The sequence below is a fragment of the Mesocricetus auratus genome, unplaced genomic scaffold (assembly GCF_017639785.1).
Source record: "Mesocricetus auratus isolate SY011 unplaced genomic scaffold, BCM_Maur_2.0 Super-Scaffold_100008, whole genome shotgun sequence".
In the NCBI taxonomy this organism is placed as follows: Eukaryota; Metazoa; Chordata; class Mammalia; order Rodentia; family Cricetidae; genus Mesocricetus; species Mesocricetus auratus.
The window spans coordinates 47,550,000-48,126,715 of record NW_024429192.1 but is presented as its reverse complement, the minus strand read 5'-3'; the positions used below and the strand labels follow the sequence as shown (position 1 = coordinate 48,126,715).

General features: G+C 41.8%; 9 protein-coding genes and 1 non-coding gene across 30 annotated transcripts; 4 read left to right on the top strand and 6 right to left on the bottom strand.

Moving 5' to 3' along the window:
* Positions 1–58,704: 58,704 nt before the first annotated feature.
* On the top strand, positions 58,705–115,444 carry Drd3 (dopamine receptor D3). Its single transcript, XM_021229872.2, has 8 exons — positions 58,705–59,126; positions 66,602–66,905; positions 85,443–85,555; positions 98,538–98,680; positions 107,775–107,971; positions 109,004–109,081; positions 111,707–112,052; positions 113,361–115,444. Exons 1-8 carry the CDS (start codon positions 59,065–59,067, stop codon positions 113,555–113,557), a joined length of 1,440 nt encoding a protein of 479 aa, XP_021085531.2. The 5' UTR covers positions 58,705–59,064; the 3' UTR covers positions 113,558–115,444.
* Positions 115,445–151,090: 35,646 nt separating this feature from the next.
* Qtrt2 (queuine tRNA-ribosyltransferase accessory subunit 2) lies at positions 151,091–177,219 on the bottom strand. Of its 4 annotated transcripts, XM_005074743.4 has the most exons (11): positions 177,085–177,219; positions 176,839–176,977; positions 166,964–167,184; positions 166,042–166,097; positions 163,640–163,716; positions 162,968–163,180; positions 159,111–159,310; positions 156,342–156,493; positions 154,755–154,872; positions 152,782–153,052; positions 151,091–151,879 (listed from the first exon to the last, which is right to left on the bottom strand). In XM_005074743.4, the coding sequence occupies exons 3-10, from the start codon at positions 167,161–167,163 to the stop codon at positions 152,821–152,823; spliced, it is 1,248 nt and encodes a 415-aa protein (XP_005074800.1). In that variant the 5' UTR covers positions 167,164–167,184; positions 176,839–176,977; positions 177,085–177,219; the 3' UTR covers positions 151,091–151,879; positions 152,782–152,820. The 4 variants fall into 4 exon arrangements, with proteins under 4 accessions (XP_005074800.1, XP_021085547.1, XP_012972357.1 ...); XM_021229888.2 differs by having other exon boundaries at positions 151,091–153,052; XM_013116903.3 differs by having other exon boundaries at positions 151,091–153,052; positions 176,851–176,977.
* LOC121142085 lies at positions 173,248–173,380 on the bottom strand. The gene has a single exon (XR_005879098.1). It is a non-coding gene; the product is annotated as a small nucleolar RNA SNORA84 (small nucleolar RNA).
* Ccdc191 (coiled-coil domain containing 191) lies at positions 176,956–251,978 on the top strand. 2 transcript variants are annotated; one of them, XM_040750798.1, is made up of 17 exons: positions 176,956–177,008; positions 179,937–179,975; positions 186,903–187,044; positions 198,566–198,703; positions 200,157–200,335; positions 201,683–201,906; positions 206,549–206,699; positions 218,531–218,721; positions 226,454–226,703; positions 230,983–231,443; positions 232,152–232,255; positions 234,290–234,372; positions 235,051–235,152; positions 244,619–244,762; positions 247,233–247,385; positions 248,036–248,181; positions 251,545–251,978. In XM_040750798.1, exons 3-17 carry the CDS (start codon positions 186,906–186,908, stop codon positions 251,711–251,713), a joined length of 2,634 nt encoding a protein of 877 aa, XP_040606732.1. In that variant the 5' UTR covers positions 176,956–177,008; positions 179,937–179,975; positions 186,903–186,905; the 3' UTR covers positions 251,714–251,978. The 2 variants fall into 2 exon arrangements, with proteins under 2 accessions (XP_040606732.1, XP_012972307.2); XM_013116853.3 differs by lacking the exon at positions 176,956–177,008 and adding an exon at positions 177,212–177,551.
* Positions 251,979–253,311: 1,333 nt separating this feature from the next.
* On the bottom strand, positions 253,312–269,046 carry Zdhhc23 (zinc finger DHHC-type palmitoyltransferase 23). 5 transcript variants are annotated; one of them, XM_040750799.1, is made up of 5 exons: positions 268,937–269,046; positions 267,944–268,114; positions 262,036–262,746; positions 260,028–260,195; positions 253,312–258,188 (listed from the first exon to the last, which is right to left on the bottom strand). In XM_040750799.1, exons 2-5 carry the CDS (start codon positions 268,084–268,086, stop codon positions 257,921–257,923), a joined length of 1,290 nt encoding a protein of 429 aa, XP_040606733.1. In that variant the 5' UTR covers positions 268,087–268,114; positions 268,937–269,046; the 3' UTR covers positions 253,312–257,920. The 5 variants fall into 5 exon arrangements, with proteins under 5 accessions (XP_040606733.1, XP_040606734.1, XP_021085548.1 ...); XM_040750800.1 differs by lacking the exon at positions 268,937–269,046 and adding an exon at positions 268,493–268,773 and having other exon boundaries at positions 260,028–260,084; XM_021229889.2 differs by lacking the exon at positions 268,937–269,046 and adding an exon at positions 268,493–268,772 and having other exon boundaries at positions 260,028–260,186.
* A 316-nt stretch (positions 269,047–269,362) lies between these two features.
* On the bottom strand, positions 269,363–345,847 carry Gramd1c (GRAM domain containing 1C). Of its 7 annotated transcripts, none has more exons than XM_040750794.1 (18): positions 345,537–345,847; positions 338,812–338,961; positions 325,673–325,757; positions 314,628–314,731; positions 313,948–314,043; positions 312,370–312,450; positions 299,418–299,536; positions 294,899–295,031; positions 292,211–292,373; positions 284,322–284,459; positions 280,188–280,306; positions 278,991–279,133; positions 277,952–278,055; positions 276,414–276,590; positions 275,074–275,131; positions 272,473–272,583; positions 272,076–272,181; positions 269,363–271,234 (listed from the first exon to the last, which is right to left on the bottom strand). In XM_040750794.1, the coding sequence occupies exons 1-18, from the start codon at positions 345,621–345,623 to the stop codon at positions 271,154–271,156; spliced, it is 2,055 nt and encodes a 684-aa protein (XP_040606728.1). In that variant the 5' UTR covers positions 345,624–345,847; the 3' UTR covers positions 269,363–271,153. The 7 variants fall into 7 exon arrangements, with proteins under 7 accessions (XP_040606728.1, XP_005074804.1, XP_040606729.1 ...); XM_005074747.4 differs by lacking the exon at positions 345,537–345,847 and adding an exon at positions 344,494–344,596; XM_040750795.1 differs by lacking the exon at positions 345,537–345,847 and adding an exon at positions 344,220–344,442.
* A 10,856-nt stretch (positions 345,848–356,703) lies between these two features.
* On the bottom strand, positions 356,704–402,669 carry Atp6v1a (ATPase H+ transporting V1 subunit A). 2 transcript variants are annotated; one of them, XM_013116898.3, is made up of 15 exons: positions 402,432–402,669; positions 384,081–384,175; positions 381,800–381,928; positions 378,595–378,809; positions 378,228–378,365; positions 376,231–376,382; positions 374,028–374,190; positions 373,261–373,369; positions 368,647–368,769; positions 368,450–368,564; positions 366,936–366,999; positions 365,602–365,805; positions 361,571–361,665; positions 359,746–359,917; positions 356,704–358,941 (listed from the first exon to the last, which is right to left on the bottom strand). In XM_013116898.3, the coding sequence occupies exons 2-15, from the start codon at positions 384,160–384,162 to the stop codon at positions 358,849–358,851; spliced, it is 1,854 nt and encodes a 617-aa protein (XP_012972352.1). In that variant the 5' UTR covers positions 384,163–384,175; positions 402,432–402,669; the 3' UTR covers positions 356,704–358,848. The 2 variants fall into 2 exon arrangements, with proteins under 2 accessions (XP_012972352.1, XP_012972351.1); XM_013116897.3 differs by lacking the exon at positions 402,432–402,669 and adding an exon at positions 384,854–384,915.
* A 596-nt stretch (positions 402,670–403,265) lies between these two features.
* On the top strand, positions 403,266–423,150 carry Naa50 (N-alpha-acetyltransferase 50, NatE catalytic subunit). Of its 2 annotated transcripts, none has more exons than XM_013116854.3 (5): positions 403,266–403,569; positions 416,782–416,915; positions 417,673–417,792; positions 418,378–418,444; positions 420,208–423,150. In XM_013116854.3, exons 1-5 carry the CDS (start codon positions 403,562–403,564, stop codon positions 420,383–420,385), a joined length of 507 nt encoding a protein of 168 aa, XP_012972308.1. In that variant the 5' UTR covers positions 403,266–403,561; the 3' UTR covers positions 420,386–423,150. The 2 variants fall into 2 exon arrangements, with proteins under 2 accessions (XP_012972308.1, XP_005074806.1); XM_005074749.4 differs by having other exon boundaries at positions 403,267–403,569; positions 416,779–416,915.
* Positions 423,151–430,569: 7,419 nt separating this feature from the next.
* Usf3 (upstream transcription factor family member 3) lies at positions 430,570–477,739 on the top strand. Of its 2 annotated transcripts, XM_040750793.1 has the most exons (8): positions 430,570–430,818; positions 451,588–451,705; positions 452,264–452,342; positions 453,133–453,197; positions 454,732–454,760; positions 457,812–457,894; positions 467,106–467,202; positions 469,937–477,739. In XM_040750793.1, exons 4-8 carry the CDS (start codon positions 453,151–453,153, stop codon positions 476,356–476,358), a joined length of 6,678 nt encoding a protein of 2,225 aa, XP_040606727.1. In that variant the 5' UTR covers positions 430,570–430,818; positions 451,588–451,705; positions 452,264–452,342; positions 453,133–453,150; the 3' UTR covers positions 476,359–477,739. The 2 variants fall into 2 exon arrangements, with proteins under 2 accessions (XP_040606727.1, XP_040606726.1); XM_040750792.1 differs by lacking the exon at positions 452,264–452,342.
* A 14,096-nt stretch (positions 477,740–491,835) lies between these two features.
* On the bottom strand, positions 491,836–575,104 carry Sidt1 (SID1 transmembrane family member 1). 4 transcript variants are annotated; one of them, XM_040750790.1, is made up of 26 exons: positions 574,286–575,104; positions 548,903–549,024; positions 547,735–547,905; positions 540,004–540,049; positions 536,893–536,994; positions 536,233–536,316; positions 534,205–534,292; positions 532,197–532,268; positions 531,532–531,625; positions 523,237–523,280; positions 517,646–517,717; positions 515,855–516,000; positions 515,084–515,157; positions 513,756–513,822; positions 511,694–511,767; positions 510,632–510,782; positions 510,365–510,482; positions 508,294–508,430; positions 506,899–507,007; positions 503,583–503,597; positions 502,317–502,393; positions 499,839–499,885; positions 495,901–496,006; positions 495,707–495,817; positions 494,486–494,599; positions 491,836–493,323 (listed from the first exon to the last, which is right to left on the bottom strand). In XM_040750790.1, the coding sequence occupies exons 1-26, from the start codon at positions 574,505–574,507 to the stop codon at positions 493,261–493,263; spliced, it is 2,526 nt and encodes an 841-aa protein (XP_040606724.1). In that variant the 5' UTR covers positions 574,508–575,104; the 3' UTR covers positions 491,836–493,260. The 4 variants fall into 4 exon arrangements, with proteins under 4 accessions (XP_040606724.1, XP_005074807.1, XP_040606725.1 ...); XM_005074750.4 differs by having other exon boundaries at positions 510,659–510,782; positions 574,286–575,102; XM_040750791.1 differs by lacking the exon at positions 503,583–503,597.
* Positions 575,105–576,716: the final 1,612 nt, after the last annotated feature.

The window sequence follows — 576,716 nt, the reverse complement described above, 5'->3', positions numbered from 1 at the left end:
AAAGCATGGATAAGAAATATGGGTAAACATAAATATACGAGTTATCCAGTAAAAAGCCTGAGCTATTGGCTGAGCATTTATAATTAATATAAGCCTCAGTGTGCTTATTTAGGAGCTGCTGGTGGGACAGAAGCTTCCACCTACAATGTGGAGTCCCAATGCAATGGGCTGGGGACAGATGAAGACATGCTTAAGTGTTCAGAAGAACAGGTTTCCGTCACGGATACTCTCTGAGTGTAACTCAAAGGCCATGGAGAAGACAAATATGGGAGACATGGGGAAAAGTTCAGCAAGATCCACCAGCTTCACACTGGCCTCAGGCCTGTGGGTAGAAGTCAGGACTGTGGAGAAGCCCTTTGTGAAAAGGCAGACTGTTTGCACCTGCACTCAGGGTTCTAAGGGGAAATCCCCGTGAATATGCCATGGCAGGGGGGTTGTCTAAAATACAGGCCACTTCGGATAGCCCAGAGAAGAGCCAACCATGCTACAAATGCAGGAAGACCTTCAGCTACCTCTTTGCTCTGCCCTGACAGTGCGCCCCAGGGTACAGGAAAGCCGTATGAATATCAGGAATGTGGGAAAGGCTTTGCCATAGCTGTTCGCTCACTCAACACAGAGCCCTGCTGGACATCAGCCCTTTATTTTTTTCCCAGATCCCTCTCCCACCCCTCCTCTCTTGTCCCTCCACCAGCCCCCTACCCAATCCCCACATCATTCCCCAGGGAGGGTGAGGCCCTCCTTGGGGGGGGGACCTCTGAAGTCTGTCATTTCATCCAGGGCAGGACCTAGGCCCTTCCCCATGTGTCCAGACTGAGAGAGCATCCCTCTATTTGGAATGGGATCCCAAAGATCATTCATAGACCATGGTAAACATTGATCTATTAACCAAGGCCCCTGTGATTTCTGTGGCCTCCTCACTGAGACTACATTCATGGAGTCTGGATCAGTCCCCTGTTGGCCTCTCAGCCATCAATCTGGGATTCATGAGCTCCCCCTTATCCGGTCAGCTGTCTTTGTGGGTTTCACCAACATGGTCTTGACCCCTTTGCTTATCACTCCTCCATCTCTGTCACTAGGTTCCAGGAGTTCAGTTCAGTGTTTAGCTGTGGGTATCTGTCTCTGCTTCCATCAGTCGCTGGATAAAGGTTCTAGGATGGCATATAGGGTAGTCATCAACTCTATCATCTAGGAGGGGCTATTAATGTAGTCTTTCCACTATTGCTTAGTTTGCCAGTTGGTGTTATCCTTGTAGATCTCTGGAGATCTCACTAGTGTCAGCTCTCTTCTCAAGCCTATAATGACTCGATCTATTATGGTATCTCTCATCCTGCTCTCCTTTATTCTTACCTCGACTCAACCTTCCTGATCCCCCATGTCTTCTTCTGCCATCCTCTTATCCCCCTCTCTTTTTCTTGGTTCCCTCTCCTCTCCCCTGATGTTCCTAATCTGCTCAGGAGATCTTGCCTCATTCCACTTCTCTGGGGTATCATGCATCTCTCTTGGGAACCTTCTTGTTTCCCAGACTCACTGGCACTGGGATTGTAGGCTGTCACTCCCCTGATCCATATCTAAAATCCATATATGAGTGAGTACATACCATGTTTGTCTTTTTTGTGTCTGGGTTACCTCACTCAGGATGGTTTCTTATAGTGTCATCCATTTGCCTGCAAATTTCAAGATTCCATTGTTTTTCTACTCTGAGTAGTGCTCCATTGTGTAAATGTACCACATTTTCTCTATCCACTCTTCAGTTGCGGGGCATATAGGTTGTTTCCAGGATCTAGCTATTACATATAATGCTGCTATGAACATAGTGGAACAGGCATCCTTGTTGTATGAATGGGCATCTTTTGGGTATATGCCTAAGAGCAGAATTGCTGAGTGTTGTGGTGGATTCAGTCCCATTTTCCTGAGGAATCTCCATACTGATTTCCATAGTGGCTGTACTAGTTGGCACTCCCACCAGCAGTGGAGGAGTGTTCCCCTTTCTCCACATCCTCTCCAGCACTGTCATTGGTGTTTTTGATTTTCACCATTCTGACAGGAGTAAGATGATATCTCAGAGTTGTTTTGATTTGCATTTCCCTAATGGCTAGACATCAGCCCTTTAAAACTGGTCCAAGACTTCACTTTTGCCTGCCATAATAGTATTTCTATACTTAATGGGGGGAAACAAAAGTGACATGGGAAATCCTAGGGAACCCTCCTTTGGCAGATAAGGACAACTAAAAAGGGCATTAGAATGCAAGCACAGTGCCAAGTTAAATGATGTGGTTTCCAAGGAGCCAAGAGGCCACACACACGCACACACTTTATTGCAATATGTAAGATCATGAAAGGATCCAACGGTAAGGGGGAAAACATTTTTCATTCCATAGTTTCGAACACTCAGCACTCTCATTTTCTCTCGACTCTGAAGTCCTTGTTGTCTTCTGACTCATTTTCTCAGGACAGTGAAAGCGATGGTGCAGCCAGGCTTGTGGCCGTCCCAGGTGAGCACTGAGTCTCACTTTGTGCTCTCAGCTTCTTCCGTCTCCGTCAACAGATTCTCCAAGCCCAAATGACCAGAATCCTAAGTGAGATAAGGCTAAAGAGAAGTTTGCAAACAAAATGATAGAATACAGCGCTCATTAAACACCGAGGGAAACCATTTTTATACAAATACAATTTTGAAGATGTAAAATATATACATTCTTTGACATGCTAATTAAATCTTTAGAAATATATCTAGCATAGATTTCTAAAGCTATGTAAAGCCATGTGTAAAAGAAAACCGTCATGTCTGTGCTTACATATAAGACATTGAAAACTGGTTAAGTGTTCATCAGTAAAAGTACAGTACAATATACCTATGACATACTGCACGGTACACCGATTCTGTGTGTACAGCTATTAAAATACCTCCCAGATACAGTGTAAGGTAAAATAATAAATAAACTCATTTGGAAGGATGCCCATGAGGCTATTCATGGGGGTGGGGTGGGAGCAGAAAAGACCAGAGTCTAGGAAACATATAAGTATGTATGTGTGTATGTATACATACTTTATGCAGTCACTGTTGTTTGTTGTTTAAATAAATAGCATGTATCAGCCGGGCATTGGTGGCGCACGCCTTTAATCCCAGCACTCGGGAGGCAGAGACAGGCGGATCACTGTGAGTTCGAGACCAGCCTGGTCTACCGAGTGAGTTCCACGACAGGCTCCAAAACAATACAGAGAAACCCTGTCTCGAAAAACCAAAAAAAAAGAAAAAAAAAAGGAAAAAAATAGCATGTATCATTTTTGAGATAAAAGTTTTAAATATTTTCACAAGACTCTGACTTAGAATAAAAATGATTTCTCCATTTACTAACCATGAATTTTAATGAATTTTTGTTAAGTCATAGTCTTATTATGCCCTAAAGAATTAACTAAGACCATACCTGTGGTGCATACCCTTAATTCCAGCACTCAGGGGGCAGAAGCAGGCGGATGTCTGTGAGTTTAAGGTCAGCCTGGTCTACACAGAAAGTTCCAGGACAGGCTTCTGCAAAGAAACTCTGTCATGAAAAACAAAAACAAAAACAAAAACAAAAGCAAACAAACAAAAAAGAATTAACTAAGACCAAAGTCCAGAGCTCCTCAGTCAAAGACAATAAACGATGTAGTTTAAAAATAATGAGCCAACACATATAAAGAACAACACTTGTCAAAAAAAATGAGAGTTTGGCATAGAAACTCATTTCCTTTCAAATATTAATTTATGACTGACCTTGGCAGGTGGTTATGACTGGCTTAGGTGTCAAGTTTCTGTCTTCTCAGATTTCAAGGAAAGTACTGAGTTCCCTCTGTTAGTGTGGGTGCATTTGTGCTCACTTATACAGTTTCTGGCTCTGAATGAATGCGATCTTGTAATACCAGCTCTGTTTCCTGACTTTGTGACACATGTTAGCATTCCAAAAGCATATATTTTTCCAATATAATATTCATGTTAAGTCATCAGACCTACTTCCTTGAAGAAAACAAGTCTCATATCAACAGATCATATCTTACATTTCTGTGTTTGCCTGTGTTCTCCCTCACACATGATGAGTATTTATCAATGTCATTTCACGGGGAATCACAGACTGTCAGAAATAGTTCCCCTAATTATAGATAAAGGAGTGGGGTTTTCACAAACAAATACATAAAACACTGGCAAATGCATTGGGTAAGAGTCATACCATACCGAACGAGTTACTCCACGGAAGAAGTATTTATTTGTGAGATTTGCTTTCTTATTTAGCAAAACAAGTTGGCAACTGCGTGATGACACAAGTGTATTCTGCCTATTGGGGATCATTTCCAAAAAATGAAGTGTGAGAAGCAATGAGACAACCACTGGAGAGGAGATCACGCTTGGCTCCATTGGAAGATCTCCTTCCCGTAAGAGTCACTGATCTTTGTACCTGAGCCGTGTAAGTGTCAACTAAGCATGTTTCACCACTCTGGGAAAGATGACTACAAGAACGTTGGTATTTCCTGTGGTTAAGATCTGCCTGCAACATTAAAAAGGAAAGTGGCCACCCTAAGAATTAAGTAAAATGATTCTACATCTGAAGGTGGTGGTAGGTGATGGGTGTGTCCTGTTGGTTTAGGAGCCTATGACAATCATTCAAGAAAGTCATCACTTGGGAGCTCCAAGTTAGAGGGAAGGGTCCTCACCATGGTTCTGCAATCATCAGGGGTTGTCACAGAGGCACTGGAGAAGAAGAATACCCAAGGAATATTTCAAGGCATAATTCACCACCCATACAGGTGATAGTGGTGAAAAGTTAGTTTCCCATGGCCTGAACTGGCCAAACTTCTCCCTCTAGTTATGCCATTACAAGGGAACCAAGTCACGTTGGGGAATGACCTAGGTTCTTAACCCATTCTATGAAAGGTGTGGGGACTATCAGAGGACGACATTGAGTTTTATGGTAGTGAGACACAAAGTTCTACTGAAGAACAGCCAGCACTCTCAACAGCTGAGCCAGCTCTCCAGCCCACAGCTATGCTCGTTTCTAACAAATGAACTTTTAAAAGATCTACTATTTATTTAGCTAGTTAATTATTATTTATTATGTGTGTGGGTGTTTCTGCCTGCACACATGTCTGCGTACCACGTGTGCCTGGTACCTACAAAGGCCAAAAGAGGGTGTCGGATCCCTTAGAACTGGAGTTACAGACAGCTGTTAGCCACCATGTGGGAGCTGGGATTCAAACGTGGATCTTCTGGAAGAGTGACCAGTGCTCTCTCCAGCTCCCTCTGAACTTTTCACAGTTCTGTTTCTGTTTCTTGGTTCTTCCTCATTTATTTTGTGATTTCTTTTTTTCATGTTGAGCTGTTAATTGGAATGATACTCTGGAAATTCTTGGAGGCCTGGAATCAGTGAGCCTGCCTTCAGGGAGAATTGGTACCTGCTTTAACCAAGCACCTGGAGGCCATACCCAACATAGAATAATTTAAATGATTTCTCAGTTCATATTAGTCATGGGAACACTAGCCTTCATTCCAGTGAGAGCAACTCCTTCTCATAAAGTTCTCAGGAGAAATGTATCTTCTGCAGCATCCCACGAGTAAGACAGACACTTGTATTTACTGGGATCTCTTTTGGGGGTCACCTTTCCTCTTTCTCTGATTTCTACCAAATAGGATCACCTACTTTAGGCAAACCAGGCACTTCCCACCTTACTCAGAATTTTTGAATTTTTGATCATCTTCTCCTGTCTGAATAAGGCTTTCTCATCAATTTTTGGCCTTTAAGAATTTTTCTTTCTTGACAACAAAACTATACAGTTTTAATTATTTTCTAATCTCACTTTCTCTTTATTTCTTTGTACCGGAAAGGTTTTTTTTTTAAAATTAGCTAGCATTTATATTGCCAGAAGTAGAATCTCTGTTTTTTTTTAAACTTGTATCATTTCCTTTACTGCCTGAAGTAAACCAAGCACTAAATTTTTAGCACACAAATACACACAAAGAAAAAGAAACAACTTCTTTTGTGTAAAGTATCAATTCTCCTTTAAACATCAAAAATAAGAAAAAGCTCTGTTGTGATAATCATTTCTTTCTTCCTTTCTCTTCATTCTTTCCTTCCCCTCCCTTCCTTCTTCCTTCCCTCCTTCCTCCTCCCTCCTAACCCTCTCTTTCTTTCTTCCTTCCTTCCTTCCTTCCATCCTCTCTTTCTTTCATTGTTTGCAAGACAGGGTTTCTCTGTCTATCACTAGCTGTCCTGGAACTTGCTCTGTAGACATTCTGGCCTCAATCTTACAGAGAGGCACTTGCCTCTGGTTTGATAGATGTGGGATTAAAGGCGTGTGCCACCACGCCCTGGTCAATATAATGGAAAGCTGGGGAGATATTTCAACTTAAATTTACTTTATTCTACATTGTTGAGATTGGTAACAACTTTGAGTCCAATTAGCCATGGATTGCCATTTGAAAAGCTCTCACAGTGTCACCTTACCACATGTGTCATAAACCACAGTTGGTCTACATGAAAACTTGATCAGAGACTCCCATTCAACTGAATTCGTGATGTGATAAAGAAATAGAGCATGAGGTGTAAGGGTCATTGCAAGGGAGGGTGGCCCCAGACACCAAATTTTCAGCACACCTGGAGGGGTGGGAGTAGAATGCAAACAGTAGGCAGCAGCAAGCAGGTTTGTTTGTTTGTTTTTGTTTTTGTTTTATAGGGGTGGGCTTTTAAGGGGACAGGAGATGTCTGTGCTAGGGTGAGCTGGTAAATCCTAAATGGACAAGTTAGCCAGATAATGAGTTTTGATTGTAGGACCTTTGTGTTTAGTCTCAGGAATGAGCCAGGGGCCAAATAAGAGAATAAACCTTGGGGATAGCTTTAGAAATATAATCTAATGGTTTTTAGCAAGGGGAAGGAGGGTAAAGGCAAAACCTGTGGGCGCCATGTTTATCATGCTGATGCCTGCTAGAGAACCCTTGAACTGGATTGTGCTAAAATTCTACACAGGGGAGGGGGCACTGCTTCTCTTAGCCTCAATCTCCTTATCTGTAGGAACAACACATGACCTATACAGACATTCTGAGGGCTTATAGGAGGAGTGTCCAGTTGTAGTTTTTGGCTTCTTGCTATCACCCTCCCTGAGAAATATTCCCAAATGAAAAATATCCAAGTTAGGTCTCGAGAGACAATTCGGGGACAGAGGACCTAAGTTCACTTCCCAGCATCCACAGCAAGCAATCCACAAGTGCCTGAAACTCCAGCTTCTGGAGATCTGACACTCTCTTCTGACTTTCTCAGGAACCTGCAGCATGTGTGGTATACACTCACACAGCCACACATACACATAAGTAAAATCAATATTAAAAAGCAAACCTGTCTCTATAAAGTTGTATTTGTCAGGTATTTTGTTATAGCTGTGAGACAAGTAGTGCATACAGATTGTCATCTAGAAGCTGTGACTAGTGACACGAGGCTCTATGTTGATGGCTTTGTGTTTATTACCTCATTGAATTCTTAAGGAAGCCTAACAAATCAGACGCTATTGTGCCCCTGTTTTCTAGATGGCTCCTCTGTGGAAGGGACAGGTGAGGCAGCTTGCCTTAGCTAACACTCCTCATCATTTGCAAACCACGCTCAAACTCCTTCGGTCTTTGCCATGGGTAATAATGTAAATGCAACCATATTGTGGTACAAATTTTGCTTTTAAAAACAATTCCAATCACTTTGATTTTCTCACACTAGGATGTAAGTTGGAAAGATAAATACAAAAAAAGAAACCAGAAAAGCAATGTAAAAGTGAGTGTAGAGCTTGGCGTGACAAGAACATAGAGAAAAGAATAGGACTTCCTTCCCACGTCACCTCCCTCGGAGTCTCAGCCTGGCCAGCTCTCTTTACCACCAACACCACCTTGTGTCTAAATTTTTTAAATCATTTATCTCACTCCACTACTGCAGCACAGCCCCTAACTTGTCTCCCTGAATTACTACCGTGCACCCCCACCCCCCACCCCCGCCCACCATCTAAGCCTCAATCCTTGAGGGAGACATAAAGCGTGGGCTATTCTAAACTGCCAACATTTTTAAAGCACTCATCCCTTTATATCTTACCTCGCTGCCACAAATCCTTTTCAGTGGCCCCCTCTTCCACTTATGAGAAAGGCGGAAGTCCACATGGGGCCCACAAGACTCTTCCTGTCCAGCCCCCACCTGCCTCTCCAGCTGTGCCGTGGCTTGTGTACACCCTGTGGTCTCTGCCTGCCCTGTCTTCACTCATCTCTGCCTAAGGGACTCCATCACCCTTTTCCTTTGTTCTTGAGACAGGCTTGTCTCATACTGTAGTCCTCCTGCCTCAATCTCCCTAGGGCTGGGATTACAGTCCCATGCCACCATGGCTGGTGATGTCTCACTATCTTGCAGTCTGTGGTCATCACGATAGCTATGTAAATCATATGAGGCCCTGCTACAGCACAAGGGTTCAGTAGACATGGCCAAGTGAATAAAATAGCAAATGCAGCACACCTAACACCAGGTCTGTTGACTTCCAGTTTTAGTTCACTATTCTCTTGAATAACAAAGATGGAGTTAGGTTATGGGCTGGGGCACATTTGTCTCCCTAGGACCTGGCATACAGGAGGTACTCCAGGGTTCTAGAATTTCTGAACAAACATATTTATTCATGTTTCTTGCTAAAAATCCAGAGCTCCTCTGACTAAATCTCAAGACAATCATCAAAACACTGCTATACTGGGAGACAGAGGCAAGCTGATTTCTGTGAGTTCGAGGCCAGCCTGGTCTACAGAACGAGTTCCAGGACAGACTCAAAAGCTACACAGAGAATCTCTGTCTTGAAAACAACAACAACAACAAAAACCAAACCTAATACAGGGGGAGCAAGAACTGCCCAGTGTCTACTGCTTAGGCAACTAATACATCACACTCACACAAAAACTTCATGATCTCATACTTTCTCTGGATAACACTAACATTCTCTACAGGGAAATTATTGCATAACCTCTCAAAGCCCTTCCCCTAGTGACATTTATTATCTGAGCTTTAAAATTGAATATATCCCAATGATGTCTACTAAATTAAATGATTTTTGAAATCCTAAGTAAAAATCATTGGAGCATATCAAACTCATCTTTGACAGCATCTTTTCTTGAAGATTGGTGTTCCCAGATCTGCAGTTATACCCGTCTTCCTGCTCATAGCAAACAACAAATAAATGAATAGCACATGGTGTCAGAAAAACAATTCTGAACACCTGTGTGCCTGTTTGTTTCTGGCATTCCATTCAACTTCTAGCTATAAATGAATTATCCCAGTCAAAACTGTTTCCCTCCTCAGTTGCCCAATGGTACACTATACTCTGCCATCATAACACCTTGGACATTTTTCTGTGTATTGAAAGAACAATGTCTGCTCAGTGGTTTATAATTTGACAATTGCTTCCATGTATTCCGTGCATTTAAGTCACCCGGGTCTCACTGTACCCTGTCTTCAGCAGGGCCAACATTAGTGAGAAACAAGAGACCCACAACTCAGAAACCTGAAATGTTGGCCTACACAGGTGGCTAGAGGATAGAGAGCTGGGGTCACGTTCCGGCTCTCTGATCAAAGCCCATGCATTTCCCACAGCTACTTTGTGAAATGAGCATTAAGGACGGTGGCTCCTCCTGGAGTCCCTGATGTTTTAAAGCACTGAACAAAAGGAAGCAAGTTTAGCTTTGTTTAACTTAGTGACTCATCTATTAACAGTCTCCTGAATCAAACTTCCCAAAGTGCCAGTTGAGAAGGGGCTGTGCCTCATATTTGAAGACTGATTCATTGAGTTAAAAACCATTGCTTTTGTTTTGTCTTGTCACTACTCTTTAGATGCCAGTTTGTAACAAAAGGGTATGGATGCTGATAGGAGAGCATTGGGGTGGGGGGTATCTGGGAGGAATAGAGGGAGGGAAAATCAGAATACACTGTATGCAAAAATACTGTCAGCAAAAGAAAAATAGAAAAACAAAACACCAGAACTCTCAGTGAGACAAGACAAGGTCCTGCATGGATAGCTAGTTACTCTCACTAAAACTGGTTGCTTCCCACATGCCAGGCTCAAAGCTCTTGGATTCAAATTTACACTACAGTGATGTTATAAATATTCACCACATTATGACAAACTGTAAGTCAACTACAGCGTTTTCTGAGAAGACTACATTTCTGACCACACAGACCAGAGATGTTAAGGCCGTAATCAAATAAATCACGCAGATTCTCAGCCTCCTGTGTAGAGCTGCCAATCCGAGGTCTCACCTTGAGGAGAGGACACAACATCGTGAGGTGCCAGGACCTAGTCTGCCTAGTCCAAGCCTTGCACATCGCAGGCCTAACAGGCTGCCACCACTGCTGTTAAATTCTTACCCTCACTAAGATCTGAGGACTTGCTGATCAACTATATATGTCAAACCTAAAAGAGGGAACTTAGTATAGCTAGGATAAATAAGTGGGGTAGGATGCGTATGAATAAAGTGTCAGAAAGCACCAACAAGAAGATAATTTGTATGAAGAGCTCTAGAAAGACATTTCAGAGCATTCTGTAAGGGAACTGGGTTGTTCAAATTGCCGTGGAATGAGCCAATCAGAAAAGCGACACAAAAGTGATGTACACAGGACAACGTGAGCTGGCCCGGAGAGAGGCACACGTATCTCAGCTGTCAGGTACTAGCATCAGATGTAAGATCTTCCCTGTAAGCTTGGAGGACAAGGACAGAGGGCAGAAGGGAGGTGGAGGGGAAATTGGTAGGAGGCTTTGCAGGCTGTAATGACTGCAGCCAGACTGTGAATCATCAGGAATGGTGTCAGTGCGAGCCTGTCTGCACCTGAACTCTCTGAGCTGTATGTGAGCTCCAGAGGCAAACTGGCACAGAGCAATCTCACCATGCAAGAGGGAGGGCAGCTGCCAGATGTGCAACACCCATTATGATTGGCTGTTTTTCAGCGTGTTGTCCTTACATGGCCGCCAGGTGACCACTGTCAGTTACTTGAGGCCTCTTCTGCTACATTAAACAGTCAAGTCAAAGGGTCTAAACATGCTGAGAACTGAATTGGCCACTGGGACTTTCAGCTACGTCAGGTTGCCCGGCCTGTGATTTATTTGAAAAAAGAATCATAAACGGACCATGAGTCATTTTCAGCAACCACAGCTTCAGAGCCAAACAGTAAATTCTGAGAAACCAATTTCCACTGTGGGCAGAGCCCAGCTCCTAGTGTCTGATCGGCTGGCAAGCATCAGAATAGAGAGAGCTGATGAGACAGCAGCAGGTGCAGCCGGGTCACAGTTAGTCAGAGGCTTGCAGACCCCGGGGGAGGGGGGAAAGAAGGGCTGCTTGGGCCCCTCCCTTACAGTGCAGAGGAATCAAGATGGATGCACTGCTCCACACTTGCACTCCAGTTCCAGAAAATCAGGCAGGATCAAGGAAAAGACTGCTAAACCACATGAGTGGCAGGCACCAAAATAAAGGGCTATGATCCATGAACAAAAGAGAGTCCCCGGTCAGCTCCTCTTCAGGGTGTTCCTGCCTCCATTGAGTCTTTTTCTTTTAACCTCATAAGAAGACAGGAAAGCACAGGACACATCTACCTGTGTCCTTAAGCTTGGTCTACTCATCACAGTGGCCAGCACTTCGTAAGCCCTAGACACACCCTTTACAACAAGGTCCTATCTGACCATGCCTGTCCCCAGAAATATCACCCACTATATTAGTATTGCTATATTACAAAAGAGAACCCCACAGCACATAGAGGTGAAGTCACCCATCCATGCCAATGCCTACTGCGCAGGCATGGGGCAAGCGTGGACACCAACTGTTCCAGCTCCAGAAGTCACATGCGTTGGCCTCTGCCTGTGTTGCTTTCTAGGCAGAAGTGAAATTTGATCCTTAAAGCAATAGAGGCTCTTTATATGAAATTTGGAAAATAAAAGCAAGGCATTAAAAAAATAAAATCACCTAAAATCACATTTCTTCATTTGGGGGAATGTCTTCAAAGTATGGTGGTTTGAGTGAAAATGGCCCCATAGACTCATATATTTAAGTTCTCAGTTGGTGGAACTGTTTGGGAGGGATTAGGAGGTATGGTCTTGTGGGAGAAGGTAAGTCATCCGACAGTCAACTTTCAAAGAGCCACACCATTCCTGGTGTGTGTGTGTGTGTGTGTGTGTGTGTGTGTGTGTGTGTGTGTGTGTATTTGTGTGTGTGTGTGCGTGTGTGTGCATTTGCCTTGTGGATCAAGATGTGAGCATTCAACTCTCATCTATTCTTTTGCTCCACCATTATGAACTCTACCCCTCGAAACCATAAGCCAAATTAAACACTTTCTTTTTATAAGATGCCTTAAGATGCCTTGGTCATGGTGTTTTATCACAGCAATAAAAAAGTAACTAAGAGATAAAGTATAAAGAAACAAGTGGAAATCCCTTCTTGTTTTTAACCTTCACTCTCAAAGGCATACACTGCCTTCCCAGATATTTTTGCTTACATAAATAAAATGTAGGCATATTCTTGCCTATACACAAATAGAACAATACATTATAAAACATGATTATTGTTACCTCTCTTTTTATCACTTAATATTCAAAACTTTTAAAAATGGTTGTAGGTAATCTAAGGTCTGCTAAATCATAATTTACTCAACCTTTACCATAGTAAAAATCTTATCCATATGTCTATATGTACCCATGTTAGCACCTTTTTAAGATGCCACAAGTAGCTCGGAGAACATGCTCATAATTTTCATCTTCCTAATTGAAAAAGACCCAGGGTCTCTTGTCACTGTTGCTAATAAAAACTGGGTACACTGATTATGGATCTACTATCCACATCTTATTTATACATAATGCTCTACCAAACTGAGCAGTAACAGTAATGTAAGCAGAGCTCCTTACCTACATTTCAAACCACTTCTCCCTTCCCAGCTGGACACAGGTCCTCGCCTGTTCTAAGAAGGCACATCTTCGTAAAGGCCTTTCTGGGATTCACCTGTCACATACTTTCTCTCCCATGGGCATACCACTTCCCATTGGGTATCTCTTTTATACGTGACTCTTTTTTTTTTTTTTTGAGACAGAGTTTCTCTGTATAGTCAGAACTATCTCTTGAGACCAGGCTGGCCTCAAACTCACAGATATCCACCTGCCTCTGCCTCCCGAGTGCTGGGATTAAAGGCATGCGCCACCACTGCCTGGCTGTATATGTGACTCTTGTGCTATTTTCTGAAAATGTGCTTTTTCAACACTTGCACTTTTCTAGAACATCTCAAATCCCAACTCTTGACTCTCATCACACAAATCCCCCACCACTACTGCCAGTGGATGCGCTATCTGCTTAGCTGGCCCTGCACCTCTGTTCCATTGCTTGGGACTCTGAAGACTCTGTGTTCCCCTTGTCAGCCAAGATGAGGAAATAACATTGTTTTTTCCTCAAGAAGAATGACTTCCAAAGTGAGCCTCAGAGAAAAACACACCTTTGCTGCTTAAACTCCAGCTTTTTCCAGAGTAATACCTCCCCTCCATGGGAAGACTTCCCCTTAACCAGTGCACACTGTGCCCTATCAGCTGGATGTCCACTTCCTGGGCAAGAGATGGTGGCTTTGTCTCTCATCCTCTGGTGTCAACATGCCTTTGACCTTTATCTTACTGGCACTGTCACATACTAATGTTCTCCAGGCCTGAGGGGTAGTTTTAGAGAACATCAAGCACAAGGAGACTTTGGCATCGGAGAGCTTGGAGCTCCAATCCTGATTCTTTCTCCTGTTGGCTTTGTGGTTTTAAATAAAAAAAAGCCCTTTGACCTCTCGTACTTCATATTCCTCAACTATAAAATGAAACTATAGGGGGAAATACTGTCACAGGACTGTTGACGGCACCTGGTGTGTAGTGTCTGGCTCACAAAGACATAATAATTACAGCGATTCTTAAAGTCACTCTCCAGCCCGTGTCTCAGATGAGATGTTATTGGAAATGTCATATACAGTCCTAAGGCTGCTTCAAATTGGAGAATTCTATCAAGTTTCTATCATGAGTTTTGGAAGGGACTGACTCCTAAGTCTCATTAGCTTTAGAATAAATCTCCTCTGCAGGCGTGACTCCTGACGAGCTGGGACACTGATGCAGGGTTGGAGGTGATGTGACTAATATAGCTGCTTCAGAGAGGGTCACATTCCTGGGGATAGCCTGGGTCTGCAGTCTCTAAACACTTGTGTAGTCCTGGGATCACTCTACCAGCCTCTTCTAGCCTCAACTAGGGAGAGAAAGGTGACCCAGAGGAAGGGGACCAGCTTGCATGAAGGCGTCTTTGAACAGAGGTGTGTTTTCACTGAGGTCATGCAGGACACCTTATCACACTGAAGTCCTCATCCTCTGGGTGATAGGAAAAGTATGCATCCTTTCAGATCATCACAGTACCTGTGAGGTAGGCTAACAGTAGCAGTCAGTGGGCAGAGGACAGAGGTGGGAGACTCTGCACTCTGTACCGCATGGGAGTCCTCCAGACATGCCAATAGTGTCCCTTCCCAGAACCTCCAGAGGACTTGGACTTCAACACTGCTTCAGCATCATTTCCCACCTTGGTGAGCTGGGCTGGAGTGTGGAGTGAGCCAGCAAGACTCTTGACCCCTTGGATCAGACGCATCTGCTCACTGCACGCCTCCTTGCCCGGGCCCCGTTTCTTCCTCACCTGGCTTCCAGGACAGACGGGGTGGAAGGCAAATTGAAATGACCTGGTTTATAAAAAGCTTTGATTTCCAGCCCCAGTGTGGACACCTTGAGCCCCAGAACCTTGTATCTTCCCAGAAAAATACGTTTCCCTACCACCATGATCAGGTAATGCTTTTGATTTTGTTCCAAGCCTTCACCTTGTTGCAGGGCTTAGAGTGGACCCCCAAAGGAGAATCTTCCAATTCAAAACAATAGTGAGTCCTGCTGTGTGCTAAGAATTGTACATATGTTTTCTTAATACTGAGTAGCATAAAGCAAATTTAACCTTATTCTAAAAATGAAAAGAAAAATTCAACACCATAGATGCCAACCCAGACCCTAGGAACTGGCAGGTGAGTCTTAGAAGAGTATGGCTGAAGCTGTGTCCAGGGTCCACTGCATTCCCAGAATTCCCCGGGTATCTCAGCTCTCTTAGGCTAGGGAAGAGAAAGCTGTCATGTTCAGGAGTCTGCAGCCCACAGAGGGGAGATTTATCTCTCACAGGTCTCCTGCCATTAACGGAGATAAATCCGGGCATTGTCATTACTTTAATGGCCTCTGTGACTTAGAGGAGCTAAAAAGGAAGTCAACGAATGTCAAATGCCTTGAAAACTCTATTCACCATGAAGTCACCTTCTAAGGCATTCTCATCAAACAATAGTGACCATTTTTACTCCAGACAGCACTCTCCGTGGTTAATACCATCACTAGGTGACTCTATTCTGAGTCCCCAGAAACTGTTTCTCATAGTTGTCAGAGGGATATCAGCTATGAACAAAGCTCCAAGCAGCCCTCTTCTGATTAGAAACTCACCCCACTTCCCTCTCTTCTCTCGGCGTTCTCTGCCCTCTACATGGTTAGTGGCACAGTCTTGGCTGTGGGCCTGCTCCCTCACCCTCCCTTCATGGTCAAGGCAGCATCTTCCCAGTACCACGCTGTACCTTTCCTTCCTTAGGAAGCCCCTCAGCACCTGCCAAGGGCTTCCCCATCCCTTCTGCCAACCCAGATAACTGGTGAAAGCTTCAGTTATACAGACACGTCTATACTCATACCGGACTGGGTATTGTGATAGACTCACATCAGACGTTATGTCATTGAACTCAGAGAACAAATCTCTGAAAGGAGTGTAGTGATAATCTCAGCTTCATGTTTGGGGAAAAATGAGGCATAGGAAGGTTAAATAATTTTCCCAGAGTCATATAATTAGCAAATGGAAAAACTTGCACTGTTCATATCTTAACTTCCTCCCCTAGAACATTGGGCATGAGTTGGGCTTCATCACTTCTATGTCATTCCCCTGCCCACTCCCAACCACAGTCATCTAGCGACCTCTCCTCCTCACCGACAACTACCTGAAGACGCTGGCTTAGCTGTCCTCACAGCCCTTAGTATCTTCAACATCCACCTAGACTTCATGGGGTTGAACTCCAGGGGCCATTGACCACTTACAATACTACATGGATGATGGATCCAGAGATACATGGGTGCCACAGACAGATGCTCCTCCCAGAGTGCTTACTAGGTCCCACCACCTGAGACCACCTGCTCTCCTCTGGTGAACTTAATTCTTCTCCTCCTCTCCTGGTCATGCTAAGCCCATCCCCTGTCCAGCTACAAGTGCGCATACAACAATGCTTCACCATCGCCCTCCTGCTACTGCCTCCGCCCTGCTCTCCCAGTTCCTACAACACTTAGACCACACCAGGACCTGCTAACACTCTTCCTGGCACCGTTTCGTTTACCCCTCTCCCCCACCTCCCGTATCTGGTTTGGATCCCAGGGCCATGGTGAGTTAGTTACTGCACGTGCCATCAGCTGCTTCAACCTTCACTCCCTTTATCCTTTTCAGCTGACAAAACCCTGAACCTCATTAGAGCCGGCACTCCTCTTCTCCACCAGAGCATTGAAGCGGGACAAAAGAATACAACCCACAGGGTAGTCTCGTTTTAGAGTCGTTGTCAGATATATCAAAGCAGCCCTAGGTGCTTCCCAGAGGCCTTCTGCTTCTCCCAGCTCAATATGCGCCCAGAATGGTTCCCACCTTCCTCCCTTCTCAAACCTTCACTATGTTCCTTTCAGGGTGATTCTGAGCACATAGCTCTGCTTCCTCCAATCCCAGGAAAATGGGGTGATGGCAATTTCCCATCTCACCGTCACAATTCCTCATCCTTCTGCATTCTGCACTATCTATTTTGTATCCACCCAGTCTTTGGAAATACCCATCCCCTCACACAACCAAAGGGCACTGCTCTAGCATTGAATCCATATACAGTCACAATGCTGTTTCCCCAACTACAACCACAAACAGCAGTGGTAGAAGTTTCCTTGAATATTACATATAAATTGAATGACTGTAGTTGTCTTCCATTCATGGCAGTGTGTTAATACTCTACAGAGTGCCATGCATTTACTTCTTGATTTATATGTGTATGCCTGCTCCCAAATCCTCAGCACCTAGGAGAGTATTTGGTTCCCGGTGGGCACTGTTTATAAACATATATGGTATGAATAGCTAAGTTCTGGATTTGAGTCCTTGCAAGGTGACATTAATGTCTCTTTACTGGGGACATTAATCAGCAGGATAGAGGAGGGGGCATTCTCTTCACCAGAGCTGAGAATTTGAAGGTTTGGGGGATTCACCTAGTGAGACCAGAGCCAGAAAAACAAAAGCTATTCATTATTAGTTTACTTTTTTCTCACCACACACACCTAATGTGCAGAGATGGGGGAAGGGGGTGCTGAGAAACCCAGGTTACAAGTCTGTGTTACTGCAAGAGCTGAAAAGCACTCCTGTCCCTTACAGGATGCAATTTAACCTGACATGTGGCTTCATCACAGGTCACAGTGAGCTTCTTTGAAGTCCTTTCTTTTTCACCCACTAAATTCTACCCCAAGTGCTACGTGCTCGTGCCACTTGCTGCCCCTTGCCTGAAGCCGCCCCTACGCCAGTGTACTTGTTCCCATCCGTGCATCATGGGTAAGTCTCTGTCTTCGCGCACGGATGAAACGCACTGCTCAATGAACAAACACTCTGCATGGTAAGTCTCTGTCTTAGCGCAGGGATGAAACCCTGCTCAATGAACAAACACTGGCACAGCCATCATCACACTGCTTCCGAAGCAGAACTGAATGGAGCCCACTGCTCACTGATCTATTGAAAGAGCACCAGACTTCTCAGCCCCGTGCTCTCAAGGAAAAGCAAAAACCTAACCTTACATTCATTTTTTTTTCCTTCATTTACCTAGTCTATCATGCCAAGACTTGCATGAGAAAAACCCCACTTTTTTCTGACCCCTGGAGTGATCAACTGATGGCTTCGAGCAGGGAATGTGATTGCCCTGTCTCAGGCTGTCTCTCTGTTTCGCCAATCACAAAATGATTCAGCCCCCTTTTAAAAGCCAGCTGCGGCCATTGACTCAGTGACCTCCAGGGGTGGAGAATTCAGTATGAAAAATAATAATGATAACAGAAGTTATGGAAGCTATTTTGCTTTGGTGCTCAACCTTTGGGGGCTGTGGGAAATAAAGCAAGCTGGTCAGAACCAAGGAGCTAGTGGTACACATTCCCCTCACCGGAAAGAAAGAGTAATTCCCACACCAGCAGCGACTTCCCTGTCTGGCTTCTTCCTCCCTGCTGATCCCCATCAGCAAGAGCGCACTCACGCGAGATGAGCGGCTGGGAAACTTATCGAGTGTGTCCTTCCTGCCTCCAACCTCGTCGCCAGTCATCCCTATTGTCACCAGGCTCCTGTTCATTTGCTCCCCTGCTCACACTAATCTAAAAGATGATCAAAGAGAAAGGTTTACTGACTCACCCCTGCCTGGCCCGGCATAGTGATTGGTCAAGAATGTGTGTTCCATATTACTAGATTCTCATGTATTCTTCTCACCAGCTTGCTAGCTCTCTCTCTCTCTCTCTCTCTCTCTCTCTCTCTCTCTCTCTCTCTCTCTCTCTCTCCCTCCCTCCCTCCCTCCCTCCCTCCCTCCCTCCCTCCCTCTCTCTCTCTCTCTCTCTCTCTCTCTCTCTCTCTCTCTCTCTCTCCTCTCCTTCTCTCATTTTTTTTTCAAAAAAAATAAATAAATGAGTTCTGGGTTGGCTGAAGATTCGGCATCTGTGACTGCTCTTCAGATGGTCCCTGCTGAAACTGAGGCTGGCTCTCTAGGGAGTAGCATGAAATGCTGGTTTTCAAAACCTGAGCAGCGTGTAAATGGCAGCTAAAAAGGAAATGCAGATTGGTGCTGAGTGTTAATTGTCTCTTCCTCTCTTCTTCACACACTTCAGAGACCCGTGTGGTGGCAGCAAAGCAGGCCTGCCCCCTCGTGGGATGGGCTTTTTTCTTTCAAGCTGGACTGAGAGAATAACACCTAGAGTCCAAGTCAAAACATGGAATTTTTCTTTCTTTTTTTTCCTATTTTTTTTCAAGTTCTCGTCTGATGAAAGTCAGGGAGGTGGCACCGAATTGTAATGAAAGTAAGAGTCTGCCGAGAATGAGTCGATGAGATGTGACACAGAAAGGGGAAGCAGGATGTCTTTGTTTTGAAATGACAGGCGATAAGCTATGGGGTGCCTGGTGAGATTTTAGTCCATAACTAGGTAGCAACCTGTCAAATGCAAGCCCCTTAAATGCATCACAAGAATTCTCACATGAGATGATTTCAATTCTAGCTCTGCGTGTGTGTGTGTGTGTGTGTGTGTGTGTGTGCTCCTTAAATGGTGCAGGCACACACACACATAGAGCAAAATATAATTGAATACCAAAAAGCATTGCCATGCCCTGTTGAGGGTCCAGCTGTAATCACACAGGTACGAAAAGCTCAAATTCTTCCTGTCACCTTCCACGCCTAAGTGGTGACAAGGTCGGGCTTGGGAACACAGCCCAGCTATTTATTTACATCCCTGAAGTTTCTTGTTCTTTCTCCCAAGATGTTAATCAAGCAGAATCTTGATTGACTGTCACTTCTCTTTATGCTTTTTGTCTAGATGAAATGGGGTGGTTTGAATTGTGCTGTTTTTCATAAGAAGGTGCAGGAAAAAGCAACTGGGAAAACTGGCTGTGCCTGCCTTGGCATACAAAAACAGAATCTGGACTCTTGTTTTAAAAATCATCAATTCCCTGTGCCCCACCTGAGCCGTCATTCCCTGTTCCCGCTGACGCCTTCTCCCTTTTTCTACATACATTTATGAGAAGACCATCACCTCTGCTGTCACTGGAGTGACAATTCCATTCTATCTTGCCAGTTGGGGACAAAAAATAAGTGATCACAAATGAGAACAAGTCATTGTCTGCATTCATGATTTCCTTTGTGATGGGAAGGTGAGTGGGCCTCATTCTTTCAGTTAGCTGCTGTGGCCAGGAGGGATAGGGTGGATGTTCTCCAAAGAACTGACTTCCTATTGCTGTTGCCTCCCCCATCACCCCCCAGTTTCTCTCAGCATCTTTTCTTAACACAGAGAGGGAGCATTCAGTCTGTAATGGAAAATGCTTAACCCAGATCGTGCAGCAACAAAACGGATTCGTTGGGACTGTGTATAAAAAATAGAGTGTCTCAAGGAACTTCCAGAAAGGCAACTGGGGAAGAAGGTGGGTGGGGTAGACCATCCTAGCCCTTTCCACCTCTGAAATAGGTTCAGATGGGGGTCAGAGCAGAATTGCCTATAGACTCTGAGTCCAATTATCCAGACACCCCTGGATGATAGTTCCATTCTCAAATCTATTCCTTCCCTCAGGGAGGAGGCCCACATGCAAGTCTTCTTGGCAGAATCACCATAGAGTAGTGGTGACTAATAAATGAGAGCTGTGGTAGGAACTTCTGAAGGGGTTGCTGATGCTGAGTAACGGACTTCAGCGCCCAATTGTCTTTCCTGCCTGTGCACAGGGGAGATGCTTGGACCTCCTCTCCCCAGAACTAGCACATGATGAAGCTGATGTCTTATCCTGTGTCAACATCAGCTTGATCCCAGTGTGGCTGCGTGCAAGCCTCAGGCAAGGTCTCAGAACTGTTTAAATGTCACTTGCTAGCCACTGAAAGTAGAAGGGAGCTGATGTCACAGACACTGCTTCTGTTCAGTGACATCAGTTGGCAGAGCCTTCCATAAGCTCATATGAACACTGGATCCATGCTGACTAGGACAACTGTTAGTTTGGATTTGAAATGTTCCCCCTCATATGATGAAGGCATGGTCTCAGTCAGTGGTGCTATTGGGAGGCAGTAAAACTTTGGAGGCAAGAGAAAATGGGTCATGTGGTTCATGCCTTGCTTCCTCCTACTCCCTGAGAGTTGAGTAGTTTGCTGTACCATGCCGTCTCTACCATGATGTTCTGCTTCACCTCAGACCCAAGCCAGGTGATGGTAGACTGAATCTTCTAAATACAGGAATCAAAATAAACCCTCCCTCCTTAAAGTGGTTTTTTTCCCCCTCAGGTGTCTTGACACAGTGACACAGTTTTTCCTATCATAGCAAATTTAGGTATGTGGGGAATGAGAGATGGAGACATGGCTCAATGATTAATTGCTCAGAAAGTGTTTTCTGCTCTTCCAGAGGATTCAGTGTGGTTTCCAGTGCCCAGTGGTTCACAACCTCCCATAACTCCAGCTCCTGGAGAATCCAATGCCCTCTTCTAGCTTCTGAGGGAACCTGTATGTGTATGGCACACACACACACACACACGCACACACACACACACGCATAGGTACATGTATACATACACACATACATACATACACACATACATAATTAAATGCACACATACATACAAAAGAAATATATATTTTTTAAATTAGACAGTAACTGCTGCTCATATAACCTCATCCACAGGCAACCCAGAAAGAGCCATGGGAAACTAGATTTACAAAGCTATAAGGCTTGAGGTCAGAGCAGAAGTCTCCTGGTAGAATTGGAGACAAGAGGACACTAACTGAGATGGGTCATGAAATGACAGAAATATTTCTAGAGCAATAGAAATCATCTTGATCAAATGTGGGTTGTGTAAGTGTCTACATTTTGTCAAAACTCATCACGTTATACACATACTGTCTATACACATCACTGTATATAAATTATGCTTTCATTTTTTTGTAATAAGATGGTATTTCTCTTGCAGGACGTCTTGAGAGGGCATATCCAGCATTAATCTCTACCAACCCATATTCCTGATGCTAGGTGAAAAAAGACAGTTCCCAAAGTTCATTTCTAGTATCCCTGCATCCCCACTATGTGAGGAAGCAGATTACACCAAAATCTGCATTGGAAATCCTACCTGTTACTCTCCCAACCTTCAGAAAATCCCTACCTACCAAGCTTAGACCTTCAGAAAAGCTCTACTTACCAGACCCAGACCTTCAGAAAAATCCCTGGCCTCTATGAGACCTTTCTTTCTTGATGAAGTAGGGGCTAATGAGCCCTGTATACCCTAAAAGTTCACTGCAGGAAACAAAAAAAAGTTTTTATGAACTGAAAAGAGTCACAGGAATGTAGCTTCCACAGCATCTCAAAATGAATATAACTGTTTAGACACATGCCTGAAACGGATGAGCTCCTTGGTGTAGTGTTAAAACTCTAATTGGAAAAATCTGCTATGAGAATATCCATAAACAAGTTATTACTAAATAACCATAAGCAATGGTATGAATTTTACTCTACGGGACACAGGTACGAAATAATACTGTGTTTCTTTAATTATATAATCTATTCTAAGCCTCCCCTGGTCTGAAAGTTTGGGCTCTCTTATCAATTTGGGTTTATACTGATCAACTCTTAAGTGCAGCATTACCATCTCATAACCTCTTATTTGTCATGGATGAATCATGTTCTATGCAGCTACAAAACCTGTCTTCCCTCCTTTCAGCCCCACAACTTGCAAAGATGATGAAGACAATGGTGTATTTTTGCATGTGTGTGTGGCACAGTCACTGCTGCCATATATGTTCATATATACCTAAATAAGTGTTTTTATGCAACTACTCTGTATACGTAGGTGTTAGACATTTCGTGGCTATGAAAACAAACCTAAGGAAAAATATCTTGAGGAAAGAAAGAAAACTTTTAAGTTTCTTAGGGAAAGATCACTTTTCTTACAGTATCAGATGGTTCACCCAAATGAGAACATGTTTTCTCATGGATAAGAGGGCCTTCACAAACACAGGTGTGTGCTTTATTAATTTTCTGGGCATTTGTAAATAAAATGGATTTGAAAATCAAAATTAATAAAGACTAACATATGATATTTGGATATATTAAATGCAATGCGTAAACATTCCAGCAACATCTCCAGCCCCTAAAGATTCTCACTCATAAATTACAACTCCACCAAATGAAGGGAGTAGACTTAATGGATGTAGCTCATTTCAAAGGCCTCCTGTGATAAGAAGAAAAACATTCTCCTGAATTGGGAACAATCAAATACTCTTGGGCTAAGGGAGACGACAAACATCAAAATCATGACATGAACCACTCTTAAAGTAACTTGAATTGAGAACTATCTTCAGTGCTGAAACAGTGCCCACCTGGAAGAAGTATAGCAGCCCATTGTTTAAAAGACAAACCAAGATCAATAGATAGGTGGAAAAATGGAAAACAAAATTACGGAATATATTTCCCAAATGAAAAAAAGGAGGTATTTCCAACCTAATTGCCCTATAGAAGAATGGATTCTTTTCCAGTATGGCAGAAATTCTTCAGTACCTGAGAGACTGGCTGTGACAAGACAATGTAAATATTGGACTAGGAGTCTTCTACATTCAGTGCTAATTGCTCATCATTCTGACATCAAAGAATATATTAATTTGGCAGAATCTCCTCTTGGTATTATCAGGTATAAATAAGAGTAAATTATTCTGACTCAGAAAAACAACTCCACAGAGGAGCTCATCATGGGCCTGCAGAGAGACAGACTCTAGTGAATGGCCAAGAGGTCCACCCTCAGAACATAACCTTGAGAGGCTGTGGCTTCCTAGGCCCAAGGTGATCTACTGTCAATATACAAAGGTCCAGTCTAGTTATCTGAAGATCAACAAGAGGAGACTCTTGATACCAGAAAATGTCCATTCCTGATCTGAGATTCCAAACTCTTTTTTTAATTTTTTTAATTTAAATTAAAAACAATCTTATTTTACATATCAATCCTAGTTCCCTCTCCCTCTCATCCTCCCATGCCTCCCATCCCCTTTCTGCTCTCCAGGGAGGGTGACACCTTCCATGGGGGATCACCAAAGTCTGTCACATCATTTGGGGCAGGGGCTAGGCCCTCCCCGTGTGTCTAGGCTAAGAGAGTATCCCTCTATGGGGAATGGGCTCCCAAAGTTCATTCTTACACTAGGGATAAATACTGTTCCATTACCAGAGGCCCCATAGACTGCACAGGCATCCTAACTGACACCCACGTTCAGGGGGCCTAGTTCTGTCCTAGGCTGGTTTCCAAGCTGTCAGTCTGGGGTCCATGAGCTCCCCCTTGTTCAGGTCAGCTGTTTCTGTGGGTTTCTCCAGCCTGGTCCTGACCCCTTAGCTCATCATTCCTCCCCTGAGATTCCAAATTCTTACAACCAAGAGTAGGGAGGCTAATATGAAACCCAAGAAGTAGTTTGCTAATTACTTTAGGTACCATTTCCCTTTAACAATCTATAAAACTTACCAACACTTTATGTAGGAACATGCACACTCGCAGAAATATAGAATTTCATGCTTATAGGTGTAAGGGTTTCTTTTGAACCCCCATAATCAACTCAAGAACTATTTGTTATAACAGTAGACACTGTCACCACCTGCCCAATCAATTTTGATAAATGAACATTGTTATTTAAATCCAGAAAATTCTAAAGAAGGAAGAAGTAATAAACTGTCTCTAAATACTGTTTTTTTACCTAATGGAAAAGCAAGATAAAGCAATATACAGAGATTCTTTAGTAAAAAATTATAATCATGGAGATGTTGATTATTCCTTCCCCCTAACCTAGCTCTCTTTTTGAGATGGTCTGTGTCTAATGCTCTCAAACAGGTCCAGTGAAAACACTTGCTCCACTATTGTTTCTTTAAATGTCTTTGTCTTACATCCAACCTATTCAATGTTATTATCAAAGGAGAGGTAAATGTGGACTATTAGCTGCCTAGTTTTTCACATTAAATTCCCCCTAAAACTTCGGAGCTTAAATCAGTAGACATTTAATACCTCAGTTCGCCTGTGCAGCATATTTTGTGAGATCGTTCTGTCACATAATCACTCACAAAGCACTGTCATGGTGCTGTCCAAGGCTGTGGTCTTATCTGCAGGCTCAAGTGAGAGAAGAACCATGGCTAAACGCTTCAGAGAGTTGTTGGCACAATTCTGTTTGCCACAGTCCTCTGGATGAAGCCCTCACTTTCTGACTGTTAGCCTTGGCTTTCTTCAGTCATTTGCCACATGGGTTCCCTCTATCACATAGCTCCCAGCATGGAATCTAGCATCCCTAAGAGCAGCATAGCAAGAGAGTGAAAGACAGCAAACAAGAAAGAAGTTACAGCTTTTCACAGCCTAATCTCAGGAGCATTGCATCTTCTTTGCGGTAGCCTATTTATTATAGACAAGTCTCTGTCACTCTGCTTAGAGGGAGAGGATGACATAATAGGAGGAGTCACCATGAGGAGCCATTCTAGAAACTGCCTACCATACATTTCATGTTTTAGTATATATCCAAAATAACTGAGACAGAGTCAAAAAGATACAAGTCAGTGTTTACAGCTGCATTATCTACAATAGCCAATGATGGAAATGTCAACAGAAAAATGGATAAGTAAATGTGCATACATATACATACAACAGAATATTATTTAACAATAGAGAGGAATGCAGTTGTGATATAGGCTACATTATGAATAAATCTTTAGACACACTAAGTATAATAAGGCAGACACAAAAGAATAAATATTGCATTATTCTCCTTATATGAAATATCTAGAATAGGCAAATTTAGAGACAGTACATTAGCATTTACTGTTAACTTTGAAATAGGAAAATGAAGAATTGCTGCTGAGAGTGGGAGGCTGGCTTGGTCAGTCAACTGCCTACCATGCAAGCATGAAGAGATGAGTTTGAATCCCTAACACCCATGCTATAGAGACCACATGTTGTCATGCACATCTATCCTCCTGGTGCAGGGGACAGAGCAGAGGAGCAGGGACAGGCAGATCCCTAGAGTTCACTGACCAGACAGTCACCCATCAGTGAGTGTAGAGTTCAGTGAGAGATTTATTAAACAATAAAGTGGAGACCAATCAAGGAAGATACTTGACGATGACTCTGGTTCCCACATGCTCCTGCACGCACCATGTACTTGCATTTGTACACATGTGCATGCACAAAAATATTGTCCCATTGAAAAGGATCAATGTTTAATGGATACAGAATTTCTGTACGAGATGATGAAAGTGTTTTGGAAAAAGCCATAGCCACCTCCAGCCTAGTGAGTGTAATCAGTGCCACTGTATTATATGCTTAAGATGTTTTACATGACACATTTTATGCTTCTCCACAATTTCTAAAAGATAATGAATACAGTAGGTGCTTGACAATTAGCAGAAATGAGCACGTGGCTATCAGCAGATTCACACGGGTGATAGTTTGTTTGCTTTGGACTACAGCTTTTCCATCTGGGATGATAAAACATTGTCCATGAGAGGAAAAAGATCAAATTTGCCTCACTATCAGCTCCTTTCTTGGTTGCTATCCTGGGGCATCACATTTCCCACAAATTATTCAAGCAAGTAGTCTACGGCCATAGGCTCAGTGCCAATCATCTAAAAGGGAGCTAGGGGAAATACTACTGCACTTCCTGTGACAGTTTGGGAGACATGTTTGGGATCATGAGTATAGCACACAAAATCCTCTTTCCATCTCAAGTCCCTCCAAGACTCAAAGCAATGTCACAAAGATTTCTGAAATCCTTCATCTGTCCACCTATCATGGCGCATCTCCTGGCGTAACCACAGTTAAAGACTCAGATGTTGCTGAGCTTTGGACCCTGCTTTGCTCGTTGTTGAGAGGGTGATCATGGCATGCTAGTCAACCTCCTATGCTTCAGTTCCTTCTTGGTAAAATTAGGTAAACAGTGTGTGCTTGCAGGACCTTTTAAGTTATAACAACATAACACAGGGAAAGGATTTCAAAAGCAACCTGGCACATACAAAGGTATGCAGTAAGCGGTAGCTGGTGCCATTTTAACACACTGTCACTTTTCTGCCAAAGCTTAGGAACACAGTAGACCTGGGTCTGGAACGTTAACCGAAGCAAGAATTGTTGCACGACATCTGATTTCTCCATTCAGATGTTTAGATACTCTCTAGGAGGATGCCACTACACCATGAGAAGCACTTAACTCCGTTCAGCTGATGAAGTGAGGGAGCAGTAGGAAGGTATGAGCTGGGCAGTAGTCATACCTGGAGCCATTGTCAGATATAAAAATTTCTAAAGTAATCAAAATCTTCCACATGGCCTCTTACATGCAGTTCACTTTATTCTGATGAGTGGTTTGGAAATGCAAAATGATGGTGTTAACATTTTAAAATATAACTTACTACATCCTGAGTATGACTAATTATGAAGACCAGTACTATTCGAAACCTGAAACCTCTTTGGAAGGAAAAAACTCATATTCATACTGCTAATGACTATTTGGTACTGAGGCAAAAAAGCAAAGGAACACCTGTTTGAATGTTCTTACTGTGTGACACTGGGCAAATATTACGGGAGTTACCAATCACTTTCTGTATAGATTTAAAGCCCTATAGCAAGATGGAACTCATCTCTAGTACCATTAACTGGGTCAAAACCTGGAGGACAACCTATTATTCTGCTAAATGGACGGAGTCATGACTGCCCCCTAAGCTTCTATCTCTATACCCATGTTACCACCTCCCTCAGCTTTCATCAGAGATGCTTCTTATTGCAAACATTGATTAATACAATCACAGGTGGTCAATGTGTAGAGAAAGAGACATCCAAGTCACATCCTCTATCCCCCAAGGCTCGGGGACCATTGAGGAAGAAAGAGTCTAAGAGCCAAGAGGTAGTGAACAACAGCAATGATACAGTGTTTGCTAGGGCTGTGACTTCATGCCCAAGACCTGCACACAGTCAAGTCAGTCCAAATCCCAGCACGGGTGGGTGAGACATTCATGAAGTCTCACCCCTGGGTAAAGAGCTATTGACAAGTGATGGCTGCCGGGGTGAAAGAGAGTTGGTTTTCTTCAAGGATGTGACACTGAGAGGCTACTCATGCTTCAGTAGGTGGCCCTATTCCCAGGTAATTAGGCAACACCAAAGAAACTCAGTGAGCTTGAAAAGAAAGAAAGCACCTGAAGTTGAAAGGGAAAGGGGTAGTGGTGGGGAAATAGGGAAGGAACTTAAAGGGAGGGGATGGGGAGTGACCAAAGCACATTATGTTCATGTTCGTCAACTAATAAAAAGGTTTTAAAATATCTAAGAACTTATTCATACCTCCTCTCAATAAAATCCTCTAAATTAAACAATTAGAAAACATTTACTATAACTCTTCAATTCTTATTCTTCAGAATGCTAAATGTACCACTACATTCTACAAAGAAAACTCTCATTTGATTCATTTATGCAATGAATTCAATAAATATTTGTTTATGCAGCCTATCTTTACTATCTACCACATGCCAAGGGGATATCAATACTGTTTTATCCCACTAGTCCTCATAGTAAGATGAGAAATAATGCAAAACATTATATGAATGGCCACCGGTCTTCCACATGAATGATCCCAGTGACAGAACCCAGTATTAGAAAACTTTAATTGTTGCAAAGTTGTTTCATAGACTGAGATAACTATAGGCAAGGCTTGTTTCCAATATAACATCTGGCACAGGCTGCCCTGCCAGGCAAAAATCAGGGACACTGCCAAGGTAACCCCATTTCAAATACAGAAAAGAAACTTTTTGGCACAGAGATGAAATTCCCTGTGGATTGCACTCCTGTCTTTAGTTGCTTTTCCACTCCCTCAAGACCCCCCATTTACAATATAAATAATTTTTCAAGTTACACTTAATTTTTGACTGAAGGATGTAGAAATGGAGTATCCCAGCCTGTAAAGAATCCAGTCCCACTGTTCTACACCAAGCTAATAATAGTCCAATATAAGGATGAGTAAGCTGAAGAAAATCCCCAGAAGCTTACCTTTCTACAGCTCAAATTCTGATGATACACACACTCAGTCTGAGGCAGGAAGATGAGGAGTTTAAGGCAAGCCTTGGCTACATAGAAACATCTAAGCCAGCCTGGATTACAATAGCAATAACAATTAAAATTAATGACAAAGTAATGTCTAACGCGACTGATAGACTCATGGATGACAGTGATGAGCTTTGCACAAAGTGTGAACAGTAAACTCTACAGAGGTGTTGAAGAATAAACCAAAATAGGCAGATTCTGAAATAGGAATGAGTACCTGGGGTGTCTCTCTTACCTTTATATTATTTTGAAGCTAGCTGCAGTTAATAAGTGCTCAGAACAACCAGACTTCCAATAGAAAACTATATGGACCATTTGGTCAGAACAGAGGAAAACAGCAGTCACTGGAAAATTGAGAATTGAATCCAAGATATCGATCTAGTAGAAAGAAAAATCTTTAATGGAGAACCACCCCCCAAAATAAATTCGTATTTCTTGCATCATTGTCAAGATAGAACATCATACCTGTGAAAGCAAAAATAATTTTTAAAAAGCAATATAAAGGGAGGAAATTTTTCACAGGGAATTAAAATAAGCGAAGCAATTGTGGAAAGAAGTGAAAACAATCACAAAACGAGCAAGTTACGGAGCACATACTGTAAGAAACTGAAGGACAAGAGTGACAACACCAAATGCAGAAAGATGTGCGGAGTGGACAGCATGAGCCGGTGAAGAGGAAGTCTCTTCTGAGGACAGGGCGTCTAAGAGCAGGAAGGCAGAGGAGCTGGAACGCATTTCTCTGTCCCCTTCACACGAAACAACTTACGAAGCAAAACAAAACCTGTCTTGGGGATGGAGAGGTGGTTCAGCAATTAAGGTTCAAGCTTCTCTTTCAGAGTTCCTCGGTTCAATTCCCAGCACATACATGACAGTTTACAACTCTCTGTAATTCCAGTCCTGGGAAACCTGACTCCCTCTTCTGGCCTCTGAGGACACTGCACACACCTGGTGCACAGAGATAAATACAGGCAAACGCTCATACACATTTAATGAAAATTAAAAAGGAAAAACAAAACAATTGTGTCTACTCTTTCAAACATGTAACTTTAGCCAAAAAGATGTTAATCAAAATAATTTGTACATAAAATCTAATTTTCTTTATAAAATTTTGGTCTTGGAGAAGAAGCAGGAAGGAAAGGCTACATTTTTTTACCCAGCACAAAGACTGTCAGCATTTCTCCTTTTCTCTTTAAATAAAGCTATGAGGTAGGTATTTGAATCTGGTAAGAGAAACTAAAGAAAAGGAAACATAAGCCAAACTGCAGAAAGCTATATTTTAGAAATGCAAGCTATTCTGCTCCAAATTTTTTTGAGGCTCGAAAGAAGGTTCAAGAAAATGTTAATAAGTTTAAGTGATTATGTGAGAGTTTTTCAACTTATGCGGCTTAATGAGCAAAAGTTTACATTTGCAAGAAGGAACACTTCATCAACTGTCTGCAACAGTCAGAAGACAACAGTGGGGAGGGAAAGCACCCCCAAGCGTTCTTCTACTTTGTAAGAAAACACAAAGCTGGGAACTCTGGAGGAAATAAGTAAGGTACACCTATGAGATGAAACACTTTTTTCTTTTATGAAATGACGTAATAATTTCAAAGGCGAAAACAAAACTGCAGAGAGCACGCGAGCGTGTTTAAGTCTGGTGATTGTGACACCATTAAGGGAAGAAAATGTGAATCCGAAGTGTCAGTCGCCCCTCTTCATCTTCCCCAGACACCTGAAGCTTTGGTTCATTATTTTAGAAATAGCTGTTCTCTGTCACACCAGTTGCTCGGCTCCTACGGCGTAATTTACTTCATTTGTGGAACAAGGATTTCTCTGTTCACTTTTAGCTTTCTCTCAGAGTTTCTAATTGTATTTCTTTGTTGTTGCTACTGCTATTAGTTTTCATCAATCGATTATTTTTTACCTTCTTCTCACCAGCAATATACTGTGTTTCCAGGTATTAACGATCAACTCAAAACATGTGGATGGGAGACAAGCCCATGGAAAGATGTTCAACTTTCATTATTAGAGGAAGGCAAGTGAAAACCACAAGATAGCACTGGTAGCCATTAGCAGGACTAAAATAAAAAGTACTGGCTGCACAAGCGGCAGCCATGTGACAATGTGACAAGACACAGGGAGAACTGGGAGGACCGGGGTGCTTCATATACCGTGAGCATGACAACCAGCACAGCTATATTGTGCTGCTTCAGCCTGTCACATGACCCAGCCCTTTCTCTACTGCCCACAATGAAGGACATGCATAGCCAAATGAAGACGACTATGGCTATATGCATAACTGCTTTGCTTATGAGCACCAAACACTAGAAATGGACAGTGAGCTCTTACCCAGTGTCAAAAAAGAAATGAACTACAATTCAAGTACATTAAATACTGAAAGCCATTTTAATTTATACAATTAATGCATGCTAGTAGGAATGAAGATTTAAAAAATGAACTATTTATATAAACAACATATTCATGTCCAAGTGTGAGTGCGCATGAGCCCATGCCACCCGCCCCCCATACACACAGTAACTAAGTCGGTGTGGTAGCACACAACTATAATTCCAGCAGTTGGGAGGTAAGGACAAGAGGACAGAGGTTCAAGGCCAGCTTTAGCTATCCACTACATAGTGAGTTTGAGCTCAGTTCAGGCTACACGAAACACTGTCTCAAAAAACAAATTAAAAAAATAAGCTGAGGAAAAGCCAAAAAATACAGAATAAAGCATTTCATTTCAATAAAGTTCTTATTGGTGCAAGGTAATCTGTAGCAGCAAAAAGGAGACTAGTGGTTGCCTGGATACTAAAGGCGGTTGTTGGAAGGGATTTCCAGTGGGTACAAGGAGGCTTTGGGGGATGAGGCCAACTTGACTGGAGTGATGCTTTCAAATGTAATAAACTTATATTGAAAGTTATCAGACTGCATATTTTAAACACATGAAGCCTGTTGTGTCATCTCCATGTTTCAAAATAATCTAGGAAGCAGGTGGTAGAGTAGTTATGGATTGCTAGAATGGTCTACGATGTAACATGAGGTATGGTTTGCATCATGGCCACTGCCTTAGTCCTACATACAGCTATGAGCCCCTCTGACATAGCTTTTCTTGTTCAGAACGGGCTCTAGTACAACAGTCAGAAGAAGGTGGGACAGCCAGCGGTTCAGGGGGAATGTCCCTTACTTTGCTCACTTTTGCTTAGGGCTCCGAAGCTGTGTGGTTCCTTCCTTGGTTTTAATCAAACTGCTAAATCTTTCAGCTCAGGCTCTAATCACCCATTCCCTCCGAAGTCTTTCTCCCACAAGCATTCTTAAGCAAAAATCTCCCCAATTTCTACTTATGTGAATTGGTGTTTTCTACACAAGTGAGATATTTTATAATCTTAACTCTTTTGTGGTACGATACTATAAATGCTTTCAGCTTCACCTTTTTCTATTCTAATTGTACTATCCAATATTTTTGTCTATTAGCTATCCCTCCTGTAAATTAACTTGAAACCTGGAAATAAACCTACCTATATTTTCAATCACAGCATCAACACTTTCAAAAGTCGCTGTCTTATTGTCTTTTTTACTATGTGAATAATAAAGGCTGCCTTGGAATTTAGCGTCTTTGCTTACTTAACTCATTCGGGAATAATTGGAATGTTGACAAAATCATATACATTTTGTTGTCTGTGTGATTGCAAACATTTACCATTTTCTCATTTTGACACTCATGCTTTTGCGAGGGCGCATCAGCATCCTTGGATGTGGTGGCACATCAGCACTGCACATGCTCAGCATCTCTTAATTAGACCAGGGATGAGCACACGCAACTTTCATGTTACAGAGACTTCTGAAGGTATCTCCCAATTACTGCAAATAAGACAAAAATAAATAAAAAATGACACACAGAAAACAACATTCTCCCCCTTGAAATTTAGGCACTTGGTCTGCAGGAGAGGTTGTATTGGGGTTTAGTAGCAGTTTTATAAGCTTGTCCAGAGGCAGCCCCTCCCCCCTGGCTCACCCACCTCTTCTCCATTTCTCTCTGTTTCCCAGAAGGCCTCAAGCTCTTAACAAGCCTCTGGCTCAGCCTCAAGTGGTTCCGTTAGAGAGAAAACCACTGAGGAGTAGATTAGAGCTGATTGGAGATACCTGCCTGCAGGAATTACCTAAGAATGAGCAGACAAGCTTTCCAGTCTTGGGAAAGTTGTCCTGCTTTCAGTGTGGCTGGTGACAGGAAATGGAACTGGCTGGGAATGTGAGTGGTAAATGATGAACCTAAAAGGAGATTTTTGTTTTACTTAAGAGATTAAAATAAAAACCTTCACTTCAAGATGTCTGTCGTTCGTGTGACAGGAGGCAATGGTGGGAAACAGCTAGTGAGATGGGAATGTGTACTTACTTTGCCTTCAAAGTAACAGAAGCAAGCAAGCTCATCACATGGAAAGCGGATGAGGGGACGGAGGAGGCGTTGTGAGATCACTGGTATTTAGAGACGCAGAGGAAAGAAAGGAGAATGAACCTACGTGCAGAGATGCTGTGTAGCCGTGCCTTCTGAGACAGCTGGGTGGGGAAAGTGCCAGCCAATGGGAACAAGATCAAGCTGACTCTGAAACATGGTTTTGGAGGACCGTGAAGACCCTGCTGACTGTGTGCTCTTAGCAGATCCATGGTGTACTAGCCTCAACTCATGCGTAGGTCACAAGACAACTGATGGGAGTTGCTTTCTCCTTTCACCATGTGGGTTCTGGGTCAAATTCATACTGTCAGGCTTGGCAAAAATCACCTGTATCTACTGAGCCGTCTGACTGGTCCACTTTGACCATATATCATGAACTGAAAATTAGAAATTTTGCCCAACAAAAATGAATTTACTAATAGAATGGAGTTTTTAAAGTTATCCCTGACTGAAATATACAGTAGCAAAAGAATAGGGCACAAGGAAGTCTCAGCAAACTATAAAAATGTCACTAGAATCTTCCACACATACAAGCTATATGTATGAGCTCGGTCACACTAAAATTTCAATAAATGGAATTAATATAGTTAATAATGTAAGTATATAATACATAATTATAATATGTATTGTGATAATGTAACATGGACAGACACAGCAGAGATACACTCAGCTCACCAACTCGCTCCCTTCTCACTCCAGAAGGTCTGTTACTGCCCACTGTTGGGAATCTAGCGCAGCACTTTTCCAAACCATGTCCTGGTTGCTTAGTTGTTAGTTGTTTTTAAAAACATGGAGAGAAAGAAGGTGCATGAGTCTGAAATTTAAATATTAACTCCAACAGATATCAAAGTGCCCAAAACGTTCATGAGTACTTTGCTTTCACTTTTCTGTGTTTATCTTATTCTGGACAAGCTCAGTCTTGGCAAAAATCACCATCATCAAAGTTTGCTTATCAGCACCTATTGCTAAGCCATACTTAGAACACTATTGTGGTGAGGAGTATAAGGTTGAGAGAGACATCAGTAAGAACAGAGGAAATGACTGGAAGTCCGTGCACACCAGCAATGGCTGTCTGGGCGAGACAGAGCAAGTAAGCAGAAGAAAGCCAGTGAATTCCAAATGCAGGAGAAAGTGGGTGCTACAAAACCTATCTATAAGACGTGTGACCCTCGGGAGGCAGAGGCAGGCGGATCTCTGTGAGTTCGAGGCCAGCCTGGTCTACAAAGTGAGTTCCAGGACAGCCTCCAAAGCTACAGAGAAACCCTGTCTCGAAGTCCCAGAAGACTGTCTCACTGGGAGTACTTGAGCATACATGAGACCACAAAGCCAGCCTCCACAGTGATGTACTTCATCCAGCAAGACTACGCCTATTCCAACAAAGCCTATCTCCTAATAATGCCACTCCCTTTGGAGGGCCATTTTCTTTCAACCACCACACCAACCAAACAACAACAAAAAAGTCATTTGTGTGAGGTAAGGGCTTGTGAGCCACTGAAGGAAAAATCTAACAACCAGAGAAAACAAGGTTGGAAAAAGTGGATTTGCAGAAACCTAGAGACATAAATATACAGAAATATTCAGAATAAAACAAACAAAAACAGGTATCATCAAAATATTGGGACACTGATTTCATAAAGGGATAATGTATAAAATAGAAATTTCACCCATAACCTGTGACAACATGTTTAGGACACTATCTAGTCCAGGGCACCAATTCTTTGTCTATCATAAGCAACCCAGAAAAGCAACTCAGTACAGCTCAGACTTGCAGGAAAGTGGGTTGTTATTTCTACAGCAACCCAGGGAGCTGAACAATAATTTATAGAATATCACCCTCAAATGACCAGGACATTAATGATGACATTCTCCCTAACTGCTGTCCCCTCTTACTGCAGGCCAAATATGCCCCTGCCAAGAAAAAACACAGATCTCATCTCAAAGGGCATAAGACAAGTTTAATCTTAAGCCTCATGAGCAATGGTAATCTGGAAACACAGATTCACATTGCTCCCAAAAGCATGTGGTAAGGTGGAAACAACTTTCTGAAGTTTTGTAGTTAAAGAATGAAAAAAAAAAAAACAATGAATGGAGACGTTTCCAAAGTGCACCGGTGGAAGCCCAAGGTAGGTGGTTCACAGAGAGGTCTCAGATATTATTTGAGGACACTCTTAGCATTTAGATAGTGCAAGTTAGTGGTCTGTCACTACATCCCAAAAGGGTTACTGTTAAGTCATGAGGATGTTAAGTCAGACACAGAAGTGGGTAATTTTTAACTATTATGGAAGTTAAAAATAGCTCAAGATAATTTGACTCTAGATCTAGAACATTCCAACCCTCAGTTAGTCTATTAGAATTTTTTAACATAGATATGGCCTTTTGTTGTTGTTGTTGTTGTTGTTCCTGGATACCAATCCATTCACCCTTATTCAAATGCTTAACAAAATATTCTGCTTGTAATTAGTGTCCATACAGGTTCCCCACCCACCAGTCTTCATCAGGGGGCCCACAATACTTCCCCTGTCCCTACCATACATGTTCCTTCTCCTGTGTGCCTTTGAATCTCTCAAAACCATAGTGGAGGTGCCTGGCTCCCGGGCACCAGCAAGCTCAGGAGAAATAGCCTTGCTTTTCCTGCTTGCCTGTCCTCCGTTTATTTCCACAGAAAGCCTTACTTTTATTTGCAGACTCAATGCTCTCCTAAAGCTTGCTGGAGCATTTCAGAGAAGCCAGCACACACTTGATAACTGAGTCCAATTCTGGCACTGTTTTGACAAGTTGCTTTCCCTCCTGCCCACGACCAATCCATCAGCAAATCCTATCAACTCTCTATCCACCTCATAACTCAAATGTATGTTCTCTCCATCTCCAGCATCACCACTGGATGCCAAGCAGGCCCCTGGCTTCTCCATCACTGTCTAGGCTTCTTCTCTTGCTCTCACTCTGACTGATTCTCACTCAGCAGAAGGATCAGTGTGTGAAAGACATCAGCTCCTAGGGGCTTCCATCTCCCTTAGAATAAAAGACAAACTCCTGCGTCATCTGGCACCACTGCCCTCCTGTCTCACTTGTCCCCCTCTGCTGTCTGCCGCCATACTGGACAACACTAGCCTTCTCAAACACGGCAGTGCTGTGCCCCTCCTCAGGGCGTCTGCTACAGCTGTTCCCTCCCCGGCAAGTGCTCTGCCCCCTGGATTCTGTGGGCGAGGCTGACTGCTTCTTACTTTTCCACTATGAGCTTACCCATCACCTCTTCCAAGTATTGAAGAAAGCACCCGGTCCACCACAGTCACTCATTTACCATACCCACCACCCAGTCCCGGCCCCCTGGGGAAGGCTCACCATTACATGGAACTTCCTTGGCAGCTGGTGGTATTCATCTCCCTGTGCAAGAGCAAGGGCCTTTCTGTTGCTTATGTGTAAGACAGTCCTAGCATAAAACCAACCCTCAAGAAACATGTGCTGGATGAACCAAAAGACCAACCGTCTAATACGTAGGACTCTGATGAGTGGAACCCTTTTCTCTTAAGCATTCTCCTGTAAACCTAATTTCCAGGCACCAGGAGGTCTACCAAGTCTTCCTTTCCCACTCAGATGGCAACCTTTCCTTCTTCAGTCCACACAGCTCTAAGCATGTGAAGGATCATTTGGAATTGATAAAAGCATCTGCCCTTGGGACCTTCCTCACATTGGTTACCTAGATCTGTCAGGTTCTTCTCTCAATGTGCACAGACATGGTCTGCCCATACCAACACTACTTTGTGCCTTCTGTAAAACAAGGCAGTGAAGTGGGAACTCAGTCACTAATTTTGGAGTAAAATCTTAAATGTGTATCATGGAAAATTAGGGTGACATATTGCTAAGTTGAGCAGGACAGAGCCAACAATAATACGAGCCTAAGAAGCACAGCTCAGAACACTTCATCAGATGCACACGGCTTTCCTACTGGTTTCAACTGCCCCTGCTCCCCATTGGCCATGCATTGGTCTGCACTGTACACAATCTACCAGCCTCTTTTCTCACTAGGGGCACCCTGTGCACTAAAGGCAATAACTGTATAGGGTGGGGAGATTCTCTATGGGTAGGTTTAGATGCCCCGTGGGCAGCCAGCCAGCAACTGCAGCTTGAGTGGCATTTTTTAACACTTGGCAGAGTGTAGTTCCTGTACCACCCCAGCACTCAAACACCAGTGTGCCCAGTTGGTGAAGGCTTCTTGCTACTTTATTGAAATTATATGGCTGAAAACTCATACAGTACTCGCTCCCCTAGTGTTTGGTTTGAGATAATGGCTATTTCTAAAGTCTGCAGAAGAGCTAAAATTATGTTTTTATGAGTGAATTTTCAAAAAGGATCAGTAACTCCACAGGTTACTACGGCTTTTTCCCCATCTGCTGTGACAGCAGGTGTGATTTCACAAGCCCACTCCCATCAATCACTCTCTCCAACCTGTCTCTGGTGCCTGACAAGGTGTTTATGGGCATTGCATGGAAACCATCACTAGATCTTGCGAACAAACAAGGCTGCCTTTCAACAACACTCTGAAGAAAGGATTCCATGGAAACGCAGGTGCAGGTTCAGGTGAGTGAGTGGTTTAACCTTCCAGCTTCACCTTTTCCCAGGAAGGCACAAACTCCAAGCTCCTCTACAGAAGCATGCCAGTTATGACACAGGTGACAGCCTCCTGGTAGCAACCAGTAGACAGGTTCAACCACAATAGATAGAGCACACTGGTTGAAAACTGTTCCCATAAAAAATTGCTTTCCATAAAAAATGTGATGGCTAAGCACAGGCAAAATGCGGCCACTAGTTTCTAATATTTTCATGTTTACAAATTAGTATCTGAGCCTCGGGCCCAAGCAGTGATTCCTTCCAAAAGATCTTAGAATCCATCAAATTGGGGGCAGTTGCAGTTGGAAACAATCCTGAAGTTTATTTATTCTAACTTCATCATTTTCAAGTAAGGAAACTGAGGCCAGGAAGACTGGTAAACTAAGCATCGGGATACTGCAGCTGTAAGTCAGAGTGGCAGTCACAACCGTCCAACAGTAATGACTTTCCAGCTGCCTGTCATGGTTTCTCCATGTGATGGAAGCTCGAGCTATTAAGGTAGTTTTACACAAATATCCTCCATAAGGGCTTGTAGCAGTGATATTAATAATAATAAAGTTTCAAACAACAGAAGCTAGATCAAAATGCTACATCAAATTCAATGAGAATTCAGACACTAAAAATGTTATTGGTGATGTAAAAGGGGGTACAATCTGTTCGTGGTTCTTTTATACCACAAAGAGTGACTGTATAATAAAGGTTTTACCTATAAAAAAGGGGGTACATGCAGACAAATACTAAGAAGGAGCTGTAAGATAAAATTGTGGTGGCATAGTTGTTGTTATTCTTCTAGAATCATTTTGATACGACTCCATGACTCTGAGTGTTCTAAATGCTTTTAATTAATAACACTAATAGGGGTTTCTTTCAAACTCAGTTATTACCTCTACCAGGAAGGGGAAAACTTTTTCCTATTCTGGTTTCTACTCCTTTCCTATATAAGTTAGAAGGCTGTGTTGGTCCTTAGGTTGCAGTGTTCCGGTTCCCTTTGCTGGGAATATATAATACAGATTTGGCGTATGAAATATAAAGAGAATTTGCTGAAGGGATTGTTGGAAAAGTTTTTCTTGATCTTAAAAGCTGATCTCTTTCTCAATCTTTGAATGCTGCCCCAGATTATGAAAAGCTAGACCTACTGCAGCCTTTGTGACCATGAGGCAAGTCAGACGGAAGTCATATGCTGAGGTTCAAAGAACAGAAAAAGAAAACATTCCCAAACAAATCAGAGGGGGATCATCCACTTACAGGCCTCTTGTGTGAGATAATCTGAATCATTGCTCCTTGCCTTCAATTCCGTTAAAAGGGGGATTTTTCTAAGCAGGATATCTAACCAAGACTCAGAGACCATCAAGGAAGAGGGGCCCGAAATATTGTAGGAGGCAGAGGTGGTAGATGACTACAGTGAAATAGTATTTTCCAGATACAACATGTGAACTCACAGTGATTGTGACAACATGCACAAGACCTTCACAAGTCGAAGTCAGACAATATCGAGCATGGAGAAAGAGGGTCGAGTCTGACCCCTAGCTGAGGACCTGTTGGCAATTGGTACCTGCTGGAAAGGGGAGAGTCAGTTCTCTTTGAAGATGTGGCCACACTCCAGCGGTTGGCTCCATACACGGGAGTACACAGGCAGCAGAAACTGGACTTGTTGAGTTATTAAAAAAAAAAAGACAAAGACATGAGGTTGAAGGACATGAGAGGTAGGGGTGGCCCTGAGAGAAGTTAAGGGAGAGGAAAGGGTAAGTATTGTCAAGACATTGTATAAAATTCTCAAAGAAATATTAAAAATATTTTAAAGTAGAGGGTTTTCTTTTATTTGCAAAAGTCCCAGACAAAATCGTAACTCGATGTTGTCTTACATTTTGGAGGGCACTATTGGATCCTTTTATGGGGAGGAAAGATGGGGAAGCCCCAAATGTGCTATTTCTATCTTCTCTTAAAGACCCAGGTAGCAGAGCTATGTGGAGTTCTGTAGTGGCATCTCATCAGGGTGAATTTAAGTCCCCAGAAAAAAGACACATTGTGCTACACTGTCAGATTAGAACTACAGTGATTAGGACTGGCGAGATGGGCAAAAGCACTTGCCTGTAAGTCTGCTGACCTGAGTTCCACCCTAAGAACTCACTCAGGGGAAAGAAAATCAGTTCCCACGGGTTGTCCTCCACACATGTGCTCACACAGATACCGAATAATTGAATGTTAAGAATAAATAAGTAAATAAATAAAAAGAACTTCAATGATTGCAGCAAGATTGGAATGTTGAAGGTCCGGGGCTAATCACATATTACTTTGGGTTATCTTGACCACTTGGGTATCCATTGTCCTTCTCTGAGTATCACCTAACATCTGTGACTATGAAGTAAATCCTTTGGAATGCATGGACAGATAACCCTAGCTTCCACCAACCTGAAAGCCAAAAATGCCATCAGATAGTATCTGAGGCTGTAACATAGTTTTCCTCACTTGTCTATAACCTGCCTACCTAAGGTACCCAACAAAGTATCTGAAAAATGTGTTACTATTTGATGTTATTTGATCTCTTACTATAATAAGGTCATGAAATTGTTGCCTCTTTAGAAGACAGCATTTGTGGTGGCATGAATCTATGTGTCCAATGCCATTGGCACTCATATTTGACTACAATATAAACCACCTCTTTTTGTCTTTGAGGGGAGAGCTGGGTTTTGGCATGGTTAAGGAATATGATGAAGATGCATGTGAGACATGTATTCTGTTGACTGAGCAGTCAATGGGGGCCTAGCAAGGGTTCTAACATGGCCTATCCTGATCAACATTAGCACCCAATAGGACATCTTTAAAATAGGAGTAGGCCAGGAATGATGGTGCACACCTTTCATCCCAGTACTTGGGAGGCAGAGGTAAAGGGATCTCTGTGAATTCCAGCAAAGCCAGACTAAATAGAAAGACCCTACCTCAAACAAAAACCAGACGTAGGAGTTGGAACCAGTCTGAGAGCAGAAATAGATCTTCTCTTATGATAGCATGGTAGTGGCATGCACCTTTAATACCGGCACTCAGAAAACAGAGGGGGGTAGATATCTGTGGGTTCAAGGTCATCCAAGGCTATATAACAGGAATAAAGAAAACAGGTAGGAAGGTGAAGAAATGGACATTTCCAAGAAGAGTGATGCCATTCAAATAAAATTCAATTTTTCTAAGTTCCTCCCAAATTTTAGTGACAACAAATTCCCTTCTTTGGATAATCCTATTTGTCCTTTATCAAACCAACTGTTTGTTTCAACCCATCATTTTGCTTTAGATGTGTCCATATTTCTGTCATAGTAGTGTGGTGGGACATCAAGACATTATTGCAAAGGGACTGCAGACTGGCCAAAGTCTGCACTGACGTCAAGATTATTGTCATTAGCATATAAAGTGCTCTAAGTCCCATCTCCTGGGAAAACTGAACTTTTGAGCATTAGAAAATGTAACCCCTGGAGAATGGGTTATAGATATACTTTACACATGCTGAGAATCTTGAAAAACCAAATGGGAAGATAAAACAGCTCTTTGTGCTCTCGGGCAGGGATCAAACCATTATGACAGTACTTACCCAAGACAGGCCTGGTGTGTGAACACGCTAATCCCAACTACGACAAAAGTAATAACAGTCAATTTTCAACCTTAAAGAACATTTCCTCCCCGGAAAGCCTAAAGTGCTTTCAATCTGTTTACTTGCAAACTAAACATATATTACCATATATATTTAGCCATTTGGAAAAAAAAAAGAACAAACCCACACACACGTAATACCACCTATTTGATTGTGGGATGTTGTCAGCTATGAAAAAAATTTATGTGGACTGGGTCTGTGACTAAGTAATAGAATACTTTCCTGGCACATACAAGACCCTGGGGTTCTATCCCAGCACCAGAAAAGTAGGGGAGGGAGGGAGGAAATATTTTACCATTCTTTATTCTTCTTAGTACTCACCTGGGATGGGTAGCTTTGACTGTCAACAGTACTGGATCAGGAAATGTCTAAGGCAATAGGAAACATCCACATGATTTTGTCTGTGAGGACTTCACAGAACGGATTGACTGAGGGGGGCTGCACATGTAATCCTAGACTAAGTAATAGGAGAAAGAAGAAAGCCAGCTGAGGACTCCTGTTCTCCTTTCCCTTTTCTCTGCTCCCTGATCTGTTGAGATGTGAGGCAACAGCCTCCTGCTCCCACTACCCCTCACAGAGCCCAGACGTACGTACTGCCATGTTTTAACTGTATACTGTGAACCAAAGTAAGCCTCCCCCACTTAAGTGGCCTGTGACAGTTGTGCGACAACAAGAAGAAACAATTAGTCCAGATACTTCTCTACTTTCCCACAGTACAACAATTGAAACATAGACACCTGAGCCCCAGACCCTTTCTTTCCAAGCCAAGAGCACTCCTGTCCCAACACCACTCCTCTGTCTCTCCCATGGCCCCCACTGCCCCACCGCTACCACAGCTTTTTGGTTATCAGAGGGTATTGATGGAAAACAGTGGACAATGGGCATGGGACATCACTGTCTAAGCAGATGGTATTCTGACCACTCAGTGTTTCTACTTATCATCATGGGGCCAACAAGGGGCACATAAAGCAAACCCACATGGTTTGCCAGTACTCGGAAGCCCGAGGCAGAAAGACTACCAGTCTGAGGCCCACATGGGCTGTATATCTGCTTCAAGCCTTTGTTGCCCATCCCCCCTTGTTGCAAGCTCTGCTCTCCCAAGCCTAAGTGACTTCTAGGGGATTGAAATGTGCAGAGTCCTTTTTGAAACAACCTCCATCCATTCTTTTGGGAGGCAGACATTCAGAAACAACTATGTATGTGGAGAAATTCCTAGTTAGCTTTAACTGTCAACTTGACCCAGCCTAGCATCACCCGAGAAGGGCGTCTCAACTGAAGGATTGATTACCCAGGTCACTGTCGGCTGTATCATTCCAGGACTATTTATGCATGTATAAGAAAGCTACCTGCATGCGGGGGTGAGTAAGCCAGCAAACAGCATTCATCCATGGTTTTGGCTTGAGCATCTGCCCTGACTCCCATCAATGATGACCCGCGACCTGCAAAGGGAAATAAGTCCTTTTCTCCTCTTAAATTGCTTTTGGTCAGAGTGCATCATCACAGCAACAGAAATGAAACTAGAAAAATAGCTGAGGCCAGTCTCAAGTTTGAAAGACCTGAGAAGCCTGAAATGTGTGCTATGATCTAATCCTGACACACAGAGAATCCAACTATTATTATCTTAAAGTAATAGCATCCACTTGCAGGGCCTCTGGTGTGCAGCCTGCCTGGTTTTCCAGTTATTCAGGAAAACGTAACTTTCCCTTTCCTTCTTTGTAGATATTTTTCTTTGTGATACTGGCTAAAGCTTTAGTATGCTTTCCTTCACAATCCACTTTCTCGATCTTTCTCTGAACCTCCCATCTTCCACCAAGCCACTACTCTCTGTCCCACCAAGCCATGACACGCAGTTTCTCCAGGCCCCTATTGCTGAACCTCCATGCTCTATGGGACCTGCCCCGCCCATCTCCCACCCCTGGTGTCTACCAAGAGTTTTAGCTTGCCTGCACTGCTGCTTTTCTCTCAAACTTGAATCAAATTTTCCTTGAACTTCAAAAACCAATTTTTTATTTTAAATGATACTAATGAATAGCAACACTAGTGAAAACAGACAATGTAAAGAAAGAAGAAATTCTGTCTGGTTTCCAGATTTATCACAGCATTAAATTCACATTTCTGATATGAAGTTAATAGAAATTTTGAACATAAACATCTAAGCTTTAAATAAATGCCAAGTAAGATGAACTCAAAGGCACAAACAAGATGTTATGATCAAACTGGGTTGGAGTAGTTTATATTTGAATGTTTCTATTTGTCTGTTTGCTTGACTGCTTGTTTAGATAGTCTTGATATGCTGCCATAGAACTTACCACATGGACCATGTTGATCTAGAACTTACTACATAGACTATGTTGACCTAGAACTTACTATATACATCATGCTGACCTTGAACTTATAGGGGATCCTCCCACCTTTTGAGTGCTGGGATTGCATTCAGGCACCACCACACCTAACCAAATATTTATCTGTCTAAGAAAAATATGAAATAATTTTCCCCTTTCAGTTGACACATAATTATAAGATTTGTGGGATATAGTGTAATGATCTGTCACACTATAATTAGCATTTCCATCTCCTTATGCATTTATCATTTTTTAGTGTTTGGAGCCTTCAAATTCCTCTGTTTTAGTTCTTAATAGAATAAAGTGTTGGTGACCATTGCTGTCTTACTGTGCTATATATAGAACACTCATCTAGCTGAATTTCCGTATTTGGGCTGTGTCCAAATTCTCAGTCTTTCCTAGATCCTAGTGGTCACTACTCTACTCTCACCTTTGAGATCAACTTCTGAAGATTTCCCACAAGAGTGAGAATAGTCAGTGTTTGCTTTTCTGTTCCCGCTTATTCACTTAACAGAAAGTCTTCACTTTGGTCAAATCCATTCTGCTATAAGTGATGAGATTTGTACTTTTTTATTCCTACTATTTAATTGTGTCTATATACTACATTTTCCATTCATGTGTTTGCCAATGGACAACTTGGTTGATTGTAAATCTTAGGTATTGTGAAAATGACTGCCATAAACAAAAGAGTCCTTTGTTATGCTGACTTCATTTGGGAGCTTATATACCAAGCAGTTAGTTAGCTGCATCATGTGGTATTTTAATGTTCAGTTTATTGAGAATCTTCATTTTCCATAAAAGATGCACTAAATTACATTCCCACAAAAAAGTGTGTATGTGTTCTTCGTCCTCCACACCCTTCCTGCCATTTATGATCATACCAATATGATGAGGGGAAGATGATGGCTTATATGGCTCCAATTGGCATTTCCCCGACGGCTAGTGATACGTGGTACATTTTTAAAGCATGCATTGGTCATCGTATATCTTCTTTTTTTTTTTTTTTTTGGTTTTACGAGACAGGGTTTCTCTGTATTGTTTTGGAGGCTGTCGGTCCAGCCTGGCCTCTCACTCACAGAGATCTGCCTGCCTCTGCCTCCCGAGTGCTGGGATTACCACCACCCGGCCTTATATCTTCTTTTAAAAAGTGTCTTCTCAGATAATTTGTTTTCCGTATTTGTATTATTTACTGTGCTTTCTATCCTTCAAATTCTTTATATATTCTGGATATGAATCCTTTATCAAATAAGCAATATGCAAATTTTCCCCTATACTTTACATTGCCATTTTTTATTGTTGTCTTTGATCTGTAGAAATCTCTTAGTTTCTTATATACTGCCTCTTGTCTATTTTTGTTCTTGTTATCTATGCATATATATATGCATATATAATCCCTATGCTAACCTCTTAAAATGCTTTCTCTTGATTTTCTCCTAGGAGTTTCTTTTGTTTTGTTGTATATTACAGATTTGGGTGTGTTGTGTTTCCCATTTTCATTTGCTTTAAGAGTTTTTGAATTTACTTTTTTTTTCCACTTACCTACTGTTCGCTCAAAAATATAATATTTAGTTTCCACTTGTATAATTAGTTTGTACTTCGTTTTTTGCTGTGTATTTTTTACTTAAATTAGAAACAAGCTTGCTTCACATGTCCATTCTAGCTCTCTCTCCCTCCCCTCCTCTCCCGCGCCCCCAACCAGCCCCCCCAGCCCCCCTCCCAATCCCCCCTCCGATCCCCAGGGAGGGTGAGACCCTCCATGGGGGATCTCCAGAGTCTGTTATTTCATCCAAGGCAGGGCCTAGGACCTATAATTTCTAAAGTTCCTTTTGTTGGTTTATAGTCTTCATTGTAGCTATTGAAATTATATCAAATGATTGATTGCAGTCTTTTCTTAATTGGTTTTGACTTGTTTTATGCTCTAACATAGGGTCCTCATCTTGATATAGCCTGGATTCTCCTTAGGAGAAAGCCTCAATGAATTATTTGAGTCAGGTTGGCCTATAGGCTTGTCTGTAGGGGACTGTCTTAATTAAATCAATTAACATGGAAATAACAGCCTATTGTAGGTGACCCTCTTTCCTAGGCAGGGGTGGGGGGGGGGGGCTGAACTTTAGAAGAAGGGAGAAATGGAGCTGATTACAAACAATAAGCAAGCAAACCAAATGTGAATGTGTCTGTTTCCTTCTGCCCTTGATTGTGAATGGGATACGACTATCTTTTTAAGTTTCTCCCACTGTGATTTCTTTGCTGTGATGCATGGTAACCCAAAAGTTTTGCCTGCACATTTGTCTTTTCAGGGGCATCAGATCCCCTGGAACTGGAGTTACACACAGTTGTGAGCTGCCATGTGGGTTTTGACCTGGGTCTGTAAAAAAGCAGCCAGTGCTCTTAACCACTGAGCCATCTCTCCAGCCTGTCACCCAGAATTTTGAGTTGAAATAAACTCCTTTCTCCCCAAGTGGGTTTTTGTCAGGGTGTTTTATCACAGCAACAGAAGTGAAGCTAGAATATGCTCCATATGCCAAGGAGGAAAATGTATACTCTGCAGTGACTGGGCAAAATGTTCGGGAAACGTCTGTTGAGTCCATTTGTTCTGCAGTGCGGCTTCACTCTCAGTCTCTGCACTCATGTTTTGTCTAGATGATCTGTCCAGTGATGAAAACAGATGCTGAAACCCTCAACCAGGATTCTGTTGAAATATTTCTCTCCCCTAAGATCTAATAGTGTGCGACTTACATAACTGGGCACTCCAGGATTAGGTTCACACATGCTTAGAGTTGGTGTATTCTGATGTTGAATTGATCCATTAATCATTACGTAGTGACTTTATTTGTCTCTTTTTCCAGCTTTTTCCTTAAAGGTGTTTTAGCTGATGCAAGCATAGCTAGTGCTGCTCAACTTTACTCTCTATCTGTATGGGCTATCTTTTCTCAGTCCCTGCTCTCTCTCTCTCTCTCTCTCTCTCTCTCTCTCTCTCTCTCTCTCTCTCTCTCTCTCTCTCTCTTTCTCTGTGTGTGTGTGTGTGTGTGTCTGCATATGTCTGTAAAGTGACTTTCAGCTTTTATAGCTTTCTTTTACTGAATGTAAAATATATATATATATATGTGTGTGTGTGTGTATATATATAATCAGTTTACCTTTCTCTTTCTGAAAGACATGGAATTTAAGCATTTACTTTCTTAATGGTGTGGCACAAGTCTAAGAGGACTTTTTAAAAAATCGGACAGAATTGTAGCCAAGCCTAGACTTAAAGTTCGGAAATTCATCTGCTGCATGAATTCTGCTGTGTCAGCTCCCAGTTTTCTCTGACTTTCTCAGTTTCTCTGAGTTTCTCAGTTCAGCATTTCTGCTTGGTTCTTCATTTTTGTCGACCTCTTTGTTGAATTTCTTGTTCAGATTGTATTGGTCAAGGTTTTCCAGAAATACATAACCACTAATTGTGAAAGTGAGTTATTGGGTTGGCTAACACAGTTGGAAGCTGGGTAGTTTGATAATGACTGGTTATATGTAGGAGAGGCAGAGAAACCAGGAGCTGTTCAGCCTAAGAACCTGGAATCCTCAGGACAAGGAGAACTGATGGTGCAGTCTTAAGATGAAACTGAAGACCTGGAAACTCCCTGAAGAATTACTACTGTGAAATCTGTCTAGGACGGCTAACAGTGATGAAATCTGATGTTCCTAGGTCATCCTAGACACACTTGCTCAGGAAGAACACAGCTTTCTCTTCTACTTTTATGCCATCTGGGTGCCCAGTTTATCAATAGTGATGTTGACATCCAGGTCCTCAGGGGTACCTCAGCTGCTATCCCAGATGACAGTCCTCTCAGGAAATGTGTTCACAGACATGCTTTGCCAATGACTCTAAGCATCTTTCAAAGATCCAATCAAGTTGACAATTACGACTAATCAATTTTCTTCTGTATTCTCTTATACCTTCTGTGTTTTCTCAAAACCGTTAGTTGGAATTATTTTTAGTCATTTCATTAATTTTCTTCTCTGTGTGTTCTATTGGTAGAGAAAAATTGTGTTCTAAAGGTGACATAACACCTTTACATTGTGCTTCTACTACCCCTTTGTTGACAGCCATACTTACAGCAGATATTATGCCTCTACTAACTTCATAGCATAGCTTTGATGATGTTTCTTAGCGTGTTGGTTTGGTAGGCTATCTGGGCTTTGGTTTCAGTTGGATGCAGTAGTGTGTCTCCACCTGGTTTTTGAAGCTGTAATTGATGGTTTTGAGTGAAGAGTCTATGGAAAGAAAGGCAACAAATCCACCAACATGCAAGCCATGTGGGACTCAAGTCTACAACACACCAAGTAGGAGCAGGTAGGTTACCTGTTGTGTCTGAGGGATGCACAGGTAAGTTGTGGGGACGTCGTGAGCCTGATTAACTCATAAAAGACTGTACAATTGAGTCCCAGAGCTGACAGTGGACTGGTAAGGTTACCCAGATGATTCCTGGAGGCCTAGGTAGGCCACAGCTCTCAGTATAAGCCATTGAACTTTTTATTATGGCCATAAAAATGTAGGTGAGAACACCCAGGTGGTTTCCTGGGAACTTGAAGCGCTGCAGCTCTCAAGAAAGGTTTCCTAGATGCCTTAAAGAGGTCAAGGGTGGGTGTCAGAGATGCCCTTTTGCTTCCTAGGGACCACTGATGGATCTATTCTTGAACTGCCTGGCTGACTCTTGAACTGGGAGTATACAGGGCTCATGGGGACAGTCACTCGATATCACATAATCCCTGCCAGGCAGATTTTATCTAAGGATAGGTTGGGGTCCTTCTTTGTCTGTCACAGTTCCTCAAACCAAACTCGAGAACTGAGAGAGTCACAGACTTCCCTGAAAACAATGCTTTCTGGGTACATGACTTCCTACATATGCCTTTTCTGATGTGTAAAGCCATTCTTGGTTCAGTGTTGATATTAACTAGAAAGATGAGACAGTTTATACTATATAAACAATTCCCTTCTTGACACGGCCATCGTTAATCCCTGTGCTACACATCTCTACTATCTCCCCTGTGCTCCAGCACTGAGCCCCAAACACTGGAATGAAGAAGTAGTTGTTTTGTTTCTGTTTGAATATCTTTTGTTGAGAAGAAAGTCACCAGGCCCTCTGATCAGTCATATGCAGTCAAATTTCAAAGATGAAGAGAGAAACCCTAACATGGCAAGTGACTTGGCATATACAAGGGACCCTCTGTATGACTGACAGCAAACGTTTTGTCAGAAACTTAGGACATGAAAGACAATAGGCCAATACATTCATGGTACAAAAAAGAAGAGAACCCTGGGTCTGCCAAAACTCTCCACCAAAAGTGAAGGAGTTAAAACATTAAAAGATAAACAAAAGTCTCAGGAGTTTATTACCATTAGACCAAGCATGCAAGTAATTACTGACAGTGATGTCCTGCATGGTACAGTGAACAGGCTCCACACAATAACCAGAATCTGTATACAGAAATAAAAAACCTTAATTAATGTGACTATAAGGGCAATTATAAAAGCTTGTATCAGTGAAATAAGTTTATTATACCCTTTTGTCTCTATGATTTAGGAAACTGATTCATCTATGTTTTGGGACATACATGTAAAGATGTAATTTAATAATGTCAACAACTAGAAAGGACAGGGTCGGAGCTATAAAGGAAGAGTGTTTGTGAGTTATTCAAGCTAGTCTGCTGAGAACTGAAATTAGAGTTATGTAACTTGGGGATGTTAAATGTAATCCCCATGGTAACTGCAAAGAAAATAGCTGAAGATATACACAAAGGGAAACGAGAAAAAGTTTAAACATTTAACTATATAAATCAACTAAACGCCAAAGGAAGATAGAAATATATAAATGAGGGATTAAAAGACATGGCTTTTAAAGATAGAAAACACATAGCAAAAATGACAGAAGTAAGACTTTCCTTATCAGTAATTACTTTAAATGCAAACGGATTAAACGGTTCAATCATAAGACAGCAGTTAACAGGCTGGTTTTAAAAAATAATCCAACTATATGCCATCTACAAAAGACTCATTTTAGACCCAAAGAAACAAATAGGTTAAAAGTGAAATGATGAAAAAATATTTCATATAAATAAAAGCCCAATGAAAGCAAGGCTAACTATAGGAATATCAGATAAAATAAACTTTAGTAATCTTTACAGGAGACAAGGGACATTTTATATTAATAAAAGGAAAATATAAAAATTATAAATACTCATAAACCCAAATGTCTCTTTGGCCATCTGTTAACAATCAAAATACATGAAATAGAAGCTGGAAGATTTGAAAAAAACGCATAGGTAGTTGTACATTTAGTTGGGAACTTCAATATCCCACACTTAGGAGTAAATAGACTACCCAAGTCGAATGCAGGTAAGGAAGGTATTTATTGTAATGAGCCAACTAGATTCAAGAGACAGAGACAATATTCCCTTTGGTCACAATGGGGTAGTTACCAGTCATTAGTGAAGTAAAACTGGAAAATTTACAAATATACATATATACACATATATATTACAAATATGTATACTCAGCTAACAAATAAAAAAGTCACAAGAGAAATTGGAAAATATTTCAAGGCAAATGAAAATGGAAAAACAATAGTGGGAGCCATGCTATGGGAGAAAATTATAGTTATAAGCGCTTATGTTTTAAAAAAAACTAGAAAGGCTCCAAATCAATAAGCTAACTTTACAATGTAAGGAACTTATAAAAATTAGATTTATTTTACTTTATGTGTATGAATGATTCGCCTGTACATGTGTATGTGTACCACACATGTCTAGCATCCTCCAAGGTCAGGAGAGGGTGCCGAATCCTCTAGAACTGGAACTACAAACAGCAATTAGTTGTGACAGGTGCTGGGATTCAAATTCGAATCTTCCCCAAGAATAAGTGTTCTTAACCACTGAGCCATTTCTGAAGCCCCACATAAGAAAAATTAAAGGACCAAATTAAATCAAAAGCCAGCAGTAGAATGAAATAATAAACATCAAATCACATATAAATAAAGTACAGATCTGTTTTAAAGTTGAGAAAAAATAAAGTACAGAATTGTTTTAAAGTTGAAAAGACTAAGAAATGGGCAATTTTTATTTAATGCATGTAACTTCAGTTTTACAGGATGAGAAGAGGTAGATTAGTGATATTTGTGCATTATAAATTTATTTAATGCCACTAAGCTGTGCATTTAAAATGATTAACATAATGGATTTTATGTTATGTGTATAGTAGCACAATAAAATGTTTTAAATAAAAAGAAATTGTTGTTCAGTGCCTACAGGCAGATCTATTTTACAAGCTTGTTCCTTGTATGGTTGCTTCATCACGTATAATGAATAGAAGGTTATTTTGTTAGAATGCGAATTCTGCATTCAGTAAGTTTGGAATAGAGATCAATATTCCCTGTTACTTACAACTTCCAAAGTGGCAGGCGTTGGTGGTGCACGGGAGGCAGAAGCAGGCAGATCTCTCTGAGTTCGAGGCCTGCCTGGTCTACAGAGCGAGTTCCAGGACAGCCTCCAAAACAATACAGAGAAACCCTGTCTCAAAAAACCAAAACAAAACAAAGAAAACTTCCATAGTGAAGCTGATCTTGTTGGTCCTGGTTCATGGCCCATGTTTTGAATAACGAAGTTTTATAAAATGAATGAAGGGCAAACAGTCGTCATCTAAGATAAAAGCCATACACCCCAAAAAAGTAGCTGGCAGTTGCCTCAAAATAAGACAAGATGCGTTAGAGTCTGAAATGGGTTCTCAGTGCTGAATGTCTCAAGTTCTATAAATAGTGGGTCTCAAGTTACCTGCTATCTATTCCTCCATAACAAAATTATTTGCTTAAAACAACATCAAATACTTGCTCATGAACTTGAAATGTGGGCAAAGATTTACAGGGGTACCACACCTCTGCTCTGCACCACACCAGTTTGGCCCAGTCCAACTGGGAACCAAAACAACCACTTTTAAAAAAATGCTTTATTCACAATTTTTCATTTAAGCTATGAGCTCAGTCAGGATTATGAGACAACAGCCGTAGGTCCTCTCCACACAGCCTTCCAGAGTCACTTCAGCTCTCCTGTGTCGTAGTGGCTGAGTTCCAAAAACATGCGTCTAAGGAAAACACATAAAAAACACATGATGTTTTTATGACCTGGGCTTGGATATCACACAGCATCACTCCGGCCATGTTTTAGAAGTGGATAAGATTATAGAAGAAGCCTGGATTTTCCTCTTTGTGGCAGGGTAAAAGTCTGGAAGAACATAATGGGTGAGGTCATCTTTGGAAAACATGATCAACTATGTATCTCTCTCTCAGAGGCCCCAAATTCAGGTCCCAGCACTTACATTGGGCAAGTCTCAGCTACCAGTAACTCTAACTCCAGTGGATCTGCTGCCGCTGGCCTCCAGGGACACCTGTACTCACAGGCACGTGAAAGAAATATCTTAGAAATATACACAATTTAACCAGTGAGATTGCTTAGTGGGCAGTGCACTTAATTAACAAGCATGACAACCCGAGTTCCACATGTGGAACCCATGTAAAGGTGGAAAAAGACAGCTGACCTCACAGTGTTGTATCTGATCTCCGCACATGCTCCATGTCACATGGTCACACGTATGCATCGCACACATACTTTCCCTCTCTTGCACATTCGATCACACGCAAGTAATAATTTTAATTATAGGAAAAAATTTCTCTAATTCTGGATTGTCCTCATTTCCATTTCTGTGAGTTTTGGGGAAGAAGAGAGAATAGAAATTTAGGGAATTAAATCAAAATACAGTAGACATTAAGAGAATATTGGGAGAGTCATAGATTACAAATGGAAATCAAGGGGAACAGGTTGAGAAACTATAACAGAAATTTATGGCATAAGTGAGATTTAAATACATAGGAAGTTAGATGTTACTATAAGGACAAATGCCATCCATTCATTTCCTACTGCTCCTACTATTTCCTGCTCTGTTTAAGGGTAAGGGGATATGAAGCAGCTTGACTAATCCTTCTGCTATTCAATGCCATTTTCTCACAGAAAAAAAAAACAGGACTGACACTCACCCTGGACAATAACAAATGAGATGGGTTAGTTTTCTTCCAAAAACTGGAAGTATATAATATTTACAGTCAGCCGGGCGATGGTGGTGCAGGCCTCTAATCTCAGCACTGGTGAGGCAGAGACAGGCAGATCTCTGTGAGTTTGAGACCAGCCTGGTTTACAAGAGTCAGTTCCAGGACAGCCTCCAAAGCCACAGAGAAACCCTGTCTCGAAAAACCAAAAAAAATTTTTTTACAGTCACAGTGAATTCCAGAGTAAGACACAGAGTTTTCTTAGACAGCTCCTGTCTTAGGGGTTTTATTCCTGTGAAGAGACACCATGACCATGGCAACTCTTCTTAATTAGGGCTAGCTTACAGTCCAGAGGTTTAGTCCATTGTCATCATGGTGGATGGCAACGGAGGCATGCAGGCAGACGTGGTGCTGGAGAAGGAGCTGAGAGTGCTACATTTAGATCTGCAGGCAGCAGAAGCAACTGTGTGTCACACTGAGCATAGCTTGAGCAAGAGACCTCAATGAAAGACTCCACAGTGACACACTTCCTCCAACAAGGCCGCAACTCTTGATAGTATCTTCCCGTGGGGAGCATTTTCTTTCAAACCATCACAGTTCCTACCTCAATGCCTCGTCACAGAGGACAGGAGAGCTGAAGTTGGGGGGAAGTCATTGTACTGCCTGGATCCATACCTTCTTTGGCCAATTTGTCTTCTTGAAACTTCTGAGGCCAGGCATGGTAGCACATACCTATATAATACCAGCATATGGGAGGTATAGGCTGGAGTACTTTCTTGTCAGACCATGTCTCAAAAAAGCAAAGCAAACCAAATCAAACAGTACAGACTGGATGGGATCTTGTGGTGATTTCACTGAAAAACAAATAGGTAGTGCTTCAGACTAGGTCTATGCTCTTCCACTTAAAGTCATTGTGATGATCAAGTCATATTTACATTGAGAAATGTCACTTACAATGAGATGTAGATATATAATGAGATAATGAGATACGTGATGCCCCGTGTTCATATAGGATCCTTACACTGACCCTGCTACACTGTCCTGGTGAGTTCTGTGATGGTTTAAAGACCATGAGAAAGTCATGTTGGACTAATGGTTGGTGCCCAGGGCAGCTCTTGCTGGACTGTGACCCTAGAGTAGCATTTCAAAGACCCAAAGGGTATTTCATCCTCAGCCTTCCCCTATTTCCTTTGAACAACACCCCTGCTATGTCCTCACTCTGCTTTTGAACTCTCAGCTTCCAAAGTTAACGATAAAGCTCCCATTTGCCAGTCCATGAGATTGTTGTAGTCACGCAATTTTGAAGGTTTCCTGGAAGAAAGATGAGAGAAATGAGCTTAGTTTTCCCTGATCTCTGCCCAGGCATATCTGTTCTGTGGGCGTCTGGAGATCTTCCCAGAAAGAAGATCTCAAAGTCCTCAATGCCAGTCATGAGTAAGAGTTTCATTGAAAGAGAGAAAGGGGGGGGGAGAGGAGAGAGAAACCTCTCCAATGCTCCAATGCAGTGATAGGAATGAGAAGTACCAAGTTGGTTAACACTGGCGATTGTTTATCTCTACCCTCACTGAAGACCTGAGAGAAAGAAGAGCCATCTCATTTACTTCCTTTCCCTTGAAATTCCTGCACCAATTCCTCTCATTCCCCCCAAGGACTCAGTACTGCTATTGGGAATCAGCTGCCTGAGATTGAGCTGCCTGCCTAGGACTACAACCTTGGGCATGTCAGGTAATTCCCCTGCCTTGTGCATCTTATAGAATAGATTGAGAATATTTTATCCCTCTTTATCTTCCATTCAACTTTACCAAGGACAGTCACTATGAAAGTGCTAAGGAAATTCCCTCCCAGTGAGGTTAGTCTGTGTTTTCAATAAAGGTGTCAAAATGAGACCTTTCCTTCTACATTCATAAATCATCAGGGCAACACAATTATTAGGCAAAATGTATACAAATGTAAAAAATAAACATAGGTACCTGAGTGACCTTTGGGGGTGGGGGACAAGCAGTGAGACAGTGTTTCTCTAGCCTTGACTCTCCTGGAAATCATTATGTAGCCCAAGCTGGCCCCAAACTCAGGCAATCCTCCTACATCAGCTTCCTAAGGGATAACACTATAGATGGGAGATACCATGCATGACTTATTTTTCTAGCTCCTGTGATAGGATACCTGAAATAAAGAAAAAAGGAAAAAAAACTCCCTTGGGCTCATGGTTCAGGAGACACAGTTCATTATTCTTGTTGGGAATGATGGTGGGAGCTGCCACTGGCTGGAGCAGCAGAAACCGGAATCAGCTGGCTACAGCCTGTCAGCAGTCAGAAAGGACAGAGAACTCTGGGAAGAACCAGGCATAAGCAGGAGCTCCTAAGTCCCGCCCCTACTAACCTACCACCCTGACTAACCTACTTCTTCAAACAAAGCCTTCCTCTAAAAGCCTCATAGTCTCCCAAAACATTGCCACGAGCAGGGACTAGTGTTGAAACACACAAGCCTAGGGGGATCATTTCACATCCAAACCATAAAAACAGGACACTGGAAGGCAAGCCTATAAAGGCAAAAAATGAACAATATGAGACTCTGGATTCTTGAAATATCTCTGCTTCTCTTGTGTACTATCCTCTTAAACCCTGGTTCTGTACATCAGACAGGACAAGTTTGTGCCCTATCTGGTCTCCTGTCCCTTAACTTAAAGGAAAAAGAACCTGAAGGTCCACAGTTGACAGTTGCAGTCTCAGGGCATGCACTATCTAGGTGTGGTATTTCAGTAATATTATGAGCATCCTTGCATACACCAGCTAACTCTCCAAACCTCTTGTATGTTTGCTACAGTCATTGTAGCAAAACTCGGTGGACTAGATGGCTTAAACAAGAGGAACTTATTTTCTCACAGTTTGGAGGCTTGAAAATCCAGACCGATGTGTCATTGGGCTTGGTTCATCCTGAGGTTCTTTTCCTTGGCTTCCAGTCAGCCACCATATCTGTGTTTCATTCACTCTTTCCTCCATGCACTCTTGCTGTCACATCAGTCCTACTCACATAGAGCTTACACTGAAGACCTAATTTTAATTTAGTGAATAATTTGGAAAAACCTTATGCTCAAATCTAGCGGCATTCCAAGGTTAGGGCTTTAACACAAATGCAGATGGCACAAATTAGCTTACAATGGAATCTGTAAACTCAAGTGGAGGATATAGACAAGAACATCACTTAGACAATATTTTCTAAACAAGCCATCATACAAAGATCATATCATCAATATTGTTACTTTTATGTTGCTATAATAAAACACCACAACCAAAAGATGCTTATGGAAGAGTTTATTTATGGTCCCAAAGAGGTAAGAGTCCATCATGGCAGAGAAAAACAGAAGCAAGAGGCAGGCATAGCAGCAGAAGAAGAAGATGAGAAATTATATATCAAACACAAGCAGAAAGTAGAACTGGCCCTGGTGGGTCCAGACAGCAATTTTACAGACAGCTCTCAGCAAATAGTATATGTGGTTGCCACTGAGAGAAAGCCATAGTGATTTCTGATGGCTACCCTTTGGTCTTAATTAGAGTTGCTGTGAGGAAACACCATGATGAAAAGCAAATTGGGGAGGAAAAGGTTACTTTGGCTCACTCTTCCAGGAAGTCAGGACAAGGCAAGTTACTGGCTAACTCAACCTGATTTCTTATAGAACTCAGGACCAACACCCAGAAATGGCACCATGCACAATGGTCTGGGCTCTCCCCTATCAATCACTGTGGAAACCTACAGAATTGATTCCATTTCATTTTGATTTAAGGTCAGAGAGTCTGAGTCTCTAATTACTCCTGTGAGGTCAAACAACAGTATGTGTGGCCTAAGGTGTGGCTACTGTGTGTCTTACCTGGACAACAGGAGGTCGGCCTAAGATGTGAATGCAACAGGACTCTGCATGTCCTGGCAAAACAATGGAATACTTAACTCAGGATAAGGTTACTTGATGTTTTGGATATTGAGAAGGTAAATATGCTTTCTTGTTCTTTGTATCTTGGTAAAGAAGTCTTTTACCTTCTCCCCTTCTTTTGATGGAGGTAGAAAAAGACTTTGAACAATAAACATGGGTGCTTCAGTACTCACCGAATGTCCTTTTACTCTATTTCCTGTCTCTTGTCTAATTCTTCCCTCAATCCACACTTCTCCTTCTAAGCAGGACAGACTAGCCTGCAGGACTGGACAGAGCCCCGCCCCCTCACCCTCTGATCATGGGTTACTAGAAATTACTAATTAAGAAAATGCCCTACAGGCTTGCCTACAGATCAGTCTTAGGGAGGCACTTCCTTTAATGAGGTTTACTCCTCTCAGATAACTTTAGCTTGTATCAAGTTGACATAAAACTACCCAGCACAGCAAGTGAATTTGCAAGTCAAGCATGAGCTCTCAAAATCTGTCTCCAGTAACATAATTCCAGCATCAAAGCCAAACCCCTAAGTCTCCCCCAAACAGCTCCACCAGCTGGAGCCCAACTGTCCAAATATCCAAGCCTATTGAGGACATTCCCCTCTCAAAGCAGCACAATTATTATTACAGCCATTGTAACCACTTTTCTTCTGAAATATTGTCACTCATCTCAGGAAACTAAGTTTTTCATCTATAGTAAAATCTTACCATAGTAGGTTAGAGAATTAAGATGATTAAATCCATTTGCTAGCTAAGTGACCTTCATAAATTGTGTTATTTTTGTATGCCTTGATTTTTTTCAGTCTTTAATGAGGCAGGGGAAAATAATGTCTACTATGTAAGGTTGCTGAAAGGATTAAGAGAAGCAGTGAGGGCTGGAGAGATGGCTCAGCTATTAAAGGCTAGGCTCACAACCAAAAATATAAAAGAAGCAGTGAATTAATAGTACATGCTCAATAAATGATGGTTATTGCCCCGAATGGTGTTTAGATTTGTGGCTCCATCTCTCTTAGGCAGTAGAGGTCTCCATCATATCCAATGGGGACTCATTTCTGTATGAAAGTAGTCACTCAGTTCAGCTTCCAAACTCCATGGCAGAGAAACTAATCAAAGAATCACAACCCTGTCTGAAGGTAGAAAAGTCTGGAAATAAGAGACTAGGAAGTAGTTAGGCTCCCATGACAAAGAGTTACTTGAAGAGGTGGACATTAATGAAGAGTATCTAAGGTCTAGTACTGATGTCCACTCACACTACCCTTAGTTGTATCTCAATTAGCTCATATGTCTAGAGTTTAAAAATTAATGGTAAGAAAATAGGAAGGAAAAAAACATATGCCATGGACAAGCAGAAAGAATGAATTGACAAGTGTTTGTAAACTTCTGTGGAAACAAGAAACCCTGCTAAATAAACATTTAATATTGCTCACAATATTAGCTGGCTTCTTCATCGTGAGCTGTATCAGTGCCTCAGTGTTTCTCCTACTGCAATACATTCCCTTTAACCTCCTTTTCCCAGACAGCACACACTTCCAAATTTAATTATTCTGTCAATTGTGTTTTAAAGTGTACTGATTTCCATTAACTGCTTGTGGTATCCATTTGTTGATCTTTTCCTTCTGAACCATATCTTCACACCCACCAAAAGCTGGAAAGGCAGTTAACGCTTTTGAGGACAGTGAGTTAGTCAAGAGAAATCAACGCATAAAGGTAAAGGCAGTGGTAACACCGGGTTTAAAAAGAGCACTGAGGGAGAAATACACGTACTGAAAAGTACAGTACTGAAGCAGGTCGAGCCACGGAGGGGAGAGAGGCAAGCAGGGTGGAAATCCAGCTTGCAACACTTCCATCTCTCTCAGCACCAAGGACAGAGCTTCTGAGCCGCTAACCCAAACAACGTTCAGTGGGGTCCCTCCCAGAGGCTCTAGGGAACACGGGTGCCTTGGCAAAGCAGCTATGAAACAAGCAGTGAGATCTGATAGGAAAGCTGCAAGAGTAGTTCACAAGTAATTTCCACCTCAGAGGCAAAACCAGGTGATTTTCTTTCTGTATGGAAATGATTCCATAGTTTCTGTGTCCTGGGAAAGGCAAAGTTTGCTTTGCTTCCGTGTGTCTGCCATCAGTAAATGGCTTCAGGAACTGAGGTGCTAAACTCTACGGTCTCCAGACACCAGAAGAAATTTTCAGGGTAAGTGGATTTTTCTTTTCATTCCTAATTTAGTGGAAGATTATTTGATTAGCTTGGAATGCTTTGGTTCTCTAAGAACATGCATTAAATCTCCGAGCTACTCTGGGTTTAAAACATAGAACCCCGAGGAAGCTGTGTTCATTTCATTAAGGGGTTGGAGCTGCTCTTTTTTTACCCCAGCCCCCAAGTCCAACTGTGTCCTGATGGGCTCTAGAATCTATATCAAAGCATACATAAAAGACAGAAAATAAAAACCAGTAATTATTCCTGGGAGTTGTAGGGAGGTTGACTGTATTCCTCTTAAGGGTTTTACCTAATTGTCAGAGTCTGGTATTTTAAACTCCCCATTTCATCACCTCAGTAATGCAGGGCCGAGGGTTTAGAGCAACTCCGTTTTCAATCTATTTAAAGTCAAGCTGCTCCCAAGTCAGAATCCAATTATCACAACAGAGATATGTAGTTCTTGAAAGGATGACTGTGTGTGTTTTCTCCAGTGATGGTATATGACTCGGAAGAAGTCATTGTTTAACTGTGGGACTTCCATTGCTTACCGTGGCTTATTGGGTCAATAGAGTTTGTGTAATTAGGCACTTGTGCCACTTAATGCATCTAGTTTAATCTAATACCATCTCGATGCATGCACTAACAGTAATGTAGCAATAGCAAAATGAAACTCAGATGCTAAACACATTCTGCATGCCTGTTTGTACTTTACAGGTAAAGTCCTTTGCTTACTAATACTACAAGGTCAACTCTCTGCCCTTAGGCAAGAATGAAAGACAGACATTTGACCTGGCCTTGAGATCTTGTAGCACCCAAAAGGAGAGATAATGTGAAATTCCTACTCAGACACTTGTTTATTTATAATTGGGTATATAATTATGGCTAATGGTGGACAAGTGTATTGAGTAAAGTAAATATAACATCCTACCAGAAGTCTCCTTATAATCAAACAATCAATATGTCAAACATCAAATAGAGTCTACCCAGTATAAGATTTAATTTCTAATGCACTAAGGTTTGCTATCCATTAATAGTGACTTGGTCTACTGTATTTCCCCATTTTATCTCTGGTTAGGATCACAAAATCATCTGTTTTGGAAGATTGTCAAAGAAAGTAAGCATGCTTTATTGGTCAGGTTCAATGAGAAAAAAAAAGAACTGTATTATGCTAGCTTATGGATCTCAGTAAAACCAACCATGGCTTTTCCTCTGTCTATGTATCAACAATGTAAATATATCCAAATCTTTAAATATGCTATATACTTCAATGCACTTGTGAATCTTCATTATGAAATGAATTAGAGAGCAATTTGCAAGAATAAAGCACCATAGAAATGCTAAAGACTACCTCTAATAATAATGACAATATAACTCCCACCGGCTCTGTGAGCAGTGCACACCTGCATTGACTTTAAAAAGCTGGGTAAGGAGACGTGCACAAGCTACTCTGAACATACAAGATCTTCACATTATCTCCACTTCAGGTTTGTCTGCTTCACCTCCATCATGGAGGACTTCGGGACAGAAGTTCTGGGCTCAGGAACTTGGGTTGAATCAATTTCACCTTTCACTGGTTTATGGTCTCATTTAGAAATTAATCTTGCTGTGACCCAATCTCTTCATCTAAAGAATGGGGAAGATAATAACACCTACTTTATTCTTCATATTGTCTGGGAATTTCAATACGATAAGGCTTATAAGTATTAGCTGTTAAAAGTATTAATTTTATCAGGCAACTGGAAAGTCTGAGTTGAAGCAAAGGCTAGAAAAACTGGACACTGGAGCTCAGCATGTTTGTTAGTGAAAAGACAACAGATGTCTGGGACCTCGAATGTGAAAGCTGATATGTCATGGAAGTCACTGATTCATTCTGGCTCAGGGAAACTCCACCTCAACCTAGGAATGACTCCCAGCATCGATTTCTACCATATAGACATACTAAGTAGGTTGTGAGTTTTCAACTTGAGAAGCCCCAATCAGAGGTTGGCTCACACCATACACTGTGCAATCGTTGGCAGGGAGAAGGAATACAAACAAGAATTCATTTTCTCCTGGTTGAGGAGAAATGAACCTCTTCAATGTGTATATGCTTATGTCCTTTCCTCGGTGCCTGGGTTTTAAAGATTTTTGGTCCATGGTCATTCTGCCCCATTGTTGTTGGCCTCTAGTGAGAGTGTCACAGCGGAGAGGATGTGACAGAACAGATTGTTCATTCCATGGAGATCAGACAGAGAGTCACACTGTATGATCTTGAGAAAGTTGCTGAACCTTTCTGTGTCTCTGTTACAATACTTAAAGGGAAAATGCCCATATCTTCCCTCAAGAGATACTGTAAACATTAACAAATGTCACATGGGAAGTATTAGTGTCTGCCTCGCACAAGAAATATCCCAGAAGTCCTTGTCTTTGGAAGGAGGCTAAATACTCAAAGTATTTGGTTTTGTTATGTTTGGGGTTTTATTAATTCATTGTCTTTAAGGAAAAGGAGCAAATAGTTTAATCATGTAAATTTTTTAAGTATTTCTTTTAATTTTGAGATTATAATATAAACTCATCATTTCCTACTTCCTTTTACTTCCTCTAACCCCTCTGACATTTCTCTCCCTTCTCCCTTTACTTTCTTTTTCTCTCCAAAATTCACAGCCTCTCTTTTCAATAATTATTGCTATATGCATCTGTGTACATGTATATATAGCCTGCTCAGTCTGCATAATGTTATTTGCATGAGTGATTTCAGGGCCGACCATTTGGTATTGGATAAACAATTGGTGTGTTCTTCCCTGGGGAAGACTATTTCTCCAGCTCTCAGCATTCGTTGGTTGCCTAGCGCTCCTTGTGTAGTGCTGAGGCCTTGTGGGCTTTCCCCCCATCCTCTTTGGCATGCCTATTGTAGTCCTCTCTCAGCTCATGTCAAACAGTCATGTTGGTGAGACTTTGTGTGTGAGACCTTGTCCAGGAGCCCTGAGGAACTGAACATGGGCAAAGCAGGATATACGTCCCAGATAAAGAGAGCTTATCCATTCTGTTCTTCTGGCTTTTAAACTACATCGCACAAACATCCTAAAAAGGCTAGAACATACCAAAAAGACCAGGATGAATCCATACTTTATATGAAATTCAATCTTCTTAAAATTCATAAGCAATGTTGTATGTAGTGTATCTTAAGAGACAGAGGCTAACAGTAATCTTCTAGCCTTTGTCCTCCCCCCCACCCCCATGGTATTTGTAATATATGAGCACATGTGTGGTACGTGGTACAGAAATCAAAAGATGTCAGATGTCCTACTCTGTCATACTCTGCCTTACTCCCTTGAGTCTCTTCATTGAATCTGGAGCCACATTGGCTGACAGCCATATACAGATTTCTAACTGAGTGTTAGAGATTTGAACTGAGACCCTCAAGCCAGCCCAGCAAATGCTCTTCCCCACTAAGTCAACTTCTCAGCCTCCCTTCCTTACTTTCTCACCTTCCATATACTCTTAACTCCTACCATTCTCCGTCGCAGTCACGAGTAATCTCCTAGTCAACAAGTCCATCAGGTGACTGGCAGCTTATTTCTTTCCTTTGCCTTCTCACACCTTCTGGTTAACATTAAAAGCTGCACACTAGGTCTCACACTGGAGCAACACTTTTCCAGTGGGAGAGTATTTTGCTCCTTCCCCCATTTGAGACTGAGCAGCATCCAGTCTTTGGCTATTACAACTAGTAGCTAGATCAAGGACACTGTTAACCATCAACAATGCATAAGACTTCCTGCAAAACAAAGAATTATCTGCCCAGTTGTACAAAGTGCCAAGGCTTTAAGCATATAATTGCATTTGGTCTTCACAATAACCCTATGAAGTAGGCATGATTTATCCTCAGTCTGCTGATGAAACAACTGGTCTATCATGAATTATTTGGAGAGTGATTATTAAGTTAATAAATTCTTCAGACTCCCAGCTTCATCCTAAGATGAGTTTACTATCTGTTAGCACATCTATCAGAAGGATAAAGAGGGGAAAAATGACCCAGCTCAGAGTTGTATAAGAAATCCTCCTTTAAAAGGAAAAAAACTCAAAAAGGGGAAAGAAGTGGAAATAATTAGCCAAGAGGCAGGGAGCTATGTAGTATATCTCCCTCATCTCTGCTTCCTTTTAACTTTCATACCCAGAAGTCTGGAACAACCATGTCTACCCACCTGCTGCTAGGAAGAATCTCAGACCGGAAGTAGTGCAATGTGAAAGTACAAACCAGAAATCCATGTAGTTGTGCTTCCGACACCAGGTCCAGAACTGGCTTTGGGAAGTGAGGACCGCCCTTCTTACAATCAGCCCTTGACATTCCCTGTTCCCATGTTAAGTGGCTGTCAACTCTCTGGGCCAAGCACAAAGCCTGGAAACATGGTGACAGGAATCCCATGGTTTACTGCTTCCCTTATCGCTTGACAGGTGAGGGAAGTGAGGGTTTCATTAAGCTGCTGCAGACTCCAGAGAAAGAGGAGATGCTGGCCCCTCCTTGACGGTGGCCCAGCTGTGAAAGGCAAGGTATTATGGGCCTGAGTCTGCCTCCGAAGGAGAATATCCTTGACAAACCAAAAGCGCTGTGTTTTTCCAAAAGCTCTTGGCAGCAGCCATGCTATCTCCAGGGTAGCTGCCACCCTTCTCCTAATAATGAGGAAATTATAATTATTACCAAGAATTATTATTATGTGTTAAAAAATATATTGACTGCAAACAATGTGCTGGGGTAAAGAACACTTTAAAGTAATTCTCTGAATGCATTCCAAGTTGGTCACCCTTTTCTAATATTTGTTCATTTTAATACTTGTTTCAGACAGAAATGTTTCAAATGAGGTGTAAGATGATAGCCATGATTAAGCTAACCGTTTCATTCTAGCGGAGCTGTAAGTGGCAAGATTAAGAGTAAACCCTGACCACCACCAGCTTCTGCTCCCACTAAACTCCCACCTCTCGACCATGCAGGAAATTAAGACTTCAGCTGACAGATTTCGGGGGCACACAGCATTCAGGCTGGCACAAGGCCAGAGTGGCCCTAGAGACTGAAGTAGGAAACCCTTTTACCTGGGTTTCAGGGTCACAGTCACAGACTCCAGCCCCCTTTCTAGCATGTGACCCTGGTGCACTGATATCCTCAGCACACAGGCCTTTTCTTTGGGTGTGAGGTCTCTCATGCACGTGAACATGAAAATAATGGCTTTGAGAACCCAGAGTCGTTTCTGTAGGTCTGGTCCCTACAAACTGGTATAATTGGTGAAGCTAATGAACTCAGGTGTCTTTGTCACTCTGAACCCAAACTTTCTTCATACATACATACATACATACATACATACATACATACATATTAAGCAAAGTCTCACTATGTAACTCTGGCTGTCCTGGAACTCACTGTGTTGATCAAGCTGGCCTCAAACTCACAGGGATCCACCTGCTTCTGCCTCCTGAGTGCTGGGATTAAAGGCGTGCGCCACTGCTTCTGACTCGACCCTGTATGATTTGAGGGCTTATTTTCCCCAGTGGGATGGTACCAAGGTAATTGCTATAGCTTCCAATGATAAAAGGGAAAACCAAAAGAATTAGAAGACTATAGAAAGCATAGGACTTACACTATGTTCCTCATGTCTTTGGGGTTGATCTCCCTGCTTGGAAAGCAAGGACATTGATCTGGATTAAGACAGATTGAAAACCACTCATTATTGGCCCATGGATATTGGTAGGTACTAGTGGGCTTTATAGAGATTAAACATTTTCAGATGGTAACTAAAGTTTTAAGATTAGGAGCTTTCAAATAAAATTCTACATGTGGATTTCCCATAAAAAACACTGTACTACGCTCAAGCACTCAATATTTTCTTCTATAATCTAGTCTCTGAAATCCATCATTCCCTGTGTAAAATATGTGAGAGAATGGGATATTGAAGGAAGTTACAAGAGACTAATAGAGATGGGGAGGGGGATATGTATCTGTAGAGATTGGAGGAGGGAAAACGGGAAGTGAGAACTGGGGAGATGACTTGGTGGGTAGGAGCATTTGCTGCACAGGCATTAGAACCAGAGTTCAGATTCCAGCATCCACATAAAGCTGGCTGTGGCCAGATGCACTGTGAGGGGCAGAGATGAAAGGGTCTCTGAGCTTCTGCCTGTATGCCTGGCTTCATGTTCAGAGAGAAACTCTATCTCAAAGGAATAAGGTGAAGAGAAATGGAGCAGGAGATTCAATACTGTCCTTTGGCCCCCACATTCACACATAGGAACATGCACTCACACATACACACATTCAAACATCACATGCTACACTACACTCACCTACACACACACACACACACACACACACACACACACACACACACATTTTTATTAAAAGTTTGAAAAGAAGGGGAACTAAGATGAACAGACTGATAAGAAAAAAAAGTCAACACAGTACTTGCTTAGTATCTGAGGTATATAAGGCCTGGCTTCCAAAGTCTAACACACAAAACAGTTCTTTTATAAGCCAGTAATTGTGGTTCGTGCCTGTGATCTCAGCATTTGGGAGTCTAAGGCAGTAGAATCACCTTAGTTTGAAGCCAGCCTAGACAATGTTCCAAGCTATTCCGGCTACAGATGGAGACCCTACTCAAAAACAAATAATAAATTAAAAAAAAAAGTTCTGTTCTTTTTTGTGGGGGGGGGGATGGACTCAAACCCAGGGCTGTGATTTGTGTACATTGCCTCTGAGCTATAATCCTGCCTTGGGAATTATTTCCAATGCCTGCAGTGAAAATCTTAGGAAACAGGCTCTATCATTCCACATTTTATAGAAGAGAAAACAGAAGCTCAGAGAGAATAGCATGTCTCTGGTCCTAGCGGAATGGCCAGGAGAATTCTCACATGCGGCAGCTTCATGCTACACAGTGCAAATATGGTTCTTTTAGTCACACACACAAACTCTCAAAGCTCACCTCCCTCTACTCGATTAGACTCCAGCTGTGCTGGCCTTCCTACCACTCACCCCACACCCCAGCCTCCCAAGGCACCCCTGCTCCTTCTGCTTGGACCATACTCTACCAAGTGTCTATGTTGGTTGCTTCTTTATCTCTGCCTGCTTTGACTTCATTGCTAATATATCCATGAAGGCTTCCTGATGATGCCAGTTAGAAATCATTTTCAAATGCTCACCCACAGACGCACTATCCTCAACCACTCCCCAACTCCCATTTCCGATTTACTTTTCTCCAAAATGCATATTATCACTGAACAGGAATTATCATGATTATTATATCCACCCCCCCGGCCGCCATAGACACTTCATAAGGGAGGAAATGTTTATCTGTTTTGTTCCTAGCTGTAGCTCTAGTTCTTACAGCACTGTCTGATATTATGTAGGAAATGTTCCACAAATATTTGTAGACACAGAAATGTTAAACTGTATCTGCATATCCCAGCCTCAAAAGAAACTCATTTGACCCACGTTGTTTTCTGTCTTTCCCTAGAAACATTTTGGTGTCACATTCCTCTGTCTGGGCTATGGCACCTCTGAGCCAGATAAGCAACCACATCAACTCCACCTGTGGGGCAGAGAATATCACAGGTGCCAACCGGGCCCGTCCACATGCCTACTATGCCCTGTCCTACTGTGCACTCATCTTAGCTATCATCTTTGGCAATGCTCTGGTATGTGCAGCTGTGCTGAGGGAGCGTGCCCTACAGACCACCACCAACTACCTGGTGGTGAGCCTGGCTGTTGCAGACCTGCTGGTGGCCACGTTGGTGATGCCTTGGGTAGTGTACCTGGAGGTAAGTGGGCTCATGGTACGCACTGCTCTGCAGTGGGAAAAGATTCGGAATACCCCTTGTAGTGCTCAGGGGACTAGGGAGGGAAGGAAAACCTGCTGGCATTCTCCCTTTAGTGAGACAGCTGATACCTGAGGAAGCTCACGGGAACCAGAGGCCTGGGAATGTTTCTATGCCTGTGGCTCTGGGGCTGGACTTCAGTGATGGGACCATTTCTAAAATTACGGTCTGTACCAGCCATGTGCTAGTGATGGAGGGGCATTCTGAGCATCTTCAGTCAGGCTCAATGTATCTGTGATGAGGGAGTATGGGGCAAGGGGGAGAAAAATTCTAGTGAAAGAGAGAAATGGTAGAATGATCAGTAAATAGAGCAGTCCTCCCTCCCTTCTCCCTCCCTCCCTCTCTCCCTCCATCCTTCCCTCCATCCCTCTCTCTCTCTCCTCCCCTCCCTCCCTCCCTCCCTCCCTCCCTCCCTCTATCTCTCCCTCCCTGTTTCAGCTGCCCTTCATCTTGGTTCTTTACTCCTGGCTGATGGCTCTCCCTAGATTCTGCTACCAAAGTATCAGGCTAAACCTTCAAATTTAAATTCCCCATGCGTACATTAATAGTAAAAGCCCTCACCACTCAGAAAATGCAGCACAAACTCTAGAGAATTAATTCTGGGAGGAGCATTTCTTAAATTTGGAAGTATTTTCATTTAAAGGTGAAAATAGAGTTAGAAGGTGATCAAGACAAAACATCCATTTGCTAACAAGGAAATCAGGGTGCCTACATCTGTTCAAGAAACACGCACCCTTACCAGGAAAACATGCAATTATTAAAGAGATGTTTTAAACGCCTTAATATGCTATTAATATTTCTCCTCTGCACTGAGTGTCACTCTAAAGAGATATCCAATGAAGGATCAAAATGATGCTATGATTAAGAGAAATTAAGATTCATCAAATTAATATTTCAGTTAATATTAATAGTGAAGGTGACAGTTAATTAAGTATGACATATCACGGGAGAGTAAAAGCCTTGAACACAGACTGCCTATGCTAGTACCCGTATTAAAGAGTGACTGGGTACTAAAATTAGACTCATAAGTACAAGTGGGGGGCACATGAGAAAGTAAATGAATTGGTATAGAAGGAACAGAAAGGAAAGAAAAACAAGCAGCCTGATTGAGATAGTTCTAAAGGAGGAAATATGTATTTCTTCCTCCCAGTTAGGATAATCTTAAATAGTGAGAGATCTTATCATTATCTTGACTTTTCTGTCATTCCAATTATGCCAAGTCATCCTTCAAATCAAGGCAACGTCTTGCTCTTCTCCTGGAATCACGCTGCTTACTGTAAAGGGGATGAACTATTTATTATTTGATAGCAAATGATAATGAAAAAGGAGCTCAAAACACATACTGTTTCTGTCCAAAAAATGATACCCTTCCCATGCCACAACCCAGTGACTCCTAGTAGCAGCCATACCCTGCTAATCATTACAGTTCAGGGTCTTTTTGGCCCTCTTACAAAATGATTACCAGAAAGAAATGGAGGCAAAGAAATATCACTCCAATAAATCCTTCCATTTATCTATAAAAAATTAAGCATTTGATATCTATAGTAAAGTTGACCAAAGAGAGGGACTCTTGGGATGGCTGTTTGTGATTACTTCTAGAAATCTGTTTGTACCAAAATGGAAATTTTCTGTACAATCTTGTTTACAAAATAGACACTGTGACTTTTTTGCACTGGAAAGCCATCACAATTCCCTCATAATTACAGCTGTCAATATTAGTGATGTCCCCAAATGTTTGAACACAAGAGAGCAACCAGGTTTGTAGAAAACCATGAGACACTTGGCCAAAGCCCTTACAGCCTCTCTGGAGTGGTATCTATGGGTTGTCTCCCATGAAAAGTGTCTGTGGTGGAGCTCTTAGCCCCAACCTCCTTCCCAAAAAATAAACAACAAAAAGCACCAGCAGACTATGTGGGGTAGTTTTCAAAAAGCCAGAACATGGTTGATGAAATCTACATTCAACTAAATACATGGAGGAGCAGAGGCATGTCCCCCATAGAGAAATGGGTTGGCTCTGGAAGCCACTTTTTGTCTTACAAAATTACCTCAAGGTTCTAGTGACTAGAGTCTAGCCAATGCAATACAATACCTCAGAGAAGTTCTCCAATAGCCAAGGATCTGTCTTGCTGAAGCACAAGGTAAGACTAAAGGCAGCCATTATTCGATTATGATGATTGTGTCTCAGGAAAAACCAACTGCTGTGCTTATTAATGAGGCATGAAGATGGTACAATTATCCTTCACACCTAAGAGGAAAGGGTGTGGTGTGGACCAAAGATGCTGCTGTTGGTTTAAGAGCTAATGGGTTTAAAAGCCCTCAGAGGACAGGACACACATGAGAAGGAAACTATCCGAGAGACAGAAGACTCACAAAGCCCATAGTCTGACTTGAGTATGCTCATCTTTTCTGAAGAAAAATTGACCAACTTTCCCATAGTAGCATGTGTGAGTTAGAGGGGATGTTGGTGTTGGAAATATCAGAAAGCTTGACTTGCTGTGATTTAAACAAAAGGGGTTATTTTTGTCACATGCCGGAATTCCAGAGGAAGGTAGCTGTTGCTGTTACTTAGCTGCCCTGTGGTGTCATCGCGGTCTATGCTCTTTGATCTGTCCTTTTGGCTGTTTTGGCAAGCTACCCAGTTCTTTATACTATGACAGAGCAGCTGGAGAAGCCTCAAGCATCATGTCAGTGTCCAAACGCAAGACAGATGGGAACGGTGTCAGAAATGGGGTTGGGGAGTTCTGAATCAGCTCAGCTTGAATCATCTCCCCAAGGGTTTCAGTCTAGCTGGCCAGAACTGAGTCATGAGCTGGACAAGGCCAGAAAAGAAAAGGATGAAACTGAAGTTTTGTTTTTCAAAAATACACAGAGGGTGAAGAGTAGCTATGAAGAGAAGGGCGATAAGTTATTATCTAACACGTCCTCTGCTAGAATTCACTAGAATGAGTGTCATTCCAATACAGGGTCACTTTATGAGAATGACTCAGAACAGAGCATCCGAAAGACATGAAATTACATGAATTAAATGGGGACAGCAACACTTTTTATGCTGGGCTGACATTAGTCTCAATTGTCATCACCTAAGAGGTTGCCTTGGTAGCTAAAAAGCATGATCTATAAGTACATCCATCCAGAAATTTTTAGTTATAAGTCAAAGAAAACTCAACCACACTCAGCTTAAATTGTAAGCACAATGAATTGGCTCCCATTTTAAACAGTCCTGTGGCAGTGCGGGCTGCGGACATACTTTGACAAGGGCTCTAAACTCTAACTCTGTTTCTCTGCCGTTCCTTCTGTTCTGCCTTCGTCCATACAGACTGCATGCACAGGCAGTAAGTCTAAGCCTCACATGTGCACGCCATACCATCCACACAAGGAGGAAATTATTCCCCAGGAATTCTGGGAATATCAAGGGTGATCAGTTGGACTTTCCCCGAACTGATCACCAGTCAGAACTAGTTTAACGTTGTTTAAAACTGTGTCCCTTCCAAGGAACACATCAGTGTTCAGAGCTCTTATGGGTTCCCGGTGGAATCCAGGGATGGCTGTAAAGATACACCATCAATGTGAAGCACAATCAGCCATCAGGAATGGCATCTTCCTCAGGAGCCCTCGGGAGGTGCCTAACAGGAAGCTCATGGGGGCCAGTTACAGAACTACCTCAGTGTTCTCTGCCCTCTGTCCTTGTAGAGATGTTCAGGACAAAAAAAGGATGTGGGTGACCTTACAAGTTGTATTTCAGAGGGTCCCTAGCTTAGCTGTTTCTTTAATTCAGTTTTCACATTTTCTGGAACACTTGTTTCTATGAAGTGCTGTGGCATTCTATCTCAGATTAGCTTTCCAGTTTCTAATTTCCTGCTCTACAGCCCAGCAGTCTGGAGCTCTCTCTTCAAGCACAAACATCTTCCTTGGTTCTACTTGGTTAAGCACTTTTTGTGAGACTCAAGGCAGTTACATAAGGATGGAGAGGGAAAGAAAGAATGCAGGAGAGTCTTTGAAATACAAACAGTCCCCACTACTGATGCTCTGACATAATTTTGTCATCTTTATGATGGCATGAAAGTAATGCAAGTTCATTAGAAAGCACACTTCAAATTTTGAATTCCGATCTTCTCCCAAGCTAGCTTTCCGTAGCACAATATCCCCAAGTGTCCCAAGAAGCATCAAGAATCACAGCTTCCATTCAGTCCCATGACCCCAAGGGGAAACTATTAACTGCAGTGGCCCTGTGCTGCTAAGCTGTGCTTAACATTTTCAACTTACAACACTTTCTGCTAGGTTTATTGAGGATTAAATCTCAGTTTGGGCAGGAGAAAAGATTCAAGGAATAAGAACTGTAGACAAGCAGGAAAAGTGACCCACTCCTCTGAGGAGTTACAGATAGTTAATGATTACAGGGGGTGAGACATTTTCTTTGGTGGTATAGCCATTGGGAAAGTATCCATGTGCCTATAAATAACCCCTATCCACACTCTTATAAGTAAATTTAATAAGCTCATTGAGTCAAACACACATGACATTAAAGAAATATAGAAAAGCAACACAGAAGAGGGTGGGTTCAAGGAGGGACACAACACAGGAAAAAATAGCCTGACAGAAAATAGGACCAGGTAGGAAAGGAGTCTTTGGACCATGAAATGACATCAATTATTAAAAATAAAGCTTTCAAAGACTAGTTGAACCTCAGTTCAAAAATAAATGATAACAATTTAATACCTCCCACTGGAAAACAAAAATTGGGGATTCTCATGAACTCTGGATTTGGTAAAAAATGATAGACTGTTAGAGCTGGAGGAGTTAGGAGATTACCATCCTCTCTGATGTGTAATGGAAGCACAAGAAATTCCTGACCATATATGAGTGACAGGCAGGCCTTGGCGCCTCCATTCTAAACATACTTCTCCATGATGCTACATGTCTTAGCTCTGAGCTGAGGTTTGGCTCCAAGCTAAACCTTTATTACAGGGGAAGTTTCATGTCAATGAAATTCACTGTTGGGCTGAATCCAGCTCTGCCATGCAGGCATTTCCAGGAGGTCTCCACAAATCTGTAGTCACTGTAATAAAACTCTGTCCCCAGTCCCACCAACCCTAAGTGACTTATACAACCACTTGCCATCTTCCCAACCAACATCTGAAAATGAGTAATTGTTAATTTTCCATATCACAGATGGGAATATTCAAAGATGTGAAAAGTCCTCATTTATAACCCTATTTTGCCCCCACAGCAAATCCACTTTTTAAAAAAATAGTGAGACTGAAGAAATGGCCCAGAGATTAATAACTCTTCCAGAGGACCTGAGCTTGGTTCCCAGCACCCCCATTTGGGAGGCTCACAATCACCTGTAACTCCAGTTCCAGGATGATGCCCTCTTCTGACCCCTGCAGAAACTGACTTATTCTAAGGCACACACACACACACACACACACACACACACACACACACACACACACACAGAAAGAGAGAGACAGAGACAGAGAGACAGAGATACACAGAGAGGGGGGGGACACACACAGAGACACAAACACATACACACCTTAATTTTTAAAGATTATAAATATGACAGTGGAAAAAAGTGAAGAGGATAAGTAGAGAAGTAATTTTACTTTTGCTTTCTGGCTATTTCTTCCAAACAATTAAAAACATATCCCTCTAAAATAGGCATTCTCAAGTGAAGCCCATAACCCACTGTCTTACGTTTCCTTGTATTCCAAAAGAAATTTAAAAGCAAGGATCAGTGCAGGGAAGTGGATTTATTTACAATCTGGCCAAGCCACTGGCAAAAATAACCTGATTTCTTTCCAGTGTCTGTGACAGTCTTACAATTTACACAAATCCATGAGAAAAAAAAAACCAGAAGATACAGATTTAGCAGTAAGACAGGTTAATTGGTCCTTTCCTGACAGAGGGGGACTGAGTCCCAGGCTGCCTGCATTGTCTCCAGTCTCAGCGGGCTGCCACCACTCAGTGTGAGCTCCTGCTATATATTATATCTGCTGTGTTATTACAACACTCCCCCCATTTCTTTCTCCGTCCATTCCTCACTCTTCAAGGAGATGTTATGGCATCTATTATTGACTGTACAGATATCCGAAATATTGCTGAAACAGCCCTGTGCTGGAAGAGCAGTAATGAGTTCAATACTTGTAGAAATGCAGTCAGTGTCAGGTCACCTCCACGCGGCCCTTCATCACCTCTCGCCGTTAGTTCTTTTGGAAAAGCTGTTGTATGTGGTCCCGGTCTTTGGTGGTCTCTTCATTGCCCAGGCTAGTTTTGCCTCTGGTCTTATACCGTTTTGATCTTGACAATTTCTTCCTGGCTCTGCACAGTTTTGGAAAACACCACAGCTTAAAGGTCCCTTTGCCAGGATGGGATCCATTCCTTGACTAGCCAGAGATTAATCTACGTCAGAAACTCAGAGGTGATGTGGCAGGCAACATTCAGTGTCAAAGACCCTTTTCTTGGCCAAATTCAAGCCACAGAGAGCTTGTGAAAGCAGGGCTTTTAGAGCAAGTTTACTTGTGTTGTTTTCTTAAACTTTGAAAATGCTAAGTCTAGATGGAAAGACTCCTGTTCATTATGCACTCAGCAGAGTTATCTGCAAGTCCATTAAAGTCTCTCCTGTGACAGATTGTGGTGCGGAAGCTTGGCCTCCTGTGGTGCCTGTCCAACACACTGGCTTTGTAATGGCAAGAAGTGAGCTTTTGCCAGGCTTGGCAACACTTGCCTTTAGTCCTAGCACGGAGGAAGCAGAGGCAGGCAGGTCTCTAAGTTCTAGGCCAAAGTGTGAGTCCAGGACAGCCAGGGCTACAAAGAGAAACCCTGTCTTGAAAACCCAAAAAGAAAAAAGGGAGCTTTTGACTCTCCTTGTGTAGAGAAATATCAACGGACCACAGCTTTGAAATAGAAATTCAAAACAAAACAGAACAAGGCTTAATGATTTACAGAATACAAGTTCTATCTGTAATACACTGAGGTTGGTTTCTGGTCTTCCTTTCTGCCAACTGACGTCTTCATATGTTTTCATAGTTCCTGCATGAAGCCTTTCTGATCCCATTCTCCACCTGCTCTGCCTCAACTCTGTAACTAGACAGGAGCAGAACTTCACAGACCCCATAAAGGGTATGTAATTAACAAGTAACAATTTGAGATCTGATGACATCAGCTTAATAGGGCATTTTCAGGCTTTACATTCTAGAAAAATTGGATCATAGACATAAAAGGAAATCTATTTACACAGAATTTCAAGCTTCTGAAGCAAATTAGGATCTTTATAAATTTTTTAGGCATCTTACAAGTTTTGGAAATGATATCAATGACTATATGTAGATTGATTATCTGGTGCATAAGTGCATCTCACATACATGGCAGCCATATTGATCCAGAGCTGTAAAATAGACATCATAGAAGGTCCCAAATGAATGCAAAACTTAAATGAGTGTTAATTCTGTTAATCCGACACAATGAACAGGGAATGGAATAACAAAATCTGCATTTTTCAAGATCCCTTTAGTAAAATTTACTAAACATAGGATATTTTAGGGAAATCCAGTTGTTTCAGATATAAAGAACTAGAGAATTTTGTAGAGAACCATTCTGATATTGCTAACCAAGTTACACACAGTTTATTATATTCTTGAAAGGCCTCTAGCAACTGTGAAAAACTTTGTGTAGTTCATCTATGTTGCTGTGTACTAATGCAATTCTTAGCTTTTTATTAGACAATGATATTTCAGAAATCAGAAAGCATGTGTGTGCCATCTGCATTCTTTAAATCATGTGGTTTTACTTTTTAAGATATTTGGCTTGGGATGAGGAAAAAAACAACAACATAAAATTGGGCACTTTTTTCTAAGGATTGAACCCTGAACCCCTGAATCCTAGGCAAGAATCTACCACTGAACTACATTCCTAGCCCCAAATTGAGTTTAAGGAGTCTGATATTGTCTCAAACCACTTAATTGTGAAGTACTTTAGAATGTTAGTTCATGTCTAGAGTTCATATGTGGTTTTCTTGATAGCTTTCTAAATGTTGGTTATCTATATGTGTTAACAGGTGTATATGTTCATATCTGTATTCCAGACGTACCAAGGATGCCATTTGTAGCACAAGCATTGTATATTCACAAAAGGCACAATGTAATTGGGGTGTATGCAACCTAAGATGTTTTTGCTCCCCAGTCTTTTTGATGAATGCTCTTCAAAAACAGGGATTCTTTTGTCATACACAGAATTATGTGTGTTTGTATGCAAACACATCTAAAAACATAAAAAGAATACATTTCTAATGGTATTCCTATCATGTTGCAGCTATTAGAGACTCATTTACACAGCATTACATTATAGGTAACAACTGTAATAGCTATACATTTGTCATAAGAACATTTTTGCTATTTATAACATAAAAATTGAGTCCTATCATGAAATAAACATAGAGACTAAATCTATTATTGCTTTTGGTAAGCAATACCAGCTTTATCTTAACAATCTTATAGTGTACATAACTATCAAATTAGGTTTTAAAATATTTAATCTCATAACATTATTTATAACAAACTGCATTATATTATTAGTGCTGAGTATCAGCCTATCACGGCAACAACAAAACCAGCCCATCTCCACATTGACTACAGAAAGACAGGAAAGGAGACATTGAATAGAATCAGTTAACACTGAATTACCACGAGACTTTTCTTCAGTAACCACACCTTAGATTCAACTTCTCGTTACCTGGCCTTGAGGGTCAGGAGTAACCACACCTCAGACCAGGTCTGTTTTTATTTAGATAAGACACCCAAGGCCAAAGTCAAACATCCTACTGTGGCCACGCCTTTGACCTTTAGGTCTTACGACTTGCTGAGGACAGTTTTGAACTCTCTGCCCTTGAGCCAAGATGGAGTGCAGCCATCTCTTGGCAATTCAGAATTAACTGAATCTGCCCTCCTGATTCTATTCTGTGTCTCCCTTCCTTCCTTTACAGTCTATAGCTAGCCTTTCTATAGTCCACACTCCCCCTCTCAAGTACGAACCTCAGGCTGCTCCAACTGCAGCCCCGCAAACACAGCTTCCAACAAATGGCTCAGCAACGTGAGGCAATACAGATGGCAGCGGCACATATGCATATTTTATGTGCAGAAAGATCCAGAAACCATGCAAAAGTGTTTCCACGCTTAGGGTTAGTCCTTCAGTTTTCATACCTTATCCCTGATATTCATGTTTTAAGATTGCCTAGCAAACCTCAGTTTAGAAATTTCTCTGAGCGTTTCACAAAATCGTGTCTTAACAAGAATCACTCTCTAAATGCAAGGTATTAGTAAGCTCTGTGCCCAGTATGAGGTGAGCACACAATGACTTTGCCTGTTATGTTCAGAGTCGTAGAAAAGCTTCTCTGGAAACTGTCGCTGTTCCTAGGGAGTGGCATCTTTGGTTGCCCCATCATGAAAAGCAAATTTAACAGAAAGATCTGTGAGAAATACATCCACCCATGATTTTACATATACTTCAGCCTTACCAAAATCTTACATTTAACAAGTTTTCATTTAAAAGTATCCTTAGAAAAAGAAGTTCATAGCAATAAAAGAATGAAAGTTTGTGTTTTGTTTTTAATGTACCTCATTTAATGTACTCAGGCTTAGTCACCTCGATTTATCAAGAAAACTTCGAGAAGCAATTGTATTTAGATATTTTACATGTTGACTCCCAAATGTATTTAAAACCATGCATTTTTATTAATATACAACGCCATTTTATGCTCTCTTGCCTTCTGTTTCTCTGACTCCTCAGGGGAAAAAAACAAATATAAAATTTAGTTTTTTAAGAATCTCTTTTGGAAGAAAATTCTTATCAAAATCTCCATAGTCGCTACTTAACAAAACTTTCATCTTAAGGTTTAATGAATGCAATTTTTTATAAACATAAACCATACTTTAAATATCTTTACCGTCCCTCTGAAGAATTTAGAAGACTAGATGTCTCTTTTCCCCTTTAATTGGAAATAGATTTTTCTGACTACAGTTTCCCCTCCCTCTACTCCTCCCAGTTTCTTTCCACCTACCTCCCTTGCCATCCAGATTTGCTCCCTTTCTGTCCCTCACTAAAGAATAAAAGGGAATAATAATATGAAACAAAAACCAACGCATCATAATAGGACAAAACAAGCCAACAGAAGAAGGGAGCCCAAGGAAAGGCCCAGGAAGCAGATATAGACTCAAGGAAATAATTCGCATACTTGAGGAACCCATAAAAACACTAAACTAGCCGGGCGGTGGTGGCGCACGCTTTTAATCCCAGCACTTGGGAGGCAGAGGCAGGCGGATCTCTGTGAGTTCGAGGCCAGGCTGGACCGACAGCCTCCAAAACAATACAGAGAAACCCTGTCTCGTAAAACCAAAAAACAAAAACAAAAACAAAAAACAAAAAACAAAAAAACACTAAACTAGAAGCCATATATATACTCAAAGGACCTGTAGGGTTTAAAACAAAAAGAGTATCTATATTAAAATAAAAATTAAAGTTAAGATAGAATTAAAAAGTAAAAAAAGCCCTGAAACGACATTGTGACCTAGAGTTTTCTCTAATCAGCTATAATTCTATCTAATATACCTCAAGAAATATGCTTTGGTCTCATTTCAAGCTCTTTGGCAAACCTTTGAGATGTAACTTCAGAAATTCATTTCTGTGGCTCCATCAAGAATCCCAGCTTGATCTTAACAGAGAACTTTGAAAAAAGCTGAGGCCACTGCCAGAGGAGCTATAGCGCATTCCCAGGGCCACTGGCACCCCAAAGACAGCAGAAGATGTAGCTCACTAGTGAAGAGCTTGCCTGGCATGTGCAAGGTCTTGGGTTCAATCCCCACTACACACACACAAAAAAAAGACACGAAGAGTATCTTACAAGGCAAAGACAAGACTGCAAGCATTTATCAGGAACTCCCCAAATCACAAAACCAATCAGGGTACTAGGCAAACTCAAAGCCCCATCCCTTTACCCAACCACCAATATACATGAATAGGTAGCCAATGCCTACACCAATGGGAAAGAGGAGAAAGATCCCAACAGCAGAAAGTCCTCCACACTCCAACTGTGTGGGGGTGAGCAGCGGGTTTTCTTCCCATACGGCTGAACCCAAAACTGTTACCAGATATTCAAGTCCACACGGCACCACTGTCGATTCCCTCTGTTACAAAGGAAATTTGATAACAGAAATTGTTAAAGGGAGATGGATTGATTTACAGTTTGGCCAAACCAGGGACAGAAGAAACCAAATATCTCTCTGCCACGTCTGTGACAGTTTTACATTTCCCAGCAAAGGATGAGCTAAAATTGAGAAGACACACAGATTTAGCCACGATGTGTTTTAATTGGTGCTTTTCTAGCAAAAGGGTGACTGAGCCTCACATTGAACCCCTGGTCCCACAGCATGGACAGTCTGTTAAATTTTTTAATAAGTTGTGTGTGCTGCTACCTGGAGATTGCATCAACATCAATGAAAATAAAATTACTTATTTTCATTAAGTGGATGTTGAGCATCGTTCCTTCATTTATGAATTTTGGCAACAACCTTAGCAAAAGTCCTACTGTCACCAGTAGGAATCACAGATATTTACATTTTGAAATTGCATCATGGTTGCCGCAGACATCTTGAAATACTAAGTGGTAGCATCTGTAATCCCAGGTACCTTTTACTCTGTGCATTTAAAAACATTCTGAGAAAGAGAACATGAACCCAAAGAGATGCCTGGAATAAAAAATTCCTAAAGCACCAGGTATGGTGGTTTATGCCTTTAATTCCAGTATTGGGAAGCAGAGGGTAGTAGATCTGTGTTCAAACCCAGCCTGGTGGTCTACATACTGAGTTCCAGAACAGCCAAGATTATATAGTAGGATCCTGTCTCAAAAGACCAATCAACCTAGCTAGAGGTAGAATAGTCATGACTATTTTTCATTAAGTGTATTAGGATATTGACTTCTTCATTTTTTAAGGGAAAAAAAAACACAAGAGTTACAACAGACCTAACTTGAAACCTTGTACAACATCAAAAACTTATGCTACTAAGTAATAGCAGTAAACTCTCTTTGTGAGGCACATAGCTCTAATTTGGATCTGAGTATATAAGAAATTGAACTGATTTTCACAATCAGTAAATGAGGGATCCTATGATGTGTTTATTGTTTATTGCACCCTGAACTATGACTTCAAAAGAAAATGAGGGTTTTTTCTCTCATACAAAATTGGTAAAACTATTTTTTGCCATTTTTCCAGTATTCATTAAATAGTCTTAGCCTAGAGTGACAGTGCAAGCCTTTAATCCCAGCGCTCAAGGAACTTAGGCAGGCTACCTCGTGGGTTCAAGGCCAGCCTGATCTAAGTAGTTCCAGGCCTGCCAGGGATACAGTGTCAAGTGTTTGGTCAATTGGAACACTTCAAAACCAAAACTGTTTTCTTCACCTACTGGCCTTAGTTCTTAAAATCCTAAGTATTTGTTTCCTTCTTTAGCATTCCAGATGGCCATTAGACAAATACATCTACTTGTATTAAAAAAAATCAAAATCAAAAACCAAACAACAGTATATACCAAAAACATAAATCTCAGAGAACTTAGTTGTTCTCATGTGATGGGCACATGAGACTCCCAGGATCTTGTACCCTGGAACAAGTTGGACCAGGGACACATGAGTAGTGATAGAAATAGAGATTTTTTTTGTTGTTGTTGAGAAAAAGAAAAATACTCCCCAGAGTGGGAGTGGGCCAACGGACAAGGAAAAGTCTGAGGTACAAAGGCCCTGGGCCAAGGAGAGTCTCTGTGTTACACATGCACAATCCCCAGCTTCTCTGGCAAGGCTTTTAAAATGGTCACTGTCCGTTATGTGTAGAATGCAGTTGGAGTCTTCCATTTGTCTCTGGAACTTCCCATCCTCAGAGCTTTGGTTCCCAGACTATTTTTGAAGAAATGAATGATGATATCTATTTTCTGTAACTTCTATGCTAATAAGAGGTGTAATCCTTGCCAGTGGGAGACCACAAAGCTCTCTTCCAGTTCTCTACATTGGTTGGAGAGGAGGCTTTCGAGTTTTTGTTGTAGGAGTTGGCTTGAATCACTGTATCATAATGAGTTAAGTTTGAAACTGTCATATCTTAAGAGACACAAATTTTCCTGGCTTAAAAAAAATGCAAGAATCTGGGCTAGAAACAAACAACAAAGAGAATAGTGGGACCTTGTTTGAAAAAACAAACAAACAAAAAGGATGCTTAAAGAAAACTGAGGACATGACTCTGTAGTTCAGTATCTTGTCTAGAGTTCATAAGGACCTGGGCTCATTTCCCAACACCCCCAAACATGAATAAACCATGGTATACACCTGTAATCCCAGCACTAGGGAAGGTGAGGCAGGAATCTGTGATATTCTGTCCCAAAAACTAGTGTGTATAGAGCCCCACTTTCAGGACAACTATTTCTGAAGATAATATTATGCCTCCCAGACCAATCCTTCGGATCCTCCCAGGCTGTTAAAATCACTTAAGAGACTCATTATTTGGAGTGGGGCCTGTGAGTCATTAGCTTAACAGGAGCCTTAGGTGATTTGGGCACTGCCACTTATAATCAGTAAGTTTGGGAAATGCTGCCTTACACTGTGTCTGCTGGAAATCAATAGCCAACTTCAGAACCTGAAGACGCGATCTTGCTTCCCCACCCTCTGTATGCCACAGGGAATTAGCTATGTTCATTAGCAAGTGAGAGTAACACCACCTGGCTGCCTATAATTCAGAAGTGAGTTATTCATCAGAATTTAGGTGAAAAAAAATCTCTAAAGAGCCCTAAATCAATCAGATTTTTAAAAATTCTGCTTTAATTTCAAAAATGACTTCGCCTTTTATGATCTCTCAGCACTTTGTATTTATCTCTCTGTCAACATTTACCACATTGCATTCATTATTTTCTTAGGATCTCTGGTTTAGGTCCTCAACTCCTCCACACCCATCCACACATTACACTCCCAACTTATATAGGCACTATCTTCAAAGACCCTGGGGGACACAACCAGGTTAAGTTCATTTCAACACACCCCTCCATGCCACCTATCAAGCCTGTAAGCTGTCAATAAACCAGTGGCCTCCTGGGTACATGGGTAGACAAAGCTAAGCCTCTTCCCTCTAATGCTGGTAGGATAGAATTGAACTGTGTGCTTCTTGGAAGTGCTGTGCCAAAGTGAGCGTCTTTGAGGACAAGAATAGTCACTGTTGCCAGGAAGAGGTTAAAAGTCTAGCTCTTTTAGCTAGCTGTGTGTTCTAAAGTAAATACCCGCCCAAGTCTCCATTTACCTATGAACTGGGCATAGTTACCTGAGTTGTTCTGAAATGATGTGAGTTGCTTACTTATCATGGTTTTAGCACTATTGATTTTCATCCTTTACTGTTATTTACGTGGTGTGGGCGACTGTAGTATAAACATTCACATGTGAGATATATATATATATACATATGTATATATATATATTGTGTGTGTGTGTGTGTGTGTGTGTGTGTGTGTGTGTGTGTCCTACAGCTACAGGCTTATTTTAATGAGTGAGCTCCCAGAAAAGTTAAGTGATGGCATCTTAGTGGGAATCACTTCAATCAGCTAATCAGGTTGTTTTCTTCTTGGCATTTGGCTGAGATCAAGGAGAAAATGGGGTTTCTGATGGCAGGTTCTGGAAAAGGGAAACAGAAAGACAGAATGGGAGCCTCACTCCAAAGGGAAGCAGCTTGTGAGTTCAACAAGAAGCACTGTGTCCTTCCACCCAGGTCCCCATCGGCAGCCATCACCCCACCCCACCCTGGTGTCTTTTCCACTGCTATTTTGCAACCCTGGGATGGGGCAGTCAGAAAGGTGCCCATTCCCCAGACAAAAGCCTCACCTGCTTTTCCTTTTTCTTTGGAAAGCACTTCATTCCTGCCCATGAGCTGCTCCTCTCTATGTGATTCTCTAGTCTATAGCAACTCTGCATGTCTGCACCCAATGTCCCATCTGCCTCTCCCAACCGTGTGACCTTTGACAGTGGGCTTGACCTCCCTAAGACTGCTTCCTGTGTAATGAAGTTATTAATAGTTCCATCAATGCAAAAATAACAACTTGGCTTTAAAGAAAATAATAAAAATCCTTTATTCTGAGGCAAATATGAGTGACCTTGTCCCCAGAACTTGGATTTGATTTGTGCTGTAGAAAGAGTGGCATGAACTTCTATAGCCAGAGAAGAGAGAAAGTCAAAAACAATATGTGGGAGAAATAACTTTGATTGGGACATGAGCCAGGTGAGCTATGAAGGAGGAAGACCTCTTCTATAGTTTCAGATGTGAAGTTAGAACATTTTTGTCTCTAGGGTTTGTGGACACTGGATGTCTGCTGACTTTAGCAACACATTCCAAGAGGTTTATCCAATAGTCTTGAGAATTTTCAGCCAAGAGACAATGGTTAAAAGTAAAAGCAAGGGAACTGGGGTTGGGGGGCTCAGCAGTTAAGATCACTGGCTGTTCTTCCAACAGATCCAGGTTCAGTTCTTAGCACCCAGAAGGTGGCCCACAACCATCTGTAACTCAGTCCCAGAGGATCCAATGCCCTCTTCTGGCCTCCGTGAGCATCACACACATGCAGTGTACATATGTACAAGCAGGCAAACACTCAGACACATGAAATAAATATGTTTTTAAAGAAATAAATGGGTATTTTCCTACATGCACCTGTGACATTCCGCCTCTCAATAATCCCAGTTTTCTACTTCACTAAAGTCAAACAACAGAGTAGAGGCCAAAGAGCTTGAGGGACCTTTTAGACAGGGCTTGGGCAGGTACCTTCGGCTTCACGGTCTTCCCCAGGGGATTATAATCAGCACTAGAAGGCTGCTTTGCAGGACACCAGGCACTTAGCAAGCATTCAATAAATGGCTTTTAGTATGTCAGAGACCACTCAATCTTGACAGAGGTATTTGCATGCCTAACCCCTGCTCTAGGAGCCCCAGAGCAGCAGTGAGCAAGTAAATATCTCTGCCATTATCGAGTTGGTTAAGTAACAGTGATTTAATCTCCTATCAAATTATACACTCCTCAAAAAGCTATAATAGTACATACAGTAAAAAAAAAAAAAAAACGAAATCAGCTTTCAAAAATCTGAACTTTCAAAGTTGTAGAAGGTAAGTGGATAAGTGATACATGTAGGAGAAATTTTCAGTAAGTGTTAGTTTGTATTAACTGTACTAGGCACTCATACTGATCTCTAGTTAGTGTATTCAAGAATGCCTTGTATAGGCATGGTGAAATGGCTCATCAGTAAAGGTGTTTGCTGCATAAGCCTGGCAACTCACGTTCAATCCCTGGAACCCACATAAAAGTGAAAGGTGAGAAACTGACTCCACTAAGTTTTTGTCTGACTTGTACACTCATGCCTTGGCATGCATGCCAATCTACATCATGAACACATACACATAATGATAGCAATAATAAAAATAATAAATAATGCCTTCTCTCTCCAGTTTCACATAAGTCTTCAAGGATATACCCTGCAGTATGTTTTGCAAAATCTTTTAACAAACATTCTATGCCTTTCTTTTGTGAGCTAGCACAGCTTCCCAAGTGCTTGTTGGGTAAATACATGAGTGAAAAAATGAGTGAATGAACCTCAGAAAGCACTCAGGTTGAGTGAAGTCTTAACTATCCTCTCCTTTAAACTTCCTACAACACACAGACACACATACTCACTCACTTAGTTATACGAAGGGGAAAAAAAGTAGGTTTTCCCCAAGTCAAAACTCCAGTTGCATGGTAGACATATGCTGAATTAAATTAGGAACACAAAATTCAGTTGGGAGGTGGGTAGTTTTTGTACCATTCAATTGTCTTATGTAATCAAAATCATCTTTCACTCCTGCCTCTCTTGCATCACTATGTGATGACTTTGTTGATCAAAATCTATAAACTCCCCCTCTAAGAAGATTTCCGTTCTCAGCATCCCTATAAATTCATGTTAGGCCTTTATTTATACAGAGCCAAGTGGTCTAACTAAAAGAAAGTAAACCCAGAACCAAGTGAACAAATATGATTACTTCACTTGTTTTAACTTTTCATGGTTGCTTTTAAACAAAGCATTTTTGGACAGCGCTTCTCAAAATAGCCTGAAGATGACCAAATATAGAGATTAAATGGGAGGCTGAGAGGAAAATAAACTCCAGAAGTTATTGGGGAAGGAGGATGGACCCTTCAGGTCTTACTTTACTGGCATGACAGAGAAGTATCAAAAGGATCTCAGATGAGGGCCAGACAGAGGACAGCACCTCCTTTACTCAGTCACCAACATCTGTTGGAGCTATTTGTTCCCATCCCTTCTCTTACATAACCATCAAGCCTGCTCAGAAGAGACATCAAAAATGTACCAACAGCCAGTGGCACAAACTCTCACTGAGGGCCATGATCCTCCAGAATGGCAACCCACACACCTCAGAGCCTAAAAGTGGCAATGTATGGACATTCAAAACATAGCATTGTCCCTGATAAATCTTGCTTATTTAACTAGGATATATGAACATGCAAAAATAAAATAGAAATATGTTCCCATATGAATTGATTAGCCTTAATCCTCATGCTCTCTGTGTTAGTCTTAGGAGCTATGGAGGTTGACTCCACGTGCACAGGCAGCAGGTCACAGAGAACCTCACCTAGTTGAGGGCCATTCCTGCTCGCCCCTGATCCTCACCTTCTCCCACTTCCTAGTAGTTGGGACACAGGGTTGTGGATCAAAGGCAGTCACACTGATTAGTCTTGTTCTCATAGGTGTCTTACTATGTTTCCAAATTTTACACCCTAAAGTCACAGAGATTTTTGTTTTGGAGTCATGTTTTATGCAAAATGTGTTCTTAGCTTATTTCCTGAGCACATGGTGGGCTCTCTACTGGGCAGAGAGCTTCAGAGAGGCAGTTTTGGCACAAGGCACATATTGGGCAGCTACCCAAACTCTTTTACTAACAGCTGTGCGTCTATGGGCTAAGATGTATCTATGCACATACCACTTAACTACAAGGAGCACCCCTGAGATTGAACCTCAAGTTTGACTGCCAAAACCTTGGTACAACTGGGGTGTGCTTATTTTAAGATGAATGTCCATGAGCTCAGATCCGGGGACTCTGAGTCACTGGGTCTATGGGGTATTCGGAAATTTACATCTTTAATGAAAAGCCCACTGTGAGCCACTCTGAGAATCCCTGCACTAATTAATCTTGATGATCTCTCCTAGCAATAGCACTCTACTATTTTGTCCCTTCCTTAGCAATCAATCCCAGACATCCTGGCACACCCTTTTTGCCTGTCAGTCCTCTGGTACTGATGGTACCCACCGTGAGGAGCCAGGAAGGTGCATTGGCTCTATGATTTGCAGCTAAGGAAGGCAAGAGACTTGATTGGGTTATTGTTCCTTCCTGGGGGAAACACTAACATCCTTCTTGTCTCTAATGCCCAGGTGACAGGTGGAGTCTGGAATTTCAGCCGCATTTGCTGTGATGTTTTTGTCACCCTGGATGTCATGATGTGTACAGCCAGCATCCTGAACCTCTGTGCCATCAGCATAGACAGGTAGGGCTGTAGTCCCCTTCCAAGCTTAGGAGATAGGTGGTCCTAAAGGGGTACATAAGATATTCACTTGAGACATTGGGATCACTTCCAAGGGAACTTTCCACTGCCACTTTTCCTTCCTTGTTTTTTCTTTTAAAATAAGGTTTGCACATGAGGGGGAAAAACTTGTGACCAGAAATAATTGCTCTATAAGGTTTATTAGGCTTTTCTCCCTTCTAGCCAACTTACTCCCATCCCCCAGGATCTTGGGTTTGCTTCCCCGTTGTCCTTTAGGGCTTTTGTGACTCCTAATTGGAAGGAAAGGAAAGAGAAGAAAGAAAGACATAAAGCGGGTTGTTGAGTTGGTAGGAAATGCTATAGTCGGTTCCATTGCTCATGAAGGCTGGGGAGGTCTCACAGAGAGACAGAGCAGATTGAGATTTTTGGCCAATGTTTCCAAGTTCTTGTTACTTTTAGAGAAAGAATTCAGAAGAAACAAAGGAAGGACTAGGGAGGAAGTTTTATTTCAGGGCAAAAGTACACAATCAAGAGGGAGAGTCGCACTTGCTATATTGTATAATTAATGCACATAATAAGAGGCGGGGGGAAGGGTGTGGATTTCTCAAGAGAATCATGCTTCCTAGGGTCTAGGATAGCATCTTATGGGAAAACTCTAGTGGGGCAAATATTATTGAGTCAAAGTGGGGAGCCAGAATTTGTTCCAAATTGGTTTTTCCCCTTTTCTGTTCTTATGTAGGGTTTTGGGATATGTTGTGGTATCAGATACATGATGGGAACTAGAAACTTTGCAGGGTTAACGATAAAGCAAAGTGAAGCCATCTTGGTCGGTCATGTTGGTCTCAGTCGGCTATGTAGTATCTTGTTCTACATTGTTGGCAGGTTCCTATGTGTACACACACACACACACACACACACACACACACACACACACACGCACGCACGCACGCATGCACACACACCATATCTTCTACATTTTTCTTTGGTCACTGGAATGGATTTCTGCAATCCTGGCTTTGTTCTGCATGTGTCCCCCTATGCCACACCACTCTAAAGAGTTCCTGAACTCACTGCCCTTGTTTGTCCTCTTGTTTTATCCTCTTCTTACTCTCTCTTCCCACCTCAGTTTTAGGCTTGCAGCAAGACATCCTGAGCTGAGGTGGTGTCCCTGCAGATGTCACAGAAGGCAGGGAATTACAAAGAGGTGAAAAGGAAAATTCAGTTCAGCTTAACTTCACCAAATTGGATCAAACATCTAGAGAATCTGATGCCAGGCAGTTTACTGGAAGCATATTTAAACACAACACAATTCAGAAAAAAAAAAAGTTTCCTAGTGTAGCACAATCCCCAGTGCACAAGGAAGCATAATTACATCAAAACTCAACTCAAGGCACATGCCATTTCTTCCAAGATGAGTTCTAGAAATAGGCTACCTGTACTAGATTAAGGGCCTAGAGAAGAGTTTAGCCTAGTCTCAGTCATACAGATAGAATAGACGTAATTTGGGCTATTAGCGACCTCTTGTTCTGGTTGTTGGAGCTTGGGGGAGACCCTGGCTATACACATAATAATAGGGCCATTTAGATGCTGTCTATCGAGAATTTGCCATGTTAAGCTAAACACATTAATTCATTTCTTCTTAACAACTCCAAGGTGCTACTATTACCTTCACTTCCTCATACCCAGATAATCTGTTACAGTCCCCCAGATAGAATGAGACCATGTCAGAGTTTGAATTGATGTGACCCCAAATGAACCACCTGAAGTTTAGTTGTAAACCTCACCAACTTTCCAACTGTAGCCCTCTTTCCTCTCTGAATTCTAAACAGCAAAACATCTTCACTAAGAAGCTGTCACTGGAGCTATCTCTGTTCTTAAATCTTGGATTTTCTTTGACCTGTAGCTCTTCCAACTACCACCCTCAACCAATAGACACTTACTAACTCTGTTCTCGTGGTTTGTTTTCGGTTTGCCTCTAGTCTTCCTTTCTTGTTACCCTTGCTTCCTTGAGGTTCCAGGGGCCTCTCACTCATCTTCCACATCTATCTGCCAAGCCCTTCAAAGCCTCTGAAAAACTCCCTAGAAGCATAGCTCCAATTTCACTGCCCAGCTCAAAACCTCCCCGTGTCTCCTTAGTCTATACAAGGATTAGACACAGCCACATTCACTCTCAAGTAATCTGCCTTGACTTTTCTCATTTTTATTTTTTCAAATTTATTTTTATGTGATTATGGCTTTGCCTGCAGCTGTATCTGTGTGCCATGTTCACAAAGTGTCCCAGGAAGCCAGAAAAGGACATTAAATTGTAGCTGTGGTTTCTTGTCCTACCAGGTCCCGCTGCCCTGCTCCATCCCCAAATGAACACACAGATTCTATAATAATTATAAAACTGTTGGACGATGGATAGGACTTCTTATTGGCTAGCTCTATCTTAATTATCAACCCATTTCTATTAACCTAAGTATTTCCATGTGGTCTTTTCTTACTGGAGAAGGGTCCGGACCTGTCACTCCTTCCTCTGCTACATGGCATTTCTTCTTTCCACGCCTCTCTGCCTACCTTCCCCAGAATTCTCCTCATCTCCTAGCCCCTCACCATCTTCCTGCCTCTATTGGCTATTGGCCAAACAGTACTTTTTTCATCAACCAATAAGAAAAATATGTATACAGAAGGGCATCCCCCATCATCAAATACCCTTGGGACTGGGATTACAAATTTCTGCGAGCCACTATGTGGGCACTGTGAATTGAACACTGGTTCTCTGGAAGTGTAACTAACACTCTTAACATCCAAATCATCCCTCCAGCCCTTGTTTTCTTTTTTTTACTAATTTGTGTTTATTCTCAGAATTTTCACACATGTATAAAACATATCTTAATCTCATCTACCCCTCACTCCCACGCACAATTCCTCCAGGGACTGCCTCTCACATCTTCCCAACTTCATGTTATTCTTTTATAATTAATTATTTTAACACACTGAGTTCAGTTAGTGCTACCCACATGCCCATGAGCATGACATAATCCACTGCGGCATGGAGAACCTACCAGTGGTCACATTCCTAAAGCAGAATTACTTTCCCACCTCAATTGCCAATAAGAATGGGGCCTCAGAAGGTCCTTCTCCCTCCATGCTGGAATAACTGACTTGATCATATGCAGATCTCATGGAGGTAAGTGATTCTGCTGTTAGTCCCTGTGTGCATCAACCACACAGGTCCAGAGGAAAGCATTTTCCGGCACTGCTCCAGCTCTTACAATCCTCCTGCCTCCTCTTCAGTGTTCTCGGAGCCTTGGGGTAGGAATGGGGTTTGATACAGATGTCTCATCCACAGATGAGCACTCATAGTTATTCATTTTCAGCACTTTACTCAGAAATGGGTCTCTGCATTAGCCACTATTTCTCTGACCAAGGTTGGAAGCAGCACTGATCTGTGGATGAAACATACATCTTTAGAAGGTAGTTTGACAACATGACCATTTAGAAAAACAATATTAAGGCAGGCTTAATGGTATATACCTTTAATCCCAGCACTCAGAGGCAGAAGCAAGCAGATCTCTATGAGTTTGAGGCTACCCTGTTTTACATAGTGAAGATACCTATTTGTGGAAGGAACATTGGCTACCTGAAGCCAGAGACCATTGAGTTCTGCTTAGTATTCTTAATTCAAGCTGTGTAATAGGCATGGCAGGGAAAACCAGAGGTCATAAGGACCTAGGCCTAATAGACGTGTTGAGACTGGGCTGCTAAAGGCAATAGTACAGCAAACCCACTATTTGTATAGTCTCTACAGCATGAACTAAATGTCCAGAAATTATGTGACAGACTTGGTGTTAGAGCTAAAAATATAAAACACCTAACCCTTTTTAAACAGTTCTATGGACAAAGAACTCATAGTATACAATTAATTACTGAAATGACAGACTATGGACACCCCCATGGAGGGCCTCACCCTCCCTGGGGGAATGAGGGGATAACGGGGGGGGGATGGGGGGAGGGCACGGGAGGAGGGGAGGGAAAGGGAGAGGGACCTCGTACTGACTTGTGAAGCAACCTTGTTTCTTATCTAAATTTAAAATGGAAAAAAATATTAATAAAAAGAAAAAGAAAAAAAATTACAAAAAAAAAGAAATAAGTAAACAAAGTTTACAGTGAATTCAGGAATATAAATTATAATTATTTTGTTATAACAGTTATTTTAATATTATTATAATACTCATCATCTTTGTTCTTGCATTTACATATTTCATATTTTTATATTTTATTATACTATTTACTATAATAAATATAAACAATTGATGTGAAAAAAAAAGATTCCCTCTTTCTAGACACATCTAAATTTGTGTCAAGCTGACAAAACCAGCCAGCACACCTACATAGAGATAATAATATTTCTTTTTTATAGTGCTATTTCAAATAAGAATGCTAAAGTAATAACAAATTATGCTTGAAACCAAAGCATGTAAGACCTTTGAGATTAAGCTTATTCCCTCCCCATGTATAACTGAGGCTCTATTGGATTAGTTACTTCTCTTGTTGCTATGGCGAAACGCCAGGCAAGGACAACTTAAGGAAGGGTTTGTTTTGGTTCACAGTCTGCAGTACAGTCTATCATGTCAGAGAAGGCACTGCAGGAGGAGCATGCGATGTCTAGTCACATTGCTCACACAATTAGGAAGTAAAAAGGGGTGAATGCTGGCCCCCAGCTGATTTCCCCTTGTTTCCCCTTTCATCCAGTTCAGTGCTCACCCTCTGGGAGGAGGGGGAGGTTGTCATGGGGCTAGTGCAGCCCAAATTCAAGGAAAGTCTTCCCTCTTCAGTTAAACATCTCTGGAAACACCTTCTCAGATGTGCCCAAGGGTGAGTCTCCTACAGGACTCTCAAACCATATAAGATGACTATTGTTTTATTGAGGGTTTCTATTGCTGTGAAGAGACACCATGACCATAGCAACTCTTATAAAGGAAAGCATTTAACTGGGACAGGCTTACAGTTCAGAGCTTTAGTGCATTATCCTTATGGTGGAAAGCATGGAGATATGCAGGTCGATATGGCTCTGGAGAGGTAACTGAGAATTTTATATCCTGATCAGCAGGAATAGCTGCAGGCTGCGGAGTGGAGCTGAATCACCTACTACCATTGACAACATGAAGACATGTATACAGAGTTCTAGAGAGTCTTGAACAGCGTCTCCCTTCTTTTCCAGCTCTGACCCTCCTTTCTGTCCCCATGAGTGTACGCCTATCTGTTCAACACACCCATTCACACATAAAGGCTGGTGAGTGTCCTGTATGTTCACACACACACACACACATACACAGAGAGAGAGAGAGAGAGACAGAGACAGAGACAGAGACAGAGAGAAGTGAGGCCAAGAAGCTTGGGCCTTATAGAAGGGGGTGTGAGAACAGGATGCAGCTAGTGCTTCCTTGGTCTGAGTTGGCCAGAAGAGAGCGTCTTTTTTGCAGTTTGCCACCAGACAGGCCCACTATTCTCTTATTTGCAGAAAGGCACCATTTTGCTGGCTACAGCCATATTAACACACACTTCACCTTTCACCACTTAAAGCCCAACCAATAAGAATAAACTTTGAATAATTTGCCTCTTATAAGGAAGCTCCCAGAATGCATAGCGCTCCCTTAAAAGCTGAAAGGAGATCTGTGCTTCCAATCTCAATGGGGCAGGGGCTTACATTTCATAATGGACTGTCCTCAGCAAACCTCAAAACAGAGCTCCCCACCCCCATTCTAGGAATGAAAACTGGGCTTCAGAAAAGCTGTCCCCATTCTCCTTCCCAGCAGTGTGCAATACACAGCATTAAAATCTGTTCATGTGATGCCAGATAGCTGGTCAATTCATTAGAAATGCGGTTATTCACACAGACCTTTGGGCTTCACACAATGCCAGTCATCAGCCTGACAAACTTGACCAAATGGATTCAGTACTTTTTGGTCATGAAGCCCTGGTCCGTAATAGCGGGGTGGTAAGAGATAGGAAAAGAAAAGGAAATGATAAAAGGGATTTTGAAAGCAAGTAATAAATACTATTGTCATTAGATTCTTAGGCTTGGCTCCGGATGCTTGGATTAAAGCCTTTTTCCTTTTTAAAAACCAGAGTGGAGAGTCCTCAGATCACAAGCCCCCATCCCACGGCTCCTGCGTCTTCGCAGCAGGTCCGTCCCCTCCCACTGTATCCTGGGTCAGTGCTAACTCAAGGAGGCCGCTGAGAACGTGTCAGAAAAGGAGGACACAACCAAAGCGGTGAAAATTAGAGTCCTCGGAGAGGAGCCCCGGAATAATGCAACCAAATTCATTCACCAGAGAGTTCTTTAAGTGGCTCTCAAATGGCACCCATCACACAAGCTAGCCTCCGCGCCTTTGCTGCGAGCACAATAGGTACCAGATGAGTCACAGGCACCTTGGATTTTTAGTTTGCATCTAAATAAGCACTTTATATTTGCAAAGGGCTTTCCAGTCATTTGCAAAAAGCTTTCTCCTTCAACAACTCCACCAGGGGAGTCCACGGAACTAAAGATTTATTGAGCCCCCTGTCTGACCAAATAAAAGGTGGTGAAAAGCAGCCCTAGTAGCTCCGGGCTCATTAAACCCAGGCGGGGAGTTGGAGTCAGACCCTCCCACCCAGGCCAAGCGCCCCTTTCCTCCCGCGTCACTGTGAGTACACTGTTCTCATCAGCCCCACCTGCACCCCTACTTGAAGACGGCGATAGCCTTTAGGGGGACAGCCGTGATATTAAGAGCTCGATGAACAATCATCCATATGACAAAGAATCATAAGGTGTTCCATGTGTGCAGAAGGTCCTGCTCCCCTCATCACAAGTCCCAAACTAGACACTGCTCCCCCAACTGCCTCAGAGTACTCTACGCCTAAAAAAATAGGCCCCCTTGTTGACAAGAGTTAGGAAAGGGCACCTAGGAAGGGAACTTAGGTCGCATGAGCAGTCCACTTTTGGAGGTATAATTTCCTATGTTCTCAATGCCCTGGTTATCCTAATCTTCCCAGGTCTAGAGGCAACAAAAAACAAAACTAGCTACTGTTTCTAACAGTCCAGCAAAGTAGGCACATTGTCTCTCATTACACATGTGTGTGAACATGGGCACAACCATGCACATGCGTGTACACACACACACACACACACACACACACACACACACACACACACAGAGGCTAGAACAGCAAGCCTGCTATCAGGTGATAGATTAATGAAAACAATTCCCAGCACCTCTTCCCAGCACTGGCAATGGAACACACAGCTTGGAACATGCTGCCTTGCACTCTGCCACACAGGGGCACCTCCAGTCTTTGGTTCTTTAAAACATGGTTATGATACCTAGCAAAGGCTACCCTCAAGTTTGGGATTCTCCTGCCTCCACCTTCACCCCCTGAATGATGACATTACAGGCTCGTGTCACCAACCCTGCCGGTTAAATTTCTCCCACAGCAAACTGCCTTGAAGCCTTCTCTGGGCCCCTAGCAAACTGCCACGTTCAGTATCTAAGCAACTTTAGGCCAGTCAGTCACCCTTGCTTGGTTCCCTGATCTGTTTGATGGAGACATCAGCAAACTACCTCAGCACTTCAGCAGTGGCCCTCACAAGAAAGTGCTCGACACTTGTCTGATGGAGAAACAAATTTCCTATGCCCTGCCTGAGAATCAGGAGAAAGAGAATGACAATCTTAAAACCTAAAACCACACAGACATGAACAATCATGGGTCTCTTAGGCTAGCATAATAATGATGGCAATAACAATAAGAGCAGTAAGAATAGCCTTTCGAATTATAAATTGTACTAAAACAAAACAACAGCAAAAAACCTTCGCAAATGTAATCTCATTCAACAGCTGTGAGCAGTCCAGTTGGGCAGGTTAACCCTCCTGTATGATGCAAAAATTGAAGCAGACAGCTCAGGCCACGGCCCACTGTCAAGCTGCAGAGCTGGGGACAGAGCGCCTCAGGGCTTACCACAGTGTGTGTACACTGTCTGCAGTTGGGTCAGCTGAGTGTTCCACAGGAGAAAGGGCCCAGAAAGGTAGACGCTGAAACAAAGGAGGGACTGTGACAGGGCATACCCAGAGGGAGGTGGCCCTGGTCAGGCTTCTTTCTCCATCTAAGCCAGGCCATGCCTTTCCCAGGGCTTTGGCCTCCGCTTGCCTGCCTGCGGTTAGCCTTCAAGAATAGCTCTGAGAGAAAACCAGAGGCTAAACAGTCTCCCTGGGTGGGAACACGGGGTCCTCGCGGGGCTCCAGGAATGCAGGGGAGCGGTTTTCCCGCTCTGCCTCCCCACAGAGCCTGGAGAGCCCCCAGGTGAGCCGTGAACTTCTCACCCCGGCAGAGCTGACGAAATTCTTGCTGCATTTTGGTGCCCTCCAATGGTGGATTCGGGAACAACCTCAAGCTCTTAGCCACCCACCTAGGACATGCTGGGGGGCCTCATTTATTCTAGCGGCTTAATCGTTTTGAAAGAAGGGAAAGGGTGTAATGTGACAGTGGAAGACTGTAATCTTGTCTCTCATTTCTTACCCAAGTGAACGAGAAGCTTTGACAGAATTCTCCCTAATGCAGAGTCGTCTAGTAAGATACATTAGATGTTAAAAATACACGTTTCTGGGTTGCACTTTAGAAGTACCTCAGCGAAACCACTAGGGGCATAGCCTGGGAGTGTGCATTTTAACAGCACACCCTCCCCCAATACATGCTCCCCCAAACCCTCCACATTTTCCACACCCCATACACTGACAATTAGTAGAATCAAGCTACTTGAGGGAATCCACACTGGTCTCCATGTACGAACCACTGGACCATTGTGACTTTCATACCCCAAACACTTGCTTCCTTACAGGACTAGGAGAGCTACGTGTGCCTCAAGAGGGAATGAGGGCCTTGGTAAAAACACTGGCCCAGGAGATATGGGATCTGGCTGGTCAAGGACCGCTCCATTGCAAAATTTTGAGTCCATCCTGACTTCTCTGACCCTATGGTCCCTCTCTTATAAGCAGAAAATAAGTACCCAGACTGAGAGGCCTGAAGGACCACCAGGGAAATGTGCTGTGTTCCTGCACAGACCACGCAGAGCTCAAGAGAGGGTTTGTAATGTGTGCTCCAGAAGAGAGGACTATGACCGCCATCGCCTCCCTTGAGATTGATAGGGACTTTAAACAGGACTTTACTAAATCAAGAGCTCTCTTTCTACCTCTTCAGAAGAAAGCTACCTTTGTCACTGATACGATATGGACCAAAGTCAGCATTAGCTTTCATATCAAAACTCACAGTACTCTCTAGACTGTTCTGTCAGGAACACAAATGTTAACTCTCAAACGCCAGCTGTGTAAGAGGCAGAGCTGGAACACAGGAGATGGACACACACAGGAGGAACAGGGACCATTGCCTAGCCCCTTCTCACCCAGCATGCATCTCACTATTCCTTAGTCCAAGCTTTGAGATGCACAAGACAGATTGAGGAGACCCCTGCCCTAAATCTGGCATCAGTGCTCCCAGGAAACTGAAAAAACAAAAATTGTTGTCTACGTTGAGACCCATATCTAAAATCCCATGAGCCTGGCTAGGATTAAATCATTCTTTTAAGAGGAAGGAACCTTCTCAGGACCACTGAGACAGACAATAGCTTCTTATTTGTTTTGTGCATGGGTCTACGGGGAATACTGAGATATAAGATGTTCTGAGCCATTCAGTAACTTAAACCAAGTGGCCATCTCAGACAAGCTCAATGAGGAATCAAGACACCTACACTCGGGATGCCAATGCCATTGGTCGGCATAGGTGCACTATAAATTCAAAGTTACAGGTGTCTAGCTGGGGAGGCACAGAGAGGTTCCTCAAGATGTTAGGAAGGCAAGACTGAATTCTCAGAGAGGAGGAAGGATAATGGACTAGACAAAGACTGTGAGAAAGTATCCACCATCAGGCCAATTTGGCTGGAGCCATGAGTTCATGCCAAGAGCCAACAGAAAATTGTGTTCATGAAGGAAGTCAAGCTCACACTGAAGAAAATCGGTTTAGCCTGTGTATACAAAAGGAGCCAGTGACAGTCTATTCGTTTTCTGCTGTGGCAGAACAAATTATCACAAGTTTAGAAATACGAACCACAACCACAACCCTGCACACACAGTCAAGGGTTACAAGACAGAGCCCAAGTTGTGGGCAGGGCTGTGAATTGTCCTCCAAGCATGTTCAGGCTGTAAGTAGGACTCAGTTTCTTACAACTATAGCAGTGTAGTTCTTACTATATTGTGGGAGGTCAGTCAGGGCCTTTTACTATTCCCTGCCAAAGAACCAACTAGGACAGTTTGATCCTCCAGGCAAGATAATTTCTCGTGCTTTGAAGCTCTTTGAGTTCAGGAACAAGTCAGTCCCTATTAAGGTTCACCTGATTAGGTCAGGGTCTCCCAAAACTATTTCCCTTTTTATTAGCAGTCTAATCATGAAGGAATGTTATGTTATTCCCACAGGTCTATCCCATATGCAATAGGTGGGGATTAGATGTGACAGAAATCCTGGGAGTTCTTCTGTCTTAGCATTTTTAGCTATGGAGGTAGGGAAGACATCATGAAATTGGGGTAAGCAACTTGGTGGCAGAAGACCACCTAGATAGCAGATCATAGAAGGGCTTGGGCTAAGCAGAGAAATGATCACAGTGTTTGGTTTATGGCATCTATTGCTTTTCTGCCTAGAACAGCTGAGTCCCTCTGATACCATGCACTTGGGCGGGTTTCCCCTGACTTAACCTCTTCAACATTCTCCATCACATCATCCAACACATCTCTTTAACAGTCTTTTTCATTTTATGTCAACATGTTTGTTTGCATTTGTGTTGTTCACCCCCTTCTCTGAACTCTAAGCTCAATGAGGATAGAGTCAGTGTCACCTTCATGGGTCTCCATCCAGAATGGGGCCTGACAGGCTGTGTATTATATATAGTACACAGCAGGGGCTGTATAAACACTGAATGAAAAGTGAAATGGGCAGTAAGCAAGTGACATGGAAAGGTCAAAGACCAGTCAAAAGGTCAGGGTGTTGTGTCTGGACTTTTTTTTTTCTTCTTCCTTTTTTTTTCATTTAAGTTAGAAACAAGCTTGCTTCACATGTCAATCCCTCTCCCTCCCCTCCTCACCTATCCTCCCCACCAGGGCTCCAATTCCCCCACCCAATCTCCACTCTGATCCCCAGGGAGGGTGAGGCCCTCCATGGAGGATATCCAGAGTCTGCCATTTCATCCAGGGCAGGGCCTAGGCCTTCCCCCAAGAGTCCAGGCTGAGAGAGCATCCCTCATAGTGGGCTGGGCAACCAAAGTTCTTGAAGAGAGCAAAAACTAGAACTAGATGAAAGGATGTGGGAAGCCAGGGTTTGTTTTGAACATCTTGACTTTGTCTAGGGAAGTCCAAAAAGCAATGGAAATGTGTGTAAGTAGTGACCAAAGAAAACACACTAGCCAATCAAAATAAGGGACAGACTTTGACGGTGTGGCATGGTCAGTCTTCATTATCAATTTGATTGGATTGGGAGCTACCTGTGAGATTAGTAATCACTCTGCTGGGTGTATCTGTGGGTGTATTCTGTGATGATCAGATCTTAAAGGAGCTGGCATGGTCAGTGGTGCAATCTACTGGTGGACTAAAAATATAAATTGACTATTGAAAGGTCATGGAACTGTGGAAGGTGTAGCCTACTCGGAGGAAGTAGGTCATTAGAAAAATGCCTTTGGGGGTATATGTTGGCCCTGGCTCCTGATGGTTCTCCACTCTGTTTGCTGACTGCTTGAGATGAACCGTCTCTTCTTCCACACACTCTTACCACTGTAGAGTTCAGCCTCACTGAACTACCAAAGTAAGGAGCCAACCAACCTCTAAAACTGTGAGCCTTCCTCCCTTTAAGTTGTTTCTCTCAGATGTTTGTCATGGTCATGAAAAAGACTAACATACCACGTGCTTGAAAACTGGATTCCAAAGTAAGCTTCCATTGGATATTAGCTCTGTTTTCCAATCCTCTCTTAGTTGGAATGCTTATCACTCTATGAGTAGATTGTATACTCACAGACAAGCAGGGAGTAAGCAACTCACTTGGGCACAGTACTGTTATCTGGAAAACTGTGGGAGAACATGAAGGCACACAGACCCACATTTAGTGTCTTCAGAGTGCAGGGCGGTTATGAGTTGTGCTGGTCATCAGGGAGAAGCCCACCCACAACTCAGTGCTGCTCTGTTAACTCTTCAGTCTTTGTCCTTTTTTCTGTAAATCCTCAAATGAGTTCTTCATCTCTCTTAGCCTTTCTGCTTTCACTGAAACAATATTTTTCCTTCCTTAAAATATTTTTATGTAAACTTTGACAATTGCATACATGTATGTGTTGTCTCTTGATCATACCCACCCTCAACTCATGCCTCCCACACATCAACACATCCTTTCATGTCTCTCTCCCCCTTTCCTCTCTCCTTTCTTTGTAACTCACTGGAGTATTCTATTTATCTAATCTAATCTATCTATCTATCTGTCAATCATCTATTTATCTATCTCTATCTACCTTATCTCTCTATCTTTTTATCTATCTGTCATCTGTCTCTCTATATGTATCTATCTGTCCTCTCCTGTCCCCTTTCCTGTCTCCCCTCTCCCTGCTTTGTAACTCATTGAACCCCGTGCTTCCTGATAATGTTGACACATTTGTTGGCTTGACCTTATGCAGGTCTGTCTGTGCAGGTAACCATAGCTTCAGTAAATTAATGAATGTCATGTCCACGTCATGTCCACATGGCAGCATTCCAGGGCACTCCTCCCCACCATCCAGCTCTTACTTACATTGTTTCTGCTCCTTCTACTGGCGTCAAACACTTTCCTTAACTCTCTTCAACTAAGTAAGGTTCCTCTTGTCAGATGCTTCAATGAATCATCCTCTGGTAACCTCTTTCAGCTGGTGCTCCCATCATGCCTCACACACGTCCTTACTCCGTCTCAGGTACACAGCAGTGGTCATGCCAGTCCAGTATCAGCATGGCACCGGACAGAGCTCCTGTCGGCGTGTGACACTCATGATTACAGCCGTGTGGGTGCTGGCCTTTGCTGTATCCTGCCCTCTTCTTTTTGGCTTCAACACAACAGGTAAAACTATTGGTTTTGCTTCCTGAACTCATGAGGGCCACACCTGAGTGACTGTGAATGGTAGCCCCCACCCCCAGTGTCTCCATCCCTATTCAAGTGAGTGATCAAGTGAGCACGCTGTAGACCGCAAGGTGTTGGCCTTTGTCAGGTATAAAGCAAGTGTACAGCAAAGCCTCACCAGTTATTGTCACGAACATCTAGTTTGACCCAGCTCATGATAAATCTACTTCATTCCTATTTTGAAAGAAATGTCACTGCTCAATGGAAGATATGTAATATAAATGTAAATAAAACACAATTATGTTAATAATTCAAGTAGGATTTGCTAATGAAAAGATAACTATTTGGAACCAATCTACAATGCAAAGTAACAATCACAAAAGCCTGGAATAAGTTATTTATTTCTAACTTTTTCTCCAATAAGAATCATTTCTGACATTTGAGAACAAGTTCTGAATACATATTTTTATTTTTAATATGCAAAATTGTGGCTATGAAGTTGGCAGATGGCTCATCTCCTGAATGGGCAGATGGACAGACCAATGGGTGGATGGACGAATGGATGGATGGATGGATATACAGATGATAATATCTGAGTCTGTGATGATTTGGATTTTTAACCATAAGACATCAATCCACATTTGCACCTCCCATGTTCTTTCTTTTGGGTTCAGGAAATCCATTGTTAAACAAAAACTATTGAAAATGTATTATGATAGAGAAGAGAAGAAAGAATGGTATAATTTAATCTTAAAAATAAAAAATATTTTAAAAGAAAACATATGAGAGGAAAGGGAAGAGGAAATTTTTGTAATTATGATCTCAAAATGAAAGAAATAATTTTTAAAAATTTAAAAGAGGATGTGTTATGAATGAGCACGCTTGCTAAGAAAAAAAAATAACCTGAATGAGTAGTGTTCTGTAATCATATAGAATTCTTATTTTGTCCATCTGGATTGGCTTATTCAGTTCCTACTAGATTCCAGACTTGTAAATTCCTGATCTATATGTACTTACTAGTCACAAAGCCATATGTTTATATACATGCAAATATTGTTGAGACATTGTTATATGTAAATCCTGGAAAATTCCAACGTATTAACAATCTTCCAGGCATCGTGTCATGGACAACGATTTTATAGTTAGAGCACACTGAGGAAGGTAGACAGCGATCTAGAATGAGAAAGCTCTAGATGAGCTCCAGCTGTCCTGTTTACCAGCAGCGCTTCCTTGAACAGCTACTGGACTCTTCTGAGCTCAGCTTCCTCACTGATGAATTTAAGACAGTAATATGGTGGTGCATAAAGGAACAACTTCAGACGTATGTTAAGTCCACATATCTAGTTACAAAGTTTTCAGTATTTAATTTTTATAAATGGCCCCCTACACTAAAAAAGTTCAATGATTTCATCTCTGAAGCTACATGTTCCATGTGAGCTCTATAATATGTGGCATAATAATATATGTATCCTTCTTATTACTGTTTAGGGTTATAACAAAACTATATGTATCATTATATATGGTGTAGGGAATTTTTTAAAAGCAAATTTTAGAGCAATGAAATAATTCAAATGAACAAAATAAGAAATATAGACTTGATTACTTTTAATAAATAATTTTTTAATTTTATGTACAGGAGTGTTTTGCCTGCATGAATGTCTGGTCTTTGAACCATGTATGTGACTGATTCCCACAAAAGCTAGAAGAGGGCACAGGACACTCTGGAACTTGGGTTAAAGACCGTTATGAGCATCATGTAGACCATGGGAAAGGAATCTCTGGAAGAGCTGAACCATCTCTCCAGCCCACAAAGCATATACATTAACTCTAAGCTCTTAGCCTCCATATAATGTAACTCCTTTATAAAGGCCTCAAATTGAGATAACATGAATAGATGTGTCAAGCACATACTATCTTCTCAGGGTCAGTCTTGTTTCTCTGATACATCGAAACTTAAGAAACCAAGTTATCAACAAATGTTTTCCTGGTTAACGCAGAATGTTCATAACATTTGGTCCGTGTGGTAGTTTGAATGTAATTGGCCCCCTAAATCTCAAGAGGAAGTGGTATTACTAGGAGGTGTGGCTTTATTGAAGTAGGTGTGGCTTGTCAGAGGAAGTGTGTCACTGTGGGGGCAGGCTTTGAGGTCTCTTTAGCTTAAGCTTTGCTCAGTGTGACCTTCAGACCACTTCAGGTTGCCTGGAAGATGAAGACTGTCTGCTACTTCTCCAGCACATGTCTCTCTGCATGCTACCACGTCCCTCCCACCATGATGATAATGGACTGAACCTATGAACTGTAATCGAGCCACCTCAATTAAATCTTTTCCTTATAAGAGTTGCCCGGGTCATGGTGTCTCTTCACAGCAATAGAAACCCTAACTACGACAGTCTGTTACCATCTTATTCTTCATTACCTATTCCTTTTGTTTTGTTTATTTGTTTGCTTTTTGTTTTGTTTCTAACTGAGTGACACTTTATACCCAAGAGGACATGTACACATACACACCACAAAGTATTGCCCATTTAAATAGATACGGGCAAGATGCAAAAGTAAAATATCTTTTGTGGCCAGTGTTAAATGTGCCCTATGGCCTAGTCAGATAGCTAAGGTGACACATTGTTTCTGTACATGGGACTCTCATATGGGAACTGTGTGTCCCTGGAGGACTCTCATATGGGAACTGTGTACCACTGCTTGACCAAGGCACTGCTTATCTGCTTGTCTCCAGCACATGTCACCATTTGCTGCGACAAGTGTAGTTCCCTGGACTGAGCCTGGTTCCCCTACATATTCTGAGATGCTGGTGGAGTAGGTCCTACTCCCTCTCACAGGCACACACACATCCTGAGAACAGCTGAAATCATCTCCAGATCTGACAGTAGACAGAGTTCTCAGCTAATGTCAACATTGCAAGTAAAGAATGATGAGCTAATTGCAGCATGTTGGCACCAGTGACATCATTATTGTTCTGGAAACAAAGCCCAGGAAAATCGTCTCAGGATTTTCAAATCGAGAATCAAAAGAAGACTGTGGCCTAGCATGGTGTAGTATAAGACCCTACTGCTTCTCTCAGAGTCTCTCTCTTACTTTGTGTTTTATGTTTTTATGTGCCTGAAGGTTAGTTTGTTTTACATTTGGAGGTCATTTTGTTTGTCTTTCTTTTTGAGACAGCAGCTCATCAAGTTGCTCAGGAAGGCCTTGAATTTATAATTCATCTGCCTTAGCCTCCCGAGTAGCTGAGATTATATGCTTCTGCCACCAATCCAGGCTTTCTCTTATGTTTAAGTTTCTTAGCAACACTGTACTAAACCCTCCAATTGTTCTCATATTGTAGCAAATGTGTGGTCCATTATAAGGACCCAGTAGGTATTAGCTGGTGTCATTGTCATGATTATGTGACAGAAAGTTTTCTGTGCCTTAAACTGCAGCTAAACATCTGCTCCTAGGGAGATATAAAGAGTGATGCTTCTCTGGGTGGTCACAGGGAAACCCAGCTGTCCCTTCCTACAACACAGTTCAGGGAATTCATGAGCAGAGCTCAGGCATAAAAAATCCTGCCTTGGTCTCTGACACAGTCTGACCCTCTTGATGTACTTTCATTATCCTGATAGATATGGCCTGCCTTGGTCAGTGTTCTATTGCTGTAAAGAGACACCATGACCATGGCAGCTATTACAAAAGAAAGCATTTAATTGGGGCTGGCTTACAATTTCAGCCATTTAGTCCATTATCTTAATGGCAGGAAGTACAGCACCAGACAGGTGCGGTGCTGGAGAAGTAGCTGAGAGCTACACCCTGATCTACAGCAAGAGAGTGGGACACTGGGCCTCCCATGGGCTTTGAAACCTCAAAACCTATCCCCTAGGAACACACTTCCTCCAACAAGGCTGCACCTCCTAATCTTCTCAAGTAGTACCACTTCCGGGTGACCAAGGACTCAAATAAGAGCCTATGATGGTCAATCTTACACAAACCACCACAGGTCCCCTCCAACTCCCCCACTGGCAAGTTCATTCAAAAGCCCAATACAAACAACTCTACCAGTTTGTTGATACTCCTCTGACCAGTAGGGGTGGAAAGGGCCTCAGGTGTTGTCACTTGCACCTGATTTGGAGCAAGCTTGACTTTAATAAATGTAACAAGGCCTTTTCTTTTAAGGCGATGGCCTGCCACTTGTAGTTCTGAACTAGAGACCACAGACGCAAGCTAAACTTCAGCCAATTTGCACTCCGAGTGGCTTGTTTTCTTTGAAAAGGGGTAGCAGGAGGCAGGATCTTGGGTGGGAGAGAGTTCCAGAGCTGCAGGGCCTGGCTGACAGGTATTGCCCTAGCTCCACCAGAGACACAGAAGTTCAGTCAACCATCAAATCAACAGCCCCTAACGATGCGGAGGAAGGTTGTACGTTCAAACAAAAGGGCAACCTGAAAGATCTCCGAACGAGCTCGAGTCCTTTCATTTCACAGATAAGAGAAACAGTATTTGAATTTCTGTCAAATCAGATACCCATTGTGTGATTTTAAAAAGAGAGTTCTAGAATGAATAAGCAATAGTTGGTGATCAGATTTAAGAATTCTTCTGGGTAAGGGACTTAAAGTTAAGAAAATCCTATCAGTTGGCTTGATTTTCATTTAGTAAAAAAAAAGAAAATTGTTATTTATTTTATTTTAGTGATAGAAATGTCACCTAGCTCTCAGAACACTGGAGACAGGAGAAACGTGGCTGCTCAAAAGTTGAAAAGAATAAAAGCACACTGTTTGAAAGATAGTGATTCATCCTAAAATCAGATTCATCAGCATCTGTCTTTGGAACTGAAGTGAGGTCAAGTTCTTCAGCAAGTCTAAAGTTCATCAGTCTTTCACGTCAACCTTCTCTCGACCTTGCCGTTCACATCACTACGGAGCTCAAGTTCTCAGCCTAGCTCACAGAAACCTCCAAGGCCCTCCTTGTTACAGCTATTGTTGCCTCTTCTTTTTTCTGTGTGTGTGTGTGTGTGTGTGTGTGTGTGGTGTGTGTGTGTGTGTGTGTGGTATGTGTGTAGGTGGTGTGTATGTGTGTTATGTATGAAGTGTGTATAGTATATTGAATATGTGTGGGGAACGTGTATGTATGTGTGTGGTGTGTGTGTGGTATGTGTGATGTGTGTATGGTGTGGTGTGTGTGTGTGTGTGGTATGTGTGTAGGTGGTGTATATGTGTGTTATGTATGAAGTGTGTATAGTATATTGTATATGTGTGGGGAACGTGTATGTATGTGTGTGGTGTGTGTGTGGTATGTGTGATGTGTGTATGGTGTGGTGTGTGTGTGGTATGTGTGTAGGTGGTGTGTATGTGTGTTATGTATGAAGTGTGTATAGTATATTGTATATGTGTGGGGAACGCGTATGTATGTGTGTGGTGTGTGTGTGGTATGTGTGATGTGTGTATGGTGTGGTGTGTGTGTGTGTGGTATGTGTGTAGGTGGTGTGTATGTGTGTTATGTATGAAGTGTGTATAGTATATTGTATATGTGTGGGGAACGTGTATGTATGTGTGTGGTGTGTGTGTGGTATGTGTGATGTGTGTATGGTGTGGGGTGTGTGTGTGTGTGGTATGTGTGTAGGTGGTGTGTATGTGTGTTATGTATGAAGTGTGTATAGTATATTGTATATGTGTGGGGAATGTGTATGTATGTGTGTGGTGTGTGTGTGGTATATGTGATGTGTGTATGGTGTGGGGTGTGTGTGTGTGTGTTTTGCACATGTATATAAATGGCAGAAGTTTAATTCAGGGTCTTACTGTGTTGCTTTTTGAGATGGGATCTGTCATTAAATCTGGAATTTACTTATTAAGCTAGACTGGTTGGACAGTAAACCTTAGGAATTCTTCTGTCTCTGCCCCCCCCACCTGCACCCAAGTATGGGGTAACGGCCATACCTGTCTTTGTGCGTGCATGCTGGGGATCCAAATTCGCATCCTTGTGCTTGTACAGCAAGCACTTTATGCACTTGTGCCCTCGCTAGTGTCTTATTGCCCAGCATAGGAACTCTGAACCTAGCGTGTCCTCCATCTAACTCAGTAAGTAGATGTCTTTGCCCCACCCCTTTTCTTTCTGTTTCTAGAAAGTGATATGAGAGACTCCCCATGCCTATCTGGCCTTCCACCAGCCAGTGGGTGCTTATGTGCCTAGATAAAATGCTCCTTTGTACATTTTCCTCATTTGTTTTCATCATTCATATATTCATTCAGTAACTACCGTGCTCCCACACAGTGCCGATTCAGATCAGACAAAGGCACTGTGTCTCCTGAAGAAGCCTCAGCAGCCCAAACCACCTCTTGAGGACTCAACAGAGAAGCATTTAAGACTGCTGTTACATGAGGCCTCCCATTGCCCTGATGACTAGATGCCCACCCACAGCGCTCATCAGCCTCTAACTCCAGTGTCTCCCCACTGGCTGTACAGACCTGAGACCACATAACACGGTGGGAAGGACTCTGGAAATATTGGTTTGAGTGTGGACAGCAGCTGTTTTCAGAGGAGGAAGTGGGAAGGGATGACAAAGCAAGTCCAGCGATTGTAAATGAAGCCATCATGGTCAATGACCCTAAATAGCTGCTGGCTTCAACTTCATTCCCTCTTCCCTTCATACACACAGTTGTGATGTTTTTAATGGAAAAATAAATGCTTGCACATGATAAAACATTCATAAGGTATAATGAGATACACACAGACTTCTATCTATGTCAGTCTGCCTCCTACCCTGGATTGCCAGAGCCCCCATCCCTCCTCTGCAGCAAACACTAATATTCCTGAAAGACATTGCTTGGAACAAGTACATCTATGTGTGTGTGTGCGTGCGTGCATGTGTGTGTGTGTGTGTGTGTGTGTGCGTGTGTGACAGAAAAACATACTATACCTACTTTTGACTCTGTTATTTTCAAGAATAGTTCATTTATGGACGTTAACAAGGAGGACAGAGAAAGGGAGAGACAGTGTGCACAGGAACAACGAGGAACACTCAGCTCACCAAGGCAGGCGGCATGGAGCTAACTCTTGGGAAAACAAGTCCTCTGGCCCTGCTTACTAACACACGCTGAGACTCCTCCTCACCACAGGTGGCACTGAGATCTGGGCCAGCCAGTGACAGCAGGCGAGCTGACTTCAATGGCAGGGCTGATCACGACTTCATGGCTCCCTAGAGACGGAGAAGGCCCACCAGCTGCCACCCCATGCCTGCCCCCAACCTCATTGTCCCCAGAACAGAAGATGTTAGTTTAGTGATCACTACCCAGGGATGCTGGTGCAATGTCTGGTGAGATGGCATTCATTTCACCCCATCTCCCATGAGAGGATTTGGGAGCAGCCTGTAAGGATTGTGGGCCATGCTGTTACTGAAATACCTCCCTGGGTCCTGGACACACTCTCTCCTTTCATTTTGGTTCTTAACTTTCTCTCTTCCTTTCCCCCACAAATATTGTTCTCTGTGAGTCTTTCTCCAACCTTTTATTTCAATGGATACTTCCCATTACCTCTCAGAAGAGGTAAACAACAATGGCATAACAAACCAAAATAAGACACTAATCACAGCAATCATTTATCCTCACTATTACTCACAGCTAGTATGCAGGAAATATTTGTATCCCTTTGTGCACAATGAAACTAAAGCTGGGTGCCTCAGCAGGTCCATGTGCCACACCCAGGGCTGGGTGTCCTCAACCCATTTTAGAAGACCAGGAAGCAAAACTAGAGCACCCAGTGGCCCCTGCCCCCTCTGCCATCAAACATCTCAGGCCACATCTCCCAAGGCCAGATTTGGACCTGAGTTGCCACTCTTCTTTGAAGACTGGGCAGGTGTGCCAAGAGCTGTTGCTGATAATGTGGGGTGAGACACGGAGGTGCCCTGTCCTGGGAGCAGAAGGAGGTGGAAAGTGGAAACTACCAAAGGAAGATTGGTTTGGGGTCAGACTGGATAGAGAAAAGTACCTTTCAGACTGTGTTGCCTTGGGCCACTTAGTAAACCTTTCTGAATTCAGCCCGCATATCTAAGGATAGCGACAGCAGTGTCCCCTCCCACTATGATTGGGTAAGATCATATATATGAAGCCTTTGGCCTGTTATCTAGCAGATGTTAACTTGCTTCCTTTCTCCATCCCAAGATGGAGTGAGTCTCTGTCCTCATTCTGGGTACTGGATGAATCTCCACATCTAGTGAAGAAGGTAAACTCACAGTGCTTCCCAAAGAGAATTGAAGTAGCACTCTGGGCCATAAGTTAGGGACAAGAACTCTTTATTTTTTTAAACATTTATTTTTATGTTTATGTGTGTGTGTGAGTGCTAGCATGTGTGTATCTGCATAGTGTGTGTCTGTTACCCACAGAGGTCAGAGAGAAAAGTGTTGTACTCCCTGGAACTGGGGTTACAGGTGGCTGAGAGCTGCCGTATGGGTGCTGGAAAATGAACCTGAGTCCCTTGCAAAAGCAGCAAATGCTCCTAACCACAGAGCCATCTCTACAGCTCAGGGGCTAGAGACTCTTTTGAGTTGGCAGTCTCGTTCCCAGCTCTTTCCATCCTTTCCAGTGCAGGGATTCCCCAATTGCTGTCTTCTATTCCATCACCACCCACCCCACACCCTGGATCCAAGAGAAGCCTTTCCCTTTCACTGCATTCAGCCATCTATTCACGCCTCCACATCAACAGCCTCTTTCCTAGGTGTGTCATCCTCCAAGAAGCCTCTGCTCTCCTGTTGTGTGGTCCTCCTTAGCCTCCCAGGCTACATTCCTGTGGGTTACAAATGACCATTTGCATGGAAGAGATCATCTGTCTAGCTAGACTCTTTGCTCCTTCAAGGGCAGACACTGTCTTATTCATCTTCACAGCTTCCGCCCAGATCAGTGTCTGGAATATAATCATTGCTGAATTTTCTTTTGAAACCAACTCTGTGAAGTGCAAAGAGGAATTAGCTTTCTGCCTCCAGAGCACTGACAACATGGGAGCCTGAAGCCATGTGTTCCTTTCCCCACCACCGTGTCATGTCATGTGAACTCATGCTCAGAGCTCCACACTGAGGATGGACACTTGGATGATGGTGTTACCTTCTCCCCTCTCTCACCCACAGGGGACCCCAGCATCTGCTCCATCTCCAACCCTGATTTTGTCATCTACTCTTCAGTGGTGTCCTTCTACGTTCCCTTCGGAGTGACTGTCCTGGTCTACGCCAGGATCTACATGGTGCTGAGACAAAGGAGACGGAAACGGATCCTCACTCGACAGAACAGTCAGTGTGTTAGCATCAGACCTGGATTCCCGCAGCAGGTAAGCAAGTGCCTGGCAGGAGCTAGAGGAAGACACGCCAGCCCCAGTCTCCAGACACATGTCTATCAGCGTAGATGATGCCAGTATCGACACCTAGGAGACAGACTTCACATCACTTTCTACTCAGCTGGCATTGTCTGTGCTTTATGGGTAGGAAATCCAAATTGAGAATATACTGGGTCTTCCTAGATCTCACCTTACTTAGTAAGCTGATAGCATGCTTTCTAGATGGTTCTACTTCTCTTCAGAGCCTTCCACCAGCAGCAGTTCAGACATCCCATGAGGTTTGATTTTCTTGAACTGGCATGAGGGCAGGGTAGCATTTCACTGTACCGCACCATGCACTGCTTTCCCACAGTTCATCCACTGACCCCCATCTTCCTGATCTGTCCCTGTGTCAAGGCACTGACGAGCTGGTGGCTCTTTCTGGGCTCTACAAAGTATTTTGGAACCTCAGCACTGATCTTTAAGTCCACTGAGCTTCAGATTTTGCTCACACTACTGCCCAGCATATGGTGGCTTCCCTGCCATGAGTACCAATCACATCCAACCAAGTTACATAAGGACCTTTATATCAAACAGCCACTGTCTTCATGGAGCTTGGAATCTGAACATGAAAATAAACTTCACCTCCACTCAAAAAGCAATGCAAAACCCAAAACTGACTAAGATGTTTGCCAAATGTGAAGGCAATGGAATGCCCAAATACAAACTGCCATAGACATTAAGAAAATGACCAATGCGCTCAAGACAGGGTTTCCTGAGGAGAGAAAGAACTGAGTTTTTAAGTCCTAAAGACAGAACCAGTTCAGGTGTCTAGCCCAATCTCTGGTGACCTGTGTCACCAGACTCACAAAGTCCTAAGACTCGCATAGGAAAAGATGATTGGTCCCCGTGAAATGGCAGACTGTGACCTGAGGTTTAAGATAGAAATATAGTGCCTTCCAAGTACTGTCATGCTACATAATTACATATGGTTCAGTTTTGTAGAGATTATCCCATAACTGATTGTTTCTCCTTCAAATACCCCAGTCTTCCTGTCTGCGGCTGCATCCCATTCGGCAGTTTTCAATAAGGGCCAGGTTTCTGTCAGATGCCACGGGACAAATGGTAAGGAGGCTATGTCTTGAATCAAGGGAAAAGAGTGAGAGATCTTTCTCTAAGATGTTGTTTTGTCTTGATTTCATTCCTACCACAACACGGGATTCCTTACTGATCCCACACATGCATTTATAATATATGCCAAGATTCCAGAGTCTACGTGACTGAAGTCTAGGAACAGGTTTTATCTGATGACATTCAGAAATCTTGGGATTAGTGGGATAGATCCAATGACTGGAGTCAATGACTTTCGGGTATGGGGTAAGGATGCCACCCAGAGCTTCCCACAGTACAGGGAATAGGATATCAATGAAATGGATGCATAGGAAGAGCCAGAGAAAGAAAGGTTTCAAGTGTCCTGTTTGTTACTGACTGTGTACAAAACCATGGCAATTTCATGGTCTCCCTAAGCCTTGCCTTTCCAATTCAAGACAGCCCTTGGCGTGGCTCACTAGCACAGTGTAGAAAAGAGCCTAAAGACGTCAAACACAAGACCATGGCTCCCCTTCCCAAACTCACATTAGAAATTAAGCTTCAAAAACTGGTAATGATGAAGAGTTGAGCCTTGTCCAGTCTCTCTAAAAGTAATTAACAACTCTGCACACAGGCCTGATGTAGCAATTAGAGACTCTTGCTGTAAATGAGAACAGAAAGATAAGCAGTTTAAAGTCAACACAACAGATCCATGGTCTGAGCGGATGCCAAGGCTGAAGGAGAAGTGTTGACTTCACAGGAAGTCATTGGAGAGCCATGAGGCTGCCTTGCCAGGAGTGTGGAGAATTAGGTTCTGTCCTACCATCTGGGAATAGAAGTCTCTCTGCCAGCCAGCCAGCCATGGAGGAATCAGTGTTTCCTACATCAGCTGTGGATGTAGGGCTAAGGATTTACAGAGCTAACAGAAAATCACAGACACCAGCATGGAATCTCAGAAGAGTCACTTTCTCCCTGTAGGACATGGAAGCAGGATGTTCTTCAGTTCCATAGGCACTCCCAAGAACTAATCCCCAACCCCAACTAGAACCCCAACAAGTAACTTTCAGAAGTAACACTAGAAGTTGAATATTGTGATCTTCAGATAACAGATGCCAACTTAATCATCAATATTGTCTTGATATAGATTGGCATAACATAACATATTAATTAGGAAATTAATTAAGAAATCACATCAAAACAAAAGCCAAAAGTTCTAAAATCTCCAACCCAAAGATTCATATATGAATCTCCTGTTGTCTGAGCTTGGTTCAGGTACCAAAGCTTCTAGTTTACCTGAAGAGACAGGAGAGAGGAAGGGTAAAGAAGGAATAGCTGACTTTTTTGACTTTGGTGGTAGGGATTACAGAACCCTACTTCCTACTCAATATTGACACAAGTATCTAAATCTTTCAAATATGGAAAATTCAGTTGGGCAGTGGTGGCACATGCCTTTAATCCCAGCACTCGGGAGGCAGAGGCAGGAGGATCTCTGTGAGTTCAAGGCCAGCCTGGTCTACAAAGCTACACAGAAAAACCATGTCTCGAAAAACAAAACAACAACAACAACAACAAAAATCAAATATGGAAAGTTCAAATGTCAAACACATACATATTAACTCCCTTCCCCAGGCAAAAAATACCAGAAAAAAATCATCACATTCTATTTTCCTAGTTTTTTTTTCCCATCTTACAGTTGAAGCTTAGAGACAGTTCATTAACTTCCTAAAGGATAACATCTACTAAGAAAAATTATGATGCAAATATTAGTTTTCTTTCTTTTCCCCCCTTTTAAACATTGATATTTAAAATTTCAAAAACAAAAGTGTGGTACATACCTATAACCCAGGTATTTGGGAGGTGGAGGCAGGAAAAACTTTATGGCAAATTCAAGGCCAGCCTGGGCTATATGACACCCAATCTTAAAGTGAAATTAAATACAAATTTTTAAATGAAAAGACAAAACAAATTCAGAGTCACCATCAGCTAGCATCATCAGTTATCAAATTTGTGACCAATCTTATTTCATCTATGCTCCAAACTACAAATACACACATACCCTTAAGAGTCAAATTCCTGGGCTGGAGAGATAGCTCACTGACTGTTCTTTCAGAGGACCCTGGTTCAATTCCCAGCACCCACATAGCAGTTCACAACTGTCTCTAACTCCAGTTCCAGGAGATCTGACACCCTCACACAGAGTAACACCAGTGCACATAAAATAAATGGATACGTAAATAAGTAGATAATTGGATAAATAAATCTTAGAGGAAAAGCAAGGATCAAATCCCGAGTATCTAAGGTCCATACCTTTACATCTCATATGTGTTTGTTACTGTAATGTGTGCGTTTAAGAACTCAAAGCATTTATCTTGCAGGGTTTCCCACATTCCCTATTTTGCTGATTACATCCCAGTGATGGCACTTAATATGTTAATTGCTATAACCTGGTCTTTCTAGCTCAGAAAGGGCAGACTGCAATGCTAGGGTGCCTTCCTCATGGTTTGCTATGACGATGGAATGTTCTATGGGGTGGCTGCTTTTCAGTTGTAAAGTCAGAAGTGGATTTCATTTCCATTACTTCTCATGGTCCCACCATGCCCCCTGCAGGTTGTACACAAGGAGGCTTTCCTCCTTTTTCTTTTCATTATCTTTCCATTTCAGGAGCACATAGAAGACAAAAACTATCCCCAGAAATGCCAGGACCCTCTTTTGTCACACCTGCAGCCCCTATCTCCTGGCCAGACACATGGGGAGCTGAAGCGCTACTACAGCATCTGCCAAGACACTGCCTTGAGGCACCCGAGCTTCCAAGGAGGAGGAGGAGGGATGAGTCGAGTGGAGAGGACTCGGAACTCCTTGAGCCCCACCATGGCACCCAAGCTCAGCTTAGAGGTTCGAAAACTCAGCAATGGCAGGTTATCCACATCCCTAAAGCTGGGGCCCCTGCAACCTAGGGGAGTGCCACTTCGAGAGAAGAAGGCCACCCAGATGGTGGCCATTGTGCTTGGTAAGTGTGAATCTAATCCAGGTTGGGTTAGACGGTTAGTTGGAGCTAGAGCTGGGTGCTGCAGTAGGGGTCATCATAGACGCATTTAAACAACATTGGAAATTCAATTATACAATCTATAATGAAACTGAGAAGGATTCTGTATGACTATTAACTTGTACGAAAACTCAAAAGACCTAAATGAAATTTATGAAGCCACTTAATTTGGGTTATCATATAGAATGATGATTTATAAAATCGAGTAATAATGAGTCAACAAAAGTATCTGGCACACACTGGGTATTCAATAAATATTTACTTATTTAAAATATAAGTGAGAAGAGCCAGGCATTGGTGGCGCACACCTTTAATCCCAGCATTCATGAGGCAGAGGCAGGTGGATCTCTGTGAGTTCGAGGCCAGCCTGGTCTACAGAGCAAGTTCCAGGACAGCCTCCAAAACAATACAGAGAAACCCTGTTAAGAGAAGCTTTTTCTTTGCTAGCCGCTTTGGTTTATCCCCTGCCAGCCGCCTGGGCTCTGCCGCATTGTAGTCCCCAAATAAACACACAGGAGGCTATATTCATTATGAAGCTATTGGCCTTGCTTGTTTCTTACTGGCTAGCTCTGACTTAAGTAATTACCCCATAATTGTTAATCTAAGTATGTCTCTTACCGGAGAATAGTTCCGGCTTCTACCCCATGGCGTTACATCTCGAACTCTCTTGTGTTTCTCCTTCCCAGAATCCTCCTGGACTCCTAGTCCCACCCATCTAGATTCCTATTGGCCAACAGTGCTTTATTAACAAATGTACAGGACTTCCCCCATCAAAACCCTGTCTCGAGAAAACCTGTGTGTGTGTGTGTGTATGTGTGTGTGTGTGTGTGTGTGTGTGTGTGTGTGTGTGTGTGTGTGAAAAATAAGACAAAACTCTAAACTCTAACATCTAATTAATTAAAATTTGGTAAGTCAGAGATGCCACATAGCATTAATGAAAGAAAAGGTAAATCAATGAGGGGAAAGCAAGCGAAGCAAACAGAAAGTAAATGGCATGTAAAACCCCCAGCGTGGAGCCAGGCGTGGTGGCGCACGCCTTAAATCCCAGCACTCGGGAGGCAGAGGCAGGCGGATCTCTGTGAGTTCGAGGCCAGGCTGGTCCGACAGCCTCCAAAACAAAACCCTGTCTCGTAAAACAAAAACAAAAACAAAAAACCTCCCAGTGTGATGCCCAGAACAGCGATGGCCTACTCAGATGGCTAACATTGTTTTCATGTGTAAGGAAAGTGATGAGCAGACTCCTTACCCATTCCCTCTTTCTTTGTAACCCAGGAGCCTTCATTGTCTGCTGGCTGCCCTTCTTCCTGACCCATGTTCTTAATACTCACTGCCAGGCATGCCATGTGTCCCCAGAGCTTTACAGAGCCACAACATGGCTAGGCTATGTCAACAGTGCCCTTAACCCTGTGATCTACACCACCTTCAACGTGGAGTTCCGCAAAGCCTTTCTCAAGATCCTGTCCTGCTGAAGAGGAGAAGAGGCCACACCCCTCTACCCACTTCAAGATGCCGGGCAGTTTGGACTCCTGCGCACCAGGGTCTGCGCGGAATGCCTACACTTTGCTCTGGCACGAGTGGTGTGAAGATTCGTGAGGCAGGACAAACAGCCCTGGCTAGGAATAACCAACTGTTTACTCCACAATAGAATGGTCTACCTCCCCAGCTTACATCTGACTTCATTCTGCCAGTCTTCAAGTTGCTAAGTGCTAGGCAATAACTCAGAAGTTGACCAAAAAAAAAATCGTTCAGGACACACACACAGAATTGTCATTGGAGACTGGAGACATGATGCACTGGAGTGAAAGAAAAATGAACAGGTCTTGGAAGTCTCACTCTGCCAGGGGTCCTGGAAATCACAGCCAGGAAGCCGTCTTGTAGACAGTCGTTTCTCTTCTTTCAGACCTGTAATTAACTGTCAGCGCAGTTAACCTTGAGCATCCATGGGGCCGTTTGTTCATTTTCCTTCATTCTATCCCGAACCACGAAAGGCAAGGCCAATGTTTATACCTTTCTGTAGGATGGAACCGGCTGCATTTGGTGAGGATCTGCTCAGCCCAGAGCAGACACTGTCCCACATTGGGACTTGGGTTTTGTTTCGACCCTTAGTGCCCTTACATGTTAGCTCTGGCTAGCGGGGGTCCTTAGCTTTACTCCCGACTTACTAAGACAATGTTAGTGTCTTGATTTCCAGAATCATTCAAGACAACACAGTTAAGTGAAGAAGATTAAGCCAGTTTCCTCTGCAGTGCCATGGCTGAACTTCGTGCTTAGAAAGTGCCTCCATATGCTATCATTAGAAGGTTTTCCTAGCCAGGAACTTCCATCTGCTTAACCAAGGCCCAAAACTTTCAGACATTGATATCCACCAAGTGTTTGGAAAGTGCCAGGCGCCTCTCAGGTTCTGAATGGGGAACAGTGACTGAGGTAGGGCTGTCCTCAAAGACTTTTGTCTCCCCTTGCCGTTATGTCTGCCCACATGGGTGGTAGACTTGCCTCGACTTGCAAAAGGCCTCAGAACTGAGGGTACTGGGGGAGGGCCAGTTCATCACATGATAATCTTTATAAAAGCCTCGTCAGATCCTAAACATCACCATTGCAATGACTGGGTTCAGAGCAAAACAAACACTGGGCGTGGTGACTAAAGAGAGAAAAAAAACCATCAGAAATAATCCGTAAATGTCATTCAAAATTGCATTTAGAAGGAGCTACAGCATATACATCATTTACCTCCTCACCTACAGAAGCTATTTTTTTTTATTGATTTCAGAATCAAGATCAAATTTATGGATAATTTATGAAATGCTGTCAGCTTGAACTTCAATAAATTTACCTTTAAGAGCATTAGTATATAGCATGACAGGTAGTAGTTGGCACGCTGCTAAAATGTTAAAGGAGTCCAAGAACTTCACAAAGAACCCAAGGCCTCACCTGCCCCATCCTTATCCGTCTGACCCTGAGTTAGTTGTCTGATAGTCCTGAATGGTTTGGTTCCAGCACTTAAAGGTGTTATTATCTGTAATAGTTGGTATTGTAACACAGTGTGAAAACCCAAATCCTCTCCGCCCACTTCAACTTAGTGCTATAGGTTTTTATTACAAGCAAGCTGAGTCAGTCCTGGACAACTAAATCCACAAAAGTAAAAGTTTATGATTTCTAGATTTCCCCATTTAAAAAAACAAATAAAAACAGATGAGCCTGTGGGGTAAAATATTATAGAATTCTGTGTGAAAACAACCAGAATCTGGGGGCAGAAACACGAACACTATACCAATCCCTTTGTGAAGAAGAATGACAGCAAATATTTTTTATTCTGTTTCATTTTATTTTATGCATGTATGTATGTGTACCACATGCGTGCCTGGTGTCCACAGAGGTCAGAAAATGTCCTTGGATCACCTGGAACTGGAGTTGCTGTGTTGGAATTAGGAACTAAACCTAGGTCCTCTGGAAGAGGGGCAGGTGCTCTCAAGCCCTGAGCCATCCCTCCAGCCCCTCTGTATCTTTTCTTGGTATCAAGTAACCAACCTTTATGATAACTAGACGGAGACACTGAGACAGAGGGAGGTTAGACACTTGCCTGCAGGTCAAACACTGTCAGTAAGTATCAGGGGATTTGAATGTACTTGCATCTGGTTCCCACGCTGGTACATGGCTTCCTGCCAAAGAGGAGAGGTGGTGAAGATCCTAAGATGAATCTAATGCTACCCCACCAACCATCCACCATCTCCAAATAACTTTCCTACATTTTTAAATGATGTCTCAACTCTGACAGTTTTGTCCATGAAGCCATCTCAAAACTGAATTTGGCACTACTAAATGAATCCTATTTTTTATGGACAACAAGCAGCAAGCACTGTGCACATAAACTGTGTCCCGAGTAGACTATAAGCCCCCGGTGGGGCAGAGAGCACTTACCCAAGTATCTAAACTTCCTAGAATCCAGCCTAAGATACTGGCCTCACTCTCCTGCCATGTTCAAGTCTCAAGCAGTAACAAGAAATCCAGTCTCTAGAGAGTGATTGGTTCTTCATTTTCCTTCACTTACATAAAAGAGAACTAAGCCTCAGAACTGTGCCTGCCCCCCCCAGTTAGTTAATGAGAGCCTATTTTACCAAATCCCAGCTCCTTGTTCTTTCCATTTTGCCACATCCCCCAAGCACTTGTAAAAACTCTCAGCACCATATATATATATATATATATATATATATATATATATATATATATAATGTTAAGTTATACTGTCACTTCTCCGATTAAACTGTAAAGCTTCTATTGGCTCCACAGTGTCTACTAGTCTGTACGTATCTACTTCCCAAACTTTTTGATCTGGTCAGGAAGAACTTCCAAAAGAAATCCCAACTATGTCTCCAAAGTCCTCACTGTATCTTCTTCATCCTGAGACCCTCATGTCACCCTTTCCTTCCTCCCCGGTTCCCACCATAAGCCAACACCTTCAGTCTTAGGCTCATCGTTTTCATTGCCAGCATGACCACAAGTCTCAGAAGAAATGTTGGCCTGAAAAAAGCAGGGCATAGTTCTTGAGGAAGCCTCTTCCAGAACCCAAAGAAATATGAAACTTTTGCCACACTGTTTGAGTAAAACTGCAAATAGTACAGAAATCTTAATATCTTCCAATCGACATTCAACTCGGGGCCATAAACAAGCATGCCCCTCTTCAAGAGCATCAGCCTTTAATACATCATTACACATTTTCTTAAATCAACCACTTATTCAATAAATATGTTTATCATGCATGAAGCACTGTTCTGAGCACCAAGAAGCACTGTCCAGGAAGACATAGTCATTGCCCCACCCGCCCCAAGAAGCCTACAGTCTAGTAAGGAGGTAATTCATTACACAGTGCTTACCTGCTTGGTGTCTATTTTAAAAACACAGGATTAGGTGTTTAGTAGCTCCAAATTCAGTTTTGAGATGACTTTCTGAACAAAAACAATCAGAGTTGACATTTTAAATATTTTAAAATTTCGAAAAGCTATTCAGAAAGAATAGTCCCCCCAAACCCTAAAAATCAGAACAAGCAAAGATCATGGAATCAATCAAATAATTATGTTTGACTATAGAAATGACACTGTAAGGACAGGTTGTTTCCATCCATCATCTCTCAAGATCTCTCTTGTAGCTGTGGACTGGGTGGTAGCCGAGCTGATGGTAACACTTGTCACATAATACATCTAGAACTTGGCACCTAGACCCCCATGTGTGCTACATGCACAGCGGAGTGCCCACCACTGGTTTATGTACTTGTTCTCTCTGTGCTACCCAAGGTTTCAACAAATACAGGTCTTAGTCTGAATTCCTTTTATCTTCACTCTGAAAAAGAGGGAATGCCTAGGTAAATGGACTTGATATCGGAAATGGTTATCATTAGGCATCTCAGAGACTTTGGATCAGAAATCAAAGGAGGTCAGTCAAAGAGATTTGTTTTTGTGAATGCCGGGGTCAGAAACACACAGGGAGAAAGGTTAAGAGTGTCATTTACAAATAGTTATTTTCTGGAGATCCTGGCCCCCAGGTCTGTGCTCTTCATTTGGTATCTGCTGACATTAGGTGACTGGAAAGGCTTAATTTGAATCAATACACAGGGAGCAGAGAAGAGATGACAGGCAATTAACTTGATTCCTCCATTCTACCTAATTGTCTACTCATCGGCTGAGGAAGCAAGTGAGTTGCCATGACTACCTCCTGACACAAAGACTCAGTGCAGGTGATGCCATTGTCAGCTCATCTCTGTGGCACATGTTGGCAGAGGCAGAACCTGAGAGTCCTGGCCACGCTCAAGACCTGGGACCACTGGTTTACTCAGCCCTCACCTCAATTAATCATCTGTCTCTACCATTGTGCAACGAGTTCCTGCTTTGTGTGGAGGTTCCTGGGAGGAGAAGCTGCAGACTTCTAAGGATGTCTGTGCCCTCAGGTGGAAGCAAGGACGAGGCCATACTGGCTGTAACCCTCTTACGGGCAGCACAGTGTTCAGACACAAGTCAGGGGCTGAAGTTCTAGTGCTAACGTGGACATGTGGCTTTAGGCAAGTGATTTAACCTCTCAGCTTCCCTTTACTCATGGGAAAAGTGAAGAGCTAATGTCCTTGTCTTTTTAGGAGACCATCTGAAGATTAGATAAAATCAACAGTTTGTAGTTCGCTTTGTGTATTCCTGTTGCTATAGCAAAAGACTGCAGACTGGATTATTTACAAATGATAGAAATTTACTTTCTCACAGTACTTAAGGTTGGAATATCTGAGATCAAGGCACCAGCAAATTTGTTGTCTAGGTGAGCTCAATATCTGTGTCTAAGATAGTGTCTTATTTCACCTTCCTAATGGGACAAATGCTATATCCTTACACGGCAAAGGTGCGGTGGGAGGGAGGGCCACTCTAGTTCTCTCCGGCCCTTTTGTAAGATGTTAATTCCATTTGTAGGGACAGAATCTTGGCCTAGTTACCTTTTAAAGACATTACTACTACTGCATTAGTAATTACATCTCAGCTTGGATTTTTCAGGAAACATAAATGGTCCAACCATAGCAGAAGGGCTTCACTAACTGTAAAGCCCTAACAAATGCTAAACAAACAAACAAACAAATAAATAAATGAATAAATAAATAAATAAATAAATGAGGTCATTGTCACCCTTGGTTTTGTTCTTACTGTTGACTCCTTGACTGTCATCCTACTGACTGGTCTCCTATCCAGATCCTCTTCTTCCTTAAGTTATTTGGCATAAACTTTCCAACCTCACCTGACCACCACCACACAAGCTGATTTTTCTTTTCTTTGTAGTCTAACTGCTGGACAAATGTGTATCACCTAACAGAGCTCCTCTCCTGCTCAGACAGCCACCTGCTCAAACAGGCTGTGACCTAACACCCAAGTTGATAATGTCAGGAACTTACTTGCTGAGGTCTGCCTTGTGTCCCTGCTCCTCTCCTAATCATCAGATGAGGAGCAGACACATCTAACCTCAAAACTGCCTGACTTTATCCCTCACGATACCCAATTGTGTTAACACATCTTCTCAGTCCATCTCTTCTGGCCTGGCAGAAGAGCCCTGGTTATGGAACACTGACATTCAGGGCTGCTGTAACAAGGGATCTACATGCTGGGTGATTTACAACAATAAGAACTGAATTCACTCCTGGATCAGAATTTCAAAGTCAAGGCATTTATAGGGTTGTTCTTTCTCTGAGGACTCCAGGGAAAAATCCTCCTTCACTTCTTCCTAGTCTTTAGTGGTTACTGGCAACCCCTTCAACTTGTTCCTTAGCTTTTGGCAACATAACTTTGGTTTCCATCAGCAATTTCTTGTAGCATTGTGTCTGGGGCTAAATTTTCCTTTTGTGAATCATTGGATTAGGGCTGCCTTCACCCAATATGACCTTATCTTAACTTGATTACATCTGCAAAGACTCTATTCCAAATCAAATCATTTATAGGTCCCAGAGTTTAGACTTTAGCTTTGGGGTGTGTGTAATACCATTCAACCCATAAACTGAGATGAGAGTGGTCAGGAAAGAAGATTTGGAATGTGGATAAATTTGAGTATAGGTATGGAAGTCCTATCGTCCATAATATACCAGGTCAGATTTCATCCCTGGTACAAAATCCCTTCATGGTCTGGGTCAACTCTGTAAATTCCCTGGAGTTCCAATTTATGTTTAGTAAAGGTGCCTCGTCTGAATTCCTAAGGCTATGTTAATACAAGCTAGAGCTATTTGTAGCAGGATATAAATTATCTGCTGAGACCTTAAAACTTGTAAACATGCTTATTAATAAAAGTCAGAGCTAATTCAAAATCAACCATTTGCTTCTCTGTGTCTTAAAAGGGGGGGGATTGAACAGCAAACTCATTGTAGGTGGGGACAATACATGAAAATATCCTGTATATATCCTGTGCCATATCATGTCATTCTAGACAGGCTGAAAGTGGTGGAGGGTATTTTTCTTTTCCCTAAGAAACTCTGACAACACTGAGTCTTGCATTGCAGTTGAGCAGATTCCATAGGTCTCCACATTAAGACCCTTAAAATCTTATAATTTATCACAATTAATCATGAGATTTGAGCATTGAAGAGACCTGGATCCCAGTTCTTAGTGTACTTAGTGTAGGACTCCTGGCTTGCACATTTCTGATCTGTTGTCATCCATCTATATTAAAAGCTGGCTCATTATTTCCCAAGACATAGGATAAGAGGCCCTTTAAAAAATTCCTGCCGGGGCAAATGGATGCAATTGGAAGAAACCATCCTGAGTGAGGTAACCCACTCACAGAAAGACAAACATGGTATGTACTCACTCATACATGGATTTTAGGCATAGAGCAAAAGATTACCAGCCTACAATCCACACCACCAGAGAAGCTAGGAAACAATGAGGACCCTGGAGAAGGGGAAAGGGACAAGATCTCCTGAGCAAATTGGGAGCATGGGGGGAAGGGAGAGGGAGTTAGGAGAAAGAGAAGGGGAGAAGAGGAGAGGGGAGAAAGAAATGAGGGACCAGGAAGATTGGGTCTGGGGAAGAATAAAGGAGAGCAAAAAAAGAAGGAGCCATTGTAGGCTTAAAGAGAAATATGGCACTAGGGAAATGTTCATAGATCCACAAGGATGATCACAATTAAGAATCTAAGCAATAGTGGAGAGGCTATCCTAAGTGCCCTTTCCCTATAATGAGATCAAGGACTACTTTTTATGCCAACCTAGTACCTTCATCCAATAGCTGATGGAAGCAGAGGCAGAAACCCACAGCTAAGCCCTGAGCCAAGGGATACTCTCAGCCTAGACACATGGGGGAGGGCCTAGGCCCTGTCCCAAATGATGTGACAGACTTTGATGATCCCTTTTTATGGAGCAGAAGAGGGATGGGATGGGGGTTGAGGCGGGACATGGGAGAATGGGAGGAAGAGGGAACTAGGATTCATATATAAAATAAGATTGTTTCTAATTTAAATTTTAAAAATGCCAGGTCTGGAGAGATGGCTCAGCAGATAAGAGCACTTGGAAGAGTTTGACACTCAGCATCCACACAGAGGCTCATTGCCATCTGCAACTCTAATTCCCGGGGATCTGACACCCTCCTTTGACTTCCACAGGCATCAGGCATGCAAGTTGTTCACAGACTTATATGCAGGCAAAGCATCCAAACACATACAATCAAATTATTCTGTTTTTTAATTTGTAAAAACAAAAAATGCTGTATCATTCAGCCAAAATCTGCCTCCTTTTAAAACCAGTCTTTAGGTTCCGTCTTCCATATGTGAGATTAAGACAGTCCTCAAAGTTTCAAGTCCTCTGTCTCTAGTTCAAGAAGCATTCTCTTGCACTACCTATCTTGGTTGATTTCCTCTGAATATAGCCATTGTATTAGTTTCTCTTGAACTATAAGACCTCAACAGGTTATGATCCTTTAAATGTTGTCGAATCAGTTCAGAGTGCCATAGATTCATTATTTCCCATTATAGGAATATTCAATTTTTAATGACCCAACTCAAATTGCATTGACTTTGTAGGGCTCATATTGAAATTCTAAAAAGGAAATTTGCATAGAGATTGGAGATGTTTAATGGGTATGTCTTAGGGATCAACACATACAAGAGGGATGGAGGAAGCAGGAGGAAGCTCAGAGTATGAGAAGAATCCCACAGAGCTACGAAGTACGTAGACCAATTTGATCCTAGCCAATTACTGGATGAGAACTATCTCTAGGGAGGAGGCATGATTTAGGCAAAGGCTCTCTTCAGTTGAAAGCTTTTATTCCATTCTTAACAACTAGAGGAAAAAATCCCCAAATGAGATCTAGGAAGCGCATTCTAGCATCTACTACAATCTACCCTTTGTGGCACTGTTCTTCTACTTTCTCATGTAACAGATTCTAGAAACAGCAACATCAGGAATCTAGTAGGTGTCTCTTCCTATGGGAGGTTAGTAGGATGGTCTATAATCCCTAGATATTCTCAAAGTAATTTTCATCTTTTCAATGCAAAGAAATAAACTATATGGTTCATGATACAATATAGATGAACACATTACACTAACGCAAGAAGTCAGACACACAAATCACATCTATTGTGATTTTATTTTCATGAAATATTCAGAAGAGATAAACTCACAGACATAAAAGAAAATTGTTTATTTCCAAGAATAGAAAAAAAGGAGAATGGTAGCTAACTGCTTGATAGGTGACAGGTTTTCTCCTATGACAACAAAACTAGAACCGCATAGAGGGAGTAATTGCACGGGTATTGTAAGTTACTAAATTATTCACTTTAAAATGACTAAGTTTATATCAATTAAAAATGCTTCCCTTTTATTTAAATTAGAAACAATCTTATTTTATATATCAATCCCAGTTCCCTCTCCCTCCCATTCTCCCATGCACCCCATGACCCCCATCCCATCCTTCTTCTGCTCCATAGAAAGGGTGAGGCATTCCATGGGGGATCATCAAAGTCTGTCACATGATTTGGGGCAGGGCTTAGGCCCTCCCCCATGTGTCTAGGCTGAGAGAGTATACCTCTATGGGGAATGGGCTCCCAGTATCCATTCTTACACTAGGTATAAATGCTGTTCCATTACCAAGAGCCCCATAGACTGCACTGACACCTACGTGCAGGGACCTGGTTCTGTCCTATGCTGGTGTCCCAGTTGTCAGTCTGGGATTCATGAGCTCCCCCTTGTTCAGGTCAGCTGTTTCTGTGGGTTAACCCAGCAAGTTCTTGACCCCTTTGCTCATCACTCCTCTACAACTAGATTACAGGAGTTTGACTCAGTGCTTAGCTGTGAGTCTCTGCTTCTGTTTCCATCAGCTACTGGATGAAGACTCTAGGATGGCATATAAGGTAGTCATCACCTTCATTATAGGGGAAGGGCATTTAAGATAGACTCTCACCTATTGCTTATATTCTTAGTTGGGGTCATCCCAGTATATCTGTGGACATTTCCCTAGTGCCGAATTTCTCTTTAAACCTATAATGTCTCCCTCTATTAAGGTATCTCTTTTCTTGCTCTCTTCTATTATTCCCCTGACTCAAACTTCCTGGTCCCTCATGTCTTCCTCCTCCCTCCTCTTCTCCCCTTCTCTTTCTCCTAACTCCCTCTCCCCTCCTCACATACTCCCAATTTACTCAGGAGATCTTGTTCCTTTCCCCTTCTCTGGGGGAACATGTATGTCTCTCTTAGAGTCCTCCTTGTTTCCTAGTTTCTCTTGTGGTGTGGCTTGTAGGCTGGTAATCCTTTGTTCTATGTCTAATATCCATATATGAGTGAGTACATACCCTGTTTGTCTTTCTGTGACTGGGTTACCTCACTCAGGATGGTTTCTTCTAGTTCCATCCATTTGCCTGGGAATCTCAAGATTTCATTGTTTTTCTCCACTGAATACTACTCCATTGTGTAAATGTACCACATTTTCTCTATCCAGTCTTCAGTTGAAGGGGATCTAGGTTACTTCCAGGTTCTGGCTATTACAAATAATGCTGCTATGAACATAGTGGAACAGATGTCGTTGTTGCATGAATTCACATCATTTTGTGTATATGCTTAAGAGTGAAATTGCTGGGTCTTGAGGTAGACTGATTCCAAATTTCCTGAGGAACCTCCATACTGATTTCCAAAGGAGCTATACATGTTTGCACTCCCACCAGCAGTGGAGGAGTGTTCCCCTTTCTCTACATACTCTCCAGCATAAACTGTCATTGCTGTTTTTTATTTTAGTCATTCTAACAAGAACAGATGGTATCCCAGAGTTGTTTTGATTCTCATTTCCCTGATAACTAAGGATATTGAGCACTTTCTTAAGTGTCTTTCAGTCGTTTTGGATTTCTCTATTGAAAATTCTCTATTTAGCTCTGTATCCCACTTTTTAATTGGATTATTTGGTCTTTTGGTGGCTAGTTTCTTGAGCTTTTTGTATATTTTGGAAGTCAGCCTTGTGTCAGATGTGGGGTTGGTGAAGATCTTTTCCCTTCTGTGGGCTGCCATTTTGTTTTATTGACTGTATCCTTTGCCTTACAAAAGCTTCTCAGTTTCAAGAGGTCCCATTTTTTAATTGTCAATCTCAGATTTTTTGGTACTGGTGTTATCTTCAGGAAGCTGTTTCCTGCACCAATTCATTCAAGGGTACCTCCCACTTTCTCTTCTAAGAGGTTCAGTGTGACTGGATTTATGTTGAGGTCTTTGATCCATCTGGACTTAAGTTTTGTGCATGGTGATAGATAAGGATCTATCTGCAGTCTTCTACACACCAGCATCCAGTTATACCAGCACCATTTGTTGAAGATGCTTTCTTTTTCCATTGTATAATTTTAGTTTCTTTGTCAAAAATCAGGTATTCATAGGTGTGTAGGTTAAAATCAGGGTTTTCAATTCAACTCCATTGTTCTACCTGTCTACTTTTCTGCCAATACCAAGCTGTTTTCAGTACTGAAGCTCTATAATAGAGCTTGAAGTCAGGGATGGGGATGCCTCCAGAAGTTCCTTTATTTTACAGGGTTGTTTTGGCTATCCTGGGTCTTTTGTTTTTCCATACAAAGTTGAATATTATTCTTTCAAGGTCTGTGACGAATTGTGTTTGGATTTTGATGGGGATTGCATTGAATCTATAGATTGCTTTTGGCAAGATTGCCATTTTTACTATGTTGATCCCACCTATCCAAGAGCATAGGGGATCTTTCCATTTTTTGGTATCTTCTTTAATTTCTTTCTTTAAAGACTCAAAATTCTTGCCATACAGGTCTTTCACTTGTTTGGTTAGCGTTATCCCAACATATTTTATGTTGTTTGTGGCTATTGAAAAGGGTGACATTTCTCTGATGTCTTTCTCAGCACATTTTTCATCTGTATATAGTATGGCTACTGATTTTTTTTTAGTTAATCTTGTATCCTGTCACTTTGCTGAAGGTGTTTATCAGCTGTAGAAGTTCCCTGGTAGAGTTTTTCAGGTCACTTATATAAACTATCATATCACCTGAAAATAGTGAAAATTTGACTTCTTTCTTTCCAATTTGTATCCCCTTAATCTCCTTTTGTTGTCTTATTGCTCTAGCTAGAACTTCAAGTACAATATGAAGAGATATGAAAAGAGTGGACAGCCTTGTCTTGTTCCTGGTTTTAGAGGAATTGTGTTGAGTTTCTCTCCGTTTAGTTTGATGTTGGCTGCTGTTTTGCTGTATATTGCTTTTTAACAGGAACATATCAATTAAACCTTTTAATTATGAAAAATTAACCAATAAGAAAGGATGGGGACCTTTACCATGTTATATCCTCAGATTGGAAGACGCATTATGTTAAGATGACAATTTTCTCCAAGTTGATATGTATACTTATGCAATGTCTCTCAAAATTCCAGGAGACTTTTTCTTCCTTTAAAAAAAATCTCATGAGCAGATTGTAAATTTATATAGAAATGCAAAAACCCCAGACTAGCCAAAACACATTTTAAAAAGAAGAAATGTCCAGAATAGGTAAATTCATAAAGACGGAACGAAATCAATCATTTCCCAAAACGGGGAGGGGTGAGGGTTAAATAATTCTCACTCCCTGAATTACTGTATGTTATTAGCCAGACTGGTGGTACATGCCTGGAATTCCAGCACTCTGAAGTCCAAGGCGGAGATTGTGAGTTTGAGGACAGTACAGACTAACAAGACCGTTTCTCAAAAACCTGAAGGCTGAGGATATATGCTATGTGAACACAGAATGCTCTTCTAGTGAGCACAAGGCCCTGGGTTCAATCCGGACACTATTAAAAACAAAATAAAAAATCAAGCAGTATAGTATTTGCACACAGACTGAAAAAAAGTGAAAATCCAAAATCCTCATATATATATATATATATATATATATATATATATATATATATACACATATATACATATACATAGTCAATTGATTTCAACAAAGACAACTGTAAAAGTGTGTTTTAAATAAATGGCATTGAGATAACTCGATGACAAGATAAACTTACACTAAGTGGAAGAAGCAAAATGCAAGAATGCACAGGTGCTAGATATGGCAGAAAAAACTTGGAATCCCAGCACTTAGGACACTGAGACAGAAGACCATGTGTTTGAGAACAGCATGGACTATATAATAAACTCAAGCCTAGCCTCAGCTACATAGCAAGACCTTGTCACAGAACAACAAAAATAAAAAGGAAAAAGGAAACACAAGAGCTGGGGATATAGTTCAGTGTTAGAGTGCTTGCCTGCTGAGCACAAGGCAATGACGTTCATCTCTAGCAGAAGCTGGTGGGTGAGTTACACTATCCTATTTGTATGGCGTGTACCAAAACCAAAAATCTATACAGACAAACAACACAGCAGTAGTTGACTTGGGTATGAAGTAGAAACTGAATGAACAATTAATGACTATAGAGGAATATACTAGAAACTCAGTTGTGTCTTCTCAAAATTCATGTTAAGCTGTAACCAACAATCTAGCCATACCTGAATGTAGGACCCATAGGGACATAATTAGGGATAAGTTAGATCATAATAATGAGGTTCTGACATGATGATATAGTGTCCTTTAAAAAAGAGATGCTTTTGAGGTCAAGAAGTGAGTAGAAGGGTCAAGTTCCCTGCAGGAAGCCCCTGAGACACTGACACATAAAGTTGACAGTATAAAGCTTAAGTTGTAATGGAAATTGGAGGATTTTAGAGATGCTAAAAATCACATGACATTTGCTGAAGAAAACTATAGGTACTGAGAGAAGCCAGTCTAGGTAAAAGGTCATGTATGCTACAGGTAGGAGAGTCATAGAAGAAGGGATACCCAAGTATATTGGATCCTACTTCCCTGGATGCTAGACATGGAGACACAGCATCTGGTATTTGCTCTTGGAGGTTTCAGTCTTGCTTTGGTCCAATTTCCCTCCATTTTAGAATGCTTGCTTCATTTGTATACCATTGTATATTGGAATTGTGTAAGGTCCTTTTTTATGGCACTGGGACTCACAGAAGTGTGCCTTGTTGGGGCTGGAGAGATAGCCTCAGCTGTTAAAGACACTGTTGTTCTTACAAAGGACCTGGATTGGACTCTCAACACCCATATGCTGAGCTCACAACCAACCATAACTTCTCTTCCAAGGGATCTGATGTTCTCTTCTGACCTCCATGGATACCAGGCACATATGCGGCACACTTATATACCAGCAGGCAAAACATACATCCCCATTTAAAAAACAAAATCTTTTAGATTTGCCTTAGATTTTAGAAGAGACTGAATTTTGGGCTTTTAGGTGTTGCTGAGACCGTTGGATGCTGAAACTCCTCAAGTTGGATAAATGCATGTGTTATGGGATGGTTGCCATCTTTGGTAACCAGAAGTAGTAAACTGCTACCGTTTGAAATTTAGATGTCCTCCACCAGCCCACGCTGTGAATGCCCGTTCACCAGCTGGCAGTGCTAGTTTAGAAGGCTGTGGGATTTTTAGGATGCAGGCCTATTTGCAGTAGGTGGACACTAGGGCCAGGCCTTTGAAGGTTATCGCCTCCCATCTGGTGCCAGCCCTCTCTTTCTCCGTGGTCAATTGTAACGGGGGACACCTGTGCCACAGGATTCCATCAGCATAAACTCCTCCACACTTTCTCCACTAAGACGTTCTGAAATCATGAGCTACAATAAATCGTTCCTCATTTGCATCTGCAAGCTGTGTGAGTTACAGTAAGACAAGAGTGACTAAGAGGGTGTCACTTCAATCCCGCTGCCACTTCCTTTAAAAACTGAATGCGCTGAGCCCTTGTGTCCCTGCCCTCTGGCTACTGCCTCAGAGACTTGGTTTTCAACTTTCCCAGGATCCTCAGTGAGCTGAGCTGAGTTCCTTCACGCCCACAAGAAATCTCCTTGTACCAAGTGGCTGAAAAGATTAAGTGGAATCATCAAAGCTGTGAGCAGAGGGACAAATAGGAAAGTTTTAGGTCACTGTGTCCCACCATCTTGCTCTTTTCTGTGTCTGCCCTTCACCACCTTCGTTTCGAATATGGTCTGGTAACACCCAAGCTTCTATCTCTGATGACCAGATTCTAAAGATTTCTATGCGTGTTCCAACTGCGTTCATATCAAAGTATGCCTTCTACACACATACATTCTCTCTAAGAGAAATACCATCTCCTCTGTTTTGTTAAAACCATCTTTTGCACCTTGGAGTATTCATAAGCAAAATAAACAGATGAAAATGTACAAACTCTTACAGTCTGTTGACACTGCACTATTTACTCAAAATATGAGTCACTCCATGTTTGTGCCTCTCTTTTTCCCTAAGTGAAGCGTCTGTTCATAAGGCCCCTGATTTTACTCTCCTTCATTCCTTTCTTGAAGGTGCATGATAGATTTTTGTGTTGAAGGTTATCTATACCCCCTCCCCTTTTGTCCCTGTCGCTTTCAAAGCCTGTGCTCTGCAGAGAACTCTCTGTGCTACCACCTCCTACTTTATGAATGTTCTGCTTCATCACTAGGATTACTTCCTATTATATTACAACCAGGGCTTTATTGTTTAAATCTCCCACCTCTCCCAACTCATATTCTTTTCTAAAAGTCTCACATCACAGAGTCACACCTGTGGTAAATACTCCTTTGAAGTGAAAAGTTAATTTGTAATGCAAATAATTACTTCTTTAGTTATCTCATTTTCAAGTGGGTATTTTCACATAGCAAATTTTCATAAAGATAAATTGGGGGCAAATGATTTCACACTTTTTCCTTCTCTGTCACTCCGTCCTTCTCCCTCCCATCTCCTTGCTGTCCTTCCTTCTCTTCTCTGGTTGTCTCCAGCCTCTCCTGGGGCTGGTGAAAACCCCTGACTTTCCCTCCCAGGTTCTGCTTTTCTCTTAAGAAACTCTCTGCTCAGCCGGACATTGGTGGCACATGCCTTTAATCCCAACACTTGGGAGGCAGAGGTAGGTGAATCTCTATGAATTCGAGGCCAACCTGGTCTACAGAGTGAGTACCAGGACAGCAGGACAGCCTCCAAAACAATACAGAGAAACCCTGTCTCGAAAAACCAAAAAGAAGAAGAAAGAAAGAAAGAAAGAAAGAAAGAAGGAAAGAAAGAAGGAAAAAAACTCTCTGCTCATGTGTCTTAGGGTTTCTATTGCTGCAATGAAACACCATAACCAAAAGGCAAGTAGGAGAGGAAAGGGTTTATTTGGCTTACACATCCATATCACTGTTCATCATTAAAGAAAGTTGGGGCAGGACAGGACCCGGGAGGCAAAGACCATGGAGGGGTGCTGCTTACTAGCTTTCTCCCTATGGTTTGCTCAGCCTGCTTTCTTATAGAACCCAAGACCAGGGATGGTACAACCCACGATGGATTGGGGCCTCCCCCATCAAATTAATTAAGAAAATTCCCTACAACCGCATCTTATGGAAACATTTCTTAATTGAGGTTCCCTCCTCTCAGATGACTTTAGCTTATGTCAAGCAGACATGAAACTGTCCAGCACACCATGTATTGGAGTAAATCTTTGTTGTACAAGAAAACCTCACTCAAACCCATCTGTTTCCAGGGAAATCCCTGAGCAGAGCCAGGTGAAGAAGGTTCTTTTTCATGGGATTTTCTGTGTCTGAGACCATGATTGCTTGCAACTTCCCTTTGCTGACTGTTCTGTGTCTGTTAACTTCAATTAAAGTCTTCCTTCAGCAGTAAGTGGATGTCTTCATACCCTGGTCTCTCTGCAGGAGTAAATGAGGACAGTAATTTCTCTTCCATTGTATAGTCATTGGGGGGAAATGTGGAATATAATGTAGACTGCAAAGTATGACTCACATATAAAAGAATATATCCTCCTTATATTTAATCATAGGCCTGTTTGCTGGAAATATCAAGGGCAGAACTTTTGAGCATGGAACTTGGCAGACATTGAAGGTACTTAGAGAAGACAATGGGTTAGGAACATTGGGTCTTTTCAATCAAGAATTACCCTATTCTGCCCACATGGAAGTGAGGGTGCTTCAGAAGATGACAGTGCTATTGTGCACCGAGCTGAACTATTACTCGTTTGAAAATATGATAAGGAGGAAGCTACTTGGAAGATTGGGGTAGAAAAGAGTGAGAGCAAGAGCATGTCTTGCTTAGAATTATCAGGAGAAGGTGAAGGGAGCAAGCGGATACCCTGTTCTCATGCCGAGTAATGTTCTACACTAAGTTCTACACACAGAAGTGGGGAGAAGCTTTTTCAGATGAGAATAAATTAACATATCCTCAGAAACAGGACCGACGAGGTGGAAGGTATCAATACTTCCTCACTAATGTGAGAGAGGATTCAGGAAAAACACTTGAAAGAATATTTTCAAACAAATGAACAGAAGTTTAGACAGTTACTCCACCCCACCCATATTTTCATTCTCTGTATCTCCCTATCAACTCTGCCATAGAAAACATGTCTTAACTTCTCTCGTTAAAACAGCCTAGCTGGGTGGTGGTGACACACGCTTTTAATTCCAGCACTCTGGAGGCAGATGCAGGCGGATCTCTGTGAGTTCGAGGCCAGCCTGGTCTACACGGTGAGTTCCAGGACAGCCAGAGTTGCTACATAGAGAAACCATGTCTCAAAAAGGGGGGGAGGATGTTGGAATATAGTGTGTTCTGGTAAGTTTCAGTGAAACAAACTAGAATTACCTGGGAATAGGGCTCAAGTGGGGAATTCCATTAAGTTGGCCTGTAGGCGTCTCTGTGGGGCATTTTCTTGATTGATGTGGAAGGGGGCAGCCCAGTATGGGCTGTGTCACCCTGAGAAAGTGATCCTGGCTTGCACAAGAAAGTTCCTGCCTTGAGTTCCTGTCTAGGCTTCCTTCAACGATGGACTGTATATAACCTGCAAGTCAAATAACCCCTATTCTCCTCAAGTGACTTTTGGTTGTGGTGTTTATCACAGCAAACAGTACATTGTGGGAACTTTCAAATTGTGCCACTCTGTTCTTGATGCAGCTATGACCTCAACCTAACTCCTAAGGAAGAGGTAACAACTAGGCAAGGAAAGCTGACACCCAGCTGGCAGAAATGCTGATTTCTGCAAGCCTGAGTGTGACCTATGTGATTTAAAAAAAAATTGGCCTTTCTTGGCGATTTCTTTCACCTTGAAAACATTAGCTATATCAAAAACTCAAAATATTTTATAAAAATAACATAACTGTATAACAGCTTTATTGAACAATGGTATTTTCTCATGCTCATTTCAAATCATGTACAAGAGCGAATTATATATATAAGAAATCCTCTTTGTGTCATTTTCCTCCTCTGTGCCCAGAAGGAATCAGTAGCTAGCATTCAGTGTTTACCACTTTCCTATACAATGCTTTGTTATATATATCCACTCCTATACAGCACTGGATTACACGCTTTCAAAATGTGCATTAAACACTACTTTCTAATACTTCCTTTCCTACAGAAATTGATGCTTGTAGATTTAGTTCATTCATTTGTTGTAATTGCTGTGTAAACATATCATTCTCCTGCTGATAATCATTTACTTTGTTCTCAAATCTTTATTGCTTTAAAAAGGCACAGCAGTGAATACTTCTGTACATATATCCTTGAGCATGTCTACTAAATTTCCTCTTGAAAGTAAACCTACAAGAGAAATTACTGGTAGTGACATTTGCACATCTTCCTCTGTAGTAAATATCATCAAATTGTTTTTCCAAAACAGTTATATGCATTTATTTTCCCATCCCTAGTTTATGGACGTTCCTTCTTATGTGCATTTTCAATTCCTCTGAGCTATTAACTACTGACAGCTGGCCCCCAGCTTACACCATTTCTAGTTATGATTTCCCAGCTTCGCAGTGGTGCAAAAGTGGTATGCCTTCAGTAGGAGTCATACTTTGCATTTTGGTCTTTACCTGGCATAGCACTATGCAATATACAGCACAACACTCTCTTGAGGTGCTGGTAGCAGCAGGAAGCCATGAATCTAGGATCCATACCACTTAGAGGATAAGCAATCAGTGTTCTATAGTGTCTGTGTTGCTAAGTCATGATGGTTGCTGTATGGAATGTATTTTCAGCCTACAGTTTTCATCTTAACAGTGGATTGATTGGAATATAAGCCTCATAGTAAGATGAGGAATAGCAGTATTAAATTTGCTGGTCTAATGGGTATTATTTGTTCCTCAACTCTTTATAACTTTATATCCATTGTTGTATCAGGATCTTTTCCAATTGTCTATTTCTTGAATGCAAAAATAGGATTGATTTAATATTGATCTTGTATCTAGCAGCATTGAAGTCCTCTAATGAAGTATGCCTGTGACTGCTAGATTCCCTTAGATTTCCCAAATATGTTCACTGAAATAAGATTCATTTTGGAAATTCTTCCTTATGATTCTAATTTCTATTCTTTTTTTCGTCTTATTGCATTGTCTAGGATGTTCAATAGATGATAGTATGAAATAGCAATGTAGATCAATAAAAATTCATCATGAGAGGAGGGTTTGGTGGAGGGAAGGGAAGGGAGAAAGGATGTAATTATATTATAACCTCAAAAAGAGAAAAAAATCATCATTAGTTTTTTTATGATTTTTAGTAGATACATCCTCTCAGCAATTTAGAGTATTACCTTCTATCCACAGATACTATGAGCTTTATTTTTGTTTATTTTTATGAGTTAAAAACCACCACACATTCTCCTGTCTCAACACATCCCCTTACATATCAGCATGGCTGGTTTCTTCACTTCCTTTCCCACCTTTATTCAAATGTTTTATACAACATGGACGAGTTTTATATATAAAACAGTAGCTTTCTCTGCCTAAAACATATTCTGCGAATTCCTTTTCCTTAAGTGAATAATTATAATACTGTACGAATGTTTATCACATGTGCCCTTTTGTGAATCTAAACTGGTCACTTTCACTTTTTATTTGGTTATGTATATTATCCAATATGAAATCATTTTGTATTCTTGAAGCAACTATTTTAATCTTGACTGGTAATAAAGAGGGAGGGATGGGGGAGAGAGGGAGGAAGAAGACTCCCTTGGAAAAAAAACTAAATATCTACTTCTCTCAGCTCTAGGACCCCATCTGGTGCATGCTCCTGCAGGCCTGTGCGGGCTGCCTCGGGCTCTGTGAGTTCACATGTTCACGGGTCCTGATATGTTTAGGTTTTGTTTCTCTGGTGTTCTCCATCCCTTCTGGCTCTTACACTCTTTCTGCCTTCTCTTATGCAGAGTTCCCTGAGCCATGAGTGGAGGGATTTGATGGAGGATTGAGGTCTAAGTGGCCTGAGGTCTCTTACTCTTTGCATATTGTCTGGCTATGGGTCTCTGTATTTGTTCCCATCTGCTGCAGGAGGAAGCTTCTCTGATGATGACAGAGCAAGGCACCGACCAATGAGTACAGCAGAATATCATCAGAAGTAATTTTATTGCCACAATCCTTTTGCTGGGCAGTAGTATTTATTTTTTGTTTTTCCCTAGGTCCCTTGGCTATTTAGTCTCAAGTTCTTAGTCACCCAAGCACAGTTAGGTATAGACTCCATCTCATGGAATGATCCATAAGTCAAATCAGATAACAATTGATTACTCCCTCAAGATTTGTGTCACCATTACATTAGCATACCTTGCAGGCAGGGCACCATTGCAGGTTTATAGCTGGGTAGATATTTGTTTCTCCTCTGGTAGGGCGCAGAGTACCTTTCAGCACCAAGAACACTAGCTAGGAGGAGTAAAGGCTCTATGCAGGTGCCTGCTTGACTTCTTTACATTCAATGAGTTGTGTAGATGTTGTCTTCAGCAATAGGGCCTTGCCGTCAGTTTGTGGAGAACAACTTATAGCCTTTGCAATTGCCTGGGTGCTTTGAAGATTCCCATGGGACCCCTTTGGCCAACAACTCAATTGAATGTAACCCATTCCTGGTCCTGAAGCCTCGTGTGGTGTTGGGAGATGTCCAGTTGGGGCTCTACATCCCCACCCTTTTATTTGGTGATTTCATTTAAATCACCTTCATATATGTATATAATCAGGAAATGTCTACTGTGTTAGGTTTCCATATGACCCCAAAAATGGCCCTTAATTTTAGCCATCCCTCCCTCTCTATATTCCCTCCCTCACCCTCTCTCCCCTCTCCATCGCCATTTGATCATCCCACTCCAGCCCCTCCCCATCCATCAATCCATAACTATCTATTTTATTTCCCTTTCCTGTTCCTCCTCCCTAGTTCTGTATACCTAACCACTGTCGTTCTACAGATCATAGCTTACTTATCTTTGATTTAACAGCTAATATCCCCATATAAGCAAATGCCATATTTATCTTTCCAGGTCTAGGTTACCTCACTCAGGATGAACTTTTTCTAGATCCATCCATTTACCTGCTGATTTTATGATTTCATTTCTTAATGAGTAGTATTATACTGTATAAAAGTTATCACTTTTTTATCCACTCACTAGGAAACACTAGTTTGTTTTCAGTTTCTGGCTATTATGAAAATAGTGGCAATGAGTATGGTTAAGTACATGTCTCTGTAGTAGGATGAAGAGTCCTTTGTGTATATGCCTGAGTGATGCAACCAATCTTGAGGTCGATCGATCGATTCCCATCTTCCTAGAAACTGCCATACTGGTTTCCATAGTGGCTCTATGAATTTACACTCCCACTAACAATGGATGGGTGCTCCCTTATTCACACCCTCACCAGCATGAGCTGTCATTCGTTTTGCTGATCTCGTCCATTCTGACTGGTATAAGATGAAATCTCAAAGTAGTTTGACTTGCATTTCCCTGATGGCAAAGGATATTGAACATTTCTTTGTTTCTCAGCCATTTGAGTTTCCTTTGTTGAGACTTCTCTGTTTAGATCTGTACCTCATTTTTAATTGGGTATTTTCTAATATCTAATTGTTTTTTAATTCTTTATATATTTTGGGTATTAGCCCTCTCTTGTATATGTAGTTGGTAAAAATATTTTCTCATTCTGTGGTCAGTTACTTTGTCTAAATGATGGTGTCCTTTGCCATGCAGAAGCATTCCAATTTCATGAAGTCCCATTTGTTAATTGTTGATCTTCTAGTACCCATGCTAATGGTGTTCTGGTCAAAAAGCCTTCACCTGTGCCAACAAGTCCGAGGCTATTTCCCACTTTCTCTTCTACCAAGTTTAGCGTATCTGGTCTTATGTTGAGGTCTTTGATGCTTTTGGAGATGAATTTTGTAAACGGTGGTAAGTATGACATATTTGGATTCTTTTACATGAAGCCATCCAGTTTGACTAGCATCATCAATTAAAGATGCTGTCCTTTTTCCAGTATGCAGTCTCACTTCTTTATGAAGAACCAGGTGTCCATAGGTGTGTGGATTTATGGTTGGATCTTCAGTTTGATTCCATTGATCAACCTGTCTGTTTTTGTGCCAATACTATGCTGTTTTGGTTACTATAGTTCTGTAGTATAATTTGAAATCAGGGATGGTGATACCTCCTGTAGTTCTTTGATTGTTCAGGACTGTTTAGATATCCTGGTTTTGTGTGTGTGTGCTTTCATATGAAGCTGAAAATTGTCCTTTCAAGATTTGTGAAGAATTGTGCTGGAATTTTGATGGAGACTGCATTGAATCTGTAGAATGCTTTTGGTTGGGATAGCCATTTTTACTAAATTAATCCTATTGAGCAGGGGAGATCTTTCTGTCTTCTGATATCTTCTTCAGTTTCTTTATTCAGTGTCTTAAAGGTTTGTTTTTTTTTTAATCATACAAGTCGTTCATTTGCTTGGTTAGAGTTAACACAAGATGTTTTTGTATTTTTTGAGACTATTGTGAAAATCACAGCTGACATCAATTTGCCTGGTACAGAGGTGGTTGAATCCATAAATTGGTAAACATCCTCAAGTGTTAATTCTAACAATTAGAGACTGAAAATGGGCTAGTATGAATGTAAGAGTCTCTTAGGGCCAGTCTCTTGTGTTTGAGGTGGGGTTGGGGACTAACTTAGAAGCTTCTTACAGTACAGAACCAGGAAAATCTTACCATATTCAAAAAGGGTTCTCCATTGCAAAGAAAGACTACTTCATGCTTCATATTGGGGAAGAACTGTTATCCAGATCCAGTTTAATATTTCTCTTCTGTCTGATCTCGGAGCAAGTGAGGGTAAGAAAGAAGCCAAGAAATACTTGGGAAGGTTATGATTCAGAAACAATCACACTGAAAGGCTAAGGTTCAACAATAATGCGTTAGAACCCCTACACACACACACACACACACACACACACACACACACACACACACACACACTGAAACACCAAGTTAACAGAGCTGCAGTATTAAAACTATTGTGGGTTATAGTAGAAAGATGTAGACTCCACTCAAAAGGAAAATTTTAAGAAAATCCCAAACACTGCTAGCACTGCAGGAATTTGAAGACTCCAACAGCTAGGCTAGGGCTCAACTACCAGATTAGGATACAATTTCACAATAAACACATGATGCATCATGTCCAACTCTCAGCAAATGTCATAAAGCACACTAAAATGCAAGGAAAAAGAAACAGTCTAAAGTGACAAAGCAAAGAGAACATAGGTCCTGGAAAAAGTGCACAATATCCAAGAATGGATGAATTGTGTAATAAGAGACGCAGAATGAAAGGAAATACTGGAAATAAAAAACAGAAATGAAGAATGCCTTTGTGATGGGTTTACTAGTGGGCTGAACATAGCCAGGGAAAGAATTATGGAGGTTGAAGATGTCAGTTAAAGCACCCAAACTGTAATAAAAAGAGAAAAGGAAGCCTTAGAGAAAAAATGGAGGGTATGGGAAGATAGCTCAGTGGTTAAGAGTGCTTACGGCTCTTGCAGAGGTCGCTGGTTCAGTTCTGAGCACCAACATAGTGGCTCATAACCTCTATAACTCTAGTTCCAGGTGACAAGACATCCTCTTCTGGCCTCCATGGGCACTAGGCAGGCACACGGAGCATACACATATATACAAACACTCATACATAAAATAAAAGAAAGTAGAACAGAATAGCTACAAAGTATAGGACAAAAAATGTGTTTTAAAAAAGCTGTAGCTGGGCGGTAGAGGTGCACACCTTTAATCCCAGCACTCGGGAGGCAGACGCAGGCGGATCTCTGTGAGTTCGAGGCCGGGTTGGTCTGACAGCCTCCAAAACAATACAGAGAAACCCTGTCTCATTAAAAAAAACAAAAACAAAAAATAAAATAAAATAAAAAAGCTGTAACTGTGACTAGAAGACAGAAGGAAAAGAGAAAATGGAGAGAAATATTTGGCATAATAATAACCAAGATTTTTCCAAAGCAATGATAGCAACTGAACCAGAGACCCAGGAAGTTCAAAGAACACCAAGCATCCTATTTATCTGTATCTAGATATTAATTCTATGAATATACATATATAAAATACCAAAAATACCATATAGGCATATCATTCAAACTGAAGAAAATCAAAGAAATAGGAAAGGGGTGAGGGAAACCCTCCATAGAGAGGACAAAGATATATATGAATTACATCAAACTTCCCTTGAGGAGCCACACAAACAAGAAGAAAAAAGTGAACTATTTAAATACTGAAGTAAATACCACTCACCCTTATCTGAATTAAATATTCATGATAATAAGCAACCCTTAAAAATCAGAAGCAAAATGAAATGAATGAGTCTTGTGAATAGAGTTGATGGCTTAATCACACAGCAAGAAATCATTTCAAGTGATATTAAAAACACAGTAATTTCCACATCATCTCTGAGATGTGCACATCTCCCCCCAAAAATTGAAGGATTATAAAGAACCTCCAAACTGTTATGAGATATTGCACCATTACTCACAAAATTAGCTTTGTTATTGGAACACTACTGCATATGTCTTTGTGTACGGGAGAAACAAAATAAGCAATGATGTTGATGTCATTAGGAAGAAAGGCTTTCAGTTTAAAATAAGATACAAATGTGAAACTTAAAAAGTCATTAAAAAAAAAAAACCTTGCTTCTAAACCCTATTTTGAACTTACAATGTATTTTCTTTTTTCAGGATGTGTAAATTTTTTGTCCTGTTCACTAAAAAGAAAAAAAGAAAGGAAAAGGGAAAATCTGTAGGCAACAACAGTAAATACAGTAACAAACACTCTTAGAACCAAGCATACCATCTCTAGAAGACAGTTCGCAATTTTTTTTTTAAAAATGAGAATTTCTTAGGAAAATGGTTGGTTCTGGATTGGAGACAGAGATATAAAATATGACCCTGGAACACAGTATTCTAGAAAGAAAACAACAACAACAACCATTGGGATTATATCAAAGGACTCAGAAGTCGGCAATGGGATCCACCATAGAACAATGTTGACAATATGAAGATCACAAAGTTTAACTAGAATGGTTTTTAAATGACAAGTAAGGGAGCTGGAGAGATGGCTCAACCATTGTTAAGAGTATTTTCTGCTCTTGCAGAAGACCCAAGTTCAGTTCCGGTTGCCCACCACATTAAGCAGCTTATAATGGAGAGTAATTCCAGCTCAGGGGAATTTGATGGCCTCCATAGGTACTGCACTTACGCCCACTCCACCCCTCCCCAGATATACTTTAAAATTAAAATGAATCCCCTTAAAATGTCAAACAGCTTAAAATACTTAAAAATGCAATGTACAAACTCGGTTACTTCTAGAGGATGCTAAGGAACCAATTTATTCCTTGGTAAACTGGTAAATATAAAAATCAAGTATCCATCCTGTACAAGCTGAACCTCAGTAAACAAATATCATTGACAAGAGAATGTCTTTTTTTCCTTCAGAAATATCCCAACTAAAGAATTCAGAAGGAAGAACATGCTGTCACCCAGGAGACCCATCAGAGTCATTGCAAACTAGTGTGACAGAGGACTATAGACAGTGGCTTGAACATTCCTTTTTCACACTTCTGAAAGTTAGGAGAGCCAAGATGAAGGTCTGCAAACTCAGTGTCTGATGAGCGCACTCTCTCCGTTTTGCAGAGAGGCACTGCATTCGTGACTTCTCCCCTTATTAACTTATGCACATGAATGCTTTGCCTGCATGCATGTATGTGCGCCACATCCATGGCTGGTGCCCAAAAAGATCAGAAGAGAGCATTAGATCGCCTGGAACTACAGTTATAAATGATGTGAGCCATCAAGCGGGTGCTGGGAACTGAAGCAGAGTCTCCCAGGGGCAACAAGTGCTCTTCACTGCTGAGCCTTTTCTCCAGCCCCCCCCCTACATCTCTTCTTGCTAAGATAAAACACTCAACAAACACAAGTTTCTTAAAAAAGAAACTTTTCTTTTTAGGAAGGAAGGGTTTCTTTGGACTCAAATTCAAAAGCACAGTCCATTGTGGTAAGGAAATTATTGCAGCAGGAACTAATGACAGCTGGAGATGTTACATCCAAAGCAAGGAAGTAGCTAGAGACAAATGTTGTACTTCGCTCCCTTTCTCTTTTACATTCAGCGAAGGGTCCTGGACCATGAGATGGTGCTGTGTACATTTAGGGTAATCTTTTTGCCTCAATTAACCCTATCTAGAAACTATCTCAGACACCTAGGGAGACACTTGTTTCCATGGTGACAATAGCACCTATCAAGTTGACAATTAAGATTAAATGTTGCAGCTACCTTCTTGCTAGACCCTCCTAAGACAGGGAGCAAAAACCCAGCACTGTGCTCTTTCATAAACATATCAGTCCCATAGGAGGGCTCCATCCTCACAAACTCACCGATACCCACTTACCCTCTGAAGGGCCCACCCCGTCATAGCACACTATTCATTAGAGTTTTATTTTCATCCCCATTACCCTATCTCATCCTGCAACCACTATTGCTGAACACTTTCTTCTTCCTAGCAAGTACCTTCTTACTTCCATGTTTGTTTGTTTGTGATCCACTTAATTTATTAAGGGTTGTGTGTATGACTATAAGTTGGAGTTAGTTACCCGAGTTTAGACAACTTATCAATGGCTATGCTACTGAGGGAAATGGCCAACACCTATTAAGTTCTAGTAGCATATCAGGGAAGAGGACCTCATGAACTCCTCCCCTACCAACAAGAGAATGTTATTTTGTGTAGGTAGCTATGAGCTCATGAGTACAATGGCCATCTCATTCCAGAAGACAGCATTTCATACCAATCCTCCCCATCTTCTGACTATTTCTTGTTGTATTCCTCTCTCTCTCCTTCACAATGTTCCCTGAGGCTATATAGATGTCCAATTCAGTCACGAGCATTCAATAAGTCACATATTCTCATCATTTTGACCAGCTATGAGTCTGTGCAGTAACCACTGCCCACCACAAACAAAAGTTTCTCTAACCAAGGTTGAAAGCAACACTATTATATGGGTATAAGCACACGTATTTAGGAAGCAGTTTGAAAAACATGCCCATCTAGCAAAATAACAGTAGTCAGCTTCCCCTTGGGCCTATGACCTACCTAGTCATATACTTCTGACCAATTTTGCAGTAGCAGGCATTAATTGCCACCTGTGGAATGGGCCTCAAATCCAATCAGAAAGCAGTTGGTTACTACCATAACAGCAATGCCACCATTGCACCAGTAGACACATCTTGCCTGACAGGTTGGTGTTGTAGTTTTCAGAGTTCCAAGCTGGGTAAGACTATTGATGACTTCTCCATCTATTGCTATGAAAACTAGCCAGCAACAAGGAAGCATACAGCTCAGTTCCAGCTTGATGTCTCTATATCTTACAATTGAAGTGTGTGATGTCTTTAGCAATAGGCTTTAGATCACTTCTGGTGGGCAGTCAAGAACAACAACAGCATAGGCTGGTGTATAATAATTTTTTAATCACCACTTAGCTGTGATACCAAAAGCAAAAACCCTGACATTGTCACCTTTGAATTTTACCCATTCAGAAAATAGAGGACATGGTAAGAGGCAATAAAAGTAAAAAATGTTATTAAAGTTAACAGCTTCAAATGACAACTTTTAAAAATCATTTTTGCTTCCAAATAGACACTACAATATGACTTTAAAAAATCACGCCAAAACAAACAAACAAAAACAATAAATTAGAGGCTACAGACATGGCTCAGTGATTAAGAGCACTGGGCCACTCTTCCAGAGGATCCAGGTTCAATTCCCAGCACCAACATGATGCTCACAATTAGCTGTAACTCCAATTCTAGTGCATAGGATTCCTTCCTTCTTCTGACTTCCACAGGTCCAGACATACATGTGGTGCACAGGCATATATGCAGGCAAAGCACCCATAAACATAAAACATTCAAATAAGTTACATTACAGTTACTCTAATCTATGCCCGTGTCTCTGAAAATTCTATTCACAGTACTAATTAGCTCAACCCTCCTTAGATGTGGAATTTTATTTGGTGTTTGGGATTGAACCCAAGGCCTTGTCATTGTTATCTATGCCTCCTACCTAAAACTTCCAGTCTCTATCCTCTCTCTCTCTCTCTCTCTCCCCTCTCTCTCTCTTTCTCTCTCTCTTTCTCTCTCTCTCCTTTTTCTCTCTCTCTCCTTTTTCTCTCTCTGTCTCTATTTATCTACTTGTGTGTGTGTGTATGTGTTTACATCTGTGTGTCTGTGTGTGTGCGTGTGTCTGTGTGTGTGCATATGTGTGTGCACACACAAGCACATGCATTTCACCGTGCATGTATGGAGGTCAGAGGAGAACTTTTGGGACTCTGTTGTCACCTTCTACCTTGTTGAGGCAGGGTCTCTCCTTATTTGCACTGTGTCGCATTCTGACCACTTAGGAGCTTCTTACTCATTCTCTTGTCTTTGCCTTCCATCTCACAGTAGAAATGCTAGGACCGCAGATGAGCACAGTGGCTTCTGGCTTTTTAATATAGGTTCTGTGGATTAAACTTAGGTCTTTAGGGCTAAGCAGCAAGTGTTTTTGTTCATTGATCTGTCTCCCTGGTCCTAGACATATTTTGAAGATTTTAATTGGCACATATTAATTATGTGTGATGAATGGTTTTATTATGAGACTTTTGCACATATATAATATGTTTTCATTCTATTCTCCACCATCACTCTCTTTTGTCCTCTATTGCTCCTACCGAGTCCCTCTCTCCCCCAACAACTGCCTCTTGTACTCTAATGTCTTTAAAACGCCTACAGTGCAATTCTTTCCACTTCCTGGTAACAAATAGAGACAGCTAAACAACACCAAGAGAAACCTTTTGACTTTCTTTATCAATACTAACTGGAGTCTAGACATCTCGTTTGTAGTTAGGATATGATTTGCTGGGTTAGATGAGTGAATTGAAGCTTTCTAACTCTAGGAAAAACACATGTAATTTTAGAGTTTACTTCTGGTCTGTAAATTCTAGAAAGGCAAGTGTGTTTTGTACAGTGTTTTATAATTTAATCCTGAGTGTCTAGACAATGCCTGTCCCTGTCACTTCCTTGGAAGTTGTTACCATTTGAATATGAAAATGTCATTCCTTACCCCATCAGGCTCAGACATTTGAATCCTTGGTCACCAGCTGGGTGGCGCTATTTTGGGAGGTTGTGGAAATCCTGGTTGGGAGTCACTGGATGCAGGCTTTTGAAAGGAACACTTGGCTCCTGGTTCCTGCCTGGCACTCTGGTTCCTGCCTGGCACTCTGGTTCCTGCCTGGCACTCCGGTTCCTGCCTGGCACTCCAGTTCCTGCCTGGCACTCCGGTTCCTGCCTGGCACTCCGGTTCCTGCCTGGCACTCTGGTTCCTGCCTGGCACTCTGGTTCCTGCCTGGCACTCTGGTTCCTGGCTACCACCGGGTAGGGCAGAGAACCTCCACTGCAAGACACTGTCTCTCAACACTCTTAGAAACGTGAAACCAAGTGACCAGGAATGGAATCCTCTGAAATCTTGAACCCAAAATACATCTCTTTGCCTTTACATGGTCTATGTTAGGACTTTTGGTCACAGTGATGCAAAAGCTAATACAAAAGTGACTAAATTTCACAGAACTGAAAAAAATGAAAGAATGGGAGGTATCAGAGAACATTAAGAGGTATGTGTGCCGGGCGGTGGTGGCGCACACCTTTAATCCCAGCAGTCGGGAGGCAGAGGCAGGCGGATCTCTGTGAGTTTGAGGCCAGGCTGGACCGACAGCCTCCAAAACAATACAGAGAAACCCTGTCTCGTAAAAAAAAAAAAAAAAAAAAAAAAAGAGGTATGTGTAACTAAGCAGTAAACCTGTGCAAAGGTAGCGGGTCATCCCTGACCAAAGTGTTAGGTTTTTATGACTGATTGGCTGGCACAAAATCAAAAAACCATCAAGACTCTGTGGAAGATAAAAAAAATAAGAATCATCTGATAGGATCCTAGAGGATGAACTCTGATGTACACTCCTTCCTGTCCCCTGATAAAAGCCAGAAACTCATAAAAAGTATATACAGTTAATCATAAGAGGGGGAGGGGCTGGGCCAGGGAAGAGTTTATAAGTGCACAGGACACAGAAAAGGGACTGATCTACAAGAGCTTTTTAGGCTGGACTTTGAGGGACATGTCTTGTCAAATCCCGGATGCCCATAGCCTTGATAGTGAGACTTCCTAAAATGTATACAACAGAACAGTCCCTGCATTTAAAAATCACTATTCTCCTGGGAGCTGGCGAGTCTAAGGAACTGCTATAGCATGCATGTAATGCATGCTTGTAAACCACCTACTGTGTGACAAAAGTGCTGCTGCTTTAAAGAGCCTAGGCTGTAGAGGGACAGAAGAGGTGGCATGTGCAGAAGGCTGAGGCACAGAAAGAAACCCCTGGACTCTCTTCTCCTGTCCTTGTCTCCTCTCATTTCCTGTTGGACCTTGTGTTGTTACACTCTCTGGGCCTGCTCTGCCTTAGCAAAATAAGGGGATCATATTTGATAATCTGTAGCATTCAATCTGCCGCTAAAGAGCACATTCTGTGTGTCACCAAGAAGCCTTATTCTGACAAGGAGGAAAACTGCAATTTTTCTCCTTTCTAAAATTTAAATGTCCCTTTGCCATTCATTTATATGTAAATATATGAGCTTTTGACCAAAATGAAATTATCATCTCTGGGTCATTTGAAGTCAAAATGCAGTGCAGATTTCTGAGACTAAAACAGGATGCAGGGACAGTTAATAAATCACCCTGACCTCTTCCCTGTCTCTGGCCTTTGTTCTTAAGAAAGATAGTACGTTCTGTCTGTATAACAAAAACACAATTTAGGGATGCCAAAGAATGAAATGGGAAAAACCCGAGCTTCTGCATTATGGCGTTGAGTTTGAATTCTGAATTCTGGTTTGTGTCCTGGCACAAGTCATGAAAGCTCTGTGAGCTTCAGCTCCTCTTCCATGATCGGAAATGACGCTATTAATCTAGAGCAGTGGTGCTCAACCTTCCTAATGCTGTGGCCCTTTCATACAGTTCTGCAGATTGTGGTAACCCTCGGCCATCAAATTATTTTCATTACTACTTTATAACTGTAATATGCTACTGTTATGAATCATAATGTAAATATCTACTCTTTTTCAATGGTCTTAGACAACTCCTGTGAAAGGGCAGTTTGACCCCCAAGGGGGTCACGACCCACAGGTTGAGAACCACTGATATAGATGGTTCTGATGAGCAGTAAAGTGATATGTTAATGCTTGGGAAGTATTGAAGCAGTTATAATGAAAGGGAAATGTGGCAAGCAATGAGTCAAGAATGGAGAACTTCTTATAGACAAGAGAAAAAGGAAAATTATGTCCTGCTTATTTCCATGGACAGTGTATTACAAACAGCAAGCATTTTGGAGGCAGGGAGCTGGAAAGTAGGGCTGCCATAAAAATATCTAGGGATTCTTTCCTCATACAGCTGGCAGTCACTGGGAGACATCAGGCACAGAACTGAGTCCCTGAACATGTGACATGTGGCATGTGGCATGTGGCTAGTGCCTGTAACACACAAGGAAAGTCAGAAGAGAAGCCTCCCCTTTCTGAGAGTCTGGGCTCCCCAAAAAGCAGAGTTCTGTGGTAAGTTCGGTTCTTAGGCTGGGCACTGAAGAATGGGAAGGGGTAGATAAGGAACAGGAGGTGAAGGAAAGTCCATGGCAAGTGAGTGAAGCCAGATTATGGGAGGCCCGGAAAATCAGCTCCCAGTCTGGATGGTACATTGAAGGCTCTTAGTGTGTGTGGGACAGCTCAGTGAAGATAACTGTGAGAGCTTAGACTAGCAGCCGTGAGTAGTGAAACCACAGGAGGGAGAGAATGGAGATGGGAAGGAATAGAACGAGGGCAGAACTGATGTAATCCTAATTACATTTCCTCTCATAACACACTCTGATTACGAAAGCAGGGTGAAGGAGAAATGTTTTCTTTTGGCTCATGGTTCAAGGTCATATAGTCCCATGTGGTGAAGTCATAGCATGAGGAGTTGAATCAGATGACCACACGCATCCTGTCACGCTGTAGGGACCTATGAATGCTTGTGCTTGGCCTTTTTTATACAGCCAAGGATCTGAGCCCAGGAAACGGTGCCACCCACAATGGGTAGGCCTTCCCACCTCAGTTAATTTAACCATGATAATCCACCACAGGCATGGCCAGAAGCCCATCTCCCAGGTGATCCCAGCTCTCATGAACTAACAACTGAGAGTAGCACTCCCAGATGGGGTAATCTTCAAGTCACACCTTAACTCTGAGCTCCATCATTAAATCGCATCCTCTCCCTGCAAGGTCTTGTACCTATCCCTTCTGGATATTGCATTACTTATTGCATTTTCCCATCTGGATTTGACTGGAAGACAGGAGCTATGCACACGGGCAGGTAGCTGAAGTGGAGAACTTGCCTGAGTAAAGGGAAACAGACACCAAGTCTGGCTTTGGGCATATTGGATCTGTGGAATAGTGACTGAATATCCAAGTGCAGAAATAAAGTAGAACTGATCTTTTTCTACATGACTGGAAGAGACTGAAAAAAAAGAAAGAAAACAAACAAACAAAAAACCATGGAATTGGAGAGTCTAACCGAAATCAGATAAAGAGTTTAGTAAAGGCAAAAACTGAGCACACTGCCACTCTCTTCCTGTTGGGTGTCTAATTACTATGTGGGAACAGAGTTTATTTGCATCGTTTGTATTTTCTTCAGCTGGCATCAGGGGGAACAATAAATGGAATTGTGATGGAAATGTTATTTAAGTTTGCTAAATGAAAATAAAAATAAATGAGTAGGGAATAGAAAATGCTAGGAAATATGGGTAAATATTTTAGCTTTGGTGGGGGGATGTGATTTGCAAAACTCTAATCTATCACATAATTGGATTCTGTGAAAGGATTTATGGCCAACATGAGTGATGCTGGGAGAATTCTGAGACAGTGTTTTAATTATTTGGAAGGAAAACGGGTCCTCCGAGGAGAGACCACCTTCCTACCCACCCATAAAAGTTAAAGGGAAGCTTCACCAGACCACCAAGCTTGGAGTTCATAGGCCTGAGGACTCAGGGTCCCCTGGATTCCTTCACAGAGGCGTCTAGAAGATGCCGGTCTGGGTTCTCAATTATTGGAGTAGCCTTTACCCTTTCACCTTTTATTTTAGTTTTTCCTCCCTTTGCTTCTTTTATCTCCTCCTCTTGTGCTTTTTTTTTTTGATAGCAACTATAAAGCCATGGTTATGAAATGGCTATAAAACTTTATTTGAAGCAGAGATGATTATGTGGTTTGGGAGGGAAAGGAGGAAAGGACTAAATATAAAGAAATGACTCTAAGCTGTTAAAAAAGAGAAGACCGTTAATAGCAACATCTTGATTCTGTTAAGAGATGAGCCGAAGCCATCTGAAGCGGGCAGGGAACAAGGTGATAATAAGAGAAAATGTGTTTCACAGACAAAGGAACAGACAGCAGGAGAGAAGAGCTCGGGGAAAGAGGCGAGCATTTGGAAGACAGTGCAGAAAGGGTGGTTAATCCCTCTGAATCATACAGTGCATGGGGCCATTTGAACTCCTTGGCAACTTCAGCCGGGCTTCAAACGTGGATCCTGAGGAAGGCGAACAAAAGGAAAGTTCACTGTGTGCTCCTCTTGTCAGAGCAGGGGAAATTGCTTTGAGGTCAGCTCTAAAAGGTGGTAATGATAGGAAGTGGAACTAAGTAACAGAAAAAAAAAATAATAGTAATATGCCAGGTCACTGGGAGCTTGCCTAGCATAAAGCGAGATAAAGCTACCACTGTGCTCAGGTCCTAGCTTGCAAGTTACTTCTAACCAGCATAGCGGGCTAACCTCTTAAGATAAAGCCTTGACTATTCTGAGGTTGTTTGCTCACTTGACAAATAGTAATTGGTTCTCAATGTGCCTGCCGGGGCACATTGTGATGCTGGATGGTGTAGCATCCTTGGGACAGCTGGTTTTGCAAGGACAAAAGAGTGTTGGGAAATGAGTCCTAGGAAATGAATGGATGCTAACTCTGGAAGAGCACAGGCCCAACCAAAAACAGGAGTTTAGAGGCAAGAAAGCCAACATGGTAACTAGAAAGAATGTGTGCAATCTGAAGTCCTCATGGGCAGGATGCTCAAATCACCCCTAATGCCATGTGCTGGAGTCCCAGCCGCAAATGAGGCTGGAATGTTGGAAGGTAATTTAGGTCACTAGGACACAAGCAGTCTCAGTGAGTGGGATTAGTGCCTTTATAAGAGACCCCAGAGAGCTTTCTAGTCTTTCCTCTATTCTATGAAGATATAAGACAGTCCCCTTGGAGGAGGAACCTCACCAGAAACCAACTACGTAGCCACACTGATCTTGAGACTTCTGGTCCCCGGACCACAAGAAAGCTACTCAGCCTCTGGTTCTTTGTTAGAGCTACCTGAGTAGACTAAGATGCCATTCAAAAGAAAGAAGGCTTTCATTCTTTTTTCTTTTAGATTTATTTACTTATTATAAATACGGGGTTTTGCCTGCAGGCATGCCTGCAGGCCAGAAGAGGGCACCAGACCTCATTACAGATGGTTGTGAGCCACCATGTGATTCTGAGAATTGAACTCAGGACCTCTAGAAGAGCAGTCAAAACTCTTAACCACTGAGCCATCTTAAGACCTGAAACTTACCATCCACAAAATTGATTGAGCAGGGTGATTTGTACTTTTCTGGTGGAGATCACTGCCCAAGGACCCTTCTGTACAGGGTTTTGTGTACTCCAGACTGGCCTAGAATTCATTATGTAGCTGACCTTGAAGTGCGGACACTCCTGTCTTTCAAGTACTGGAATTACAAGGGTACCACCACGCCCTGTTTTATGTGGTGCTGCGGTCAAGACTTCATGTATCTCAGGCAAGCACTCTATCAAGTGGACTACATCTCCAGCCCCTCACATAAGGGTTTATCTCCCTTTTCAAGCGTGTGTGTGCTTTTTGTGCATTGTTGGGCAGGGGAATGCTAGTGTGTGGAGGTCAGAGGGCAACTTTGTGGCGTTGGTTCTCTTCTTCCACCTTTACCTCAGTTCTGGAGACTGAATTCAGGTTGCCAAGCTCTGTGAGGCAAGTGCAACCACTAAGCCATCCTGCCAGACTCACGCACTATGCATGCACACACATAGGCACACATACATGTGCAGATACCAAAGCCTCCTTTGTAGATTTTAAGTCACGGTTTGCAAATTAGGCATTCCTAAGTGAAGTTCAAAGAGCAGACTATTTTTCTAATTGCTGTAACATTTAAAAGTGTGAGGACCCAGATTTTTGGCTTCTCTTGAAAGACTGGGATATGTGGCAGCCCTGGACTCAGCAGCAATTAGCAAGAAGTGGGTGGCAGCTGTGCTGCTCGGAATGGCCACCTGCTCTCCAGCTTGGTCACCTCCACCACTCTCATTTGGGTGAGCATATACCTTGTCCAAATAGGACACTTTGGAGAGTGGAGGAAGTGCCATTGGTAATTACCTTGACCACAGGCAGAAATCAGGACTGTTATATCCAACAAGGGCATATTATTTCCCTGTCACATTGCTTCCCTGGCACACTTGCCTCTTCTTTCTTTGTGCCCTGTTATTTGGGATTTGTCTCCTAAAGCCTGGTAACCTCATGAAGAGAGAAGCATAAAATGGGGAAGTGAAGGCTGAAAAGAAACCAAAGCTAATTCAAACAGTATTTCGAATAAGCTGCAGGGCTACCAAACCTGATGATCTGTATTCGAGCCCTGGAACCCATGTGGTGGAAGGAGAGAGCCAACTCCCACAAGCTGTCCCATGGCCTGCACACTCATTCTGTGTGAGGTTGTGTATGCGTAACACACACACACACACACACACACACACACACAATGAAAATTAAAATGACTAAATAAAATGAACATCAATTCCACCAAACCTATAAAGAAAGCATAGCCTTTCTTTCTCAGAGCTGTTCTGTGTCAAATGTGACCTTCTAGGCTCCCTGTGTATATAGGTCAGGGATGCACATAGCACCGCCAGTTTTAGTAAGCTGAAAGGCCATAGTGACAAGCACGACTAATCAAACTGCAAAGAACAGCCTGTTCCTAATCAGGGAGGCACAGGATGGTAACTTAACTGCATTTCTCAGTTAGCTCCATGCTGCTCCATGGGGGGAAAATTCCTGATAAGACAGTTGCTTCACATTCTAGCCTAGACCCTTTGATGGTCTTTGTTTGAACTTTTTATTAAATAGCTTTAATTATATATAGTGTCGACTTAAAAATGTTTTCTCTTTACTTTGCTGCAGAGAATAACAAAATATCCCTGACCCCAAATGTATAAGAAACCTCAGCTCCCAAGGACCACTTGTCTTAGTTACGTGCTGACAATGGGCTAAGCTCTCCTCCATCAGTAATTAACACAGTGCCTTTATATCTGGATCTTTTTTTGGGGGGGGTTATGAGACAGGGTTTCTCTGTATTGTTTTGGAGGCTGTCGGTCCAGCCTGGCCTCGAACTCACAGAGATCCGCCTGCCTCTGCCTCCCGAGTGCTGGGATTAAAGGCGTGCGCCACCACCGACTGGCTATATCTGGATCTTATGGACGAATTTCCTCAATGAAAGTTCTCTCCTTTCAGATAGCTCTCGTGTATATGTCAAGTTGACGTAAGACTAGCCCGCACACCACTGCATTACATTGAGCTATTCAAAGCTTCAAACCCTTTTAGCCATCTTCAGTGTGTGACTAGCCTCGAGTTGTGGCAGGGCAGTGGGCCTGGTAGCTATTGATTGACAATTCATGTTAAACGCCTGTAGGCATCAGTATGGCACTGTGACACATCTGTCAGGTCACCTCTTCCCACTGGGATAGTCGCATCATTTCAGTCTTTCTCTAGGTACCCTCAGCCCAGAAGCAAGTCAAAATAAGATGGAGAAAAGGAGGAAGGAGTGGAGGAGGGAGATTCTTGCTATGTGGCCCAGGCTGGTTCTGAACTCACCATCTTCCTTCCCTGTCTCTGAAAAGCTGGAATTACAAGCAGGTGCCAACACACCTATTCATAACTAAGAATTTGCTACAAAGGTTAACAGTTGTGTTTTACTCAGGAGAAGCTAGAATTGAACCTGGGAGTTGAGAAGTGACATAATTTCTGGCAGACTTTCAGGCAGGCTAAAACAACCTTCTACTGAACCTCGGTTCATAACATGGGACAATAGCCCCTCACAGACACACCTCCAGGGTCAACGAACTATGAATGCATTTACTACGTTGTTTGCCAAAATGCTCCAAGGGGGCCACTGAGGTGACTAAGAGAGTAAAAGGCACTTGCCCCCAAGCCTGACAGCCTGAGAGAACAACTCCTGAAAGCTGTCCTCTGCCACATGAGTCTTGACATAGCTGCAAACACACAGACACAGATGTTAAAAACCGCTCCAAAGACTGTACTCAGACTGTTTGTACTGTGCATCAGCATGGTCTTAGAGGCACTAATTATATAATGTAGAGAGGTAGGTAATGTATATTATTGAGTAACATTCCTTTAAATCCAACTTGGAAATTTCTTTAGAAAATAAACAAAAGTGAAAATCTGGAGCAAGTTTTTTTTTTTTCTCACGAGAAACCCTTTAGGACAGTCCCTGTACCATGGAAATTTAATACTTTAGTAAATTTACTACCACCAACAAAAAGTCAACACACAGTGGAGGTTTTTTGTTTTTTAAATTAAAAATGTTTATTGGCTATTGCCCTTTATACACATTTAAAACATAAAAGATTTTTTCAAACGTGCTAATAAGAAAAAGACCTAAGGACCTGAACAATGTTTAACAGAATTTTCAGTGTTTTAGACATAAATAAAACTCACAAATTTATATGGATTCTTAGTACTCCTTCAATAATGAGTTTGTATTGACCAAGAATATAAACATAAACAAGTACAAAACACATTCAATACAGATCATTGAGAACAGAAACCTGTCTCTGTAAGTATCCTTTGCATCCATGAGAAACCATTACACTGATAAATGGAAAAACAAAGTTGGGTTTCTAACACATAAAAATGCAATAACTACTATTACTATATACAATGTTCAGTAATGCACACTATAAATTGAAGCCAATATAAGAAATGCATTTCTTGTACCTATAAAAAATGAGTATTTTAAATTGTATTTTTATAAAAACTACATATATATATGCATATATATATATGCTTTGCGTATTCCTTAGAAAAATGAATATAAAAAAGCACACATACAAAAAACAAAACAACCCTGTCATGCCACCAACAAAAACATAGAATCACAGAGAACCCAGGAAGGACAACCAGCCTCAAGGCCTGCAGACGCCAATCACCAAACACTTCAAACCACAGAACAAACTTATTGACATTAAAAAAAAAAATGTGGGCCCCCTTCTGTTCAGCACACCTCGGCGCAGGAATTCTGAGACTGCCAGTTGTTCAGTGTGCTGTCAGTCTGAGGAAAGGATTTCATCTGGGAAACAGAGCAAGTATTTAGAAAATGGGCATCAGTGTTGATTAGGAGACAGACTATGCAGAACTGTTTCTATCTGTAAGAGAAATCACACTGGGAGAGAAGACTAGAAATCAGTCAATGCAAGATCTTCAATTGAGAAGAGAGACCCAATATCTCCTGGTGCAATGCTGTTCCTCAAAGTCATGGAGGATTCTGAACCAAGACCATGTTCAAGAACATGTTGCCTGGATTGTTTGACTGATGAATTACAACTAGATTGTCTTGCCATGTTTATTTTGTTTGTTTTTTGAGACAGGGTTTCTCTATAGCTTTGGAGCCTGACCTGGAACTCGCTCTGTAGACCAGGCTGGCCTCAAACTCAGTGATCTGCCTGTCTCTGCCTCCCGAGTGCTGGGATTAAAGGCGTGCACCATAGCCACCTGGTATTTTTAACAAGGAAAAGTTGGACCCTGGAGGAGACATTCTGTTTTACTAATCAAAACATGCTGACATTAAATTGTCCCCTAAAAAGATTTTAGAGATTCTCCATAAACCTGTGTCTGCATTTGCCTAAAAGCTCCTGACAGCATGAGGAGAAACAAAAAACCCTTGTTCAAGTCAGATTTCTTCTCCAGGCAGCAGCTGTGCCTCCAAACGACAAGCTACTCACACAGTCATCTCCACTCACCCATCTAAGTAGTTCTTAGAACCCCATCATCGTTTCAAAAATCTCTGTCACATAAATGAATCTACTAGTGGAATAGCCTAGAAAATTGTAAAAGTCATGGCTGAAATCATTCTGCTCAACCTGGTCCACTGCAATCTCTAGAAGGCCTTCCTCCACATTCCCATGGGCACTTTGAGGCAGATGGTCTTCATTTCCACCATAAATGCTAAAAGCTCAGATCTCTAGTCTTTACCGTTTTTTTGGAGACAAGCAGGTTTGTATTTTCCAGTTCTCAAGACATTTGTCTGAGGATTAGTTCTTTCAACTGTGCCAGCGTGTCACTTTTCAATGCCTCCCGGATGGAGCAGAAAAATCTGAAGTAGTGTTCAAAGTTGTGCACCATCAGCAGGACGCCAGCCAGGAGCTCGTTGGTCACCAGCAGATGGTGGATGTATGCTCGAGTGTGATTCTTACAGCAGTAACAGGAGCACCTGCTCACGAGCGGTCTAAAATCTTCCTGGTACCTGAGAGAAAGAGTCCAGTAAGTGAAAACTAAGAAATTGACAACCAAGGTTAGGGAGCTAGGGATACACAGAGAAAGCGTGTCTCAAAAAAGCAAACAAAAAAAGGAAATCTGCAACCGGTTACTTACTCCACTGGAGAAGTGACCAATGGTACTAACAGCCTTGCTGGGTACCTGCTAAAGACATGCTGACAGACACAACCTTCTAAGTCTGGGGCCTGAGACAGTCACAATAGTCATTCATCCATCACAAGCATTACCAGTGCCACGGCACATGGTGTTAGGAAATTCTGTAATGACGCTCCTCCACATTCCCACACAATAGTGTCAGCAGCCACCGCACAGCCTTTATAACTTACTGACACTAACAAAGCCCCACACATGCACGATTTTAGCCAATGTCTGCATCTTCTCTTGGAAACGACTATTTTGACCATCCTTTTAGAAATGTAGACTACTACTGCATATTTAGAAGGAGAGCTCTGGAAGGATACCTTGCCTAGGGACTTGAGTCTGCGCTCTACAACTCAACTGTTTAACATCTAGCTGTGCGCATGTTTCTTATTCATTAACAAAGATATTAACAGCCCACTTCCCTGGAATTGTGACAGTTATTAAAGGAGCTAATACAGCAAAAAGGATTTAACCCTGATATTATACTTATGTTACCTAAATATTATATTTAGGTAACACTAATTATTATACTTATCTTTTATTGCCTACTAAGATACATGACTTTTCCAAGATCACATAATCAAATGCAGCAGTAGGATTTGTCCCCAAAACTTCAACCTAGCACTAAGAATAAGCATACAATTTCCAATTATATCTACAATGCAAAGGCTATTTTAGTAGTAAGCATTTATATTACCCTAATATTTTTTGAAAGGAAATAATAGTCTTGGCTACTTAAAAAGAAAATATTAAAAGATGTAGATGTTATCACTTCAGACACACAATCACAAAACTACAATAGAATATAAATAGGAAGTACAAATTTTATATTTTCATAAATTCTTGGGTCTATACTTATTAGACAGCCATAATAAGTCAGAACCCCTAAACCAGATACACCAGGTGCTATGCTCACAGAATATGCACTGAAACTGGTGACTACCACTTTTGGTCAAATACAAAGCTACAAAACCACTCAATACATTCTTGTTTTTGTTTTGAGGCAAGATTTCCTATGTAGCTGCAGCTAGCCCGAACTTGCTAGATACAGGGCTAGTCTCAGACTTCCAGAGCTCTACTGGCCTCTTCCTAAGCCCTGGGATTAATGATGAACCTACCATGACTCCCTCGGCTCATTCTTCACTGATAGTGCATTTAGAACCTGTATATAATCAAGGGGACTTAGTTCTTTTCAATGTACAAAAAGTTCTACTGTGTTTGACTTTGTAATCCTTATTTTGCTGTTGTTATTAAAAAGTAATCAAAAAAAGTCAAGCAATGGATTCAGTCTCTTTCTAACAGCTTTTCTAAAGCAATAGTTATACAGCTTAGTGCTCAGACAAGACAAAGTATCCAAAGTCATCTACAGCAGAAAAAAGGTTTTCTGGAACCATATTTGAGAAGGTCTAAGTAATGTCCAACTACAAATATTTTACAAAGTCATAAACTGAAAAGGGAACAGTTACGTAAACTTCAGACTGAAATTAAAAAGTCAGAATTCAAAACCTAAACTTCAAAAAAATTCTTACTTTTTCTCTTTCAGATTAATTTCAAATGATGTCATTTCTTGGTTGCACCCAGTTGTTTCAATTTTCTTTATTTGATCCAAGCATTTTATTTCTTCTTGGATTCCATTTTGTTGCAATACTGAAGGGAAACCAATAAAAAGTCTTGAATAATCAGATAAGGAGCACACACTGGAAAAATTTTATTCTAGTTATAATTTCACAACCTTTGACCCTAAGGAATTATCCTAAAGAAATCACCTAAGAAAAAACAAATAACAGTACATTCCCAGATGGCCGAAGACTATTATCTATACCATCAAGACAACTGAAGATATCTAACCAAGCTAATCATGGATTTAAGTACATGATATATAATCTTGTCATAAAGGAATGATTAAAAAAATAAAAAAAGCAACAAAACGGGGGAGGTTATTCCTATGGCTTATTAGGATGAACATGTAAATAAACTGAGCTTTGTGATAGCACATATTCCAAGTAGATTAATGTAGAATATGGCTTTAATTTATGTCTTCTGTTTGGAGATTCTGGCCCTCCAAGGAACCCACAGTATCCTTGAGCTCCTTGCTTAATGGAGGAGTATTTCCTTGAACTGCAAGACAAAGACTAGCTACCCTACAGGAATCCAGCTCCCTTGAACACAGGAAGTAGAGAAGACAGAAATGATAGCAATCTGTGTGGATCCAAGATAGCCAGATGGTTCTAGATGGGTAATTTTAGTAATTGACACAAGCACTACATACAAAAACGCTATGGAATTGTTCACATGAATTGTGTGCTGAGATGGGAACACAGTAAAGCTTTGGCATTTTAGAAAATCCTTGTCATTTAGGGGAAGAGCTGGCAACTTTCTTTAAAATCTTCACTAGGTAAAACTCCAGGTTTTATAGTACACACAGACACAACGATGATTAAAGAGTTAAAAAGAAAGCGAGAGAAAGAAAAGGAAGTCCTTCTCTACAGGCTGGACGGGGACTGTGTGGGCGGGCCTGGTCTGTGACCTGGTCCTCTTCCACTACCATATGTCAGGATCTGAAACTGCTTGTCCTGACTTTGAAATGAACAAACAATAAAAGAAAATGGCATCACTTCAAAGTAATATTAGCAGAAGAAAGTAGCTTTCATATCTGTTTGTAAAAAACAACCCAGAAAAGCAAAAGGTGATACAAGGATCCAATGACGTGAGACTCCCTGTGAGTTAATTGCATGGGGCTTGCAAAAGGGAGACAAGAAATCTTTTGTGGATAAAAAACAAATTAACTTTTACTAAGCCGTTCAAAGGTTTCCCTTCCTTAGATTTTCATCATGATTTACTCTGAATTTTCTTTTATTTAGGCTGTGAACAAAGGAGGTTTTGTTTTTGTTCACCACAAAAATTAGATCCTAATATTGACGACCTACACATATAGTAGTATTAAGTGCCTTGCCCTAGGTGCCAACATCCCAGGGAACACAAAGAAGAAATCAAGAGGGACCTTTAATGAAAGGCTGGTGCTTCGTGTACATATTTGTGCCTTGTGACTTGGGCCAAAGAGTAACAGGAAATAGGAGAAACTGAAAGCTAAGGGCGAGTGAATGTCAAAGACCCACATGTCTCTTCAGGATTCAGCTGGCAATCAAAGGTGAAAGTCAGGGCACAGCCCCTCTCAGTCACTTGATATGGGAAAAAACTCTCAAACAAGTCCACTCCTCTTTCAACACACTCGAGCACTTCATCTGGCCGGCTGACACCACAGATGAGCCTGGAAAGACAGTCATGAGAACAGTAATGTGAGGCAATGGCTGGAAAGAAATCAGAGAATGCTTCCGAATCAACGGGGCATTAAATACAGCCATACAAAACCAGCACCCAGCTCAGGGTGGCAGGCATGGGCCGTAGTGTGAGGCAGGTCTTGGAAGGAAAGGACATGAGCTTGACACCCAGTGGCACTGACTGCTTTGAGCAGTTCCTTTACATCCCTGTTCTGCCTGTCTCACTTCAAACCAAGAGCGATGACAAAGATCTCCACAAATCATTACGAGGCCGGAGGAGGCAGTTGAAAAGCAAATAGTATCATTTCTAACATTTTCCATTCCCATGTTTCTGGTCCACCTCCCTGGTAACAGACTGAACTTTACACCCTGTCTAAACACTGCACAGATGTTTGGAAAGGAATACAATTTGCTTTACTTCTCCATTTTTAATTGTACTTTACCGGTTCATTCAATAGTTCCTCTTGCTCTCAGAATTTCGGCACTGACTCCAGGATCTAAGACTCTAGCTGGCTTTCCTCATGTTTTCTTTGCTAATGGAACTCTGCACTGGGAAATAAAATGTTGTCTTCCAAGGGAAGAGACTAAGGCAGTCTGGGAGCATTAATAATTTTCCAGCAGGTTTTGACTGGAAGGCAAGATGCAGAGATGTACGTGATTAGGACTGGCTAGCTGCAACTATTTCTTTTTTTATTGTTTGTTTTTCTACCCACAGCCCTTTTCATGAATTAGAGGAGAAAAGCTTTCAAACGTTCTGATTTCTTAAGAGTTTTTTTAAATGGGCTTATATAATATTAAACAAGCAGAACCGGTATATGTATGCCAACTTTCCTGACTACAGACTCCTTCAAGTCCTCTGAGTTTCAGAGCTCCACTCCAACTGAAGCTGGCATTTTTACACACGTAGAGAAAAACAATCCCAGCTTTCAAATTCAGAAAGAGACATCTGTGAACACTTAGCACAAAAAGTCCAGAAAATGACTAGAAAAGCTCATGCTGAGCTGCTCATCTGCAGCATAGTGAAAGGGGTGACGTTAAAAATGTGTGTGTGTGTGTGTGTGTGTGTGTGTGTGTGTGTGTGTGTGTGTGTGTGTGTGTATGCACGTGCACAGGATGGCTATGAGATCCTGTTCTGGGGGATCATGTATACAGGTGTGATTTGCTTAGCTGTCTCAAAGATACATGAATGTAATTATATCTGGCTTTCAAAAAGTACTATGATTATACACATCCTGTCCTATAGCCCTCGAGAACAAAATAGTATCTCAGAGCCAAATTTCCCAATATATCACAGGTTAAAAGGCAAGAATACTCACAGTAAGGATAAAAGACTAAACAAACAAACAAAAAATTTTTAAACTGACATAAAAGATTGTATGTATTTTTCACAATGTATTTTGGAACCTGCAGACACCATGAAATGGGTTAATCTAGCCAAAAGGCAAATGCATTATCTCATACAATTACCATTTTTCTGGTGACAACACTCAATTCCTAGTCTGTTCAGTTTTCAACAAATATTATCACCATGAACCATAGCCATCAAGCTACACAACAAACCCACCGAACTTACTGATTTAATGTAAGTATGCATCCTTTGAGCAACACCTTGCCCACCACCCTCCTTGCTCCTCCTCTCCCCAACCTTTGATAAGCAGCATTGCAGCTTCAAGGAGAGGGACAATTTTAGATTCGACAAGAGTGAGATCACATGCAGTAGCCCTCTTTCTGTGCCTGCTTTATTTTTCATTCAATGCAATGACATTAGGGTCATCTATGGTTTTTAGTTTTGGCTTCTGTAGTTTTTAATCAAGCAAGAAAATGCAGGATATAGTTCAGTTGGTAAAGTGCTTGCCTAGCATGCACAAAGCTCTGGGCTCCATACCCAGCACCGTATAGACCAGGAGCCAATGGCATATGCCTGTAATCCCAGCACCCAGGAAGCAGAGGCAGGAGGATCCATAGCAAGGTTGAGGCCAGCCTGGAATACACAAGACTCCACAGAAGTAAAAATAAATACATTAAGAAAAGAAAACTTAGGTACTAGTGTGACATCAGATGCTCTGAAATCCAGAATATAGGGATCCCCTCATCTCTGTTACCACTGCAGTACTGAGATACATGTAAACAAAAGAACCAACCCTACTAGGTACACCAATTAAAAAAACAAAACAATGCCACTCACTGCTTGTCACAAAAGCAGAAACTTTTTGATGGCCCTTATTAACAGTGCATATCCTCACGCCATTAGGCACTGCAAATTTCAACATGCCTTGATTTAAACTAGAGTGGCACATGACTTTACTCTTGTCTCCAGGTACCATGTTACAACAAACAAAAAGAAGTATCTGTATTTGGCTCAATATTGAGAGGATATAGGGTAACATTTGTCCTCAGTTATGAAAATCAAATAAACCAATCTCTTGCCAACTCTCCCCCTCTACATTCTGAAACCAGGATAGAAGCCTCGATGGAAACTACCCAGCTGGCCGAGAACAAGACAGGAAGGACATAATCAAGACATGGAAAGCACACCCTGTGCAGACTGCATCACACTGTCACCAGCACCCCTGCCACCTCCCATGAGGCTGGCCGCATTGCACTGGCCTTGGTTTGTCCTCTGGCAGCTCTGTGGTGACTGATGACAGCAAGTGCAGCCTCGTTTCTGTGACTGTGGGATTCCCTTGAAAGCCGTCCAGAAGGAAGCCCCCAACGGGCCGCTTGGCTGTCTCTCGTGCCGATCTCAACCTCTCTTCCATCACATCTCCACCTTCAATCACTCCAATGACCACACTTTTCTGAAGGACCTGAGAGAAGAAAGAATCCAATGCTTTTAACCATTACAAGAATCTCAGACTTACATTTGCATGAACTTTCATGGAAGTCCAACAAGACAGAAAGAGTTCATTGAAGGTACTGCAGATGAAATGTTTAAGAGTGATGGTATACTCCAAGAACCTTCAGAGCTCTAAAGGACACACTATGAAAACATGTTCTGCCCAGCAGCAAGGCAACAAGGAAAAGTCCTGTGGGCAGGTCACTCTACCACTGCCACTGTAACCTACAAGTCCCACTCCACCACCCAAACCCACCAAACCCATCATCCGCTCCTTGACCAACCATCCTCAAGATCAGCAGCCCTAGGCACAAGCACCACCCATGCCAGTTGGAAAAACAAGGCACAAGTAAAAGTGTACACCAGCCAGAAGAACTGGACAAATCTCAGCTGAGACAGCCCTACTAGATCTGACAACCAGTCAATTACCAGAACCCTTGACCATCCAGGCCAAAAGACAACAAAGGAAACAGACAAGAAATGAACAAAGACATCACAAGAATCAACACCCATACCTGTAAGTATCCCAAACCCAGATGGGTAAACGGTAGTGTAAGAATACATTCAACAACATCTAGAGCAATGTGGCACCACCATAACTGAGTGTTTCTACAACAGCAAGACCTGAACATCCCAATGCAAATGAAGCAGAAAACGACCTTAAAAACAGCTTTATGAAGATGACAAAGGCCCTTAAAGAGGAAATGAAAAATTCCCTTAAAGAAATCAAGGCAAAGACTAACCAAAAAAAAAGGATGAAATCAATAAATCCCCTAAAGAAAGCCAAGGAAAACAAACAGGTGAAGGAATCAGTTCAAGACTTGAGAATTGAAATAGAGGCAATCAAGAAAGCATAAACTGAAGGAATTCTGGAAAAGGAAAATCTACATGCAGGCATAAAGGCATAAACAATAGAATACAAGAGACAGAAGAATCTCAGGTGTTGAAGATACACTAGAGGAGATAGATTTATTAGCCAAATAAAATGTTAAATACAACAAATTCTTAACACAAAACATCCAGGAAATCTGGAACACCATGAAAAGACTAAACCTAAGAATAATAAAGATAGAAGGAGACAAATTCTAGCTCAAAGGCACAGGAAATATATTCAACAAAATCATAGAAGAAAACTTCCCCAACCTAAAGAAGGGCATGCCTCTGAAGGTACAAGAAGCTTACAGAATACCAAACAGACTGGATCAAAAAACAAAAAACAAAAAAACAAACAAACAAAAAACCCATCTCCTCGCCACATAATAATCAAAACATTAACCATTTTAGAATAACACTCAACTTCTCAATGGGAGACCTGAAAGAAGGCCCTGGACAGATGTTTTGCAGACACTAAAAGACAACAGATGCCAACCCAGACTACTATATCCAGTAAAACTTTCAATCACCACAGATAGATGAAGAAAACAAGATATTCCATGACAAAACCAGGTTTAAACAATACCTATCCACAAATCCAGCCCTATAGAAAGTACTAGAAGGAAAACTAAAACCCAAGAAGTTAGCTGCACCCACAAAGACACAGGCAATAGATAATCTCACGCCAGCAAAACCCAAAGAAAGGAAACACAAACACACACAGACACACACACACACACCACCACCACCACCACCACCACCAACAACAAAACCAAAAAAAAAAAAATCACAGGAATTAACAATCACTGGTCATTAGTATCTCTTAATATCAATGGACTCAATATGTCTATGAAAAGACACAGGCTATCAGAATGGATATGAAAAAAGCAGCTGTCCTTCTGCTGCATACAAGAAACACATCTCAACTTCAAAGACAGACATTACCTCAGAGAAAAGGGTTGGGAAAAGATTTTCCAATCAAATGGACCTAAGAAACAAGCTGATATAGCTATCCTAGTATCAAACAAAATAGACTTCAGACTAAAATTAATCAAAAGAGATGGAGAAGAATATTTCATATTCATCACAGGAAAAATCCATCAAGATGAAATCACAGTTCTGAATATTTATGCCCCAAATACAAGGGCACCAACATTAGTAAAAGAAACATTACTAAAACTCAAATCACATATAAAACCCCACACACTAATCGTGGGAACACTAACAGATGTTATAACTCAAATGGACTTAAAAGACATCTACAGAACATTTCACACCATTGCAGCTTTGTGTTACTCCTGCTCATGAATATAAGAAGGACGGTTGTGTACTACACTATTTAAAATGGAACACTTAAGAAAGGAGGCTCCATTAATAATATCGAGACACAGCACTCGGGGTAGAGAAAGGGCACCAACACTTACTAATATGCACAATAACAGATAAAGCTGACTGCAAGAACTCAGAAGAGGGGCTCAAGACCCACTTGGACTTTCTAATTATCTTTGCCATATCCCTTTAGAAGTGTTACAAATATGACAAACTTGGTTAGGAAGCCAATACCAACCACCCAGATCCATAACAAAATCACTATGTTGGACTCCTCTGCAAATCAAGTTCTATTCAGGTTAGCAGTGAAATTTCCCTTAATTAAGCTTACTAGACAAAATAAATTCTCCTGCTAATGTTTAAATTTGGCCCCAATGATCACCATTGTTTTTCCAGACAATGCCTCTCTGGATAGCCCAGGCTGGCCTTGAATTTATGATCCTTCTGCCTCAGTATCCCATGTGTTGACTGGCATTAGAGAAGCGAGCCACCAGGGCTGACTGATCATTTCCTTTGCTTCCTTGCCTCCTCTGCTCTCAAATGCTGTGATTTCATCTCCATCAGCTCATAACACTTCACTACTGGCTTACTCTATGTCAGACATTCTGTTACACGATAAAAGATACAAAAACAGCATGAAAAAATGGAGTTTATGGAGACCATAGCTTAATAAAAGCAAACGCATAAAAAAAAAACAGTTTTGCAGTATGGCTGAGGCAACATACAAATATAAGATGTAACAAAGGATGATTGGAACTTCCTGGAAGTGTCAGGGACAGTTTCATAAACTGATGAGTGTGTAGTTTTTCATCACTCTTTGGCTCTTTACCCTCTTGGGCTCTTTGGGGAGGAGGGGACACCGCTCAGATCCCAAATAAACCAGACCTTTTCTCACTTATAAACACCCAGCCTTGGCTGGGCTTGTTTCTAGCCAGCTTCTCTTATCTTAAATTGTCCCATCTTTTGCCTCTGGGCTTTTAACTTCCTCTATTTCTGCATATCTTACTTTCACCCCTGATGTCCTCCTCTCCTTGTTCTCTCATTCCTTCTCCTCTTCCCGGATTTCTCCTCCTATTTATTCTCTCTGCCTGGTAGCCCCACCTATCCTTTCTCCTGCCTCGCTATTGGCCATTCTGCTTTTGATTAGGACCATCAGGTGTTTTAGACAGGCAAAGAATCACAGCTTCACAGTTAAACAAATGAGACATAAAAGAATGCAACACATCTTTGCATCAATAAACAACGTTCCACAGCACAAACAAATGTAACACCCCTTAAAATACTATTCCACAACAGGAAACTTCCCGATGGAAACCAGGAACAGGGAGAGACAAAGGAGTGGGGAGTAGGAGGAGGAACAGCTAAGGCGCACCATGAAACGGAAGGGAGATGAGTGTCCCACAGAGTGGCTATCGGGCAGCCTTACCTCAGACTCTTCCCGTAGTCGCAAACAGCTGTCCAGGAACAGAAGGGACCGATCCACAGACTTCCTGGCCCTTTTTACAGAAGCTGCTTCCGTACAAGATGCCTCCCCATCTGAAAGGCACTGGAACCAGTCTGGCTGCAGGGCCTCCTGAATTGCCATGAACTTGGAAACAGTCATTTCCACTCGACCTCCAAAACCCCACACTGATACAGACTGTGGAGCAAGAGATGCAGAATTAATTAAAAAAAAAAAACAACATGAAAATAAAAAGGAAATAAGACAGCAAGACGTGGAGATTCCTAACACCTGGAAAGACGAGTCCTCACGTTGTGGTGACCCCCCCAATCATAAAATTATTTTTGTTGCTACTTCTTAGGTGTAAATTTGCTAGTGTTATGAATCATAATGTAAGTATCTGACATGTGACACTGTGAAAGGGTTGTTTGAACCCCCAAAGGGTCAGGACCCACAGGTTGAGGACCACAGCTCTAAGTTTTTCTAACAACATACAAACACTGAAGATCTGCTCTGAACTTATCTTCAAGCAGCCCTTATGAATCATCAATCACAGTCTTCTAAAATCATGAACATAAACAGAGGGCATGAAGGAATTACGTCAGCATTTGAGGGCCACCATAACTGGACTTCCCGGATACAAGGCTGAGAACACACCTTATTTGTTACATAGCCAGCTGGGCCGGGGCTGACTGGATCGTGCAAGGAGCAGTAGAAGATCGATTCTGGCATGCCTGTATAGACACAAAAAGAACTGCTTAGCTGGGCGGTGGTGGCACACGCCTTTAATCCCAGCACTCCGGAGGTAGAGGCAGGTGGATCTCTGTGAGTTCAAGGCCAGCCTACTCAACAGAGTGAGTTCCAGGACAGCCTCCAAAACAATACAGAGAAACCCTGTCTCGGAAACAAAACAAAACAAAACAAACAAAAAAAAAGAACTGTGGGAAAAAACTTCCCAGCATGCCCACATGTGGTGGTAGATAGAGCAACCCTAATCCCAGCGAACAATTGGAACCTGATCTTGGATTTACAGAGGGCCTGTGAAAAGGAAGAAAGTGGTTTGAGACCCTCCACTCTGAAAGAATTAAATGTAGAAATTCACATTGTGCTGACATCGACACAAACCTGGACATATCTGAGAAGAGGAAGCTCAATTGAGAAACTGGTCTACAGACAAGTCTGTGGGGCATTTTCTTGATTAACGATTGATGGAGGACCCTGCTCACAGTGGCAGTCATGTTCCCGGGCTGGTGGTCACGGGTTCTATACTAAAGCAGCTGAGCAAGTCATGCAGAGCAAGAGTGTGCCTCTGGGGCCCCGGCTTCAGTTTTTGCCAGGATACATAAGCCTTCAAATAAAGCCTTCCCACCCCTAAGATGCTTGTCGTCACAGTGTCTTTATCAGAGCAGTAGAAACCATAAGACAGAAACTGGTATCAGGTCCAGGGGACACTGCTGTGACACACCTGACCATGTTGCTTTGGGCAGCATTGTGGAAAGAAAGACTTTGCAACTTTGGGCTGGAAAGGTGTGCTTGGAGCTAACTGAGCTGTTGTGGGAGCCTGGAAGACAATGCTGAGACAGATGCAGAGAGTGGGGGCCTGGCTTGTCAAGTTCCTTGAAGTCTATCAGGGCCATTCTTAGGCTATTTTGACTTGAGAATCTGTGGTTCCGGTCAGTTGGAGCTGAAGAGTGAGCTGTGATTAATAAGACACCTGAACCACTAACGTGAAACCTTTTTTTACTGGGACAACCTATGCTAGTTAGCAGGAACTGAAATTAGCAGTGATTTGAGATCAGCATCAGAGATGAAAGCATTGGGTGTCAGCACATAGAAGCAGTGGTCTAGACAGGGTCAAGACAGCATCTCATGCTAGCAGCTCAACTTTGTAAGAATCTCCCCAACGTGGTGCTGCTTTTGAAGGCATAAAGAGGCCATGAAGAGCTTGGCACTACAGCCCAGGAGAGGATTTTAGGAGTTAGGACTGGTACCATGTGACGGGGTTAGAATCCCTGAAGAGAGACCAGGCCATTGGTGAAGGTGCAGCTTGTGGAGACCCCAGGATATGGGAGATGCCAGAACCATGAGACATCTCCCAAGGACATCAGCAATTGTGGGATGGAGCTGGCCTGGCCTATTAAATAAGCTGTGTGTGCCAGGTTGCATAGCCATCTGTAACTCAGGTTCCAGGGGATCTAACACCCTCTTCTGACTTCTACAAACACCAGGCACGCATGTGGTGTACATACATATATGCAGACAAAACATTCAGACACACAAAATAAAGATAAAAAATGAAAAGTAAACCATATATACTTGAATTGCATATGGTACTCCACATTTCCCATAGAATTCATTTAAGAGAGAGACAGAGAGAGAGAGAGAGAGAGACCTGCAGTGTTTACCTTATTTGATAAATTTCACTTATTACAATTATCTCTGGCAAGTGCATGCTAGTCACAACTAAGGTTTCCCTCCAACTAAATGGGCACGTTATCTGCGCCTAAAGTCCTACTTCCAGAATAAAAGCTAATACTAACCTACTAACCTATCGGAACACGACTGCAACCCCCTTCTTTATGAATGAGGCTCATGCATGAGGAGACAGCTCTGGAGTGTATATATCCTGTGGTCTTAATTCACAACTTGGAGTGTTGGCCCCACACCTGTTTACATAACCACTGCGTCCACCCTGACCTGGCTAACACCTATTCTTCCCTACTCCAGCCAAGATGCCTCCTCATCATCTTCATCAAGAATTCTTCTTTATTCTGAGCCCTCTCACATGGACCCAGAGCCGGTTATATGTTCCTGTAGTCTGTCATGATATATGTATATAACCTTGACTATACAAAGCAGCAAGAACCACGTGTTTCCCATTGAACCTTCAACCCCCAATGCCTCATTCTTAGATGAGAAGATGATTTAAAGAGATTTAAAAAGATGATTTAAAAAGATTATTTAAAGAGATAAATGTATGAATCACAGTAAGCCCGAAGGACTAACAAACTCCAAATACATCACAAATCACACATACAAGTAATTTAAATAGTCCTTACCTATAAAGCTTCCAACTCCTTTCTTATACTCTGCCAAGACTTCATGATGTTCTGCTCTGTAAGAAAAACAGAAAAGTGCATGGCACAGCAATGGATCATTCTTTAGCTACTCTGTGCAACACCGGAAGCCCTCTTCTTTTCACTCAATTAAACCACACGACAGTGAATGCCTCCTCAACAGCAAAGCACACCACTTTTTAAGATATCCAACCAGCAGGGCTGGGGTCTTAGTTAAAATGAAGGTATACAAGCCGGGTGTTGGTGGCGCACACCTTTAATCCCAGCACTCGGGAAGAAGAGGTAGGTGGATCTCTGTGAGTTTGAGACCAGCCTTGTCTACAGAGCAAGTTCCAGGACAGGCTCCAAAGCCACAGAGAAACCCTGTCTCGAAAAATCAACAAAAACAAAACAAAAGAAGGTATACAATTTGCCCGTGGTGCATGAGAAGAAAAACTTTCAAAATAACAACTGCTTCCCAACACTTGGATTTTCTTCATTTCTCCTGCCCCTTGAAAATCACTATTAACAGAATAAATCAGTTACTTGATCATACAACAGTTTCAATTAAACACAGTTAGTTTGTACTTAGCAAATGGGTCGACTCTATTTATCTCATTTCAATAAAGCTGAACCAGCAACTATGGGTGCAGAGGGCAGAGGAACCTTTGAACTCCATTTGTTCTTACACACAGGGAGCAATAGAAAGGGCCTGAAAGTTTGAAGGAAATGCAAAGCATTGCTGACAGACAGGTCTGGCTTGTGGTTCCAGGTTAGAACCAAATGCTGTATAATATCTAATACTTTTTTTCCAGATTTCATTTCTAAAATCTATAAATTATGCATATGAGAAAAAAAGAGAAAAGAAACCTTCCTCTCTGCTGCATCTAAGGGCTGGATACCTGAATGGTTATTCAGCACTCACAAGGTTGACAGTGTGAGTTGGGTCATGGCTGGGACCCCATGGATATTATGCAGTGTCTGATGTGTCAGGTGCGGGGCAGAGCCAGTCCTGGTATACAGAAGACAGCCTGGGATGTCCACTGTGCAGTCGCCTGCTTTGCCCACGTTTTGTATTTTTCCTAGACGACAGCCATTAACGACTTTGATGAGATTCAGCTTCATCTTCAGGGACTCTTCCGGGTTCTGAGAAGAAAACAGCACTAAATTTAGAAGGCAATTCATGACATCCAAAGGCTAAGTGCTTTGCAAAGAAAGCAAAGTGCACAAAAGTGAATGGCTGCATGTCTACATGTCCAGTTCACATCTTTCTTGGGGAGCAGGACGAGGACAAGGACAAAAAAAACCAAAATTCTTCCTCCAAAGTCCCAGAGCACAATGATGACACCAATCACTCTGAAATGTAGTCTGTGATGTGTGTGTTTGCACACGTGCACATGCTTTTGTCAATGCTGATAAAAAAAAAAAAAACAAAGCAAATGAAAGGACTGAAATAGAAAGGTTAACTGTCAAAGAAAGGCACACGAAGCCTTGGAAACATATAGGAGAGGGTCATACCATTTATGGCAAGTTACTAATTTGAACTACATTCTTTCTCCAACTTGAGAGAATAGTAAGCAATATTGGTTTTTTTTCCTCCTAATAGTGCTGTCCAACAAAGATTCCAAAGCAGTATAATGAATATATATCAAAGATTGCACAGATAACAGATTATCTGCAAGGTAGGATCATATTCTAGTTTATTCACAGAGATGAGAAACTACATGAGTGTATAAATGACCTATGAGTGATTTCATAAAGGGAAAGGTAAAGCCTTTTTTGAGAAAAAATACAGATATTCTTTCTAACTTCTATAGATACTCCAAGAGGATTTGAAAAAAACAGAAAACATTATTTGTTAGGATGCTGTTAAACATTAGAACTCAGAGCAAAAAAGTGTGAGTCTTTAAGATGCACTACAGAGTTTGATAACCCAGCAAGGTTGACCATTTATAAAATGTCATTGGAGGGCTAGGGAGATGGCTCAGTGGGTAAAGAAAGGTGCTTGCTGGCAAGTTTATCAACTTAGGTTTGCTCTCTCTTAGAAAGGGGAAAAAAAAGAACTGACTCTGCAGAGCTGTCCTTTGATCTCCAAATGTATGTGGCACAGCACACTTTTTAAAAGTAAATGTCACTGGACATATCAACATTTTATAAATATTATATAACATCACTACGGCAAGGACTCTTGGGAACTTCTCGCCAATGGGAGCAAGCCAAGGTTTCATGTGCATGTGATTTCATGGGTGCTCACTCCCATGAATGCACATATGCAGAGGCCAGCAAGTAACCCCAACTCCCCAGGATCCACCAGTTTTAGCACCAATGATGACTTGCAGGTGCATAACAGCCACGCCAGGCATATGCATGGGTGCTGGGAATCCAAACCCAGGTCCTCATGCTTGTAGGGCAAGTGCTTTATACACTGACTCAGCCCCTCCCCCAAGTTCTACTAGTAAATGATTGATTGTAGTTATTATGTGGTAAAACTGCAACTGGAGAGCCTACCTTCTAAAGCATCCCTTTCAAAGACAATTACTGTTTCAGACAACCCAACAGAGTTGGAGATAGCTCAGTAGGTAAAGGGACTGCCCTGCAAGTACAAGGACCTGAGTTCAATCACCAGAGTCCACATTTTTAAAGCTGGGCCTTATGAATGGGGTAGATGCTTGTAATACTACGTCTTAGGAGGTGAAACAAACAGATACCTGTGGGCTAGGTGGCCAGCCAGCCTAGTCCAATCTGCTTGTCTCAGACCAGTGAGAGACCCTGTCTTAAAAAAGGTGGTACAGGCATGAAGAATGACACTAGATGTTGCCCTCTGACCTCCATTAGCATGCATACACATATATCCACCCTCCACATACACAAAGACATGACCAAATAAACAAGCAGTCACATTAGGTAAAAAAGGAATTAAAAAACAAATATTATGATTTAAGACTAAATTCTTAATTTAAATAATGATTATTACAATCATAAGAATATTAGACATAAGAATAATTACCTTCTGTATATTCTAATGATACTTCACATAAGTCATCAATTATAAAACCTAGTACAAATGTTTGTGAAAAGTCAATTTCCTTTGACTACAGCATCATTTCAAGTTGAAAAAATGAAAAAAAAACATAAAAATTACTGTTACTGGGGGCTTGGAAAGATACTTTGTACCCAAAATGCTTGCCATGTAACATGAAGACCTGAGTTCAGATCCCCAGGACCCAAATAAAAGCCAGGCAGGCATATCGTGGAGAATCACGACCCTAGAGCTGGAGGTGGGGGTGGGGGCAGACAAGGAGGACTGGCTTGGCTTGGAGCTCATTCACCTGCCAGTCTAAAAAATCAGTGAATTCCATATTCCGAGAAAGACCCTGCCTTAAAAACTAAGGTGGAGAAGAGAAAGACAAGAAGTGGGGGGGGGAGGAGGAAGTGACCTGGGAGGGGGGAAAGAGGGAGCCCTGAGAATATGATCAAGATATACTGTATGAACTACTCAAAGACTTACAATATTACTTTAAAAATAGAGTATAAAACTTCCCAAGTTTTCTACACTCAATCTCAACTTTATTCTCAGTTGCCTCAACTCCATATAGTTTCTCATCTACCAATAAGTACTTACATTAGTCAAATCAAAAAACTACACCTGTTAGAAATAAATGTTAAGGGAAAACTAACATTTTAATGGTAAATAGTATAAGAGCTACTTTTTCAAAAGCAGAAGCAATGTTGATAGTTATTTAAATGATTAAAAGATGAAAACATCCTGTAACATTATAAAAAACCTAACTACAGGCAGGAAGACTGTAACCTAGAAAATGACACCAGACTCCTATTCCTCATTACTGGCTAGAACTCATTTACATTCTTAACTACTTTAAACCAGTAGTGCTCTGAAGCCATGCAAAGTCAAAAGCAGTGAACACTTGAGAAAAGACACTATGGTAAGGAGCTAGTTCAGAAAGTTCTAGAAACAAGAGCCTGCTGTTTTTCCCCTTCAGAAAATGGCTTGTTTGAGTTGTTTAAGGTATGTAAAGAGCTTCAATGTACAAGATCTATTATCTTTTTTTTTTTTTTTTGGTGTTTTTGAGACAAGGTTTTTGGAGGCTCTCCTGGAACTAGCTCTTTTAGACCAGGCTGGCCTCGAACTCACAGAGATCCGCTTGCCTCTGCCTCCTGAGTACTGGAATTAAAGGCATGCACCACCACCACCTGTGAGAGTCAGTGAGGAGGCCTGGGCAACCTATGGGGCCCTGGGCAGTGGATCAGTGTTTATCCTTGGCATACAAACGGACTTCGTGTGTCCATAACACAAAGAGGGATGCTCTCTCAGCCTGGACTCTTAGAGGAGTGCCTGGACCCTGCCCTGAGTGAAATGACAGACTCTAGATATCCCCTATGTGGAAGGAAATGGCAATAGGGTGGAAGGCTGGCAGGGGATGGTGGGAGAGTGCGGGAGGAGGGGAGGAAGAGGGAACTGGGATTGACATGTGAAACAAGCTCTTTAAAATTAAAATAATAAAATAAAAATCTGTATTTTTAAATTAAATGCACAGAAAAGTAGTAAGAGCCTTCACAGAGCAGTATCTGAGTTAGTATGTAAAAAGTAAAGCTTCAACATGGGCAGAGAAAACTTACGTTACCAACCACAAGGGAAAACTATGTAATGTCACTTTCAAGAAAATGGATGGAGCCAGAGATCATTGTTACATAAAATAAGTCACACACAGAAAGACAAGTGTCATAGGTTTCTCACTCATACAGATATGAGAATTAAAGGAGGTCATTTTGCACAAATATATAGAACAAAATGGCAGAGGCATGCATATGCAGAAATGGCTGAAAATTCTGCTCTAATCCAAACCAAAATGCAAACAAAGCAAAACTTTATCTAATGCAGATTGCTGATTTTTTTTAAAGAATGAAACAAGTCAGCAAGTCCAAGAGCAATTTTTAAAATTGGAGACTAACCAACAAAATCAGATAAAGGAAAAATGGAAAAGTTCCTTTGCTCTACAGAAGGCCCATACAGGAAAGCATAAAACTAGGTACAAAGAGAATAAAATAAGGAACAAATATATTCATAAAGGCAACTGTCACAAACTCTCAACATAAAGCAACTCATTCTCCAAGGGCAGAACAGCCATTGTTCAAGAGTGCAGAGGTTTCAAGAGTGCAGAGGCATTTAAACCTGGAAGCCCAGACTCTTAGCTTCTAAAACTTACTCTTCTCCTGGGGAAAGCCCAGCTCCTCAAGAGGGAAGAATATACACAGTCTAAGAGTCCCCATCATTTCCCAGGAGAGCCTGGAGCATATAATTTAATCCTGAGAGCATTCTCCATCACCCTTTCCCAACCTTCTGTGACTGGAGAAAACACAGCTTCTTTCCCTCTTAATCAGAGCCATGTTGCTGTAAGCCATGGCTAACACAGGAGCACAGCTGCTTACACTTTCTATGCACAACCTCTTTTTGCCAAAGAAATTGTAAAACCTACATACATAAAATAAGCACAAAAATTCATTAATAACAAATCATAAAGAAAACACACATCTCTGCTACGCATCTAATTTTACCATTTGTTGAAGATGAAGGGCCTGTGGAGATAGCTCAATGGTTAAAGCATCAATCCCCAGAACCCATGTAAATGACAGGTTTATCCCCAGAAGACAGAGAAAGCAAGCTGGAGAACCAGTGATACTAGTGAGCTCTAGGTTTCATTGAGTGATCCCACCCCACTGGATAAGGCAGAAGGATGGAGGATTCCTCGTGTCAGCCTGTGCACACACAAATGGAAGCAGGTTAAAACAAATTTGCATACGAATGAAATGAATGCACTTAGTTTTTATAGAAAGAATTAGATATTGGCATAGTATCTGATATTAAAGAGATACACCTTGAATATTTTTCAGAGTTGATTAAAATTTTGATTTTATAATCATCGATGCTTTTTCTATAAGGTTTGTATGTAGAGTATAAACTTGACAACTCACAAGACACAACAGTCTTAAATCTGGGCTGAGGCATTTGAGACAGTGCTTGTTGGACTCACGTGGTACAACAGCACACACAGTATAGCTGTGCATTCTACTCCAAGCCTGCAGTGGAGCTCCACAACACAGCACGGCGAGTGTTTCCAGACACACCTTGGATTATTTGTGCTTTAAATTCATGACTGCTATACATTCAGATCAATTTTACTGTCGTGAAATTTTCATATGACCCTCCCACCTTGTTTGGACAAACTCATTTGGGGTTGAGATACACAGTTTAAAATACTAGTCCTTTGAAGATATCAGTCCCCAGTTATTAGATGCAGAGACTGGCTTTTGTGTGATACAGCTCTTTAGTTGGGATGGTTAATCCCCATAATTTTAAAGACCAAATGCAAACCCTCAGCTTACCTATTGAATCCTCTCCTTGAGCCAGAGGGGGAGGACTTACCCTCTCCGTGGAGAGAGTGGGAGGAAAGGAGACAGGAGGAATTAGGATTGAGATGTAAAAAATTAGATCCAAAAATTTTTTTTTGATGCTGTGTATCCATTCTGCTGCTTTGGGCTTCATAAGTTTCACCCAAGTAATGGTAATTTAAAGTGTTAAAGGGCAAACTTACAAAAAAAAGAAAGAAAAATAAAAGAAGATGATTTCCAAAAAGGGAACTGCATAGTATCAGTGATTCTATTTCGTGCTGATGGAGTGAATATTGAGAAACCTACAAACTGGTTGTGGTAGTGAATACCATTAATGCCAGACGCAGGCTGATGCAGGGGGATACTGACTCCATGGCTAACCTGGGGTCCACAGTGAGAGGCTGTCTCAAGAAATAAAAATGAAGAAAGGATAGCACTATTTTATTACACGTGTGTGTGTGTGTGTGTGTGTGTGTGTGTGTGTGTTGGATGTGTGCGAGTGTGTCCTACCATGTAGGGTCTCAGGAATCAAACTCAGGTCATAAGGTTTTGTGGCCAGCACCTTTACCCATTGAACCATCTTATTGGCCCTAGAAAATGCACCTTAGCTGGAAATCAACATTCAAAAACATAAATAGATTTTTTTCTTTCAAGCTAGAGTCAGTACTTCCTATCCTCATTCATTGTCCAATGTCAGATAGGTTTTTCTAGTTGTAACATTTTTATATACAATCTTTATTATGAATTAATATATACTGATGTACATAGGTTTTGGTTTTTGTCTTTTTTTTTTTTTTAAAGTAATGTTCCAATGACCGGGCTATGGCAGCTGCTGAGAAGAAACAGCCACCATGCATCAATCACAGGGTTTCTCTGGCCCACTGTATCCACTAGAAAGCTGTACCCACACAACAGCCTCCAGCAACCACAGGGCGGAGTTTTTAAGACACAATTTGGGAGTGACATAACCACTAACCCAAGCAAAGTTCAAGATGCAGAGCAATGTCTCCAAGACATCAAATGGCTTTATTTGCCGTTGTCACCGTCCCCTCCCTTTTCACTTATTGTGAGTCTCTTCTACTGCTGGTTTTGTCTTTTTCATTTCACTTCCTCAAACACAGCTTTTGGAGGTCTTAGGGAGGGACCCCGAGGCTGGGGAAAACTGACCGGCTGTGAGTAAACCTGTGCTTTTCTGACAACACCCTGCCCCAGCACAGCTGGTGCCTCTCTGCCCTTGTCTGTCAGGAGAATTTTTCAATGCTTCCTGAATGGATTGTCTTTAAGGAAAGAGGGCCCAAATTTGGTAACTGAATGCAGCAAGCTTAGACGATCATTTTTTTGGGGGGAGGGAGGGAATTACAAATATTTGTTAAAAAATATCCATATCTCCTCCATCTTCTCCCTACAGAGTCATCATCTATATATGTACAGAAACAAACTATAAAGGACTTCTGAACACTATGATGCACCGAGTCGATTCAGAAATGATGGATGCATATTTTAAATATTTTAGAATTTTTATGCTATTTGGTAGGGGGAGAGTAATACACTAACAATACTAAACTTTACTAGGTACATGTGCTAAAAGTTTGGAAACAGTCATCAAGGAAATGAATGATGTAATATACAATATATAAACATGTTTGAAAGGAATAGAGGAGTTTAAGGAAATTTCAATTATCCCATGAAGGATATAAAAAAAGGAAGAAAGAAAACAAATAAAGCACATCAAAATAGGAAACACAGGACTGCTGCATCAGCTCAGTGCTATTTGTGCAGAGGACCCAGGTCCCAGCACCCAAATGGCCACTCACAACTGTCTGTAACTGCAGTTCCAGAGGATCAGGCTTCCTTTCTCATTTGAGGGCGCCATGCATGTTTGTGATACACATACATACATGCAGACAAAAATAGTCACACACAGAAAATAAAAGTAAATCTTAAAAAGAAAGAAAAAATATCTAGCAGAGTGGTGATATATATCTTTAATCCTAGCACCTGAGAAACAGAGGCAGGCAAACCTCTGAGTTTCAGGTCAGAAAGAAATACATGTCTCAAAAAAACAGAAAAAAAATGCAAATGATGATTGAGTAGTTTAAATGTTATTGATCACAATAAAGCTAATCTCATCCACTGAAAGGCCTAGCAATTGCAGTAGCTACATTTATTGGGTATTTATTGTTGGGCTTTATACAATAGCTACATTAACCCTCATACCAAATACAACACAGTCTATTCTCTCCTGCCTTTTACAAATTAGCAAAGTGAAGCTAATAAAGTCACAGTTGTGGTTTGACTTTGACTAAGAATGGCCCCATAGGCTCATATATTTGAATGCTTAGTCACCAGAGAGTAGCACTGTTTGAAAGGATTAGAAAGATAAAGATGTGTGGTCTTGTTGGAGGAAGTGTGTCACTAGGGGTGGGCTTTGAGGTTTCCGAAGTTCATGCCAAGCCCTCTCTCTGCCTACAGATCAGGATGTAGTTCTCAGCTACCGCTCCAGTGTCTGCCTGCATGCCAACATGCTTCCTGCTATGACGTTAATGGTCTGAAATTCTGAAACTGTAGGCAAGGCCCCAAATCAATGCTTTCTTTTATAACAGCTGGCTTTGGTTATGGTCTCTTCACAAAAATAGGACAGTGACTAAGACAGTCACCAGTGGTAACTGGCAGAGCTGGTCCTGAAATTACAGAACTCTAGTTTTTGAGACTGTAATATAGGCTGGTGACTTAGGAGAAATTGAAGTTTCTCACACAGCCCATGAAATGTTTCCATACTAACTGTGATACTTCTCATTTTGCTACAGTGTTATTGTTTTTTCCTATTTCCTTCCTCTGTCTCTAATCCATCTTTCTAGCCTCTACAGCAATGTTTCTCAACCTGTGGGACACGACCCCTTGGGGGGAAGTGAAATGACCTTTTCACAGGAGTCGCCTAAGACCATCAGAAAACACAGATATTTACATTACAATTCATGGCAGTAACAAAATTAGTAATGAAGTAGCAGAGAAAATAATCTGAGAGTTGGGGGTCCCAACACTGTATTAAAGGGTCTCAGCATTAGGAAGGTTTGAGAACCACTACTCTATCTATAGCCTTTCTAAAAGAACACATACTGTATTATGTTCACTCTGTGGGGCCCAGAACAACTTGGGCACTGCTGTCATGGCAGGCTTAATGAAAACCAGCTAAAAATGTAGGCCTGAGTTTCAGTTTACTGGCAGACTTTTCCAGGAAAAGCCATAAGCTGAAACCACCCAGGGAGGGCCAGCATCTAGGGAGTAGTACCTGACATTCCAAACATCCCAATCCTTAGATAAAATGAGATACGACCATTAGAAGCCCTTGAGCCTAGCGTAGCACCTATTCCCCGTTCACCAAGACACCCTTAGACAAACGTCAGCCAATCAGTCTTGAGCCCTGAAAATCCACTCACCCCCAACCTCTACTATGACAAAAAACAAACAAACAAACAAAAACAAACAAACAAACAAACCCTACCCTGCCCGCACTGGGCACTCTGGTCTCAACTACTGTATCAGATAGGCGGAGAGCCCAAGCTCGGGCTTGAATAAAGGCTGTTTGCTTTTGCATATGGATTCGGTCTCCTCAGTGGTCTTTGGGTGGGGTCCCTGTGATCTGGGCATGTTAGTATTCAGGCATCTGTACTGGCCCGTGGGGTTCTGACAGGATACACCCTCAGCTGCAGCCACTATGTTCCCTTTTAAAAGGGCCCTGCCCACCTCCCGTCCTTCTCTTTCTCCCCCACTTTTCTCCTGCTGCTCCCATCCCTGGAGGCGAGTCTTCCCCCTCCCCTTTCCCTAATAAGAGACCCCTCGGCTTGAACCCTGTCACATGGCGTCTTTCTCTCAAGTGCACTTTTCTTAAATTACAACAGGGCATAAGACACTTCTCTGAACTCTGCTTTTCTCTCAGAAAAAAATAGGCACCTCTCCCAAACAGCCATGAAACTAACTCTTCCAAATGAAGTGCTGTTGTGACTTGTAAGGTCTGAATGTAAGCCAACCCGTGCAACCATCTTCCTCCTAGTTCATACTCAAGTTAGACAGCAGGTACTAGAAGAAATGGGGATGCAGCGTTCCGTATCGTATCCCACCAGTCTGCAGTTTGCTTTGCAATTCCTGGCAGAGTATTTTACATGCATTTTCAATCATCACAATACTCTCAGGATGTAGGTACAGTCCTACTTTGTACCAATAGTACACTGAATTGCCAACAAGCAGCTAGGTCCAAACCTCCAGTGCTAAATTTCTACCCTGCCTTGAAAGAACATACATCTTCACAACACCCAGGCTTGGCTACTGAGGTTAAATTTTCTTTTAATTCCGTTAGCCATCCCTGGAGCTGGAGAGTTAGTTTACTTTTATTACCTTCCCAAGTACCTGGTAAATTCAACTTCCGGTTGAGCAGCTCCCCACAGGGCAGAGGCCGGAAGAAAGGAACTGAAGTCCTTTTCCCTCAGAAGTACGTGTCCGGTAATCTCACTGGGGAGACAGAGCTGGCAGAAGCCTAGACCAACAGGAAACCAGGAAATGTCAAGGTAGGAGTAAGACAGACATGCAATCAAGAAAGTGGGCGCGACCTACCCACCCTAATCAAGGAAAAGAGACACTCACCCCGTAGATTACAACTCTCGGCACTGCAAGGACCCTTAAACTCCTTGCAGGAGATAACACGTGTTCGGCTCGCAGAACTCGCGGCCGCAGAACCACGGGCTCTGCTGCAGAGCCAATCAGGAAGTTCTGCGTCATCGCCAAGCGCCAGACTTAAGTAAAGGCCCTGCTAAAGCAAACCCAGCGAGCCCCACCGTTGCCATGGTAACTGGGCAATGAGCGCTTCCCGCGCGATGCCTCCTGGGAGGAGTAGTTCCAAAATGTCCGATCCCTGTCTAACTGGCAGGTGGTGGAACTACAACTCCCAGCACCACCCGAATGCAGCGTGGGAGGAGGAGCGATTGACGCTGTTGTGGATAAAGTCTAGGCCTGAGCTTGAAAAAATGCTGCTGGCGTCCCAGGAAATGTCCTCAAAGAAGAGAACGGAGCCGAGTCGCTGGAAACGGTTCACAGGGAAGCTGACTCCCAAGGTGATCCCAATCGGAAGCTTTGAGGAATATGGGCTGACCCTAGGCGCCACACAGTCCTAAAGCCAGCCTCTTCCCGCCCTGCGTTTCCTCACTCTTCCCCCGGGGGCATCCTTACCTGGCCTTGACTGCCCTCGAGCCAACACAGAGGTGTGGTTCTAGGAGCCTTGGGGTCTTTGCACTCTGGTGGGCAGCAACCCGTAAGGATTGTTACCATCTAAGCGGAGAGGTCTACTAGTGCCCAATAGGGTGAGGGAACTTTGCCCCTAATCCTTACCTCTGACACCAAATTTAGGAAACTTTCCTCACATTTCTTCCCCTTCCTTTCAAATCTTAGGTAAGGGACCTTTGATAGGAAAAAAACAAAAAACAAAAAACCAATCACATGAATTCTCTGCTGTTATCCCTTATATCCCCCGCTTCCAGTTTTATATCAGGTATCTAAAATGAACCCAGAAGTCCAAGTGGTTACATCTCAATACTTTATTATATGGTTATTTCTAAATTCCACCAGCATTCAAAGATACATCCTTTGTCTATTACCACTGTGGGCACTAGCTCCTAAAGGCATAAAAAAAAAAAAAGAAAGAAAGAAAGAAAGAAAGAAAGAAAGAAAGAAAGAAAGGAAAAAAATGGCAGTGCCTTTTAAAACTTGGAACACACAAAAGTGACATGTGCAAAATCACGGTCATATCAAGTGTGCCTTCCAGAATACCTACCTCTTTAACAGCCACAAAAATAATTGCTGCAAATGCAAATGAGAATGTCGAAATGGAGGGAACTCAACTTTCAGCTGCAGAGCAGTTTTGCCAGCTTTTTCACCCCTCACGTTCCTTCAAACAGAAAAACAATCCTTTGGCTGTGTGGGTTTTGTGGGTGCCCCCGGCAGTCATTTCTGTGGGGTACTCTAAATATAGGAACTATGTACACAGGGCACATTCCACTTAGTGGAAATCATGCTCCTGATACTGGAAGGCACGGGCCAGCGCATTAGAGAGTGGAAACTGAGGTCACTCCAGCTGCAAAGTATCAGTTGCATAATAGATGGGGCCAAAAATAGCTTATGAATATAGATTTGATGATGAAAGGTAAAAAATAATTGGGACAACTTAGAACTACAAAAAAAGAGGGTTGGATTTTTTTCCCTTTTCTTGCTGATAATGTTCATTATTACTGTCTAGAGGATAAAGAAAGTAAAGACACAAGAGCGCCTTGAAATTCCACTGTGTTCGAATAGGATCAGCTCTTTCTTTGTTGCACTGACAGTTACTCAGCAGAACAGCTGCAGTAATTGTGGGAAAGGTGACAGTAGGGAAGCGAGGGAGAGGATTGGGCCTTTCCCACCAACTTCCACGTGCCAGTTAGTTTGCTGCCCCATCATTTTTATTTTTAAATACCTGATTTTTTTTTTCAGAGCAAATACCCCTGTTTGCTCAGTGGTTATTAGAGAGTTCTGAAAGCTTCTGGGAGTCAGAGAATAGAGTGGAGGCTCTTTGAGGTCTGATCTCTTGTTTCAGATTAATATCACATCTGGGTAGAAATGCTGGGAAGTGTCAAACGGCTTTAATCCCGAGCTGGGCATGGTGGGGCACACCTTTATTCCCAGCACTCGGAGGCAGGGGCAGGCAGATCTCTGTGAGTTCGAGACCAGCCTGGTTTACAAAAGCTAGTTTCAGGTCAGCCTCCAAAGCCACAGAGAAACCCTGCCCTTCCCCCTAAAAAATCGACTTTAATCCCAGCACTCAGGAGGCAGCTGCAGGCAGATCTCTGTGAGTTCAAGGCCAGCCTGGTCTATGTTCCAGGACAACCAGAGTTGTTAAACAGAGAAATCCTGTCTTGAAAAATAAAAAAAAGCGAAATCATCTGGATAGAGATTAATTTTCTTCATTATATGCTTGGTGCAACAGTAGAAGTTGAGTAATATAATTCTGTTCTTCACCCCCACTCCTGTTGGACCACACATCATCTTGGGTCTAGGAAGGACAGGAAGGCAGCTGGATACTTGTGCAAGGACCATAACAGCCTTTAAGTAGGAAGAAAGGACCATAACAGTCTTTAAGCAGAGAATTACAGGAGAGGTGAATTAAACCAGTATTAGTATGGAGTTTCACATCCAGTATCTCTGTACCTTGGCTCAGCCCTGGAGAATTTAAGAAAAAACACTGATGCCTAGACTGCTGATCAGTTACATTACAGTCTCAAGGCAGGTTAGAAAAGAAGTAATAAGGCTTCCTGTTCCTTCTACTGTGGTTTAGTGTGCTCTCATTGCTGGTTGATGCTGAACTTGCATATGAACTTTCCATCTGCATTAGTGGGAAGGATGGCTTAAAATGGCACTGTTGATAGAATGATTATTGTGCATTAATACTTTGTATCTGTTTTCTACAGTCTGCATTTGACCCTGACAGTGTGGGGCCTTGGATTAAGGTAAGGCATTTCAGAATCAGGATAGAAAGAGATGTGAGAGTCAGACATAATGACAGATCTCCAATGTGCATATGCATGACTGTTGTTATTCCCATGTGACTATGTATGTTACCTCCATTTCATACTTTTTAAAAAAGATTTATTTATTATGTATGAAACATTCTGTCTGCATGTGTTCTTGCAGGGCGGAAGAGGGCGCTAGATTGAATGACAGATGGCTGTGAGCCACCATGTGGTGGCTAGGAATTGAACTCAGGACCTCTGGAAGGGAAGCCAGTGCTCTTAAGTGCTGAGCCATCCCTCCAGCTGCCCGAGGCCCCCTCCCCTCCGCCCCAATTTCATACTTTTTAATATCTTTAATTGTTTTGTTGGTTTTCATGAGCGAGCTTAAGTATAAGTGATGAGAAAACATGTGGATAGGTATGTCTTTCATCTGGCATGGGTATCACATGAAGAGGCCAAAGGAGGAAGAAAAGAGAGGTATTGGGAGAGAATGCTGTAACCATCAGACACAAGGAAGACTATTCTGTAGTTACTTCAATATGGGGACCCATTGGGAAAGCTGCATGGGTGTCACCAGAATTCTCTGTCTAGAACAATCCAAAAATGGAGTGAAGGTTTTTTTTTTTTTTTTTTTTTTTTAGAAAGAGGCATATTTTCATCACTGGAGGTATTGGAGTAAACTCTAAAATTCACTTAATGTTAAACTAGTAAAGAGTATATTTGAACATCCATTGAGAGGGCATTGGGTTAGGTAACCCCCACAGAAGCTGTTGTTATAAATGACCGATGATATCTTCCAGTCATGAAATGTTTATTGTTTAATTTAGAAACCATTTGAATTCAAATTACCTTTAAAACACTTCAAGGGTGTACCTCTGAGTGTTAACTTAGCATTTGTTGTAATCAGTTTGTGTAGCACATAGTTCAAAATCATGTAGAATTTTCCTGAGAGAATATTCTATCTGATAGTATTTTGAACAAATGTTATCTAAGTTGACAGCATTGTGGGCACCAGGCCAGCTACATCCCAGGCTAGCTGTAATATTTTCTTTAGCTATTTATTCATTTTGCTATTATTTGTTGAGTGCCTACCAAATGCAAGCTCAGTATGTTGAGTACCAGAGCTAAAGTGAGACCCAGGCCAGAGTTCATAGTGCAGTGGAGCATAAATAACCTCCCTAAAGCTGATAGAGAATTAAAGATATAAGGGACGCACATGGTGGGAGGCATCAATGTAGATGGGGCTAGAGTAGACTTCCTGACCACTACAGAAGCCCTATCTCAAAAGCAGGCTAAAACAGATCACATCATGAATGCCAGCCTCTGGAAGTCCACTTAACCTCTAGTAAACCTAGCTTGCACGTCAGTGACCAGAATCCCAGTACGGATTTCCTGCAGGGCTTAATCACATACCTACTTCCACTTCTTTCAGGAACTCAAGGGTAAAATTCCATTTTGTCTTGTTCCTATGACTTTCCTCCTTCATACAGCTGTCAGCAAGCTGTACTCAGATTTTTATCATTCCTCTAAATCTTCCGCACTGGCCTTTTTTCCATCATGTCTTCAAATCTCCCATCTTGAAAAAAAATCAATAAATTCTCATATGACCCTGCATATGAGATTATAGATCTGATTATGGAATGATTTTATTTTCTTATCTAATATCTAGCAATATGCATAATATGGACTCTTGGCTTTTATACTTCATTATTCTCTCTTGTTATAATTATTATTGCTTAGTTTCTTTTTCTTATTCAGTTGACGAAAGTACCACACACACACACACACACACACAATTCATTTATTTCACTTTCCATTCCACAGAAACTGTTACTAGAAATGACTTCCTGACCAAATGCAGTCATCTTTTGATAGCTGTCAAGTGTCTCCAGTTTAATTTGGTAGCTTTGATGTCTGTTTTTTAGACACCCTCTACTCCATTATCTTTGTCTATTGGACTGTTTTCTCTTGCTTCTCCTATTACCTTTCTGTTCTCTGCCTTTTTTTTCTTTCCAGTTTTATTCCATAAAATAGCACAACTCTGGGAATACCCTGAGTAGTTGCAGTCTTTCCTCCTAAACCTTCCAAATCCTCTTGAGTGGCCCACGCTTTCCAAAACAGCTGAGGATATGTTCAGGGCAAGGCTGGTAAAGATAGATAAAGGCCTCTCTTTAGAAGAGAAAAGGAAGGTTGCCCGGTTACATCATGGATCTAGCTGAAGTAAGTAACGGTAATTTTTTATGGTACAAAGAAAACTGATGCATTAAATGGATCCAGTGGGATTATCACTGCTAAAGTGAAGGGATGGGGACTTGGGAATAAGATAGTACCTGAATATCCACATGAGTAGGAAGGAAGAGAAGATGCTCTTTCAAAGGTCTTACAGATATGGAGGAGAGAATGGCTAGTAATGACTAAAGGCTTGATTGGGTCCAATTCAGTGTTGTGGGATAAGAGGAATAAAACATGGAAATGGGATGATGATGTTGGAGAGGTGGTTAACAGGGTTTGGTTCAAGTAATGAAACATCCTGTACAGCATGGTTCTGGTTAAGTGGGCTGCTAAAGTAGAATTGTGTGGAGTGATGAGGTGAAACAGGAGGTCCAGCAAACCCTGATGCACATCCACAAAGATGGAGAAATCACTTAGAATCAGGCAGGTGCTTGGCTAGCACTAAATTCAGTACTCTGTGATCTACAATTCATCTTTATCTTGTCTGACTCATCTTACTCCAGTACATCCTCCTGCTTGATTGAGCTTTCCACACATGTATTCTGTGTGTGGTCGGATGAAACTGTTTCCTACAGGTAGGCATCTGAGGTCCTCTGTCACTCAGACAATATCAGTTTATCTGAAACAGCACATACACTGACACTCTGAATGCTTCCTCTCCCCCAGGTCTTTCTCCTTCCCCTCTATCAAGCAGGTGCTCCTGCTTTGTTCCTCGCTGATGCTTCAGCCTGGAATATCTGTTGTCTCTGAGACATGATCTAGATCCTTCCCATACAACTTAGCTTTAGATGCCCCATACCCACTTCAGCAACCTAACCCCATCCCTGAGTAGTTTCCTTTAGGTTTATGTTATACCCACATTTATTAATGAAACATCAAATACTTAATTTTATAAAGAGTGACTTCTGAAAGAATTGGCACTTTCAAAACTATATAAAACATTCGAATATAAGGATATGTTAAGCTCCTGTTTGTATCATCTGGTCTTAAGGAAATGAAGGGTCATGTTGTAACCACAATTCTGCTATCTGTTAGTAAAGAAACTTTCATGGAACGTAGTTACTAACTAATAAGCTTCTTTTTAGGGCTGGAAAGATTGCTCAGTCATTAAAGCATTTGTAAGAACCTGAGTTGATTGTCAAAATCCATATTGGTGGTGTTGTCATTGAAACTAGGGAAGCAGAGACAGGTGGACCCCAGGGCCCTCTGGCCATCCAGCATAGCCTAATTGGTGGCTCCAAGCCAGTGAAAAAAAGAACAATACCCAAGGTTGTCATCTATCCTGCACACATAGGTACACACACACCTACACTTACTTGCACACACACACACACACACACACAGAGGGGGGGGCTTATTTTTAAATTACTCTTACTTCAGAACGACTCATGAATGACTTATTATGCAGATGGCATATGGAACCAAAAGCAAAAACTTGAACTTTCTAAGAATGGAACGTTATATTTGTTTCCCTGTATTGTTTACTAGGTTGCTACTCCTACCCAGACTTATTGAAAGAACAAGATGCTAAATGGACAGGAGTTACTGAGATGTAGATTAGACCCCTCTTAGCTCTTATATATTTGTTTTTGGAGGAAGAAATAATATTTTAAGACAAAGTACTTAAGACATTTTAATCCTTAGTGTTGTCTAGTGGGTGTTTTAAGCACTGAGCAACTTTAGAACTGAGCAAACATTTCTTTTTACTCACTTGTCATGTCCAGACCCAGTTTTTCTTATGTTTCTCAAGCTCTTTACCATCTTATATTATGAACCTATACAAAGGCTGGAAAGATGGTTCATGGGGTGAAGGCTCTTGCCGCCCAGCCTTAGCCACAATTGTGGAAGGAGAGAACTGACTCCTGCAAGTTATCCTTCGACATCCATCCATACACATACATAAAGATTAAATGTATACAATAAAACATTTTTTAAAAACACTACTCAAATTTTCAATGAAATGACATCATACAGTTATCTCTTGTGTTCATAGTCTAAAGAATTAAATCAAGTCTACAAATCTCTTATTTCTTTTTCTTATATGGGTGTTAGTTTAAAATTGAAGTTGATAACTTTATCTGTTTTTTCTTTGCACGTGTATATATACAAGCATAAAGAATGTATATATAAAGTCATTTTCTTAGAACTTAAGAACCTAAAGGGTAGCCCTATGGCAACATAATCATAATCAATGCATTTACCAGCTCACGCCGTAGCATAGATGCAGACAACCCATGGACTCTGAGAAACACCATGGGAAACAGTCTTTGTAGTGTGACCTGTATCTCCTAACTCAATTCTGATGAGATCAGGTTTTGTTTTTCTATTTTATAGCACTCCCTTTCCCTGCTCCAGCCCCTCCTATAACCTTATTTCTCTGCTGACATCTGAAGCCTAACACAGGCAACATGAGAGTTAGCTCATCCTATGGCAAGTTTTTGCAAAGTTATTACCAAGCTTTCTGCCAAGGGCAAAAGGCAAAGTCATTCCCAAAATAGGTCAGGAAGGCTATGAACACGGTAGTGTAACATCTTTGAGTAAATCTCCAAGTTACTTCTTCCTTTACTAAATATTTCTTGGCACTGACCGAAGCCTAGCAAGAATCTGATTCCTAGGGCTTCCCATGTGAAGAAGGAAAGTTTCTGCTAATGTTCTATTTGGAGGCCATAGTAAAAAAAAGTGTATTGTAAAATGATAAAAGATACAGAGTCAGAGGAAAAAGAGGAGAGTCAAGAGCAGGAGGTTACAATTGTGTAGAGAAGCCCTCCTGGGAAGGTGCATTTTGAGCAGAGATTGGAGGTTAGAAAAGGGGTGATCTGGGCATGGATGGGAGAGGTATGCAGACAGAGGGGTGGTAATTACTGAGGCCTTGACATGGCAGCACTGTATAGTTTAGTATCTGAGGATGAACTCTAAAGGGTCAATGTGGTTGACACAAAGTGAGCTGTGAGATGGAGAGCTCACAAGGGGACTGGCAACTCAGGATATTGAAGCACAGTGTAAGGACTTACCTTAATTGTAATGGAAATATTTAAGTGTTTTATGATAGGGCTTTCATATGAAAGTGACCAATTGCTGCTCTAAAGATGGTTCCAGAAAAGCTGTTAGGAAACTGTCATTCCTTGAACTGAGGTGATAGCTGTAGAGATGATGTGAAGGGGTTAGTTTATAAATGTATTTTGAGAACAGGGTCAAAATATTTTCTAACCTGTATGAGGAGGGAGGGAAGGAAAGAGAGAACGAGAAAAGGGATGATGGGTGGGGACAGAGAGTCTGATTTTAGGTTAAGGATGACTCCAAAGTTTTCACCTAAAGAACTGAATCATGAGTTGTCATTTGCCGGTGCCAGTCTGAAGAGTGAGCACTCAGTAAGAACCAGAGAATGCGAATGGACTTTGGGAGCCCATTCCACATAGAGAGATGCTCTCTCACCCTGGACACATTGGTGGGGGGGTAGGGCTCTGCCCTGGATAATGTGACTGACTTTAGAGATACCCCATGAAGGGCCTCATCCTCCCTGGAGAGTCGAGTGGGGATTGAATGGGGGGTTGGAGGAATGGGGGATGGGGGAGAAGGGGAAGGAGAGGGTGCTGGATTTGACATGTGAAGCAAGCTTGTTTCTAATTTAAATAAATAAAAAAGTAAAAAAATATTGTTCCTTTAGAAGGAAAAATTATACATCTTAAATGCTGGCTCCAGTGAGTTATAAATCCATTTTTGTAAGGTATAACTGCTCTTAATTATTGAACAATTCAATAAAGATACAATAGCAGGAATGAAAAAAAAAGAACCAGGGAATGCAGGTTTGTGGAGACACAGATGCAGAGATTTACCTATGAAGCAGAATGTTCCCTACTCTGTCCAAAGTCCAAGATACTTTGCTGAACTCCATCATTCCCTTCCCCAGTTCTGTGAATTTGCTTATGTTTTTATTAAACTCTTGTTGAGTTAAAAGTCTAGATGACCATAGTGGTGGCCGTCTATCTCAATTTTATTGAACCTATGGTTTGCCTAATACACACTGGTGGTCCCTTTTAGCTATAGTAATTTGAAAACTCAGCTTATGCTTCCTGTTAACTTACAAGCCCCAGTGTCACAGAAATTGATATCAGATGTTTGTTCAGAATAAAGTATTCAGGTTTCAGGACCCATGCTAATGCCCTAAACAAAAGTTACCAAAAGGGGGAAAAATAGGTAGTAAGAATGTGACCAAAGTATGTTACATATGTATAAATGTGCCATAATGAAACCACTATTTTGGACAATTAATACACGTTAATAAAAATAAATATTCACTCTACTTATTGTATTGTGTATCTCTGTGTGGGGGGGGGTATAGACATGCTATGGCACACGTGTGGAGGTCAGTTCTCTCCTGCCACCTTGTGGGGCTTGGGGAAGAAGCTCAGGCTGTTAGGCCAACACCTCACATCAGTCCTGTTTTCCACGTACTTAAGCCTAAACAACATACTTAGAAACACCAGGAATGCTGGTTAGAACTTGGTGAACTGCTTGATTAATTCAACATTACATATAAAACTAAAATATTGCCTAGAGGTCCAATAAAAATAGGAAAATTAAAGAGTCGTACTAGATGTTAGAAAAGCAGCTTCTGGAATTCTCTAACCCTGAATGAGGAAGTTACTATCATCTGATGGATTTCTTCTTCTTCTTTTTCCTGTTATTTTGAAGAGTATGGAGAAAGCTTCAGAATTTGCCATTTCAAATACATATTCTACCAGGAGTGCAGATTTACCTGGCAGGCTCTGGCGACATGCGGTAGATCTGGGAACACGTGAGCACACAGAGTACCATGATGATGTCTATGAAGAAGGTGAGAGATGCATTTATAGGTGATATTAGCAGTTCTTAAAGCATGGCCCAGCGTTCTCTGCAAAGCACCCTCCCCCTTGCTCTTAACCTTTGCTTCTCTACTATCCTAAAGCTGCCATTCTGGGGCTAACTCCATCTCTACATGTAAGGCCATCTGTAAATGGGTGTGTGTTGTGTGTGTTTATGAAGATGCCAGAGGAGGCCAGAGGCATCAGGTTCCCTGGAACTAGAGATACAGGTGGTTGTGAGCCACCTGGTGTGGGTACTAGGACCTGAACTTGGGTTCCTTGCAAGAGAAATCTATACTGAGCCATATCCCAAGCCCCACAAGGCTGTATGTAAAGCCCACTTGGTTTCCTAAATTTGAAGCAGCCACTGGCAGAAGCAATTTAATAGAATAGTTAACTGGTGAGTGGTGTAAGGTACTGGTCCTATGACACAGATGGTGGCAAGTTAAGTTGATCTGGTATTCTACTGATGACTAGACCTCAAGTTTATAAATTAGTTTCGTAAAGAACTAAACCATTTTAACCTCCTTGTCTCCTCAAAGTTCCCTTCATTTGGAATTCGCCATCTTGATTACTGAGTGACTGAAGAACTGTGCCACCTAGGATTCAAGGGATTGAGTGGAACCTGCAAAGCAGGCTAGGAAGGAAACTCTCTAGAGGAGGGGGAAGACAGAGTACTGTGCCCTGCAAGCCCGCTTCTGTTTGGATGACTTATTCCATGTATCTCTTCATTTATCCTATGCATGCATATTGAAGTCTGGCTCCACTGTATTAGGCTGTATGAGTTTTGACTCTGAACAAGGAAAGCAAAGCTGAGCTTCCATGGAGTAAGCACTCTAGTGTGAAAATGAAGAGAATTAAAAACAAGTTATCAGGTAGTGGATTATTCAGAGCATTCCAGATAGAAGGCAAGGTGGTGTCAAGAGCCTGGAGTACAGACAAGCTTGGAGTACATAAGGAGCTAAAGGAAAACCCTTGAGCCTGGTGCTTCAGGAGACATGAGCATGTAGGAGTGAGCAGGGGACACATCACATAGGGCATTATTGGTCCCCAAATCCCATGGATTTTATTCTGATCGTAATAGGATGGGATTGAAGTATAAGGGCCCATGATTTAAATATAGAAAGAATGTGATGTTTGAGGGTGGGGCATGAGGGGAAAGTAAGCAGTGGGAAGCTTCTGGAGGGGCTTGGGTAAGAAGTAATAATGGTTCATCTCAGGTGGTTAGTAGTTCATTCACTGTACTTTCAAGAGCCCTCAGAAACCCTACACCTGGAAGAAATGTTGTCTTACTCCATTTGTGGACTCTTCTGATGGGGAGAAGTATTTTATCCCCACAACACCTACTGTCCTGAGAAAATACTAGTCCATACCAGCCTGTGTTGTTGTATGGGCAGATCATGCTTTACAAAGTTCTGTTTTTGTTCCCTTTGCATCAGCTCCATAATATGCTCTGATAACTAATGCCGTGAGGAGCATACTATGAAAAATTCTGCTTTTCTGCTTGCTTTCCCCATCCAGCATGAGGAGCTGTATAGGATGACTTCAAAGGAAGTGCTCTTTCTTGTTCGTTTAGTACTTCCTGGTAAGCCCTAACTGTGAATGGCATTTGGTAGACCTGGATTGTTTTACATACAAATTATATACATAAAGGCACAACTTGTTGAAAATGGGTTAATAATTGTCATCTCCCTTTCTCTGCCCTCTTCTAGCATATTTCTTATACTCAGTCTCTACTGTAGTCCTCCTGAGGCACCTTCCAGAACCCCTAGTGGATGCCTGAAACTGTACATAATGCCAAACCATACAGTATTTTTTCATATACTTACATAGTCATGATAAAAATTTACTTCATAAATTAATCACAATAAGAGATTGACAATAAAATAATAAAACCAAACAATTATATAAGTACATAACTTAAATGACTGTCATCTCTTATCCTGTCCTCACTGTTATCCTTGTGAGTGATGTTGCAAAGTGAAGTGAATGACAAAAGCATGGAGGCAGCATTGGGCTATTATTTAAGGGTTCCTTGAACACTGTCACTACATTGTTGTTGCAGGCAATTAGTCTAATAAATGAGATGACAGTTCATCTATTAACTAACAGCAGATAGTGTGACTGGTATGAATGTGCGGGACAAAGGAGGGACTCATATCCCAGGAATGGCATACGACAGAACATGATTTTATTATGATATTTAAACTGAGTGCAATTCAGAACTTAGAAATTATTTCTGGAATTTTCCATGTGATATTTTTGGACTCCAGTTGACTTAGGCAACTAAAACTGGAAGATGGGACTACAGATAAAGGGCCACTATTATCATTTGTTTTCTGCTGTTTTATCTATGCTAAACATTTCTTGACTTCAGTTAATATACAGAAATACCTAATTACATCAGAACTATGAGGTAACAGTAAATTGGTGACAGTAATGCTAAAGTAGATGTTTTTCTTTGAAATTTCTATGTCATAGACTGAGGAAGAGCTCTTTGATGATAATAAAGATGATGAATATAATTCTAATATAAATATTTTCTTCTATATTTACTTGTACTTTTCTTTCATTTATTTATTGGTTTGTTTATTCTTGCATGAGTTTATGTGCACCCACCACATGGTTGCCAGGAGAGGCCAGACGAGGATGTCGATCTCCTGGAACTGGAGTTACAGATGGTTGTGTGTAAAGGGAAACCTTTTCCTTGAGAGAAGCCTTCCCGCTAGCCTGGTTCTTGAGCTGCATCAATCCCAAATAAACACACAGGAGGCTATATTAATTATGAAGCTGTTGGCCTTGTTTGTTTCTTACTGGCTAGCTCTGACTTAAGTAATTACCCCATAATTGTTAATCTAAGTATTTCTCTTACCAGAGAGGTTTCTGGGCTTCCTACCCCATGGCGTTACATCTTTTTTTTTTTTTTCTTTTTTTTTTCTTTTCTTTTTTTCATTTTAAATAGCTTGTTTTACATGTCAATCCCAGTTCCCTCTCCCTCCCCTCTTCCCGCACTCCCCTTCCCCCCTCCCTCCCACCCTATTGCCAAATCCTTCCACATAGGGGATATCTAGAGTCTGTCATTTTACTCTTGGTAGGGTCAAGGCACTCCCCTAAGAGTCCAGGCTGAGAGAGCATCTCTCTTTGTGCTATAGGCACATGAAGACAGTTTGTATACCAGGGATAGACACTGATCCACAGCTCAGGGCCCCATAGGTTGCCCAGGCCTTCTCGCTGACACTCACATTTGGGGGGGTCCAGATCAGTCCCATGCTGGCCTCCCCACTGTTGGTCTGGGGTTCAAGGACACTCCCCTGTTCAGATCAGCTGTCTCTGCTGGTTTTGCCAGCCCATTCTTTGCCAATTTGCTCATCACTCCTCTCTGTCACTGGGTTCCTTGGGTTCAGTTCAGTGATTAGTTGTGTGTTTGCCTCTGCTTCCATCAGTCACAGGATGAAGGCTCCCGGATGGTTATAGACCTCAAGTTCATTATCAGGAATGGGCATTCGAGGTGGCCCCTCCACTATTGCTTAGCTTGCCAATTGATGTTATACCTTTAGATCACTCGAGGTCACTCTGGTGCCTGATCTGTCTTCGATCCTATGATTCCCATTTCCCCTATTCTACCCCCACCCCCTCAACTTCCTGTTCCCCCATGACCAACTCCCTTCCTCTTTACCCCCTCTATTCTTCCCAGGTCCCACTCCCCCTCCCCTCGCCGTGTTCCCCATCCATTCAGAGGATCTTGTCTCCATCCTCTTCTCTTGGGTACTATGCATATATGCATATCTTTTAGGTTCTTTCCTGTTTCCCAGACTCTCTATCTGTGGAAGTGCAGACTGGCACTATCCTGATCCATGTCTAAAATCCATATATAAGTGAGTACATACCATGTTTGTCTTTTTGCGACTGGGTTACCTCACTCAGGATGGTTTCTTCCAGTGCTATCCATTTCCCTGCAAATTTCAAGATTCCATTGTTTTTTTCTGCCGAGTAATACTCCATTGTGTAAATGTACCACATTTTCTCTATCCACTCTTCAGTTGAGGGGCATCTAGGTTGCTTCCAGGTTCTGGCTATTACAAACAATGCTGCTATGAACATAGTGGAGCAGATGCCCTTGTTGTATGAACCTGCCTCATTTGGATAAATGCCTAAGAGTGGAATTGCTGGGTCTAGTGGTAGATTAATTCCCATTTTCCTGAGGAATCTCCATACTGATTTCCAAAGAGGCTGTATGAGTCGGCATTCCCACCAGCAGTGGAGGAGTGTTCCTCTCTCTCCACATCCTCTCCAGCATAAATTGTCTTCGGTGTTTTTGATTCTAGCCATTCTGACAGGAGTAAGATGGTATCTCAGAGTTGTTTTGATTTGCATTTCCCTGATGGCTAAGGATGTTGAGCACTTTCTTAAGTGTCTCTTGGCCATTTTAGCCTCCTCTACTGAGAATTCTCTATTTAGCTCTGTACCCCACCTTTCAAGTGGATCCTTTGGTGTTTTGGAGACTTGTTTCTTGAGTTCTTTGTAAATTTTGGAGATTAGCCCTCTGTCAGATGTAGGGTTAGTGAATATCTTTTCCCATTCTGTGGCCTGCCTTTTTGTCTTTTTGACTGTGTCCTTTGCCTTACAGAAGCTTTTTAGTTTCAAAAGGTCCCATTTGTTAATTGTCGATCTCAGTGCCTGTGCCACTGGTGTTATGTTTAGGAAGTGGTCTCCTGTACCAACTCGTTGAAGAGTATCTCCCACTTTCTCTTCTAAAAGTTTCAGTGTGGCTGGATGTATGTTGAGATCTTTGATCCATTTGGACTTAAGTTTTGTACAAGGCGATAAACATGGATCTATCTGCAGTCTTCTGCATACCAGTACCCAGTTATGCCAGCACCATTTGTTGAAGATGCTTTCTTTTTTCCACTGTACAGTTTTAGCTTCTTTGTCAAAAATCAGGTGTTCATAGGTGTGTGGGTTAAAATTAGGGCTTTCGATTCGGTTCCATTGGTCTACCTGCCTATTTTTGTGCCAATACCAAGCTGTTTTCAGGACTATAGCTCTATAATAGAGCTTGAAGTCAGGTATGGTGATGCCTCCTGAAGTTCCTCTATTGTATAGGGATGTTTTGGCTATCCTGGGCCTTTTGTTTTTCCATATAAAGTTGATTAATGTTCTTTCCAGGTCCTTGAAGAATTGTGATGGAATTTTGATAGGGATTGCATTGAATCTGTAGACTGCTTTTGGCAAGATTGCCATTTTTATTATGTTGATCCTACCAATCCAAGAGCATGGGAGATCTTTCCATTTTCTGGTATCTTCTTTGATTTCTTTCTTCAAAGACACAAAGTTCTTGATATACAGGTCCTTCACTTCCTTGGTTAACATTATCCCCAGATATTTGATGCTGTTTTTGGCTATTGTAAAAGGTGATGTTTCTCTGATTTCTTTCTCAGTCACTTCATCTTCTGTATATAATAGGGCCACTGATTTTTTTGAGTTTACCTTGTATCCTGCCACATTGCTGAAGGTGTTTATCAGCTCTAGGAGTAACCTTGCGGAGTTTTTTGGGTCACTTATGTAAACTATCATATCATCTGCAAATAGTGAAAGTTTGACTTCTTCTTTTCCTATTTGTATCCCCTTTATCTCCTTTTGTTGTCTTATTGCTGTAGCTAGAACTTCAAGTACAATATTGAAGAGATATGGAGAGAGTGGACAGCCTTGTCTTGTTCCTGATTTTAGAGGAATTGCTTTGAGTTTCTCTCCATTTAGTTTGATGTTAGCTGTTGGTTTACTGTATATTGCTTTAATTATATTCAGGTACGTTCCTGTTATCCCTGATCTCTCTAGGACCTTTATCATGAAGGGGTGCTGGATTTTGTCAAAGGCTTTTTCAGCATCTAGTGAGATGATCATGTGGTTTTTCTTTTGCAGATTGTTAATATGGTGGATTACATTGATAGATTTTCTAATGTTAAACCATCCCTGCATTCCTGGAATGAAGCCTACTTGATCATGGTGGATGATTTTTCTGATGTGTTCTTGAATCCGGTTTGCAAGTATTTTATTGAGTATTTTTGCATCAATGTTCATGAGGGAAATTGGTCTATAGTTCTCTTTCTTAGTGGTGTCTTTGTGTGGCTTGGGTATCAAGGTAATTGTAGCCTCGTAGAAAGAGTTTGGCAGTGAGCCTCCTGCTTCTATTGTGTGGAATACTTTGACGAGTATTGGAATGAGCTCTTCTTTGAATTTCTGGTAGAATTCTGCACTGAAGCCATCTGGGCCTGGGCTTTTTTTGTTTGGGAGACTTTTGATGACTGCTTCTATTTCATTAGGGGTTATAGGTCTGTTTAGATTATTTATCTGTTCTTGATTTAGTTTTGGCAAGTGATATCTATCCAGGAAATTGTCCATTTCCTTTAAATTTTCAAATTTTGTGGAGTACAGATTTTCAAAGTATGCCCTGATGATTCTCTTGATTTCCTCAGAGTCCGTTGTTATGTCCCCTTTTTCATCCCTGATTTTGTTAATTAGCATGTTCTCTCTCTGTCTTTTGGTTAGTTTGGACAGAGGTTTGTCTATTTTGTTGATTTTCTCGAAGAACCAACTCTTTGTTTCATTGATTCTTCTCAGTGTTTTCCTGGTTTCTACTTGATTGATTTCAGCCCTCAATTTGATTATTTCCTGGCGTCTGCTCCTCCTGGGGGAGTTTGCTTCTTTTTGTTCTAGAACATTCAGCTGTGCTATTAATTCTCTAGTATGACTGTTTTCCAGTTTTTTCATGTGGGCACTTAGTGCTATAAACTTTCCTCTCAGCACTGCTTTCAAAGTGTCCCATAAGTTTGTGTATGTTGTGTCTTCATTCTCATTGAAATCGAGGAAGTCTTTAATTTCTTTTTTTATTTGTTCCTTTACCCAGGGATGGTGCAATTGTGCATTGTTCAATCTCCATGAGTTTGTAGGGTTTCTGCGATTTGTGTTATTGTTGAATTCTAATGTTAATGCATGGTGGTCTGATAAGATGCAGGGGGTTATTCCAATTTTTTTGTATCTGTGGAGATTTGCTATGTTTCCTATTATGTGGTCAATTTTAGAGAAGGTTCCATGTGGTGCCGAGAAGAAGGTATATCCCTTTGTATTTGGGTGGAGTGTTCTATAGATGTCTGTTAAACCCAGTTGTGTCATAACTTCTATTAATTCTTTTGTTTCTTTGTTATGTTTCTGTCTGGAGGTCCTGTCTAACGGTGAGAGCGGAGTGTTGAAGTCTCCTACTATTAGTGTGTGAGATTTTATGTGCATTTTGAGCTTTAGTAATGTTTCTTTCACGAATGTAGGTGCCTTTGTATTTGGGGCATAGATGTTTAAAATCGAGACTTCGTCTTGATGTATTTTTCCTTTGATGAATATCAAGTGCCCTTCTTCATCTCTTTTGATTGATTTTAATTTGAAGTCTAATTTGTTAGATATTAGGATTGCTACGCCCGCTTGTTTCTTGGGGCCGTTTGATTGGAAGATCTTTTCCCAGCCCTTTACTCTGAGATAACGTCTGTCTTTGGTGTTGAGATATGTTTCTTGTATGCAGCAGAAGGAAGGGTTCTGTCTTCGTATCCATTCTGCTAGTCTGTGTCTTTTTATAGGCAAGTTGAGGCCGTTGACATTGAGGGATATTAATGACCATTGATTGGTGATCCTTGTTTGCGCTTGATTTATTGTTAGTGAAGTTATTTTGTGTAGTTTCTCCTCCCTTTTTCTTTTGGTGTTTTGTAAAGTATGATTATATATTGCCTGTGTCTTTGTGAATGTAGTTATCTTCCTTGGCTCTAGGTTTTCCTTCTAGCATTTTCTGTAGAGCTGGATTCATGGATACGTATTGTTTAAATCTGGCTTTGTCATGGAATATTTTGTTTTCTCCATCTATGGTAATTGAGAGCTTTGCTGGATATAGTAGTCTGGGCTGGCATCCTTGTTCCCTTAGCGTTTGTAGGACATCTGACCAGGATCTTCTGGCTTTCATCGTTTCCATTGAGAAGTCAGGTGTAATTCGGATAGGTCTGCCTTTGTATGTTACTTGGCCTTTTTCTTTAGCTGCTCTTAATATTTTCTCTTTACTCTGTAGGTTTGATGTTTTGATTATTATATGGCGAGGTGACTTCTTTTTCTGGTCAAGCCTATTTGGTGTTCTGTAAGATTCTTGTACTTTCATAGGCATATCTTTCTTTAGGTTAGGGAAGTTTTCTTCTATGATTTTGTTGAATATGTTTTCTGTACCTTTAAGTTGAAGTTCTTCACCTTCTTCTATACCTATTATTCTCAGGTTTGGCTTCTTCACGGTGTCCCATATTTCCTGGATATTTTGTGTTAAGGATTTGTTGGTTTTGAGATTTTCTTTGGTTGACGACTCTATATCCTCTAATGAGTCTTCAACACCTGAAATTCTCTCTTCTATCTCTTGTATTCTATTGGTGATACTTGCATCTGTAGTTCCAGACCGTTTACCGAGCTTTTCTATTTCCAGCATCCCTTCATTCTGTGTTTTCTTTATCGTTTCTATTTCAGCTTTCAATCCTTCAACTGTTTGAGCTGTTTCCTTAATTTTCTTGGTTGTTTTTTCTTGGTGCTCTTTAGATTCTTCGAGAGATTTGTTTATTTCTTGAATTTTTTCCTCATTTCATGGATTTTTTTGTTTGTTTTTTCTTCTATTTCTTTAAGGAATTTCCTTGTTTCTTCTTTGAGGGTCTCCATCATCTTCATGAGATAATTTTTAAGGTCTGTATCCTCTTGTTCATCTATGTAGTGCTTTTCGGGTCTTGCTGGTGTTGGATCCCTGGATTCTGGTGGGGTCATGTTGGTGTTTCTATTGCTGAGTGATCTCTTATTCTGTCTTCTTCCCATCTCTTCTTCCAGTGGGTGCTGGTGGGGTCTTTCCGTCTCCTCTGGTCTCCTTCCTTACTGCAGCTGAAGCTGGGGATGCTGAAGCTGGACTCGCTGGGGTTGGGGTCTTGGAGGGGCTGATCTCTTTCCTGTGTGGGCGGCTCTTCTGGAAGCCGGGAGTGGCCCCGAAGATGGAGGGGGGGGATGGGTGATGGGCGGGCAGTCCCCGCTGGAGACCCAATCTCACCTGAAGCTGGGCTCGCTGGGTTGGGGTCTTGGAGGTTTTGATCTCTTTCCTGTGTGGGCGGCTCTTCTGGAAGCCGGGAGCGGCCCCGAAGATGGAGGGGGATGGGTGATGGGCGGGTGGTCCCTCGCTGGAGACCCAATCTCACCTGAAGCTGGACTCCCTCTGGCGTTACATCTTGACTCTGTGTTTCTCCTACCCAGAGTCCTCCTGGACTCCTAGTCCCACCTATCTTGGTTCCCTATTGGCCAGCAGTGCTTTATTGACAAATACACAGGACTTCCCCAACAGTTGTGAGCTGGCATGTGGGTCCTGAGAACTGACCCAGCCCCTCTGCAACAACAGCAAGTTCTCTTAACCACTGAGCCATCTTTCAGCCCTGAGAAGATTTTCATCATGCCCCTGAAATGGAAGTTGGCTTCCAGCACATTACACTCTGACTTTCCTTTCAACTCAAGGGTCTCTCCTTGCTATTCAGCTTTCCTGGTTCTGCCTTATCCCTTCAACTCCTAAAAGGTGGATTTCCTCAGGTTTTCATTTTTTAACTCATCTACCTACTTTCTTCATCTGGTAATGTCATCCTGTTCTAAGGCTTTAGTCACCATCTATATGCTGACAACACTCATCTGGTTCTCCAGTTTGGACTTATTCTCTTGAAATCCCGAGTATTGCTACCAATATCAACTTGACCTTCCCATTTGGTCATCCCATGCACATCTCAAACCTGATATCCCTAAGTCTCCCCCAAACCTGATGCTTCTCTGTCCTACTCTCTTCTCAGCAAATGCATCTCTATTATTTCAGTTAAGAATTCTGAAGATGCCAGGCGGTGGTGGCGCACACCCTTATTCCCAGCACTCCAGAGGCAGAGGCAGGCACATCTCTGAGTTCAAAGCCAGTCTGGTCTTCAGAGAGAGTTCCAGGACAGTCTCCAGAGAAACCCTGTCTTGAAAAACCAAAAAAAAAAAAAAAAAAAAAAAAAAAGCACTCTGAATATTTCTTTTTCCCCGTTCCTTGTTTATCAGCAGATCATGTCAACTTCATCTCATATTTTTCTAGACTGTAACCATTTTTAATTGCTCAACTTTGAGATCAAACCCTTGTCACCTCTTTACCAATATATCATATTCTCCTGGTTAACATCTTCTTTGCTTACCCCTATATAGTCTATTTTAACAGAGACGTCAAAGTGATCCTCTTAAAATACGTTACCTCTTGCCCTGGAAAGATGGCTCAGTAGTAAAGGGCATTGGCTGCTCTTCCAGAGAACCTGTATTCAATTCCCAGCACCCACATGGCAGCTGACAACTGTCTGTACCTCCAGTTCCAGGGCTTCTGATGCCCTCTTCTCACCTCTGCAGACATCAGGCACTTACAGTGCACAGACATACATCCTGGTAAAACATCCATACACAGAACTTAAATAAAAGATTAAAATTAAAGAAAATTTTAAAATTAATTAATTAAAAAACAAAATGAAACTCAGGCATGGTAGCACATGCCCTTAATCCCAGTACTACAGAGGCAAATGCAAGTGGGTTCCTGTGAGTTCAAGGCCAGCCAGGTCTACATAGTGAATTTCAGGTGAACCAGAGCTACACAGTGAGATCCTGTCTCGAAGCATGGAGGAGGAGGGGGGTGTTATTCACAACCCTCCTGTGGCTAGTTTCTCATGCTTTGAGTAATAGACAAAGTACCTAGAATGGTGTCAGGACTCTAAACAAAAGGGTTTCAGCTTCAGGAGTTCTGACATTTGGGGTCAGAGTATTTCTGTTGTGTGGAAGCCAACACACAGGGTGTGTGAACAGGGTGTTTAGCAGCATCACAGCCTGACGTATTGGATACTGTTATCACTTGCCCTTCTTGTGACAATCAAAAATACCTGTATTTCAAATAAGGGGCACTGTGCTCAGTCTGACCTACAAATCACCGCTTCCATCTCATCTATCTGCCCCTCATTTCTCCAGCCACACTGCCCTCCTAGTTACTTTTCCAGCCCTCTAGACGCTCATGCAGTAGGCCTTTGACCTTGGTCTCCCCCTGTATGGTACGGTATTTCCTTATATAGCAGTATGGTGCATTCACTTCCCTCTTTGCCCCAATATCTTCTATTTGTCCACCCAATTATAGCTTTTAAACACTCAGTTTCTATCTCTTGGTTCTCTGCTTTGTCTTTGTCTTATTTATTTGTTTTGTCATTTTCCCTTGATTAGACTATTAGCTTTATGGTGGTAGCATTTCTTTTCCAGTTCTGTTCTCTACTATAGTCCTAATAAATTAGTACTTGTTACATAATGGATGTTCAAGTAATACTGAATGAATGAGTGAGTGAGTGAATGAATGAATGAATACAGAAAATAGAGGCAGCCTGTAAGTCACTGTAATACTAAATGATGTCTTTGTTCTACTGATAGCTCAGGAGCTAGTCAATGACTGGTTAGACAACAAACTTAAACAAGAATTAGCAAGTGATGGAGAAGGGGAAAACATCATGCCAAGCAACCCTCCTATGCCAGATGTCCATGGCCACTTGAAATATGACAAGTTTGATGGTAAGAACTTATCTGGTTCTTCTAAGCTTTAACATCTAATGAATGCTTCTAAGAAGTGGTTTTTATTGTTTTCAATAATAAATGATACATTTGGCTTATGTATGTTTGGGTTATCTTTGTGAGTTTAATTTTTCTTGATTGAGTATAAATCTCTTTGGCTATATTCTTCCTTATTAGAAAGTTCCTATTGCTTTTTAAAATGAAAGTATTCCATTATTTATAATTTTGCCTATGAATTTATGTAACAATTAAACGTCTCTCTTGTCCATATATCATTAGATAACTATTTACTTTGACAGAGAACACACTTAAACATTCACATATCATTTTATAATTATAAAATGCTTCTTAGGCTTTGATTCATTTTCACATGTAAAAGAGGCTATTTCTCTTCTAAGGATTTTTACTTTCTTTTCCTCCTTCATACAAACTGTCAGACAAATTAAATAACAGACTTATAAGGGTGCCATGTACCTTAAGGTTTTGGTGTTTTTGATTTTCTTTTTGTTTTCTTCTGGGGATAAGATAACATGGTTATAGTAGGGCAGCTTTCCACACCTGATTCAGACAGCCTTGGTGAAAGCATCTGCGAGCAGTCCTCTTGTTAGGACTCTACAAAAATCCCCAGCTAGGGAATCACAGTCATGAGCTCTGAATGCTAGCAGACTATTTAATATTACCTAATCAAACTGGTCAGTGTCTGTAATCATTAGGCAGACACACACTAAACCTACAAAGAGTTACAAATCATTACTGTTCAAATGGCTTACAATCAAAAATTGGCCATGCCAACCTGGTGAGGGTGTGGAGGAGTTGGGACACTCCCACAGGACTGGTGGGATGTAAACCTGCTGAGGGTGTGGAGGAGTTGGGACACTCCCACAGGACTGGTGGGATGTAAACCTGCTGAGGGTGTGGAGGAGTTGGGACACTCCCACAGGGCTGGTGGGATGTAAACCTGGTGAGGGTGTGAAGGAGTTGGGACACTCCCACAGGACTGGTGGGATGTAAAGTTGCACTCCACTTTGGATGGCAGTTGGATAATGTATTCAAAAGTGTAGTATGTACACATCATAAAATGTACCCACAGTATAGCCATTCTACAGCTTCTAGCAGAAGAAAATGGATAGATGTCAGGGCTAGTACATGCTAGGGTAAGAGCTATACCGCTGAGCTATATCCTGGCAGAAATTGAGGCTTGTTTTTAAGCAAGGTTTTTTGAGGTTCCTTAGGTTTTAGATCTGGCTGTGAAGAGGTTCTTAGAGACTTGGTGAGGGCCTTTCCTGATGAAAGGAGCTTTGCCCTTTCCTCTGAAGGTGATTGCTGAGGACCATACTTGTCCAACTGGCTTTACTAGTTCCTACTTTTCAAACCATTTCAGCTTTGTATTTTTCAGAATTTTTAATGTAAATACATATTTTTAATTCCCCTTTTGTTGTTTTTTCGCTCTCAGATTTATGTGGCTATTTGGAGGAAGAAGAGGAGAGTGCCACTGCTCAGAAATTTATAGAGCATCTGCTCCATAAAGAAGTGGTGGGTCCTGAGATGGTAGAGGAGCTTGGAAGGAAGGAAAACCAAGGCAAGAGGCAGCAGAAGGATCCTCGTCTTACCATGGAGATGAGACATAAGCAGGTGGGAGGGAAAACAAAATTAAAATGGATAACAGGAAACAGTCTTTGTGTAACACATTTAATAAGCTTAAATAAAGACTTAGGCTTTATTATGAAAAGGGTGCCATCTGTGGTTTGGTAAGGAAGAATAAAAATAAAATATAAGAACTTCAGAAGAAAAATAATTCTCATAAACTGAGAGTAGGAAACAATTTATTTAAGAAATAACCAAAATTAGAGTAATTGATTTTGACCAGTTGAGTACTGAACTAAACTTTATTAGTGTGAACGTGGCACTTCCAATTATAAATATGTAGATTGCATTTGCTCCAATTTGGTCTTTGAATGGTGACATTAATATATTATCATGAATATTCTGCTAGATATTATAAGGATAATTCTTTTCTAGACAACTAAAATTCACTCATTTTGTGATTATAATTTGAAAAGGAGGACAGATCTGAATTAAATCTAGTTCAGCTGTTTGAATTGGAAAGGCATATGGGAACTTTCCTTCCTCCAAAAGGAATAGTAGGTAATAGAGGAAAAGACTATCTCCATGCCTTTGGAAGGAGTCTTGGGAGCTCAGAATGACCTCGTCTTTGCCATATATATGACCAGGACTAAGACTGAATTGGCACTAATATCTACATATGTGTGGACTGTCTTTTTACAACACTAGATTTCTAATTACACATCTTGAAAATATACTGTTTTAAACCAATAAAGTTGGAAATTGGGGAAAAGTAGGATCCTGGTTTGACAGAAGGGAGGAGAGAAGGTTCAGTAAAACATATGCCTATTACCTGTAAATCTCACCACAACTAGAGGACAAAAAAGGGTAAAGTTAAGAGGGGAGCCAGGAGCTGATGAATGTGCTTATCTAGAACTATCCACAAAGTCTTGCTTTTGGTTTCCAAATGTGACCACAGTTACTGGCATACTTACAGACAGAAGTGAGTAGAGCCTTGCAGTATTCTTTAAGGTAGTGGATTACTGTTCTGTCCTGCAGAGTGTAGCCACCATAGCGTATCACCGTTCTTTCCTAGGTGATTGTTAAAGTACAGATCCTAGGGGGAAAGTTACCTTACGTATACACAGGGCAAGTTTGAGAATGGAGATCATTTCTAAATAAGATTAAAACTTGGGCTCTGACCCATTCACTGCGCTCAGCTTTCCACCACACAGGCCATCCATCCCCAGATGCTGAGAGTCCTCTACATCTGTCTGTAGAACTTTGTGTTGGTTTTCCCCAGGAAGCAAATGAAACAGTGGGGTTCTGGGTGAGAATGTTTCAAACTGGTTGTATTCTGACTTTCAAAGTGTCCTAAGTGTTTGCCTATCCAGTCTTCTTGTGATTTTTTTAAAGGTAAAAGAAAATCGCTTAAGACGTGAGAAACAGCTGGAGTTGCAGAGAATGGAAAATGCCCTGAAGAAAGCAGCCTTCTTGGAGGCTCAGTGTCTAGTGCAAGAAGAGAAGAGAAGGAAGGCTCTGCTGGCCAAGAAAGAGAAGGAGGGGATTCAGAGAGAGATGGTAAAGCTGCGGAGGGAGATCCTGGAAAGAAGGCACACCGTGGAGGAAGCATGGAAAATGTAAGGCAATGTGATGATCAGTGTGGAGAAGTACTCTCAAATAATAGAAATATTCTAACATTGCAAACACTACACACAAAGAAGGAAAACACCTACTGTTCCACCATCTTAACGAATCACTTTTAATTTTTCATGTTTTCTCCTGGTCATGACCCCCTTACATACTTAATTACAGCCATCAAGTACATTTAATTTGTTATTCTGCTGGAGTCCTGAAATGTATGTATTATCCCACTGCCTTGCTGTACCATAGCGTATGATGGCCTTGTCCTATATTGCTAAGCACTTTGCTATTTAAAATGTCTTGCCAGTGGGGCTAGAGAGATGACTCAGTGGTTAAGAGCAATTTATGTTTTTCTAGAAGACTGAGTTCACCTTCCCAAACCTACCTTAGGTGGCTCACAACTACCTGTAACATCAGCACCAGGGACTCTGATGCTCTCTTCTGATCTCCACAAGCACTGCACGCACACACATAAACCCACCCAGACTCACACACATACACAAAATTAAAAATAAATCATTTAAAAAATTACCAGTATAATAATGCGATGAGCATACTTATTCCTAGAGCATTATCACTCTTTGGAATTACATACATACATATATATATATATATATATATATATATAATATACATGCACATATACATATATGTTTTGTTTTTTCAAGACATAGTTTCTCTGTGTAGCTTTGGCTGTCCTGGAACTCACTTTGTGGACCAGGCTGACCTCAAACTCATAGAGATTCACCTGCCTCCGCCTCCCAAGGGCTGGGATTAAAGATGTGCACCACCACTGCCTGGCTTGAATTGTATTCTTCAGATAAATCCTTATGAGGATAATTAGTGGGTTAAATGCGTAGATCTTCTTGTGAGTCTTGAAGCATTCCAAATTACTTTGAAAATTAGTTGCACTTGTTTACAGTGTCAGCAGCTGTGGACCAGTTTACCACACTTTTCTCTGTATTGGGAAGTATCATTTCCAGGTTTGTTTGGTTTTTTGTTTTTTCTTGTGTAATAGACATTGCAGTAACTGGTTTGTATTTCTTTGGTTGCATAAGATTTTTAAAGGTGGAACATTATTTCCTTATTCCTTTTGTGTGGTTAGTAATTGCTCCCTGTACTACTGTGAATTGTGCTAGGGTCTTATTTTCTGATGATCATGCAGCAAGTCATTGCCTTACTGATAAAGGAAAAGAATATCTGACATAAGAGGAAAATGACAATAGCCCTCACAGGATGTAGTATGTTATCCATCCTCATGCAGAAAATGAGCTTCAAGGTGAAATAACTAAAGTATTTATTCTGAGAAATAGCACTGATGCATGAACTGCAGAAATCTTCCAGCAACGTGACTCAAGTGTCTGAACACTCAGACAGAGAGCCAGAAAGACCTATTAGGTAATCCCTCCACCCACATCAGCCTACACAGTTCCCCCCTGTGTTCTTGATTGCTCTCATTCTGCCCAGTTTCCAACAGCTCAGCAGTGGACGTGTGCTCCACTCCCTCAAGTGCCAGCTCAGGCCTCCTCCAAATGCTGCTCTTCGCAGAAAGCAATCACAGTGTGTTAGTGAGTTCTCACTAAGGTCAACCCTGCTCTTCAGATTGCTCCTGAGCCTGGAAAAAATAGGCTAACCTAAAATAAATTCTGAAAACAAGTCACATTTGATGGTAGCAGGATGCCCAGTTCAGTTCACAGTGGGCACTCAATACATGTTCACTGGCCAGTCATTTCCCATCAAAGTTAAGTCTTACCCGTGGTTATAGTGACACAGATAATGTACTCTGCTTCTAGGCGGATGAACTGATTTGAACTTTGCAGACAGCAATTTGGCAATAAATAACAAGAGTCATCAAGTGGTATTTTCCTTTGACCTGGGATCTTTAGTTCTAGGAAAATTGCCCTAAGACCTGATCAGAAATGCAAAGATTTTTATACAGTAGTAACTAAAATAGCATTATTTATAATAATAAACAATAATGATACAAAATTATGAGATAATGATTGTACAATGAATCAGGATTGACATGTTATTTTCTGTGAGGAAATATGAATGGCTCTTCTACCTCTCCAGTTTTCACAATTAAGCATATATTATTTTAATGATAGATATATATTCTGATGTTATTTTAAAACTGAGACTCCCTGATCTGGAACTCTATCATGTGTTATTTATTGATTTGTGACACTTGCAGTCTCAGCAAAGGCCTAGCATTTGCAATCTGCCAATCCATCCCAAGTCCTAGAACTGTATTTAGCCCTCCATGACATGACTAGGTCCGTTCAATATAACATTACAGAACTAGTATTTTGGGAAGATCCAGTAAGATTTTCTTGTTGATAGTTTTTTCTTATTTGTAAGTTATCCTGAATCTACTTTACTGCATAAAGTATTTCCTTAAAGAGCTTTATTAATTACAAAAGGAAAAAACAGTAGCTTTGGTGATAGAGGGATGGCTCAGTAGTCAAGTGTGCTTCTTGGTCTTTCAGAAGACTGGAGTTCAGTTCCCAGTACCCACATTGGAGAGCTTCATAACCCCTATAACTCTAGCTCCAGAGAAGCTGGTGCTTTCAATGGGCCTTTGAGGGCACCTGCATGGCTGTGGCATCACACACACGGATACATAAGTAAAACTAATTTTGAAAATAAAATAGACTTCCACTAATAATCAACCTTAGGTAATGAGTGAAACAGGCTAATATCAGCAATAAAAAGACAATATTGTGTGTCCCTATATGATATGTGAAAATGAATGACAGTGTCTGTATTCTGGGCTCTTCAACTGTAATTTCTACAACTGTAAAGTTCCTGAAAATCTAGGTGATTGCCTGAGTTTTCATAGCTGATCTGGGATCCTCACTATTTGCTCTGCGTCATTAATGGCATATGCTTTGTGTGTATACATCTGTAATTAGCTCCAATAAAAAGACAATATTGGGAGCTGGGGGTAGCTCAGTTGGTAGAATGATGGCCTAACATGCACAAAAACCTGGGTTTGATCCCTAGCACCACATAAAAGTAGTGGCACATGCCTGTCACTCTGTTTGAGAAGTGGAGGCAAGAGGATCAGGAGTTCAAGGACAGCCCAGGCTACATGAGACAGTCGGGGGGGGCATTTCTCCAAGCACACTTGAGTTGTAAGTGCAGGAGGATGGCCTGCAGGAGGGAAGGGAATGGAAGCTCAGAAGATTCTCTAGATTCTGTTCTGTCCTTAGTAATTTTTGATTCTATTAATTTTTCTTCCTAGAAAACCTGTAAAAGCCCATGGTAGGAATCTCGTTCCTTTTTTACTTAAGGGGCCCTCTAATAAAAAGAGAGAGAGGAGCTGAGTGGAGTGGTGCACACTTTAATCCCAGCCCTCAGGAGGCAGAGGCAGGTAGATCTCTGTGAGTTCCAGGCCAGCCTGGTCTACAGAGTGAGTTCCAGGACAACCTCCAAAGCAATACAAAGAAACCCTGTCTCAAAAAAAAAAAAAAAAAAGGAGGGTCTGCTGTGTCTTTTCCCCATTGACTGGGGCCCAGGCTTACAGTCTTATTCAACTAGCTAGTCTGAAGAGAGGAAAGGGAAAGGAGTTGCTACTCAGAGGAGAAAGGGTCACTGCTTCAGGCCATCAAACTCTTAGAACAGAGTAGAGGACACTTGTGTAAACAAAGGCTTTATGGGTTAGGCAGGATTAAGATATCTGCACAAAAGTCTTACAAGGTGGGGGGAGATAAAGAATTTTAACTCCTGTCCTTAAGTTTTTAGTATTTTATAGAAAAGACTCATACTTGATATTTCTAATCCCAGCACTCCTACAGCAAGATGGGTAGCAGAGACAGGACAGATACCCTGAATTAGAAATGCATTGGCAGAAACAAGAGAGACCCCGCCTCAAAACAAAGTGGAAGAGAACCAACTCCCACAAAGTTGTCCTCTGTCTCTGCCGTCTGTCTGTCTGCCTCCCTCCTTCCCTCCCTCCCTCCCTCTCTCTTTCTGTCTCTCTCACACACACTAATTTTTTTAGAAGGAAAAAGAAAATACATCTACATTACAGAGTACTTTGTAGATATTGGTGTTGGGGAAGTCCTGTGTATATGTCAATAAAGTACTGCTGGCCAATAGGGAATCTAGATAGGTGGGACTAGGAGTCCAGGATAACTCTGGGAATGAGAAACACAGAGTCGAGATGTGACGCCATGGGGTAGGAAGCCCGGAAACTTCTCCTGTAAGAGACATACTTAGATTAACAATTATGGGGTAATTACTTAAGTCAGAGCTAGCCAGTAAGAAACAAACAAGGCCAACAGCTTCATAATTAATATAGCCTCCTGTGTGTTTATTTGGGACTGATGCGGCTCTAGAACCAGGCTGGTGGGAAGGCTTTTCTCTCAAGGAAAAGCTTCTTTTTACATATTGGCAAACTGATCAATGTATAACTCAATAGTAAAGTCAATAGAAATGCTTCATTAAAGCGTCTTCTGGGCTGTTTGTTAAAGTACTTAATTTTATTTTGTTTATGTATTACAAAATAACAACGTTTTTTTTTTTCTAAGTCACCTTGCTCTGGAATAACCAGTGTTTGTTCATTCCAATACAGTAGGCTATAATTACTCATTATTAACTATAGTAACTATTTAAAAAAATTGTTACTAACAGAGAAAAAAAAAGACAAGAAGATTCTCAGAGGAATCCAGAAGAAAAAATGGTGGAAAGCGCTCATGTTCATCCGGATGAGGAAAAAGTTGCAAAAGAGAGAAAAAGAAAACTGAGAGAGTTATTAATCCGGACTTTCAAGGAAAATCACCAGGTGAGAATTACAGTGCCTCTCCACTCAGCATCCTGTAGCATAAATGACAAGAAGCTCCAGCAGAGATGGAATAACGTATTCTGGGTGTGGTAGGTTTTGCCCATTGTCTCATCTCTTCTGAGGCAGAAGGATCACTACAAGTTCAAGGCCAGCTTGGGCTACATAGTGACTTCAAGTGTAGTTGGAACTCCACGGTGAGAACCAGATCAAAAAATAAGACATAGTGTAGATGGAAGTTTCTGTCCTACTCAGTCCCAAAGCTGTTTAGTCCCAAATAAACACACAGAGGCTTATATTAATTATAAACTGATTGGCCCTGGCTCAGGCTTCTTATTGGCCAGCTCTCTCTTAATTATTAACCCATATCTATTAATCTATGTATTTCCACGTAGTCTTGGCTTACTAGAGAATGCCTAAGTCTCTTGCTTTCTCAGCAACTACATGGCGTTTGCCTGGAGACTCACTCTATGCGTTCCTCTTCCCAGAATTCTCCTACTTTGGTAGCTCCGCCTATACTTCCTGCCTGGCTACATCTTGCCTGTCCATTGGCCGAAACAGCTTTATTCTTCAAATAATAAGAGAAACATATATTCACAGCATACAGAAGGATATCCCCCATCACACAGAGAGAGGGGGAAGAGAAAATGCTAAGTCCATGAGAGCAAGAATGCTAAGTCATGGGGGGGGGAAGGAGGGGGAGAGAGAGAGAGAGAGACACTGAGAGAAAGAGACTAAGTCCATGAAAGTTCATCTTAAATGCCTAAACCAGCCCCACAGGTCAGTGTATCAAGTTCCCTTCTGGCTGCTGGCCTGGCCCACAGGTCAGTGTATCAAGTCCCTGTTCCAAGATATTCTTCCAATCTGTAGAGGTGTTAGGTGAGATCCCAGAGAATTGAGAGCTATGCTTAAGATTCCTTCTGAATAACGTCTTTGGAATAACTTTTTTTTCTTGATTTTTGAGACAGGGTTTCTCTGTGTAACAACCCTGGCTGTCCTGGAACTCCCTCTGTAGTTCAGACTGGCCTCGAACTCACAGAGATCTGACTGCCTCTGCTTCCCCAGTGCTGGGATAGCTTTTAACTACTGCCCTTGGGCTATCTTTGAGCACTGGGATTCTACTTTGACAGTCTTAAGGACATTTATGTCTGGGTATATAGATGGCGCAAGAACAAGTCAGTCACTTGCTGTTTTGTATCAAAAATCCAAACATGAAGACAACTGTGTCCCTTCTCCCACTAATGACTGGTCTGCCTTTTGTTTTTCCTTTCTTTAGAATAGTTTTTATTGAAATAATAACTAATGATTTTTCAAAGCTTTTAAATTTTTTTTATTCCCAAAGTGCTAGCATAGTAGATGGTTGAATAATCTGTTCAAGAAAGTTTTCTTAGTGCCACTGAATGAGGCCTATGTCCTTTGCACTCATAACTAACTTCATACTGACAAATACGTATGTGCTGTATCGGTTACTTTAGAATTGTGTGATCAAAGTGCCTGACAGGAACATGTGAAGAAGGAAAGCTTCTCTCTGAATGATGGCTTTAGAGAGCGCAGTTCATGATCCTAGGCACTACAGTAGAGCATCATGGCAGCAGGAACATTTGGTAGAGGACAGCTATTTACATCATAGAAGACAGGAAACAGAGCCAACTGGAAAGTGGCTAGAGATGTACCTTCAACATCTTGCCTCTACTGACTTATTTCTCCATCTAGGCCCCCCACTCCCCAAATTTCCAGAACCTCCCAAAATAGCACCACCGGCTATGGACCAAACATTCAAACCATGGGCCTCTGGGGACATCATATTCAAAGCGTAACAACTTCTCAGGTTATCTAAGCAGCTTTTTCAATGAAGAGCAATTGATTAAAATATGAATTAGGGATTATAACATTTCATATGAAATGAATTGTAAATGAGATGGTTGGATGAGAAAAGATAAATATGTATGTTTTATAGCCCCCACAACACCTACACCAGGGCCTTAGGCATTGCTAAAATTCATGAAAGTTAATAGGATGAGTACATAAATGAGTAGATTTAACAAGGGAAAAAAGAATGTAGGAAGTTGCTGAGGGAGCTTGATAAATGTAGGATTAGACTTATAAAGGCCCTGAAATCAATAACAGGAATTTGTGATATGGATAACTAAGATAAAAGGAAAAAAGGAGTCAACATGCGTTATTAAAAGATGGACATATTTTATGGTGACAGACTTGATGGATGGAAAGTTGTCATTATTCCAATATTAAAAATGTAATCAGAGTTTTAGTTTCAGAACTAGAAGGAAATATTAAGAGTTAGGGCTAGTATTTGAGAAAGACTTACAAGGACTCTTAGATTCTTCATCCTTCAAGAGATAGGTGTAATTAGTGTATGCTTCTAGAACAACAGGAAAGATTGCTAAGAAAAAATAGGAAATGGGCTAAGCATGGTGCTTCACACCTATCCCAGCACTTGGGAAGCAGGGGCAGATGGATCCCTGAAAGTCTGGTGTACATGTTGAGTTCTAGGACAGCTAGTGCTACACACACACACACACACACACACACACACACACACACACACACACACACACACACACACATATACACACACACACAGAGAGAGACAGAGACAGAGTCTGAAGAGGACAGGAGGACTGCCAGGGACATATACCATATACATATACATAAAACATACATGAAAAGAGGTCTAGAGAGATGACTCAGTGTTTAAGAGCATGAACTGCTCTACCAGAGGACCCAGCTTCAAGTCTCAGCACCCACATGGTGGTACACAACTGTCTGTAACTCCGGTTCTAGGGACTCCCGTACCCTCTTCTGGCCTCCACAGGCACAGGCTTGTAAGTGTTGTATAGACATATACTCATACACATAAAATAATACAAGAAACTAGGAGGAGAGCTGATATTCAGGGGCATCTTGAGGCAGCACAAGAAAAGCATACTGTGATAAGACATGTTCTTTAAAAATCTAATTTTTAAAAAATTTGCTTGGTTTTTTGAGACAGGGTTTCTGTGTGTAACCTTGGCAGTATTGGATCTCACTCTGTAGACCAGGCTGGCCTCAAACTCAGAGACCTGTCTGCCTCTGTCTCCCGAGTGCTGGGGTTAAAGGCTTATGCCACCATTGCCCAGCTCCTAATTTAAAATTTACAGTGGATTCTATTCTACAGTTTTAAAAAAATCCTGCCCAAGCAGTGATGGCACAATACTTTAGGGAGGCAGAGTTTCAGACCAACCTGGTCTACAAAGAGTTCCAGAACAGCCAGAGCTGTTACACAGAGAAAACCTGTCCTATGTGTTATAGGTATAATAAATATTTTAAATGGTACAATAACAAAACTAATAGCCCACCTAAACCTGATTGCTTTGTTTAAAAAGGACATGTCAGTATATTTGGAAGGTAAAAGTGACAACATTTAATGAATGATCCTTGTTTTGCCACCGATACATACATACATATATATATATATATATATATATATATATTGCTCATACATTATTGCTTAAGGTTCTATTTTGAAGGTTGATTTTGGTATACAGAAAAGTTACAAAAATTACCCATACAGTTTAAACCCCTGTCACCAGACCTTTCCAGTGTTGAGCAAGTCTAGTGATCAGTGTAGGAAATTGTTACCACTGAGAGAGACCCTGTTAGAACATCACCCACTTGGTGTATATAATTACTGATTTTATTCAGTGAGAGCTCACCAACACTTATTTTTCTCTGCGTTATGCTACTGTTTACTTTGTAGCTTGAAGCCTCCCATCTCGGCCTTTGAAATAGCAGGGTTTCCATCTCTGCCCTTTTAGCACGCTTCCATTCTTTTTCAAGCAATTTTTCATGGCGCCGCAAGACAGTCCAGGCTTATCTCATATTTTTTCCTGCCGCTCCAGGTTTATCTTGTACATAGAATCCTGGTCCCTTTTGTGAGAGAATGATCTTTAGAAACCAACCCTGCTGTTCATGCTGCTTCCAGTAGTGGGGGCTGTTTCTGTCCCTTCTTAGCACACACAAGTAGGAAGCGTATCTATGTCTACTAACCCATGCATGCTCACACCTGCTGTTTATGTCTGTCTGTATACATACTACAAGCATAATTCAGTACCTCTAATTCCAGTACAACAGTGTAGGGATGGGAGTCATGTTATTCCTCCCCTTCCCCTTATTTGTAATTTATAATCTGGACTGTCTAAATTTGTATTAATTGTTGTGAATTCATAATGATATTTTTAATGTAACCCAGGTGCCCCTCCCACATTGTAGCAGTTTCCCCTGACAGAAAGAAACGTGGCTCATTATATACATTCTATTGCCCTGTAGTTCAGACCTACTTTGCTCTAATGTAGTTTGAGAATTGCTAAGCCAAGAGCCGGGTGTGATGGGGCACACATGTTCAACACTGCAAAGGTGAGGTAGAAGAATCAGGAAGTCAAGGCCATTTCCTGTCAGGTAGTATGTCAGAGGCCTGCCTGGACTATGCAAACTCTGTCTCCCAAGCAACTATGGGAGCAAGTCTAACTACAATACAATATTGTGTATTTTTTACTTTTAGCCTTACAGTTTTCAGTCAAAATATTATTTTCCAACACTTGCTTAAGTTCTTCTTGTCCCCTTCAGTGTGACTGCATTATTTATTATGATATGGGTCTTGAACCTCTAATCTGGTATTTCTGCAGTGTATTCTGAAACACAGTAAATATCTACCTACATGACTGGAAATAGGATAATCTTTGTTAAGTTGCAGTATAGGTCTGGTTCTCAAGGAGTCCATTGTTGCCATCACCAGTCACAAGGTGAATGAGGAAAATGTCCTCTGACTCACAACAGGGTGAGATAACAGCCTCTGTACTCAGAATGTTTCACAGCACACACCTGATAGAACCACACAGATAGCATATTATTGTGGGGGATGGAGAGATGGCTTAGTGATTAAGAACACTGGCTGCTCTTCCAGGGAACCTGGGTTCAATTCCCAGCACCCACATGGCAGCTCACAACTGTCTGTAACTGCAGCTCCAGGGAATCTAACATCTGTACACTAATGCATATAAAATAAATTTAATATTCTTTTTAAAAGAAGAATATTATCAAGAAGACTTAAGGAATCTCTTTCTAGGAGTTGCTCCAGTTTAGGTGTCTATCATGTTTCATGCTTTGATTCTGTATTTTAGTTGTACCTCTAAATTCTTAACATTTCATTTGAGCCAGTTAATTAGTTAGTTAGTTAGTTAGTTAGTTAGTTAGTTAGTTAGTTAGTCAGTCTTGGCTTTTTTTTTTTTTTAACAGATTTTCACACCATGCCCAGTCTGGCCAGCAGCTTGCTATGTAACCCAAGCTAGGCTCACACTCAAAGCAATCTACTTGCCTCGGCTGCCCCAGTGCTAGTGGGTCATATAATTACTAGACTTCTGAGAGACTCTGGCTGCTCTTAGCAGTGCGCATGTTCAGATGCAGCACTCATCCTGCATCGTTCCTGCCAGTTTCCTCGGCTTCCCTTGAGTGCATCAGGAACTTGTTTTTGGATAGCGACTGTCCTATTTTCTCTTTGATCTGGCAGTGAAATCTCTTAGGGAGATTCAGCAATTCACATGTCATTGCTAATTAGCAGAAACAACATGGGATTAACTATGAAATTCTTAACACTGTTTGGAAAGTGCCTTCTTAATTCTCTATTCTGAAATACATTTTAGTGTAATAAGATTAGAAACTCTGTGATCCCTTCTGCTTGGGAAAGTGGCAGAGAACAATGGGACATAGGGTGATATTAGCCTAAATCTGCATTCTCTGGGGAGAAGGTTTTGATTTTCGTATTTGGTTAGGTTTTTCTGCTAGAGGATAAGATAATAATGACCCACAGGAATCATTGTTAATATTATGCCTGTGGCATAGAGCCTTCCAAAAATTCATCCTAAACTAGACCAAGAAAACATGGTGATAAGGGGGTGGGTGGGGACCTTGCTTTTTTTTTTCTTTCTTTCTTTTTTTTTTTCTGGCAGGATGCTGGAAACTGTAGTTAAGTACTTCATTTCTACAGCGTGGTTTCTTTCCAAAGATCTTACTGTTATCAGAATTCCTACAGAGAGCACTGAAGCAAAACCATTTGAAGTGACCAGCCACTGCCCTCTACAGTGTTGGGGAGGGGCCTCTTTGCAAATCAAACTGCAGCGTGAGAGAGATGCCAAGACCTATGTGAAGCATGCAAGGATTGGTGAAACTCCGCCCCCTAGGTTCATTGCCAAAGGCACTAACTATGTGAAATACATTTCCTAAAGTGTTTGAGACAATATTCGTTACTTTTATACAGTCAACTTTATAGAAAATTTCCCACTAAAATTTTATCAGTTTTGACATAGAGTTTTCTTTCTTGTCATTTTTCCTCATCTCACCCTATGAGTAACCCAAACTGCCAATTCGCATGAGGGAACCAGAGCGTAGAGCCAGTGTTGGGCCTTTTAAGGTGCCATAGGCCCAGAGATTGTTATTCTTCAGCAGTGTTTGCTCCTAGGGCTAGATCTCAAACCCAAGCCTCATACATTCCTGACAGGCACTCTACCAATACCTATTCTTCAATATGTTTGGTTTTGTTGTTGTTATTTGTTTTGTTTTTTTGAAAAAAAAGGTGATGATTAAATCTTGCTTTTAAAAATTAAAGGTAAAGCCGATGCCATAAGTCCAGGCCACTCTACACATTTCCGGTGAATATTTATAAAAATCTGTGGGTGGGGACAGTGGCATCATTCATTGTCTTATTGTTGGACCACGCTGAAGCCGAAACAAGCATGTGCCTCATATACTCTGAGATCAGGTGTGTTCTTAGCATGCTTTATGTGTGAGAGTGCCCAGGTCTGGAGAACATGAAGCAGAAAGTAGGGACTGAAGGAGGGATTCAGGCGTCTGAAAGGGAATGGGAAGGCCAGGAGGAGCAGTGACTTGTCTTCCCTAAAGATGTGGTGCTATCCTGATGTAGGGAAAGGAGCCCTGTCCTGTAGTGATCAGGCTGTAAGCTACATTGTGGTCAAGCTAACCAATTGCTTCCTTAAAATACTCCTTCTAGAACAATACAGAATAACTATTCAATAAATATAATGTTGTTGGTTGGACTTCTTAACAGCATGAAGAACTTACCAGACATCCTATGTCACCTCTACATATCGTCACATTTATGGGTAAAATGTCCCAGTGTCTGATGTCTGGTGCTTATTTTTAAACTCTGCAGGTGGGGAAAAGGTGCAGGAAGACAGATGGAGCCCTTGATTGGCAAAAGTGTTGATAAGTTGTAAAGTTGAGTGAAGGATTTTTCTTTGATTGTACTTTTGGATACACTTGTTAAATTTCTGAAACTAAGGACTGTAAAAAATATTTACAAGAAGAATGAAATTGAATATAGAAATGTTGCCTGGTAGAGGTGTTCAGATTTTGGGCCTCTGGAGTTTTCTGTGGCACCTGACAGCTTTCTTTTCTTTGAAGGGTGGGGACAAAAGGATGAAGTGTAGGAGGAGGACAGGTCATAGGGCATACTTTTCCATTCCAGAATTCAAGGTGGTCCCTCCCGCTGCAGACGCATGCTGCTGTGGTAAAGATCCTTTTGAAGCCCCAGGTTCTTTGTAGCTCCTGTGTGCCTTTTTCTTACAGTATGGGCCCTGAAGGAAAACAGGGCGTTGAAGATTTCTTCCAGTTGCAGCATGGACTGTCTGTTCCTTTCATAAAGGGAGCAGAAAGGAGTCCTTAGGGCGTTCATGGGAAGGCAACCTTCTTCCTGACATTTGAACCTCAGCCAAGTCCCCTAGACTACTGGTTGCACCACTGTTAGCCCCATTCAGCGAAAATAAATTGTAAACTTGTTGACATTTTTGTCCTCTTTACAATTCATTGTTTATTTTTCCATGACAGAGAATTTTGATGCAATTATCACCGAGCTTTCTGACAAAAGGGAAATAGCTGAAGAATTTTGATGAGTTACCCACTTCATTAATCAGAACAAGCATCTCTAGTGACAGGGTTAGAATTACAATGAAGATTAGATAGCAAATTGCTGTTCCACCTAGTGTCAATCATCTGCAGTGACAGCAGTGTGATTACACTTCAGGGAAGAGCTTTTCTTGCCAACAGAACGAGGGCAACTCCAGTGCAGGTAATAAATTTAGCAGGGTGGGCTGTCATTTCTTCTCTTGAGTGGAATCCTTAAAAACCAAATGCTGTCGTGTGGAAGATTTTAAGGGGAAGACAGCATTTCACTTTAAAACTTCCTCTCACATTGTAGTATTGTATTTGAAAAATCATTATACTTAGGTACAGCTCATCCCCACAGTGATTTTCCCTGGTTCACTTACCATACTAAGCCTATCACTGCAGCTTGATAAAGAGATGTTAGAAGCTAGGGGAGAATGTGTGATTATATTTGCAAACCATCAGCAAGAAAAACCACATACAGAGACAAATGCAGAAAGAAAGAAATGGAGAGAGGCCATGTTGGTTATATGTATAGTTAAAACTTTGAATTCTCTTGACTTAAACAGAATGCACTCCTCTTCCGATTTGAGTGTGCTTTTAAATAACTCTCGTTATGAAGAGCAGAGGGCTAGAGCACCATTGTAGTTCTAGACCAGTGTTTCTCAACCTGGAGGAAGGTCTCAACTCCTTTGAGGAAGGCATATCTGATATTTACATTACAATTTGTAACAGTAGCAAAATTAGTTGTGAAGTAGCAACAAAATAGTTTTATGGTTGGGGGTCACCACAATATGAGGGTCTTAGCATTAGGAAAGTTGAGAACCACTGTTCTAGACTGTGAATTGATTCACAGAAGCAGGCAATTTACTGGGACTACAGAGGCTGACCTTTAATCCTCATTGTCACCTTGTCTGGATGTAGAATCACCTAGGAGACACACCTGGTAGGGGGTTTGCAGAGAGGTTTATCGGAAGAGGGAAGAGGCATTGTGAACTGTCCCAACCAAATCGAAAGGAGAAAGCCAGCTTAGATAACATTCATCCCTTCTTGCCTCCTGACTGTGGGCACAATATGGCTTACTGCCCCTACTACTGCAACTGCTGCTACACCATGGTAGCTGTCCTCCTTTCCCTGCCATGATAGACTATACCCTTGGACCTAGCACACAAATAAGCCCTTCCTTAAATTGCTTTTGCCAAGAATGTTGTCACAGCAATAAGAAAAGTGACTCAAATCAGAGTGAAGGGAACAAATAGATGGTATCTGTGCAAGTGTGCCACTTGTCCCTTCTAAGTTAAATGAGAGGACTATAAAGTATATTCCTTTCGCCAGTGTTTCCTGAAGCACATTTATCAGACTTGCATTTACCTAAATAATGTTCACTCTGGATCAAGAATAACTAAACAGCTATCCTCGATTCATTCTTTATTTTTAATCAAAATTTTAATGAGATTGCTGTTGAGTAAGCAGGAAAAAAACCAATAGCAAGTTTATTTATTTGTTTATTTTTGGTTTTACGAGACAGGGTTTCTCTATATTGTTTTGGAGGCTATCGGTCCAGCCCTGCCTCGAACTCACAGAGATCCGCCTGCCTCTGCCTCCCGAGTGCTGGGATTAAAGGCGTGAGCCACCACTGCCTGGCTGCAAGTTTATTTCAATAAAGCAGTATTCCAGGAGCCTGTCGATGAGCTGTTGTTAATTTCTGCACAGTGAACCGGGCGGTGGTGGGATTAAAGGTGTGCGCCACCAACACCTGGCTCCTTCCTCTTTTTATAACCCCTTCCAATGTATTTGAGTTGAGATTCTAGAAAATGTGCCCTCATTTGAAGTAATATAAATAGGATAAGGGCTTTGTTTAGGTTGTTTGTGGTTTCTTTTGACAAGATATTATAATAGTGTATGTTTATCTAAGTGGGAACATAGCTGATAACCTGTGTAGAAAAAAATGATTCTGGCCAAGTAGTATACTTCCAAGAAGTCTAGCTTATGTTTCTTTATATCTTTATTCATCTTTTAATTAATTAATTTATTTATTTATTATTGTGCGTGGGCACGATGTATTTAGGTGGGCATACATGTAAAAGTCAGAGGATGTTCTGGTTAGCTTTGTTGTCAGTCTGACACACCTTGAAGAATGGACTCCATCAGATGGCCAATGGGCATGTCTGTGAGACATTTTCTTGATTGCTGACTGATATAGTAGCACACTCTATTATGGATGGTACCATCCCTAGGTAAGTGTGCCTGGGTGTAATGCAGAAATATTAAGCTACACAAAAGGGGATAAGAATGTGAATCTGGATGGAAGCCAGTAGTTGGCATCCCTCCATGTTCTCAGCTTCAGTTCCTACCTCCCAAGGTCCTGCCCCCAAGTTTCTGCCTTGGCTTCCCTCAATGATGGACTGTAACTCGTAAGCCACAGAAGGCCTCCCTTCTCCAAAGTTGCTTTCAGTCATGGCATTTATGACAGCAACACAAAACAAAGTAGCGCTGAGAACAATTTTGTGTAGTCAGTTCTGTCCTTTTGGGGGGTTATAGCATGGAACTCATGTTGTCAGGCTTGCAGGATAAGTGCCTTCACCAACTGAGGCATCTCACTGGCCCCAGCCTTTTATTTCTGTTTCCTGTTTTCCTATAACCTTCCAAAAGTAGAGATTGTTTCCTCAACAACTTTGTTTAGAGTTCCCAAACTGAAACACAGTGGCAGGTGTTTAGTAAATGTTGAAATAGCATCCTTTAAGTAGTTTTACAAAGAAGAAAACAGTGAATCAGGCTAAAGTCTTTGAAACCCATCCTTCCCGTAAAAGCCACTTCCTGTGATGTTGCTTTCTCCTTGATATCACACTTGGAGCTCCTCTCTGGTTTGTCGTCCCCACTTAAGGGTCCTATTCCCTTCTCTCGGGAGTGCCACAGTTTTGTGGGAGACAATAAACTTGAGATTCTCATGAAGTGGTAACCACCTTAGCTGAAGACTGCACAGCTTGCCCTGGAATAGTGGGAGGAGCATTACAGTTGGGGGAAGAGTTGGCCACAGGACCAGGGAAATAAGTACTGAGAGGGCAGCAAGGGGCAGAAAAGAAAGACAGCAGTTAATATGAAGAGATAGGAAAGTGTGACATAGTGTTTTTGGTGTTGAGACTAAGGGTGATGGTAGATTGATCTAGAAAGAAAGAACAGCATGTTTTTATGAGGACAGGGTATATAGTCAAGCCTGAGTAGCGGTGGCTTTATCCTTAGACCTGAATCATGAATGAAGTATGCCCTGGGGACTTTGTTAGGGTGGTAGACCTTGTCTAATTTGCTGTTGTCTGCATAGACACAGGATGATCTGGACATCTCTCGGCCTGTTCCTCAAAATCCCAATAATGTGACTAGTAGTAGCCCTGCTAGGCTTGTCATTTTTAGTTGCCTTGTTTTCAAAGAACAGAGGCACCATTCTGTGCCCCTGAGAACTCCCATGCTCTCTCATGGAGGACAGGAGTGGTGCTCAAGGCAGGATTGAGCTAAAGGCTCACTATTTGAAGCGCCAAGACACATCCTAGCTGGGCAGGTCATTGGAAGCAGCTCTCCACAGGTCTCTAGTTATGTCTACAATATGACCTGCTATCCCGGTTACCATGGGACCAGTGCCTTGTAATGAGAACTGAGTATTTTAGTTTAAGTCATGAAGCTGTGGTTGCCTCTGATGCCTGACTTAAGTACTTCTCAACCCTATAAGCATGAAAGAATTGAGCTTTGTTCCATTCTGTCAGAATCACAGGTAATAAGATTTGTTAAAAAAAAATGTGATAGGAAAATCTGAGGACAGGACTGTCAATGTTGCATATTTGAAACACAAAAGCTAATTGGTGGTGATTTTCCAAATATTTCCACTTCAGTGTCAAAAACGATATTTCTCTGCCTGGCATAAGCTGATTCTGGACCATAGGATTAACCTGGGAAAAGCTGGGACCCTTTCTGACTGGAAGCTTCAACTGAAGGTCCTGCGAGCCTGGAGAGACCATACACGATCCCAGAAGTTGGAGAGGGAGACCCGAGCCTTGGAAAATGACCTTAGGGAAGAGAACAGGTACATTATTTAGATTCTTTGAAAATCCTTCTGCTGTGCTTATTATCTAGAGTGTCTTCCCTCTGATGAGTCCAGAAACCAACTCCAGAAACCCTGTCCACCAGATCAGCTATGATACAGTGATCTGTTCTCCTGTGTTACCCCCAGCTAGAAAGACTTAACTGAAAATTAGAAACAAAGTGATTATCTGATTAAAATGTACTGATGAAGTCCATTCCCTTTGTGTAAAGAAAGATTGGACTTCCATTGCTAATGAACAGCTCTGTACCTTGTACCATCTCACAGTTCTGAAGAGGGAGTTTGTTTTAAATGCCAATAATTCTCATTGATAGAATTGCTGTCTGCACATAGAATGTTAGTTAAGGACGCAGGGAACATCCATCTGGGAGGACCAACCTGCCAAGAGTGATTCCTCCCAGACTGCTGTCTTTTGTTTCACACCTCATTTAGAGGTTTCTAACGCTTTTATATCAAATCCCTCTTTGCTGGTGCTGTGTCACACAAAACGTATTGTCAAATAAAGCTTTTTTAAATTTCATTATCTTAAAATTAAATACATTTTCTCTTTTCATTTCCAAGTTTAACTTTGCATGGTGTGTGTGTGTGTGTGTGTGTGTGTGTATGTGTGTGTGTGTGTGTGTGTGTGTGTACGTGCACGTGCATGTACATGCTATTTTTGCTTTGTTGTTGCTTAGTAGTGCTGGCTCTGGAACCCAAGTCTTTGCATATTTTACTACTGGGCTACATACCCTCAGCCCATCACATTTTTATTCTAGAATCAATGTCACTGAAGTAGAAGGAGCCATTATGTTCTTATGTGTAATCATTACTGACAACACTGCCATTCATCCAGAAAGCAAAATGAAGTGAATGGTGTGTCGAAGAATTGTTACGTTGAAAGGCACAGCTGTGCAACCTGATGATGGCGTCAGACCTGGGAGGTTATGTAGGTGGGCACATGAGGCTATAGAGGCATTAGGCACATGGTCCATTGTCCTCAAAGGACTCAGTTATGGGAGAAAAACAGTATATAGAGACAGGGCAGGTGTTTTGCATATTGTATAGTGAGGAATATGTTCCCTTCTGCTGCTAGGACCAAGACAGAGTGAAATGTCACTGGCCAGGCAGGTGCCTCAGACTGTGTAGAGCAGGTTTCATCAGGATGGAAGTGTAGCCTTCTGGTTTGGCTGGAGGTAAGCATGTGACCTTCAAGTCCATCAGCTTTTGAGAAGCTATCCAGCTTGCTTGCTTGTTTTCTCTCTTCTTTGTTTTTAATTTGTGTGTTTGTGTGTGGACCCACGTGAGTATATGTGTATTACATGTATGCAGAAGCCTGTAGAAATCATAAGAGGCCATCAGATTCCCTGGAACTGGAGCTACATGGTTGTCAGTTCCGGGAACTAAACTTGGATTCTTTGAAAGAGCAGTAAGTGCTCTTCTCTTTTGAGCCTCTCCAGCCGCCATGGAAAGCTTTACATTGCCAGGACAAGGAGTTTAGGTATAGTTTGTTATCAGGTGAATTTCTAAAGCTTCTCAAGCAGGAGGATGACTCTTTTGGACTATATAGCGGGGTACATCTTCAGTAGAAAGGGCCAATGGAGAGAACTCATTTAATCTGTTTCCAAACATCCCAGGATCTCATGACTGGTGTAAGGACTGGGGTGACAGCCTACAGGAAACTGAGTGATGGGGGTAGAGGGCTTGCTGGGTAAAGACTGTAAACTGGAGACATTGTAAGGGTACAGAGTGGAAAGTGAAATGTTAAAGTTAAAAGCCGCCTATAAGACTTGCATGCCAGAAGAAACTTGTAGAAGAAAAATCTGGAGAACTCAGGATTTCATTCCAATTAAACAGTTTAAATATAAAGGCACTAAATGGAGATTTCATAATAGTATAATGTGCCAATTTTTTTTTAAGATCTCAGAACTTTTAGTCTGGTATCTAAATTATTTTCAGGTATCTATTTTTAAATGTTCACAATGGGTACTAAGATTGTTTTAACAGTTAAAGTTAGAAAATATTTAACTTACAATACTTTTTTTTACTATAAAGCTTTAGAACAAAAAATACCCTAGAGCAGGATGACACCCTAGGATTGTCAGATCCAGCCCCTCATTTCACAAATGAGGAAAAGAAAGCCCCGAGAGTAGAAGTGCCTCTCACAAAGCCAAGTGGAGCGAGTGTGGGAGGAGAGCCTTGTCCCTGGGGTGCCTGTCCCAGACAGTACTCCCTCCCAGTTAAGACAGACAGCATCTTGGTCATGGTTTCCCAGGCTAACCATGAGTTTCTGCCATGTTGCAGTTTGCTTTAGATTGTGATGTGAGAACTATGAGTAAGGATTAACAAGTGTCAGGTTATCTGAGAAAGGAGTGAGGCAGAGGACCTGTTCCTGCAGCCCCTTCTGAGTCCCCGGCCCTCTATGTGTTGAATATTGTCCTAGAATCTGTCTTAGAAAACTCAGACCTGGACCATCTTCGTCGTGCCCAGCGAGGTTTCTCCGCATGCCTTGGTGGACAGTGACTACATTGATAGCTGAGCCAGTTAGTGAAGGAAGGCTCAGTTGGCTTCCTTCCCTGCAATTTAACCAGATGGGATCTTTGTGCTCTGGTGAAACCCATGGCTGGGTGAGAGCCAGTGGTAGAGTGGACTTACTGTTCACCTGGTGGCAGGACACAGGTCATGCTGTGGCTCATCACAGGATGCTGTTGAAACCACTTGTCTGTGATTCCGATGTGAGCTGAATCCACATCCCTGGTTTCTGCACCCACAATGGTTTTGTCCCCTGAGGTTTTTCCTCATGGTCTGCTTCCCTGAAGGGCTCAGCCTTGTAAGCTATCTTCAGTTCTTCCCACTCCTCTCCAGAGCAACAACAAATCCCTCTGTTCTCATTCATAATGTAGTATCCTCCTTGGCTTTCTGAGCCTGTGCGCAGTCTCACCTCCGCTCCAAGGGTTCATCCACTTATCCTACAAATGCATCTTGCTTTCCCTAATAGGCATTGTGGTCGCTCTATTTCCATCCATCTCTTTTCTTTCAGAAGTAGTGAGTGTGCTGGGTGTGATGGTGCATGCCATCCTTGCATATGGGAAGAGAGGGCAGGGCAATCAGGGACTAAAGGTCGACCTGGGTGTCAAATCATAAGATGGGGGGGGGGAAGGTTATTGTGACTAATGGTTTCAGTAAATTTCAATAAAATATCATACTATAATTTCAACATAACAAACATTTCTAGATTCATTTGCTTAGGTAATGTCATAAAACTTCATTACTTACACATTTGATGTGATGGTATTGAAGTTTTAACTGTCAATTTCCTTAGCATATTCGCTTGCACAAGTTGGATGCCTATCTATGACTCCTCTCTCCCTTCTTTCTTGGGTTTATAGGCAGCTCTACGGGGAAATGGGAATAAGCAGGGTGTGATTGCAGTATCGTCTGCTGACTCTTCTTGAGTTCTGTTCCCCTGCTTTCCTGGACTTTCCAATGAAGTACCTGTCCTAGTGCACCAACCCCCTTCTACATTCTCTGTCATTTCTCAAGCCCCCACTTCTTTGTTCCTAGAGTCCTTGATTGTCCAAATTCTTCACTCCTAACACTTCTGCGTTCGGCCTTCTTTGGGAAATCATATACAGAGCACTTCTGTTAATCGTGTTCAGTTGCCTTCCCCTCTGCACCCACGGGGGTTCCCAGGTGAGTGACCAAAAGCCACGTGGCATATGCATCTGTGGAAGCTCCTAATGAGACTGTCAGAGGCCCAGGCTTGCACTGCCTGGTTCACTTCAAAAACTCCTTTAAACAAAATTGTCTTAGATTCCCTATTTCCCTGGGGCTACCTACTACATTATTGAATGCATTAGCTTGCTCTTTCCTGTTCCTGCCGAAGCTGCTCGTCCCAAATGCAGCTGCTCCTGTCACTGTTGTGGTCTGCATCAGATCACTGGCATATGGTGATCTATCCTCTCCCATTCCCTTCTGAAAAACTGACACGAGGCCAGTGAGGGGGCTCAGGCGGTAAAGGCACTTGCCATCAAGCCTGATGACCCGAGTTCCATCCCCAGAACCCACGTGGTGGAAGGAGAGAACCGACTCCTGCAAGCTTTCCTCTGACCTCCACATGCCCACTGTTTAACCCCCACCCAAATAAAGAAATGTAGACCTTAAGACGTGGGTTAGATATCCAAGAATCTTGCTGTAAGATAGCATTACTTTATGTGTGGATTTCAGTCGATATTTTAGATTTTGTTTTATTTATTTAAAGTAACAAAAGAAAAAAATCGTTTGAAGGCTAGACACTGTAGAGTTCTCAGCACCCTTTCTGGGGAAGAATTGTGGCTTAGAGACGATCAGCCACTTGCCCACCATCCCAGATCTGCTTGAAGTTCTCTGGACTTCAAGGGTCTACATTACACCACCTCCACTAAAGCACTGTTAGAGGTGTTGATCCAGGACAGCACGGTTCACACTTGAATTCTTGTTTAAATCGTTCCTGTTTTGTACTCTTAGGTCTGCGGAAACAGCCTTTCTTTGCAGGCAGTTATGTAATTATGATGATCAATTTATACGCTCTTGCTAGAAATGTTCTGAGTTAGCTCACAAGCATACTGGGACAGGTTGTTTTCCATAAGGAACTCTGTCCTTCTTAATGGTTCCAGGGAACTGGGTCTCAAGCCTTTTCTTCAGGTGAATTTACCTAAGCGATAGCATCTCACTAAGGTTTTAGGAAACTGAGGTGATTTCACTCCCCCCTTCAGAACTAGCTATATTTTTAGTGCAGTCTTTTAAAAAGTATACAAGTTGGTTCTTATGGGATATTGTCACTGTGCCAAAATGAAGCGCAGAGCAGCAGGCATGGAAACAGCCTCTCTTATTTCAGTGTCTGTCTCTGTCCTTCCACCTTAGCTGGCAAACACGGAAGTCCTGTCTGCATTCCAGAGTTTCTGTGCAGCATGGTAGAGGACTCTCAGCACTATCTTCTCACTCTCCTACCTTCTCAATCTTGATGGGGTTATAGAGATGGTTTTCTCTTTGTCTTTCATAGTATCTAAAGAATTGAACTGAAGGTCAAAGCCCAGTGCTGCTTTGGGCTGTTGATGCTGTGAAAAATGATGTTAGCACACCAGGTGCCTCTCTCACCCATCTCTCTTGAGAAAATTGATGTAAATTGGATTTGACATTAATCAGACTCAACAGCAAGCATCTTCTGTCCTAAAACTATAGGTTTTTTTCTGTCTCCTTGCTTAGCTTTTGTAGCTTTCCCCGATACTTAACTTATTGCCTGGTCTAAAAATTGTATCAAGGCAGTCTTGTTAGGCAGTTTATTTCCATTATAGTAAAATACGTATGTTTTTATTATGACTTACAGTATACTTTTAGTATAGAAACTATCTGCCAGTCCCCAATTATTTGCCAGCCATCATCAACTTTATATTCAACCATTATTAAGATCAATTAAGTATAATGATATATACTGTTGGAAAATGTCCTGGTCAGTACTCTGCGGCTGTAGCAGAGTAACATAGGCTGAATAATTTATGAACAATAGAGGTTTATTTGGTTCCTAGATCTGGGGACTTAGAAACCAAGAGCATAGCACTGGCATGACTAGGGCAAGCTAGCACACACTGGACAGACAGGAGCCGGGCTCCCATGGTTTTCATTGATAACCCAGATCCAAGACAAGAAAGATCATCAGTCGGTCTGCCCCCAGGGGCAGAGCCTTCATGGCCTGATTAGCCATTTTCATGTTTTGACTGGTAGATAAGCACTTACAACCCTGAGCTATGATCCCCAGCTTCTCAGTTACCTTTTCAGAGCTCTGCTTCTTCATAATGTTACAGTTCAGTCTCCACATTTTTAGAAGGTGTGATGAAATCATGGCAGTTGAGGTGCTTGTATCTCATGACTGGATTAGAAATAGCAGTACATTTCTGGTAGCAAAGGGAACTACTACTACTATTACTACTATATTTTAGTTTCATTTAAGTTTACATATAAACTTCTATAATAAGTTGCGGTGTCACATTTTTAACTGTAGGTAACCATCAGAAGTCATGTAAACATTTTTCTAAAACTAGAAATGGGGGCTGGAGAGATAACTCAGCAGTTAAAAGTGCTTGAGGCTCTTGTAAAACACCTGGATTCAGTTTGGGGCACCCTCATGTGGGGTGTCACAACCTTCTGTAACTGCAGTTCCAGAGGGATCTGGCATCCTCTTCTGGCATCTGTGGGTACTGCATCCATGCATGCATATGGTCTGAAAATGCATGTACATGCAGGCAAAACAGTCATATAATATACAAAAGTAAACAAGTTTTTTTAAAATGTCTAGAAATTTTCTCCTTATTCGCTGACTTAAATGGTTATGATTTTCCTCATAGGACCCCAGAGTGTATGTATAATGTTTAATAGAAAGAGTTATGGAAACAGTGCTGTAGAGAGAACTTAGGTTTACCAAATAAAATCAAGAAGGCAAATAAACAATATTGGATTTTAAGTCTCCAAATGGACACCTGGTGCCACATAATCAACCACATAATAAGTTCCAAGGTCACAAGGATAGATTCAGAAAACCTCTAGTCTTGAATCCTGTGTGTGTGTGTGTGTGTGTGTGTGTGTGTTGTCTGTGCAGACATGATGTTCACATGTGTGTAGATGGAGACCCAAGGTTGTGTCAGGTGTCTTATATTGCTCTTGGCCTTATATATTGAGTCAAGGTCTCTTGCTGAAGTCAGCATGCTAGCCAACTTGATCTAAGGATTCCTCCTTTCCATTTCCTGTGTTTTGAGATTACAGACAGACTACCACACCTACCTGATATTTACCTGGCCTCTAGGGATCTGAACTCCAGTCCACACAGTTCCAAGGCTTGAATCCTTGATCAGTTTCCACCATGATGTCTCCTGGGGATGATTCCCATGAAGAAATCAATAATGTCCACTCCCAACTCAAACCAGCCAGGGTCACTGTTTATGAAGGTTCTAGGAGCCTGAAGGAGCTCTTTCTTAGGTGATGGTTGAGCTCCCTGAGCATGGGAGCCTGGCCTGTGCCCTTCATATGTGTTTAGTGTTTAGCTAATGTTTTCACAGCAGTCATTCATAGAGTTTAGAGCTTTAGTCCTCTTCAGTGATCCTCTCCCTGGGCTGGACTTTACCAGGATCACCTTCAGGGTTTGACTTAGACTTTGATAAGTCTTTTTGTTGCTTGTTTGTTTGTTTGTGTGTTTGTTTGAGACAGGATTTTCTCTGTGTAACAGCTCTAGCTGTCCTGGAACTTGCTTTGTAGGCCAGGGTAGGGTAGCCTCAAACTCACAGAGTTCCATCTGCTTCTGCGAGTGCTAGGATTAAAGGTGTGCATCACCACCACCCAGTGATGAGTCATAATTATTGGCATCGCAGGGTGATATGACTAAGTTATTGCGTTTTCTCCTAACCTACCTGCCTAAGATTTCCACCCCTGCCTGAATCTCTAATGCATTCTTCTTTTCAAAAGAGTTACATGTATATATAATGTAAACTAATATGTCTTATTGGGAAGATAGAACAGTACAATTGATTTTTCTTCTTAACGGTGATGCTGAGACGTAAGTCATTTCATTTAGTTTACTATGACATGATAACATTCCAGGAACTTCTTTGACCTCATGTTTCATTTGTATTATCCGCTAGCACTATAAATGGCTGCTTCTTCTTCTTCTTCTTCTTCTTTTTTTTAATGGATGTACTTTGTCTCTTAGAAAACAACAGCTCGCTACTGAATTTAACCGGAAACAAGTTCTTCGATACTGCTTTGCCGAATGGCAGCGTTGGCATGGTTCAGAAGTTATAAAGAGGGAGCTGGCTCGAGCAAAGGAGCAAACTAGGAAGAAAATGGATGCGCTGCTGAAGGCAGCCTCTCTCGGGAAACTCAATGTTAATGGGTCACCCGGTATCCATCTTCTTGCAGAGGCAACAGCTGTGGTGGACCAGCCAGCAGGAAGTGGAGAGGTACACTGTTCCCTTTGTTTGAGCTTCATGTTTATTATGGATTTACATCTGAGCATTGTACTCTTACAGCAGCTGAAATCAGTATGCCTTGTCTAGGATATGCAGAGGTTAGGGCTGCTACAGAACACAGGGGTTACCACTCAGGCTGTGACTACTTCCTTGACTGGAATTGTTTAATAGTCATACATCAGTGTTGGGCTAGCTGACAGTTGGTAAGGACATGATACAGAGGATTTCATAACAGCTCAGTGAAAGACCTTTGAAAAGAGATGGGTAAAGAAAACTTGCTAACAACTCTTGATCTTCATACATTTTTTGATAAACCTGTGATCTAATACATTCTTAATTTTTTTCTAATAAGAATAGTAGTTCATACTAATTGTGACTATTTGGTGGGAGAAAAATCAGCAAGAATTTATTTTTTAAATCCAGTGGTGATGGTATATACCAGTAATTGCAATCTCCAAGTCAGCCTGGGCTGTTTAGTGAGTTCAAGGCCAGTCTCAATAAACAACCAAGTCTATAATTCCATTACCTGGGGGTAACATGGAAGTAGAGTTATCGACTCTTTTCTCTGTTGAGTCATATATAAATTGTTATTGTTAATATTTTATTTAGCTTTAAATTTCCCTCAACCAGGTCACTGAAGAAATCTAGCCTGCCGTAATCAGGAAAAGGAAGGCTTGTTATTTTGTTTCTTCTTTCCTTCCTTCCTAACTCATTCCCTCACTCCCCTCCCTTCCTTCCCCCCCCCCTTTGTTTTTGAGACCTGGTCTCATATAGTACAGGCTGGTCTAAAATACACTGAGTAGCAAAAGTTAGCCTTGAACTCCCAATCATCTTGCCTTCACTTCCTAAGTGTTGGTATTATGCAATACTGTTCTGTGGGGTTTGTTTCTTTGATTGGTTTTTTAAAAAAATATGGACATAACTATTTAATTCCCTATAAATATCTTTTGAATTTCCTAAATAGAACATGGGCATTTTTATATTATTAAATATACCTTAACCAAAGTTCTTCATTAAAAGTATCTCTCAGAACTAGACCTATTTATCAGAATTTCTGGGAATGGGTAACTTTAGTTCTACAGGTGAACTTGATATCTACTTTGGTTATAGACTACAGTTCTCTGCCACCATTTTGTACTGCCTACATGACATTCTGAGGTGAACCTAAACTAGAAGTTGTTTAACTCACAGATGACTGAAATTTAAGTTTTCAGTTTGTCACTATTTCAGTGTTCACTGAACATCCCAGTAGTAACTAAGTCTTTGCATATATGCATAATGCTTTACTTAGGGTAAATATTTTAAGAAAGAATGCATATTCTATTTTTATCTTATTTTATCTTGTTTCTTTATCATTTACATTTTTATTGCTAGTGAAGTTAAGAATTTTTATATTGCCTATATATAAACATGGATTTAAGAAGATAGGCATAAGTAAGTCACCTCTTAGTACATCTGTTCATTTTTCTACTTGTGTATGTATCTACTTTATTTACAGGAGTTCTTTATACTTTTAGGAATATTGATACTTACATTATTGTGTGTGCTGCAGACCTTTTGTCCACTTGGCCATATGTAGTGACCAGTCCCCCATTTTAGCAGCCATTACAGGCTAACACGTGCTTGCATGACCTTGCGGCTCCTGTCCTGGTCACTAGGAGATCAGATCCCCTACCCCTAGACACTCCCCTTACGCTGCCCTTTAAGGTCCCTGCCTCAAGGTTGCTTGGGGTCTTTCTCCAGCCATTCGCCATGGTGGCGGTGAAGGGCTCTAGCTAATGGGGTTAGCTTGTTAAACATCTAAAATAAAAGACTCTTTGCTTTTGCATTGAAATGGGTCTCTTGGTGATTTGGGGGTTCAGAATTTGGGCACAACACATATGCCTTTTTGGTTTGGTTTGGGATTTGGTGCTGTGCACAGCTGTTCGTTTTTTTATGAGGTCACGCCTAACAATTTTTCCTCCTTTGTTCACATGCCTTAGGAGATACTCTGCCTCCACCCTGCTCCAAGTGCTGTTAAGTACTTAACTCACTCACATAAAATTAAATTGGGCACCTGAGGGTCTCGACCTTGCTTTATACCCTGATTACTGTGAGCAAGCAGGCTGGCTTTCATTTAAGCGAACTCTCAGTAAAGATATGTAGTAAGAATGCTCATGGGGTTTATGTAACATTCTGGGCCCTTCCCCCAGGCATTTTATCTACTTTATATCAGCTAGGTAATTTCATCTCCATTGAAACCCAGAAAAGATTTATATCTTAAGAAATAGCTGAATGGAACCTTTTTTTTCTTACCAAGTTCTACTGTTGTTACCTTTAAATGAAAAAAGTCAGAATAATACTTTTCCTGTGTAAAACAAAAATTACTGTATGATATATATATATACATATATATCAGGAAAAATATATATATTTCAGGGAAAAAGCCTCCAAGTATATAAAACAAAGAAGAAAAAGTTTTATCAAGCAAATAATTTTGTGGAAAAAAAAAAAGAACCAAAGAGAACAAGTGACTAAAATAGACCTTAAGGTTCACAAAACAAACTCCCATCTTTTCTGGGATGTACAGTGAAACATGAACAAATGAAATGCCTTGAAAGATTTCAAATTTATCCATTAGCTAGTAGGTGATTTCCCCCTGAGTAGGCCAGGCTGTGCAGTTCTCTTCCAGTGAGTACAAACTGTACCACTAAGCTTTTATTTCATTCTCCTGTTTCTGCCTTCAGAAGTTACCATAATCCAAAAGAAACCTTGTTGCTATACTCAAGGCTTTTATGCAGTCTTGCTGGGCTAATAAGGGGTCATTACCACAAGGTTTAAAAGCGCCTAAAACATCCACCCTGCTTGATGCTAAATTACATAAGCAGGTGTTCTCATGAATAAATGTCCACTGACATTTCTAAAATAAAAGGTTGTTTTTAAAAGTCTTTAACATGTCAGAGTTTCCAAGTATCACACCTCTCACTTGAGCTAAGTCTTAGAAAGCATTTCCATCATCATGGACAATACTTTTGCGGATGATACCCTGTTAGTGCTGAAGGCTTCTAACATGGGACTGCTCATGTTAGTGCTGAAGGCTTCTAACATGGGACTCCTCATGGCTTTTCCTGTTTATGCCATTGCAGAAGCAGAAGTAACCGATCAGATCATAGACTCAAGCATTCTGTCTTGACACAAATTTTGGCCAGACTAAATTTTGCTCTTAGGAATGCTTCTTTCCTTCCCCCAGATAACATCATGGAGTATGAATCCTGTCTATAAAGGAAGTTTACATCTTTGAAAGGTATTATGTTGTATGCTAATACAAGGTATTTAGATAAAGTTGTTCTTATGTAATACAGATATTTGTGTAGCCCTGGCTTTAACAAAACTCTCCCAAACAGATAGTTGGAAAGAGTGGAGACTGGTCTCAAAATCAGATCTGGGTTTGAAGTCTGTACTGTTTCTAAGGATGAATTTGGTAGAGACAAAACAGGCCTTGAAAGAACAGATCTGCTGCATCTTAAGAAATAGCTGATAGCTGAAAGGAACTTTTGTCTTACCAAGTTCTTACTGCTGTTACCTTTAAATGAAAAGGGTCAGCAAAAAGTATTTTTCCTGGACAAAACAAAAAAATACTATATAATAGGCTTTCATACATATACATACATGCATACATACATATACACAAATACACACACACATTTAGACTTAAGAAAAAGTCTTAAAGTATCTGAGGTGAAGAAGTTTTCAAACATTCTTGAGGAAAAAATGTATCCCACACCACAAAATACTCAGATTTCTGCAAATTTTAGAGTCAGTTTTACATTTAAATTTTTTATAATGTAAGAAATGAACTTGTCTACTTACAAAATGAATTTGAAAAAATCCTAAGAGATTGGGCATAGTGGTACATGCCTATTGTCCCAGCACTTTTGGTAAGGGGAAGCAGGAGGATCTTTAGTTCAAGACCAGCCTGAGCTACATGAAATACTCCCTCATAAAACCAAATGAAGCAGCTCCCTCCAGCTCATTGCAGATGCCTTGGCCCATAACAACAACTCTCACGGCTCTGGCCATGTTCCCATTCACTCTTCATGGAGAGCAGAGTGTACACCTGAGTGGCTCACAGTGTGAGGCTGGTGGTGTCTGAGGTACCCTCACATGGAGAGCAGGGCAGTTCTAGATGAGGTGCAGCATATTTGTGTCACTGAAAAAAACAACACTAATGGGAACAAGTCAGGATCTCAGCTCGTCAGTATTGAATTAAGAATATTATCTTTTTCCCCAGGTCACCACCATGCCCACTGCCTGGGAAAAGCCACCCATGAGGAGCAGTGGTTGTATGCGCAGCCACTCCCCAGGAAGAACAACCATGGGTAATTTTCAGGGTCCCCTCCCAGATGTCTCTGGGAGCACACCTGACACAAAGCAACCCAAAACTCCAGATGCTGAGACCTCTCAACAGCCTGGTAGCCATGAAAAGCCTGGGACCACTAGCCAAGAAACAGAGCCTGTTTGTGCGGGCCATTTCCACCGTCGCTATGTCTACCAGCAACAGCTGATTGAGAAGCAAAAGAAGAAACTCAAGGAACAGCAGAAAACCATTCAGAAGCTGAAGGAGAACCAGCGGTTGGCTGAGGCCCAGTGGGCAGCTGAGCGTGCAGCAGCAGTCACAGAAGCACAGAGTGGACTTCTGTCCAATCCCAGAGGAGCAGAGGAGCCGCAGGGAACCTGCCAGAGACTTCTGAAGTATGTCAGCAGTGTCAGAGCTCTCTGACCTTGTTTGGAGGGGTTTGCCTTTGAGAAAGAGGCTGCTGAGTATCTTTGCTTAGCTTCTGCACTCCATGCACTTTATGTGATCTGTATACTCACAGCCAAGAAGCCTCATGCGTTCTGATTTGCCCTTGAGGTGTACATAGATATTTAAAGTAAAGACTGCCTAGATAGATTCCATTATATAGTGAGCACTGGGTGGTAGCTGCCATTGTGAGAGGAACTTTGTAATTGTGCAGGGAAAGAGAAAAATGCTTGTTCTAGCTAGATTTCTGGGTTTCTGATTATGTGTAATACTGAGAAGCCTGGGCAGACAACATGGACCCCATTACTCCATTGACTGGCCCCTAGGCTGAATAATTTCCTCACTTGTTGTTCGAAGTAAAATTATGTACCTTCAGGCTTGGAATAGGAGTTCTAAATTCTGCAAAAATCTCTGAAGACAGTTTCAGATGTGCCTGAGGCATAGTTCCTGTGTGGTGAAGTCGTTAGGAGAACAGATCAGAAGTCAAGGATGGGGTCCTCCTATGCCGACTTTAGTCTGGTTGTAACAATTCATCCTTAACTCGGAGTTAAATTGAATCTTGTTTAGTGTTTTGAGTTTCTCAGATGTGAAGACTTTGAAGGGAGCTAATTATTGATTTAAATTGCTTTTTTTTCTTTTTTCTTCTTATTTTCTCCCAGGTCATCTGTTCTTCCCCCTAGGTGTGAAGATAGTAGAACTGATTCCAGAAATTGTCTTTCTGCATCCAAAAGGAATGTGACAGCACCCCATCCCTTCCTGAAAGGCAAGGCTGTCCGGATGACTCTCCTGATGGTTGCCTTTTCTACTGGAGTAGCATTTGCCTAGGACTGCGTGCTTAGTGCTCTTAGGCTTTGAGACATGGTGAAGCCTGGTGAAAATCTAAGACTCATGATATGGGAGGAATGGGATGCTCAGGAGCTTGATACTCTCTTTCCTCTCCCCTTTGCCAGTCCTGGTGGCCTTCCCAGCTGTATGTGCACATGTGTGTGTGCATGTACACATACACACACACACACACACAGAGCTATGAAAGGTGCATCATTTTTCTCTAGTTAGAGTTTCTATTGTGGAAAAATGGGGGACTACATAATTGAGACCCCTGAGTAGAGGCTAAGGCTAAACATTGATAAAATTCATCTACCATTATACTTCATCAGTGCCAAAACACTGAGGAGGAGTTCATAGCGATTCAAGTCAAGTTATTCTGTCTTTTTATGATGCATTGTCTTAATAGTACCATTTTGGTAATGAGATGTATAAACCAGATAGTTTAATTTGATAGTATTTTAGACGCACATGGAACTCTTTATTTAAAAACTAAATAATGCTTTGAGAGTAGAGGCATTCCTCAGGACCCACCTAGTGATTCGGCTAATTGATTTTTTCACATAGTTTCTCTGCTCGTGTGTGTGTGTGTGTGTGTGTGTGTGTGTGTGTGTGCGCGCGCGTATGCGCGCGTGTGTGTAGTATCTTGACAATTACATTGTGTGTGGGGAGTATCTTGACAATTACATTGTGTGTGGGGAGTATCTTGACAATTACATTGAGTTTTGTAAATCTTGAGTTTTTTAAAGCTATGGAAGAATTGCCACCCTAGCAAGAAGTAATGACATCTGAAGGACACTGTGGTCAGTTCCATCAATGACGAGATTAGCTGTCTATGTCAACCATCTGGCAGGTCAGCAGCTGATGCTGGCTTTGCCCACTACTGAGGCTGACCAGGAAATGTCCAGTTCATTGTGATAAGTTTTTGAAATTATTGTTTGATCAATGACTTACCTATTTTAGAATTCCAGCCTATTTTTCAAGTAGTCTTTAATGATTCAATCTAGGAAAGATGGGAGAGATGTATTGCTGAGACTCTGTGTCTCCGCTCTTTCCTTTAATCCTCTAGTCGATTTCTGCCTCCTTAAGGACAGTCTCACTCTGCCATCTGTGCCACCACCACTACTCTTTTGTGGCAAAGCAGACACTTAATATCCGTAAGAAATAGCTTAGTGAGTTTTTTTGTTTATTAATTCTTAAAACTTGGGCTTAAATGTTCTTCTCTGTAGCACGGCCCAAGGAACTGAAAGTAACCAGTAGCTGGCTTCATGAGCAGAACTCAGTGCTCCTGCTGCCCGTGCCCCCCTTCCTACGCCAGCCCTGACTGATTACAGTCATATTATCAGACCATCTTGCACATTTGTTTCTTTTGGATCGATATTTAATAAACTGTCAAGAACAGGAGTCTGACACTCAAATTCATTCTGATGCCAGTTCTCCAAATGCCTGGTTCACTTCCATTTCCTGCCCATCTGGGTGCCTGGGTCTGAAAACTACATTGAAATGTAGTCACCATGACCCCAACTTTAGCTTTTGTTATTGTACAGACCATGGACAGTGGCTTCACAAAAAATGCATAGCCTCACTTAAAGTGAGATTTAACAAATTTTATACTCTCCAAGTACTTGTTAGCTGTAATTACATCTTTCTGTGTTCATCAACAATATATTAAAATTCTGAGTTTTAAGTTTCATATACTGAAAGTCCACCATCCAGGAACATTGTCTTATTTAAACCAATAGAAATATATTCTAAAAAAATGTAAACAAAAATGTAATAAATGTGTAAATTGTTCATTATTGCTGATGTTAGGTCTTTAACCTGTTGAATTAAATAAGCTCCATATGTCAAAATGTTCAGTTGACAAGAAAACTCTAATGATAACTCTAAATGTGACTATAATATGGAGACATTTATTTTACAGAGTGCCTCATATTTTTTTTTATATTGGGACTATGTTACTATTTTTTAGCCATGGAAGAGAGAGCAATTCAACGAGCTGAACGTAGGCGGATCTTGGCAGAAAGGAAGAAAAAACAAGAAGAAGACAAATTGGTAATAAATTCAGAATGCAAACTGAGGCAAGAAAAGCGACTTGTTCAGATTTCAAAAACTGGAACCTTGCTTAGCCATGCCTCCTGAGATAGTAGAGTTAGAACAGCTTAGGAAAGGCTTGTGGCCTCCCCCTTTGAATTCAGCTTGAGGAAAATAAGGGAGGTTGTACTCAACATCATTAGCAGAGCAAAAAGGAAATGTTACAAAAGTAAATGACAGCTAGCAGATTGGAAGGTTCACAGATAACCACAATTAGTATGCTGTAGATGACAGATATCTGACCCAATGACTTTGCAAACAACTTATCTTCCAAAGTTTGACCTATTGTCAGAAGTAAATTTTGCATTTACAAGAAAAAATTAACAGTTCTGTTTGGGGTGGGCTAACCAGATTTCACCACACCAGACTTGCTATTTCACAGGTGAAAATGAGAACTGAAAATACTCATTTTATCATGAAAGCAGAGTGGCTGTATTCATGTGCAGTGTCCCCTTCCCAGGCAGGAAAAGGCCCTTTCAGAGAGACCCTAAGTTACAAGCATGTTGCTTGAGTGTTGCCCTCCTGTCACAAGATGCATTGATAGTTCACTTGGTAGCTACCTGACTGCCTCACCACAAAGTATCTCCTTTCCCACTCAGGGGAAGGGTTCTGAGTTTTCTGACTTCTAATTTTATTCAGGCTCAGTTAAAGGCCCAAGAGGAAGAACGCCAAAAGAAGGATGCTGAAGAAAAGGAAGCTCAGCTTGAGAGAAAACGAGAGGAAAAGAGGCTGAAGAAGATGGTTAGTAGAGTCTTTTTAGTAGTCTTTATTCTCTGTTGAAGCCCATTGTAGTGATCTGGTGGCTCTCTGCTCGTTGTGTTGACCATCAGTGTACCTAGGACATAGGATGCTCTCAGCAGTTGTGGTGAATGAGTGGATAGAGCAATGAACAATCAGAAGAAAATATGCTTCTGAGTGCTTAGAAAACAAGTTTGACTGCTAGTTGACAAGACATGATCTTATGTATTGGAGGAAATACAGTAGAGTATTTGCTGTGTCAGATGCTATGCAGGACAAAAAGAGTCAAGAAGTCATCTGAGGCAAAATCCACATAGATTTTGGAGACAGTAGAAGCATTTTCATCCTTTGCTAAATCAACATAAGAAATCTCTAAAAGCAGCTGTTTCTTCCCTTAAAAACTGGTGAGATATTCTGAAACACATTTCCCCAACATGTGTTATATTCCATGTCGCCCTAGTCGCTCCTGAAATAGTAAGCTGTTTTGAGAAAGTGTAAATTCAGTAGTCAAATGGTTTTGGAAAATGCTGTTTAAGATAAACAAAGTTCCTTAATTAGTTGACTTCCCAAAACTTTTGACATCCTACCAGACATTATGAGTCTCCAGAAAAGAGACACAATATGTCAAAGTCGACATACATATCTGACTACAAGACCGTTTTTTATAAAGCACCAGTAACATATCATGGAATGATTTGAGGTCATACTACTGTAAAGCAACAAAATAATTTTAAAATCACACAGTATAACAAGTGTGTCTCTCATATCTGCTCACTGTAGAAAACTTCAGAACTACAAAGAAGAGAAAAATACCTGAGCTCAGCCCTAAGAATTAATCCTCTCTTTTACAGCATCTTAGCATCTCTCTATTAATAGATTAATCGTTGTCTGTCTGTAGGTATAGATAGCTGTAAACTTTTTTTCTTTTTCTTTTCTACACTATCATGAGTATATTCAGAATTCTTCAGGGCTGCTTAATTTATATATACAATGATGTTCTTTACAAATCTTTGTTTTGGATTAATACAGATTTACAGAAAAATTGTAAGGTGTGCTTAAGAAAAAATAGTAGTGTGCTATATGTCTTTCTCATCTAATGCTACCCAATACCACCATGAGGCATTCATTAGAAGTCATCCTGAACATGTTACTACAGGCATTGTTTTTCCAAGAATATTCTAGACCTACCTTGGGATCCATGCAGTTGCCTTGTCCCCTTAGTGCCCTCTGGGTTATGACAGATTCTGTCTTTCCTCATTTGTCCTGACTTTTCAAAAGTTTTCAAAAATGTCCTTCCATTTGTGTTTGGTGTTCTTCTTGACAATTACTCTACACTGTAGGGTTTTTATGGTGACACTCAGTCCCTCTTAAACGCATGGCAGCATTGTACATGAGACCCAAATAAAGCATATCTGTTGATGTCTGTGTGATGACTTGAGTTAGCCAGTGCCTAACAGGTTTCATCACTGTAGTTTCCAGTTTTTCCTTTTCACACTTTATCCTGAGAAAGAGATTGTTAAGTCCAATCTTCTCTCAAGACAGGGAGAAGGAACAGCTCAGCTCCATACCCTCCCTGAAAGAGTATCTACAGTCAACACTAGGAGTTCTGTAAATAAGATTGGTTGCTTCCTTCATTTATTTAATCATTTATATAACTATGGATTCGTGAAAAATAGTTACGAACTTTATTATTTAAATTGTGGCTTTGGCTGGCTTTGGGAGCTCTTTGAGGCTGGCTCCTGGTTAGATGTGCCCCTAACCTTCTGTCCTTTCTGAACAACTTATTCTCTGGAGTTTTTTTAATCTCATATTTTCACTGCCAAGCCCTAAAATCAGACATTTTTTTTCAAGATGCTTTAGTTATATATGGTATCTGGAAAAGAAGGTCTGGGCACAGAACATTAAGTTACTACTGGAATATTCCTGATTCTGGAATGTTGGAAGACATGGTTAGATAATATACATACATTCATACATATATACATACATACATGCATACATACATACGTACTGTGTGCATGCATGCATGTGTGTGTATATATACATATATATCCATGTGTATATGTATATATATGTATGCATATATATACTATACACATCTGATTATAACCATTCCTTAAAGTGAACTCATACTGATATCTCCAGCTCTAATCCAGAACCAGAGGGTTTATTGTAGCCTTCTATCTTCTTTGCTTGCAAATGTCCTCTCTGATAATTTGAACCTTAACTCCCAACAATTCAAACATATATGATTTGTTATAATGAGTTCAAAGTTAGCCTGGACTCTGTCTCAAAATATGTTTCAGATCTATTAATTCATTTGGGAGCTCTTACACTGTTGAATGTTATGTTTCTTGTGGTTCATCATATTTGTTAATGTTGAGTATTTCTTATATATTTAATTCATTGAGAATTTTATTATAAAAGGATATTGAATTTTCTGTTTTTCTTCCATTGAGATGAACATGGAATTATTATTATTATTATTATCATTATTATTAAATGGTGTATCACATTTACTGATATGTGTAGATTAAACTGTCCCTACATTCCTGGAATATATTTCACTTTATTGTGGTGTATGACACTTCTAATGTAATCGTGAACGTTTTGTTGAGGATTTAAAACTGATGTTCATCAGGAATATTAGACTGTATTTTCTGTTCTTGCATCATCTTTGTTTGACTCTGGTTCAGACTATGGCTGGTCCACAAAATAAGTTTGAAAGTGTTCTTTCCTCTTCAGCATTCTGGAAGAAAGTTGGTCATAGTGTTTATCATAACAGAAAGCAAACGAGAAGTATCCAATCTGAAATAATGTCTTCTAGAAAATTTTTTGTTGTTTTTTTAGAGATTTATTTATTTATTATACATATAGTGTTTAGCCTGCATGTATGTATGCCTGCAGGCCAAAAGAGGGCATCAGAGCTCACCATAGATGGTTGTGAGCCACCATGTGGTTGCTGGGAATTGAACTCAAGACCTCTGGAAGAACAGCCAGTGCTCTTAACCACTGAGCCATCTCTCCAGCCCCATTTTTGTTATTTTTATGCTATTAACAAAAGTGGCATTGACATAATCGAATTAAAACATGCTGTCTCTGATTTGTGGTACTTGTCCTCCATTTCTCTCTTTTCCTGTCTTCTCTGAGTTTTGTAAGTATCTTTATGGTCCTACCTTATCTCCTATACTGAGTTGTTTTGTTTTCCTTTTAAGAATATTTTTTAGTGTTGTCTAGTGTTAATAATCTCCATCCACCTTAAAATCATGTTCTTCCCCTGTCATCCGAGGCCTTACATCCTTGGATTTCATTTCTCTCCCATCAGGTTACTCCTGTCATATGTGTCGCATTTGCTTGTATTATGTGATACTCTGTGCCTTGCTGAACGGACTTACACACTTGCCTTTTAGTGGTATTAATGATAGGATTGTTGGAATTTTCCTTCCATTCCTAGTGTTCTTTATTTCTTTGTGCAGATCTAATTTTTTTCAGATCTAAATGTTTAATATGTGTCATGTATTTATGAACTTGAACAGTTCTATGGGGCAGGGCCTCTGGCGGCAGAGTCCTTCAGCGTCTAACCTGATTCCTTCCTTTCAGACAGCCTCAGTCTCTTGTGTCCTCACAGGACCTTCTTTGGTACAGGTTCTGGAGGAGGGAGAGAGCAGAAAGCTGTCTGGAATATCTTACGAGGATGCGAATCCTGTCAGGTTCTCTACTCTTCGCTGCTTCTTACATAGGTCATTTACTGAAACATTAGAATTAGGGTTTCAACATAAGGACTTCAGTGAGTAACAGTTGACTACAGGAGTTTCCCTCTCCTGCCGTCAAGACTGTCCCAGTGTCTCCCTCTTGAATACGATTCCCCTAGATAGGGTTTGTTTGTTAGGTTGTTTGCCTCGCTTAGTAGTTTTAAGCTTCTTTGATATGTAATTTTGTGTTTTGCCACAAAATTTAAAAATACTTTTACCCATAGTTCTTCACATGTTTCAGCTCTGCCTCTTTTCATTCTTTCGGGTCCCAGTCATGCTAGTGTTAAGTTTCTCAGCTGTTACCAGTTTCTCACTCTCTTGTTGCTTTGCAGTTACTGTGACTTCCCTGCTTTTATTTTCAAGTTGTCTGGTTCTTTCTTCAGCTATTTCCTATAGTGAAAAGCTACATTGCAGGCCCTCTTCATGTCTGTTACCTCGTCTTTAATGTCTAGCAATTGTGAACCTTGTGGCTTTCATGTCTACTGCATTTACCTATCTGCCACTGAATGATGTCCACCTTTTCCATTGTAGTCTCTAACACTGCCGTACATTATTTAAAATTCTGATAGTTTCAACATCTTTTTCATATCTGAGTCTTGTTCTGATGATTGTTTTATCATTCCGGAAATTATCCCTACCTTTAAGCATATCATATATATTGTTGTTGAAAGCCTGACATTTGCTTAGAGCAATAGAAATTTGAGTGTGTAGGGTTTTAGTGTGGAGATTTGTGTTAATCTAGGCAGGAATTGGGCTTTGTTTGATGTTTATTGTTGCTTCGGTTACTACCATTGGCTTTTGTTGTTGCTATGGACACCAGAGGCTTTCCTTTTTTAGTGACTTTGGCTTTGGGTCTTCTCTTTGTGCTACTCCGCAGAGGCCACGTCCTCTCCAGTTCCTGCAGTTTTGTAACACTGTTTGTAAGTAGGTGATGAGGTGGGGGTGAAGGACAGTCCCTGCTCTGATTACATTGCAGTCTTGGGTGTGCCCAGCTCTGGCTCTGGCGTTTCTGTTCCTATGTAGAGACTGAACTACTGTCATTGTTGCCTCACTTCCTCCTTGCTCTGTGACTGCAAGCCCTTCCCTGAAACAGTTGGTGGCCAGGGATCTCATCTGGCAGACTTCCCAAAGTGCCCTCTCTAGCCACAGTATGGGCGCCCCACTGCTCTCAGGTGGTAGCTAGAGACGAGCTTTCATTCTCAGAGGAAGAATGCTCTGGGCTGGGCTGGAGAGTTGGCTCAGCGTTACAGGCACTGACGGCTCTTACAAAGGACCCAGGTTCAATTCCCAGTACCCATGTGGCAGTTCACAACTGTCTGTAACTTCAGTTCCAAGAAATCCAACACCCTCACAGACATATATGCAAGCAAAATATCAGTGCACATAAAAACAAAAGTAAATAAAGTAAACAACAACAGCAACAAAGAATGCTCTGGCAGATTTGGGGATGTTGCTCCTCCCTCTTCTCTCTCCCAGCCAAGGAGCCCTCCTCTTGCGTCTCCTTATCATCTTGGTGAAAGCATTTGGTGTTCATAGAGGAAAAGTCTGCAGAGGAGTGTGACCACTCTTGTGAGCCTTACCCTTCTCATGGCGATGTGCTGTCACCACCTCCCTGCATACCAAGCACTTGATCAAAATGACTACTTTAGCACTTCAGTCTCTGGTAGTTTGTGCATTCTCAGGTAAGCAGATGCTTCAGTGCCCTCCTAATAGTGCCCGTCTCTTCGGTTTGGGGATGATTACATGCCTCAGATCAGTTCACAAAAAGATATTACTTCTGTTCTCTGTCTGCCTTTTTTCTTGTTGGAAGCAAAATGCTTGAACAGACCAAAAGTGATTGAAAAAATTACTGGCCCACTTTACCAAGCCTAAACCTTTCCTTTTTAGAAATGTCAGTCCATAGCAACAGACAAACGCTTTTTCATGTAGACCAGCTTCCATTCATTGTGTAACCACCTACGTTGGAGATCAGTGCATTTGCAGCCTGCCTGTGAGTGAGTGAGCCTTGCTCGAGAGAGGTGTCAGCTCTGAGTGGACGTGTCAGTTGTGTGAACATGCTGTGCCCAGTATGCTAGCCGCTCTGTTTGACACATGGTCGCTATGCTTTTGGGGCATCGTACTCTGCACGAGCAGCTCCTTCCTTCCGTATAGACTTCATATAGCTGACCCAGATACACAACCTCCATTGCCATGGTGATGTTATTCATGTGAACAGCAAAATCTTGGTGGCACTCCTGAACCAGTGCCTGCTGTGACTTCTCTGTCAGTTGTACATGCCTGGCTGCCCTTGAGAGAAATCTGGTTTAAGTTCTTCTAGTCAGCAGGTTTTTTTGCTCATTAAATTTATCAGCAGACTATCCAGTAGAGGTACCATACTTTCAGATGAGTAATCCTACTCTCAGGGACAACCACATATATCTCTCTGCATATAGAATATAAGCCCAGTTGTGTGTGTGGAGAAGGACATGAGTCTTAGTTTGGTTTTCTTTTGCTATGATAAAGACCAGGACCAAAAGCAGCCTTGGGGAAGAAGAGTTTGTTTGGCTCATGGGTTACAGACCATTATTAGGAAAGCCAAGGCAGGAACTGAAGCAGAAATGATGGAGGATGCTGCTTACTGGCTTGCTCCACATGACCTGCTCAGCCTGCTTTCTTATGTACCACCCAGGACCACTTGCCCAGGGATGGCACTGCCCACAGTGAGCTGGACGCTCCGACATCTAATCAAGACAGCGCCCTACTGACTTGACCACAGACAATCTCAGTTGGGGGGTCCTCTTCCCAGGTAACTCTACCAGTGTCAAGTTGACAAAAGACTAGTCAAGACAATGTGTAATATTAAGTTTTAGGAGGAAGGAAGTCTTCAGGGAAAAGACCATGATAAAGTGACCCTCTGTATTCAGGAAGAAGGGGTACAAAGGTTGGACATTACTGCAGCTTCCTCTTTCTGTGACCCTCATGGGAAAGCATGTCAAATATGGCAGTAATGGTGCCATTCGTGGGTCTTACAACATGACCTAAAAATAAAAACCTCTTAAAGTCCCATTGTTTTTTTATCAGATATGTATTTTCTGGTACTATTTATCAAACATTTTTATGATCACACACACATATATATTATATGGCTGCTTTGGAAACTTTTTGTAGACCAGGCTGGCCTTGAATTCAGAGATCCACCTGCCTCTGCCTCACAAGTGTTAAATATGCTTTTAACTACTGGGAAATTAACATCTGTTATTGAAAAAGATAATCTTATCAGAGAAAGTGAAGTCTTCAGTCTTTAGTAAACATATTGGCTCATGGGGTAAGTACCTGTGAAATATCTGCTTATGTGCTAGTGTTTGCTCTGGTGTTGGAACGGAGCGGTGAGGACAGAGTCATCCCCACCTTCAGAAACCACCTATGCCAGTTTGGAAAAGAAATAATGGGTCCATGTGGAAAGAAGCAAGTAGGGGAGAATAATGTGGGGAAACAAGATGGGAAAACCACTCTGAGCAGATGGTATTTGAGCTGCTAGATGCAGAGGAGGCCCCCACATGGAACACATACACATGTCAGATACTTGTTAGGTACACACAGCTGGATAGAGAAGCTTGTACATCAAGATGGGAAAATGGAATCTAGAAATTTCTAATATGTCATTGTTTTTAATGCTCTAGAAGTGACTAGAATCAACCTGGCAAGGGTTGTCTGGACAGAGACGAGAGGTCAGGGTCACAGCCTAGGATGTATGGATATTTTTGCAGAGGTTCCAGGAGAACTTATGGTCAGAACAGTGAGAAACGTGTTTGCATTAGGAGAGGAGTGATGGTTGCCCCAGGGCAGTTTGACTGAGCTCAGTTCTGAAGGAGACAAGTGACTCTTTAGTTTGAAAACGTTGACATCATTCATGACCTAGATGACTCTGAGTGACTTAGGAAAGGTGCCACTTCTAGTGGATTGAGACCGGGTAAGGAATAGAGTATACACTGAAGTCCCATGGATCAAAGGGACCTCTTGTTGTTGGTTGTATTTTGGTTTTATTTGCTTTTATTTATTTTAAATTGGCATATACAAGTATGTTTCTATTTTGATTTCCATGATCCAGTGTGAAGAAATTAGTGTTAAAACAGTGTTGTGTCCTATTCTTCCCTTAACATACTTGCAATCCTTGATCCTTCGCTCAAGACATAGTGGCTGATACACATAAACATTTGGATGAGATGTTGTTTTTATATCATTTGTAATTATGCAAAATATAATTTAAATCAGAGAGAAACTCATATTTAATATTGCTTTTTAACCTGAGGGAACTATGTGCTTTTTAAAACCCCACTGTGTAGATCCCCAATATAAATGCTTTCTCAAAACAGAATCATACCATGTCAGTGTTTCAGCAGAGTGGATACAGCTGTCATTCCCTTCCTGTACAAAGAAGTGAAAAGAAGTGAAAATAAATCGTGGGTCCATGCAAGCCTGTTTTTCCAGGGCTTCTCTGAAGGATGGAAGTCAGGCTCTGATGTCTGTCTGTAAGCCACCATTGATGCAGGATACTCCCCTGCATGTGGAAACAACCCATTTCTGTTTCCTCATTTCTTCTTTACCTTCCTTTTACTACTCATGAAGAAATGCTTGTCTACAGTTTTTATATCTGCCTCCCATTCAAGAAGGATCTTGAGTGTCTGAAATAAAGCTTAAGAAGGTTATTTTGGTGTAGTTTCTTAAAGAATGGACATTTGTTTTCAGGAACTTGCAGACAGGTAATGGAGTTAAAAGATGAGAATGCTGTTCCTTACCTGCTAGAAATATCCTTACTCTGTTTCTCTTTCCTTTCCTCCTCCTTCCCACCCTCTTTTTCTTGCAGAAGGCTCATGCACACAAAGTAACTTGTTGAAACAATCATTTCACCACTGTCCTTTTCATGACATGAAGTTAGAGAATGAAAAGGAACTCTTGAATGTTGTATTTCTCCCCCACAAGTGACCACCTTGAGGGCAGTCTGCAGTCTGCTTTTAAAGCAGAGCCTTGCTGCTGCTCGCTATAGTTGAGTAGACTTTTCCCTTCCACCTTTATTATAGGCTTCTTTTATTAAAAGACAGAAAGTAAATAGATAATGGTGTTTGTAGGGTAGACTGTTACATTTCTGTCATCTTTCCCAGGCACACCACTCACAAGTATATGTCCTCTGTGAGGAGCGCAAGGTGTCTTTTTCTTGGGGAACCCCCAGGGGGAGTTAATCTTTCCCTTCAGGACAGAGGGTGGCTTGGTGATGATAAATTCTTTCAGCTTGTATCTGGATGTACTGTTCACTTAGGAAAGAAAACACTGGTAAGAATATTCTTCTAGACTTTCAACAGAATTGCCATTTGACCAACATTATTTATACACAAGGCTCTAGTGAAGGCATGCATTGCTGGGTTTTCTAGAATAATAAGGAAAACTTCCTTATTTCTCTCTTGAGTAGATGTTTTAACTTTTTAGTAATAGGGGAGTGAATCTCATTTCAATGAACAATACTGGATAAACCTAAGAATACATAGCTCAAATTGATGTAGAACTCATAACCAACTTTCCTTTATATATGTATATATATATGTATATGTATATTTATGCCAGAGTTCTAGTGTAATAAGTGACACACTATTTAGTGGTTACATGTTAAATTCATTGACTTTTTGTCTAAATTAAGTTCTTAAAGTTTTTTTTAATCATGGAGTTTTTCCTTCTTTTTCCCCCAGAAAGAACTAGAGAAACAGAAGAGAATTAAGAGAAATCAAGAGTTGGAAGCAGTAGCCAAAGATCATTATGAAAAGGTCTTGCTAAGGAAAAAAGGCCTAGAGCCCTGGAAGAGACTGAGAATGCAAAGCAAGCAAAATATTGAGGTGCGCCATTGTGATATCAACCCCCAAATTAGAAAGTAGGCCTTTCACAGACAGCACAAACACCATGAAAGTCAGGCTGTAGGGTAGAGGGAATGTAGTGCTTTTAAAAGCCAGAAAGAACTGCCTTGAGGATGTGTATTTCTCTGTTTTAATTAAGAGTTTAGATTTGGTTGTCTAAATACTTGTAATTTAACAGGTTTTAGAAATTAGAATGATTCTATTAGAGATCACTGCAGGAGGAATAGAGGTAACTCTCAATTTTAGCGTGGTTTACAACAGAGAGAAATAAGGGTGGCTGGATCTCTGCTATGATAAAGTCCATGGACAACCCCAAAATTTCAGTGCATTACAACTCATTCTCATTCCTCAGGAGTCTGGAGACCAGTTGTAGCTTCAGTCCCAGTCTCTCCCCAACCCTCGACACTGGATCCAGAGCTACTCAGGTTGTGCCTTCCACCTAGCAATTAACTAGCAGATGGACCAAGCCCGTTGGGAACCTCTGCTGTCCATCACCAGGACTTGCTCTGGAGTCCTTTGACTCCAAGGTCCTTTGATCTCCATCGGAAAAGAATGTACAGTAGAACATGGGTAAAGTTTACTGCAGAATGAAATGAAGGACACCCCCTCCCCGCAAAGTATGGGTGTGTATAGTTACCAAAGAAACTACCCCATTTCAATTTTTTTTTTTTTTTTTGCTTTTTCAAGATAGGGTTTCTTTGTGTAGCTTTGGAGCCTGCCCTGGAACTCGCTCTGCAGACTAGGCTGGCTTCAAACTCACAGAGATCCACCTGCCTCTGCCTCCCAAGTTCTGGGATTAAAGGCGTGCGCCACCACTACCCAACCCCACTTCACATTTTAAGGCAGGATTCCACTTCTAAGGTGTGTAGAAAAGGCAGCTTTTCCTGAGGGACTTGGTCTGTCCAGTTGAGTGACATACCCAGTTGTATGACTCAGCTTCAAGAAGGCAGTGGTATATCTCTGTTCTTTTTAGACAGCCTCCAAGTAGATAGTAATCTTAAAAAGTTACAAGATAGGTATCAGGCCCGGAGAGGTGGCTCACTGGTTGAGTGCTTGCTGCTTTTGCAGAGAACCAGAGTTCATTTCCTAGCACCCTTGGGTGCTCTCAACTGACTGTTTTTTCAGGCTCCAAGGAATCTAATACCTTTTTCTGTGGACCTCTACATACGTAGACACATAATGAAAATAAATCGTACACAACCTTTTTTATTAGTGACATTCTGGTCCTTTAAAATGTCATGCTTGTTCCTGGGGCAGAGGGTATATTCAGATCCCATTCTTTTGAGTGATAATCAGCCCATTGCTCTAGATCATAGTTTTACAAGATGCATCTTGTGAGGTGGAAGTCTATCCCAGTGTCCTCCATGCTGCTAATCTAACTACAGAACACTGCCCATCAGCATTTCATTGGACAGAGCGATCACAAGGTCAGGCTCAAGGTCACTAAGGGATGAAGCTCCATCTACTCCATTGGGAGGTGCTGTTAAATCACATTGCAAAGAGTACATGCTGCTATCATAGAGAACAGCAATCCACTCTGCCACGGGGATCCTCGAAATCTAACACCAATGAAATGTCTCAAATTCCCCCGACAGATTTACCCACATGGAACAGGGTGTTCACGTAAATGACCAAGAAGTTCAAAACATGGAATGTTGTTCAGCCTTTGGCTGCCAGGTTTGGTGTGTCACAGAGTCCCCTGTGATGGCCATTCTGGCCAGTAAATGTAACTTGCAGGAGATCTGCTTGGATGAAACACAGTCACAGTGCTAGGTGGCTAGATGAGACCTAGGGAAATGTGTCACTGTCTAGAGAAGTCTGCAAAGAGAAGGGTCTTTACTCCTGTCAAAGGAACATGACAGTCCCTTTTTCATACATAAAAGCTGAGTTGTGTTTATTTGGGATGAGATGCTCAGCCATTTAAATTGGTAAGACATTAAAATATTCATCATGCTATTTTTGACTCAATGGTTTTGTGGTTTATTGACAATGTCTAAATTTCAATCCTGGTGACAGTTCATTCTACAAAACTAATTGAAAGTATCGGCATGTCCTCAATTAGACAGTGGTTAAGTACATAATAAAGAGCCGTCTGTTATGGAGTTGCTGTCCAGGTTCCAGGAAAGCAAACTATGAGCACTGCCAGCCACCCAGTCCGAAGGTTAGCGGGCATGAAGCGGTGTAGTAGAAGCTACTTATTCCATTTCTATAAGCAGCCAGTATCTGTGACCTCAGGGAGTCAGCACCCAAAGAGCATGTCTGTGAATCTGCGAGCTCCACAGAACAAGGCCAGCAGCCAGTCTTTTAGGACATAGACTACAGGCAACTCAAGATTACTCGTCTAGTAACTATCTAAACCTGCTATATGGTATCATTTCCCTAGTTGTGTATGTTTCCTTAAGTGATCTAAATTTAAGGAATAACTTCCCCCTTTCATTAAAACATTTTCCAGGTAGCAGAAGAACATTACTCTTTGGCACTACAAAGAAAATACCTGCTCAGTTGGTTCAGGTATAGCCAGGAAACTCTGACTATGAGGACAGCCCAGGCTGATCAGTTGTATTTCCAACTATTGTGTAGAAGAGTCTTCCGAAGTTGGCTCCAGGTAAGGCCACATAGAAAGGACTTGAGTGCATCTCCTTGAGCCGTGTGTAATGACACATGCCTATGACCTCAGCACTTGGGAAGCTGTGGCAGGAAGACTGTCATGAATTCAAGGCTAGTCTATAAAGTATATAGTGAGCTCTTGCCTCAGAAAACCAAAACTAAATACATCTTCCTGCTCAACTCCCCATAAACAACAACAGAAACCTAAATGGCCTTCATAATGCTGTACTCATTGTTTTTTTCAAAAAACGTAGAGCCATACATTCAGTTCATTCCTTTGAAATGTTGTCAACTTTACTTAGTATAAAATCTCAAACACAAGTCACTTTCCCCATAAAGTGTATGTGTTTCTATTGTAATGAGTCCCTACTTAAGCTTTTGTTTTTTATAGTCCTTGGTTTTTTTGTCACTCGGTACTTACATTGATTTTGGAAACCTCTCCTGTCTATCTTACACCTGACTGTGCTCCTAAATTGCTGTTATTGTTATAGTATGCTGCAGAAGATATTATCATCTTGACTGCCTTGTTAGCTTTCGGCCTTTGCATCTTTGATTATTTTGCTGTGTATGCCTGTTTTGGTTCTCTCATTTGTTTTTTTACTTACTCTACTTGTCTGTTGATATCATTTGTCTCGTATCACCCATTAGTATGTCAGTGATCTGGAGAAAGAAGTAAGAAAACTCTGTGCCTACTTACTGCAGAAGAAGTTTTTCAGGGCCTGGCTTACCATGGTCAGAGATCTGAAGATCAAATCCCAGAGAAAACTTGCAATTGCAGCAGAACATTATAACAGGTAAGGCTTGGAGCTCTCAAGTTCGCTAACTCCCCAGTTGCCTGTAACATATTCTACTGCTGCATTGTGGAAAGATGAGATGGAGGCTAGGAGAGCTTCGCCCTCCCGATTAACATGGGTGAGAGCAGCACAGGAGACCAACTTTAGAATGTCCTATCCACCTAGGGGCTGCCAGGAACCAAATGTGAACTTCATGGGACACATCTGAGCAAATGTGTTCCTTATTAGTCACCAGGATTTATTTTTCTAAAAGAAAATTTAGGTAGGGGTGTGTGTGTGTGTGTGTGTGTAAGATAGATAGTTAGAGAGAGAGAGAGAGAGAGAGAGAGAGAGAGAGAGAGAGAGAGAGAGAGAGACTGTGCAAATGTGTATGTACCACATGCATACTTGGTGTCCACAGAGGTCAGAAGATGGCATAGGATCCCCTGGAACTGGAGTTAGAGGTAGTTATGAGCCACCATGTGGGTGCTAGAAACCAAATACAGGTCCTCTGCAAGAGCAACGAGTACCCTTAGCACAGAGTTTTATTTTTAAATTTGACTTTAAACAATGTGAAATATACCACAAAATTTTAAAGTGTATATACCATACGAAGATAGTAATTTTTAGACACCCATGTTACCACAACTGAGGTCAAAGTAGAACATCACTGTCCCACAGGCCCCCTTCCTAATCAAAGTTCCTCCTACAGCTAAAGAAATATACTGATTTATACAGTGACCATGGCCTTGCTCCCCTCCTAAGCATGGAGCCTTCAACACTTCAGTGTAGCTTTTGTAGTTGTGTGTGTAGATGTTGTATTACTAGTTAGTGTTTAAAATGCAATTAGTCTTATTTGTGGAGAGATAATGTATTCTCTCACACATATATCTTATAAATGAGTGTGTTTGTTCTCTCACTTTAGAATTTCTCTAAGCATTTGTACAGAAATGTTCCAAGAGTAGATAGGAAAACCCTTTTTGATGGTCAAGTGTCACTCCTGGGAAGCACAGTTAATGTAGTGGGTATTCGCAGCGACACCTGAGATGTGGAGGCTTGGGAGGTGTGGAGTCGCCCTCTCCTCCCCAACTCATTCAGCTTTGGCTGCTTTGTTGTCACTGTGCATATGCACATCTCTTACACCAGGACGACACCACCTAGAAAAACTCTCTTGTACATCTTCTTACACCAGGACGACACCACCTAGAAAACTATTCTTAATGTACAGTTATTGGAACCAGTGGGCTGGGACTAGACTAACAAGTGTATTCTAATTTGGTCTAAATAAAGATAACTATGTAATAAGTGACAGTATTCAGGGGACTTACTTTTGAATAAATGCATCAGCCTTAAATGAAGGCTAGAATTCAATATCTATGTGACTCTGGATTCAAAACCTTTTGAATCTTCTGTCGTGGGGCCAGCAAGATGGCCTAGTAGGTAAAGGTGCCTGCCACCAAGCCTGATGACCCCAGTTCAGTGTGTGTCCTCTAACCTCAATACTCATACTGTGGCATGTGCAAACACACACACAGACACACAATAAATGAATGAATGAATGGGATGTAATAAAAGAAAATCCTTTAGAATTTAAAGAAAACCTTTAAAATGAGTAAGAACAGACTACCCTCTGAGCTGTTGTGAAGACTGAACAAGGAGACGATAATGTATTAATGCACTGCTCAGCCCAAATCATATCTGGTGTGATCTGAGTTTCGTGCCATTGTAATGTGCATTCAACTTCCTTTTATCTGGCTCAGTTGTCTCTTTCTCAGTCTGAAGATTCACTTAGGGTTTTCACACAAACCATGTCTTATGATCATTATAATGACCCTGGGAGAGTGATATCATGATTTCATCTCTAACAAGGGAACAACGCATACTCCCATGTAGAAAAACACACCGCAGGCAGCTTACTGGACTCTGCACAGGCTTTTCTTGCTCTAAATCTTGCTCTTGACACACCTACCTTACTGCCACTTGTAAGCTGTAAGTCATAATAACAAGACAGTGTTCCTTTCCAGGGTTTGAAGTGTGGAATGAGTACAGAAAAACTATGCAATTAACATGAAGTCCGTCTGCTTGGTGTAGAGGCTCTGCTATGACTGTGTCTCTTTCCCATGTTGTTCCTTGTTCCTTGTTCCTGGTTCCTCTGCCCCTCCGAGACACAAAGTCCAGCCTAAGAGCAAACACACATTGTCTCATCCTTCATGTCATTCAGCTCTGCTCAGATGTCATCTCCTGACCAGCGGATTGCCTCAGTGTCTCTATCCATTTCTTTGCTCTCTTTATTTCCCTAGAGCAAGCAGAGATTTCAGGGGGACAGAATAGGAGGAGCCGCAGTATGAGAGTCAGAAAGCCTGGAGTGCAGTCAGGAGAGGAACTGTAAATAGCCAGTGAGAGGGAGGCAGAGTCAAGCCAAGGCTGGGATGGGCCCTAGAGACAACCACAGGAATCTCTCAGTGGTGGGCTGAGAGGACAGAAGCTGAACGCAGTGAAGCAGTTCTGCTCATTGGGACCTTCTTACGTTTTCACCAACAAAAGTCAACATTCTCCAAAGCATCAACCAACCAACAGCCAGAAAATTAATGACTGAGGTGCATCCTGGGGCTTCCTTAGCTGGCTAAGAGGCCAGAACAAACATCATCACTGCCTCTAGTTTTACAAATAGCCTTGGCAACCCTGTGCTTGTGTTCCAACCTGTAACTTGTAACTCTTCACCTTTACTCAAGGCCTGCCCTTTTCAGGAGTAGCCGCTTCAGTTCACCTGTAATGCCTTTCAACACCTCAGATGCTCCTCACCCTGAGACTGAGCAGCGCCTCTGCTTCTCCACCATCATCCCTTCCCACAGCACTGACTCTGACAGCCTAGCTGCCTGACTGGGAAGAGACTATTAGGCCTCACCCCAGCATCCCTAGTGCTCAGCTGGTATAGGTACTAGTCAGTCCTCAAAAGGCATGTATGCTTCCCAAAGTCAGCACTCCATGTCAACATGTGAACACCCCCCCAGCACCCACCCTGAACGCCACCTTTCCACACTTGGTATTAGCCTATCTTTTCTAGATGCTTTCTCTTGTAGTTGGGGATGCACTTACCAGTAAAGCTTTAAATTATGTGAGCACTGAGGTGCTTTAAATGAGCGCTTCTGGATAGTCTTTACCTTGATGGCTGTCTGTCCAAGCCCATCAGAATTCCTGATCCTGCTTGGTCAGTGTACAGGCTGTGGCCAATCAACTGAGGAATTTCAAAGCCTGCATTGTCAGCTCAGGGTTCTCTGTGCAAATGTCAGCTTACTGCAGACAGCCCCACCTATTTTTTTTTTAATAGCATTGTATACTATCGGGATTCCCATTGATTTCCACCTCTCCCTTTTGCTCTTAAAGGAAAATTCTCAGTGTCACGCTTCAGACGTGGAAGGCATTTGTAAAACTTACAAAGGAAGAAAGGGTGAAAGAGGAACGGCGAGAGCAACTCCGCCGGAAGGTCGCCGACATCCTTCCAGACTTCCAGATGCTGACGTCATTGTCACAGCTGCAGGCCACATACCAGTAACTACATGCTTGTCCTCAGGGATGTCTTTGGGGCCAGGATCTATGCAGGTTCTCTCTCCCACATACCTACCTGAACCTGGCTTACTTTCTAGAAGCATCACTGACAGTGGAATTATCCTGGGAATTTGTTCTTCCTTCTTGATCTCTCCTGGGTTGCTAGGCATCTGTTGTAATGTCTATCACAATGGGTCATCCATAGGAGCAGTCCAGAGCACCAGTGTTCAGTGTGTTTTATATATTTTTAGCATAATAAACTTCAAAAAGGACGTGTGTGCCTGCCTGGACTTGTGAAGGAAGATGTGTCCTTATCACTCACTGTGAAATGCTGGTAAGTGTGACACTGGATAAAAACAGAAAGCAGTTGAGTACCTAGAAGAGAAGGGATGGGAGCCTGTGTTCTGCGACCACAGCATGAGTGACAGGTGTCTGACAGGGCCCATCCACCCAATGATAAGCACAATTAGAAGGTACTCTATACAGTTGCAGCAGAGTGCAGCAACTCCTCCTGATTTCAGACCACCTTGATGAGCACGGAGGAAACTCCAAACACTAATAACAGCCCCAGCAAGGACCATCCAGTCCCTCATCAAAATGCCTAGCCATCCTCCCAACTGCAGCTTCTAAGTAATCCATCTGCTTTGTCTGCTTGGCCTGGCAACTTCCACTGAATTAAAAAATGTTCTAATATTTGGGATTCTATAAAGATTGATCAAATGTTCCCTTCTGTGAACTTTTACACAGAATCATCTGCTAGGAATTTTTTTCATTATAAAACATATCTTTATTGTGACAAATCCAAATAGTCTACAAATGCACATAGTAAAATGAGAACGATCATGGTACCCAGAACATCTGAATTGGTAAACTCTCTGAGTGAATGTGTTTGATCCAGGATAATTCTTAAGCTACCTGACCACACTCCGTGCAATGACCCTGGTTCTTTTCTCATGCAAGATGTGGAGTGGTGGGCCAAGAGACAACAGAACACCAGAATGGAACTGCAGCCCAGACACACCATTTTCTTTATCATCATCATACGGGTGTCATCTAAAAACACAAGTGTTTTGAAGAGCAGTGGCCACAAGAAAAATGGGACTAAAATCATATTTAATTCTATCTAAGCCACTGTTTATACTTAGTTATAGTATACTTAAATATGGCCATTACCAACTAAAAACAAATCAAAATCATACACAAATATTAATGACAAGCCTGCAGAAAAGGGTGAATTTCTTCAATAAGCATGTTCTAAATAAGTCATATAAAGATTAAGTTTTCTATCTTAAACTTGATCTTTGCTTCACCCCGAGCACCAACCAGAAATTGCTTCTTTGGGACATGTATTTGGATGTATTTGGATGGAGCCACGGTGCCACCTTATAGACCCGATGCATGATCAGACTCTTGATGGGTCATGGGCAAGATGTGGTCTGAAACATGACTACTAACTAGTGCCTGAATAAACAGTGTCTGATCTACAAAACCTGGGAGGAAAAGAGGAAGATGAAGTTTAAGGTCAGCACATGGCCACGATCAGGAGGCCGCACAGCTTAGGGTTTTGTTAAGGTGAAACACTTTTAGGACCAAGAATCACAACTGTTTCTGTAAAGAAAGCACTTTATTTTCCTTTTAGATAACTTGTCACAGGACATTACTTTGCACAAATGGCAGTAGTTGGTAAAATCTCCACTTAAAAGGCCTTGCATCTGAGTCTGAGGTCATAGCATGTGGATACAGGTACAAAAAGTGCAAAATACCCAGCCCTCATCGAGCTTGGCTTGAGGAATCCCACTTCCTGTTGTTGGGCCATCCATATTAAATACTGAATATATAAATTCATTCCTGGGTTTCACTTAGTCTAACATCAGACTCCCAAACTAGATCAAATGGTATGGCCCCAAAAACCTAGCATCATCAAATCACCCAGACCCTGGCACCACGACTAGAGCTTGCTGCTCTTACATGGCATCTGTCAATGGCTTTGCCTGAAAACAAAAATATCAAAATTTTACTTGTATCATTAGTACAGACTATCTCTGGTTTTAAAGCTTTGCCTTTTAAATACTAATTTCTAAAGGTGAAAAGTGCCCCAGGAAGGCTCCAGTAATGTAAAATCACAAGCCCAACATGGAGCAAACAGCATGCTGTGCTCAACGTTGAGCCCGCAGCCCTAAAGTGAACTGCTTAGAGCCAGCTCAAGTGTAGGTGACTGACCACCAGCATCCGGACTCAGTTCAGCTGCTTCTTCAGAACAGGTACATGAATCTCAGCAGCCAACAACATTGCTTCATTTGCTCTTAGATTCAGTTAACATGGTTTTCATTCTTGCCCCCACAACCTCTGCATGTTTAATAGGAAACGGTTCACCTGCCAAACTGCTGCCAAGCAAACCAGGTTCCAAGCAGGTGCCTCCTTTGTGTAATTCACATCTACTACTTGTTTGGAAAAAAGTCTCCTTTTTGAAAGGCAGGGTACCAAAATATGGCTAACAGGAAGGGAAATCATAGAAACCTACTTAGCTAGTTTAAAGAGATGAGTGAGTGCACAGAGCATTACTTCTTCAACTTCAGGGGTAAAGCTGTTGTGTCTACAAGCTTTTGCTTCTGTCTACTGAGCTTTATATAAAAAGCTGATGTCCTACCAAAGGAAGTAAGTCTGTTGGGCAGCTATCAGTATCACAGAAGCTCTTACTGGCATTGTGTTTCCTGACAGTCAAAGGTTCTAGAATACAAAGTTTTCTCTTGCTAAAAATATTAGACTATTGCATAAGAGAAAGTTTACAGCAATCTTCCTTCTAGGCAGACAGTACAGTAGACGACAATTCATGCATTCACCAAAGGAAAGCAGAGCAGAGGTTTGCAATATCCTGGACAACTGTGGCTGAAGAAACAGACAGCACTGTCTCCAAAACACATTGAAGGCTTTATTTTAGCAGCGTTCAGAGTAGCCTGCCAATGAGGTGGTGTCCTGCCAGTAAGGCAGTGAAGATGACCACACAGCATCTTGCAAGTTCCTAAGACACATTTCTACTAGTGAAGGAATTTCTCCCTTCCTTCAGTCTTGATCCTTTGTGCTTTTCCCTTGACTCTTTCAGGAAGGCACTGTCCTTTGCTGGGAATGTACACAACGGTGCAGAAGTAACGTAAGGAATCAGGACAGAATGGGTCTTTATGATATAGGCCAAGAGAAACAACCTGCTTATCTGAAGTCACAGTTCTGGGGAGCACTTGCTCCCATAGTCAAGGGCCTGGTGGCTTATTCACATTGGATATTTGGGACAGCCCTTTCACAAAGACCTGGTTCATTTTTGTTGGTGGTTGGTTGGTTTTCTGGTTTTTTGTAAGACAAGCCTTCTCTATGTAGCTCTAGCTGTCCTAGGCACTCTGAAGCCCAGGCTGGCCTTGAATTCAGAGATCCACCTGCCTCTGCCTCCCCAGTGCTGGGATTAAAGGCATGGGCCAACACCACCACTGGCAAGGCCTTGACCTTTCAAAGACTCCAGTTAAATCTTTTACCACCTGGAGAATATCAAGGCCTACAACAAATCCCACAAACAACTGGAGATCTTAAGAAAAGCCCAAAAGTTTAGGAATACTTGCCAAAGATATCCTGGGTCCTAGCGGAGGCTGCTTGTGGACGTCCCCTGGTTTACTATCTCCTGGAAACATGCCCTTCAAAGACGAATGCGTATTTCCCATTTCCCCTTTATGAAGCAAGAAGGCCAAGGCAAATTTAAGGTCTCACAAATTATCTTTGATCTTTGGGATCCCAGAACAGTACAAGTGTAAAAACCAAACCCATCAAGAGTGAGTTTTCCCACCTTTAGGGCAGGCCAGAAAAACAGCCCATTCTGCAGAACTGCACAATCTTTCCTAAGCCACAGTTCGGAGACACAAGGGAACAATTCAGCATTGGGAAGAGCTAGAAAGCAGTAATGAGTGCATTACTGGAAAGCCACGTACCCTGTTCTCTCCTAGACACGCTTTTAGTGGGGAGGGTGAAGGAGAAGGCTGAAAGATCCACAAAACAAGGATCTTCTTACAAGTTTGCCTCTCCCCTGCAAGTCAGCAATCGGTTCTCCAAACTTAAGCCTCAGGGCTAGAGATATGAGTCAGCAGTTAAGAGCACATGCTGCTCACACACACACACAATCTAAAAAGAAGAAACTTAAGCTTCTTCATTCCAGTGAGCCAGAGCGACAAGGAGTCCCTCCATCCACTTGAGGGGAACTGAATCTTGAATGGCAAACTCTGAGAATGGCAGTGGTCATTCCTAATTGTCTCAGTGTGTCACTCATCATCACATCACAGATGAGCTGCTGATGCTGATGAGGGAGACTACAAGTACTGCTACGCAGTTTCTATAAACCTTAGAAGCAGCTAGATGTTCAGAGTTGGCTACATACCTGGCATTCAAGAGACATGAAAACTACCAATTTCTGCCCACATATACTGTCTGACATTACTACCATCTTCCTTACCTCAAACCCACACAGAAATTAGTTGTATCCAGGCTACCTTTCATTCTAAATGAATGTTTGACTCTAGGCCAGGGCCAGGCATGGCTGTATAAACTGCAAACACCCCCAGGCTCTCCCTGGCTAACCCCAGTAGAATATGGAGTCTAGTGTTTGTTAAATAATACATCTCTGGGGAAAGCAATGACAAACCTGCATGAAAATGTGTCACCTATCTTCAAGAGAGTCCTGGCTAGTGGCAAGTCTGAGGGTGGCCCTCGGTGCAAAGGGCAGGCAGGACTAACTGCAAAGGCAGTGGTATTTCTTCTCAACGCTTACAAGCAGGCACAAGGGCGGGGTGGGGAAAACGCAACACTGTTTCCCCTCTATGAAGTAAGAAGGCCAAGGCAAATTTAAGGTCTCACAAATTATCTTTGATCTTTGGGATCCCAGAACAGTACAAGTGTAAAAACCAAACCATCAAGATGGAGTTTTCCTCCTGTGAATCTCCCACCTCTAGGGCAGGCCAGAAAGACAGCCCATTCTGCAGAACTGCACAATCTTTCCTAAGCCACAGTTCGGAGACACAAGGGAACAATTCAGCATTGGGAAGAGCTAGAAAGCAGTAATGAGTACATTACTGGAAAGCCACGTACCCTGTTCTCTCCTAGACACGCTTTTAGTGGGGAGGGTGAAGGGGAAGCAAAGTGGATGTGGGGAGGTGTCAATCACCCAGAGAGAGTTCATGCCAGACGCATGTTCCCATTTTGTGCTATAAGCCTACAACACTAGAAATGCACGAACAAGAATAAAAAATCAAGCCCTTGATATTACTCAGCCTCCCTAACCAGGAAGGAGGGTAAAATGTTCTCAGAGGACAGTCTCCTCCCCTTCAGCCACCATCACACACCAGTGTGCTAGCACCTAACCGGGTGAAATGTGGAAGGAGGAAAAACAAACATTAATGTTAGGATTGTAATAAATCTAAAATGATACATTAACAGATAAATAGTCGTCACTTAAATTTCTGCCCACTACACACTACATGGATAGTAATTACCACTTTCATCAACTGTCCTCAAGATGAGATGACCAGCATTGATCTTCTTGTCACCTCTGATCTGTGAGAACAAGGTCTAACATGTAAAAAGAAGTTCTATAATTGTACAAACTGATTGTCTTAATATTGGCTTCAACATTCCGATCTACAACAAGTCTGCTTCAGTCCTAGGGATTTCCTAAGAATGCTTGAGTGGGACTGGAGTGCTTTCCACAGTCTTCCTTAGGTGGCCCTCATGGCTGCTCTGTGAGGTAGCCAGGCAGCAGAAGCCCCCATACAGATGAACCTGAGACTTGGGAAAGTGACTCTACCGCAGGTCATATGGCTATTAAGAATTGAAGGGAGGACTAGGAACTATCCTATTAACTACCACTCTTGCTCACATGAATGGACAGAGACTCCTCCTGCCTGTGCAGAAGTCATCATCCGCCTCCTTGCAGCTTCTGGTGACAGAGTCAGCAAGGTGATTGGAAAGGAATGGCTCTACACTTGCAACCTCAGTATTAAAATCCCTTAAGTTACAAAGTCAGCAGAAAAATTCCCTTTTCTTCCGTCCTTCCTTCAAACCTGAGCATGGCCCTACAGCACTTCTGAGAAGAGGGCGATGAAGATGAGTCCTGCCTGCATGGACATTGAAGTATGAAATGGGAAGGACAGAAAGGCGTGTCCCTCAGAGCAGCACAAAAGGCACTTCAGACAATGTCCTCAGCGGGGATGTGGGCGGTGTGTGTCCCCAAGGTGGAGAACTGGTACCAGTTGCGCAGGAAGCCCCTGTTGTACTGGCCTGTATCCACGATGAGCCCACAGAGGAGCCGGCGGCCCGTCTTCTGCCGCAGGGCCTGCTGGACTTCCCTCTCGGTCACATTGTAGCTGATGTTTATCAGCTGGATGAGAAAGATGTAGGCCATGCCCGCTGTGATGATCACGGAGTACCACACACAGGTGAAGGACAGGGCCGAGCTGCACGGGAGAAAGGAGCTTTTCTAAGCATGTGTCCTCTTCAGTACAGACCTGAGCATCCTCTCCAATCCCCAGCTAGAGGGTAGCGTTCTAGCCTCAGAGTGCCATGCCCAGTTGAACCTTTTTAATTTCCCTTTGGATTGCTAGTACATACTTTTCTAGCATGCTATATTTAGTAAAGACTGTCCTATTGTACTTCACAGTACCTGACATCAGGCATTCAGCACCTGTTGAATAAGTGAGCAAGTCCTAAGTTGTGTTTAAGTCAGGAGAAATCAGAGGTTCCAGGAGATGATTATTGCTGTCTTCTAGGAAGTTGGAAATGGAAATCTACGAATAGGATTAATGCTCTGTCTGCAGTCTAGTGCTGACTGAGCCCTACAAGACAGCTCTCAGCATTAACAGCCCTTCACTACTATGTAGAAGCCAGGCTGGAGCTTGTTACTCTTCTAAAAAAGGTCAGTTCCTGGCACCCTGGTGAGTAAGCTCACAACCACCTATAACTCCAGTTCCAGGGGCTCAGATGCCCCCTTCTGGCTTCTGTGAGCAGCCACACATACTTGACGTATATTCACACATATGTAAATTAAACTTAAAAAATTCAAAAATAAAGAGCTGTAGGAACCTAACATTTCAAACCAAGCCACACCAGGCTTCTTCATGAACTGTGGGCTGGGGCTGCTGTTAGAATAATCAAAGATCAGGTGATGTTCATTCACACTGGGCAGAGATCACAGACTCTTCATTTGTAAAGTTCTCACAAATCCAGAACTCCTCTGTAAGCTGGGACCACAGCAGTCACCACATAGAGTGGGGTGAGAAGTAATGGTGGGACCGGCCCCTCATTCGCCCCATGAAGCACACAGACCCTTTACACTTACCACCCTTGTGTTGGCCAAGAACTTCACAGTGAGTGTCCATGTGTCTAGAGCAGGAAGTTACCACAAGAAGAGCAGGCTAATAATCTCTAAAACATCTGTCATTTCCAACCCTAGAGTGGGGAGCTCTGCCACAGACTAAGCACTAATGACACACAGGGGTGCCTGGTAGCGAAAGCAGAAACTGCTGAGAACAATAAGGAAGAGAACCAAACCCAAGACCACAGAGCACCCATGCTGAGGGAAGGAACAAACAGTATGGGCAGGAAGCACCCTGCTGTGGGGGAGGGGGACAAGAACACCCTCAGTGTATGGGAGATATGTTGGGGGGGAGTACCCTTAGTGTAGGAGGGGCAAGAGCACCCTTGGTGTGTGGGAGTGGGAGGGCCAAGATCAACACATTAGAATCCCATTTACACCACTGCACAGAAATCTGTACAGCTTATAAATGCGTTCCCACCTAATGATGCCTAAGGAATCTTGACCTAGATAACACAGTAATGAATTAAAAAAAATTAGAGCAGAACAAACCATGAGAGGTTAGAGAGAAAAGAAAGGTTACAGAGATATGAGCAGCTTTCAAAGGAACTGCTGCGACCTCAAGCACACAGGACTTCTCAGCTGTGGGAGCTCTGATAAAGCCAGGGCCTGTGTTAAGACACGGTCTCTTTGTGTAGCCCTGTGTCTTGGAACTTGACTTGTAGAATAAGTCAAAAGAGATCCACCTGCTTCTGCATCCCAAGTGCTAGGATCAAAGGTGTGTGCCATCTGTAGAACATAACCACTGCATAGCTTTGCTGGCAATTTTCAGGATGCCCGGTGTCTCCAAAGCCTACCCTATGCCTACCCTATGCTTTGATTGAGAAAAGCTAACTTAGGGGCAAATAACCAACTGCCTGTTTCTGGCAACAATTACTACTTCCTCGCTGACCCTCTTAAAACAGAAGGCTGCACAACTTACCTGTAATTTGCGTAAACTCCAGGACAGTAGAAGAGGGCTGTGAAGAGGCTTCTATCCCTACAAATGGTGTTCAAGGTCAGCGATATCCCATACACCGAAGTGAGCAAGAAGATCAAAAGGGCAAGTATAAATGCTTGATGATTTGATTCTCCAACGCAGCTATTTATCCTCAAAACAGAGGGGAAAACACATTTGAAAATGTCTCGTATAATCCACATGATATACAAGAAAGCCTTTAAACTAGGGACAGTAGGAACTCTAGTCATGAGACACTAAGTCATCTTAGTTTTCAATTTTAGGGAAACAAACTCATGTTTACTGTGTGACAAAGTCTTATATTCTCTGGAAGAGTAGAACTGTTATCACTTAGTTTAAAGCCATGACTAACAAAAAAGCAGAACACAACTAACAAATCTATCCATCTAGATATATAGCTTGTACATATATAAACATGTAATATAATGTACATATGCATATGTGCAGTTTTCTATGTAGTGCTGGGGACTGAACCTGGTTCATTGTGCATGTTAGGCAAACACTATACCATTGGACTACATCCCCAGCCCCTGTTCCTAAATATTAGTGAGGTCTATTATCCAGCTACAAGGAAAGTTGATTTAAGCAGTTATGAAAACTTTAAAAGTACCATCAGAAATACTGCACAAAATTGGAAAATATGTTAAGTATGTATGAGAGCAACAGAAGCATTCAAAGCAGTTCAAACTATAGTGCAGCATGGAGAACAAGGTATTATGAAGCAGGTCAGGTAAAAAAATGGTCCTATGTCATGGCCTCTGTGAAGGCAGGGTATGCAGGCCACCTCTCCCAGGATGCCAGGTGGCCAGAGGTTTTGTACAGGACAAACTGTCAGATTCTGTAAGCAAGCATTTGGAAATGAGCCAACACACTCACGTGCACATCCACACAATGGGCATAAATGACAAATGTGTAAAACTAAAACCAGCCCTTTACACCTGAAGGCAAGTCCCAGGAAAGAAATGTCCCTGTCCTAGGGCCATGTATTCAGCCATTTCAATACCCGCCAAGCATTTCCTACACTCTACCTCACCCCTGTTCTCCGCAGGTCTAAAGTGTAGTTCATTAAACAGAATTGCCCCGACAGCAACACCACCTCACTCACACCTGCTACTTATAGCATTCACCGCTGAGGGCTAATGGTCCCTTCAGCTCAGTGTCAGTGGAGTTTTAGATGCTGCACTTTATGCATTAGGAACCTGGTGTGGCTTTTGGAGTCACTAGCCAGCTTGAAGGTACAAAACAAAGCCCATCTCCTGGCAGATAACCAATAAAGGGATATATGATAAGACCTCAACTACAATGGTGAGTGGAAATCCCTGTTTGCATAAAGTGATTAAGGATGTCCAGCAAGAAAAGCATCACTGAAAACGGGACCCACGTGAGTATGTACATGAGCATGCATGTGTGTTCACTTGCATGTAGAAATAGGTTGACGTTGGTCTTCCTCAATCATTCGCCACATTATTTTTTTCAGTCAGGGTATCTCACTGAACCAGCAGATTGCTAAGTCAGCAAGATGTGATGGCCAACTAGCCTCAGTGATCCTCCTGTCTCCACCTTCCCAGCGCTGGAATCACACACACATGCCTCTACACATGGCCACTCAATATGGGAGTGGAGAAGAGAACACAGGTCGTCATGCTTGCACAGCAAGCCCCTTACCAACTGAGCCATCTCCACAGTTCCTGATAATTCTTCTTCTTTTTAATCAACCGAAGGAAAATCGGAAAGAGAAAGAGAGGGGGAAAAATCTGCCAAGTTTTTCGGCTAGTCTCCTTAAGGAAATGACTGAAGGCATTGCATCTGTGAAACTCAAAGCCCTGATGACTAAGCGGGAACATCCTCACAGCCCACAAATATCCACAAGGTGTAAAATGGGGAAAGAGACGTTTTAGGACAGCACAGAGGAAGATCAAATATGGTTAGGCTATGAATTTAGTTTCTGGGCTTCCAGATTTTTCCAACATACCAGACACAATGGTGATCCATTCTCCTTACACAGATACCGCATATCCGGCAATGCCATGCCCGGGCGGGTCGTACTAGCTGACACTTGGCACACCAGTCCTCTTTCACCTTGACAGGGCTGTCAAGTCCCACCCTGGAGGAGCCCTTAATATCATCCTTCAGCGTGCGGTTGTTGAGGCTCCCCGAGGTATCTGTTCCAGGGAACCCTTTGGTCTTTTCCTGCCCTTTTTTGATGGGGCATTCAATTTGGCTGTTGCTTGGGGTTTTGTCATTGCCTACTGGATTGCTGAGGTAGCCTGGATCCTTCTTGGCTCGGTACAAAGCTAAGAGTATCAGGAATAACCCAAAGGTAAGGAGAGCCAGCTGAGTGGGCCCTACACGCCCTTTGGGGACTACTTCCCTCAGGAACACGTAGTACATGTAACCCAGTGAGAACAGTCCAAGGCTCAGGAAAAACAGTGTCTGTTCTTTCCTTCTGTGAGTGAGGTAGTAGTACCAGAGTGCCAGCACGGGGAGGGAGATCAGAACCACCGCCCCCAGCAGGAAATGCCAGGAAGCCACGTGGAGGAAGACTGGCAGAAGCACGAGGGGAGGGACGATGCTAATATTGACTTTTCTGGCTCCTCTAAGCCAAGGAATTCGGAGGCGATCAGAAATTGTATCTGTGATTCTTTCGCAAGTCTCTGGTCGCACTGATTTACAGGAAAGCCATCTATTCAAAGAAAAAAGAATGTGCTTCAAATGGAGTTGGTGAATTAAAAACTACAGGGGCCCCAAATGTCAAACAGCAGCATAAATGATAAGACACCAAAAGCCAGCATTTTATTCCCTCACTACTAAACACAAGCTTTTCAGATGCATGTATCACATTTTTTTAAATAGGAAGATGTTTATAAATGGAACAATCGGCATTCTTTCTTAAATACACAGGTATGTACACATAGTCCATACAAATGTCTAGACCTGATTGGTGTACACTCAAATGAATCTTTTAAAAAAATTAAAATTGACAGAATTAAAAAAGGATTAGGTGTATTACTATTAGATCTTCCAATGCACTCTTAAAAGCTCAGGGGCCAAGATCACAGGGGGCTTAGTGGAAAGGTGTGACCGTACTTGACCTTGATGGTCAGCTAGCAAAGGAGGAAGGGGGCGTTTCAGCCAAGAGAAATGGTGCAATGCAAAGCCTGTGCTGGGTCCTGGGAGTGAACCCAGCTGTCACAGGCAGGAGTCTATAAAAGCAAGAATGAAGAACAAACTAAAGTCAGCCCAATGACTAAAAACAATAGCATCTCTGAACTCAGCATGCTATTTGAATGTTCCAATTTTAAACCTATTCCTTCACACATGAGTATTGACAGGCTGCTGGACATGGTGGCCATGCCTTTATTTACAGTTGCATGAAGGCCTGAGGCAGGAGGATTACTGATCCCAGCAATTCAAGGCCAGAATCAATAATATAGTGAGAGCTTCAGGAGGGTGGTCTTGTAAGAGGTTATTTGGTCCTGACAGGAGACCAAAGGAGCTTATTAATTCTTCCATATGAAGACACACAAAAACACAATTTATGAAGCAGATGGCCAAGCTGTGTTCGTGTCCTAGTGACTTTTAGAAGGTAGGACTGAAGATGAATGAGACTGAATACTGAGAGACGTCTCTAATCAAATGTTCAGGGTGTTTAGTTTCTCTTCAACTCTTCTGCTCAAGTGTGAGTGAAGAAGTCAGGCTGGGGCTCAGCGGCAAAGTGCTCGCTGCTGTACAAATCAGGATGAGTTTAGATTCCCGGCACCTGTGCGAAAAGCCAGGCACGATGACATGCATTTGGAAGCCCAGCACCAGGGAGGTGGTAGTGACCTCCAGAGCTTGCTGGCTAGCCAGTCTACCCAGTTAGTGAGCTGCAGATTCAGTGAAAAGACCCTGTTCCAAAAAATTAAGGTTAGGGATCTGTTGCATAAGACATCTGACACATCTTTGACCTACACATAAATACAAATACAAACAATAATAAATGATGACTTTAGGGGCTAGGATGATAACTCAGTTGGCAAAGTATTTGCAAGACAGCAAGAGAATCGAGTTTGAATCCCCAGCACCCATGTAAAAATCTGGACATGGGGCTAGCAAGATGACTCAATGGGTAAGGGTGCTTGCCACCATGGCTGATGACTTGAGCTCAATCCTCAGGGTCCACAAGGTGGAAGGAGAGAACCAACTTTGGCAGGTTGTCCTCTGACCTCCACATGAAAACCATGGGACATTCATGTATATAACGGCACATATGTTGTAAAAATAGAGAGCCGTGGTGGTGTGAGCTTGTAATTCTAGTGCTGCATGGGGGAACAGCGGCAGGAAGACTCCTGGAGATTGCTGGTCAGCTAGCCTGGCCAACTGAGGAGCTCTAGGTTCAATGAGAGGCACTGTCTGAAAAAAATAAGGCAGAGAAACAATTCATAAAGACACCTGACGTCAACCATTGTCCACAAAGAGTACACATGTGCACAAAAACATACTATACATATAACACACATACACTGACTTTAAAGATATAATGTATACAGCCAGGAGGTGGTGGCTCGTGCCTTTAATCCCAGCACTAAGGAAGCAGAGGCAGGAAGATCTCTGTGAATTTGAGGCCAGTCTGGTCTACAGAACAAGTTCCAGGACAGCTAAGGCTACACAGAAAAGCCTTGTCTCAGAAAGCTAACAAAACAAAAACAAACAAACAAAAAGACATAATGTATAACTAAGGAGGAAACAGAACCTGGAGATCTGGAAAGTTCTTGGCCTTCTCAATCTGTCTACACAATAGCAACTGTGAAAGCCTGTGTGGGTGAGTCCATATTAAGATCACTATGAGCCGGGCGGTGGTGGCGCACGCCTTTAATCCCAGCACTTGGGAGGCAGAGGCAGGGGGATCTCTGTGAGTTCGAGGCCGGGCTGAACTGACAGCCCCCAAAACAATACAGAGAAACCCTGTCTCATAAAAACCAAAAAAAAAAATCACTATGGCTCAGCCTGTGCTATTATCAAAACAATGGGAGGATGACCCTTAAAGCAGTTCTGAGTCTGAGGCTGCACTCCTGCCATAAGCCTAGAATGCTTGGGTCTTGGTGACACCATGATTTCATGGCTCAGAACACCCATGAAACCTCAGGGCTCACTGCCGAGTAGCACATCAAGTCTCTGCTTCCTACATTCTGGTGTAGTGTCTCACAGAAACCCCAGGTGTGACTCCTGAAAAGCCAGGTGCAATGTAGGTTGCAGGGGCCACTACTCCCAAGGACATCATCTGGTAAACTTGGGTGGCATCGAATGTTCCCAATTCTACAGCCCTATAGAATATAAGAGTTGTGGGGGCATGGCTAGATCCATGTAGATGTCAAAGAATGTTCCAGAGAACATCAAGGCTAAGGCCAAGAAGTACCATAGAGTGAAGTCACACCATAGATCCCCTGTGTACCCATGGGTATGGGACCACTGCAGAGAATCTCATTAGGCAATTCCTCATGACCCCAGAATAGTGGACCTAGCAGCACACAACCTCTGTGTAGGCACAAGACTCCAACCCATGAAAGCTGCATGTGAGCTGCACCCTTGGGGACCCAACTTCTAGCTCAGCGTGTCTGGAAAGTGGACTATCTAGTCAATATTATGTTTAAGATGTGCATCGTTCCAAAAAAATACAGAGAAACCCTGTCTCGTAAAAACCAAAAAAAAAAAAAAAAAGATGTGCATCATTACACAGAGAAACCCTATCTCAATAAAAGCAAACAAAAAGTACTTGAATCATAAAAAATGTTATTTGCCCTGTGAATGGGACCTGTTATCCCCCTTTCCTTTCCTATTTCCCCGTTTTTGTCATGGGAATATCTTTTCAATGAATGTCCCACTATTGTGTTTTGAAAGTATGTAGTTGCTATTTCTTTTTATGTTTAATTATTTTATGTGTATCTGTGTATATATATGCATCATGCACATGCCTCGTGCCCACTGAGGCCAGAGAAGGGTGACAGATCCCCTAAGACTAGAATTACAGGCAGTTGTAAGCTGCCATGTGGATGTTAGGAAACTGAACCCTGGTCCTCTGCAAGAGCGAGAAATGTTCTTAGCCTCTCTTCTGCCCATAGTCTGCTATCAACAGACCCAAAGCAGAAGGACACTACATGAGTCCTTCTGAGTTTTACCTGTTTCTGACTGAGACAATGCTACTCAGACTACTGTCCATCCAGACTTAGCTTGTCTGTGCTGACACTTGCACAATTAGATATTTGAGGTTGTTGGGATGTAAGGAACGTATTTGATCGTGAAGACATTCATTTGGAGGGGGCAGGGGTAGACTGCTAAGATTTGAATATCTGTGGCCCACTAACATTAATTTAATTCAAACCTAGTCCACAATACAATCTTATTAAGAGGTTGCCCTGTGAGGAAGTGATGATATCAACAGGGTAGAGCACCAATGAGCTTAACATCCACACAAAAGAAGACCAGGGAAGGAGGGTCATTCATCCCTTTTGTCATCTGGGGATGGAGCAAGATGGTGCCATCTATGAGGGAGGGTTCACCAAAGACATAAATCTGCCAGCACTTCTGACTCTGGATTTCTCCACCTCCACAACTGTAGACCATCCACTTCTACCCACTGTGGAGTACTCTGCTGCAGAGCCTAAGTGGACTAAGACAGGCAAGAAAGTTAAGGTAGGTTAGGCTAAAGTAATGTTACACAGTTGTTTTGAGCAAGACAAAACCTTAAAGTGAGTGGGAGATGATCACTTGGAGTCACAGGCATATGGGACAGTGGGAATATGGAGGGCTGTCCTAGGACATGGGGAGGTAAAGATAGGGGAGAGGGGAGAACCCAGGGGATAGCCCAGGCATCAAGGGCTGGGAGAGACGAAGAGTCAGCAACGTTAATGGAAAAGCAGCAGTCCTGAGTGACAGTTATTATGGAAACAGCATTATTTCTCCATTCATTAGTGCAAAGTGCTCTATTTTCTCAGTATGGATTTTAGACTAAGTCTAAAGAAGCTATATTTAACACTACCTATTTTTTTAAAAAAGGCTACAGAAAAAGACAAAGAACAATTATAAAGACATACAGACTTTAAGAGTGAAGCTTGCCTAAAGACTGTAGTGGTCTCCAGGGAAAGCTTTTTCATGGCTACATTAACAATCTACAGTAACGGTGACTTTGTAACCAGAAGGAACTGCTTCTGGGAAAGCCTGTCTCCAGCATCCCTCTTCCTCTCACATTATGCTTTCCATAAGTAGACGTTTAAAAATATATGTTTATAAAAATGGCTAAAACCAGTTCATTGCTGCTTGATACAAAATGGTTTTCATTGATGAGAAAAAGTCTCCTCTTGGATAGCAATTTCCATCACTAAAACAATGTCGAAAGTAAAGGCCAAAGATAAGACAATATTATAATCAAGATGGCATTGTTGCTTACATAAAAATAGTCACTCTTTGTGGGGTATATAGGACCTTTCTCCCTGGAAACAAGCAGTGAACCAAGAGCAGAAAACCATCTTCCAGCCTCCAAGACCCATGTGACTAAGTGAGAACGATCCCTTGCATGGACTCCATTACGATCACAGGAATGACTTTCTGGAATGTTCATTTAAACTTACAGTCTAATTGAATTTGCCTACTAGCTTATGTTTTGCGCGTTTCTCCCCATCCCTTTAAAAACTGTTCAAGCCCGCATGAATTGAACTGGACAGCTGTAGACTGCTAACTACCTCATTTTTTATAAAATCTTCACACGACATCAGAAACAATTCTCTATTTTAGATCCTTTGGAATAGAATCAAGAGCAAATCCTGGCATTCTGGATGGCAACCTGAAAGAACATAGGGTAGGTGTCAACAGAGCCAATGGAGTGAGCATCTGGAAACTATGCTTACCTGTCACAGCCTTCATCGAGGTCTTGACAATCACACAAACAAGCAGCCACGTGGTTCTTTTCCCCATTTCGATCTATATACTCACAGCAGCACAGGGGCTCCAGCTCAGGTTCTTCGGTTTTCTTTTTCTTTACTGGCTTCATATTGCCCTTCAGTGTTTGCACCTGTCACCTAAGACATGAGAAGCTTTCAGAAGGTAAAGGTGGCAAGAACTCAACTCACATCCTGTAAACACGTCCTCACTTGTGATTAACGCCAACGCCTGAGCAATAAAAATGAAAAGAAAGGGGGGAGGGGTCCTGTTTCCATCAGGTTTTTCTGGCTCCGCATGGCCTGAAAGGGGGCTCCCTGACTCCTGGAGCTCCTAGTATCTTCACCTCCCCTTCCCAACAAGGCTAGCAGCATCTGGGTACCTGCCGTTCCCATGGCGACAGACGACCACGCGGCCCGGGACAGCCGGGCTAGGGAGGCTCAGTTCACCTGCGGGTGCGGACTGGGTAGAGCCGGGCGATCCCCACCCCAAGGCTGCGCGCCGCCGGGGAAACTCACCCTGGTAGGTGCAAGCAGCGACGCCGCGGCGCTGCAACCATCCACCCACTCCGGGCTGCCAGGAGTCCCCGGCAACCCCGAGGTCTCCGTCCAGCCCGGTCCGAGCCAGCCGCTCCGAGGGCGTGGGCGGGCCTGGAGAATGACCTTGGCTGAGAAGTTACCTGCCCTCGGACCGAGGCGGGGACGGGGAGGACCGGCACCTCTGGGCGCGGCTGCGTCCGGGACCCAGCACAACGGGCTCGGGCGAGCAGGGCGGAGTCGCCCACCTGTGTGCACCGCCGGTGTGCGCGCGCCTGCCTCGCGATCCAGTCGCCCCCGGCCGCCGCACCGCAGGTCGGCGCGCGCTTCCGGGTGCCCCGCCCCCGGCGCCGGGATCCCGCCGCCCGCACGTGCGGCGCCTGCCCACGAGGCCCCTCCCACGCCGCGCTCCCGGCCACCCCGCACCTGCGCCGGGCCCTTGGGGTGCTGCCAGAGTAAGGGACCAGACCCAGACATTCGCGCGCTGCAGGAGTTCGCCGGCCACCAACCGTCCTCCTGCGCCTGCAACAGGCTTTGGGTTCTATCTGCACCACCGTGTTCTGGGATGCCACCCCACAAGTCGCCCACCTTCCCTTTAGGCCAGCTGCTGCTCCCAAGTCCCGGCTTATCCAACTTGTTCAAGCTCTTGAGTCCTGGGAGTTGGGTCTGCTTTCCAGTCAGGCCTCTGGTACTTTCCCTTGCATTTGCAATGAAATTGCCCAGAGAGTCCTTTCTGGGTTTTATAGCTGCACAAATCTATGAGAACTATGGGCCTACCTACAGGTTTTCACTAGCCCAGGCTTTCTAGATTTGGTTTTGGTTTTTAAGCTGAAACAGAAGGAAAATTACAACTTAAGATATTTTGGGTTTTATTGAAATCAGACTACATAACAGATTCAGACTTTATTAATTCTGCATACATATTTAGTCTTATCTGCAAAGCAACGTTGGTAATCTTTGAGGTATATTATAAAGTAGTTTGAGAGAAACCACAAAAACATTCACTTTAACAGTTAACATTTTTCTAAATTTAACAATTTCAAGTTTCTAATCCAGTCACTCTTGCTCACAGCCAGATACTTCATATGTCCTTAACAAAAGCAAACAAAATAGACGGAGTTTATAGTCTGCATCCCGCCTGTCTCCAGGTAGATTAGTTGGGATTCATCCAGAGAAACCCACTTCCTTCTAGTCAGTATTTTCATTCCTTAAGGCATTTGGAAATGTTGTTAGCAATGCCATTTGGCTTTGGTGGCACTAAAAGGAAACATTTCACTAAAGTTAATTAATGGTTGTTCAAGCAATAATATATGCCAAGCAGTGGTGGCTCACACATTTAATCCCAGCACTCAAGAGGCAGAGGCAGGCAGATCTCTGTGAGTTCGAGGCCAGATTAGTCTACAAAGCAAGTTCCAGTGCAGCCTTCAAAGCTACAGAGAAACCCTGTCTTAAAAAAAAAAAAAGAATTATATATATAGTATGTCCATGTTCCAAAGAAAGACCTGTAGAGAACAAAACAATAAATATGCCCTGAACCTTTCCTAAACCCTAGGGATCAGATCTGATTTCAAGTCCTTATTTTCACAAACCGCCTGTGTTGAGGCAAATGCCCGAGTAGCTTTCTTGGAAGCCCAAGCTTGGTCCTCTTCAGGCAGTGTGCATGTGCCCCACAGTCTGTATTGTGGAGCCCAGCTTATAATTTTCTAACAATACAAGCCGCACACCTGTGTAAAGAATGAAGCTATCTATAGCAGCTACTGAGAAATGATAGATTATTTTCAATCAGATGGGTCACTTCCACCTTAGAGACTGCTAAACTGAACCCAAGCATAGCTCATGGATTCATTTGATCCTTCATGAAATGCCCAGATTTTATCATAATCTTCTGGCTTCGAAAACTAAAAACAGTTCATTCTGAGCATTGGTATCCTACATACTTCCTTCTCCTAAATTACTTCCCTGTCTTTTTTATATATGAAGGATAATCTTACCTCCAATACATATAAGATGTGTGTGTGTGTGTGTGTGTGTGTGTGTGATTCCTTCATTAAGATACAACACAGCCAATGAATCTTTCAGACAACATGGAGATTCAAAGGGTTTGACCACTGCCCTTGCATGCTAATTCAATGAAGAGACTGTAGTGTTTAAAGATACAAACCTGGGATCTATGTGCCTAGAAAATGATCCTTTAAAGTGAGAAATGATGGAGGGGTTTCTTCTCTAGCTTTTTAGGCTCTTAAACTCAGTGTTGAACACAACCCACTGGACACACAGGGACTCACTCTGTGCTACCAGATAAATTTAAAGGGTCAGCTTACAAGCCTCAGCACAGAAAAAAGAAAGGCCACCATGCTCAGGTGACTCCCTTCCCCTTTTGTGTCACAGAATTTCAATTCCAAAATATATTTCATGGTTCACTGGAGAAATTCACAGCTTAGAAATATCTATACAAAGTGAAAAGACTTAAGGCTGTTGGAGAGTAATCACCAAGTAAATGTTATTTAAATAAGCTTTTCTAGTAGAAATTCAGTAATGAAAATATCAGAAATGGTCCTGTGACAGTGACAGTCTTCATCCTCGGTTTCCTTCCAGATGTCATCTTTTAGGTCCAGGTGTCTCTGTGATTTCTGCATCTCAGCACTAGCTCTCCACAGCAACCCCAGTCTTGTTCTTACTTAGTAAATCAAAGGTTTTCTGAAGCATAATGAGTGAGCTCTTCAGCTGCAAACAAATTGATCAAAAATCAGACTTCAATTTTTACTGATTATTTTATTCCAAAGGGGTTTTTCTTTTTAATGCTGATGCTCAAATAAAACATTGACCACCGAATACCTGGTTCTCCTGTTACCTGCTGCATGAATTCCAGAGTGTGCTCACCGGGTGCTGCACTTCCCAAAAAGTCTGTCTAATTATCCAAAGGGAAAAGCTCTTTGCTTAGGCATTTCTCAAGGCTCAGTGGGCTTTTCAACCTCCCCTGAACATTGAAGCAGGCTAGGCCACCCAACATCCTCTTCACAGTTCTCAAACTCTCCTACACCTACCAGAACTGTGGACCTTTCCCAGATGACCCTGCCTCTGAACTCCTACTTCACACTTCTACCCTAATTTTGTACTCTCAAAATCAGACTTGAAAACCTGTGGGACAAATGACTCTTCTGATAAAACTGGAAGCAACATGAGAGCAAGAAATATATCTTATTCCTCACTGTTTTTATTCATCCATTGGTTCAACAAACCTGGTGTGTGTTTCATGCTGGGCGCTATGCTAAGCATGGAGTACATAATGCTGAGCCAAATATTCCTGGCACTAGCCACAAAGGGCACAGGGGTTCAAGGACAGGATGATTTATAGATGTGGTTATAGCAGAAAGGGGGACAGTTTCTCTTGTCTATAAGGCATGGTCATCCACTGAGAGGAGATAAGGCATGGTCATCCACTGAGAGGAGAACATGAGAGGGAAGTGAGATGATGAAGTAGATGGAGAGAGTTACTAAGCAACTGTAGAGAAGTTGCATCTAAAGACTGCCAGCTGAGGACCCGCCCAGTCACAGACTGGCCTACCTGTTCCAACATCACTATGGAATCTTGGAGCACTCCTTTTAAATGGTGGGCCTGATCTTTGTTCTTTTGAATATTTTCTGTTCTTGAGAACCTATCAGAGGCTAAACTGGAAGAAAAGAAAATCTTAAAAATCATGAAAACAGCTGCTGACATTATTGTTTACAGAAATTATTATGCCCCATGGATTGTAAACAAAACACAAAATCAAACCCCACTACCACTACCTCTGGGGAAAAAAAAACCTAGGCATGTATGACTAAAGATATAAAGATTAGAATTTCTAAAATTAAACTTTCTATAACAAAGAAACAGGTGGTAAAACAGACAGGGTTGGGGTGGGGAACTTACCTAAAAGGAACAGGTGGTAAAGCAGGCAGGGTTGGGGTGGGGAACTTACCTAAAAGGTTTTTCTTGTTGGAGGCGGAGCCGGTAGAAGGACTGAGCAGCGTGTTCTATCTTTGACAGCTTCAGAAACAACGTCACATTCAGCAGAACTAGCAACAGCAAACTGCAGAGAAAATGATGCTGGTTAACAGCACTGACCCGCACTGCAGGCTGCAGAGGTGGCCCAGCACCCAGATGGTAGAGGCAGGAAGATCTACTGTGATTCAGGACCGCAAGGCAGCCTTGACTACAAAGCCATACCCACCCCAACAAGCCCCTCCACTACCCAAAATGCAGAAAGTAAAATGATATATATGCCAAAATTTCCAACTATATATGACTATTTTCTAGTTACTTAAATAAATTATCCCCATTTCATTATATAAAATAATTACCTTCCAGTATTACATGGATGCCAAAGAAAACGATGGGAAATGACTAGTGTGATAAGAAAAGCCCTCAACAACCTCAACTCACAGGCTGCCTCTGACCCCTGTCCTCTCCTCTCTGCTGGAATCCCAACCAGTGCTGGGCAGCAACCAGTTTAGAAATCTACAAGGTAAGCTTTAAAGGTCTATTTTTGGGTTATGTTGGCTTAAGCAATAATTACATACCCATAATACTGCATTTCAAAAATGAAATGAAGATCAATATGCAGCTGATTTTAGGGACATCACGGTATTATCATTTGTTCCCAGTGGAAGCAAAAAATGTATATATATATATGTATATATATATGTATGTGTGCTGAATATATATATGAATATATATTCAGCAAGTATATGTGTGTGTCTATATATACATATACATATATATATATATATTCAGCAAGAATATCTTGTTAATCTTAAACAAATGAAGTACCAGATAAATCCAAACATATTAATAATGGTAAATATAAAAGTTTACATGCAAACATAATGTTTTGTTTTTAACAGCAGATTTGCAAATTAATGCAGACCTTATTACACATGTATACAAACTGGTAAGTAGTAGCATGTGTCTTTACTTACTTTGTTTTGTTAAAAGATTTATGTGCCTCAAATTAGACCTATTAGGACTGAGGGTATAGCTCAGTGGTAGAGTGCTCACTTAGCACAAACAGAAAAAGTATATAGATACATATCATGTGTGAAAAAGCTAAAAAGTTACAGGAAAATCAAATCTGTGAAATTATCATGGCACTGAAGTGATACATGTGTATACACACACATACATATATATATTCCCATATTTGAATATAAATGTAATATAGTGATACTTGTCATTCAAAAATAAACCAATTTACAGGCGGTGGTGTCACATGCCTCTAACCCCAGCACTCAGTAGCAGTGGTGCATGCAGGCTGTCCCAGCATAAAGGAGACTGAGGCAGGAGGATTATGAGATAATTCAAAGCTAGCCTAGACTTCGTAGTAAGCCCCTATCTCAAAAAACAATGAACAGTAATAAGGATAACAAATATTTTCTGCTGTTCTGAAATCTGTAGTAAGGGAAAACAGCTAGGAGCTTTATCCCAAACATTGTCACCCAGTCTAACACTGAATCAGAACCATTCATATAATCAAAGGACTCCCTCAGCGTTCACACACAGCCATGTAGAATTAGAGTTCTTAGGTGTAACTTGTGAGATAGGTTTACCCTAAGTTTCAGGCTAATTGCCTAATATTTTTCACAATGTGATGCTCAGATCACTCATATCAGAATAATCTAGAATGTGTGTGTGCTTCAAAATTCACCACTGACTGTTCTTCCAGAGGACCCAGGTTCGATGTCCAGCACCCACATGGCTGCTCACAACTCTCTGTAACTCCAGTCCCAGGGGGTCCGACACCCTCTTCTGGCCTCCATAGCCACCAGGAATGCATGCGGTACACAGAAAGACATGCAGGCAAAACACCCACACATATGAAAATGAATTTAATTTTTTAATGTTTTAAAAATTCCTGATCACTATTCAAAGTCTACTGAATCAACCTTTGAGACCAGGGCTGGAAAATCTATATGTTAGCAAACTCCTAAATGATTCTTATTCATATAAACATGAGAACCTATTTAAGCAAAGTAGAATAATTTTATTGGAATTTTGCCAACATGTATTTTCTTTAAATTTCTGAAACTTCCCATAAAAACCCACAGAATTCATAGAAATAAGTCAAACTGTTTTGTAAAAAATGCTTAGTATATATTTTATATTCCCTCAAATTTTACAATTCTGAAAAATCATACATCAAAAAGCTATCACACCAAAACCTATAAGATTGCTTTTATAGGTCAACAACAGTCAATAGTGACCACTTCTATCTGGTAAAACACAAATGCAGGAACTGTCAAGATGGCTCAGGTTAAGGACGCTGGCTGCTCTTCCAAGCAGCAGGGTTTGCTTCGCAGCACCCACATAGCGGCTCACAACCTTCCATAACTCCAGTTCTGAGGGATCCATGCCCTCTTCTGTCCCCCATGGGCACTGACACATAGACATACAGGGAAAACACTAATACACATAAAATAAGATTAAGTCATTTTTAAGAAAACCACAAAGCTTTTCAATTCTTTTGGGAGCTATTTAAAAACAAATGAAGATTATAAACCAAGTAAGTACAACAAATACTCACAAGACACTCATCACCACTATCAGAGCGGTGTCACAGCTGTCCACAGTCTTTCTCTTTCCTATAGGTGAAAGACGAGAGTGAGGACTGTGAAAGTTAATAATCATCTCAAATTAACTTGAAAAAATATGTCATTTGTAAAGACAAAATGATTTAGGGTAAAGTCTCTGAGCTTTTTTTTTCTTTTTTAACTCATGATACTTTGGGTAAAATGTGAAACAAACTAAAAGGAGATAACCCGTGGCAATTCTTCTAACTGGAAATACGTTACAAATTAATTTACTATGAAATTAAATAATTCAATACATAGCTGTGTACTATCTCTGCTAAGAACAGTTGAGTTGATTTAATATATAATGTTTCTCTCCTTAAAAAAAAAGATAACCAATCACTGTGAACTAAACCTTTACATTTCAAAATTAAAAAGCCATTGATCGAGCTGGGCGTTGGTGGCGCATGCCTTTAATCCCAGCACTCGGGAGGCAGAGGCAGGCGGATCTCTGTGAGTTTGAGGCCATCCTGGTCTACAAAGCGAGTTCCAGGAAAGCCTCCAAAACAATACAGAGAAACCCTGCCTCGAAAAACAAAACAAAACAAAAAAAGCCATTGATCTTAATCAGTAGTTAGACATAGTTACATAAAGTTAAAGTCTAATGGGAGCTTAATAATGTGATGGGATGGGGGGGTTGACACCTGTGGGGGTGACAATAATAGCAAGGAGTCTGCAAAACCGAAAGTCAAGTTCTATCTCTGCAGTTTTCCTAGGCTAGCCCCCAACAGTACACACAGAGTTAAACGTCAGGCATCTGTGTGTGTTAAGCAGGAAATAAACAAGTGAGCTGCCCAGAAGCTTGTGTTTAGTGACTCATATTGGGGGCAGTAGCCAGCTGGACAGCTGAAGGGGCAGCTCTAAGCAGCCCCAACCAACTGCTGTTATGAAGTGATTTGGTACAGGGCCATCAGACTTGAGATTTTATTTAAATATCCTCTTTTTTCTTTTTCAGGAAGAATCTCACTATGTAATTCTGGCTGCCCTGGAACTCACAGGGTATACCAGCTGGCCTCAAACTCACTAAGATCTGCCTGCCTGTCTCTGAGTGCTGGGACTAAAGACACATACCAACCTAAAACTTTTAAATGCTCTGTGGGTCAAAAAAAAATACTCTACTGGCCATATTCCTGCCATATCCCAGCTGTTCCTTCAGGCTTCTATAGAAGCTATCATTAAGAAACTTGGAGTATAATAAATATCATCCAAAAGGAGAAAAGGCAGGATTCCTTAAATGGCATTCTTCATCAACGTTCTAAGGCTAAAATCTTTTGTCTGTAACAGGGAAAGCTACCTGAAATATCCCCTCTGGCCTCGAAGCCCATGTCTATAGAAGAACACTGAGAGGACAGCTTAGAAATAGTTTCTGTCGTTCGATTCAAGGTCCGCCTTCTCCGCCGTAGGCTACTGAGTTTTCCAGGGTCTTCAATGGATTGATTCAACACAGACTCTTCCATTAATAAATCTGATTCTAAGATGAAAAATTTAAAACAATAGGATAAAAAGGAAGCCTTCTCAACTATAAGACCCAAGTAGTGTGTGTGTGTGTGTATGTGTGTGTGTGTGTGTGTGTTCCCACTGGTGTGCAAGCACAGGTGTGCTTGTTTGAGCCTTGGCAATCTTTTCTAACCATATCTTAGGTTTTACAGACTCAATTCAAACTTTATTCTTAATTAAAAGCTTTAGAGACTACAATGACCCTATAATGGGGCTTCATTATTCTAGGAAGAATGTGTATCAATAAATGATGGGCTCATCAGTGGAAACTTGCTACATGCTATATTAAATATTAACGTAATGGCTTCATTTATGGAAGCAACAGCTCCACACACTTCCATGAGATCGTTAGAAAACTTGCCAAGATAGGGTCTAGTGCTTCCTAACTCTAAAGTAAAAAGCAGCATGTAGGAGCTCTAAGGTTTGAAAAGAAACACTCTGACAAGAGAAATCTTCAAACAACCTAAAAGTCCCATTTTATCATTTATTTCAAACCTTTCCTTTCTCAGTTTTTTTCCATCGGAAGCTCATTACCCAGTGACCAAGCTAATGTTTAAGCATCATTTTCTCTGTTGCTGATGAGAAGTTTAATAATGAAACAGCCAAAAGGGAAAAGGCCGGAAGACAAATGACCAGCAAAATAAACTATGCAACTTAAGTCACTCAACCTGATTGGCCGCCAGCTTTTCCTTCAGTAAAAGGAAAAGCTCACATGTGTGTGGTGTCCCCTCATTTATATAGTAAGAAATATCCCAGCTCAACAGCTGTATTGCTTCTCATGCTCCCAGCACCCACCTCCACCAAATCCATACATAAATGCAGCACCATTACCAAGCAGACAACATAAGCCCAGGAAAGCTGCAGCCAGGAAGGCAGGCGTGAGCCTGTGGCTCTGCAGATATGAGAGAGGACAGGTGGATCTGTAACCCAGTTTTGCAATCCCTTGCTGTGATCAGCCTCCCGGCTCCTTGCAAAGACAAGCAGTGTGTGATCTTGGACCAGTCACTTAACTATACTGTTTTGCTTTCTTCTGTAGTAAAATGGGAGCAACCAATCATAGCTATACTTCACAGGGCTGTTACAAATATGAAATGTTAACACTATGATATGCATTTTATTGTGTGATGGCATATAATAATCAAGTAAGTGTTGTTAGAGCAGCAATAATTGAATTTTAAAATCCTGCAATTGACAGAGCAAGTAGGGCACTGAGCCACTCCAGAGAGCTATTCTTCCAGCAGCATCACCTGGCACCGCTACATGTCCTAAAGAAGGACGGCCCATTGCTAGCAAATGTGACCCTGGCAAAAACAGATGCATCCAAACTTTACAGACCAAGCTGTTTGAAATAGTTCTCCAGTGTGCTCCAGGAATTCTTCTCAATTAAAGACTTGACAATGCCCCACGGTTGTTTCCTGTATTTCAAGTCTGTGGAAACTCTAATAGGATGAGAAGGAAAAAATATTTCTTTAGAGACAGACTTTGACCAGCAGAAGAAATCAGGCAAGTTCAGGGGAGTATGGCCATAGACTGCTTTAGCTATCCCACTGCAATGAAACCTAAGAATGCATTCTGTGGAAAGTCAAAAGAATTAAACATCATTACTGTTATAAAATAATATCTGTTCTTCCTTAAAAACCGTTGTGAACTGCCAATTACCTCATCTAACTATAATACTCTACCCTTACCTAAATAGCAATGAAGGCTTCAATAAATGCTAAGAAATTAAGCTGGTGGTAATGGTTCACTCTTTTAATCCCAGCATCTAGGAGGTAGAGGCAAGTGAATCTCTTTGAGTTTGAGACCAGCCCAATCTATAGAGCAAGTTCCAGGGTAGCCAGGGCTACACAGAGAAACCCTGTCTTTGAAAAACAAAAACAAAAACAAAAGAAAAGAAGGGAAGGGAAGGGGGGAGAGGGGAAGGGAGGAGAGAGAGAGAGAGAGAGAGAGAGAGAGAGAGAGAGAGAGAGATTAAATGAATTTTTAAATGCAGCAGATCTCTAGTTGAAAGTAACTCCATTAATTAGTGCCAAGGCCTATGATGGTCATCGTTCATCAAGGCAGCAGTATTCTTTACTTCCCACTACAACAGAGTACCTTGAAACTTCTGGCCCCTGTGGATCTTAGCTGGGCCATGTGACTGATTGTGACCAGTTCTATGGCTTTTTCTTCCTGGGGCAACTGGAGGACACTCATTCTTGACTGTGTACCCCCAGAATTTCAAAACCTTTCTCAGTTTCAGCCTTGAGTCAGGATGCCCGCCCTTCTCCTGACCACTGATGGGCACATAATTTAGGCAAGACACTAAGATTCAGGGCTAATGTTACACAGCACACTGTAGCCTACTTTAAACCATGCACTTGCAATAGCTCACCTCAGTCTGCATCTCTGCTTTGCAGATCGGACAATACAGTATCTATTCAACGTATAGAAGTAGTCGTGGTAGGGAACATCATGTGTCAGGACTTCTGAATCTACTAAATAAAACTGTGCTTCCCGACTTTCTTTATACAGAGTCTGCCAAAATAAGATAAAAATGCTTACATGCATATTTTCAATATTTCTATGTTCTCAGCAATTTAGAACATATATACTGAAGTCCCTTCTTACAAACACAAAAGACATCAAAAATCTTATGACAAGCTAGGACAGAATGAGAAATGAATTGTAGAATATTTCTGTTTTATTGGCTATAGTGAGTTTTAAGTTAAAAATTAAATTGACAATTCAAAAATCAATTGAATAATACAAGGGTCACAACTCCCACATTCACCAAAGCTTAACAAAACGAAATGTCACAAAAAAAAAACAAAAACAAAAACAAAAAAAAACAGGACATGGAGCAACTAGACAAAATATTGCTTTCCCTAAACAGGACTTGGGGGAGTTGTCAGCTAGACCTTCCTCATCTTAGCCGCTCTTCTACCCATCCTTGAGGAGAAGGACTGCTGGCTTCTGAGTTCACAGAAGATTCTCCTATGCCGAACGCTCGTCTCCTCCTGGATATGTGACAGTCTCTTAAAATGTGATGAAATATAAGGGAGTCACATTTTCTTTGACACTAATGGAGAAAACTCCAACAGCACACTGCCTTCAGGTGCTCACTGCTGTTTGCAACGAACGTCATATCACAACCCTGCTGCTCAGATTGGCCAGTGAGTGCCTCACTAGTGATGGAGAAGAGTACCAGTTTGTATTTGGTTTCTAAAACTCCCTGCTTTCCCACATGTCACGACAGTCATCGAGCTCTTTGCCTTTCTCCCTGACATGATCCCATACATTAGCTAGAGGGGATGTTGCCCTATCTGCTTTCATCTGAGCCCATCCCTGCCTCTACCAGCCTCCCTCCTCAGTGCTAGGTTAGTGCGCTAATTTTAGATAATACTTCAGTTTACATTGCTATGAATTCATTTGTAGGTACCTTTTAAAATTTATCTATGGCCTGGTGATGGCCGCACATGCCTTTAATCCCAGCAATCAGGAAGCAGAGATGGGAGGATCTCTGTGAGTTCAAGGCCAGCCTGGTCTACAGAGTGAGTTCTGGGACAGCCAGGGTGACAGAGTCATGTACCTGCTTCTCCGTGGCCGCAGTGCATTTTCCCATAAGTGGGTTACTGAGGACTACAGTGTAAGTCATGGTTCTCAGCTGATCGCCTCCAGACTCAACTGACCAGGGTGTAGATACCACATCTAATCAGAGAGAACATAGAAACTTCAAGTTGAATCAAAGGTGTAGTTTGAGAATTATATAAACATTTACAAGCAGCCCTTTGAGTGTCTGTCAAAGTTTAGCAACTCCATTGTAAAAAGACAACAACACACGCCACAGAGTCTCCCATTCAGGACATGCTATGAATATAATATGCTTCGGCATTCCTTAAAAAAAGTCATACACTTAATTTCAAAGAACCTTTTCAGATTATTTAGTCATAAATCAGTCTATTCCAGAAAAGCACAAATAATCCACTGTTACACAGAAACAGGATCAACAATTATCATTGAATCCTGTTATGGAAATTCCATACTATTGAAATAAAGCAACAATCAAGATCTATTTCCCATGCATGTTACACTTGGATTTTTAGCATGTTACCAACAAGGCCTACTGATTATTATTTGCCAGAACATCCTCTGATTAGCATCATATTGGAAGAGTCGGTTCTCAATACTGAAGTAAAGTTCTTTATCAATAAAACATCAAGAATGGAATTCTAAGAAAATAGCAACAGACAAAAGGATACATTGTCACTTTTTATGAAGCTAATGTGAAAATGAAAAAGACAGGAATTACATAATACTTACGAAACTTTGTTTTTGATAAACAATTTAAATTAGTAAAACTTCACACCCATTAAGGTGGCTATTATATAACACTAGAAGCAAGGAGAGTTGATCATTCTGTGCTAAAACTAGTGTCTCTATGCATTGCTAGTAGGACTGTAAGTTGGTATAATTTTAGAATAAAGGACAGCTGAGCCTCAAAGAAAATAAACTAAGTTACCCTTTGATGCAACAACTCTGCTTCTAGACAACTAACATAGAGCAAGCAGAAGTAGAAGTGAGGACTTAAGTAGATATTTGCATATTAGTGGCCAGGGCAGTGAGTAGCTAAAAGTTACAAACAAGCCAAGTGTCATTTATGGATGAATGAATATGCAGAATATGGTATTATACATACATATAAGGAATATGATTCTGCCCTTAAAAGAAGTGGAATATAATTCTGCTAGATGTCCTCTTGCAGGTGGATGGATTTGAAGACATTATGTCATATGTAAAATTCTCAGTAAAAGGCAAATGTTTTATATATTCATTTATATGATGTACCCTGAGTTGTTAAATTCGCAAATATAAAAGATGGAACGGTAGTCCCTCATGAACTGGTGAGGGACAAATGGAGAGTTGTCATTGATAGGTTCAGAGTTTCTGTTTGTGTTGATGAGGAAGCTGTAGAGCTACATGGTAATAGCCACACAACGATGAATGCAGGTAATGCCTCTGAACTATATGCTTATAAACGGCAAACTTCATATCATGTACCTTTATTTCATCGCAACTTTAAAATCTGAGGAGCCCAGGTAAAGTAAACATGGATGTTATTTTACTGTCATGCAGCTTCTCTGAAGGTTTACATTTATCTAAATGAGAAATATTTTAAATTGATTTTAATTAGAAATGTTGCTGTGCAACTGTAAATAGAAATTAAAGAAACTGCCAATTTAAAAGTTCCTTACTAAAATAAATTAGATCTATGGGGCTGGTGAGATGCCTCAGGAGAAATCTCAGTTATTTTGTTGCCATGATAAAATAGCATGAGCTACAACCCCCAGTTACACACTTCCTCCAGCAAGAAGACTATACCTCCTAAAAATTCTACAGCTTCTGCAAACAATGCCATCACCTGGGGACCTGGTATTCAAATGCCAATGGGGACAATTTTCATTTAAACCATCACAGCAGGTAAAAAGTGTTTGGCACCAGCCCTGCCAACCCAAAGCTTGATTTTTCTGAACCCACATGGTGGAAGGAGAAAACCACCTCCTACAAGTTGTCCAATATCCTCCACACACATGCATGCATACACACACACACACACACACACACACACACACACACACACACACACAGTGAAAAAAGAGAAGGAAAAGAAATAAGACACTTTGATTACTAGCTAGCAGGTTCTAAGAATAACACTATGGACTATAGTCGTGAGAAAATTATCCTTTGGAGAAAAACCTCTTGATTCATTCCAGGACTGCCCTGTAATGTACCTATAACTGTCCAGACTTTAAGCGGGAAGCCTTTGATTCCCAAAGCTATTTATGACACCAGAGAGTGGATATAATCAGCCATGTTGAAGCCAGATAGATACTAGACAACAAATGCAGTTGTGTTGCAAAAAACAAACTTTACTTCATGCCAATTTTAATAACCTGTGATGCTTCCTGAACATAAAAAGGGCAGCAAGGCATCAACAGCCACTGCTTAGCAATTACAGGGATGGACCAGACCTAACTCTTCACAAGTACTAAGTTCTCTAGACAGAAATGAATAGCAAAGTATAAAATGGATTCAAAAAAGATACAGTTAAGTTAAATATGAGCTACTGGACAGAGGATGACTTCTATCTCCTAGACACTCCATATATTTAATGGAAAGTAGAAAAATTATTCTTAAAGCCATGAAACTCAGGATATAATCACAAAATTCCATAACAGAATCCCTTTGCTACCCTACTGTGAATAAGAACATTTACTTTGGGTTCTTGATTCCATATCATTGATCTTATCTATGGATATTTATGTGTCTTTGTGAAAGTCTCAAATCACCTAATGGTTAACAAAAATCCTTAGGTTACAGAATTGATTCACTGACCATGTCAAATAGCTTACCTTTTATAAATATCTACTGCTACTGTGTTCTAATTTTATATGGCTGACTCTTAATGTTAAAAAAATGTCTGGAACATTTGACATAAATTCATTTTTAAACTTACTATAAACTTGATATATTTAACAAAGTAGAACTTTTATCACATGAGCAGTGAAATTCTTCTGAGAATGTAATCAGCTCCATAAAGTATATGTTTTCATTATATTTTAGGTGCTGTGGCCAAAAGGGCACAGCTCTGTCATTTTCACAAAGGGAGCACGCATGGGCACTACTACTCCAACTAATATACAAAACTTCTTATCTGCACCCAAGAGCAGCCTCCACAATTGCAATGACAACATTGACTTCCATGTCTCTGTAAAGAAATTACATGGCATGTGTGCTTTGTATCTGGCTTCTTTTGCTTAACACTGTGTCTATGAGGTTTACTCACAGTTATAAGTTGGAGTTCACTGTTGTTTGCATTGGTATATGGAAATTCTTTAGTGGAAACTTTAATATACTTTGTTACTCTATTACTGATGGGTGTTTGAGATCCTAAATGATGCTGCCATAACCCTTGCAAGTGTCTGTCAGAGTGCACACACCCATTTCTGGTGCATGTGTACCTTAGAAGGACTGAGTCCAGGAAATAGCTGTAATATTAATCCAGTTGTCACATAATGGAACCCTTTCAAATAGGGTTTAACTCAACTGAGTAGGTAGATTGATGAATAACTGCAATTTTTAAAAGGGTATAAATTTAACTTTAAGTAGCACTTACTTAATTAAATAATTATATTGTTCAAATGTGTAATGTGGGATAATGTTATTGCACACTGTAAAAATTTGTCACTGTATTTGTTTAATAAAACACTGATTGGTCAGAGGCCAGGCAAAAAGTATAGGTAGGGCAACCAGACTAAGAGAATTCTGGGAAGAGGAAATGCAGAGAGTGGGTCGCCAGCCAGATGCAGAGGAAGCAAGATGAGAATGCCTTACTGAGAAAAGGTACCAAGCCACATGGCTAAACATAGATAAGAAGTATGGGTTAATTTAAGTTTTAAGAGCTTGTTAGTAATAAGCCTGAGCAGTAGGCCAGCCAGTTTATAGTTAATATAAGCCTCAGTGTGTTTATTTGGGACTGAATGGCTGCAGGACCAGGCAGGCTAGAAACTTCCATCTACACATATGACTTTAACCAAACTTTAAATTCCAGTTTTAAAATCAACACCTTAAAATCAAAGTGTATCTAATGCCACCCCCCCTTCCCTGACAGCATCAGTTTCAACCCTCTAAGGATAATCCTCCCAAATTCACAAATAAGACAAACCTATTATATTTCTAGAATTAGTAAATCTCTGCATAAAGTGTGAGCTAGTGAAGAGCAATTCAAACATTCTCTCAGCACTGATGTGAAAAACACGGTTGATATGAAGTCTTCCTTGAAGGTCTTTCTCGGGAATATTCTCTAGAAAAACAAAACACAAACCAGAGGAGAAGAAATTAAGAAAAGATAATTTCAGTATTGAGGGAATGGATGTGTTTTATTTTGGTCTGATACAAAACAGTTTTTAAATGTGATTATCCTACTTCAGAATACTAAAAAATACTATGAATTGGAAATATATATATTAAGCATAAGCAAATGCACTTGACTAAATAAGACCACCATCTTCAATTGTTAAAACCCCACATGCATAGAAATACTTAATTGGAATAATATAAAACTCCTTCAATAAGACAACACTCAAATGAATGTTTCACATGTGATAAAAGAGATAGTATCTACCATAGCCATTTCAAATCATACCACTGAATACTTTCAGTAAATACTAAGTCACTGGTGGTTCTATTTGCTGCTTGCACTAACACACTGGATAAAAAGATCTCACTTGGTTTACTGCTAGCTGTCCCAGATAGAGAGTATATATTCCTAGTGTGTTCTCAATACCCTACATTAAAGTGTGAGTGACAATTCCTCAGGAAAAGCATTCTCCAAAGCCAAATAATGTCCACTGAAACAATACTTGCTCCCCCTGGGAACTTGATAGTTATCTGCTGAAAATTACAGCAGCAAATGAAGTGATGTCTGTTCACCTCTTCTCAAGTTCACATGGTCATCTCCGTGTCAGGCTCTGTGTTAACCCCCTTGCAGCATAGATGCTTCTCAGCCTTAGACAGCCCTCTGGAAGAAGTGGCATTATCATCCTCCTCTACAGAGGAGGAAAGTGTGGCAGAGAGACAATTGACAAGATGCCAAGGTCAGGAGTGACTGCTCTGGAATTTGAATCCACTCCAGCACACAAAATAGTCCCCTTCGTTTTACATTGCCAGAAAGAGTCTAACTGGAAAGACTATATATTTTTTTTAAAAAGTGGGGGAATAGAAAGGAAAGGAAGCAGGAATAGAAGCCTAGTATGTAATGGAAATAATGGAAACAACCTAACACAAATTGTTAATGATTTGAGGACAGTGACTAGTTATTATCTCAAGCCTTATCGTTAACCAATACACACACACACACACACAAAATGACGAGAGCTTCAAACATCAGAAACCAAGCTCCAAGGGTTACCTGTGTGAAGCATCTGTCAATACTAACCTACAGGAACCAGTGTGGTTAAACAAAGGCATTGTCTACAAACCAGAAAAGCATCTAACCCTTCCCCCACCACCATTGCTCCCTCCCTCACTATTGATTTGTGTGTAGAGAATTTTCAAATGCCATGTAGATACTGATTTACCCTCTTCTTGTAAAAAACACTATTTATAGGCAGATGATTCACTGAAATTTCAAAGAGCTCCTTGGGTGTAGAAATCATCACTGGAATTAGGCAATTTGCTAAAGTTCTGTAAGATAGCCTTCCTGCTAGGCTTGGGAAAAGGATTTCACTAACACAGAAGTATTATATGTTCATGATAAAAAATAACACAAATATTCACAATGGAAGCAAACAACTATAGGTGATTCAATGGAATTTCTTCAGAAAATTCTTTCTATACAAGGATCCAACCCACAATTCTACATTGCACTTAGTTATAATATCTCCTTAGTTGTCTCTAATCTCAGGTTCTAATCATGTCTTCTCATAATTTATGCTTCTTAGTTATGCCCTTGAGCCCTGGAAGAGCGCTAGTCAGTTATTTTACATAGTGATTTTCAGTCTGGGATTGCCTGGTGTTTTTCATGAATACACTACAATAGTGGGTTAGGGGGAAAGAACACTGTTAGGGTGTGATGCTCTTAGCTGTTGAGAATGATACAGTAATAAATGTGAGCAGGTGAGGGATGCTGTGATAAGCTCTGGCTTTTATCTGAGAGGGCATAAACCCTAGAAAAGTCTAATTATAGATGCATAAGAGTTCTGTATCTCCTACATCCCCATTAATATCTCTTGGGGTTTTGTTTGCTTATTTTCTCGATGATAGCCATTATAACTGGGGTGAGATGAACCTCAATGTAATTATTTTGGGTCTGTTGGGTTTGGGGCGGGGTAGTGTTTGTCTGGTTTTTAGTTTGTTTGTTGGTTTGTTCGAGGCAGAGTTTCATATAGCACACGCTAGCCTCGAACTTACTATGTGGCCGAGGATGACCTCCAACTTCTGATCCTTCTGCCTCTGACTCCCAGTTCCTAGGATTGTAGGCCTTTGTCACTGAATCCTATTTTATGCAGGCTGGGAACCAAATCCAGTGCATGGGGAATGCACTAGGCAAACACCCTAGCAAATGAGCTCCACTCACTAACCCATCAACATGGTCTTCCCCGGACTCTAAGAAGATGTTCATATGTATTCATTGGCCATTTATACTTTTTTATTTGAAAAGTGGTTTTCAGCTCATTTGTCCATTCATTAATTGACTCACTTGCTCTTTGGCTATTTAATTTTTTTGTTTGTTTTGGTTTTTTTTGTTTTGTTTTTTTACAAGACAGGGTTTCTCTGTATTGTTTTGGAGGCTGTCGGTCCAGCCCGGCCTCAAACTCACAGGGATCTGCCTGCCTCTGCCTCCCGAGTGCTGGGATTAAAGGCGTGCGCCACCACTACCCGGCTGGCTATTTAATTTTTAAATATTTTTCTGGATATTAACCATGTTAGGTATGAAAAAGACTTCTTGATTTTCTTTTGCTGTGCAAATTTTTTGAAGTTGAATGCAATATAGGCCAAGCACATCTGATATTTTCTCTACACCTAGAAGCATTTCTCTTAAGGGGCCCTATTTTATAACTTTTCAAAAGTGAGCTTCTTATTCATATTGAAAACGGAAAGATTACACTTATATACACTCTTCTATACAGTACTTTCATGTTTCTCCTAAGCTCCATTAGGTAATAGATTCTGAATTATGGCTGATAAAAGTGCAATTTACTACATCAGTATCAGAAATTAATAATATATTCTGCATGGAAATATGCTCAAGGAAATAAATAAATTGTTCCTGAATTGGGTTACTCATTTATGATATTCTTGACATTTCAATATTCTCCAAAGAGCAATACCAATAATACTGCTGTAGCATAGTAAGTTGACAGATGGTTCTTTTTAAATGAAGAAAGGACACTGCTCAACTCAGGATCAGGGTACTTTTGTCAATATAGAAAAAAAATTGCTTCAAAAATACCAGCTAAGGTACTGGAGAGGTAACTGCTCATCCAGAGGACCCAAATTTGGATCCCAGCACCCACTTTGGGCAGCTCACAACCACCTGTAACTCTAGCTCCAGGAGATCCAAGGACCTGCTGCTACCTTTGTGGACGCTAGCAATTACATGCACACGCATACACAAATGCACATATTTGAAAACATTTTTTAAAGCATCAGTAGAAATCATTTGGAATTAGTTAGATGACTATAGGGGGAGTACAGTAATATGAAAGTAAACATATACTGCCATTTTAGGGGGGGATGCAGATCAGTGTCCTACACAGGTAAGGACTGAGTTGGGGAGGGCACATGAATTCTCTCCACGAGACAGTAGCAAGATAATCTGCGTTAATTGGTTTTGTCAGGCACTTGTGATTCTAGAGTGAATCTCTATGTCACAATAACCCAGCGTTCTTTCCGCAGAACTGTAGCATAAATGCGGTATGAACGGCAGGCGGGATTTTTCTCATTTTTCTATCGTGGTGGTGTAAGCATAATCCCAACACTTGGGGGTTAGAGCAGGAGAGACCCTGGAAGCCTAAGGCCAGTCTGAGCAATATGACCAGTTTCAGGACAGCCAGGGCTACACAGTAAGACGCTGTGTCAACAATGACAGCAAACCTAACCAATGTTTGGTTAAAAAGAGCTCTACCCAGCCATCTCCCTCTAACCTCCCACATCATGCCCCAATCTCCCAGCTTGGTCTACTTCATTTGATCTTTCCCACTTTATCCCTCGTTTATTTCATACTCATTTGAAAGATCTGATGAGTCTGAGATTTGAATTTAGGGAAAACAGTGGGATCGCCCAAATTATTATCTAGTATAATCTATTAAGAAAATTCACTCTTACATCTTAAGGACACTTTAGGGAAAACACAATGTAACTGCTCACTGTTAAAGCAAGCAGTTTTTAAAGAGGCACCAATAAGGATCATAGAGTGTCCAGGGCCCATGTACAGTAAGTACACACTTTCATCTTTCCCTTATTCCTAGACGTGTGTGCAGCTTTTGAGTTTTAATGTTGCTGCTCCAGGAACTCAATAATGAAATGACCTTTTAAGGACAATTCTTAAGAGTAGGTTTAATGAAAGAGAAAATAGTTCCTTGTTCTGGTGTCACTTGCCTATTTGGCCACTGGGTGCCAGAATAGATCTTCCTAGAGTTCCAAGTTCAGTCAGGCAGCACATGCCTAAATCACGGCCCTTGCATCCTAAAGTAAGGCCGCAATACCTATGATTCCCATCATGCCTACTTACTGACTTTGATGCCAGCGATCTTCGGATTTTCAGGAAAGACTTAATATAAAACCTACTGTGTGATATGACACATGACAGGTTATGAGCACTTAGAGAAAGCAGGGAGTTTGGTTTGTTTCTCATGGACATCTTTGTTATTGTTACATCCTCAAATATCTCCTGCTTCTCTCTTCCTCCTGCCCCACCTCCCGGGCATGCGCTGAGGACAGAGCAGGAAGGTAACTAGTTCTTCACAGCCAGGAGGGTGTCCTCACCAGAAAGCAATGCTGCTGGGCCTGACCTGTGACCTTTGCACTATAGAACTGTAAGGAATTACATTGTTCTCGCCCGAGCTACCTGAATGGAACTATCTGTCATGGCAGCCCATGCTGCCTAGTATCGTGAGTAAGCATGGAAGGGGCATACCAGGCAGGCTCGGCACATGACTGTCCTGTGTCCTGAAGCCTAGGTACCCTCAGCAGCTTCTGCTGCTCCATGGCTGGTCTCACCTCTTCCTCTGGGGACAGTGGTGACCTGACTGATGAGTAAGTCACACACATTTTCAGCCCAGTCAGCAGCCATGTTGCCTCTGGCACACGTAAGCAGAGTTTCCTCTTACTTGGCCACCGTCACTGTTTAAGGGTTCTATTTTGGTCTCTCTGATTTGCTCTTTATTTCTTTCCCCAATTTTATCACAGTAGGGCTATCAGGAAGGATGCTGTTTGTTAAGCCTATGCAACAATATATAGCTTATAATAAAAATACCAGCTAGAGTATAACACATTTGATACCTGGGAGGCCTTTCTTCAGTAAAGATCCTGGTTATCCATCATCATTAGAGTCTAGTGAACATGGGCCATTGCACATATGTAGGGCCAAAGGAGAGCTGGCAGGAGTCCGCTTTCTCCTTCCATTATGTGGATCCCAAGGGCTGAACTAAAGCCTTTTGGCGCAATGGCAAGTACCTTTACCCACGGGGCCACAGCACTGGCTCCGTGAGTTATTTTAAAATATCATGTAGAATAGTATCAGCAGTTTTCTTTGTAACAAATAGTTCAGCTACAGAATGTTCTTTAGAAGTGATTTGAACTGGGCAGTGGTGGAGCACACCTTTAGTCCCAGCTCTGGGGAGGCAGAGGCAGGTGGATCTCTGACTTCAAGACAGACCTGGCCTACAAAGTGAGTTCCAGGACAGCCAGGGCTACTCAGAGAATCCCCATCTCAAAAAACTAAATAAACAAATGCATAAATAAAATGTGATTTGAAAATAAACTTAACTTTAAAAAATTTGCCAGGCAGTGGTGGCACACACCTTTAATCCCAGCACTTGGAAGACAGAGACAGGTAGATCTCTCTGATTTCTTGGCCAGCCTGTCTGCAGAGCTAGGTCAAGAACAGCCAGAGTTACCAGAGAAACCATGTCTCAAAAAAACAAAAACAAAAAAAAGTAAAAATTAAGTGGATATTGAATCTAAGAGAAACAGTTCAGAAGTAAATGCGAGGATGTGATTATGTGTCTGCCTTCAAAGTTATCTTTAAATATTTTTCAAAAATAATCTAAAATTTCAGCCTGGTCTATAGAGCAAGTTCCAGGATAGGCTCCAGAGCTACAGAGAAACCCTGTCTCAAAAAATAACCTAAAATTTAACAATAGTCAAAAACATGTAACTTCACCTATACAGAATAAAATAATAATCTTCTAAATAATCTTTTTAAGAGTTACTTTCTAGACATTCTATTTCCTATTGGAAGCCACACAGTAATTTAAATTAATATTCATCCCAGAATGTGCACCTGCCATGACTACTTGCTTTCATATGTGTGTATGTGCACATGTGTGTGCATGTGAGCGTGTGCACATGTGTGTGAGTGTGTGTGTGTGTGTGTGTGTGTGTGTGTGTGTGTAAAAATCAGGCTTGCAGGCCTTTGTTAAGATGCTTGTTTGTTTGAGGCAGGGTGTCACTATGAGCCTTGGCTAGCCTGGGATTAATTATGTAGACCAGCGTAGCCTCAAACACACAGAGACCTCCTGTCTCTACTTCCTAAATGCTGGGGTTCAGTTGTGCACCACCACAGCCAACAAACATCCTTTTTTACAAAGAAAGAGAGCCGGGAGGTGGTGGCGCACGCCTTAATCCCAGCACTAGGGGGCAGAGGCAGGCGGATCGCTGTGAGTTCGAGGCCGGGCTGGACGGACAGCTTCCAAAACAATACAGAGAAACTCTGTCTCGTAGACCCCCCCCCAAAAAAAGAAGGAAGAGAAAGAAGACATTGGGAAGTGCTCACCCCTTTAGTTCAAGCAGTGGCAGAGGCAGGAGGATCTGAGATCGGCAGCACTAAAAAGTCAGTTACAGGCCAGCCACTCAAGATGACACAATGAGAACCTATCTCCAACAATAATAATAGTAATAACTTGGGAAGTAATAATAATAGCAATAATTTGGTAACTACTTTAGAAATGAAAAGAACACAGGTCTCAAAGGTTTTGTCCTCAATTCAGCCTTCATGCAGTTAATTAGCTACATGTGTTTAAACCAAAACCCCTTGACTTCTTTCTCTCTAGGTAAAGCACAGGTAGACTCAATACACTAACAATGGCAACATCTTACCCACTTAGTCTGCAGGAGCAGCATACAGGCTTTCTAGTAACAGATTTGCTTTCACTATGCCCACTGAATGAAAGCTCTCTCCTCTCTCTCTCTCTCTCTCTCTCTCTCTCTCTCTCTCTCTCTCTCTCTCTCTCTCTCTCTCTCTCTCTCTCTCTCTCTCTGTGTGTGTGTGTGTGTGTGTGTGTGTGTGTGTGTGTGTGTGTGTGTGTATGTGTGTATATGTGTATGGTCTAGAAGACAACTCTTGGTGTGGTTCCTCAGGAGTCATCCACATTTATATGTTGACATGGTCTCATCTCTCAATGGGACCTGGCCCTTGCTGATTAGGCTAGGCTGCCTGGCCAGTGAGACCAAGGATCTGCCTGTCTCTACCTCTTTCTTGCTGGGAGTACAGACCTGCACCACCATGGCCACCAAAGCTGGGTCCTGGGTACTGGGGGTTGAACTCAAGATCGCTTGCACTGAGATATCTCACTGTGCCCTGACTTGCTGTTCCTGAAAGCTTGGAATTCTAAGCCAACCTAATGGAGACTTTCAAATTCCAGGCTTTGAGAGACAGGCAGATGGGCTAGACTGACAAGTTGTTTTCCTGTGTTCTGTACACATTCATTCCTTTTCTGGCTCCTTATAGTATGAGGCTGCCACAATCGAACTCTCACTCTGCACACACCTACCACAAGGGTAAACATTAGAAGACATGCCTGGAATTCTGTTAAGATTTACATTCTTTACCTTCGTCAACAGAATCTGAAGTGCTGCTTTTGTCCAGAGAAAGGTACTCATTTTTATTCAAGTCCAGTGATTTGGAGGGCGCTCTACTTAACCTCTTCTCTGAAACTAGTGAAGGGCTTTTTTTCAAATGTTTCTCACTCTGGAGCTCTTCTTTTCCTAATCCCTAAAATACAAACAATTCAGTTAAAAAGTAAAAAACTGACTTAAGCTTAGGTCTCATGGTAAGAACTGTAATTGTAAATATTAAGAGTAAAGGCGTGAAATGCTGCTTTTTGAAAAACATTTACGGCATTCTGTTAAGATTGACTGCTACTCTTGACATGGTAGATAATAAAGGTCTCCCTGAAGTGTTCTCATGCAGTACGAATGATGTGTTTATGAAGAGTACCATGTAAAAAGGATTCAAAGGAAAAAAAAAGGATTCAAAGAAAGTTAGCAGCATGTGAGCAGCTAAAGCAGAAGGGAAGGGAAGGGATGGAGGCAAAAATAAGGAACAATTGGACCTTTGGGGTGGGCAAGGGAGAGAGGCCAAACCCAGCTTGTTTTTTATCTGGTGTACACTTCTCACCCATCTCTCAAAACCAATAACTAAAATAGAAATGGAAAGAAAATAAAGTGATAGAAATCACCTAGGAGTGTGGTGAGGAGAGGAGTGAATTCATAGCCAACTGGTTCTAGAGATAAGTTATTAAAATATACTAAAATGTGACATGTATACTTTCTGGGCATGTTTAATAAGGACATGTCATTTTGATAGTAAATTAAATGATAGACATTAAATATAAATGCTATTTTTATGTTATAACTCAAATAGAACTAACTATAATTAGTAAGATAAAGAATCTGTGTTAACTATACAGAAAAATTCTGTTTTGCACTGTGTGTACACAGATGAAAGACAGAACAAAACATACATCCAGCCTTTCTCCTTTCTGTCCTAGAAGATGCTTGCCTAGCCCTGAACAGACACTCAGCTCTAGGGTGGACACAGGTTTTCATTGGCCAATGGGGAAGCTGGGTGGTAACTGGAACCCAGGACACATGTTGCTAATGAGTTACACTACCCTACCCAGAGAACTGACTCTTCAAGCAGAGAAGACTACAGCTAAAATCAAGAGGTGACACATTTGGGAATTCCACGGGAGAAAGCATTATGGTTACTTAGCAGACCTAGAACCTCTCAAACAGCTGAGCAGAGCTCCACACATATATTTCTCTTCCTGTTAACTAAATTGTATTTCCTATTATAGGAATATAGATACTTACATGAAAGGTAACAAATGTTGGTGTCTGTGTTGTTTTTATCTCCAGATACTTTCCTGTATTTTACAGGATTAGTAATGTTATAACAAGCATGTTTCCATCTGGAAAATAGTTGTTTCTGATTTTTTTTTTGTTATTTTCAATTTGATGGAAGTAAAACATCAAACAAAGTGAAAGACAGACAACATTTACTGTCCTCTGAGACCTGAGAGTCTCACCATAATGCTCCTTGGGAAAAGACCTAGTTTCCAAAGCTGAAAATCTCTGTCCTAAACATCAGCAAGTAAGTGATCAGTTTATTGCACTCGTTTACATCCCATTCATGATGAAGAGAACAGGCAACTTATTTTAGGAACAGAACTAGAGGTAAGATCCAACAGACTAAGTATTCCAAGAGGAGCCACAGAAGATGGGGCAAGTGAAAAGGACTAAGAGAGACTAGAGTCCTGAGAACCCACTCCTCAGAGATGGACTTTGATAAAGGGATAATAAGACTGCAAGAAAACCTCCAACTTGCTACCTCCCCTAGCTGAGTGTTTCACATGCCAAGAATGACATTCTTTGTGCAGTACTAGATCCCTAAGTGTCTATTTTATAAAACTTATACTGAACAAGTTTTATAAAAGTAGGCTGACATAGATGCATGATGAAGGATGATTGTCTAAAACAAGTGTAAAATTCAGGGGTTTTTCACATGAATAAATTATATGTCAGTGTTTTCCCAAAGGGGTCTTAAAAAAGAACCATTACTAGCTACATGCAGGTTCACTTTCAATTACAACAGCCTATGGTTTTAGGACACTCAATGAATGCTAGGAATTGTTCTCAGTACCTTCATAGCTACCAACTCTTCCTTTCTTTCTTCCTTCCTTCCTTTCTTTTTTTTTTTTCAAGATAGGCTTTCTTTGTGTAGCCTTGGCTGTTATAGAACTAGTGCTGTAGACCACTTAAACTTACAATACTGGAAAAAAATGAAGCTTACATGCTAACTGAAAAGTCGGTTGCTAGCTGGAATGTCATCTTCAATGTGTTATCTAAGAAGTTTCTACTAAAAAGAAGAGAATGAGGCCTCTGTGACCCAGCTGTGCTCAAAGGCCTGTCTCTCCCCATTCTAAACAGACTTTCTCCACCACATGCATTCCTTCGCTTGGGGAAATTCTGCCGACTACAGATTTCTGGGTCCTGTTATATTTTAAGAAGTACTAGTGTCTTAACATGTTTCTCAGGGGCCCACACCTTAACCATCTTTAAAGAATAACACATACTTCCTCCACATAACCTCTGCTACTTAGAGATATATACTCTGTTTCTAAAACAAAGCAGCAGCCGGATAGCCTAAGCTTTTCAACATTTCAAATACATTGCTTTTTTTTTTTTAACTTGATCTCATATAGGTGTAGGTTTTAGGAAACAGCATATACTAACTCTCTTTGGTGAGTTTCCATCCAGGGATTCAGTTTCTGAAACTCGGCTAATTGACTCCTGTGTAAAGCTGACGGCCTTGGAGAACTTTTCATCTCTTTCCCCAGAGTCATCCACACTGCTTCTTCCTGGACTTCTGTAGAAAACACAACGATAGGGAAGAAGTCACCTCCAGGCACACAGTCCTTGGCGCTCCTCTCTGAGGTCTTTGCTAGTCTAACAAATCATCTCAACAAACAATAGATTGTTATGCCGTAAGCAGCTCCAGTTTTTTTGTTTGTTTGTTTGTTTGTTTTTACGAGACAGGGTTTCTCTGTATTGTTTTCGAGGCTGTCAGTCCAGCCCAGCCTCGAACTCACAGCGATCCGCCTGCCTCTGCCTCCCGAGTGCTGGGATTAAAGGCGTGCGCCACCACCACCCGGCAGCAGTTCCAGTTATAACGAGCTATCCTCTGACAGACACCAGCTGACTTCATTCTTGAAAATAAACCATATACCCCTATGCAAATCCCACATTTCAGAAACTACTACAAGTATAATGAAGTACAAGTGGCCCCAGAAGTATCCAATCAGATGCTTGTTTAAGTATAAAATCACAAAGCTTCGAAGATGCAGGAAGCTGTTTGGTTCAGATGACACTTGGCACCTGAAATCAGTCTTACAAGTCTTGCTTCTGATGTAGTCTCAGCAGAGGTAGCCAGGCCCTCTAGGAGGCACAAGCTCCTCCTGTCTGAATACAATGGCCATCAGTCAGGCTAAGGCTGGACCCAAAGACAGGAAAAATGAGGGAAAGCAGGAAGGGAAATAGATCCCTCACTCTGAGATCTAGTTTGCATTTCCTTCTAGCTACGTGTCTAGAAACTTCAACACAAATGGACAAAATCAAAACTGCTGGCAAAGAGCCAGGTGTAGTGGCACACACCTTCAATTCCAGCACTCAGGAGGTAGATGGAGGCAGATCTCTATGAGTTCAGAGCCAGTGTGGGCTACAGAGATGGCTGAATTTCAGGACAGCCAGAGCTACACAAATCCTGTCTCAAACAAATAAACAAACAAACAAAAGACTGCTTTAAAAGAAAATACCAGTGTTCCTAAAGACATCTCAAACAAGGCAGTTCAGACAAACAACCATCTATGTTTAGTGAGGATGAGAATGTTTATGTCCTGAGGCTTAATTGTGCCAACATTTCTCTCATCCCTAAGTCTAAGCAACACACCACATAAAGTCACATTATAGTTCTTTTAACAAACGAAAATTCTTTAAGTGAAATAAGTAAACCATATAGTCTCAATCTCTAAAGTTTAACTTTACACTTTGTTCATCTTTAAGCTTTGTAATGAATTATATATACCTTTAAACAATATAACTTTTTAAATGACAGTATAAATACACATATCCACTACAAAGAAGACTAAGCATGGCTCTCTTGAGAAGCCCCACACCCATGTCTTAGATGTGTTCTTTTTTCCTAAAAGGTAGGCCTCTCTTTTTGCCTGCCACCCCCATGCTTATATCTAAGCATGTGCTTGTTCCGATCACCTTATCTACTTAGCAAACTTGTTTTACTCTGGTTTGTCCTAAAATTCTTCTCTGTGATGAGGATTCAGCTTGACCTGAGTTGAGGTCCCTAATGGTACTGTGGGTTCCTCAGTACTGACTGCTTAGAGGCATTTTCTTAATTGAAGTTTCCCTCCTATGGTGGTTTGAAAGAAAATGTCCCCCAAAAGGAGTGGCACTGTTAGGAGTAGTGGCCTTGTTGGAGGAAGAGTGAGTTACAGATGTAGGACCCTCATCTGCACCAGCACCATATGCAGACACCACCATCATGACGTCCCCTTCATGATGATAATGGATTAAACCTCTAAACTGTAAGCCAAACCTGTGGCAGGGCATGCCTTTAGTCCCAGACAGATCTCTGAGTTTGAGGCCAGCCTGGTCTATAAAGTAAGTTCCAGGACAGCCAGAGTTACACAGAGAAACCCTGTCTTGAAAAAAAAACAACAAAAAGGAGTTGCTGTGGTCATGGTGTCTCTTCAGCTTAACTAAGACACCCCCTCTCAGACAACTTTAGCTTGTGTCAAGCTGACAGAAAATTCATCAGCACAAGCCCTATTTAACTCTGCCCAACAATGGTTAGTAGACCTGCAGCCAGCTGACTCCTGGATAGGCAGGATGGTGGTGCTCAGTGGGGACCGAGAGAGAAAGAAAGTATGGATCCTTGAAATAGCTCACCATGTGAGTATGGCAATCTCAGGAGTTTAAGAAGGATGGAGATAAGAACAGAGAGAGGAAAGCAAGAATGAGACTAGAGAAAAAGAATGCGGAGAGCTGAGGAAATATAGGATCAAAACAAGTGTGCTGTTTTCAAAGAGTGAACAAGAGAGAACAGAGCATGAAGAACCTGCTACAGGTTCTCTTAGAAAACAGTCACCAGGAGACTAGACTGCAGCTTTACACTTGGTCAAAATGATTATCCTTTCCTGATTCAGAAACTAGAAAGATCACAAGTTGGCAAGACTGTAAAGCCACCGAATCTAACTGCCTTGTGTTCATAGATGATTAAACCGAGCATCAGAAGTGTACAAAGATTTGCATGAGATATCTCAGCTACAAACCACAGCCCAGATCCAACTGATTACCATCCAAGGTTCTCTGCACTAGGAAGCTGATTTTCATACAGTTTGATACCTGAGACAGTAAACTTTATGATGTCATTGCAATGGAAAAAATTGAACTTCATGGAAAAGTGATAAAATATGCATTGCAATCATGTGAAAAAAGACTATAAAATATTGATATGAGCTGAGACAATACAGGCTGGAGCAGCAGAATAGAAGACTGTTCAGAGAAGGAAACATCCGTGTATGTATTAAGACTGTCAACATATTTAAGTAAGATTTGGAGGGCTGGAGAGACGGCTCAGCCCACAAAGGCTAGACTCCAAACCAGTCAAGATCTGATCTTTGGTCTTGGCTTCTCTAACCTATAGAATTTTTTTCTTTTTATTATTTATTTTTAAATTTAAATTTAAATTAGAAACAAGGTTGTTTCACATGTCAATTCCAGGTCCCTCTCCTTTTCTCTCCCCTCCTCCCGTGTCCTCCCCCTAACCCTCCCAATATCCCCTCATTTCCCCAAGGAGGGTGAGGCCCTCCTTGGGGGTGTCCATAATCTGTCATTTCTGAGAGTGCATCTCACATTGTTGGATGGGAGTCCAAAGTCCATTTGTATACTCGGGATAAATACTGATCTACTGCCCAAGACTCAATAGATTACCTAAGCCTCCTCACTGACACCCACATTCAGAAGGTCTTGATCAGTCCCATGCTGGATTCCCAGGCATCAGCCTGGGATTCAAAAGTTAACCCTTGTCAGGTCAGCTGTTTCTGGGGGTTAAACAAGCCCAGTCTTAATCCCTTTGGTCATCAGTCCTCCCTCTCTGTCACTGGATTTCTTGAGTTCAGCTCAGTACTTAACCGAGGGAGTCTGCCTCTTCTTCCATCAGCCACTGAATGAAGGTTCTGTTTCCCAGACTCTCTGGCCATGGGATTGTAGGCTGGCACTTCCCAGATCTTTGTCTAAATTCCATATATGAGAGAGTACATGCCACGTTTCTCTTTTTGTGACTGTGCTACCTCACTCAGGATGGTTTCTTCTAGTGTCATCCGTTTGCCTGCAAATCTCAGGATTCCATTGTTTTGTTTTGTTTTATTCTGAGTAATACTCCATTGTGTAAATGCACCACATTTTCTCTATCCACTCTTCGGTTGAGGGGCATCTAGGTTGCTTCCAAGTTCTGGCTATTACAAATAATGCTGCTATGAACATAGTGGAACAGACATCCTTGTTGTATGAATGGGTCTTTTGGATATATATTAATGTACTGTTCTTGTTTTTATTACTATGGTCTCAATTAACATTGAATAGGCAGTTTATAAAATGTTCACACTTCTTAATGAATATGTGTCAACATGATCTTTCTCTACTAATTTCTTTCTCACAGAGTATCACCACATGATCCCTGTATTGTCATTGCTTGATCTTCCTCTACTAATTTCTTTCTCACAGAGTAGCACCACACCACCCCTGTATTGTCATTGCTTGCATCTGCACGGTACTGTCATCTCCTTTCACTAATGTGGTCAATGCTTACTGAGTGCCAAGCACATGTCACTAGCTGGCCAGTCCTCGAGAAATCACAAAACCACTCATCCTTTGCACTTACAGTGATTCCTATAGCACGGAGACCTCACCAGTTCCTACTCCAGATCCTTAATAAAAGGATTTCTAAAATTAAACAAGTCTTAAGAGTCATAGCTTCATTAACCTGCTTTCCTATTCTGCTTTTGCTTACCAATTTAGTAAATGATCCTTTTCTCTCCCAACTTAAACCCTACTCTACCAACAAGGCAAACTATACCAAAATGATAAATTAATAGAAACTCAGAATTAGAAGAACCTAAAATAATTCCTTTTTAATGGTTCATAATGCACCTTGACATTTTAAATCACCTCACTGTACCTTGGCTGCACATTTTCTTCTATTGATAATGACAAGTTTTCCATTTCTTCAGCATTTAAACCCAGCTCCGTGCCATAATTCTGCTGGAGTAGTTGCCAGAACTCCTGCCTGGTCAGGCTCTAAGATAACAGAAACATTGCATGGGTGTTGGAAAATACAAGAGATAACATATAGCAATTCAAAGCACAAAGGTCAAAGTCAAAGTATGCATGGCATGAGCATTCAAGGTGTGACTGTGGTAAATTTTTTTACCTATTTGTCCCTCTCTTTTCTGTTTTCTATAAAAATGTCCTGATGAGTGCTGGGCATACAGCTTAATAGTGGAGAGCTGTGTAGCATCCACATTGCTCTGAGCTTAATTCTCAGAGCTGCAAAAGAAAAGTTAATTATGCCCATCTAATAAGACTTAAAACAGGCCAGGTGGTGATGATGCATGCCTTTAATCCCAGCACCGAGGAAGCAGAGACAGGCAGATAGATATCTGTGAATTCGAAGCTAGCCTGGTCTACAGAGCTAGTTCCAGGACAGCTGGGGCTGTTACACACAGAAACTCCATCTCAAAAAACAAAACGAATGAAGTTGATACAGGAAATATGGAGAGATGGTTCCATGGATAAGAGCACTGGTTGCTCTTCTGGAGGACCTGGGCTTGACTCCCAGAACCTACATGGTGGTAAACAACCATGTATAACTCCAGTTCCAGGGCATCTTCTGGCCATCTCAGGCAAACAAGTGGTGCACAGGCCTATATGCAGACAAAAACTTAGTAAATAAAGAGTTGATGCAAGAAATGGATAAACAGATATAATGTTTTCCCTGAGATGGGGTGCTGTCCAGACTGATCCTGGGCTCAAGCTATTCTCCAAACCAGTTGGGACTAAAAGGCACATGCAATTAGAAAATGGCAGGTTTTCAAAGTATGCAATAAAGTAGCTATTATAAACACAAAGTAAAATGCTTATTCTTTTTATAAAAGTAATTTATTTATCATTCGTGGCAATTACTGATCTAAAATCCACACAACTTATGATCACCATTCAGAGTTCTAAATGTCAGCTCAGAATCGAAACTTTTAACTCAATATTGTATCTGAATATTCTAAGCATTTTTAAAAGTTTGTACACCAGTGAATTCTATATTTTCCTAAAATAGAGAATATAAGAAAACCACCTTCAGAGTACTAATTTACTTTTAATAAGGTCCAGCTTGCATATAGATAGCATATCAGAGTTAAAATCACCAGATACAGCAGAGAAATGGCTATGTGGTTTCAAGGACAGCTCCATCAGAGGACCAAAGTTCAGATCCTAGCTCCAAATCAGGTGGCTCACAAACACCTGGAATTCTAGCTCCAAAGGATCTGACACTTCCTTCTGGACTGCACGGGCATCACACACACACACACACACAAACACACACACACACACTCAAAATTTTTTTAAAAAATCTTAATCATACCAAGCTGTGGTGGCGCACACCTTTAGTCACAGCACTCAGGAGGCAGAAACAGGTGGACCTCTGTGAGTTCGAGGCCACCCTTGTCTACAGAATGAGTTCCAGGACAGCTGGGTCTACACAGAGAAACCCTGTCTCAAGAAAAAACTAAAACAAAAACAACTTAATCACCAAATATAGTAAGCTGTAAACTGTATAGCAAAACAAAAACATCACATTCTAGCAACTAACAGACGGGATTCTAGAAGCATTACAGTTAATTATATGATTAAGCAAGACAAGAGAGAGACAGCATGGCACTTGAAGCAACTGTCAACAAGATCTTTCATCTATTCCACAGCTATTTATGGGCAACAAAATGTGTGGCACCGCACTAGGATGCTAAGGGTATAAAACGATCTCTGCATCAAGTAATTTTAATATATTTGAAGTGATATAGGGCACTATTAAAGAGAACACATATGATCATGTGCTAATGGGCTAGTAGAATCAATGGGATAGGGAAGAGAGAAAGAAGAAAATATTACTAAGGACCAGGGTGGCCAGATGAAGCTCCACAGTGGAGAAGGGCTTCTGGGTAAGAGGAAGGAAAGATGGATGGGGAAAGGAAGAAGGAGAAGGAGAAAAAGAAGAGATGGGGAGAAGCAACCAACACATAAACAGTGAGGGAATACATGACTGTAAGTATTGTTTGTTACAAAGCTAGTGTTTCATGTTAGCCCAACTGGAGAACTGTTTTAAAGGCAGGAAGTAGACTATAAAAATGTTTAATGGGGCCCAATGTAAGACTGCCCTGAAGCCAGGCCTGCTAGTCCCTACAGCAAACACCACTTCCTTTCCCCTCGCCCCTCTGCCACAGCTGTGCACCCGATTTACCAGATGGGCTTCATTAGATTTCCTGGAATCAGGAGCTGAAAAGGGAAAGTCTGCTTTCCACCTCTGTTTGCTGAGCCCAGATGACCAGAGGACCACAAGAACGCTTTATGACAATTCAGACGTCATTATCCACATTTCAAAATGTCAAAAATTATCCTTCCAAATAACTACAATAAAGGAGTCGAGTTAATTAAAAAAAACCACAAGACTCTTTGCTCAGAGCTGATTGTGTATTAACACAGAATGGAAATCTCAGGTTGGCCAACCCTAACTGAAAAATATCACATCTAGAAAACAGAACATTTGTAATGTTCACTGTTTCCTAGTGTTGTCTTCTTAGTGGATAAAGTCTTCTGAAGCAGAATATTCAGGGAAGAAAAATACAAAGGCCTATTGCTGACAGTTAAGGAACTACTGTCCTTGGTCCTAAAGGAGCTTGACTTCTACCCCAGAGATTCTGGGTGGACTCTGTTTTCATAGCAATAATTCATACTGTGAATTAACTAAGTCTTCCAAAAGACATGTCATAAAAGGGTGGTTAGCATTACCAAAGAAGACAATTTTTCTGCACACCTGTGTTCGATTATTAGCCTGTCACAAAAAACTTTTTTTGAAATAGTAGACATTTCTAAAGATAAAAATTAAAGCAAACAACAAATCAATGGTGAACACTTGGCTTCCTAATGGTGAAAGAAAGGCAACTTGCAAGTAAAAGATTAAAAACAAAATGCTGTTAAGTTAATTAGAAAGGTAATTTCAACATATATTTTGATCCATTCGTTAAATGTAAATATATACTTTCTTAATGGAGAACAAAACAAGACTCATTTAATTCATGGTGTTGCAAATTTGCTGTTTTTTTTTTAATGATTATTTTTGTAAGGTTGCCCAGCTGTCACAAAGGCATGGCTATTGACAATCACACTGTTCAAATATACTCGGATAGTAACAACTTTTTCAGTATTTAGCAGCCAAACCTTAGGGGGAAAAATGACCCAAATATTACAGGAAAGCTGACCACCTACCGGCAAAGATGCAGATCCGGGCTCACCTGCAGATACTTGAGCAAAATAAAGATGAACCAAGCAGTAATCCGATAGGACTCAAAAGTCAGCGGATCAATTTCTAGCCCAGAAAGCTTTGTGTTCTAAGTGGTCTCTGAAATCTTTATCCACAGTAGAGCTTCAAAATTTCGATAACAGCTAAACAAAATCGCTCCTTCGATTTTCTATTCTGCTGTAAGGCACTTTGCCATGTAAAAGCCAAGTTCGAGTACAGTTGGAAGCCTCAGCTGTGGCTTCCGGGTTCAGAGCACCAGCCCTCTTTGCTAGGGGCTGGTCGGAATGCACAGCTGAAGTCACACCTCACTCGACAGGTTCCTAAGCCACGCCCACTAGAGGAGGATAGGTAAACAGTATTTTATTAAAGGGACAGTTCCTAATTTCTTCTGTTCCTCATACAGATCGAAGACAGGCTACAAATGAAAAGATCCCACGTGTGCTGTAATGGGAAATACCTACTGCAATATTATTTTAATCCCACTTGGAAACAAACTGTGTTAAAACTTAAACTTCCCCATGACAACACTTTTCAATTCAACTCAAGCAAGTCACTAATATCTGTTCATTTATCACTTACTGACCAGTATTCTGACCAAACTCTGCCTTTTCAACTAGAGCAGATCCTATGCTCCAGAGTTGGAATGTCAGGGAGGAACAGGAAGGGCCAGCTATTCAGGTAAGGCATTCAGCATGTCTTTCGTCACTGAGAAGTTGAAGGTGACATCTTGCTTACTCAATAATTCTTTCCCTTGAAAATATTTCTGGCTGTAGTTCACTCAGAATAACTTCCTGGCAGAGTCCTAGACTACAATAAATAGTACAGAGAGTCTCATCTACCAATTCTAATTTCTCCCAAGAAGAAATGTTTTAAATGAAAAAAATCACAACTTGCCTTAATTTCAACCAATTCATGCTATTAATTTAGTCCCGTGTACAGACAGGTCCCTTGATGAACTACAAAGACGAGCTTTTGATAACACTTAAGTCTTATGACGTTATCAGAATGACACTGAAGAATTCTACCCACTCCTGTCAGTCTGGTGTGGTAGTACACACCTTTAATACCAGTGTTCGGGAAGCAGAGGCAGGTGGATCTCCCAGTCTACATAGGACATGGTGAGTTCCAGGACAGTCAGAGCTACATAGTAGAAAGACCTTATCTAAAAATAAAATAAAATAACAATTCCTCTCCCTCATGTGAAGGAGGCACACGGGAAACCAACTGCCCCTGTGAAACCTGGCTGTATTGTACTAGGTTCTCACTGGTTGAAACTGTAGGTATGTACACTTCCTCTGCTGACCAAATAACTGTGAGAAAGTTTATCTGTAACTGGTATCTGTGTACCTCTTTCACTAACTACTAAACTCCTTAGAGAAAAACAAACTTACTGGTTTTAGGTGAACACACCTAAATTTAATCTGCTTAAAGGAGGAAATAGAACCCTCCCTTCCAAAAGTTGGACCCTTAAGGAAGCCCAGGATGCAACAGGTAAATAGGAGTGGACATCAAAAGTGTTCAGGGAAATAATAGTGTTAAGGGAAAAATCCAGAAAGACTGATATCCTGGAGGTCAGGTGTTTCCTGACGGAGGAAGTAGACAAAGGTGACAAACACTGCTGAAAGTCAAGTAAGATGAGCATGTGACAAGAAATGTGTGGCAAATGCCAGCATCCAGAGAGTGGGGCCACCTGGCACTCGGGTCACTGTAACAAAAGTGTGTGTGCTCTGAGGCTGGAGGAACAGCCAGGTCCTGGAGAGCACTGGGTGCCAGGCTGAATCCCACGGCCTTTACACTGTGGGGCATAACCTCGTGGTTCGTGCAGAAAAGGAAGGGTGTCAGAGTTGTGATCCCAAAAGACACTTCTAGAGCTCTGCTCCACAACTTCAAGGATGGATCAGAGCCCTGTGGGTAAATAACGAGGACTTTGAGGACAGTAGACACGACTGGCAAAGAAAATATAAGAAACTAGGATTTGGCCAAGGTTCTGGCTTGTATGACTGGGATGAAGATAGGTGGAGCAGTTCTGCAAACCAAAAAGGCCAAATAATAATAATAATAACAACAATAATAATAAAAGAGGGAACAACACAGCAATACACATTGTCTTAGGGTTTCTAGCCTTATAAAGAGACACCATGACCATGGCAACTTTTAGAAAGGAAAACATTTAATTGGAGGTGACCTACAGTTCAGAGATTTAGTCCATTATCATCATAGTAAACATGTTAGCATACAGACAAACATGTGCTGGAGAAGGAGCTCAGAGTTCTACATCTTGAGCAGCAAACTGCAGAAGGAGATATTGTGTGCTATACTGGGCATAGCTTGAGCACAGGAGACCTCAAAGCCCACCCCCACAGTGGCACACTTCTTCCAACTAGGCCACACCTCTAATAGTGCCACTCCCTATGGGCCAAGCATTCAAAACATGAGCCTGTGGGGGCCACTACTATTCAACCCACCACACATATTTTTACTCTTTAGGCTATCATGTAGCAAATAGAGTTAACATTGCAATTTTGATTCTTTTTAATGAGGTAGGTTTAAAGCTGGCATGGTGGCACATTCCTTTAATCCCAACACTCCAGAGGCAGAGACAGGCAGATCTCTGTGAGTTTGAGATCAGCCTGGTCTACAAAGCAGGGTCCAGGACAGCCACAGCTGTTACACAGAGAAACCCTTTCTCAGGGGGAAAAAAAAAACTCTAACTGCTTGCATTTGAGACTACCACCAGTATCACCAGAAAACGAACTGAAGTGCCACATGACTATCTGCAGAACAGCTTCAGCTCTATCAGCCAGCATCCTGGGCTTGGGCTCAGGCGGCTGACCTCAGAGGACATGCTCACACACTGCAGATGTTCATCCAGCTGGGAATGACCTCCTGCATCATGGGGACTCCTTCCCAGCTAGAGATTAGAAATCTCCCTGCCTGCCACTCAGAGGGAGCCCAGCAGCTGTCAGAAAGTCAATGATAAGCATGACTGAGCAAAGAGAGCTCTGGCTCTGAGGACAACTTGCTGATAGTTCATCTCTGTCTCGCTTCCTTACATTTCTGTACCGATCAAAGTCTGCCCGAGCACCTGCTTTGCTGTCCTAGGTGCTTGGCCTTTGTCTGATGAAGCAGCCATCAGGCTGATGTGCTCTGTCTTTTTTTTTTTAATCTTATTCTTATTTTACTTATTTATTTATTTAGCATTTTCTTTTATTTCTATTTTAATTTATCAAGACAGGGGTTCTTTGTGTAGCTCTGACTGTCCTGGAACTCACTCTGCAGACCATGTTGGCTTGGCCTCAAACTCACAGGTCTGCCTGCTTCTGCTTCCCAAGTGCTAGGAAAGGATTTAGCATCTAAACAAGAAGTATCCCTAATTAATAAAATATTGGAATTCCTTTTGTCCAAGGGAAAAGCCAAGGACAGAGGGAAAAAATTGTTTCAGAACCATTCAGGGTTCAACCTAAATTAAGTATACAACTTATTACCCAATCTGGCATGCAGTAGAGAGGAAGGAGATGCAGTTGATACCTAGGGCCTGACAGGTGGAGACTGTGTGGACTAAGTGGAGGTGGATGTCACCAGCTATGTGGTAACACTGAGTTTTGTCACTGAATATATGACAGTGAACAAGACAGACATGGCCTTTGCCCTCTAGATGTTTATAACCCAAGCAAGGAGAATGAAAACCAAGAGTTGTAATCGCAGTGAGTGTTATAAAGGAGAAATGGAAAATGGAAAAAAAGATGAAAGCTACATTGGATGTATTAAGGACAGGGAGTGCAAGTTGCAGACAGAACATGTTTGAAGACGACTGCACACTTAAAAAAAATAGAACATTTAAGAGGGGGAGTTGAAATATTTGAACCATGACTGGAGAGATGGGCTGGACCCAGATTATGCAGTCCCTATGTAAACTTTTGGCCATGCCAGCCAGTGATGGAGCATGCCTTTAATCCCAACAGAAACAGACAGATCTCTGTGAATTTGAGACCAGCCGGGTCTACAGAGCAAGTTCCAGGATGGGCTCCAAAAGCTACAGAGAGACCCTGTCTTAAAAACCAACAAAAAAAAAAAAAAAAAAAAAAAAAAACTTTGGAGCCGGGCATTGGTGGCGCACGCCTTTAATCCCAGCTTGGGAGGCAGAGGTAGGAGGATCTCTGAGTTCTAGGCCAGCCTGGTCTATATTGAGTTCCAAACCAGACAGACTACATAGTAAGTCTCTACATCAATTTAAAAAAATCTAACTCATGTGCCTTTTATCAATCTAAAAACAAAAATAAACAAGAAACTGAAAGCAAGTCCCAACGTTTTAGTTAGGGTTTCTATTGCTGTGATAATGACTGTGAACAAATCAACTTGGGGAGAAAAGAGTCGATGTCACCGTAGGCTTTCAGGTCACACTCAGTCCCTGAGGTCAGTCAGGGAGCAGAGGATCCTGGAAGAAGATCTGAAGCAGAGACCATGGAGGAACTCTGCTCCCTGACTTGCTCCAACCAGCCTGCTTAGTTTCCTTTCTTACACACCCAAGGACCACCTGCCCAGGGATGGCACTGTCCCCAGTGTGCTAGGTCCGCCCAAATCAATCCTTAGTCAAGTAAATCCCCCCACATACTTGCCTACAGGGCAATCTGATAGAGTCCTTTTCTCAATTAAGATTCTCTCTTCTCGGGTATGTCTGTTTGTCAAGTAGACAATAACCAACCAACCACTCCTAGCATGGTGATAGACAACCATAATCAATCCCATATGATTCCAGCACTTGAGGAAAAAGAGGCAGAAGGATAGCAATTCAAGTTGGCCTGGGTGACATAGCAGTGTCCTGTCTAAAAACAGGAAGGAATGCAGAGAAGGTTCTAGAAGTCGAGTGGAATCTGTAAAAATATAGACTATCAATGGCATACCTGTTATCCAGAGTTGTGTCTAGCACCTATTAACTTCATTCATGGTAGTTACCATTATTGTATTAGTATGTTTTTATTGTTGTTCTTCAAAATTCACTAAAGAAACACAGAAAGGGAGCTTTCTGTTTTTCTAGTTCGTTCTCTTTGTCTCTCTATGCTTCACTCCCCCAGTGCCCAAATCAAACCTAAGGCCCTGCAAAAGCTAGGTACTCTAGCACTAAGCTACATCTTCAGTCCTGCCTTTTTAGTTTTGTGTGTGTGTGTGTGTGTGTGTGTGTGTGTGTGTGTGTGTGATGTGAGCTTGTCTGTGCAGGCATGCCTGCTGATATTGGAATGTCTTCCTCAACTACTTTCTCACCATATACATATACATACATACATACATTTGAGAACCTGGAGCTCACTGGTCCAACAAGACTGGCCCTGACCAGCAAGTCCCAGGGTGCCTCTGTCTCTGCCTCCTCAGCAATGGGATGAATTCTAGGTGTGCACTGTACACCTGTTTTTATCTGGGGACTGAAGGTCCAAATGTGGGTCCTCATGCTTGCATAGCAAGCACTTTATTCACTGAACCCTGTTCCCAGTCCTACTTCTAGTTTCTATTCTAGGGAACGTCTACAGTTGGAAAGATGCCTCAGCTGAGAAGGAAAATCAATGCAATGGGGAAACTAATATATTTATTAACAGGAGAAAGCACTTACATACAAGCTGGGAAGATGAGAAGTGTGGCAGGCTTCCAAGACAAAGAGCTTTGTTTTCCCTTTTTTTATCCTCACCTGTGCCCGTACCCCTGTCCTCGCCCTGGGGCGTGAACAGTATTGTGGGCTCATCCCTACAGTTAGGTGCACTTAACTGTTCTTGCAGAGTTCCTGGATTCAGTTTCCATCAACCACGGTAGTTCACAACTACCTGAATCCCACAAGTTCCTGCACATTCATAGTGCACATACATTAATGCAGACTCACACACAAATTTTAAGAAAATAAACATTTTTGTTTAAAAAAGAGAGATTCTATAGGTTAGAGAGATGGCTCAGAAGTTAAGAGCATTGGCTGCTCTTACAGAGGACCCAGGTTTGATTACCAACACCCACATGGTAACTCACAACCATCTGTGACTCCAGTTCCAAGGGATCTGATACCCTCTTCTAACCTCTAAGGGCATCAGGCATGCATGTGGTAAGCACAAACATCTTCAGGCAAAACGCCCATACACTTAAAATAATTTTTTTGAAAGATTATAGTTAGGACAGTTTTAAGTAGTACTTAAAACATATGTTTAAACATTGTTCCTTGTCTCATTACAGAGCAGAAACGGCCACTATTGTTATTAAATAAGAGGCAATTCCTACTTGAAATAGCATTACATGTCTAGTGCTAAAGACAATGATTTGACAAGCTCAAATAATATATATGAAGATGATAGCCCTCCACACATGTGAACCAAGAACACAGAAGTCATCATACACCGTCATACACACACACAAAGCACACATATAAACATGAGCATGTGCACAATAACTAAACAATAAATGTTAATTTTTTTTGGTTTTACGAGTCAGGATTTGTCTGTATTGTTTTGGAGGCCTGGCCTCGAACTCACAGAGATCTGCCTGCCTCTGCCTCCCGAGTGCTGGGATTAAAGGCGTGCGCCACCACCGCCCGGCAAATGTTAAATTTTTAAAATGGTGTTTCACTTGTAAGTTCAGTCACTTCAGTCATAGCTCCAGTTTTGTTTTGCTTTCTTTCTCTTTCTTTGGTTTGTTGAGACAGGGTCATCATAACGTACCCCAGGCTGGCTTTGAACTCTGGAATCTCATTCTCCAACACCCTCAGTCTCAGAATCATAGGCATGCACCACTACTCTATCTCCTCTCCTTTACCTTTGATAGAACTAGGTAAAGTTTGTCGATTCTTAATTTTTTTCCAAGAAAACTTTTCATTCAATGGATGCCCATTTGTGCTCTATTTCATTTATTTCTGCTCCGATGCTTATATTTCTTTGACTCTGCTCAAATGGAGTTTATATGCTCTCCTTTTTCTAATTTCATAAAGCCAAAAGTAGGTTATTGACTCAAGATCAGCCTTTTTAAATCTATAACAAGTGTTCACAGTTATAATTTCCCTTCTAAATGCTGCTTTAGTGTCCCATGAGATTTGGTGTAGTTTTGTTTTCATTTAGCTTGTGAAAGGATTTTTTTTCTTAATTTCCCTTGTGATTTCTTCTTTTCCCCAGTGGCTCTTCAGGAATGTTCTGTTTAACTTTCACTTTCTAGTGAACCTCTGGTTCCTAATTTCATTCCACTGTGATCAGAGAATACATTTTCCATTACTTTAGTCCTTTTGACTGTTCTGAGGTTTGTTTTATGATCCAGTATTACTGTCTGTTCTGGAGAATATCCACATGCCCTTGAGAAAAATGTATATGTGCTGTTGTTGGATAGTTCCATAGGTGTCCTTTGGTTCTAGTTAGTTTGTAGTGTTTACTATGGAACTCTGGCCAGTTGTTCCCATCACTGAAAGTGCAGTTTTTGAATTCAGCTGTCATTGCTCAATTGTGTATTTCTTTTGTGAATTCTGTAAATTTTTTCTTTATATACTTTAGGGCTCTGTTACTAGGTACATATGCCCTTATAACCTTTATGAATTTCTACCCTTCTACCAATACAAATGCACTCCTGTCTCTCCACTTTAGTTTTAAAGTCTACCTTGTCAGGTATTACTTATCAACACTGTTCTCTGTTTGCTTGTAATATTATTTTCTTCTTTTGCTTTCAAGGTATTTGTTCTTTGAATCTGTTCTGTCTCCAACATAACACATAATTGAATTGTATATTTTCTTACTCCATCAATCTTTGGATCTTGATTGCACTGTTGGTTCCTTTATAATTATATGAGGAATTATGTAATATTTAGTAAAAGATCATTTTAGCAAGTATACTGGCCAATTTTGTGTCAATTTCACACAAGCTAGAGTCATCAGAGAGGAAGGAGCCTCAGTTGAGAGAATGCCTCCATAAGATACAGCTGTAGATAAACCTGTAGGGCATTTTCTTAGTTAGTGATTGATGGGCAAGGGCCCAGCCTACTATGAGCGGTACCATCTCTGGACTGGTGATTCTGGGTTCTGCAAGAAAGCAGGCTGAGCAAGCCATGAAGAACAAGTCAGTAAGCAACATCCCTCCATAGCCTCCTCATCAGTTCTGCCTCCAAGTTCCTGCCCTGCTTGGGTTCCTGTCCTGACTTTCTTTGATAATGAATTGTGATGTGGAAGCCTTAATAAACCCTTTCCTCCCCAAGTTGCTTTGGTCACGGTGTTTCATCACAGAAATAGAAACTCTAAGATACTGAGTGTATTTTGTTTATCAAAAATGTGTGTCCCTTTATGTTTCCAATATTGACTTCTATTGCATTAAATATTGTCTATCATTTTACTTCCATTAGTACTTCACTAGTTTTTCTTGGTCAGTATCCTAGGGACTAAAGTTAGCACACTAGCACAACTATAGGGATGAGGATGGAACTCAGGGGTATATGGGGGGGGCTCTGGATTTGGCCACCAAAACAACAGCAATTAGGGGTCTGGGAAGACAGCTCAGAAGATAAAAATGCTTGCTGGATGAGTATGAGAACTAAAGTTTGAATCCCAAACACTCCCATAAAATGCCAGAAATGGCTGCACAGCCCCAACCCTGGGAGACGGAGACAGACAACCCAACCACAACAGTCAACTTGTGGAGCAGTGAAAGCAGTAAGATGGAGAGTGGTCAAGGAAGACCACAGACAACCCCCTCAGGCCTCCCCACACATGTGCACCCCACATACTTTTACGAATGCCACCACTACAAAAAACCCTTTTCATTAAAACTTTGTTCTTTTTGTTGCATTTAGTTATTTTTTTAATTCAAGTCATCAGGCTTGGTGGCAAGTGCCCAATCCCTAAAGTTTTCAAATTTTCTTCCTTCCTTCCTTTCTTTACTTTTCTTTTCATTGGGCATTGGGTAGGGTCTTTTTGATCAAGTCTCACTATGTATCTATAGCTGTCCTGGAGCTTGATCTGTAGACCAGGCTGGCCTCAAACTCACAGAGATCCTCTTGCCTCTGCCCATTTAGTGCTGGGATTAAAAGTGTGTGCCACCACACACAACACTTCGAATTATTTTAAGTTTAAGAAATAACTCAAAAATAACTGTAGATCTTTTGCTTTAACACATGCCTATAATCCCAGCTCTCAGGAGGTAGAGGCAGTTGGATCTCTGTGAGTTCAAGGCCAGCCCAGTCTACAGAGTAAGTTCCAGGACAGCCACGGCAGTTACACAGAGAAACCCTGTCTTGCAAAACTAAAAAAAAGAAAAAAATAAGATTTTGGATTGTTAGCTGGGTGGTGGTAGCACACACCTTTTAAACCAGCACTCAGGAGGAAGAGGCAGGTGGATCTCTGTGAGTTTGAGGCCAGCCTGTTCTATAGAGCTGGTTCCAGGAGAGCTAGGGCGGTTACACAGAGAAACCCTGTCTTGAAGAACAAAAACAAAACCAAACAAAATTGAATTGTCATCGGAATTCGATTCCTGGAAATCAGAAAGGCTCTACACAAATCCTACTTAGGTACTCATTAGCCTCTAGTGTGCCTTCTTACAGCATGCCTCTGGAATGAACACTTACCTTATCTAATAATACATTCTGCCACAACCTAAATATGCTTAGATAACTTCTGTCTCTGGCACCGAAAGACGTAAAGAAAAACTACAAAGAAAAATAAGGAGACGAATTAAGCACTGTGAAAATTTAAGTACACATCTGATAAACAAAATACACTCAGTATCTTAGGTTTTCTATTGTTGTGATTAAACACCGTGGCCAAAGCAACTTTTCTAGGAAAGGGTTTATTCAGCTTGGGCTTCTGTGTCATAGTTCTGTCATGAAGGATGTGGGGTCCTGCTGACCAAAGCCAACTGCTACCTACTCACCACGCTGTTCTCACTTACCTCTGTGTTAAAGGAAAGATAAATAATTGTTGCATAAATGAAATTTCTCTATAAGCCCTACTCTATAACAATAGTATAAAACACAGTGTTGGTTTTGTTTTCTAGGGAAATGAGCTAAAACTAGACAGCTGTTTATGTTCATCCTAACTTTCTTAAATTAATCTAAATAAATTTATAGAAAAATGAAAGCTGTTTATTCTAAACTTTGAAATAGTAACCTGTCAATTGAGTCACATAAACTAAGATTACAAAAAGTTTTCAAAAATGTATATATTAACGATATGAATTTTAAGTTATGCAGTTTTTCAAGTGTTAAAAATACTCCAAAAATGTTGGATTTCTGAACATAAACACTCAAGTTAAACTCCAAGGCCTCTGATGTTATAGAAAGCAATAGAATGTCCCATCTATAATTCTACATCGGTTTTTAGCCCTATAGATTTCTCTACATTTACCTATTTTTGTAAAGTCATATATTTCAAGTTGATTTCAATGAGAAAGTGCCGAAAGAGAGAGACATCCTTGAACGGAGCCTCCCAGGGGGCCATCTCTTCCACTGGCCTAGTCAGTGACTGCCTATCACAGAGTGCTTATCTACAGGAGGAGAAAGCTACTTCTATGCTGGAGTGATTAAGAAAAATTCACACAATGATTTGAGTATTAATATTTTCAAAGGCAGATTTTTCAATTCATTAAGTTGAGACCTCTTGATATATATTCTTTGGGGGGGGGTGTTGTCAAGAAATGGTTTCTCTGTATTAGCCCTAGCTGTCCTGGAACTCCCACTATAGACCAGGCTGGCCTTGAATTCAGAGATCCTCCCACCTCTGCTCCCTGAGGATCAAAGGCATGGCCCACCACGCCCACTTATCCATAGATATTCTTTGTAGAGGACACAGGCTAGCAATCTCCAGACAGTGTTACATAAAACGTGTGACCAAATGACTACTACTGTCTCTTTTGGATTTCTGTCTTTATTTTAATTAGCATGCAAAGAAATGGATTTAATTGTGACGACTTTATACATGAATAACTATCTTTTGTCTTAGTCACCTCCCACTGTCCCTTCCCACCTCCCTGCTGCCCTTTTCGTCCTATGCAAATAGTAATCACTTAAACATACAGGAACCTGTTATGGAATATCTCATGTCTCCACAAGACATATAGCTTTGAGAACTACCTACACTTGTGGGATTATCAGTGTGAGACAGGTTCTCCCGGTTATTAATATGGTAAAGACAGAGAAGTCCCTCACCTTTTCGCCCTCTGTGATGATCTGGATAGCATTTGGGATGAGTCGAGCAGTTTTCTCCTTGGTCATGAAGGTTATATTCTTTAAAGCAATGGAAATCTAAACACACACACACACACACACACACACACACACAAAATACTTTTTAAGAACTGAAATGTGTATTTTCAGAAGCATATATAACCCCAAATACCAAGTGCTACCTCAATCTAATCCAGAGTATTAGCAGCTGAAAGGCCTGCTTTAAGAGTTCACAAGCACATGTTGTGTTCTCTATGAAAATCAAGGTCAGCATTCAGACACACTCCCTTCAGCATTCTGCCCACAGATCCCAGGATCTAATGCTCGGACTGAGTGTGAAAGACACGTGGGAGTTCAGGTCCCAGGTCCCACATTTAAACCCTGCACAATGTAGACAGTCTGTCAAGTAACCATGGCTTTGGCAATCAAGCCCTTCCAACCAAACTGTAGTAAATACAAATGGGGCCTGATGTATTGAAATTAGAAAAATACATTACACATTTACACATGCATAAACACATTATATTTACATAAATATAGATACACAAATACATATGATTTCACTTTGGAATCATCCTCAATACACTGCTTTTAAGAGTACTGTGTATATTTCTGACTATGCAATTATTTCTATCAACAAATCAAACTCAAACATATCTTACTGTAGTTTCCCATCTGAAGATGTTGCTATAGAAACACAGCCAGTTTTCTGAAAGGTACAGCCTCCCCTGAAGCAAAATATCCCTCTGAAGGGCACAAGCATAATCTAAACAGACAAAAATGAGAAGGTTATTCACAAAAATCTGACAACTGAACAAACCTTATACTACTTTAGCCTGTGGAAAGTCATCACTGTTCACTCACTCATTAATTCATTCATTCATATACTCTATGCTAGTTATTTTATTATGCACCAAACCCACTGGAAATATACACTAAGCTTATCCTCATGGAATTTTGTAAATGAAAGGTAGGTGTGATGGTTATATTGTCAACCTGCTAGAACCTGGAGACAGGTCTCTGGGCATGCCTGTGAGGGACTGCTCAGATGCCTCAATCAGATTAATTGAGGAAGTGAGACCCACCCTGAATGAATGTAGGCGGTACCATTCCATGGGCTAGGGTACCAGACTGCATAAGATGGAGAAAACTCACTACTTTCTGACTGAGTGCAATGTAACCAGCTGCCTCAAATGCCTGTCACTGTGACTTCCTCCTTTCATGGACTGTGAGCCAAGATGAAGCCGTTCTCCAGGTTGCTTTTGTCAGGGCATTTTACTGCAGCAAAGGAAAAGTAACTAATACAGTCAGGAAAACAGTTCCCATGGCAGGGAAGGCAGGTGGTGGTAGCAGATTGGTCAGGATGAAGAAGCAGAGAAGGGGGATGCCAGTGCTTAGCTGCCTTTCCCCACTTTCCATTCTTGTCCAGCACAGGACTCAGCTCATGAGATGGTGTAACCCACATTTAGGGTCTTCCACGCCCAGTTAAAACTCCTGGAAATTTACTCATAGACACATCCAGAGGTGTATCTCCTAGGAGATTCCAAATCCAGTCAGGCTGACTATGATATGTAAGGTGACCCAACCTCAAAAGAGAGAAAGGGGTGGGTACCAATAGAATCTGGAGAAGATGGACCCTTAAGTGTAAGGAACATAGTAGATCTATGTTTTTTTTGTTTGTTTGTTTGATTTTGGTTTTGTGTTTTGTTTTTTTTTGTTTGTTTGTTTTTTGTTTTTGTTTTTTACGAGACAGGGTTTCTCTGCATTGTTTTGGAGGCTGTCGGTCCAGCCTGGCCTCGAACTCACAGAGATCTGCCTGCCTCTGCCTCCCGAGTGCTGGGATTAAAGGCGTGTGCCACCACCGCCTGGCTAGATCTATGTTTTTAAGTACCACTTTATTCAGGCTGTAAAAACTGGCTTTTGTGGAGACCTTGCACAACCTTAGAGATGGACCTAACTGGGGAACAGGGAATGAAGAAACAACACACACACATACAAAAAAGCTAAGGTTGGGTGGGTGGGTCATACACTCTGATGGAGATACACCAGCAGGAGCCTGCCAACATCTCTTTCATTTTAAGCTTCGAACCAAGGCAGGGTTATTATATACAACTGAACAAGGAGGCTAGTTTAGCTAATCTTGGGGTTCTGTAGGGGATCAGCCTCATGTTACAGTCATTGGGGAAAAGATGCTGTGGTTGATAGTTTCTACAAATACTGTTTTAGCTAAAGGTCAATCTGTCATCAACACTCTTCTTGGACCATGGGAAGACTTTGCCATTTCCCTGAGCCTGACCCAGGGAAGGCTTTGCCATTGCCAAGAATCTGAAGCACTGGGATCCCTGATGTGGCTATGCTCATGTCAACAATACACATTCACTCAGGACTTCCTCCCCAGATTCTGTAAGTCAACTACACATCTTGGAAAAAGTTTATAGTGCCTCAGACCAGAAATATTAAGATTCAAAGACATTTAGAAAATAGCACTAACGCAAATTGGTGATGGATTAGATGTTGGGTAAGAATAAGATAATGATCAGAAAGCAGTATGGAGCTAGAGAACATGCTAGCATGTATGTTTAGCATCCTCAAAGCCCTGGCTTGTATCACAGCACAGTACAAGCACACACATGTACTGTGCATTCTTCCCACCAGCCTAGTTCCTGGGCCACATCAGTCCCAAATGAACAGGCAGGATGCTATATGGTTTCTTAATGGCTAACTCTTATTTAATTATTAGCCCATAATTACTAATATATATTTTATAAGGTCATATCTTACCGAGAACACCAGACTTGCACTTGCGCCCTCTCTCTCTCTCTCTCTCTGTCTCTCTCTCTCTCTCTCTCTCTCTCTCACACACACACACACACACACACACACATCTGTATACAAATTAATTCAGTTTCAAGGCTGATCCTGTCCACATCAACATTAAAATCTTATAAAATCAAATCTGTTAAGAAGAAGAAGGAAGAAGGAGAGGAAGGAGGAGAAAGAAACTATGTTATTGCCTACCAAACAAGTTAATAACACCATTGTGATAGCCTTAATTGACAATTTACACAATCTAAGCGAAGAGTCTCAATGAGAGACTGTCTAGGTTGGATTGGGCTGTGGGCATGTTTCAGGGGATGCTCTTGTAGTTAAGGTGAGAAGACTAGACCATTGTGGGTAGCACTGTTCCCTGGGTTTCGGTCCTAGCTTTTGTAAGAGAGAGAGTACCGAGCAAATGCAGGCATACATTCATGACTCCTGATTATGGATGTGGTGTAACCAGCTCCCTCATTGTAACAGATGACAACCTAGAACTGTGAATTGAAATTAATCCTCTCTTCTTTAGCTGCTTTTATCGAGCTATTTTGTCTTAGTAACTGAAGAGGAAACAAAGACTAGTTTGCTTTCAGTTGTGGTAAACACTGGGACCCAAAGAAACTCGGGAGATAGGGAAGGGCTCATTTGGCTTACACTTCCATGTCACTGTCTACCATCGTGGCTGGACCTAGAGCAGAAACCATGTAAGAACCGTGTTTTCTGGCTCGCTTGTTAACTGCTAAATTTTAAAACTGCATCAGGTAATTTTTTTATTTTAAAATAAAACTTGTCAGGCATAGTGTTATACATTTTAATCCCAGAACTCAGGAGGCAGAGGTAGGTGATCTCCAGGAGCTCAAGGCCAGTATGATACAGGGAGTTCTAGGACAGCCAGGGCTACATAATGAGAGCCTGGTTCAAACAAAACAAACAAAATTCAATAAAAATATTGAATAAGCTTCAAAATATTTAACCCTAGTTGTGTTAAAGTTCTAACCAAACACTAAAAACTGAGCAAGGTAGTCAACCTTTCACCTGCTTCCTTCAGGAAAAGGAAAATTCAAATAAATAAACCAACAAAACTGAGACGTCACCAAACAAAAATTCCTGGTAAATAACCAAGCAGATTAGGTTGCTCGTTCACTAGTGTGTGTCTCCCAGACAGACTGGATTAAAGGTCATCTTCCGGTGCCATGACATTTTTGTCATCCAGTGCTTCTCAGACGTGAGAAATACCTGTGATAGCACAGAGTGCCAGCCCTTCCCCACAGCTCTGATTAAATAGGTCTGGAGCAAGGTCAAGGGGAATGTGTCATGGGCTGTCAGATGGTGCCCGCCTTGCTATGCTGTACATCACCTGCACTGTTTTACACTAACCATACTGAAAGCTACAGCACACACCTGCAATATTTTAGCAGAAAAATATTTGGTATACATTGACAGACTTTTCAGTAACTTTTAAATGCATCTTCCCTGAAATGTGTGCTATCATGATAAATGTAGACCAAAGTAAAATTGCTTAAAATTGTGGCAAAGAAAAATAAACATAAAACATAGCAAAGGCACTACATTATATCACACACAAGAGATAAAGCATTTTCTCCTGCCTTTGTGGAGAGGTATTCAAGGTTGGCAAGAGATTTTGTACTGAATTACATGACCACAATATAACATTATCCTATTTGTACCTCAATCTTGTTCACTTAGATAATCAGATGATTCAAAAATAAATTTTGAGTGATAGCGTCACTAAGAAAAAGAATAGTCTCCAAAACAATTCTTTCAAAAGGGGTAAAAGTATGAATATCATTACTTTAAAAAAAGCAATGTGTAGAACTAGTAAAAGTTGGAAGGGATATTAGTTAGACATGTGTTCATTTCCTTCCCCTTCTACAAACTTCTTTAAAGATGACGAAGCAGACATTTAATCACTTAAATTCCAAACAGTGATGAGGGTGGCGTGGGGAGGTACCTTAGCAGACTGAAAGACTGTATATGGTTTTAGAAGAGAGGAAGCAGGGGCCAATGAATAAACCCTCAAATAAATGAATAGAAGCAATGAATGGAGCTTCCGCTCCAAAGCGCACAGGAGAAGGCTGCAGTAGAGGGTGTTCTCATTCTCTATGTCTGCACGAGGTAAGTTTACAACAAGGACAAACACAAAGTGATGGACTGACAGGCTCCTACAGCAGACCTTAGCCACACTCAACTCCTCTCCAAACACTGGCATCACCCGCTGCCCAGCTTTTATATAAGAAAAACAGAAATTGTGGAACCACATGAAGCAAATGCAGCCTCTGGTGTGAATGTTAGTGCCACAGGGAAGAAATCTTTTGACATGCAAGAGTGGGAGGATAGTGCATTTGAAATATCACATGTCATCCAAAAGCCTTGTGTTCAAGGCTTGGTTCCCAGCCTGAAGCACTACTTGGAGGTGACAGAACCCATGAAGCAGGGGGGTCTACTGGGAGGAAATTAAGTTACTGTGAAGTGGTAGCTTCTGCTCCACCACACAGTCCCTGCAATAATTAACTGCTTCAATGCAGATCTAAAGCATTGGTGACATGGACCATGAATGTGAACATGTGAGGTCATGAGCCAAGGTAATGGGGGAATGTCCTTCTGTGTGTGTGTTTCTCTTATTGGTTGATGAATAAAACACTGATTGGCCAGGCAGAAAGTATAGGTGGGACAATATGATAAAAGAGGAGGAGGCAGAGAGAAGCGGCCATGTAGCCACCAAAGGAGTAACAGGACTGGGCATTCTCTGGTAAGCCAAGACCATGAGAAAATACATAGATTTATAGAAGTCGGTTAGTAGTTAAGACAAAGCTAGCCAATAAGAAGCCCTAGTCATTGGCCAACACTTATATAATTATGTAGTGTACGTGTGTTTATTTGGGGCTGAAGATAGGTGGGACCTTGTGGTAAACAAACTCCAGCAACACCAAAGGAAGTCTTCCTTCCTCTTCCAAGGTGATTATCTCAGGCACTTTGTCACTGCATACAAATGGCCCATGATAAGGGTCCATCAGCATGCCTCTTGCCACCTTCCCACACACAGGCAAGAGTGCTCTTGGGTAAGCAGAGGTATACGCCACTCCTGCTGTTTAAAGTCTAGTCCTTCATTCACAACCATAGACTACATAGCTCATATTCTTCCCATATACAGTCTTCCTCACGTCAGCCTAGCTTGCCACTCAAACCCAAATCATTCCAAGGCTAAAATAACAACAACAACAAAAAGATGGAGAGGTAAAAAAGGAAAGAAAATTTAAGCTTTTCCATTGTGTTAATTTGTGCCATCTGTTTCTTCAAAGTTGACTACAACTATCTGTGAAAACATCTGGGCAGACTGTACAGACTTCTGACTAATAAAACCTAAAGAGTGGGGGGCTGGAGAGATGGCTCAGTGGTTAAGAGTACTTGTTACTCTTGCAGAGGACCTGGGTTCTGTTCCCAACAGAGCAATTCACAACTATCTGTAAATCCAACTGAGGGGACTTGATGCCCTTTTCTGACCTCTGCTGGCACCAAGCATACACATGGTGACATACATGCAAGTAAAACCCACATACACATAAAACATAGGTTAGGTTCCAATACATTTCTTTCTTTTCTTCTTTTTTAATTTTACTTTATTTTGTTTGTTATTTTTCAAGACAGGGTTTCTCTGTTTAACAGCCCTGGCTGTACTGGAATTCACTTTGTAGACCAGGCTGGCTTTGAACTCACAGAGATCCTCCTGCCTCTGCCTCCCCAGTGCTGGGACTAAAGGTGTGCACCACCACTACCTGGAATCATTTTTTTCTTTTTTCTTTTTCCTTTTTTGAGATAGGGTCTGTGTAGACCTAGCTGGCCTCAACCTCACAGAAATCCACCTGCCTCTGCCTCCTGAGTGCTAGGATTAAAGGTACATGCTACCACATCTGCCAACTGTCAGTGTTTTAATCATGTCACCAAGGCTCCCCTTCTCACTTGCTAGCCCTGTAAAAACATAGCTGGGCGTTGGTGGTGCACGCCTTTAATCCCAGCACTTGGGAGGCAGAGGCAGGTGGATCTCTGTGAGTTCGAGGCCAGCCTGACTACAGAGCTAGTTCCAGGATAGCCTCCAAAGCAATACAGAACTGTCTCGAAAAACAAAAACAAACAAACAAAAGAGTAAAAACATCACCAGGTGATAGTGGTGAGTGCCTTTAATTTCAGCACTCGGGAGGAGGGGCAGGCAGATCTCTGTGAGTTTGAGACCAGCCTGGTCTCTACAGAGAGAGTTCCACGACAGGTAAGGCTCTTGCACAGAGAAACCTTGTCTCAAAAAACAGTAAAAAAAAAAAGTTGAAAAAAAAAGTCAGGCTAATACAGACATTTGAAAAATTTCAAAGATGTCTATGGCCACACCACCACAAATGTACTTGATTTTACAACGAAGTAGGGCTGGGCCTAGTTAGTACTTGGATGGGAAAATTTTTCTACCTGATAGTTAGAAATAGCACTTACATTCTGTGATTTTGTACTTACACTTGAGATAAACAGACTAACAATCTAGTCACAAGGACTACATCAGAGGAGGCCATAAGCCCTTAAAAGATGATTATCAGCACTCAACTCCAAAAGTCATTAATCAGCACACGCACATTTGAGAAAGGTTTTCATTGGTGACTCTGGAGCTTGGTCAATCAGTATACCATATGCTAGGCAGGGATTAGCGTTGGCTAAGTTAGCTTTATCAATATTCAGGGGTCAGTTAAAGTACTTGAGAGACCCTCCTCAGCCCCAGGCATGGAGAATAAGAGCTGAGTAGGCTTTAACTTTAGGTGTGTGCTTAGTGCCCTAGAGCACAGCCGCTGCCTTTCTTCAGTCACTAATCATCTCTGATTTGCCAAATCCAAATGATTCAGTTTCAGCCCCTGTATTTTATTTTTATTTCATGTACATTCGGAGTTTTACCTGCGTGTATGTCTGTGTGAGGGTGTTGGGTCTCCTGGAACTGGAGTTACAGGCAGTTGTGAGCTGCTATGTGGCTGCTGGGAATTGAACCTGGGTCCTCTGGAAGAGCAGCCGGTGCTCTTAAATGCTGATTCATCTCAGTTTTTGAGACAGGGTCTCTCACTGAGCCTGAAGTTCATCAGTTTATCTAGGCTAACTGGCCACGAGCTTCGCTGCTTTGTCTGTCCCTGCCAACCCCACGCTGGGGTCACAGGCAAGCAGTCAACCACACGGGGCTTTTTTTACAGGTTCTGGGATCCAGGCTCAGGTCCTTGTGCTTTTTTGGCAGACACTTCACCAGCAGAGTCGTCTCTCCAGTCCCTAAACTTCTGAAACTTAAAATTTTAACAAGCATACCTAAGTATGCTTGGGATTCTGGAAGACTGTTGCTCCTCCATAATTATTTAATTATTCAAGCATTTATTCATAGCAATATGGACTCATGGATATTTATTTGATTCTTCTGGTTGTTAGCCCAAATCATTGTTATTTTGTTGCTTAATATATTCTAACTTTGAACATCAGCAGATGTTTCTTTTCTTTTTTTAAGATTTATTTTTATTATGTGTACAGCCTTTTGCCTGCATGTATTCCTCCTGCATTCCAGAAGAGGGCACCAGATCTCATTAGAGATGGTGTGAACCACCATGTGGTTGCTGGGAATTGAACTCAGGACCTCTGGAAGAACAGTCAGTGCTCTTAACCTCTGAGCCATCTCTCTAGCTCAGCAGATGTTTCAAGTTGTTGCCTGTTTTTATTTTCTAAACCCACTATTGGTACTGTAACAATGACATGCTCCATCACTGGCTGTTAATATTTGTCTTAGATAGGGTTTTTTGGTTTTGGTTTTTTGTTTTGTTTTGTTTTTTGCTGAGAAGAGACACCATGACCATGGCAACTCTTATAAAAGAAAACAATTGGGGTTAGCTTACATTCCAGAGGTTTAGTCCATTATCATCATGGCAACATGCAGACAGACATGGCAGTAGAGAAGAAGCTGAGAGTTCTACATCTTGATCCGAAGACAGCAGAAGGAGTCTGTGTACTAGATGTAGCTTGAGCATATGAGATCACAAAGCCTGCCCCCACAGTGACACATAAGGCTACACCTACTCCAAAAAGGCCACACTTCCTAATTGTGCCACTCCCTATGGGCCAAGATGTGAAACAAAATAGTCTATGGGGGCCATTCCTTTTCAAACTACCACACTGCTCCAGCAGTTTCTTCAGGAAGAGTGGGCTGTAGACATGTTCCTTGCTGCTAGAGTCTCAGCACACAGAGATAGGGAATAGACAGCTGGAGTCAGCCCTCCATACCATGAGTTATACCTCCTCAGATTAAATCATAAAGGTAAGTTTAAATGTTTCTTTTTAAAAGAACTTCATCTGAACTGAACAAGCACAATTTTTTTTTCAGGCCACTAACCCGTAAACAATACATATAACAACATTTGCACATCATTTACATTGTGTGAGCCATGAATAGTAATCCAAAGATGACTTAAAGCACACGAAAGAATGTGTTTGGGTTCCATGTAAATGATATACTATTTTACATAAGGGCTTGAGTGCTGTGGAATTATCTTTGTACACTGAAAATATATATTTCTGTCACTGTTAATAAAAATCTGATTGGCCAATGACTAGGAAGGATGTTCGGGGCAGAGAGTATGCTGGGAAGGAGGGTGGAGTCAAAGGGGTCAATAGTCAGATGGAAAGGAAGCAGGACATGCATAAGAGGTAAAAGCCATGAACCTCAGGACAGTACACAGATGAACAGAAATGGGTTAATTTACGTTGTAAGAGTTAGTAATAAGCCTGAGCTATTGGCCAAGAATTTATAGTTAATAATAGTCTCTGAGTGGTTATTTGGAAAACAGTGTAATCCTGATGAGAAACTTCACCTTCACTTGAAGATCTGTGGACCATGGTATCTGAGGGGACTTCCTGAACCCAATCTCCTGACATATCAAAGGCAACTATATATACCAAACCACTCTTGATGGAATCATTGCACTCTTTTATGACACAATTAGTTTCATCATTATGATTAGCATTCTATCCTGATACATTGGTTGCTAAAATTTTTAAACAACTAAATACTGTAAAGAGCATTCTTCCCACCAGTCTGGTCCCAGAGTCACATCAACCTCAAATAACACACAGAGACTCTATTAGTTACAATGCTGTTGGCCAACGTTCAGGGCTTCTCATAGGCTAGTTCCATCTTAAGTATTATATATATATATATACATATATATATATATATATATCTTACAGAGGATGCCAGCCTCATGCATCCTGTCTTCCCAGGATCACATGGCGACTCTTACTCTTTACTACATTTCCCAGATTCCTCCTTGACTCCTAGTCCTACCTGTCCTGCTTCCCTATTGGCCAACATTGCTTTATTTACCAACAATAAGACAAACATATACACAGAAGGACTTCCCCCATCAAAGTACCTCAGAAAAGATGTAGACAGTGAATAGTCATATAAGCACCACCCAAAAACCATGTGACCAATGAAAAGTTATGTAGCCACCACCCAAATACTATGTGACTCATAAACAGTCATGCAACCATTATCAAATACTATGTGACCAATGAACAGTCATGTAACCATCATCAAATACTATGTGACCAATGAACAGGCATGTAACTACAGCCCAAACACCATACAGATCCATCCCAACATCCCAAAAAGTTGCCTGTGTAGCCACTCTCCCCTTTATATCAGTTTCTGGAATATCTACTTAAACATGTTTACTGTACCAGTCAGAAAAAATGCAAATATGTAATTTTAAAAAAATAAACACACACACACACTGAAAAAAATGCATGAAAAACAAAATATTAGCAATGGGGAAGAAAATAGAAGGAATGTAGCCAACTGGTGAACTTCAGGTTCAAAGAGAAACCCAGTCTCATAACAGGGTGAATTGACTGAAGACATTCAACACTGGCCCCTGACCTCCCCACACACCTGTGATGGGGTATGTCCTTTTATATATATGTTTCTTTCTCTCTCTCTCTCTCTCTCTTTCTCTCTCTCTCTCTCTCTCTCTCTCTCTCTCTCTCTCTCTCTCTCCCCTTTCTCTCTCTCTATATATATAGATAGATAGATATAGATATATTTGTATATATGCTGGGGAGAGGAAGACAGAGAGAAGCTGCCAGAGAGAGACAGACACCATGTAGTTGTTGGGAAGATAGGAGGCTAAGTTCTCTAGTAAGATAAGACCATGTAGAAATATATAGATTAAAAGTTACTGGTTAATAATTAAGAGAGAGATATCCAGTAAGAAGCCTGAGCCACTGGCTAAATAAGTCTCTGTGTGTTTATTTGGGGCTAAACAACTGTGGGACCAGGCAGAACAGAAATGCCCCCTACATACATGTACACCTGTATGCCAATGCACCCACATGTATGTATGTAGCTACACAAATACACACAGTAAAGCATTTCTGTTATGAAAATGACTGAATTTGCTACCCCAAAGCCTACTACATACAAAAACTCTACATGAATAATGGCTTATTCCTAAATGTATCCCTAGAACATTCTTATTAAGCTGATCTATTAGTACACTTGTTGAAAAGTATATTTTTCTCATCAGAGTTACTAAATGTTCCTTACAAAGCCATATATGGAAGTACCAGGAGAAGCCATGAGGGCACATTTCTTCTTAGTGTGTAGTATCTCACAGGTAGGAAATCACTGTTGCCCTGGCTACACTCAGCTTAAGTTTGTCTGACTGTAAAAGACGACACTGCTTTCCTTACAGTGTTGTAAGTAATAATAGCACTACGTCTCCTTAACGTTGTCCCTCCCTGGCACGAAGCCCTCGCTGTCTCTCCATTTGTCATTTGCTGCACTCGTCTGCATCTGGAGGGCTCTGAGTACCTGCTATCAGCTTCTCCGAGTCGGGCAGGTGGGTGAACTGCTGTTTGTATTCCTCGTTCCTGTCTTTGTAGGTGGAACTGGAGATCTGAAACAATAAAAGTTTACATTTCTGTTTACTCCCGCTTGTAATAGCTTAGAAATGAAGCTTCAAAATCACACACTTCCTATCAACATTGTGTCCTCATATGAAAGAAGCACAAACATTTCAAAAGCCAATGGTGTGATAGTTCTGAGGGTGTGGGACAGGCCGTGCAAGCTAGCAGCTATGTCGACAGAGGAGGCTGGGCTGATGCGGAGAAAGCAGAACAATTGTGTTAAAAGTAAAAAGGAAACCCTTAACATCATCTGGAGGGTCTGTTCCCAACTGGAACAAGCCAGGTGGAGATTAACAAGGGCCTGGGCAGACAGACCTAGAAGAGAATGAGGCCGTGTGAGTTTGACACTGTTTGCTCCTGACCAAAAAGAGCTGCAGACATGTGGAGGAGACACCAGAGAGAGCCTGAGGTACCTACGCATTCCTGTCTAGCAACACAAGAGATGTGAGAGTCTATAGAAACAGGGAAAAAGAGAAGAGCTCGAACTTTGCCCACATTACCTAGTGTACACACAGGTCTGTTAGTAGGAGGAAAAGCCTTTCTGGATCTTTGTATTTGAGAATATCATTTAGTAAACACTGAACAATACAAAGGGTGACTCCTAGAAAGTCAGTCTTAAAAAGAAAAGAAAATCAAGAAAAAATACAGCAGAGATATTTGTTCCTACACACCACAGGACAAACCCAGATTTACTCTAGTCCAGTTCTTAAGTAAACAGGGAGGGAGAATTCAATCAGAATCCAGAGATACTAATGAGGCAGACAGTAGGGTGGAGGTTCGAGGCCCAGAAAGCCTTATGCAAAGCCTTATAAAACTGACAAATGGAAAAAGCACTCCGGCAAAGAGGAAGGCTGGACTCCCCAGCTGAGGCAAACCCAAACTGTCTTGCACCATTGACACAGGTGCAGAGGGACTCCAGAGTATCTGAAGACAATCCTTGGCTCATAATACTACTAAATCTCACCCCAAGTAGAAGGTTAAGATAATAACATGACTTGTCCCACATGAAGCTCTATGTGTTGTGCTACCTGTAACAGACAAATTATGCACAGAAAAGCCTGGGCTCTTTGTATGGTACCCTTCAGCCTGCTCCAGCCTGCTCCAGCCTGCTCCCTCCTTTGAAAGTTCATCTTTCTTTAAATCCTCTTAGTTTGCTTGCTACTGTCGAAACCTCTCTGGTGAATTCTTTGTAGCAGGATTCAAGAACCTGGACCCCACTGGACATACCCTCTAATTTCCGGTACCACTAATATTGTAAGAATTATCCAGCTGGCAGTGAAAATTATAAAACATGGGGAGCAACAGGAAAGAAAAAGTCAACAGGCAATAAAAACGATCTTTGATGGTTCCAGGCATTGGATTTAAGAGCCTAGGGCATCAAGGAAATTATCAGCCAAATGCTCAAAGAACTAAAGAAAACCATGCTTGACAAACTTAGGGGTTTCCCTAGTTTCAACTGCCAAGTTGACAACTTAAAGCCACCTGAGAGGAAAGCTTCAGTTGAGGAATTGCTGAGATCAGGTGGCCTGTGGGCACGTCTGTGAAGGGTTGACCTGATTAAGAATTGATGCAGGAGGGCCCAGCCCACTGTGGGCAGCCTCACTCCCTGTCAGGTGGCCCTGTGGCTCTAGGAAAGCTAGTGAGCCTGAGCCAGTGAGCAAGACAGCAAACTGCTTTTTCATGGCTTCTGCTTCGAGTTCCTACTTGAGTTTCTGACCTGACTTCCCACTATGGTGAACTGTAACCTGGAAGTATAAGCCAAATAAGCCTTTTCTCCCTAAGCTGTCTTTTCTCGTGGTGTTTGTCACAGCAGCGGAGTAACACTAGAGCAGGGGATAAAGGTACTTGTTTCTAAACCTGATGACCTGAGCTTTATATCCAGGACCCAAATGGCGGAGGGAGAAGAGAGACTGCAGCAGGTGGCCCTCTGGTATCCACATACAAGCTTAAACACATACACACACACACACACACACACACACACACACACACACACACACACACACGCCCCATACATGCACATGTATACCTAAAATATTTTAAATCAAAATTAAAATAATAGTCTAAAATATTTGACACACAGATAAATAGATGGAGACTAGAGGAGCAACTATAACAAGAAATGAGCAACAGACAACAAAATGTCTATTCATAAGTCCAACCATATCCTAGGTATTAGTGTTATCAGACTACATGACAGAGATTAGGATGAAAGAGGAAGAGGGGAAGGTCTGGAATGATCTAAATGCTATGCTCAAGAACTCAGAAGAAGAAAAATACAATTTAAAAAATAGGTAATATATTTATCCCTGGCATACAAATGGACTTTGGGTGCCCATCCTACAATGAGAGATACACTCTCACCCTAGACTCTTGGGGGAGGGTCTAGGCCCTGCCCTGGATGAAATGACAGACTATGGATACCCCCATGGAGGGCTTCACCCTCCCTGGGGAAAGGAGGGAGTGTTGGGGGGGTTGGTGGGAAGGCACGGGAGGAGGGGAGGGAAAGGGAGAAAGACCTGAGATTGACATGTGAAGCAACCTTGTTTCTAATTTAAATTTAAATTTAAAAATAAAAAAATAGGTAATAAAGAAAAGAATAAATTGTTTTTATTGAAATACAAAAAAGGGCATATAAATGAGAGAGAGATTATTCTTTTAAAACAACCAACTAAGCGGGCAAACCTCTATCAAGACTAATGAAGAAAAGCAAAAAGAGAACATATGGATTATTAACTATTAAAAAGATAACCCTGTAGACACTACATACTCCTATACATACAAATGTATCACCTGGTTCCTCAAATATACCAACTACTATAGTTCACTAAGTATGAAATCGTTCATTTAAGTTGGCTCACAACCTAAAAGGAAATTGAATATACAATTTCAAATTTCCCAAGACAGAGATCTCCAGGCCTAGACGGTTTCACTGGAGAAATCTTGAATGTTTAAAAACTCAATTCAGTTCTGAACAACTCTTCCCAACTATTAAATTAAAAAGAGCAGATCTCAATTCCTTGTGTGTAGCAACTATTACGCTAAAATCAAAACCGGGTAAGAGATATTACAAAGACAGAAAATGATAGAAAAATATCCTCAGGAGTACAGATGCAAAACCCCTTAAAGTATGAACAAATACTCTTCAGTCATATGAAAAACGAGTAACACAGCATGACCCAGGGACCTATGGCTGGCTTAACACGCAAAAGTTAATCAACGTGATCCGTAGTATTAAGCAGCGGAAAAAAGAAAAATCACAGCTTTTGCTTGATATGGAACGAGATTTTGACATAATTCATTGTCCACTTGTCATTAAAACAAACAAACCTCCCCCAAGGCACAAACACAAAGGAGCTTCCTCAAATTAAAAAAATCTACAAGTCACCTGTAGTTTATAAGACATTGTAATGGTGAAAAACTTGATTCTCACAATGAATTGAGATTTGCTCTTTTTAAATCTAAATTTTGGGAAAGATTATACAGAACTAGAATTTAATTTTTAGATATTTTAAGATTTCTCAGTGAAACCATAAAGACATGGAGATTTCTTCAGTTGTTTTGGGGTGTTGGTGAGACGGTTTAAATTGGTACTGCATTCCCAGTACCTCAGAGGTTGAGGCAGGAGGATCACCACATTGAGTTTGAGTCTTGGGATATCTAGTGGTTTCCAGGCCAGATTGGGCTATAGATAAAACTACACACACACACACACACACACACACACACACACACACACACACACACACACGTTAATTTCCAGGACTGGAGATATAGTTTCATGGTACAGCGTTTGTGATGGCCTGGGTTCAATACCTACTACTAAACAAACAAACGATTCTCACTCTCCAGTACAATAGCGTGTGAGAGATGGTGACACTGGTACTGTTGTCTTTGGAAGTAGGTTAATTACAAGACAGTTGACTTCCTATAAAACAAGTTTTCCACCATTTGCTCCCCTGTCCTGTTTGGTCACAGGTTGACATAGCAACAAGTGAGATATAAATTAAACAGGTGGGACTCCACACTGCAGCCTCGCTGGCCAGAGACCCTCAGCCTGCTCACCCTGCTAGCTTCTGGGACTGGGAGGCACTTTTCTTTTTCTTCTTTTTAGAAATTAGCTTGTCCATGGTCTCATTACAACTACACAAGGTAAGCTAACAGATTTCTTCTTAGCCATGTTTTTACCCTAAAGATGTTTCCCTATAAACTTTTTATACAATTTATTTCTGTCTTATTCTTTCCCCTCCCCAACTCCTTTCCTACCCACCCAACTTCATGTTCTCTCTCTCTCAAAAAAATAAATAAACCCAAAAGATAATTAAAACAAAAAAACCCAACAAGAAAAAAATGTACCAAAACAAAATAAAATAAAACAAAAAGTGCCACAAAAAAAAAAAAAACCCAGGGAGTCCGTTTTTTGTAACAGGCCCCCCCAGACCTTAGCACAACTGACTCCATGACAGAAGTACCATTTAGGCTGTAAAACTCAACATACAGATGGCACCACCTGACAAAACTAAAATAAAGGCCTAATCCATCAGGGTCCATAGTTCTGGGGATGTTTCTAAGTGCACTAACCTTGCTTTTTGGCTTCTGTAGTTCTGCTTCTGGCTAACTGTTCTTGTTAACTGGTGTGTGTCAACCCAGAACATTGTTTTTTGTGCTTAAAAACTCACCCCAAGAAAGGCTCAGGGATACACGGGGATCCAGGACACCCAGTGCAGTCATCATCCTGCTAATGAAGACTTTCTACTGACATAAGCCCTCGTCCGAGCAGTCTTCTCTGGTGGACACCCCACAACAGTTTTGTGTTAGTCAGCTACTCCTGGACATGGGGCCTGCTCTGGAGTGTGGTTGACAAACCCAGTGACACTCCATTGAAGACATCTGATTTTTCCTTTTTGAGTCCCCAAAGGTATTTTTAGTGGTAATGCGGTCATCCTTAGAGAGGTAAGGTTTTAATAAGTTATAAATGTTCCTCCCCCAGTCCTTTATTTCTTTGGAAAGCTACACATCAAATTTTACACAGAAAGATCAGAACCACCATCCAAACCCAGTGTGCCAGGCAGGTTTCTGCCATCAAATTCTACGTTTGCAGGGGAGAGGATAAGACAGGGTTTCTACATAGTCTTGGCTATCCTAGAACTGACTATATAGACCAGGTTGGTCTTGAACTCACAGAGATCCACCTGCCTCTTGAGTACTTTGATTAAAAGTGTGAGTCTCCATGCCTAGTCAAATTGGACTTTTTTAAAAAAACCTTATTTTTAATTATGAAAAGGGAAGTTGTAGTAGGTGTAGATACCAATGGATTTCCTGAAACTGGAGCTATAGGTGGTCATGGACAAGGATGCTGGGAACTGAACTTCAGTGCCTCTGCAAGAGCAGTACACTCAATGCTGAACCATCTCTCCAGCCCCAAACTGTATTCTTTAAAGTTCTTAGCAACCCCATCTTCAAGTCTACTAGCTAGTTCTCCAGTCTTCCCTAACAGAAAACAGTATGCTGCTTGTCGTTAACACGCTTCCTGTCCATACTACGGTTCCCTCTTTTTTCTCATTAGCTAAATATCGGTCTCTTTTGCTAATTTCTATTCTTCCAAATCTGAGATTCTAAACATCTAAGTCCATTTCTTCCTTTTTGTCATACTGTGCCTGAAAAGTCCCCATTCAATCTACAAACTTCCTCTTCAATATCATTCTTCAAGTCTCACAAATGAATTTGAGCTTTAACCTTTCCCAAGATTTAAGTCATTCATCCCATAGCTTACTAGATCTTTCTACTCAAGTGATAAATATGCAGCCCTGTTGTCAACAAAACAAACCTTTGATTTTCCTCCAAATCCACTGCTCTGGGCTTTTCCTTTCTTAAGGTTGCTCTCATTTACCCAGTTGCACTGAAAAATCCTAGGATCAATCTCCTCAGTCTTTCTCCTCAGATTTGCTACACAAGCCTGGAAAAAAAAAAAAGAACCTCCAAGCGAGGACTTAACAGAAATAGATAAAAATATAAATGGATAACAAATTTTCAAGAACCAGGAAGATTTGAAAAACAATAAATCTAGCCGGGCGTTGGTGGTGCATGCCTTTAATCCCAGCACACACCATGGCGCACATGTCCACACACATTTGCACACATGCAAAACAAACGAAATTTTAAAAATTAAATCTGGCCTAGAAAGGTGGCTCAGTAGTTAAGAGCACTAGCTGGTTTTCTATAGAACTAGGGCTTAATTCCCAGTACCCACATAGTGGCTCACAACCCTCTACAACTCTAGTTGCCGGAGTCTGATACCCTCTTCTGGCCTCCTCAGGCATTGCATAAACATGGTACATGCATGCAGGCAAAACACCCATACACATAAAATAAAAACAATATGCAAATCTCAAAACATATACTTTAAATCTAAAACCGTATACTAACATGGAAAACAGCCGAGGAAGCCACCCCCTGGTCTTCACACCTGTATACTAAGGTTGTGTGCAACCACACACATAGGCTCACACACAGAGTTTACAACACTGTATCTAGCATTTCTAGATAATTTTACTAAAATGCTTATTTAGGTTGAACAGCCCCTCCTCCTATTGCCAGAAACATTAACTTACGTTTCTTTATAGTTAAATCTAAAAATACTAGAAGATACCTCAATTTATAAAATAGTGCTCAATACATACATACATATATATATATATATATATATATATATATAATTTTCAACTGGAATTAAGTTCCTTTTGTGGGGGCATGATTCCAGACAGGCTTTCTCTGTGTAACTGTCCTGGCTGTTCTGGAATTTGCTTTGTAGACCAGCCTGACCTCAAACTTACTGAGATCCACTTGTCTCTGCCTCCCAAGAGCTGGGATTAAAGACAGTAACCACCACTGCCCAGTTTACAATCAAGTTTCTTAAAAAACAAATTGAAACTGAAAAGCAACTTCATTCTTATTTTAGGTCATAGTAGTAGAACATAGCGTAGACATTGTAGGTTTGAATAACCATGGGCTGTACTCGCCCTAGAAGACAGTGTGACTGTAGTGCATCTTTTCTCCAAACTTGCCAAAGTACATCACAAACAAACTAACTAGTCCTCTGGGGCCTCCTTTGACAAAATACGTAGTACAGCATTAATTAATCCTATGTGTACCACTACATCAGGGCTGCACTGAATTTCATCTCCATTTTAAGAAGAAAAACTTAGCTGTGAGTACTGTGACCACAAATCAGGGAGAAGAACAGAACTAAGAGGTGATTCCATGGACAATGAAAAATACACTGGACTGCAACCTAGAAGCTGCCTCAAGCTTTCTCTATGCTGGCTAATATAGTATTTCAAAATGCAAATGTTTTTATTCTTGAATGTTTTAGAGCAAAAAGACATGGTTAATTTGAATTCTAAACAACTTTAAAATTCTCCTGCTCTACTTTTTTCCTGTTTCTCTTTCTAAATTGAATATCTAGGATTTACATCACCTGTATTCTACATACATTAGTTAGGATTATTAAAAATCACAATTATTTAAAAAATATATACTTTAATTTTAGCTACAAATTTCAAAGAACTATACTTTTTTCACTTTAAAATAAAATCATCAATTAAACCAGCTAATAAGGAAATGAATCTACATAGTTGACAAATATTTTCAAAGAGGAACTTAATGAAATACTGAAGTAAGAAAAGGTGGCTACAGAAACAGCTGACCTGAACAAGGGAGAACCCATGGATCCCAGACTGATAGCTGGGAAACCAACATAGGACCAACCCAGACCCCCTGAATGTGGGTGCCAGTTATAAGGCCTGGGCAATCTATGGGGCTTCTGGCAATGGATCAGTATTTATCCCTAGTGCACTAATGGTCTTTGGGAACCCATTCCCCATAGAGGGATACTCTCTCAGCCTAGACACACGGGGGAGGGTCTAGGCCCTGCTCCAAATGATATGGCAGACTTTAAAGATCCCCTATGGAAAGCCTCACCCTTCCTGGGGAGCAGAAAGTTGATGGGACAGGGTGTTGGTAGGGGCCAGGGGAGGAGGGGAGGGAGAGGGAACTGGGATTGAGAGGTAAAACAAGCTTGTTTCTAATTTAAATAATTAAAAAAGAGTGGCTAATAATCCACACCATATCTGAAAAACTATTGTATCTAACAACCCAGTAAAGTTATGTCATTTTCTAAACATGTACAACACAAAACCCCAGAGGCCCCTTCCTATTCCCACTAGTTGCTAACTGCACATCACTAGGAGAACTTACTAAACAAACAGAACCGAGCAGCTCTGTCCCATTGTCCTCTGGGGTTTTTAATCCGCATAGGATATATCATTATTTTAGTTGGTAAGGAAAAATAAAACCTTTATTCCTTTTGCCATATACTCTTTACTAATAGGTAAAAGACAAAAATCATTGCTCCTTATTTGCCATTGACTTTATTTTCTATCTCATGTGTTATCATTTTTTATTTCATGGGGTATAAAAGTCATTTCTTATGTTTTAGGATTAAACACTGTGATTTCTAAAAACAAATAAATAAATACATATTAGATCCCAGCTTTGATGACTAGAGTTAAGAAGAAAATCTAGAGCTTTAGTTCTCGCTATCGACTATGGAGACTTCACCATACTGGTACCCTGTCTTATAAGAAGAAAGACAAATATTAAGCCCTCTGTTTAACTGAATGTCATTCTGACTGACCTAAGACACACCAATGTTGTCGGATTGTGACTCAATCTCTATTTTACAAGTGATGCAACAGAGGTCAGGTGGGTAGTGGAACATCCTAGGTCACTGTACCTAGTAAAGCCACTAGGGCAGAGTAGACACTATTTCCCATGTTCCATTTTCAATCTAATTCATTCGCTTACATCACACTGCCCTCTAAGTTCACTGCCATAGAGCAACTGCCTATATGAATTATTCTACATTACTGATTTTCCTTAGCTCTTGAAATATCAAACTTAAGTTTGTGACCTGTTTTCCAGACACTTTCTTAGAGCTGTGCCACAGCTTTGGTAAAGACAGCAGCTCCTCCCATGGGCATGAAGGGTGCCAACTAGCCTATCCCCCTGGAGACCAGCTCTAGTGTACACTCCCTGTGGAACTGCAGGATGGAATCAGAACTGCAGCTGATGGGAGACAGGGCTGGAGACACATTCATAGACCCTGAGAGAGTATAGCAGGCCGGGGGTGTGGTGCATTGGGACAGAACTTACTTAGCATTTGAAACAAAGGAGGAAGTAAGGGGCTGGAGAGATGGCTCGGTGGTTAAGAGCGTTGACTGTTCTTCCAGAGGACCTGAGTTCAGTTCCCAGTCAACCACATGGTGGCTCCCAGCCATCTATACCAGGATCTGATGCCCTCTTCTGGCGTGCAGGCACACATGTGACAAGAAGTACAGCCCCACCTGACACTGCATTCTGGGAAGCTATGTGTCACATGAAACCAGACCCTTCATCCACTTTTGCCTGAGCCAGCTCGGAAGGAAGGAATACAGCCTCAATTCCAAATTACAAGAGACCGTAATCTTGCTTGGGGGTGGGGAAGACCTTCATCTCCTTCTTTGTGTGTCTTCCAGAGCAAACTCTTGTACTAGTTTACTGTGGTTAGAAATTCATCAGCAAACCAGAATGCATTTGTTTTTTCTATCCCATACTTCTCAGGCCCCAATTTACAATCCATTCCTTTATCAAGCAGACCTGTTGGATTGAGGTGTGGAGCCCAATGTTAAACCACTAACCTAACATGCCCTAGGGCCGGAGTTTTACTCCCATCGATGAAAAAATAAATAAATAAAATAAACTTTTTAGAGTTGTATTTTTAAAGAGACAGACAAATGTAACTTTCGTAAAGAGGAAAGACACAGCTCCGGATCCTTTGAGTCTGAAATGGCTGACATTCTTGATTTTGGTTAAATCTGGTCACATGCCTCAGGGGGGACATTCTTGATACTCTACCAGGACTTCCTCATGTTGAGTTTGAATTCTGGGGACTCGGCCTCCTTAATGTGTTGTACTGATTCTGACTTTATCAGCAGAAGAATGAAGAAAAGAAAAAACAGCAATATGGCAGAGTCCGTGGTAGAAATAGATGGATTTAAGATGACTGTAAATAAACTTTTTTTCTGGCCTCCTAAAAGTCATTTCTCTTGGTTATAGTACAGGTGTGTGCTGTGTAACAGTGTACTATTAAAGGCACTATACACCACAGTGGTTCCATGAGATTATAGGGAGCTAAATATTCCTATCCTAGTAATATTACAGCAGTCCTAATGTCACAGAGCAACACATTTGTGGCAATGCTGCTGCAAACAAACCTGCTGAACCGCCCACTGAATTAAGATATAACATGCATATCTATGGACGGTGCACCATAATTGATCGGGATTTAAAAAAAAAAGATGCTACATCATGTGGGTCTGTGCTGGTTCACGTCATGCTGGTCGCACAATGATGAAGTCAGACAGCAATGCTGCTCTCTTAATGTGTGTATTAAAGAGTCATTTAGCTACAGACCTTGAGCTTTTGAATTAGGTAGCCAGGTGACTGCTACTTGTGTGTTTGCTGGCATTCCTTGCTGCTTCCCATATATTAGTATCAAGTAATTATAATATCTTCAATGATCTAGTCAATTTGTTTAAGCGTATTAAAATAAGGCAAGAGCACATTGAAGAAACTCCAGGTGAAGATGCAAAGAATTATATTCCTATCTATGACAACCCAAACTCTGGTTAATCTGTACAGGGTCTTTATCATTTGCTTCTCTGTTCTGGAAAGTTCTGGTGTCTGAGTAAGGAATCCAGGAAAAAGTATCTAAAATTCTCAAGATGTTATTTTGATCTTTAAGTTCATTCTACATGAATTTACACAGAAATTCCTAGTACCGTGTGTAATTAGCTTAGGGACTTAAACAGCCAATGAAGAAGACCTTTGATACTTTAAGCCTGCACTTTTCAAACTTTAAAATAGGTAAATCATCTGGACATTTTGTGAAAATAAAGTTCTCAATCCTGTAATTGGACCCAAGATGCTGCATGTTATTCATACAGTGGAGGGCGCCAGTTCTGTGGGCCCTCCATATACTTTCAATAGCAAACATTTACTGCACACACATTCCCCCTTTATTTCTAAATTCTTTTATTTAGTTTATTTATTCTTATTTCATGTGTATTTGTGTTTTGCCTGCATATATGCCTGAGTGAGGGTGTCAAATCCCTTGAAACTGGAGTTAGTTACAGACAGCGGTGAACCGCCATGTGTTTGTTGGGAATTGAGCCTGGGTCCTCTGGAGGAGTAGCCAGTGCTGTTAACTGCTGAACCCTCTTTCCAACCCCTATTTCTAAATTCTTATTCTGTTGCTCTTTTGATTTTCTTTTGTTTCTCTTTTTCTTGCTTTACATCATCCAAGAGTCACCTTGGCTGCTTAACTATGGAGACAGCTATGAAGGCTCCTCAGTTCATAATATAAGCTATAAAAATGAGCCCTAAATGGGATGTCTCCACCAGATCCTTTCCCTCGAGCTCAGGGGAGAGCTTTGAACTCTGCAGAATAGGAGGCAGAAAGAATGTAAGAGCCAGAGGGGATGGAGGACACCAAGGAAACAAGGCCCTCTAAATCATGAGCAAAGCTCATTTGAACTCAGAGACTGAAGCACAGGTCTGTACCATGTCCTCTGTGCTTATATTATGACTTCCCATTTAGTTTTTTTTATGGGACTCCTGAGAGTGTGAACAAGTGGGTCTGTGATTCTTGTGTCTTCTCTTGGGCTCTTTTCTTGGTTTGCCTTGTCCAAATTTGATGTGACAGTTTTTGTTTTATCCTATTATATTTTTTGTTCTATTTTATTATTATCCCTTAGAAGCCTGTTCTTTTTTCAGTTGGGTGGTGATGGCTCACTCCTTTAATCCCAGTACTCGGGAGAGTAGAGAAAAGGGAAACCATAATCAGAATACATTAAATGAGAAAAAAATCATTTCAGAAAAAGGGAAAAGAAGAAAAACAAAAACAACCAACCAGGAGTCCAAGGTTAGCCCTCACTGCATAGCAAATAGAAGGCCAGCCTGGACTATAGAAGATGCCCTCTCTTACCCCCCAAAAAGTTTCTAAAAGATATATAGATTTCTAAGTGGTCAAGAATGATATAGTTGATATAAACGGCATGATGTTTAAGTTGCTATTATTTTTGTATATCCCTTGGCAATTACATATTTTCCTTAGGTTATGGCTCAACAAAAATTAAAACTAATTTATGATGTTGGCTGTGTGAAGAGTCAACAACGCCCATGCGCCGACCTTTATAACCTGTTAGCTCCACATCCTTTTCAAATCTATTCTCAAGGACACAGTATACCCAAGAAATCAGGTTTCTGATAAACCAGTACCAGAACTACGGGCGCCGTGTAGTGCTCCTCAAACCCCCTTCAGGTTGTAAGGCATTATATTCCTACCAAATACCAAAATCCTCATAGGAATTACGGCTTTAGAACGAGCCCATTAAAATAACAAATGTTAGTATTCACACAGTGACAGACATGTTCTCCTAGAAGACTTTACAATCACAGTGTGTCTACTGGGAAGTCACAGTCTCTTTTTATGTGGAGAAACTGGAAGGATAACAGTTACACTTAAAATGGATCTGAAGCTCCTAACTTAAAAACCCATCTTCCAACCATTACACACTGCAGAGCATTCATTGTTAAGCCTCACTTGCCACGGGAACTGATTCCTTAAATGAAAATTGCATAAAATAACTTGTTTCTCAGTAAGACTTAGAAACATAGTTAATGCAATGTCAGCTTCTTGCTAGTACGACTGATAACACTAAGTACAATCCAATTGTGTGGCAGTGTTTCGCAGGAAACTGAACCTGACCATTACATGTCATCAACCAGGCAACAGCGCCTTCTAGTGGCCATATGAAAAATAATGAGAACTATCACTGGGTCTCTAAAGTCACAACATCTAAAATCTAGAAGCTTAATCACAAAGGATTATATAAACTGGTGGACAATAAAAGAGAATTTTTATTCAATATTAAAAGATACTACCCAGAAGCTCCAGTCACCGCTCCAATTATGTGTGCTCGGTCCCTGTTTTTTGGTCGATACTACATTATTCTCATCCACAACAGGGCTAGGATTTTCCTCAGCCTCTTCCTGTAGCTCCGTGGCAACGCTTGAGTCCCCTTCGTTTACTGCCTGCAAATAAACGCCAACAATTTAAGTTATTTATTGACAAATGACATTTGGAAAGAAAAACATGTTCCAAATATATAAACTACTTTCAAAATTCATTTGTTGTGGTTTCGAGACCAGACTTCTCTATATAACTGCTCTGACTGTCTTGGAATTTGATTTGTACACCAGGATCGCCTCAGACTCACAGAGATCTGCCTGCCCCAGCCTCTGGAGTGCTGGGATTAAAGGCATGCGCCACCACTGCCCAGCTAAAATTCATTTAAGTTTTCTGTTTAAAATTATGTCAGTGTGTGTGCCTGGAAGTTGTCAGAAGTCAACTTTCAGGAGTCATTTCTCTGCATCCATCATGTGTATCCCAGGGATCAAATTCACATGGTCAGACTTGGGGGGTAGGCATCTTTCTTTATCCTCTAAACAATCCCACCAACCCCACAAGTTAATTTCTTTTTTTATTGTTGTTTTGTTTCGTTTTTTTTGAAACAGGGTTTCTCTGTGTAGCTTTGGAACCTGTCCTGGAACTTGCTGTATACCAGGCTGGCCTTGAACTCACAGAGATCCCCCTGCCTCTGCCTCCCAAGTGCTGGGGTTAAAGGCGTGCGCCACCACTGCCATGCCCCTTAAGTAAATTTCTAAAGAAACTTAAAAGATGAAAATTAAGGCTGGAGATGGCTCAGTTGACAACATGCTTCCTGAACAAGAATGAGCTTAAGTGCCAGCACCCGCATATAAGTTGGCCATGTTCCTGGTTCGGGGACAGGTGCAACAAGTGGACCTCTGAGGCTCAGTGGCCAGTACATCTTGTTGAATTGCTGTCTCTGAATTCAGTGAGATACCTGTATCAAAAAATAAGTTGGGGAGTGATTGAGGCAGATACTCCACATTGACTCTTGCATGTATGCACACACCACAAACACATGTATGCATACACAAGACAGAAATAGATGGTTTGCTTCTACCATTCATCATTCATACACGTAGCAAATATCTTCCAACCACTATCATTTTCTAGGTAGGTTAGTTGGTACTAGAAACACGAAAATAAGAATCAGCTCTTAACCACCAGAGGTTCATGGTCTGGGGAACAAATAATGACACAGTTTTAAAATACAATATAATGGCAGTATGGCCACTTTGGAGAAATATCTGCAACACCCAGTACAGTCTAATTTTAGGAATATACTACAACCCAGCAACTTAACACACACACACACACAGGAAACCAAGGATGCCTATAATGATTAGAGTAGAAACCTCATCTCCCATTGATAAAGAAATTAGTGAATAAGCTAGATTTATAAAAACATTGGTGTTAGCCGGGCGGTGGTGTCGCACACCTTTAATCACAGCACTCAAGAAGCAGAGGCAGGCTGATCTCTGTGAGTTCAAGACCAGCCTGGTCTACAAAGCGAGTTCCAGGACAACCAGCTCTACACAGAGAAACCCTGTTTCAAAAAAACAAAAACAAAATGAAAAGGGAAAAGAAAGGAAGGAAGAGAGAAAGGAAAAGACAAACAAACAAACAAAAAACTATCTTAAACTGATGAATACTATGTCTTGAGCAGGCCCTAGGCTTCAGTCTGGAGGACTCAGAGAAGTGATTTATGCGTGTGAAGGAAATGGGACCTCTGAGTGGTTGCTCAGGAAAGAGTTGTAGTGGGAGGATGATTGGGAGCAGGCATTCTAAGAGATGATGACACATCAGGCCCCATGAACATCACCACGGCATGCTGTTACCTTTGCCTCTGCTATAACAACTATTACAACTATAACTGTTCTTGGGGTTACAGGGAAAAGCACACAGGGCACCAGGCAGCAGATCAAAAGAGTAAGTCAACTCAATCTAAGCTCAGGGTTTTTAAACCCTGTGACATCACCATGGAAGGCCCTCACCCTGGTGATACTGATTTGGGGCTCTCTGGAGAAGAGATTCATAAACCATAATAGGTAAGGGAGACATCTTTTTTTCCTAGATTTTTTATTTAAATTAGAAACAATCTTATTTGGGAGACATCTTCTACATGAAATACATCCACCACAAAAAGAAGGGATGGGAAACCCTGGATACAGAGAGAAGAAACAAAAGAAAGTCCATAACTTGACCCAGTTAGAAATACAATATTTATTAAAATAACTTTTTATATGACTCCTTCTTCCAAACCCTCAGAATTACTTTTCCATTTTTCTTTCTTTCTTTCTTTTTTCTTTTTTTTTCTTTTTTTTTTTTTTTTTTTTTTGGTTTTCCAAGACAGGGTTTCTCTGTGGCTTTGGAGGCTGTCCTGGAATTCGATCTTGTAGACCAGGCTGGTCTTGAGCTCACAGAGATCCTCCTGCCTCTGCCTCCTGAGTGCTGGGATTAAAGGCATGTACCACCACCACCCAGCCCATTTTTTCCTTTTTAAAAAAGTATTTATCTTTTTATTTGTTTGTTTGTTTATTGTGTATGGTGTTTTGTCTGCATGTATATCTGTGAACTATGTGCTATGCATGCCTGGTGCCCTCAGATGTCCTAGGACTGGGTGACAGTGGTTATGAGCCCCCATGTGGGTGCTGAGAATTGATCCCCTGGTCCTCTGTAAAAGCAGGAAGTACTCTTAGCCACTGAGCTGTCTCTTTGACCCTGTCCTTAAAATAACTTCACAAAAAGGTTGACTTTTGGATCTCTATAACATAAAAGTTGAACTCCTGAATTAACTTCAACGTTTACTGAAATACATCCACTAGCAAATCCTCGTGACTGTAATCAATACCAACTAGGTATCACTCATAATGTTTGGGGAGTTACTCAACACAAAACAAACAACAAAGGTTACTGGACGTGCTTCACTTTAACTTTGATCATTAAAATCATTGCCCTGGGTTGGTGAATGACATTTCATTGCTAAGTCTAAAGACTTCATTCAGTTCAATACCCAGAACCCACACAGTGGAAGAGGAGAACCAACTTTACAAGTTGTTGTCTCACCTCTACATATGCAACATGGCAAGAGCATGTGCACGTACAAACACATGCACGTGCACGCGTGTGCGCACGTGCACACACACACACAATAAATAAATAGTGACTTACTTAAACTCTTCTTGGTCATCTGGGTCCATGAAATGTTACCGCCCACACATTAGGTGGGTGTGCCTAGTCTAGCCTTTCACACACACCCAGAGCCTTAGTATTTTAGATCTGTCAAGCTGACAATCACATCAGCTATAACACCATCAAACGCAGACTCTAAAGGCAAGATCTCAACTGAGCCAAATCTAGGCCTGTGGCATAATTACTGAAAGAGAGCATGGCCTCCCCTGTCCTCATTGCTCACACAGAGGTCTCAGTACTGGAAAAGGTCATTCCTCTTTTGGACTTTGTCTTCCAGGGAACCAACTTGGTTTCAATGGAGTGAGCAACAGCAGGCATTTGGACACTTTCTGAACAGCATTGAGCAACACTGCTACAAGTGTTGGTGCTCTGTGGAGGACTATTGTTTCTCCCTTAACCAGACACGCCCCTGGTAAAGGGCAGGCCCTAAGGGTTTGCCCAAAGGACTGAAGCTTCAGGAAGACCTCTTAACACTAACATGGAGAAGCTCTGGCTAACATCTGGTTGCATGTGTACCGTTTTTACAGATTCTCAAGTCAGGAGTGAGCAGTCCCACTAATCCCTAAAGTATGAAGCAAGGTCACACGTGTGAACCTATGTACTAAATATATAAAGACACATCCTCAGCACTCACTCCGGACCCTCTTCAGAGTACCCACCATGCCCAAGGCTTTTTTTTTTTTTTATCAAAACAGGACTCTGAGCTCTTGAGCAAGGTTTTCCATGGAACTTTTACTTTTCTCACTGCCTCCAGAGAGAGCTCAGTGGCTTTCTTACGATAAAACCCAATTAAATAGTACTGGAGAGATAGCATACTAGTCATCAAGCATGACTACTTGAATTCATGCCCCCAGGACCCCCCCAAAACACACACACACACACACACACACACACACTCACAGACCCAGCATGTAGCATGCATGGTGAAGACAAGCAGAACTCTGGGCTCCTTGGTCTCCTAACCAGCCAGGCTAGCCTAATCTATAAGCTCCAGGCCAGTCAGAGGCCCTAGCTCAAAATGTCAAGGGTATGGTATCACCTGAGGAACCGCATGTGTGGTTCACTTGTCACTGTCATAGTGACCGAGCACTTTGCACAGTACATACATGCATCTGCATACATGTGTGTAGTTGCAAACACCCGCAACAAAAGTTCAATGAAGCAGGGCATGAAGCCGGGTGTTGGTGGCGTATGCCTTTAATCCCAGCACTCGGGAGGCAGAGGCAGGCGGATCTCTGTGAGTTCGAGGCCAGCCTGGTCTACAGAGTGAGTTCCAGAACAGCCTCCAAAACAATACAGAGAAACCCTGTCTCAAAAAACCAAAAAAAAAAAAAGTTCAATGAAAAAAAAATGGTACATTTCAGTTACCCTCGAAGCCATGGGTGACTTAAAGTGATTTAATTTTTTGTTTTCCTGGAAGCTAGTTTTAAACCTCACCTCTCCCTTTTCCTCTTCTGGACAACTCCATAAAGAAAGCTTGTGTCCTTTTCCTGTGGCGTGGGAGCGACAATCATACAGAGCACTGTTCAGCTGCAGAAACTGTCACCGAGATCTCGTTCTGCAGGCCCGGTAGTGGAGCCTCTCTCTACCTTGTAAGCCTTCCCTGCCCTACCCACCTGCCCCTCCCCCACACATCACTTCCATCCTTAAGGCTGGAGCAGCATCAGTTCTCTTTAACCTGTCTCTAACTCCACAGAAGGGATTACATCCCCCACCCCCTCCGGCGTGCCCCCACTCGGTCAATAGGTTCACCATCTTATCCCGACACTCGACGGATAGAGTTTACCTGCATTCTATTTCATAGTAATGTTTGTGAATCTACTGAAATAATGCACCCATTCATTTGTTCATGCAACAGTTGTTTGAATTGTACCCCTCGCTATGCTAAAATACTTCTCTAAAAAGAATATATTTACACACAACCACCGTAATGCTGTGAGGACAGTGTTGAACAAGTATCCTGCAACAAAAGGCTTTCATGTAAAAGACCAACTACCAACGTCTTCCATGTGTCTGATAAGGTGGTAAACCACAGTACTAGTTGACACCAGAAGTTCGGTTGAGAGTCTGGGGATTTAAAGTTTGTGGGTCCTTTTAACCGAGGGCTGATGGTGAAGGGAGACCGGCGACAGAGATCCCCAAGTCAAAATCACAATGGAACCAGACTCACTGGGGTCTGGGACTGCGACATCTGGACTGGAGCATTTCGGGGACCAAATTTAAGCACGTAACACTCGGTTCCCTCCGTCGCCCAGCCGGCAACAGGCTCGCAGGAGACACAGAAAACCGTTTCCTTGGTAACAACTTTTCGAATTACGCCAAAGAGTACAGGGGAAAGGGAAGGGAGGAATTCATTATCATAATCGGAGCAGGTTCAAACAACTATGCCGGGGAAACTGCCAGCGAAGCCACCTCTCGGGAACCTGTCCCTCGAGGCCGCTTACCTGGCGGGCCGTCGGAGCGCCCTCCATCGCCGCACGCTCCCGCGAAACCGCGCACGCGCGTCCCTGCGAGCCCGGGCCGGGAGAGGGCCGACCAGGCGCGTGCCCGCTGCGCGCTCCCGGCTCCGGCCCTCGGAATCCCACCTCCAAGTTCAGCCCGGGAGCTTTGCGTCCTCTGGTGGCAATTAGTGACTATTGCCTTTGGCCAACTCTTTAAAAGCTGTTAGCCAGGATGTTAGCCACACTTCAGTAGGGATCAGGGATGAGCCTTAACTCATGACAGAGTCCTGTGTCTGCTGTGAAAGGCAGAGGAGTGTTATTCTTCAATGGGACTGGAACTTCAATTTGGGAAGCTATTGTCTTGCAGATAGAATGGTTATTTTCCTCTACGGATGTACTCGACGTCACCGAAGTGTACGCTTATAAACTAATAAAACAGGCTGGACAGCATAACACATAAACCATGAATTGGCCAGCAGCTTGGGCCATGTTGTAGTTCAAAGTCACATGAGACCCTGTCTCCCAAGAAAAAAGAAAAAAAACAAAAACCTAAAAAGCGTCTAGGAAAATTTTATGTTTCTCTTGTATACCTATAAAACTCACCAAGCAAGCACCAACAAGTACTAGAAGAACCAGAACTATATACATTGAACCCTGTGGAGAGGCACAGCCTGCGTTGCCATACTATATTAAAAATACGAGGGGGTTCGAGCGCTAGTTCAGTCCTTGAGAGGGTCAGCCTTCATTTCCCAGAACCCTGTCAGGCAACTCCCAGCCTCCTGTAACTAAAGCTCTGTGGCATTTTCTGGCTTCCAGCAAACACTGCACTCAGGTGCACAGTCCTGCATTCAGATTAGAATCTGAAAGTCAGAATAGACATTCACTATCTCTCGTGGTTTCCATTGGTCAGAAATATGGAAACAGCACAGGTAGAATGTTCTGGTTCACGGTCTCTCACAAGACTGCCCTGCGTGACCAGGTGGCACTCCAGTCCTCGGGTTACCCGGCTGAGTCTGGAGCACTCACTTCCAAAGAGCCTTACTTACAGAGCCCGCAGCCTGGTACTGGCCATTGGTCTGGGCCCTGGGTTCCTCCCCGTTAGGGCTTCTCCGCAGGACAGCTTGCGTCCTCATGCTGTGGCTTCCCTCAGAATGTGTGATCCGAGAGACCTAGGTGAAAGCTCCAGTGCTTTCTATGACCTAACTTTAGAAGCTACACGCGGTTTGCCCTGCATTCTACGGGGGCCAGCCTGCTTGGTGTCGCTCACTAACAGGGTAACTATCCTGGACATGAGCACAGCTACCTCAGGTGACACTGGGGAGAAAACAACCTCGGTGGCCTGCAGAGAGAACAAGCTCCTCAGGGGAATGCCAGGAGGAGGGACTTCAGAGAATCTTCACAGGAAATACAGAGAACTTGGAATTAAGGGATTGTGTTAATGTCTCTTCTTGAATTCCATAGAACACTAAAGAAAGAGGCTGGGCAGGGAGGGTGGTAAAGACATGAGTCGAAGGAACATGTGTGCATTGCCAGCACTATGTATAGTCAAGGGACTTCCCACTTACCTATCCTGGAGGTCCATAGGTATTCTATATGCTGCGATTTTACTTTTCACTAAGTTACAGTTCCCCGAAATAGCTGACACTTAATTTTGTGAATAGTTTAAAGGAGTTTAGAAGCTTCACATTTATTTTAAATTTACCTTTATGAGACAGGTTGTCATTAGCTCAGGGTAGCCCTGGAAATCCTGGAATTCTTGCTGCCTCTACCTCCCGACTGTTGGGATTGCAAGTGTGCACCACTATGTCTGGCTTCAAAAATTCTTAATATCCAGTGTGATTAGCTTTGGTCCAAAGTTCTCAAGAAATGACACCAGTAATTTTTATTCACATATTTCTAGCCTTGCTATCGCATCAAAAGTGAGCAAATGCATGGGTCTGGAGGGATAATTTACAGCTTAAGAACACCAATATATTAGCTTCCAGTGGTCTCTAATCCCATTTCCAGGACATCCGATACCCTCTTCCGGCCTCTGAGGGTACCAGGCACATACGTGGTACACACATATACATGTGGGCAAAACTTTCACATATATAAAAATGAGAAATACAATTTTATTCCTAAAACATACCAAAACTAAAGAAGAATTGTACACAGACAGAAAGGACTAGAAAGGGTAAAGCAAGGGAATTTTGCAAGCTGTGAAGCAATGAAACGAGTAGCCACGGTAACTGAGAAAGGCAAGCCCCAGACTGAGCTGGGAAAGCCCGGCTGACTTGCACCAGACTGCTCTAAAGCCCGAGAAACAGCTCCATTAACATGCCTCTGAAACTGGAGACAAGAGTGTATTCCTGGTTATGCCTCTGAAACTGGAGACAAGAGTGTATTCCTGGTCATGCCTCTGAAACTGGAGACAAGAGTGTATTCCTGGTCATGCCTCTGAAACTGGAGGCAAGAGTGTATTCCTGGTCATGCCTCTGAAACTGGAGACAAGAGTGTATTCCTGGTCATGCCTCTGAAACTGGAGACAAGAGTGTATTCCTGGTCATGCGTTCTCGCCGGGCTCCTAGCAAACTGTCCTTTTCATATGGACACTGTCTCCTTAAAACCACTGTGTACCCTCCTGGAGAAATAAAGCATTGGAGAAACTGCTTATTGAGAAACAAATGAAAATAAAACGTGGAACACAAGCAATGGAAAACAGCAGCAGAGTGATGGAGAGAGTGCCAGGAGGAGCTGAAGCCAGTCTCCAGAATGCCATGGAAGGTGACCAGTTCAGATGGGAGCGGGCCACCCAGGAAAGAATCCAGATGAGCAGATCTTCTCTCCGATCCTGCTGACTTCTCCCATCCTTTTACAGAGGACAGAATCCTCACATGAGCCAGGACGGGGTCCTTTCGTTTCTATGTCCCTCATGGTCTGCTTCACCCCACAGATTGCTTCCCAATTGCTCCTGAAAGCAGAGGTAGCTGCAGGAGGCTTAGAAGCAGAAACACCAGGCAACCCATTCTCTGGCCATATTTTTGCCAAATATGCATGTTTTGGTCAGTTGCTCCACTTACCAGGGCCTTGTGCCTTCCAGGACAACCTCAGGCCCTGCACACTGATTTTCTTGGAAAGACACCCTCAAGCCACTGAAGTCAAATCAAGCCCACAAGCACTGATAGGTGATGTTTTCTCTGAATGTTAGTGGTAACATCAGCCTTTCTTATATAGTTAAGATTGGTGCTTGCTATACAGTTATGCTTTTTTTTCCTGAATATATTTAGAGATACATGTGTGGATGATCTAGCTTTAAAACACTACTGATTAATACAAACATATTGTTTATCTTTGGGGGAAAGAAAATGGAAGCAATTGGGTAGGAACATAAAGAGGGTTTCTATGTTATCCCAGTGTTCTATTTCTCAAGATAAGTAATTAATGGGTGCATACACTATTTTTAAGTTGTTTGTGTAAATATATTTTCTACTTTTTATGATATATCTTATATACTAAACAATTAGTAAAAACAATGGTTTTTTAATTTAAATATTGATTGGAGTTGTTTTGGTTTTGCTTTTTGTTTTTTTTTCTGAGGCAGTTTCACCATGTAGCCCTGACTGGCCTAGAACTTTCTATGTAGCCCAGGCTATCTTCCAATTCAGAGAAATTCACAGACCTTTGTTTCCCAAGTGCTAGGATCAAAGGCATGTATCATCGCGCTTGGCCTAGATACTGCTTGTTGGACGTTGATTGACAAAGTTTTACTGTGATCTGGATAGATTTTGTGAAATGACAGAACTTACTCATAACCTGATAGGAAAGGGTCAAGAAAGAAAAGAGGTTTAAGAGAAATTGAGCGGGCAGAGGTAAGATTTCCTGGGGTAGAGGCACGAGCACCACTGGACAGAATGTAGAATTCTGAAATAAGGTACGTGTGGAGCTGAAGTTAGCATTCGAGTAAAAACAAAAAGGAAAGATGCAAGCCATAGAATTCCCAGGTCACTCGCTGCAGGCTCCTCGGATTCATGTTTCATTAAACTGTGAATTATTTAAATCCATCCTGAGCCAGTTTCTAAAATGAGATGCCTTTTGCCATCTAATGCTACACTATGACATCTGCTTCTAAGTAAACAGGCACAGCTAACCATTTCTTTCAGCCATCTCTGATCCTCCTGCCTCAAAGGTTTCTATGAATCTTTAGCTTATATCTATTGCAAAGATATAAGCTAATGTGTCCTAATAAACTATCAATGGTATAATTACAAAGATCATTAAATATGTTGAAATTTTTTTCTAATTATATTCATTCTTTGAAAATGTCATACATGCTTACAGTGTCTCTTGATCATATCCACTCCTCATTCCAGCTTCCAATGTCCCTCAGGACACCACCCACCCATTACATCTCCCTCCTAACTTCATGTTCTATTTATTTTAGCTCACTGAGCCCCATTAGTGCCACCCGTATTCATAGGGTATGGGGTCACCCACTGGGGAATGGGGAACCTACGAGTAGCTACATTCCTAAAGACAAGTGCCTGTCCCTTTCCCAGAAGCCATCAGCTCAAACAGCTCCTTTAATTCAAGATTCTTCCTAAAGAGTAGCCATCCTCAGAAACCATGTGATCTATTTCATTGGCTCTAACATGTCATTGGAGTACTATCCAATAAAAACCTCTAGAGACACCATTAGTAATTTAGCAGTTAAAATTCATGGGTCAATGCTAATTCTGCCTGGGGAAGAATAGAAATCCTGTCCTTGGGTAAAGAGTTTGTGGTACAAGCCTGAAGACCTGGGTCCACTCAGCTCTGTCACCCGTCAGTGGAGCCCTCCTCTCTTTTTTGGTGTTAGCCGAGAAAGAGAAACTTAAGGCAGACAATGAGATATAGAAACTGAATGTCCATCTGCCCCCATTACCCCCCCCCTGCTTTCTTTCCCTGGGGTTCATGGCTTTATTACCTATCTGTCCCCAACCTCCCCTGCTACATTTTAAAGCAGGAATGTTCAGGCATTTGAAAGAATTCGGGGAAACTAGAGAAGGAGGAAGATATCCACCCTTTCCTATCTCAGAAAACTGACTAAAATGGCTTGGGCTTTCTGGTCTTCCTCCGAAGCAGGTTATCTGAGAGGCACCCTACTTGCACCTGGCGGAAAAGAGCATGTTTATCTTTGGAAGGCAAACTGTCACAGAGAAGAGCCTGAGCAGGTTGTGGAGCCTCCTCTGTCTAGAGCAGCTGGACCATACTTCATTTTTCCACTCTAGGAAGATACTTAGGTACTTAGGCCCACTTGTTTCTTCAGGTCGTCATGTACTTCTGAAGCCTCTTGCATTATGTAAGACTTACATTAAATATCCTTGCCTGCCTCCCCATCAGTCCATACTTTCCCCTACTGCTTAACCTACATAATGAATAGACTATTTATTTCACAAATGTAAAATTTAAAGAAAAGTTTAGTTTTTAAGCAAGTTTGTACACATGCATGCAGTGCCCACAGGGACCAGAAGAGGGCACCAGATTCCCTGGAGCTGGTGATACAAATGATCAGACATGGTTGCTGAGAAAGGAGCCGTGCAAGAGCCACCTCCTCAGCCTCTTCTAAAAGTGAACGTTGGGATACGGTACAGGTGACTCGTACTCACAGAACAGGCAATTTGCTCACCATGGTAACGAGGATGGCAGCAGGCAGGCAAGCATGGCTCAGTAGCATCAGCTGTGAGCTTACATCCTAATCCAAAGGCACTAGGCAGAGAGCTAACTGGGAATGGAACGGACTTTGGAAACCCCCAGTAACATCTCCTCCAATGAGACCACCCCCTCATCCTTCCCAAGCAGTTCCACCAACTGGGAATGAGGCATTCCTTTTTGTGTGTGACAAGGTCTCAGATAGTGTAGGCTGGTTTGAATGCCACCTCCTGCCTTGACCTCCCAAGTGCTGGGACAGCAGACATGACACAATGCCATGCTCCAGGCCATTTTCTACATGAGCTCAAGTCGACTGTCACTGAATCTGGACTGAGTGTGATTAATGCAGGCAATAGGGTTCATGCAACATTTCCTTTGGAAAGTTTAAGGTACCTCAAAGGGCAAAGCCAGAGCAGCAGGGGAAAGGGTGCATTTGAAGTTGTGTTAGTTCCTACCTAAGGACTGCTACATAATGGGGGTTTGCTCAGTTCTAACTTAAAATTCTCCTGAGGCTGTGTGAACCGTCAAACCGTCAATGCTTACTTAGCAACAGTTTAACCAAGGTATTAGTAACACTCACAGTAGCAGCTCCTCTCCACGGACTCTGCATCAATTCCTGATTCCAAGTTCCTGCCCTGTTTGAGTTCATGTCCTGCCTTCCTTCTGTGATGGACTACAACAGGAAAGTGTAAGCCCAATAAACTATATGTTCCCCACTTGCTTTTTGGTTATGGTGTTTGTAGAAACGGTAACCCTAAGAGAGGGCACTTCAAAACTAAGGACATTTTTCTTGCTATTTGAATCATGATTGTTAGTCAAAGTGATAAAATTTCAAAAGTAAAAATAAACAGACACCATTTCAGATCCATTTCTTTCTTGTAGGAGTGTTAAGAAAAGCTTTTTCTTTGTTAGCTGCTTTGGTTTATCCCCCGCCAGCAGCCTGGGCTCTGCTGCGATGTAGTCCCCAAATAATACACAAGACGCTGTATTAATTATGAAGCTGTTGGCCTTGCTTGTCTCTTACTAGCTAGCTCATTATGGAGTTTGATTTCAACATGGCAAGATTAGCCATTTGGGCAAGAAACTGCTCTTGCCTAGACTGTTTGACTGTTGCTGTATAAACTGGAACTAAACTCTGGTCCCCTGCAAGAGCAGTAAGTACTCCTAACTGTTGAGACATTTCTCTAACTCCACATCTGAAACCTGGGCCAATATTCACCTGGCAGCCTGTTAAATATATATTCAGTGCACTTTTACATTTTAACTGAATAGTTAATCTGGCTTTTAGTTTACAAGTACTATTGCTGAAATTCTTGTTTGTGGCCTTTCATGACTCTGGGCCTCTCCTCTTATGATTTCTGTAACTGGGAATGAAGAGATAAGGAGAAACAGACCTGGCCACTTCAGGATGAGTCTCAACTCTGGCAATACTTACCCCATAGCTTGCACCAAAAGTGGGCACATGTAAGTCAAGCTGCTATGTATATTGACTTCTCTTCTGCCTCTGCTCCCCTTCCTTCCCGAATTGTTGATTCCTATTAAGCAACTTGCACCCCAATTTCCATTTTAGTATTTGATTCCAAAGAGTCAGCCTGCAATGTAATGCATGGGAAATACAGCACTAAATCACTTTTTAAGGGACTGCAACAAAGGGGGGTCCATAACAACTTTAAAATAAAGTGCACGATTTGAAAATAAAGGCTGTGAGTATGGTTTTATGTGATTGAAGGCAATTTAGAGCTTTTACACAAGGTGTCCCAAAACTCTTACAGCAATTTTAAGTCATCAAGTAAATGCTAAATGTACTAGTTATTTGGGAGTCATAAAAATAGAAGAGCTATTCAGATGATGGTTAAAATCTGAACTAGAAATCATCATGATAGAGTAAAGAAAAAGGAATTTTAAATCCCGGACAAATTTTTAAAATGAGATTAAATTATACTCCATGTAATTATATTCATGAACTAAGCCTTCAGAATTGTATCCTTTTGATCCCTTTTAAAATCTCTTGCTTCTAGAGACATGTGTGGAAGAGGAGCTGCTAGCCCATTAAGTGTATTCCCGAAACAATCATGGAATCATTTGAAATCCATAGGTATAAAAACACTGCTAAACTTTCATGATTTCAGACAACTCTGTCCCATTGCCAGACTATCTTGAGTCTGAGCCAACACATGTGACTCAGCACAGAACAGCCGAGTGCTCGCACCAACAACCGTCAAGATAAATGGTAAAAACGGTACGATACTGAGATTGTGATAAAACTAGCAAACGTTTGAGAGCATACTTATTTCAATTCAGGTCTCTTGTGTTATCCTTTATAGCTAAGTATTGAAGCTACACAGCATCCCCAGACTTGCTCCATTGTAAGAATTCCCCGAGGAGTGAGTGTATTAACATTGATTTTCCTACTCCTTTCGGAATTGAAAGACACCTCCCCTCCCTCAGCTGGTTTAGGGTAGGGCCTAGGCTATTAATGGAATACTACATGCCTCTTATCTTTGGAAAATTGGGAAAATATTTAATTAAAATAACATTAACCATGTTTTTAACAATCCATTGTTACATTGAGCGCTGAAGGACACATTCACAGCACCTGAACACATACTTGTATGCAACTGCCTATATATACCACTGCAGATGACACAACTTAGCATGCCGTGACTGGGTGGCCCGAATTCTCAAAAGATGAGTTCTCAAAGTCTGAACAGTTAACCGACATAACAGGCTCCTGGTTCAAAGGAAACAGAAGGCCCCCAAAGGTAACGTTGAAGGGTCTGGAGGGCACTCAAGTGGATAGAGCACTTGCCCAGTATGCCAGGGCACTGAGTTTGATCCCCACCATCAAAACAAATGAGTAGATAAATAATTCCAATTTAATAAACCTAAATTCTACTTCTGGTAGAAAAGAGCAAGGTAAAAGGCCAATCAAAAGCAAAACCATTTTATTAGGCAAACAATAGTATTTTTAAATGATTATTGTCTAAGTGTGTGTGGGTGTGGGCATGCCACATTGAGTGTGTGAGGTCAACGCACAGTTGGTTCTCTTTCCACTTTAACGAGGCTCTGTGGATCAAACTCAGACTGTCAGGTCTCCGTGACAGGGATCTTTTAACCTGCCCAGTCATTTCACTGGCCTCTGATGGTATTTTTTTGTTTCATTCTTTTTAAACCTATTTCTGTGTCTGATCTCACGTGCATGTGTGATTGTGTACCATGTGTGTGGCTGGTGCTTTTGCAAAGTCAGAAGAGGGTGTTGGATTCCCTGGAGCTGGGATTGCAGATGGTTATAAACCACCATATGGATGCTGTCGAGCAATCCCAGGCCCTCTGCAAGAGCAAAAGTTACTCTTAACTGCTAAGATGTTTCACAGGGAAAATGAATATAGAGACCTAAAATTCTTTAGTTATAATTATGACTTTTTAATGTAAACTTACTGAAGTATAACATACATATATGAAGACTTGAGTCATATGTCATTTTTTAAGTCTTTCTATAATTATTTATTTTTAGAGATTATAATTGCATCCCTTTCATTCTCCCAAACACCCCTCCTTGCTCTTTCAAATTCATGGCCTCTTTTTTTTCATTAATTATTCTATACACATATGTATATACATATATATTCCTAATTACATAAATACAACCTGCTCAGTCTACCCATAATGTTACTTGTATGCATGATAATTGCTACATAATCATAAAAACTATCCACATTAATGGGTATTCTACTAAGTCTTGGTACATGCAATACGTGAATATTTACTAAATTAACGCTCATTCACTGGCAGTTCCCACAATATCACTAACACCCTGAAACCCTCTTTGAGACATTTCTGTATTTCCCTCATTTCTCAGCTGCTATCCTGACTTCAAATTTTGGTTTGAATTTTATACAATAAACTGGGCCTGTTTTTTGCTCTGCTCCTGTAAATATTATGATTGTAAGAGTCATGACTGTCATGTTCAGTCTCATTCATTTCTGTGTGACTATACACAACTGCGTGTTCTAGGCAGTGAGCGATTCTTTGTCTTTGTGGGAACATTCGGTAGGAGATTGGCAGGGGCCTGCTGTCACCTTTAACTGATGTACTTTGCCTCCTTGCAGATTTGGTGGATACCTGAGATGTGTTTCCTCTTCTAGTTCCCAGAATTCTCCAGCAGCACCTGTGTTGGCATAGGCTGAGGTTTGTTAACTTGCCTGACAATCACTTATTAGTTTCTTTCTATTCTGCCCTCAATCTGGGTCCACCCCTCACTGGTGTTTCCTGGAGAAGCAAAACTCAAATACTCATTTCAGAGCCAACTTCCACTAGAAACGAACTCTCAGGCCAACTTCAGAATCATTTACCACTCACTTTAGAAAACTGGTTCCTTCATTTGCACTCTTACAATTGTTGCGATACATTAAAATTAATACACTGAAGACAATGGGATAATACCTAGCCAACTAAAAATAACTCATTCTAATGAATAGGCCTACCCATGCATTTTTAAGCATTTCTTTCTGTAAACTTGACATCAGTAGCAATTCTGTGTTGTCTGATCCATGTTGCTTCATTCCTTCAGAAATTGCTAAAAACTGATATATTCAAGAAATAAAATATATCCTAATTTGATGGCTATTCTTGGTTATCAACTTGACTCCATCTGGAATTAACTAAAACTCAAGTAAGGGATTTTTCTTGATTGGATCATTTGCGGTGGGAAGACCATCTTCAACCTGGGCCACACCTGGTCTATTGAATAAAGCGCGTGGCTGAAGGAAACACTCACTCTCTGCTTGCTGGCTTTCAAGCACATCCTGCACATATATTCTGGTATATACTTACCACCAGCTGAGGCATCCAGCCTCGTGGACTGATTGAACAGTCTACTGGAATCTTGGACTTTCCATTGGGAGACAGCCATGTTGAATCGCTAGACCATAACCTGTAAGTCACAGTAAGTCCCACACATATATGCTAACAGGTGTTTCCTCAGAGAACCCTAACTAATAACACCTTGTGTGACGGTTAACCTTGCTTGCCAGTTTGACTGGCTATAGGATCAACAAGAGTCAAGCATGTTAACATACCCGATGAGGCTTTCTGGATTACATTAACAGATCTGGGCAATATGTTCCAGTGGTGACCCAGGTATGAAGAGGCCCAAGGGGAAAGAGGTTTGCTTTTTGCCATGTAAGTAATCTATGAAGTAGAACTTTCATGCTGTGCAGGCAAATCCATCTACTCTGCTGCTGCCATTGTCCCTGCTGCTACCATTCTTCTCTGACATGAGAATTCAGTCCCCTTGCCTTCAAATGTGACTGAAGACTAGTGGACTCTTGAGCAATCCTCTGGACTTTCAGCATCAGACTGTGATGCTAAAGCTGCAGTCTGTGGACTGAGCAGTGAGCATATCCTAGGCATGTCCAGTGGAAGACAGCCATTTTTTGACTACTCAGTGCATATTGTATAATCCAAGTCATTAACATCACCCCCCACCCCCTTTTTTTTTTTTTTTTGAGACAGGGTTTCCCTATGTAGCTTTGGAGGCTGTCCTGGAACTAGGTCTTAAGACCAGGCTGGTCTCAAACTCACAGAGATCCACCTACCTCTGCCTCCCAAGTGCGAGGACTTAAGGCGAGCGCCACCACAGCCCAGCTTCAATAATCTTCCTTTATGTACATTGTTCCCCTGGAGAACCCTGACTAACACACAAGTTGAGAGATGCCTATAGTAGCAAAGCACATTTCTTGGTGTGACTGTGTGGCCATTTCCAGAGATGGTTTGTATACCAACTAAGAGGGAAAGGCCAGCCCTAAATGTGGTTGGCATCATCCAATAGGCTGGGGGTCTTGGTGCAACAAAGACAGGAAGAAGCCAGTTAGTGCAAACTCCTCTCATATGTCTGTTGCTAATTGCCATCACCCACAGATGCCAGACTCCAGATTCTGAAGCATTTCCTCATAAACTCTCAAGGAAACTTCTCGGCTGTCAGCCTTGGCCTGGGTGTGGTTTCATCAGTCCCTCTTGGACTGAGACTTCCAGCTTCCTGGACTGTGGCATTGACTGGGCATTGACTGTTGAGCATGCAGATGGCCACTGTTGGACTATGCAGTTCCAACAATGCCAGCCAATCTAATAACTCCCTCATATACACATTTAGATAACATACCGGAGAGCTACAATGGATGCTGGTAAATTGCCACATGAGATCTAAAATTATTTGCATTGCAAATTACAAGACTTGGTTCAAACTGAACAAAAACTGAAATGAGCACCATGGATCACCTCTAATTTTGAAAAAAACAAAAACAAAAACAAAACCCCCACTCACTTAAGGCAGGTCAGAATGGGGTAAGATTCTACACACTGTACTTCCCACCCACCAGTTGTATAGACTTGTGAATGTCACACTCCAATTTCACGATGCAAGTAATCTATAAAGCAAAACATTTTCAAAAGGACATATTGTAACATTAAGTCAAAATATACAGTGGAATGTTTTCTAAGAGAGCTTGTCCCTCCTCATCCCCCCTGAAAAAAGGAAAGTAAAGCTAATTTAAATCCACTTTTTATTTTTCATAGATTTTAATAATTATACATTGTACTTGACATAAAGATGGTGAAATCTTAAGGATAAGGAGGCAATTTATACGACCTCAGGATGGAAGTTTCCAAAGGGTGTAGGTGTGAGATTTAACACTGGAAAAATACTTAGGAAACTTGTTTAACTGGCTGCACTCGGGTCCAGGCACAGCACAATAAATAGAACTGCATAATCTTTTTAAAAGATCACTGTATTTTAACATATCCTTACTAAAGAAACACTATCAGTGAACAATCCAAAACTCTACAATGTGGATAAAAAGAAAGTTACAGTGAGATCTGAGCAACATTTCTCTAGCTTCTTCACACCTAAACATCAACATTCTTAATAGGATGAATAACACGCATCCCACATCCAGGACAACAAAAAACAAACTTGGTCAAGTAGTTTCTTTGGATCATTCACTCTGATCACAAGCCTAGTTTGCTGGTAGGTCTAAGTAGAAAGGTTTTGAAATCTTTTTTCATTTCCACTAGTCAGGGGCCTCTGGATACGAAGCCACATTGGAAGCAAACTGATTAAACAGCACCATTAATCCATATCTCAACAAGTCATTGCATAATCCATATCTGTCAACATTGTTCAATAGTTTTTAAAATGTTACATGGAAGAACATGCTTCCTGAACAGCAGTCCACTGTGTAAAGACATGCACTGTGCAAGGATTTACACATTATGTCTGAACTGTATACTATGTCTACCCAAAAGACCAAAAGAGATGTATCACCTAATAATTTAAATAACATACCAAGGCTTAAAATAAATACGTAGTCATCACACTTGTGTACTTGAGAGTGTCAGACATGTTCAATACCCTTCCCTGTCCTGAAGAGGAAGTATGGATGCCAGCATTATCAGCACAGAGAGTGAACAGAAGGCTAGCTCTCCAAGCTCTCAGAAATGGGCCTTATTATGCAAACATGGAAATTATTATTTAAGCATACTGAAACAGTGAGACAAAATTGATTTTGTCCTTTTTTTATGACCCAGTTTTTGCTACCGGTCAAATACAAGGATAAGTTCATCTCTGTCAACAGAATGGAAACAGTCATGCGGCTATGACCACACACCGGTTGAGAAGCTTTTCTGAGCCAGTGAATAAAAACAAAGAAAAGCAATATTTTCTGCAATTGGTAGACTCACTGTTTTCAGAATTTCAACAAGCAAACAAACATATGACACATGTACCTTGTAAAAATAATGCCACTCTGGCCCCAAGAAATACCACAGCACAGCTGGTTCTTACAGGGGCAAACTGCCTGTAACCACTACTACGTTTCTTTGTGGATGCCAATTCCCACTGCCACTCTGATAAGCTTGTCCACCTAAGTTTGAGGAAAAGAATGGCTATGACGTGGATCACATTTTCAATGATTTTTAAATTGTACTTAAAAAAAGATTTCTTGGTAATTGAGTATAAAGAAGTCCTTGATATTGAATTTCTCTCAGTGAAATAAAATACGCTTTAACAAGACGATGTTAATTTAAGTTTGACCACCTAGCTCTTTTTTTCTTTCTTTCTTTCTTTCACACTTTCAGAGGGAACTGACTCATCTATTATGCTCAGCCTTGCAAATGCCTGTTATAAAGACAAAATAGTTCCCAAGTGCCCTATAATCTCTCCTGATTGATAATGGGGAAGCTATGCATAATTGGAACATTAATGGAAATATTTCTTGCAAAAACAGTTACTCAACAAAACACTAAGTTGCAAGTGATCTGACTCCAAGCACAGAGTCATTTCCTCAGTACCTATCTATAGGTACAGAGATCTGGCCTTCCATTCCCAACAGAGTCCATGCAGTAGTCCTGTTTACAGTTTAATGGAGAGGAGGGAAGGGGTAGCCACCTTACACACAGTTTACAGTAGCGTAGCCATTGTGTATCATATGCAGATGAAGGTCAGGGAGCCCCTTCAAACACCGGCACAAAGGAATGTTTGTTTTTAAAACCTACCAAAGAAACAGCAAAACAAATGATAACACACATAGGCACTAATCTCAAAGCTGCACAATATGGAAGCAAAGGGTTTGAGATGAGAAATTCAGGAAAATATACACATGAGCTTGCCAAGGAGGAGGAAAGAGACACAGTCTAATCTTCAAGGCTACGGAATGCATTCTGCATATCTTCAAGAAGTTGTGCGTAGTCTGCTTTGATCTTTGCCTCGCCATCTTTCACTGGATCCTGAAAAATAATGAATTTAGTTTACCTATGGGAAATAATTTTCAAGATGTATGATAAGTTACTCATCGATACGGAATCACAGGCTGCCTAGTAGCTAAGACAGAGAGAAAACACATTAGGATTTATTTTAGACATGACATACTATAATTTTTTAATGTGTATGTATGTGTGCCTGAGTATATATCTATATGTCCTTTGTATGCAAGAGCCCTTGGGTATCAGCAAACTCAGATCCTCAGAGTTTCAGTTGTACCCACCATATAGGTGCTGGGAGTTGAATCCAGGCTCTCTGCAAGAGCAGTAAGTGCTCTTAACTGCTGAGCCACCTCTCCAACCCTACAAACATGACATAGTACAATCTTTACCACTGGAATTCCTGCTTGAACATAACTTGGAAGATCGCTCTGGATTTATACAACGTAAGCATTATAAAATGAAAAATGCAGTTAGACTTGCTGCTTTTCCAGAGGACCCCGAGCTTAGTTCCCAGCACCCACACTGTGTGCATGCACCAGCTCCAGGTAATCCAACAGCCACTTCTGTATTTCTGTACTCCACAGGTGCCCACACATGTGTGGCACAATATGTATGACAAATGCATCTAGACACATAAATAACATGAAAATAAATCTTCAAAAAGAAAAATGCAAATTTCATACCTCAGGTTTGGAACTCAAATAGAACAGGAAGGAAGGGAAAGAGAGGAAAGGAGGGAGGGAGGCAGAGAGGGAGAGAAGGAAGGAGGGAGGGAAGAAAGGAAGTTGACTTCTCGCTAACAGAGGCCAGAGTAGAAAGAAACTATACCTTAAATTTCATGGAGGAAAGTTTATAGAGGATCTCCCCCATGTGCTCACGGATAATGGACCATGTGATTTTATTGTCACTCTGGGCAGTGGTCTCAACAGCTCTACGGGCCATATCATAAAATGAAATCATGTTGGACAGCATCCCCACTGTCTTGTAGAATGGACAGAACCTAGGGAAAATGAACAACAGGGCAATTAGCAAAAACAACCTACAAAGCAAATGTACACTTTTATTATATGAAACTTCATGAATCACCAGCCATTATTTTCTTTAAACATATACTCTGCTTCCAATCATTGATTGAACAGAAAACAACGAAGCAGTACTGCCACACTAATGACTTGCCAGCAGTCGTTTGGTACAAGAAGTTAAATATGTAACTCAAGTGGTAAAACAACTGAGCTGCAAAGACTCCTTGTAATCAGAGGCAAGGCTTAATGAGTAATAGGAAAGCAGAGAATTGCAAACTTGCTAAAGTTACCTGTTATCCCTCCCCACTCCCTCTTTTCTCACTGTGGTGAGCACTGTGGTGAATCCAGGGCCTTGGGTATGCCAGGTAAGCTATCACCCTCTCCGCAGCCTTCAGTTCCCTTTAGTATACTCATTTTTATCTACCCATACCTTTTAAAAGCATAGACACACACACGCGCGCGCACACACACACACACACACACACACACACACACACACACACACACACACGCAAGCAGATGCTCAATTCCATGTATCTTACTATAGTCTTTCTGAGGAATTCTGCCCGTTTTCTTTATGTGGTGTTTCATCCAGGGCAGATCAGACTTCTGAGGCTAACTGACAAGTTGGCTTATTTTTTACATGCAATGCATTCTGGTCAATCCTATTTGCTCGGTTTTCACCTTGGGTATCAATCCTTGCCTTTCTCCTTCTCTCAGACAGTCTCTGCTGTCCCCCGCTGCGTATGCCACACTAGCTTCCTAGGAGTCCTGTCTCTGGCATCCTCAGACACAGATGTGTGCTACTGTACTTGGATTTGTGTGGATTTGGAGGGCTTGAAACCAGGCACATTGAGCTGGTTCCCTACCTCTTTTTAGTCTTGTATGGAGTCAAATAGGATTTAAGAAAGAGAGAGCTAGCTTAAGAGAAAAGGCTCGAATTCTCAACGTTCCAAAGAAACAGGCTTCCTAAACAAGCTACAGCACCAGCAGAGAAAAGGAAAACAGGCAAGCACTGGGCAGCGATGAACGAAGGCAGGAGGGACTTTCAACAGGTCTTTTGTATCAAGAAACCTGGGGCCCTTGGGAAATAAGGCAGGGAAGCACAGAAGACAAGGACAGTAGAAAGCAGCAGGAAGACAGACGAGGCAGGAGATGTCCCCTAGGTTTGTGAACAACACCGTAATTCACTCTAATTATAGGTTTTGTGTGAGGGAAAACACTGTCAGGGTTGACTAACAAGCAAACTGAGACAAAGGAGCATATTAGATGCCTGCTATCAACACACAAAACAAGCAATATACTGAGTCAGAACGTACTTGCAGGCAGCTTCTTTGACAAAACACAACAGAAAGTCTTCAAACGTCTGTAACTCCCAGATTTGACCCACTCACACAGACATACATGCAGGCAAAACACCAACCAATGCACATAAATCAACCAAATAAAAATACATAAAAAAGTAATAGGCTTGTTGTGGTGGTAAACACCTTTATCCCAGGTACTCTAGATAGAAGCAGGCAGATCTCTGAGAGTTAGAGGTCAGCAGAGTGAGTTCAAGGACAGTCATGGCTACAAAGAGAAACCTTGTCTCAGGGAGGGAAGAAAAAAAGGAAATTAGCCCAGCATACCTGTCATAAGGAGTGTATCCATTTTGTTGTAGGAAGTCATCTTTGATAAGTTTTGCTACCTCCAGAGTGATTTTATCTGTCTCTGCTAAAGAAGCCTATGAAACAAAGGGATACTTTAAGAAATTGTATTTCATTGTGTGGGATCGATAACAAATCAACTGGCAAGCAGACATCAACATACAATTTTTTATCACTGATAAATGCAGTTTTTATTGTTTTTAATAGTGGTAAAAGAGAACATGATACAAAATTTAGCATCTAGAAGTTATGCATGGTGACTCATGCCTATGATCTCAGCACTTGGCCAGCTGAGTAGGAGGACTGCAGTAGTTCCAGGCTAAGCCGGATGGCAAAGTGAGTTTCAGGAAGGCCTATTGTACCCCTCCAGGTTCTTCTGTAATATAAACCACTATCACATTGTTATGAAACATTTTATCTTGTACACCTGAAACTCTAAGACCACAAACTGCATTGTTCTTCTCCCTACTTCAGACATCGGATATGAGTAGAATCATATACTGTTTGCTTCATGACTAGCTTACCTCATTTAAAGTGTCCTCATCATTTATCTGTGCTATCAGGTGACTAATGTATTTGTCCACTCATTCACTAAAAGGTGGACATTTGAATCACTTTCACTCTTGGGCACATGGACACTACTGCTATGAACATGAACATGAAGATAATTAATTTAAAAAAATCATTATGTGTATGAGTGCCTTGTCTGCATGTATGTATGTATGTGTATTATGTGTGCCTGACTCCCAGGGGTCAGAAGAAGGCATTGGATACCCTGGAACTGGAGTTACGGATGGTTATGAACCACCATGTCAGTACTGGGAACTGAACCCTGCAATAACAAGTGCTCTTAGCCATTGAGTCACCTCACTAGCCCTGATTATTCTTCAAAGACATCATGTGTAAGTGTGCACTACCCCACCACCTCCTGGCTCCACACCCATTTTATAAAGTACTTTTTACACCCTGCATTGTCTCTATTATTTGAATTCAGTTTTTAAGTTTGATTGACAGATATCTACATAGTCCACAGTTACTTTGTTGTTAACATTACAGGATGTTTAGAACAATGATGGACAGTTAAGTATTCGCTTCTCTGAGTGCTGTATTCTTGGTAAGCTAAGTTACAGAGCTACCTCAAGTGCTCTGCTCTTGGCAGCTGCCAGGTCAGTCATAAGACAATGCCATTGTTGCTGGGATGATTAACAGGAAGAAGAAGGGACAAATCAGGAAGTTCCAGGCACTCTGGGCTGACTTAGGAGCACCAGCACCTCAGCTGAGGAGCAAGCCTTTCACAGCTTCCTCTTCACCTCTATTTCTTTCTTCAGCCACACTTAAATATTAAGCATGCTTGATGTGTTTTTGTTTTAAGTTATGGAAAAAATGTATATTTTGTTTTGTGAAAATATTTTTTCATTATTTGAAACATTCTCCAGTGTTTCTGACTGGTTGATTTTAAGATCCACCATACTGTCTGTGCTTCACAATTCACTTCATCCAACTCCGGCAATTACATTCTGTATGCACAACCTCCATTCTTTACCTTGTATCTTTGCCTCTAGTACAGGGCACCGAGCATTCATTGAATTTTCTATTACTATAAACCGTAAGAACTCAAGGCACCCAACACATCCTGTCTACAATGGCCACTCCAAATGATATACCCACCAAAGGTATACCAGTACTCTGCAACACCCAGCTGTAAATTTTTTGCCACTCAAACTAGTGTAGATTCGTATGTCTTTGCTGTTTGAAGGATTATCCACAGATTTGTAATATTCCTGGCTTCCTTCTCTCATCTGTCTACTCTACCCTGAGGTTACCTTTTAAACAGTAGACCATTGATTTCATTTACTAAAAACTTCCTTTAAAACTTATTAAATTTTATGTCATGTGTCTGAGTGTTTTGCATGCATATATGTCTGTGGTAACCAGAGAGCCCAGAAGAGGGCATCTGACCCCCTGGATCAGGAGTTACAGCTATGAGCTGCCATGTGCGTGCGGGGAACCTTTGAAAGATCAGCAAGTGCTCTTAAAACACTGAACTATCTCTCCAGCTCTGTTGCTGCTTCCTCATGATGTTCTGCTTAAGGAAAATTGCCTGTAACTTTCTCTAGGGGGATCAGACACCTCTGGCTTCCAAAAGCATGTGCACTCTCATGCACATATCCACACAGACAGACATGCACACACACACACACACACAAATCTTTAACATGAAAGTGTTTCCTCTTATATCTAAATTTTTAACTGTTGGTAGTTTATCTTTGTATGTGGAACTGGAAAGCAACCCACTTTCATTTGCTTCAAACACCTAATAGTTTTTCCACTGCTGACTAAAACGGTCCATACTTCTCCCACTTGATCTGTGAAACACTATGCAGTATCAAGGATCCATGTATGTATAAGCCTATCCCTGCTCTGTCCACTGGTCTATTCTCTGTTATCTCACCAATACCACACTGTTTTTATTGTTACAGTTTTCTGTCAATACCTAGGAGAAGAACATCACCTCCCTATTTACTGTTGTGTTCTTTTTTCCTAAGAGCAAATCTCTAGGACACTAGTAAATGAACTTCAGAATGACTACTTATTTACTCAGGAGATTCAGCTACAGTGGGCTGAGATATAGCTCAGTAGTAGAATGTTTGCTTAGCACGCCTGGGGTGCCATCTCCATCACTGAGATATGCAGTCAACTAGAAATACGGTTGGTATTACACTGACTCTATAGTTCAAACAGAAGTGGTACTGCCAAAAAATTTTACTTACTTACTTGCTTATTGTGTGAGCATGGTGTGTGTGTATGTGGTGTGCACACATATGTAGGCATGCTACGGAGAGTTGTGAGGTTGGAGAACAACTCTGTGGCATTTCTTTTGTCCTTCCCCCTCTATGTAGACTCTGGAGACTGAATTCAGGTTACCAGGCTTGCGAGGCAAACAGCATTACCTACACTGAGTCATCTTTCTGACCCTTGAAAAGACACCTTTTAATCCACTCCCAAGTGTGGACTGTTTTCCAATAATCTCCTATAATAGCTTTAACATACTTTTGCTGGAGAAAAAGTATGTCTTTTTACTTAGTTCACACCCTCTATCTTTTTTTCTTTTCCTTTCTTTCTTTCTTTTGTTTTTTTTTTGAGTCCTGAGTGTGTAAAACATAGAAACATACAAAACCAGCTTCACCATGTAGCCTATAACTCAAGGGTAAGTCAGCCTCTGTCTCACAAATGCTGAGATTAAAGCCATGCCACCATGCCTAGCTATGACCTCTATTTTTTAATGGCTACCAGAACATTATATGTAATACATGCTATAAATGTTAGCTATCTAATAATATTATCCTCTGTTGGGAAAAAGTAGGAGGCTATTTTATCAGATACAATAAAAATAACAGGCCCTGGCATGGTGATACACACCAGTAATCTCAGTACTTGGGAGATAGGAACAATCGGATTACGGGTGTGAGCTAGCCTGAGCTACATAGGAATAATCTATCTAACGAGAGGGAAGGGGCTATGTTCTGGCTAGTCCTGTGTATGCCCTGACAAATCATTCACTTGTGAGATTTAGTTTGACTAAGTTTATTTAGATATATTATTAGAGGAATTATAATCTGGTCCTTTGATTCCCAGTTCTAGTGCTCCTACAAAAATGATGTTAACTAACTCTAATTTCATATCAAATTGACTGGTGATGGGTGTCTTGCTTTCACCTCTCATGAACTATATGCAACATGAAATCTTAAAGGTTCAGTTGGTTTGAAAAGCACTGCACATTTAAGTTTTTTATTTGTTTTGAGACATGATCTCATACTCACAGCCCACAATAACCTGAAACTTACTATGTAGTGCACACTGGCCTCATAATTGTGGCACTCTCCCTACCTCAGGCTCTGAGTACTGAGATTAGTCATGAGCTGTTATACCAGCCAAGCAAGCACCTGCATACCTAAGTTTCCGCAATTGGTACGGTACCCTGGTACCCCAGGGCAGCCCCCGCTCTAACTCACCTTCCCCACAAGCTGCACAATTTCTGCCAGGTCCTCTTCTTCCTGCAGAATCTCCTTGGCTTTGGTCCTCAGAGGAACAAACTCTGTGAAGTGTTTGTCATAGTACTCGTCCAGGGCACGCATGTACTTGCTGTAGCTGATGAGCCAGTTGACAGAGGGGAAGTGCTTGCGTTGAGCTAGTTTTTTATCCAAGCCCCAGAACACCTGATTTAAAAAAAGAAAAATTAGACCTTTCTTTATTTGTCCCTAATAAGCACTTCTTGGGCCAATTATGTATCATATTAGCATATATAACTGAAATAGGATAACATCTACAAATCAAACCTATCTCAATTTCCTTAAAATTAACTACATCAAACGTAATAGTAAAAAGGAAAATGGATGCAATCGAAGACTATTACAGTACAATAAGAACGGAAGGACAAGAAAGGCTGATTGAGATGGAACAGACATTTACTTTGATTAAGATCTTTAAAATGTTCTGACGAATTCAAGTCTCTGTCATTGTGAGTTAATTAAATAATATCTGACATTCATTTTCTGAGGCCAAACACTCAAACACTTTATGCATTGATAACTTTGCTCCCCTTCCCCCACACAATTTAAGATCCAAAATTTAGCAAATATTAAATATTTTGATAACTATAGATTTAGCCTCTACAATTTCATCTGGTACTGGCAGAAACCAAGAAAGACTTTTCCTACATACATGCGTACTTAGGAACTTAGTTTTGCACTGTAGCTCTGATTCACAGACATCTCTTATTTAGGCTTCCTTAATGATGAGCTCTCTCCATTAAAATTTATGCCTTGACCCAGGTAAACAACTGTCTAGGCAGAAACCACATTCTCCAAGCTCGCTCTCACCTGGTAGAGTTAACAAAGTGAGCACAATGACCATATCACTCTGGAGCCCACAGTTAAGCCTGGATGTGCCTTTCCCACAGTTTTCCCTTGAGGAAGCCACGTGCAGGAGACTACCAAGAGTCAGCGTCCAGTCGTGACTGAAGATGCCCACTTTCTGATGGGACCACCTGCCTCAGACCATACTGTGATATTCTGTCATTGTGCAGCTTGGAGCCTATTTAGTTCTATAGTTAGAGTTAGTTTAATGAGTATGGTAACTTTAACATAAACAAAACTTTGCGACCTAGATGTATTTCTGCACTTCTGTTATGTTTATTATAAACTGTTAAGAACTAAGAAGAACCAGGATGTATTAAACTTTTACAACATTAAGGATGCTATTAAAACATTCTTTAGTGACTAAATTAAATACTTGATGATTACTTAGTTACATATAACTGCAGTATGGTAGATGGGTAAAAACATACCTGAACAATACCCAGAGTAGCAGATGTGACTGGATCAGAAAAGTCACCACCAGGTGGAGAAACTCTAGATTAAGAAGAAATACAATCATTAGAAATGTTTATGACCAAGAGGTGGTTGCACATGCCTGTAACCCAGCACTTGGGAGCTGTTATCTGTAAGTTTAAGGTCAGCCTGGTTTACAAAGTGAGTTCCAGGATAGCTAGGGTTGCTACACAACCTGGAAACTCCCCACTCCCCATATCAAATGTTTATGAAAAATAATCAAACATTTGAAATGCAAAGATATCCAAACACTTACAAAAATAATATTAACATCTTTGTTTTTTTTCAAGATGGGGTTTTCTCTGTGTAGCCTTGGTTGTCCTGGTCTTGTAGACCTACTACTACTAGTAGTGTCCTACTAACTAGGCATGATGGCACACATCTTTAATCCCAGCACTCAGGAGGCAGAGACAGGTCCATCTCAGTGAGTTCCAGGCCAGCGTGATCTACAGAGTGAGTTCCAGGACAGTCAGAGCTAAACAAAGAAATAAAGTCCCCTACTACATCTTGTTTTAAATGGGCTCTGGGAATTCAATGTGGCAAAAATTTAACCCAGTGAGTCATTCCCCAACTCCTAACCTTAATGTTTGCATATATATAACTTTAGAAGTAAATGAACCTTGGAAAGAAAAGTCTTGTTGAAAATAAAAATGACAATTATTGAATGTCACATAGTATAATTAGTTTTATATTCTAATCAACAAGATGAACTAGGAGAGTTCTGAGAATAAAGTATGGCTTTATGGAGTAATCATAAATCTATACTTTGTCTTTAGTTTGATACAACCCCATTTTAACATGTCTGCAATTGTTAAAGTTACACCTAGGACACAGTGATTTGGCTCTATTAAATCAGGGAAGTCACACCAATGAACCCAAAGACGGAGAGAGCATGAGTCACTTCACAAAGTGCCTCTGAAACTCTTCCTGCAACTCTATTTCAGAACTACCACTCCCAGAGGAAGGTAAACATACTCTCCCACCCTCTGCCCTGCCCCTGTGGGTACAGGCCATTGTTTCCTGGGAGCCACCCACTGTTCTTTGAGACAGACTCAGACTCTCTGACTAGGCCTGGAGCTTACCAGGCAGGCAGGGCTGATTGGACAGCAAACTCCAGAGAGCCACCTGTTTCCACTCCCTACCCCCAGTTTTGGGATTAGAAGCATGTGCCAACATGCCTAGCTTTTTTCTTTTTAGTGTAGGTTCTCAGGGTCAATCTCAGGTCCTCATGCTTGTATGGTAAACACTTTACTGACTGATCAATTGTCCTAGCTCCTCTCTTTCAAATAAATAACTTTCTCTTTCTTTTGAGAAGTAAACAGCATAAGATGGGCATGGTGGTACACGTCTGTACTCAGTACTTAGCTGGCAAAGGCAAGCTAGTTAGCCTCAAGCTAGTCTGGGCTACACAGCAAGTCCATGCCTCCTTTGGATAAATAAATAAATAAGAACAAACAGTTCGGTTGCTTACGCTCCTACAATGCTGACACTTCCTTCTCTCTCAGGGTTCCCGAGACATTTCACTCTGCCTGCTCGTTCATAGAAAGAGGCCAGCCGGGCACCAAGATATGCAGGGTATCCACTATCTGAAAGACAAAAAGAAAAGTTTAAAAGGGAGCTCTAAGCTAGCCCCTAAATTCTGTCAGTAACAACCAACACAAGACTTACCTGCAGGCATTTCTGCTAAGCGACCAGAGATTTCTCGGAGGGCCTCAGCCCACCTAGAGGTAGAGTCGGCCATCATACTGACGTGGTAGCCCATGTCACGGAAATATTCTGATAGTGTAATTCCTAAATTGAGAAGAACACTGTTGAGTTACACTGGCAGAACCCAAACTACTGACTGTTTTGTCCCTCGAACATTAAAACAATGGGTATATTAAGTATCTCATTAGCCATTTTCCCAAGTTTGTCCTAGGTACACAGCTTAGACATATTTGCAAGCATCTTCTCTATTTGATAATATCATGTAACTGATCTTAAGCTAACAGAATGTGATTATATGTCCCATGGCCAGGCAAGTTACACATTTTTCTAGACTTCTCAAGGTCCCAAAACATTGCTGAAGACCAAGCCACTTGAAGCAGCATCTCCTATGGTGAATGAACACTGTACTTGAGAACTTTTTGATGCCATAGCCAAGACTTCTCTACACATCTGAAAACCAGGAAAAGGGCTTATGCCCTACTCTTTTTTACATAATTAATTGAAATAAATTTCCAAGCAAACTTGTCTGTACCATACATCAGGCATGTATTTTTAACTAAGCTTGTTCACACGAGGAATATCTCAAGTGTCTAAATCTCTGATGGGCAGACCCAGCCCCATCCTAGAAAATGAAACACCAAGAAAAGAAGTGTTTGGGTCTTTGCTATTATTTATCTCAGCCAAACCTTTCTAGTTCTAATCTATTAAGATGGAATAAAGCCTATCCTACATACTTAACATATGTTAAAGGAAATAAAATGCATATAAACAAAATATATTTCCAAAAACTTATACTATATACAACTCTTAGCAAGGAAAAAAAGCTTATATAAGCAAAGAGAAAAAAATGCACTTTATTATGCACCACAGTGCATGGTTCAGAATAAAAAACACCAAGTATATAATAGTTTTAATATAAATATAATATAAAACAGTTTTAGAAATAAGTCAGCCATGCGTTGGTAGCACACGCCTTTAATCCCAGCACTCGGGAGGCAGAGGCAGGTGGATCTCTGTGAGTTTGAGGTCAGCCTGGTCTACAAAGCGAATTCCAGGACAGCCTCCAAAACAATACAGAGAAACCCTGTCTCGAAAACAAAACAAAACAAAAAAAACAAGTCTTTAGGAAATATTACTTATTAATGTTAGGCTTAAAATCATATCAGTTATTCCAACCTAATATTTAGAACAGACTTTTTATATAAGCACAGATGTGTTATAGGTCTGTGATGAAATGCTACCAACACGTATGTTTATATCAGATACTTCACAGAGAAGATAAACAACACAAGTAATCAAGACCTCTCATGACCTACATACAGATTTCAAAGCCTACAAAGAAAAGCCAAATTAAAACAATACACAACTTAGACAAGAACCAAATGGGTGAAGCCGGGGATAGTGCTGAGGTAATGGGACTTGGCCCCTAGCACAGGGCACAGTAGGGGTGAGGAGTCAAAAAAAACAAAACAAACAAACAAAAAAAGAGTTGCACTAATAGATTTAGGGAAAAAAAAGCAATATTTTCATTGATCAAAGAGCTCTCACAAATCAATATTAAAGACAACCACCATACAAAAGGAAAACTGAGAACAGGTAGTTTATAAATGGTTAGCATACAAGACAAAGAGGTTAGTTCATTTTGTGTTATAGGCTGGCTAGGATGTATTAAAGCAACAATTGGTAAGATGTCAACCATCAATTCCAGGTGCTAAGCACTTAAGTGTTCACTGTACTACTGTACTACTGCTTCACATTTCCTGTGTTTCCTAACCAAATTATCATTGAAGATAAGAAACAGGATCCTTCTCATAGTTATTGCACCACTTAAATGGCTATTAGAATTAAACTACAATCCAGTGTTCACCACAGACGATGGTTAGATTATGATCACTGAGGCTAAAGAGATGGTGCAGGATTAAGAGCATTTACTCTTAAATGCTCTTGCAGAGCATGTTGTTTCAGTTGCCTGCACCCAGCTGGATGGTCTGTAACTCCACCTCCAAGGGATCTGGTGCCCCCTTCTGGCCTCTGCAGGCACTGCACCCAAGCACTACCACCCCATAATTTAAAATAAGAGTATCTTTTAGAAAGGATTATGCTTATGCTGTATCCATATAAAGGGAAATTGCAGTCACATAAAAGAATAAGGTATATTTCCTGTCTTAAAGTGGTTAAAAAAACAGTATTACAAATTCAGCGTCTAAGGCAAAGACACATTTAATCCTGTGCTGGATTAACAAGGAATAAGATCTAAATAAGTAAAGACAAATACAGATGTGAGGGAGTATCAAGAATTCACCTGAAGCTATACAAACTCAGTCAGTGGTAAAAGTTCCTTGGGCCCATTTTGGCATGGAGAAGTAGAAAGATGGAGGTAAAACCTAACACATGCAGGCTTTCACTACTTCCATTACATAAAATGGGTGAGGCGGGGTAGAGGAGAAAGAATTCACTATCAACGCTTGCTCTTCACTGAAGGGAAATAGTAAAATAATTACACAACTGCATGCCATAACAAACTTCACAGGTAACCGTGAAGAATTCCTGCTCTCCTGTACCAGTCCTGGCCAGTTCCACCATCTCAAACCAAGGTGAGTAATGGAAACAAGTGTCAGTATAGGACATTTAAGGAAACGATACAGAGGGAAGTACAGTGATGGCAAAAGAACCTGCCAAGAAACAAACGAAAAGTGTGCCCACGGTGAGCTAAGATGAAAACCTTAATCATGAATCATTCCTTCCGTAAGATCTCAGGGGTACCTAACAAGATGAGCTGCTTTATAGGCTGACAGAACTCAACAAAGACCTGAAAGAAGAATAAAACCATCTACTACAAAAATGAAGGTGCCATCAGAAGCAATACTAAGAACAACACCATTTATTTGTGTACATATGAAAGTCTACATAAAAGGACTGGATAGGGATGGTAGAGTCGGGAAACAGACTCAAGAGGCTCAGGGTGTCTAATGGAAGAAAAGGTTTCAGATACAATTCTCAAAAGTCTTTCAAAAAAAGCATTCAGAGACTGACAACGTTCACAGCGTAGGAAGAAGTATCCAAGCTATCAGTACTGCCATATGTGCCAAGAAAGCTATGAGACTTCAAACTTATGGAGAAATTCCTTGAACCTAGAAAAAAGTCACCTCTAAAGGGGAAGAATCAGTCTTAGATTTTGTCCCCAATACTTAATGCTTGAATACTGATCCAAAAATTTTATACTCAGCCAAACCACTGTTAAGGTTTGGATAGGTATTCCCTCTACTTTAGAAATGAAGCCCACTTTTCCATGAAGACAAATGTTATTATATTAACCCAGTAGATCATAAATTATGAAGTCTATGAAAGTAAAACTATATTAGTAAGAACTACTAGGCCACAAAAATATTGGTCCAATAATTTTAATTCAGAAAACAACTGTTAAAGTTTAAGCGCAACAGAAAGAAAACCTGGAGACTTAAGAAGCAAGAGTTTAAAGAAAACAAAGATGTTCATGAGTCTTTCTTGCAAAAACTTCCAAAAGATGGGTTTAGGCAAACAAGAAATAAAAGAGAGAAACTAGCCACAGGATAGCCAGGGAACACTGGTTCCAGTTATGGAAGGCAAAGTCTACATAATATTAGATCTATTGTTTTAGAACAAAACAAGAGTTATAATTTCTGAAAATGGAGAAACGAAGGTGCTCAACAGTGTGCTGAAAGAGCAAAGATGAGGTTAGAGCACAAGTATACCAAATTTCTTATCTTTTATATCTACTAAAATAGTTATAGAGGCATAAATATATTTAAATATAGTATGATATGTTAAAACGAATATAAAATGAATCATTAAAAAGAAGACAAATGGCTGATGGTGGTGGCATACACCTTTAATAGCAGCACTTGAGAGCCAGAGGTAGGAGGATCTTTGTGAGTTCGAGCCAGCCTGGCCTACAAATTGGGTTCCAGGATATCCAGGATTGTTATACAGGGAAACCCTGTGTATTGGGAGGGGAGTGGGGAAGAAAAAAGAAAAGAAAAGAAAAAGAAGGCAATGTATTGTTTTAGATCGTTAAGAGAACTGGAAGCTTGGATGTAGCTCATGAGTGGTTGCCTGGTATGTGCAAGGCCCTAGGCATGCTCAATAACAAAAAGGTAGGGGTGGGGATACAGGGGGGTGAGCGAGAGGAGAAGGTAAGGAAGACAACAATGATGCCACCTGGAGCAGCTCTACAACCATCTTCTGTTTGGGGCTGGAGAGATAAAGCAAAGACTAAGAGCTCCTCCTGCTGCTGCACAGGCCCCGAGTTCTCCAGATACCTGTAACTCTAGCTCCAGGGGAACTGACACCCTCCTCTGTCCTCTGAGAGCACGCTCACACACGTGACATATGAACACACATGCACATATCTTTGAAAAAAAACTCTACATTCAATTATTCTCATGATACATATAAATAAATTAGATATTTCTTAAAAGCTAGCAATGTGACTATATGGGAGTTTTATAGAATGAAGTTGTAAAAAGGGAAAGGAAAATTGGGTGCTAGCCTTTTAAATATAGGTACTAAGTACTTTTATTTCAACTCGTAACTCACCAGTGTAAATAGAGGCTTCTCTTGCAGCCACAGGCATGTTGGAGGTATTGGCTACCAGTGCTGTCCTCTTCATGATTGACTCTACTTTACCATCAACTTCCATAGTGAGCTAGAAGTACAAAATCCATTAGTGATCCTCCAATCCAAGTATAACATTTTAACATTTTAATTTCTCCCCTACTTTAATACTTCATAGCTTGCTCACGTTTAATCAGTCAGAATTCCTGAAGAATATCCCCATTGTGCCAACCCCTCTTCCCTGGTTCACAGCGCCGTTTGACAATGGACAGCGTCATCAAGTGAACAAAGGAAATCCATTATTTGTGAAAAGGGAAACATTATTACAGTAACCTAGACCACAAAGTCCATGGAAAGCTTAGACATTTCAATGTCTGATTTCTTATTTAGACACTGTCTCATGTAGTCCAGGCCAGCCCCGAACTACTTAGGACCCTCCTGGCTCTGTCTCCCAAAATACAGGAATTAGCGGCAGTGCCACCACACCCAGCTAAATATAAATGTTTTATCCCTTTCATTTTTCTCTCAAGTGAGAACAAAGATGAGAAACTTTTAGGTGTTTGAAGAATTCATTTCATTTTTTTAAAAATACACAAATTAATCACAAATATTAATTTAAAATTCTTCAAAAACATCTTGACAACTGAAAGCACCTTTTTTTAAAGCCAGCCTAAAACTATTAATTGCCAACGACAGCTGATATGCCGTGTTTTCTCTAGAAGGTTATCTGACGTTTCCTACAGACAGACCTCAGGGAAGTCCCGGAGAACCTCAGACATCTCATTCCCTCTTTCACCGCATCCTACGTAGATGATCACGTCGCTGTTGGAATACTTGGACAGAGACTGTGAAATCACTGTCTTTCCACAGCCAAAAGCACCTGGAATAGCAGTAGTTCCTCCCTGAACGCACCTAAAAGACAACAACAACAAAAATCAAAACAAACACCACCAACAAAAAGATGGATTGGTAGCTCACGCCTGAAGCCCCAGCATTTGGGAGGCTGAGGCAGTAGGATCAGCCATGAGTGGAGGCCAGCTTGAATTACATATTGTTGCAGGCAAGTCTGAGGTACAGAGTGAGACACTGTCTCAAAACAACAAAAAACACATTAGCAAATATTTTATTATCATTAACCATCTCTATCATTTACAGCTACATTACAGATGGAAAGTGAAAATGTATTTATTCCACAAGGCTCCCAAGGAAGACCTATATGGAAATATCGAGACAAGCAAAATAGTACTAATGACATTCATGTATATACAAGTGTGTTCATGAAAAGAACACCTGGATTAAAAGTATAAACAACATTGGAAGCATATTTCCTGAGGGCGTACTTAGGAAACTGTCAATATATACAGTCAGAAGAAATAACAAGGTCATCCTGAAAGAGCCATGACAAGGGATGAGGACAGACTAGTTACGGAGAGAAAGCCTAAAACACACTGAAGCTTACAGGAGAGCAGGGGCTTCATGGAAGGCAATGTTCAAAGTTGGGAGGAATTAAAAGTGCATCTGCCTCCCTGAGTGTCAAGATTAAAGATATGTGCTACCGCTACCACGTCTGGCTTGAAATTTACTTCTTAGATTGATCAAGCATGGGAACAATGACGACACAAGTGAGACCAGCTGAAGGAGTAACAGTGCCAAGGGCAGGCGATGATTTACGGGGAGAGAAGTGGTAGTGTCATGTGTATTCCTCTGACTTGGCCATGGTGATGAGGGCAAAGTAGTGAACAGGATAAAGGAGGAAAGCACACCTTTTTCTCCTCCCCCTTCCTTTCTTTTTCACTAAATAGGATACTTAGAAGAAAGCGTTAAGGGCACTAGTGGTGGGAAACGGAGGGAACGGCAAACTCCAGTCTCCAGCTTCTCAGTGAAGGAGAAAGGGGAAGAAGGAAGGATGGGGTTGAATATTTGAAATATGTGGAGCAGCAGGAACAGCTGCAGAGAAAGCAGAGAATCACACGCAGAGGACGGCCGCACAGCAGAGTGTGTGGAGAGCCATTTCTGCGACCCATTCGGTCTTTCTCAGTGGTATGTGCCAAGCAGGAGGAAACAGCTGGACTGACTCACAGCTGGGATTTTGCCAGGTGGGTCCGACGATATTAAGTTTTCCTACACCACTAGGAAGCATTCATAAGAATCAGTGTGGGGGGTCTAATCTGAATAATGAAGGACATAGAGACAGGAGGCAATGGCCACGAAGAAAGAGATCTTCATGGGAAAGTAATAAGTAGTACGAGCGACTTTCAAGAGTAAGAGACTCAGTGAGAGTGCTGAGAGTGCTGGGGCTGAGGTGAGTGACAGAGTGGGGAGGGCTGGAGCTGAAGTGAGTGACAGAGTGGGGAGGGCTGAGGTGAGTGACAGAGTGGGGAGGGCTGGGGCTGAGGTGAGTGACAGAGTGGGGAGGGCTGAGGTGACTGACAGAGTGGGGAGGGCTGGGGACTGAGGTCAGCGCAGAGTGCCTGCTTAGCCACTGTGAGGTTGAGGGAGAATCTAGTCTTTTTTGGAAATTAAACGATGAGGGCACTGTAGAAAGCACAGCAGAACACAGTGAAAACCAAGTCTAGCAAAAGAAAAGAGCACTGTAAATCGCTACTGCTGGCAGTATACAGAGGCATCTGATTTTAGAAATTAACAATCTATAGTAATCCAATCTGCTAATTCAAGGACAATTTAAGAAAGACAGCTATATGCTTTGTCACAGGGTCTTTTGGAAATTTTATTTTTCAGTAAGTTTTCAAAAATAATGCTATCTGTGACTGTGGAGTAAAACACTTTGACTCTTAATTATTGGTAACATATGCACCTAATTCATCATTGTTACCCTGGCGTAGATAAAACCTATCACAGTATTAAAGACAGAGAACTCATAACTGCAAAGATTACGAAAAGACAGGGACTTATAGTAACTCAAGGGTAAATGGCGGAACACATCACACTTACGGAAAAAGTGCATCAAGAACTCTCTGGCCAGTGAGCAAAGGATGGTTTGCTGGTAGCTTTTCAGTGACAGGCCGAACCTGACGCACAGGCCACACTTGGACCATGCTGAACTTCTCCTTTACACCTTCAAATTCAAGCTCCAGGACGACATCCTGCAAAAGCAAATGAAAACAGCTGGATTTTAAGGGTGGCTAAATCTGCTAATCATTCTTCCAACATGTAAGCAAGTTCCCTGAGTGGCTCCGATGGGGCTTAAAGAAGTAAGAAGGGAGATGTGCACTTTCTATTACGTGTGGTTCATATGGCCATGCTTTTTATACCAGGTGCATTACCAGCTCACTGAGTGATAAAGAGTGTGGAAAGAGGCTTTTGGAAAGGAGCACATGACACAGTAAGCAGCTACAAAAATTGTACAAACATGTCCAGGAGAGTCTTAAAGGATACCTGTTCCTTGGATTGGGGAAAAATGGAGGTTTCACATTTACTTTTCATTGTGTTTTATTATTATAATCTTATAATGCTTTAATGAAAAATACATGTTAAAAGTTCCCAAAAATAAAGCCAGACAGTGGTGGCATACACCTTTAACACCAGCACTCAGGAGGCAGAGACAGGTAGATGTCTGGGAGTCTGAAGACAGCCCAGTGTACAGAGTGAGTTCCAGGACAGCCAGGACTACACAGAGAAACCCACTGTCATAAAACAAAAGAAAAAGAAAAAAAAGAAAGAAGCCCCTCCAATTTTAATACTATTTTTTAATTATTATCCTTAAAAAAGGAAGTGATAATATGACAGCATCTATGAACACCAAGACCATTTCAATTATTCTCAAATAACTCCAAATTTCAGGAGAAGCCTGGAGTTCTAGGGCAATTCCTCCACTGGGATGAGTGAGTCTCTGAGCCAGTGAACAACTCCAGACAGCTGCCCCAGAATCCCAAACCAATTGTGCTCTCAATAAGTTGTAAAGAGCACACTTACTTTTTCATAAATACTTTTTGAAAACCTGCTTACTACATTTTTCTAGTGGGGTATTACATGCTATCCTGGTCTTCTCAATAAAATTATCTTCAGATTCAAAGACTGCTATGAGTCTATTGTGTCTGACATTATGTGACATAAATAAAATTAATAAAATAAGTTACAAATGGTGCACTGTTGCAAGATATTTAATTGTGCTATGAAACTCTGAGGCTGTGTTAATGAAATTAACCTAGGATCAGGGGCAGAGCTAACAAGAATTAGCCATAGAGAGTACGGGGGACCCAGCAATACAGATAGCTAGACACAGGAAGGAGGAAGGAGGGGCTTGGAGTTTCATGGTCTTTTTGGTTTGGGATGGTATGGGGAGGTTTGCTCTCTGGCTGGGTCAGCTAGTTGCTTCTTGGCTTCTCTGATTTATCAGGTTTTCACCCCAACATCTGATTTCCAAGTCTTTATTGGTAAATAGAACAACTTAGATAAAAACAACAGTTACTTCGGTGCTGGTGGGACTAGAAATCCTACCAGGCCGAGGTCTGGGCGGTGAAGTAAGACTGAGGACCTTGGGGTGCAAACAGTGGTTAAAATATCAATAGATTCAGGTTGGCTGCTAAGCACAAATAAAACAACAGTATACTTAAAGTAATAATTTACATAATCTATTATGTAATTATTATGTGAAAACTGATTAACGGTTAAGATCAAAGTCTATTTGAATCCTAATGACTATGGGATTTAGGCAAATCCATCAGGTATATTCTCCTTCTTGTATTCTCAAGTCCAGGTCAAAACAAAATGACCCTTAAAAACTTATATAGCTTAGTGGTACAGTGATTACTTAGCATACGTGAGGCTCTGGACTTGCTCCCTATTATCACAAAAATAAGTAAAATAAATGAATAAACAAATAAAAAACTTAAATTATTAGAAATGATTTAATGGTTTTAGGGCACAGAACTGGTAACCACCATACATGGACAGGCTGCTGTGTAGAACAAAACCTAAGCAGTACTTACAGAGGCGTCATAATTCCCAGGTGGTGCAATGTAAGTCACACTTCCTCTGTTGCGTGGGGGTAACATTATTTTGTGTTTGATGAGTGAGTTCTCATTGACAATCCCGTAAATATCCCCACCAGTGATATGACTACCAACCTAAGGAACAAATGCATTCATTCTTTAGTGCTTGAATAAACCAAGTAGACTTACCCTTATTCTGTAATTTAAATAATTTGCCTAACTTATAAATAAAGCATTAGTTCAATAGTACAGTAAGGGCATTAAAAAATTAGATATGCTTATTTGGACTAAGTACAAAACAGTTCACTAAATACACATTTCAGTCTTACACAAACATTAGGAATTCCTGGTTACACAGACATACCCGTAGGTTTTTGCTTGGTGTAAATTCCCATTTGATATCTCTGCTAAGAGCAGACACATTTACTCCTCTGGGAATGTAGATACTTTGGGTCTGATTGCTGATATCTGACAGGGGTCTCTGAATACCATCAAAAATGGCTCCCATAATGCCAGGACCGAGCTCTACTGAAAGAGGCTTCCCAGTGCGGAGTACAGGGTCTCCAACAGAGACACCAGCTGGAAACAGCAGTTGAGGAAAACGTAAAACAAAGTTTGAAGATACTACTAATGGAAGCACCAGTTTAAAAGGGGCATATACTTAAGGAGATAAATAATAAGTTCCCAAGTTTCCCATATCCTTGATTTCAGTAATATAATGTTTTGCAGTGTCCAAAGATGATACATATATTTAACATGCCTAGTTATTAAATAATCATATCCAAAGAGTTTAACAAATATGTGTATCCTAACAACTGAGTATCAATGAAAGAATAATGTGTAAACTGGAAACAAAAAGAATCAATTTCAGTCCTAATAATACTGGGTATCTTTCAGTAAGAAAGAAACCTACTGCATATTTATGTCTAGCTCCTTGGAATTTTTAGCTCAGTAACCAACAAAAGCTCAACCTCCCAAACATTCATGAAGCCAGTGACAAGAATATAATGCAACCAAATACTGAAGTGGCTAGTCATGTCTGATGAAGTGTCTGTTATTCCTGTGTGAACCTCAGGATGTCCTGGGCACTGCCTGAGTCTGCTGCAGCTGTCCAAGTGCTTCTGCAGTTAGAAGTCACAGGTCTAAGTACAGAAGCAAACGCCTCTCATTAATTCATCATGTTGAACACACTGCTGAAGAACAGTAGTCTTCTATAATGAATAGTGATACTTAGACAAAAAGATAAAAAATTTTGAGAACTAAGGAAAGGCTTTAGAAAGAGAAGAATAAGGCTAAAATTGAGCATAGAGAGTGAATCTGCCTTGTTCTATAGTATTTATTGACCGAACAATCAATAAAACTTTCATTGAGATTAATTTAGGAATATCTCTCAAAATTAAAAATGGTTAGAGCACTGTTTAAAACACTACAAATCATCAAAATGTATACTATTAAACACAAAGTCATGATAATTCTATATAATGGAATTATATGTGACTATAAAAAAGGAGTAAGAATATCTATGAATTATAGTAGAAAGGTCATTATCAGTATCTGGTAGGAATTTTATTAAACCTAAATGAAGTTCAAAGAATTTCTCAAAATAAAAACCTTCCTTCCTCTAGATTACATCATTAACATTTTACCATATTTATCTCATTATCCTCATCTTTTGCAATCCAAACATCTTAAAATGGTAAATAGATAAAGACTAGTATATACAATATGCTATCTTATGGGAAGAAAGGACAAATACTTATTTGTACTTGTTAAGATATGTGATCTAAATTAGAACAAAGTATAATTATATATGTATATAAAATGCCTTAATGAATCCCATTATTTTATTTTATTTTATTTTTTTGGTTTTTCGAGACAGGGTTTCTCTGTGGCTTTGGAGGCTGTCCTGGAACTCACTGTGTAGACCAGGCTGGCCTCGAACTCACAGAGATCCACCTGCTTCTGCCTCCCAAGTGCTGGGATTAAAGGCGTGCGCCACCAATGCCTGGCCCCCATTATTTTATATGCTAAGGCAAAAGGAGAGAAACCTAGAAGTACAGAAGGATACACAATAATTATAAGTAACTATTAAAGTAGTTATATGTATCTTGAAATCAACCAGATAAAGGCCAAAACATGTAGGGAGTATTGTCACTTCATACATTTCATTAACTTAAAGTCTACAAACCATGTGAAAAAGAAAATAACTATGGGGTGAGGTACAACTCAATATTAGTATGTATGCTTGCTATGTATGAGGATCTGTGTTTAATTTCCACCTATCTTTCAAGTAACTAGGTAAGAGATAACGGTTATCAATAAACACGCATACACCCCCAAAACTGTTTTAGCCAGGACTTCATGTCTACAAAGGCTTCTAATTTGGCTGTGGGGTGATAGCTCAGTGATTAAAGTGCTTGCCTTGCAAGCATAAGGATCTGATCCAATCTTCAGAAATGTGTTAAAATGTACATTCTTCCAATCTCAGCTCCGGAGAGGCTGAATGGGATTCTCGGGGCTGGAAAGCCAGCAAGTCTAGACTACTTGGCAAGCTCCATGCAAAGCACTGGGTGGCACTTGAGCGTATCTTCTGGTCTTCACCCACATGTGTCCTCACATGCATGTGTCCCTGCACACACACGAACACACAGAAACTTCTAAACTTTCTTAGCATTGCTTTACTGTGTGTGTGCATGAGTGCAGGCATGGAAAGGAGAGGGCAGCTTTGTGCCATCAATTTTCTCCCAATGGTAAGGATTTCTTAATGCTAAAGGTATAAATATTATTCACTAAAGATTAAGACTGGTGAATGATCCCAGGCATCAGCCTGGGAATCCAGCATGGGACTGATCAAGACCCCCTGAATCTGGGTGTCAGTGAGGAGGCCTAGGTAATCTATTGAGACTTGGGCAGCAGATCAGTACCCATCCAGAGTATACACACGGACTTTGGACTCCCATCCAACAATGTGAGGTGCACTCTCACCCTGAATTCTTGGGAAGGGTCTAGACCCTGCCCTATATGAAATGACAGACTATGGACACCCCCATGGAGGGCCTCACCCTCCCTGGGGAAATGAGGGGGTAATGGGGAGCGTTGGGGGAGGGCACGGGAGGAGGGGAGGGAAAGGGAGAGGGACCTGGAACTGACTTGTGAAGCAACCTTGTTTCTTATCTAAATTTAAACTGAAAAAAAAAAAAGACTGGTGAATGATCTATATTTATTTATTATCTTAAATAAAAATCATGACAGGGTAATTTTAACCAAGTTAAGTCAATATTACTATTCTATTTATGCTTTCTTCTGCAATATAAAAACCTTTTAAACAAATTTCCAACTGCATTCCCTGAAGTTTGTGACACCAAATGTTAAGAGCAATGAAAATTCAGAATGTAATTCCAATTTCTTAATTAAGATCACTAATTCCCAGTAGCTCTTTCTTGAACACATTCCTTTATGATATGTAATCTCTCAAACACTGCCATTGGTTTTTATTGCTTCTTCTTTGCCTTAAATCCTTAAACCCTGTCACATAGAAAGTTGCAGGAAACTGAACAGAGAAAGGATACAAGTTTCTTCATACACCTGAATGGTAGCCATGTCACCTTCCAATCGAATAATCTCTCCCACCAGCTCGCTGTGACCCACTCTCACCAGCTCATACATAGCTGCACCTGCCATGTCACAGGCTGTAACCACTGCAAACAACAAGAGATGGGGGACCCAAAGTTCTGTGACTAATTAGTTAATTTCAACATCCAACAAACCCAATAGCACACCTTCTCATTTATTAATAAGGAAGAGAAACTCCCACTATGGAGCAACCTTTACAGTTTCATATAAAGATATATTTTTAGTAAATGATACAAAGAAGGAAACAAAATAAACTTGTAAGCTAAGGTTATTGATTAATGCAACACAAAAGCAAACTATTTTAAGCACTTGAAGTCCTGTAGGAAAACTCTTACCTTGTGGTATCGAAGTACATTCTGAACAGCCCAAGTTACATTATTATATGTAATGAAGGGTTTTGAAACCATAAACAAACAAACAAGCAAGTAAGCAAGCACCTAATATTGGAATTAAAAGCTTTAGGATGTTATACAGTAACTAGTTTATTGTGTTGTTATCCCTTGAGAGATAACAATAAAGCAAGATTTTTGCCTCTCATTACTTTAAACCAGTGATTCTAAAGTTTCCTTAGATGTGGACCTCTAGGACCTTTAATAAACTGATAATTCTAGAATTCTAGAATTAAAAAAATAAAATCTTATACCTAGCCAGATGGTAAGCATTTGGGAAGCAGAGACAGGAGGATCAGGGTTTCAAGGTTGGCCTTCCCTATATATAGCAAGTTCTAGGCCAGCCCAGGTTATTTGAAGCCTCACATAGGCATAAACCATTCCTTTAATTAAACAATAGGATGTTTACAGTCAGCCTCCCGTCACTGGATACACTTTCAGTTAAGAAAGAACCTCTATTTTTAAACTTTCTTTCACAAGCAGGAGCCAGAATTAGAACTTGCTATTTTGGACCATCATATCTAGCAAGCAAAATTTATTTTTCTGGAAGGAAGATAAGGGTGCCACATTTGTAGAAATGCGTAAGAATGAACCCATTCTTAATACTTACCCTGGGATATAACATTGCAACTGCATGGCAGGGATTATTGCAGTGTAAAAAGATAAATTTTTAATTAACCTGCTCTAGAAAACGGAAGATTTATTCATTTCCTACTTACTTCTATATCTAAAATACAAGAAGAATTAAAATGCCTTGAAATATCAGATGATGAATTTAAGAATCCCATTTCATAAACCCCAAAGGTTTTTTATTACAGTGGTTCTCAACCTGTGGGTTGTGACCCCAATGGGGGCCACACATCAGATATCCCTCATATCAGGTATTTACAGTTTGATTTCGGAAAAACTTTTGGTTGGGGGTTCCCACAGCATGAGGAACTGTACTAAAGGGTGGCAGCGTTAGGAAGGTTGGGAACCCCTGCTCTACTAAGAAGTATTTAGGAATTAAAAAGGGATCAAAAACAATGAAATGTGTACTCTTTACTTCTTGCCAATGAGCCCAAGCTCATTTAATTCTTGAAGAGAAAAAAGTGGGGCACATAAATTAAGTCTTCATTTGTGAAACACCACAGGGATGCCATCACGTTCACTGTGATTAGAAGACAAATACTATAGCATGAAACTTAAAAGAAAGATGAATTTGTATGTCACTAACAAAAGTAACAATAAGCAGGTTGTACCTAGGGAAATGTAATTCATATTTTAGTGGGATATTAAAAAATACAAATACTAAAAGGAGATGATTATCTTAAAACACAAGGCGTGACAAAATGGATATAAAATATAAAACTACTTTCTATTCTCAGTATCAGGCCATCAGACTTCTTTCTCTCAAGTAGCCAGTTATGAGATACCTGAAATAATCATTCAGCTAGATGTGTAAACACAAAGAGGACAGGTTAACATTAGTAAGAAATGCTCTGAAGGTCATTAGAGATCGACTGAACAATTATTTTACGTAAGACACTGTTTTTTAAAAGCTATAAACCTTAAAGCTTTTTAAATTTCAAATTTAACAAAAAATTAAGCTATATTTCCTTAACAAGCATGGTATCACGAAGTTGTGTCTCAGGGACAGACCATCAGATGTACATGATTAGTGCTTGATGAACCATTACAACGGCTACATTACTTCATTCACTACAAGATCTTAAAGACAAACTACTTTTGTGGATCAGCAGAAACCTGTGTTTCTCCCCAAGGCACCTAAGAAAGATGCTGATCACAGTGAGGCATCCTTGCTCTTAGATGACCATATATTACTTACCAGGCCCTGAGACTCCATGTACATAACCAAATGTGCTTTCTTTATCTTCATCACGTATTTTGGGGAGCTTGGAGAAATCCATTGTGCTAATTTCCCTAAGACAAAAAAGAAAGTAAATCATAATTACAAAATCTAAAACAAAAGAATTAGCATAATGGTATATTCTCAAGCTATAATACTGTTTCAGAATAAAATTAATATAAAATTTTTAGAATTTGATTATAAGTACCTCATTCTTGGGTAATACACCATCATATGTTATAATAACCAAATTACAGTTTTACATTTTATACTCCATAGGAAATGTTAAAAATCTCCTGTGATTTACTTCGCCCTTTAAAGTCCATTCCCTTCCAATTACTCTGAATCATTCCATAAAGTCTCAGAGCTCTGTGGAGGCTGTTGCTTTTGTCTCAAGAGCTTTACTGCTAGGTTACCTAGGCCAGTACCTCTTTAGGTCTCTACTCAAATGTCATCTTTTTCATGAGGTTTCTCTAAGCATCAATTTCAACTGTGACACACTGCCTCCTTCTTAATTTTTCTATACTTCATGCATCTTTAAAACAAATTTTTTTTTGGTTTTTCGAGATAGGGGTTTCCTCTGTATTGTTTTGGAAGCTGTCCTGGAACTAGCTCTGTAGACCAGGCTGGCCTTGAACTAACAGAGACCTGCCTGCCTTAGCATCCCGAGTGCTGGGATTAAAGGCCTGGCCATCTATTAAAAATCTTATGAGTGTTTTGCCTCAATGCATATATGTGTACTACATGTATACCTGGTGCCTGGCAGAGGCCAGAAGAGGTGTCAGATCTCCTGGAACTGGAGTTATAAGCTGTTGTGAGTCACTGTGTAGGTGCTAGGAACCGAGTCCAGGTCTCCTGCAAGAGCAACACAAGCTTGTAACTACTCAGTCATCTCTCTAGCGCCACCCTTGTTTTATTTATATTTTTAATAATCACACATCTCGTAGTATAATAAAACAACCTAAGTAGTTCACATTAAAATCTATCTTTAAAAATGCCTGGGAGCATTTTTCCTTTTTTCTTTTAATAGAACACAGAACCTGTTAATATTAGTTCAAGAACCAGCCTGTGCTACACAGAAAGAGATCCAGTCAAAAAAACAACAAAGGACGAATAAAACAACACCAAACTGGAAAATCGGTGATGGATTCTGGAGTTGAGAGTTTATTTTGAGGCTGCTGATTTAACTTAATAATTATTAATGATTATATTGGGGCAATAGAACAAATACTTAGATGTGTGAAAAGCTAAACAATGCCCTCCAATCAACCACAAACTTAGTTTTAAATCATTCAGCACTAAAGTGCCAAGTCATATACATTTAGTAAATGTTCAAAGACTACAATGTTTAGTGAAGGTATCTTGAAGGTCAGGCGGTATTGTGTACAAAGTAGGAAAGGGTGAGTGGCAAAGGCATTCCAGATGGGGCAATAATAGAAGAATGGAAATATGATATTCAGGAACAGCAAGCAGACTAGCCTGGCTGGTATAAAAGCTTAAGTTAGGGCAACAATAGGGAATAAGTATGCAAAGACATATGACACTAATTTATGGGTCTCTACCTGAATGTCAAGAAAACAAATGCACTTCATCCTGTGAACAAAAGGAAATGAGTGAAGACTGAAGGAAGAATGGTGTCCTGTTGCTCTAACACATTAAATAAGGGGAGAGACTGCAGGTAGGAAGAGAGACTGCAAATTATGTACTGAATGTCTACTGCGTTCCTCCCAAGAGAAAGGTCCCGTGTTAAAGCTACAGAATAAAAGCTGCAAGGAAAACATGAGACTATTTTCAAGGAGCTTTCGCTGGTTTACCCAACTGAACTATACAGAAAAATGATTTAAGTACTCAAGCTATAAACATTGTATTGGGATCATAAGAGAAATAGACTCTACCAGAGAATGTGGGTCAAGTGTGGATCAATAGGGATAAACCATATAGACCAAAAAAGGTAGCCAGAAAGCAAGTTTTGAGAGAGATGAGATAAAAAGAACATAGACAGAAAAACCAACTCCTGAGCTTTGTTGAGTATGGCAACACTGAGGAGTGATTCTCATTATTTTTGGAGATGCTAGACGATCAATTTGTACCACCTACAACCTGTAATCCTTTAGCCAAGATATCAAAAAGCTGTGTGTCTCCCTTGCTGCTTTGAGAAAGGGACTTTCTCTAGGATCTGGGGCTTGCAGATTTGCTCAGGCTAGCCAGTCAGTGAAGCCTAGGTATCCCAACTGTCTCAACCTCCATAAGCATATGCTAGGCACTTGACTTTTAGTGGGTGGGTTCTGAGAACTGAACTCAAGTCCTCATTCATAAACCATAAGCACTTTAAGAATTGAGCTATCTTGCCAGCCCTGCAAACAATAAATACCAACATATGTATTCAAAACAAGAGGACAGAAAGATGTCTTGCTGCTCTTACAAAGGATCAGATCACTCCCATATAAGGCAGGTCACAACTGCCTGCATCTCCAGCTCAAGGAGATCGGTTGTCCTCTTTTGGCCTCTACAGCTATCCACATGTGTGTGTGTGTGTGTGTGTGTGTATAACATTCTTCAGAGTCTGGAGAGATGGCTCAGTGGTTAAGATAATTTACTGCTCTTGTGGAGGAGCTGAGTTCAGTTCCCAGCACCCATATGGTAAGTCACAACTGTAAGTCCAGTTCTGGATGATTCAATGTCTTTTCTGACCTCTGTGGGGTCCTGCATGTATGTGATGTGCATGCACACACACTCAGGCATGCACACACACACGCACACCTTCAGAGAAGTGGACATGGTAATGAGGTCACCATCCAGATAGGTTCTTCCCCAGTGCAGACATTCCCTGTATGGTGTTTGTGATACATGATCACTTGCCCAGTAAAGCGGAAACAGCATGAGACCTTGAATCAGCTGACTTGGGATCACTTTTAGGTTCCTCTAATGATATGCTGCAGGAAAACTTAGACAAATCAAAATTTCTTACCTTTAACTGAAAAAACAAGAATTACGCTACCATCTATCTGAGAATTGTGATTTAATTACAGATGTGAACAAATGTTCCTCATGAAAATGAGAAATGCTCACAAACATTTCCTTAGCAATGCTACTTGAATAGTATCTCAATTTTGAAAATGCCATTTACTTCCCCAAATGCCTTCTTTCACAATGGGTATGTCTGGTTGCCTTGCAGCCTCCTGAGTGCTTTCTGCTGTTCCCTGCTCTACAGCAGTCTGTTTTTACAGCCCCTCACTCCTTGGGCTATCCTTTCAGAAATATTTTATCATATTGCCTGAGAGAAAAGGGATATGAAGAATAACTAATTTAATTTTATTAATCCAAGCCATATTACCTAGTTTGTAAAAGGTATGTTTACTGTAGCAGCACCAGCAATTTCTACTTTTTAAATAAAATTTATTTTATATGGTGTGTGTGTGTGTGTGTGTGTGTGTGTGTGTGTGTGTGTACAGGTGCCTATGAAGCTGGGGTAGATGAATGTTTGGCCTGCATGTACATATGTGAACCACATGCATGCCTGAGGCCCACAGAGGTCAAAAGAGGGCATCGGAGCCCCTGAAACTAGGATTAGAGATGGTCGTGAGTCTCCATGTGAGTGCTGGAAACCGAAGCCACATCTTCTGCAATAGCAACAAATGCTTTTATCCTCAGAACCATCTTTCCAGGCTCTTAGATGTATTCTTATCTTCCTATTATTTAAGTAAAACATAATTACCTGGCTAGTCTTTTTTTTTTAATCATACTGTGTAATTTATCATAATTTTATTTACTAAACAATAGAATTTTAAGCACCAATGATGTGCCAGCTGCTGTATTACAGGCAGAAAATATGGCGTGATACCCAATCTTCCTTTTATCATCCTCTAATCATCTGGCATGATATGCGTGTTCTCAGAAGCGGCATATGCTGATTTTAGAAGAATGCAAAGCAAAGATGTATGGAGCGAGGCTTACAAAAGGAGAAGATGAAACTAGAAACACATAAAACTGCACTGTGGTGACAAGGCGGCATCAGACTAGACAGCAGTGCTTTCCTGTAGGCAGCTCAATTCTCCTGGGGTGCAGAAAGGCCTTTGAAAGACTTCATGAACCAAACAGTATCTTTTGCAATTGTTAAACCAGATAATTACAGTCTGAGACCTTCGAAAAATGATTAATGGAAAGAAGTCAAATGGATGTGTTCATTAGTCAGCTGTCTTGTGGTTTTATCAGTCAGCTGAGTAAGTCTGGCCACCATGGGAATTTCAGTGACCTATACTTTTAAACTTTTTTTTTTTTTTTTTTTTTTTGGTTTTTGATACAGGCTTTGGAGGCTGTCCTGGAACTAGCTCTTGTAGACCAAGCTGGCCTCGATCCTTTTTTTTTTTTTTTAAACATTTGAGGTGTATACTAGGCATTAGAAGCAATAACATTAAGATAGTAAGACAGTGGGTGCTGGCAGCACACACCTTTAATCCCAGTGCTCATGAGGCACAGGCAGGCAGATCTCTGTGAGTTCAAGGTTAGTAGGGTCTACATAGTGAGTTCCAGGACAGCCAGGGCTACACAAAGAAACCCTGCCTCAAAATAAAGAGAGAATGAGAATCAAGAGCCTAAGTGACAACACTACATATTCATATTTACCTCTAAACAACTTGTCACCATATGCACATCTTTGTTTATATCTGATAAACGCTGTTTTTTTCCTCTTTCCCTAGACAAAATTTCAGTGCAGGACAGCCAGAACTGTTATACAGAGAAGCCCTGTCTCGACAAACCACAACCAACCAACCAATGAATCAATCAAATATGTTATGATTTCATGCTGCATGAAACTCCTTCCTGGCACAGTTATCCCTGCTATTCTCAATTACACAAAAAAGAAACGGAGGACTAGCAGTGCTGGGGACGCCGCAGTGATACAGCGCTTGCTAAGCAGGCTGGAGTCCCTGGGTTAGAGCTCCAGCACTACCACCCAGACAATGTGAAAACTCAGGAAGGAAAATGTAGCATACATAGCTACATTCACACACACACACACACACACACACACACACGCACACACGCACGCACGCACGCACGCACGCACGCACGCACGCACGCACGCACGCAATGATTATGCTAGGATTTATCTTTAGGTACTAGGCTCCTACTTTAAGGATGAAAAGCAAATACAATTTACAACTAAGATACCCTTAATTATAAATTCTAGCCCCCACCATATTTGTGAAAAATGAAAAAGAAAAAGGATATGTACGATAGAAAAGAGAACAATCCAGAAGGCAGCGGAGGCCACCATCTGACTACTGAGTCATCAGTCTCTCCCCCACGAGCACTGCAGAACACTGCAGTGACAAGTAACACCAGAGGCCGCTTTCCCGCCCCTGTCTAACAACACACACTCCAATTGCCACCGGTTAGTGCACCATACTCAGTAAAGTCTTTTTTCTAGAACCAATTCTTTCTACAACCACAGTTTGGGCTGGAGACAAAAAGGTGACAGACATAACAGATAAAGCTGTTGTTCCAAGGCAAAGTTCACATATAAATCTGACTCACTTCACAAAAATGTTATTTAATGTAACATTTAAAAAAGAACACACTAACTCATTAAAAATTATCTTTGGAAAGCACAGGAATTTTTTGTTGTTGTTGTTGTTTATAAAGAAAATCCATCAGATTTCAAACAAATACTTAGTTATTAATTGTATCAAAAGGCATACAATGCGACAAGGCAATAACTACATGCAGTATATAACAATCAAATCAGAACAGGCAGGTAGCCTTCCACTGCTCCATTTCTTCTTTATTGATTTATTCTGAAGACAGACTCTCATTGTGTATATGGCTCATCTTGGTTTCAAATTCATAATGCCACTGTCTCAGCCTCCTGAGAGTTGGGACTATAGGAATGTGCCATCTAGCCTGACCCCCCATCTCCTTTTTTTCATCTGAAAATTTTCTGCATGGAGAAAAGCACCCTAACCTGTTTAACATTTTTATGCTTGCTCAAGCTAGAATTCCAGTAAAAAATAACAAACAACAACAACAACAACAACAGAAAACCATTAGTTTGACCTGGTGTAGTGGCTCACACCTTTAATCCCAGCACTCGGGAGGAAGAGGCAGGCGGATCTCTGTGAATTCCAAGCCAGTCCAGTCTATAGATTGAGTTCCAGGACATTCAGGACTTTGTCACAGAGAAACCCTGTCTCAAAAAAACCAAAAAGACAAAACAAAACTTTACTTTGGTCATTTCTTATGCAAACTAGTCATGATGTGACGTACTTTCTTATTCATCTATTTTTATCTGCTCAGCAGATCTATCAGAAACAGTATATGGTGAGCAGCAGTGGCACACACCTTTCAGCCCAGCATTTGGGAGGCTGAGGCAGGTGGATCTCAGTGAGTTGGAGGTCAGCCTGGTCTACAGAATGAGTTCCAGGACAGCCAGAGCTACACACAGAAAAATGAAAACTGCAAGATTTATTTCACTGTGCATACCTAAGTCCCTCTTTGTTCAAATTTTGGGAAGCCTTTAGCAATGACTTCCTTAGAAATAGTTTGTTTGGGAATATTCTGACTAATAAAAGGCAAGGAAAATCTTTTAGGAGTTTCTGAGAATAATTTCTTTTCCCTTTTAGAAAACACAGCCTATGAGCAACAACACCCTCCTTTGGTGGCTGGTCATCTACACAGCATGTCTAAAATGCAGCAATACTCTGGGACTCTGAAAGGAGCTAATCTGGGCAGACAGGCCACCTCAATACAGATGACAACACAAAAGGACAAACGTTATTGCTGCCTTTATTGATCCACTTCATTGGTCAAAATAACAATAAGAGAAAGCTTTGGGAATAAATTATCTTACATGTATGTACATTTCATAGTATCATTAAAAAAAGAATGACTAGAAGGTAAACTTACGGTCATTAGTGAGGTAGTTTACGAAAATTGCTAAAAGTTCTAAGGAAATGTATAAAAAAGCTGGGAGTCAAAAGTTGAGAAGCACAACAAAATTACAGGAGGCAAGCTGGTCTAATGGAATCAGGGAGCATGATGACACTAAGTGCATGCCCACTTACCCTGCGCACGCACGCACGCGCGCGCACACACACACACACACACACACACCTACTTCAGCCTTGTATCAAAACGAAAGCATTTCTGAAAATGAAGACATAAACTGGGAACAGAATTTCAATTTTACCAGTTAAATGGGTGCAAGCTTAGTTGTTAGCCACAATCATTTTAAAAGCATTTCTAGAAATGGTCATAAATTCCTTTTCTTTTTGCATATTGAAACTACAGCCACATAGACTTAAGTTATGCACAACTAAAGAGTATTATGTAATATTATAGGACAATGGAGATTTAATGCAGCAAATCACTTTGATGAGCTACCTTAGAAGGTACAGGAATGAGGTTCTGAATTAATGGTCAAAAGAGTAACCCATAATCAGTACAAATTGTCTACTTTAATTAACGATAAAGACAATCTCCCACAGTCATGCCTACTGCCCACCTGATCTAGATAAGTTCTCATTAGGAAGGACCATAGTCCTGGTGATTTCAGGTTGCGTCAAGTCAACAGTTAAAACTAACTAGCACAGTGTCTAATATGCATAAAAGAACTTCTATAACCTAAATTGAAATACATGGTAAAAAGGCCACAGACATTTTTTGGTTCAGTGGGCAAGAAATCCGCATTTCTAATGGTTTGCCCAAGTATATTTCAATTAGGAACAACTACAGCCTATTTATTAAATTGACCCGTGGTTGAGAAGGACTTGGTCATTCAAAGAGGTTTTAAATGGTGTGGTCTGCTAAGGAATTAACATGGTGTGTGCTTAATATTCAAAAATGCCATTGTGCAGCATAATTAACCATTACTATAATTATAAATCTGTGAAACAAATCAAGGTGGTGTGGTAGCACACTTCTCTAATTCTTGAATTAGGAGAATGGGCAGGAGGAGCTTAAGTTTAATGCTAGCCTGGGCTATGCAGTGAGATCCTATCTCAAGAAACCAAAAGGCAGAGTACAGAGAGATGGCTCAGAGGGTAAGGGTTTCTGCCTCCAAACCTGATGACTTCAATTCAATCCCTGCCACTGACATGGTGAAAGGAGAAAACTGACTTCCATGAGTTGTCCTCTAACTGCTCGCTGAGACGTGTATACACACACACACACACACACACACACACACACACAGAGTAATTTTAAAAATTTAAAAGGAAACACAAAACCAAAAAACAAAACAAACAAAAAACCCTAGCTGTTCGACGATGCCCATCTTAACAGCTGAACTGTAACTGCCAGGAAAATAGAGGCACCTGTTTTTGTCGAAAAGCAGTCAAGCTGCTCATATGGGACACAAACACCACGTATTATTTAATTACAGTCTTGGCTGGGACATGAGTGAAACAGGAACTCCTATTCACTGAGTGGAAACTGATAGCCCTTAGAAATGGACTGAATACAGCTTGGCCCAATGCCCAGTGCCCAAGATTTTTAAAATCAGCACTTCCCTGAGTGCTGAAGCCAAATATTATCACAGAATAAACTTCTGAAATAAAAGTATTATTAAGCATTTTAAAATATTAGGAAAGTCCTTTTATTAGGTATATTAAATTTTTAAAAATTTAAATGCAATATTCTCATTAATAATTTTAGTGGTTTGAACTATTAGCCAGAATACAAATAATTCTATAATAAACACAGAGTCTATAGTCTATTATTTGGGCTAGTATTATTTAAAAATTTACACTCAACTCAAAAGGCTATTATATACATAGATGGAAAAATAAACAAGTGACTTTTGACAAAAATATCAATTCAACAGAGAAATACTATCTCCAACAAGTGACAGTAGAATAAAAAGCATACAAAAACAAAAGCCACCACCAAAATTCTTCAATCTGTACCTGCACACATATAATCAACTGAAGCTAGGTATGGGAGTGCACACCTTTAATTCAAGCACTCATGTGGCAGAGTCAGGTGGATCTGAGTTTGGGGCCTGCCTGGTCTACAGAGTGAGTTCCAGGACAGCCAGGACTACACAGACAAACCCTGTCTTGAAAAACCAAAATAGTATCATGGGTGAGGATTTAGGAAGATCCTATCGTAGGCTCAATGAGGCCTAAGGTCATGTTCTAATACTTTAGATATAATGTTGGTATAGTTCAGTGGTTCTAAAAGACAGAGACAGAGTAAGAACTACTTTTTGTCACTTTGTACTGCTCTTACTTAAGGCAATCTTGACTGTAACTTTTACCTCCAGTTTAATTATCTCTATTTCCAGCTGTTTCTTCAACCCTTCATATTCTCAGTACATCCTTTGGGAGGATGAGATCATGTTTAAAACAAACACAAACACACATCAATGAACAACAGCAGGTCTGCAAATGTACATTCCCTCCCTTAGGCACATTGTCTGAGACCTGAGCAGATTCGTAGCTTTAAGTTTCTGCTCCCGTGGGCGGTGGTGGAGCATGCCTTTGATCCCAGTGCTAAGGAGGCAGAGGCAGGCAGATCTCTGAGCTACACAGAGAAATCCTGTCTTGAAAAAAAAAAAAACAAAAAACAAAAAAACAACCGAAAACCAAAACAAACGAACAACGCCCTCCCCACCAAAAAAGATGAGAGTTTCTACTTTGGAGCAAATCAAAGAATTTGGTGTCAATCAGCCTACCTGCCTCTTAAGTCTCTTAAAATAGACTAAATTTCAAAAAATTTTATGGAGTTTGTAATTAATGTGAATGAAGTCCCTCACTGGCTCATTTTATCTATTACCTAAAGCTGGGACTCAAGGGCTGCTGAAAACGGAAGCTATCATGCTCAGCTGTTTACAGTATGTAGTTCAAGTGTCTTACATAATTCTTTTGATTCATAAAATCAGCACCTTTCACAGTTATTCTTTAAGAACTACAGATTTTTACTCTTTGGGTAATATAAATCCCAATTTAATATAATGAAACTCCAACATATAAAGTCAAACAAGTAGCATTTTAAGTTGTAACCAGAATAGTTAGTGTTATTTAAAAGCCATAAGCCCAAATGTCTTATTCTCAAATTATCGTACTCGTTCTGTACGATTAAATGTGTCTTATCATGATGGTAGCTCACACATAATCCAGGAAAGTCAAAATTATTCTGCAATCCAGTCTTCTAAATACCCAAGCTAAATGGCAGACTCAAGCAAATCACTGAGGACAAAGTTGAATTTCTGTGCATCCCTAAGTCAGAGAGCAACATGGTGATAACTACCAAAACTAAAAAAAAAACCACATTCTGTTTTTCATGCAGCTATTCCATTTCTAGGAACTTATTATATGTACACAAACATCTTAATTTTATTAGAAAACTTTCCTATGTAAAGATTGGAATGTCCATTGATATGGAGACTAGGGGCCAGTGAGAAGGCTCAGGCCTTGCAAAGTTAGTGATCTGGGTTTGATTCCCATATCCTACATAAACGTGAAAGTAAAGAATAAACTCCATTAAGTTGTCCTCTGACCTCTACAAACCACCCTCCATAACACACACACACACTTTGTAAAAAATATAGACTAAATAACTTGTGACATAATTTGTATACTTAATGGCATTAAAACAGTAATACCTGGAAAGACAGCCCCTGAGTTCAAACTGCAAGTTCTGCTATTGATCAGCTTTCTTTACAAGCATAATTTTCCACATTGGTGGTGAGTGGGGACAAAAATAAGCATCACCTTAGAAGGTTGCTGTGAAGCATCCATGAGTAATCATAATTAAAATATTAAGCAAAGGCCTTGCCACTTGTGGCGGCACATGCTGGTAGGATCTGCTGAAGAGGCGGAGGTAGAGGATCCAGAAACTGCCTGGATCAGGAACAAGCTCCCAGAGACGTTCCATATGACAATGATGATTCATCAGAGTAATTAAATACACAACTAGTATTTAAAAGGAAGCTTTAACTGGATCAGTGTGAAAAGTCTCCAGGATAACTCTGTTAAGTGAGAAGAGGGAGGCTCAGACTACTACTCAAATACACAGGGAAGGGGACCTAGTAAACACAACAGGAACGTCTTCATATGTAATTTCACCATGCTTATACATACAGTACCCATTTAAAAGAATTGCAGATTTTTGTACAGTTTATGATGCAAAACATACACATATATAAAAACTGGTATTTTAAGTATGAGACAAACAACCCCAAGCCATCTACCACTTTCTATTACGGTTTTAAACAATATATCAACTTCTAATTCTTAGAAGAGAATTGAAATCAAGCTATATGCAGTGGCATGCATCTTTAAACCCAGCTGATACAAACAATAGGGGCTTCAAATCTGAGATTACACATCTAGATTCTGTCTCTAGATAAATAAATCAACAAACAAAATCGATATGAACTAAGTACCGGTTTAAACTTTGCTTTTTACAGATGTAAGAGTTCCTTTTATGTATGTGTCTGTATGGGAGTTTGTGCATGGCAGGACTGGTGAAGGGCAGATGAGGGTCAGGATCCCTGACCTGGAGCTGTAGGCAGTCATACGTCACCCAACATAGGTGCTGGGACCCCAACACAGGCATATGCAGCAGTACACACTCTTAACCACCAACAAGTTCCTCTGACCAAATCCCCAAATTGCTTTATTTGAAGTTTTCTTAAAGAAAAAGTTAATCTGGTAATCTAGAAGACTACAAGTGGACTTTCCTTACAGTGATTAGGTTATATGATTAAGTCAGATGACAGAAAGTACACTTGTGCAATACGCTTTACATTTCCAAGGCATAAAACACTTTGGAGCTTTTTAATATCAACACCAAAAAGAACATGTCAATTTGATCCTTATCCACTAATATCTATCATTTTTTGGTACATTTATGTGACAATTTCTTACTAAATGTTCAATGGCTATCACAAATAAAATTAAGAATTTATGGAGTTACCAGGATAATTTATTCACTTCCTTCTCCAGTACCTAAGACAAAAAATGTTTCAAGTAACTGTCATGTCTAGTCACTTCAAAAATTATTTTTTGTCTTGTTAATTCTTCTTCAGCCTACCTGACCTTTTGTTTCTTTTTAAAAATATAGTTTTATTTTTACTACTTACAGAAATATTGTGCTCATTGTAAAAAATGGAAACAACATACTAGAATGTTTATCTAGCCATTCTGAGGCAGCCACTAAGCATTTGATTATCATTCTTTCCCATGATTCACTGTACATATACACAAACACAAACATGTGTGCATATCTTATTGTGGATACTCTACCTCTTCCTCCTTTGCAGTGTTGACAAGACACACAAAACACATGATGTCTCACATAGGGTTTTGTTAAAAAACAAATAATCTTTTATTATATACATTTCCCTATAGTTTGCCTTTGTCACTTAGGGTACATGTTGGAAATCCTCTCAGGATATATTTAGAAATCTTTCCAAGTTATCAGGAGAGATTCAACTCCTACCACTGAACTACTTCACAACATTTCAGAATATGACTAGTGCCAAATTTTACATAATACTTCTACTACTAGGTGTTCCCCTATTCGCAGGATTTTGGCACTGTCAACATTGTGGCAATCGACATCCATATAAACATGCTCTTGCTTGCTTACTGGTGGTTTTATTTCCAAGGAAAAGATTTCATGGAGACTGACGTTAGAATACATGTATTTCTAATACTAATACTCTTTGTTTCCTAAACAAAACCAACAAAGAACAATTCATTTCTCTAACATTTGTGAGACAGTCTTTCCCTACACATCCCTGCTAGTATGGTTTACCATTTAATTTTTACTAGAGACATAATATTTCACTGTTAATGCATCAATTACTAGTAAGGTCATAGTTGTCACGTTTTGTTGAATGTTAAGCTTCTCTTCTGAGAACTGTATAGTGCTATCAGGTGGACTTTTTTAAATTAGTAACATATCTTATTACAAATATTAACTCTTCATTTGGTGTGAATATTTCAAGTGTTATCTTTCAATCATTTGTTTCCATCTCTGCTACAAAATTATTTCTATGTAGTTTCATATGTCTATTTTTTCCTTTCATAACTTGGAGGTATTCCTCCTTGATTATGTTCTATATATAAATATATATAAATATATAAATAAAACTTGACTAGTATTTAAAATACATCATTTACTAGACAAAATGAATTAGTTAACGTTTACCAAATTTCCTTACACACACACACACACACACACACACACACACACACACACACACACTTGAGACAGAATCTCATGCACTCTAAGTTGACCTTGAAATCATGTGAGGATGACCTTGAATTGCTGATCTTGCTCCAACTTCCAGATGCAATCCTGTTTTATTTGGTGCTGGGGATCAGACCACAGTTTTGTGCATGTTATGAAATCACTCAGCCCTTTACTTTTATTTCTTAGAAAAGAAAATGTCTGTATTTACATATTTAAGCCTAAAAGTACATATACAAATAAATAAACTACTTTGTTATGAGTAAGTCAAAGCATTTTCACATAAGATATTCATGGAATTTTAAGATGAAAGAATTATTTCAATGTTTAAATTTAGATCAAATTTTAAAAATTATATCTGGACCTAGTAGCACAGGTCTATAATGTTACCTGCTTGGGAGGATAAGGTAGGAATCTAACAAGTTCAATGTTTCCCTACACATGGAGCATATTCAAGGTCAGTCTGGACAATTTAAGTGGAACCCTGTGTAAAGATAAAAAAGTGAGACTAGGTGTGGTGGTGGTGGCGGTGGCAGTTTATGCCTTTATTTTCAGCAGAGGCAGGTGAATCTCTGTGAGTTCAAGGCCAGCCTGGTCTACAAAGTAGAAGAAACTCTGTCTTTAAATCCCCTGCACACCACCCACCCACCCCCATCCCAGACCAAAAAAAAAAAAAAAGTGAAATTTAAATACTGTTCAGAAATTAAATGACAAGCATTCTTATTGATCACATATTACTTATCAATACACAAAAATGCATGAACATATACTTATTCCTATAGTGAACTGATATTATCTTGTCATGATTAAAGAAAAATATAACCTCACAAAAGCTATGTTTCAACCATTACTTTATTTACTGATACTTTCCATTTCAAAGCCACTAATCCTATGACTCCCTAAAGAATTAAAAAACTCTTACTCTAGTTCATGCCCACACTGTACCTTGTATTGCAATATAGGAATAAAACTTTAAAAGTGGAAAAATTGTTTCTGAAAATCAATTCCACACATTAATGATTATAATGAGCATTAGAAAACTTTTAAATATAAAAAAATACTAAACTATAGCGAACCCCCCAAAAAGAGGGGGATTATGTTGATATTTCTGAGCGCCTACTAATAAACAAGTTTAGAGTCTGCCGGGAACCACATGTGGTGGCACCTGAGTTTGCAGTCCAGCGACTTGGGAGGCTGAGGCAGACTGACCAGCCTTAGACCTGAGGTTTTAAAGCAGCTGAGTAACAACACAGCCAGTCTCAAAGAGTAAAGCTACAAGAGTTTTTTCCGCTCTATTGTTCATCATACACCCACTTCAAATTCTAGCCCACTCACCGTGACACAAACCTTTTGTTGCACATCTGAGTCTTTCTAGAAGTTCAGCATATACAACTGACACTTGTCATATAATTAGTAAGAATTTCTGCTGGTGTGGTGGCATACGACTGTAATGCCAGCACTTAGGAGGGAGGCAGGAGGATGACCATGTTTCAAGGCTAGCCTTGGCTTCTGTTTTAAAAAAAGTTTATAAAGTATGTACTAGACTCTGTATACTCCTGGTGTACTTTAATAACACCTATGGGCTAGATTTAAACATAGGGAAACTTGATTTTTCAGTGCCCAAGGTCAGACAGCTAATAACAGGGGAGGCTAAAACCTAATTCCAGCTCTCTGTGATTGGGCCATCTACTCAGGTAAAATTTGAATTGCATTGTTTTCCTCTCATATACCATCTAGTTTTAAAACTGCTTCCAAATAGAATATGTAAGGTTATCTCATTTGACTTACAATACCTTCAGGAGGAAAGTTTCCTGGTACAAAACCATGAAACTGCCATCATGAGCTGCACTCAAAGGACATGTGACTAAGACAAAGAAGCTGATTCCTCTAACTTTGGTGTTAAACCACTTGGAGTTTATGTAGAACCATTTTTCCTCATTTAGCACAACTATCTCTGCCCTCTCCTACTGAATGATAACCACAGACCTTATCAGTAAACATAACATAACACAAGTTAGCAACTGTATCAATAAAGTCCATACAAGGTTTATGTCTATTCTATTTAGGGTTTGGAAAATGACAATAAAAAATCAGTACTTAGTAAACAATCTCAGAAGGAACCACAATCTGTGAGAATTACAGTAGTTTTATTTCCTTGTTAGTTGCTCAACACTCATTCAGTAAACAATCTACCAGGAACCTCAGCATTTTGTGAGCTTGGGCAAGTCCTTATCCACTTCAGCATCCTTGTGGAAAGACAAAATAGGGACACTATGCTTTAACTTAAGGGAGGTTTACAGCTTACTAAGGAATACCCTAGCTAGTAGAAGTAGCCTAAGGGACTGACTGGCAACCTTGGTGCAAAGGGGAAGAATACTTTTTGGCGATGACACCCTATAAAGAGAGTGAAACTAAGAAAGACCTCATAATGGAAAATCAAAGAATGTTGGGGCCCCAACCTTTACATTTTTACTTAATGGAGGACTTATTCCCCAAATAAATTTCTGCATATAAATCTCTCCCTCCCTTTTTAAACATGGTCTCAGGGCTCTAGCTGACCTTCAACCCACAGAGATTCACTAGGCTCTGTCTCCCATTGCTGGGAATAAAGGCATGCACAACCACACCCAGACACATAAAAAAAAAACTCATAAACTATACAGTATCAGAAACGCCTTCCAATGCTCCAATCATCTATTTGTGTGTGTACATAATGTCAAACATTTTTTCACATTTACTCTCCATTGCTATTTAGTCACTGATTCCTGCTGCTAATCTTTCAGGTTTCATCAGTAGTCTAAATTACTGCTTTCACCAGTTCCCTAAAATTGGAGCAATCAATTGTGAAGTAAAACTGCAGACTCATTCAATCTCTTTCTTATGAACTTCTCCTACTCTAGTACTCCATACTTTTAAACTGGTTTCCTCTAGTCCATTTTGGTGCACCTGCACAGAACTGGTTTGGATTTCCAAAGCACTTAGGAATTCTGTTTATTTGGTGGAATGTCACACGGGCAGGGAAGCAAAACCATTTTTTTCCCTCTCCTCAAGAGATCACGGAACCTCACTCTGGAGAAAAACAATGGCTAAAACTTTATTTCAGGAGATGGCTCAGTCACTAAAGCGCCTGCTTTGCAAGCAGGAAAATCCAAGTTTGGCTCCCCAGCATCCATGTAAAAGTCAGTGCTCAGGGGCAAATGGAGACAGGAGGATGCCTGGAACGTGCTGGCCAGCTAGGCTTGAATCTGTGAGTTAACCTACCTTTAAAAAAAAGGAGGCAGGGAGAACCAAGGAAGACACCTCTGGCATGCACACACAGGCAAATAAATATGGCAACAAGTGAATGGCTGAGTCAACTGTGCTGCTTCCATACCACAGAATGACTAACAGTGAAAAGGAATACACTATTTCAGAATCTATGTTTATGCTTGTTACATAAACATATCAATAGCTATTGTCTAGTATTGATCACAAAATGATAAAATTGTAAGTACACATACAAAAACCAATATGATTTTTTTTTCTGGGCAGTGCAAGATCACCCAGGTAATATTTTTAAAAATATTTCTATTTTGTTAAATTGCTATCATTATTTTAGCTTGCAGCTCTCACTGACAAATAAGATCATGTAATTTCAGAAAACTTGGGAGGGGAAAAATTCAGACTGACAAATCAGAATAAGATAATCAACCATTCCATCTTTTTCCTTTCTTGGTTTTTGTTGTTGTTATTTTTAACTTTCAAGTACTGAGGATTGGACCCAGCGCCTCAAACATTCATGGAAATAAGAACCGTATTCCCATTCCTCGGCAGATGTTAAAAAGTAGATTCTTGGATTACATTGCTTAGAACTAAGATTTAACTAAAAACCTGATCTCATATAAGAAAGTGTATAATCTAAGTTATAAAAGTCAAATGTGTATTTTAAAACAAGGAACTTTCTAAGTTTGCAGAATAAATAAAAGAGTTTAGCCCCAAACCGAAAAACATTCCTTTCCTAAAGCTCATTGTTTGATGTCAAAACACTGGCTACTACAGTGCATATTAAATGGAGTACAAAGGGTTAGGTAATCCTATGGCAAAATAATTCCTGTATTTCCACAATATATTATACACCCAAGTCAGAAGAGGTCACTTCATTTTTTTTTTTACAAATGCAAAAGCTAATTAAAAACACAAGTGTTACTCCACAAATTTAAACAGGCCTAGGAATTGACTGGGAGGGGCGCTTATGTAGGATTTAAAGAAAAAAAAATGCCCAAAAAGAGAATGATGCCACAGGCAGAAAATACGAAGTCAGTAATATCTAGACTTAATCTTCCTGCATTAAAATTACAGGCAAATAAATTTGGATTAATTATATTTTCAGCTTGATCGGTTTCCGAAGAATTACTTCCCTTTCGGGAAAAGCTCGTCACTTTCCCATAAGCTAGCCTAGGTCTCCAGCCCAAGGAGACAACACCATCTTTCATTGCCTTCTCATTCAACTGAGACTGTCGCATTACCAAACACCCTGTTCTGAAGATAGACAACCGCCTTCTCTCTGAAAAGAAAAAGCATTATCCCTGCTCTTACTCTTCCAGTCTCATCCAGAGCAAGTGAACACTCACTCTGCGGGGATGTCCGAAAAAGCCCTTAGAATCGCCCAGAACGCGTTCCTAGGGAAGCTCTTCAGTGACTCTGCAGTGAGGGCCATATCAGTGACATTCCCTCCCAAGCCTGTCTCACCGGAGACGCCTCTGCCTCCAGGGGGTTCTCCTATTTTCCTGCTCCTCCGGCCGAAGGTCTTTGCCAGGGAAGGAGCTTTGGGGAATGGAACCTGGAGGTAGTGGCAAACCCTGAGTAATGGCTAAAGCAGTCCTACCACCTTCAGCCCCAAAGACTCCAAATAGGGAACCGTAATGGCCGCACTCGCTCTCAACCCAGGGAAAGGTGGGCATCATAATCCCTCGCCAGCGGACTACGGGGACGAGCCAGGGGTCCAGCATGTAGATCTAGAGGAAAGAGCTGCTAGCCAGTGCAGGATGACAAGGGGGAAGGAGCCCGCAGCACGGCAGGCCGCCGTTCACACGCCCCACTCCCTCTCTCCTCTCTCCCCGTCAATCGTCCCCACCAGCCGCCAGTTACCTGTCGCACCTGACCTGCTGGGGCGCGAAGTGCAGGCTCAGTACCTAGACGGGACCCAAAGGCTCTGTCACTGAGGGGAAGTCTTCAGCTGCAAGGGGCGGGGCGTCCTAGTCATGTGACCTCAAGCTCCACCCTGGTTCCCCTCCCCAGGCACGCTGCAGTCTTGAATCTCAGCGGAACGCTTGGATATTAATGGTTCCGTGGTTAATGAACGAGTTATTTCCTTTTTTCACTATGACTGTGTTATAAACTACAGTACAGAAAACGAGGATGGCAAGGGTTAAAGTGCATTGCTAAGGAAGTGACGTCAAGTCACGCTCTACTTGCCGGAAGTGGCGATGGAGTCCCGCCTCTCTAAGTCCCGAGTTAAAATACTGGCTGGAAACCTTAAGCCTATCACGTGATTACAAAAAAAAACGTGGCTTGCCTGCTGGAAGATAGCCAAGTTATCCGGAGCCATCGTTACCTTTTGGTTTTTAAAGCACATTTACTGCAGGTCTCCACAGGCTCTCTTACATCGAGAAGAACCCGTTTTATAAAACCCTGTTAGGCGACAAGAGCGTTTGAAGGTCACTGGGGAGCTAGGGAGAGAGGGGGCGGGAAAGACTGATCTTGCAGAGTTGAGGGACGAGAGGGAAGGGTGGAAAGATCCGGATTTTACCGCCGGAGCCGACCTAGCAAGCTCCGCGGGAGTGCCGCACGGGGTGGGCGGGGCTAGCCCGCGGAGGCCCAGCCCAGGGGAAGGGGAAAGTCCTGGGGGGAGGGGCGCGCGGCACGGAGCACTGCGGCTGCGCGCGCGACGCGGCGGCCGCGCCGGCGCGCTGAGGGGGCGGGGTGAAAGGTCACGGCGCGGCGGCGGGTCTGGCTGGCGGCAGCTGCGGGCGGGAGCGGAGTGTCCCGTGTGCACGTGTGGAGGAGCGGCGCGGCGGCGGCACGTCTTCCCGCGTCTCCCCGGAGCTTCGGGGCCCGGCTTGGCTTTCGTGGCCTCCTTGGCCCCTCGGCGCCCTTCCCTCAGCCGAGAGGCCGGCGTGTGGGGTTGAGTGGCCTGAGCTCAGGGCGCGGAGAGCTCCAGGCGGCGAGGACGACGGCGTTGGTGGCGGCTGTAACGACGGCCTCAGCAGGCGGGGAAGATGAAAGGGTGAGGAAGGAAGGGCAGCCGGCGGGCCGGGGAGAGGGGCGTGGGCCGGTGGGTCGGGAGAGCGCCGCGAGGGGAGACTCGCGCCAAGACCGGGCCTCCGGGGGGACCCTGCCGGGCTCCTGGGTCACCCCGCTCCGGGAGGGGGGCGGAGACTAGGCCGGCTGTTGGCGGGCTGAAGGGCCAGCCGAGGCAAGGGCGCGAGTCCGCCAATCCCACCCAGAGGACGAGTGTGCACCGAGTGGGACAGCCGGGAGGAGGTCTGGTAGGCGCCCGGGGCCTCTTCCCGGGAGCGCGCGGCCGAGCCACCTCAGGTGCTCATCCGTACCCTGGATCCACGCTGTGGCTGGCGAGCTTTGACACGTTTCTGTTTTCTTCGTACTTGTGGACTGTGCAGAACCTTCTGGAGGGAAAAGGAATTGGAATAAAGAGCATGGGGATGAGTGTTAGCAGCTAGTGACTCAACGAGATTTGGGTTGGGTCAGAGCGGGCGAGCGGGCGAGCGGGCGGGGGGGGGGGCGGGCGGACGGGGACGAACTCGAGCCGCGTAGACTTTGGGGTGCCAAAATGTTTAAGGAAGTATCCGGGATCAGTAGGTGGAGCTATTGCTTCAGGAACGTTTTGCCCCCTGAGTGCAGAGAGGAACGTTTTTGCTGCTGGTTAGCGAAGTTGAGGTTTGAGCTTTCTAATCTTAGGTAGCATTAGACGTTATTTTGGTTTAACTGTTCCCGTTTGGGAAAAAGTATTTCCCTTCCATTGATTTATAAACTGCTACAGTATTAACAGCGCGCTAACACATTGCTTAGGCAAGATGTTTGGGAGGTTGCCTTTACAATCCTTTAGAAAAAGAAATGGAACCTTAAACTTGCTAAACTTTTTGAAATACCGTAAGGATTTTTCTTTCTAAGTCAGCTGAAAGTTAGAACTATTGTTTCAGTTAGTTGAACTGTTTATTCAGCATCCTTTTTGGAGTACGAAATATATCGTCCTGTGTAAAGTAAAGGTCATATATCATTAGGCGTCTTAAAACTCAAAATGTTTATACTTTGATTTTAAGTCTGCATATAAAATACTTTTTTACTCTGGTTTTGCTTTTAGATATTGATTATTTGGTGTTGGATTTTGGGGGGGAATGTTTACGCTACTAGAGTCATCATCCAAAACGTTTGGATAATTTTTTAAAATATCCAATTATCTTTAGTTTTATTTTTCTTGTAGAATGAGTTTGATACTGTCTTTCTCTTTTCTTTTTCTTACTCATTGATATTCAATACATTTTTGTCATGTTCTGTTATAGTAATAGCAATGGGATAATGAGTCTAAGAAATTATTGTGGTTTAGATTAAAAAATCTTGGATCTAGTTCTGTTCTTCTAGGTGTAGAATGCAATCTTTCTGGTACTTAATTTGACAGAAATGGAGCAACCCTGGCGTTATTGGCAGTCTATTCCAATTCATATTTAGTATATTGTTAAAGCAGCTGTATCCTATTAACTTCCTGAAGTTCTGGGAACTGAAGGAAAACACTCTGCCACTGAGGTATATATAACCCTAGCACTTTATTTTGAGAAACGGCCCCACTAAGTTGGTCGGGCTGGCCTTGAACTTGGCAACAATACTTTTGGCCTCATGCAGCCTTTTGAATAGCTAGTATTGCAAACTTGAGCCACCAGTACCAGCTGGTTCTGTTTATTTAAACAGATACTGTGTGTAACATAATTAATGGAGACAAATGCCTGAAAGCGAGGAACTGGGAAAATTTAGAGAAAACTTACAGTTGAATCCATAGTTTAGTCCAGTAAGCATGCTCAAAATTAAGATTCCTCAAAAGGTTTTTATTGCTTAGAATTGTGTTCTGGACTAAACAGTTTAAAGATGATTTCACAGGTATGGGTCTTTAATTTTCCACAACTAACTCCCAGTAAACATGGGACTTTATTGTTCTCTTTCTTCCTTTAAACATAATACTAAAGAAATGAAATCAGAGTGTAGTAGAGTTTTGGTGTTTTAAGATGTTAATGTCCTTGAGGTGCAAAACTTGCACAACTGTGCACTGTATATCAGTCTCCTGGTTTCTTTGGAAAGGCCTGTGAAAAACAGTGGTCCTGTTTCATAGTTTTTGGTTTTGGTTGTTGTTGTTTGTTCTTCTATTTCATAGGGTTTTTGTTGTTGTTGTTGTTGATTTCCTTTTTTTTTTTTTTTTTTTTTTTTTTTGTCCATGGTCCCTTGGCACCCTATCCTGTGCGCTCAAGACAGGTCTCTTTGTGTATCTTTGGGGCCTGTGCTGTCCTCGAACTCAGAGATCCGACTGCCTCTGCCTCCTGAATGCTGGGATCAATCAAAGGCGTGCGCCACCACTGCCCCAGCTCTATTTCATAGTTTTGGTGTGGAATTTTATTTGGTAACTTTTTAATTTTTTTCAGTTAAGTAGATGACTCTGAGGTTGGAAACCAAAAATACCCTTCTGTGATGTAATCTATGATTTAAATTTTCAATGTTGAAACTTCTTAAACTTACTATTTTAAGTATTTCATATTTTTTACTGTTAATATTTTTATTGATAGCAGCAGTAGGATATCCTGTTATAAATCATTTACTTTCTTTAACTCCATGGTAGATAAATTTGTGATTAATAGCTACTATGTGAGAAGTATATTAGGCTATTGGTTATTTCAACTGAGGTATTTTTTTAATGGTTTCTTTTTTATTATTTTATATGTGTTGGTGTTTTTCCTGACATGAATGTCTGTGTGAGGGTGTTGGATCTCCTGGAACCAGAGTTACAGACAGTTGTGAACTGCCATGTGAGTCCTGGGGATTGAACCAGGGTCCTCTGAAAGAGCAGTCAGTGCTCTTAACTTATGGGCTTGTCTCTCTAGCCCCTCAACTGAGGTTTCTTGTTTTTATGAACAACGGGCATTATGGCTTGCATTTGTAGTTGGTAAGGTAATTACACTTATCTGTTTTTCCTCACCAGGGAAGATGATATTCAGTCAAGAAGAATGCCATAGACAGCAGTGACTGGAGTGGCAGTGCAATTAGTTATCTGTAATTGAAAATAAAACTAATTCCACTTATCCTTCAATTATAATAAAAAGGTGCAAATTAGTTCTCATAACAATGCCTTTGAACAAGATAGGAATACTAAAGTGACCAAAGGTGAAAAGGTTGGTAGGAATAATGTTAAATACAGAGAGCAATGTGGTTACTAATTAAAACTTGGCCAAATGTTAGTTACTGAGTGAAACAGAAGTGAAACTATGTTAACTTTATTATTTTTTTTCCTGAGATAGGGTTTCTCTGGCTTTGTAGACTGTCCAGGAATTAGGTCTTGTATAACCAGGCTGGTCTTTAATTCAGAGATTGGCCTGCCTTTGCCTCCCGAGTGCTGGGATTGAAGGTGTTCACCTCAACCGCCCAGCAGTTTGTGACTTTTTTGTCTGTGTCCCTCTGATCTCACTATGGACTCAGGCCTGTTGGTCCCTAACCTTCAGATCCATCTGCCTCTTTCCTCTAGCTGTTTGCTACTCAGCCTGGTTACAAAATGTATCTTGTATACCAATAAAATTGGTTGTAGAACCCAACTAGAAACAATGTAATACATGTTTTGATTTTTGTGTAAAACCAGTAATTTTTGATTGATTGATTCAGATATTGAATTTTAATAAATACTGTGTAATGTCTCCCTTGCTGTGTTGAGAGTTTTGAAATATCTGAAGTATGATTGTGGCATTTTTAAAGCATGTCTTCTACCTATAGGGATATGTGAATTGGTGAGTGGTGTAGTATTGCTGTAATGATCTTTTCTTTCCCAAAGTTGTGGACAACTTTTTTACTAAAGCTGCTACTAATAAACAAACATAAATAAATAAAGGTTTCAATGAGTTTGGGGATTATGTTCACTTGGTAGAATGCTTGCCTTAGCATGCATGAAACACCAGCACCGCATAAACTGGACATGGTGGTGCACACTTTTCCCAGCTTTGGGAGGCAGAGACCACAAAGTATCAGAAGTTCAAGGTTACATAGTAAGTTCAATGCCAACTTGGGATACATGAGAACACTGTCTTGAAAAGATCTATGTTTAAGAATTGTTAAGGGTCATCCAGATGACTAAGTACTTACATACTTTTCCTGTTTTATCATAATACTTTGAGTAAATTGTGTTCTTGTTCACAAAATTTGTAGCCAGACTTTAATAATTACATCTTGTCAGTTAAAAATCTCTTATTTTATTAAGTGTTACTTTCCAAAGTCAGTGCTCCTTCAAGATAAAACTGATTAATACTTATTTAAATTTTACCTTGCTGTATTATCCTATAGAAATCTTGATTTTTGTTCTCCACGAATTAACTATAGCTTTCAATTTTGTGGCATTTGAAGAGGCATGCTTCAATTATTCAAATAAAGTTCCTTCATCTTTGTTTTGAACCTACTCTTCAGTAACCAGTAGAATACTAGTAGTAACCTATAGAGCACTTTTCATTCTAAAATTGTAGTTTAAGCTACAGAATTATAACACAATAGCGCTATTCCACCTTTTGATTTTTCTTCCAGCTAGTTAAATTCGGTGTCTAACTTACTAGTAAAGTATTAGTCTTGTCTGATGCAGTACTTGATTGACGCAGTTGGTCATTGAGCAACTGAAATATATTTTTTAAAGATTTTATTTCCATTTTTTATGTGTTTGGATGTTTTGCCTGCTGTGCTCCATGTATGTGCCTGGTTTATGGAGGCTGGAAGAGGATGTTGATCCCAAGACGAGTTTTGTTGTGAGCCACTGTGTAGATGTCAGGAATGGAACCCAGGTCCTCTGGAAGACTAACCAGTGTTCTTAACTGCTGAGCCATAGTTTAAATTAAAATTAAATGTTGATTTTGAGGGCATTTTAAAGCATATTTGAGACACAAACTGGATATATGGAGCTGTAAATTTTATTAAATAATATACATAAAATATTGCCCTGGAATATTAGCGTAAGTGTGCTGTGAGTAAAATATGGTGAATTTTTAAGACTTAGTATGAGCATGGCATAGTGGTACAAATCTGTAATCCTACCACCAGGGAGAGAGAGGCAGGAGAACAGGAAATTCAAGGCTAGCCTGGATTATATGAGACCTAGTTCCATATCATAACATTTAATATGAATAAAGGGCTTCATTTTAAAAGGGTAAAATGTTTAATAAGTTTTATTTAGATAACGCTTGCCTTGTATGGTACTTGACATTTTTTAAAATTTAAGATAATGCGATTTGTATATTTCTTCTGGATGTTATAGGGCCTTCAAAACCAAAGTTGTATAAAGCATGGTTTTAGAATCTAGTTTCCAGATAGTAGATATTTCTAAATATTTTAACTTGTGGGGCACATTTAACTCAAATCTGGTTATACTCCTGGGCTTTTACTTTTCCAATTTGTCTGCTATAGGTGGAAAACATAGCTGGAAATGTGTGTGTTTGCATTTTATGTACTAGTACAACCTGTGTCTGCTTCCATTATCCCTCATATAATCTCCCCCCCCCCCCCCAGACAGCTTTTCACTATGTAGCTCTCAGTTTGGAACTCACTACCTCTCAGAGGTCCATCTGCCTCTGCTTCCTGGATGTTGGGATTAGAGACATGAATCATTGCACCCAGTTCCTCATATTTTTAGGGGGGGAAATATAAATGTGTGTGTGTGTGTGTGTGTGTAATCTGTCAATCCTGGGGCCATCTCCTTTCAGTCCGTTTAAGTGTTGTAGCAAAAGATTGCTCATAGAACTATTTGATATATAGTCAAAAAAGTGTGTGTGTATTTCACATATATCTTTATTTCTTTTGGATATTTTCCTAGTAGTGAGTTTTTTGGTTTTTGTTTTGTTTTGTTTTAGGGACAGAGTCTCCTGTAGCTATGGATGGCCTGTAACTTGTCATGTGGACCCAGCTGACCTCAAATTCACAGAGATCCAATTACCTCTGCCTCCACAATGCTAGAATTAAGGCCTGATACCATGCCTGCCAAACTAATACTTCTTGCCATTTGGCCTCCCAAAGTAGTTTTTACTCTCAGCAGTGTGTGAGGTCTTGAAGGGCAAAATCTGCAGAGGAGAGAAACTTGAGAAAACTGAAGAGGACACTGTCTACCATTTCAACTAAGAGTGCTAGAAAATTTTGTGTGCCTAACTGGGTAGTGGTGGTGCACACCTTTAATCCCAGCTCTTGGAAGACAGAGGCAGGTAGATCTCTGAGTTTGAGGCCACCAGCCTGCTCTACAGAGTGAGTTCTAGGACAGCCAGGGCTACACAGAGAAACCCCAGAAACCCTGTCTTGAAAAAAGCAAAACAAAAATGAAGAAATTTTTGCGTGTGCTGTGACTACACCTGATTATTTGTAAAGTAATAGAAATACCACTTTTATTAAGTTGGTTTTGCTTTTCTGATCAAATAATGTTTTCTTTTTATTTAAAATTTTTATTTAGTAAAGTTGAGCATTTTCTACTTTCAGTGGTCATTTGTATTTCTCATGGCTTGTTTAACAAAAATAAGGTGATATTTATCAACTGCCTAAACTTTAAAAATAAGCATTATGTTCTTGAGAAAATGAGGCTGAGACATTCAGGTCAGTAAATGTTTACAGTGATGCTTAAGATATCTTGAGATCATTTGAAAGAAAGTTTGATTTTTCTCCCCTTCTAGTCTGTAAAGTCCGTTATTTTAATAAATGAAACAGCATTTAGAAGCAACTAAATTTTAGAGTACTACAAATGATAGGTAGCAATAGAGTATTTTAAAATACATTTCCTGTCTTTCTTGTGGTTTTGTTTGACTATCTGTAGGAATAGCTTGAATCTTAAGAATGACTGCAGACTTGGATGCAAATTGTAGATTATGTTGACATCTGAGCTGATGGCTTTTCTTGTTGCAAAAAGGTTATTGAGACATACCGTGACTGCAATAACATATCCCATTTGCCTTTTCTGCCATGATCAGCGCTCTTTATAATACCAAAAAATAAAGTAATAGAATCATATTTCAATTATTGCCTTTGAATTTATCTCTCCAGTTTGTTGTTTGGCCTGTTCTCTCTTCCATTTCCTCAGGATACTCTATATTTAATAATACTCACTAGGCCAAACAAGAAATTCTAATTTAATCTTCACACTGTTTCAGTAAGGTTGTTGTACTTGATTGTTGAAAAAAAGGTTCATAAGCCAAGAAGGGAAGGGCTTACTTGTTTCTGGGATTTTAAACAGTTTTGTTGAGCAAGAAGTTGGGGGCTGAGGCTAGATCAGTGACCATCAATCAACAGGAATGGCTTTATTGTATACATGGAATGCCAGGGTGTTTTAATTTCACTTGTAAGCCTAAGTACAACTGAGTTTTTTGTTGTCCATTTTGAGATTTCTGTAGCCCTAGCTGGAAATGACCTTGAACCTCTACCCACAAGTACTAGGATTACCATTCTCTCACCTGCCAAAGGATTTTTAAGCAGGATAGTTATCAAACTTTTTGAAAAAATTCTGGCTTCATTGCAATAGCACTATCTCCTTAGCTTATATTACCTCCTTGCATTATATTTTCAGAAACAATGGCTTGAACTAGCATGCTAAGGTTTTAAAACGTGTGGGAATCATTTATAAAGTTCAATGAATAGATTTAATAGGTATTAAAATAGGGCATAGTGTATGAGTTTCCATTTGTGGTTAACTTGCTTTACTGCTGTGGCAGAACATCATGATGTCAGGAGCATAAGGCAGAGAGGCTCACCTTGTGATTATATCACCAGGAAGCAGACAGAAAAAGGTCAGCAGTGAGATAAACCCTCCAGAGTTAGGACTTGAAGCACTAATTCCCCCAGCTAGACCTACTTTCTTTTTTTTGTTGTTGTTGTTTTGTTTTTTTGTTTTTTCGAGACAAGGGTTTCTCTGTGACTTTGGAGGCTGTCCTGGAACTAGCTTTTGTAGACCAGGCTGGTCTTGAACTTGCAGAGATCCGCCTGCTTCTGCCTCCCAAGTGCTGGGATTAAAGGCGTGTGCACATTGAATTAGGAGCTCATTTACAACAGACAGTTTACAGGTGGTGAAGTGTTTCGATGTGGGTACTAGGAACTGGACAGGAGTCCTCCAAGAGCAGTAAATGCTCTTAACTGCTGAGCCATCTCCAGCCTCTGTTTTGTTTTGTTTTTACCTGAGAAAATTTTATATGGTCCCAGGTTACACATTTTTTTTCAAGTTTCTGCATACCTAGAATAAAGCATGGTCTAAGTAACTTATTAATCACAAGAAATTTTAAGTACATTGAACAGAAAAAGCTATACAGTTGTAATACTCTTGGTTTTTCGAGACAGGGTTTCTCTGTGGCTTTGGAGGCTGTCCTGGAACTCACTTGGTAGTCCAGGCTGGTCTCGAACTTACAGAGATCCGCCTGCCTCTGCCTCCCGAGTGCTGGGATTAAAGGCGTGCGCCCCCAACGCCCGGCTAGACCTACTTTCTAATAATCACCCATTTGGTGTGAATTCATTAATGAAGCTAGAATTCTTGAAGTCCAGTTATCTCTCTGTAACCTTACTACTTGGGGACCAGCTCTTGAACATGTTAAAACATGACGCAGAGTGATACTGAACTAAATTTCTGTATTGGATAAAACAGGTGATGATACTCATGTAGAGAAAAGAGATAACACCTAGTGCACAGAAGTATCCAATTAAATATCCTAAGCTATGTAACCCCCCAAGCCCCAAGGAGTATCCAATCCTAAATGCCAGTAGTTTATAGGGTAAGATTGAGAGACCTTTAGATTCTGGATGAGAAGGCCAAACCTAGCAACAGATTCTTAGATTTAGGGAAAGTACTGTCCTACAGTTTTGAAATTTGGTTAGAAGAGATTAAATATAAAAAAGTAAATACCTAGCCAGGGCTTGTTGGTGCATTTGGGAAGAGGTTTGGTAGTCCAGGGTCAAAGTTCTGATCCAGCTTGGGCTACATGAACCCTGTCTTTAAGGGGCTTAGGAGTAGGGAGGACAAACAGTAATATGTGAGGTAGAAATTTCACTAAAGAAAGGCCTTTTGAGCAGTTAATGTTTGTCTTAGTTAGGGTTTCTTTTGCTGTGAAGAGACCACGACCATGGCAACTCTTACAAAGGAAAACATTTAATTGAGGTTTAGTCCATTACCATGATGTCAGGACTGGCAGCATGTTACACACATGGTGCTGAAGATGGAGCTGAGAGTTCTACATCTTGGTCTGCAGGCAGTATAAGGAGTCTCTGTCCCACTGGCCAGGCTTGAGCTTATAAAAACCTCAAAGCCAGCTTCCAAAATGACACTTCTAGCAAGGCCATCACTTCTCCTAATAGTGCCATTCCCTGTGGACAAAGCAATCATATGCTTTGAGTTTGGTGCGAGTGGACCCTTATCAGAGCATATCACATCCTTCTCTTTAGCCTTAAGGAATAAAGATGATTCCTTCAAGGGAAAATGATAGGACTGATCTCACTATAATGAAAATTCTTAGACATGCCTGATTCGAACTTTGTAGCTGCTCACTACGAGCATATTCTCTGTTGAAGTTTTGGTTTTATCTCTATGAAAGGAGTGGGATGGGTCCAGTGTATTCTAAGGCACCTTCAACCTGAATTACTGAACAAAAAAATGACTGACTTGTTAAAATTTTGTGTGCCAAGACATGTTGTGCCATTGAGTGAATAAGCAAGTATAGGGAGTTTCTCTGCATTTTATTTTTGCTGTTTAATGAGTCAGACCTTGGGGGGACTGGCATTTTTTATGGAGTCATAACTCCATCTTGTGGTCTTTCAGAATATTACCAGTAAATTTGTTTCAAAGTTTGGAGATTGAAGGTTCAGTAGAAGCACTTTGGATTTAATTTCTATCACAAATAGCCATACCAAGTATACATATACATAATAGTATTTGTTGCACAGGTATACACACCATATGCAGACTTAACAATTGGAGGACTCGATAGAGTTGGATGAGAAAAGTGAAGAATTGGAGGTTTTTGTTTTGAAAATATTATATAGTAGATCAGTAGATGAACAGATTTCTGCCTTTCCGAAATGTCAGAATTCATTGAGTAATATTAAGTTCACAAGGTTCAGGGATTTCAGTGAAAGCAGTTTGTCAGGTAGTCCAGCTAAAGTGAATGCAAGAGGTTTGTTGGTTTACTTGTTTTTGAGATGGTCTTTTGTATAGATAGTCCTATGGCTATCCTGGAACTGCTGTATAGACCAGGCTGGCCTGGACCTCACAGAGATTAAATCTCTGCCTTTGCCTCTTTAATTCACAACTAAATTGTCTATGTTGACTTAGGTTACATAGCTTATAGCAAATATGCCTATATATGTACATATGTGGTTTTCATAATGAGCACAAGTTAGAGAGGCTACACAAGGTTCAGGTTTCAGAAATGGACTAAGTATCTGTATTGATAATAGCAAACTAAACCAGAAGCTTTCTTCTGGGGTCCATTTTGTGAGTTCAGCTTCAGGATGGAAGGCTAAGTTGAGTCTGACACAGGAAATGTGAAAAGGTGGACAGGAAGGTGGTTGAGTAAGTAGGGGGACCAAACCAAACCAAAGTTCCAGGGACACTCTGGAATCCTACTTGTTGATCATGCATACATGCACATGTGATCCTGTACCTATATATAAGGTAGTTCAGAGGGGGGTTGTGTCATCAGTGTTGTGTCCATTGCTTCATAGGGTTTGAAGGAGGAAATTATACCCCTTTCTGTGGTGTGCCTAATTGTCCCTAGTTAATTCCCTACAATTTCAGTACACCTCAATAAATTTATAGCAAGACTCCGTTTCTACTTCCAGTTTGTGCTGGGTAGGTAGTGCCTTACAGAATAAAACGCCTCAAAGGAGTCTAACCTAAGATAAGGTACTGTATCACATCACTCATGTCTGGGTTTATCAGTTTTAAGAATGTTTTTTCCTAAAGGTCCTGTTACAATTTCCTTTGCTATTTTTGTTCAGCATTTCAGAAATTAAACTTGTCTACATTTTTTGCTGTGCATTTAAAGGTAATCCTTTTAAATATTTTTATATTTACTGAGGGTGGGTTGTCGCACATACAATTGGGGTGTTCATAAAATGGTCTGTGATACTATATTTTTTACTAATACAGGTCAAGTGTGTTTTATTTAACCATCCTCATATCAGTAAATGCTTTATGTTCATTATTTCTTGCTTAGCATTTTAGTTTTCACACTACAAATGTGGTATATACATGCATATATTGCATTTCACTGTTGTTTACTGTAATGCTCTGGTTTCCACCTGCTACCAAGTAGGAACTGCATTCCTTTTTCTGACTTATTGGTTGTCTTAATTTTTATTTTGTCTTAGTACTTTTTGTTTTTGCCATGCACTGTGAACCATTTCTAAGAGGGTAAGAGCCTAAAGATGGCTTAGCAGTTAAGGACACCTAACTACTTTTGGTTCCCAGCACCCACATGGCAGTTTCAGCAATTTGACACAAGGCACAAATATATATATACATTCATAAGGCAAATACTCATAAACATAAATAAAAACTAGCCTTAAAAAAAAAGGAGAGAAGGAAAATAGGGCTGTGGTTGTAGCTCCTAAAAGAGTACTTATTTAGCATGCAGGAGGCCCTGAGCTTGATCTCCAACACACAAAGAGATATGATGGGGGAATGTCCTTCTGTATACTGTGAACATACTTTTCTCTTACTGGCTGACAAATAAAGCTGTTTCAGCCAAAAGACAGGCAGGAAGGATAGTCGGGCTACCAGACCAGGAGAATGCTGGGGAGAGGAATGCAGAGAGGGAGTCTTGGGTCATATGTTGTGTAGCTGACAGGGAGCAAGAAGTCTGGGTATCATTGGTAAGTGAAGACCATGTGGAGATACACAGATTAATGGAAATGGGTTAATAATTAAGAGGGAGCTAGCCAATATGAAGCCCAAGCCATTGACCAGTTTATAATTAATATAACCTGTGTTTATTTGGGACTGAATAGCTGCAATACTGGATGGGACAGAAAATTCCACCTACAAAGATATATTCAAATGTCTACTGATAGTGCTGCTAGTGTTAGAAATGAACTGTTGTGTGAATTTCCAGCAGGATTTGCTTGAACAGGTTTGTTTTTAGTGTGTAGTAAAACTTAATTTGAGTCAAAGTTGATTTTTGTGGACCACTTTTCAAGGCAAAAAAAAAAGTTTCATTACCAGTCAATCTTGAGCTCTCATTTAATGCCTTATTCCCATAGAATGATTTGCTTTGATTGATGTGGTTTCTTAATAATGCTGCTGTTGCCATTATTCATAGGTAACTTTCAAACTGATATTTTTTGAAGTTCCCAGATACTCTGTTTTCTGAAATTCTCATGCTGAAACAGTGAGGTATCCTGGAATATGATTTTTTTTTAAACAGAGCTCTTTTTTTTTTTTTAAGATTTATTTATTATGTATACAGTGTTCTGTCTGCTTGCGTCCCTGCAGGCCAGAAGAGGGTGCCAGTTCTCATTCCAGATGGTTGTGAGCCATCATGTGGCTGCTGGGAATTGAACTCAGGACCTCTGGAAGAGCAGCCAGTGTGTTCTTAACCTCTGAGCCATCTCTCCAGCCTGGAATATGAATAGTGATACTATTACTCGATCAACATTCCCAACAAATGAGTGCAAATTATTTTTTATAACTGACTTATTTTTTATTTACACAAAGGAAATGGGCAGGTTTCTCAATGTTTAATGCGAGGTTGTCCTCAAGAAATAGTGAAGTGGGCTGGAGAGATGGCTCAGAGGTTAGGATCACTGACTGCTCTTCTAGACATCCTGAGTTCAAATCCCAGGAACCATATGGTGACTTACAACCATTTATCATGCAATCTGGTGCCCTCTTCTGGCTTACAGGCACATATGGAGGCAGAATATTGTATACATAATAAATAAATCTTTAGAAAAAGAAATAGTCAAGCAATTTACATTCTCATCTGCAATGTATATGAGTACAATTTACTAAGAATAATATTCTTAACCTTGGTTAATGTGTGCTTTGTTGCTAAATGTGTACAGTTGTATAAGTAGAATTTTGAACATTGGCAAAATTTGCTTGTTTTGAGAATATAAAGTCATAACAAAAAGGTTGAATTTATCAGTCATGCAAAAATAAACTGGTACTCTTTTAATATTATCTTAGCAAATTAAGTTAATTATCTTTTATTGAGTACATTTTGGTTTGTTCCAGTAGCCGGATCGAGCTGGGGGATGTGACACCACACAATATTAAACAGTTGAAGAGATTGAACCAGGTCATCTTTCCAGTCAGCTATAATGATAAATTCTACAAGGATGTGCTAGAGGTTGGCGAGCTAGCAAAACTTGGTACGTTTTTTTTTTCTTTCCTTTTTAAAATTTGTATCCTTAAACTATATTTGTTAATATTAGAGCAAATAATACAGGTTCCTTATTTTATACGCAAAGGAAATTGGAACTTAAAGTTTTTGAGAAAGATCAATATTGAATATTTAACTTGAGAAGTAAATACTAAATGTCCTTTTTTTAAAAAAAAGTCTGGGCAGCTAGTTGGCAGTGGCACATGCCTTTAATCCCAGCAGTTAGGGGACAGAGGCATGAGGATCTATGTGAGTTTGAGGCCAGCCTGGTTAAGAGCAAGTGCCAGGACAGGCTTCAAAAGCTACACAGAGAAAACCTGTCACCAAAAAAAAAAAAAAGAAGAAGAAGAAGAAGAAGAAGAAGAAAGGTGTGTGTGTACAGGCACACAATACAGTGACCATAGGGACATTAGAGAACAACTTGAGGAGGTTGGTTCTAGCCTTCCACCATTTTAAGTTCCAACACTTGTGTTTTCAGGTTTGGTGGCAAGTACCTTTATCTGCTAAGCCATCTCCCTGACTCCTAGATACTTTCTGTTATTTACTGTGAGCCTGTGTGTTTATCACTAATTTAACTATTACTGAGAAAGCTTAACCTTCCTCAGCAGATAGTCTTGAGGGCATTGATATTCTCATAAAAGTAGCTAGTTAAAATCTGATGCCTATTAACAACTTTTGTTTTTAAAAGGAGCTGATTATATAAAATGTTGACATTTACATCTTTCTTTGTATTTTTTCTGTGGTAGCATATTTCAATGATATAGCTGTAGGTGCAGTGTGCTGCAGAGTGGATCATTCACAGAATCAAAAGAGACTTTACATCATGACACTAGGATGCCTTGCACCTTATCGAAGACTAGGAATAGGTAAAACTTATGTTTTGTTCTGTTGTTTAAAGAAAACTGGGAAGCCAGGAATTGGTGGAGCATGCCTTTGAAGAGGGATCTTTGAGAGCTAAACAGAGAAACCCTGTCTCAAAAAGAAAAGAAACTGGGAAGGGAATAATGAATTGTGAAAAGTATAATCAAAACTATTGCTTGGTATTCATTTGGAAGTCCCATAAATTTGTTCACATTTATCAGTCTGGAGTTATTTGCAATAAAAATGTCCTTACTGGTCTGTGGTAGTATACACCTTTAATCCCAGCACTTGGGAGGCAGAGGCAGGCAGATCTGAGTGAGTTCCAGGATAGCCTGGTCTACAAATTGAGTTTTAGGACAGCCAGGGCTGTTACACAGAGAAACTCTGCCTCCAAAAAAAACCCAATCAAACAAAAAAGTCCTCTTCTAATGTTTTTAAACATGTAACTTACGCAGTGAGAACAAAATTTGGGGAAATAATGGATGTCTAGTTGTCATCTAATTCTATGTCAGTCCCTAGTAAAGATGGCAAGTATATGTGAAATTTCAAGGTTGATTTGTAAAGTTATTTGTTGTTTGTCTTATTAATAGGAACTAAAATGCTAAATCATGTCCTAAACATCTGTGAGAAAGATGGCACTTTTGACAACATCTATCTGTAAGTACTTAATGTTCATCTAAGTGTCTGACAAATTATCTGCCTAATCCCTATCAGAAACATTGAGATCTACCCACTCTCTCTGTATATTTGATTGAAAACACCATGAAGGTATGCTTGTCCCTTGATATCCATAGAGATATAAAAGGCACATTAGAGAGGGCTCGTTTCATGAGAGCATTGGCTGTTCTTCCAGAGAACTCCAGTTCCAGGGGATCCTACACCCTCCTGATACATAAGTGGTACACATGTATATTTGCAGACAGAAATATCTATGCCCATAAGTTTTAGAAAAAAAAGAGTACATTTATTCAAGATGTCACAAATCCATATAAAAGGACATACTATTTACAGATGACCTATTCCTAACCTCCCATTCTTTAAAGTGACCTAATTTACTTAGGATGCCTAAAAAAAAAATGGTAGAGAAGTTTTTAAAACAACTTTGTATTTAATTCCGTGTTGGTGAATTTTGGGTAGAAAATTGTGATGAACTATTTTTGTTATATTTGGTTTTAATTATATATAAGGAACCTAATAGGAAACCAAGATTGCAATACAGGTATTCAGAAGTTTGAAATCATTAATAACAGTAATAATTGATATATTTTATTCAAGGCTATCAGTAACATGCTCATTTGTAATAGAGTTTAATAATCAAAGTTAGACATAATCTAGTTGAAATTATACTTGAGTCTCAGAGGGCCATAGTGTAAAGAGCCAAGACAGCTGGGCATGATGGCTCATGTCTCTAATCACAGCACCTGCACTCAGGAGGCAGAGGCAGGTGGATTACCATGAGTTTTAGGCCAGTCAGGGAGAAACCCTGTCTCAAAAAATAAACATAAAAGGCTAAGATAAAAATCACAGCAACAGGAGGCTGGAGAGACTGTTCTTCCAGAGGTCCTGAGTTCAATTCCCAGCAACCAGGTGGCTCACAACCACCTTGAATGAGATCTGGTGCCTTCCACTGGCATGCAGGCAGAAGAGTGTATACATAATAAATAAATAAATAAATAAAAAATCACAGCAACAGATTGTTTTCATATTCATATTGGGTGAGATTAAATTATGCAGTGTCATTTTGAAGAGTAATGAAAGAAGCTCAAGAAGATAGATTTAGGCAGTTGAGACTGAAGTGTATTTTTTTTTTTTTCTTTTTGATGTTTCAAGACAGGGTTTCTCTGACTTTGGAGACTGTCCTGGAACTAGCTCTTGTAGACCAGACTGACTGGTCTTGAACTCACGAACTCGCAGAGATCCACCTGCCTCTGCCTCTCTAATGCTGGGATTAAAGGTGTGTACCACCACTGCCTGACTGAAGTGTATTTTTCTGTTTTTAGTGTGTTTATTTTCTGGGAAGGGCATGTGCACGAGATTGCTGGTATCTAAGACTAGAGGCATCAGCAATCTCTGGAACTGAAGTTTCAGGTGGTTGTGAGCTGCCTGGTGACAGTGCCGGGTCAGACAGAACTCTGATCCCCTGGTAGACTGAGCCTCATCTCATGATAGTTTAACCTTTGTCAAATATAAGAATATGCACTGATCCTCCTGATCTCAGCCATCTGCCTGGCAAGTGGGAGAATTAGGTTAAAAGTGTAAATTGTTGTCAGGTTTATTGATAACAAACTGAATAACCTGTGTTAAATATTGGTCATTGTAAAGAAAGTGTACAAAATGTCTGTAATATTTCACCTCTGACATTTGAAGCTATGTGTGGTTAAGACTTGAAAGTTGATGAAACTGTCTTATATATGTCTCAGGCATGTCCAGATCAGCAATGAGTCAGCGATTGACTTCTACAGGAAGTTTGGCTTTGAGATTATTGAGACGAAGAAGAACTACTATAAGAGGATAGAGCCTGCAGATGCTCATGTGCTTCAGAAAAACCTCAAAGTCCCATCTGGTCAGAGTGCAGAGACACAAAAGACAGACAACTGAACAAATTACAAAAGAACTTTCTTGCACTTGCTTGTCGCCAAATAAAAGAAAGACCCATTAATTCCCCTCCCCCTTTCTTCAGCTTTTCTCCCTTGATACTCCTCCTTTCTTTCCTCTTAAAGTTTGTAATACTTTCAAGGACTCTTAAAAATGATCATGTTTGGATTGTTTCAGTTCTCTTATTTTTGTGAGGTGGTTGGGTTGAAGGAAAGAGAAAATAGGCCTGTATAGTTTCACAGTTACGATGTCCTCTCAAATTGGGTACCAGATTTTTTTTTTTGTGGCATCCTGCTTTCACATTGAAGAGCAGAGCCTACAATATTGTTTATTTCAAAAGAAGCCGCAGCAATATCTTGTTCTCTAATTCATAGACAAGCTTAGTGTATTTGTGGTACTTTGAGTTTTAAAGACTATCTGTGGGATGCTAATCCCTGACATTGCCTTCACTCTACCTTTAGTCCTTTGAGTACTCTCAGGAGTTGAACCATTGTTATTCTTGTGAGAAAATACTAAGCTTATTTGGGGTTTTAAAGCAGTTTTTCTCTATATTTGCTGATTGCTGGGGCCATTTGTGTAGTTAGTATTAGACTTTGGTCAAAGTATTTCAGTTAAACTGCTATTTAGCTGGTGAGTGGGTTGCTTGTTAACAGGTTTTTATTTTTTATTTTTTTTTGGGTTTGGGTTTTTTCCTTCCTGCTGTAAATCTTGTTGCTAGAGGCATTAACTTGTAGAGTATGAGCTGGTGAAATTAACTGTTTTAATATCCCAGCTAGAGATATGGCCTTTAACTGACCTGAAGAAGATTGTTATAATTGATTTTTTTCCTTTTTTCAGTAAGCTCAATAATAGTGTAAGCTTAAATGGAATTATATTCTTATAAGCCAATACCCCTAAATAAACCCGAAGCAAGTGTTTTTCTTGGACCTACAAAATTACATAAAAAACTTAGATGGACTTATAACACATTGTTATCTAATGTCAACTAATGCAAATTGTTAGAACTGTGGCCATTGAGCATTTGATAATATATGAAAGAATTTCTAGACAGTATTTTTGAAAATAACATTGTTATGCTATTGCTTATCTGTTGGAGAACATCCCAGATTGCTTACACTCTTGTGCCTACAATGTTGAGTTTAAAGATTTGGAATAAGAGGAATTGGCAAATTTCTTCTATTCTTGGAACAATAGAAGTATGAAGTGTTAATACAAATATCACTGTGACCTCCGGTTGACAGGTTTGGTTAAGGCCAGATCATTTTCAGGCACATTGGTAGTGGCTCTGATGGGTTGAGAACTGTAATGTGGAGACATGTGAGATAGTCATATTTTCCTCACATAGCCTCATCTCAAAATACATGGCATTACTTAGATTGTCAGTAGTCATCAGTGGCTCAAGAAATGTTCTTACTAGACTTTAAAACAACAGAGTATGTTTTCTCTCATTTGACTTTAAAAGGAAGTTTGATACATCCTCTTAGGAAAATTGTGGTATGAAAGTCTTATTTCCAAATAGGTTAAGAAAATGCTTATGCACACTTTATATCTCTTAAGGGTTTTTTTGCTTTTTTGTTTTGTTTTGAGAATGTGAAAGTACATTAAGTGGACTTCAGTAGTCTTGAGTGCCAAGAAAATACAGACAAGGGGTGTGGTTGATGGATGGATGAACGGACGGATGGATGGATGAATAGGGTAGGAAAATTGTAGAAATACCATGCTTGTTTCTTGGGTATCAGTCCAAATCTAAGCTCAGAAGAAAGTTTAGTGTTAAGCACCTTTACTTCCATGGATAAGCTTCAGCTTACTCTTGCCAAGAGAAGAGGGCATAAATGATAGAGCGTAATTAGTTTGAAGAAGTCAGCCATTTTGTAAACTTCCAGATAGCAAAATAGATTTTGATATATAAAAAGTTTTCTGAGATGACACTGCCTCTATTTCTATAACCATTTCACTTGGACTATTTGAGTAGTCCTATGAATGTATCCCTAAATGTGGTTATTGAAACCGAATAGCTGCCTCACAACAATTAAGTACATGTTATTTAAAGAGGAGGAACAAATAATAAAGTTTGAATTGAGTGTGTAGGCTCCCTATTATTGTTTCCTTTTTCACACTAGTCGGTGATTTAACCTAAATTTTAATTGTATGTAATGGGTCAATTGTCCTGTATCAAAGTTGCATTAAATAATTCCATCCACTTACATAAGGGGAAGATGTGAAAGAGGTAGAAACTGGGACTAGTCCATATGCCTGTGAGTCAAGAAATTCTAAAACTAACACCCCATGTTAAGTTTGTGGTTTATGGTTTGGGTTCATTTTGTTTTTAATATATGATAAAAAAATAATCTTTGAGGTAAAACAGTAATTCTGTTAACTGGAAGATCATCATTTTTCAGGACAGATCATTTTTATTGTGGGGGTAAATAGGTTAAAAATATTCTGTATGCTATTTGAATTTAGGTTCTAAAGTAAAGATTCTGTAGAAAAATCTATGCAATGTATAATTTGTAAAGGTTAATTTTCATTTGGGGAAAGGAGTTCCTAAGTGTCTCCACGCAGGTCACTCATTAATTGAAAATCCTCCAAAAAGAGAACTATTGGGAAGCATGGTGTGTGGTGGTGGAAAAGAAAAACTCCCTCAGTTTTTGGAGGGAATATCTTTAAGATACATAAGTGGCTACGTTTACTTGGTGCAGTTAAGAATTAACCTTGTCAATTTTAACGTTACTGTTACATCTGAAATAAACTTATGTGATGTTCTGGTAGTAATCTGTCTGTAAATGTCATGAAACTCGTGCTGAGTTTTACAGTCTGCAACTGTAAGTCGTTGTGTACTGTGACCCATACTGTTTTCTATTTCTTTAAGACTTAATTTAAAACTCATTAAAATAGTTCAGATATACTCAGGGCTCAACCAATCAGACTTTGATTTAAAAAAAAGTGTACAACAGATGGGCAGCAGGCAATGTAGCCAACCATCTCCATCCCCCAGAAGCCTCAGACCAACAAGTCTGCCTACAACAGCTACAGTTGGGGGGCCAACTGAGGCCCTGACTCTCTTCTCCTGGTCCCATCGTCTGAGAGGGCCTCTCAGTCTGGAAACTGGATGAAAGCAGCATTGAAGAGAAAGAGTGGGCAGTTCTGCTTCACACCTCAACTTCATGTATGTCCCTTGCCTATACCATGCCACCTGCTGCATGTGTTACAGGATTTGTATTTTCTCCCCTACCTCGTTTCTCTTCCTCCTTGCTTTCAAGATTCTGAAACTGATGTGGGCCCTGCCTTCATGTCTTCCTGTTTACTCAGGTTGTATATGGGTAATGTATATATCTGCCCTAAATCTCCTTTCTATATTAGTGAGGTAAACCAAATAACACAAAATGACATAAATGTGAACAGCATTGTCAGATGAGGGGGGGAAAAACATGACCAAATCAAACAAAGTTTTTTCTCTTTTTTTTTTTTTTTTTTTTTTTTTTGAAGCAGGGTTTCTCTATGGCTTTGGAGGCTGTCCTGGAACTAGCTTTTGTAGACCAGGCTGGTCTTGAACTTGCAGAGATCCGCCTGCTTCTGTCTCCCAAGTGCTGGGATTAAAGGCGTGTGCCACCAATGCCCGGCGTAAAGGTTTTTTCTTAACAGGATTAACAAATGTTTAATATTTCTAGTCAAGATGGTCTGAATTTGCACTTTGCTTATTCTACAAGAAAATGGATGAATTTTGTGTGTCTTAGTAACCTTATCACTCCAAAATTGAACAGTTTTAAACAACAGATTTGTTGAATTCCATTGTATACCAAACAAGCAATGTGTGAGATCTTATAACATCAAGTATCACTCAGGGCATTTTCTGTAAGAGTTGATAATGGCTGTAGGAGCTACTTCATTGCATTTACATGGCTGTCAGATCTCAGTTCTCATTATGTTAGTGTAGCCATTGGAATCATTTGGAACATTAAGATGAAACACCTGATACTTAACAAGCCTAGTGTTGGTCTTTAAATAAAAATTATGGTCTTTCTGAATTATGATGAAAGCTGAAATCTTAACATTTGAGAAGAGGTACTATTGGATAGAATATGTTGTCATTTTCTGCACATTGAATTAGGAGCTCATTTACAACAGACAGTTTACAGGTGGTGAAGTGTTTCGATGTGGGTACTAGGAACTGGACAGGAGTCCTCCAAGAGCAGTAAATGCTCTTAACTGCTGAGCCATCTCCAGCCTCTGTTTTGTTTTGTTTTTACCTGAGAAAATTTTATATGGTCCCAGGTTACACATTTTTTTTCAAGTTTCTGCATACCTAGAATAAAGCATGGTCTAAGTAACTTATTAATCACAAGAAATTTTAAGTACATTGAACAGAAAAAGCTATAGGATACAGTTGTAATACTCTTTTTTTTTTTTTTTTTTTTTTGGTTTTTCGATACAGTTGTAATACTCTTGGTTTTTCGAGACAGGGTTTCTCTGTGGCTTTGGAGGCTGTCCTGGAACTCACTTGGTAGTCCAGGCTGGTCTCGAACTTACAGAGATCCGCCTGCCTCTGCCTCCCGAGTGCTGGGATTAAAGGCGTGCGCCCCCAACGCCCAGCCAGTTGTACTACTCTTAAAGTATATGTGGTGATAAATGTATACAAAAACTTGAATCTAGTTTTATTAGTCTACATATTGAGAAATGGGAAGGGGAGTATTAAAGGAAACACAATGGAGGAAATTATAGCAGTTGTCAATACGGAAGTAAAGTCATATTAAGGAAATTAAAATGGACCCAAAAAAAGTGACCAATGATGCAAGTGAAAGAAGGGTCATTTAGGTTGTGGCTTATTTGTAAATTTTGTGAAATGTAACAAGATGGCTCAGTAGGTAATGGGTGCTTGCTGTCAAGTCTTAAAACCTGAGTTCAATCCTTGGAGCCCACATGCTGGAAATAGAGCTGACTCCTACTGTTTGACCTCCACAAATGAACTCGACACAAATGCATGAATGAGTGTTTTAAAAATACAGAACCAGTTAGCATTGCCCAACCTATTTTATGGGAAGAGCATTATAATGGTGAGAGTGAGGTTGAGAAAACTAGATTGCTATCTCATGATTAAAATCAGAAAAATCATTAAAACGAGTGAGTTATGTGATGTAGAATTTGTCTCAGGAATTGAAAATGAATTTGTGTACATTATACTCCATCTTAATAGATGATGAAGGTCTCCTGCATGGATCATACCTAGCCCCTTGGTTTCCACTTTATCAGCTTTCATTGGCAAATAATTCACATTTCCTGGCATCTCCACCATCCCTGGGTCTTAATCTTTCTTAGCTTCATGAAATTGCATAGCTTCATGAAATTGCCTTTCAGGACCTTGCCGATTGGAGTCTGCTGCCCATTGTTTATTCTCAGTGGCCTTATGGAACTGTGCCATAAACCTCTATGACAAATTTTTCTCGTCGCCTAAATTAGCCCCATCTAGATGCTGCTGCCAAGTTCTGGGGACAGCTCAAGATACGAATAGTCTTGTCTCATAGTTGTGTTGGCTTCTACTGACCCTGAGAAAACTTTCTAGACAGTAGATTTGAGTATGAGTGACATTCTCAGTTTTTTTCCTTAAGATGAATTTGCATTGTTGTGAAATGGAGCCTTTGCTGGGTGAGCTCATGCACACAGTACTTTTTCTATTGCCCCAGTCTGAAGTTTTCTTTTAATGGCATTAATCTCTTAACAATTATAAATGCTTAGACTTTGCCCTATTTTCTACTTGCAACTTGTTATTAATTTTTCGTGCCTTTCTGCTCCCTCACTATACATTTAGTCAAGAGCAATGAGCAATACCTGTATCACAGGTATTTCAGTTCCATCTTGAAATTTCCTCTATCAAAAACAGCCAGGGGCCTAGAGAGATGACTCAGAGGTTAAAAGCTGCTCTTCCAGAGGTCCTTAGTTCAATTCCCAGCAACCACATGTTAACTCGCAACCATCTATAATGAGATCTGGTACCCTCTTCTGGCTAAATCTTAAAAAAAAAAAAAAAAGACAAACAGAATGTGAGGCATCTGATTATAATGCCTCACAAAGAGGGATAAATGCTAATGCTCAACTTGCTTTCTCTTTTTAATTTTTTTCTGCTGCCCACTCTGCCACATTGGATAGTATCACATTTAGGGTAAGTCTTCCCTCTTTGGTTAAAATTTTCAGGGAACTCTCTCATAGGTACATCAAGATTGTGATATTGACAATAAAAGCTATCACGACAAAAGAGAAGCTGAAAAACTATAAAAGCCTGCAGCTACAATACTTATTGATGAGATCTTGTCTTTTTTATATGTAAGACTGGGAAGAAGGTGAAGAAAACTGCTCTCGGCACTTGCATACTATTGTGTACTGTCATAGTCCACTGATTAAAAGCCTTAAGTTTGGGAAGAAGTAAACAGTTTTTACTTGCAAGTGATATGATTAAACAAAATGCTGGTGGGTTTTGGAGAACTTCACTACTTGAGTTCACATAAAGTGGTGTCAATGTCAACATAAACCAACCAGTGCTACAGAATTGAGTATATAAATATATCTACACTTGTATGATCGAGGTTTCTCTTCTAGCCCTAGATGTCCTAGACCAGGCTTGCCGTAAAGTCACAGAGCTCTGCTTGCCTGTGCTCATATTAAAGGGCTTTTTCCCCCTTCTGTCTTCCCTTCCTTTTAAAAATATAGCACCTGGAGCATGACAGTACTTTCTGGCCTTGAACACAGAGATTCACCTACCTGCTTTCCAAGTGCCGGGATTGAAGGCAAGTACCAATGTAGGGCCTGGCTGTGCTTTTAGAGACATTAAGAAACACAAAACCCAACAGGTGGTGATAGTATACACCTTTAATTCCAGCATTTGGGAGATAGAGGCAGGTGGATCTCTGAGTTCGAGGCCAGCCTGGTTTACAGAGTGAGTTACAGTACAGGCTGCACACAGAAAAGAAACCCTGTCTTAAAACAAAACCTAGTGGATTTTGTTTTACCATATAAAAATGGCATTCAGCCCATGAGGTAACAAACTTCAATGCCCTTGACACTTTGAAGAAAGATTGGAGGCAGGGTGGTAGATTGCTTTCAGTTAGAGATTCACATCCATACATTATAACAAACTTCAATGTCCTTGACCCTGAGGAAAGACTGAAGGCAGGGTTGTGGGTTTGCTTTCAGTTAGAAATTCACTTCCATACATTATGTGTGTGCCCCCAACATAAGACTTATAACCTGGCCAAACAGGTATTTCATGAGCAAATTCAGAGAAAGATTGATGGGCTTCTGGAACAATAAAGCTTTTATATTGACATTCTAAGAAGGGATTTTCTAAATGAAAAGACTATTGTTTCAGTTGCATCAAGGACTTAACAGGTTAAGATTCAGATCTCACCTTCATTTCTGGAGAACAGACACCACAATGCCATAATTAGAATGATAGACTCAAAATGAATAGAGAAAAGATGACACAGAGAAATGCCTACTGAGTTGGCATCTCTATTGTAACCTTTGCTCTTTTAGCATGGCCACCTAGCTGTGTGACACTGGGGCAATGGTTGCTTTCTCAGGCTCTGACTTTCTCCATAAGTGATGCCAACAGCTGTATTGCAGGGTGATTATGTGGATGAAACAGGTTAGTAAACAAGCCATTCTTTTTTTTTTTTTTTTTTTTTTTTTTTTGGTTTTTTGGTTTTTACGAGACAGGGTTTCTCTGTATTGTTTTGGAGGCTATCGGTCCAGCCCAGCCTCGAACTCACAGAGCTCTGCCTGCCTCTGCCTCCTGAGTGCTGGGATTAAAGGCGTGCACCACCACCGCCCGGCAACAAGCCATTCTTATAAAATGCAAAACCCAAGCCGCACAATTATTGAAAACATTAGCACAACATATACAGAAAATTTCTAAGTCAGTGAGAGATACTCCCAGAGATTAAACTATAATATATTAAAATAAAATCCACGGTAATAAAACCAATATGATATGGAAATATGCTCAGCACCACTATTTGTTAGAAAAAGTGCTGCACATCTGTAACATCAGTAATCCCTGCACCAGGGGTAATAAAACCAATATGATATGGAAATAAGCTCAGCACCACTATTTGTTAGAAAAAGTGCTGCACATCTGTAACACCTGTAATCCCTGCACCAGGGAAGCTAAGGTAGTAGATTCGCCAGTTTAATGATTTCCTAAAATATCTAGGGAGTCTGTCTCAAAAGGTTAGGAATGACAACAGTTCAGTGTCAGTGGTGGTGTGGACTATCTGAATCCTTCATTACTGCTGTTGAGAATGCAAAATAAAAATTACAATCTCTGGAAAAGCTGGGGTATTCAAGAAACATGGAAGTAAACACTTGTACTACTCCTATTAAGGAAAAGATAGGGCTCTAAAACGAGAGAAAGTCTAACTCTCCAAATTACAAAGCATGTTTTTATTTGGTACTAAAAAGCTGCGGGACCCGGTGGCACAGAAACTTCTGTTGACAAAGGACAGCGTGGAGTCTGCTCTCTCCGTTATGTAGGTTCTGGAGATGAAGCTCAGGTCGTCAGGCTCGTTGGCAGGTGGCACCTTTACTCTGAGCCACTTCACCGTCTCACCATTTTAGGATTTTTTACTTCAGTTAGGAAATGATTAAAATTAAAAGTTATTCTGATCTTTATGGATCAGATTTTTAAATCATGTCTGAATGCTATTAATAAGAGTTCAAAAAACTCTTAAATTCTGTTTTCTGAATCATCAAAACTTTGTTTTGCATCTGAATGTAGTGGTTCACCCTTTTAATTCAAGCATTCATATTCAAAATGCAGAGGCAGCTGGATCTCTGAGTTCAAAGACAGCCTAGTCTCAAAATAAACCCTAGCATATACGATTTTAATTAATTTATTGTAGTCAGGAAGTTATGTGTTCCCTGGATTTGATATTTGTTACCCATAGAACCTTAAATTTTTACTAAGATGGAAATCATGTAGCTGGACATACATTAACATTATAGTTTCTCTCACTCATAAGGTCTCTGCTGCTTGGGATTGGGAATGACAAATCCATTTAAAGGCTAATTAACACTCACTGCCCTGGCCCAGATGGGACAAGGAAGTGGAAAAAAAAATCAGACTGCTTATTAGCACCAGTTTTGAAGTAACGTTAAAGGTCTGTTTCATCACAGATTTTCAAAACGCGGAGTAAAGATAAAACGTCCTTACTTTCTAATCACGCGGTGTGCTTCCACTGTTTCATTTGCTATGTGACTATATCTGGTTGTGAAGACCTCATAAATCTTTCACCACCACTAGGTGGAGGATCCGACACCTGTCACAGGGAGACAGGCTTGTGAAATGAAATAAAACTAGGAAAAGGTAGTTGGAACCACAGTTCGAGAGCTCCAAGCGACTCTGAGGTCTCCGGTCCAGGGTCTAGTAACCTACAAGTTTAGGCTTCCAATCCCCCTCCCCTAAAGTCACACACTGCCTCCCACAGCTTGAGGCTCTGGGACATTTCTGAAAACGGCTTTTAAACTTTTGGTCAAATAAAGGACCTCAGGAGTCTACAGTTTACAAATTCCAGCAGCCTTGGGTCTGCAAAGATCTCGCACTGAAAGGGAAGTCCGGGCAGAGCTGAAATTCTCCACCACACTTCCCGCCTTCTGATCCTGCAGGCTGAAGGGACTTGTCTATCTCTGAGAGCCTCTGGTGCCCTTCACCTCTTCACTTTTTCCACGTCTAAGCTCACACTGATATATGCCAGAAGCACAGTGGAGAACCGGACGCTAGGAAGTTTCTTAAGACAGAGTTTCTGGCTTCTCAACGCGTCCCCTTTAAGGAAGCAGGCCTACGTCTGTCCCATTCACCTACTGGCCTTCCTTTCTGCCCGTCACTCTACCTTTAAGAATATTTCCTGTTCTTTCAACCCAACTTGCACACCTCCGCCCCCCGGCCGTGTTCATTGGGCCGCCTGAGGCCTGTTCCCTCCTAGCTGTTCCCTCCACCTCCTCCCGCCCTCTAGCCTAGCGCAGCGGAATTTCGGCCACCGATTGGCTACCACGCAGCCTCCCCGGCACGGGATTGGTGGAACGGTCAGTCGGGGCGGGCGCGCGGCGCATCCAGGCTAGGCTGTGCGCGTGCGGAGCGGCGACCGCGGGAGGGGCGGGCGGGAGGGAGGGGCGGGGGGAGGGGGGCTGGGAAAGTTGAGGCCGTGCTGCCGCCGGGTCTCCGGCCTCGAGGGCTCGGGCTCGCTGCGGCGGCGGTGGCCGCGAGCAGAGGCGACGGGGGCGGGGGGAGAGGAGGGCCCGGGCCCGCGCTCCCCCAGCCCCGCAGAAGCAGGCGGCGGCTGCGGACCCAGAGGCTCGCCTGGCCGGCCAGACACCGCTACCTTCCGCTCCTGGGACCATGACCCAGGCGGGGGTCGCCGCCACTGCGGCCGGGAGTGCGTCGCCGGCGGGTGAGTGGCCGCAGGAGGGGGCGCTGACAGCCTGGGCCGCGGCTGCGGGGGCGGCTCCGGGGGGGCGGCCCCGGACTCAGCTCCACCCACCCCCTCCTAGCAGCGCGAGGTGAGGGCTAAACTGAGTGTCCCTGGTTCCTGGGGACCCCAGAGCTCCCACCCGTCCCAGGGCAAGCTCCCTCCTAACCCCGGGCTGCCCGCACCCTAGGTGCCAGGCCCGCGGGGGTTCGCCCTGCTCCTGTGTGCGCCGGCGGACAAGAGGCCCCATGCTGTCCTGGGTGCATAAAGAACTGGGCAGCCAGGTCCCCACCGGGTGGCCTTTACCCGCCTCCTTCACCTTTTGCCATCCCCTCCATCTCTTTCCTTGTTTTCTGACTTCCTTCTGACCTACTCGTCAAACTCGTGCTTTTGTAACTTTCACCCCTGTGTCGGAGAGTTAGGCTGGCGTTTTCTTCTTAGAAGCCCATCTTTTTAGCTTCGGAACAGCATTCTGATCCAAGCGAATGACTAGCTCGTCTGATTTCATATTTCCTGAAAAAGTATGAGGTTTGTGGGCTCTTGCTGAGGTTGGACATTTTGACTATTGAGTCCTCTTCTCTCTGGAGGTCGGTTTTTTGTTTGTTTGTTTTTTGCTTTTATTGACCTCGTCTGCAGATATCATTAGCTGCCAAACTCTGATTAATGTTAGGATAACATTTCAGCAGTAAGTAGAGTGATGTAACATACAAGACAGTTCTGGCTAACTTTACAGGTAACAGTGGGCAGATTTCCTAAGGAAAGTTCATGGTAAGAGGATCCTGATGGCTAGCAGGACTTAAAGCAGGCTCAACAGTCACCTTAGTCAGGTTTTCCTGTCCCCCGGGACTCTTGATTTGCTGTGTAGATACTGAGTTTCCATTTATTTGGGAAGTACATTGAAAGTATTTGTTGCAAAATAAGTAAGATACATTGTAATCATCCCACTTTCTGAAACAAACCGAGAGTTGTACACGACAGCTGTGTCAAGCATGTCACACCAAAGGCCCACCAGCCACATGTGACCCAGAATAACCTTGTATGCTGTCCAACACAAAATTGAAAGCCTATTTAATCCCTTAGGTTTTGTTTGTTTTCTCTCTCTTTCAATCTGATTGTGTGGCTCTCAAGGGTGAACCGTAGAAATGACAAGGCTGTGTCACCATTTCCAAAAATTGGGCACCTAGTCTAAGCAGTATGACTTAGATTCTCCGGATACTTAAAAGTAGTTTTGTAGCCGGGCATAGGTGGCGCATACTTTTAATCCCAGCACTCAGTAGGCAGAGGCAGTCGGATCTCTGTGAGTTCAAAGCCAGCCTGTTCTACAAGAGTGAGTTCCAGGACAGCCTCCAAAGCCACAGAGAAACCCTGCCTCAAAAAACAACAAAAACAAAAAAAGTAAGTTTTGTGGGTCTGGGCATGGATGAAACTTAGGGCATTTTCTGATACAAAAGCATTTCCTTGCAGTGTAGTGAAGGCCAGTTAGAATAGCTATTTTCTGGCTTAGTTGTCTATGGAACATCTCAAAAGTAAAAAAAAAAATCATAGATTTTACAGTCAGCGGGTTGTGCATGGAACACTAAGAAAACACTGCTTAACTCAGGTTGGAAGAAATGCTTCCACAGGTAGCAAGCTCAGAACCACTGCCTTTAAACTCAGGTCTTAATGCTGTCTCACATCGTTCCTTCCTGTGGTCAAGGTCTGCGGTTCCGAAGCTGGACTTATAATCACCTTGTTTCATTTGCCAGACATCACCTTTAGTCTGGAGGGAGGTAAGTTGTGGGTATACCTCTGAAAGCTCTCCAGGCAGCCAGGACTGAAAATTAACTTAAGCTTGGCACAATGTCCAGACTGTTCTGCTTGTATTTCAGGGTTTTCTATGGCAAACCTTCAGTTGTGTATTCAACTGTTGCCCTAAAGCTTTCCCGGTGAACCTTTGGACCTCCTCACTCCCACAGATAATACAATTTAGAACCCTGCTGTTGCTAACATGGATGTTTCTCAGGTTATGGATCCCTACTCCCCTCCCTATCAGCAATATCTGGGGTAGAGTCTAAGTAACTGTGTGACAGACCCCTTAAATAATGTACTCTTTGGTGTATACATACACATACACCTTGATCATATGTATGTGTTGGTGTTGGGTTTCTCTTTGCTCCTAGGCTTACCATGAATTTGCAACAATCCTTGTGCCTTTATCTTTCAAGTGTTGGGATTACAGGTGTGTACCATCATACTTGGCACCAACAGAAGTTTTAGTTTTTTATTACATTTATTGAGAAAGAGAGAGAGGAAGGGAAGTGTGGGGGGGGCTTGTATTCGACACAGTATATATCTAGGGCTCAGAGAATAACTTGAGAGTCACTTCTCTTTTCTGCTGTGTGGGACTGGACTCAGGTTGTCAGACTTGGCAGCCAACAATTTTTGTTTTGGTTTCCAGGTCAGGGTTTCTCTGTGTGGCTCTTGCTCTATAAGCCAGGCTGGTCTTGAACTCTGAGATCTGCCTGCCTCTGCCTCCTTGGTGCTGGGACTAAAGGCACGTGCCAACACCTGGCTAGCAACAAAAATTTAAAAATTTTAATTACACTTTTTAGTGAGGGTTTATTCAGAGAAATTACCCTAATTTTTGTTTATTTATTTCAACATTGCTTTGTTTGGTTTGGTTTTTTTTCCAGACAGTATTTCTCTGTGTAGCCCTGGCTGTCCTGGAACTCACTCTGTAGACCAAGCTGGCCTCAAACTCATAGAGCTTTGCCTGCCTGCCTCTGCCTCCTGAGTGCTTGATAAGAGTGTGCATCATCACCGCTCAGCCATTTTTAAAATTGAAATAGAATTTATTCACTTTCTCCTCCCTTTTCCTCCCTCCAGCCCTTCCCAGCTTCCTTCCCTCAAACCCTTCCCATGTTCCCTCTACTCTCAAGTTGATCACCTTTTTCTTTAGTATTGCTTTTTACATACATATATGTGTTCATAAGTATCTGTATGCACAAGTATATTTAAATACAACCTTCTGCGTCTGTTTTTGCTGGTGGTGTCTGTCACTACTCTGCATTGAATAACCGGTTACTAAATGGGGGCGTGAGGCTAATTCTCCTCCCGACAGTCATTAGTTGCCTGTAGTTCTCTGCCAGGTATGAGAACATGTTGAACTTTCCTCCCTTCTACACTAGCATGTCCATTGGTCTTGCCATTGTTCTGAACTTGTTTACGCACCCATTTCTAGGAGAGACTGTTCCATAGCAGACTCAGGTGTTCTGGCTCTTACAGTCTTTCCTACCTCCCTTCCATGATGTGCCTGAACCAGATGCAGAAGCCGTGATGTAGATGTGTCACTGGGCTGGACTCCCCACCATCTGTTGTCCTCTGCATTGTGTCCAGTTTTGGGCTTTTGTGATGGTCTCCATTGTTGTAAAGAGATGTGTCTTTGATGAGGGGTGTCAGCTACACTTAAAGGTGACTCCCACATCTTGGCCTTTTTTGTGGTACGCTGTCTTTGAAATTTCATACTACATGTTGTTTAAAAGACTCCCTTTGTACTGATAGTATGGATTTATTTAACATTTATACTTGTTTCTTTCTTTTACAATTCAATGACAAAGGCATTTTGTTTTGTGGCTTAGAACACACTTGGACTCATTACAGCTATGGTTTTAGGTTTGATTCCTGTTGTTTCTTAGCAGTGTCCTTCACTGGTATTCAGTTACTGCAGGCAATGTGTGGATGCAAAGGTTTGTTGTTGCTGGTGGTGGCTTTTGTTGTATTTTGTTTTGTTTTGTAAGCAGCCTTGGCTATCCCAGAACTCCCTATGTAGACCAGGCTGGTCTCAAGTTCTTGAGACCCATCTGCCTCTGCCTCCGAGTGCTGGGATCATGGTTGTATCCACCATGTCCTGTTTTCAGGTGGGGTTTTTTTTCTCCCTGATATTTGTCTGATTTTTTTTCAGCAGGTTGTTTATTTTCTTTTTCGTGGTCCCCAGTTTGCTTGCATTTATTTCTGTGTTAGGACTTAACAGATTGCCACAGATTGTTTATCTGACTGCCAGCTTTCAGGGCCTCTGTGTTCAAGGGCATGATCCTCTTGTATTCCTAGATGCAATGTGGCAGAGCTAGAACATTCCAACCATGGGAACTGTGTCCTCTAACACCAAATTTGTTATTAACAGACACTAAAAAAAGTGTTAAATGTGACTGCTGTATTTTATTATATATACATCTTTAACAAAAGTTAATTTGACAATGGGCAGTGGTGGTGCACACCTTCAATCTCAGCATTCAGGAGGCTTGAGACCAACCTGATCCATGAGCTAGTTTGAGGACATACAAAGCCACACAAAGAAACCCTGTCTTGGAGAAAAAAAAACTAAAACAAAACAACAAAAAAAAAGGTTGATTAGACATTAGTTGATTTTGCTACTACATATTGTCTTAACTTCAGTTATGGATTTTTCATAGTGATAGACCCCTTAAATGTGTAGTCTTCCATATAGACATATACCTTGAGCATTTTTCTCTGAGCTTGTTATCCATAAAATATTTGTGAAACTCTTGCTAAGAGGAAAACTGTTAACTGTTCAATTGGATAATTTTTCTTTTTCTCATTAAATTTTCCATGTGGGTACAATTGTGCTATTTCAGAGGGCCAGATCTTTTAATTAGATCAGTAGGGCATGATAAGTTGCTCCTATTAATGTGCTAATACTGTGTTTTTTAATTCAGTTCATCAAGTATTTATTGAGTACTTAGATTTGCCTAACACCATAGGTGCTAAAGAGAATATTGAAATAGTAAATAGTGACATCAGCTATAAGAGAATTTGGAGAGGACTGGGGAACATCAGGTAATTAATTAAGGAGCTCATTGCAGCATTTGTTGGCTGCCAAATTAACCTGTGATTAATAATGATGATGATGATGATAATAATAATAATATAAATAAAGATTCATCATATTCTTTTGCCTGTTGTGTGGCTGATTGAGGAGCCCCAGACCTCTTTACCTCCCAGTTAATGAAGGCATCCTTGGACACTTGGTGAGAGAATTCTCATGTTAGCTGCTGTAATTTCTTAAATAGCAAAAGCCACAGAGAAGGTGGAGAAAAGAACAAAAGATGTTGTCACTGAGAAAGGTACCACATGCAGGGCCAATTTCTTTTTAGTTATTAGCAGCAGAATTTGACTTGGGCTAATATAAGCAGAAAGTGGAGAATTATAGATTTATGCTGTAAGCTCACAGAACCAAAAGAAAACAATAGTGAAGCCTTGGTAAGATTAGGAAATGATAGTCCACAGGGCTAAGTCAGCCCCAGACAGCTTTCCTTCTTGTGAAGAGATTCTTAGCTGTTAGCCCTGCCCCACTGGGATGTCAGTTCACGTTTGAAGGCCTGTTGGAATCCAAGAGTAGGGTGGAGAAGCTCTTCAAAGGAGACACAGGATATTGCTGCCTGGCGGCCCGGGCTGCAGGTGTTTTCTACAGACGGGCTGTATTTGGCAGGGTGAAGCCTCTGGTGAGCTTGGTGTACGCAGATTTTAGATTGAAAGTCAGTGCTAGCTGAAGAGTGAATGGAAAGTAAGGAAGAGAGGAGAGCAAGTGTAAGTTAGTTGTTCAAGAAACCTGATGATCAGAGAAGAAGAAGACATTGGGCCAAGAAATCATTGAAGCCTTCAAATGGAGAGAAATGAATAAGGATGTATTTTAACGGAAAAGCACTAGTAGGGTAAGGGAAAGTAAATTATCAAAGAGAAATGAAGTAACAGATTACCAAGTAGTGAGGGTGGTGGAGTCCAGAGTACAGGAAGAGGGTTGGTGTTAGCTAGAAATGCTAGGAAGCTTTGTCAGTGAAGACAGACTTGCCTTGGATTTTGAAGGATTGGTAGGATCTGGACAAGTCACAAATGGGTAAAAAGGTCATTTCAGTGAGAGAATAGCATGAACTTAGGAAAAAATGAGCTTACTGGTAAAGAGACCAGGAAGAGCAAATCTAAGTAGGTTAGGATGGAGAGAAAATGGCATGAGCAGCTACTTACCCATGCTCCTCTGTGTTGTGCCAGGTGGATGTGGGTGGGTGAGACTGAAAGCCAGGACCCAGAGTTGAGATGTGATGCAATAGTTGTTAGGCAAGAGTACAGTTGTCCTTTGGTATTCGTGTAGACTTTGTTCCAGGATCCTTCCACAGGTACAAAAATTTAAGTATCCTTTAGGGGGCTAGACATATGGCTGAGTGATTAACAGTACACACTGTTCTTTCAGTAGCATCAAGTTTGGTTCCTAGCACCCATGTACAGTAGATCACAACCACTTGTAACTCCATTTCTAGGAAACCTGACACCCCAGGCCTTCTGAAGCACCTGGGCTCAGGTCTACATACTCTGCCCCACAGATACACATAATTAAAAAAATTAAATACATCTTTGAAAGTCTCACAATGGCATAGTGTTTTTATAACTTACACACATCTTCCTATATACTTTGCATTGCTTGTAGATTATTTGCAATACTTTATACAACTTGAATGCTGTAAAAATTCAGTCATACACTGTGAAGATGTGATACAGTCTGAGAACTATGTGAAAGTGATTTCATTATTATGTGGACATCATGTAGTGCACTCTTAGACTAGAGGTATATAGCCTGTTACATCTGAAGGTCATGCTGCAGTCTGTTCTCCCAGGCTACAACTATCTACCACATTATTGTCATGAATATTATAGACAGTCATAACATGGTGGTCCTTATGTGTATAAATATATGCAAACATCGACAAGATACAGTAAAATAAGAGGTAATAGAAATCTTCAACTCCATTACAGTGTTGGGGGACCACTATTGAATATGTGAGCTATGAATAAACATCATTATGCAATGCATGGTTATATCTATTAGTGCTGGATTTTTTTGTTTGCTTATTTTGTTTTTCCAAGAAAGGGTCTCTTTATGTAGCCCTGAATGTCCTGGAACTAGCTCTGTAGACCAGGCTGGCCTCAAACTCGCCGAGATCCACCTGCCTCTGCCCTGAGTGCTGGGATTAAAGTCATGCACCACTACTGCCCAGCAAGTGCTGTATTTCTCTTGAGGTTTTATTTTGTGGACAGGGTCTTGGTATGTAGCCCAGGCTATCCTCACACTTTTTATGCTCCTGCCTCAGTGTTTCAAGTTCTGAGAATACACACATGCTACCATACTGTATTGTATTTTAGAAAATAGTATCAAGGCTCAGAGGTTAAGAGCACTTGCTGCTCTTCAGACATCCTGAGTTCAAATCCCAGCAACCACATGGTGGCTTACAACCATCTATAGTGAGATCTAATGCCCTCTTCTAGTGTGCAGGCATACATGCAGATAGAGCACTCATATACAGAAAAAAGAAAAAAGAAAATAATAACATGGGGAAAATCAGTACATATGTTCAGTATAGCTAAAAATTTCTCACAATACTTTTGGTTCAAGAATTATTGGATTAGCCAGGCGGTGGTGGCACAGACCTTTAATCCCAGCACTACCTTTAATACCAGCACTTGGAAGGCAGAGGCAGGCGGATCTTTGTGAATTCGAGGCCAGCCTGGTCTACAAGAGCTAGTTCCAGGACAGGCTCCAAAGCCACAGAGAAACCTCAGAAAACCAAGAAAGAAAGAAAGAAAAAAAAAGAACTATTGGATTAATGGATATGGAACTCTGTATGCAGAGGGCTGATCCTACTGCAAATTCCGGAACATGAGCATGATGAAGTTTGGTAAATTAGAAGGAAAAGTTAGTGGAATGTAGGGGTGGGTATAAAATCCATGAGGAGCAGGAAGGGGATTGAAAGAAGATGTGTAAAAGGAGCCTAGGCTAACATGGTAATGAACAGGGAAAAGTAAATGGGGTAAAGATAATAGCTCATGGTAACGAGGTCTAAGTTTGTTGTTTTGAGATTAGAATCAGGTTAATTCTAATCTCAATTGATAAAATTGAGTCTTTGAATGAAGTAAATCTCTTACAAGGTGAGGCAGTATGATCTAAATAGGCTTCTTCATTTGTTTTGAATGTTCTGATGAGAACTTTGCCTGTCCACAAATGGAGAGAAAGATGAAAGTTGAAAGGAAGCTTTATTTTATATGAATAATGGCTTTAGCCAGAAAAAATACCAGAAACCTTTTCTGGAAGAAAACAAACATAAAAGAGGATAATGAGTTAGGAATTCCAATGAGAAAGAGGGAAGGATTCCTACTAGAAAAGAGGACATGTAAGTGAGAAGAGCAAGACAACACAGGAGTGGGACTTCAGGAAGATCTTTGATTTGATGAAATTAGTCCCTGGACTCCAAGGAAGTATTTCTATTGGCAAGAGCAATCCAGAAGCAAACAGTCAGAAGGGAAGTTCTGTGAAGTGAAATAAAGTAGATGGATACACAGAGAAAGCAGATTTCTTGTGAAGAAAATCTTTACATTTTAGAAGCAAAAGGGCGAATTTGGAGGAGGCAATAAATTGCTGCTGAGGGAGAAGCTGAGAACTGAGAATTTAGCTCTGGGGAGTTACAGGGGTAAAAGATACATGGACATGGAAACTATCCAGTGCAGGGACTCCCAGCACCTGCCTTCTAGTGGGGCTCAGGGGAGAAAGAGGTAGCTAACTTCCTGAGCTCCTGCTGTGAAATGGTGCTTCGCTGTGCCTGCTAACTGCACCATGTGTGGTCACTGGTGTCTTCTGGGGGTTGCTGGGACTCTCCTGACTTTAAGCATGAGGATGCTGAAAGTGAGTGCTTGCTTCAAAACTGTAAGGCAAATGCCAGCCTTGAGATTTGATGAACTGTAGAGCTCACTCACTGATGTGGGTGAAGGATACGTGGAGAATGCATGATAGCAGTTGTATTAGTGAATGCAATGATTCTAACTTAGAGCCATTTGTGAGTTGTTTTTCTTACTGAGTGCTTGTATGAACACACGTAAGCAACATTGTGTACATGCATCTGAAGGCCTACGAATGACATGGGGTCTTATCTGCAGTTGTACTCCACTGTTTGTTTGCAGCAGGACCTCTCTTCCAACCTGGAGATCTACTTGTTGCTCTCTTTCTAGTGCTGAGGGTCCATGGGCTTTGCTTCTTATGTGGGTGTTAGAGACCAGAACTCAGATCTTCATGCTTGAAGTCAAGCACTTAATTGACTGAGCTGTCTCCCCAGCCATTTGTTTCTTTGATTTTTGTTTCTTAGTTATGTGTATCTTTGTGTACATGAAGGCCAGGTGAAGGTGTTGGATTCCCCAGAGCTAGAGTTACAGGCCGTTGTGAACTACCAGATTTGGGTGCTAGGAACTGAACTGAAGTCTAACAGTTAGCCATCCCTTCACTTTAGGTTGTTTCTTTTGATGAGGTCTCCCTATATTGTTTAGGCTGACTTTGAACTCTTGGGCCTACAGTGTTGTCCCCCTCAACTCCCTGAGTAGCCGGGTTAAACCTTTTTTTGCATTTATTTATTTATTGTGTGTGTGTTTACGTGTGCAAACCATGGTGCACATATGGGAGGTCAGAGGACAGCCTGCAGAAATAGATGCTGTCCTAGCATTTGGGTTCCAGGAATTGAACTCAGATCGTTAGGCTTGGTGTCAAGCTCTTTCACCCATGGAGCCAGCCTTCCATTCAACAAATACTATTTAGTAACCACTATATGTCTAACCTGTCAGTGTATCAGAACACATCCAGGTACATACTTCAAGTGCACTGTAGCTCCTTAGCTGATCTCTGGATGTGGATCTTGATGATTTTGGTGATTATTCCAGCCTTAAGGAGTCATGATAGACTGAGATTGCTGAACCCAACTTCATAATTGGACTCCCTCTTTTGTACAGATGCACTCCCAGGCACTCCACTCAGTAACTAGGTTGCTGTTGTATATTGTGGGTTGGTTTGAAACTTTTTTTTTTTAACTCAGGCTATTCTTGAGCTCACAGTCCTTGTGTGCTATGATTCAAGAGGCACATGTACATACAAGCCAGACATATGTAAACAAAAGAGAATGCACACTAATATAACGAAGTACATGTATGCACATGGCAGGCATATGTGGAACAATAGAGAATGCACAGTAACACTGTTACCATAAAGCTTAACTTCAGGCAACAAACATATATTTCTAAAATATTTACTATGACTTTGTTTCTAAGGAACTCACCGCATATGTAACAAAAATATGTATAGTGGCTACAAGAAATAGCAGTGTTCTTCCCATCCTATACAATGATGTGTAAACACACACCATTTAAAACAGTTTCATATAAAATAACGTTAGTTCATGAGGATACTATACCAGAGCCAGTGTGACTTAAATAACAAGAATTGTTTTGTCATAGCTCTTGGCTAGTGGCCCACAGTCCAAGTGTCTTCAGAGTGGGTTTCTGATGCTTAACTTGTAAGCTGGGCTTTTTTCTGTCTTTACAGCATTGTCCCTCTGTCTGCATTGTCTGTTTCCTAATGTCTTAATAAAATGGCACCAGCCATATGAATTACAGTACACTGCACTATGACCCCACTTAACTACCATTTAAAGGGCTCCCTTCCTTCCTCCCCTGCTCCCTCCCTCCCTCCCTCCCTCCCTTCCTCTCTTCCTTCCTTCCTTTTCTGTTTTTTGTTGTGTTTTTTTGAGACAAGGTCTCAGCTATATATCCCTGGCTAACCCGACACTCACAGAGATCCCCCTGCATCTGTCTGATGAATGCTGGGATTCAAGGTGGCTATCAACTTGCTTGGCAGGGCTCTATTTCTTGGGTAGGGGATATTGTCTAGCTCTCTGTAGATAAATACATTATATCGGGAAACTTTGCTACAGCAAAGAAGCAGATATGGGGTTTAGGGGTGTAGCTCAGTGTAGACAGATTTTTCTTTAGGCCACCAGCTCATGGAGTCTTATTGTTAATTATGAAAGCTTGGCCTTAGCTTAGGCTTGTCGCATTAGCTCTTGTAATTTAAATTAACCCATATCTTTTCATCTGTACTCTATTATATGGCCTGGTTACCTTTATTTTGTACTGCCTATTCTGCTTTCTCAACGGCTGGCTGGCAACCCTTTCTTCCTCCCAGAGTGTTATGTCTGGAAGTCCCTGCTATACCTCCTGCCTAGCTATTGGCTATTTAGCTTTTATTAAACTGATCATAGTAGTACATCTTCATATAGTATAAAGGAATATTTCACAACAGTTGAATGTTTAGTGTGTTGGACCCTGTGTTTGAACTCTAGGAAAAAAGTTTCAGATGGTTCAACACAGTACCATGGCATTTAATTAGTGTCCTTTTGATGAGTCTTTCAGGTGTTTTCTTCTCAAAATAATTCAATGACACTGTAGTGAATATCCTTGAATAAATGTGTTATTTGTAAATATGTGAATATACCTGTAGGGTAAGATTCTTGGGGTGGCTGCATCAAAGAGGAGATAATGTGTTTCTGTGGATCACTTGGGTGCTGATCAAGGGGGAGTTGGCCTGGGCTCCATGCTGTAAGCTTTCCTGTCAGGGGCAGGGCTGTCTCAGTAGAAAGGACTGGTTCTGTGAGACCAGAGGCACTGAAGTTGGAGTCAGAGAGAGTGTGAGTGTGTATCCACATCAAGGGAGCTGTACCCAGATATCGTGAAGAGGGTAATTATGATCAATAAAGAGATTTACTGTCAGTGAAGCATGCTTTATGCTATTTGAACTTTTTTTTTCTTTTGAGACAGGGTATTACTGTGTAGCTCTAGTTGTCCTGGAACTCACTATGTTGGCTAGGCTGATCTCATGCTTAAAAGATCTGCCCACTTCTGACTCTTGTGTGCTGGGTGAGATTGAAGACATACTGCCACTTCTGGTCTTACTGCTTGAATTTTATGTGACCTCTTCTTTCAACGTGACAGCTACTACTATGCACACAAATAATTGCTTGCACATATGTGAGAAAATGTCTGGAATTGATACCACCAGGCGGTTAAAAGTAGAGGGGCATTGGCACTTCATAAGACGGCTGTCTTGTTTAAAAATTTGTCAAGAATCAGACAGTATTTTTACTGAATAAATATCGCACCTGAATTTTTAAAAAAGCCTTCAGTTTAGTTCTCTTTGAGTTTAGTTATGAAGTAAGTTTTGTGTTAAAAGTATTGTAGTTTACAGTGATGAGATCAGGAAAAGCTGAAATATGTCATTCTGTTTACAGCGGTTGTCCCTGAAGAGTGGAGCTGTATATCAAAGAAACTTTCACTCTATACATTTCTTTATACTTTGACAATAGTGTTTTTGTGCTAAGGACTTGCTTGTGTAGTTTTTTTTTAAATAAAAGCTTAAAAGTGTACCGAGGAAATTAATGCTTCTGGCTTATTTCTTTTTCTCAGATACATGTTAACTGAGATTTAACATGAAAGGCAGTTCTAGTTTGGGGGCAGGAGTTCATTATTCCAAGTTCTTGTAACACGTGTCATAGCTGCTCAACTTTGACATTAGCATCAAACATGATGGGGATGGTGATATGAATGAGGGGAAGCAGCCACCAGACGCTGTTGAAATATGTAAGACAGACAGCAGTTATAGGAAGCAGAAAACAGCCTGACACATCAGCAGTTCTTGTGTTTCCTCTGGGATGTAGAAAGCAGCTGCTGGAAACAGGTGGAGACAAAGGATGCTTTTGGTGTGACAAGCACCACTGTTCTGCACCTGCAACTGGACAGAAATGTTATGCTCTACAGAACACTGTCTTGACCAGTGATATCACCCATTGAAGATGAAGCCATGTTGGTTTACACAAATATACATAATGGAGTTTGTCCCATGTCAAAGTCTCTTAAGCATTTTAGGGCCAGAGTGTATCCTGGCCATGAAGCAATACATGAATCTATGTCAAAAGACTTCTAAATGGAATGAATTGAACCATGTGAAATTAGTAAAAGCACATTCCAGGAAAAAGTTATTTTTTAACTCAAAATGCTAATGCTGGAGAAGACAACTGTGAATAAGCACAGAGGGCTGAGTTAGCCAAGCATTAAGCAGGATGGTGAGTTAGAGCATGTGTCCATGTTCTATCACACCTTTGAGTATTTGGTAAAATGGAGAAATGCATGTGTTGAATGTAACGAAGAGTTCCGATTGGCTTATGGGCCACTGTTTGTGAAAAACTAGATGCAAAAAGGAAGAAAACTTGCGGAAGGATCCACAGGGATTGTGTTGGAAGATACAGTAGAGAACAGTTTGAATGTTTAAACATTTCTTTGTTTACGAATATATATATTATTTTTACTATAAGAAAAAACTAGAACAAGGTGATCAAAGTAAGTAGAGCTCATTTTTGTTATAGAGCAAATAATTTAATTCAAACCAGAGATTTAAGTTTAGTTGTCCCATAATTTCCATGAGTTCACTCTCATCTAGTAGGGTAAAGTGACTTTGTCTTCTTCTGAGGCTTATACTTCAGAAGAATAAGGGGAGGCAGGAGTAGGTACAAGAGAGGGTATTGGGAAATTAATATGACTAAAGTATGTTATATGCATGTGTCATAATGAAACCTACTGCTTCATACAGTTAATATATACTAATAAAGTCTTAAAGAGATAGAAGTTATTAAAAAACTGTATATGTAATCACTCCACAAAACATTTAAAAATAAGTATAAAACATCTTAGAATGGACTAAACAATAGCAAACCAGAATTAAATAGTAGAGGCTGAAAAGATTAAGTAAGGTATCATAACCTTTATTCAGTCATTCTTTTTTTAAGATTTATTTATTTATTATGAATATAACATTCTGCCTCCATTTATGTCTGCAGGCCAGAAGAGGGCACCAGATCTCATTATGGATGGTTGTGAGCCACCATGTGGTTGCTGGGAATTGAACTCTCGACCTCTGGAAGAGCAGTCTGTGCTCTTAACCTCTGATCCATCTCTCCAGCCCCATTCTTTTTTTTTTTTTTTTTTTTTTTTTTTTGTGAGACCGGGTCTCTCTACATAGCTCTGGTTACTCTAGAACTTGCTATGTAGACCAAGCTGGCCTTGAACTCACAGAGATTCACCTGCATTTACCTCCCTGGTGCTGACATTACAGGCTTGCACCAGTACATTCAGCTTACTTATCTTAAAGATTTATCTTTATCCTATGTGTATAAGTGTTTTGCCTGCATGCATGTGCACCTTATGCATGCAGTGCCCACAGAAGCCAGAGGAGGGCATTGGATACCCTGGAACTGTTTGCTTTGGTTTTTGGTGAGACAGGCTTTATGATAGATCAACCCTTAATTTACTAGCCAGACTGGCCTCAAACCTACAGCAGTCCTCCTTTCTCGCCTTCTCTAGTGTTGACCAGCAGGCAAGTGTGACCACAGCAGGCTCACTTTCCCTCCCCCCTCCCCTTCCTTCTGCTGTCCTCCCTTCTTCTCCCCCTCCTTTCCTTTCTATTATTTATTCACTTACTTTGAAGTTTTGTTTGTTTGGTTTTGCTTTTCAAGACAGAACTCTCTGTGTAGTCCTGGCTGTCCTGGAACTCTTTGTAGACCAAGCTGGCCTTAAACTAAGAGATCCATCTGCCCCTGCCTTCCAAGGGTTAGGGCTAAAGGCAGGCACCACCACCACCAGCCCTTTCTATAACTTGTTCTCATTTCTTCTTTGGGAGACCATGATGGAGGTGGAGGTCAGAGAAGGTCAGGATACAAGTCAGCAGTCTCTTCCACCAAGTAGGACCTGGGGGTCCAACTCAGAACTCAGGTGATGAGCGCCTTCACCTGCTGAGCCCCCAACTCTCCCTCCCTCTGCCCTCTCACTTTCTTTTCCTTTTTGGACAGGGCAGAACTGTTTGGTCTCTTGATCCTCCTACTTCTTCAGTCTCCCTAATGTTGGAATGACAGGCATGTACCACTGTATCTAGAAGTTTCTCTCTCTCTTTCTGTGTGTGTGTGTGTGTGTGTGTGTGTGTGTGTGTGTGTGTGTGTGTGTGTGTGTATGTCATTACATTTTTTTTATTAGGGACACACCTGTGGAGGTCTGAGATAATTGCAGGAGTCATTTGTCTTCTTCTACCACGTGGGCCCTCGGATAGCTCTCAGGCTCTCGTGTCTGGAGGCAAGCGCCTTTGTCCACCATTTCACTAGCCCGTTTCTCTTTTTTATGTTATCATTGAAGCATGAAAGCTCCTACTTTTAATGAAGTTTTTTTTTTAATCACTTGTGCTTTTAATAGTTTTGTAGTATTGTTACATTGACTTAAACATTAAAAAAATATTGTATTTTATTTAATCCCAGCACTCAGGAGGCAGAGAGGCCAACCTGGTCTACAGAGCAAGTGCCAGGATAGGCTCTAAAGCTACACAGAGAAAACCCTGTCTCGAAACCCCCCCCAAAAAATTAAATTACATGCTCATGTATGTATCTATGTATGAGTATATGCCTATGGATGCAGTACCCACTGAGGCCAGAAGAGCATCTTGTATGGAGTTAGAGTTACACCTGTGAACTGCCTGAGACGGGTGCTGGGAACTGAACTAGGGTCCTCAGCAAGAGCCTTAGGTGTTCTCACCTGTTGAGTCATCTCTTCATCCTCATTCTGCATGTGAATGTCCGGGTGCCCAGCTTCTCTTGGTCAAAGTCTGCTCTTTCCCTCTTTGAGTGGTCCTGGCTGCCCCGTCAGGATCAGCTGGTCTCAGATGTAAAGGTTTGCTTCTGTTTGTTGTTACCATTCCATTTTGCCTGCTCTCTTTGTAGTCAGCTTTGAAACTGAACTTTTCAGCTTTGTTCATCTTCCCAGTGTTACTTTCAAACTGTGTCAGTACTAGAATTCCAGTTTCAAATTCTAATACATTTAAAGCAAATGATTCGAATATTTTGTTGTATGAAAAAACTAAATCAGGCTGCTTCTGTGTTACATGGCTTTGGGTTGATGCTTTTGCTCTCTAAGTTTTCTAGCCTGATGTGTTAGTGCATACCTGTAATCCTAGCATTTGGGAGGCTGAGGTTGGGACACCAGTTCAAGACCATACTAGGCTATGTAGTAGGTTTGTTGGCAGCCTGTGCCCTTGCTCAGCCTAGATATGGGGGGAGGGACTTGGTCCTGACTTAAAGTAATATTCCAGACTTTGACTCCTCATGGGAGGCCTTATCTTCTCGGCGAAGTGGATGGAAGAGGGGTTGGGGGAAGAAGGGAAGGGGAGAGCAGGAGGAGAGGGAGTGGGACTGGGATTGGTATATAAATCGAGAAAAGACGGTTTTAAAATAAAAAAATATATAAAAATAAAATAAATAAATAAATAAATAAAATATATAAAAGAGACTCTCAAAAAAAAAGAGAGAAAAGAGAGAAAAAGATTACTGACGTATCATTAGTATACCTCATTCACTCACTCACTGTCCACTCCATTGGTTTTAGTATGTTCACAGTGTTGTATATCATTGTCACAGTCAAAATTTTGAAACATTTTAATCACCCAGAAAAGAAACTCCAGAACCACTAGTTGTTTCAGGGAACCTGGCATATGACAACCGGCCACCAAAGGCAACAAGTGCAGAGATTGACTGGCCAAGGAAAACTACAGGCAAATCCAGGATTTCACAAAATGCAATTTATTAGTGATGTGGGGAGAGGACCCTGCCTTGGGCAGCAACAAAACAGGAAGATCCTGCTACCCTCACAGGCAGGAGGGATGGGTTCAGGACACTAAGCTGAACTAAGATATGCAAAGGTAGCCTGCCACCTACTAGAGTGTACCTGGGCTTTCTTTTAGAAATTAATATGTCATTTGCTAGTTAGGAAACTGTCCAGATACACTGACCAGCACAAAATGCTCAGCTGACTATCTAGTGGCTGTCTATCCTTATGGTGTTTGTAGTTTGTGCCAGTGACACTTAGTAGACAGCATGGCAGTCCATGAACAGAAAAATGGATAACAGCTAGTGTTATAGGTTCATACACAGTTATAGGTTCACCCTATAAAAAGGAGCAGACTCCTGGGAGAAGGTATATAATTTGCACTAAGCTGAGTGTAAGCTTGCCACAAGAGAATTCCAGCTAATATATCTATATAAAGTTCAGAAGAGGAAACAGGACAGTGATTACTTCTGAAACTGGGAAGGGATTGGCTAGAAAAAGCTAGAAAAGAACTTTGATGATAAAATCTGAAGTTTATTGCAGATGGGGTAACAGAAGTGTGCCCATCTGTCTGCCCCAATAATAGGTTTCTCTCCCGACACAGTAAGCCAGATCAAGCAAAACTGAAAAAGTAAAAAAACCTATTTATTTGAGCAAAGCAACTCCTGGGTGAGTTCTCCAGACCCAGAGATCAAGGCTGGAGAAGTCACATGCCTGAGCTAAAACAGGGAGCTTAAATAGGTTGTAGGCAAGGGCTGATGATTTGTCTGCCACAAGCTGGGTTTGTGCCCAAGGATAGTCAAAAACTGAATGCTTTAGGTGGGGACTTGGGCATCTGACAACTTTTGGGGAGGAGCTGCCTTATGCCACCAAGAATGCAGAACTAGGCTTTTTTGGTGCCTTCTCTTTGTTGGAGATTCTCTGAGAGGGTGGGTTTTGAAGAGTCAGGAATGGGGCTTTCTGTATCAAGCAGGAGTAAGCTGGAGGTTGCAATGGAACAAATGGTGTACTTACAATGTTTGAAATTTGTGTGTGAGTTTTACCTCAAGGGGAAAAAAGGTCCTATACAATATGATTTGAATCAGAAGATCTAAGGACCACCATGTGAGAACCACTGAGCTTGACAGCTTTCCTAATAATTGTTTCTTTCCACACAGATGTAATAACTCATAGATTATTAATATAATATTTTAGCATTTATCTTTAAAAATTCATGGCACTTTAACTATTTTAAGGAGTATATTTATTTAGTCACATAAATATTGTATTAAAAATGCCACTTGGGCTGTATGTGTAACTCGGTGTTTTAAGGTCCTGAGTTATTTAACCTCAGTGCCAACAAGAGAAGAAAAGCTATGTCTTCATTAGTAGGTTAATTGGTGGGTAGACAAAGATTTATAATGCAGTTCTTTCGTCTGGCTATTTTGGAGGGTAGAGAGATGGCTCTGTCAGTAAAATGCTTGCCATGTGTGCATGAGGACCTGGGTTCACATCTGCAGCACCCATGGAAAGCTAGCCATGCAGCACATGCCTGTGATGCCATTGCTGAGGAGGAAGGGACAGGAGTACCCCTGGGGCCCTGCGTGTCAGCAGTTTCACCAAATCACTGACCCTGAGGTTTAGTTTCTGTCTTAAAAACAAGATGAGTGAGGAAAGCACCCAACACCAACCTCTGACCTCTACTTCTCCTTGGCAGGAGCTCACTGTGTAACCCTGCTGACCTGGGATTCATGATCCTCCTGCCTCAACCTCCTCAGTGCTATGATTATGTCCATGTGCCACCATACCAAAGATTTTGTATTCTGTTCTTCTGAAGTTATTTGTTGGATCCAGATTTTGTGTGTATGTGAACTCCATGGCTTTTTTTTAAAGTATAGAATCATGTTATCTACAAATAAGAATAATTTAACTTCTTCCTTTCTAATCTTCATTCCTTTTATATCTTTCTATATGCATGTACACATATATGTCTGATGTACATATGTATGTGACCTCATGTGTGTGCATGTGGACATGCACATTTACCTGTGCCTGCACATATGAAGACCAGAAGCTGACCTTGAGTATCTTCCTCCATCACTTGTGACCTCATTTTAATTTCAGTTCGTTTTGTTTTGTTTTCTTGAGACAGGGTTCCTCTGTAACAACCCTAGCTGTCCTGGAACTTGCCTTGTAGACCAGGCTGTCCTCAAACTCACAGAGATCCACCTGCCTCTGCCTTCTGAGTATTGGGATCAAAGGTGTGTGCTACCGTGCCCAACTCTATTTTAATTTTTAAAAGATAAGTAAAAAGTTTCTGCTCCCCATAAGCCTCTCTACCAATGCAATCCAAATCAGATTAAATCAAACCAAATTAGAAAAACCCCAGGTTTAATGGATACAATGCTCCCAAATGATTTTCAAGCACCCCAGAGAGGGTGCTGTTTTCTTGGGGGCAATTTAAATAACCTCTGGGAGTAGTCTTGAGCATCTCTGAGGGGGGAACCCTATTTGGCGGGCTTTCTGGCATGGGGCAGGGTTTGGAGAGAGAGAGATGAGGGAGGGGTATTGAGGTGGAACTTCCACCAGAACACTAAGGTCTCTCACTGAGCCTGGAGCTTGTGGTTTTTGGCTGGACTTGGACCCGAGAGCCTCTGGGCTCTCCTGTCTCCATCCATCCAGGCTGGGATTTAAGGCATGAGCTGCTATCCCAGCTTTTCTCATGTGGATGCTGAGGATCTGAGCTCGGCTCCTTATGTTTGCACTGTAGGCACTTTGCCCACTGAGCTACTTCCCCAGCCCTAGTTTTAAGTTTTTTGAAGCCTCCATATTGGTTTCCATAGTGGCTACGGTAGCATATACTCCCTCTAATAGCATTTCCACTAAAATCAGGAACAGCAAGAGGGTCTGCTTTCTTTACTCTTATTTGGTATAGTTCTCAAAGTCTCAGCTAGAACAAGAAGACAAGATAGAAAGCTATGAAAGGGACAATCAGTTGGAGAGCCATAGAGGAAGTCACCTGGAATCCTCTGTGACCTCCACAGGTGGGTGCACTTACACGCATATGTGCACACACACATACACACAAACACACAAGAAAAGAAAACCCTAAAAATAAAATTTCCATAATGTATGACCCATTCTTGGTAAATATCATTCCTGGGCATAACCCCAAAGGAATATATATACTATTATTATAGAGACACTTGCCCATCCATGTTTATTGTTGCTCTCTTCACAATAGCAAGGAAATAGAATCATCCTAGATAGCCATCAACACATGAATGGGTATTGTAATATACACACACGATAGAATTTTATCCAGTTGTAAAGAAAAATGAAGTTATGAAATGTGCAGGAAATGAATGGAACTATAAAACATCTTAGGTAAATTAAACCTAGGCCCAGAAACATAAGTCCCATGCGTTCTCTCTCACCTGTGGACTCACAGACATGAAACCCACAGATAGAAAGCACTGGTATCCTATGGACACTCTTTGCTATCTGTGCTTGGAAAACATTACCCTAAAGTAGAGCTAAGTTTCTCAGACTTTCTGAGCATAGAGAAAGAGAAGAAAGGATAGGAGAAAGGGATAGCATCCAAGAAGATTTAGGGTCCTAGGCCTTCCGACATCACTTGTCAGTCTGAGATGAAGCTGTAAAATGCTGTTGCATCCACAGCACACAGGCCTTCAGCCTGTCTCCCTAGCTCTGAGCAAGTTTTCAGTTACTCCTGCAAAAAAGAATGGGGCACGTGATGGCTTAGCACGTAAGTGCTTCTGTGGAAGCAAGAGGACCAGAGTTGGGATCTCCAAACCCCACAAATGCCAGGTGAACCTGTTGGCTTACCTGTAATTCCAGCCTCTGGAGGTGGAGGTAGGGTCCCCAGAACAAACTGCCTTTGGAGGCTAGCCTTGTTGACAGCAAACTCTGAGGTTGACTGAGAGTTACTGCCTCAGAAAGAATAAAGACAACTGGCATCGCCCACGGATGTCCACATGCCTTCCCTTGCCTGTAAGACCCCTCTCCCTGTATTTAGGTAACATGGGTTACCCACTGGAAAAAGACTTTTGGGAGTAAGTACATTCACCTGTGCTCCAGTGGTGGGGAGCGGTCAGGATTATCCTTCATGCCTCTCAAACTGGCCTGCATGTCATCAGTTTCCAGCTTCATCTCGTGGATACCTGGTGCCTATAAACACTCATTGGTTTTTCTTTTCTGTAGTAAGAAGAAAACAGAATTTATAGAGACCATCTTCTGGCAGAAGATGATAGATTTGAACCAGAAAGAGGAGGAGTTGGAAGCCAGGAATCCAGAGTGAAGAAACTCTGCGAGCCTTTGGGTAAGAAAGGGGAAGGGTTGTGTGTGTTTACGTGCTGACTGCCCCACACTGCTGTTATCCACAGTGAGTGCCTGTCTGGAAGGAGAAGGTGGAACAGGAACAGGCAGCTGAGATGTGTTGTTTTTGAAAACACATCATAATGTCATAATGCTTCTTTGTGTGGTGTGTATGTGCATCTATGACATGTGTGGGGATTCAGTTCCTCCTTCTACTGTGTGGATCTCGGGATGGAACTCAGGGCTTCAGGCTTGGGGGCACTTTTACCCACTGAGCCATCTTGCTAGCCCCGGAGATGAGTTTCGACTACACATTCTTCACGGGCCGTATCAGTACTTCCTGCATTCCCTCCTTTCGAGGGCTGGTGCTTGCTCTGAATCCCCTTGTAAATATTCAGGGCTAACATTTCTTGGACCCTTATTGCTTCCAGGCACCACGGTGTTGTGCTGTCCTTGCATTTTTCCTTCTTGGTTCCAAAGCCCACAGCCAAACAGCTAGGGAATGGCACAATCAGATCTTAAACTCCTGCTTTCTGATCTTATTACCTCCTTTCCTTTCCAGAAGAAAAAGGGGGAGTCACACTTGTACCTCCTCCCCGGTAGCCCAACAGGCACCCCAGCTTCACAGCCTCTTTTGGAAGGTTAGTTGCCAGTTACTGAGAGTTAAGCATTAACATTTTCATTATCAAACTCTGGAAAAATCAGAGAGGACTGAAAGAAATCACCAGCAATATTGCTTGCTTTGCATACTTGTACTTCATGTCCTAATGTTTCTGCCTCCAGACTTTTCCATTTATGTGTATATTTCTTTATAGGACATCTGTTTTTAGCTGGGTAGTAGTGTATGCACATAATCCCAACACTAAGGAAACAGAGCCAGGAGGATTACACGTTTTTGAGACCATCCCTGAACTATACAAGGAGATCTTGTCTCAAAATAGAGGGGTGGGGGATCGAGGAAGGAAGAGGAAAACCCACTGTCTTCATATTGACTTTTCACACCCACATGCAGTGAGTCTCCTTTGCTAATGAGACTCCCAGAGTGGGAAGGTGAAGAAAGCTCACCATGGTTTACGTCTTCTGCTTATGATAGTGTTGTCCTTGGTTGTTTCTGGAGAGTGATCTGGCAGTGTGTCCTTAAGTTCTTGCTGGTCAAGTGTTTTACCAGTGAGATCTTACTGTGAAGCCCAGGCTAGTCTGCCACTTGCCATGCAGTCCAGGCTGGCCCTAATCTCAACCTCTCTAGTACTGAGATTTCGACCATATATATATTGTTTTAAACCTTTTAATCTATAACATATGGTCAAGTGTTTTTCTGTTTCTGTTTGTTTGTTTAGCTTTTTGGTATTAAAATCAAATTGCCGTTTGAGTTCTCCAAACTCTAGAATGACTAAATGTCTTGGTGTAACTGTCCTTTTATCCCTTTTGTAGGTTCCTATCACTGTCACCATGCCAGAAATAACAGAGCATGAGACGCCTACAAAAAAGCAGCACAGGTGTGTATCCACAGCCCCAAATAATATCATGTAGGCAGGTAAGAAACAGTTCCCAGTTTGCTAAACAGTCCTTAGTGAACTTGCATTTGGATGCCTAGAAAATGATTAATCTCCAAAATATGTGTGGATGGTGCCGGGCGGTGGTGGCGCACGCCTTTAATCCCAGCACTTGGGAGGCAGAGGCAGGCAAATCTCTGAGTTCGAGGCCGGGCTGGATCGACAGCCTCCAAAACAATATAGAGAAACCCTGTCTCGTAAAAACCAAAAAAAAAAAAAAAAAAAAAAAAAAAATGTGTGGATGGATAGAAATAGATTTACTGAAAGAAATGCATGGCTAAAATTTACCTGTGCTTTTCTCAGTAGTGTGACTAGTAAGAATGGTCATCAGCAATTGAGACTTATCAATCATAGCGGCTCACAGAGACTGAACAGGCAGGTTGCATCAGACCTACCCTCTGCTTATGTGTGACTGTTGTGTAGTTTGACCTTCTTGTGGGACTCCTAGTGGTGGGAGCAGGGGCTGTCTCTGACTCTGTCAGTGTTTGGAATCCTATTCTTATACTGGGTTGTATGGCCCAGCTTTGGTATGAAGGGAGGTGCCTAGTCCTGTTTCAACTTGATGTGCCATGTTCAGTTGATGCCATGGAAGAACTGTCCCTTTCTGAATAGAAAGGGGGGAGGAGTGGATGGGGTGGGCAGAGGGGAGGAAGCAGGGGAAACTGTGGTTGGGTTGTAAAGAAATTATAATAATAATAATTAAAAAGTTATATCAAATCTATATTACATGTTTGCTTTCTAAGGACATTTTCACTGGCATCCAGAAACATTTAGATTGTGTTTAATTTGTAACATTATAATACATTAATGACAATATACATATCATTACTTTCATTTTCTTATAACCCCCTCCTGAGTTTCTAGCATTTTAGGCAATGTCTGCCTAGAATTGTGTGACCACTGTTTTTAGTTAGGTTATAATTACTATATTCTCTTTCCTTACCAAATAGCTCCTGGTGAAAGCTAATATGTTGGGTAATTATGCAAAAAAGAGAAAGTCAGTGTCTTTAGTAGAAATTTTAAGAAACAGTAAGAGTTTGGATAGCCTGAGACTTGGATGCAGTTGTCGCTGTAAGTGCTGCTGCTACCACGTCCCCCGGTGGGAATGCACAGCCGCACTGCCTTGTTGCTCCCGTCTTGTCCCCACTCCAGCCTGCAGTGTCACACGCCTCCCGGCACATCCACAGTTACATGCCATTCTCAATGTGAAGGTTCTCAGTGATTGATTCTGTCCTCACATGTGATTCCTGGGAATCATCGATAGAGAATTATTCTGACTTCCTGAAATTATATCTATGGAATTTATTTGGAAGTATCTGCATTAAGGTTCTCGTGCCTTAATGTGATCTAGTTTTCTTTTCTTCAGTGGCTCTTTATTGCTGCAGCAAAGACAGTTTCATAAAATTTATTTTTATGGTTATGGAAATATTCTTTTTTTATTACCTTCATGTTACCTGTCTATGCACTTCTGTTTCAGAAAGAAAAACCGGGAGACACACAATGCAGGTGCGTACCACATGATATAGAATATTGGGGTGCTAGTATTGGAAGTTTTACTCAGGACATTGGGAGAATAAAAGTTATAGAGGGCAGCTCCCTGAGGAAGAAAGAGATGAACCATGGGCTCTTTGCATGTGGCAGTCTTCCTTCTGAGATAGTCTCTCTGGAGAGCAGGCTGGCCTGGAACTCACTCACAGAGATCCACCTGCCTCCACCTCCTGAGTGCTGGCATTATAGGCTTGTGCCACTACACCTGGTGCATGTGGACAATCCTAAGTTGTACAAACTTATAGAAACAAATGTACAGAATCAATACGATCTCATCTCTAATGTTAGAAGTACAGACCAACCTCGGGTAAGAGTACAATGTTAATTGTGTATCCATTTTCACTTTGACACATTGTGTAACATTTCATTTTTAATCAGGGACTGCATTCTGCTTTCAGAAAAAAATTTAATTGCTTTCTGTTAATCTATATCTGTGACTTTGCTATATATAGATGATCTTTGGGGAGAGTTTATTCAGGAAGATACATTGAACACTGGTGGAATGAGTTTATCTCCTTTGAAATCTCCTTAGATAACAGCAAGTACTATCATTAGAAAATTAATAAAGCAAACCACACTTAAAAGCCTAGCAATCAGTTAATAGAAAGGAGGACTTTAAGAGATAGCCAAGAGTTTTGTGTGTGTGTGTGTGTGTGTGTGTGTGTGTGTGTGTGTGTGTGTGTGTGTGTAGGTGCCCACAGTGGTTTAGATCCCCTGGGAGCTGGAGTTACAGGTGGTTGTGAGCCATCTAAAGTGGGTGCTAAGAACTGGATCTGGTCCTCTGGAAGAACAATAAATGATACCAACTGCTGAGCCATTTCCAGTGCTTAGGCATGTTCTTACTTTCAGCATCTTATAGAAATTATTTAGACGAACTCTTGTGTACTCTTACTTGTTTTAGAGTTTTAGTATGTCAGTCAGTCTGGAACATTTTTGGCAGTTGACATGTTTTCAGTTGCCCTGTGTCCTAATTTCATTTCTGTTGCCATGATAAAATATCCTGGCCAAAAGTAACATAGTGAAAGAACAAATTTATTTATTTGGATTACAGTTCCAAGTTACTGTCCATCACTGAGGGAAACTCAAGGCAGGAACTCAAGCAGCTAGTAATATTGCAGTCAAGGTCAAGAGCAAGGAAACAATAAATACATCCTTGTTTGCTTTCATTTACCTTTCTTCTCTCTTATACCTGTCAGGACCTCTGCCTAGGGAATGGAGTCACCCACAATGGACTAGTTTTACTATATCAATTTGTAATTAAGACAGCCCCCCAAAGATAAAACCATAAGACAACCTGATATAGAAAATTATGCATTAAAATTTTCTCTTCCTAGGTTATGTTATGCTATGTTAAGTTGATGTTAAAACTAGCTGGTACTCCCTGTTTCTTAGATAGAAAAGATCCTACATGGCCTGAGTGGCTATCCCAGAAATTATAGAAAACCAAGCCAATGCCTTTTCTTACCTATTTTGAGACATAACGAACAGTTGCTTCTATTCCAGAAAGGCCTAGTCATCCTAAACTAGGTGTTTTAAGGTTCTTAAAATTTAAAGGAAGGTCTCATTTGCCAAAAGAGAGGCAGCTTTTTGGTAACAAATTAGTGGTTTCTTTAGATGTGGCTATTGGGCTGTTGTGATGGCTCAGTAGGTGAACTGGCTTGTGTTTCATAACTGAAGCAGACATGATGGGAAGAGAGAACTGACTCCAACAAGTCATCATCTGACCCCCACGTACTCACACGTGTGTACACATACATGTACACACACTAAAATAAATAAATAATACACGCAACAAGATTTGAAAAATAAATTTGTTACAATAAATCTTGTTGTTAGTTGTTTTTTATTCTTATTATTCTTTACTCTTTTGGGGAACCCGCCACCCAGCTCCCAAATAAATCACATAGAGGCTTACTCTTAATTATAAATTCCCAGCCTTAGCTTAGCTTGTTTCTAGACAGCTTTTCTGAACTTAAATTATTCCATCTATCTTTTGCCTCTGGACTTTTTGTTTGTTTGTTTGTTTTTGTTTGTTTTTGGAGACAGGGTTTCTCTGTATTGTTTTGGAGGCTGTCCTGGAACTCGCTCTGTAGACCAGGCTGGCCTCAAACTCACAGAGATCCGCCTGCCTCTGCCTCCCGAGTGCTGGGATTAAAGGCGTGTACCACCAACACCCAGCACCTCTGGGCTTTTATATTTCACTATTTCTGTATACCTTACTTTCCCTCTTTTTTTAAATTTATTTATTACATATACAGTGTTCTGCCTACATGCCAGAAGAGGACACCAGATTTAATTGTAGATGGTTGTGAGCCACCTTGTGGTTGCTGGGAATTGAACTCTAGGACCTCTGGAAGAGCAGTCAGTGCTCTTAACCTCTGAGCCATCTCTTCAGCCCTTACTTTCACTCTTATTCCCTAGCTATCTCCTTTCCTTGTTCCCTCATTCCTTCTTTTCTTATTTCTTCTTCTATTTATTCTCTCTGCCTGCCAGCCCTGCCTATCCTTTCTCCTGTCTCACTATTGACCATTCAGCTCTTTATTAGACCATCAGGGAGTTAAATGCAGCATAAAAGAATGCAACATATCTTTGCATCATTAAAACAAATGTTCCATAACATAAATAAATGTAACACATCTTAATATTCCACAACAAAATCTCTACTAGTTATTTGAACTATAGTGTAAAGATGGCCTAATAATACTCATTTTTAAACATTTAAATGTAATTATTATTCATGGGTTTCTTTAAAAGTACATTTATTTCATAACATTTGACTTTAAAATGTTACATGATTAGAAACCTTCTGTACAACCTTACTTGTAAATGATTTGTGGCTCAGGGTTCAACTTCTTTTCCATGTCCATGCAAAGCAGGTGCTCTGCCACTGAGCTACAGACCCCTAGCCTCTTCTGTACATGTTTTTTATTAATAGTTCCTTTGCCCTGGGAAATTGGGCACTTTGACCAAGTAGTATAAGGGTTGATAATGTGTTTTTCCTCTTTCTAGTGGAGAGGCACAGAAAGAAGAAAATCAATGCTGGGATAAACAGAATAGGAGAACTGATCCCGTGTTCCCCTGCTCTGAAACAGGTAGGCGCCCCTCAGCCTCTGAAACAGGTAGTCTCCCCAACCCCCTCCTCCAAAATAAGTAGATACCCACTGTATCCTGCTCTCTGCTTGTCAGTAGTCAGTACTCTCAATTATTTTGTTTTCTAGAATGGTTATTTTTGTTCTGTCATTATCAAGGGGGAGGGAGGTTTCAAGGTGATAGCTTTATATTTTCATTCATTTAATTTTCCCATATACTTTATTTTTTTCTTGTGTTTCTAATAATCTCCTAGTGCAGTTTTCTACATGGTCAAATGTGCCATGTGATTGCCAGACTCTTGTTCCTTTTCCAATGAATTGCTAAGGTAGCTCCGTGATTAGATTGATATGATCTACTATGTTTCTTAACATTGTTTTCTTATCATTAATTTTTTATGCTTTTAAAAGTCTTTTAGGGACATTTCACTTATTCTTCATGCTCTCCACACATATCCCATACCTTTTTTTGAGCCAGGGTATTGCTATGCAGCCCAGGACTCAATATTCTTTTACCTCAGCATCCTTACCATTGGGATTACAAGTGTGTGTTATTGCATCTGGTCTCTCCATGACCTGGTAACTCCAGTTAGTACTTGTAAATCTCAGCCTAATGTATGATACTCTTCCCCTAATGAAGGTAAGTTTTAATTTCTTAAAGCAATGAGCATAAAACACATTAAACACAAAACAAATGATTCAAATAATATGGAATCATGAAAAAGTAAAAGAAAAATTGACATCCCACTTTGAAGTTATGACCACTGATAAAATATTACACGTCTGTCTGAACATAGCTTTATCACTGAGTGTCAGTTCTGCTCACATGTGTCTGGACATGGCTTTATTAATGAGTGTCCGTTCTGCTTTGGAAACTGGCTTTATCATTTTCACCCAGTATACGTACCGAACTCTTGGTTATAGACAACTTGCTCTTCTCATATGATCACCTCTCTTTAGTGATTATATAGTATTCCTTTGAGGTTGGAATAAAAGAACTTGTAGTAGCTTTTAAATTAATTTTAGCTAAGTAATCTGTTTTTACCCATATTGGAGTTATCTGCAGGGGTAGCCATACTTGGCTTCTTATTTGGGTGCTGGGGATTTGAACTCTGGTCTTCATGCTTACACAGCAGGAACTCTTACCAATTGAGAAATCTCTTCAGTCATGTGTGTTTTTAATTCATTGCACACATTCAATGAAATCTTTTTGTTTGTTTGCTTTTGTCTTCCAAAACTGTGAAACAGTCCTGCTGGCTCCCAAACCCACAGAGATCCTTTTGCCTCTGCCTCCCGAATGCTGGGATTAAAGGTGTGCATCACCACCACCCAGCTGTCATTCAATGAAATCTTAATGCAGTTTTCTAGGTGGTCAAATTACCATATGACTTCTAGTTTGCCTTTTTTTTTTTTTAACTCTCTCAGACTTTACTTCTAGAACCTTCTGTCCTCTGTTTTGTTTTGTTTTTTAACTTCTTTATTAATCTTTGGGGTTTTTACATCATGCACTCTAATTATCTTCACTTCCTGATTCCCCCCAAACTCCCCTCATCCTTGCTGAGCCCCCCAAAAGAAAACAAAACCGTCAATAAACCAAAAGAGAACAAAAACCACACTAGGAACAGAAAAATCTTTGCTTCTTTCCTCCTGACTCTCCATTATCTCTTTGTCCCATTGGAGGCTTTGGTGTGTCATATAGTGTATCCCTTTGTCCTATCAGCTTGACCGGCAAATGTTCATTGCTGTGAGTCAAGGCCTCTGATTTTTCATATACCATCCTCACTGGATCCTTACCAGAGCTTTTGTGGGGTATCCTGTGGTCTCCCTGAGTCTTGGAGATCTTGTGGGTATCATTCCCCAGGGCATGTCCCTTTACAAGCTACAGTAGAACCTAGCTGGGGTTGATGCTAGGGTGGGTCAATCCAAGGCCCAGTTGCAGGCCTGGGTGTTAGCCAGGCAGGTTAGATCTAGCCACTGGGGCCACCTGTCTCAGGTGCAGGGGTGGAGTAGGCTCCCCTACATGTGTGTCCTCACCTGTAGTGAAGGGTGGGGTCCTCTATCCTAAGTGCAGGGGGCAGTTCTCATGCTACAGTGGCCAGTGAGAGGAAAGGTCAGCTTTCTCAGGGCACTGAAGGGCGGGGCCAACTCAGTATAGCCCTCTGATTTCATCTTGAATGATTCCTAAGGCCTCCTGAGATTACTGGCCACACATATCAACACAGACCCCAGCTGTGGCTGGACTATGGACCCATACATGGCCCTTGGCTGAAGCTTAGGTTCTGGGTGGAGTGAATGACCACTCAGGTGGGAATGGTTCTGGAAGTCATGTGACCTCTGGACACCACCAAGGCCTCAGGTTGCAACCCCAACCCTGGGCCTCTATGTGACCACTAGTGGCAATGCAGGACCCGGACTTCAGCTCAGACCCTAGCCCTTGGTAGAATCATGGACCCCAACGTGGTCCTTGGCAGCAGCTGTGTCTGGATGTCACCTCTGCTCCCAGTGGCAACATGGTCCTGAGACATTAACTTGACTCTTGATCTTGGGTCTCTGCATGGCCTTCAATGGTAACAGGAGCACTGAACATCAGACCCTGGCTGCAGTAGGAGCATGAACTCCAACATGGCCCTCAGCTGCAGTTCTGGCCCAGACGTTGCCATGTTGTTAAGTAACAGCAAAAGCCACTGAGATCTGGATGTATCTTGGTCCTCCGACTCCAACCTGGTTGGACCCTGGGCTGCTTCATGATGCTTGGTGACAACTGGAGCCACATATGTCAGTCTGGACCCTGACTGCTGCAAGGCATGGACCCAGACATGGTCCTCAGCAGCAGCCCGGCCTAGATGACATCCTGGCCCCAGGTGGCAGCACAGGCCACCCATATCTATATTTGTGGTTGTGGCCACCTGACTTCACCCCAGCTGCAGACTCTGGCCTGGGTCCCTGGCCACTGTATGGTCCCTAGTGGCAACCTGTGCTGCAGAGTTCAACACAGACCATGGCTGCAGCCAGGCCACCAACTTGAACATGGCCTCAGGCAGCAGCTCAGCCTGGTTGACATCCTTGTTTCCAGTGGTAGCTCCAGGCACTCAGATCAGGATGGCTTTGATGGTAGCTTGGCCCCTGGACACCAATAAGGCCACAGGATGCAGACCAGACCCCCAGGCTTCATGTGGCCTTTGGTGACACTGTGGGGACATGGGCATCAACATAGACCACAGGCACAGACATGGTCCTCAGCAGCATCATAGGTCTGGCTGACACCATGGTTATAGGAGACGGCAAAGGCCACCCAGATCAGTATGGCCCCAGCGGCAGCAAGGCTGGTGGATTGAAACTTAGCCCCAGGAGGTGGCCCAGCCCACTGGAGTCAGCATGGCGCTCACTGCAACAGGAGCCATGGCTCCTGTAGGACCAGAGACCCATACATGGCCCTTGGCAGCAGCCTGATCCAGACCTCCCTCCTCAGTCTACTCCTCACCACCATCACCATGAACAGGAGACAAGCTGACCTCCAACGTCTGCATAATCTTCTCCATCTACATCTCTTCCTTCATGTGTCTTCCCATGGCGTATGAACAATTCCACTTCTCCTAACTCTCCCATTTCTCTACCCCTCATTTCCTGAAAATGGAGGAGGGGTCACTGCCTAGCTGTCTTCCTGCCAGCCTGGGCCAGGAAGACCCCAGCAGGCTCCTACCCTCTTTTTAATCTTAACCAGTTGGTCTCTTCCAGCCCTAGTGGTTACTTTCTAAAGCTTTTCTTATTCTCTGTGTTATGTCTCTTATGCTTATTTTGTGGATTCTCATTCCTAAGTGTTGTTTGAACTTTCCCTGGAAATTTTCTGGGATCCCCACCCCTAATTCTCATTTTTCCTTTTCTTTAGGTGTTTTGTCTAAATAAAAATGTTAAGCATTTTTATTTAAATGTTTACTGACATATGAGTTTTGGGGTTTTTGTTGTTGTTTTGTTTCAGACTTGAAAATGAGGCATCCAGCAGCCCAGTCAAAGTTTCCATGCCTTAATTTGGGGGCCAAGAGATGTGCTTAACTCTGGAGTAGCTGAAGGACCCTGTAGTAGTATCATTCAGTGCAACCCCCAGCCCGGTGACTTACTGATCCTAGCAGATGCCAAGACTGTAGCTCAAGGATGAGCTTGTATTTCTCAATCCACAATTTGCACACTTGATCACCTTGCAGAAATGACCAGAGAATGTGTAGGCCCAGTGTGGGAGTATGTGGGTGTGGGTGTGGGGGCGTGTCTTAAAGATGTTATGAGACTGCTTCCCCTGGGGAGTGGCTAAGGACCCTTTGCTTCCCACACAGTAGCAAGGGATCATGGAGACATTCAAGTCAGGCTAGGGCTAGGGTTCCCTGCGGGTTTGCTAGTGCTGTTACTTAGGAATTCACCCAGCCTTCCCAGCCTCAGTTTCCTACTTTGCCAATTGGAAGCAGTCTTCATCTTACTCTGCACCATCCTCGCTGTAGCAGTGGCTCTTGGAGCTGGGTCTGAGCAAGTGCATGAACTGGGTGGGCAACCTCACCTCAGCTTCTGCCTGGCTTTCCCTGCCACACTCACCGCCCCCTTCTGCCCTGAGGGGCACTTTGCATCCAGCCCTTGTGCTACCCCTGTTTTCAGGCTTCCTGGTCTGGAGGCAGTGCTGCAGGAGAGACTGACTGGTGGACAGGTCTGTCTGGGTTGTGCTGATCAAGTGACCAACACCCTGTGCCTGCTCATAATTCTTTCATTAGGGATCTAGCCTGGCTTTCCGGATATAACCCTGAACCAGACTCCTCCAGTTGCACTGGGTGGGATGAGGTGGTGATTCACCTCTAGGCGCTGGGCCCAGGTTTCAGGGAGCTTTGCTTGGTGCCTGGTTGCCCTGTCTCTGACTCAGCCATTGAAAAGGAGCCCCAAGCTGACTCACAAGGAGATTGCACACATTGGGGGGGTGTCTCTCTTTCTTCCCCCGCTTAAGTCCTACTGACTTGAGGAACAGACACAGCACCAGGTCACACCCACTCAAATGACTAAAATCCAACCATTCTAAGTCTCAGACTGGGGGTATAAGAGGTTTGTTCTTAACACTAGGAGACTGGCTTCAGATATCCATCCACATAACCCCAACTGCACGCCCCTCTTCAAAAGAGATACTTATTTTGGGGGCATGGAGAGGAAGAAAGAATTTATGAATGAAAGAATAATAGGCTTTTTTAAAAAGCTAAGTAAATATGCTTGTGTTTGGCCCTGACTGTTTTGTTTTGTTCTCTGCAGGAAAGCATCTGCCAGTCTCTTCTCTGGGAGTAGAAATACTGAAAGTAGAGTGTGAGCCTGCTTGCTAGAATTCTGGGGTTCGGGGACAGGGCTAGAGAATCTAAAGCTACAACCCAGTATTCTGCTCTGCCCTGTGTTGACTTAGGAGCCTCATCTTCACTAGTGTTTCAACTGTCTCTGAGGCTGAAATTTCCTAGATCAAATTTCACAGAAAATAGACTTACTTTGTGTGGTTAGAGTAGGAAGAGAAGTCATCCATTGGCTCAGGACGTGGGTGTGGGGAGGTTCCTGGTACCACTGCTCAGCAAGTCTCTCCTGGAGCCCCTCAATGGAGGCTTCCTTGAACCTCACTCTCCCTTGGGTAGGATGACAGCGGGTGCTTCTCCATGTTGGAACTTGTGGGATTTCAGGGCTAGGTTAAACTCCTTGACACCTTGGTTTCTTTTTATCCTTGCTGGGTGGCTTAAACTTTAATAAATGTGGGGGGTTGTTGTTGTTGTTTGGCTGAGTTTTTGTTTTGTTTATTTTTTTGTCTTTTAAAAAATAGACCGTCCCTGTTTTCAGGAGCCCAAGGCAGGAGGTTCATAAGTTCACGGAAAGGAAAAGGATTGCTTGCTTATCACGGGGCTGACTGTGTTGTACGTTCCTTTTCTTTGCCCACATCTTGAGGTGCAGGGGCCACTCAGTACATGCCCTTGGCTTTCATTCCCCGTTCTTGTAAGTTGTTGAAGAAAGGAAACCGGAATCCTTCACTCTCTTACTGTCTAGAGTGTGCAGTATTTGGTTCCCAGAGCGGAGCAGTTTTGTCCCAGCAGCAGGGCGGATGGATGCTGAGCATTATCAGGTCCTACTGTAGTTCTGATTCTTGTTTTAAGAAAGGACAGTATTAGTTTTTTCTTTCTGATCTTGCAGTACGGAGATGTCAAACTGGAGTCACACATACTATGTAGGCCCTCTACCACTGGGCCACACCTGGTTTCCTTTTTCTAAGAGTTTCCTAGGTGAGCCTATTGGGTCTCTATAGTGAGTTAACTGAAGGAACCCAGAACTGAAGCTTACTGACTCAGGGCACTAAGTCACAGTGATGGATACATTAGAGGAAAGTGAAGGACGGCAGATATTAATACTATGCACATTGGAGAGGAAGTTAGTCATTCAAGACCACATGCATAGTCAAAAGAGAGAAACCATAAGTGGCCAGTGGATAGCTTAAATGGTTCTTTGTAAAAAACTGGCAAAGAAAAGAAATACAGTCATTAGAAAGAGTCAGCTGCCTCCCAAATGTAGTGCAAAAATGCCTATAATTTTGTAAAGTGTGTTGCATCATGTTCATAGCATCCTTCTGTCTAGGTGTGTGTGGGGGCGCACATGCTTGTAGAAGCCATAAGTCAATGTTCGCTATCTTCCTTGATTGCTTTTTTTTAGACTTGCAAACCAGTGAACTCTAGAGATCTGCCTGTGTCTCTCTCCCCGCTGCTAAGACTTCAGACAGGATCTGCCATGCTCCATGCTGGTGATCCAAACTCAGGTCTTCATGCTTGCATGGCAAAGACCTTACTGACTGAGCCATCTTCCAGCCTCCCATTATGTTTTCAGTCTTATCAGTCTTAAAGTTTATTATGACTGTGGCATTGCCGAGATGGCGTACTGCTCTTGGAGACGACCCAAGTTCTGTTCAGGTGCCTCACATCCACCTGTGACTCCAGTTCCTAGGGATCCAGTATCCTCTTCTGAACTCTGTGGGCACCTGCACTCAGCACATTCTCCCACATAAAGGCACACATCTGCACATAGTTAGAAACATAAAATAAATCTTCAAAAACTTCAATTAATTTAGTGTAAAATTTAGTCTTTTAAAAAAGTTTAGAAATGGGATATAGTAAGAGCATAGTGCCAAAACTCAGTCAAGCGATATCTCTTTCTCAGCCCGTTACCTAGGATGCTTCAAGGCTGTGGTTATTAGTAGAGAATAATCTGAAATCTGACATTTTGACATAGTCTTGAAGGCCCTATGTGGCCTTTTCTCCATCAGTCTTATAATATGTGTCATCTACCATTCCTGTCTTCACACACAGCAAGGTCAGCCCTGCCCGAGGGCCTTTCTTTTCTGACCCCATGGTTTGGTTCTTCTTCCTCCAGGTGGCTTCAGCATAAGCTTTGCCCCTTCCAGGTGTTTCTTGGCTATCAGCTTACTTAGAGGACGTCCCAAAGCTCCCTTTAAAAACAAAAAATGTAGCAGAGTGTCTGCTACAGGTTCCAGCTCCAGTAACAAAGTCTAATGAATCCATTAACTTCACAGAAAAACTTAACCTCACAGTTCTGGAAACTGAGGAGTCCAAAATGAAGATTCCAGTCTTTGGTCTGTAGAGATAGTAAAAGTAGGTTCTCTTGTAGAGGACCTAAGTTTGGTTCCCAGCACCCCTGTCAGGGAGCTCACAAGTGCCTGTAATTCCAGACCAGTGGGATCCAACACCTCTGACCTCCTTGGACATTCATGTGCATAAAGCCATACAAAAACATAAAATTTAAAATAATAAAATCTTTTAAATATTAAAAATATTCTACTCCTAATTATGTACTCACATGATACAGAGAGAAAGATTGCTACACTTTTTTCTTTTTAAAAAGCTAATTATTATGTGTGTATGTAGGATATTGCAGAGCCCAGAGAGGCTATTGGAGCCAATAGAACAGGAGTTAGAAGCAGTTTTGAGCCCCCATGCAGGTGCTGGGAAACAAACCCAGATTTCTGCTAGAGTAATAAGTGACCTTAACTGCTAAGCATCTTTCCAGCTTGTCTCTTCATATCAGGGTGCTAATTTGCAAGAGCAGTGTGTGTTCTTAATGCTGAATCCTCTCTCCATTTCTTTGTTCTTGTGAGGGTGCTAATCCTATTCATGAGGGTAAAGCCCTTTCAGATTTCAGCTCCAAATGCCATCACATTACGGGTCAGAAGTGGAGCATATAAAGTTAGCAGAGGGACACAAACCTTCAGTTCACATGCTACCATCACCAAGCTCCCTCCTTGTCCTCTTTGATTTTCATTTAGACTGCTTTTTGTGTGTCAGGCAAAATCTTTCCACCTAATTTTGTGGTGTGTGTGTGTGTGTGTGTGTGTGTGTGTGTGTGTGTGTGTGCATGCATGTAGGCATGAATTTGTGCATGTGTATGTGGGCCACAGGGCAACTTTAGGTATCATTCTTCAGGAACCAAGCATTTTGACTTTATTTGTATTGTGTTTGCAGGCACACGTGTATGTGGATGTGCTTGTGTGTCCATGTCACATGTGAAGGTCAGAGAGCACTTCCTGTTCTGTTCTTCCTGGGATGCCTGCCTTCCCCCTTACTGTTTCTACTTTTTTAGGTTGGTTGGCCTAGAACTCTATGTAGACAGGTTGAGCTCAGAGAGTTGCCTGCTTCTGCCTCCTAAAGGCTAAGATTAAAGGTGTGGGCAGCCACACCCATGCCTTCCATCTTCCTTCTTGAGACAGGATCTGTTCCTGATTTGAGGCTCACCTATTGGATTAGGCTGGCTATCTTCACCTTCCCAGAGCTGGAATTACAAGTGTGTGCCACCATGCCTGACTTTTAAACTGATCTTCAGTAAATTGAAGTCATATCTTCATGCTTACATAGCAAGTGCTTGACCAGCTGAGCTACTTTCCTACTTTATCACCTGGTGTGTGTGTGTGTGTGTGTGTGTGTGTGTGTGTGTGTGTGTGTGTGTGTGTGTGGTTTGAGGTTAGGTGGTTTGCCTATTTTCCTACATAGTAAGTGGTTGTGAGTCATGTAGTAAATCTAAAGTAGAATCTTTGGAAATTTGTACCTAATTTGAATTTTAAAAAGTTACCTACTACATGTGATAAATCCAAAGTTTTACATGCCTTCTTACAGGTTTACCTTTTGATAAAATGTTTAAATGGTTAATTAATTTTCTTTTGCAGAGCAAGAACATGATCCTGGACCAAGCCTTTAAGTATATAACAGAATTGAAGCGGCAAAACGATGAACTCCTGCTTAACGGAGGGAACAGTGAACAAGGTAGGGTCTTGCTGTTTCCTGTTTGCTAGACTGTGCTTAGGTGTTGTGTTGCAGTGACATACACTAAAGGACATGAAAAGCTCCCCCAACCCTCAAATCAGTATAGCCCCTCCTTCAAGGAGCCCAAGAGAGTAGCATTGCAAATGAGATCATTGTAGCTGAACTCCTCTTCCTCCTCTGTGGTTAATCTTGTAGAAATACGTAACTTCAATTTTGATTTCTTGTGTGTATTTCATGTTTACCTAAGTCATGAAACTAAGTGTTCAATCTCCTTTGTTCCACTTAGATACTGCAGTTAGGAGACTCTCACAAGATAACTTATAGAGTTCTGCTCAGTATAACTTATAAACAAGATCAGAGGCTAGATCTGGGCCAAGTTTTAACAATGCATTGACTTCAAAAGACAAAATATTTGTTTTATAATTGTGTTAATATAAAGTGTGTATTAAACTGCCAGATGATTTAACGATACTTGATTTTTAGGTTTAGCTTTTTGTGCTGTGGGTTTGGATTTTTCCAGCAGCATGGGAGAGGAGTTGAAAGGAACACACTCTAAGTGTGAAGCTTAGGGTGAAAGTCTGTTACGTGGGCATTTATTATGGCTCTGAAAAGAACAGAATTTCCTGTGACAACCTAGCAGACCCCCTTCAAAGGAGCAGTGTTTTACTGACGGTGGACAGTGCTGTGCTATGGTGCTTGTGATGGCCAAGAATGGTGTTGGGAACCATGTCCAGGAGGGCAGCATTGGGACGCTTCCATACATCAGTTAAATAGTTACTTTCTTTCTTTTTTTTTTTTTTTTTTTTTTTTTGGTTTTACGAGACAGGGTTTCTCTGTATTGTTTTGGAGGCTGTTGGCCCAGCCTAGCCTCGAACTCACAGAGATCTGCCTGCCTCTGCCCCCCCCCCCAGTGCTGGGATTAAAGGCGTGGGCCACCACCACCAGGCAAATAGTTGCTTTCTTGAGTCAACTCTCTTGATATGCAGCCCCTTATGGGTAATTCCAGCAGGTAATTAGGTAATTGGTGTTGGGGAACATTGGACAGCACCCCATAAGATGCTCTGAAGGTCAGAATGATCCATAGACTTTCCCAACGATAGCTCCTTTGGCTCAGAACACAGAAACTAAGCCAAACAGTCATGTTACCTTAGAGAAAAGGGAAGCTAATGAAAAAATGCCAGGTGTACAGGTCTTAGAAAGGGCATAGCAGCCAGGCCAGTGGTAGGGCAGAGCCTGAAGCAGCTTCAGCTGGCTCTTTTGTCATCTCTGTTATATTGTTTCTCTGGTTCTTTTTGTGCATATTTTCTATCCACTCCTGGCCCCTGTGTTTTTTGTTGTTGTGCTTTTGGTAGAAAGTAGTTTATTTCATTTAATGCACAATAGAGGACAGACAGTACCTTCTCAAGGACAGTGTCAGAGAGACCACTGTGTCGACTTGTGTTTCAGGCAGGCCTTATAATACAGTCTATAGAAGAGACAGCTTTTCCTTTAGAGCACACTCCTGTCCAGGAGATTAACAAACCCATTTTAATAGATTCCTAACACACACACACACACACAGTAATAGAGTATATAACGTGACTATATGCAATATTATAATATAGTAATGACCTTCCAGTCAGTTCAGAATGTCATATCTTCACAGAGAACTAGAGATATGCCTTACATCTTATTTCTTTAGCCAGTAACCAGAGCCCTACCTACAGTTCTGGTCCTTGACTTAAAAGCTGCTGATTATGAGGGAGAGGCTCATCCCAATAAGCCCCAAGCCTGCTAATAACTGCCTACTTACTTCATATTACCTCCTCAAGAGATGAGACCCTAAAGTCATTTAGGAGTTGGACATCTAGTTAGTCTGGCTACTTTGGGCTTCAGAAGGTATAGAAGAACTTAAGGTTTCTGTTCTTGCTGACTTTGAGCAATATGAAGTTAAGATTACTGAAGGACCATCTCAGGATGGAGTGACTGTAAACAAAAATGGAAAAAAAGACTGATATAATTGCTACTAAGATTATAATAGGTACAATTCATTTCAACTCTGAAAATTCAGAGGTCCAATTCCAAAGCTATTTTCCAAAAGGGATGGTAGTGTCTAGCATAGTTTTAACCTGGTTTTGTCAATCAGTTGGGACATTAGCAGAATTAATTACACCAATCAACCTTGATAATAAAATAAGTGTCCTCCATGGGTAGCTATGAGTATATCTAGATAATACATCCTGGTCACCCTTGAGGTACTATGTCAGGCTGCTTTGAACAGTATCCCATAAGCTGATGAATTTGAGCCAAAGCCTGTTCAGCTCAAGTACTAAGGACTACCCCTTCGAATTCTGTATCATACAGTTTAAGAGGCCTGTCACTTGTGGTAACCCTAAACTTGCAGCCCTGAGCAAAGAGCCATTAGCTTATCAAAAGCATGTTGCCAGGAATCAGTCTGTCTTCCCCTTTTTATCTGTTAACTATGTTACTGGAAAGTTTGGATAGGGAATGGTATAACATAGGAGTTTTCAGGGGTTGGCCTTTAAAGTTATATTAGTTTTAAAGGAATAGTAAGGATACTTGGGTGTCACTCTTAGAAGAAAACCTTATACTGACAGAGAGCTCATGGCTCTGCTGAGGCATTTGAAGACTAGATTGGAATTCAGTGGCTTAGAACATATATCTTTATGTTATATTGTTTTTATAATCATTGGCGTTCACCAGTATTTTTACATCTTCAATTCTAATATTTTAGCTGAAGAAATTAAAAAGCTACGCAAACAACTAGAAGAAATCCAAAAAGAAAATGGCCGATATATTGAATTATTGAAAGCAAATGACATATGCTTATATGATGACCCCACAATCCACTGGAAAGGAAATCTGAAAAACTCAAAGGTGTCGGTCGTTATTCCAAGTGACCAGGTCCAAAAAAACATCATTGTTTATTCCAATGGGAGCCAGCCTGGGGGAAACAGCCAGGGGACAGCTGTTCAGGGAATAACCTTTAATGTTGGTCACAGCTTGCAAAAGCAAACCGCCAATGTGGTGCCAGTGCAGAGGACCTGCAAGCTTGTGACTCCTGTGTCTGTTTCTGGAGTTTATCCTTCTGAAAACAAACCATGGCATCAGACTACAGTGTCTGCACTGGCTGCCAACCAGCCTGTTCCCCTTTGTCTTCCCACTGCCATTTCTGCTCAAAATATTCTTGAACTTTCTACTTCCGAAAGCCAACCGAGTGTGCTTGGTGCCACTGGTGGCTCACTGATCACCGTTTCAGTTGGCCCTGACCCTCAACAGCATCGTTCCTTGCACACATGCCTAATTGATCAAAACGCTTCAGAAAATAGCAATGGGCAAGAGAGCCCTAAATCAAAGAAAGCAGTTGAGTGCGCCACAAGCGTCTCCTCCAGCAGCTCAGCACCGGCCTCTAAGGAGCGTCATGAAACCAAAACTGGCCCGGGTGTGCAAGGCTCCAATGGAGACTTGCAGAGCACCATTGTTGTGTCAGTTACCACCACAGTATGCTCCGAGCCTCCCAGGTCTACCAGTGATTCTTCTCCAGTAAGCATTAGCAAGACAGCAGACTCAACAACTGCCACGACAGGGGTGGCACCTGCTCACACCGGAGTAGCGAAGACCACGCTCCCAGTGAGCAGTCTTTCTGCAAAGCCTTTAGACAACGGTTGGACCCTTTCATGTTCTTTGCCTTCTTCAAGTGTTAGTGCTTCAGATTTGAAAAACATCAACAGCCTTACCCGAATCTCTTCAGCTGGAAACACACAGACAACATGGACTACTTTGCACCTGGCTGGAAACACTATTCAGCCTTTAAGCCAGACACCATCTTCTGCTGTGTCTCCAGTATTAACTGAGTCTGGTACCAGCCCTACCGCAAGCCACCACAAGCATGTGTCTGCAGGCATCACCTTAAGTAATTCTCTTCCAGCAGATGGGCAGCCAGTTGAGCAAGTAGTGGTAACTTTGCCTTCGTGTCCACCCTTGCCTATGCAGCCACCAGTTGCCCAGTCACAAGTTAAATCTCAGCCTCCAAAAAATATCCTTCCCTTGAATTCAGCGATGCAAGTGATTCAGATGGCTCAGCCTGTTGGGTCAGCTGTTACTGCAGCTCCAGGTAACCAAAATGTTATTATTCTTCAGCCACCCAGTACAACCCCATGCCCAGCAATGCTGAGGGCAGATGTTCCCAACCAAACAGTAGGTCAACAGATTGTCATCATACAGGCAGCCAATCAGAATCCTTTGCCACTTCTCTCTGCTCCCCATCCTGGTCCTGTTCGACTTCCTGTCAATGGAGCCAGTGCTATAATAGGGTCTCATAATTCAGTGCAAAGTGTGCCAGCCCCACAGACATTTGGAGGAAAGCATCTTGTCCACATATTACCAAGACCTTCATCTTTATCCACGTCTAATTCAACCCAAACTTTTTCTGTTACCATGTCAAACCAACAGCAGCCTCAAACCATTTCTTTAAATGGACAGCTCTTTGCATTGCAGCCTGTCATGTCTTCATCAGGAACTACAAATCAAACTCCTATGCAAATTATTCAACCCACCACCAGCGAAGATCCAAATACCAATGTTGCCCTGAACACATTTGGGGCTTTGGCCAGCCTCAATCAGAGCATATCACAGATGGCTGGGCAAAGTTGTGTGCAATTGTCTATTAGCCAGTCTGCTAATCCTCAGACTTCTGCAAATAGTCAAACCAGCTCAGCTAACTGTACTTCACTAACAACTGTAGCACCTACCATGACAGCAGATAATTCAGCCACACTACCCAGTACTTACAGTCTTGCAACAGCTTCCTCAACAAACACCATCACTTGTTTGCCCCCTACTGTGAAATCAAAAAGACTGAACAAGAAGCCAGGTGCCAAGAAACACTTAGCAGCTAACAAGCCAACATGTCCCCTGAATTCAGTCAGAGATGCTGACAAGCTAGATGGCCCCAGAACAGACAGCTCAGCAGAGCTGTCATGTAATGATGGACAGCTGGACAGCCTCCCTGTTGGTCCTCCATCTGTTGCTGTGTCCCAGGCAAAGAGTGTTAGTATTTCTGCTTCACATTCTTTGGACATTCTGAATTCTGAATCAGTAATCCCTGAATCTGTGTCCAAGTCTAAGTCAGTAGAAGACTGTAGCTCATCCTCCCAAGAATCTGAAACAAATGAACAATTTGCAGTGGCCCCTGCAAAATCCAAAGATTCTACTCCCACCTTGCAAGAGACATCTCAGGGTACACCGCCAACTACTGTAGCATTGTCCAATGCTACAAAATCCTGTCCTTCGACCAATGTGTTGATTCCATCTCCTATTGAATCCCAGATTTTGGTTTCTCAGGTCTCTGGTGTGTCATCTACTACAAGCACTTCAAGTACTGACTGTGTTTCTGAGGTAGAACTTGTGGCAGAACCTTGCCCAGTTCAGCAAAATTCCCTGGACACCATGCAGACAGCAGGGCCTTTAAAGGGGCAAGGTCTAACTATGTTGCTGTCTGCTCTTACTAAAGAAAAAGACCTTCAGAAATCATCTCTTTCTGTCCAAATGGATCACGCTGATTTTTCTCCCGAAAATTCTAAAATAGGTGATTCTAACGTTGACTTGCATTCCAAGCAGGAACTGTTACTGATGAATGGTGACAGAGACCCACCACAGCACCACTCCTGCCTCCCTGATCAAGAGGTTATGAATGGTGCTTTGCTTACCAGCAGGCAGGCTGACTCTCCTATGTCGACCAGCTCTGGCAGTAGTCGTAGTTTCTCGGTTGCATCCATGCTTCCTGAAACAGCTCGAGAAGATGTGACCAGTAGTACAACTAACACGTGTGACAGCTGTACCTTTGCAGAACAAACTGATATTGTAGCCCTGGCAGCAAGAGCTATTTTGGACCAGGAGAACATTGACAAGGGAAGGGTTGGCACACAGTCTGAGATGAAGGAGGTTACTTCCAAGCCTTCTGAAACCTCTTTAGAGGGAGAACAACCTTTTAAACCACAACTCCATAAGGAACCATGTGCAGGACAGGCAGATGCAACACCAAATGAATTTAACTCTCAGGACTCAGTAGAAGTCACAGTCGATAGGCCTCTAGAAAAGCCAAGCTGTTCTCTGGGAATTAAAACATCAAATGCCTCTTTACAGGTGTCGGCCTCTCAGCCGCCAAGTCTTACCAGTTTAAGTGTGAATAATCTTATTCATCAGAGCACCATCAACCATCCTCTGGTCAGCTGCACAGGGTTATCTCAGACTTCCGAACAAACATCTATTCCTGTAACAGTTAGTATGACTGTTGCATCCAGTTCTTATGGCAGTCAGCCTCCTGTGCCACCTCTGATGACAGAATATTCCCAGGAACAGCTGAATAGCATGACTAGCACCTTAACAAATCCACAGATTCAAGAACCCCTTTCAAAGCCTAGTCACGAAAGCCGTAAAGACTCTGCAAAGCGCACCGTACAAGATGATCTTTTACTGTCTTCAGCCAAACGCCAAAAACATTGTCAGCCAGCCCCTCTCAGGCTGGAAAGTATGCCCCTGATGAGCCGGACCCCAGACAGCATTCCTGATCAAACTCAAATGATGGCGAGTCAGATCCCCACCAACTCTTCAAACTCAGTGGTACCTGCTAGCAACCCAGCACATGGAGACAGCCTTACACGGCTATTCCCACCTGGTAACAACTTTGCGGCGCCTGCATTGAGGCAGGCAGAAGTTCAGTGTAGTTCTCAGCCTCCAGTGGCTGAGCAACAGCAGCAAACCCAGGCAAGTCAGCATCTGCAGGCCCTACAGCAGCATGTACCAAGTCAAGGGGTATCTCACCTTCATACCAACCATCTCTACATCAAGCAGCAACAGCAGCAAGCCGGGCAGTTAAGAGAGAGGCATCACTTGTATCAGCTGCAGCATCATGTGCCTCATGCAGACAGTGCTGTCCACTCCCAGCCCCATATTGTGCACCAACAGAGAACTCTACAACAGGAAGTTCAGATGCAGAAGAAGAGGAATCTTGTTCAGGGCACTCCTGCCTCTCAGCTGTCCTTACAACCAAAACACCACGGGACTGATCAGTCAAGACCCAAGAGTAGTCAGCCACATCCTCACCATCAACAGATACAGCAACAGATGCAGCAACACTTTGCAAATTCCCAGCCAGAGAAGAGCTGTGAAAACCCTTCAACTAGCCGGGGCCACCATAGCCATGCCCAGAACCATCTCAATCAAGATATTCTGCATCAGCAACAGGATGTTGGAAGCAGACAGCAAGGTTCCGCAGTTTCTTCTGACCACGTATCTGGGCATAACCCAATGCAGAGGCTTTTGCCATCAAGAGGCTTAGAGCAGCAAATGGTGTCCCAACCCAGTATTGTAACTAGGTCTTCAGACATGACCTGTACTCCGCACAGGCCAGAGAGAAACCGAGTGTCAAGTTACTCTGCTGAGGCTCTCATTGGAAAGTCATCTTCTACGTCAGAGCAGAGAATGGGCATGTCAATTCAGGGTTCGAGGGTTTCAGAGCAGCTTGAAATGAGAAGTTATCTCGATGTTCCCAGGAATAAAAATTTGACGCTGCATAATATGCAGGGTCGAATGGACCATACCGTCCCCCTTCCTGATTGTCAGACATTCAAACCAGCTGGAGCCAGCCAACAGCCCCAGAATAATTTTGAAGTACAATCTTCAAGAAATAATGAGATAGGTAACCCTGTGCCATCACTGAGAAGTATGCAGTCCCAGGCTTTTCGAATTAGTCAAAACACTGGCCCACCACCTATCGACCGACAAAAGAGATTACCTTATCCACCAGTTCAGAGCATCCCAACAGGAAATGCTGTCCCACCAAGGGACAATGAGAATACATGTCACCAGAGTTTCATGCAGAGTTTACTTGCTCCTCACCTTGGTGATCAGGTCATTGGGAGCCAAAGGTCACTCTCAGAACATCCAAGGAATACACAATGTGGTCCATCTTCAACAATTGAATATAATTGTCCCCCAGCTCGTGAAAGTGTTCATATTAGAAGAGAGAATGAAAGTCAGAATAGGGAGAGTTGTGACATGTCTTTAGGTACAATTAATACCAGGAACAGCACTTTGAATATTCCTTTTTCAAGTTCCTCTTCCTCAGGAGATATTCAAGGTCGAAACACAAGTCCCAATGTTTCTGTCCAGAAATCCAATCCCATGAGGATTACTGACAGTCATGGGACCAAGAGCCACATGAACCCTCCTGTCACATCCAACATACATGGGGTAGCAAGGCCAACTTTACCACATCCATCTGTGTCTCATGGGAATGCTGACCAAGGGCCTCCTGTACGTCAGGCTAACTCTTCAGTTGCCCAGAGGTCAAGACATCCCCTGCAAGACAGCACTGGTTCCAAAATCCGCCAACCTGAAAGAAATCGTTCTGGAAATCAAAGACACAGTAATGTCTTTGATCCAAGTCTTCCTCATCTTCCTCTCTCTGCTGGTGGTAGCATGATTCTTGGACGTCAGCAACCTGCCACAGAGAAGAGAGGGAGTATTGTCCGTTTCATGCCTGATAGTCCACAAGTACCTAATGACAATTCAGGTCCTGACCAGCATACGCTGTCACAAAATTTTGGTTTCCCCTTTATTCCCGAGGGTGGCATGAATCCACCAATAAATGCAAATACTTCCTTCATTCCACAGGTTACCCAGCCTAGTGCTACACGAACTCCCGCTCTCATCCCAGTAGATCCCCAAAACACTCTACCCTCCTTCTACCCCCCCTACTCTCCTGCTCATCCTACCCTGTCCAACGACATTTCAATCCCTTATTTTTCTAATCAAATGTTCTCCAATCCTAGCACAGAGAAAGTAAACAGTGGAAGTTTAAACAACCGATTTGGATCCATTTTATCTCCTCCCAGACCCGTTGGCTTTGCGCAGCCAAGCTTTCCTCTTCTCCCTGAAATGCCGCCAATGCACATGGCCAACTCTCACCTGTCCAATTTTAATATGACATCATTGTTTCCGGAAATAGCAACGGCTCTTCCTGATGGCTCAGCAATGTCACCTTTGCTCACCATAGCAAACTCCTCTGCTTCTGACTCCTCCAAGCAGTCCTCAAACAGACCTGCTCACAACATAAGCCATATCTTAGGTCATGACTGCAGCTCAGCTGTTTAAATCCAGAGAAACTAAATGTAAAGGTTTGGATTGAAGCAACAACTGTTCTTGTATATGCACATGCGCATTGAGAGAGCTTGTGTGGGTATGTGTCTTTGTTTTGGATAACCATTTTTCAATTAACTTCTGATTATAAGGAAGTCCTGTCAGAGAGAATGCATACACTGGGATTGTCAGAACAATCACCTTTCATTTCTGAATGATGTGCTTTCTTTAATCATCTAAGTGATTTACCTTTCCAAATTTGATATATAATTTTTTATTCCCTAAGTACTAATGAACAAGAAGTTGAAGAGATCTTGGCACATGCTGGATGGTAGAAAGGAGCTGAGATTTTAAACATAATTGTTGATAAATTGTAAAATAAGTAGTTGAGATGGTTGGGTTATAAATCCAAAAGTAAAAGCAACTTGAAAAAATATGATTCATCACTAGGTTGATGTCAACATCTAACAATTCTGAACCATGGCAAGGGATAAATTGATAATGGATTAAATTCCCATAAGTAAAATCAAGGAGATAGAAAATATATGAAGCTTTCTTACAGAGACTTCTTTCTTAATTATACTTTTTAATAAACTACCTAAATATCATGTCTTGTTCTTCAGAGTAGAGAGCCACATAATCCTTTAATGTGCCAAGATCATGTAAAGCAAAAGTCTTCCTGAGACAGTTAGCCTTAAAAATACAAAGCTAAGACAAAATACAGAAATGCTTTCCACTTAGTACTTGGGTTTTGCGTTAGGCCAAAGAATATCAGCAGTTTTACTGTGGCTTTTCCTAGGGTCAGTTAGTGGCTAGTGCTTACAGTTGACTTGATGTAGTTATTGTCTCTTCATTCTATTTATTTGGTCTTGAAATAAATTAATTTACAGTCACTTAAATATTAGAAATGCTCAGTAAATATTGTGTTTAGAAAACACATTTGAGCTTTTTCAGATACTTCTGAATAGTTTTAAGCTGTCTCAGTATTTTCATTTACTGATTATTTATATTAAATATTACATTGTAAATTGCATTATTATTCTTCATAACAATTATAATAAGAAAATTAATTCATTATTTTTCTTGTAGGTATGAAATGGTGCTTCACAAAAATACATTCTCTATGTATATCTGTGTTCATGAGTGAGAGTGTATGTGAAAATGGGTTTCAAGTGTAGACTGGTCCTTACTATTGAAGATGTATATCATATATATATATATATATCATATTGTACATGATGAAAGATATAATCTTGTCTCATTAAGAATGAACAGATTGGAAAAGACAGTAGTTCTGCCATCTGCAGTGGGAAATGGAGTCTTGCTCCAGAGCAGTGGTTGGTTCCCAACCTTCCTAATCCTTTCACCCTTAATACACTTCCTCCTGTTGTTGTGACTCCCAATGTAAAATTATTTTCCTTGCTACTTCATAGCTTTAATTTTGCTCCTGTTATGAATTGTAAGTATCTGTGTTTTTTGATGGTCTTAGGTGCTTGTGACCCACAGGTTGAGAACCCCTGGTCTAAAGTATAGGAAAACAAAAAAATTTTTTTATTCTTCTCTCATACATAACATCCCAACCAGTTTCCCTCCTCCAGTCGTCCCAGCTCCCCTCCCCCACCTCTCTAGTCCTCCAGATCCACTTCTCCATTTCAGACCTCTCAGGGATGTCTATTAAACATGACATAACAAGTTACAATAAAACTAGACAGAAACCCTAAATCAAGGTTGGACAAGGCAACCCAGTAGGAGGAAATGGTTCTAGCAGTGGGTGGTTTTTAACACCACTGAATTAGTAATGAATTTTAAAGTATGCATTAAATCTTGAGAACTTAAAACTGAGAAAAAAATTATATGTAGTGATTTTTTAAAACCATTTAAACTCTTAGCTTTCAGTTGTTGCTACATTCTGTTAAAGACTGAATGGGATGCCTGCCATGCAGCTCTGTCCTGAGATAGTCTTGCATTGTCAGTAATGCAATGAGAATTACTGAGAGCACAGTGCTGTCAGGTTGTCTGACTCTCAGCCTTTTGTGACCATCTGGAGAGAGATATAAAGGTCTGCAAATAATTGGGCTCCTGCTCACATGGCTCTCTAATTAAAAGACATAACTCACATGTGTGTTAGAGATCATTTCATACATGGATTCAGATGAGAAAAGATTTGCACTGTGCTCCTACTTGGTTTAAAAGTCTGGGTACTTATCAGTGTTAATAATTAAAGCTACATGATTTGGAGAAGAACCAAATGGTTTCTGGTAATACCTAGATAAAACTTTAGGTGAAGTAATGGCAGAAAATGCATTCCACTTTGTTCCTAAGTTTCATGTTGTTCTAACCTTGTAATGTGACTTTGTAAAACATCTCCACAGGTGACTTTGTAGTTTCTGGAAATACAGAAACTAATGCCGGCTTCCTAAGTGAGAATCGTCGATTAACTCGCTTTGTTCTAACTCTTGATCATATAGAATCCCTGAACATGCTCTGTCCCTCTCAACATCCCACAGTAAGTTCTAATGAAGTGGAAATTTTAGATTCCTCTGTGTAAACGTCTTCAGTGAGTTTGTTAAATATGTCAACCATAGATCAGATTAATCCATTTTTATGTTTTTAATAGACACTGGGTTCTTATAAGTCATGTATCTCTTCAGGAGTTATGTCTTTGTTTTTATCAGAGCCTCTCTGAGGTGCCAGCAGTCACTCACTGTCTGAGTGGAGGGCAGGATTCCACAGCAGTGGTGGTGTGAGTTCAGGGAGGTGGGGGCATCTGCAGCAGCTCCCAGACCGTGATCAGGACTATGCTGAGCTGCTGAGCTGCAATGGAGGTTAGCTTCTTCCATCAGCCTTTGTGTTAATGTTTTAGGGAGACTTCTTTTTTCTTTTTCTTTTTCTTTTTTTTTTTTTTTTTTTTTTTTTTTTTGGTTTTTACGAGACAAGGTTTCTCTGTATTGTTTTGGAGGCTGTCGGTCCAGCCTGGCCTCGAACTCACAGAGATCCTCCTGCCTCTGCCTCCTGAGTGCTGGGATTAAAGGCGTGCGCCACCACGGCCTGCCTTAGGGAGACTTCTTTTGCTTTGCTCTTGCCTTCAAACACCAGCCATCTCATGGAGAGGCTAAAATTTATACTAAAAAAAAAAGTAGAAATACATTTTAATGGAAACACTGAAGATGTGAGGAAAGCGTTGAGACTGTTGCCTAGGCTTCTTCCTGGTTTCCTCTTTCCTTCACATAGGTGTGGAATGGCTGTCCCACATCACACAGGTGGCAGGCAGCCTAGCCATGTCCATGAGATAGTTATGCCTCTGTGTTGAATGTGATTGGACCTACCCTCTCTATTAGATCATGTGTGGTCCCAGGTTTTACCTATTGTCAACCCCTATGCCTCTTTTTTAAAGGGCAACAACTCCTCAAAATGCTATTAGTTTGAAGTTGGTTAAGAGATTTCAGTATGTGAGAATGACCGCATTCCTTGTGTTGGGAGGGAAGGTTAAAGGTGGTACCGAAAGAGAATAGCCTTGAGTCCATATCCTTGGATGCCCAAAAGGCACTGCAAGTCTGTCTCTAGGTGCTGACTGGCTGGAAGAAGCGTGCCTTTGGCTGTTACAGCTGCAGGGCAACCATTAGCCAATGACCGGAGAAACCAGTATGGACTTCATCTCTGAGTGGTTGTTTTGTGATGTGTATATGCAAATTAATTTCTTCTAGAGATGCCTTTTTGACTGAATGTTAGCATTTTGTTTTCCTTCCCCAAAGTTCTACCAAAAAGCAAGGGTTTTGTTTGTTTGTTTGTGTTGTTTGTTTGATTGTTTGTTTGCTTGTTTATTTGTTTTTGCTTAACTGGACTCTGCATTCTGTTTGTGCTATGTTGAATTCTACGATAGTAAAATCTAAACTGTTCTTAGTAGCCCCGTGGGGCCCACCACGCTCAGATGGAGGCAGTCCGTGCTGTCTGGGAGGACACACTGAGGACCTTGGGCTCAGAGTTCTGGTTCTGACCCCATGCCTCTGCCCTGGCACTGCACTCTACCTGAAACTGTGCCTCTGACCCAGAGACCAGATCCCAGAACGTATCACCCAGCCAGTCCTGTGTTGCAGCAAAGGAGCTACAGGCCTGGCGAGTGCCGTGTAACCAAACACCTCCTAGATGACAAGTACAGATGTTGCTTCTCACTCTTGCCTTACCACCTCTGAGCCGTCATTGACAAAGTAACTATCGACTTGTGTAGCTGAACCCGGAAACCCAGAGCCTGTGTGGCAGGCAGTCCTTCCACATCCTCATTTCCACATTTGCATAAACTCTTCCTGGTAATGGGGGATACACATATGTCGTCAGGTGCATCACAAACATAAGTCAACCTTGGTTGAGCATGGCAGGCATGCACTGCAAGTCATTGGGGGAATACACAGCCTGTCATTCAATATCATGAGACATAAACAAGACCTCTCCTGTAATGTAGCACATTTTTAAAGAACAGATGATCTTTAACTTTTTTGGCCCAGTTATGTGTATAGCTGTACATGCAGTATGTGATAGGAAATTAGAATTTGACCCATTTAATCTTGTCTGAGACCTCTCTGCTCTCCTGCTCCTGAAGTCTTAAAGTCATTTTCATCTGTAAAGTCACTAGGTAAAGGGCTTGATGATAGTGGTAAATTTTTGGGGTGTTAAATTGTTATCTTCCAAGAAGGGACCAGACAGTGTTGCTTAAGATGCTGCAGTTGTGTTACTGTGAAGGGAAGGGAAATTCTTCCACTTTCAGCAGGGTGTGTGTGTGTGTGTGTGTGTGTGTGTGTGCGCGCGCGCGTGTGTGTACATGTGTGTGTGCGCGCATGAGTGCGTGTGTGAGTGTGTATGTGTGTGTGCGTGTGTGTGTGTGTGTATGTGTGTTCGTTTTGGTTTTTTTAAAAGGTTGAAAATTGAGAACATGATTACTTTCACAAATTATTTATAGATTCACTGGTTGTGATGCTTACTGTAGGCAAGCACCAGGAAAACATGAGTTTTAGTGCTTCAGTAGTGTAATATTTGTATCTATGACCCAGCCAGCAGTTTTCTGTGCACTGTGTCCTATAACTGTAAATCACTTGGTTTATAATTCTAATGGAAACTAATTTGTTTTGTAATGAAATACAGAGCAGATATGTATAATAGGATCAGGATTGTCCTACAGTTGTAAATAAGAATAGGTCCTGTTTATTTTGGCATCTTTTTACAAATGCATTGTATTAGGATGTGAATATTCCAAAACATGCTCTTGTTTAAAGTTTTGAAATTTTTATTGTTAAATGTAACATTTTAATGGTTGTAATAATTATTTGTATGGATATGAATATAGTATTTTATTTAAGAAAATAAACCTTGCAATTTTCGCATTGCAGATTTTCTTTTTGTTTCTCTGGTCATTCCCCATTTCACTTCAAATCTTGTCGTACATCTGAAGTAGTATACTTAAGTTTTGTCATCTATCTGAAAAGATTCCATGACACATTTCTATTAGGCATGTGTTCCTAAGCATTGCACCTCAAGTAAATCACTTATGATGGGGGCTAAACTATTAGAGCAACCTGCACATCTGCACATTCCTTATAAAAAGTAAAGTAAAATTAGAATTTCACATATGGAAGAGTATTCAGTGATGATTCAGTCTGAATTCTCAACTGAGCAGTGGAAGAAACTAAAGCATAGAAATTTGAGATAATGTTGGTGTTGGGCTAGACAGGTGGCTTAGCTGTGAAGAGCATACTGTTCTTGCAGAAGACCCCATGTCAGGTCGCTTGTACCACCTGTTATTTCTGCTTCAGGTGGTCTAACGTCCTCTTCTGGTGTCTTCTGGCATCTGCATCCATGCTCATACCCATTTAGATACATGTAATTAGAAAGTAAATCTTTTAAAGAAACTTGGGGGACCATGAATGAGATGGCACACACCCTTAATCCCAGCATTTGGGATACAGGAATGATCAAATTCAGAATAAATAGTACTTAGAAAAGAGCAGCATGGCATGAAGAAAACATACTTCAAAGGTAATGTGTTCACTTGCATTTGGGCAGCAGATACTTGGGTTTATCTCATTTATGCTTTGGGTATTAGGAAATCTCTGAGGAACAGAGTTGACTGAATGGATATATACTAAAGGTGAAATGTATTCAGTTGGCTTATATGAATCATGCTGGGCTCTTGCACAGTGAACTGTCTGTTGAAAAAGCTGCTTTGTCCAAGTGGCGGGGTACCTCAGCAGTCCCAGGCTGGTGCTGAGAGGCCTGGAATATTCCTAGAGGGCCACTGGTCTTCAGTTCATGTTGGAAAGCAGACAAGGCTGGGTTCCTGTGGCAGCAGAGAATGGCAGTAGCTGTGGTGGCAATAGGGTGAATTCACCAGCGAAGGTAAGAGGAAAGGCCACAGCTTTTCACTAGAACTTCCTTGTAGCTGGACCCCCACCAGGAAGTGCCTTCCATCCTGGGGGTGGGTCTTCCTCAGTTAATAATTTTAGGAAACACTCTAGTAGACCTGGCCAAAGGAGTATCTCTTATTGATTTCAAATATCATCAAGTTGACAGGATCAGCCATCATATCTAGTCTTTGTCCTGTTCTGTGTTAACCCTGTCGCTGTGACAAGCACCCGAGAAAACATTTTGAAAGGAGAAGAAATTTACCTTGAGATCAGCTGGACCCTTGGTTTCTCCATCTGTAGTGTGGCAGAACAGCAAAGCTGCTTGCTTCATGGTGACCGAGAAGTAGAGTGACAAGGTCGGGGTAAGAAAAGCCTTTTGGGGGGCTGGAGAGATGGCCCTGCAATGCTCTTACACAGGACCCCAGTATGGTTCCCAGCAGTCGTGTTGGGCAGCTCAAACTGTAACTCCAGCTCCAGGGCCTCTGTAGGGTTTTCAATGAGATATCCCCCATGCACACATGCATGTACAATTAAGAGTAAAATAATAAAATCTCTTTTAGAAATAAAGATGATAAAGTCCCTGCAAAGACATAACCTACTTTCTCCAACTAAGTATAGCCTCCAAGATTTCCCATTACTTCCAAATAATGCCATCAATCTTGACTATCAACTGTCTATTGGGTCAGGATCCTTTTGTTCCAGTGACCTCTCAATGACCTTGTCTATTGGCTCAATCCCATGCCTGCAACTGGGTTATTTCATGAATATATCATAGTATATTCTAATATACAATATATAAATATAAAATGAAACCACAAAGGTCATGTAAGTACCCCAGGAAAGGAGTGCATGGGACTTCAAAGCTCACAACATTTTCCTTCTAGCTTCTTGAGAATTAAGGTATTCTGGGGCTAGAGAGATGGTTCAGTGGCTAAGAGCACTGGCTGTTCTTCCAGAAGACCCAGGTTCAACTCCCAGTACCTATATGGTGGCTCACAACCATCTGTAACTCCAATCCCAGGGGATCTGATGCCTTCTTCTGGCTTCCTACAAGACCAGGACAAAAGTGGTACATAGACATACATGCAAGCAAAACACTCATACACAAAAAATAATAAAAATAAAAAGAGGGATACTTGCAATGGAAATGTAAACTGGTGTTGATTTCTCTTGACATATTTCAGTAACATCCTCAAGTTTTTCTGCTGTCCCCTCATTATACTGCATGATGGACTACGTCATACCAGCAGCCCTCCTGTTTATGACAAATATATGTGATTTTGTGTCTGATGACTTCAGGCAAACTACATAATTTCTCTCTGTCATAGTTTATATGTATGTGTTTGTTGTTACTATTACCTACTATGCCTATCTTACAGTTGTTAGAAAAAATGAAAAAAATGTGTATCTGAAAGGCTTCTCTCCCCACTGTTGCAAACAACAAAAATCTTGCTTTGTTGTATCTCCCTACCCATTACTGGTCACCAACACTCCTGTGCACCGCTGTCTGGGAAGTTACACAGTCTTCCCTTGTATGTTGTTTTTGTCACCCTGGAAGCAACTGTTTTCCCTCCATGTCCAGTCTCTACTTGCTTACTGTGATGGCTAATCTTAGTTGTCAACTTGACCACATCTGGAAAAAGCTATAAACCTAAGCAGCTGGCCATGCTAATGGGGTCATAAGACCTACCCTAATTCTGGGCCACACCTTCTGGTGGCAGCCCACAGTAAAGGACATGGAAGAAGGAATAGGTAACTTTTTGCCTGCTTTCCCTCACTTTGACTGGCAAATTCATCTACCCCGTTCCTGAGGCATTCCTTGACTGGTGTTAGGACCTACTTCATTAGGATTCCAATGTAGACTGAAAACCAGCAGCTCTCAAGGGATACTCCAGGACTCTAGCGCCAGAGACATCCAGTCTTGTGGACTGAACAACTACCAAATTCTTGGCCTTTCTGTCTTGAGAGAGAGAGTATGTGTGTATCTGTGTATTCAATCCATTCTGTTCCTTTAGAGAATCCTGACTAATATACCTACCTTCTTGTTTAAAGCCACTTTTCACATTTAAAGCTTTAAGGTCTGTCTTAGGCTGAAATCTTACCTCCCCTTTAGGCCATCCCAAAACAGTGCTACAGGATGTTATACTTGTAATCTCAGCACTTGGGAAGAGCCAGGAGGACACAAATTGAAGACCAGCAGCTCTATAGACCAGCCTGGGTCATAGTAAGAGCCTATCTGGGGGTGGGGGGAGGCCATGACTGTTTGAACCGGCATTCAGCTGGGTTTCCATTTGTCTTCCAGTATGGGTTCTCCATAGCATTCCATTCACATTCTTTTTTACATTATTCTAATGCTCAAAAGTCAAAGGCATATTTGGTACCATTTAATGTGAAGCTTATGTCTTATGTCTTTAGTGTGAAATTTATATCTTTAAAGTTCCCATTCTTTACTCTCTACTCCCCACCCCTCCACCCAGACACCCCCACCCCCTGCCACCATAAGGTCTCAACATGTAGCCCTGGATGGCCTGGAAGTTTCTCTATAGACTAGGCAAGCCTCAGAGTCATTGCTATCTGTGTGCTTCTGCCTGCTAAGTGCTAGAATTAAAGGTGTGCACCACCATGCCTGACACTCACTCTTTGATGCTAATGTCAAGGCATTGTTTTAATCAATTGTGATAGAACTGGACAATGAGGTGAAAACATTACCCCCACCAAAGGCCTTTGATGGACACCTAGCAGACCAAATAGTCCTTCTTAGGATGTAGGTGTAGAGAGATGCTATGTTGTGTCAGAAATAAGGCTTAACAGTTTGTATTGGAAATTGTTGAGAATTATTTGGATTTATTTTCTATTCTGTATGAATCTCATAGTGGTTTGAATAAGAATTGTCCCCATAAGCTCAGATATTTGAATACTTAGTCATCAGGGAGTGACACAATTTGAAAGGATTCGGAGGTGTGGTCTTATTGGAGGAACTGTGCCATTTGGGATGGGCTTTGATGTTTCAAAAGTCCATGCCAGGACCAGAGTGTTTTTGTCTCTGTCTCTGTGGTCTCTCTCTCTCTCCTTCTCTCTGTAGATCAGGATTTAGCTCCCAGCTACTGCTCTAGTGTCTGCCTGTATGCTGCCATGCTCCCTGTCATGAGGATAATGGACTAAACCCCTGAACTGTGAGCCCCCAATTACATGCTTTCTCTTATAAAAATTGCCTTGGTCGGGGCTGAAGAGATGGCTCAGAGGTTAAGAGCACTGGCTGGTCTTCCAGAGGTCCTGAGTTCAATTCCCAGCAACCACATGGTGGCTCACAACCATCTGCAATTCAATCTGGTGCCCTCTTATGGCGTATAGACAGAACACTGTATATGTAATAAATACATAAATCTTAAAAAAATAAAAGAACAATTTTAAAAAAATTGCCTTGGTCATGGTGTCTCTTCACAGCAATAGAACGGCGACCAAGACATGCTAAGCCACTCTATTCTTTCACTCTTTGCTGCTTATAATGAACACATTGTAATAATTTGTTTCCAACCCATCTCTCTTTTGGATTGTAGAGCCTGCACGGGATAGAAAGTGTGTATGCTTTATGTCCCTTGCCCTGCCCTGACTTCCCATTGCACAGTCCAGCTATTGAGTGAAGTGAACAGAGGAGTGGAAGGAAGATAATAAAGGGCAACACACCCCTAAAAAGAAGATCACCCCACAAATTGCTCCATGGTTTAGAAACAGAGCAAACATAGGAAGAGGCCTGCCTGGCACCAGGTGCCCTGCGAAAGTCCCATATGTAATATAATTAAAAGTCACAAAATGCAAATCAGAATCTTTCTCTGATGGTAACATTTCGTTGCCTGAGCAAAAAGATACTTTGAATCATTTTAGATAATCTTTTGTTAAAAGGTCAGAAATTTTTATTCACAAGGAATGTCAAGATTTAGCTTAAAGAGGCCTAGAGCTGGATATGTGGGACTGAACACCAGATTTCGATTCTTCCCTTTTGTGATATACTAAGAAATGGGTGATGGACATTTCATTTAGTTCTTGACTGAAGTGTAATATTGCTTCAAGGCCAACGTGGTTAGCCAGGGTTCATATCCAGTGATGTGGATGAGCCTTGGGTCACAGGGATTTCACAGAAGCTCAAGGATTTAGGAGAACTGAAGAATTTCTGTTTTGAATGTGTATGTGTGGGTGTGTGCCTGAGCCAGCCACCCACAGAGGTGTGAAGAGGGTGTCAGATCTCCCTGGATCCAGAATTACAGATGGATATAAGCCACCCATGGGTGTTTTGTGTGGTGAAAAATTGTTATAAAAAACATCTCCTACATCCTAAGAGACTGGAACTTTTTCTGGACCTCAGAGTCACTGACACACCTTGAGCATCACCTAAGACTGCTGTCCTACCATGTACTCAGCCTGCCTTTATGAGAACAATGTAACAAACAACCTCAATACCTACGGTAATGTATAACTGTACTCGTAAGTGATGTTCTCTGCTGGAGTAACCCATGTGTATTCGAATGTTAGAGTAATAAGCAATTTGGAAATAGCAGATAGTTTGAAAGCAACCAAAACAAATATCTACCATAAATGCAGAAAACAATATTCAGATATTGCTTGATGGAATTTGTTTGTCATCTGGGTCAGTTGGGGGTGAATGACTTAATCCCTTTTAAAACCCTGCTAAAGATTTCTGTAAAGTGTCCTCCATTTCTTCCTGTGTGATGCTTTTTTGTGCTGTCCAGTAAATACAGAGCAAAAGCCCTTTGGTGAGGACACACACACACACACACACACACACACACACACACACACACACACACACGATTCACAAGACAGCCCTCAGGCAGGCACAGATTCAGATTCATATATACAACAGGGAGACAGGGAACAACTGAGACACAGGGAGAAAGGCAGAGAATTCAAATCTGGGCTGTACGCTTAGTTAAATTCCATCAAGGGGAAATGTTTTTAAAAAAATATTTATTTTATATGCACATCTGTCTGTATGAAGGTGTCAGATTCCCTGGAACTGGAGTTATAGAAAGTTGTGAGCTGCCATGTGGGTGCTGGGAATTGAACCCAGGTCCTCTGGAAGAGCAGCCAGTGCTCTTAGCTACTGAGTCATTTCTCCAGTCCCAGGGGGAAATGCTTGTTAATTTCTTTTCCTTAACGTAGCTCTAACACATCTCGGGCATCCCTGTGCTTCCAGCAATGCATTCAACACAGCTGGGAACTGTGCGGGGGGGGGCTCGGGAGAGCAGCAGGTGCTCTTGACAGCAGAGCCACCTGTCCAGCCTGGTGCTGAGGGTTGCTTGTTTTTTTAAATTTAAGTCTTCATGGAAAATGATGATATTCTTAAAACTAGACAGAGCTCCAATCCTCTCAAGTTGTGCGAACAAAAGAACCGGTGTCTTAACTATTTTTCTTGTCTTTGTACTGAAGAACCCCAACAGTTAGCCCCCCAGTAGTTGGAAAATTACTAAGCTGTCCCGTCCTTGGACGTGAGCAGCTACACTTAAACATCTTCCCCTGGTGGTCCTCAAGGACTTGAAAATATTTCCCAGACCTCAGTCCTCAAGGACTTGGGAATATTCCCCAGACCTCAAGGTTCCAGGTCGGTCACAAAGTTCAGTCAGGGTACAGACGATGCCTAAGACAGATAACGAGCCACAAGCATACGTGATTCATGAAGGTCTGGCACCAACTTCCAAACTCCCCTTGTACCCCCACCACCCTGTTTGCGGTTTTAGGCTTTAAAAACTTGCTGTAATTTCTGCTCAGGGTCCACTCCTTCCCAAGGCTGCTGAACCCCAGCGCGCCGGCTTAATAAAAAACCTCTTGCATTTTGCAACAAACTTTGGCTCCCTGGTGGTCTTTGGAGCGAGGGTCCTGAGAGAAAGACTGAAGGGTCTTTACATCTGACAAAAGTAAGGCCTGGAGGATTTGTTTTAGCTCAGTTTGGGGGCAGTCCATCTTGACAGGGAAATCATGGCCATGGGAGCTTGAGGTCACTGGCCACACAGCATCTGCAGCCAGGAATTAGAGCATAATGAATGCTGTCAATGCTGTGTGCTGAGATAGCTTCCCTGTTTCATCCAACTCAGTCCGGGGCCCAGTCAGGGACTAGTGCTGCCCACTACTAAGGTAGGTTTTCCTATCTCATTAATCCAATCAAGATGATCCCTTACAGACATGCCCAGTTTCTAACCTAAAATAGATAACCCTGTAGAGGTGTGCCCTGAGGCCTGCCTCCCAAGCTGTTCTAGAGCCTGTAAGGTCAGGACGTTAACCAGCACAGACAGTAGCCACCTCATCCTGTTTGTCTTCCAATAAGAACGCACAGACTTCATGCCAAGAACACTGCACAGTATGCGAAGGTGTCCTTTTAAGAATTCTCTTGAGAGAAGAATCCCATTCTAGAAGTTCTGGGATGCTTCCTAAGTTTGTTCGAATTCATGTATGTTAATGACCAGGATACAAATAAGCGCTTAGCCTTGCTGACAAGGGTGACTTAATAACAAACAGACATTAAAAACTTGGCCCTGGTGTATGTCTTGTCTCCTCCAAGCAGTGAAAGCAAATGAAGCAAACATGTCTGCTCTCCCTGCAGTGTGCAGTCTTCATGAGCGAGGCTTGGCCAGCTTCAGGCTGAGCAAATCATCTTCACTCCCTTTCAGGAGATGTGTCATGGTGGGTCACTTGACACCTGTCCTTTCTAGGGCTTGTTTGCGTACATGAGAGGTTGAGGTTCCCTCCCTATAGGCAGAACCTCCCGCTTGCTGGCTAGTGAGAGCCCTGGCTGATGGGTAAGGAGAATGGGGGACACTACACATGACATTCACTAGACTTCAGTGGTAACAGCCACTCCAAAGGACAAAAATCGAAGCTTTCTTTCCTCTGAGACTCAGGGCATAGGTGGCAGTAATAAAGACTGGTACTGTTTATAGCCAGACTCTCCACTAGGCCCCAACTTTGGAAGCATTAAATATTTTTAGCTGGGGCTGAGCGTGGTGGCACGAGCCTTTTAATTCCAGCACTCAGGAGGCTAAAGCAGGTGGATCTCTGTGAGTTCAAGGCCAGCCTGGTCTACAATGCTACACAGAGAAATCCTGTCTGGAAAAACCAAGAAACAAAACAAAACAAACAAAACCAAAAACACCAAAAAAAATTTTAGTTGGAATTAACAGAAAAATGCAGGGTAACTGGAAAGGCGGAGCCTAGAGATCTGAGAGGGGATAATGTGGGCCTTGCCTCTGAAGGTCATGAGGCTTCCCAACTCTAGGGTCACCTGCAGGTAAGGGCAGGAAACAGGACTGGTGGCTGTCACGGAGGATTGAAAAGGAGAGCCCCAGGGCAGCTGAAGGCTTTGCTGGTGACCTGCACCGGTGGTTGTTAGGAGCAGCACCTGAGGACCAGGCTTGTGCTGACAGCATTCCTGGACCCTTGCTGCTTCCTGAGCCTCTGCAACGCTGTGAAGCTGTGCAGAGAACCGCAGCTTCGGCAGCTTAATTTAGGTCGCACAGCCAGGAGGGTGACCCAGACTGAAGGTCTGACTCTGTGATCGCGCTTACACCAGGCTGCTGCTTCCCTGCCTCTTAGCTCTTGCCTTTCCCCACCGTTCTGTCACTCAGAACGAGAAGCACTCGGGTATTATTTAATTCGCTGACACATGCATTTTGCAACCCCATAGAACATTCTGCCGGGTGCCTGGAGTTACCAGGGAAGCAGCTGCAACTGTTTTCATCCCCAGTTGCTGGCTCAGGGTTTGCCTTTAGTCATGGAAAGTCCCTTTCCCCAGTTAGACTCCAGTTTTCCATTGGCTTCTCTTGCTGCTAAAATAAAACCAAGCCAATCTCCCAGGCATCCTGCGTGAACAGGTGCAGCTGCCTCCTCCGGGTTTGTCAGAGGTGTGAAGAGCTTGGATTCTCAGGGCACAGTCTCGCATCTCTGTTCCACTCCAACCGTGAAGCTCTCTTTACTTCCGAGTGTTCTCAGCCTCCACCCTTCACTCTCTCTGTTCCCTGCCCGCTGCACTCGGTCCTCAGAGTTAGCCTGACCTCCGCTTTTACGGAGAGAAGTGTGTGGACTTTACAGAGAGTTAACTTAGGTGTTGTTTTTGATCCTAGTGATGCCCTGAAGGCTCCTGACATCTCTAGTGGCTCTCCTCTACCCCAGCACTCAGACTAGCATCTAAGATGAAGCATGGTGACCTCCAACCACAAGATCTGTGCTGTAGAAAGAACTAGTAGCATGTGACTTGGAAGTTCTATTTTCTTTTTCTAAAAAGATTTGAGTGCTCTATCTGAGTGTACCACTTTATGCCAGAAGAGGGTATCACATCCCACTATAGATGGTTTTAAGCCACCATGTGGTTGCTGGGAATTGAACTCAGAACCTCTGGAAGAGCAGGCAGTGCTCTTAACCTCTCAGCCATCTCTCCACCCCCTGAAAGTTCTATTTGCAAAAGCAGGTTTGGTCTGGGTTTTTTTTAGTCCTGCTGCAAAGAACAGAAATAACCAGGACATGTGACATTGTAGTACACCAAGACACAGCAGAGTACAAGAACACACCGGCACATTTCCCTCACTCCTCCCCTTCCATAGGTCCTTTATATCACTGACTCTGCCTGCAAACAACCTTCCAAAACAAAGCGTATCTTGGTATTTATTCAGTCAGGTCACAGGATTGTTTGGAAGGGCTTTGCTATACACACGTTCCTTAATGGGACATTTGGGACTCAACATCAGGAAGACTGCTTTGAAAGGATCAGTGATCAGCCATAAGCTAACAGATTTGAACTTTTGGTTGTTTTGTTTCCAGACAGGGTCTCACTGTGCAGCCTTAGCAGGCCTGGAACTTACTTCATAGACCAGGTTGGCCTTGAACTCACACAGGCCTACCTGCCTCTGCCTGTGCTGGGATTAAGGGCCTAATCCACAACATCTCACTTGTTTGCAATCTTTTTTTAAAGATGTTTGATAACTATCTAATTGATAGTTTGCATATGACCCACAGAAGCCAACAGGTTTTGAAGAACAACAGAAAACCAGTTGCAAACACAAGACCATTTGGGAAAGAAAGAAAAACACACAAAAAATTATTTGTGGAAATTATCCTTGCATTTTTAAAATCAAGAAAAGCTTGCTGTTCGACCTTCCAAAGCACACGTTTGAACAGTATGCAAATATTTGAGAAAAAAGAATAATAACTTTTACAAAGAGGAATGCCTGATCCATTCCCTTAATAAGAGATCAAGAACACATGAGTGGGGAGAGACTTCGGTGTCACAAGCAAAGAGGCAGGTGTGCATACACTCGTGTGTCTGCTTTCTGATGACATCATACTCCAGGCAACAAGGAAGCCTGGTCAAAGTGGGGCTTCTCACAGGGAAATAGAGCACTGAGCTGTGTTACAGCTTACAGAGATGCAACATGGGGCGACTGGATTAGCTATGATCTCTGCAACCCGAGTGAGGGAGGAACAGGTGTCCATCCTGAGTTACATCTACATAAGTGACAGGCAAGAGGGCCTGTGGTGGAGGCCCCCAGGGTGACGCTGTTGGGAACACGTATTTCCCTGCAAAGGCTGTACGGGCACAGCTTGAGCTGTGTGGGGGACCACCAAGCACTGTCACTTTGTTGAATGTGCTCCAGGATCCAGAGTTCTTAAGATGAGGAGGGCTGCCTGCCTGACGCTCAGGCACTTAGCACTGTCTGTCACTTCTCTCACTTCCGCTGTAGAAAGAGTTTCTTCCCCCTCCCATCTATCTTGGAACTGTGAGAAGTCCATGAGAAAGAGGGCCCTTCTGAGAAGGTAGCATCGGAGTGCCGAGTCAACATCCAGTGGGGAGATGAAGACACTAGGAAATAGGTGATCCCCCGACCTGGGGGGGGCAGCAATGGTGACAGATCGCTTCAGAAGTGCACTCAACGAAGCCCCCTCCTGAGCATTTCCAGCGGTGTCAGGAACCTGGGGGATTGTTCAGTATTCCTTCTGAAGAGGTGACTTAGCTTGAGTTACCAGAATGTCTGTCCCCGTTGGGTGGGGACTTGGTCCCACGTCTGTACCATATTCTGAGGAATCACACGCTCCGAGGACCCAGGGGAAGTGATGGTGCTTTGGGCTTTTAGAGCAGCGGGTGTCGCACAGGGGTGACAGTGGCCACACCAAAGGTTCTAGGTGGGAGGTACAAGTAGCTGGTTTCTCTGACCGATCTCAGTGAGGCTGGGAGGGGCTGAGGCAGCAAGCTGGCCCGATGCAACTTGTACCTAGACTGAGCTCTGTTGCAGACAGGTTCCTGAGCCTCGTGGCTTTGCCTCTGTGCGCAGCAGGGCTTCCCTTCTCCCTTCTTCTTGGGGTTTAGCTCACCCCAAGTTCTCGCCTTCCTGTGTGACTGCAGACACGGTTGACTCCACTGAGACAAGTGGAGTGTTTGGCAGTGGGCATGCTGCTGCAGTCACCATATTTGTCACAGAACAGCACCAAGGTGGATCGGGCCTTCTCTGCCTGTGATACCAGAGGCTCAGAAGACAGGGATCTGGTCTCTGCGAACCACATCCAGGTCATCATCCAGAGTCAGCAACACCTAAGTGAGAGGGTTGGCAATGGGAAGGGAATATAAGTCCTGGCCACACCAAGTCCCTGCTTCATGCATCGATTTTTTGAAACACTCATGAAGAGGGCTCCCATGTGCTATTCTCAATGCTAGAGACACAGCTGGGGATGAAAGCGGTATCCACCCTCTGCCCTGGAGCTCACATTCTGGAAAGGATCTTAAACAGGAAGAAAGCATGTGAGCTAGAACACAGTATATTTCACAGACATATGTGTGAGGGTTAAAATTAAACCAGGGCATACACATCGGGAGCTCAGGGTGGAGGACAGTAAAATAAGGTGGCCTGGGTTGTCATTACTCAGAAGGTGTAAGTCAAGACCTATGGGAAATGAAGTATTGCGTATAGAAGACTGCTGTGCAAGAAATGGGTCATTCCTTCTTCGCTCTATCCCTCCCCACATGAAACCACTAGCCCCACTCATGTCTTCCTATCAGAAAGTCCAAGTCACAGAGATTGGTTGAAATTTCAATGCTGGCCACTAGAGGGAAGCTCTGCTCCATTGTAGTTGATTACCTGGTTGGCCTCAGGGTGACAGCCTACAGTTATCACCTCAACCTGTGTACAGGCATCACAGACATTTAATTAGGAAATTTAAAAAAGGACTAAAGGATGCCGAGGGTGGTCATCTTATGTTAGCATGACTCTGGGAAGGGGAACAGGTAAATCCCAGGAGCCCTAGATTAGGAACATGCTGACTGGGTGGCTTCTTGAACTTCTCTAGGAACCTCATCTTTATAAAACACACAATGGGGTTGGAGGAAGGGAAGGAAGAGTCTATCATGAGAAGGAGTAATTCCATAGATGAGTGTTTTCGTGAATGCCCTAACTGGTTCCTGGGGGAATTTTGAGCATTTTAGTCCAATAACCAATTTTGTCCCAGGGCACTGTGCAACTTAGGAAAAATGGTTTTATCTCTCCTCTGTGTGTACAAACATTAAAAGGTAGAGGGAAATGAGTTTATAATTTCACAGGAGTTATAGAAAAAAGGAAGGAAGGAAGGAAGGAAGGAAGGAAGGACAGGAAGACATGCCGAGAGTAACTAGAGGGGACTTCAGAGAGGTAGGGTGAGCAGCAGGGAAATATACAGACTGCAGAAGGGAGGAAAGCAGCTAGAAGATACGATCGACTCACCAGGAATGAGAAGAACAGGGCAGTGGCAGAGAGGAAGTGCCAGATGTCGTGATCATCAAAGAAGTCCAGCAGGACACACTCTCGGTTCTTTTCCCGGGATTCTGCGGGGGTTCCCTGGAGGACAGGGAGTCAGATGTAGGCAAGAGTCCCCTGGTTCAATGATTTCGGAGTTTGATTTTGAGGAAGCACTCAGAAAGTCAGCTTCTGAGGGTCGTGTACAGTTGCTCTCGCAACCCCTTTTGTACTAGTCCCAGGATGGAGTCTGTCAACCAATGAATGGACTGATAACAAGTGCTGTGCCCCAAAACTGCTCAGTAATCAGAGGACACGCTGATGCAGCCATGGCAAGGATGACCTAGAAACCATTATACTGCACACTGCATGGATAAAGCCAGACTCAGAGGTCACACGGTCTATGGTTCTACTTCTAGGACGGCAGTCCTCAACCTGTGCCTGGTGACCCCCACAGGGATCTCAGATCAAATATCCTGATATCAGATATTTATATTGCGATTCATAGCAGTAGCAAAATTACAGTTATGAGGAAGTGACAAAATAATTTTATGGTTGGGGTCACCACAACATGAGGAACTGTATTAAAGAGTCAGAGCTTTGGGGTGGTTGAGAACCACTGCTCTAGGAAGAGCCCAGACTGGTAACTCCACAGCCACAGAAGGTAGGTTAGTGGCTGCCAGCTAGTACCAGGTCACCGAGAAACAGAGTGGCTGCTCATGGGTTTTCTTCCTGGCAGCATACAAATGTTCTAAGATTAAATGTGCTGATGCTGTGGTAGAGACCCAAGACTTCCTGTTTGTGCTTCAGACACAGTACTGGTCTGTGAAGTCTCAGCTTTCCTGTCTGCAGGATGGACATAGCACCCCACCTCTGCATTTATTCATGGATGATGACTGTGATGAGAAAGATGACCACAATATACTAATTAAGCATTAAACGTCACTGGGAACAGACCATAAGAGAACCAGTGAAGATCACATTTGCTGTATCCACAGGGCTTGCGGTTTCCTGTAGTATTACCCTGGCAGTGCTGAACTCATGTCCCTTGCCTATCATTCACATGTGGCTATTGTGCCTTCTTTCTTCTGGAGAAAGCTGCAAATTTAAATAATGGGGGAAAGACAGAAGCAACAAATGCAGGAGAGGGAGGGATGTCCAAAAGGCATGACGGAGCAGACCGCTCAGATAAAAGAGCGGGCCTCTTACCTCCCAGCTGCTGAGGTTCTGAAAGAAAAAGTACAGGGCTGCAGCCCACATCACCGCAGTGGCCACGATGCAGAAGAGTGGCAGCAGGAGGACCTTCTCGGAGCTGCGGAGCTGTAGAGAGATGCAAAGCCACTGAGGCTGGAACCCCAGCTGTCGGCACACCCCGGCGCTGCCAACTCCTCACTGGTTCTCACCTTCATGATGATGTAGAAGGCCAGGTACAGCAGCAGGTTGCAGATGAAGATGCCCAGCATGTAGGATGCGAAGTCCCTGGGCCGGTAGATTAATCCAAAGAAGGCACTGTGGATGTGGGGTTGGGTATGGGCGACAGGAAAAGGGTATAACCTGAGTGGGTCATTAACCACTGTTGGAGTTCACTGGTTAAAAGCCCCACTTTAAGGTAAAGATATGTATACATTCTGTAAATGCACAGTAGATAGGTTTGGCATTGTGTGAACATCATAGAATGTCCTTACACAACCCAAGATGGCCACCATGTCATTAGGCCATACCGTCTTTTGGGCCCACCATCTACAGGTAGTCCTCTGTTAACTGAAATGTCTTTCAATGGTAAGTGACAATTACACAACTTAATGAGTGATATAAATAACTTTTAATTTACTACATCTTTGTCAGAGCATTCATTTCTAGTGCTTTCACAATGGTCTTGTGCATGAATGCACTGTGAACAGTTATCTTTCCTTTCTGGGTTTTCCCAGAATCCTCCAGTTTCTCATGATTATAGACAGCACTGTTGTGAATAATCAGAAGCTTCAGATATACTGCATTTGTTTCCATTTAAGATTATTAGTTCATCAGAATATTAGCACTGAAATTTACTTTGACTGAGGCTTAACTTTAAGTTTGTTTAAAATTTATATTCACTATAAGAAAACATTGGTCACTTTTTCCCCTGAGGCAGGGTTACTGTGTGTATCCCTGGATGTCTAGAACTTGCTTCTGGCTCCCAAGTGCTGGAATTAAAGGCACTTGCTACACCCGGCTGTAGCTCTTCTTCATCTCCTCATTTGAAGGTTTTTTATAACATACTTTAAAAACCTATAGCGTGGTGAGTGGTGTACACCTCTAATCTTAGCACTTTGGAAGCCAAGGCAGGAGGATTGCCATGAGCTTGAGGCCACACACACACACACACACACCCCGACACACACAGAGCAAACAATTATGACTACGTTCTTTTCAAAAGAATATATACACATGACCAATAAATGCACAATAGAGCCATTGAGATCATTAGCTACCAGGGAAATGGAAATCAAACCTAAATGAAAAACAGTGATGACTAGAAGCTGGGGAGTAGAGGGGTGGATAAAAGGAAGTTGATCCGTGTATGCTGAGCACATGTTTTGTGATGTCACACTATACTACGTGTGTGTGTGTGTGTGTGTGTGTGTGTATTATCACATGCTAATAAAAGTTTAAATGTAATGAAATCTGTATTGACATGGTGTTTCATCAGGATTTTTCTTGCCTCCATTCTGTCTGCTTTCACTATACTGGGGGATTGAACCGTTCGTATTTTATTCTGAGAAAGAATCATGATTAAATACCCAGGCTGGCCTTGAACTTGGGATCCTCCTGCCTTATATCCCAAGTAGCTGAGTTACAGCGAATACCATCACATCTGCTTCCATCCTCTTCTTTATGACTCAGTGGTTTATATTTCTAATTTTAGGTCAGTGTTTGCCTCACTCTGTTTTGTCATTTTTAAAAACATTAGATTGCCTTATTAGGCTAGCCTATGACAACCCATGTGGCAGTCACACATGGTTATCTAAATTTAAATTAATTAAAACTAAATAAAAATCGAAAGTCAGTTCCTCAGATACACTGGCTGCATTTCAACATCACAAGGTCCACATGTTAATAGCTCCTATTAGGGCCATGCAGCACTGAGCATTTATAAAATTCCAGAAAGTTCTATGGAATAATGTTGAAATAGCTATATTCTCAGCTCCTCCTTCCTCATGTTAACCTTGCTTTTTGGAGACTGTTGATACTTTTGCCTGAGCACATACATTTTGTAATAAAACCCTGTTGATTGTAAATTCACACATTAACTGGAGAACAGCTATCTGTCTTCCATCCCAGACCTTGACATCTCTCTCCACCTAGTTAAATTTTCTCTTATGTATCCTAATAAGGCAATTAAATTTTCAGAAGAAAGATTCCACGAATCTCTCAAATTTTATTCCTAAGTATTTCAAGTGTAAGGCTGTTATTAATGGCCTTGAATTTTATAGTCCAGATGACTGTACTCAGATTATGCAGGAGCTGCCGGCATTTCAGATTCTGAAACTCTCAGTTCTCTAAAAACTCTTGGGTGGCCTTTCCTCAGATTCACCAATTAGCAATTGCTACCCATGCTGCTTTGCTCTTGCTGTCTGGGCTGTCTCTCCTCCCTCCCTTCCTCCCTTCCTCTCTTCCTGTCTGTCTGTCTGTCTGTCTGTCTGTCTGTCTGTCTGTCTGTCTGTCTGTCTGTCTCTCTCTCTCACACACACACACAGGTTTTCTTCCTCAGGGCCATATGGGAATTATTCCTTTAGGGGGAAGACATACATAAATGATTATCAGTAAATAGATACTGACATTTACAAATATACAATCTGTAAATACTGAGGATTGGCCATAGATTGCTTCCACTTGAACACATGTCTGAAAGTATGATCCCATTGAGAGAAATAACATTCTAATGAGTAGACGAGAATGGACCTGGCTGGCGTGCAGCTCTGTGGAGGAGCACTTGATGTAGTATGCAGGACACCCTGAGTTCCATTCACAGCACCAAACAGAAGAATAGAGGTGAGCTACAGACACTGTAGCTCACAGCTATAATCCTAGCAGTCAGGTGGGGGCAAGAGGCTAGCCTGGGCTCCAGGAGACCCTGTCCAAGAGCTATTCTTTTAAAATAAAATTCATATGTAATCACTCTGTGTCTATACTGAACAACAGAGAAAGGGACAGCTCCTCTGCTGAGGAAACATGGAATTATGGGACATCAAACCTCAGATCCTATTGGACCTGACATCCTACAGAGCTGTGTGAGGAAAGGGAGGCCATTCATCATGTCTTGTGAGTGTGTCCTTATGTGTGTCAGGAATGGAGAGTCAAAAGTAACAGAGCCAAATAAACTTATTAGCTGAGAGCCACACATAAAACCATCTGAAGTTATTTTTGAGATTTCAATGAAGCCTCTCATGTGTTCAAAGTGTGAATAGGTTGCATAAGATAATTTCAACTAGCAGAGAATGTGCATCTGTTGCAGCTCTGTTTTATGCTCATCTGGTGAAATAAGGACAAGATGATGAAAAGGGACAACTTGCAGGATAATGATATGGCTGGAACAGAAAGAGAAATAGCAAAGCCTCTCTCTTCTATCCCTCTCTCTGTCTGTCTCTCTGTCTCTCTCTCTCACACACACACACCACAAATTAACGTATTATATAATAATGTCTCCTCAACAGTTGTTATGCAAAGTTCTACAAGATAATTTTAAATTATGCTGCATTTTTTGCACTCATGGGGAAATCCTTTTTCTCCTCCCCCCTTTTTTCTTTCCTTTCTTTATTCCTTTCTTTCTCTCAATCATCTATCCATCCATCTACCCATCATCCAATCAGTTTGTCCACATAAATATTTGTCTTATTGGGCAAAGTCTATCAATGCATTAGTGTTTAGGGGAAGTCCCCACCATATACAAGAGCTTCCTAGTTATTTACTTAATTAAAATATTTACTTATTATTTGTATATATGAACATATTACAGTGTGTGTGTGTGTGTGTGTGTGTGTGTGTGTGTGTGTGTGTAGGCTAGAGGACAACTATTGGAGTTGGCTCTCGACTCCCACCATAGGAGTTCAAGGTTGTCAGGTTTAATGGCATATGCCTTTACCAACTGATCCATTTCTCCAGATTCCTAGTGTTTTTGTTGCTGTTTTGTTTTTTTGCAGGTGGAAGGACCACCTGATACCTTTTTTTAAATCAAGTCTCTGGGACAAGCAGTTTTATAATCTCCTTGGCTTAAGATTTCCTTGTAAAAATGACGGTCAAAGAACTCTACACTGAATATTACAGATATTAATGATGATAAGAACATTATTATTCCACTTACAAGGACCAGTTAACCAGATTGCCCACAATGAGTAACACCATCCTGTCCTGGAAAAGAGAGAAGGGAGTGTTAGAGTAGACGCCCCTTTGCTAGCAACTCACTGGGGTTAAAGAGTCACTGGTGGAAAAGCCATGACCTTGTGGAAAAGCCATGACCTTGTAGGAAGACACTATCTGGGGTCGACACTCATCTTCAGCCAAGCTAAACAGAAAGACCTGACCACAAAGGGATGTAGTACAGCTCCGTGTAAGAAAGCATGGCCAGCAAAGCAGGGTGCAGATGTCCCCACAGGGGTTAGTGGAGTTTAGCAGCTGGACCCACCTCTCGGCAGGCGGCTGGTGACCTGTACTTATTACTTAGTAGTGAGGATTCTGCTGTTATGTCTCTGTGGCCTGGACCGCACAGTCAGAACTAAACGTCGGAGTTAATTTCCACTCTCTCCCACAATCTTAACCATGCGGTTGAAGAATGGAGGCTGGAGATGCAGAGGTTGGCAGGGGCCAAAGGAAGGAGAGGGAACAGGAAGTGCACACAGGAGTGTTAGGCACACCAGATGCTATGTACACTTTGAAACCTGCCATTACATAGTTGTCAAAAGCCACACAAGGGACAAGGCAGGAGTCAGTGGTGTGTGGCCCACAGACTGGTGTTGGTCCTGATGCTGCTTCACACAAAGACCTGATAGGAATGCTCACAGTAGAGACAGCTGTGTGTGCAGGAGCCCTGGGCGTGTGGAGAATCTTGAACCTTCTGCTCAGGTTTCCTGGAAGCTAAAACTGTTCTACACTTTAGACAGTAACTACCCCACCTGGCTTCCAGCACAGGCACACACAACTCCCCAGATACTTGTAGGCTCTAATGGACTTTATAGTCCTCCCCTAGAGAAAACTGCTGCAAGTCTCTCCATTTTTCCTGCCCAGGCTTTTAAATCTAAGGGGTCTCCGTAGTTCTTAACGTAGAAACCCTTCTGATTATAAGATTATCAACTGGGCTCTTACTGAATTCTTGGGTTCCAGGGCAGAAGACAGCATCAGATCTGAGCACAGAACCATGTAAAGGCCAAAGCTGAGGGCTCAGAGGATGTAAGGGGATTTCCCGTTGGTCACTTCCCTAGGTCAATGGCCAGGAAACTGAGGCATGGCTTCTGCCCCAGTCTCAGGCTTAGTATAGAAATGAATAATACGAGAGCTATATGGGAGGATTTTGAAGGAATATTCAAACCAACATGAAACAACACAGTTTAACAATGTTCCTGCTGTAAAAACATATGGAGGTGGAAATGTGGAAAATGAAAGTCCCCAGTTGTGCTGGGCAGGTTTTTGTCAACCTGACACCAGTTTGGTTCGTCTGGGAAGAGGGAACCTCAACTGAGAAAATGCCTCCATCGATGCCAGTATGTGGGACATTGTCTTGACTAATGATTGATGTGGAAGGACCCAGCCCACTGGGGGTGGTGTCATCCCTAGGCAGATGGTCCCATATTGTATAAGAAAGCAGGCTAAGCAAGCCATGGGGAGCAAGCCAGTAAGCAGCCTTGATCCATGGTCTCTGTTTCAGCTCTTACCTTGACTTCATTCAGTGACTGACTTGATCAGGAGTGTAAGCCAAATTAACCCTTTCCTCCACAAGTTGCTTTTGGTCTAAGTGTTCTATCTAGTGACAGTAAGCAAACCAATGCACTAATGGAAGTAACCAGAAGGAACCATCCCAGAGCCAGTTCGCACCTGCTGTCCTGGTAAAACTATTAATAGCGTAAAATTTCATTTTCACAAGGTCACCTCTTTGGATTACCTACAAAGGCAATCTGCCTTGATTTTTTTCCCCACAGTAATTATCATCATTTAAAAGTCTTGTGTATTCCAGTTGACATGCCAACATGGATGGGGTAAATTCCACATGGCCCTACCCCTAGATGATGAGCTGCAGGGAGTCAGTGACTACCGGGAGAGAGAGAGAATCAGCTTCCTCCAGGGAGGAGGAGGAGCTCCCTTACAGGTTTTCCAATCCCAAGTGATCATACAGGCAACACTAGATAGACTCAGTAGGTCACATATACATGTGTATGTGTGTATATATCTATACATATATATGTAACAGTAATAATTGAAGAGGCCATAAATTTGGGAGGGGCGAAGAGTCAGTAGTATTGTAGATGAAGCGCTCATGTGTGAAGTTCTCAAAAAGGAAACTAAAACTAAAACATATATATAATTTTAAAAGTTTGTGCATGTGCGTTTATATTTCCTTTATCTTCTTTAAAAACTCACAAATATTTTATCTATAAAAGCAGGACCACGGTAGCTTGCCTTTTTAAAAGAATAAGCAACATAATTCTTTCCTCACTGACTGGACCACAGCCACCTCAGGCCATCTGGTTCTTTGGATTTCTGGAGGTTAGAGTCACTGCCCCGAGCCTGGCCCTCCCGCTGCTCCTCACTTTCTGGGAGATGGCCAAGGAACACAGGAGCATGCACCTACCATATACAGAGGTCTGCTGCACTGCTGGATACAGTCTGTGTAGAACACCATAGCAGCCCTTCGGAAGATGCCCAGATCTGCGTTGACACAATCACACGATAAGAGAAAATACATACACTGGGAAATGATCTGAAGGTCATGTCTCAGGTGACTGGGGGAAGAAGGGTGCCATCTGTACTCTAGTAAAAGGCATTAGACTATGCCTTGCACCTGAAAGGCTAGAAATAAGTATATGATCTAAAACAGTGGCTTTCAACCCATGGGTTGCAACCACTTTTGGGGTCAAATGACTCTCTTAAAGGGGTTGCCTAAGACCATCAGAAACCACGGATTACATTAAGATTTGTAACAGAAGCAAAGTTACAGTCATGAAGTAGCAACGAAACCAATTGTATGGTTGGGGGTCACCACACATGAGGAACGGTGTTAAAGGGTCGAAGCTCTGGGGAGGTCAAGAACCACTGCTCTAGAAAATGATATTGTCTTGGAGGGTGTGCCATGCGCATGCATCATATGGCAGAGGGCTGTCAAGGGACATGAGTGGCAGGCAACTGCCACCCTTCTGCTTCCTTCGGCTAAGCTTCCATTGTTTAAAGGTCACTCTGGTGAGGTGGACCCCCAAATCTACCTTAAAACATTTGCTCTCCATAATGGAAGTTGGGCATCTTAACTTGTAAAGTTTCCAATCTATACTTCGCAGTGCAGTTATGAGTTACTAAGTTCTGAACCAAGAGATCCTGAGCCATACTAAGAATGTTTATACAAAGAGTAGCACTATGAAAGCAACAGTCAAAATTATTAAGGAATGTAAGTTAAGACAGGGCGAGAAAGAACAGAAAGGATTTTTAAAATGTAGTCACGCATAAGGCACATTTGGAATGTAGCAGAGTTCCAGCTGCTACATTCAGAGTCAAGGTCAAGGAAGGCTCTCTTCCTGTAAACTCTTCATGTCTTGACATAAAAAGCATGCCTGAGTGTATCCAGAGCCAGCACTACTGAGAGTGGACTCCAGCTCTGTTGGGTTTCTCCTCCCCGGCAAGGCTGGGCTGGGGTGAACTTAACAAGGAGGAAGGAGCCTGGCCATGCGATAACCCAGAAGGGATGCACCCCAGCATGGTTTGCTATGCAGACTGGTTTCTGGGACTTTCTCTGGCTCCTCCTCCCACACACTGCCTGACCTGGAAGGGGAAAGCAGGAGGCAGACCCACCACAGCTGGGTGGGTCTAGAAACAGTTCAGATCCCAGCGAAGGGCAGCATGGTGTTACCTGTGTCAGACACATCTGAATCAGTGGGAAGCAGAGAAGAAATAAGAGAGAGAAACGATCTGTAAGAAGGAAGCCAAACAGGTCAACTACCTCTTACTTATTTATTTGCTTGTTTCTTTATTTAGTAATGACTTTACTTGGTATTTGTAAAAGTGATGTTTGCTCCCCCATGAAGGACATGGACTCTGTCTGTCTCAGACACTCAGAAGGCTCCTCCCCAAAGAGCATGCAGAGGACTCTTTCTCTCCCTTCCTCCTATTCAGCACTTGCTGTGGGAACTCATTTTCTCTTAGGAAAAATCCACGAGGTCTAATTCCTAGGGTCTGAGACAAAGGACACACAGTGATCTTGGCAAGTGGCTTTGAGGTTTCTGTCCACCTATAATACGGTATGCATTGCCACTGCTGCCTTTACTGCAGAGAAGGGAATGTGTTATCAGAAAGCAGAGGTGTTGAGGAAGTGCGTGGAGAGGTTACAGCTGGCCGAACCATTGTCTATGAACGCAACCTCCTGCCTGTGGATGACTTTAAACCCAATCATTGGCACAAGCAAACCGCTGTTAGGTCACAGAGCATCTAGTCCTTCCCCACTACCCTCCAGTCAGGGCACAGGCCACTTCTCCCTACAACCCGTGAGGACAGAGTGGATAAGCAAGCCTGCTGTGGCCTTGCAGTATCCATCCCCCTTGCAATTGCAAGCCCAGCCTCACCTGTGACACCCAGGTCCTACTTACACCCTTGCTTTTATCTAGTGCTTTTCCTGGCATGTAACTTATGACACATAGGCTAGGTTTCATGGAATGCTCTCCTATTCCCTCTCCCCCAAATCTGTAAGAGCAAGAAATCCCCTTTGTTCTCTGGAACTGAAGCTAATTACCCTTCAGGCCCTTGTCTTGAACTCTCTCCTAATGAAATTCTTGGTAACTGAAGGATCTGTCTTTCCCTTCATGGTCCCATCATGCTGCCTGTGGCCATGGTGTTGTAGCTATCCTGTTAAAGCTGGTAGAAGAGCAATCCCCCTTGGGTGCCTTTACACAAATCTGCCATTTCTAACAGCAGGTTTTGACCCTGCTAAATCTAAAACCATCTCAGGATGGGTCCCTGGGTACAGAACTTAAAACTAACCTCGGTCTTCCGAATGCCCTACCCACTTGTCATGCACCTGCACCATTCGTGGGGGACCTCCCCGTGAGGTGGCATTAGATTGAACTTGTCTATCAACCAAAGATCCTTACCAAGGGACTTACTCCCCATGACATTCTAGTGACCACTTCATCCCTGTCTTCCTAGGATTAAGGACAGTAGGGCTGCATTGCTATTAATCTCAGGTTGCCAGGAGACCCCTTAACATAATACTTCTCACCATGTATGTCTTGTGACTCATCGCTTTGTGAATAAATCTTTATCAATCTTTGTATGTAACAACTCTTTCCTATTGTGAGCCCCATAAATTACTGCACGGTCCTCATATAAACTCTTCCTTATGTACGAGGTGTTTATGGTATGAGTCAGTGTTATATTACTGTTTGCACATCACAGTTATTGCTATTACAGGACTGTGACAGGGATTGTTACCACTACCTGATTTTGTGTTCATGAATTTGGGAGGAAGTAGAACAAGGCTCTGAGTTAGTTTCCTTTTGACAATTTGTATGACATCCAGATTTTGGTTTGGAATATGGGAATGCCTTATCAAATGTCCTTTGGAGGTACACTATCTAAAGAAGGGTAGATCTACTATGTCCAAGGGGAAAGCTAAGTCATGAAGATGATGTGTTTGTGTGTGTGTGTGTGTGTGTGTGTGTGTGTGTGTGTGTACTTAAAGTAGGCCCTTACTATTTAGCCAAGCTGGCCTTGAACTCACCATTCTTCTCCTTTGACCTCTCAGGTACTGAGTCAGCAGGTATGTATTACCAGGTCCAGATTGAGTATATGCTGTATTTGAGATACTTGTTTTCACTGAATTGCTTTGGGCAAGGGACCCTCTTTTTACAGGGCCTTCATTGCACTTCAGTCAAGGAATCTATACAGTAAAGGGAACTTCCATTTCTAGATCATTTTATGGGTTACTGGACCTCAAAATTCCCTCCCCAAATACTCCTGGATGGGGCCTGCACTCAGAGCCTGTAGCACCTCCTTTCCATCTATCTTCTTCCCGAGGTCAGATACTCCATTAGTGCACATTTGCAAGGACAAAGAATGACCAAGCCATTACTACCTGCATGGCGTGTAAGTGGGCACTGGGTGTTGGATGGCCTTGGATCTACACAGAACAGAGCCATTGGTAGGAAGAGCAGGTATGTTCTACAGGGTTTTTTTTGAGGGTACGAGGATTCTAAATTTCAACCTGAACCTTCTAGGCTATAATGAAAATCAGTTTACTGTTCTTTTCCCTCCCTCCCTGTCTTTTGTTCTTTCTTTTGCTAGGGATCAAATCCAGGCTCTTATACATTCTAAGGACATGCTTTACCACTGAGTTCTGCTCACCCCTCTCCCTCTCTACCTCCCTTCCTCGCTCCAAATCCTTCCCTCTGTTCTTCTTTTTATTTTTAGTATTCTTTAGTCTACTTTGTAACTTGAACTTTTCACAAATTTTGTTTGTGACTTTTTATTTACCTTCTTTCCCTGGGCTCTGCCAATATTAGGGGCAGGTCTATGTTTACACATAATGACTTATCTTGAAAAATACAAATGAGATTTTATGTGGGGATTCCTATATGTTAAAATAATTTTTAAAAATACTCCAAAACGTCTTGAATCCCCTCCAGTGTGTGATGACTGATATCAGGAGATGATGAGCTAATGTTCACTCAGTCCACACTGTCAGCATTGGTTCAGTAGGAAAGCTGGTCTCAAAAGTTTCAGTCCTCATATCTGGAAATGGCGTATGATTTATTCTTGACAACCATTTAGCATTAGAGAATGCTGCAGGTGGAAAAAGGCTCCTCTATGTAGGACTTGTGGTATAGTGAGCACACTGCTCTCTTAATGACCCTCCTTTGGTATTTCTGAGACAGCATCTCTCTATGTAGTCCTGGCTTAACACCCTTTGAAATTTTGATAGTTTGAAAGTGTTTGCAACGAGCAAGTGGAGGTGTGCCTCAGCTAGGTGGCACGAGAGGCTACATCTCTCAACTGAAAAGAGAAATAGTGGCTACAGTTTATTGAGGTCCTACAAGGAGGAAGATGTTCTTAGAGACAACCAAACTTAGCAGGGATCTCAGAGCCCATGTTCATGGTGATTAGTAACACTGTTTTGGAGGATGAGTGTTGATGTGCTTCTTTCCCCTGGGCAGTTAGTACATGGTTTTACTCACCTATCTTGAAGCGGCCCATGTAGTAGATCTGGGTGCTGAGGGCCAGAGAAGCAAGAATATGGATTGCAGAGAAGATGACCCAGAACCACACATCATTTTTTCCAAACACCTAGGGATAAAGATGAGGGTTAGTGTGATCTGGGGTTTCCCATGCGAACTCTGTCCAACCACTATTCTTAGAGTAGCAAACAAAATCAAACAAAAACTAGCCATTACATGTTGTGAAACCACCTTCTGAATATTTATACTTATACCCACAGATGAGCACTGATCTCAGCAGTAGCCAGAAAAACTTGTGTTTTTTTTTTTGTTTTATTTATTTATTTTTGTTTTGTTTTGTTTTGCAGCAGGCTGCAGCTAATACAGAGACTCACAACTGGTTAAAATACTGAGAACTGTGAGCATTCAGGCTAAAGTAGGACATTCTGTCAACCAGCCACAAGGCTCGTGGAAGAACGTGGAAGTGGGGAGTGGTAAGAATGCAAGAGCTGGAGGACGGGTGTCTTACGTCATGACAGCTGTAGTCATGAACTCACTGAAGCTGTGGCTGCCTGCACAAGACCTGCACAAGAGCAAGCCAATCAACATTCCAGAGAGCAGGGGGAGGGGCTCAAGAGGCCCCACCCCTAACTGAGGAGTTATTGGCAGTTGCTAGCTGGGGGAGGGAGAGTCATTTGGGGGGGTTGATGTGGCTATTGGTTGAGTGTTCATGCTCAGGTGGATGGCCTTACACCTATTATGCATACAGCACTAACTAGGCTCAGTAGGTTATAAAAACATAAAAATAAAGAAGACATGAAGCCTTGGAGTGGAATGTGTTGGGGGTTGGGGATGGCTTGAAAGGGTGGAAGGAAGGAATTAGGGGGGGAGGCAGTAGATGTGTTAAATACAGGTATGAAATTGTTGAATAATAAATAAAAATGTTCTTAAAAGCCACCTAGCCCTGTGTGCATTTTGTTTTCTTACTTCAAAACTCACAGGGATCTTTCTGTACAGTGGACAGAAAAAAATTACTGGCTGTCTAGTCAAATGAAAACAGAAGGAGGAAGAGATGGAATGGTGATAAATGGAGGGACAGTTGCTCTTCAAATAACTGAAGGCAGCCAGCAACTTCTGGCCGTGCACATTTAGAAGTGGTTTCTCCAATCAGCTTAGATGTATCTATTCCACTTTTGACATGACTCAGGCTTCATTTTAATATTAAAAACCACCCTCAGCTAGTTTTACGGGCGATTATTACATGCTTAGACACCACTGTCAGTAACCCAGCCAGAGTGCCATGAGCAGACCCAAATCCATGCACCCAAAGCCCAACAAAGAGACACAAACAACAGAAATCCCCCCAAAGGGAAACTTTGCCAGAGCCAGACTGAAGGCAGACGGAGAGGGACCCACCACTCCGAGGACCGTAAGTGCGATGACTACAGCAAAGGAGGCGTAGGCGGAGTAGGCGCTGGCATTGATGTCTGGGTGGCGGGTCTGATAGAGCTTCAGCATGCAGAGGCCCGCAATCATGTACATGAAGGAAGTGTCTGAGGATCCAAGTCAAAGAAGTTCAGTGGGTGACTGCAACAACACTCCAGGCTTTTCTTCAGCTTCTGACTGCCCCCTGGCTTCAGTTAGTGGAACATTTGCTGGTGTGTGGGGAGGGGTCTCTGACATAAGAGTCCCTCTAGGCACATGCTCTAGGAAGATCCTGTGTCCTCTGTATCTAGCCCTTCCCCATCCGCCAGTGTATTGTGGTTCACAGAAAGAAAACATCTGACGGGATAAGTAAACTGCTACCTCACTTGCAAGGGTATGTGCATTCTAAACCTTGCATCGCACAATGGTGACAAAGAAAAAACAAAACGAAACAAAAAAAACCTTTAATGGTGACAGTTTAGCAGAGTGACAATTAGATGGGTGTCAGGTGGAAGCTGTTCTCAGCACTCTGAAACGTAGCCACACTCGCTGCTGTATCTAACTGCTAAGCATAATAGCCTACTGATGGAAAGAGCTGCTCATTAAATGAGGCCCAGCTGCTGTACAGTTATGGAGACAGGAAGCAAAACACTAATGAGATGCACATGCTACTCAAAACTTCTGTAAAATATTTCAATGCCTGCCCGTGGCCAGTGCTAATGCCAATGTGGGAAATAAAAGCTCGCACACAGCCAGCTCAGGTGGGAATTAACGCTCTGGGGAGAAATTTGTTAAACAGGAAACAGAAGGTGCACAAGCCAAGCAATTAAGAAGTCCTGTGGATCCTGCTATGTGGTGGTGGTGGGTGGCATCGTTCCAATCCCAGCATTCAGGAGGCAAAGTCTGGGTCTCCACAGCAAATTACAGAACTGCCATGGCTACATAGTAAGACCTCGTATCAAAAAACAGGCAAACAAACAAAAAACACCCCATTAATTAACTACTTAAAAATCGTTATATTTGAGTGTGGGTGGCAGTATACAGCCCTTACTTTCCTCATTTCTATCCTCTTCTTGCTGTTGTGTCGCTCTTAGATGGGTCTCACTGTATATAGTCTAGAGATTCTCTTACCTCAGCTTCCCAGAAGTGCTAAGTTTATAGGCAGAGACCACCACTCTCTTTCTTCATTCTTCATATTTTAATACTAACTTGGTATCTACCATCATTTCATTTCAGAACTGCACATCTTTCCAGCCTCAGAAAAGCTAACCCTACTCTTAGAAGGAATGGGTCTGATTGGTCCAAAGTTAATCCAGTTTCCGTTGCTGGTGGATGTAGCAGTCTAGATGTCTAGGGAATAATTCAGGAATGTACTTATGACCTTTTGAGCTACTGAGGTATGAGGGAACATTATCCTGAGGTTTCTTATGAGGATGTTTCCTTGCTCTAATTAAAGGTTCCTACAGGCTACCTTGAACCCACTCTGAACCTGGAGAAAGAGACTTAAAACCAGGATCTTCTATGGACACATTTTTCCATTATGAGAGAAGTTACCCTTGTGAGGAAATCAACACACAGGTTAGGGGACATACAAAGGGCCACACAGGGAAGATAGGGGCAGAGCCCTCAGGTAAGCCAGCCATAAAGCCCTTTCTCTCTCTGCCTTCTAAACAGTGAGCAGTCGGTGTGATGGCCTTATCATTTAGTTAACTCTAAATGGAGTTTTTCCATTACCTTCAAGCCAGAGCAGTCTAACTACTCAACTAGGTAAGTTACATGGAAGGAAGCTTGAAGAGCAGTGACATCCTGGTCCCTGACACTGGGTCTCATTATGGCGTCAGCATTCAGTGTAGTGTTTTCTAGACTAAATGGTGGTCAGAGGGAACAACAACAAAAAAGGTATAACGTACAGAAATCTTGCTCGGTGGCAAGGCACACTCAGACCGTTTCAGCTCACCCCAAATGCCTTTTAGTTCCCGCACTGAATCTGATGTTTTTGGAAGGGCTCCAGGAGAAGACTCCTGTAGCTCAAGTCTATGTCACTGATAAACGTTCTAATTACCGAACTGGAAGTTGGAGTAATTAGGGCAGACATGGTAGCAAGCACTGAGCACGCCTTCCATCATCAGTGCAATGCCCATAGCATAGAAGAGACCGAAGTGTTTGGGAATCCCATACTCCTGAAAAAAGGAGAAAGGTTGTTAATAGAAAGACAGCCCCAAATAGTGGCCTCGGGTGGCTCTACACACAATTTATCATCACATCATCAAGCCAGACGTCCCTCCCCTATGCAGGTCTACTTGAAATCATGGCCCTTCCCACTTCTTGCCTTTGGTCTGTTCCACTTTCTCCTCACCATAGCAAAGATGTCTTTAGCTTCCAGGGCTCTTCGATGGAGAAGGTCCCGGCGCAACACTATCAGCAGAAAGAGGAAGCCCAGGAGCACATGGCCCAAGTTACTGAGAATATTATTGAAGGCGCTATAGAGATGAGTGAGAAATTATGGGTGTGAAAACCATCACAAGGACTCGAAGAATGAATGCAAAAGTGTGCTGGGGAAGTCAGCGTTTGGTGCCTTCCGTTGCTAACCTTTCCTTGGGCCGTCAGGGTTGGAAAATCACCAGAACTCCTCGTTACTCTAACTCCTTGATTTGAAGATGCTCACGACTTAATTTCTTCTCAGGGATGCCTGCTTACCATCCCTAACGCCCACCTGATCATCTCTTGTCCTCATGACCCTGGCAAAGTACGAGTCCTGAGGACGAGCTGGTCCAGAGATAGACAAGCATTTAAGCTCCACCTACGACTCTCATTGGCAGACCCACAGTGTGTCACTATTTAGCTCTCTTAACTGTGGATTTCAGGATAAGCACAGATGCATCACCAACAGTGACTGGTTCTACTGTTACAGAAGTTGGGTTCCCACCTCTCAGGAAGACATTTTCTTTCACCAAGTTCTGGGGGCTTTAGAACAACCAGGTTTGTGGATGAATTCTGACATCACTAAGAACCAAGGGAATGAAATTCAGCAAATCCTTACCTGCCTAAGCCTTGGCATCTTCATCTATATTGGCGGTACTAATAATGTCTACTTCATGAGGTCATTTCACAGACTGCATGAAAGCTGGCCACCAACTAATGCTCATGGGTGTTCGTCACCCATAGCTAGGGACCTGGCTTTTAAAAACTTCACTGCCCACTCCTCATTGGATCACTCTTAGGAATATTGCCTGGGAGAGAAGTGTACCTGGTCTCTACATCTGGCTTTAATTCCTCTTCGCCCTGACTAGGGTAGTTTTCTCCAGTTGTTTTTCATGTTCTTAATACCTTAGGTCAAGTTAGACAGAAAGAATCTCAAACGCTTCACAAGGAACCAGAGGGCTGAGTTTACCTCAGGACGCCCAAGGGGTGAGCACAGAGAAAGTTGTAGTAACAGATGTCCTGGTTGCCAGTGACATTTACCACCTATAAAATCAAGTGAGAGAAGAGGAAATGTGGCTTTTCTCCATCCCCTGAGTCTGCCCAAAGTCACAAAGAACAGAAAGGACTCAGAGGGAATGGAGATGTCCCACCCTCAGAGTGCCCCACCAAGCAGCCAGGGAAGAAGTGCCTAGTTTTCCTTATCTATCCTCTCTCCATCAAGAACCTTCCTAAATCAGAGCAAACTGCAGCTTCTGACAGGGTTCCCATGGATTTAGAGGATGTTTAGGTTATAAACAGTGGTGTTCAAACCTCATAGAGACTTTGTCTTCATTATTAAATGACTATTAATGGACTGGATGTTTTACCTCATTAGCTTGGCTCTACAGAGAAATCATAGAGGATTTAAACAATACTGATGCATGGTTCTATATCCTGAAGCCCTACTCTGTTTAGTTGGGATTCCACCTTGGACCCTGAGATTCTTAAAAGTACCCCCACGTGATTTTAATACATAGCAAAAATTGAAGGACAGTGCAAAAATGTCATTAACTGCATATCATTCTAAATGGGCCTCCTCAAGTCTCATAATTTCTAGAAAATGTATACTTAGAAATATGGACTCAGGGTTTCTACAAAGGAGCAGTGGATATCCTCAAGCTGTTTTAGTGTGAATTTTTTCATTTGATTTCTAATTTTTTGTTGCTGGTTTAATATTTTATTAGTTCCATGAACTGCTTTTAAACTATTTGAAAAAGATTTATCTATGTTGTGTGTGTGAGTGTTTTGCTTGTATGTATGTCTGTGTACCACCCGTGTGTGCCTGACATCCATTGAGGCAGAAGAGGGTGCTGGATTCCCCTGGAACTGGAATTACAGACGGTTCTGAGAGGCCATGTAGGCACTGGGAACCCAGATTCTCTGCAAGAGCAACAAGTGTGCTTAACTGCAGAGCCATCTCTCCAGCCCCTTATGACGCTTTTTAAAATTCTATTTACTATCCCCAATGAGCATGTACAGGCTAATTAGACTTCTGACTTCTTTTGTTAAGTCTGGAGAGGTTGCTTTGTTTTACATTTTGAGGCAGTCTCACATTACCCAAGCTGGCCTTGAACTCACTACCTGAGATGACCTTGAACTTCTGATCCTCTGGCTTCCTTGAGTCTCTTGCTGGGGTCACAGGCATGTTACATCTGTTTATGAGGTGCTGGGATTGAACACAGAGTTTCATGCATTCTAGGCAAACACTCTCCCCACTGAGCTACAGTCCTAGTCTGTCAGTGTAGAACTTTGTTTACTCATTGTTTCCTGATGATCAATGATCAACTCAGAATGATTAATGACAGGTCCCACTGATAGACATTATCGTTGAATGATTGATTTTAGGTTGGTAAACTAAACAATATAAGGAGCCAGATTATTTTGTGATGAAACAATTGGGAAATAAATGGGAAAGATCTCAGAGATGAAGCTAATGAAGAAGGCTAATTGGAACCAAATGGGAAATCATTTTTTAAAAAATCTCTTGGAGGCTGGTGGCATATGCCTTTAATTCTAGCACTTGAGAGGCAGAGGCAGTTGGATCTCTGTGGGTTCAAGGCCAGCCTGGTCTATATATATGCAGTTCCAGGACAGCCAGAGCTACAAAATAGAGAGACTCTGTCTCAAAAAAAAATTAACCAAAAATATGGTTTTTGGGACTGAAGAGTGGCTACGATGGCTTAATGGTTACAAGCACACACTTCTGTTCCAAAGGCTTGAGTTTGGTGCATGGTACATAGCAGGTAACTCACAACTGCCTATGACATCAATTCCAGGGGATTCAACACCTATAGTGTCTTCAGGCACCGCCCCCCCCCTCTCTCTCACACACACACACACACACACACACACACACACACGAAATGGGGGAAATAAAAAAATCTTTAAAAGATTAGTTTTGAACTTTCCCCAAGCTAAACTGTTCCCTGCAAGCCAGAGGGATGGCATCCCCTTTGGATGGAAGCTGGGCATCTGGGTGGGGCAACACTTACTGTCTGGTAGGTGATAACGAGCTGCATCACAGGCAGTGCATAAAACACAGCGATGGTGATGATGTTCCTGTGACAGAACAACCATAAATGGTGACCTCAAGATGACAGCAGACTGCTCAGCTTTTAAAAAAGAATGCTCCCACCTTACAAATCCATACTTAGCTTGCAAAAGCAACTAGGAGCTGAGGGTACAGCTCCTGATTCCGAAGTCTGCCTCTCCTTCCCTGTGCATTTGAACATTTGGTAGACAGGATTTGGACCAAAGCAGACAGAGGGAAGTAAATAAAGTTTGCCTTGGTTACTCCTATTGATTTGATTATAGCAAAGAATCCTTGCACTGTTAACTGAAATCATTAATCACTCGTTTATTTAACTTACTGGAGACAGTCTTGCTATGCAGCCCTGACTGGCCTAGAACTTGCAATGTGACAGGCTGTGGTTACAGACATTGCCATCGTGCCTGACCTGAAATTATGTATTTAAAACTAACTATTGGCACCCAATGAGTTGAAGTTCTCCTCCTCCTCTTCCTCCGTCTTCTTTGTACAATCGTTTGTAAAACAATAAAATCTACTTATATAGCCATACTAGCCCTTTAGTACACTATTAGACTGAATGTGCTTGGAGTGCAGGTAACAAGAGAGGAATAACTTGTGGAGACGCTTAAATAACACTTTATTCCAAAATGATAGCTCAGCTATGAAATTCCGTTTGTCTCCCTGGATTCATTCTAATGTCTACATCCAGAAGCAGGAGGATTCTTCAGAAAATAAAAATGCAGGGGCAGTGTGTTGACACAAGAGGACCACAGTTAGTCTAGAGCTTTTGGAGCAAAGGGAGGCTAGCCCGCCGAGCCTCTTGACTGAGTGGAAAGACACTAGTATGGCCACATTACAGGTCTTTTTTGATACAAGTTGGAGGCATCATCCATAGCATGCCTTATTAAACACCAACTCTTTGTGATACAAGTGGTAGTAGCTTTTACAAAGAAAAATGTAAATGTAAAGAATTCAGGGTTGGAGAATGTAGCTCAGTGGTAGAGGACTTGCTATTATTATGTGTGGGCCTGGGTTTGATCTCTAGCATTGCAGTACACACATACATAAAAATAAATAGATTTAAGCAATTCAATGTTTTGTTTGTTTGAAACAGGATTTCTCTGTGTAATTTTCAAGCTTGTCCTAGAACTCACTCTGTAGACCAGGCTGGCCTTGAACTCACAGAAATTCGCCTGCCTCTGCCTCCTGAGTGCTGGTATTAAAGGTGTGCAGCATTGCCATCTGGCTTAATGTTTTTAAGGAAACCATGATCCCTGGTTATCTACTTACCAAAAATAAATCTTATACTTTTTGCTGACAATTCTCCGGTCCTTCCTGGACAGATCCGACAGGTACAGGAACATCTAGGATACCAATAGAAAGAGTAGGCAGACTCGAGCTTGGTTTCATGTACTGGGCACAAGGGAGAACTTTAAAAAGACTAGTTTAGTTCCCTCTGGGGATTAAAACTACTCATCAAGACATTTCCTCTAACTTCGCTTTTCTCTGGATACTACCAATAAAACACTACCATTCTCCTTGGCACATTGAGGATCTGGCTGATGCAGGAATCCTACCAGGAGTACTGAATGTGTCCCACATCTCAAGCATTGCCTGCCCAGCTTTCAGATCTGCTCGCTGTGTCATTCCTGAACTGCACACAGTTGAAACTGTGTGGTTTATACTCATATCTTTTGCCAGGTAAAATACAACATATAAACAAATGCCAGAAAGAAATGGGCTTTGTTCTCAAACGATGTAGGCATAGAAATGGGACAGTTTCCAGAGCAGCCCTGTGGTGAATCTTGATTTCCATCTGATTGGATCCCTTGATCCTTCCCTCTTCCCAAACACTTCAGGTGCTGAGACTGTGGGATGTCCTGCCTGCTCCGTTCCGTCTGATGGGGAGGCTGTTGTTTTGGGCTCTAGCTGTGTTTCATCTAAATCCTTCAGAAGATTTGACCTCCCTTCGAAGGAAAAACAATTAAGGAAACCGAGGCCCTTTATTTTACTACCAAACTTTCTTCCATTTCAAAGACTACAGTCATGGAGCATTAGTACCTTGGTCCGGATCACATTTTTGTCACTTTCAATATCTGGCATGGTGTCGAAGTCACTCTCCTCCACAGAGCTGTCAGTGTCTGAGTGGCATGGCTGCCCACCATCGGAGGAAGACATCTGTCTTCCAGGACTGGAACTTGACTCGTCTGAAACAGAAAACTCATCTTGCCTTTAAAAGCCAAGAACAGTCTTTGGAATCTATTCCTCTGCAAAAAGTGTAGTGCTTACTCAGTCTAGAAAATACCATGTTAGTCCAAATTAACTCTTTGCCAACAAGACACGCTCCTCTGCTGCCATCTCAAGCTGACTCCGTCTTTTCTTTTCTCCCATTTTATATTTGATTTGTCTGTTTCTAGACTATAAAGAATAGACTGGCATCTGCTCTGTAGATATCCGGATGCAAAAATAACCTTGTGCTTGTATTTCATGTTTCACATTTTAAGATATGAACACAGATGTATAAGCATGCATGTGCAGGGTTATTTATAGCTTCTATTATGCATGTGGGTAAACACACATATCTAACTGCTGTACATTTTTCACAGACTATCCAGAGAGATCCCCCACATGCCATCTCTATCATTACATAATGAAAACAGCATTCTCGGGAAGGATTCTTCTGTTCTCGTGAGTGAATGTTCTGGAGCAGATGGGATCTGTGCAGCCCGAGCGTATGGGCTGAGCCTACCTTCCGCTTTATTTCTTCTGTTCAGATGGTTTTTTAAAAATCCTGTTCTAACAGAACTAAAAATAAGTAGCCTGCACTGAACCCACACGCTCAAAGTTACAGAGTAAAAGAGCAGGACTACAGGCCATCTGTGGAGACTGTTTAAGGCACACCATTCACAGGCCTGCGAGCATCATGGCAGGGACAGGCACCCAGGAACTCCTGCCCTATAAGACAGGTATGGGGGATCTGGTTTCTTTCAGGATGCTTAATGACTTACTAGGTTTGCCCAATGAATAACTGGGTGGCACTGAGCATGCTCACTGTGAACTTAGTCAGGGTGAAGGCCTGACTGTTAAGCTACAGTCATGTTCACTTGTAGCGCTGCCTTAGTTTACCCCCTACTTTACTGACACCTGAGAAGGAAGCGACTGGTCAACTGACAGTGGCCGGATGTGACATGTCTTTCAAGCCCTAGAGTCAGCTCCCCAGGGAGCTGACAAGGTGGCAGGGATGGTAGAGGAGCTTGTGTGCAGGACTAATGGCCTGAGTTTGATCTCCAGATCTCAGGATAGCAGAAGAGAACTGAATTAGGAGTGTCCTCTGATCTCCACTCACATGCACCTGTTCTCTCTCTCTCTCTCTCTCCTCTCTCTCTCTCTCTCTCTCTCTCTCTCTCACACACACACACACACACACACACACACTCACACACGATAAATAGATCAATAGTTTAAGGGGCTGGTGAAGTGCTTACTGCCACACCCACAGACACAACTACGGCAAGTTGTCCTTTGATCACCAATATGCATAGAGGCACATGGGCCACCCCCAAAACGAATAAATAAAAATGTAATAAAAACTGTAAGTCCCAAGGGAGCTTTGGAAGTTTATGGCAGCCACTGCAATGAGTTCTGCTCAAGTGTAGCTAGCAGATCCAAGAAACAGAGCAATAGAACCAGAGAGAGTGCTGGAAGGAACTTTCCAGAACATTCAGCCAGATCATCTTTTATGTCTACGAACAGCTTCACTGGGCGGCTGGCTTACCCATGCTCACAATGATTTGCGCTAACCTCTGCAGAATAAAGACACAGTTCTACCAAAGGACTCCTAGTAGGAAGTACCTATTGCCCCATAGTTGCTTCCTTCAGGTGTACTGGCAGCGATGGGATGTGACACGGCCATATTTCCAGAGCCTGCAGTGACAAACAAAACCAAAAAGAGAGAAGTGCTTTACTCTCAGCTGCTGAAATAAAACCGCACCACTTGAAGTAGCCGAGTCACTTAAGCAGCCATCTTTAAATCTGAATTTCTTTCCACTTTATACAGGAATCATCACTGTGGGTTCTCAGGGCCACATCTAGCCTGCCATCTCTTTCTGTATGGTTGGGGTTCTCCGTGTAACAGCCCTAGCTGTCCTGGAACTTGCTCTGTAGACCAGGCTGGTCTCCAACTCACAGAGATCTGCCTGCCTCTGCCTCCCAAGTACTGGGTTCAAAGGCATGTGCCACCACTGCCCAGCCAAAGACGTGTTTGTAAATCTCTTAGTTTGTAGAGAAAATTCAAAAGAAGTATAATATTTCACGGCATGTAAAATTTACACTTAATTAAAATGGCAATGTTTAATAACAAAGTTCAGTAAAAACATAGCCACCCTCATTTAGGTACAGATACGCTTTGGGCCACAATGATGTACTCGGGTAGTTGCAACTTAGACCACACGTCTCCAAATGTCTTACATATTTGCCATTTGATTTGACACTACAACACAAGAACAGTTAGCTTGGCAGTACAGCAAAGTTCTAGGAGTAAAGGGCCTGGGTCTAGAATCACCATCGCAAGTGTCACCACTGAAGAGACACAGAAGTAGTGGTCTGCTATTAAGAAGCATCCTAACTATGCATAAGAAGGACATTACTACACTCACTAGAGTCTTAAGTGAAGAACAAAGAGATTGACAGCATGGGAGAAAGCTCCAGTTATTTTGAGGGCTATTAAGGAGGTAGATTAGGTACATCTGTTGCTAATAGGTTGTTGACAGATTAGAGCAGACACTAACATTCTCAAGTGAAGCCCAGGGCTCCTTGTAACAAGGAGGGTGGCCCCCTTTCTCTGAGAGCTAGGAATGTCTCTGGAGTCACCCCACCACATGCAACAGGAAAATACCTTCAACTTCCTGTGTGACTACCGGAAAAGGTGTTATTCCTTCCAGTTAATTCATTCCTGAGCGTTAGGAAAAAATGGACTGAGAGCAGAGGCTACAAATTAGCAGGCATCCAGGCAGTTTCTCTGACCTAATGCCACAGTATCTGCCGGAGTCAAACTCACCAAGGGACTCTGAGACAATATTTCTTCGATGCTCTCTGAAATTTGCTAAGGATTTAGCTATTGAAGGGCTGGTGGGAATTTTGAGCAATTCCTCTTTTTGAGAGATGACCTTGCCAGTCACATGACTGACAAAAGGGCCTAGAATGACTCATTCTCTCTTTCTTTATCTTCCTTCCTCATTCCCTCCTCTCCTCTTCTGTTTCAATTGGATTTTGGGAACTGAATCCAGGGTCTTTCATATTTCATGCAATTTCTCTACCACTCAACTACATCCCCAGGCAACTCACAAGTGTCTTACGATGTGGTAGGGAACCACTTCAGTGAACATACCTAATACACGGAAACATCTGTGCTCTCAGTGTATTTCAGTGATTTTACTGAAAAAATACAAAAGCTCTGAACACTTCCTAGTCACTGTCAATTTTCTTTTCTAAAACGATTTATTTATTTATCGTGTATAGAGTGTCTGCCTGCATGTATGCCTGTCTACCAGAAGAGGGCACCAGTTCTTATTATTACAGATGGTTGTGAACGACCATGTGGGTGCTGGGAACTGAACTCAGGACCTCTGGAAGAGCAGTCAGTGCTCTTAACCTCTGAAGCATCTCTCCATCCCCACAATCAACTTTCTCCACCCCACTTTCTGACTTTGTTCCATTGAGGGACTCTCAAAAAGTCAGTTTCTGAGGCCTCTCCAGGCTTCATTACGTGTTTTTTTAATTTTTAAATAATTGTGTCCCTATCGATCTCCTCCACCAGGGAAAATGGCTAAGAGCAAAATTCAAAATTTCCAGGCAGATGACAAACCTGAGGCCTAAGAGACTCATTTTTCTTTCTCCCGTTGGTGAATGAGCTAAGGGCATTGCCTCAGCTAGTGGGTGAGATGTGGAGCTAATGCTATTCTTGGCAAGCAAGGGTGTTCCCAGGGCCTGCAGGATATAGACTCTGGCCTTGAGAATGCATTTGTTTCCAGGCTTGATATATTTATTATTTGGAGAACTCAGGTCTCTGCACTTCCTTGGGCTAACCCTTAAGTATACAGCATGACATCAACATCATGAATGCTTTTACATACAATTTCAAAGATGAGAAATGATTATCTTTAAACACGTTGTTATGTGGGGTTGTGGGGGCATATAGGTGCATGTTGGGGATCAAATCTAGGGCCTTGCATGTGATAGGCAAACACTCTGTCACAGAACTATGCCCCCAGCCTAACTTTCAACTTTTGAATGCTACGAATTAGATTTGGAGCACAGAGAATGCTGTGTAAATGCTTGGCTGTCCCCTTTTCACTTTTCGTCAGTGCTGGCTTCATTGTGACATAGAGTTTGCAGCTGCTCCAGCTCCTGTTGATTGCAAGCATTGCTATTACCAAAGCCACCACTCCTGACACTTTCAGTGCTGTGACTGATGCTACCATGCCTCCAGACTGAAGAGAACGTATTGTGTCAGACACTCATGACTTTTCAACAGCCCTAAGAGGCAGGGGCTGTTATTACCACCATTTTAAAGATGGTAAAACAGCAGTGCTGAGAGATCAAGCCCCTTCCCCAGCGAGTTAGATGATAGAGAGCAATGAATGTGTTGTGCTGTTATCTTCTAAAACTTACCCTCTTTTTGCAGAATTTATTTTACTGTATATATTTAAGAGGCATAACATATTTATATAACTATATATGTGTGTGTCACACGCACACAGCAAAATAATAACCACATGTAAGCAAAGTGTCCAGCTTCCCAGTGAGTGGACAGTACAACATGACAAGTCTCATGAGATTTCCTCTGCTCTGAGAGCCTGCTTCTAGCATTTGATCTGAGCCCAGCCCCCAGAGTGTTTCCTGTTGCTTTGAGCTCCATTGAGTTCCTGCTCCTCACTTTGTCTTGCTCATGTGAGAGAAAGACATTCCTATAGCCTCATTTCCCCCAAGGCTACTCCTGTGACTGTCTCATGGTAGCACACTCCTCCCTGGCTCTCCCTCCTAGCTGATCTCACCAGGCTGAGCTCTATAAACCTGAAGGTTATTAGCCGGTTCTTCCCTGGCTGGCTGGAGCTTGCCCCCTCTTAGGCTCGTGTTTGGGTCAGTTAGGTCTTGGCTCATCCGTGGTCATGGGACACTGGAGGTGTTGGCAGCTCTGCCTGTAGCTTCTCTGTGCACAAAGGCTGCTTATCTCCTCCCTATTTCAAAGCCCTTTGTGGTGAGCATACCTGTGTTCTATTTCCTGAATGGAAGAAAACACCTATTTCTGTACCTAGCAGCTGATACATGTAAATTGGTGGTTTTTCAGTTTTACCCCAAGAAGATATCTGGCCATGTCTGGCCAAGACACTTGTAGTTGTCACAAGGAGCAAGGGTACTTTAATCAAGCATTGCATGGAACATAACAACAACAAAGAATTATGAATTTTATAATTTCTATAAGGTTGATGTTAAGAAAGAGAGAGGATTTAGTAATAATTCTAAAAGTATATTTACTTGACTCCCCTACCCCTGCCCCACTCTTTTGAGACAGGGTCTCATGCATCCCAGGCTGGTCTTGAACTCACTATGTACTCCAGAGGATGATCTGGAAGCTTCTGATCCCCCTGTTTCTATCTCCTAAGTGTTAGGATTACAGGCATGCACCATAACCAGTTTATGTGGTGCTGGGGAGTTAACCTAGGGCTTGGAGCAAGCTAGGGTGGCACTCTGCCAACCGAGCTACACCCCCAGCCGTGAAGCTATCTCTGTGTAGTGACTTACATGAACAATAAGGATATAATACCACCTACACCAGGAGAACATGAGAAGAAATTGGTGGGTCTTCTGACATTGCCACATGAGGATGTGAGCCTTGATCCCTCTCCCCCAATATCCCTCAGAGTAAGCAAAGCGTGCAGGGGCTGTCGGGGAAATGGACCAGAGCACTACACTCCGTCTACCCTGAAAGCTACCCTCCCTCAATTTACAGGCGGAAGTTCCTCTGGTGCAGAAGTGGGTCTGAAGTACATTCTACAGGGACTGACTGCCATCGCTATGTGGAAACACAAGAACATGACCTTCATTCTTTTTGGTCACTAGTTTTTGTCTGTCATCTGAACGGTGCTTCTGGCTCTTAGCTCTTTCCAGTGTGCCTGATTTTCAGCAATGATCTCATTCAGGCCTGAGCCCCAATGATGTGTGTTTTGACATTTGAGGAATCCTTCAGAACATGGAATTCCTTTAGTGATTATAGTAATCCAAAATTACATCATTTATACCTTGAAGCAAATGACAAACCTTCCATTCAGAGAGCCCTTAATGAATTCCAACCTACTAGATTTAGGCCCAAGTACTAAAGGACCTGATTTATATTATGTATTTTACATTTATATTATGTGTATTTTGCTATTATTAGCAAAACCTGGGGAGCGAGGTAGAAAAGACAAGCTCCAGGCAAACTGATTGGAACATTTTATAAACAACAGTGAAAGCAGAGCTTGGCGGTTTAAAGCTCCAAGAGCAGGTGTTTTCTTCAGTCTTTTATATTGACAATTGAATGCTTATTAAGACAAGTGCCTGGGGTAGGGGCTGGAAAAACTAACTAGCTGTTTCTTAAGGAAGACAAATGTAAACACCAAAACGCCTTCCAGCAAAGGGAGAAAATCCTGCTGGGTGCAGGTAGCAGCCAGTTGGTGTCTTGTAGGCTTCTGTGGACTCTTGTGGAAAGCACAGAACTAAATATCGGCTACACCTGACTTCTAATGGAGTCCATTCTATCTGCTGTTTTCAGTTCTCACTCCTTCCCAAACAGCTTAGGAGTTTATGATAATCTGGGCTTTGTCACACGGAGCTTTTAAGTTTTAATAAAAATATCAGAGGAAATCCTTTGTGGGAATTCTCAGAGTGGAGGAAGGGGTCAGATATTTAATTATGCTGCGTTCCTCAATGACTATATTTTCTATTGTGCTTGTTAGTCTCAAATATTTTGATTTTCTAGATGCTTGAACAAACAAATGCACAAAGCCTTTTTAATCTCAAAGGGGAGAGTACGCTGTGTGAGAGTTGACATAACACATTCTCACTGCTCTTCCAAAGTCAGCTTAGGGATACAAACAGGTGTGAGCAGTTACATCCCAGGGCGGAGACAACCGTGAAAAAGATGAATGGTTGGCAAGTAAGTACCCTATGAATAATTGAAGGACTTTCCGGGTACAGGCTCTTTGTGTGGGCTCCGTGTCTCAACAGTTACCAACTATAAAACAGTTTCTCACTAGCACTGCCTTCTGTAGAAAGTCTGTGGATGAAAGGACTCTGGGATAAGATTCGGGGTGGGGGAGAGAAGAGAGATAAATGATACCCAAAAGGATGTGGCTGCACCAAGCAGCACCATTTGGGATTAGGATTTAACTAAGGAATTCTCTTACCATCACTGGAACCAAAGCTTCCATCAATGGATTTCCTCTGGAACCTGCAAGCAAGCATATTATATACAAATACATACATGTATACGCATATCCATATTCTCTTAAGATTCAGCATGTTACTTCCTACACTGTTGAAAATTTGTCTTCTAGGATCGCTTTAAAAATGGCATTTTGGGGATATTAATGGCAGGAATTTAAAATGACATAGCCACTTTGGGTGACAATTCGGCACTTCCTTACAGAGTCAAACAAACTGATCACATGACACAGTAATTCAATTCTCAGGCATGTACATTATTTATTAACATTCATTTATTTGCAGACATAAATTTAACATCATAACATGTGTCTTTTAAAACACATAATCAGTGTGTTTTAATATATTAAAATACTTGTGCAACTGTCATCATGACCTAATTTTAACATTAACATTTTCATGGCCTCCTCCAAAAAAGCTGTGTCTGCTAGAGATTACTCTCCGTTTTCCTCCTTTGCCTAGCCCTTGCTAATCCACTTCCTGCCTTTGTAAGTTTACCTCTTCGAGACAATTTAATATAAATGAAATCACTGTATGCATGAGCTTTTTTTGATTGGCTTCCTTGATACAGCATATTTTCAAGGTTAATTCATACTGTAACATGTATCAGTGCTTGAATACATTTATGCTTGAGTAATATTCCAGTGTGTGTGTGTGTGTGTGTGTGTGTGTGTGTGTACTACATTTCATTTGTTTTCCCTTGATGAGTACTTCCTATTGTTTCTGTTTACTGGGTATTAAAATAGCACTGCTATGATCACATGTGTTCATGTATTTTCTATAGATACATCTTCACTTCTCTTGGCTATATAGCTACAAGGGGAGGCCTGAGGCCACTCTGTGTTGGGCTGGCAAGACAGATTAATGGGTGACAAAGAGCATTTTCTGCTAAACCCAGCAACTTGAGTTTGGTCTCCCAGAAACCATGCGGTAGGAGAGAAACACCTCCCTAACTCCCTCAAGTTATCCTCTGACCTCCACATGTGTGGCCTGTGCTCAGGCATGTGTGTGTGCACATGCATGCACAAAATAAAATGAAGAAATGAAGAGTTCATTCATGTCCTCCCTCCTCTATCCCAACATATCAGCTACAGAGTCATGATTATCAAGACTTTGGAAGAAGCTCTGATATCGGGATGTGTCAAGTCTTCTAAATTTTGTCCTTTTTAGACAAGATGGTTTTTTTTGTGGCTATTCTCTCTGTATAGCAAAGGAAACAGTCAATCAATAAAGAGACTGCCTACAGAATGGGATAAAATCTTGTATAGCAAAGGAAACAGTCAATCAATAAAGAGACTGCCTACAGAATGGGATAAATCTTGCATAGCAAAGGAAACAGTCAATAAAGAGACTGCCTACAGAATGGGATAAAATCTTGTGTAGCAAAGGAAACAGTTGATTAATAAAGAGACTGCCTACAGAATGAGATAAAATCTTGGCCAGCTACTCAACTGATGGAGGGTTAGTATCTAAAATAAAAAAGAATTTTAAATAAAGGAAGAACTGAGCAAGGAACCAGTCAGCTCAATCATTAAATAGGCTAATTAAATGAACAGGCAGTTCTCTAGAGTTGAGATGCAAATGACCAATGCACATTAAAAAAAGAAAAAACAACAACAACAAAAAAGTGCAACATCAGTAGTCATGAGAGAAATCCAAACCAAAACACACTGAGTTTTCATCTGACCATAGTCAGAATGGAAGTCATCAATGAAACAGGCTGGGTGGTGGCGCACAACTTTAATCCCAGCATTTAAGAGGCACAGACAGGCAGACCTCTGTGAGTTTGAGGCCAGCCTGGTCTTCAGAGGGAGTTCCAGGACAGTCAGGGCTGCATGGAGAAACCCTGCCTGGAAAAACAAAATAAAAACAAAAACAAAACAAAACAAAACAAAAGAAGATAGTAACAGCAAATACTGGAAAAGATACGGATGAGGGAAATCGTAAGTTATACACTGGCCCAGCCACTGTGATGTCACCATGGAGGTTTCTAAAACACAGAATATAGATCTACCTGATGACCCACCCACACCATTCCAAGTCTGCGTCTCAGAAACACCCACACACCAGTCTTTATTGTTGCACTATTCATAATAACTTAGTTACAGAGCCATCCTAGGTGTCCAGCCACAGAGGAATGGACACAAAAGTTGTGATATTATACACAATGAAGTATGAAGTTATGTCATTTGCAGGAGAATGGATACCACTGGAGATAATCATATTAAGTGAATTAAGCTACCCTCAGGACAATACCCTATATTTTTTTTCACTTGTGGTTTCCAGACTTGAGGAGATACAGAAATTGATGTATGTGTAAATGAAAACATCTTGGCTATTCTGTGTCCCTTGCATCTTCATATGTATTTTGGGATGACTTTGCTAACTTCTGTTTTGTTTTGTTTTAAAGCTTCTGGAACTGCTACAGTTTTTCACGAGAGGAGTTCAGTAATTTACACAGCTAAGGTCAAGTAGGAAGTATCTAGTTAGCAAATTGAAAAAAATAGCAGATGGAAACTGTGGTAGGCTGACTGAGATGGGTGTATGTACCTGGACAATTAGTCTGGAAACTGGGCTAGCCTCATGACTCATTCATCTTCCAGTAGATAAGGGAAATACACCCAAGTCTATAACTTGAGACTTGCACTCGCCTGCTCTCCCTGAGGTCCCACAATCCCAGGTTGGCCTGCTAAAGTATAGATACCAAGTGCCACTGAGGCCATTCTAGGATTGACAGTCTCTTGGACCTGCCAGCAGGTCATATTTTGTGACCACATCCAGCGGAGATTTCTGAGTCTATCTGGGATAACACTAAAAGTCTCTGGATTGTATACTATCAAGAAATGAATGATGGCTTATGATTTTCTTTGTTTCTGTGAAGCCATTTTTCTAAATGCACCATTTGGAGATATCAGTCAAAGCAGAACTATTTGCCTACCCATGCATGGGCTTCTGGAACTGGTGTATGCTGTATATTTAAAATGACAGCATGGCAGTGGGTGAAAGAGTCAGTGATAAGGATACATACCCAGAACTGGGTGGTTGGACTTATAGAGCAGGGGACGGGTGTGATAAAAACAAGAGAACACATATTCAGTGCTTGCCTCCCAGCCTGCCCATCCCTTGTAGGGGAATGAATAAAACACATGCTGATACAAGATGGGGGAGAGGGAGGAAATGAAGATACTTGGGAAAGCTCTTAGCTCTCCAAGACCTGGTGCCATGACCCTTTCAAATGTTTCTTATGAACTCATAGTGTGGGTTATAAGTCCCACATGTGTTAATAATAAAATATAAGGACTTACCAGGCAAATGGAATTAGGTTGAGAGAACGTCACAGGTGAGTGGAAAACTTTGTTTTCAATGGAGGAAAAGTTCTCCTATTAGCATTTTCCCTCGGTCTAGTCCTCTATTTAGAATGCCAAATGGTTCCATGTCTCTAGATTTCTATTTCAGTTCGTCTATATTGGGAAAGAGTCTGTGCTTGTGCACTTGACTGGAGTGAAGTCATCTGCTGCGAACTTTCAACAGAGTCTGAACACAACTCTCAAAGACTCTGCTAACTTCAGATGCTGAATAATAGCTGTCTAGACTGTGACAAAGAGCTAGAAGTTACCTCTGCTCTTGTCTATTTGCGTATTGATGGCTTGTGTTAGCTGCTTAAAGAGAAAGAATTCTGTTTTCTCAACCTAAAACATAGGAGGGAAGTCTTGCTAAGAGACAGAATACTGGCTCCTTAACTGTGACAGTGGAACTGTTTGAGGCAAAACGGGAATGTTTTGTGTCCTCGTACAATCATAGCGTTGCTGGGGTGTATAGGCTAGTGATCACACTTCCTTGGCCCAGGACTGTCATCTGTCACATGCCTCTACCATGAAAGACATACTTTGATCAAGCCTGTTGAACACTTTATGCTCTAGAGTCCGGCTGCCTGAGTTCAAATCCTAACTCCTTCTGGTACTGGCTGTGGATCCTTGATCTGATTGCTTAACTCCTCTGTGTTTCAGTTTCCTTAAGCTTCCATATAGCAACCACCATAGTAACCCAATAATAGTGCCTGGGGCATCCGATGAGAGAATCTTCTCAGCACACAGTCAGGCAGATACATAGATATAGTTAGCATGGTAGAAACAGTAACTTTTAGAGGAAACTGGTCCCCTTCATGTATATACTTTCCTGGTATGATGTTTGCCTATATCCTATAAGACTTCTGTTTTTAACACTTTTTTTTAAGTCAGACTCTCTTGTAGTTCATTTAGCCTCAAACTCACTATGTAGCCAAGGATGAATGACTTTGAACTCCCAATCCTCCTGCCTCCAACTCCAGAGTGCTGAGCACTGGATCACACACATAGGCACCACCATGTCCGGCTCTGTTTTTAACTTCGTATTTTAAAGTAATTTTACATTTACAGACATGTTTCAAGGATGAGTAGAGAAACAGAATGTAGAATGTCTACCAATACATCTTCACCGAGTTTCACGTGTCAGCATTTCTTACTCCCTCCATCACTCTCCCTTCCTGCCTCCTTCCTTTCTTTCATTCTCTCTCTCCTGCTTTCTTTTTCTTTCTTCTCAGAAAGGATCTCACTCAGCAGCCCAGACTGACCTGGAATTCACAGTCCTCCTGCCTCTGCCTCCCTAGCGTCTACACCAATAAACCTGGGTTAGTTCTGTCTCTCAGCTCTCCTTTCGCAAATGTCTAGCATATACTCATCGGCATATATGCTAATTTATAGCATGTGGTCATCTACATGTAAAAGAGCTTCTAGCATGTACTCATCTCCATGTATATTAACTTTTCTGGGCCATTTGAAAGTCATTTGAAGTTGTTATAGATTTTTTTACCCTCAATATTTCTATTGAGTGAAGAAAAACCAAACTCTTTACATTTAACGCTTGTATATATATTTATTTAATGTGTTGCTGGGGATTGAACCTAGGGCTTCAAGCATGCCAGGCAAGCACTCTGCCACGGAGTTATACCCAGTCCACTACTTACTTCTTGTTTTGAGGCAGGGCCTCCGAAAGTAGTCCTGAATTACTCGGTAGCCCAGGCTGACCTTGAATTTGAGATCTTCCTCCTTTACACCAGAGCAGCGAGGATTACAGACTCTTTCATCCCCTGTTTGTCTTCTAATTTCAACTAGCCTACAGCTATCCTTTGTGGCATACTTTTACTCTGAGTGCAAGATCCAATCTGAGGTCATGCACTGTCTTTAGTTTCATACCTATCATCTCCTTTATAGGATCCTTTTCACAGCATTTTGCCCCTTTTATGACAGTTTTTGTGTCTAATTTTTCCACTTGATTAGATTCAAAATATACATTTGTAGGAATCAGCATATCTGGAAGCACACATTGCTCACTGCCTCTGTGATGGTATTTATTTTGATTGACAGATTGGTGTGTTTTATTTTCTCACTATATTATTATTTTTAAATATCCCACTATATTTATTATTTATTTCCCTTATGGCTTAGCAATTTATGAAGCTACACAACCACCCAGTTCCTCTTCTGACTCCCCTCCTTAACTTAGCATTCATTGATGACTTTGCTTTACTTTCTTAGTGCTGGGGTTGAAGCCAGGATCTGGCACATGCTGGGTGAATGGTCTACCACTGAGCTACAGTAACCACAGACTTGGTGGGTTTTTTTCTTTTAGCTTTTTATTTATTTTTTTATTGAATTTTTAAATTTATTTTATATACTAACCAGCTCCCCCGCCCTCCTCTCCTTATGTTTCCTCCCCACAGCTCCCTTCTACCCCTTTCCGACATCAACTCCTCCATTCAGATGGGGTAAGGCCTCCTATAGGAATCAACAAAGCATCCCATATCAAGTTGAGGCAGGACCAAGCTCCTCCCCCTTGCATTAAGACTGAACAAGGCATCCCACCAGAGCCAGTTCATGTATAAAGAACAGGTCCTGGTCCTCCTGCTAGGGGCCCCACAAAAGACCTAGCTACACAATTGCCACCCAGATACAGAGGGCCTAGGTCAATCCCATGCTGGCTTCCAGCTGTCTGTTCAGAGTCCTTGAGTTCCCACAAACTCAGGTCAGCTGTCTCTGTGGGGTTTCCTGTCATGATCTTGACATCACTCAACCTCCCCCAATCGAATCCCTTTCACCCTCTCTTCAACTGAACTCTGGGAGCTCATACCAGGGCTTGGCTGTGGATCCCTGCATCTACTTCCATCAGGTACTGCATGAAGGCTCTACAATGACAATCAGGGTAATCACCGTGAGGCAGGCTCTCACTAAAACTCACTCTGTAGCTCAGGCAGCTCTTGAGCTTTTGGCTCTCTTCCTCAGCCTCCCAAGTAACTGAGAGTACAGGCCTGTGCCCCAGACCTGGTTCTATTGACAACTCCTAGGCTGAACCAGTGTTAGCTGTGATGTTGGCAAAAGGCTTTTCAACCCCAGCACTTTGTCTGCATTTACCAGTCAGCTCCTGGTCTACTACAGGGGAGATACTGAAGGGCCCAGACCCTCACCCAGCCCACTGCTTTGGCAGCCATGACAGGCTGCAGGAAAGACTCAGCAAAATGTAGGCCCATGACTCAGCAGGATGTGCTGAGCCCCCACCTCCAAGCCTTGACCTAATTACTGGGAAGAAACTGCCAGATACCCTCCATGTGGTGAGAAGAAATCAGAAGTTAGCTGGTGGGCTTTGGATGTGCCTTACTGACAATAGTGGAATGCAGTAGGTAGCAAGGGTCCAAGTATAGCAACCTTTCTGCAGTGGCAGCTGACCAACCATCCTGGAGTTGTGCCAATCCTGAGATTGTGGCTATGCAACTAGCAGAGCCCCAGCCCCCACTTGCTGTATCCCCAACATATGCCCTGCCCCACTGCAGCTGGGGTCCCTCCTACTCTACCCGCTGTGTCGGATGGACAGAGGACCGGAGTTAACTTGTAATCGAAAAGACTTTTGCTTTTGCATCAGATCTGGTCTCTTGGTGGCTTGGGAAATTCAGCGTCTGAGCACAGCAATACATTCATTTCAACATCTGTATTTGTTGGGAGCACCTTTCCCTGATGGACAGCTGTTGTTCTAGATTTGTTGAATTCACTGAATATATATTTGTGAGTATTTATTTCTTCATATATTTCCATTTTTTTCAAATGACTTATAATGCACAATTCTCCATTATTTTGGTGCTTAAATCCACCCCGGTTTGGTAGTGGTGAACCTGTTTTTATTTAGGTTTTTAGCTGTGCTGAGACTCAGTCACACCAGGGAAGCATCACCGAGTCACACTCCCAGCCCTTGGTTTTCAGAGACAGGGTCTCCATGCTGCAGCTCAGGCTGGCTTGAACTCTCTGTTTAGTTCCAGTAGATTCTACACTTTCCAGTCTCCTTTCCTCTAGGCAAGCCCCTGGTGGGGAGTGAGGGGTTTTAAAGGCAGTATCTCAACTCAAAGGTTTTCTGAGAGTGTAGAAGAGAGTTGTTCACTCAGTGAGAGACGGGCCTTTGCTATTGAGAGTGCTGTCAAGGAGCTCCTCTCACAGTCTCGCCTACAGTGCTCACTGCTCTCTGCTGCCTTTGTTCTTTTTCTTCTTCTTCCATGTTTAAGGGGAGAGGGAAAACAACGTTTGTTTAAGGGGAGAGGGAAAACAACGTTTGTTTATTGTAAGCCTCCTGCTGTCCTTTTGTAGTTGTTTCTCAGAAAGCATAACAAAAACAGAATTCTCAAAGCTCAGCACTGCTGAGAGGGGCAAAGAATGTTAGAGAATCTTTTATTTATTTGTGTTTTTAACCAGGGGCTCCATATCCTTAGGCAGGGGAATTTCCTTGATAAATTGCAGCATAGCTATCTCTCAGTTTTCTCCTGAAGGAAAGTTTTTACTGGGAAATTGGTGCACCTGGTATTATGTATCAAAGCATGTCACTCCTGCTAGGTCTGGACCTTGAGATCTACTTAGGCATTAAACTTCCTTTCGACCGAATGATTAAATCTGTTTCTAGACTCTATGCTGGGGAAAGTTGACAATTTCCTACAGTCTTTGTGATTTACAGTGAATATTCTCAGGTATAAAGACAGTCTAGTTGTGTTGTTGTTGTGGTTATGTGTGACACTGACTTCAGATCTGCCAGTGAGCCGATTTTTGTATCATTGCAGGGATGTGAAATCTTAAGTACAGGCACAGTATAAGCAGCTTGCCCAAGATCTCAGCTAATGGCCAGTCAATGTGTTCCTAAGCCCATGCTCTAAGTATGACATGGAGAGGTGAAGAGACCCCACTGCCTACCTCACATGATGGATAAGCACGACGAGTAGGCATCCCAAATAGAAGGACAAGAAAATGGATACACTGAAAAGACTGGACTTCACATACACGGATTCTGGGGAGAAAGAGTCAGATTTAGTCAGCTTGTCACAATTTGGGACTAGGAGGACTATACTGGGAGCAGCATGTCCATTCTTAAGTCCCAATATATTTTCCCTGAAGCTACAGAAGTATGGGAGGTCACCCAGATGCTGTCCTCAGGTAGTTTCATAGTGATTTCTGCCCTTGGAAGCAGAGTGGGGAGGAGGTGGGGGAGTGGGCTGGGGGGGGATTACTGTGTACACCTTTAGAATTGAATTTCCCCTTTCCTCTGCTATCCTTCCTTCCTCCTTCCCTCATTTCCCCTCCTCTCCCTCTTCTTTCCTTTCCCCCCTTCCTTCTCTCTATCCCTTCGTCCCTCCATTTCTATGCTGAGGGCCTCATATAAATTGGGCAAGCACTCTGCCACTAAACCACACCCCTGGCCAGCCTCTTTCTCTTCAAAAAGGTCTAATTCTATCTCTAAGTTAAATAGACTTTAGTATTCTGATGATGGCTCCCCTTGAGGGGAAGATATTAACACTTAGTTACATGATAGATCTCCCAACACAGGAATCTGTCCACTGTACTTTAGAGCCAAAACCAACCTTTGATGGATGGGACAATGGTCACTTTCAGGTTCTTTGATCGTTGAAGATTCCAGGTCTGATTTTCATTTTCTGGTAAAAAAAAATAAACAAACAAATAAACAAACAACAATGAAAAGCCCAAAACACAGCAACAACATACAAACAAGCAAGACACAGAGGGCAGTGGGTCAAATATTGGACTCTCATCCTCCAGTCTGAACCATTGTATTATACAATGTCCAGAATCCACTGTGATCAATGTACAAGAACTGAAGTAAAATCCAACATCTAACACATCAGGAGTCCCTCTGGCTCTGACTCGCAGATTGGCCTTTGTGGGGGGTGCATTTTAGAAGCAGCAACTTACACAAATGGAATGGAACAGCAGCCTTCCTTCTCCATTGTAGAAGACTTGACCTTTCTCCTCATGTCAACAAACAACTCAAGAAAAACGTGCCCAAAACAGACAGCTACATCCTCTTTGGCTTGCATTTTCCCTAGCCAGTGAAAATCTGTTTTTCTTTACACAGTCATAATGGCCCTAGAGTTTATCAAGGAGCATTAGACACTGGCAAGATTATTGAGCTACATAATTAAGAGATTAAAGCATACACAAGCAGAAATGTCACCTGACACCAAGGGAGCCATATTGTACTCAACAGAAAACACCCTCTGTGTTGGTGACATATGGCCCGTTGTCAGGATGTCTGTGTTCTCAATTAAGGGTCTATTCTACTCTCCGGGCAGCACAGCTATTTGCATATGCACAGGAGCTTATATCCTCGTTATTGGGATAAGTCACGTTTGGTTTTCTTATGTTTTGTCAGGTACGATTTTGGCAACTGGGATGGTAAACTTTAGATTTTCCATGTACATCCTTGAGGAAGGGCTGACTGCTGATCCATATAAGTGACTCCATATTAGGAAATGCACCTTTAATAATGTTTTTATTGCACTTATTCTCTCTCTTCCTCTCTCTCTCTCTTTCTCTCTCTCGTGTGTGTGTGTGTGTGTGTGTATGTGTGAGTGTGTGTGTGTGAGTGTGTGTGTGAGTGTGTGTGAGTGTGTGTGTGTGAGTGTGTGAGTGTGTGTGTGTGTGTGTGTGTGTGTGTGTGTGTGTGTAGGACAACTTGCTGGAGCTGTTTCTATCCTTCCTTCATAGGGTATCCAGGGATGGATGGAGGGTGGAACTCAAGTCAGTTGGCTTGTTGGTAGTCATCTCACCAGCCCAGGAAACAGACCCTTTGGCGTTTACATGGCAAAAGCAAATGAAATGTCAACTAATGGAACTCACTCTGTATGACTGGTATAAGACTTAAAAAGTTGAAAAGTTGCACAGAATCAAGCCAGTCAACATTCTAGCATTAAAGGTAAAGGAGCTCATGAGTCTCCACTGAGGAGCTATAGACAGTTGATGAGGGAAAGAGTCTTCGTTAACAATGTGCTCTCTGATAGATTGACCATACTCCCGTGGATGACCCCACGCCCTGAATATACAGTCTTCACAAATTGGACTCTGTGTGTTCTGTAAACAATAAATAATAAAGAGGATGTAACATTGGGAGGAAGTGGAGAGGGGTGGGTGCATCAGGAGTTAGGGGCAGACTAGGGGTTGAACATGATTAAAATGCATTGTATAAAATGCTCAAAGAATTTAAAATATTATATCATGAAGATGAAGGTACTAAAGGACATTTTGTAGTACCAATATAGGTAGATATAGGATTATCTTCATTTTAGTCTTCAAAACAGGGTTTCTCTGTGTAACAGCCCTAGCTGACCCGGAACTAGCCCCACAGACCAGGCTGACCTCAAACTTAACAGAGTTCCTCCCACCTGCCTCTGGCCCTCGAGTGCTGGGATTAGAGGCCTGCACAACCACTGCCACGGGGTCTTCATTTTATTTTTTATCCAAGTGTCTCTGAGTGCCTTGTTAAGTCGCTGCTGCCAGGCCTCCAGGAAGAAACTACAGGTGAGCTTTTGGCTTCCTTTCCTCCCCTCCCAAATATTTCTCAGTGCCTCTTACCCTGGACGGAGAATGATCCTCCACACGCATAATCTTCAGGTTTTATCACAAACACCACGAAGAACTGCTCGTCTGGAAAATCCTTCTTCTGTGTAAGACATAACAACCTCATGATTTGCAGGGAAGAAAGACAGCCAGGAGGAGAAAGTCCATGGGGGTGGAGAACAGTAAGAAAAAAGAAGAAAAGGAAAGTTCACCCCTGTCCTCTAATGCCTCAGAAAGAGGTTTCCACAGTCCCACTGTTACTCCAGAACAGCCGTGAACGTTACTTCATCCAAGAAATTAGTATAAGTATGTACACGGAGAATTTCAAAGTCTATGCCCACTTGACGACTTAGTACTCTAAAAACACAATAAGCAATAGCCTAGACTTAACAAATACTATTTGCATAAATACATGTACATATATGCACACGTATGTTGGAGATGGTCTTGCTGTGTAACCCAGGTTGGCCCTGAACTCTTGATCCTTCTGCCTTAGCATCTTGAGTGCTGGCGTTATAGGCACACACCCAGCAACTTATCCATTTTATTTTAACATCTAATAAGAAATAACTTCTCTAAAATCATGCTGTAATAGTTAAATAAGCAATGCAGGTTGGAAATATGGAGGAGCTGCGACTCTGGCTTTGACCTCCGTGCCCGTCCTCTTTAGTCCTGGTTCAAGTGGGGTTAACAAAATAACCGTACACTACATCTCTTTAACCCAGGCATTTTTTGTCATGTTCAAATTTCTGATATTGTGTCTAGTTCACTGAGAAAATGTCTAAAACCGAGGCACATGCCCACAAAAGAAGTAACAATTTACTGTCAGATACATAGAAAGTAGACATGGTTGCTATGGCTAGGCTTTGTCTTCAATTTACCTGGTATAATATTTTTTGTCATCTTAACACAAACTAGGCTCATCTGGGAAGAGGGACTCTCAACTGAGAAAATGCCTTCCTAAAATCGCCTGTAGGCAAGTCTGTGCAGCATTTTCTTCATTAATGATTGATGTGGGAGGGCCCAGCCCACTGGTGCCCTGGCAGGTGATCCTGGGTTGAATAAAAAAGCAAGCTGGATGAGCCAGGGAAAGAAATCTAGTAATGTCCCTCCGTGGCCTCTGATTCCGTTCCTGTCTCCAGGTTCTTGCCTGGAGTTCCTGCCTTTGCTTTCCTCCTTGATCAACTGTGATGTGGAGGTGTAAGTTAAATAAATGTTTTATTCAGCACTAGAAAGCAAATTAAAGCACATACTGTTGTTGGTGGTGGTGTGCGTGTGTGTCCTTTTTAAATTGGGGATCACATCATTTTGGTGTGCTAAGGAAGAAATAAACATGGACAGCAAGACATTTGGGGTATTAAATCTGTGATGTTCAGAATCAGGTTTGACTGACAGAAAATTTCTAGGTCTGATATCCAAATTACACTTAGCTTCTCTGCATTTTTTTGTCTATTAATCAACAAGCAATGTTGTCTTATGCTACACAGACCAAGTCTCAGATTTCTTAAGTACCAACCTAGAGACAGGGGTAGAATGTCTCTTGGAATGTGATGACACAATATATGTACATTTTTGATACAAAATACCAATGAAGTAACAGTTTAGTCACAGATACCAAAAGGACAAAGTGCTACATGAATAAGGCTCATAGATAGTCCTTTGAATCTGTTATTCTCTCCAGAGTTGAATTCAACTGGTAGAAATTAGTATAACATGCTAAATTGCTTTAAATGACTGTCATAAGCTTTACCCAAACCTCATCTGGATTTATCTCTATAAGTGATCTGTCAGATATATGCCCTACTGCACTGTAGATTCCCAAGGACCCCCAAGTAGAAAGAAAGAATGCCTAAAAGGATAGCATTGCCCACCACCACCCAGGCAAATGCCGCAGGCAGAGCACTATTCATTTTTAAACCAATCAGAAAGAAAAGAGATCCAAGGTACACAAAGGACAGCCATCTCCTCTGGATGCTGGTCCAGTGGGTAAGTGACTTTCTGTTGAACCCCATGACTGTTGTGACTTCAGAAGCAAAGTCTCACCTGTAGCGTGATGGCGGCTTTCTTGGTCATGGATTGATACACGCCATTGAATTCCACATTGTGGTCCAGATCGTACACGGGACACTAAGGCACACGAGAGACAAAACAGAGAATATCAGCACTGTCATGTGATGTCACTCCATACACATGTGTCAGGGCTGTGTCACCTGGATCACAGACTGGGGGAATCTTTTAATCTAGACACTGTGGAAAGTTTTCTGCAAACAGTCATGAAATAGTACTCTTAAAATGTGACCTTTGACCTATAATGTCAGAATCAGTCTATACAGAGGAGAACTATAGGAAGATTGCCTTAAAGTATATAACATTTCCCACTTTTTGTTAACATCTTGTGATACAGGAAGGATCTAATGTTTTGACAGCAATCTAAAAACACAACAGGTGGTAGGCTTTCACTGACCTTACAACTGCTTTTTTGTTTTGTTTTGTTCTTCATCATGGCCTATTCTCCATCCCCCATCTTTTCTTTGTGTTGGTGAAATTCTTCTTATCTCTCATCAATATCAGCAAACATGGATTGTCTACTCATATGCATGAGATGTTGTTATGATTTGGCATTTGGGGGTAACACAGTACCCCACATCTATCAAGGAATACTAGACTCTTACAAGATAGAAGGCTAACAGTATCAGAGCTCACCATGATGTTCTGAACCGAGACAACTGAACATGGATAAGCCTTCTCCGACACCACTTTAATGATAACGGAGTCCACATCTTCAGGAAATTTGTATAGAAAATACTGAGGATGAGAAAAAGAGAGACGTGTTTTATTAATCTTAGGAAATGTTTGTAGAAATACAAACGAGGCATGGGGTTGTTTTCTCTACCATGATGTGTGAATTTCAGATGCAAAGCTCAGTGTATGGTCACTGTTTCAGTCATCCATTCAGCTCATATATGTTAAGCAACAAACTGTTCTGCACAGAGTTCTGTGCCTGACATGGGGAAGACAGCAGAGAAGGTGAGTGGCCATTTACACAAGGCTGTGTTTTCATTTTAGGATACAGCCATTTCTTATCAACTAACTTAGACTGTGCTTCATTCCATTTCCTACTTAAGAGCTCTGCTGTCACACTCTTCTAAAATCGGAGATACACAGGGTGCAATCTCAGGCAACAGTTTTTTTTCTGTGTGGTGGTTGTGAAATATGAAACTCCACCTTGAATAGCAGATACTCCTATTCCTATTCCTGACCATCTTGCCAGAGGGAAGAACTAGCTTTACACCAATCTTTCTTCTAAACCTTTTGGTAAAGAATCTTTTCCCCAACTGAGATATTCTGAGAAGCTATTTAGATCAAAAGATTAAGTTTGACATTGAGCCCTTGAAATATGTCCGTGATTTGGGGTAAATTTATTTTCCAAGTATCAGGTGTGTGTGTGTGTGTGTGTGTGTGTGTGTGTGTGTGTGACTTCACAGGCCAGAAGAGGGTGTCCACTAAGATGAGAAGAAGGCAAGTAGCAGGCATTTTTATGTTTGAGTTGGCCAAGGTAGGCGCTGCCGACTACACTCTAGTCTTTTTAGGTGCCATGTGCACCCTTGACCTCTGAGCCGTCTTTCCTAACCCACAGGCAATGTTACCAACAGAAAGAGGTGACACTATGTACCTACCTCAGTTTTTAATCCAATGGAAAAACATATTAACTCTTAAAACATTTTAAACACAGTTAAAAATGAAGGAAAGGAGAATTTAGCCCAATAATTTCAAGCGTGGCAACCATGTGAGAAACATCAGGTTTGTGATTAAGGTTCTGTGAAATCCCACCCTAATGAGACTGACATCTTATAGACATAGTAAACACATCATTTAAAAAAGAGATAAAAAGTCAAAATTTAGTTTTGTATTCCAGTTTCCCCTTTACTAGTGCTTTTTTGAGAACTAATTCAATATAAATAGAACATCAGAATTAAGGAATGGGACTCACATTCTTGTTTAGAAGCCTTTTCACGCCTTGTATGACTGCATTTTGGAGCATGATTCAAAGGCTAATGAAAAAGGGTTATTTCAAGAAAGGAGCCTGGAGATCCCAGGGTGGCTCTCAAGACAGCCATACTTTATAACTCAAGAGCATCACAGTAAGTAATGGAATATATTACTAGCCTTTTTTTGTAAGAAGTCAGTACCTTTGAACACTTAATAATATGTCCAATTATTATCAGCCTAAATCACTATAAACATCAAAGGAATGTTTTAGACACCTGCCTTAAAATACATTTCACTCAGAAAGATTTTATTTGTGTTTTATGTGTATGTTTTGCCAGCATCTATGTCTATGTACCACAATCATACATTGCCCCAGGAGTCATAAGGAGGCATTGTATGCCCTAGAATTAGAGTTAAGATACAGGTATGAGTCACCACGTGGCTGTCAGAAACCAAGTTCAGGTCCTCCTCAAGAGCAGTGAGTATTCTTAATTATTGGACCATCTACCTAGCCCCCCATGTGTCCCTTGGATTTAAATGGGCAATAACTATGAAGAAGAACAAACTGGTCCCTGTGGCCTTTCTTGCCATTGGGCATCAGTGCACAGGATGACTTTCACAGAAATAGAATTTAAATCTTCACTTTGCTGAAGGCCAGAGATGTAGTTCAGCTGGTAAAGTATGTGCTTAGCATATATAAGGTCCAGAGTTCAATCCCCAGCACCACAAAACAGAAGTAGACCATTTATACAGGTTTGGGAGCACTGCTTTGTAGTCTATTCCCAACATAATCAATGACATCATGATGGTCATTTGAAATTGGCCATGGTGGTAGAATTTACTAAAGGAATGGGCATAAGCTACAAATCAAATTTTGCCGCCCCCCACTAGTTGTTAAATGTTTACAAACACACCAGTGATTGTTATAGTTACAAATTTCTACACTATTTAATCACCAGTTTTACTATATTCAAAACAAAAGCTAAGTAACCGTCTATGAGCAAAATCATATTAAAGCTTTCAAAAAACAGGATAACTATTTGTGACATACAGACCAGTTTTTTTTCTGTTTTGAGACTGTGTTTCAGTACATAGCCAAGGCTAGCTTGGAACTTGCTATGTAGCTCAGACTGGCCTCTAACTCACATGTCTCTTGTCTTGGTTTTGGTGTTTAGAGTGGTAGGATGAAGGGGTGAACCACTACATAGGCTCAAACCCATTTTGAACTTGTTAGAGTATAGAGTCTTTCAGAAACCATGAAAAAAAAAGGTAGTTAGAAATGTTATCTGGAAAACAAATTAGTCTCATGTATCTATTCTGCTTGTGGTCATTTTCTGTTGAGGAGCACGTAAAAACAGCATTATTTCTACTGACAGGGAACACAAATTCAATCTGCCAATATTATGGCAGGAACGGAAATCTGTCTTATTTTTATATTTTCAGAACAGCCATTTGCATATCTGTCATCTGTCAGCCTTCCACTCTCTGCCTTCCTGCCCCATCTCAGTCGCCAGGTCTATGATCAGAGTCTTTGTTTACCTCCTTCCTCTTCCCACAGCACCGAGTGCTATCTAACATCCCCCGGGACATGTCAGACACTTGACTTTACTCAGTGAAGTATGTCCCAAGGGACACTGGAAATACTATCATGTTTCCCTATAAAGGTGGTGATATTAAATGTGCTCCAGACCTCAGTAACAGCCAGAATACAGACAGTAAGATCAAGGTTAATAACACACGCTGACTTCACTCTCTCTGCATCACGGTTTCTGTGTGTAACAACAGCAGGTGGGCTCTCCATCACCACAGGGAATCTTCGCTTACCTGAGGCTGAGATGGGCTGGCAGTGAACTGAAAGGCAACGTTCGTCCTGAGAAATGTAAGAGGGAAAAGTGAGAGAAAATAATGAGTTGGTAAGCAAGGACTAGGTATTTACAGGAGAGCTGCTTAAACTAGGTGTCCAGTGCCTTGCCCTTTGTGAAGGGCATTTGGTCCTGCGATTTGACAAACTCCCTGGAGACCCTGTGCTTTCAACAATAAAGAATGATGAAGTTGGGGAAGAAGATTGCTTTTACATCTTTAAACATCTGTGAAGTCATACCTATGTAAACACCTCATTTAGTTTAATAGTTGCTTTTACCCTTAAGATATTACAATCAAGTCACATAATCAATCAAGCTTGAGTATGAGAAGTAGGCAGCAAGAGAGGAAATGCAGACTCGATTCCTTTTGAATAATGTAGGTACCACTTCACAATAACATTAATGCATCCACCGCAGAAGAACAGTGCTTTGAAAACAGGGTGAACAGATGGCCACTGTAGGACAGTGGGTAGGGGTAGGAATATGCTCTTCTTGCCCCAAACATCTCCCCAGTCTCCTGCAACACTTGCTGATTCACCAGAATTTCGTCCTCTGGCTTTAGGATTTGTCTTCTAACACTTGTCTTTAAAATAAGAGTATCACCCAACAAGCCCAGTAAAGTTATTTGATCTCTAAATAGAAACCGACTGTGAATTAGTTTCCCATATACTAAGACAGCAAGGATCCAGGCACAGAGAAAGGGAGTGCTAGAATTAGGTAAGAGGAAGGTTTTGTAGCGTGAGTGCTGTCTGGTGTGAACATCTGTGAAGCAGTTGAAGAGGCTGGAAAACACAAAGATGAATGTGTTCTCCATAAGGGCTGCTCTTTTGCATATGCTCTTTGTGCCTCTGGCCTCATCATTAGTGTCATAGATGGCTCACTCAAGGCCACCATACTCAAGTTCCTAAAATCGATGAAATGGACACTCACCCAAGTGCATCCCTTCTTGCATTGCTAAGTCTGAACCAGAACTTTGGGGCTCCTTCCCCATCTTCATTCCCTAGGGCTCTCTGAAGTTTCTTTCTATTCCCAATTTTCCTTTTATAAAAATGAGATAGTTTAAAACTCAACCATTTCTTTAAAAATGGCATGTCAAGACACTTGGACAAGGTGCATATAATATGAGGTATTACTTTGAAGTTGTAAAATTTGAGCAGTGTTTATAAAGGTAATGGTCGTCATTGGACTGGTCTCTGAATTAAGCTCACATAAATAGGTGCAATTTTATATGTTAACTTTTGGCATAAATTTCTACCTACATGGATGAGTAGTTCTGAAGGAGAACAGTAGTAAACTTCTGACCTCAAGTCATCTAAAGATGCTAACATCACTATCAAATGAAGTGGTACATCCACTCTAGAACCCACAGCTTGAATAAAGGCCAGCAAAGCTGTGCTGTGTATGCCCGGGCAGCCCTTTCAATGGAAAGTGCCACCTGCTGTTATTAGGGCAACTTGGGGCCTTCAACACTCTTATGGTCAGGTCAGAAGAGTGACAAAAAAGACTTGTGGAGGTTATGACTTTCTAGGTTAACAACAGACAGCATGTGATTTCCTGAAGCAATCTGTGTACTTTGACCAGAAATTTGATTTTTTGTTTGTTTGTTTTTTGAAAAAGTGTTTCCCTGTATAGCCCCGGCTATATTGAAACTTGCTCTGTAGACCAGGCTGGTCTTGAATTTACAGAGATCAGCTTGCCTCTGCCTCCTGAGTGCTGGGATTAAAGTGTCACCACCACCAGGCCAGAAATAGATTTTTATAAAATGTCTCTCATGATCTGAGTTCCAATTGTAATACTGGATCAACATAGACTTTCGAAGGTTTTTTGATTTTGCTTGTTTGGGTTTCTTGGGTTTTATTATCTTTATTTATTTTTCAGCATGAGGTGTGTGGGGGCCATACTCCTCATACTTGTAGTCTTTTTTTCATTTGTTTTTTTGACATTTTTTATTATTTTAATTTTAAATAGCTTGTTTTACAAGTCAATCCCAGTTCCCTCTCCCTCCCCTCCTCCCGCACCCCCCAGCGTCCCCCCACAACTGGGCAGTGGTGATACACGCCTTTAGTACCAGTGCTAGGGAGGCAGAGGCAGGAGGATCTCTGTGAGTTCAAGGCCTTCCGACTTTTGTGGAACTAACAGTAGCTACAAAATAAACAGTATGTCAGCAGAGATGGAAGCATGCAAGGTGTGTTTTATGAAACTCTTCTTCACCCGTCAACAGCACAAAGCTAACTGAAACTCACCAGCACCTTTAGTGTTACAGCAAGAAGCATCAAAGTTTCAATTTGTTTCAAAAATGAAACACAGGAAACAAATGCTTATGCAAGAGACTAAAACTCAGCTTTGTCCCCTGCTTTGGCTGTTAAAGGAAGAGGGGAAGGCAAAAGAAACAGACACATGAGAGTCAAGAGAGGAGATACAGATGGGGAAAAGAAGGGGCAGAAAGGCGCTCAGAGAGATGGAGAGAGAGAGAAAATATTTACAGGAGAGTAATAAAATAGAAGGAAAAAAAGATGAGAGGACGGAGAGACAGAGACAAACATTCAGTAGTTTTGAGTGAGGGACCATAAGAGTCACAGGACTGGATGTCTCATAACAGTGAGCTCTTGGCAGGCCACAGTGGGGGTCCCAAATTCTGCTTTGTTGAAGGAAATGATGTTGTATTGTTACTCGGCACCATGGACTTCACTATATCACTCCCTGTTGTCTGCTGGTTGCCTTCTGTTGTGAGCTGACCCCAGCCCTCCCTCCGGCCCTCCTGTTATCTCTCCGCCTCCAGGCTTCATCCTTCTGGAGTGTACAATCTGTCCCCCAAGCACCCTTGCCTCAATCTTTCTTCCTTTCCCTGGGACTTTGGGCCTACAAATATCAACTCTCTTAAGAATCTATTTTGCCAGAAGACAACAGGGAGTGATATAGTGCCTTCCTGCTCCTTCACTTATAAATAGGCTCCTGTCTCAATCATTTCAAAATAAGTGGCAGACCAATCTAACCAAGTTCTTTGCTTACTTTCCTCCTCTCTCTCTCTCTCTCTCTCTCTCTCTCTCTCTCTCTCTCTCTCTCTCTCTCTCTCTCTCTGTGTGTGTGTGTGTGTGTGTGTGTAACATGTCAGTTAGTTTTGAGTGTGTTTCTCTACTGCTATCCACTTTATTTTTTAACCTTTTATTTATTCTTTAATATTTTTGTAGATGTGTACAATGTATGTTAAACATCTGCCCTGCACTCTCTCTCTTTAATCCCCTGTCTCCTCCCCCAAAAATCTCTCTTCCAATTTTAAGTCTTCTTTAAAAAATATAGTCCACCAAGTGAAATCAGTAATGTCTACAAGCATATGGCTGTGTAGTTATCCACTGGGGCATAGCTAACCTGGTAGTGGCCACCCCTTGAAGAAAAGTGACTTTGCCTACTGCAGCAGCCATTAATATCTCCTTAGCAAAGGGGGGAGCCTCAGGGTCCCCTTCTGCCTCTACGTTGGAATTTTTAAAAGATTCATGTTAATTGTAATCTATGTGTGTATGTGTCTGTGTGGGTGTGGGCCTTATGTGTGGGTGCCTCCTGAGGCCAGAAGAGGGTGTCAGAGTCACTGGAATCAAGTTACAGGTGGTTGTAAGCCACCATGTTGGGGCTGGGAACCACACTCTGGCTCCCTGGAATGGCAGTAAGCACTCTTAGGTGCTGTGGCAGTTTGAATGTAATTGGCCCCAATAAACTCACAAGGAGGTGTAGCTTCACTGGAGTGGATATGACCTTGTTGGAGGAAGTCTGTCACTGCAAGGGTGGGTTTTGAGGATACTGCCCAGTGTCTCAGGCCACTGCCTGTTGGCTGCAAGATGTAGGACTCTCAGCTACTCCTCCAGGACCACATCTGCCTGCACACCTCCGTGTTCCCTGTCATGATGACAATGGACTGAACTTCTGAAGCTGTAAGCAAGTTCCCCCAGTTAAATGTTTCCTTTATAAGAGTTGCTGTGGTCATGGTGTCGCCTCACAGCAATAGAAACCTTAAAACAGGTGCCGGACTGTTTCTCCAGCTTCACTGCGCTGGAATGAAGAGAACCATGCTGCCTATGTAGTAGGAGATGATCTTGGAGACAGTTGGTGAAATTTGTTACTGTTGTCATAAACAAGTATCAAAATTTCTTTGGAATGTATGCGGTTTTAAACAGAGTCTGGTGTAGTCTGAGCTGGCCTCAAACTTTCTATGTACCTGAGAATAACCTTGAACTTCTGATCCTCCTGCCTCCACTTGTCAAGTGATGTGATTCCACACAGTTTGTGCAGTGCTGGGTGGCTAGCTCTGGGCTCCATATATCTAGGTAAGTGCCCTACTACAACACCCTGAGGCACTGAAATTACAAAGAAGCATTTCAGGTTAAGATCTAAAAACCAAAACCAAACCTACTAGAAACATTAACAAAGGTGGGACTGGGGCAAGGCAATGAGAAGTAATGACCACAGGACAGACAGGATAGGGAGAACAGAGAGCATACGTCCAGATACTGGGGAGAATTTGTTTGACACAGGGTCTCATGTAGTCCAGACTGGCCTCAAACTCGTTGCATAGCTAAGGATGACCTTGAATGTCTGATCCTCCTGCCTTTACTTCCCAAGTGCTAAGAGTACAGGCATGTAGCACCTTGGTAGGACAAACTTTTGATTACACACAAACATTAGGATGATGATGATGATGGTGATGATGATGATGATAAAGAGATAAGATCACTAAATCCCACAAGGTACTTCGATTTCACCGTCGGCACTGGTTGTCACTCTTTCCTACTCGGACTCTTTCATCATGCTTGCTCGGTTCCTGCTGGTTAGCCCTCATCTTCATTGCCAGCAGGTCCCAGTCCTTCAAAGAGCTATGTGCAGATGACCCCTCCACCCCCGTTCCGGGAGCTGCTCTGTGTTGCTTCTCTGACTCATGACTTTTCATCTCTGCTAGCTTGCCCAGTTTTCTTTCAGTGTTGTCTAGAATTCCAGGAGAGAATTTTCCTGTGTTTTATCTGGGTCAACTCCTTAATGGCCTGCAGGCCATCTTTCAGCTTTCTAGTCACAGAAGAAGATCCCTGCTGTCCACTCTTTATTTTGGCCTTTCATCAGAAGTTTGTCAAGACACCCTGGTGTTTAGAGAATGCCACAGCCTGAGCAATAGGAAGAGGGGAACAGACTGGATAACTGTACCTCCTATAATTCTGAAAGTCATAGACATGTGATGCACAGCTGGGGAGAGGCTGTGGAGAAGTGTGCTCTGCTACCAAACCACACATCTCTGCTGAAGATTGCTTCCCATCTGTTTTTCCTCAGTTATCTGGAGGCTCTGGTGCTGTAAGGAATAGATTAGGACCTGAGACTCTACTTGGTTTGAGCTATGCACTCACCCCTCTCCTAATAATTCGCCCAGCAGCCTTTTAGATTAAGACACCCTTCCTGCATTGACCTGGGTGCACACTCTCCTCCAAATAAAGGAATAAGTTTCTCCTTCCCTTAATGATCATCAAGAACAAAAAGTTTCTGTTTACTCTTACTCTAGATGTCTCTAAGTATGAACATCGGTGTCCAATCAGGCTTGAATTACTGTTGGATGCCTGCACAATAAGGCAAACTGTGTCTTCTGAGTGAAGATTTGGGGAGAAGTCCCTGCTTACCATCTCAGGTCTATGCATAGTTGGAATGGTGTGACTGAGATCTGATACTTCACTAGAGAGGACATGCACAATGACCAAAGGCTTATATAATCTATGGCTGTCAAACAAAATGGAGACACCTGTGATATGCCCTTATCAACCAAACTCCTTCTTTTGATCCCCATAAAAGGAAGCTCCAAATAATAATCAGGGTCCTTGGGTACTCTCTCACATGGTCTGTGACTTCTGACCCCATATTTGTTGTTGTTATTTTTTTTTTGAGACAGAGTTTCTTTATGTAGCTTTTGGAGCCTGTCCTTGAATTCACTCTGTATACCAACCAGGCTAGCCTCCAACTCACAGAGATCCTCCTGCCTCTACCCCCCAAGTGCTGGGATCAAAGGCATGCACCACCACTGCCTGGTTTCTGACCACGTACTTATGATGTATAACTTGTTTGCTTTGGAATAGTTTTTTGTTGTTGTTGTTTTTCTAATCTGAAATCTGTGTGCCTTTATTTCAGTTCCTTGGAAACACCCAGCCCAGACTCCAGTCATTGGGAATGTCTAAAAGACAGCCTGCAGTCATTCTGAGGTTTTCAACTCCAGGTGCCGTGGAGTATTTCCCCTTAATATACCAAATACAGGCCAAGCCCGTAGGAACAGATCGGCCCACAGCTTCGCCATACTTCAAGGGAACTACCTCCACACTGGACCATTGGACCAATAACTACATTGGAGTTCATGGTGAGGATATACCTTGTTGGGAATGTTGTAATCATGACGTCTGACATTCCCCATAAAGCAAAAGATGTAGCTGAAGATCAAAAAGTATCTCATTCTAGCAAAGTTCCAGTGATTTGTACGTTTCAAGTGCTTTCTAACCCAGGGAGAGAGGGGAAGCGATCAACTGTGAATCCCCATGACCAGGTTCTATGTGAAGCAGCTCCTGCTTGAGATTGGTCATGCAGTCAACAACCATTCAATCTTCATTGCCTCTAACAAAGTGCGATGCCATTCTCAACCCTCCCATTCCCCCTTTCCTTCATATTCATTCAAGTTTTGTGAATTTCACCTCTTACATTCTCCTCATTTTTTACCTTGACCATCTTCTAACTTCTCCACATCTAATACTGTCCCTTCAACTCATTCTTCACATAACTAATAGTGCAATGTAGACAACTGTGTTCTCAATGCCTCCCTATGTTCCTCCTACCCCACGATCCAGTGGCTGCCTGTTGTTCCTAGGGCCCCCCCCCACCGTCTCCAACTATGCCCTCTAATGACACAGAATGGCCCGTTGCTGTTGGGAGCTGCTGGGAAGATGGTGTAAGGAGTGGGAGGAAGGCTTAAAGGCAGAAACATCTTATTTTAAAATCTGAATTTGAATAAGTAAGACTCCAGTCTCAAATAAGAACAACAAAAACCTCTGGACACCAGCGAAATGTTCTATATGCATTCTAGGCTGCCATTCCGAGCTGTATGGCGGCAGAAACTTCATTGTCAGGGTTGATTCTCCATAGTTGGAGCCTGGTTCTAACCACAGCCCTCATCTGGACTGTATGACCACCATCCTCTGGAAATCTGGCTTACCAGCAAAGTTAGTGAATTGAGGAAGGAAGAAAACACACATAGGCCAGCTACCACCTCTTCTCAGGCTTATCTTCATCACACACAAGCTCTCAACTGTGTTTCATAATGTTCGCAAAGTCTGCTTGATGACAGGAAGTCATATTTCACGAGGCAAAACCAGAAAACAACTCAGCGGGATAGATTTGCAAGTCATTCATTAACACTTGCAAAGAGCTGTGACCCAATGACTTCAGTTTCACAGTGTTCCTTTCCTAGGGGTCGAATTACCTCACTGAATACCAGCCCTGCAATTCACATAGGTCGCCTCCAGGGGACAGTAACAGATCAAAGGTACCACTGGCAAAGGCACGGCTTCCCTGAAGGCTCAAGTTGAGCTCTCTGTTGAAGTCATGCCGGGCTCATCTGTAAAGATGGCTGCTGAGCTGAGCATCCACAGGCAAAGCAGAAAGCAAAGAGCCACGTGCGCCCACTTACCGGAGCTGGAAGTGTTTGATTTTGGTGACCAGCAACTTGTAGTGGGCGCCGTGGGGAGCCATGGATGCTACGTCTACAAAGATCAGTTGCTGCAGAGGGCCAGTTTCATTGGTTGCTTTTGATGGACAAAGAGTGCGGCTGACTTCCTGGTAGTTGTAGCTCCGCTGGTATCTGCAGGGGTGGGTACGGACACCATCAGCAAGAAGGAGTCACAGTGAACAGGGCCAGGGAGAATGCTGCCTCACTTTGCTCCTCTCTAATCTGGCTTCAAGTTCAATTTCAGGCTGGATCTACTGCTATCAGTCTCAGGGCACTTGTTGGCATCTGTTGGATGACAGGGACATGGGGACTGTTATGTCCTGATTCGTTTACTTAGCAGTGCCTACATAGCATTAAGTTAGACTCCCAATTGTTCAAATAAAAACGCCAATATTTGAGGGAGGAGCTCCTCTGATTAAACCAGCAGAGGAGTCTTTTCCCCTTCAACTTCACTAATTTCAAGTTAAAAGTATCAGAATTAGTATGTAACCCTCAAATTCCTGAACCTTTAAAAACCATGTAATGACACCTCAGTAGGTGCCCATTTCTCTATGCCTTCTGGGCTTTGTATTGGTGCCACACATTTATGCCATATTGCGCTCTCTTCAGCAAAACAGGGACTCTGCCAGGACAGGGACTTCTGTGGTTTGTCATAGTGTCTTCCCAAACCTCCCACTTAGCACTGCTCTGTAAGCACTCCCGAGTAAAGAGTGTGCGTAGAAGAGGCATTTTTGAAGAACGGGTTGGTGCTGCTTATATGTTGCCTGCTGGGCCCAACCCGTTTAATGACTATGGGATGATCCATTTTGCAAAACAGGGGGAAATTGAATACTTCAGTAAATTATTAAATGGTGTAAGTTCTCCCAGGTATTGAAAATCTAGATGGAATGTTTATCTGAAAATCTAAAAGAATGGAAATGTATAGTGCTGAGCAGCCTGAGGTATGCACTACCCTGGCATTCCCATGTCTGAGTTCTTTTCTGGCTAAGATAAAAAGAAAACAAATAATGGTGATACCAACAATGGTCATGATGATGATGATGATGATGATGATGATAAAAGCCCATCTAAGTCTAAGCTCATTGAAGAATGTCGAATGCAGTCAAGTGGCGGGGCAGAGGATACTTACAGTCCTTGGAAGAGCAGAGGGACCTGCCAGGACAACACTTCTTTCTGCTGCCGAACTACCACGAGGACTGGGTAGTCCAGGTTCTCAGAGGAACTGTTCACGTGGACCCGCACAGCCGTCACCTGTGAGGCAGGCGAACGCAAGCTCACTCACTCCTGACATTTCTTCTCACGACAGGCAACCCAAACTCCCCAGCTGTCCTTCATTATTCATGTGGCATCCAGAGCAGGCCTCAACCTTGACCGCACGCTGAAGTTGCCCCAGGAAATGTAGAATAATTGGTGCCTGGATACGATTTGCTTAAAATTCTGATTCGATTATTCTTGGATGAGGAGAATTATGGAGCCTTCAAATAGCAGGGCTGGGGGTTGGGACCACGCAGGCAACATAAGGCTTCAAGAATAACTAACTCCAGGAGAGAAAAGTGGACTTCAATGGACTCTTTTCTTATTTGACTAGAAATACAAATAATATAAAATCTCTAACATTCCAAACTACTCACAGTCTACAAGACCCCGAACTGCTGACAGACTTTGGGTATGGTAAGTCATTCTGTTTCAATTCCTTAAAAAACAGAACAAACAAAAACAAACAGCCTAAGAGTTGGTCTGTTGCCCCCTCTCCGGCTGCAGCAATCCTTTGGGACTAAATCCTCCTGCTCCAGGATAAGTCACTAACAAGCCCTTCCATACCCACAGCTTGCCACTCTGCCCGAGAGCACACAGCTGACCAACAGAGTCTCCGTCCTAGATGGCAATGGGAAGCTAAGTCTGCTTCTGGGGCTTCTGGGTTTTGGAGTTTTCCTGAAAACTTTGTAGTACCATACAAAATACAGAAGATGATAAAGGAAAATACAGAGTAAAAGAAAAACTAAAACTTCATCTTCTACATGACATATTTATGTGCCTTTATATTCTCTTGAAAGTTTCTTTATTAAGGGACCAGTCAAATGGCTCATCAGGTAGGTCAGTGGTTAGAGCATCTCTAGACTCCAAGTAAAACATGGGGTGGACCATGTCTTCCTGTAATTTCAGCCACAGTTGATGGAAACAGGGGCAGGCTGGCTAGAGAAATGAGCTCTATGGGCTTTTGATTTGATGCTGCCTCAGTGAATAAGGTGGGTGAGAACTGAGGATGGCTCTTATCCACAACCTCCAGGTTTCCAGCTACACATGTGTACACACACACACACACACACACACACACACACACACACACACACACACACACAGGCCAAGAGGAAACAAGCTAGCCTGTGTGCTGTAATCAGCCCTTAGTTCTCTGAATTCTCCCTAATCAAACTTCTGCTTCACATTTTTAATGTTAGCATTAATTTATTAATTTGTTAAGAAGTGCTTGCTCCCCAAAGGATCATTTCCTGTGCCTACAGTGTGTTTCCATGGAAACTGTTGCAGTTGATAATTGCTCAAACTGTACCTCTAGAGCAGGCCTCTTTGTTAAATTCTGGGACTGTTAAGCAGGACTTTTAAACTCAATGTGGCTACATGGAATCTCCCATTCCCTTCTCTTCTGACTGTAATGTTATTATTATTATTATTTTGCTTTTTTCAAGACAGGGTTTCTCTATGTAGCATTGTAAACCAGGCTGACCTCAAACTCACAGAGATTCGCCTGCCTCTGCCTCCTGAGTGCTGGTATTAAAGATATGTGCCACCACCACCCAGTGTAATGTTATTTATTTAATGAATGGTTCCATCATGCATCTATTCATCTAAGCCTGAAACCCGAGGGACCTGCTTGGTCCCTACTCCTGCCGCTTCTAACTCCTTCATACTGTTCTTATCCAAGCCTCTCTCCCACGTCGGTTTTTTTGTTTGTTTGTTTGTTTTGGTTTTTGGTTTTTTGAGACAGTGCTTGTCTTTGTAGATCAGCACAGCAGGCTGGTCTCGAACTCACAGAAATCTGCTGCCTCTGTTTCCCAAGTGCTGGGACTAGCCACCTCTATGCTCTCTTGACAGTCTCTTTTCTCTATGGGTTTGAGTCCCCTAATACTCTTCTTGATCTCGGCTGTATCCCTTACGATGTCAGTTTCATCTGTCACTCTCCATGTCAAAGACCTTCAAAGGCTCTGAAAATTTTTCAGTGCTATGCCAAAGTAACAAGAAAACTATAATAAATAGTTACAGACCACTCAGCTTTGATAACTATTAACAAATATATTTTATTTTATTCATGCTTTCCATTTCCACACACTCCTTCACTGTATTCTGAAACACACACACAAACGCATATTACTTAATCATCAAATAGCTTAATGGATATCTCTAGTAGAACATCCTTAACAAAAATCCATTAACAGCGGCAAGAGAGATGGCTAAGCAGTTAAGAGCTCTTGATGCTCTTGTAGAGGACCCATGTTTGGTTCCCAGTATCCATCTGGTAGCTCACAACTGTCTGTAACTCCACTTCTGGGGATCCAATGCCCTCTTCTGGCCTCCTAGGGTACCAGGCATGCACATGATATACATACATGTAGACAAGTATATATGCACATATGATTAAAAATTAATAAACCTTAAAAACATGAGCAGTATGATCTCACTACCACTGTAATTCTTTTAATTTATCTGATATTTACATAGTGTTTGTAGCTTTTCAATTGTTTCAGGAATTGCCTTTTCTAAGTTTTTTTCAAACTGGGTTCAAATTCAATCCATACACTGTACCTGGTTTGTTTTATTTGATACCAATACTTGGTTCTTCTTTATTGTATGAATATAAAACATTTTATTTATCTATTCTTTAGTTGATTATTTATGTTTCTTTCACATTTGAGGTATTTACAAACAATGCTGCCATGAATATTTGTGTGGCAACTTTGTGTGACTATATGTTTTCAATGCTTTCTTGGTATATACTGTGATTGGATTTCTGAGAGACATGGTAACTCTATGTTCAATTTTTTGAGGAACTGCCAAAATGTTTTCCAGAGTTGTATCATTTTTACACTCCAGTACTTTACATTTCCAGCAACACTCCTTATTTTTTTACTTGTCTGTCAGGACTTGCTACTGCCATCCTCAATACTGTCATCCTAGTGGGTAAAAAGCTACCTGCTGTTGTAGACTGTATTTTATTTTTGTTTCTTTGTTTCTGCTTTGATTTTGAGACAGGATTTCTCAAGTAGTTCAAGCTGGACTTGAATCCAAGATCTCCCTGGCTCATTTTCCCAAGTGCTGATTACAGCACTACCTGGTATTTTAGCTTCCTGGCTCTTCTGGGGAGTTGCCAATATTGTTTCCAGAACCCCCAGAGCCTGACAGAATAACTTGCCTTAGAAGCAGGTTGACTTTGGCGATTGTAATTCAAACATCCCACTACCAGGCAGCGTGCATTTTTACAGCATGGTTTACTTAGAACAGCCAGAACGCAGGCAAACTGGCACAGGCAAGCTGCTTCTTCGGCATGTCTCGTCCCTTCATTCACTTAGATACAGCCTCCTTCTTAGATACTTGGTGTCAGAGGGAGTTGCTCACAATTTTTTTCACACTTCATTATAAGAAAGCAATTCTAGCCTTACCTCAGCTGTGGGAGGTTTCTGATTCAGCCGGTGAAGAGCAAGCCTAAAACTATACATTTCTAACACACACACACACACACACACACACACACACACACACACACACACACATATATATATATACGGGTGGGCAGTTGGTATTTATGTGTTACTGTGAGATGCTTGACCATGAGCTTGGCGTCCTTACAGCAGCCTGGAAGCTGTTATTGTTGGGACTGCCATGGGGCATCACAACAGATACATCATTGCTGTATTAAGCCCCTGCCCTGCTCACCTATCCCCATGTCCTGATCTTCCTGGTATAGCTTTCATAATCTACTTGCCTTTTTAAAAAAATTACTCAATTATGATCTTACCATCCATGATAAAAACAAACTCAGAGATATGGACATAATAAATTGCCCAAAGGATACCAAAGTAGGAGCTGTACAACACTGGGTGGTTTTGCAAGATGAACAGATAACATGTTACCCAGAGGAAAGGAACAAGAACCTTGCTCAAAATCCGCTCTGCCTTTCCAAACGCTAATGAGCAGCTGAGAACATTGGATTATGCCTACCACAGTGAAGTAGACTGTGTGAAGAGACAGCCTAACGAAGGTGGACACTGGCCATTCTGCCTGGACTCTGACACCTTGGTGTAGACTGTTCTGAAAGTCTACGATCTCTCTCCTTTTACTTCCGCTTGTTTCCACAGCAAAAAGAGTACTTTCATTACATAGATCATCTTTCTTCCTGTACTTACTACAAGAGGGAAATCACATTATAGACAGTAGAGAATTATACAAGCATCTCTGCCTCTGGTTGTACACAGATCATGCTTATGAAACCCCTGAAAGCTTGGAGGCCACCTTTTTAATCTTTTTTGTCACCAGGAAAAAGCTCAGAATTGGAAGTGGTACACTTTTCTTGCAAATAAAGGATGAAAATGAGTGTAATTCAAAGTTGACTTCATTTCTGCTAAAATAATGAGACTGCCCCTCTGTTCCATGAACCCTCAGATTCAGACACAGGCTGTTGGCTTCCATCATTGAACATACCAGGACACACCCCTCTGCTCTTGAAAAACAGACTGTACTTGTAAAACGGCTACAGGTGTTGGGTAGCCCCTTCGCTAATGTGTAACTGCGTTGCCAACTCTGTTGTGTTTACTGGTGTTTAGCTACTCCCATCCTCCTTTTACCCCTTTACACCCATGCTCCCAATAGTCACTGAGCATAGACCCTGACTCAGGAGCTCTGGAAGACTGGAGATATATATTCAAAGGAAACCTTCCCGCAGAGAAGGCATGCTAACTTGTCAGAGTGTGGTAATGAGCTTTGGCTCACACAATGCCTACCCTATGGGTAAGTCAATGAAGACTAGATCAGGCTCATTACCTTCGAATTAATGAAGGTGGCTCTTCCACGCAAGCTCTGCTATTGCCTGATTGGTACATATAATTTTGATGTACAGTATTAGAAAACATCCGTATAGACAGATGACAGGGAGATCATCTATCCAACTCTTTCACTTACAGATGTGAAAGCCTGACACACAGAAGTAATGTGACTTTCCAAAGACAGTCAGGTGCTAAAGAAGCATGACAGAAACCAAATTTCCTGAGACTCAGCTGCCACAAATGCTTGGTTAAAATATCCTGCCATCCCGTTTTTAAATATTGACTCAAGCAAGCACCACTGTGAGTCTTGTATTATTCCAGTAGGAAATCAAGATGCTTTAGAAGAACCATACATGATACAAAGAGACAGCTGTGTGCTAGGACATATATGTACATTTGCAACAGACCTGCATTTCAAATAGATAAAGAACTCATAATTATCAAAACCCCCAGTAAATGGAAAATTAGAGTAAGGATGTATAGTGTTTTGAACAGAAATGGCCCCGTAGCATAGGCTCACATATTTGAATGCTTGGTTATTAGGGAGTGGTGTTAAATGACAGAGATTAGGAGGTGTAGCCTTGTTGGAGTAGGCATGGCTTTGATGGAGGAAGTGTGTCAATGGGTGTTCAAGCCTCTGTCTCTCTCTGTGTCTCTGTGTCTGTGTCTCTGTCTGTGTCTCTGTCTCTCTGTCTCTGTCTCTGTCTCTCTCTGTGTCTCTGTCTCTCTGTGTCTCTGTCTCTGTCTGTCTCTGTCTCTCTCTCTATCTCTCTCTGTCTCTCTCTCTGTCTCTCTGTCTCTGTCTCTGTCTCTCTGTCTCTGTCTCTCTCTGTGTCTCTGTCTCTCTGTGTCTCTGTCTCTGTCTGTCTCTGTCTCTCTCTCTATCTCTCTCTGTCTCTCTCTCTGTCTCTCTGTCTCTGTCTCTGTCTCTCTGTCTCTGTCTCTCTCTGTGTCTCTGTCTCTCTGTGTCTCTGTCTCTGTCTGTCTCTGTCTCTCTCTCTATCTCTCTCTCTCTCTCTCTGCCTACTGCCTTTGGATTCAGATGTAGAACTCCCAGCTACTCTCCAGTACCATGCTTCCCACAATGACAGCAGAGGATTAGACCTCTGAGATGTAAGCCAGCCCCAACTTAATGTTGTCCTTTATAAGAGTCATGGCATCTCTTCACAGCAATAGAAGACTGATGAAGACAGGATGTGAGCAGCTTCTAAAGAAGAAAGAATGACCTAAGGACATATGAAAACACAGTCATCACTTTAGATTCCTATGAAGACACAGTCTCAAATTCAGTCCTACCATGCTTACAAGGCTATAGAATGAGACAGGAACTCTTGCATACTGCTAATAAATGTGTTATGTCTCAACAACCACTTCATGAAGCAAGTGGAAAATAGAGACCTGAGCTGAAGATGCACTATCTTTCCCTCTTATGTTTATAGACAAGAACTCCAACACAAGCACACATATACCCACACATGAATCTAGAATAAGAAAGTTTATTACAAGCAAATGAAACAAAAGCAAGATATGCAACAGAAGAACAAAAGATGCCCTGCAACAGGAGGCTGCTCACTGGTTAATATGAATGACAGGAATACGGATCAGTGTGGACAAAGCTCACAAGGATAAATGGAGAGAGAGCAGGCAGACAAGTGACCCACATTGCATAGTCCCTTTTAGGTAACCTTGAGACTAAGGAAAGCAACGCTATGTGTTTATATATGTACTTTTGATAAAACATATCTGCGTGAAAAGAATGAAGATCAAACATGAGATGCTAGAGTCCATAAACTTGAAAGGATCTGAGACTCCAACCCATCTGCCATGTTAGACAATACTAGGAAAAGATAAAATGTCCCAGTTGGAGATAAACAACTTGTCACAACACACAGTATTAGCATCACTGCTCCTTGCTTAGTATTCTGAACATGAGTAGGCCTAGATGGGTGCCTACATTCCTGCAATAAGTTGCTCTACAGGAGAGGAACCCTGAGATTAGATATTAGTACCTAAATATTTTACAACAAGCAAGAAAACCTCTTGTCTTTAGCTCTAAAGGGAGGCATTGTGAATTCATGATGTTGTTTGCTCAGCAAATATCCTTAACATAACAAAAAAAGAAGGAAAAATTTCAACCAACCCTTTTGGGTAAGAGACCCATGAAGGACTGTCTGCTCCAGTGATTGCTTTAAGGACAAAGGTGATGTTAAATGAAAACATTCTTCATGTCTCTTCATGTCTCCCACTGAGTCTTTGCACAAATGTTTGTTACATTATTTTCTCTACTGGTTTGTTTGTCTAGTATGCTTCATAATAACAGACAGAAACCTGACATCCTGGCCTTTGTGTCTGCTTCTGGATGAGCAGAGAGTAGAGAGGTGTGGCCAGGAGCCCCGGTGAAGCTCAGAGTAGTATATGTAGCGGCAACAGGTTAGGCCAGGTTTGGCCTAGGATGACCACAACACAGTATCGCAAGCCAAGTGCTTTAAATGATAGTTATTTATTCCTTCCTATTTCTGGGGACTTGAAGACTGAAGGTAAGGAGGCCTCGCTGCCTCTGAGATGCTGGTAGAATCCTTCTTTGTCTTTCCTTAGCTTGCAGCTCCGTTAATTCTTCCCTCACTCCTCTTGTCACCTGGCAGACTCCCTATGCATCTGTATCTTTTTTTTGTTTGTTTGTTTGTTTGTTTGTTTGTTTTTACGAGACAGGGTTTCTCTGTATTGTTTCGGGTATCTGTATCTTCATACACTGTTTTCCTCTGTTCACACGTCGCTCTAGGATGGATCTTTCTCCTTTGCCATTTGGGCTTGTAAGCCTGTCTCCACTCGGTAACAGATAGTCAGTAATGGCTGACAAATGGCCAGAGCTCTTCTGCCATCTGAACCCAAGCACAAGCAGAGTGACTCTGCCTTCTTCTTCTCTGGGTGTCCTACGGGTGAAGCAACGGCCTCACACACTGCCATCTGATTGGTGACACTACCCAGGGAAGTGACATACAGGGTATGTCCTATCCTAATGACGTCATCTTAACTGTCCACACATGCAAAGAGCTACTTCCAAAAGTTCAGGTGCACAGGCTCCTTGCCTGGGAGATCTCAACCTAATTATCTAGGGCAACAAATCAACCCAGTACTTTAGATTCATAGAATTTTAAAGCAAAAATCATTCCAACACCCAGACTTCACCTTTAACCCTGACTTTCAGCTTGTACTCATTTGTTATAAAAAATTAAAATGGACCCCAGACCTGAAGAACCCCTGGGCAGTCACAACCAGGTAGATGGTGTGTGTAACCTTACCCTTCCTTGATTTTTAAGATTTACCTGAACTGTTTTCTGTAGATTCTTATATGAAAGAAAATTGAAATTTAAAGATGATCAACCAAGAGCTACAAACTAACTCACAGAAGAAGAGGCCCTCTGTCAAGCATTTTCTTTTCTTTTTTAAAGATTTGTTTACTATATATGCAGTGTTCTGCCTGCATGTATGCCTACAGACCAGAAGAGGGCACCATATCTCATTATAGATGGTTGTGAGTCACCATGTGGATGTTGAGAATTGAACTCAGGACCTTTGGAAGAGCAGGCTGTGTTCTTAACCTCTGAGCTCTCTCTGCAGCCCCATTAAGTATTTTCTTCACTTCCTCGGGTCCTTTGACTGAGCACCTGAACCACTTCTGCTTTGGATCTGGGTAATTGGCAAACAGCCATTTGCTTCAATGTCCTCTCTGGTCCTGTTTTGTGTCTCAGCTTGCCAAGCAACATGACCAATGCTCTTTGAGTGTCACAGCTGGGTAAGTGAAAACAAGACCACTGAGACAGTTCATATGCGATTTGTGTGAAAAAGCTGTCCCCACGCAAAGCAGCCTTCAGTCCTGAATCCTGTTCCTCTAGAGGACAAAGCATCCCCTTCTGAGGATGTCCTTGCCAGGCTTCCCGTATCTGAGGCAGGACCCAACGGCCTCAGCCACAGCATACCTCATCATTAAGCTGACCCCTGTGACAGTTATGCTAGGACTGTTGAAAGTCTGCAGGCACAGCTCAGCTTTGGAAATCTATCTGTTACTCTCTTAGGGCACAGTGAAGAAAGATACGGAGACCTGGGTTTTATTTATGTATTTATGTTTCTGGCACTAACATCTGAACAAATTGCTTTAAAGTTTCTGGGTGTGCCCCGGTCTCCTCGTGGTGAGAACCATGACACCCAGACTATTCACTTCCCTGGGTAGTGTCACCAATCAGATGGCAGTGTGTGAGGCCGTTGCTTCACCCGTAGGACACCCAGAGAAGAAGAAGGCAGAGTCACTCTGCTTGTGCTTGGGTTCAGATGGCAGAAGAGCTCTGGCCATTTGTCAGCCATTACTGACTATCTGTTACCGAGTGGAGACAGGCTTACAAGCCCAAATGGCAAAGGAGAAAGATCCGTCCCACAGAGGATCTTAGTTTCCTTTTATGGCCTGGCTTCTAGGAACAGCACATTCATCTTATTGAAAATAGCAGTTTATCCCTTGGGGTCTCCTTATTTCTTCCACTTTCAGATTCTCAATGTTCTCGATCCAGAGCCCGTCTCTAAGAAGACTGCTGTATAAACCATGCCATTTTAGTTTCACTATGCCATCAATAACCTAGATAGGAAAACATTTCTATAAGCCTTCATCATTTGGTTTATGATCAAAGTGTTATATTGGAAGCTTCAATTCCACACGCACAGGGAAGCTGTTAAAGTTATGTGTGATTGCGGGTGGGCCAGAAATACTGAACAGCGCAAGCAAGCTGGCTGCTTTGGGATTGTCTTAGTTCATTCAGTAAATATTTGATTCCTTCCTGTGTGAGGCATTGTTTGGATAGCAGTGTAGATATAGCTACCATTTTCGTGAAGATGGGTGGATTGTATGTGGAGTGTTAATTCAACAAGTCGTTTAATTTACTTGGAGGTTTCTGGGGAAGAGTACAGAAGGGATCTTGGGAAGAATATTTTCCTAAAAGCCAGACAAGTGGGGAGAGAGCAGAGCAAGAAAAAAAGTGTTCAAATGAAGGGAATGCACTGTGAATGGAGGTAAGGGGGGAAGGAGAGGAAGGGCTTGAAGCATAATGGGAGAATTAAGAGAAAATTCATTTGTCTGGGGATTGAGATGCAGGCAGGGCTGCTACAGTTGGGATGAATGAGGTCCATTTTGTTAAGAAGGTTGGGGCAGGGACTGGACAGATGGCTCAGTGGTTAAGAGCACTGACTGCTCTTTTAGAGGACCTGGATTTAGCCCAGTGGCGGTGATGGCTTTTTAGATGTGACAACAAAAGTAGGATACTTGGCACAAAGGTTGATAAATGGCAGCCCACTAAAATTTAAAATGTATGCCCTGTCTGCGATAACGTTGAGGACATAAAAGTGACAAGTCTCAGGTAGGGAGAAAATACTATAAAACACATATTCATCAAAGGATTGGCATCTAACATCCACAAAATAAACTTGAAGCTCAACACTAATGAACTGAAATTTTAATCAAAAGGTCTAAAGCATCACCTCACCAAAGAAGGTAACTAGATAGTAGCCAGGCACAGAAACAGCGCTCAACAGCACATGTCCTCAAGGAACTGCAGACGAAAACGATGAGGTGGCACTGCACTCTGTGGTGGCGCTGCACGTCTCTGGTGGCACTGCACTCTGTGGTGGCGCTGCACGTCTCTGGTGGCACTGCACGTCTCTGGTGGCGCTGCACGTCCATGGTGACGCTGCACGTCTCTGGTGGCGCTGCACGTCTCTGGTGGCGCTGCACGTCTCTGGTGGCGCTGCACATCTGTGGTGGCACTGCAAATCCGTGGTGGCGCTGCACGTCCGTGGTGGCGCTGCACATCCGTGGTGGCACTGCACGTCCGTGGTGGCACTGCATGTCCGTGGTGGCACTGCACGTCTCTGGTGGTGCTGCACGTCTCTGGTGGCACTGCACGTCTCTGGTGGCACTGCACATCTCTGGTGGCACTGCACGTCTGTGGTGGCGCTGCACATCTGTGGTGGCGCTGCACATCCGTGGTGGCACTGCACGTCCGTGGTGGCACTGCACGTCTCTGGTGGCACTGCATTCTGTGGTGGCACTGCATTCTGTGGTGGCACTGCATTCTGTGGTGGCACTGCACGTCCATGGTGGCACTGCATGTCCATGGTGGCACTGCACGTCCGTGGTGGCACTGCACATCTCTGGTGGCGCTGCACGTCTCTGATGGCACTGCACGTCTGCGGGAAGGACCGGACTTCAAATCCTGGCCACAAATGTCCTGACGGTGTGGAGCATCGGGGGCACTTGTCTATCACTGGCGGGCGGGAGCACAAGATGGTCACTTCCGAAGACGATGTTGACAGTTTTCAAAGTCAAATATAGTCTGTCTGATCCAGCTCAGACACCATGTATTTAACAAAGTGAGCTGGCCAGGTGACAGCAGTGCCCAGCACTCAGGAGGCAAAGGCTGGTGGATCTCCAAGTTCAAGGCCAGCCTGGTTTATAGAGTCAGTTCAAGGGCATCCAGGGCTACACAGAAAAACCCTGTCTGCAAGCAATAGCAACAACAAAAGTGGAACAAATCTAGCTGAACATTTACATCTTCACAAACATTTACAATTGCTTTGTTCGTAATTGGCCCAAATTGGGAGCAACCAATATGCCCTTCAATGAAATCACAGATAAGTGGACTGTAGTTTATCTAGATAACAGAGTATTGTTTAGCACTAGAAAGCCAAGAAATATATGGGGAAACCTTCATTCAATGCATGCTGCTAAATGAAAGAGGGGAGTCTGAAAACCTATATGTTGCATGGCTACCACTGTAGATGCCAAAGTCTATCTCTGACATTTTGTAGTCCTGAATGGGTTCAAGAATTAAATTGACATGTATGGATTAATAGTAGAAAACCACACAAAGTTAATTGCATTTTGAGTCACGTGGAAGACCCCATAAACACGTGAGGTTCTGAAGACACACAGCTGAGTGAGTAGATATTGAATTAGGTGAATAAAGTAAACTGAACCAGTGATGGAGTAAAGACTTGGGTCTGGGTAGTTGCTTCAACAGAGTAGCAGATAGGAAGGTAAGGGTTTGCCTAAGAATGTTTGTACAAAATTCTTCTGCCTCACCTTGTCACCCCTGAGGATAAAGTCACTATTCTCTTAGTACGAGGAAGGTATATTTCCCATGGGGTTTCATCTCCTGATTTTAAGAAATAGAATGAGGAGGGTTCAGGGACCAGGTGGTCTTTCACCTGCTGTTTCTCAAGGCCTCTGAATGGAAAGGACCAGCATGCCAAAGAAGCGTATTTTGAGGTGATGTGTTTGGACCTTCTTTAAACATGATGTACTGAGACTGTCAAATTTTACAGATATTTGGGGAAAAATAAGCCAGTATTCCAGGAGTTTGAGGGAAGAAAAGAGAGATAGAATTGTCAGGACAGAGGGGATTCTTGGAGGATAAAAGAATCCTGTATAATACCATAGCAGTGGAACACAACGTTTCTTCACGCCCATGAAAGTGTGAGGACTGATGGAGGGGACGCTGATGTGAGTTATTGACTTCAGTGGATAACAAGCGCAGCGACGTAGCAATACTGGAACATCGCTCGTGCAACACATGGATGCAAGCTATTAGCAGTGGTGGAAACGAGGGTAGATGTCAGTGAGAAACAAAGCAGGAAGAATGCACGTGTTCCGTCTTCCGGTTTCATTCTTGCAGGCCCAGGGTACTGACCGCAAGTTCCCAGGTAGCCAGAGAGGGCTTTATTCACTTGACAATGCTAGATTATCTCATTTGCCACCATTTTTAGACAGAGTGTTTTATCTAAACACTCGGAATATTCCCAAACCATAGGAGATCATCACCACGCGCGGTGGCTGTGTCTCATCAGCGCATGGGTCACTTCTGACCAGCCTTGAGGCTGACTGTTAAGAGTGGGGTACAAAAGAGACTTCTTTAAAATGGGAGTTGGAGCATTGGCTGCCAAAAACCTTTTTGGTCTTCTAAAGAGAAAGGAACGTCCAGTTCAGTGGCTGGGATGCGGAAGTGAATTGCTATAGCTCTCTTATCAGCAAAGACAGCTTGCTTTCAGCATTCTTCACACACACGTGCAAAATTAGCCACCGACACTGCTGTTTCGCGCCTGTCAAACAGTCAGCCTTGTACTACAAGATCAGAATGTCCGTGTCCCTTCCTCCTAATAGAACCAGTTTCTTTGTCTGCTGTTATCGCTCAAATGGGTTGAAGGAATAAAAACCCGAAGTAAGGAATCACTTCAGCAAATAATTATCTTGTTCATTTTGCCACTAATAGCTTGTTGTTTGCTCCGGTTTTTGAGACAGGGTCTGGTTATGTATCCCTGGCTGGGCTAGAACACGATGTGTAGTTGAGGCAAGTTTTGAACCTGCAGAAATTCTCCTGCTTTTGCCTTTCAAGGTTGAGATTGCATTTATGTGCTGCTAGAGGCCGGTTAACATTTAAAATATAGCATACATCTGCTGCATAATACCGCTGCTAACTTTTACTTCTCCAGATATGAAGTAATATCTTTACATTTCTAATTACATTTTTTTTGTTTATTTGGGGGTTGGGGCAGGCATGGGCTGTAGTGAGCTCATGGAGGCCAGGGGTCACTTTGGGGAATGGATTCTCCCCTTCTATCATGTGGGTCACCAAAACAGAGCACAGTTTCTCTTGTTTGACACAAGAGACTTTACCTGTTGAGCCATCACACCAGTGCAAAATTTATTCCCATTGGGCCTCCCTCTCACCTCTAATAGCCAACTAATTCTTAAGAAACGCTTTAAAATTTTCCATTTTCAAAATAGGCAAGGAAAAAATACAATGCTTATTAAAATGTTTTTATAACTCTGGTGAAATAGATGGCTCTGATTCCGCGTTCTGTTCTGGTAGCTTCATGATAGGTTTGATTCTTTCCTTTCCAGACACCCTCACTAGATAGCTCATTAGCTATGCCTTGGAGCCACCACTGCACCATGGTCCTGCTGTGTTGACATGGAACTTCTGTTAGGCCCACAGTTAAACAATGCAAGAAGAGTCAGCTAACATACTCTGGGATGCTGCATGGCAACCCGTAATAATATTAGCATCAGTTCTGTTTGAAAAGGAGACAAAAATGCTGGCATCTTCCAGCAGCAAAGATATTTCAAGGTCTCCCTTCAGGTCTTTTAGACTGAAGTCTACAGCAAGCAAGGACATAGAAAAGATACTGAAAGTAGCCAGCTGACCACAGTGGGGCAAAGGTGGGGAATCTTTGCATATTGTTTCAGATGTTTAAAATGCCCTCTCAGAAGAGACCATTACAACAGTGAAAATAAAACAAAGAACGACCCCAAACAAACCCACACCATAGCAAGCCTACCGACGTGCTGCTCAGCAGGAATGATAGCAAGAAGGGACAAAGGGATCGGAAGCCACTCACAGTGCACACAGCAGGACACGGGGAGACGCGGTTGGAAGCCAACCCCTTCTAAGCAGCAGCAGAGAGACCTATAGGAAGCTTTCAAAATTGGGGGAATGTCAGAAAACAGTCAACTTGACATTTTTTAAATTACAAAACAAAGAGAGTGTTTGGAAGGTAGTGAAAGGGCTTATAAAAACACATTTCCCAAACTCTCCACATTTTCCCCAATACTGATCGTTTTTTAGTTGTTTATTGTCCTGAGGTGTAAGTAAAAATATTTGCGCGGTTCAATGTTTAGAAGATGCACAAAAACACAGTGAGAGCCTTAGTATCTCCTAGAGAAAATGAGATTATCGTATTTCAGAGACCATTAATAAAGCTTTATATATGAAAAGGATTCTGAGAATTCCATAACCCATTGCTTACTGGGTAAAACTGTGGATCTGAAGTAGTTGGGGAACACTTGCCTCAGCTGTCACAGGGAGGATTAGCTGCACTAGTCCCACTTCCAGATTCTCGTGGGGAAAAGAAAGCGCTTGCCCCTTTAAGTGCAAATTCAAAATTGAGGCTCACCATGCTAAGGGGTCCACAGAGAGTTGTACTTGGGACTTGGTAGCTTGCCTGGAGGTTGAGACTCAAAGATAATCTCAATAATAACTGGTAATGGGATTTTTTTTTGGTGATTCCTTAAAGACCAGTGAAATCCCAAAACCAGCACAATGGCAATACCAGTTGATAAGCCAACATGAATGGAGGAAGTCTGACAAGCCCCCCACCCCCCACCCCTACAAGCTACACACAGGCAGCTGACGGCCACTGACTGAGGAGAATCGGTTTTCTCCTGGCAAGTTATCTCATACCCAGTGGTCAGCCCTAAGCTCATATTATAATAATAATTAAAGAAGAAGAGGTCATGAAATTGAAAAGGACTGGGGAGGCATGGTGGGACTTGGAGAGGGGGATGGAGAGGATGTAAATACAGTACTTACGCATGAAATTATCAACATAAATTTTTAATTAAAAAATAAAACTTTATGAAAGGCCATACATGGTTGCCAATAAAGAAAAAGAAGAGGGAAACAGTGCACAGAGGACAGAAACAGAAGGCAGTGAATGAAAAAAAGAAATATAAAGGAGGGCATGACTGCTCCTAGGTATGAGGGAGGAGAAGATTCATTGTAGATAAAATGGAGAGCACAGCCAGAGGCTGGGACATCTGGGAGAATCCTGAGTGGAGAGAGCTGAGGGGAGGGGAGCGGGGAGAGAGGCGAGCCAGGTGCAACAGCTAGGAGGCTCAATAGAGAGTAGACAAAGGGACCAGGTAACCAAAATGGTTGGGCTGTATAGGCAAGGGCAGCCCAGCCCCTGGGCTGGAGAACTTTAGGGGAGAGGACCTGTACCAAATAGGGACTGAGGGATGCTGGGAGAACCTGGCCAGCAGCATCTACTTGGATATGTTAAATAGGCATCTCAGCCATTTCCCCCAAGATTGAAACCTAACAAGCAGACCTCCACTGTCACATATTTTGCAGATAAAAAAATCTTAAAAGAGAATCAGTTCTTAAAGTTCAGAAATACAGTGAAACAAAAGAGACTAATATATTAGTAGTACCACTTCAGCAAAAGAACTTGCCCTGTTACCTTAAGCACAGCAGCTGGGCAGTGCGATGCAGCATGTGTTGTTTACAGGAGCTACACAAACAAATCAGACTATTCCTAGTAGTTGAATGGTCTGTGGTGATACTAACATCACTAATTAAAACGGATACTTTTTCACTGTGGGAGATAGTGAATGTGTAGCCAAGTTTCTCCTGTTGAGAACTGGAAATTGGAGTCTGAAAGAAAGGGGTTGTAGACAGAATATCAATGAGAGCAAATAAAACCTCGGATTTCCCAATCTGAATTGGAAGCAATGATACTGGTTCATGATACGGTGCATTCCTTAGATCTACTGGGAGGGCTTGGAAAACTAGTTACTGACCACTGGCAGTAAGGGATTCTAGTTCTTGTACTGTGATCTCTGAAAACTATTTCTAACTCTGACTAACCTGGCCTGCCTGAGCCCATTCGTGATGGCAGGTTAAGAACAAAAGTAAGTTTCTTGAAAGTGAGCAAGAGATTAGCCGGGTGTGGTGGCACATACTTGTAATCCCAGCACTTGGGAGGTAGAGGAAGGAAAATCAGTGCAAAGTTACTCTTGGCTACATAGTGGTTTCAAGGCCAGTCTGGGATACATGAGACAACTTTTTAAAAATCAAAACAACAAACAAACAAACAAAAAAAGACCTGTCAGAACAATTTAGAAAGTAGCTCCAATTGGCCTTCATTCCCCAATGATGGGTGATTTTTTTCCCCATAAATAAAAATAAAAGCAACAGTGACCCCAAATTCATCAACTATGTTTAAATCAATAACTGATAACTGTGTGTCGTTGTGGGATGCTAGTGAACAATGCAATATTTTGGATTTGGCAAAAGAAGAATGAAGCATTTGTCTCATGTTTTCTTTGTAAGCAGCAGCTTAAGTTAACCAAACAGCCAACAAGAAACTGTCCATTATAAGCCTACAGCTCACGATGACGAGTCTTGTCAGAAAAGAAATCAGGCTACTTGTCTGTGTCCAAAGTGCCTTCCCCTTCTTTCTGCTTACCTATCATGACCTTTTAAAGCTTGGCTACCTCCAACTGATCTGTACGCAGGATGTAGGGTTTCTCTAAAACAGAACTTCTGTGACGTCCAAAAAAAAAGTAGAAGATTAATTATATTCGTGTTTAAAAATCTTCTAGTAGCTAGGTTGAAAAGGCAAAGTCAGGTAAGTGAAATACATTTTATAAAATCAATTCAATTGGGGGGGCAGGAGAGGTTTGAGACAGGGTGATTTATGTAGCCTTGACTGTCCTGGCATTAGCTCTATAGACCAGACTGGCCTTGAACTCACAGAGATCAGCCTTACTCTGCCTTCCAAGTGCTGGCATTAAAGGTACACACCACCACTGCCCAGTGAGTTCAATCTTAAATATCTAAAAATAATCCCATTTAAACACACACACACACAAATCAGCAAAACATTTAATATTATTTTTATCTGGTCTTTGAAATGTCACACCATCTACATGTCTCTAGGTAATACCACAAACGTACAGAACTCATTGTACAACCCATTCAACGTGTGATCAGGCTGTGCCCTCCATAATATCAGCTCCACAGTGAAGTGATGCCCGCCCCTCAGCACCTTTATGACCCACTGACGTCATTTTCACAGTGAAAGAGAAAAAAGCAGGAGGTGATTTCTATGGTGTATCACACCTCACCCCAATGCTTCACAGGTTGAAGCCTAATTTTCCAAATGATGTCTGAAATGAAACTTTGGGGAAATAACTGGGTCACAGGATAAGATCCGTGCCTTCATAAGAAAAGACCTTGAGACCTTGCCCCTCTCTCTGCACTCTTGTCTCTTTGTAGATACAGCAAGAGAGTGCCTACCTGCAAGCTAGGAAACAGGCCCTTACCAGACACCAGATCTGCCAGTGGTGTGTGCTGCTGCAGGCCCGACCGTCCACCTAGATAATCTGTTAATGAGATATTCCTCCCTCCAACAAGCAGGAGAAGTTTAGAGGGAGACTGTGTGAGGAGAGCAAAGGAGGTTTCCTGGCCTCAGGACACAATGAACCAGCATGACCTGGCTACCACATCCAAGTTTTTAACTCTTCCATGTCACCTTTAGTGTGTGTTGCTGCTGTGTGTTAGGATCCTAGTGCTTGTTCCAGGGACCCCAGGGACCACATTCTGCAGATGCCTGAGCCCTGTGCACCATTTCCTACAGCTCATGCATATCCATATGTATTCTTTCAATTCTCTCTACATTACTTATAGGAGCCAATGCAGTTCAAACGCTGGCCAGAGAGTTGTCATGTTGCATGGTTTAAGAAATAATGGCAGGTAAGAATTTTACCAAGTTACATTAAGGATTTAAAAAATATTTTCCTTTAAAAGTCTGTGTGTGCGTATGTGTGTGTGTATGTGTGTGTGTGCGCGTGTGATGATTGTGTGAGTGGGGTTCATGTGTGCCACGGCATCTGTGTGAGAGTCAGAGGGCAACTTTTGGGCGTCAGTTTTCTCCTTTCGTCTTCCACTGTGGGCTCTGAGGATTGATGTCAGGTCATCAGACTTGTGCAGCAAACACTGTTAGCTGTTGAGCCATCCTGCCACACTTTAAAAATTTCAACAGTTCTACCCAGATGTAGAGCATATGAGCCACACTAATGACAATCATGACAACATGTCCCCAAATGTACAAGAGTGATACTTAATCCTTGGGGTAATCACCAAGCATCTAATTTAGACTTAAGGGCTATTCAATAGGAGAGAAATTATGCCTGGCACTGTAAACACAACTACCTGTGGCTGGTCATGGACCCCAGAGGAGAACTGACTACTGACACTTCCCTAAACAAGTATAATTTCTAACTGCATTATAAATATTGTTGCCTACACTCATAGATAAGTACAGTTCTCACCCCTCAAAGCAGAAGCTTCTTTTTTTCCAGCAGATGGAGGCCATTACATAAAGCCACAACTGGTTAAAGTGCAAAAAACAACTCACCATGTTAGATGCCCAACACTAGCTAATTTATATACAACACAATCCCTGTACCTAAGAGTTAGAGAACATCAAGGAAAAGGAGCCAGAAAGATTGTAAGAGCTAAAGAATCGCCGGGCGGTGGTGGCGCACGCCTTTAATCCCAGCACTCGGGAGGCAGAGGCAGGCGGATCTCAGTGAGTTCAAGGCTGGGCTGGACCAACATCCTCCAAAACAATACAGAGAAACCCTGTCTCGTAAAACCAAAAAAAAAAAAAAAAAAAAAAAAAAAAAAAAGAGCTAAAGAATCCTGACGTCTGCCATGAGGTAGCATCTTTATGTGTGACACAGAAGCTGAACTTAGGAAGTCTTTTAAATATAGTCACCTAAACAAGTCCAACGCCCAACACAGTGACACCATGGATGGATGAACTCTCACAAGGCCCCACCTATAGATGACGAACTACAATTAATTGACTAATTAATTGACAAACTAAATTAATTAATTTCTGCTGACAAAAGGACAATTAGTCTTCTCCAGGGATGAGTCCCCCCATAGTTTATCCATTCCTACATAGTCATCTCTAAACACAAACACACACACACACACACACACACACACACACACACCAATAATAATTAAAGAATGAATAGTAAGCCTGGTGGTGGTGGTGCACTCCTTTAATCCCAGCACTCAGGAAGCAGAGGCAGGTGAATCTCTGTGAGTTCAAGGCCAGGCTGGTCTACACAGCTAGTGCCAGGACAGCTAGAAGTGTTACACAGAGAAACCCTGTCTCGAAAAGCCAAAAGGAAAAAAAAAAAGTAGTGAAATTGAGGGGGAGTGAGGTAAACAAGGGAGTAGTTCTAGAGAGAAAGGGAGATTTGGAATTGATGTAAATGCAGTACTTGTATATGAAATTCTCAAAAAAATAAATATAAAGTATTTCTAGATTCTCCCTCACCCAAAAGTAAGAAACTGAAAGACAAATTGAAGAAGAGACTAGACATAAGATAGATGCTTCTGTCCACCTTCTTGATTGACAGAGTTAACTTTGTGAAAATTACTATATTACCAACATGTCATCTGTAGGTTAAATACACTCCCCATGAAAGTTTCAAAGACAATCTTTAAAGAATTAGAAAAAAAATTGTGAAAGTTATATGGCAAAACCAAAGACCACAGATAGCCAAAGCAATCCAATGCAGAAAGAACACTACTGAAGGTATCATAATACCTGATCTCAAATTATACTATAGAGCCATAGGGACACAAAAATCACAGTACTTAAACAAAAAGAGAGCAATAGAACATAATAGAAAACCCAGAGGTGAACCCACACATCTTTCGGTCATTAGTTTTAGAAAAGGCATTAAAAAAACATATATAAAAAAGACAGCCTGGTCAACAAATGGTGTTGGTAAAAGTGGATATCTACCTGCAGAGTAATGAAATTATGTTCACATCCCTCACCTGGCACAAAAATCAACTCAAATGAATCAAAATCCTTAGTGTAAAACCCCAAATTCTGAAACTATTCAAGAAAAATAGAGAAAACACAGATATAGGCATAGGCAAGAACTTTTTGAATAGAACTCCAGTAACAGAGGATAATCTTAACAATCAACAAACTAGATAGCATTAAATTAAAGTTTCTATACAGCAAAGGAAACTATCATCAGAATGAGCAGGCAGCCATTGAACAGAAGGAAATATTTGGCTTTCATATTTCAGATTGAGGAAGAAGGTGTTAGTGTATAGAATACATAAAGATTTAAAATTTTTAAATACAAAATGACACCTGCCAGTCAATAAATGGGCTAATGAACCAAATAGACACTTCTCAAAAGAAGAAACACAAATGGCCAATAAACTGTTCAACATCCTTAACCATGAAAGAAACGAATATTAAAACACAGGTTGAGCTTTGTGGTATATTCCTGTATACTATGTAAAAATGTATCGCTGTGATTGGTGTAATTAAAAGCCAAACAGCCAGTAGCTTGGCAGGAGGTACAGGCGGGACTTCAGGGCAGAGAGAGAGCTCTAGGAAGACAAAAGGCAAAGTTGCCAGCCAGAGGCAGAGGGAGCAGGACATGCAGGAGGAGAGGTAAAAGCCACAAGCCACATGGCAGCACGCAGATGAATAGAAATGGGTTAATTTAAGTTATAAGAGTTGGTTAGAAACAAGTATAAGCTAAGGCATAGCTTTCATAAGAAGTCTCTGTGTCATTGTTTGGGAGCTGGCGGGATAAAGACTTGTTACAGCTGAGATTCCATCTCACCTGTGTCAGAATGATTATTGTTAAGAACACTAATGCAGTGCTGGGAGGCAGAGGCAGCAGGATCTCTGTGAGTTCAAGACCACACTGGTCTGCAGAGAGAGTTCCAGGACAGTCAGGGCAACACAGAGAAACCCTGACCTGAAAAACCAAAAATAAAAAAGAAAAACCATAATGAAAAGGGTACAAGAAAAGAGGAACCCTTATTACTGTTGGGTGTGAGTACCAAGTGGGCATCCACTATGGAGATCAATATGAAGGTTGCTCCAAAAAGTACAAACACAACTATCATGTGATCCAACTGTACTGCTCCTGGGTATGTATCCAAAGAACTCTATATCCTAGACAGAGATTCTTACATATCTGTGTTCATAGATGCTCTATTCACAATAAGGAAATAGAATGTGACTATATGCCCACCAACAGATGAATGACTATTGAACATGTGATACATGTACATAACGAAATTTTACTCATGGATAAAGAAAAATGAAATTATGGAACTTGCAGGAAAATGGGTGGTTCTGGAAACTGTTTCATTAAGTAAACAACTCAGACTCAGAAAGACAAATACTGCAGTAACTTTTCATAAGTATGTCCAAGATTGTAATTTTTATGCGTGTACTGATGTGGATGTGGGAGTAGATACAGGTCACAAGACTAGAAAAGGACTATAAAAGAGAAAAAGAGATTTTGTTGTTGTTGTTTTGAGACAGAATTTCTCTGTGTAGCTTTTTGAGCCTGTCCTGGAACTCACTCTGTAGACCAGACTGGCCTCAAAATTTAGAGATCAGCCTGCCTCTTTCTTCTGAGTGCTGGGATTAAAGGCGTGTGCTATTACCACCCAGCTAAGAAAATGAGATTTTAAGGAAGGAGGAGTGACAGAGTACATGATATGACAATAGAATGGGGCTACTGGGGACTGAACAGTACATGGCAGAACGGGGATGGGTGGGGTGGGTGGGAGGAGGGTTGCTAATGCCAATTTAAAAACAGTCAAATGGGGGAGGGAAGAGGTAATAAGAAGATAAATGTTTCCAGGCCTCAAGTGCTAAGGCCGCTGTGGAATTCTGTCCCTGCAAGCCCGCGGAGAAGAGGGCCTGCTCTGCCCTGGTTACACTTTTCTGTAAGGGCTTCTGCTGGTGAAACAGCCCCAGCGGGAACAGAGATTGTCCCTCCCAGTCTCCACCAGGGTGTTCTCATTTCCTTGTAGACTTGTGTTGTGTCCTTGAGCCAGCCAGTCTATCCCCAGTGACTTTCCTGCAAGGTGAGTTCCTGTTTGACTGAGCCCTGTGGGTCTCCACCTGTTTGCACAGTGTAACCCTAACTCCCAGTTAAAGAAGTCTCTGCACACTTCCTCTCCAGAGAATGAAATGAATCCTGCCTTGCTGAACCTGCACCTTTGACCACTGTTTCCTTTATTTGGCTTTAAACTGGTCAGGCCATTCTTGCAGGATTTTTTTTTAATGTCAACTAGTCCCAGCCTCAAGGCATATCAGACTTTTCCTGGTGCTGAGTTCAGCTAGAGTGACATAGTGGAGTGACATCATTCCATGTGGTAAAAGACAGGCAGTGGCTGATGGGAAAGCCTGGAGCAAAGGCTCCTGCCTGACCCTCTCCCCAAAGCCCAAATTTTAGACTTCCTCCTTCAAGACAAAGAGAATGACAAACAAGATTGGCTTCAAAAGAAGAACAAAAGATAAAACCTTCAAACAAACAAACAAACACTTTTTTTTCCAAGTTAAAATCTTGATGGGAGAAGGGTAGTGGGAAATGACCCCAAAATAGAGGGAGTCCTGCCTTACCAACACACTGCTCAGTCATGACAAACTCCTCCTCTGGGCAACAGACCTCTGTTAATCTCCTCAGTGAGTCTGGAGTTTGAAATGGAGGTAAAAGTTGTTCAATGTGGAGCAATAACAAAAATTTAGATAGTGGTGGCCAGCATTTGAAACTGTGGGGAGAGGGAGTGGCCAAGAAGATAGCCAGATCAGAGTTGGAAAAAAAGAGCAGCTCCCTGGGAATCCTTCCTGCCCTGGATGGTGAATGATCTCTGGTGAGTTAGTTCAGTGTTGCACATTGCTGGTTTAACCCACCACTTATCTCGTGCTTTGTTTTCTAGGAGTAGTAGCACATTAATAAATATTTCACGGCTTGCTTACTGTTGTTGGCTTTTTATTGTACTGTGTGTAGATATTCTTCAAACCATCACCATTGTCTCATAAAGAGTGCTTTAATGCACACATGCAAAATAGAATGGACACAATGATACATTTTTCCAATATGTATTTGATTTTATTTGACTTCATGTTTACTATTCCTTAGGCTTTTATTCACTTGTTCATTTAGTTTTGCAGAAAGCATTAATAACACTCTGAAATATTAAACAGAACATGATTGTGCCCCTGGCCTCAATATCTCAAGTGTCCAAGGAAAATCAAGCAGGTAAGCTCAAGTACAGACAGCCAGCCTGTGTGGGTTAGAGGGATGTTCACAACACTAAGGAGGAAAGACAAGCAACGTAAAACAGTGGTTAGTCCTCTGGAAGGGATGCGCATGCCTGTAATCTCAGCATTGAGGATGCTGAGACAGATGATGACACATTTGAGGCCAGTTAGGACTACATAATGAGACTCAATCACAGCAAGCAAGCCAATGAGAGAGGGTTCAGGTGATAGGAGCACATATTGCCCTTCTAGAGGACCTCAGTTCAGTTCCCACCACTTGCCTTTAGCAGCTCACAATTGCCTAGAACATCAGTTTCTTGGGGGTCTGGCGCCCTCTTCTGGCCTCTGTGGGCACCACACAAATATGCGGTATATACACATACACACATACATACACATCCAGATCAATACAAGCAAAATAGATCTTCAAGGAAAGACAAGGGAAAGAAAAACAAAATAAAACACCTCATTTGTTTCTCAGCAGAGCTGCAAGAAACGCCAAAGTCTGTCACAACTCTCTTTGCAAATGCTATTTTATTTAGGACAAAGCTGGTGCTATACCTCAGAGACCCTGAGGATTTCAGGACTCTTATCTAGTTCCAGGAAACCATTGTCTTATGTGTAACACATCAGCGGGCAGGTGGGCATCCTACACGGGGCAGACAGGAGTCCCTTTTGTGGGATATACACTTGAATGACTTTGCACACAGTAAGTTCACTTTCTACAGGGCACAACCTTAGGTTACAGGAATCGGGCAGGGCGAGGACTCTGATGCCATGGAGACAATGTCATAGGCTTTGGTACCAGATAAGAGATGGGGAGCTTTGGGCACTTTCTCAATACACACAGCAGAAAGGCGCTGGGGAGTTTCTGAATTGTAACACTGAATGAGACTCAGAGACTGATAGGGAGAGAGGTAGTCCAATCTTCTGGTTCTGACAAGTCCGGAAGGGGGCAGGGAATGACGCTTTTATACGGAAGAAGACACAGAAGGAGATACACCGGACAGCCAGCCCTCCTAAAGGTGTCTTATTTAAGGAAAATGTGAATTATGTGCATTGTCTTACATTATATAATCAGCTAAGTCAGAGGCATGGTCGCTGAAATAATTCTCTTCCCTCCTTGCCTCACCATAACTCTTGTCAAGCAGATCTAGAACTTTCACGTAAATTCCCACCCTTATGTATATTCAAAGCTTGCACACATCACCTGAGCATCGCAGTTATAACGTCTGTAACTCGGTTTTTAAAAACAAGCACACAGTGTGGCGACGGTATCGGAATGTAGGAGACCTGTACACTCTCACACGCTTTTCATTTTAGGTTTTGAACACCTCTGCCTCCTCTTGTGCCGTAAAATAGAAGGGTCCACAAGGGATTAGGAACAGGTTTGACCCCCCCCCCCCGCCCTCCTCCGTCCTCCCGCGAACATAGCCCCCTAGACATCCAGGAGAAAGGCCCAGCCTGAGCCAGGATCCGCAGAGGATGCGGGTCTCTTCTGCAAAGCCCAGGAATGGCAGCGGTCAGATTGGGGTGGGAGCGAGGTGAAACCGAGAGGTGCCCAAAGCTGGTGCCGAGGCTGAGGCAGGGCAGCGATTGCCTCGCAGCAGAGAGGCAGGGAGAGGGATTCCTGGTCCCAGAAGTCTCCCTAGGTCCTTTCCGAGTGCAGCCGGAGGTTAACAAGGGGGCTGGGCGATCTCGGAAGTTGGAGTGAGCCGAGGGAGCGAGCTTCTTACCTGGCCAGGGTGGCTGGTGTGGTTGAAGGAGTAGATGTTCTCGGTGCTGAGGCTCACCACCCCGCTGTAGACGCGATCAAAATCGGCGCCCCTGGCAGGGTCGTGGGAATCCCGGAGCAGCTCTGCAGACTGGGCGAGGGGCTCTGCCTGGTGGCCGGGGACCTCCGCCTGCAGGAGCCAAGGCAGTGCGCAGAGCAGCGCCAGCGGCGGGCAGCCGAGCATGGTGGGCGCCGCGCTCTGGGGGCCCCGAAACACGAGCAACCCGAGGAAGGGGCGAGCACAGAGATGGTCCTTCCAAAGCCGCCCTTGGGGCTGGGCGCCGGCTTCAGCAGCTGGGTGGTGTGTGGCGGAACGCCCGCAGCAGGTTGGAGCAGAGCTGATCAAATACTGATGTGCCACCTGGGGTCTCCAAAGGAGGTCACGCGTGTGGAGTAGGGGGGACGCGAGATGTGGGGGACAGGGAAGGCTGCTTTCCCCTTCGGCTTTTAAGTCTTCCCTTTCTCATCGCGGAGAACCCTCCACTTACCCAGAGAGAATTTTCACTGATCTCTTCCCTCTTAACCTCAAAACAACAACAAACCCCTCAGAGAAGTAGCTGCTAGTCTAGAAGAATCTATGTGACCATCCACCAAGGAGGATATCAGGTGCAAGATAAATGAAATGTGCACTCTAGCCGCAGGCAAGCAAATAGAAAGCAAAAGAGTGTTCCATCTCAAGAGGGGGCACTGGTTTGCTTCTGAGACTGCTATCTGAAGGAGTCTTGCAGGTGCGAAATATCGCTCACTGGCTGGCTATCTGCCCTGCTCTAACAGAAACTCTTCTCAGACACCTGGCTTATTTCCTTATTACTCTTGCTCTCCACGGAGAGACTCGCGTCATCTCTCCCTTGCCATATGTGCATGTATGTAAATATGCACAGCTACAAAAAATAGATATGACCAAGAGAACAGTCGCCAGCTCGGCCTAAAGATTGCTTCAGGAAGTGATCAATCAGGATTTAGTGACCAGATTTAGGTAGATACCATTTCTTTCTACCCAAGCCTTTTGTGTCCTTTAAATTTGCAATATTTTCTTTCAGATTTGTAAGAATTTTTAGGATTCTATGTTGCGGTTTTGCTCATTTTAATTTAAAATATTTTGAGGCAGGGTCTTACTGTATATAGTCCAGGCTGGCCTTGAACTCGGGATCTTTCTTCCTCAATCTCCCAAGTGCTGTGATTACAGTGGTGTGCCACCCCACCCCCTAAGCCGAAGTATTTGAGAAACACAATACATTGAGTCAGAATTGACATGACTGCAAACTGCAGCATTGAAACTATTCATGCCATTTCTGCAAAGTTTAATGAAATTTAGTAAGTTGAAATTTCTGAAGGCCTTGGCGGTTTGCTGAAGTAGCCAGTTCAAGTAGGCTTTGAGATGAGGGGTCTGTCTCAAACTTTATGGGACCTGGGAACCGGCTTCTTCACAGGGCAGCATGTTCTTTTTGGGTCTAGTGTCTCCATATTAGAAAGAGTTTATTCTTTTAGCTGAAACGGGCCTTCCTTCCGCTCACTTACACTTGTTCTGCCCCCTAGGGCCACAGGAAAAACTCTTCCGCATGATGGCTCTGCAGGCATGTAAAGGGAGTCAGGACCTCTCATAGGATCCTTCAAAGGTTTTATCCATCTAGAATGTGACGTGGATCCACAGAGAATAACCATAGGGTTAGATGCAATTAAAAAGATCTTTTGACCATCGTGGGAAATTAGTGCTGAATTAAAAAGTATTTATTTGAATTAATATAGGTGGTCTGTATACTAGGAAATGGAGTTATAGATGATATTATGATTAATCCTGAGTCTGGCTTTAATCCAGAGTAAACTAGGCTAATCTTCATCTCAGAAACACAAGTTGTCATAAGGATAAGGGGAAAACTATGGCTTAACAGTATATTTAAAAATTGAGAGGTTTATGAACAAATATTATTCTGTGAATATTATTGTGAGTGCCAGCTCAGTAGCTAAAAAATTTTGCTAGCAGGCGATGGCTTGCAACTTTTGTTTACTTAGCTTTTTGTGTTTGGGTTTTTCCTGTGTGTATGTCTGTGTACCATGCGATTTCCTGGTGCCTGATCCACCGAGAGTGGAGTTCCAGAGCTGTCGTGCGGGTGCTGGGACTCAAATCCAAGTCACTTTTAATATTACCAATGCTAAAACCTCACGGTGAAGACGATACACAAACAGCCACTGGCAAGGTAACCTGAGGAATAATTACCTCTTGCAGCAGTGCACTGAGGAAGCCAGCCTGTGCTCTTAACAGCAAGCAGCCCAGAATGCCAAACCATAACCTTGGCAGCAAGTGGTGCACACGCTGGGAACTGGTATAGTGAGTCAGTTGGCTTTTGTCCTGGTTACAGCATAGGCTCCACAGAGGCCAGGCATGCTCCCCAACA

Coding starts and splice junctions, on each gene's coding strand:
- Qtrt2 (XM_021229888.2), bottom strand. CDS start 167,163: ATGAAGCTGAATCTCATCAAAGTCGTTAATGGCTGTCGTCTAGGAAAA. Junction 159,311..162,967: donor GACTACGGGAAGAGTCTGAG/GTAAGGCTGCCC, acceptor TTCTTCTCTCAG/GTCCTTCAGAAAAGTGTGGT. Junction 154,873..156,341: donor GCTGAATCCTGAAGAGACAT/GTGGGTCTTTGA, acceptor GTTTCCCTTCAG/TATTGCAACAAAATGGAATC.
- Naa50 (XM_005074749.4), top strand. Junction 416,916..417,672: donor TGGCGAGCTAGCAAAACTTG/GTACGTTTTTTT, acceptor TTTCTGTGGTAG/CATATTTCAATGATATAGCT. Junction 418,445..420,207: donor ACTTTTGACAACATCTATCT/GTAAGTACTTAA, acceptor TATATGTCTCAG/GCATGTCCAGATCAGCAATG.
- Atp6v1a (XM_013116898.3), bottom strand. CDS start 384,162: ATGGATTTCTCCAAGCTCCCCAAAATACGTGATGAAGATAAAGAAAGC. Junction 368,770..373,260: donor AGAAGCCTCTATTTACACTG/GTGAGTTACGAG, acceptor TTCTCAATTTAG/GAATTACACTATCAGAATAT. Junction 367,000..368,449: donor AGTGTCAGCATTGTAGGAGC/GTAAGCAACCGA, acceptor TTCTTAATCTAG/AGTTTCTCCACCTGGTGGTG.
- Ccdc191 (XM_013116853.3), top strand. CDS start 177,297: ATGAGCGCTTCCCGCGCGATGCCTCCTGGGAGGAGTAGTTCCAAAATG. Junction 234,373..235,050: donor AACAAGAAGAAGACAAATTG/GTAATAAATTCA, acceptor AATTTTATTCAG/GCTCAGTTAAAGGCCCAAGA. Junction 247,386..248,035: donor TCTTCCGAAGTTGGCTCCAG/GTAAGGCCACAT, acceptor ATCACCCATTAG/TATGTCAGTGATCTGGAGAA.
- Gramd1c (XM_040750794.1), bottom strand. CDS start 345,623: ATGAGGACGCAAGCTGTCCTGCGGAGAAGCCCTAACGGGGAGGAACCC. Junction 276,591..277,951: donor GAACTATTTCAAACAGCTTG/GTCTGTAAAGTT, acceptor TTTTCATCTTAG/AATCAGATTTATTAATGGAA. Junction 275,132..276,413: donor GGCCAGAGGGGATATTTCAG/GTAGCTTTCCCT, acceptor TTTCACCTATAG/GAAAGAGAAAGACTGTGGAC.
- Sidt1 (XM_040750790.1), bottom strand. CDS start 574,507: ATGCTCGGCTGCCCGCCGCTGGCGCTGCTCTGCGCACTGCCTTGGCTC. Junction 510,483..510,631: donor GAAAGTGGAACAGACCAAAG/GCAAGAAGTGGG, acceptor TCCTTTTTTCAG/GAGTATGGGATTCCCAAACA. Junction 495,818..495,900: donor CCTTCTACATCATCATGAAG/GTGAGAACCAGT, acceptor ATCTCTCTACAG/CTCCGCAGCTCCGAGAAGGT.
- Drd3 (XM_021229872.2), top strand. CDS start 59,065: ATGGCTTCAGGAACTGAGGTGCTAAACTCTACGGTCTCCAGACACCAG. Junction 109,082..111,706: donor CAGATGCCACGGGACAAATG/GTAAGGAGGCTA, acceptor TTTCCATTTCAG/GAGCACATAGAAGACAAAAA. Junction 112,053..113,360: donor GATGGTGGCCATTGTGCTTG/GTAAGTGTGAAT, acceptor TTTGTAACCCAG/GAGCCTTCATTGTCTGCTGG.
- Usf3 (XM_040750792.1), top strand. CDS start 453,151: ATGCCAGAAATAACAGAGCATGAGACGCCTACAAAAAAGCAGCACAG. Junction 453,198..454,731: donor CCTACAAAAAAGCAGCACAG/GTGTGTATCCAC, acceptor CTTCTGTTTCAG/AAAGAAAAACCGGGAGACAC. Junction 454,761..457,811: donor CCGGGAGACACACAATGCAG/GTGCGTACCACA, acceptor TCCTCTTTCTAG/TGGAGAGGCACAGAAAGAAG.
- Zdhhc23 (XM_040750799.1), bottom strand. CDS start 268,086: ATGAAGCCAGTAAAGAAAAAGAAAACCGAAGAACCTGAGCTGGAGCCC. Junction 260,196..262,035: donor ATGGATCACCATTGTGTCTG/GTATGTTGGAAA, acceptor CTCTGTTTTGAG/GATAAATAGCTGCGTTGGAG. Junction 258,189..260,027: donor GGAGTTTACGCAAATTACAG/GTAAGTTGTGCA, acceptor TCTCCCGTGCAG/CTCGGCCCTGTCCTTCACCT.